The sequence below is a fragment of the Schistocerca serialis genome, chromosome 6, assembly GCF_023864345.2.
Source record: "Schistocerca serialis cubense isolate TAMUIC-IGC-003099 chromosome 6, iqSchSeri2.2, whole genome shotgun sequence".
Lineage (NCBI taxonomy): Eukaryota > Metazoa > Arthropoda > Insecta > Orthoptera > Acrididae > Schistocerca > Schistocerca serialis.
In genome coordinates, this window is record NC_064643.1 from 481,222,197 (window position 1) to 481,798,912 (window position 576,716).

Consider the following 576,716-nt stretch of genomic DNA (forward strand, 5'->3'; position numbering starts at 1 on the left):
TATAAGTGGTACATGCATCTTGTGTTGTTAGCACTGAACTATCGATTTTACACAGCCCATATTTACAAAGTAGTTACCATATTTTGCTGCAGTCTGTTTGTTTGTTATGTTGCCATCAAGATGTCGGGAAGTAGTTTGGGTCCCTGTTTTAGGGCAACGCTGTCACCGTTTTACTAAACTACTTCTTAAATGATGGTAGATTATATTTTCATGGGAAAAAGATTGTTATATTGCTCTGGCTCTCTTGATATGTGAAACTGTTTTCAAGAAAATGCTTAAATATTTTCTTATAAAGACTTTTATTTATTTGTTGTCACCGTTTTCCCCATTCTTAACAAGACTTACAAAATCAACTAGCACTTAATGCTTAGAAATATTTACACAGCAAACTGACAAGGTATTGAATCTACACAAAGTGGAAGTTCAATAACATTTATACTAACGAAGATTGAGCACATCTCATACGAAAGCCGTTTCACATCCCCTCACCATGCATCTGGTATATGAAATATAGTACTTGCCTTAAAATGAAATTGGATCATTTGACTGAATGTACACTTCACTGAGAATAATTGAACATCAGATAAGCTGAATGAGTGGGCAGCAATAAACTGCCATTTCTTCTAGTTAGCGCAACCTACATTTCAAGACAAATATTTGCTTGAATCTACAATGGCTCGAAAGGCTGTGTTTCAAGGGGGTAGAAACTTTTCTCGATAAAACATGTACTTTACCTGTTCACTTTCTGACAGAGTTATGAAAGAAGTCTTCTGATGAAGGTTTTTTTTCCTTTTTTTCCTTTCTTTTTTCAATGTCTGACACGTATTTGTGAGATATCAGGATGTGAGGTTGTTCTTCAGGGTTATATTATGTAAACTGTGGCTGCATCAGCGTAAGTCTCTTAACACCTGGACTCCGTTTATGAGACTTAGAAATGAGACTTTACTGACACGTATAGTCTAATGAAACGCACTGTGGTTTAGGACTTTGCCTTTATAGGTAGCAATGGCGGCAAGCGGCACTATTTCAGTAATAGATACACTTCTGTATTCACATTCGTACTAAGAAGAGCCTTAGAACGAAGGTTAGTGGTACTAAAAGGGGTTTCTAACACGAAAAATATCAGAGATGAAAATCAGTGCTAGGCACGTGAATCACGGTGGAACTATAAGACTGGGGATGGTGTGATAAATCATAAGAAATGGTTCTAATAAGCATGGGAATTAAAAAAAAGGAGCTATCACAAACTAAGCAGACGTAGAAAGGAGGCGAATGCAAACGGAAAACCTACTAGTTTAAAATAATATCGGACATGAACGAAGCACTTCCTTAAACAAATCATTTTTATGAAAATTTCGTATAGATGCGTTAATGGATCAATATGATTGCTGGAAAATAGTAGGCCGAGTACTTTTCAAATGACCATCTACAAATAATCTTAAAACCGTAGAACCGACGAAACATGACTGTATTACAGGGAATGCCCGCGTCTCGTGGTCGTGCGGTAGCGTTCTCGCTTCCCACGCCCGGGTTCCCGGGTTCGATTCCCGGCGGGCTCAGGGATTTTCTCTGCCTCGTGATGGCTGGGTGTTGTGTGCCGTCCTTAGGTTAGTTAGGTTTAAGTAGTTCTAAGTTCTAGGGGACTGATGACCATAGATGTTAAGTCCCATAGTGCTCAGAGCCATATTACAGGGAATAGAGAATGCCAACAGAAGTGTGTGTGGAAAATCAATATGGAACAGTGAACATGCTGACCAGGACTTACATAAGCAGAAACCCTGCCAACGGGGCGGTGTGAGATGTTACACAGATGACAAATTTGCGTGTGTTGTGTATGAGAAAGAGAGAAATATTAGCGATTGGAAGGGAAAAGTGAATACCGTGGGTCGAAGACAATTTAGATGATTGTAGTAAACAGTTACGTCGAGATCTGAAACTGGTAGGCTTATCGTTTTAACGCTTGCGCTGTGGAGTAGTAGGCCTTACGTTACTGAGTCTTAAGAAATGCACATAATTCTCCCTTTATGCTTGAAAGAATCTAACAACTTTAGTTTCCTACCAAAGGCTTATGCAGTATTTCACACGTGTAATAACAGTTAATTTCCATTAATGCTGATTATCTTTTATACCTATTAGTCAATGTAAAAAAGTAACAGTCTTTGAGCAAATAGCATTTATCTGCTAATGTGTTGGAAAGTGTAGTTTTAAATGTGACGAACTTCAACCTAGTTTTTTAAAATGAAAAGGAGAGTCAAGAAAAAACTCACCTATCCCAGATTCAAGTCCTTTCTTGTACTTTAAGAAATAAAATGATTACAGGAGATATTTAAGCATTTATCACAATGAGATAAGTGTTTGAATATACCAGTAAACACAGAGCTGCAGATGAATGATCAATGCTGCCATGTGGCCACATCGAGTGAGAAAGAGGAAGATGCACTTGGAGATCAGCTCGCTTGTATGAAAGTGTGGAAGTGTACAGGAAATGCCATCACAAAGAACTTTTGACCTCAAAGGTTGCAATTGGCAAATATCAAGTTTCCAATAATCTAGCATTACTGCATTTAAAGAATACCTAAATGAAGTGTTGGCACTCTTATCTAAAACACGAGATGTCCGAAACTGACAATGCGGAACCTCCAAACATGTCTGAAATGTGGTTCCTCTGTAAAAGCGGCTGGAAGATAACGGTAACGAAGTTGCGGTCAATCTGTTAATAGATTCAACATGACATCCAAAGCTCCAGGTATTACAGAGGTCTAGATACCACTGTTGTGACAGATCAACATATTAAGTGCATCGTAGAATTTTGTTCATAGCACTGATAAAATTTATTGTGTGATTTGAAATGAAGAAAGTCGAAATTGTCTCTGTTAATAAAAGAGGTATGTTATTTTTTTACACATAATTGCTTTTAGAACTATCAACAATTATGAGACAAGAGGAGTCCGACCAGAGAGGTGGAAGCAGTAGTCATAATGAACGTAACTGATACTATCCTAAATGGTAGGAGATTTGCTATCAGCTGTAATCAAAAAAGCTGACGCCCTTTTGTATAAGCTGTTAGTTCCACAACGGGTAAGCGCATGTCAAATATAAACAAACTTCGTCTTTCTAGAGAGCAGAGTAAATCTGTCAAAGAATCTCTAAAGATATTGGAATCGACGAGGGACAAACGTCGAGAGCGACGCTAAGTCCTTTATCTCACCAACTCGATTACCCAGATATCGAGTAAAATTTACTCAGATACTGCTTGATAACCGCTAGAGCTGCCATTTCTTATCTGCTAAAGCTAACTCGGACTCACGCGATCACTAAAACTGTAAATGTCAGAGACAGAAAGGTGCTTAACTGTCGTTTTTGTAGCTCCATAGTAAATGATACTTAAGAGCTGAATGATATCTTTCATTCAGCAGCTTTGCCAGTGCTGAGAAATAATGAGTAGATAGTATTGTCTGTGAGATCATGAAGATTATATAGTTCGTCGCTTTGGGTTCAAGATGATTTTTATTACGTAGAATTCGGTCTAGTTGGTCGGCTGTGTTAAGCGAACTCTACAGGGAAATAGAGCGTGTTTCAAAAAGATTCATCCGATTTCACAGAACTATAGCTTCTACGTAAATGAAGATACAAGGTTTGAGTCCCGTTAAACCTATTGTATGGAAACTTTATGGTATCTGCATGACTAGGCCAGAAATGGAAGTGATGGGCGTGAGAATTATAGATGTGAGGAAAAAAAAATTGATTGTAAATAAATTTCCGAGAAAGGATTGTGCTTATAGCATGCATGAGGACTCCGTAACTAACACTTCACGAATGCATAGTAATTAAAACGTACAGGACTTTGTATTCCGTAAGTTTCAGTTTGAGCTTTGAGAAGACTGCATAAAAATACATTACAATGTACATCACCAGCTATGGTAGCCAAATTTGGCGAAATTTTGGGTTGTGCGTGGTCTGCTGCCAAACTTACGATGAGTGAGAATCTTCTATGAATGTGAACCAGGTTTGTTTCTCTATAGAAACTTTAAAATAACCACGTAACTGTAAAAATGTGGCGTTTATAACGTGAGCAAAACGCCGACAAAATTATTGCTACCTTGTTTTTAGGATGAAAATCGTCCCAGCACGTGTATATAATCGACTGTAAAACAATAAAAGTATCTAATTTTATATACGAAGTTCTGGTGTACGCCTTAAAATGGCTTCCCGGGAAGTTATTTGCAATCTCGATTTATCCTATCCCTTTCCTTTTCATTCTTATTATGAAAACATTAACTAATACAATATATTGAGCATTATTTTGGTTTATTTGCAGTGTAAGTAACGTAAAAACTGGAAATAAAGAAACATAAAATAGTTTCCCCGTACATACTCGACCCTTTGACCCTCAAATTGCTGTTCTTTAATCTTTCCACTGCGCCAAACACTGCCTAGAAAATACATCAACATAAGCGGTTCAAGCCTCGTCGCCCCCGCGCCAAAATTGCTATTTTTTCTGAACGCTTTGCCATCTGTGGTCCCACGCTCGCCACTTTCATTTTTGGTCTTGCCCTGCATATACCATAAATTTGGACGGAATCGGCGATGACGAACAGGCGCGGTCTTTTGTAGGAGTACACCTTGATGCCAGTTGTAAGCTGGCAGTAGGGGTCTCCCTATGGCAACCAGCATGATCGCTTGTTCATTGCCCAGTATGCACCCAGTCGAGATGACATTTCTCATTCTCCTCTTCAGTCACAACTTTTCATCTAAAGAACGGCGCTGCAGCTCGTACAGAGTAAAGGGTGTATGGATCTCACATTGCAGAATTCGTCCTCAGGGTCGCCTGATCTCACCGTATGTGAGCTTTTTGTGAGGGTTTGTGAAATACTTGTCTACTCTCCCCCTATCAACAGCTGAATTTCGAGGTCGCATTAGCAACAGCACCGAGTGCGTTAACTACAGATTTGCTCGGAAAAGTAAGGGACGAGCTTCACTACCGTCTCTGTGTGTCGTGCGTCCTGGGGAAGTTAATTGAGAGTTTGTGAAAGGGAAATAAAAACTTTGATCCTAAACGTGAAATTAAAAAGTACCCCAAAGTTATAAATTGTTGCAAAATGGTTATTTTGAAAATAAAAACTTTGTAGTACAATGCGTAAGCTGAAATTTACACAGTGTTTCTATCTTCATTGTGTGACATAATTTTTCTGTCGTGTTAATTATAAATTTTCTATTTTTTGTTTAATTAATATCTGTGCTATCTGAAACACGTAAATTTGTGTGTGTGTATGCATGTTTTATACATGTACATTTTCTGTTGTGTGGGTGCTGTGCCCAGGTGCTGGGTAAAATCAGAGGAACGGACAGTTGTAGGAAAGTGGAAGGAGGGAAAGAAAAGAAGACGTTTGGTGTAGCATTTTCTGGACATCGAATGTGTGAAAATAAAGAAAGAGGTGTGTATGGAGGTGGGGTAAAGAAACGTGTGATTCCAAGTGGTTAAAGTTGTCGTGATTCTACAAGAGATATATGAATATACAGAATACGGCGAGAAGTGATTGATTACCAAATAATTCTTAGTGAAAATACGACAAGTCTAGTGGCGTTAAGTGTGTTTTCCTTTTAATAAAGGTACGCGCCCCTACAATTATATAAGGTATTCGTAATTCCTATAACAGGCTTCTGCAGGTTGTTGAGGGGACTTATAAGATAAAGTTTTTATAAGGAACTCAAGTTCGGAACTGTACAGTTTATGAAGAACGGCTCACTTTCAAATTCCCGGCCCCACGGTACTCACAGTAACTGAGAAGAGTCAGTCCCTGTTGTAATTAAGACAAATAACATTTTCGACCGATTGCAACAAGGGATACCTGAAAGTGGTACGTTTGGAACTATGTAGGAGAACTGACTGTGCTGTGCGGTACTCCCGACTTCGGAGATGACGTCATTTGACACGTAGAGGAGAACCCGACGAAGACTACTCGGAACACTGCCCATGCCATGGGTTCCTGTTCATCACATGGGTCAGAGCCCATTGTGTCCGCTATGTTTGTACTATGAAACGAGAGATTTCAAAGTGATTCGATCTTCAGATTTATTTTACATCAACACGGTACATTTCCGGTAATCGATTCTTCTTCGAAACATTGTGTACTATGTCCCGTCTACATCTCCTAGAAGCATCTAACAGAAATTGTGAAACGCCCTATTTATTGGGGGTTGCGATCAAATACTGAAAATAGGCGACTCAAATTCAAAGCATTAGTCCCATCTGGATACTCCTTCATATACGACTCCGAATTTTTATTTGCACTTTTTCAGACAATTTGTTTGATTGAAGCGTTTGTGCCCAAGAGCGTCAACATTCATTTTAGTAAATTCGCGTAAAATTAAGAAAGATCCCGCTCCATCTTAGCAAAATCAGCGAAGCAGAGACAGCAGCATCACTCTCCATCTTCGTATGTCACGAGGTAAGAGAGACTTAGTTGTGTATATATCTGGACATCGAAAAACAATGACAGCAAAAGTGAACAAAATAAAAGCGTCACTTGTTCATAACAAGAAGCAACATACAGTTTATGTGGTAAAAAAAAGTTATTGATTTGGAAGAGAACTCGCAGGTAAAATCAACCGGACAGTTAATATATTTATGGTCTTCTTCTTCTATACTTCTATACGTCAAAAACGCCGGTACGGGACTACATGTCCCACCGCCACACCCTCACCCGCCCCATCACCGTGAGAGGGTGGTACGGGACTACAAGCCCCACCGCCACACCTCCAAAGTGAATTGCAGTGACGCAGTCACTGCCCTGTGGAAATTTACTGACTCACCAACACAGTTAGACCGCAATAGACCGGTGATGCTGTATTAAACATATCACCCCGGACTACAAGTCCATTCAAAAAAAAAAAATTCTATACGTGTGATGTACGAGATGAAATAATCTGGAGCAATGAGCTAAGCTAGTAGAAACTTCATGGCTTGCAAAGCAGTTTACAACAATCAGCGAAGGGTGGAGCAATGAGCTAAGCTAGTAGAAACTTCATGGCTTGCAAAGCAGTTTACAACAATCAGCGAAGCAGTTGGTAGAAACCCCATTCCTTGTTACAGCTAACAGGCTATGAAATAATCTGGAGCAATGTGCTAAGCTGGTAGAAACTTCGTGGCTTGCAAAGCAGTTTAGAACAATCAGCGAAGTAGTTGGTGGAAACCCCATGCTTTGTTACAGCTAACAGGCTAACAACGAGATTAAATATCTTGGATCAAATAGCGAAGTAATTGACACTTCATGCTTTCAAAAAGCTACCAGGTAGTGGAATGTTTGGAACAAGTGGCAAAGTAGTTGACAGAAACTTTATGGCTTGTAAAAGTTGACGTATTAACGACGACTTTAAATATTTTGGAAGAAATAGGATAGTAGCTGGCAGAAGTTTCATGCTTTGTAAAAGCTATCGGGTGGTAACTTGAATCTCAATATTTTGCCACTGACATTAAAGTAAGTACTGGAAGAACAGTACGGGAGTTAAACGAAAAAGTATACTGAGACAGCTGTAATTCATGTAGGAGATACGGTCGTTTGATATCGGATAAATCTCTTTAAAGCCCCTCGATATATGAGACCAGATATTTGAGTCATCGCACCGGAAAGACAAAAGAGCAAACCAAAACTCAGAAGAGAGAATCAGAAGAAAATATGGTAAAATGTGATAAAAATTACTGTTGCACGAACGATCTCACAGCAAGAGAAACCATCACGAGTACAGTATCAAAAAGCTCAGTAACCATACCACAGCGCTGCTGCGAGATAATTCTTCACATACAAACCTATTTCCTCTTTAAATCACAATCGATTAAGAAAGCAATGAAAAATTACACATGTATCAGAGGAATATGAGTGTCACATTTCTGACAATTAGTGAGAGTAAGCATAGAGTGGGCTGAACACCGATGAGGTAGTCCTGGCGGCACAGGTCACTGGAAGAGAGTGTTCAGCAGCTGAGGCGAGGCGTGGTACGGCAGCGTCACCTCCAGACGAGGGTCCGACTTCATGGCCACGCGCGTAGCCTCCAGAGCCAGCTCGTTTCCAGACCAGCACCTGTGGCGAGATTGTACAAGTAACGCACTCCCTCAGCTTCATAACAATTTCATACAAGAGATAGTCAAAGTTTTATTATCACCTCAATAAAAAAAGAAATAAAGTTACGTATCAAATGAAACAAGTTTACGGTCAACAGTCACTGCTTATTTATATCCACAAAGCGTTTCAAAGATTTAAATCTCCATAATCAGGTGGATTTATATATGTTAATACGACGTGTGTGTTTTGTTAAGATTTTGGGGTAACCTGTGGCATTGTGTAGTAGAGAAACAAAACACTGTTTCGGGTCACGGTTTTGGGGAGGTTTTTGGCTAAAAACTAAACGTAAATGTGAACGCGAAAATGAAACAACTGAGACAGAATACCTCCAGTGGTCACAGACTTCTTTCTCTGTCCTGATGCAACATACATACACTGTTACATTTTGTAAACAAAGATGGTGTCTGGAAACTTCCAGGTGCAAAGGATATGGAGCGAAAACAGAAACATTATTTCGAAGTACAAATAACGCAGCATTGTTATTTCGGAGGATGTTTTAAAGCATTGTGGAGGTCTCTGTTTGATGTGATGAATACATACGTTAGCGTAAATGTTTCAAGAGTTATACGAGTCCTTTTCTGTCGATTTTATATCCTTAACTTTTGTACTCATTCATGTAATCAGATGACATGTTACAATCTTAAGTGGAATAATTATGTCGCCAACAGTGATAAAATTATAGAATCTTAAGCATAGCTGCAGCAGCAACGATACAAATGTAATTGTTGTTGTTGTGGTCTTCAGTCCTGAGACTGGTTTGATGCAGCTCTCCATGCTACTCTATCCTGTGCAAGCTTCTTCATCTCCCAGTACCTACTGCAACCTACATCCTTCTGAATCTGCTTAGTGTATTCATCTCTTGGTCTCCCTCTACGATTTTTACCCTCCACGCTGCCCTCCAATACTAAATTGGTGATCCCTTGATGCCTCAGAACATGTCCTACCAACCGATCCCTTCTTCTGGTCAAGTTGCGCCACAAACTTCTCTTCTCCCCAATCCTGTTCAATACTTCCTCATTAGTTATGTGATCTACCCATCTAATCTTCAGCATTCTTCTGTAGCACCACATTTCGAAAGCTTCTATTCTCTTCTTGTTCAAACTATTTATCGTCCATGTTTCACTTCCATACATGGCTACACTCCATACGAATACTTTCAGAAATGACTTCCTGACACTTAAATCAATACTGGATGTTAACAAATTTCTCTTCTTCAGAAACGCTTTCCTTGCCATTGCCAGCCTACATTTTATATCCTCTCTACTTCGACCATCATCAGTTATTTTGCTCCCCAAATAGCAAAACTCCTTTACTACTTTAAGTGTCTCATTTCCTAATCTAATTCCCTCAGCATCACCCGACTTAATTAGACTACATTCCATTATCCTTGTTTTGCTTTTGTTGATGTTCATCTTATATCCTCCTTTCAAGACACTGTCCATTCCATTCAACTGCTCTTCCAAGTCCTTTGCTGTCTCTGACAGAATTACAATGTCATCGGCGAACCTCAAAGTTTTTATTTCTTCTCCATGAATTTTAATACCTACTCCGAATTTTTCTTTTGTTTCCTTTACTGCTTGTTCAATATACAGATTGAACAACATCGGGGAGAGGCTACAACCCTGTCTTACTCCCTTCCCAACCACTGCTTCCCTTTCATGTCCCTCGACTCTTATAACTGCCATCTGGTTTCTGTACAAATTGTAAATAGCCTTTCGCTCCCTGTATTTTACCCCTGCCACCTTTAGAATTTGAAAGAGAGTATTCCAGTCAACATTGTCAAAAGCTTTCTCTAAGTCTACAAATGCTAGAAACGTAGGTTTGCCTTTCCTTAATCTTTCTTCTAAGATAAGTCGTAAGGTCAGTATTGCCTCACGTGTTCCAGTGTTTCTACGGAATCCAAACTGATCTTCCCCGAGGTTGGCTTCTACTAGTTTTTCCATTCGTCTGTAAAGAATTCGTGTTAGTATTTTGCAGCTGTGACTTATTAAGCTGATAGTTCGGTAATTTTCACATCTGTCAACACCTGCTTTCTTTGGGATTGGAATTATTATATTCTTCTTGAAGTCTGAGGGTATTTCGCCTGTTTCATACATCTTGCTCACCAGATGGTAGAGTTTTGTCAGGACTGGCTCTCCCACGGCCGTCAGTAGTTCCAATGGAATATTGTCTACTCCGGGGGCCTTGTTTCGACTCAGGTCTTTCAGTGCTCCGTCAAACTCTTCACGCAGTATCATATCTCCCATTTCATCTTCATCTACATCCTCTTCCATTTCCATAATATTGTCCTCAAGTACATCGCCCTTGTATAGACCCTCTATATACTCCTTCCACCTTTCTGCTTTCCCTTCTTTGCTTAGAACTGGGTTTCCATCTGAGCTCTTGATATTCATACAAGTCGTTCTCTTATCTCCAAAGGTCTCTTTAATTTTCCTATAGGCGGTATCTATCTTACCCCTAGTGAGATAGGCCTCTACATCCTTACATTTGTCCTCTAGCCATCCCTGCTTAGCCATTTTGCACTTCCTGTCGATCTCATTTTTGAGACGTTTGTATTCCTTTTTGCCTGTTTCACTTACTGCATTTTTATATTTTCTCCTTTCATCAAGTAAATTCAATATTTCTTCTGTTACCCAAGGATTTCTACTAGCCCTCGTCTTTTTACCTACTTGATCCTCTGCTGCCTTCACTACTTCATCCCTCAAAGCTACCCATTCTTCTTCTACTGTATTTATTTCCCCCATCCCTGTCAATTGCTCCCTTATGCTCTCCCTGAATCTCTGTACAACCTCTGGTTCTTTTAGTTTATCCAGGTCCCATCTCCTTAAATTCCCACCTTTTTGCAGTCTCTTCAGTTTTAATCTACAGGTCATAACCAATAGATTGTGGTCAGAGTCCACATCTGCGCCTGGAAATGTCTTACAATTTAAAACCTGGTTCCTAAATCTCTGTCTTACCATTACATAATCTATCTGATACCTTTTAGTATCTCCTGGGTTCTTCCATGTATACAACCTTCTTTCATGATTCTTAAACCAAGTGTTAGTTATGATTATGTTGTGCTCTGTGCAAAATTCGACCAGGCGGCCTCCTCTTTCATTTCTGTCCCCCAATCCATATTCACCTACTATGTTTCCTTCTCTCCCATTTCCTACACTCGAATTCCAGTCACCCATGACTATTAAATTTTCGTCTCCCTTCACAATCTGAATAATTTCTTTTATTTCATCATACATTTCTTCAATTTCTTCGTCATCTGCAGAGCTAGTTGGCATATAAACTTGTACTACTGTAGTAGGCGTGGGCTTCGTATCTATCTTGGCCACAATAATGCGTTCACTATGCTGTTTGTAGTAGCTTACCCGCATTCCTATTTTCCTATTCATTATTAAACCTACTCCTGCATTACCCCTATTTGATTTTGTGTTTATAACCCTGTAGTCACCTGACCAGAAGTCTTGTTCCTCCTGCCACCGAACTTCACTAATTCCCACTATATCTAACTTCAACCTATCCATTTCCCTTTTTAAATTTTCTAACCTACCTGCCCGATTAAGGGATCTGACATTCCATGCTCCGATCCGTAGAACGCCAGTTTTCTTTTTCCTGATAACGACATCCTCTTGAGTAGTCCCCGCCCGGAGATCCGAATGGGGGACTATTTTACCTCCGGAATATTTTACCCAAGAGGACGCCATCATCATGTAATCATACAGTAAAGCTGCATGCCCTCGGGAAAAATTACGGCTGTAGTTTCCCCTTGCTTTCAGCCGTTCGCAGTACCAGCACAGCAAGGCCGTTTTGGTTAGTGTTACAAGGCCAGATCAGTCAATCATCCAGACTGTTGCCCTTGCAACTACTGAAAAGGCTGCTGCCCCTCTTCAGGAACCACACGTTTGTCTGGCCTCTCAACAGATACCCCTCCGTTGTGGTTGCACCTACGGTACGGCTATCTGTATCGCTGAGGCACGCAAGCCTCCCCACCAACGGCAAGGTCCATGGTTCATGGGGGGACAAATGTAATATATGGAATGAAAACAGCCACCAGTTGCGGAAGGTAGTAGTCAAAAGCTATTGACACAGCTATCAGCCCATATAAAAGAGGCTTCCTCTGCCGGCCGGAGTGGCCGTGCGGTTCTAGGCGCTACAGTCTGGATCCGAGCGACCGCTACGGTCGCAGGCTCGAATCCTGCCTCGGGCATGGATGTGTGTGATGTCCTTAGGTTAGTTAGGTTTAATTAGTTCTTAGTTCTAGGCGACTGATGACCTCAGAAGTTAAGTCGCATAGTGCTCAGAGCCATTTGAACCATTTTTTTGAATGAGGCTTCTTAAAAGCAGCCGCTTGCATGACAAAGCCAGACGGCTGTTTTTACGATTGTCAGTTTTAATTGTGACTAAGGCTATTGGCGGCACATCATGGTCAGCACGTAAAACGTCACGAGACTTCTGAAAAATCCCCATTTATATGGACTGAAACGGGATCAAGAGTTTTTGAATATTACCTTCTGTAACTGGTGATTGTTTTTATTCCATATATTAGATGAAATTGTACTTAAATAACCGTTTTGGTTAGGATCCAGAGATTGAAACGTGTTGTGGATATAAAGAAACAGTGACTGGTTACAATAAAATTGTTGTTTCATCCGATATCAATAACATTCACGATACAGCCTATCTTAAAATGTTCGCATTTAAAGCTACGTGATCAAACGCAATAGACAACATGCATGTTGGACGTGAACGGAAACATATCGGAGAGGTACGAGGTAAGGACGGGAGCGCGGCAAGGGTATTCTCTCTCCTCGTCCTGTTTAATGAGATACAAGGAAGCGCACTAACAAAAGTAACAAGCCTAGAGTCAGGAATTCTACCGGGTAGAAGAATCAATACACGGGAATATTAGGATGATTTAGTTTTAACAGCACAGAATGAGCACGACCACGCTCAGGGAATAAGAGTGTTAATGAAACAGGCAATGAGAGGAGGAGTGAAGATGCATCTGGATTAGACCAAATAGCTCATAGCGAGCAGAGAGAACGATGACAGATGCTTAGAAGCGGATGGTAACACGAAATGATAGTTAATCTAAACCCCCAGCTGCCAACAGATGTTGTCGATATACCTCTTCTCTTACGAGAATCGTCACCTAAGTGGGCGCGAGTAATGAGTGAATGAGCAAATACCCTTTAGAAACATTACGAATGTAGGTTGTGGGCAGTTGGGAATGTGGGTCTCACGGGAAGCGTGCAAGGGATAAGTCCCTGCAGTCGCGCTATCCTCTGTGCCCTCGGAGGCTCAGATGGATAGAGCGTCTGCCAGGTAAGCAGGAGATCCCGGGTTCGAGTCCCGATCGGGGCACACATTTTCGGCTGTCCCCATTGAGGTATATCAACAACACCTGTTGGCAGCTGAGGCTTTCGATTAATTATCATTTCCTTCTAGAGAAGCTGCATGGTCATCATTGGTATCTGTTCTTTCGGAACAATTACTATTCTTCACAACGGATGGTAAAACTTTTGAAAGGGTAATAGAGTTCAAATTTCTTGGGGAAAGGAATGAGATAGATCAAGAAATAATGGTAAGAGCTCAGGCAGGAAACAGGTCAAGATTTGCTCTCGGAAAGCTGCTCAAGGCCCTGCTTCTATCCAGAGTCACGAAGATTAGCAATATTGAGAATATTCAGCCCAATTGTCAAGCGTGTGTTTATTGTCGCCAACATGTTTTGGGACAACGTTATCCGATTTTCAAGTGCTTAAAATTTTTTTTACGCCATTAGGCTTCGTCACAACTTAAAAATAAGCTGAACTTGACAATGCACGTTTGCAGCTTGTTTTTAAGATGTGGCAAGGCCTAATGGCATAAAATTAATTTTAAGCACTTGAAAATGGGATAACGTTGTCCCGAAACATATTGTGACAATAATCACATGATTGACAGCTGGGCTGAATATCCTCAATATTGCTTGAATAACAGTTGCATGATGGCTTCACATCAGTTACAACGAAGATTTGGACTTAACAGGACTTTAACACAGCCCATGCTTCTATACGGAGAGGAGACCTGGCCTCTGATCCAAAAGATAGAACGAAAACTCCTGAGATTTGAGAATGCTGTTCTGAGACAGATTTTTAGACCTGTGCAGGATAGTGATGACTAAAAGAAAAGGAAATACAGCAATCTGCAGGAGTTGTGCAGTCGCTGGACGTGATGGCTGAAATGGCATGGGCATCTAATGCATATAGAAGGCCAGATCACCAAGCAGGTGGTGGCAGAAGGCTTCAGACGTAGCAGGCAGAGGGGAGGAACACGGCTGAGATGGACTGACGGGACCAGGGAAGGCACGAGTACGATGGGACTGGTTGGAGAAGAATACACGGACCGAAGAATATGGAGGAGGCTGACTGGCGAGGTCAAAGTTCGACTGTGATTTGTGTGGCCAACGTAGTAAGTAAATAAGCAACTTTTTGTTTGTATGGAGATGTACGCCTGCAATCCTTGTACAAATTGAAATCCCTCTCGACATTACCTCAGCACTCCGCTTTTGTTTCAACTTGTTTTGTCTTTTTGTTTTGTTTCGATTTTAAGAATGGATTTGCTGATTATAAAAGAAAGGTGTACTATTTACAACTAACTAAGCGGTAATTGTATTCATTGAACTGATTTGTGCAGGACGCTGTTGATTTCATGCAACAAATAATTCGTATTATAAGCGTTCAGATGCGGCAAACTTTCTCTTTCAGTGTCTCATTTCACAATCTAATTCCCTGAACATTGTCTGATATAATTCGACTGCATTTCATTAACTTGTTTTAATTTTTCAAATATTCTTCTTACAACCCCATTCCGTTAAACTGCTCTTCTAGGTCTGACGCAATTGCAATGTCATCGGCAAACCTCAAGTTTTTATTTGCTCTTCACTATCTTTCACTCCCTTTCCAGATTTTGCATTGGTTTCATTTACTGCATGCTCAAAGTGCAGATTCAGTTATATCGGGGATAGTCTACAATCGTATCTCATTGTCTTCTCATCTACTGATTCCCTTTTTATGTCCTTCGACCCTCAGTACTGCAGTCTGGTTTCTGTACAAGTTATACTAAATAGTCCCGTAATGAGTTTGATAACTGTCAGGGATGATGGAGAAGTGGAAATGTATCCATCTGAGCTGACGGAACCTAGTCCGGAAACGACAGAGTTGAAAGTTACAAGCAAAAATCGTCCTGATGCCTTCGACAGTGGAGTACATGTACCGGTGCGTTATTGGTAATATTGTAGGGTTCACAACTTTCAGAGGCGGTAGTGCGGAGCAAAACAAGAAAAAAATGCCCTTTAAACATGGACCCTAAAGTACATACCTTAAGAATTGTGAGCACTTGTTCATCTTCGCTATTATGGAACACATGCCTTCTATTGAAAAAGTGCCCATAGGTCTTAAGATATGCATTATGGAGTCCATATTTTTTTCTTGTATTGGTCCATGCTACCTCCTGCAAAAATATGGAAACCCACGAGCTTACAATAAACGAGATATGTTTCACAGTATCAAGGACGAACGAGTGTCATAGCTCACAAGGTACGCACTTTAGAGCCCATGTTTATTGAACATTTTTTCTTTTTTTTTTTTTTTTTGTCCATACTACCACTTTTGAAAGTTGCCTATCCTACTTTGAGCCCATATTTACTAGAATTTTTTTTTTTTTTGGTCCATACTACCATCTCTGAAAGTTGCCTGTCCTACAATTTTATCAACAACAGTACCGGTACACGTGTTCCACTGGCAGAGTGTCAGAACGATTTTCGGTTATGAATCTCTACTCGGTCGTTTCCAGAGCAGGGTCCCTTACCTTAAATTAATACTCTTAGCCTTCTCTATCGTCCCTGAAAGTTTGTATTGTAACATCAGTACGGAATCACCCAGTAGATAACCTTACGCTCCCAGTATTTTGTCCCTGTTACTTATAAAAATTTAATTCCAGCCAATATTATCAAAAGCTTTGTTTGAATCTACAAATACTATAAACGGAGGTATGACTTTCCTCAGTCTGTCGTCTAAGATAGGTCGTGGATCAGTATGGCCTCGCGAGTTGCTACATTTCTCTATCTCGTACTTGTTAAAGGAACCGTGACCTTGTCGATAGGAGCGAATCAGCCGTTTTTAAGACAACGCAGGCGTTTACCGCAGTTTGCAAGTTTTGCCGCTGGGACATCTGCTACGAAACAGCCTTCGCTGCGTGCCTTACGCATTTGTGGCGCCGCGCGTTGCGTATAAGGTTCCGGACCTCCCTCCGGATGGACCGATCCAGCGCAACAGCGCCTGCTTCTGACGCGCACAACCCATCAATCTCGCCGCGGAACGTACAGCGCAGGTCACCCCGTCCCCTCAGCCTGCCCCCGACTATGCAATTAACATCCCAGTCCCTTGCCGAAGCGCCCGCTGCCACGCGAGAAAACACACACACACCGGCGTGTCTACCAGACACAGCGCAAAGCGTTGTTCCGCCTACAGCTTTCTGTTTGCGGGCTTGTCAAACATGTGGAATGCGCGCTATGTCTGTTTACGTAACTGAAACGCGTTCTGTCTGCGGAATTTCCACTAAGCACAACAGGAATTTCAGACTCAGTTTCCGATTTCGGTACGAAATGGCAGCGATTGTGTGGTTTGCTTTGTCCGTCAAACGTCTGCCCGACACCACATAAACGATTTTGCTCCGGGGGATTTCAGGCGAATTCCTCACGTAACAAGTTTCTTGCGGTAGCCATTTTTCGCAGCTGCTGTATATAAATTGTAATAGATAGCAAGAAAACTCCTTTTGAATGTTACACATGAATTTTTATTTATACACGCATATGCGTTTTGCCTGTTTACAAGATGTCCTCACTAGAGTATTAGATGATTTTTTGTTTTCTCACAAATGTCTCTGTGCACTCTAAAAAGCTAATTTTATTAATGTCCAGCACTACCAACTGAAGAGTGTTTTATGATTTAACGTTGACCTTTATAAATTGTAAGAATGTCCACCTTTTATAGATGTGACCAAAACTAATGAAAGCCATCTCTCGTTTAGCACTAGTATCTTAGTAAAATTTTATGAGCCGACTTAACTGTTGACGGCTACTTGGGCAAAGCTAGGCTTTATTGATAGTGACACTGAACATTTTCGACAAGTGCTAAGCTTTGCTGACTGAACTATTTTTTTTAAAATTAAATTTCAATTTTTCATCTTTTCCAGTCTGATAACACCTAACAAGCACACTTCTCATTCTTAGGTTCCTTTAAATTTAATTATAAATATGATGGTGGCAGTAACCAAAACGACGTTATAAATAAATAAATATATTAAATGACATGACGGTTTTATTTTGAAAGCATTCATAATGATCACATATTTATTCAGGAAAGTTATTCCCTTTATTAATGTAAGATGTCGATTGACGAAAATTAAGTTAAATGAAGAAATTTTAACTAACAAAGCATTCATATGAAATTACTATTTCGCATCGGAAAACTTCCTACCATATACTGCGTAGGACTGTGAGGAATCTCTCCATTAGTAACAGAACATCGATTTATCTTTTTTCGTTGTGCCCACTTAAGGAACGGGTTTAAACTTAGAACTTGGCTTGATGGTTGTTGCCCTCTCATCCCGCAAAATCTCTATACCAATTCATTATGTTTTTTTCTTTTTTCTGTTCTTATAACAATTGCCAGTCTTTTTTTAAAACTCCGGGAATTTGTGCTTTGTTACTAGTGTTATAAATGCTAACTTTTTTTATGATTCCTTCAGTGATTATTATGTCTTCTAATTTCCGGAATGGAGTACTGTCGGGACTTCTTGTGTGACATTGCGATGCCTATAAGGGATTCGGAGTAGAGTGCTGATATAAAGGCGAAGGCTTTCACGGCTGGAGTCAATCTCCGGCTGTACTGCCGCGCCACTTTCCAAGGTGCGTAAAATTCTAAAATAATAAAATAACCTGTTTCGGGAGTGTTGCAGCATTGAGGAAGGCCGCTGTAACACGGTCGAAACATCGGATATTTTAATATTTTAAATATCTTAGGAGATGACCCGCCTGTACGCGACGAAGAATTGTGGTTAAAGATTGGTCTTAGTTGCTAGCTTTTCTAAGGTTACGTTCCTGTGTGAATTGTTTGCAACAGTTTTGCCTGCTATTGCATCAAAGTTAAGCCACCGATTTTTAAAATCTGTGACCAAGTGAAGTAGACGAGAGAGAGAGAGAGAGAGAGAGAGAGAGAGAGAAAGAAAGAAAGAGAGTGCCAGTTGTCCACCAGATTGAGAGTAACTGCCCGCAGCTCGTGGTCTTGCGGTAGCGTTCTCGCTTCCCGCGCACGGGGTCCCGGGTTCGATTCCCGACGGGATCAGGGATTTTCTCTGCCTCGTGATGACTGGGTGTTGTGTGTCTTTCATCATCATTGACTCGCAAGTGGCCGAAGTGGCGTCAGCTATAAAAAGGACTTGCAATACGGCGGCCGAACGACCCGCATTGGCCTCCCGGCCAACAATGCCATACGATCGTTTCATTTCATTTTTCAGTGTAACTTATAAGGGGCGTTCAAAAAGAAACGAGCCGGAGGTATAATTACAGAAACCAGTGCCTGTATGTTAGAAATATTGACCCTGGCTGTTGAGAGACTTGTCCCACTTGACAGAAGGCGGCGAATGGCTGTATCATAAAATTCCGCCCGTGCAGTTGGACGACATCGTCCGAGTTGAATCGTTTGCCGCTCAGAGCCTTTTTAAGGGGACCAAAAATGGCGTAATCACAGTGATAGAGGTCCGGACTGTATGGAGGGTGGCCAATAACCTCCCATTTGAATTTCTGCAGACGTGCCGCGACTGTGTCGGCCGTATGAGGCTTTGCATTGTCGTGGAGCTGAATGACTCCACGGATGAGATTACCTGGCCGTTTTGACTAGATCGCTTGGCGAAGGATGGCCAGGTTTGCGAGTAACGCAGGACATTCACGGTTGTCCCGTGCTGCAGGAAATGATCAGAAGGGGGCCATCTTGGTCAAAGAGGAACGTTAGCGTAACCTGCAACTGGCAGCGCTGGACGATTGATGCGTGCTGCTTCTAGCTCTGTATAGTCACGTGACGTGCACGCCTGCCCTCTAGCGACGGGCTGTGAAATTCCACGCTCTGTTCGGAACCACACCTCGTCACACACGCTACGATATCACTCCTGCCACTCGAATTTGCACATTCCAGACTCCGGCTCGTTTCTTTTTGAACGCCCCCTATATTTTCACGGTACGTCGTCAGCTGTACGTTAACATCACAATCTGTAAACGAAAACCGCGTTGATCATGATTTCTTCCGTCCACATACATCTCGCGAGAAGATCACGAAAATAATACTGGAATGACTCGAGAACACACACAAGCTTACTAACAACAGTCCTTACTCCCACGTACCCTTCGCAGTTGGAACGGGAAAAGGCTGTAAGTGACCGTCGTAGATGAACTACCTTCGGCACACGCAGCTAGTGGAATACACATGTAATTATAGATTAATCGTTCCTAAATGCAACCAGAAAGATAATTATGCTAAATGCAACCAGAAAGATAATTATGATTATTTTTAAATAGTACACCTCTGAAGCGTTAACCAGTAGATGTTACTTTCGCAACTAATAACAGTGACTGATCTTGCAATTGAATAAAACAGTTATAGAAGTACGACTGAGTTTAAAAGTGCTGCCTCTCGAGTCATCGACCTTACTCTGTTACGCACAGAAACAGAATACCCACGCTAAATCTTCATGTTTTAGCTAGGACGTTTTGTGTCAGAGACAACCCGGGTACGACCAAGGCTTCTGGAACGTTTATATTGGTTTTAAGGCAAATCTTGGAACCGGAATTCTGGTTCTAATGGCTCTGAGCACTATGGGACTCAACTGCTGTGGTCATCAGTCCCCTAGCACTTAGAACTACTTAAACCTAACTAACCTAAGGACATCACATACATCCATGCCCGAGGCAGGATTGGAACCTGCGACCGTAGCAGTCGCACGGTTCCGGACTGCGCGCCTAGAACCGCGAGACCACCGCGGCCGTCGAACCGGAATTCTCTTTCCAAATATTACGAACTGGAAAAATACTGCATCCCGTGCCTGGATTTGGGTGGAAAAGAAATAGAGTGCTCTACGACGACTCACTCTGCCAACACGAATGGAGGGAATGAAATATGAAAGAAAAAAATACAAATGAAGTACAATTTACCATTGATTTATTCATAATTTTCTTATTTACTAATTCTGTGTAATAATGCGACTGACACACAACTCAAAACAACTGACATTACAGAATATGAAGTGTAAATAATATGTGTTATTGCTTCTCCAGCCAGAATAAGTTGCTTCATGGAACGCATGTTTCCGTAACTACTGTACACCAGTACGTGGCAGACAGCCGTTATATTGTTGGTTGATGAACTGCCTGTTGGCTTCTGTCTCGGGTTCCTCGGCCGATGTTTGTTTGATAATTTTTCTGACGTTTCGCCAGCACGAGTGGCTGGCAATATCACTCTCCATTGCTGGTGGTGGACTGGAGTCGAGCTCGCAGCCGCGGATTATATGTACCTGGCGCATCAACATGCAAGGGCTCGACGCCAGGTACATATAATCTGAGGCCGCAAGATAGACTCCAGTTCACCACCAGCAATGGAGAGAAGCTTTCACAATACCAGCCACTCGTGCTGGCGAAACGTAAGAAAAATTATCAAACAAACGTCGGCCGAAGAATCCGAGGCAGGAGCCAGCAGGTAGCTGGTCGTAGGTTGTGTTCCAAAAATGAACTGCGTACAGACAAAATTGATGACACTTTCTGCAGGACCCGACCATTTTGCTGGACAATGCTCAAGCACGTACAGTGCAAGCTGTTACTGATTTGTTTGACTGATGGGGCTGCTAAGTGCTATACCACCAAATGCTCTCCCCTGACTTAAGCCCTCTTGAGTTCAACTCGATTTCTAAACTGAAGGAAACACTTCACGGCATTCGCTTCAGAAATGCTACAAATTCGTCGGGCAATAGACCGCGCCGCTCGAACTGTCAACACAACTGGTACTGCTAAGAGTATCCTACGACTTCCACATCGCTGGAAACGAGCTATACTCAATGCTGGTGACTACTCTGAAGGTCAGTAATACTTTGAAACACGTATCTATTTTGTACGAGCTGTAAATAAACAGTTGCCGCTATTAAAGTTCCAACTCTTGTACACTGCCGGGAAAATTTAGTACACCTGGGAAACCGATGTTGATTTTGATCCGATGACGGCATATGCCACATTGTGGATAGCAGTGGTACTGATAAATGTTTCAACATTGTCCGCCAACAGATGGCGTAGTGGCACAGCTGCCAGGGTGCCATGTGTGTCCATTCATTAATAGAGAATGTTCGCAGCGAGAAGGCTCATTGTGGTGCACACGTGTGAAGGAAGCAGGCAACTATGCCACAAAGACACACGCGTGCTTCGTACAGCCAACTGAGCGAGTTTGAAAGAGGTTAAATTGTGGCCTTCCGAGTGACGGGGCAATCCTTTCGGAGAATTGCCAAAGCAGTTGGACGAGCTGTGTCAGTTGTGCAACGATGCTGGTATCAGTGGTCACATGAACAGTCTCACACCTGTAGACGAGGTACTGGACATCCATGCAGCACAGACGCGCGCCACAATCGTCGTATTATAAGGGCAGTAGTGGCAGATCGTACAGCTGCCACAGCACAGCAGAGGTAGGAGGGACTGTGCCAACACGAGCTATTACGAATCGGTTATTAGCACTGGAAGTATGGGCACGCACACAGCCGTCTTCCGTTCACGCCGCAGCATGGAAGTGCACGGTTCGACTGATGCCGTCAAAGGATCACTTGGAAGAAGGAGTGGCTCACAAAGGTCTACAGCGATGAAAATAGTTCTGCCTGTTTAAGTGATGGTCGTCATAGATCTGGTCAGCGCTGTCTCGTACAGTGCATTCGTTCAAGACACTCTGGCCCCACATCAGGTCTCAACGTCTGAGGTGCAACAGCTACAACTCTCGTCGACCTTTGGTGCTTCTGCAGTGAACGCTAACCAGCGCTCGGTACGGGCAGAATGTTGTTAGACCTGTTCTTTTGCCGTTCTTGCAGCAGAAACGTGATTTGTTGTTCCAACACGATAACGCTCGCCCACACACTACTCATGAAACTCAACGTACTCTTCAAGATGTGCAGCAGCTTCCCTGGTCAGCACGCTCTGCAGATTTGTATCCAATCGAACGCGTGTGGGATATGATGGGACGGAAGTGACTCGTGAGAGTCATCAACCAACTCTTACAGAACTATGTGAACAGGTATAGTGGCGTGGCATATCATATCCCATAACAGTACTCGCCATTTGCACGATCGACTGGATGCCAGAGTCAGCACTTGCATTGACACCTGTGGAATCTACACCACATACTGATATGTGTGTTGCAGCATGGGTCGATACCTGATACTTCAGAACCGCTTGCGGTATTAATATCATTTCATGTATTCCAGATGCAGTGTTGTAACATCAAATCGTAGGTGAATTGGAAACCTCTAAAAGAATATACCAATATTTTTCCTGCAGTGTATTTCAACAATCGTATTAGGTTTCGTTTTTTTCTGTCTGTCTTATCTTTCCCACTGTACTTCTTTGCCAGCTGAAATAATTCTCACACTTGTGTATGTAATAGAAGCTTAAGCTTCGCTTCTCAAGCGCTCAGTTCGCCTATCATCGCAAATAATTACGCCGTGGGATAGTCGGTTCTTTGTGATATTTGCAATCAAAAATCGTTGTACTGTTTTATTTATATTGATTTAATATAGCAAAATTAGAGGAACTATAGCAGACATGTAGTTAGCGTTAGGCTTCTTCTTATGATGCATCTAAAACAATAAGTTCGCACATATGCCCCAATTTCCCTTGTCGTTGACTTATTTCACAAATAACCGCGATACTGTCACACTGCAAGGTGGGCAGTCTGTTTTGACCAGCTAGGAGCAGCGCTCGGATCTCTCCAGAGCGAACAGCCACACACACACACACACACACACACACACACACACACACGCACCCACCTGCGAGCGACTCCGTTGCTGACGTCCCAGGCCAGCATGGTGTGCGCCCGCTTCGCTGCGTCCTCCGATCCGTCCAGCAGCAGGCCGAAGCCGCCGTTTATCACCTCGCCCCTGTCCGAAAAGAAATCACATCAACAACACTCAAGTACAATAGCAGCTGAAGCATTTGTTACACTACTGGCCATTAAAATTGCTACACCACGAGGATGACGTGCTAAAGACGCGAAATTTAACCGACAGGAAGAAGATGCTGTGATATGCAAATGATTAGCTTTTCAGAGCATTCACACAAGGTTGGCGCCGGTGGCGACACCTACAACGTGCTGACATGAGGAAAGTTTCTAACCGATTTCTCATACACAAACAGCAGTTGACCGGCGTTGCCTGGTGAAACGTTGTTGTGATGCCTCATGTAAGGAGGAGAAATGCGTACCATCACTTTTCCGATTCTAGGTCGGATTGTAACCAATCGCGATTGCGGTTTATCGTATCGCGACATTGCTGCTCGCGTTGGTCCAGATACAATGACTGCTAGCAGAATATGGAATCAGTGGGGTTCAGGAGGGTAATACGGAACGCCGTGCTGGATCCCAATGGCCTCGTTTCACTAGCAGTCGAGATGACAGGCATCTTATCCGAATAGCTGTAACGGATCGTGCAGCCACGTCTCGATCCCTGAGTCAACAGATGGGGACGTTTGCAAGACAACAACCATCGGCACGAACAGTTCGACGACGTTTGCAGCGGCATGGACTATCAGCTCGGAGACCATGGCCGCGGTTACCACTGACGCTGCATCACAGACAGGAGTGCCTGCGATGATGTACTCAACGACTAACCTAGGTGCACGAATGGCAAAACGTCATTTTTTCGGATGAATTCAGGTTCTATTTACAGCATAATGATGGTCGCATCCGTGTTTGGCAACATCGCGGTGATCGCACATTGGAAGCGTATTCTTCATCGCCAGACTGGCGTATTACCTGGCGTGATGGTATGGGGTGCCATTGGTTACACGTCTCGGTCACCTCTTGTTCGGAAATTCACGGCACCTTGAACAGTGGACGTTACATTTCAGATGTGTTACGACCCTTGGCTCTACCCTTCATTCTATCCCTGCGGAACCTTACATTTCAGCAGGATAATGCACGACCGCATGTTGCAGTTCCTGTACGGGCCTTTCTGGATACAGAAAATGTTCGACTGCTGCCTGGCCAGCACATTCTCCAGATCTCTTACCAACTGAAAACTTTTGGTCAATGGTGGCCGAGCAACTGGCTCGTCACAGTACGCCAGTCACTACTCTTGCTAAGCTGTGGTATCGTGTTGAAGCTGCATGGGCAGCTGTACCTGTACACGCCATGCAAGCTCTGTTTGACTCAATGCCCAGGCGTATCGAGGCCGTTATTGCGGCCAGAGGTTGTTGTTCCGGGTACTGATTTCTCAGGATCTATGCACCCAAATTGCGTGAAAATGTAATCACATGTCAGTTCTAGTATAATATATTTGTCCAATGAATACCCGTTTATCATCTGCATTTCTTCTTGGTGTAGCAATTTTAATGGCCAGTAGTGTATTATACCAGTGTCGTCAAGTGGGTCTACCACGAGTCAACATTAATGTAAAAAAGTTTATTTTATCCATGCTGGGTACTGTTGATCTCCGTGACTGCTAATGATAGTTGATGAAGTACGCAACAAGCCACAAATTCATTTAGAAAGCTATATTTTAATGCCGTTGCTGGTTTTGGGCATTCACGCCCGTCTTCAGATGACCAACTCTTTAAATTATGTCGTTGCAGCACACTATCTGCTGCTGCTTGGCATAAGAATATTTGAGTATTTAGCACAACTTTACGAAGTGTGTGAGGAAAGTAATGAGACTGAATTTTCAGTTACCAAAGATTTTTTTCCAAACAACAATGCGGTCCCCTTCAAAGTACTTCTTTTCGGCAGATATACTCTGTCGCAGACGTTCCCAGTCTTGGTAGCAGCGATGAAACGCTTCAACTGATAGGGACTTCAACATGTCGGTCCCATTCTTTTGAATTTTTTCCAGAGTTTCAAAATCACGTCCTTTTAAGATGTTTTTCAATTTCGGGAAAAATGTCACGAGGACTCAGATGAGGTACATAGGGGCTGGGGAACAAGAGGAATGCCTTTTTGGTCCAAAAATTCCGTGATGGAAGTGGCTGTGTCACATGGGGCGTCGTCATGTAACATCTTCCAATTGTCTGCAATGTCCGGTCTCACTCGATTCACTCTTTTCCTGAGACTTTCGATGACATCTATGAAAAACACTTTGTTTAGAATTTGTCCGGTAGGAACAATTTCACAAGGGCACACAGACGTTAGACCTTTTCGTCGGTTTTTGAAGTTGAAGGTCTCCCTGAGCGAAGTTCAGTCCTCAACGTGTCCTCGGTCTTCCAAAAATGATTTGTGCCAACGCAGACCTTGTGCTCTAAATAAGGACTGTTCCGCAAAGGCCTGTTTCAACTTTTCAAAGGTCACTCTCACGAATTATCCAAGTTTAACACAAAACTTGATGGCATATCGTTGCTCTAAATTCCAGTATTCCATTTTGATAACGTAGAACAAAAGCAGAACTACACTGATGCCGCTTTCAAAAAACATTTGATGGACGTATGGAGATGAAACTCGGATTAAGCATGTGGAAGGGATGAACACATCTCCCAACACTAGTAAATCAACACAGCGTTGCAATATCGCGCGCAAGGATGTAAGTTTCATTACTTTTCTCACACATATCGTATGTATTGTGTGGATAGCAAAAACATGCCAATCTGCATCTATTTGATAAGACGCAAAATGAAACAGTTGTATTACATAGTGGATGGCCTATCATCTTGTACAGTGGTTTGTTTAGTATGTATGTGCTGTTAAAACACCAACACTTTGTGCATCGTCTTGGAAAGGCTTAAACACCAAAACAAAGCGACAGTTGATTTATGAGTCTCATCAAGGCGTTTGAAGCAACCTAACTTCGAAATCTACAACGTGTAAAACAGCACCGCTAAACACATAAAAAAAGACGGCAGTGCTTAGACTATGTGAATGTTGTACTGTTTGAATATTACAGCTAGGTGCTTGTAAGGATAATCTTGGGTAGCTACTTTCGTAGAGTTTCCATATGGCTCTTCTGTCGGAAGTAAAAAGCGTCAGTGTTTCAAGAACAGTACTGATGTGTAACATGATATAATGTGTAAATGAGAATAAAAAATAATCTGTATTTAAATATTTGGTTTAGGTCTGATTCGCTTCCCGTGGCTATATTTAAATTGCGCAGGAAGCCCATGGAGTGACTTTAATTTTACCGCAGCCATTATCGAGTTTTTGCAGAGAGGAATCGTGGAAAATCATATGTAGAGAAAGAGCTGCCTCACCAGCCGACGCCGCCGCCGTTGTGCAGGGCGACCCAGGTGGCTCCGCGAATTGCGTCCCCGATGCAGTTCTGCACGGCCATGTCTGCAACACAAACAAGCTCTCCTGTTCACAAAGCTAGTGGCAGGTACACATATGAAACAACGACTTATGGACAAAGTTTTACAATCATTTAAAGCTTTATTCTCCTGCTTATGTTCTGAACCGCACAGCAAAAGAAATGTGGAATAATGGCCTACATTCACGTCATTTCACTCTAACACAAAACACAGGAGGATATACAGTGCTTCGCAGAAGGGGTAGAGGAAATGGAACATCACGGGTTGAGGATATCTGAAGTTACTCCTGTGATTGTAAACTCGAGTCGATGGGGCAAGAAGGGAGGCTGTGCCGAGATGTGTACAGGCGTACACTTAGTCAGTAAGCTCTCAGCCGAGTCGACACTTGCTCTGAATTTAGGATTATACTTGCTGACATCTGCGCATGCGCATTGACACAGTCTCCGAGAATGTCATATTTCACCGGGTCGACATAGATGCACGTTCGCTTTCTCAAATAAGTAGAGACTTGTTGATGTCTGCACTTGCGCATCCAAGGTGCTACAATTTAGTGGGGAGCTAGTTTCTGATAAATAATACAAATAACGTGTGGTTTCCTTAAATCAGTGTGTGGCACGTACTCTGTCAGTTTCTTATGTTACGATAGTCTTTTAAGTTCAAGTAACTCACATTCACTGTCAGCTTCTGGTGTTAAATACTATTTGAGATTGAGTAGGTAATACCGACTTTCAGGCAGTGATGGTCACCATGATCAGGGTAATGGCAGTCATCGTTTTAATTGACAATCTTAGCCCCACCCATAGTTCAGGGTAATGGTAGTCACCATGTTCGAGAGGTAATAGCAGTCAACATCTACTGTCTGGTATATTATTTCATTGAAGTGTCATGTAGTCTCCGCTGTGCAACAGCGTAAGTTAGCATTACCATCAGAAAATGACAAACGTTTCATACTGAAAGATGGTTTTCTTACTTAAGCGTGGAGTCACTACAATGTCTGGCTGACTTTAAAAAGTAGTTGAAAGCGTAGCAATCATCATCTGTTATCTATAAAAAAAAGTATTACACTGTTCGGCATTTTATTTCATCGGAACGATACGTAGTTTCAACTAACTGACAGCATAAGTGTAGTTTAACCTGTAAGTTAGATCAGCAGTCACGCCACGTGTGTTTTGTAATATTACAGACTAAACCTTCACATATTTTGATAAATAATACAGACAGTTTTCGGTTCCTTTAAAGTGTGGTACAAAGATCGAATAACACTCACTGACAAGTGCAGCTTAACCTGCAAGATAGATCAGTAGTGTTAATATGCAAACTATCTGCTTTTTTTTACTGTTATCGAACAATTGAGTTACAAGCATACACCAAATGTGTTTTGTACCGTTGTAGAAAAAACTTTTACGTATTGTGATAAATGATTTCATTTTGGTTGAAAAATCGAATTTTCGTTCACAATTAGAGATCTGTGGTTACACTCCCAAATTACAATATGAAACCCACATGTCTTTTGTACTCTAAATCTTTTCATATTTTGCAAAATAATTTTGTTTTAGTGCAAAGATCGAATTTTCGAGAGATCATAGTTTCCTCTGCGTGTAAACTTGGACATCATTATCTCTGACCGTGTCGTGCTTACATACAGTATTTGATGCGTTTCGAAGTTATATTACAAAATTACTTAGTTTAACTGACGCAACTCATTAAAGGTCTCGATAAAACGCACTATTTTAAGTACAGTTCGTTGTGCTAAGGTTGCGGAAAATATGACGTTGATGGATAACCACGTTAACACAGGTATGTTCAAGACCAAAAGTAATAAAAGGCTAAACATGTCAGTCATTAATGTTATTTATGTTTTTCTTGATGGATTATCTTCTTCCACTCTAAAAATGATTCTTCGCCAGTTCGTTTTGGTGACATAGCCTCATTTACGCCTCAGATGAAGTGTCAATTATTACTCCAGCACACAAGTTTGTACCTTTATGTCAGTAATACAGACAATTTATACATGAAAGTGGCGTTGTGCTATTTAATTTAAGAGTCCACAGTCACGTTTCACGTGTCAAGTGCTGTCATTCCATCAGCTAACATGTGTTTTGTAGAATAATAAAGCAGATAATTTAGACAAGGAAATTGCATTGTAGCACTTAGTTTGAGAGCCATGTTGTAGACTTAAAGTGTAAGTTACACAATAATTGCACTCTTCCAGTAGCTGACACAGTATTTTAGCTAACATATTCTTTGTAGAGCAATAATACAGATAACTTAGACATGGTAGTAACAATTTCATTAACATTGTGTGTATGCTTACGTGTTTTTGATAAATAATAAAGCCATTTTATACATGGGAATATTGTAAGATAAATCCTTTACGTATTTTTGACTGTATCGAAAAGTTCACATTTTAAATGCATTTATAGTAAGCCACACAATGGGACACTGAAATCAATGGCGGCTTGTAAACACAAATTCACAGTTACAGAGAGTGGACAAAAAGATGAAAACACCGTGAGAAATGGGAAGAGAAGTTCCGCCTTATGCAAGACACCTTTTTTTGTTTTGTTTCACCCATACATGTTTCAGCGCTTTTGTGCTATCGTCAGTGGGTTCAATTGTGCTGAAACATGTATGGGTGAAACAAAACAACAAAAAAGGTGTCTTGCATAAGAGCAGAACTTCTCTTCCCATTTTCGTAGCAAGCATGGACACAACAAGAAGAACTGCACCACAAGATGATTATTAACCCTGAGAAATGAATGCTTGTGGATAAATACAGATGCTAGCCAAGCCTGCACGTAGCACCGTTGTGTTTGTCCACAAACGGCTCCTGTGGAAGGCCATCAATACGTTGCAAGTGTCAGTCGTGGTCAGAATAGTATTTTGTGTAGTTGTCAGTGCATTACGTCGGAGCTAAGAGAATCAGAACGTGGGAAAATTGTTGTTGCTCGTATGGTGGTAGCTTCCGTAACCAACGTAGACTAACGTAAGTGTTGAGTGATCCAAGAGGTATCATACCGAAGCTTTATACTGAATTCGCGGAAAGTGTATATACGTCATCCGCTATATCACGACGCAGACGAAAGTGTGGGTTGCATGATAGTGACAGACGGTCACTGACGATGGCAGTGACGAAAAATAAGAGTACAGGAGCTGGAAAAGTCACCGCAGAACTGAATGTCGCACTCGCGAACCCTGTCAGCACCAAAACAACACGAATGGAGCTTTACAAGAGGGAACTGCAGGGTGGGCTGGAGTTACTTAACTGCTCACCATTGATGCAAATGTCTGTAACGGGTAAACGATGTGCCGAAGCCATAAAATTATGACTGTGGAGCAGTGTAAGAAAGTCATTTGGTCAGATGTGTCATGTTCCATACTGTTTCTAACTTGTGGCCGAGTTTACATCGCTAAAGTGAAACCTGGTTTGGTTGGTGATGACTGAGGCAGTGATATCGTGGTTTTCCATGGACCCTATGGCTACTCTACAAGGTCATACAACTGTCAAACAATATGCGACCATTTCGCCTCATCAGACCCATACCACGGTATAATGTCTGCTTTCCAAAGGTGAAGCTGTGTTCCAGGACTGCAGGGCTCCTGTTCTCACAGCTCGCACCGTCCAGGGCTGGTTTTGTGCGCACCAGCATCAACTGTCGCATCGCCCCTGGACACCACAGTCACCACATCCCAGTATTACTGAGCCTGTGTGGTCTCCTTTGGAGAGTAGGGCGCGCGATCGCTATCCACGTCCATCGTCGTTGTCTGAACTTGTCACTGTTTTGGAGAAAGAATGGAATAAGATACCCTTGACAACCATGTAGGACGCGTATTTATCCATTCCGACACGACTGCAAGCTGTTTTGAAGGCCTGCGGCTTTCCAAAACCGTATTAGGCACGGTAATGCGTTGTAGTTTTAGTGTTTCCATATTTTTGTCCAAACCTGTACATCGTAAGTGACTCATTTGCAGACCCATACTTACTGGGACATGTTTATTTCCGTCATCGTATACTTTTCACTCTTGTCAGTTTTCGCTGTTAGCTTTGATACATCCTGTATTAGGATTATGCAGTTGTGGCGCCTCCGGCGTCCCTCTGAGCTAGACACCCCATGCGGCCGCTTGTGTTGCTAATTTTTTCCAAATTGGTGCACTAGCACACTGCCTGAAGGCGAAAGCCGAGTTAATAGTGTTTATCAGGACTAGGACTGTGTTTCACTTACATTAGACCCAGATGTCTGGAGCTGGCTGTCGGTTATCAAGTACCCGGAGTGAGCTCTCTCTACCTCACTCTGTGAAAGATTTTGAGCACGTACGTATCAAGCTTTCCAAGCTCCGTGTCCGCGCAAACACGTGGACACTGGAGCGTACATCACGGGCCTAGCTGGCGTCGGCTGCAGCAAACCCCGATGAAGGCGGCCGGACACCGAAATTAAACATTACAGTAATATCAGTAGGAAACGGAACGACAACTCACCAACACGGGAACAAGGAGCGATCAGACGAACTAGCTCAAAAGGGGATGTAACACTCAGACGTACAAACATGGAATCCAAAATGATAGCAGCTGTTGACCAAATTCTGACGGAATTTCAACTAGAACTAAAGCAGAAAAGGGCACCCACCGCAACCTTTGCACCAATTAGTAAAAACAGAATATGGGCATTAGCACTATGTAAAATCAGACTTCGTGGACAAAATGGTTAATTGAGATATGAAAACAAAAGACTGCGTAGGGAACTAGCGGCGGCAAATTCTCGTGGCGCAGTGGACAGAACTCAACTTTCTGAAATGGAGATCGAAGCCCTAAAGATATAAAATCAAAAATTGCACAGTGAAAGGAGCCAACGCCATTGACTTTCGCTGCAGTAGCGGCAGATGGCGCAGTCCCCAAGCCGGAAACCAGGGTTGAAGAAAAAATCGATTTAGTGAAAAATAAACAGGCAAGTGTTCTCTTTTTTAAACCAGAGAACAACTAGGACGCTAAAGCCATAAGGCAAACCTTAATTAAACAATAAATCGTAGACTTGACAAAATAAAAGTTAAAGCAATAAGGGATTCAGCAAACACAGCAGTTCTTGAAATTGAGACACAAACAAACTAGAGGAAGATTATTGAAAAAACATCAAACTTAAAGGACGTTCAATGCAAAGAGCCCACAAAACTAAGGTCACTGCTGGCAGTACAGAGGGTTCCAACGACACTTACAGATCAAGACTTTATAGAACAACTTCTTCAAATAAATCTCAGCGACCATATCACCAAAGAAGAATTAAGTCAAAATACTATTCAAAACAGGTCCAAAAGGGAAAATAACGGTTAACAGTGTTCTAGAGGTGACATCAACGGTTAGATTACTGTTATTACAGAGGGATAGGGTGTACATACAATTTGAATCTGCACGCATCAGGGAATATGTGTCAGTGCAAAAGTGGGATTTTGGCCATTCATCGAAGAGATGTCACAGGGAAGCCGTGTACGGGAAATGTGCGAAACCTAGTCACAAAAAATTCGAGTGTCATAAGAAGTAATTCTTGGCTGTGTTTTTGCAATAACCGGAAAAGAACATGTAACGAAGCTGGGGGACCAGAATGCCCTACTTACGAAGAACTCCACCAAAGACAAATAGAGAAAAAAAGGAGTATGATGCCCCAACAATGTCAACTAGTACACACCAAAACAAAAGCAGAGAGGTAACAACACTCTTTGGAAATTCAGTTGAGGATATGAATATAAATATCGACAACGAAAACGTACAAAAGTCCTCGCAAAAAACACTGATATGAACACTAGCATCCCATGTCAAAGAAGCAAACACAAATCACCAGCAACCAAAACACGAGTGTGGCGACGTGCAATAACATGGAGGCAACAGCTTGGGCTGCTGCTGACCACACACTCTCCAATGGTCATCAGTATTGTCAATAGTCGCAACATTGTGCAAGAAAATATTTTAGCCTAGCAGACTACGACGGCGATGTGTGTTTCTACAGCGACGTGGACTACAGTGGTACTTCTTCAGTAACACTTCAAACGGCTCAAGAGAAGTACATAAAACACTACTGGCCATTAAAATTGCTACAGCACGAACATGTCGTGCTACAGGCGCGAAATTTAACCGACAGGAAGAAGATGCTGTGATATGCAAATGATTAGCTTTTCAGAGCATTCACACAAGGTTGGCGCCGGCGGCGACACCTACAACGTGCTGACATGAGGAAAGCTTCCAACCGATTTCTCATACACAAACAGCAGTTGACGGCCTTGCCTGGTGAAACGTTGCGATGCCTCGTGTAAGGAGGAGAAATGCGTACCATCACGTTTCCGACTTTGATAAAGGTCGGATTGTAGCCTATCGCGATTGTTGTTTATCGTATCGCGACATTGCTGCTCGCGTTGGTCGAGATCCAATGACTGTTAGCAGCATGTGGAATCGGTGGGTTCAGGAGGGTAATACGGAATGCCGTGCTGGATCCCAACGGCCTCATTTCACTAGCAGTCGAGATGACAGGCATCTTATCCGCATGGCTGTAACGGATCGTGGAGCCACGTCTCGATCCCTGAGTCAACAGATAGGGACGTTTGCAAGACAACGACCACCTGCACGAACAGTTCGACGACGTTTGAAGCAACATGGACTATCAGCTCGGAGGCCATGGCTGCGGTTACCCTCGACGCTGCATCACAGACAGGAGCGCCTGCGAAGGTGTACTCAACGATGAACCTGGTTGCACGAATGGCAAAACGTAATTTTTTTCGAATGAATCCAGGTTCTGTTTACAGCAGCATGGTGGTCGCATCCGTGTTTGGCGACATCGCGGTGAACGCTTATTGGAAGCGTGAATTCGTCATCGCCATACTGGCGTATCACCCGGCGTGATGGTATGGGGTGCCATTGGTTACACGTCTCGGTCACCTCTTTTTCGCATTGACGGCACTCTGAACAGTGGACGTTACATTTGAGATGTGTTACGACCCGTGGCTCTACCCTCCATTCGATCCCTGCGAAACCCTACATTTCAGCCGAATAATGCACGACCGCATGTTGCAGGTGCTGTACGGGCCTTTCTGGATATAGAAAATGTTCGACTGCTGCCCTGGCCAGCACATTCTCCAAATTTCTCACCAATTGAAAACGTCTGGTCAATGGTGGCCGAGCAACTGGCTCATCACAATACGTCAGTCACTACTATTGATGAACTGTGGTATCGTGTTGAAGCTGCATGGGCAGCTGTACCCTTACACGCCATGCAAGCTCTGTTTGACTCAATGCCCAGGCTTATCAAGGCCGTTATTACGGCCAGAGGTGGTTGTTCTGGATATTGATTCCTCAGGATCTATTCACCCAAATTGCGTGAAAATGTAATTGCATGTTAGTTCTAGTATAATATATTTGTCCAATGAATACCCATTAATCATCTGCATTTCTTCTTGGTGTAGCAATTTTAATGGCCGGTAGTGTAATAACGATGGACATCCGAGACACGGTCATGGCCACCAAGAAAAGGACCATGCTACAGTCGGCAAACACAGCACACGAGACACAACAGAAGTTCATGAAAATGATGATAGACATCTGAGACACTGTTAAGTTCATCCAGAACAGGAGCAGGACACAGACGAAACACAAGTACATCTGGACACACTCAACCAAAATAAAAGTAAATTAATTCTTCCCTCACCAGAGGACAGGTTACCGTATAATGAAATAACAACTGCAAAATATTATGAACATCAAAATGTAAACCATACATCCAGCCTGTACATCTCATCTACGGTGGAAATGTGCACGAAGAGACAAGTCAAGTGCAAGAAGGAATTATCAGTGTGAAACAAACGCAAACAGAATTCCTCAAAGAACAAAAAATGACCACACACCATATGGATACTAAAAACAACATGAACACCCGAAAGGCTCACACCGAAAAATCACAACAATCTTCAACTGAAGAGACACCACATCATCCAAAACCAGAAACAACAAGAGTAAACACCATGATCCAATACATCAGACAGAGTTACAAAGCCATGAAATAAGACTACGATGACAGCGAAGGGAACGTGCGCCTAAGTCGAGTGCAAAAAAGGAGCTTTTCAAACTGCACTAAGACTAGTAATAAGACTGAGTCACCCACTGTATGCTACTCCACGACTGAACAAACAAACAGAATGATTCTACGAACCGAAAACCTATAAACACATGAACGCGGACTCTGTAATCTTTTACGTAAAACACGTGGACGAAGAATGAAGGCCTAAACTTTGCCAATCTATACAAGGACCTAGTAAGGATGCATGGACGCGTGTACCTCGACTACACCCAGAGCGGGACGCAGTGCTTTGTTTTTGCTATACTCCCGCAGTGAAAGTCTTGCACCTAAACTGTATGTGTAGCAAGAAGGTGGACGCAGAGCTTGGCAGGCTGGTGAACGAGATATGCGGGGACATATTGTGTCTACAAGAAACGTATGCTCGAAGCGGAAGAATTCCAGGCCTTTTTAGACAGTACATGCAAATCACAGGCGCAAAGAAGGTCATGGCTGCAGCCGTTGCAGTAAATGCTAACTGTATAGTAACACAAATAACGAAAGTATGCACTTAAGATTACAGTCGAAATAACTTCAGGCCAGGAAACATGGATCATATCGTCGATCTACACTCCTGGAAATGGAAAAAAGAACACATTGACACCGGTGTGTCAGACCCACCATACTTGCTCCGGACACTGCGAGAGGGCTGTACAAGCAATGATCACACGCACGGCACAGCGGACACACCAGGAACCGCGGTGTTGGCCGTCGAATGGCGCTAGCTACGCAGCATTTGTGCACCGCCGCCGTCAGTGTCAGCCAGTTTGCCGTGGCATACGGAGCTCCATCGCAGTCTTTAACACTGGTAGCATGCCGCGACAGCGTGGACGTGAACCGTATGTGCAGTTGACGGACTTTGAGCGAGGGCGTATAGTGGACATGCGGGAGGCCGGGTGGACGTACCGCCGAATTGCTCAACACGTTGGGCGCGAGGTCTCCACAGTACATCGATGTTGTCGCCAGTGATCGGCGGAAGGTGCACGTGCCCGTCGACCTGGGACCGGACCGCAGCGACGCACGGATGCACGCCAAGACCGCAGGATCCTGCGCAGTGCCGTAGGGGACCGCACCGCCACTTCCCAGCAAATTAGGGACACTGTTGCTCCTGGGGTATCGGCGAGGACCATTCGCAACCGTCTCCATGAAGCTGGGCTACGGTTTCGCACACCGTTAGGCCGTCTTCCGCTCACGCCCCAACATCGTGCAGCCCGCCTCCAGTGGTGTCGCGACAGGCGTGAATGAAGGGACGAATGGAGACGTGTCGTCTTCAGCGATGAGAGTCGCTTCTGCCTTGGTGCCAATGATGGTCGTATGCGTGTTTGGCGCCGTGCAGGTGAGCGCCACAATCAGGACTGCATACGACCGAGGCACACAGGGCCAACACCCGGCATCATGGTGTGGGGAGCGATCTCCTACACTGGCCGTACACCACTGGTGATCGTCGAGGGGAATAGTGCACGGTACATCCAAACCGTCATCGAACCCATCGTTCTACCATTCCTAGACCGGCAAGGGAACTTGCTGTTCCAACAGGACAATGCACGTCCGCATGTATCCCGTGGCACCCAACGTGCTCTAGAAGGTGTAAGTCAACTACCCTGGCCAGCAAGATCTCCGGATCTGCCCCCATTGAGCATGTTTGGGACTGGATGAAGCGTCGTCTCACGCGGTCTGCACGTCCAGCACGAACGCTGGTCCAACTGAGGCGCCAGGTGGAAATGGCATGGCAAGCCGTTCCACAGGACTACATCCAGCATCTCTACGATCGTCTCCATGGGAGAATAGCAGCCTGCATTGCTGCGAAAGGTGGATATACACTGTACTAGTGCCGACATTGTGCATGCTCTGTTGCCTGTGTCTATGTGCCTGTGGTTCTGTCAGTGTGATCATGTATCTGACCCCAGGAATGTGTCAATAAAGTTTCCCCTTCCTGGGACAATGAATTCACGGTGTTCTTATTTCAATTTCCAGGAGTGTATGTCCAGTAGTCATTTTGTAGAGAGCGTGTTGAAGTAATACAGGAAGTTGAGCTATTTGAAATGGCAGACGACTACTTATATTAACAGCCGTTAATGCTAGGTCAGCCCTCTGGCAGTCTGACAGAATGGTCGCCACTGGTCAAATAACAGTCGAAGTTATAAATGAATGTAATCTTTTCGTTTCAAACAAACCAGGCCGACCGCTAAATTATTGCGGAAATAGTGCAGTAAGCAGCAATACAGGCATTTCTCTGACAAACGGCACATCGTGAATAACGGTACCGAGCAAGTGCTCGTTAGGGGAATACTCAGTGACCATAACGCAGTAATTAGATACACTAAAACCCAGACACTCCACAACACCCATGCTTGCTGCTACGCAACGCAAACTGCAAAAACTAAGGCACGTGACTGGAGAGTTTTCTCTGTTTGTCACCTAAGAAAGTATAGATTACAGAGCTCACGTTTTTCCAAAGAGCACAAGCTACAGCAATACCTGCAGTACACGACGCACCCAAACAAAATTCACCATGGTCAGCACCAACAAAACTAAGAAAAGACACTTGTGGTAAACGACGATATTACCATAAATCTAAGTCAGCACAGGAAAGCAAAATTAGACTTCGACATGTAAGTAGGCTGTTTAGGTTTTTATGTTGGTAATGCCATGTAGTGCTGTGTATGAAAATCGCTGACTGCGCTGTGTGCAGTCTGTGGCTGGTTGGACTCATTGTTGGAATATTCACTTGTGTGGTGTTGGGCAGTTGGATGTGAACAGCGCGTAGCATTGCGCAGTTGGCGGTGAGCCGCCAGCAGTAGTGGATGTGAGGAGAGAGATGACAGAGCTTTGAGCAGACGACCTGGACGTGTGTCCATCAGAAAAGGGAAATTTGTTTAATTGTATGTCACAAAATTATATAGCATGACTTTTTAACGCTATTAAGCTAAATACATTGTTTGTTCTCTATCAAAATCTTTCATTTGCTAACTATGCCTATCAGTAGTTAGTGCCTTCAGTAGTCAGAATCTTTTACTTAGAGCTGGCAGTATTGGCGCTCGCTGTATTGCAGTAGATCGAGTAACGAAGATTTTTGTGAGGCAAGTGATTCATGAAAGGTATAGGTTATTGTTAGTGAGGGCCATTCTTTTGTAGGGATTATTGAAAGTCAGATTGCGTTGCGCTAAAAATATTGTGTGTCAGTTTAGTGATGATCAGAATAAGTAAAGTGCAAGCTGTCTGAGTACGTTGAGTTTTGCTCACCTGTTTGAAAATCAAATAATGTAAGAGTTTTTCCAGCACTGTCATTCTCAATTTTTCAAAGGGGACGTTTCAGACATTACCGGGGACACTAAAACGATACAAAGACGAACCACATAAGACCGAGAAAGGCTATTGGGACACATATGTTAGGACAAACATACAGAACAACATCTGGAGAGAGCCGTTTAAACTGCAGATTGGACTTATCAAAACCCCGACAGTATTATCAACACTGAAGAAACCAGATGGTACTATCATAAGAGGCTGGAAATGCACAGACTGCTTCCTGACGATGACCACATTCAGGAAAACCAATTTCACACCGACCTTGCCAGATTGCTTGACGACGAATACGAAAACGAATGTATCACAATCCTCTTTGCTCGCGAGAAAGTGGCATTGGCAAACACAAAATAAAGACAAAAAGGCCCGGATGGGATCCACCCCGAAACCATCAACCAAGCTGCTCCACTTATCGCACCATACCTGACAGACTTAGTGAAAGATGCTCTACTAGAAGGATGAATACCGAGTGTATGGAAGACAGCAAATTCAGTTACAATCAAGAAAACAGAGGACAAAAGCCCAACTGACTCTAAGACATAAAAACTTGTATGCTTCATTAACATTCTGGCAAACGTACAGGAGAGATTACTGTGCGACAGACTTCAGTCGCACCGGCAGCTCTTAGGCCTTAGCCCACATGAGTCAGGCTTTCGACCATATAAATCCATCGACGATGCTGTAAACGGGGCCTCAGAAATGACACAGACATTACATGACAAATACATAGAAGCAATCCCAACTGACGTAGCCCTAAGCTTTCGACAGCTTTTGGTGGCCGGCACTGTTTGCAAGACTTAGAGAGATGGGTATTCCTCTGTCTCTATGCAACAGCTTCACAGAGTATTCTAAAAACAGGATAGTGGAATGGAAGACTGGTCGCCAAAAGATTATAAGGAAGTAACTAACGGTTGTCCGCAAGGATCCACAAGCGGACCGATTTACAGGGACGTAGCCAGAACAACTACTGAATGCACTGGAGGACAACGACATGGCAAACGGGATGGTTGAGTACGCTGATGACCTTGTGGTCATGGTATCTGTAGACTCCAGGTACGAATTAGAGAGTAAAACCACGCGGTTCCTCGCGTTCTTCGGTGAATGGTGCATGGTGCATGAACAACACACAACAGTAACTAACTAAACCGTTTACCTACTTCTAAGAGGCACGCTGAAAAGAAATCCAATAACACAGTTAAACAACATATTTGTGAAAAGGAAAGCTGTAACAAGATACCTTGGCATTAATATTGACGAACATTTACACTTTAACCAACATGCCAGACTAAAAATTAACAAAGCGACGAAACTCATGCACAAACTTGCAAGACTGAACACTATACGATACGTACTACCCCTGCAGACAATGAGGACACATTACATAGCACTCTTTGAGTCAATAACTTGTTTTGTGGCTAGTGTTTGGGCACATCGATTATCCTTAGGTACGCATAAAACCACTGTCGGTCAGTGGAGTGTTCTACTCAGTTTATCGGGGGCGTTCGGCGTGACCTTGACTGAGGCGCTGTGTGTGGTACTGGGAGTTTTCCCTACATATATTACAATTCACCACAGAGCTGCGGCCTACTGGCTGAAGGGTGGAAGACGTGACAAAATAAGAGAAATAACTGGACAATATATAACCGAAAAACGATAATTAAACAATTGGAGCATTGATACATGGCATGCAGAATGAGACACAACTGACAAGGGAAGTCGGGTATACGCTTTCTTCACCGGTAACCGAGAACGGATTAATTTGAAGTACGTATGCCCAACCTGGGGCATGGTGCACTTTCTTGCGGGCCATGGCCCGTATCCTAAGCACCTCCTCATGTCTGGCCTAAAACAGACTCACACTTGTGCCTGTGATGAGAATGGCTCGTCTGACCACACAGCGCTCATCTCTGATGCTCTACGACGTATAAGACCTAGGTTAGGGAACCAAGGCATAACATGGTTAATACGCAGACAGAATGGCTGGAAATCTACAAACAACATCATAGACGAAGTATCGCGCTCAAAATATGTGGCATACAAACGGCAGAAACCATACGCTAGTATAAGACAGGATCCACATCTGACAGATCAGACGTACGTGGTAAATGACACAGATACAAACACAGACAATGACTCGGAAGATATATCACACAAAAGAAGTGAAGATGAGATATACATCCAAATATAGGAAAAGTAAGCTAAGGTTTTCCAACATTAAATCGAATAAATCTGAAAATGTAACTCTCTATGGAACTGATTGTTATACCGTTTCACATGTAACACTCTCTGAAGATGTGACATTTCATCGACTTTCGCTGCATTATATGTGACTCGCCCGAAGTTTTGCCGAGCCCTCGCACGTGATGCAGCTGACTATGACATATTAAATCAACTCCCAATCTCCACTGTTACCTTAAGTTCGGAAACAAATTGTAACATAATTAATCAATACATTATTAATTAAGCATTACCAAAGTGAAGAAAACATATGTAACCATAGACATATGTATACCATACGCATAGAAGGTGTAAAGGGAAGAGAGTCTCACATAACATGTAAGTCAACATTATTGTCATCTCTTATTTCTTCCATGAAATACAAGTTCAATTTAAATTTAAAATACATCCACAACCTATTACGTATCTTATTTATTATCACTATCGAAGCTAGCAACAAATTTAGACAAAATTTTGTACTTTTTTATATTTTTTTTATTTTGGCCTTTTGGATAATGCTCAAAAAATGTACTACGTAGTAATAAAACTGAATATGTATGACAAAACATGTAAAGTCACAAAATGTACGACATGCTGTACAATGATCAACCAAAACATTATGACCACCTGCTTAATAGCTTGTTCGTCCATTTTTGGAACGAAATACATCACTGATTCTGCGTATTAGGGATCCTAGAACTTGTTGGTGGGTTTGTGAATGTATGTGTGATTGGATGTCTACACACAGGTCATGTAATCTGCGTAAATAACGGGCCGCTGATTTGCGTACGCGCTGATAGCGTCCGATAGCCGGCCGGTGTAGCCGAGCGGTTCTAGCGCTTCAGTCTGGAACCGCGCCACCGCTACGTCGCAGGTTCGAATCCTGCCTCGGGCATGTATGTGTGTGATGTCCTTAGGTTAGTTAGGTTTAAGTAGTTCTAAGTTCTAGGAGACTGATGACCTCAGATGTTAAGCCCCATAGTGCTCAGAGCCATTTGAACCATTTGATAGCGTCCGATAGCGACTCACATGGGTTCCATAGGATTTATATGAGGATAATTTGGTCGCCGAAACATCAACGTGAGTACACTATAATGCTCCTCAAAACACTGTAGTATCGTTCTGGTACCGAGACATGGCAATTATACTTCTGAAAGACGATATCGCTGTCGGGTAAGACATCAAGCATGAAGGGATGCAGGTGGTTCGGAGCTGTCAGCGTATCTTCGATTTCTACCACAGGCCCTATGCAAGTATAGGAGGATATCTCCCATAGCATGATACTGCTCCCACCAGCCTGCGTTTGTGGCGCGCTACACGGTTCGGGCCGCAATTCACCTCGATGCCTCGATGACAGCGTTTTTGGAGACGACCATCGGCCTAGTGTAGCAAAAATGTGATTCACTGGAAGAGCCGATATGTTTCCATTGATCGCCGGTCTAATCCCGATGGTCCCGTGCCCACTGCAATCGTTATCGACAATGTCGTTGGATCAGCATGTGAATACGCAGGGGTGGTCTGCTGCGGAGCTAGATGTTCAACAGTGTACAATGAACGGTCTGCACCGAAATACTTGTGCGAGCACCAGCATTGTGCTCTTCCGGCAGAGATGCCACACATCACCATCTGTCCTGTTCTACGGAGCAGATAAGAACCCGAACCACACGATCTGTGAACAGTCGTAAGCGTCCAACCATCTAGACCTTTTATCTCTTTCCGTAGACGCTTACGACAGTATCACGTGAACATTCGACCAGTTTCACCGTTTTCGAGATACTCGTTCACACGCTCTGCGTAACAATAATCTGCCCTTTGTCAAAGTCGCTTATCTCCATGTATTTGCCCATTTACAGGCCATATCTTCGCTAGGATGATCCCCCGTCCGTGTCTGCTCCTCTTACGTACTACTGTTACTGCCTCAGCCCGCCGGAAAGGCCGAGCGGTTCTAGGCGCTACAGTCTGGAACCGCGCTACCGCTACGGTCGCAGGTTCGAATCCTGCCTCGGGCATGGATATGTGTGCTTTTCTTAGGTTAGTTGGGTTTAAGTAGTTCTAAGTTCTAGGGTACTGATGACCTCAGAAGTTAAGTCCCCTAGTGCTCAGAGCCATTTGAACCATTTTTTTTTTTGTTACTGCCTCACGTGTCCGCAACGCCAGCAGGCGCTATCTAGCGTCACGGTGGGCTTATAATGTTCTGGCTTTACAGTGCATAATAACAGGCAGCACATCTTTACTTGAGAAATAAATAAAATAATAAATGAATAAAATTTCCAAACTGTCACGACGTAAAATGGCATTTTACAAAACGGACACAGAACGCCGCTCCCCCTTTCCCTTCCCATCGAAATAAAATTCTGAATACGCCAATGACTCGCTGCCGAAAACCGTAGTTGAAGGGACTGTGCGGGAAAGCATCGCAGGGCAGACCGTTTATGATAATGTAAGGCAGATCATTAGTCGTGTGGGAAGCAGCAGCTACGCTGGAAAGAGGAGGACAGCGAGCGAGAGAGAGGGACGGAGCGCTACATACAGCTGACCTTAGTGTTGATGACCAAGAAGATAAACATCTAAGGATCAATATGTTTATGTCATGTAGCCTCAATAAATGTGTCCCTAAAGATTTTTCGACTATTGTTGACTACCTAGTATACACAGCAAAACGAGCATTTAAAAGTGAAACAGACAAGACAGTCTGGGAGCATCGCGTGCAGGTGGATCAACAACGTAAAAGCGTCGCACGCAGACTCGGCTGGGGTTCACCAGGTATTTAGTTAGCAGTCAGCAAAGGAAGTGCAGTCTTTAAATTTTTTGTGTCGTGACTGACTTATATTTGTAAAATATGAAAAATATAAAAAAATCAAACGTCAGTCAAAGTCCCGGTTTTGTTAAAACTCAGGACGCTTTGCAACCCTCACACACCACGATCAGGGTCTTTACAAAAATGGTTCAAATGGCTCTGAGCACTATGCGACTTAACTTCTGAGGTCACCAGTAGCCTAGAACTTAGAACTAATTAAACCTAACTAACCTAAGGACATCACACACATCCATGCCCGAGGCACAGGTTCTTTACATACTCATGTTATTTGTGTATTTGCATATACTATTTTCACTAGTCAAAATACAAATATACGGTTTAATTTATTGATGAAAGCAATTTCGAATAAAACGAACATTTGAAATAAAATTTTTTACTTCTTCTGTAATCAGCTGTGTAGACCTAAGTTCAGAAGGAAAGTAAGAAATAATGACCCATTATCTAGGCAGGTAGGTTTTGTTAGTGGGAAAAGAACGATTAAAATGGAAATCAAAAGACAGGATAGTACGATAACTTAAGAACTACAAAAGATACACCACTGGACATTAAAACTGCTACACCACGAAGATGACGTGCTACAGACGCGAAATTTAAGCGACAGGAAGAAGATGCCGTGATAAGCAAATGATAAGCTTTTCAGAGCATTCACACAAGGTTGGCGCCGGTGGCGACACCTACAACGTGCTGACATGAGGAAAGTTTCCAACCGATTTCTCATACACAAACAGCAGTTGACCGGCGTTGCCTGGTGAAACGTTGTTGTGATGCCTCGTGTAAGGAGGAGAAATGCGTACCATCACGTTTCCGACTTTGATAAAGGTCGGATTCTAGCCTGTCACGATTGCGGTTTATCAGATCGCGACATTGATGCTTGCGTTGGTCAAGATCCAATGTAACGGATCGTGCAGCCACGTCTCGATCCCTGAGTCAACAGATGGGGACGTTTGCAAGACAACAAAAATATAAAAAAATCAAACGTCAGTCAAAGTCCCGGTTTTGTTAAAACTCAGGACGCTTTGCAACCCTCACACACCACGATCAGGGTCTTTACAAAAATGGTTCAAATGGCTCTGAGCACTGCACGTGCAGTTCGACGACGCTTGCAGCAGCATGGACTATCAGCTCGGAGACGATGGCTGCGGTTACCCTTGACGCTGCATCACAAACAGGAGCGCGTGCGATGGTGTACTCAACGACGAACCTGGGTGCACGAATGGCAAAACGTCATTTTTTCTGATGAATCCAGGTTCTGTTTACAGCAGCATGATGGTCGCATTCGTGTTTGGCGACATCGCGGAGAACGCACATTTGAAGCATGTATACGTCATCGCCATTCTGGCGTATCACCCGGCGTGATGGTGTGGTGTGCCATTGGTTCCACGTTTCGGTCACCTCTTGTTCGCATTGACGGCACTTTGAACAGTGGACTTTACATTTCAGATGTGTTACGACCTGTGGCTCTATCCTTCATTCGATCCCTGCGAAACCCTACATTTCAGCAGGATAATGCACGACCGCATGTTGTTGCAGGTCCTGTACGGGCCTTTCTGGATACAGAAAATGTTCGACTGCTGCCCTGGCCAGCACATTGTCCAGATCTCTCAATTGAAAAGGTCTGGTCAATGGTGGCTGAGCAACTGGCTCGTCACAATACGCCAGTCACTACTCTTGATGAACTGTGGTATCGTGTTGAAGCTTCATGGGCAGCTGTTCCTGTACACGCCATCCAAGCTCTGTTTGACTCAATGCCCAGGCGTATCAAGGCCGTTATTACGGCCAGAGGTGGTTGTTGTGGGTACTGATTTCTCGGGATCTATGCACCCAAATTGCGTGAAAATGTAATCACATGTCAGTTCTAGTGTAACGTATTTGTCAAATGAATACTCGTTTATCATCTGCATTTCTTCTTAGTGTAGCAGTTTTAATGGCCAGTAGTGTATTAAACGCAACGGTCTTCCGGAAAGCAATGCACTATATTTTTTTTTCCTTCAGCAATTATTTATTCAACACAATGAAAGGTACACAAAGTAAAGAATTATATTTCTTTTACGCTCCCTCTTCTACTCTTCCCGTTCCGTGGCCTTCCTCAAGTGATACAAAAGGGAGTGTGTGCCCTATCGGAACAACTCTCTTTTTTACTTGTCACGAAGCCATTTCTTGAGTGTGCGATTCACCTCTTCGTCATCCTCAAAATTTCTTCCGCGAAATGCAGCCTTTAATGAGGAAGTTTGGCCAGGACTACGGTGGACGGGGTTACACCTTCCAACCCTGTTTAGAGATTTGTGCCGAAGTCGTCAGACTCGTGTGAGGCCGAGCGTTGTCATACTGAATCGAACTATCAATTACCTCTGTTGTTATGGCGCCGAAGTCGCTGTAAGTGGATCTTGAGTTTGGTTGTTGTGGTCTCTTATGCTTCAGAATTAACGGTGCTGCTTTTTGGCATCACGACTGAGCGCATCAGCAAGCTGCTTCTTGTCATGTGTGGCAGCAGAGGATGGCCTTCCCAGAATCTGCAAATCTTGGAGCTCTGCCGAACCGCCTTCTCGTAATGGCATCACTCTTTTTTCCCCGTCGACTAACTACTACTCTCGGCTGCAAGCGCTCCATAATCTGCACACAAACGTTTGTGATGTTCCCAACAGTTTCTTTCTCCGCAGTGAGAAATTCAAAGACGACACGCTGCTTCTGACGTACATGTTATAGATGCCATTTCGAAGCACTGCTGCAGCGCGCGCACGCTCCGAAAACTTCAAGTAATGCAAGCCCTAAAGTTTCGCAGTCGAACACTGTTCTTGACTGAGAAAAAAAGGGTGCATTACTTTCTAGGCGATCCTACGTAGATGGCGAGGATATCTACATCTACATCCATGTGTGTGGTGGAGGCACTTAAAGAAAAGGACGCACACGAAATAATTATCGGAATAGGACGGAAGACGGTAGATGTGATATGCATCTAAAGACAAATAAATAGATAAGATTTCAGAAAAATTGGATAATTTATTCAAGAGAAGGAACACAATTTGAGCAAGTCAATAACGCGTTAGTCCACCTCTGGTCCTTATGCAAGTAGTTATTCGCCTTGGCATTGACTGATAGAGTTGTTGGATGTCCTCCTGAGGGTATAGTGCCACATTCTGTCCAACTGGCGCGTTAGATGGTCAATATCACGAATTGGTTGGAGGTCCCTGCCCATAATGTTCCTGACGTTCTCAGTTGGGCTGTATGCCTGGCGACAGTCAGATTGGTATCCCACGAGTGTCCAAGCAGTCTCCAAACACGTCTTCCGCCAGGACTCTCTTTGAATCGGGCAGAATTTTGTTCACTGTTGAGTCCCGCTTCGAACTGGTCCCCAGTGTCCAGCGAAGATGTGTCTGGAGAGGCTCCAGACACTGGTGGGATACCAGCATATCACCTGCCATACGGCCCGACAACCATGAATGATGGTCTGAGGTGCCATTTCTTTTCGTTGCAGGACCCTTTTGGTCGTCATCCGCGCCACCCTTACAGCACAGCGATGCGTCGACGATACCCTACGCCCCATTTTGCTTCCCTGTATGGCGGGCCATCCTGGGCTTACATTTCAGCGAGGTAATGCCCGCCCGCACACGGTGACATTTTCTACTGCTTGTCCTTGTGCTTGACAAATCCTACCTTGGCCAGCAAGGTCCCCAGATCTCTCCCCAGTTGAGAACGTGAGGAACATTACAGGCAGGCCCTTCCAACCAGCTCGGGATTTTGGCACGATATCCCTTAGGAGGACATCGGACAACGCTATCAGTTAATGCCAAGCCGAAAGACTGCTTGCTAAGGGCCAGAGGTGGACCAAAGCGTTATTAACTTGCTCAATTGGCGAAGCTCTTTCTCTTGAATAAGTCATCCAATTTTTTCTGAAATTGTAAGCATTTGTTTTTCTTTAAATCTCCGTCACATCTACTGATTACTGTCAGAATTTAGAAAGTTCTTTCGTGGTGCGCAGTTTTATTCTTGTTTTAGAGTGTATATAGTGTTATTATGAGGTGGATCTAAAATCAAAAAATATAAAGAGTGAAGAAGATGATGAAAAATAGCATGTTATTCTGTACGGAGAAATGCAAAAGTACTCAACAAAATGAAAAATACAAGGCATATGAAACTGACGAACTAGAAGTGGAAATAATGTAGAGCTTGTGAGAAAGAGGGAGAAGAAAGACAGATTTGCAATGAGATGAACGAAATATGAAGGTGGCCAGAGGACTTTATTGCAACAGAATAACAGAATGTGTGAAGAACATAGATCAGCCTAATTTCTCATACAACCAAAATGTTATTGAGAATGCTGAATTAGAAAAGACTTTCACTGAGTACAATAGGGCGAATTCGTGTGTGTTTTGTGAACAAGAGCTGATTTGAAGGAGAAGAAATTGCAACAGTATTAATATTTACAACATAAGATCTGGGAATGGAATGACCTAAGAAAGCATGATCCTAAGGAGAGTGAGGCAAGGCTGCTGTTTTTCCTAATTGATCTTTAACTTACACATATAGGAATTATTGGCAAATATTCAGTTGGGAAAAGCTGAGTTTGTGCTCGAAGAAAGATAACAGCAGAAAGTAAAGTAACACAAACAAAATGTTAATAGTCCTGAATGACCCCTATGGAGAAGTATGAAGATCAATAAGAGAAACGAAATGCATGATGATTGGCGAAGGAGATAAAGCAGATAATATTAAGACAGAACCAATTAAAATGAGCCGGTGGTGGCTTTCATATATCTAGGAAGCGTAATAACGGAAGGTCTAAGTTGCTACCAGTAGGTCAAAACTCGAATTGCGTTAGCTAAGGGGGCTTTCAATAGAAAGAGGAACTTCATGTACGGAAAGCTAGACAAGGAGCTCGGGAAAATACTGACCAAGTGTTTTGTTTGGAACCTGGAGTCTTGGCTGAGTGGAAGAAGATGAGAGAAAGGAGGAGATATAAGATGGGTGACATTCAAGGAAGTGGGAGATGCATGGAAATGATGAGACCAGCAGACCTCAGAAGAACATGAAGAGCAACCGCGTGAAGACGTGTCTTCGGACAGTACACACAATACTAATCAAAATAATACAAATATTTCCCGCATTGCACTGTTTTTACTTTCTCATGTTCAGGCTTTTATGTAAATATGACAAAAAATAACTACACAGGAAGATAATTTTTGTATTCTAAGATGTGATTATAGCTAAGATGATAGCTTCCTGTAGATATGAGAGGTGACTTTTATACTGTTTATGTTTATTACTGATAGATGTCTGTGTCCATCTGGAGGAAAAAAGTCTCCAAAACTACTGAAGAAACTGAGCCTGATTAAACCGGTTTCCTCATTTTTAATGTCCTCGGAAAATTATTCTTTGTAACGGAGTATTTAAAGTTGTTGTAAAAGGTCTAGTCTATTATAGTTTCTTCGTGAAATACAGTTAGATAACATTTAGTATGCATCTGCTCTGGTACTTGTGGCTAGCTACTGCAGGTTTTCATAGTGGAAAGTTCTTACTGTCTTTCCTACGTAGAAACCATGACGACCGCTGTAGTGTAATTTGGACTTCGCTAAAGACAGTAAAAGCTCCTGGCGACCAAGAACGCCTGAGTGATTTTTATCTGTGGATCAGATTGGTCAAGTGAAGCCAAACAATCCTCACAGGTTAGAACTACAAATATTCTCCGAAAACGCTGTTGTGTGGAGTAAGCAAATTTTTGAGTTGTATTCTTTAAAGCATTCGCTTATTTTGCGTAAAATTACAAAAAAATGGCTCTGAGCACTATGGGACTTAACATCTGAGGTCATCAGTCCCCTAGAACTTAAAACTACTTAAACCTAACTAACCTAAGGACATCACACACATCCATGCCCGAGGCAGGATTCGAACCTGCGACCGTAGCAGTCGCGCAGTTCCGGACTGAAGCGCATAGAACCGCTCGGCCACCGCGGCCGGCACACGTAATATTACAGCTACGGAGATTACAGTATACAAAATGGCACTAAAAAGATCAGGTTTAACATTACTTTCAACGTGAAAACAGACTTTCACGGTAAAATAAAATCTCTCAAGACCTCATGTTTTATGATTTACTCAACATTAATATTAACATTCTGGCGTGAACAACAGAATTCAATTATCAGTCTGCATTGTCACTTATTCCTTTCCTTTGCAAACGAAGACGTCACTGAAGTATCTGAACTTTGTTTGAAACCGTTGATCCTTTAGTGCTATTGCGGACGTGAATGAATTTTCTCTCGCAGCCTGAAGCTCGAAACTGTCTTTAATAATATTCTTGTTAATGGACGGAAAGTGAAATGCGCAGTAAATCATACCCATTCTCATTTAAATGCACAAATAAGCAGTGATATGTTTGCGTTGAAGTTGTTTGTTCAATAGTGCGAAAATCTGGAATAACCGTGTGCCTAGCGCAAAGTTGTGTGATGGTGTGATTTAATGCTTGCTCAAAAGTACCGGAATCAGGTTAATCGTCCTTCAGAAAATTCATCTCTGACAAAGCCCTCTCGACCACCTCCTTGACGTGATGTTTTCGGGCGTCTACCTCTTCCGTTAGTTGGAATCCATTCCATCATCTTAGACCATCGGTTCTCACACTAACGGATACATCGCGTATCGTCAATTGTTTTCCTCCGATTGTATCCATTCACTGATGCCAGGTTCATTCTCTTACGTATGCCTTCGTTTTTAATTTTATTCCGTAGCGAAACCCTACGGCAACTCCTGCTAAATCCCATCTGTTTGAAAACAAATTCATCTTAATTCTTTCAATTATTTCCCACGTTCCTGCGCCATAAGTCGCTATATTTTCTACCATAGCTTTAAACATCCTAATCGTTCCGGATGTAATATGTGTGCACCGTAATTTGATTGCTTGTCTGCCTTGGGCAATGCGGTTGTTAATTTCGCTTTTACTGGATCCATCTTAGTTTATAATGGCTGTCAAACACTTATAAGACTTCACTGACCTTACTACCCCAAAATACAGCGTTTCCCAGAAAGTTGCGACAGATTTCAAGAGGTTGTGGAGGATGCCTTAAGGAAACAATTGAGAATAGGAGCCCGTGTCCGGAAACATCATCCAACGACTCTACAGAGCGGCGAATTTACAGGCGACGGCGCCAGCTACTAGGACATCCTTTAGGCAGCAAACTCGACTTTGTACGCTGATGGACCGTAGGCGGCTCGTCTCGCATTGTTGTTTGTTATTCAGTGATCGCCAATGATTGCCACGATCGCGAGTGGAGAGGATGTAGCTAGCTGCTGCGTAGACTGACCTCGTCTCCTATGAATGCGCTGCTATGTTGCTTTCGTGTATACAGTTTCGGACAGGGGTTTCAATCTGCAGTTTATTTTCCTCCTGTTTACCGAAAAAGTTGGTGATTTTAGAGGGTTCCATATCCTCAAGTCAGAGTTCAAATATACTTTAAATAATGTTGGTACTGTCGCGCGTTCTTGTCGTAACCCTTTGGCCACAGCCCGCATCTCGTGGTCGTGCGGTAGCGTTCTCGCTTCCCACGCCCGGGTTCCCGGGTTCGACTCCCGGCGGGGTCAGGGATTTTCTCTGCCTCGTGATGGCTGGGTGTTGTGTGCTGTCCTTAGGTTAGTTAGGTTTAAGTAGTTCTAAGTTCTAGGGGACTGATGACCATAGATGTTAAGTCCCATAGTGCTCAGAGCCATTTGAACCTTTGGCCACTAGACTCTGTACAGATATTTTGTACGTACTTGAGTTCTATAAGTTTCGCCATTATATTATTTAAACATAAAAATTTCATAGGGGGAAAAAAAAGTCAGCACTTTGCTGTTAACGGTGTGAAATTGTCAGATTTGAAAGTAGCTTCCGAGGTATACACACACACACACACACACCCACACACACACACACACACACACACACACACACACACACACACAATGCAAATAAATTAATGTATCGTGCAGAAAACAAGCAGAAACTTACCTTAGCGTTCGATTATACCATTTGCGATAACTGACTGGAAATAGTAACAGTAAAATGTTCGTCATTTTGGACCCTTGGCAGGTAGGATAGAGGAGACACAGAAGATTTAAAGAACGGCACATTTCATCACGGGTGCATTTATTAAGTGTAAGAGCGCCAAGGAGATGCTCATTCTGCTCATGAAATACTCCAAGAGCAGCGTTGTGTGCCGTTGAGACATTTACTATTAAAATTACGAGAGCCCAAGTTTCGAGAGGAGGCAGGAAGTATAGTCGTATTACTTCCGCCCTAATACATCTCGAGAAATGATCGTAACGGAAAAATAAGAGAAATTCGGTGTTGTACTGAATCTCGCCTACAGTTCTCACGGTGCATCATGCGGATACCGGAAGTACTCATCACCACATACATTTTGCGTATAATGAAAGAACCTGAAAGTCAGTTTTCAATGTCAGAAGCTGCGACATAATCCTTTACCGTGTAGTGTTACTGATTAACTTGATTTGCTGAATGTAACGTTGTATCACGATTTAACGACAAACGTCACCGATCGAACGTGCCATCTGAAGATATGCTTTCTTTACATTTTGGTATCTTCCATTATCTAGCCTAGTGGCACAGGTAGCTACCGTGATACTTTCGATACTTTTCCATCAACTGACAATGAGCTGAGAGTCGAACAATTTCGAATAGTTTACAGAGTATTACCATTTCTGGCCTTTACACGATGGACAAGTTACGAAAAAGTCAATAAAGGGTATGAAATTGAAATAGGATGTGTAGACGATTTATGTATGAATGGATTAAGAGAAGCTCTCAACTCCACAAAAAACAGAAATGCTACTGGTAAGCATGATATAAAGGCTGGATTGCTAAAATATGGAGGCACGATATAACAGAAGAGATCACTACTTTTATTCATATCTGTTGGAGAAAGGGAGCTATTCCAGAAGCATGGTTACAAGCAAAGGTGACATTACTATTTAAAAAAGGAGACCGAAATAGTTGCCAGAAATATAAAGGAATCCGCTTACTGTACAACGCATACAAAATTTATGTAAAAATAGTAAACAATGTTAAAACTGAGAGTTTATTAACCGAAAAACAAATGGGATTCAGGAGGGCCAGATTGAAAACAAATAATCGAAAAACAGAGAGAGGATAATAGGGGAACGCGTTTAGCGTTCATTGATTTTATTAAGGCATTCGATAATGTTGATAGGAGGAAACTGTAGAGAATTACGACGTAAACAGGATATCAGCAACGTCAAAAAAACGTTTTAAAAAGTCTGCGCAAAGTACGACTGTAATTTAAGATGTAAGTGGCACTCTAACGCATCATACAGCCACAAACAAAGGCGTAAGACAATTTCTCCAACACATTTAACATTTGTTTAGAAGACGCAATTCGTAAATGGAAGGAGATTTTTAAAGGTGGAATTAACATTAACAGTAATTGTCATTTATATGCAGACGATGCCACACTGCTGGTGGATAATGAAGATGACCTACAAAGGGGAATACATATGTTAGGTAAGGTCTGTGAAGAGTACCATTTGACCATTTCAGGAAAGTTGACAAAATCAATGGCTTTCGAAGGGAAATATCCTGTACTCACAAAAACTTTGATCAACAATAGAGCAGTCAAACATTTTAACTATTTAGGTTGTGATGTCACACATGAGTATGACGAAGACAGAGAAAAAATTAGTAAAGTTCGGGAATATATGTGGAACAATAAACAGATGTCTAAAAAATAAAACGAGGAAAGAAACAAGACAAAATTTTAAGACAATGGCAATTCCAATACATGCTTACGGGAGTGAATCAAGGGTTTTGGGGTAAACGTCAAGAAAGTCGCATACAAGCAACGGAAATGAGGTTTCTAACAGCAGTAAATGGATGCACAATTCGGAATAAAGGAAAGAAATAAATATATTTAATAGCCTCAATAAAATACAAGAAAATAGGAGAAACTGGAATGAACGTCTCGGAAGAATGAGTGGAGAAAGATTACCTCTCCAGATAAAAAGATTTAAGCCAGTCGGGAGAAGTCAAGGAAGAGCGAGGAAGCCATGGGTACCGTAACAGGCAAAATAAAAAAAAGGCCTAATGCTTGAAAAAGAAGATGATAATGATGATGAACACGAGGAGACAACTTAATTGTTTAACATTCCGTAAGCATTTTTATTTTATTAGGTTCAAGGGCAGAACTGTATCTAATGCCTTACTGAAGACAAGGAATACGGCATCGATCGGGATTCTGTTTCCTGCTACATTCTGAAGATCATGGATGAAAAAAAGAAAAGGATGGTTCAAATGGCTCTGAGCACTATGGGACTTAACATCTGAGGTCATCAGTTCCCTAGAACTTAGAACTACTTAAACCTAACTAACCTAAGGACATCACACACATCCATGCCCCAGGCAGGATTCGAACCTGTGACCGTAGCGGTCACGCGGTTCCAGACTAAAGCGCCTAGAACCGCACGGCCACACCGGCCGGCATGGATGAAAAGAACGAGCTTAGTTTGACAAGGTCCATGTGCTGATCTCTACAGTGGCGGTTATCATTCTCCGAACATGTCATAATATGCTAGCATAGAACGTGTTCCCTAATTCTACAACTACGTGCGCGTGTCCGATGACCCAGTTTTGAAAACTGGAACGATCTGCGACGATCTGCGAGCGTGTTCTTTCGCTTAATCTCTACGTCGTCAAGCCCAGTCATCTTCCTTCTTTTGAGCAATTTTAGTTCATTTTCTATTGCGCGATCACTTATGTGAATACGTATAATTTCGGCGTTCATGCGATGATTAACTCGAGAAGCCATGTTATTACTTTCAAAATCAGGTCAATTTCATAAGACCGAATTCACTATCCGGTCTCGTCTCCATATTTCTTTTATGTGCTAGAATAGTCACTGACTATGTAGATGATTTTGATCCGTTCACCGACTTTACGTAAGACCAAAACTTCGTAACATTTAATCGCAAATCGGTCACCAAAAGTTTACTTTCTATTTCACTGAACGCTTATCGCTATGCTCCCCTAATTTTCTGGTTTCATTCGGCTTTTGATTGTCATCGAGCTTTTGACTTCATGTAAATTTGTAATGAATCTTTCTAACACAGATATTGTTTGGTAGATACATTTCCAGTGTTCATAGACAGTAGTTTGGAATATCGTTCATGGAGACTTAACATCGTCGTTCCCAGATAAGGCTCTGAGCACTATGGGACTTAACATCTGTGGTCATCAGTCCCCTAGAACGTAGAACTACTTAAACCTAGCTAACCTAAGGACATCACACACATTCATGCCCGAAGCAGGATTCGAACCTGCGTCCGTAGCGGTCACATGGTTCCAGACTGAAGCGCCTAGAACCGCACGGCCACACCGGCCGGCTGTCGTTCCCAGAGATGAATGACGTTGGCCGCTCAGACCATTTATAGTCTCTTTCCTGTACACTTGATAAACAATTTTTTTTCTTATCTCTCTTAATATTCCTGTTGGGAGTGGATGCAAAAACTGGTTCAAATGGCTCTGAGCACTATGGGACTTAACTTATGAGGTCATTAGTCCTCTAGAACTTAGAACTACTTAATCGGAACTAACCTAAGGACATCACAAGCATCCATGCCCGAGGCAGGATTCGAACCTGCGACCGCAGCGGTCGCGAGGTTCCAGACTGTAGCGCTTAGAACCGCTCGGCCACTGCGGCCGGCGGGGTGGATGCCTGTACTGTACATGCGTCTGCACAATCAGTAGTCAGGGTGTGGAAATGTTCAGAACAGGACGCAGATATGGTGTACAAGAGGAATATAGGCCTATAAACCATCATTAGTTAACCTTTGTTATTATTTATAAAATAAATACTGGACAATAGTTCCACTGATAACAAAGGAGTTCTAAAGTTTTTCTCCGTTTCCTCACTAACGTGAACTTGCATATCTTGGTAGTCGCCTGCTTGCCTTCGAACCTGTCCTCGGTTTCTCGTGAGCAATAATGACCAGTGCTAGCTGTCAGGCGCGGCTAGGAAATGATATGGTACACCGTTTCCATTTTGCTATTGAGCTCAAATTACATAGAACATTTTTTTTTGTCCAACTGAACTAAACTATAGGTACTACATAGAAATCAAACTTTAAAAATAAGAGCTACCCAACTGCACACGACCGCTACTTCGATTCGGCTTCTTTCGGAACCGATACCTTGTTCCCGTTCTACTGAGTTGCACAATCACAGGATCTAGCGTCAAACCGTTCGAAGCTAAAGGGAGTACCTTACGAATGCCTACCCAGTTAGCCGTGCGGTCTAACGCACGGCTTGTCGGACTGGGACGGAGCGCCTGGTCCCCGGCACGAATCCGCCCGGCGGACTTGTGTCGAGGTCCGGTGAGCAGGCGAATCTGTGGATGGTTTTTAGGCGGTTTTCCCTCTGCCTCGGCGAATGCGGGCTGGTTCCCCTTATTCAGCCTCAGCTACACTATGTCGGCGATTGCTGCGCAAACAAGTGCTCCACGTACGCGTACACAACCATCATCCTACCACGCAAACATAGGGGTTACACTCGTCTGGTGTGAGACGTTCCCCGGGGGAGGGGTGAGAGTCCACCGGGGACCGAACCGCACGGTAACCCTGGAAGAGTATTTCAGTGTGGGGTGGCGGAGGGGTGAAGTGGACTGCGGCAGTCGTCGTGGGGTTGTGGACCACTGCGGCTGCGGCGGGGCGGAGCCTCTCCGTCGTTTCTAGGCCCCCGGTTAACATACAATACAATACCTTACCAATGAACCAATACAAATATTTGATCTCTCACTTTACCTCTTAGCCCCGTATTTGTCAGACTCGTGACAGATTCTGCTTATTATTCGTTAATTTGCAGCTCTACGAAAAGATTAGTCCGCCAACTTGAAGATAAACACACGATTTATAATTCTCTTAACGTACAGTGACCGAATGTGACACGTACCGCCGCGCGGGATTAGCCGAGCGGTCTGAGGCGCTGCGGTCATGGACTGTGCGGCTGATCCCGGCGGAGGTTCGAGTCCTCCCTCGGGCATGGGTGTGTGTGTTTGTCCTTAGGATAAGTTAGGTTGGGTAGTGTGTAAGCTTAGGGACTGATGACCTTAGCAGTTAGGTCCCATAAGATTTCACACACATTTTAACATTTTTTAAAACGTACCATAAGTGATAAAACGAATGTCATTACAATCAAAAGCAATTTAGTTAACAGTTTTGTCTGTCGGATATTCAGGTTGTCGATATTTCTTGGAGCGACGTACGACGCGGAGGTCTCTTTGCTGCACTGGTGATGACGTCAGGCGCAGGTCGCCTTCTGTCGTCGCCGGACGAAACCCAAAATGAATACCTCAGACAGAGAAACAGCATAAAAAGCGAACGTGATCTAAAATGACATTGATACCAAATAAATATAACTTTAATTGTCTAGAACATGATTTTATTTAACTCTCAATCAACTTCCCACTAAGGCGAAATTCATTACGCTTATTCGTTTATAGACAACTAAAGTCGGGAGTTTCCGATCAGCAAACTAACTTTAACAAGTACTATTACCAATAAAACCACAGAAAATCTCGTACAGTCTCAATACTGATCTTAACTTCTTCGGAATCACTTTTGGTGTAGAGTACTTGGAGAGGAAGGCAGGATAGAAGCTTAGAAAAAAAACTCCCGTCGGCATCTAGGTCCTTAGAGAAGCAGCAGTAGCTCAGCTGGAGCAGAGGTAACAAGGAATCAGCTGCGGCTTCGCTAAAGAAACAACGTAGGCGCTATTGATATGTTGTGAGGAAATCGCAGGAAGGAGAGTCAGAATCTATAGAGCTGTAGCAACAATAACCAACTTTATAAACATAGACCTACGTCAGATCGTGTGGTTATTCCCTGTTAGCTTACCTGCGCAGAAAGCAGAGCCATCGTCTATGTTGGACGTCTCACGGAATGGGCTGTCAGTGCCGCTGACGTCATGGTGGTCCCTGCTGAGTACTATGGGGCCCTGCAACAGGAATGCGCCGTCGCTGTCAGGAAAGAAGAGTCACTGAACGAATTTTACAGTGTTTTACATCATAATACGCAACTTGATAGAAAAAGAAAAACAACTGAAGCACCTGCAACGGGAGGTGGACCCGAAATGAAATTTCACGGGTTGGAGGGTATGTGAAGATGTCTCAGTGATTAAAAAAGCGAATGGAATTTACAAAGCACTTGGAAAAATATACCCACTTATTAATATGGCGTTGTACCCTCTACGGACTGAACGCATGCACTTACACAGCTGGGAAGGGTGTCTTAATGCCGGTGTATCCTCTCCTGAGGCACTCTGTCCACAACTGTTGTAACTGGCCCTTGATATTCTGGATAGTGGCACTAGGACGGGGTTGATGTTCGAGCTGATGTCACACATGATCTATGGGGGATAGATCTGGACATTCTGGTGGCCACGGGACTACCTCAACATCACTATTGATAAATGGCACCACTATACTGTCAAATGAGAGGTAACACATGAGGACGCAGGCTGTCCTTGACGTTCCTTTGGGGCGTCAGAGTTCTCTCAATCACGACCAGACCTGACCTGAGATCAGATCGAATAGTTCCTCACTGCATGAGTCCAGGAGTAACGCCGTGCGTCTCTCCAAACCATTCGAAGAATGGGGCTTCTCCCAGTGTCGTCGCAATGCTCACCGACGATAGACATCTACAGAGCCTCGAGTTTTGCTGAACACAATACGACACCATTCAGCAGCAGTTCAGGCCGCCCGTTCATTCACGTCACAAAACGCAACTGGTTGTGTTGTTGTGTTAACGACAGCCTTCGCATATGACGGTAATTCACTAGTCCAGCTGCTGATAATGTCCCACCAATGGTGCGAAACGACACAGATTATTGCAAGGAGTCCATTTTATGTTTTCGGGTGGAAGGTGCAGATGTGAGTGGGTTGTTATGTGATTGGTCCACAATTCATCCGTGTGATGGTCAGAAGTGGTAGACTGGAATCTTGACGATGGGTGTGGCTGCCCTCACGTTCCCATGCAGTCCAACATCGGACCATTATCACAGCTGAATGCCCCACAAAGAAATGGAAATGAGCGTATGGCGTCGTTGGCCAGGAAGCTCCTATTCGCGGAAGTTCAGTTGCCAAGTGCAAGTCTTATTTCATTCGACGCCACGTTGGGCGACTTAAGGGCCGGTGATGAGGATGAAATGATTACGAGGACAACACAACACCCAGTCCCCAAGCGGAGAAAAATCTCCAACCCGGCCGGGAATCGAACCCGGGCCCGCTAGAATGGGAGGCGAGAACATTACCAGCCTGCTAAGCAGGTGAATGCGCCACAAATCTGACCAAATGGAGACCCACAATGAGGCCCCTTTCAAACCCTGTCAAGTGCTGATAAAGCTGTCTCACACAGGTACGTGATATCTCCGTGTCCTTCACAGTGATCAGTCGATATCTGGCGCTGTTCGCGCCCCTTATATATCCTACCAGGCCTAGTAACGACAGTAAACACGAACACCACTAATGCACTCTGGTGGCCATTCTACTCGTCAAAGTGAACTACAACTCTAATCGTTTAAATAGCCCAAATGGTGTGTAGGTGTAAGAAGTTACAGTGACATCCGACTATGTCTTCTATGTTCTCACAGGCAGTCTACATTTACACAGAATCTGCACGTTCATGTGGTGTAGAATGAATCGAGAGTTTACAATGGTACGCTCATCGGTATTTGATTCGTAAGGTAGTAGAAAAATTATGTTTCGTTTACGTCAGAGTTTAGGAAATATTTTGAAGGAAGTTATGTTTAGGATAACTTTTGTACTCCAAGACAAATGTAAAAAAAAAAAAAAAAACGAAAACTTCCATATTTTGTGGGGGAACTAGAATTTAAAGAGGTTGTATCAAGAAGTGCGAAACGGGTAAATCAGATTTCCAGAAAAACGTTTTCAATCTGCCGAGGAGGACACGATCAGATAAATGTGAAAAGTGCTGACACATCAGTATGAAATACCACACTTGTAATCAGCTGGCCAGACTGTAAGTTCCTGACGGATTAAAGCCTGTGCAGGATATTAACTGGAACCTGTACCTCTGGATTTCAAGTCAATGCTCTCATTTGTTCAACTAATCAGCAAAACTCACGACACACCTTCACAGTTCCATACTTTTCGACGAAATCCTTTCTTTCTTGTGGGCCAGTCGAGCGAGATATACTGGAGAGAGTTTACTAAGTTTGGAAAGCAGGAGCGAGATACTGGCGAGACAGTGAGGCTGTGAGGACGAGTTGTTAGTTGTGCCCCCAGTATGTTCGTGAAAGTCAAAGTTATGAGTTTGAGTGTTGTTCCGATACGGTCAGCAAATTTCATAACAGTACACGCTCCACTGCAGAGTGAGAGTAATTCTTGTGAAATGTTTTTCTAACCGTAGCTATCAGTTCTGAATACGCATGATTTTACTTACGGTAGTTGATAAGTAACATGTTTCCCAAGTAATTACACACACTTTTATTCAATTGCTATTAGTGAACAACACAAATAACTGAACAGACTGTCGTCCACAGAGTTCAAAATAGCTATATTCACACCGAAAGAGCCACTTACTTTCAATACGAAGATTAATTTATAATGACGTCCGCACTATCCAAGCCCGGCTACCGTCACTCGTTAACCTGTTAGTTTGTTGACAGTGCGATTACGTCCACAACTAGCGGCTATCCACCCTCGTCTTTCTGCTTATCTGAGCAGCCATCTCGTTTACTCTGCATTGCTAGCATAAAAGGGGTGAGGAGAAGACAATAAAACACCCAAATAACACTATTAAACATAGGCATATAAAGCAATAGGTTCGCTGATACGACGTATGCACAAGTGCAGTCATGTCAATATACAACACAGTTAATGTATAAAGCTACATTTATGCTGTAGCTTCACTGCTGGCACATAGCATGATGGTGCACTGACATAATTTCGTGTGGCTGTTCGGCAATACGTACCATGAATCTTCGTCAACAAGTCTAATGGTCGTGGCTCCTTCTACAAACTACGACTTGAACCCGTTAAATTTCTTGAGGGGGAGTATTTAAAAGCTTTGCTGTGTTACAAGCCTATTGACAGTGTTGATGAACTTCGGGAACGCACTGTGGATGCTTGTCAGTGCACTGGGGAACACACCTGGAATTTTTGAACGTGTAAGAACGTCGATGAGCAGACACGCTGAAACCTGCCTTTCACGAAAACAGAGGCCATTTGGAACACTCGTTGTAGTGTGTGTGTGACCTAAAGTGTATGCCTGCAGTTTAGACCCTCGTGGATTCTTTATAAGATGCTCATGTACTCAGTCTTAATACGCCGTACCGGGAATGCCACTGGTTTCCAAAACTGTGAAGTATCGAGGAGGCTGTGTTACGACGAAATAAATCTCGGGTGAACAGCCTGGTATGAGTGTGCATAGGACACAATATTTCGGCAATCGACCACGTTGCCATCATCAGAGCACCTGATGATGGCAACGTGGTCGATTGCCGAAATATTGTGTCCTATGCACACTCATACCAGGCTGTTCACCCGATATTTATTTCGTCATAAAATACGCCTGGAGAAATTGAAGAATCACAGGCTGTAGTACGTCAGTGAGGTGTTTCTCGCGGTTAGTGTATGGTTCCATTATCACGCTTAAGTAAACGCTAAATGCAGGAGGCTAGGTACAAGCCTTACGGTACAGTACTGTGTATAGTAGAGCAAGAGTTCGGAGGGATGGTTATTTGCATCAGCATGACAATGCACTCTGTCGGAAAGCAGCATATATGAAGCAATGGTTTACGAACAATGAAATTCCTGGAATTTGTTGGCCTGCCCAGAGTTCCGATCTGGACCCTATGGAACACTTTAGCGATGACTTAGAACGTCGACTTCGCTACAGACCCCAGTGTCCAACATCACTACCTTCTAAGGTTCTGGCTCTTCAGGACGAAAGCACTGCCATTCCTCCAGAAACATTCAGGTCCCTCATTGGAAGTTTCACCAGCAGAGTTCAAGCAGACACAAAGGCGAAAGGCGAACACATCCCATACTAATGTCCACTAACCAGTGTCCCGAAAATTTTAATCATATACTGTATATTGAGAACATTTGATGTCCTATTTTGATGCCTTGGGACACACTCGATGTTACTTTCGTTTGTGTAGAGTATTCGCTGCCTGGTACAACGTACTGTGTTGTATTAGTAAAATTAGTCGCCAATTATTTGTCAAGATACTTCCTATAATCGTATGTTGGCTAGTAATCGACGATGTGGTATAGTGCAGAAAGTCTTTTGGAAGTCTAGAAAGACAGGATGAACCATTTCACCTGCCCATACGATTAACGTAAGTTGTGTTTCATACTAGTGATATTTTTCTGAATACGGGCTGATTCTTTGATTTAATGGACGGCACCACAGTCCGACATGATATGTGACATGTCAGCGCCAAGTGGGACGTAACGCCGATACCCAACCGAACTGGCGAAGGCCGATCCAGACAGTAAAAGGGGAAGTCTAGCCTGGCGCCGTAAGAGTATGCGGCACCAAGCTCAGAAGGGATGACGAGAGAGGGAGGGGGTGAGGAGGGGGGGGGGGAGGGGGGGCAACCGGATGATGGTGAGCCGGGCGCGCACTCAAGTGCCGGGGGCAGTTCCAGACGCGATAAATCCAGGGGACACCCGTTAATGTCTCCTCGCAATTTCCTGCGCCAAATTGAATTCTCGGTTCGGCAGGGCCGCTCCTATACCGCGAGATTCGCTTCTTATTCTGTCGCCCTTCTCCCGACGCGACGTAAGGTGGTGGAGTGGGACTGCTGTCTTCGAAGGAAGAGGGCCTTCCCTTTACGCACGTCCCTCTGATGCCGAGAGAACTTCTGCAGTGGGACGAGGAGCTACCAGACAGCCACCGACCGCTACTTTTTTCTTTCATCTTACATTATCTACCCAGGAGGGTAAGGCAGATTGTAGTTTGTTCCTATCAGCCAAATCCTAGCGAACTATGAGAGGAATATTTGGAAGGACCGTTCCATTTTCAGCATTCGCCTGGCAACAAAGGGGAACTTCCCGAAATGCTGTTCATACCTGGGAATTATTCGAAACTTTTCTAATTAATTTGAGACAGTGCTGGATCAGCGATGCAGTTAAAAGTATGGACTCCTTTAATTACTCTAACATGGAAGTTCGTAGGAGACTGCAACCCTGGTTTTATGCCCTGAAATGTTACCCGTTTAAATAAAATCTGACTCAGATGATCTAAGTTTCAAAGTGGCAAAGAATTTCGCAAAGCGTAAAGGAATAAAAATGGGGGATTAACCAGAGTTAAACAAATCAAACTGAAATTAGAATCCTCACTGTAGACCTCATGCATCTGTTAACTATGTATGTCAATAGATGTCTCATAGATACAAAGTGTCCAACGCAACTGTTTTTGCCATCTGTTGCCTTACATTACCATTTTACCTTTCTTTTTTTGGAGTCATCAGTCATCTAAATGGTTTGATGCGGGCCACCACGAATTCCTCTCCTGTACCAAGCATTTCGTCTCAGAGTAGCATTTGCAACCTAAGTCCTCAATTATTAGTCGGATATCCCAGTCTTCCTCTACAGTTTTTACTCTCTACAATACCATGGAAGTTATTACTTGATGTCTTTTCCCTTCTTCTTGTCAATGTTTTCCATATATTCCTTTCCTAGCCGATTCTACGGAGAACCTCCCCATTCCCTATTCTCTCCACCTTATTTTCAACATTCTTGTGTAGCACAACACCTCAGATGCTTCGATTCTCTTGTGTTCCGGTTTTCACTACCATACAATGCTGTGCTCCAAACGTACATTCTCAGGAATTTCTTCCTCATTCTCAACGTTGTTGTCAAAGAGAGCGGAGAAGCGGACTGAGGTTCAGGGCACTCTCTTGCCCTTGGGGTCAAAAACTACCCCTAAAAGGCGGAAGAATCATAAGTAATCATCAGGATGCAGAAGGCAATGGAAAGCACTGCATTAATGACACATAATGTGAATTCACAGGACATGTGCCTCTTAACTGAAAAGGTGTCACGATGGCTTCTGTATTGACAAAAGATTCCAGACTAGCCTCTCATTCGGACCTCCGGGAGGGAACTACCGAGCGGCAGATGATTTAATGGCTCTGAGCACTATGGGAGTTAACATCTATGGTCATCAGTCCCCTAGAACTTAGAACTACTTAAACCTAACTAACCTAAGGACAGCACACAACACCCAGCCATCACGAGGCAGAGAAAATCCCTGACCCCGCCGGGAATCGAACCCGGGAACCCGGGCGTGGGAAGCGAGAACGCTACCGCACGACCACGAGATGGGGGCGAGCGGCAGATGACCATAACAAAAAGATTCATTGGTCAACGAAAAGATAACATTACCTGATAATGTGAAAAATCGTGAGGTACTGTGATAACTAGTATTATCTCAATGCCTCTGTCTCTTCTAACACTTGTCTGGAAGTGTAACAGCGATACAGACTTGACTGCGTAACTGAAAACCCTATTTAATATTTTCACAATCACTGCTTGAGGCAGGCTAGTTCACTCCAGATTTTAATACAATTAAAATGAAAGGGGTACATTTCAAGAACGTGGTTCTAGAGTGAAAACATGCAGATGTATGAAACGGATGAAAAGATCTGTTGAACAAACACCAGGGATGAGGATAATAAATTCGTAAGATCCTAACGATACTCACATGTAACATAATGGTCAATATCGATATGAACAAGATAAATTACTTTATGTGCAAATACAATTCCATTGACTATATGCCTTTACACTTCCAATGTACCGGTATGCAGTGTTGTTGTTGTTGTGGTCTTCAGTCCTGAGACTGATTTGATGCAGCTCTCCATGCTACTCTATCCTGTGCAAGCTTCTTCGTCTCCCAGTACCTACTGCAACCTACATCCTTCTGAATCCTCTACTATTTTTACCCTCCACGTTGCCCTCCAATACTAAATTGGTGAGCCCTTGATGCCTCAGACCATGTCCTACCAATATCGTCTTCCATTTCCATAATACTGTCCTCAAGTACATCGCCCTTGTATAGCCCCTCTATATACTCCTTCCACCTTTCTGCTTTCCCTTCTTTGCTTAGAACTGGATTTCCATCTGAGCTCTTGATATTCATTAAAGTGGTTCTCTTCTCTCCAAAGGTCTCTTTAATTTTCCTGTAGGCAATATCTATCTTACCCCTAGTGAGATAAGCCTCTATATCCTTACATTTGTCCTCTAGCCATCCCTGCTTAGCCATTTTGTACTTCCTGTCGATCTCATTTTTGAGACGTTTGTATTCCTTTTTGCCTGCTTCATTTACTGCATTTTTATATTTTCTCCTTTCATCAATTAAATTCAAATTTTTCTGTTACCCAAGGAACTGAAATTAGATTACTCACTGTAGACCTCATGCATCTTTTAACTATGTATGTCAATAAATTGCATCTCGTAGATACTAAGTGTCCAACGCAATTGTCTTTGCCATCTGTTGCCCTACATTACCATTTGTACTTTTTTTTTGGGTCATCAGTCATCTAAATGGTTTGATGCGGACCGCCACGAATTCCTCTCCTGTACAAACGTTTCGTCTCAGAGTAGCATTTGCAACCCAAGTCCTCAATTATTTACCGGATATCCCAATTTCTATCTTCCTCTACAGTTTTTACTCTCTACCGTACCATGGAAGTTATTCCTTGATGTCTTTTCCCTTCTTCTTGTCAGTGTTTTCCATATTCGGGCAAATGCCAGGATGGTTCCTTTGAAAGAGCACGCGACGGCCGGCTTCTTTCCCCAACCCTCCCTAATCCGATGAGACCAGTGACCTCGCTGTTTGGTCCACTCCCCTGAATCAACCAACCAACCATCTGTTGACAAACCCTGTTGGCTTCGTCAGGTGGAACTTCACTGTCCATGGAGTGTGAACGTGTGGTGTGGGATAATGAACCTTCAGATCACAGGCTCGTGTTTCATAGGCGGAACACTAATCGTGCACAAATATCACAGCCTCCTAACAGACCATCTTTCACAGATGCTAGAAGACGTTCCTCTGCAGACTACGAGGAACTGTGGTATCAAGATGATGGCTGTCCACCGCATAGTGCGTGAAGTACTACACCATGTCTGCACGAATTGTTTCCAAATCGTTGTATTGGACGTAGAGAACATGTATCTTAGTCGGTCCGTTTCCCGGATTTGACATCTGTAGACTTTTATTTTCTGTGCAGGAAGACGCTGTCTACAAGGACGTACCAACTACACCCCATGATATGCAACGACGTATTACTGCAATCTGCACGGACATCTCCGCAAAACTGCTACCACATATTCAGCAAAACGTTGTCCGGCCCCGGTACCTGAATGGTCAGCGTGACGGAATGTCAATCCTAAGGTCCCGGTTTCGATTCCCGGCAGGGTCGGAGATTTTCTCCGCTCAGGGACTGGGTGTTGTGTTGTCCTAATCATCCTCTTTTCATCCCCATCGACGTGCAGGTCGCCGAAATGGCGTCAACTCGAAAGACCTGCACCAGGCGAACGGTCTACCCGACGGGAGGCCCTAGCCACACGACATTTCATTTCATTTCAGCAAAACGTTGCATACCAGACTGGAAGCATGTACTGCTGCTGCCGGTGATCATTTTGAACACAACCTGTGATGGTCAGTTATCTCGTCAGTGCTCAGGACCCACATAACTAGAATATGCATTTGTGCTGTTCTTTGGTATAATCTACCAGAGATAAATACAAGCGTCAGTATGCGAACTTTTCAAACCACGATATCTTGTAAACAACTCGCACTAGAAACCTGTAACAAACACCACTGACATTCTAATTTACGTTACTTTAGTTGGTTAACGTCAAGAGGAATTATTCCATTTGAAAAAAATATATGTTACACAAAAAATACACTTTCTAAGTTTTATTACAATTTGTTTATTGGCTAACAGTACCATTCTGTGGAAACCGCACATCAGTAGCACTTTCCATTTCCACAATATTTGCGGTACACGTTTTAGGAGATTCACCCTGTATAATGTATACAGGGTGATTCCATGATGATGTTACTAACTTTCAAGGATGATGCCGAAGACTGAATGTGTCAATTTTGTGTAAGGCACCCTGGTTCGGAAACTAGCGAGACGAAGGTTATAAGCGAAAACGCTTCTGATGCCTCTGGAAGTGGACCTCTTCTACTGCTTCCCTAGAAGAGATGTGTTTCACACTGGCAAAGATGAACAAGTGTTCATAGCTCCTGAGGTATGCACTTTAGAGTCTGTTTACCAGATACTTTTTTCCTTGTTTGGGTCCGTACTACTACCTCTAAAAATATGGCAAGCAAAGAGCATGCAGCAGAAGAAGTCAACTATCGGAGGTATCATAACGATTTTCGCTTATAACCTTCGACTTGGTCGTTTCCGAACCAGGGTCTCTCACCTCACATGGTTACATTTGCGGACAAGGATAAGTGTACAATAATGAGGCGTCTGTCCACTCTTCGCCTTTATGACTGCTTGATCTCTGCTGAGAACACTTTGAATGGTGTGCATGAATGTCAGTGGAGGAATGGCATCCCATTCTTCCTCAAGAGCCGAATCCAAAGAAGGTAGCGATGTTGGACATTGGCGTTTGCAGTGAAACCAACGTTCTGACCTATCTGGACGGTGATCCATTGGGTTCTGGTCGGGACTTGGGCAGGCCAGAACATTTTCGGAATGTTACCGTCCACAGACCATTGCCTTACAGATGCTACTTTATGGTAAGGAGCATTGTAATGCTGGTAGCAGTCAGTAATCAACGTCTCCGAACTGTTCCTAAAATTTATTATATCCTTCTTCATCTAGCGTTTTCTTAAGCCCAATATAGAGACCAAACCTTAACCACGAACAACACCACACACCCCAATATAGGGACCAAACCTTAAGCATGAGCAACACCGCACATCCCAACACTACCTCCGTCGCTCTACATTGTTGGCACTATACATGCTGTCAGATAACGTTCTCCACGCATTCGCCAAACCCAAAATCTTGCTTCTGATTGCCAGAGGGCACTCGGTGATTCATGACTCCAAATCACTCGTTTCCAGTCATCCACAGTCCAGTGGCGTCGCTCGTTACATCGCCTCAAACATCGCTTACCACTGACTATAGACATTTTCTTCACTCGCTATGGACAGTCATTGTCTTAGCTGGACCAGCAGTCTGAAACCCACTAGTGATTCCTTCCGCTGATTTCATTAGATTTTTTACAGCCACCATCCGCAATGCTTTAAGGTCTCTGTTCGGTAGTGCCTGAGGTCTACCCGGTTTTGATTCAGCTATGATTGTTCCTTCGCGTTTCCGCTTCACAATCTCATTACCAACAGACGATATGGGCAGCTTCAGAGGGATTGAAATGTCCCTGATGGATCTGTTGCTAAGTTCGTATCCAACAACTGGTCTACGTTCGAAGTCAATTAGCTGTCGTGACCGACTCATTCTGCTGTTATTGTTTTTATATTAAAATATTACCCGCCTCCTTTTATACTGGCGGGTCCACTCTAGTGGTCACTTCTACATTACATAGGGTTGTTAGGATACTTTTCATCACATACTGTACTACGACCGAGTGACAAGGAGCTGTGGTGAGGCATTGGACGGGAGGACATGTATATAGCACTCCGTCTTCAGACCACAAGTGGCCCATCGGGACCATCCGACCCCTGTGTCATCCTCAGCTGAGGATGCGATAGGAGAGGCGTGTGGACAGCACACCGCTCTCCCGGTCGTTATGAAGGTTTTCTTTGACTGGAACCGCTACTATTCGGCCGCGTAGCTCCTCAATTGGCATCATGAGGCTGAATGCACCCCGAAAAATGGCAACAGCGCATGGCGCCCCGGACGGTCACCCATCCAAGTGCCGGTCACGCCCGACAGAACTTAACTTCGGTGATCTTACGGGAACCGGTGTTTCCATTGCGGCAAAGCCGTTGCCGGACGGGAGGATGACGAATCGTATCACCGTCTGGCCAACATGACATGGGTTGTCCGTGGCTTCCCTAAGCCACTTAAAGCAAATGCCGGCAGGTACTAGCTCATGCAGGTTGGTTCTTACAAAAAGTAAAAATCAGCAACCATTCACTGTTAATAATGATATTTATTGAGTAAGTAGCATCGTTCCTCTTCACTTTGCATAATTTAATGCAAATTAACCTTAGTTTGCTTTAGTCGTGGAGAAAATTTTTTGGGCTGTTGGTGTCGCCATATAAATCCTGCATCATTTCATGGCAGTCTTGACTTTGAAGAGGTTCGTATTCCATAGAGTATGAAGCAAGATTCGTCATTATCTTGTTCTTTATAGACACAGACAGTGTGTAGCACCACGTGCACACACACCACAGAAATTCGGCTACATAGTTGTTTGTTTGCAAGAGTAAGCTAAATGAAATTATGAACGTGTACAGCCGTCGGTTCGATCCACTAGCAGCACTATTAGTTTTTTTTAATAAATAACACATTATTAACAGCGGTTGGTTTCAGTTTTCTGAAGTTCATAATATGTTTGGGGATAGTGGATTACACGAGATGCTAAAGATATTATTGAGAAGGTGTCGCAACGCACATAGCGGTAGTTGGAAAGACAAGTCAGAAGAAGATACCAGCCACCTTAGCCAGCATAAGTGAGACGGCATCAAAACGCCCCTAGGATAGGAAGTGATATTTGGGACTGAACTAGATGCCTTGCAAGAGAAGCGGACTATCTAAAATCACTGACGTTGCTTGTAAGCTTTACTTCGTAACAGAAGAAACGGATTCAGTAATACCTCACAAAAAAGAATCAGACATGCTGTTCAAATGCATCAAAGAGTAATATTGTCTCTATCATCCCTCTATTTTCACCCACTGAACTATATTAATTGTGGGTAATAAGGAGCACAGTGCACATAAAAGCACATCTATAGTTCAGAGTAACATATAAGATGTAATTAATAAGAGTGCAAAAGATCGTACGAAAGCAAAATCCTGTGGATTGTTAGGTTGCGTCAAGTTTATCAATTTCTGCTTACTCTGTCGAGGTTTCGGTCCTCTGCTGGAATCTTCTCCACGGTTTTCTGATGCTCCCGGTTAGCTCAACAGCTCAGAAATCAGTGTCGTGTTCAGTTATAAAAGGAAATCTATGAAGTGACGTGTGTCTGTGGCAAAGTATGTATAGGCAAACCTAAAAGGACAGTAAAAGAACATATTAAAAAGCACGAACGCCACACGCGTTTAAAACAAACTGTTAAATTTGCGGTAGCGGAACACCAAGATTTCTCACAAAGGCTGAAATTTGAATAGAAAAGACGGCGACGGTTTCCCGTCATCAAGAAACCACTGTCTCTGTCACTATGGCCCACCAGTAGTTCAAATGGTTCAAATGGCTCTGAGCACTATGGGACTCAACTGCTGAGGTCATTAGTCCCCTAGAACTTAGAACTAGTTAAACCTAACTAACCTAAAGACATCACAAACATCCATGCCCGAGGCAGGATTCGAACCTGCGACCGTAGCGGTCTTGCGGTTCCAGACTGCAGCGCCTTGAACCGCACGGCCACTTCGGCCGGCCCACCAGTAGTAGCTGGAAAAATTTCACCCAATACCCCACTTCAAAATAAGATTGGGAAAACTGCCTTTTATAAGAGAACGCGATGATGGTTTTTGAAAACTTAACTTCGTGTTACGGCAGGTCTTGTCATGGGGGAAGCCTCGGCAGAGAGATCCACCGCATGAGCGTCTAGGGAAGTGAGTCCAGCGGTGGTTTCCCGTTGCCTTCCACTGGTGATGATAAAATGATAATGAGGACAACGCAACACCCAGTCCCTGAGCGGAGGAAATCTCCAACCAAGCCGGGAACCGAACCAGGGACTCTTGGCGTGACAGACCGCCGCGCTGACCACTCAGCTATCGGGGCGGACTGGTTTTTAAAGGCTTTCAGATAAACAGTAAAACCAGCAGATCCTGAAGACAGCAGCTAAGGGATCTAAACGTCGATTGCTTAGGAAGAAATTAAAGAGCAAGACGTGGCCGAACAACCTTGAAGATTTTCTTTCAATGACAACGGCAATGAAAGTTTGCTCAGTTAAGTAGATAGGATGATATTCACAGTGCGTGTTGCTTACCGTGTCGGGCTTACCCCATAACGATCGCTTTCTTTGCCTATGCGATCAGTGTCTTACTATATTACCTTAAAAACAGGAAGTGATGAATCGTCTAGAAACTGAATGAGGATATATGAAGGGCATTTTTGTTCTACATAGTCATCCTCCTGTCTGTTACTTAAAAGTAAACAGTATTTATAAGAAAATTGAAACTGTCAGTGTTTAATTCAGGTTTTATTCGAAAATTGATTTGTAACGTGAAACAGAGGGAAGATGTAGTAAAAATAAAGAAAATATTATGGCTTTGTCATAATTATATAGCACTAGAAGAAACAATTTCTTCAACAAAAAGGTGAAATAAAAATAATTCGCAGAACAAAATTATATCAAACATTGCTTCAATACTTCAAACTTATATAAAACATGTTTCTGTTATTTATAAACAGCTTTCTCATTCATCGATAATAACAGCAAACTCTTGCCTTTGATTATGACGAAGAACGGTCTGTTGAGTACAAAATAACAACAATAATTACATATATTTTTCTATGTTTGTGCATGTCAACTGTACTTGCATCACAAGTAATTTCTTTGTTTACAAAACAGAGCAAAAGTTCCACGATAAACTGGTATTTATTGCTTATAAAATGCAATTTGTGTTCTGTGAGGCTATAAAATACAGAAAGGACTAACGCTGAATGATGTGCGGGTCTAATCAGTTTCTCTCTTAGACATTCATTTACGTTTCTTTCTCTACAAACGCTACGAATATCACCGGTAACCTTACCATTTACTACGTCATTTATGTAGTGTACCGAAACTACCGAACAGTAGTTTTGATAAAGAGCAACTCTAAGTAGAACGCGTCTCTGGCCACATGTCCGTATGATCTTTTGTGTTCCTTAACCTCTCTCAGAGACATTTTCTCGTAGTTTATCCTCATTTATCAAAATCCCCTATACAGTGACAGGCAGCACAATTGGGAACCCGCAGCAGGTGTCACTGAGTACCAGACCAGGGCGGTCCCCGAATTAGAATCAGATTGATTTGTAATTTCTAGAATTTATTTAGCTTTGTAATTAATGTACTTTTTCGTTTTTTGTCTCATTTATATGGTTGCAGAAGCAGCTCTATTATTTGCTTTTGTTACCATATTGTAAATCAGAGATATAACAGCAAAAAAATAAATAAGTGCATCTTTACAGAGCGTCGATCACAGAAAGTCAACTTTCGACAAAATAGCAGTCTCACAGTATCGTACAATTTGTCCATCGCATCAGTACACCAGCCATGTACTTGTCCAATTAATTAGCGTTATTAGGAAGCACACAACGAGAAAGCAACCGGGTTAGCTGAAGGAGGCGCTGATTACGCCAGAGTGGCTGACAGCGCGCTCCACGTTGTCCGTGGACAGGCTATTTGAGAGCGCGGCGCCTGCGGGTCGGCAACTTGTCGCGCAGCCTGTATCGGAAGTTTGCCCAAGTGAAAGGCGAGCCGCCGCCGCTGTTACATTATTCTCTTAGTTGCCCGGGCTCCTTTATAACGGCGCCGCGCGCACGGCAGGGAGGAAGGAAGGCCGGGGAGCGCTGCTCGACGGCCATATTGATCACGACGTCGGCGCCGCGCGTGCCCGCCGCTCCTCGCCTCTCGCCCCTCGGCCCTAGCCCTCCCAGCGACTTGCCCGCTAGCCTAAAACGCGACGAGCCCTCCGCACTCCATAGGCGTCACTGTCTCCTCTCTACGGCCGGATAGTCGTCCTACTACATTCGTCATATACGCTACAATTTGTACTCAAACGGTGTCCGATAAGAACTGCCAACAGGCTTTTTGCATCTTTCCGCCATCTGTTCAGCCACCCCTCTAATAAAAGTAGAAGAACATTAGAAAAGAACTCGGAAAAATACTATTAATAAATTTTACATATTAATGAAAGTAACGCACTGTATGTGCGACAGTGAGTTGTAAACTTTTATTTCGATGGGAGATCCGATGCTACGATTCTTAGTGATTAGTAAAAATAAGGAACTAATATTTTAAAAATATGTATTTAAATAATACTGAGATCGAAGAGGTCAGAAGAACTGAGAATAATGTATCGTAACAAACACGAATTATATATAGATATAACAATGAAAAATACGGGATGGAATAAGGCAGTATTGTGAAAATGATAGACTGATACTTACCATATGGCGGAGATGATGAGTCGTAGATAGGCACAACAAAAGACTTTCAAACAAGACGCTTTCGGCCAAAAAAGCCTTCATCGGAATTAGACAACACACACACACACACACACACACACACACACACACACACAAACGCAGCTCACACACACACACATGGCACAGTCTTTGCCTACCAAGACCAGATTTTAAGTCATCAGACTGGTTTGATTCGGCCCGCCACAAATTCCTCTCCTCATCTCAGAGTAGTAATTGCACCCACCTCCTCAATTATTTGCTGTTACTAATATATCTACATATACATCTACATGCATACTCCACAAGCCACCTGACGGTGTGTGGCGGAAGGTACTTTGAGTATATCGGTTCTCCCTTCTATTCCAGTCTCGTACTGTTCGTGGAAAGAAAGATTGTCGGTACGCCTCTGTGTGGGCTCTAATCTCTCTGATTTTATCCTCATGGTCTCTTCGCGAGATGTACGTAGGAGGGAGCAATATACTGCTTGACTCCTCGGTGAAGGTATGTTCTCGTAACTTCAACAAAAGCCCGTACCGAGCTGCTGAGCGTCTCTCTTGCAGAGTCTTCCACTAGAGTTAATCTATCATCTCCTAACGCTTTCGCGATTACTAAATGATCCTGTAACGAAGTGTGCTGCTCTCCGTTGGATTTTCTGTATCTCTTCTATCAACCCTATCTGGCACGAATCCCACACCGGTGAGCAGTACTCAAGCAGTGGGTGAACAAGTGTACTTTGTAACCTACTTCCTTTGTTTTTGGATTGCATTTCCTTAGGATTCTTCCAATGAATCTCATTCTGGCATCTGCTTTACTGACGATTAATTTTATATGGTCATTCCATTTTAAATCACTCCTAATGCCTACTCCCAGATAGTTTGTGGAATTAACTGCTTCCAGTTGCTGACCTGCTGTATTGTAGCTAAATGATAAAGGATCTTTCTTTCTATATATTCGCAGCACATTACATTTGTCTACATTGAGATTCAATTGCCATTCCCTGCACCATGAGTCAATACGTTGCAGATCCTCCTGGATTTCGGTACAATTTTCCATTGTTACAACCTCTCGATACACTACAGCATCATCCGCAAAAAGCCTCAGTGAACTTCCGATGTTATCCAGAAGGTCATTTATGTATATTGTGAATAGCAACGGTCCTACGACACTCCCCTGCGGCACACCTGAAATCTGTCTTCCTCTATAGTTTTTACCCTTCACAGCACCCTCTAATATCATGGAAGTTATCCCCTGATGCCTTAACAGATGTCCTATAATTTTGTCCCTTCTTCTTATCGGTGTTTTCCATATGTTCCTTTCCTCGCCGATTCTTCGAAGAACCACCTTATTGCATACCTTGTTCGCAGCTCGTGGTCTAGCGGCTAGCTTTACTGCTTCTGGATTACACGGTCCCAGGTTCTACTTCCGGCCAAGTTGGGGATTTTCTCTGCCTAGGGACTGGGTATTTGTGTTGCCCTCATCATTTCATTATCATTCGTGAAAGTGGCTAGAGTGGACTGTGAAAACATTGGAAATTTGTACTGACGCTGCTGACCACGCAGTTGAGCGCCCCGCAAACCAAACATCATCATCATTCCTTACCTTATCTGTCCACATAATTTTCAACATTCTTCTGCAGCACTGCGTCTCAAAGACTTCGATTCTCTTCTCTTCTGGTTTTCCTATGGTCCATGTCTCACTACCACACAATGCTGTGCACCAAAGGTACATTATCAGAAACTTCTGCCTGAAATTAAGGCCTATGTTTGATACTAACAGACTTCTCTTGATCAGGAATGCATTTTTTGCCAGTGCTATACTGCTTTTTATATTCTTCTTGCTCAGTACGTCCTGGGTTATTTTGCTGCCTATGTAGCAGAATTTCTTAAGTTCGTCTACTTCGTGATCACCACTTCTAATGTTAAGTTCTTCGCTGTCTCAACTCTACAATTCCTCATTTGTTTGGTCTTTCTTCGATTTAGTCTCAATCCATATTCTATACTCATTAGGCCATTCCATTCAACACATACTGCAGTTCTTCTTCATTTTCACTGAGGCTAGCAATGTCATCATCGAATCTTATCATTGATATCCTTTTACCCTGAATTTTAAACCGACTCTTGAACCTTTTTCTAATGGCTAAGGCTCTTAGCACAGAGTCTTCCATAGAGAGAAAAAACTGGTTGCAACTCATTGTCCCACATACAGCTCGTTACTCTCATTACTTTGTAAAATCTGTTACACACGCACACACACATTATATATATATGAGCTGTGGGTGGGACAGTGAGTTTGTTCACTTCTTCGACTGCTAATTCTCTTCTTGTTTCGTTATATAACTGTATTAATGGAAAAGTTAATTTCTAACTTTTTCATCAAAAACAAAAAGTATTGGAAAAGTAGTTACAGAAAAGAGTTTGCTTTGTGAACAAAGTTAACTGCTTCTGTGTGATATCTCTGATTGTATTTACGAGATAGTCAACAATTTTCGCTATAAACACTGGCTTTTACGGAATTCTCGTTTAATTTGTGGGAAACTAATGTGTTCCAATTACGAAAGTTCATTTTAATTTGAAAGACTCAAAAATATTAACAAAACATTTAAAAAATTAATTTTGATTTCGGCACAGCTTCTTCCGCAGAACTGTTTACGGTTGTTTCATGGCGAACGCACGCAGACTACGGAACTTTGCCTCACACTGACAAATTCATTGAAAGAGATCCTTATCGGACGCCAGATATACGCTTGCCTAAGAAATAACCGGTGTGATTAACTCGCACGCAAGTACAACGACGAAGCGCACGGCGCAGAGTGATACAGAAAAACCAAGAGCCAGTGGCTGAAACTGAGGAATGCCGGACATTTGCCACGCCAGACATTTGCCACGCCGGACATTTGCGACACTTGCCCCTTCGCCAGGTAGCGATCCCTCAGCTAAGGGCCGACCTTCCCCGTAGTACCTCTGTCCGCTTTCAAACCGCCGTCTCCACATCTTACTCGATACAACCAGTACGTAAGGGACCTCCTTCTTCGACATCTTGGCCAAATACAGAGCTTCTTTTACGAAATCGAAGTATTTACAACTTTTGGGAAACGAAAGCAATACCGACGATTATGTCAGTATGTAATTAGTTCTGCCAAGTATAAATATATATTCCTCTGTCCGTACAGTAGCTTCCTTTCACGCTTACTGATTGCGATAGATACAGTCCATCGGCATGGGAGCAACAAGAAAGGAACAATGAAACGTGAATGCAAATATACGCTAATCATTTCTTTTTTATCACTGCATTTGTGCCTACTTTAATAACTACAACTGCATACTCAAAAGACAATAGGGAAAGAATAAATGGGTTTGTGAATGTTTGAAAAGAAGAATGACATACTCCATATTAATTTACTCTCTAAAAACATTAGTTAATAAAGTGTAGCGGGACAATGATCAAAACATAATTGAAAACACGTTCACTAAATAGAGATAAGAACATCTATGATTGACATGTCATCTAAAATCGACTTACAATTTTAAAATGTTAGAAATAAGGAAATGAAGTAATACAGAATGCTACGCTTGTAACGTACGTTGTTGTTCTACATTGTTTAGCTCTGGTATTTGCCGGCCGAAGTGGCCGTGCGGTTAAAGGCGCTACAGTCTGGAACCGCAAGACCGTTACGGTCGCAGGTTCGAATCCTGCCTCGGGCATGGCTGTTTGTGATGTCCTTAGGTTAGTTAGGTTTAACTAGTTCTAAGTTCTAGGGGACTAATGACCTCAGCAGTTGAGTCCCATAGTGCTCAGAGCCATTTTTTAGCTCTGGTATTTACAAGGTCACAGAGAAAACATCTTAGGTTCTGGAGGGAAAAGCTGTAATTCTAATTATCTGCACTACAACAAAAACAAGAAAGACAACTTAAGGAAAAGTAATGTAAGCTCACAATCGACTTTCAAGCAGATAGTTCCTGTGACTTAGTATGGGCAGAGGTTATATTCGACGACGGGAATAAATTAATAACTGGCTCCTTTTACCGACCCCCTTTCTCAGATGAAACAGTTGCTGAACAGTTCAAAGAAAAGAAAACTTGAGTCTCATCACAAATAAGCACCCTACTCATACAATTATAGTTGGCAGTTACTTCAATATGCCTTCCGCATGTTGACAAAAATACATTTTCATACCCTATTGTAAACAGAAAACAACTTCCGTAATTATTATAAATGCTTTTTAAAAATTATTTTTAACAATTAGTTGACGAGGCCATTCAAATTGTAAATGGTTACAAAAACACACTTGACCTCTTAGCCACAAATAATCCTGAACATCACGACGGATACAGGGATTAGTGAACACACAGTCGTAGAGAGGCTCACTTCCGTAACAAAGAAATTCACCAAAACTAAACGCGAAATATATCTATTGATAAAAGCAGCTAAAAGTTCGGCTGACGTCTTACTAAGAGATGGTCTCCAATCCTTCCAAACTATGTAAATGAAGACCATATGTGGCTTAAGTTCAAAGAAATAGTATCAACAGCACTCGAGATATTCATACCAAATAAATTAATAAGAGACGGAACTGATCCCCCATGGTACACAAAACACGACAGAAAGCTGTTGCAGGAGCACCGCAAAAGGCACGTATAATGTAGACGAACGCAAAATCTCCAAGATTGGTGAAGTTTTACTGAGGCTCGAAATTTGGTGCGGATTTCAATGCGAGATGCATTTAATAGTTTCCACAACGAAACTCGCTCTAGAAATGTGGCGGAAAATCCGAAGAGATACTGGTCCCATGTTAAGTAAGCCAGCGGAAGGGCTCAGTAAGTACCTTTACTGCGCGACAGCGACGGTAATGTTACTGATGACAGTGCCACTAAAGTGGAGTTAGTAAATGCATTTTCCGAAATTCCTCCACCAACGAAGACGAAGTAAATATTCCAGAATTCGAAATGAGAACAGCTGCAAACATAATTTAGAAGTAGCTATCCCTGGTATTGCAAAGCAACTGAAATTACACTGTCAGTGACAGAGGAAATGATCAAATATCTTTTCAAAAAGTCTCTAATGTATAAGAAAAGTAGGTCTAATACATTTGTTTCTGATGTTCTTTAGTAACAATTAATTTTCAGTAGTAAGCTCCCTGCTTTTAGTGACCTGTTTAAAGATAATCAACAATTTAGTGTCCGCAGCTCGTGGTCTCGCGGTAGCGCTCTCGCTTCCCGAGCACGGGGTCCCGGGTTCGATTCCCGGCGGGGTCAGGGATTTTCTCTGCCTCGTGATGACTGGGTGTTGTGTGATGTCCTTAGGTTAGTTAGGTTTAAGTAGTTCTAAGTTCTAGGGGACTGATGACCATAGATGTTAAGTCCCATAGTGCTCAGAGCCATTTGAACCTTTTGAACCAACAATTTAGTAAGAAATTTTAATTTTTAAAGGACTATATCTAAATGTACTTAAGTAGATTTACATCTACTATCAATGTTTGCAGCTAAACTTAAATAAAAAATATTTGAGGTGCCAAAATTGTCAACCTTAGCATCAGATCAGTTTTGGGATGTCAATTTTAGGTGCAATTCAAAGGTTCAGTTCCCATTTTCTTTTACGAAAGCGTATACTATCAGTTTAACAAACCATGATATTTTAGGTGATAGTTGCGATTCTGAAGCTCCAGAAACTTATTTTAGAACTCACAACTATTTAATAGTATGGCTATAATATTGGAAGGTAGAAAAAAGTTATCTTAACGTGACAACAATAGGGATACTTTTGTGAGGTTTGAAACACTTTTTAAGGCTGATTCGCATCACACTTTGTACAGGCTTTGGACAGTGAAAATGATAAATGACCATCTAACATTCTGGCGTGTGTAAAATCAGCCTAAACACGCTGAACTAAAGTACACTCTATATACAATTACAACTTAATATTAGCTCCGATAATGCTGATTCAATGTTTTAATAATTTTATCTCAGTAACCTGCGAGGACTCAGTGGTCTTCATAGTTTTTAATACATTATTTTTAACGTATTTTAGTCCAGTTTCTGGGGAACGGTTTTCAAGCAAGGCCTAATGTTGCCAGTCTCTTCATATGTCTACGATTCTCTCTATTCTGTCGTCCAGCTTCAAGTACTTCTTCTTCCTCTTCTTATCTTCAAGATTCATTTTCAATTTCATGTACATGCAGTTTGTGAGCTCTGCTTCCTTTTTCAAGCACTCCACCAAATAGCTGATTTTAGGGTGAGAGTTTCCAATAATACTATTTATTTTGTTGTGCCACCCTTCAACAGCATTCGTCGTTCGGTGCCTTTTTCCGTAACAGTCCCACATTTCTATTGCGATATCCTCATTCTCTAGCCAGTTATCCACAAAGTAGTAAAAAAATTGAGAGAACCTCCCGTTATCAGGAGCTTCTGCATGAATCTCAATCCATCCATTGCTTACGTCCTCCGGTTTTACAACTGCCAGCGCTGCACACATGCTGACGTGACGTCTTAAATCCTCGTTCTAGCGGTACTCCTCAGTTAGACTAAGAACTCGAATTCTTCTCCATAAACTTTTCTTCATATGGAAATAGAATCCATTTATTTCAGTTGTGGGAAAAACTTGACAAATGGCCGATATCGCAGCTGTCTCAAAGTCCACCTTTACTTGTTTAGGATACCACACAGAGACTGCCAGTTTTATCAGACGAAACAGACGAACATATGTGTCTTTCTTCTTTTTAGGGAGCAGTGCAAATACAGTAGGTAGAATGATTGTTTCTTTAATCGGGCCTCCTAAGTCTACGTGTATGGTGTAGATCTGTGCAAACTGCTTGCTGCATCTCTTAAATGTTCCATCCATAAAAAAAATGGGAACATGTTTTTAAACTTTCTTTTCCTTTGCTTCCACCAAAAATCATTATTCTCACCTCTAATTTATCGTCTTCCAGATGAAAACTACTGCCATCTCCCATTTTTAATAGATCTTCATGAAGATCAATTTCATAAGAGTTCTTAGGCTCTTAGTACCCCCACTCTTGACTCCATCGACGACGCATGGTTCTCTTCATAGATTCTGAATTAGGCATCACTGTAACAAAGTCATAAACTTTATTATGTAGATTTCCCATTTCATCCGCGTATATCTCCGATGGCTGTGTAGTTTCTTCTCGAGACCTTCTCTTCGCCCTTTCCACTTGCTTTCTCACATTCAGAGCTGCATCGTCAGGTGGTCCACAGAGATGTTCTATTACGCTCAACACTTCTCCGTTCCTCGAAAGCAGCTTTCCCTTGCAATGATCGGCTTTTCGGCGTAAGCACATCCATATAACAACACCTTCTTTAGATTCCCTCTGTTTAAGATACGAGTAACCTTTGTAATGAGCAGGAGGCCTGCCCTTGTTCGTTGTAATAACTTCTATACTGATGGTCACGTTAGGAACTTCGAAAGCAAACTGGGCGGGCGGGTGAGGAGGAGGAGAAGGGGGGGGGGGGGGAGACAAGGGACCGAACCCTTCGGAGCAGGTAAAACCGTGGCAAATGTCCGGCGTGGAAAATGTCCGGCGTGGCAACTGTCCGGACACCGAAACTGAGACTTTTGAGGTCGTCTCTAAATCTGGGAACGAGAGAATCGGGGATATGCACCACTCTCTGAATATTCGGAGGAAAACACGTCGTAGATTTCAGACAGGCAGATGAACCTTATAGCCGGCCGGTGTGGCCGAGCGGTTTTAGGCGCTTCAGTCTGGAACCGCGCGACCGCTACGGTCGCAGGTTCGAATCCTGCCTCGGGCATGGATGTGTGTGATGTCCTTAGGTTAATTAGGTTTAAGTAGTTCTAAGTTCTAGGGGACTGATGACCTCAGATGTTAAGTCCCATAGTTCTCAGAGCCATTTGAACCATTTCTTCGTTCACATTACTAAACTGAGCTCAGTCGATGAGCAACATAGGAATAATTTCGTCGCGTGCTGTCAGGAAAGACACTGAATATAAGAGGAAGAAGAAAAAGAAGAACTCTGCATAAGCTGAAGGACCATTCGAGCGTACACATCGGTCTTTGGAGAGCTAATTACAGAGTAGGGCTACTTCTCTGCCACAGTTCTGTATTCGTGTCAATCATACCAGGCACTGAAAGAAAGTTGTGTTACATTTAAAGAGAAACGAATGATCTGGAAAAGAAAGGAAGAGCACATTTAACCGGGCCGTCGGCGACGCGGTCATTCCAGAGAGACACCACGGACACAGATTGGGGTAAGAAGTTGGCCGTCGCCTTTACAAAAGAACCATTCAGGCATCTGACTTAAGGTGAAAACCACAAAAACCCTAAATTTTGGCGGCTAGACGGGGATCTGAACTGACATCCTCCCGAATGGCAGTCCGGTATCGAACTCGCACGGTCGAATATAACCAGGAAGCAATCTGAACACTCCCTGTACATCCAAGAGTACCCAAAATGGGGACTCATGTGACTTACTATTTAGAAAAAAATGCTGTGGAGGTTAGTACATCTAGTAGTTGTGTTTGGTACGATAATTGGATGCTACAACAGAAAAAAATTAGAATTTAACTTGCAAAGGAAGATACTGGCTTTAGAAGTGAGTACTTAGCACAAAGCACCATCTGGAAATCGTGAGTGAAACTTAACGGAGTAATGAGTATGAGTAGCTAGTTTATCTGAGGTTTCACAGATTTTGAATATTTAGCAACAGCGCTTGAGAGGAACTGCAGTGCTTCGAGCTTCGACTTATACTCGTCTCGGTGTGACAAAGATGACTGACTGATATCCACGCTGACCATTACCCCTCGCAAAGTAAATCCCCATTTCCGAGAAGTTCTCTTGTGACGACTTTCTATATTATGTCGCACTTGTGCCTCATGTGATCCGTGGCCTAGGGGCGCCGGCACGGTAGCTCAGCGTATTCGGTCAGAGGATTAGCTACCCTCTGTAATAAAAAAAAAAAACTGAGTGAACGGATCAACGAACAACCTGAACGGGTGTCATGAGACGTCCGCCCCCAACATACACAACGAACAAAATAGAACAAAACTGAGATCAACAAAGAATTAAAAAAAAAGGGGTAGCGTCTTTGATTCATAATCAAAAACGTATTCGGTCCCGGGTTCGAATCCCATCGCTGCTTAAATCTTGATTAATAATCAGCATTGGCGGCCGAAGACTTCAGGCATAAGAAGTCAGCCCTCATTGTGCCAACGGCCTTGTCAATGAGGGCGGAGGAGCGGATAGAGGTTCAGGGCACTCTCTTGTTCTAGGGGTGTGAAACTGCCCCTAAAGGCGGAAGAATCAGCAACGATCAACGCCTTGAGGATGCAGAAGGCAATGGAAACCACTGCATTAAAGACACGTAACGTGTATCCACAGGACATATTGCCTGTAATTGAAGAAGTGTCATGATGATCTCTCCTTTAGCAAAAGATTCCGGAATAGTCCCCCATTCGGATCTCCGGGTGGGGACTGTCAAGGGGGAAGTTACCATGAGAAAAAGATTGAATAATCAACGAAACAATAACATTCTACGAGTCGGGGCGTGGAATGTCAGAAGCTTGAACGTGGTAGGGAAACTAGAAAATCTGAAAAGGAAAATGCAAAGGCTCAATCTATATATAGTTGGAGTCAGTGATGTTAAGTGGAAAGAAGACAAGGATTTCTGGTAAGATGAGTGTAAGGTAATATCAACAGCAGCAGAAAATGGTATAACGGGAGTTGTATTCTTTATGCATATGAAGGTAGAGCAGAGAGAATGTCACTGTGAACAATTTAGTAAAAGTTCTTAACAGAATCGCCAGCAAACCAACACCGACAACGATAGTGGAGGTATACATGCCGACGTCGCAAGCTGAAGATGAAGAGATAAAGTGTATGAGGAAAGGGTAATACTGTATGTAAAGGGGGATGAAAATCGAATAGTCATGGGGGACTTGACTGCAGTTGTAGGGGAAGGAGTAGAAGAAAAGGTTACTGGAGAATATGGACTTGGGACAAGGAATGAGAGAGGAGAAAGATTAACTGAGTTCTGCAATAAACTTCAACTAGTAATAGCGAATATTCTGTTCAGGGATCACAAGAGGAGGAGGCATACTTGGAAAAGGCCAGGTGATACAGAAATATTTCAATTAGATTACATCATGGTCGGGTAGAGATTCCGAAATCAAATACTGGATTCTAAGGTATACCCAAGAGCAGATATAGATTCAAATCACATTGTAGTAGCGATGAAGAGTAGGCTGAAGATTAAGACGTTAGTCAGGAAGAATCAATATGCAAAGATGTGGGAAAATCTTCAAATGTGTGTGAATTCGTAAGGGATCAAACTGTTGAGGTCATCGGTCCCTAGACTTACACACACTAGTTAAACTAACTAATGCTAAGAACAACACACACACACGCCCATGCCCGAGGGAGGACTCGAAACTTCGGCGTGAATGGCCGCGCAATCAGTGACATGGCGTCTCTAACCGCGCGGCCACTCCACGCGGCAAAGAAGTGTGAGCATGTAAACCGTCTGATGATGAATCATAACGATTCGAAACCGGTAACGGTACCCTTTGAATAAAGGAACTGAATTTGTGGCTGGCTGCTGTGCCAACACCATCAACAAAAATACAAGTCGCTGAGGAATGAAATGAAAAGAAACTGCAGTTAAGCTAAGACGAAATGGCTGCAGGAAAAATGTGAAGACATCGAAAATGAATGATTTTCAGAAGGACGGAGACAGCATACAGGAAAGTCAAAACAACCTTCGGTGACATTAAAAGCAAGGGTGATAACATTAAGAGTGCAACGGGAATTCCACTTAAATGCAGAGGAGAGAGCGGATAGGTGGAAGGAATACATTGAAATTTCCCAATGAGGGGGAAGATTTGTCTGATGTGCTAGAAGAAGAAACAGGAGACGATTTAGAAGGGATTGTGGATCCAGTATTAGAATCAGAATTTAAAAGAGCTTTGGAGGACTTAAGATCAAATAATGCAGAAGGGATAGATAACATTCCATCAGAATTTCTAAAATCATTGGGAGAAGTGGCAACAAAACGACTATTCACGATAGTGTGTAGAATGTATGAGTCTGGCGACATGCCATCTGACTTTCGGAGCAGCATCATCCACACAATTCCGAAGACGGTAAGAGCTGACAAGTACGAGAATTACGGCACAATCAGCCTAACGGCTCATGTATCCAAGTTGCTTACAAGAATAATGTACAGAAGAATGAAAAAGAAAACTGAGGATGCGCTAGATGACGATCAGTTTGGCTTTAGGAAAGGTAAAGGCACGAGAGAGGAAATTCTGACGTTGCGAATAATACTGGAAGAAAGACTAAAGAAAAATCAAGACACGTTCATAGGGTTTGTCGGCCTGCAAAAAGCGTTAGACAATGTAAAATGGTGCAAGACGTTCGAAATTCTGAGAAGAATAGGGGTAAGCTATAGGGAGATACGGGTCATATACAGTAGTCCCCAAGAGGGAATAATAAGACTGGACGACCAGGAACGAAGTGCTTGTATCAAAAAGGGTGTAAGACAAGGCTGTAGTCTTCCGCCCCTGTTGTTCAACCTGTTCATCGAGGAGCAATGATGGAAGTAAAAGGAAGGGTCGGGAGTCGAATTAAGAGCAATGATATGATTCGCTGATGACATTGCTATCTTGAGTGAAAGTGAAGAAGAATTACTTGATCTGGTGAACGGAATGAACAGTGTAATAGATCGAAGAAAGACGAAGGTAATGAGAAATAGTGAAAATGAGAACAGCGAGAAACTTAACATCAGGATTGATGGTCACGAAGTAGATGAAGTTAAAGAATTCTTCTACCTAGGCAGTAAAATAACCAATGGCGGACGGGGCAAGGAGGACATCAAAAGCTGACTAGCAATGGCAAAAAAGGGCATTCTTGGCCAAGAGAGGAAGAAATTTCCGAGAATGTACGTCTCGAGTACAGCATTGTATGGTAGTGAAACATGGACAGTAGGAAAACCGAAACAGGAGAGAATCGAGGCGTTTGAGATGTGGTGCTACAGACGAATTGCGTGGACTGATAAGGTAAGGAATGAGGAGGTTCTACGCAGAATCGGAAAGGAACATGTGGAAAACACTGATAAGGAGAAGGGGCAGGATGATAGGACATCTGTTGAGACATGAGGGAATGACTTCCATGGTACTAGAGGGAGCTGTAGAGCCGGCCGGAGTGGCCGTGCGGTTCTAGGCACTACAGTCTGGAACCGAGCAACCGCTACGGTCGCAGGTTCGAATCCTGCCTCGGGCATGGATGTGTGTGATATCCTTAGGTTAGTTAGGCTTAATTAGTTTTAAGTTCTAGGCGATTGATGACCTCAGAATTTAAGTCGCATAGTGCTCAGAGCCATTTGAACTATTTTTGGAGCTGTAGAGGGCAAAAACGTCGAGAAAGACAGAGATTGGAATAAATCCAGTAAATAATTGAGGTCAAAGGTTGCAAGCGTTCCTGTGTGGTTTTAGAGGTTAGCACAGGAGAGGAATTCATGGCGGGCCGCATCAAAGATTAATAAAAAAAGCTTCATGTTGGTTATTCACGAGGATCTGTAAATCTCCTACGAACTGCCCGAATTATCGTTAGACTCAAATAAACCCTCTGCCTGTTCTCTTGTTCTTCAACTATTCCAGGTGTATGCTAGCGCATTGGTAAATCGTTCGCTAAAACGGTGGCTTGCTAAATGGATGGCGTGTAAAGGCAGTAAAAAGATGACACATCAAAAATTGTAGAAGCTTTTGGTACATTTATTGCGGCAGAATAACCACCTTGAAAATGATATAACTGCATGCAATAATTGTAATGACTGGGCAATTCACTAGGTTTACAAAAGTGCTCGTGATTTGCGATACAACAGAAAGGGAAAAGGCAGTTATACGGCCAGGTAAAATTTATAATGGGATGACTCAGTCTGCCGGTGAAAAGTTTAGTGCTGCCTGTTATAAATAATCACATTGACTTTCCTAAACAAGTAAGCTCTGAAACATGTGTGGCTGGGGTAATTTATAAGTATCGTCTAAGTCCGCGTTCAAGAATTTTATAGTATAAGAACCACATACAGTGGTAATAACGAAAGGAGTCAGTGTACATATTACCTTAGCTGTATGCTAATGTATCACATTTCCATCAGTCCATTTGGATGCAATGATAAGAAAACTATAGACCTAATTTCCTTCGAGGTGGGGATGGGTCAGGTCACAATCAACATGTCGAAAAGAGATGAGATAATGGCTATTGAGCCGACTTCTGTTAGAACTGCGACTGTACTCATTTCATTCAAAAACAGATATTCACTAATATAGTTTAATACATGGTAAATGTTGTTGCCGTCTAAATTATTAGCCTAAAACAATATTGTAATTGCACTTCATGTTCCAATATCATTTCATAACCTGTAGTTGCACGTTATTAAAAATCAACAATTATTATCTGATCTGGAGCACTGCATCAATTTCGAACTTATTCCTTTAATAGTAGTTATCACATATTAGAATTGGGAATAGTTGTGACTCCTTCAGAACTGTATTTGATAAGAGCTTCCATCATGTATCGTATGCCTTTTCTGAAAAGTAATATGAGCTGGAAGAGTAGGCACGAGTGTGTACGTGTCAGTGAGATTTTAGTGCACCCTTTTCTCAACATTCAGCTCACGATTGTCATTGTTCTTTCTTTGACAGAAAACTGGGAGAGGATATAAGTGAATTATGGATTTCAGACCTTCAGTCGGCAAACGTTGCTCAGACAGGCTAGTTTCGGTAATGTGTTTGTTATGTGGTTAGGAAGCTCAGTTAATGCGCACAGTTACGAACGTTCCTTCTTCATTTGTGATTCAAACTCCGATGCTGCAAAGAAGAACTTTACCTTATAGAGTATGATGCCTAAATTTTTGTCACTTTTGGCTTATTTACAAGGCAACTGAGATCTAGTTCCCTGCTAATGCTTCGCAGATTAGTAGTTACAACACGTGGTCTAATGTTAACAAATCACTTAGGCTGAGAGCGTTAACTACTACATTACGTAAATGCAGTGCAAGCAAGCAACCAGCAAACATCTCACCACGACCCAGAACGGAGTTGCTTCAGTGTACCCATTTCATTATCAGAAGACAAAGGGTTTATACTAAACACATTATCACATCCTCACGGCAACAGGCGGAAGAAAAGCGTGCCCTTTGTCCGCTGACCCTGAGGCCACGCTAACCGATTCTACCACCGAGCTTCAAGCCGTCGCCACACGGGACGAGGTAACTAACGTTAACGAGTACACGGATGGGATACCCAACGTCACGAGACACAGCTACGTCGGCTCACGGGACGCTCTGGTTAACGTGATTTCGCGCTCTCAGCGCTTTCTAGCGTGTAGTAAGTGGGTATGTTGAGCGCGTTAGGAGTGTTTTCAATGCACAACCTTTCTTATGAATTTTGTAAAGGTATGTATTTTTATATACAAATTTTTTAACAATTTATAAGTCTATATACTTTTATCTATAAAATTATGAAAATTTTGTACATGAAAATATAGAGCTTTTTAAATTTTTTTAAATTTTATATTTAAAAATTGTATTTATAAAATTCATAAAAAAGGTTCTGCATTAAAAACACTCCTAGTGCGCTCAGTACACCCACTTACAACTCTGACGCTCCACACCTTTCCATCTTCGTCAGACGTCAGCAAAAACACCCTGTTCAAATGGTTCAAATGGCTCTGAGCACTATGGGACTCAACTGCTGAGGTCATTAGTCCCCTAGAACTTAGAACTAGTTAAACCTAACTAACCTAAGAACATCACAAACATCCATGCCCGAGGCAGGATTCGAACCTGCGACCGTAGCGGTCTTGCGGTTCCAGACTGCAGCGCCTTTAACCGCACGGCCACTTCGGCCGGCAAAAAAAAAAAAAAAAAAAAAAAAAAAAAAAAAAAAAAAAAAAAAAAAAAAACCAACCTGTGAATGCGTTAGCGTCACTAGAATAATTTTTTGGGGTTAGGAGTGGACCCCCATTCTATGACAGAGCACATCGGTGTTTAGCTGTACTAAATTTGTTTTATTCCTATACTGCTGTTAAAGAAGCACATAGGTTTACATAGATGTGAGATAACAATTTCAGGACAGTTGTCAAGATAATGCATTACGTCCTGTTTAGCAGAAATAACACTGAACAACAATATCAAATTTAAATAGAAGGTTCTCTAAAAGATTTTTCTTACTTCTAGACAGTGAAGTTGGCCAATATTACTACAAATCATCCGATTCTGGTTCTAAGTTCGGTACTATTTAAGATGACAATCAAGTCTACAGGGGATGGTTAGTTTTTTGTGACAAGATGAGCAAAAGATTACTAAAGGCTGCTCGAGTTCACAGTGGACACAAGCTGGTGATCCAACAATTTTACGCCTTTTCCAGTGGCATTTACCTTTAGCTGCGACGTGCTGTCAGCTGCATGGCTGCTCTCGCCCTCTGAAAATCCTATAAAAAGCTAATCAAAATCTTTACTGATTTTATCAGCTGAGACTGTGCTATGTGTCTCGTTAGGCCAGAAAACATGCACTCATTCCTAGTCTGGAAAATATGGCAATATACACGTGTATAGATGGAGCAGCGTGTATACTTCAATGACCTCTTAGTTCTCACAAGAACAATTAACTACCTGGCTGTTCCGTTTCTCCACTATCGGAGCTCAGCCACTCTTCAGCTAATTTCTAGCTGTCAGCGAAAGTGAATACAAATTCCTCTTTTGGTGTCGTACAGAGCGTGATGCACTGTCTTCTACACTTGACGCTGGCTCAGAGGAGAGTCCCTGAAGTTTTCAGCACTGTGTCTTTTGTAGCAAACTGTCCCCCACCTGTGTCCTTTTGTGCTTCACGTAATGGCTTTTTCAGACCAATGGGGACATTCCTTTTATCATGTGGAAACTACCTCTGCCAACTGTAAAGGGCCTACCTTTAAACTACATCGAAACATCGCCCCTTTTTCTCCTTTCGAGTTTATTTCAGCCAGCCGAACATTTTGTGCCCTCACCTGACACCTAAAAGTTACACACGTACATCACGAGCGTACCATGGGCCTTTCACGTGATCAACTGTGTCACTGGTCTGTTTGTATCCATCTGAAAATTCCCCAACGCAGTTTTCTAAGGAATTTCTCCGTCGCAAGCAGCGCTGGGCCGGTACCTGCTCACCTCACTGTATCACCTTGAATGTTCGTTGTCCATCTCGCTGCGGGTCACCAACCTCTGTCAGAAGCCTTCCGTTGTATGTGGGCCATGCCGGTACAACGTGGATCTGCCCCCAAACTACACTCATGCTCATAAATTAAGGATAATGCTGATACATGGTGAAAGAATTCCCTGGTGGGTGGTTTGCGGATTCAAATCACCTTGGGGTACGAGCATGCGGTGCATTTGACCTGCGGTCATTGCACAGTGGTGCTGGCAGCAGTCCACATACGCAGAGGTGTGTAGGTGCATGTCGGAGTACGGTGCAGCGAGTAAGTGTGCAGACATTTTCAGATGTGCTAGTGGTGACTGTGTGTTGAAATGGCTCAAAGAGCACATATTGATGACGTTATGAGGGGTAGAATACTAGGGCGACTGGAGGCTGATCAAAAACAGCAAGTCGTAGTATGGGCCCTCTGTGGGCCACAAAGTGTGATCTCAAGATTATGGCAACGATTCCAGCAGACGGGAAACGTGTTCAGGCGCTGCAGTACTGGACGTCCACAGTGTACAACAACACAAGAAGACCGATATCTCACCATTAGTGCGCACAGTTGGCCGCGGAGTACTGCAGGTAGCCTCGCTCGGGACCTTACCGTAGCCACTGGAACAGTTGTCTCCAGGTACACAGACTACAGACGACTGAACAGACATGGTGTATTCGCCTGGAGACCTGCAAGGTGCATTCCACTGACCCCTGGTCACAGGAGAGCCCATAAAGCCTGGTGTCGAAAACACAGTCCATGGTAATTGGACCAGTGGTCCCAGGTTATGTTCACGGACGAGTCCAGGTATAGTCTGAACAGTGATTCTCGCCGGGTTTCATCTGACGTGAACCAGGAACCAGATACCAACCCCTTAATGTCCTTGAAAGGAACCTGTATGGAGGCCGTGGTTTGATGGTGTGGAGTGGGATTATGATTGGTGCACGTGCACTCCTGCATGTCTTTGACACAGGAACTGTAACAGGTCAGGTGTACGGGATGTCATTTTGCACCAGTATGTCCGCCTTTTCAGGGGTGCAGTGGGTCCCACTTTCCTCCTGATGGATGATAACACACGGCTCCACCGAGCTGCCATCGCGGAAGAGTACCTTGAAACAGAAGATATCAGGCAAATGGAGAGGCCTGCCTGTTCTCCAGACCTAAACCCCGTCAAACACGTCTGGGATGCTCTCGATCGACTTACCGCTGCATGTCTTCAAACCCCTACGACACTTCAGGAGCTCCGACAGGCACTGGTGCAATAATGTGAAGCTATACCCCAGCAGCTGCTCGACCAACTGATCCAGAGTATGCCAACCCGTTGGGCGGCCTGTGTACGTGTGCATGGTGATCATATCCCATACTGATGTCGGGGTATGTGCGCAGGAAACAGTGCCGTTTTGTAGCACATGTGTTTCGGGATGGTTTTCTCAACTTATCACCAATACTGTGGACTTTCATATCTGTGTCGTGTGTGTTCCCTATGTGCCTATGCTATTAGCGCCAGTTCTGTGTAGTGTCACGTTGTATGGCACCACATTCTGCAATTATCCTTAATTTATGAGCATTAGTGTAGAACGTTTCTTCCAGCAGCTTTTTTCACCTTTTGCTCATTGACATGCAAGATTTGGGTTCGGTGTGTAATACCGTCGAATCGAGTGTCATAAAAAAATGTTCAAATGTGTGTGAAATCTTATGGGACTTAACTGCTAATGTCATCAGTCCCTAAGCTTACACACTACTTAACCTAAGTTATCCCAAGGACAAACACACACACCCATGCCTGAGGGAGGACTCGAACCTCCGCCGGGACCAGCAACACAGCGAGTGTCATCCCTTTTGGCATTACCAACTGTACGTTTTGTTAGGCATATCTGCTCCGTACCACCAAAGTATGTCAGGTGACATATTCATCTACTTGTTACGACGTGTAAAATCTCATGTAAGGTGCAAAATTAACATTCATTCAAGCTGCTACCTTACAGAACTCTAGCAGCATTTGCCATCATCATTTGGCTCACAAACCTCACAGTTTGTTTATGAAAAAGGGGAAAGTGTAAAACACTTGCATTAGCTTTATTAAAACTCACATTTATCCCTTGGCTCTATGCTAGTCATGTTATTCTGACTGTGGTATGCAAAAATAAACACTTCAGAATCCATGAACATGTAATAAGACAAAAAGGGAAGATACATGACCAGTCAATAAGGACATCAGATTATAAAAGTTGACCAAATCGAACAAACTTACTCCTGGCAGAGAATGCACTGATATTTACGTAGCATCAAGTATGACAGAAATTATTTCCATTAATTTCGTAAGCAAATCTCATTACCTTTTGGAAAACGCGAAGATGAAAAAAAAATAGATACAACAGGACACGAACACAATATCTACTTAATCTCTGTTCCAGCAGCATGTTGTCTTTATTTACTACACTAAACTGCAGCTTCCTTCTGAGTGACATTGTCTTTTATCTTACAATCGTCTACAGGCTTTAACACCAGAAAATCTTTAATTTATATTTTAGTGTAGCGAATCCTAAAAAGAACAACACGTTTTTCATGAATCTTCAGTGTGCAGTTGCCTTAAAAGTCCCATAAAACGCTACTTATAACGCGATAATAACTAAGAGCGAAATTACATTAATCACAATTTGAAGTTTCCCGTTATTTTATTACAACATGTAGTATCAATAAAGATTGTTCCTCGACACATTCAACGTGCTGACGCTTATTAGCAACATATATTCATGGGGTGTAAGGTATAACAAAAACTCAGAATGTGCGATACTACTGAACACGATAAGTACAATATGGCGCTTGCTTTCTGCGGGTGTCAAGCTTTCTGCTTGTGACGTAGTGAGCAATTTTGCTTCCCATTGGTTCTCCTTTACGGAACACTTCGCCGAAATATCACAGAACTTATTTTGTGTTTCATTTGACGAAATTGCTCCTCAACATGAAATAGCAGCAAGTGACGTCATAGAACTCGAATCATGCCACGTCAAACGTTGGCTGGCTCATGACAAAGCTCAGACGACTCGTTGAGACATGAACTCACAGTTTTCACCAAAAGGTAAGATATTTTAGCAGACGAAGAAGTGACTACAGGTTATCTGGGACGGACGAGTGCTTACCGACGCGACGCACGAATGAAATACACGACTCTAGCCTGAGACATGACAACCTCACGTTTTCAGAACGCCTATCCGCCAGGTGAGACAAATTGTTCGATGGCTTAAGTGGCGGTTAATAGGCAGAGGGGGTGCTAAGGCTGCGCTGTCGAGTGGCGGCGTGGCGGCCGTGTGAGCATAATAGCGGCACCGCACCGCCACTCAGCACAGCTCTCCCTCCCCAGCTGCCCGCCTGCTGCCGCCTGCAGTGTCGATAGCGCGCAACGCCGTGCTCGCCCGATTATCGATACTGCAAACATTGGCACTGCTTTACGACCGGCACGGCGGCTCCCGCCCTCCAAGCCGGCAGCGGCCGTATTTCTTCAGAAGCGAGTCTGCTGTTTGTGTGGCGATGTGGGATCTTGACCGCTCTACCGTACAGCGGCGAAGTGTAAGTTATTACATGTTACCTTCGGTAGTTTTGGTACACTACGTAAATGGCGTAGTAAATGGTAGGATTACCTGCAGTATTGGTAGCATTGGTTGGGAAAGAAACGCTAATGAAAGTGTAAGAGAGAGACTGGGATAAGATGACTTCCCTTTATTTTTGTTTGTTTGTTTGTTTTGAACATAATTAGAAGCGAACATCATTCAGTGCTAGCCCATTGTGTATTTTATATCCTTACGCAATATAAACTGCATTTTATAAGTAATAACAATTAGTTCATGGCGTAATTTCTTCGCTTTTACGTAACCGAAGCGATTGGCTTTGACGTAAGTACGATTTACATGTACACAAATTGAAGTCTAACTTAGAGAATACGCAAGAGAGGCAGAGAATCACATATGCAGAAATCACCACACATATTGATGTAAGGAAATGCACAGATGATGCCTCTGAGCACTATGGGACTTAACTTCAGGTCATCAATCCCCTAGAACTTAGAACTACTTAAACCTAACTAACCTAAGGACATGACACACATCCATGCCCGAGGCAGGATTCGAACCTGCGACCGTAGCAGTAGCGCGGTTCCAGACTGTAGCTCCAAGAACCGCTCGGCCACGCCGGCCGGCTTTCTTTCAGTACTCATGTGAATAACTTCACACTTTTCTTTATTCATGGTCAATTGTCACTTTTCGCACCATACAGTAATCTTATCTAAATCATTTTGCAAGTCGTTTTGATCATCTGATGACTTTACAAGACGGTAAATGACAGCATCAGCTGCAAACAATCTAAGATTGTCTCCTATGGCATTAATATAGATCGGGAATAATAGAGGGCCTATAACACTTCCTATATAAATATTGCTTCCTCCTATGTACATCTGGTGCAAAGACCATGAAGATAAAATTAGATTCCAGCTCACACGGAGGCTTACCAGCAATCGTTCTTCCCACGAGCCATACGCGACTTGAACAGGAGAAAGGGGGAAGGACATTAGTAAACAAAATACCCTCTCTCACATATCGAAAGGTGACTTGCTGAGTATAGATGTAGACGTACCGTGAGTGAGCGGAATAAGTTTAGAATAAACAACATACACCAAGAAAGATGTTATTACGTTGGTACCAAAATTCGTAGCGTTTTTGTTTGGTATGTCGGTACTCCTATTCCAATGCGTTTATTTATCGATTCTAATTTTTTCTTTGTTGTTCACTGTTGCTGTCTGAGGTTACATATTGTCATTTTGTCATTTGGAGATGGTTACTGGAGCTGTGGACGCTAGAAAATAGATTTCCAAATGGAGAAATCGGAACTTTTCCGACTTATTATTCTGCCTGAGTTCGATAAATGCGTGACAGCAGCAGACGCAGGCGGAAACATTTGTGCCGTGCATGGGTGTAAAGCCATCGGACGGAGCACGACATGACATGATTTTTTCTTTTAAGGAGGATAGTTTTGACATTAGTGACACTCCACGTTCAGGAAGACTTTCAGGGTTCGATGAAGAACGTTTAAACGCTTTAACATACAATGATCTACGTCAGTGTACTTGAGAACTGGCAAATGACATGAACTGTGATCATCTCACCATCGTGCGACATTTATATGAAATGGGGAAGGTTCGAAAATCGGGCATATCTGCAGGCCCCTACTACATGCTCTAAGCCAAAATCACAAAAATCATAAGGGTGGCCATATGTGCATCTCTGTTTGCTCGTGATCAATTGCGTCGTGAACAACAGCGACTACTCCTATTCTGTATCAATACTTGTGACGAGAAATAATGTTTTTATGCTAACAAAAGAAAAGAAGGGAATGATTGAGTCCAAACTCCCTGTACAAAGACTTGCGCGCATCCAAAAAAGATAATGTTATGCATCCGGTGGAACAGTGACGTGTGTAGCTGCCACTGCCGACACTTATTGTCAAAAACTGAGACGTCTTTCAGACACAGTCCAAGAACGTGGACTAGGAAGACTGCGTGAAGTGACGCTGCTCCGCGATAACGCCAGCCGTCATTCTGCTAGACTGACAAAAACACTGTACAGTAGTTAGGCTGGGAAGTCATTCTGCACCCATTACTCACTTGATCTTGCGCCCTCAGATTTTCACATTTTCCTCTCGCTATTCAACAACCTTCAAATAACTTCCTTTCCAGATGAAAATTAGCTCCGAACATGGCTCGACGAATTCTTCGCCTCAAAATCATGTGATTTCTACAGTCACGGAATCGAAACGTCAGCGATGGAAGACTACAGTAAACAGTGCAGAACCAGTGAAGAAGAATATATTATTGATAACTAAACTCCGTTATGTATATCTGCAGTGTTTATTAAACTTATGGAAAAACGCTACGGACTTACGCACCAATCCAATACACTGTTATGCTGACATTCTGAGCCCATTGAGATAAATGAAGGTAAGAAATCAAACTAAATGCAATTTCTCAGTAACGAACCACCGGAGATTATGAGTCTCTGTTACCAAAATACTCACAAAATATCCTTGAAAATAGTCCGAAATTTAGTCGATTGAGTTGGGTTCACACTGTATAGGATACTGAGACTAATGCCCAGTGTACTGTGTTTATTTTATGTTTTTGTTATTCAGACGGGTACTTCTGATGTTAAAAAAAAATTGCGGTAAGATCTTATGGAACCAAACTGCTGAGGTCCCTGAATTACACACTACTTAATCTAACTTAAACTAACTTACGCTATGGAATGGACAACACATACCCATGCCCGAGGGAGGACTCGACCCTCCGACGGGGGGAGCCGCGCGGACCGTGGCAAGACGCCTAAGACCGCACGGCTACCTTGGGCAGCTTCTGATGTTACGTCTGCTATGTACAGGGCAGCGTGAGGGATCCCATCCAGTATTAGATAATATGCCAATGTTCCGCGATCCGGTAAGAAACTTGTGAAATTCATTATACAATCACAGTCTAACACATACATTCGTGATGCTTCCTCTCATTTTTGGCTCTGAGCACTATGGGACGTAACATCTGAGGTCATCAGTCTCCTAGACTTAGATCTACTTAAACCTAGCTTACCTAAGGACATCACACACATCCATGCCCGAGGCAGGATTCGAACCTGCGACCGTAGCAACAGCGCTGTTCCGGACTCAAGCGCCTAGAATCGCTCGCCCACAACGGCCGGCTGTCATTTTTGGTATACGTTGCCAGCAGTGATCCGTGCGGACAGAAAGCTACACTTCTGAATACGATATCGGTTGAGGACGAATTATATTGTTTATGCAAGGTGATCAGGAACAGTTTGAGAAGCTTGTAAGGTGTTCCAGGGATAAGTCGTGCTGACAAATAATTGTTAATAAATAAATTCCACACGTTGCGCCGTTTGCGAGTTAATTACCATTGAAGTTAGCCAATCAAGCAGTTTCACGCGAAAAATTCAAGTGGCCCGCGGGATACAGTTAGTGTCCGTTGTTCTCATAGCATAGATGACAGCGTACGAGACTGCTCAGCCCATGGCTTGGGTTCGAGCTTTACTACGTCCCATGCTCAATTTTTGTATCGTTCTTTTGTTTCATTTTAGGAAATCAAGTGAAAAAAGAGTTTGGCGACACCATCTCTGCCAGGCCACTTGAAGTAGCACGTTCGACGCCCTAATTAGCTAACTTAAATGCTAATTAACTCGGAAGCGGCGCACGTACACAATTTTTCCCTTGACAATTATTTTTCAGTAACACATATGTTGCAACATCCTTAAAAACTTTTCAGCATGTTTCTGAACATGCTCCCCTACCCACCCCCCCTTTCCACTTGTAGTGATTTTTAACATATTTTTTAGAATAGGGAGGGTATGTAGTGCCGTAAAAGTCGTCGCTAACTAAAAAATGACACCCTATTTGTCTTTCTTTAGTTTTCTAAAGACCACAGAAAGTTACTTTACCTAGTATTTGATGGAAAGTCATCGTGTAGAACAGAAATTATATCTGGCTTCCCACAAGGAAGCGTTACAGGCCTTCTGCTGTTCGTTATCTATATAAACGGTTTAAAAGATAATATGAGAGCCATCTTAGATTGTTTTTAGTTGACGCTATCATTTACCGCCTAGTGAAATCATCAGAACACAAAAACCAACTACAAAATGAATTAGACAAGATATCTGTATGTTGCGAAAACTAGCATATTACCCCAAATAATGAAAAGTGTGAGGTCTCCACATGAGTACTAAAAGGATCCGTTACATGATAAATCACACAAAACTAAAGGCTGTCTATTTATCTAAATACCTAGGAATTACAGTTCCGAAAAATTTAAATTGGAAGATTACACAGGTAATGTTGTGGGGAACGAAACTAATGACGATGCTTTATTGCGAAAACTCTTAGAAGATGCAACAGATCTACTAAAGATCCTTACACTACCCTTGTCCGTCCTGCTTGAGTATTGCTGTGCGGTACTGGATCCTTCCCAGATAGGATTGACGGAGGATATCAAAAAAGTCCAAAGAAGGACATCCTCTTTTTTTTATCGCGAAATAGGGAAGAGAGTGTCACGAATAAGATAAGCGAGTTTTTCACGTCTGCTTTGCGGCGAGGTCTTTTCAAGAAATACCAATAACCAACTCAATCGTGTGAATACTAAAACATTTTATTGAAGCTGCCCTACGTAGGGACAAATGATCTTCGTAACAAAATAAGAGAAATCAGAGCTTATAGGGAAAGATTTAAATGTCCATTTTTTCCATCTGCTGTTACACAATGGAGTGGTAAGAAATAGTCCGAAGGTTGTTCGATGAACCCACTGCCAGGCACTTATGTGTGAACTGCTATGTAGTCATGTAGATGTACGAGGGTCGTACACTAAGTAATGCCCCATATTTTTTCCCAGAACATATTTATTGTTAAGAGTCAGAATTTGGTGACAATATACATCAACATGTTTTGTCCATGTCCTATTTTTCTACATAGTCTCCATCACGTTCTATGGCCGTAGGCCAACGTTGTGGATGGGCATGTATTCCCTGCTGGTAAAAGCTGTTGTCCTGTAAGTGTAGCCATGTTTTCACTGCATGATTGACACTCCCGTCATTTTCAAAGTGTGTTCCCCGTAGAGAATCTTTAAGCGGCCCAAAGAGATGGAAGTCCGAGGGTACCAGCTCTGGACTGTAGGTGGATGAGGCAATGACGTGACAGGAGGTCCCGAGCGTGGCTGATCATGGAGCTCGGTTTCTGCAGTTCCTGAGGCTGTAACTTTCTTTATCCATCGCCCAACAGTACTCCATCAACTGCAGCATCGCCATACACTGCACACAAGAATTCAATAGCAGCACGCTGCTTGTAACGTGAGTCGTATCTAGACGCCATTTTCACGCTGTACTACGACTCCGACATCTGCCAGAACGGTTCGAAACATCACCGGCGCACAGAACAAACATCAAATATGAAGCACCAAGAAGGACCAGAATGAGATTTTCACTGTGCAGCGGAGTGTGCGCTGATATGAAACTTCCTGGCAGATTAAAACTATGTGCCGGGCCGAGACTCGAACTCGGGATCTTTGCCTTTCGCGGGCATGTGCTCTACCATCTGAGCTACCCAAGCACGACTCACTGCCCGTCCTCACAACTTTACTTCCGCCATTACCTCGTCTCGTACTTTCCAAACTTCACAGAAGCTCTCCTGCGAGGTTTTTATGCTAACAAAAGAAAAGAAAGGAATGGTTGAGTCCAAACACAGCAGCAACTCCCTATACAAAGACTTGTGCGCATCCAAAAAAGATAATGTTATGCATCTGGTGGAACGTGTGTTGTATTACGAATTGCTTTCCCGAGCTCTAACCACCACTGCTGACACTTATTGACAAAAACTGAGACGCCTTTCAGACACAGTCGAGGAACAAGGACTAGGAAGACTGCATGAAGTGAAGCTACTCCACGATAAGGCCCGCCGTCATTCTGCTAGACTGACAAAAACACCGTACAGAAGTTAGGCTGGGAAGTCGTTCTGCGCACACATTATTCACCTGATATTGCGCCCTCAGATTTTCACTTTTCCCGCTCTATTCAACAACCTTCAAATAAGAAATTTCTTGGCAGATTAAAACTGTGTGCCGGACCTAGACTGAAACTCGGGGCCTTTGCCTTTCTGAGCTACCCAAGCGAGCCACACAACCCGCCCTCACAATTACAAGGCATAGGTCCCGAGCTCGAGTCTCGGCCCGGCACACAGTTTTAATCTGCCAGGAAGTTTCATCAACAAGGACGTTTGTCTATCTAGAAATGGATTTTTTTTTAAAAAATGTGGGGCATTACTTATTGAACGACCCTCGTAGGTGTAGATGTAAATGTTGTACAAGGCCGCACGTATCGCTTCCGTAGGGATGGCGAGGATAAGATAAGAGTAATTACACTACTGGCAATTAAAATGACGTGCTACATACGTGAAATTTAACCGACAGGATGAAGATGCTGTGATATGCAAATCATTAGCTTTTCAGAACATTCACACAAGGTTGGCGCTGGTGGCAACACCTACAACGTGCTGATATGACGAAAGTTTCCAACTGATTTCTCATACACAAACAGCAGTTGACCGGCGTTGCCTGGTGAAACGTTGTTGTGGTGCCTCGTGTAAGGAGTAGAAATGCGTACCATCACGTTTCCGAGTTTGATAACGGTCGGATTTTGTCGTATCGCGATTGCGGTTTATCGTATCGCGACATTGCTGCTCGCGTTGGTCGAGATCCAATGACTGTTAGAAGAATATGGAATCGGTGGGTTCAGGAGGCTAATACGAAACGCCGTGCTGGATCCCAACGGCCTCGTATCACTAGCAGTCGAGGTGACAGGCATCTTATCCGCATGGCTGTAACGGATCGTGCAGCCACGTCTCGATCCCTGAGTCAACAGATGGGGACGTTTGCAAGACAACAACCATCTGCACGAACAGTTCGCCGACATTTGCAGCAGCATGGACTATCAGCTCGGGTGCCATGGCTGTGGTTACCCTTGACGCTGAATAAGAGACAGGAGCGCCTGCGAGGGTGTACTCAACGACGAACTTGGGTGCACTAATGGCAAAACGTCATTTTTTCGGATGAATCCAGCTTCTGTTTACAGCATCATGATGGTCTCATCCGTGTTTGGAAACACCGCGGTGAACGCACATTGGAAGCGTGTATTCGTCGTGTTGGTATGGGGTGCCACTGGTTGCACGTCTCGGTCACCTCTTGTTCGCATTGACGGCACTTTGAACAGTGGACGTTACATTTCACATGTGTTACGACCCGTGGCTCTACCCTTCATTCGATCCCTCCGAAATCCTACATTTCAACAGGATAATGCACGACCGCATGTTGCAGGTCCTGTACGGGCCTTTCTGGATACAGAAAATGTTCCACTGCAGCCCTGGCCAGCACATTCTCCAGATCTCTCACCAATTGAAAACGTCTGTTCAATGGTGGCCGAGCAACTGGTTCGTTACAATACGCCAGTCACTACTCTTGATGAACTGTGGTATCATGTTGATGCTGCATGGGCAGCTGTACCTGTACACGACATCCAAGCTCTGTTTGAATCAATGCCTAGACGTATCAAGGCCGTTATTACGGCCAGAGGTGGTTGTTCTGGGTACTGATTTCTAAGTATCTATGCACCCAAACTGCGTGAAAACGTAATCACATGTCAGTTCTAGTATAATATATTTGTCCAATGAACACCCGTTTATCATCTGCATTTCTTCTTGGTGTAACAATTTTAATGGGGAGTAGTTTACAACGTGCAGAGAGGTGTTTAAGGAATTATTTTTCCGGGCTTTATACGTATACGGTTTACGAGTAAGCCCTAACAAGCTGGTCATGGGTAAGTACCCTTTGCCATGAATTTCACAGTGGTTTGCCAAGAATGGATGTGAATGTAGCTTGACCTGCTGCCCTTACGATCTGTGTGAGTCGCACTCTGCCAGGTGATTCAGAGCGCCGGCCTGGCGTGGCCGGAGTGGCGGCCAGCAGCTTGACCCACCTTGACGGCGCCGGTGCGGACTGCGTCATTGAGGGCGGCGGCGATGCGGCGGCGGGCCTCGCGGTCGGCGTACAGGATGCGCGCCTGCGACCCCACCACCAGCCGGTGCTCCTCCGCGCGGCGCAGCCACTCCAGGTTGGACTCGTACTGGGCGCGCGTCGAGTAGCCCACGCTCGCATCTGCACAACGAGGCGGGGCGGTTGTGTTTATATCTCAGCACGAAAAGACGATGGAACTGGGAACGAAAGCTATGTTCAGAAGGTTGAATTTGTTCAGAGTGTTCGTGCAGTCTGGCCATGCGAACTGAGAGCACGGGGGTGTAGGTGTGCCGTGGTTCTCTGGTGGAGGTAGCTGGGCAGCAGTAGTGGCGGGCAGCTTGAAAGCAGTTGAATCCTTAATTGTGTAACCTCCCAACAGTGACTGTAACCTCCCAACAGTGAAATAAAATAAGTATAGCATTCACATTTAGAGTAACCTCCCCACAACAAAAATATGTATATGGCATTTACATTTAGTGTAACCTCTCCGCAGATAAAAAATATTTATAATAACCTCCCAACAGTAAAAAATATAATTATAGCATTCACATTCAGCGTAACCTACCAACAGATAAATTCCGTAACCTACCAATAATAAAAATGTGACTCATCTCTCAATAGAATTGTGGCTCACTTACAACCTTTCAATAATTGACTGTGAATTTAAACTGGTAAATTTTGGACATCAGCAGTGCTGCGTCATGGCCCTAAAAATTCATTCTGAATAAAGTGAAAATTCTTACCTCAATAAGGTCGCCCGATAACGCATATATATCTGCTCCTGTAAGAAATTTTTCTGGCACAGCCCAGTGCAATACTGGCCGACAGATTTGTCATGTATAAAAGAAGCAACTGATTTTTCTTTACAATAATGGGGATGACCATGGATTGGAGAAATTAGTAAATTCTTTAAACTGAGACGAATGTTTGTCAAGAGTTAATTTTTTATAAGAAAGATCATTATTAAGAGATTTCTTTTTAAAAGCATTTACACGGGACTTGATATAACAATCTACAATGCGCGAGGCTGCTTTTACCTTATATTACAACGCTCAGGCTCTGCCATCGCTCCACACCACCGGCCCAGCCAACACGATACACCAGACTGCTCGTTCCTACTTACTCCTACTGCGACACAGTTCCTACTGCTGACAACACTGCTCTTTGGTCTGAGATTCTCTTATACTTTACATATCGCAGCACGTGAGCAATCCATCGAAATTTCATCTGCCCGAGTGTGCTAGCAACAAATTCCTTAATCATGGATCTCTTAAATTGATTTCCCAACAGTTTATTACAGTAGCGTCGTACCCATGTCATGTTTGCGGTGGGCATCCAACTCGCGGGCTACTGTGTGGATCAGACGTAGCCAGCAGTCACTGTGCCCAACTCGGCTCGACGGTGAGGCGACTTTGTGAGGGTAGCATTCCTGGGAGGCCGCGCTGTGCGGGTCAGCTGCTGGCGAGGTGGATAGTCCTGGGGCCCGTGTGGCCGAGCGGTTCTAGGCGCTTCAGTCCTGAACCACGCGGCTACTACGGCCGCAGGTTCGAATCCTGCCTCGGGCATGGATGTGTGTGATGTCTTTAGCTTAGTTAGGTTTACGTAGTTCTAAGTCTAGGGGACTGATGACTTCAGATGTTAAGTACCATAGTCCTTAGAGCAATTTGAACCATTTTTTTGATAGTTCTGGCTATGCCACAGATGTAGCAGGCTAGTGGACTAAGTATGCATATGGGATTGGTTCCCAAATATGTGAGTGGCTCGAAGGCTTCTTCAGTAATAGAACCCAGTACGTAGTCCTCGATGGTGAGTGTTCATCGGAGGTGAGGGTGTCATCTGGAGTTCCCCAGGGAAGTGTGGTAGGTCCGCTGTTGTTTTCTATCTCCATAAATGATCTTTTGGATAGGGTGGATAGCATTGCCGGCTGTTTGCTGAAGATGCTGTGGTGTACGGGAAGGTGTCGTCGTTGGGTGACTGTAGGAGGATACAAGATGACTTGGACAGGATTTGTGATTGGTGTAAAGAATGGCAGCTAACTCTAAATATAGATAAATGTAAATTAATGCAGATGAATAGGGAAAAAGAATCCCGTAATGTTTGAATACTCCATTAGTAGTGTAGCGCTTGACACAGTCACGTCGGTTAAATATTTGGGCGTAACATTGCAGAGCGATATGAAGTGGGACAAGCATGTAATGACAGTTGTGGGGAAGGCGGATAGTCGTCTTCGGTTCATTGGTAGAATTTTGGGAAGATGTGTTTCATCTGCAAAGGAGACAGCTTATAAAACACTAACACGACCTATTCTTGAGTACTGCTCGAGCGTTTGGGATCCCTATCAGGTCGGATTGAGGGAGGACATAGAAGCATTTCAGAGGCGGGTTGCTAGATTTGTTACTGGTAGGTTTGATCATCACGCGAGTGTTACGGAAATGCTTCAGGAACTCGGGTGGGAGTCTCTGGAGGAAAGGAGGAGTTCTTTTTGTGAATCGCTACTGAGGAAATTTAGAGAACCAGCATCTGAGGCTGACTGCAGTACAATTTTACTGCCGCCAACTTATATTTCGCGGAAAGACCACAAAGATAAGATAAGAGAGATTAGGGATCGTACAGAGGCATATAGGCAGTCATTTTTCACTCGTTCTGTTTGGGAGTGGAACAGGGAGAGAAGATGCTAGTTGTGGTACGAGGTACCCTCCGCCATGCACCGTATGGTGGATTGCGGAGTATGTATGTAGATGTAGAAGTAAAGTTCACTGCCGCTGGTCTTGTGTCTGGTGGAGCTCAGTTCGACGCTCGTCCATTCGTTGTTACGGCTGGATCACGAAGCATGCGGTGCTGTCAGGACTGCGGTTGAGCGGTGGCGGTCTCGCAGCAGAAGGCCACACTACAGCGGACGCCGACTCGATGACTTGCCGATTCAGTGCCTCAGCGTGACTAAGTGGCCAGTGTTTGTACACCCCAGGGCGGGCTTGTTGTTGAGTGGGTGCCATAGGTGTCACGTAGACCACTTCCCGCAACGCCGCCGAAGTGTCTAGGTTATCATAATATCATTGGTCATTGACCGAATACTCCTGCTGGTGTAGTAAGACAGGCGAAATGTTGTGCAAGGTCCTTACGGGGAGCAGCAAGATCAAGGTAACGGACCCTCACCTTGGCACGCGCAGCTACGGAGGCAGCAGGATGTCGTGTTGCGGCTAGGAGGAAAATGTGATGGTTCAAATGGCTCTGAGCACTACGGGACTTAACATCTGAGGTCATCAGTCCCCTAGAACTTAGAACTACTTAAACCTAATTGACTAAGGATATCACACACATCCATGCCCGAGGCAGGATTCGAACCTGCGACCTTAGCAGTCGCGCGGTTCCAGACTGTAGCGCCTAGAACCGCTCAGGCACCCCGGCTGGCGAGAAGTAGACAGTGTTCACTCATTGTGAATACTATTAAATCGTTCCTGTATCCAGCACTTTTGTGTACATCAACGGGAATTCTCTGCGTCCCACTGGAAGCTGACATTCCAGATGGCCATCACTTCATCGTTTCCTAGATGCTAATTCCTAGGCGCCAAAATGGTTCAAAAGGCTCTAAGCACCATGGGACTTAACATCTGAGGTCATCATTCCCCTAGAACTTAGAACTACTTAAACCTAACTGACCTAAGGACATCACACACATCCATGCCCGAGGCAGGATCCGAACCTGCAGCCGTAGCGGTCGCGCAGTTCCAGACTGAAGCGCCTAGAACCGCTCGGCCACCACGGCCGGCGGGAAATCTGAAGTAGAGTAAAAGTACCTAATGCAACGATAGTGTCAGTAATTGTATAAATCATTAACTGATTGGCCATACAGTCCTGCGCAAAACGTTTATGCGACTTAAATTTGTATATGTACAACACAATAGTTACATTTTCATAGCATTAGAATCCCTTTCCGTAAAGTAGAGTATATCACCAAACTTGGTGATAAAGGTAGCTACTAGCTAATTTGGTGAGATATATTTTTAATTTGCTTATTCATTAACATAAGTTTTAAATACGATGAATTTTTTTAGTACACAATCTAGAAGAAGATGTTGTTCCGGTAAGGTTAGGAAAAATTGCACATTTTGTAAGTGGGGTGCTTCTGTGTTGGCAGCGCTGTGTAGCGCTTTGCATTGGATCTCTGATTGCGCTTTCTTTGTAAGAGACTCTGTGGCTGATCGGACTCGTTGTTGGAAGTTAATCGCCAGTACTGTTGGGCAGTTGGTAGTTACTCGCCAGCAGTGATGGAAGTAATTGGAAGTGAACAGCCAGCAGTGATGGATGTTAAATGTGAGAAGTTGACATTGATGGAGGGTAGAGGTCTGAAATGTTAGCGTAGGATAACGATCTGTACATGTTCGACCTGGAGACTGAAAATTATTCATGATTATAAACCTTTGCACTAGATGTAAATGACGATTTATATTCATGTTTGTACTGGATGTTACATCATTAAGGAAAAATACATTATTTGGTTAGCAACAAAATCTTTCATTTGCTAACCACATGCCTATTAGTAGTTAGTGGCTTTAGTAGTTAGAATCTCTTATTTAGCTGGCAGTACTGAAGCTCGCTGTATTGCAGTAGTTCGCGTAATGAAGATTTTTGTGATGTAAGTGTTTAATGAAATGTATAGGTTATTGTCAGGATTGCTTCTTATTCAGGGCCATTCATTTGTATTAATTATTTGAAGCCAGGTTTTAATTTTTTGTTTGAACAGTCAGATTGCGTTGCGCTAGAATATAGTGGGTCAGTATTGACATGATAAGAAAAAGCAAAGAGAAAGTAGTCTCAGAACGTTTAGTTTTACTCAGCTGTTTCAGAATCAAATAACATAGTAGTTTCATCTTCTCAGTCATTCTGCAACTTAAGTACAGACTCACTCATTTAAATATAGAAGTTTCAATTTGTAATAAAACAACCTTGATAAAAATAACTTCAGTTCTAACAGTTCCTATACCAAGTAAATTGTTAGAGTTCAAAGTTAATATTAATTCAAGAAAAAGAACTGTATAACATTAATTTTAAAAGACTATTTATTCCTGTCCAAACAATATCGTCTTACTAATTGGTCAAACTGCGTATATCACACATGTAAATAAATCCCAATGCAGATACGCTTCGGCAGAGTTCACGTTAGGGACAGAGACAGGAAAGCATTGCGTCCATTTCCTTCCATTTTTTTCTATTTCATCCGTTGAATATTGGCCTCCATATGCGCCACAAGTCCAGTCGTTATCACTGAAAGAGTTATTTTGTATAACATTTCAACCTTTTATTTTCTATGTTCCAGAAGGTCCAGCTGAATTTGAAACAATGTTTCCTTTTCCTTTGTTAGTTCGTTGGCTGCACAACACCAGAGCTCTTGGTTCACACACCTAGGTCATGGGATACTGATACGCACATATACAGGCGGCGGTAGTATCGCGTACACACATTTAACGTGGAATGGTAGTTGGAGCTAGCCGCATGGGCCATTCCATTTCTGTAATCGTTAGAGAATTCAATATTCCGAGATGCACAGTGTCAAGAGTGTACCAAGAATACCAAATTTCAGGCATTACCTCTCACCACAGACAACGAGCGGCCGACGGAATTTACTTAATGACCGAGAGCAGCGTCGTTTGCTTTGAGTTATCAGTGCTGACAGACAAACAACACTTCTTGAAGTAACCGCAAAAATCAGTGTGGAACGTACGACGAACTTATCTGTTAGGACAGTGCGGTGAAATTTGGGCTATGGCAGCAGACGAAAGATGCGAGTGCCTTTGCTAACAGCACGATACCGACTGCAGCGCCTCTCCTGAGCTCGTGACCGTATCAGTTGGACCCTAGACTACTGGAAAACCGTGGCCTGATCAGATTTTCTTTTTTTATTTTACACGTCTGGTTCTGTAGGACAAAATTGAGGAGAAATTCTCAAAGCTCATGGAACGTGTCAGATGAGTCATGGTTTCAGTTGGTAAGAACTGATTTCAAGTGTAGCGCTGGCCCGACGAAGCCAAGAACCCGTGTTGTCAGCAAGGAACTGTACAAGTTGATGATAATTTCGTAGTGGTATGGGCAGTGTTTATGTGGACTGGACTGCGTCCTTCGGTTAAACTGAGACGATCATTGACTCCAACTGGTTGTGTTCAGCTATTAAGTGACCATTTGCAGACATTCGTGGACTTCATGTTGCCAAAAAAACATTGGATTTTTTAACGATGAGAATGCACCATGTTACTGGGACACAGCTGTTCGTGGTTGGCCGGCCGCTGTGACCGAGCGGTTCTAGGCGCTTCAGCCCGGAACCGCGCTGCTGCTGCGGTCGCAGGTTCGAATCCTGCCTCGTGCATGGATGTGTGTGATGTCCTTGGGTTAGTTAGGTTTAAATAGTTCTAACCCTAGTGGACGGATGACCTCAGATGTTAAGTCCCATAGTGCTTAGAGCCATTTGAACCATGTATTCGCGGTTGCTACGAAGAACTTTCAGAATAATTCGAGCGAATGATATGACCACCCAGATAGCTCAACTTGAATCCCATCAAACAGTTATGGGACATAAAACAGGATCATAAGAATGATGCAAGTGCGGGAGGCATGAATGGGAATTTGGACTGAGGAAGGAGACGTGCTTGAGTAGTCCGCGCACTCATGCAAAGCCGCTCTGCCAGGGTGGTGTAGTGGTTAGTGCATCATAGCACCGGGAAAACCCGGGTTCGAATCCCAGCCTCGCTACAATTTTTCATTCGTTGTTTCGGTCTGCATGTATACATCATAGATATCTGAGATCTGAAAAGGTCTCTGGAACCACAAAGTTTCAATTGATCACAGAACTACTTCCGGCCTGAACTACACCCCCGACACACTGTGGTTTAAACGCCTCATTAGACCGTCAGTCGATGCAAAATCATGACTCGTCGGACCACAATACATGCCCACACCTATTCACCAATTTCATTGTTGTATATCACAATGAACACGTGCTGTGTTTTTTTCGATTTTTTTCTCTTGGCCGGAGTGGGGGGGGGGGGGGGGGGGGGCTGATCATTCTTCTGACTAGTTTCATGCGGCCCGCCGCGAATTCCTCTCCTGTGCTAATCTCTTCTTCTCAATCATTCCCTCATGTCTTAACAGATGTCCTCTCATCCTGTCCCTTCTCCTTATCAATGTTTCCCACATATTCCTATCCTCTCCGATTCTGCACAGAACCTTCTCATTACCTTACCTTGTCCACCTAATTTTCAACATTCATCTGCAGCACCACATCTCAAATGCTTCGATTCTCTTCTGTTCCGGTTTTCCTACAGTCCATGTTTCACTGCCATTCAATGCTGTACTCCACACATACATTCTTAGAAATTTCTTCTTCAGATTAAGCTTGATATTTGATATTAGTAGACTTCTCTTGGCCGGGAGTGCCCTTTTTGCCATTGCTAGTCTGCTTTTGATGTCCTCCTTGCTCCGTCCGTCACTCGGTATTTTACTGCCTAGGTAGCAGAGTACTTTAACTTCATCTATTTCGTGACCAACGATCCTGATATTTACTTTTTCGCTGTTCTCATTTCTACTACTTCTCATTACCTTCGCCTTTCTTCGATTTACTCTCAATCCATACTCTGTAGTCATTAGACTGTTCATTCTATTCGGCAGATCATATAATTCTTCTTCACCTTCACTCAGGATAGTAATGTCATCACCGAATCATATCAGTGATATCCTTTCACCTTGTATTTTAATTCCACTACTGAACATTTCTTTTATTTCCATCATTTCTTCCTCGATGTACAGAGTGAAGAGTAGGGGCGAAAGACTACATCCTTGTGTTACATCCTTTTTCGCACGAGCACTCCGTTCTGGGTCGTCCACACTTATTTATTCCCTCTTGGGTCTTGTACATATTGTATATTACCCGCCTCTCCTTGTAGATTACCCCTACTTTTTTTCAGAATTTCGAACGTCTTGCACCATTTTATATTGTCGAACGCTCTTTGCAGGTCGACAAATCCTATGCACGTGTCTTGATTTTTCCTTAGTGTTGCTTCCAGTATTAATCGCAACGTCAGAATCGCCACTCCCGTGTCTTTACCTTTCCTAAAGCCAAAATGATCGTTATCTAGCGCATCCTCAATTTTCTTTTCCATTCTTCTGTGTATTCTTCTTGTCAGCAACTTGGATGCATAAGCTGTTAAGCTGATTGTGCGATTATTCTCGCACTTGTCAGCTCTTGACGTCTTGGGAATTGTGTGGATGATGCTTTTCCGAAAGTCAGATGGTATATCGGCAGACTCATACATCCTACACACCAACGTGAATAGTCGTTTTGTTGGCACTTCCCCCAACGATTTTAGAAATTCTGATGGAATGTTATCTATGCCTTCTGCCTTATTTGATCTTAAAGTCCTCCAAAGCTCTTTTAAATTCTGATTCTAACACCGGGGCCCCTATCTCTTCTAAATCGACTCCTGTTTCTTCATCTAGCACATTAGACAAATCTTCCGCTTCACAGTCTCGTCTGCATTTAACAGTGGAATTCCCGTTACACTCTTAATGTTATCACCCTTGCTTTTAATGTCACACCGAAGGTTGTATTGACTTTCCTATATGCTGAATCAGTTCTACCGACAATCGTTTCATTTTCGATGTCTTCGCATTTTTCCTACAGCCATTTCGTCTTAGCTTCCCTGCTCTTCCTTTTTATTTTATTCCTCAGAGACTTGTATTTTTGTATTCGTGAATCCCCCGGAACATTTTTCTACTTCCTCCTTTCGTTGATCAGTTGAAGTATTTTTTCTATTACCCATTGTTCCTTCGCAGTTACCTTCTTTGTACCTATGTTTTCCTTCCCAACTTCCATGATGGCCATTTTTAGAGATGTCCATTCCTCTTCAACTGTTCTGCCTAATGAGCTATTCCTTATTGCTGTATCTATAGCGTTAGAGAACTTCAAGCGTATCTCGTCATTCCTTAGTACTCCCGTGTCCCACTTCTTTGCGTGTTGATTCTTTCTGACTAATGCGTTAAACTTCGGCCTACTCTTCATCACTACTATGGTCTGATCTGAGTCTATATCGGCTCCTGGGTACACCTTACAATTCAGTCTCTGATTTCAGAATCTCTGTCTGAGCATGATATAATCTAATTAAATCTTCTCGTATCTCCCGGTTTTTTGTAAGTATACCTCCTTCTCTACTGATTCCTGAACAGATTATTCGCTATTACTAGCTGAAGGTTATTCAGAACTCAGTTAATCTTTCTCCCCTCTCATTCCTTGTCCCAAGTTCATATTCTTCTGCAGCCTTTTCTTCTACTCTTTCCCCTGCAACTGAGTCCCATCTCCCTTTCACACTGTACTACCCTTTCATTATCCTCATACACTTTGTCTGTCTCTTCATCTTTAGCTTGCGACGTCGGGATGTATATCTGAACTATCGTTGTCGATGTTGCTTTGCTCTCGATTCTGATAAGAATAAGCCTATCACTGAACTGTTCATAGTAACACACTCTCTGCCCTAGATTCCTATTCATAACGAATCCTACTCCCGTTATACCATTTTTTGCTGCTGTTGATATTACCCTATACTCATCTTACCTGAAATCATTGTCTTCCTTCCACTTCACTTCACTGACCCCAACTGTATCTAGACTGAGCCTTTGCATTTTCCTTTTCAGATTTTCTAGTTCCCTTACCACTTTCAACCTTCTGACATTCATGCCCCAACTCGCAGAATGATATTGTTTCGTTGATAATTGAATCTTTTTCTCATGGTATGCTCCCCCTTGGCAGTCCCCTCTCGGAGATCCGAATGGGGGACTATTCCGGAATCTTTTGCCAATGGAGAGATCATCATGGCACTTCTTCAATTACAGGAGGCCACATGTCCTGTAGATACACGTTACGTGTCTTTAATGCAGTGGTTTCCATTGCCTTCTGCATCGTCATGCCGTTGATCGTCGCTGATTCTTCTGCCTTTACGGGCAGTTTCTCACCCCTAGGACAAGAGAGTGCCCTGTACCTCTGTCCGCTCCTCCGCCCTCTTTGACAAGACCGTTGGGAGAATGAGGGTGACTTCTTATGCTGGAAGTCTTCGGCCGCCAATGCTGATTAAGTGCTCGTCCCCAAATATCCTCTTCAATAAACTTGTGCACACGTCCTTGCCTACAGGTTGAGCAACGCCTTCGGGAATTGATGAAGACCGTTTAAATGCATCAATCCACATTGATTCACGTCAGTATATTCAGGAACTGGCAAATTTGATGAATGTGTACTGTATGTGTATGTGTACTGCATGGTCTAAGCCAAAATCAAAAATCTTCTTGCTCTTCATAAAGTATCTTGTGAACAGCACCGACCATTCCAATTCTGTATCGTTACTAATGACAAGAAATGGCGTCTTTATGCTAACATAAGGAAAAAAAGGGAATGGTTGACCCCACAAAAAGTAGCAACTTACCGTGCAAAGACCTGCGCGCTTCCACCAAAGACAACGTTATGCATCTGGTGGAACAGCGACGGTGTGGTGTACTATCAAATGTTTCCGCAGGGTATAACCATCACTGCTCACATTTACTGTCAACAACTGAGACGTCTTGCAGGCGCAATCCAAGTACAGCGACCAGGAAAACTGCACGAAGTGATGATAGTCCACCATAACGCCTGCCTGCATTCTGCTAGACTCACAAAAAAACACTATACAGGAGTTGGGTTGGGAAGTCATTCCGCATCCACCTTATTCATCTGATCTTATGCCCTCAGATTTTCGCCTTTTCTGATGCCTATCGAACGTCCTTCAAGGAACTTTCGTCCCAGATGAAAATACTCTCAAACTTGGCTCGACGAGTTCTTCGCCTTAAAACCAGGTGATTTCTACAGTAGCGGTGTCGAAAAGTTACCTCAGCGTTGACAGACTGTTGTGAATAGTTAAGGAGAGTATATTATTGACGAGTAAAGTTGCTGCTATGAGTATCAGCAATGTTTATTAAACTTACAGAAGAACGCTAGTTAGCATTAATTGATTGTTCCATCGGTTGTGGGTTGACTATTTTATACATTACGAATGAAAAAAAAACCACACACACACACACACACACACACACACACACACACACACACACACACAACACTGGTGGTTCTCAAATATTTATTATTTTACGAACAGGGTTTTAGCGGTTACGCCATCGTCAACACAGATAAATACTTATCCTCGTACCTGACAATGTCGCAACAGCCGAAAACTGGTTTGTAAAATAGTAAATATTATACAATATTACACCAGTGCCTTGTGTTTTTCCATTCACAAGTACAGTTAGCGTTACTGTCATTTGGAAATGCGACTAATTTCTCAAAAATGTTTAAATGTGTGTGAATTCCTAAGGGACCAAACTGCTTAGGTTATCGATTCCTAGACTTACACACTACTTCAGCTAACTTTAACTTCTGCTAAGAACAACACACACACACACACACACACACACACACACACACATGCGCGAAGTACTCGAACCAAAGCGGAATGATTTCATTCAAACACTGTTACAGCGATTGCACGTTCGACACGTGGTCATTTTCAAGCATTGGGGGCTGTTGTAATACATTCAAAAATATAACACTATGACATGCTGTGTAAGAGTAATTGTAAGTGGTGTTGTGAATTTATCTACTGTTCCACAACCATACACGCTAGAAAGCTGGTGAAATAATGATATAAATGAAACTTCCTGGCAGATTGAAACTGTGTGCCGGACCGAGACTCGAACTCGGGGCCTTTGCCCGCGAAAGGCAAATGTCCCTAGTTCGAGTCTCGGTCCGGCACCCAGTTTTAATCTGCCAGGAAGTTTCATATCAGCGCACACTCCGCTGCAGAGTGAAAATCTCATTCTGCAATGAAATAAATATTTAAGTGTAATTTTTGTAGGGAGCACATTGTGCTCATGTGGGAGCGATCTAGATGCTTGTAAAACAATAAACTGGTAGCCAAGACCGCAGGAATTCTTTTTATTCCATGATTACCGGTTTCGGCGAAACTAAATCCGCCATCATCGGATCTAGGGAGGACAGAAAACACTATAAAAGTGAGCCTGGATTCCACTTATATAACATGAATACATATAAATTTAGTTACATACCTTGGGACACATGCAGGTTACAACATCAAGGCAAACAATGGTGATATTAATAGTTGCCTATAACACGCAAGCCTTACAAAATAGTCGTAGTGGCATATAGGCGTCCAAGAGAGATGACACTGTGCTGTGTATAACCCTGCAGATTCCATAAAATATCCATGTATGATAGCATCTTATTACGTATAGGACCAGACAGATGTATATTTTTGTAATCCGCAGTTCTCATGAAATTTGCATTTGCTTTTCGATATGTCGTATGTGTGACGAGGCAGAAGTGCAAATGTGTAGGTCTGCAGCTTTCATAAGTTTTGTATATGTTTACATGATACAGTAATCTCTAGAATTATGTACAAGCCCTAATGACGTAGTGTTACCACACACGCAGAGCCCGTTATGAAGCGTGCTGTGGCATTCATTGGCGCCCCTTCTGCTAGCGCCATCTCGCGACGCGGCCTGTAGTATAAGAACAGAGCCGGAGTTGCGGTAGTACCTAGCTTGCGCTTGTATGTGATGGAGACACTTAATATTTATAATGTCATCTCTCTTGGACGCCTATGTGCTACTACAACAATTTTGTACGGCCTGCGTGTTATAGGCAACTACTCGTATTAATATCACCACTGTTTGCCTTGATGTTGTGACCTGTATGTGTCCTAAGGTATGTAACTAAATTTATATGTATACGTGTTACGTAAGTGGAATCCAACTCTCCCCTCTCCCATTTCCCCTTCCACCTCCTCTCTTGGCAGGTCCCCGGACTCGTACACGCTGAGTGGACATTCGCGCGCCGGAGATCATCGCCATCAGTGTCTCGTGAGTGCCGTCGTGTTTCGTGTTCAGTGTTCACCGTCACACTCCATCGTTCACCTGTGCCATCGCCATCTTCAGTGTTAGTGCATCGTGACAACAGTTTGTAGTGAATTATCGTCGAGTGTGAACGGCTCCGTGTTTGTCTTTATGTGTCTACTGTTTTATTACCCACCGTTATGTCACATTTGTGTATTCTTTCTGTTCTTTCTTTATCTCCTCTACGGCTGAAGAGCGGCGTACCATGCTGCTGACAACCTGCCTGTTTGTACGGGTTTAAAAATAACAATAAAGAAAAAAAAAGTGGAATCCAAGCCTACTTTTATAGTGTTTTCCGTCCTCCCTAGATCCGATGATTGCGGCTTTAGTTTCGCCGAAACCGGTAATCATGCAATAAAAATAATTCCTGCGATCATGGCTACCAGTTTCTTGTTTTACACTTAAGTTTAAGTTTCAAGTAGCCGCTTTTGTGATGCAGTTACCATGCCTGCTGCATGGAATTTAAACTTAAGTATTTATACCATTATTTTACCAGCTTTCGATTGTGTATGGTATATGAAGCAGCAAATAAATTCACAACACAACATGCAACTGCAAGTCACAGCTTTATACTCGTATTACTGAGTGGGTTACAACAACCCACAATGCTTGAAAGCAAGAACGTGTCGAAAAATTTTTAACAGCCTAAAGCGGAATAATTTCATTTAAAAATTTCACGAAGGCTATGAAACCATTTATCATCGAACTACTGAAATATTCTTCTGCATTACATGTACGGACGACATTCTGCTGACGAATCCAATCTATACCTTTATACACAATAATATATTAAACTCCCCTGCCACGTTGTTCAGTCTGTACGTGCAATCTAATCTCAGTCACGACTGTAGGTGTTTTGATAGAGTTTAGACCAATAGATAGACTGATTCACGCGGAAAGTTTGAGTATATAATTTATTTCCGCTACGCCGGACAAGTCATCCGGCCGCAGACACATGACGCTACCTACCCATGCGGAGCCGGGGCAGGTCGGTAGAACTGTATTGAAACAAGTGTAACCATATGAACATGGGCATGATGGCAGGCGACTAGCAAAGGCAGTAAAATAAGGTTTATTAGAAGTATTTGTCACTGGCTGAGTTTTAAAACAATAGTCCTTAATTAAGTAACAGCCAGAGATTTCAACAAGATCCAGCGTGGATAAAATAACATTATCTATAGTATGCTCATCTTTTCAGAGACGGTTGCGGGGCCTCGGCTGTTCAGTACAGAATGTCAAATCAAACAAAGCCCTCTGAATATCCAAATTATTATTTTATTGGGCTACCAGTTTCGGCGATATATTACGCCATCTTCAGACGCCCTAGCGGACGTGTAGGAAGGTCCCAAACTCTGTTCCGATCAAAATAGGGGCCAGCGTTCAAAAACTGGTACCGTAGATCTTTGATACAGCGATCGCTTTAAACATCCGAGGTTAGAGTCTTCCAGCAGTTCGGTCAGGGGTCCTGAAGGTGGCGTAATATATCGCCGAAACTTGTAGCTCAATAAAATAATAACTAGGAAATTTAGACCACTGAACGATGTTTGATGTGACATTCTCCATTGATATGCTACTAGAGAATCCGTCAATGCTTCGGAATTGCTGAGTATGTATCGGATATGAGACTATGCTGAGTATGCGTAGGATATATGTCCCAATCTCCCTCTCTCTGTCCACCTCCTCCTCGTCCTCCTCCTCTGCTTTTCTCCATTCATCATCTCCACCTTCTCCTCTCTGTGTATTTGTTCCTCCTCCCTACGTCTCTCCACCGCCGTCTCCCTCTTTCTCGGTCAATCTCGCACCTCTCTTTCTCTATGTCCATTTCCGCTCGAAGTAAGTTGGTCAACAATGTTTAAAGCTTTTTGCTCGCAACTTTTCCCTATTATATATAAATTTATATACCATGTAGATTAAAGAAATACACTGACGGGAAAAAATAACAACACCAACAAGAAGTTGTCCGACATAAATGGAAGTTGGTAAGCTTGTTTATACATCTGAAAGATAATGTTCAAATGTGTGTGAAATCTTATGGGACTTAACTGCTAAGGCCATCAGTCCCTAAGCTTACACACTACTTAACCTAAATTATCCTAAGGACAAACACACACACCCATGCCCGAGGGAGGACTCGAACCTCCGCCGGGACCAGCCGCACAGTCCATGACTGCAGCGCCTGAGACCGCTCGGCTAATCCCGCGCGGCGAAAGATAATGTCTATTCAAAATGTCACTCCATTTGCGTAAGCGTGTTGCTAGTAGCGCCACTATGAGGATGCAAATCGGGGTTGCTTTAAATACACGCTGTAACGGTCGTAAGCTTTAGTTACCTTTGAGACTGGACGTGGTGAGTTGGTGTTAGTCAAGGACGCTTTCAAGGCGACAGAGACTCCATTATTAACACCTCATTGTGTTTGAACTATGTCGTGTACGAGGGCTACAAGATGTTGGATGTTCCTTCTGCGATATTGCAGAAGGACTCGGCAGGAGTGCAGCCACTGTACAAGATCGTTGAGAGCACTAGTAAGGAACATCTACGTCACAATAAGGCCGGACTCCGGACGGTCGCATGGCACTACCGAGAGGGAGGACTATCGTGTTCGGAGTATGGCTCTGGCGCTTCGTACTGCGTCTGAAGCCACAACTTGAGCAGCAGTTGGCACCACAGTGACACAACGAGTTGTTACAAATCGGTTACTTCAAGGATAGCTCCAGGCTACACGACCTGCAGCCTGCATTCCACTGACCCCAAACCAACTCCACTTGCGACTTCAGTAACGTGAAGGAGCACATTGGAGAGAAGGGTAGAGGTCTGTTGTGTTTTCTGATGAATTCTGGTTCTGCCTCGGTGTCAGTGTGTTGGGAGGAGGCCAGTTAAGGGCCTGCACGCAGCCTGTCTGCGTGGTAGACACACTGACCTACACCTGGAGTTATGGTCTCCAGTGTGATTTCGTATGACTGCAGCCCTCTCATAGTTATCCCACGCACTCTGGCTGGAAATTTGTACGTCAGTCTAGTGATTAGACTTGTAGTTCTGCCTATCATGAACAGCATCCCAAGGGGTGTTTTCCAACAGGATAACGCTCGTCTACATACCGCTGTTGTAATCCAACACGCTCCACAGAGTGTCGACCAGTTGCTTTTGCCTGCTAGACCACCTTATCTGTCTCCAGTCGAGCACATGTGGGACATATTCGGACGACAACTTCAGCGGCATCCACAAACAGCATTAACTGTCCTTGTACTGACCGACCAAATGTAACAGGAATGGAATTTCAAGCCACAAACTGAGACCCAGCTCTGGTATAACACAATGAATGCACGTTTGCACGCTTGCATTCAATATTCTGGCGGTTAGACCGGCTATTAATGTACCAGCAGTTCACATTTGCAAGGGCTTGTCTCACACTTGGATTAACCTGTGATCTTATTGATTACACAGCAGCACTCCGTCTTCAGGCCACAAGTGGCCCACCGGGACCATCCGACCGCTGTGTCATCCTAAGCTCATGATGTGGATAGGAGGGGAGTGTGGTCAGCACACAACTCTCCCGGTCGTTATGATGGTTTTCTGTGACCGGAGCCGCTACTATTCGGTCGAAAAGCTCCTCAATTGGCATCACGAGGCCGAGTGCACCCCGAAAAACGGCAAGAGCGCATGACGGCCCGGATGGTGACCCATCCAAGTGCCGGCCACGCCCGACAGCGCTTAACTTTGGTGACCGGTGTATCCACTGCGGCAAGGCCGTTGCCTGATCTTATTGATTACTCTACATTAATTATTTTTTGATGTGATTTTTTTCTGGTTGTATACAGAGTGTTAAATTAAACTGTCCAATATTTCAGGAGACGATTGCATGCATCAAAACAAGAAAAAAATGTCTCATGACAATGGATCTTACAAAGCATACCTTCTGACATCTGATCACTTGCTCAGAGGAGGTGCTCGACATGTTGGCCATTTATCTCAGTGCATGAATGCGCTCTTTGGTGTAAGGACTCATGCATGCTTTGAATTCGCCCTGGTTGCACGGAAGACACTATTGTGTATTGTCTGCACATCGTTTGTTGGAGTGACACAGACCAATTGCTTCGTGTGTCTGTCTGCGGAACACGCAGGCCTAGGTATGGGACCTCCCAAACCATTTCGCCAGTTTTCAAATGTCCTCTTCAGATGCCGACACACAATGCAGAGGAAATGTGCTAGTGCGCCATCATGCATGAACCAAATCTGTGGTCTGTCCTGGCATGGCACATCCTCCAGGAAGATAGGGAGAGCATTATTCATGAAGCAGTGATAACAAGCCCCAGGATAACTCTGTGAGATAGCACGTAAAAGAATGGCTATCCATACACTGATTAACAATCGATCCTGATGCCTTATTTCTTGAACCTCATGAGGATTTTCATCGGCTCACACATGCTGATTATGGAATTTTACAATGCCATCTCGTGTAAACCCTGCCTGATCAGTAAACAAAAACTTGGACGCAAATTGTGGATCTGCACCGAAGTGCTGCAAGAACCATTGGCAGAACTGCACTCTGGCAGGATAGTCTTGTGCCCTAAGTGCCTGGACGCCTTAGCATGTTACGAATACAACTGCTTATGAAGTATCGCCCAGAGCAGAGGATGACTTACACCTTCATCTGCTGCTATTCGCCGCACACTGGTTCCAGGATTGTCGTGTACTGCACCTAGAACACACCCCTCAATTTGAGGCGTGTGAACTGAACGAACCCTTCTATTGTCTACAGTACTTTGTTGTGTACTACAAGACCTGTTTCCCCGAGACACTGGAACAATCGGCTGAACAGCTTAACAGATGCTACCTTGCGTGCTGGAAATCGTTGATTGTACAGGTTACGGGCACTTATTAACTCCATCTGCTAAATCATAGCGGTAAATCATTTGCCTCCTGGAACAAAAGGTCCCCATTCCTAGGTTGTGTTAGAGTATCCGCAAGAGAGAAAACATACCTTACTACATCACGAACATCGCAATAACATGTACTTTAAACGTGATGTGTAGGTAGGCCAAACATCACGGTACGCACCTGGAGCTAGGAGAAATGCACACGAACGTAAACAGGTGGAACAATCACACAACAATCACACAACGTAGGCGGAACAACCACTGCAGACCAATGAGCCAGGTAATGTTTACATAAATACTGCACGGCAGTATCCCAGCACGCTGTTGACCCAGTACGACATGGAGCGCTAATGCTCACGTCCGCAACCAAATGTTCGTGACACCTTCCTACCTCGCAGTATTCCATGCGGGGCTTTGCAATTAACGTTAATTTATTATAGTCGTCCGCAGTAGGACAAGTAATGCAATGCCATGGATGACTTCACAAGGCCGACTGGTGTGGCCGAGCGGTTCTGGGCGCTTCAGACTGGAACCGCGCGACCGCTACTGTCGCAGGTTCGAATCCTGCCTCGGGCATGGATGTGTGTGATGTCCTTAGGTTAGTTAGGTTTAAGTAGCTCTAAGTTCTAGGGGACTGAAGACCTCAGATGGTAAGTCCCATAGTGCACAGAGCCATTTGAACCATTCCACAAAAAAATCAAATGGCTCTGAGCACTATGGGACTCAACTGCTGAGGTCATTAGTCCCCTAGAACTTAGAACTAGTTAAACCTAACTAACCTAAGGACATCACAAACATCCATGCCCGAGGCAGGATTCGAACCTGCGACCGTAGCGGTCTTGCGGTTCCAGACTGCAGCGCCTTTAACCGCACGGCCACTTCTGCCGGCGAACCATTCCACAAGAGCACCTCCTATGAACACGTGTTCGTATGTCATACGGTGAAACGTATGGTTTGCAGGACACATGCTGATAAGACATTTTTGACTTGTTTTGATGCATAGTATCGTCCGATGAAATTGTGGATAGTTTTTTTAACACCCTGTATATAATTACAATGAAATGAACACCCTTAGCTGCTTACAGGGACACGACCGAAAGAACAGATACCATCTTAGTATATACATAGTTAAGGCTCACCGGCCACTTGACCATCTTCTTCTTCTGTTCGATAGCACAAACAGTGCCCGAATTCTTACTGGAATCGGCAACGCGACGCGAGTAATGAGTGTAATGGGCGGGGGCCTACGAATGTAGTGCGGGACAATACGTTGAGAATGTGAGTTTCGCGGGAGGCGTGCCAGAGATAAATCCCTGCAGTCGCGCTATCGTCTATGTCCTCGGTGGCTCAGATGGATAGAGCGTCTGCCATGTAAGCAGGAGATCCCGGGTTCGTGTCCCGGTCGGGTCTTAGTATACACCCTGTACATAGCCCACGTCTGTCCAAATGTTTATTAGAATATTGTGTAAAAATTTGAAGTAACTCGGTCTAAACGTTTTCGAGATATTTGGTAACAACTTTAAACACGACTTTTGTTTATACAGTAGTACATGTAGATTTTGCCGGGAGGCTGTCCCTGACGACCACCTCTTACAGACGGTCCGTTTGCCTGTTTTTCATTTGCGCAAGACTTTGTCTTCTTCTGTTATCCTTCAGCTTCACTGCTGTTCTTCTACACCAGTGTCGCTTTACGCAGCACGCCCCCCTCCCCCCCTCTCTCCTCTCTCTCTCTCTCTCTCTCTCTCTCTCTCCCTGTCCCTGTCCCTCTCTCCCTCTCCTTCTCTCTTTTGCCGTACACAAACACACACTCACACACACACACACACACACACACACACAGCCCCATTCCGAAGCCCTCTCCTCCGCACACAAGCCTCTCCCCTCCCCCCCCCCCCCCACACACACACATACACACAAACGCACACAGCGAGAGAGAGAGAGAGAGAGGAGGGGGGTGGGGGGAAGTTCTTGGAGATGGGCGCAGCGAGTATCGGAAGTCATCGTCGTAAGCTGTGTGGCCGGGCAACAGCTTCCTGCGTGGGCCTGCCAGACTGCAGACTGGGGCACGGGACGGGGCGAGCGCGGTCGAGCTTAATATTCTGTGTGAGGCTGGGGCCGGGGACGCCATTAGCGAATGAGGGTCCGCCCCTGGGAAATCTGGGCCGAGCCGCTGCCTGCCGCCTGCCGCCTGGTGCAGGGTCGCCGTCCCGCGCGCTGCTCTCCTCTCCCACCGTCACAACCTTTGAACTGGTCGCCAGGAACGGGACAGTCCTCTGTCGAGGCGCAGCGGCCATTCACAGGGCAGCGAAACTGGCTCTTCAAAGGACGCGTTCCGTACCGGAAACTATGTCTCCACCGGCACGACGACGAGACAAATGACTGCCCTCCTTTCTCCGTAGAAGCGTTCCGCCATCCTTTAGCCGCGACGACAGCCCCCGGAACTGATTAATTACTCTGCTGGCCAGTAAAACTGGAACACCACGGTGGCGGTATGGATCAGACGTCAAACTGACATATAGTGTACTCCACTCTTAGCTACCGGGTGGATGTAAATAAAGTTCAGGTACTCAACAGAGATCCAATGTGGGCTGCAACCATCGTTTGGCAGTGAAACGAGGTAGATAATTTAATGCATTAATGTGGAGCTCACTTATTCTGGAACAAAATTAGTTCCAATTTTCGCCGCCAGAAGCAAATCTGTTGCTCTATAGCATTTAGTTCACGTCTCCGGTGGTCATATTGAACAAACTGTGTAAGTGGCGGTTAATAATAACATGAACGTTATACCTTTCTTACTTGTTTAGCTCTTTCCGTCCGTGTCCCATTTGAAATCCATTACATATGGAAAAATTTCTATATGTCTTTCTTGCGTTCACAGCGTCAGATTCACAACTGGTGCCTAGAAGAACTAATTTTTTTCCAGCGTAAATCGGTTCCGCTTTACCGCATTAGAATGTATACCAAGTTTCGCTGCCATACGATAACTACAGCCCATACTGGACCTCCGCGAGTAGCTGCACTTTAATTGTATCCAGCCGCTACGTAAAACATAGCCTTTTCACTTATTTCAATACACACATCGCGATCGCATTTGTGTTGCTTAGTTTTGTTCTTAGATGACCAGTTTCAATCTTCTAAAAGATCGTATTCAGATCTTACATTTCTTGATGACTGCAGCAACCGTTGGCGTGGACCAGGTCCGTCTGCGCAGGCGTGGAGAACACAGCTGTCCACGCCTAGACAAACGGACCTGCGCCACACCAACAGTTACTACGATCATCAAGAAATGTAAGATCTGAATATGATCTATTAGAAGATCGCAAAATAGTTCAAATCGCTCTGAGCGCTATGGGACTTAACATCTGAGGTCATCAGTCCCCTAGACTTAGAACTACGTAAACCTAAATAACCTAAGGACAGCACACACATCCATGCCCGAGGCAGGATTCGAACCTGCGACCGTAGCAGCAGCACGGTTCAGAACTGAAGCGCCTAGAACCACTCGGCCACAACGGCCAGCTAGAAGATCACAACCCGTCATCTGTAATAATAATAATAACAACAATAAACAACATAAATGCGATCACGACTGTGTGTATTGAAATAAGTTATAATATTTTAAAGATCTCTGTTTTTCGTGGAACAATGTTCCAAAAAAATCATAATATTGTCACTGATCATGCACTACATAGGTCGCAATAGACGCAGTCTACCTGTCTTGTGACGTATATAAGGGGCGTGAACAGTGTCAGACGTTGATTCATTACTATGGAGGATATGAAGATGCTGTGTTCTCTTGTCAGTCTTGTCAGAAACTGCAGGAGTTTTAAACGGTTTCATCTTGGACCTTTATTCGACTGCTGGTCGATCCGCTCAATGTCCAGACTTGTGGCATATTCAGATGTGATAGTGGCGCGATTTTAAACTGCACAGGAACCTGAGGACACGCATACTAGCCATTAATGTTCTGGTCTGTCCACCACACGGGAGGATTGCCGTATTGTGCACCAAGCACACCATAACTCCTTCACATCTGCACCTGCATCCGAGAACAAGCAATGGACTCCCTGTAACATCCTGGGTCATTCCTCACCATTGGTCAGGAACCAGCAGCAGCTGGACTACGGAATTAATGTTCAATGCATAGGATGCCATAAATGCCACAACAGAAACGGCTGCATTTGGAATGGTGCACTGATCACTGTACCATAGACTGCTAATGAATAATATATACTTATATGAATATGGTGTCTGTTATTTCGGACATGTCCTAAAGAACAGACACCATTGATGACCTGCAGCCGTCTAGAACGAAATTAGATTTATATTAATACCTTCAGCTGCTGACGGGCGTTGATATATATCAACGGGAACAGGTGAAAATGTGTGCCCCGACCATGACTCGAACCCGGGATCTCCTGCTTACAACTGTCCCCGTTGATATATATCAACACCTGTCAGCAACTGAAGGTATTAATATAATTCTAATTAATATAAATCTATAATATAATAATAATATAATTTATAATTAATAATATTAATATAATTAATATAATTCATGTCTGGAAGAACAGACACCATATCCATATAATTATATAGTTCTGGCATTACCGACCATGACCTTCTTCTTCTGTGCGGATGCACACACATTCCCCGAATTCTTACGGGATTTGGTAAGAATGTCTTCCACGAGTAACGAGTGTGTCGGGTTGGGACACTATGTCTATAGTGTGAGGACATACAAGGTGAGAATGTGGGTCTCGCGGGGGGCTTGCGCGAGATAGTCCCTGCAGTCGCACTGTCCTCGGTACACTCGGTGGCTCAGCTGGATAGAGCGTCTGCTTTGTAAGCAGGAGATCTCGGGTTCGAGTCGCGGTTGGGGCACGCATTTTGACCTGTCCCCTTTGATATATATCAACGGCCGTCAGCAGCTGAAGGTATTAATATAATTCTATTTTCGCTAATGAATAACGTCGAATAGTATTCAGCGTTGAACCGCGGTTCTGCGCTTATCATGGATGACCGTCTTCAGTTACCATGGCGGCGACGAGGGGAGAGGGCCCTTCTTCCACTGTTTTGAACAGGTACAACGGCGCTAGTCCTGGCATCGCTGTGTCGGGACCCGTCACTTAGAACTTCAGCTCACGACTGCTAGTGTGGGGGAACTCTGAGAGCTGAATGGTACGTCACGGACAACCTGGGTTCTCATGTGTTATAGAGCATTATCTTTATGGCATTTTTCAACAGAGCAACGCTCCTACGGCACTTGTCTCTATGATCTGTCTGCATGATATTGAGAAACTCCCTGATAAGGAGAGAGGGGGGGGGAGAGGGGGACGATGATTTGCCAACTGCAAGGGATAAATTTATTTGCCAGGAATATCGCACAAGACCTTATTGATAATTGTGTAACATAGTAAAAATATAGTTAAATAAAAGATCAACAGACAACATTTTTTTTTGAATTACTGAAGAAAATTACAAAATGATAACAGGAAACACAGAAGGCGTTGTAATACACAGTTACAAAAAATAATAGGCCCTGATGAAACCGTTGCAATTCCGCCGAAACGTAGGTTTTAGTTTGTTAATATTGTTGTTAGTTTTTAGCAATGACGCGGCATAATGCCCAGAAGAATTTTAATCACTAAAAACAATTGCGTTAGAATATTTTTGGAAATTTAGTCGCCATGGTTGTGAAACAGTGGGTGAAAGTTTTTCAAAAATGAATCATTATTAAAGAACTACTACATTATTTTTGAAGCTACATCTGTGAAAATTGGTATTTGACTTCTCGGTCACCCCTAAGGAGGTGGAAAAAGGATGACTATTTTTATGAACATATTTCGTTACAGTACATTTTTGAACCAAAGTCTACGAAAACTGATATCGGACTTGAAAGGCAACATCCGTCAGAGGATGATAGTTTCTAAGGATACACCACCAGAAGGACTCAAAAGGTGCGATTCACAAAGACCTCTGCCTCCAGCTATCCGAATCACTTTTTGCTCAGAAGTACATTCGGGTAAAGACCATGTTTCTATGGCCCTAATTAGCGTGAAGAGTTTAGAAGAAGCGGCAGTTTGTGAACAACATAAAACTCGTTAAAGATGAACAAAAAATCGATGCAGTCTACGCAGGCGAAGTAGTGGGCACCAAGTTGTGAGGAATAAAATAGAAATACTAAAGCTGGTGAAATGCCAAGTTTCAGCAAACTGAATGTTAAGTGCCTAACATAAACAAGGGCAAATAGTAATATTAATTTTATTTCAACTGACACAGAAGTTCCGCTGTGGCCGAGCTGTTCTAGGCGATTCAGTCCGGAACGGCGCTGTTGCTACGTTCGCAGGTTCGAATCCTGCCTCGGGCATGGATGTGTCTGATGTCCTTAGGTTAGTTAGGTTTAAGTACTTCTAAGTCTAGGGGACTGATGACCTCAAATGTTAAGTCCCATAGTGTTTAGAGCCATTTTTGACAGAAAGTTCAGCCGGCAGGTGTGGCCGAGCGGTTCTAGGCGCTTCAGTCTGGAACCGCGCGACCGCTACGGTCGCAGGTTCGAATCCTGCCTCGGGCGTGGATGTGTGTGATGTCCTTAGGTTGGTTAGGTTTAAGTAGTTCTAAGTCTAGGGGACTGATGACCTCAGATGTTAAGTCCCATAGTGTTTAGAGCCATTTTTGACAGAAAGTTCAGCCGGCAGGTGTAGCCGAGCGGTTCTGGGCGCTTCAGTCTGGAACCGCGCGACCACTACGGTCGCAGGTTCTTATCCTGCCTCGGGCGTGGATGTGTGTGATGTCCTTAGGTTAGTTAGGTTTAAGTAGTTCTAAGTCTAGGGGATTGATGACCTCAGATGTTAATTCCCATAGTGTTTAGAGCCATTTTTGACAGAAAGTTCAGCCGGCAGGTGTGGCCGAGCGGTTCTAGGCGCTTCAGTCTGGAACCGCGCGACCACTACGGTCGCAGGTTCGAATCCTGCCTCGGGCGTGGATGTGTGTGATGTCCTTATGTTAGTTAGGTTTAAGTAGTTCTAGGGGACTGTTGACCTCAGATGTTAAGTCCCATAGTGCTCAGAGCCATCTGAACCCTCCGCCACACACCGTCAGGTGGCTTGCGGAGTATGGATGTAGATGTAGACAGGAATTTGAAAATCGAGTCACTGTAGATTTCTTCCGCTTATTGGTGACAGTTCAAAATTTACAGTGAACTACGTTGCTTCCGTCCAAGAGCCTTTCACGAGCTTAACCACTCTAGTAACATCTGGTTAACTGCGTTTGAATGGTAGACCAGAAAAACCCTGAATTACAGTCTAGGCAACAGTGTCCAGAACTACAACTGATAAAACAATCAGGCCTAAAATATACTCCACTAAACTTTATAGAATTAAAGGGGAGCATACATTTCCAGTTGGTACCCGAATGTCTTGTTATCTCGAACCAGCAGAAAATAGTACTATCAGGTTAGCCGAAGTGCAGTATTGTTTTTTGCCTTAGCAAATTTTTGCCTTATCAATTTTTTGCCACTCGTCACAGAAGGTGAATCAACTATTACGCCGGTGATGGCAACTGCAGTTGTCTGACATGTCGAACATTACAAATCAGCCACGTTAATCACCTTCAACAATAGAGGGAGTATAAGATTCACAAATTGCTCATCGTGCGATTTTTCTCTCGGAGGCAACCAATCAACATTCGTTACAGAGGGTGGCCAACAAGCTGCTTTCGTTTCTGGGAGACAGTTCCATATAACCAGTGGCGCTTGAAAACAGCCGCCAATGTAGATTCAAACCCACCGCGTGGCCTCCCGGTGAGGTGACCAGCCATCAGCCACGAGGAAGAGTGCCCGTAGTCACTGCAGTCGGCAATTTCCTTCTCCCCGCCGGCGGAGCCGTTTAAATCGTCTTCCCTGGCGATGTCATCTCTCCGCCGGCCAAAGAAATCATAAAATCTCCCGAGCAAAGATCGGCGACGGTAATAACTATCGACACTCGCAGACGCAGCTAGACTCCCCTGCCCAGCAAGATCCTTCGATGTCCCGATAGAACGTGTGTGGGTCCAGTTAGAACATCAACTCCGCACTAGTGCCAGTATCCGGTACATCAAGCACCAATTACAACAATTGTTGGCGACCTTGCTTCAGGAGAGGATACAAAGGCTTTCTGACACCCTTTCTGACGAATTAGTGCCTCCATCCAGGCCAGGGGGTGGCTACGTCGTACTTGTAAGTGGCCTCATACAGCGCAGTTACCGGTAAATTTCATTTGAAGTTTGTAATCATGGAAGTAACATCACACAACCTCTCAACCCTTAAAGTTTTATTTCGTTTCTTCTGTGCTTCTGCATGGTTAACTTTTGTATCAGGCAGTGTACATTGTGTATATAGGGAAAGGTAATACAACGCTTTCCTCATTCAGATATTATATCTTAGGGTTGTTTCTTTGCGAGAAGGTCGTGTGTGAGATAGAAACGTCTATGGGCACGTGCTAGGCTATAAAAGTGGACCAAATGTTTATCATTTGTATTCGGTACTGTCAAGACATGGACCAATTACAAAGTGTTTGTTACCTCTTACATTCGTTACTGAGCGTCATTTTTTATGTAGTCATTTTTGTTAACCTAACTGAGCCGTGCACAAGGCGTATCTGAGTTGTGCACGTGTGATATAGCTAGCAGTCGGTGTGATAGATCGTCTTTGCCTGGTTGCTGGGCAACTGGTGGACGCGCTTCCGGAAGGGGGCAGTCAAGTGGCGCTGAGTGATGATACATGGGCGTTCGCGGCATATGTTAGCCCCTCCCCTTTTTTCCTCTTCCTCCCACCCCCCACCCCCAAGCCCCCTCACCGTACTTTCCTCCTCTCTTTTTCCCTCCTCTCCAGCCTCCACTCCCTCAGCAGGTCCCTAAAAGCTTTTTTTTGTTCTTCAGGAGTGCTCCGTCGTTTTCAGCGTTTTTTTAAGTGTTGTGCTCTGTGTGATTTTTATCCTGTAGACTTGTGTTTGCCTCCGGTGTTTTTTTAAGTGCACTTTGATTTGACAGCTGTGTTCTCTTAACGTTATGTCGACTTTTTAACTGTCCCCCAGTCGGTGTACCCATCTTAGTGTATATTTTAACTCCCATCATCTCCATTTATTGTTTCTTATATCCCCCTTTTTATGTAATCACCCGTCTGTATTTTTGTAAAGCCAATTGGCTGAAGAGCAGTGGACTGTGCCGCTGCCAAACCTCCCCTGCCCATATGGGGCAGGGGAATGAAATTACAATAAATAAAGAAAAAGCATGTGTTAGGAGAGTTGGCTTAGTGAAGGCACTGTTTGCTGTTTAGGGCTCGCTGTTGCTGCGGATGTGTTTACCTGTAGGCTGATCACTGGTGAAGAAGCGGTAGCCCAGCCTCAGGGATGTTGGCGCTGAGCTGAAACACTAGCTGCTCAACCATTTGTGACGGATGAGATTCGGACTGGAATTACTTCTTATCTGAAAACTGTTGGAATCCTTAAGGCCAGCATCTACCTCAAATCATTGGGCAACGATCTGAACTTGTTAAGCAGCTGTCCTGAGCCCCCGTCATACTGGCTACGTCGCCCCTTGCAAGGGTTTTCCCGTGCCTTGCGTACAACTGGACAAGAGCGCCCTTGTCAATTACCTATATTAAACTGTTCGTGGCCGTTTTGAGCAAACATCACGAATTGCTACACGCCTTTGTTATCTGCTGATTTTTCTTGTTAACTGCACATAGCGAGCGGTTGTCGCACATAGGGAAGCTGTGTAGCTCATCGGCGCTCACGGAAACTTCGCATGGTATGTTGTTATTCTTTTAGTGAACTGTGGTCTTAAGAGATCTTTTTAAAAACTTCCTCTCTGGTTTGCATTTTGTATCCTTCTCTATGTTGTCAATTTGATTTGTGCGTATTGGCCTGTGTTAGTAAGAACTTTCTTAATGTAATTTCGTATGTTACAGGGCAACCTTGGATTATTATTATTGTTATTATTATTGTACATACATGACAAAGAAGTCAGGAAGCGGGTCTTGCTGTGTGGTCCTGGGGGCCTGTTATTAGGTGCCTCAGTTCATAACAAATTTAAAACAAAGAGCCACTTTGACATATTATTTAATTTCTAAATGCAGTGGCCAATAAATGTCTATGTTTTCTTTTCTGAAAGAAGCTGACCAGTTTGTTAAATTTGTGTACTTCCATTGTAAGTTTTGAATGAATGAGCAACATTTTGGTTGAGCTTAATCCTTTGTGATATTGCCACCATTTCTTGTTACCTATTATTGCCACCTTCTGCCGCCCCAGTGGGTCAAAGTTAATTTAAGGATTTTGTGTTTACTATTTTCGATCGTTCAATGTCGTTAATTTTTAACCTTTTTTCATCGATTATCAAGAATTTTTTAAAAGTTTAATTTGGTTGTTGCGCAAGGAGTTTTACCTGATACATTAATTTGGTCAAAAAGGCCTTTTACTTGCATGTCTCGGTTATAAGATTCCATTAGCGGCATGTATTTGTTACTCCTTTCTTTATTGTTGCTCCAAGGCCTTTTTCTAAGCCTTACTGTTTACTTATTTACTTAATCTGAGCCAGCCGCGGTGGCCGTGCGGTTCTGGCGCTGCAGTCCGGAACTGCGGGACCGCTACGGCCGCAGTTCGAATCTTGCCTCGGGCATGAGTGTGTGTGATGTCCTTAGGTTAGTTAGGTTTAAGTAGTTCTAAGTTCTAGGGGACTTATCTTATGACCTAAGATGTTGAGTTCCATAGTGCTCAGAGCCATTTGAACCATTTTTGACTTAATCTGATCTGATTAGGGCGATCAAGACCTCTCTTAAATACAGTACCTTTTTTACATCATAGTTGCCTGAGGAATAACGAATTTAATATGGCAAACTGTTGTGTACATACACTCCTGGAAATTGAAATAAGAACACCGTGAATTCATTGTCCCAGGAAGGGGAAACTTTATTGACACATTCCTGGGGTCAGATACATCACATGATCACACTGACAGAACCACAGGCACATAGACACAGGCAACAGAGCTTGCACAATGTCGGCACTAGTACAGTGTATATCCACCTTTCGCAGCAATGCAGGCTGCTATTCTCCCATGGAGACGATCGTAGAGATGCTGGATGTAGTCCTGTGGAACGGCTTGCCATGCCATTTCCACCTGGCGCCTCAGTTGGACCAGCGTTCGTGCTGGACGTGCAGACCGCGTGAGACGACGCTTCATCCAGTCCCAAACATGCTCAATGGGGGACAGATCCGGAGATCTTGCTGGCCAGGGTAGTTGACTTACACCTTCTAGAGCACGTTGGGTGGCACGGGATACATGCGGACGTGCATTGTCCTGTTGGAACAGCAAGTTCCCTTGCCGGTCTAGGAATGGTAGAACGATGGGTTCGATGACGGTTTGGATGTACCGTGCACTATTCAGTGTCCTCTCGACGATCACCAGTGGTGTACGGCCAGTGTAGGAGATCGCTCCCCACACCATGATGCCGGGTGTTGGCCCTGTGTGCCTCGGTCGTATGCAGTCCTGATTGTGGCGCTCACCTGCACGGCGCCAAACACGCATACGACCATCATTGGCACCAAGGCAGAAGCGACTCTCTCATCGCTGAAGACGACACGTCTCCATTCGTCCCTCCATTCACGCCTGTCGCGACACCACTGGAGGCGGGCTGCACGATGTTGGGGCGTGAGCGGAAGACGGCCTAACGGTGTGCGGGACCGTAGCCCAGCTTCATGGAGACGGTTGCGAATGGTCCTCGCTGATACCCCAGGAGCAACAGTGTCCCTAATTTGCTGGGAAGTGACGGTGCGGTCCCCTACGACACTGCGTAGAATCCTACGGTCTTGGCGTGCATCCGTGCGTTGCTGCGGTCCGGTCCCAGGTCGACGGGCACGTGCACCTTCCGCCGACCACTGGCGACAACATCGATGTACTGTGGAGACCTCACGCCCCACGTGTTGAGCAATTCGGCGGTACGTCCACCCGGCCTCCCGCATGCCCACTATACGCCCTCGCTCAAAGTCCGTCAACTGCACATACGGTTCACGTCCACGCTGTCGCGGCATGCTACCAGTGTTAAAGACTGCGATGGAGCTCCGTATGCCACGGCAAAATGGCTGACACTGACGGCGGCGGTGCACAAATGCTGCGCAGCTAGCGCCATTCGACGGCCAACACCGCGGTTCCTGGTGTGTCCGCTGTGCCGTGCGTGTGATCATTGCTTGTACAGCCCTCTCGCAGTGTCCGTAGCAAGTATGGTGGGTCTGACACACCGGTGTCAATGTGTTCTTTTTTCCATTTCCAGGAGTGTAGTTCCGCGTAGTCAGCGCGTACACAACTTTCCCACTAGAGCGCGCCCCGCTAAGCATATCAGCGCAGGCGCAGCGCTCGTCCGTCTCCGCACTACGAGATGACGCTGTCTTAGAGACGGACCAAATTCTGCTTCCGCCGATCCGCGTATTAATATGTAACGCAGCCAATGAGATTGCTGCTAACGTAGAACCTTTTCTCCTCACGGATCACACTCGCGCAGTGATACCTGAATGCTCGAGGTATTATAACGAGTGTACAGACCTGCGATTAGTCAGCCTGCATCCGTCTGCATTAGTCTGTACCAGTCTGCATTTGTCTTTACCAGTCTATGGTTAAGTTTCAGTCTGCGCCTAATAAGATTATCATATTCCTGCACATAGCCGTGAAGAGAAATGTATAGACACTTCGTCAAGTATCAGAGATATGTGAGAATAAGATTAACGTACCAAAACCAAAGAAACTTCAGATTGTCAATTGTAAACAGCATCCAGAATCAAGTTACTTAATGTCTATGATTTTTATTATTTTAATAAATGTGTGTGAAAATTAATCAAGTTCTGTTTAAAGTTGGTCACCGTCAATCTGCTACTCTAAGCGTGCAAGTGGCATTTCTACCGTCTGACCGACCTAACGGCAGAAGATAAACACGCCACGATAAGACCATGAGACATATTGCTGACACTCGCCTACTTCGCTAGAGCGACAAGTCAAATAATCTGATGGTGTGTGTACAGAAGGTCTTACAGTACGCACACCACACAAACAGTTTTAAAATGATTTGAGTGTGTATACTGGCAGAGTGCGTAAATAGTACTATTAACTAATAAAGTTAATACTGGTAGTATTTGTACTATTGCTGCTACTGTCACTAGTAGTAATAATAGTAGTAATAATATTATTATTAATTTATTGAGATTTTCGCCTATACAAAGTTTTTTCTCCAACATAACAAATACCCGGAAATTATTACATCTGTTACATAAGACCCTAATCTATGTCCTCAGGATGTCCCTCAAGGTGTTTTGATCTTGTACATCTTCTTCCTCTGCGCCAATTTTTCTGATTGTTAATTGTACATTTTGGAGCCAGGTGGTCATAGGGCGTCCTCTTCTGTTCTTTCCATCCGATTCCCATTCCAGGATCATTTTCGATATTCTGGCTTTCTCCATTCTTCTTACATGCCTGCGCCATTGTAACTCCCTTCTGTCCATCACGGCATGTATTCTTTCTCTTACTTCCATTCTCTCTATTATTTCGTCGTTTCTTATTTTCTCTATTCTAGAAATTCTTGCTGATGTCCTCCGGAAGTCCATTTCTGCTGCTTGCAATTTTTTTATGTTTCTCAGATTAGTAATTCATGTCTCTACTCCATAGATAACTATGCTTTCTAGTATCTATTTATGTACGATTCTTTTGGTTTGGTTTATTACCCTTCCGCTCCATAAGGTTGACTTGAGCATCCCAATGACCTTTCTTCCACTGCTAATTCTTTTATTAATTTCAGCTTCTGAGTTTTCCCTCCATCTCTAAAATAGATCCCAAGTAACAGCAAGTTTTAATCTTCTTAAGTCTCTTCCTTCTGTGTATGTCATCTTGATAATAATAATAATAATAATGATAGTGGAAGATATAAAAACAATTTATAGGTGTACAAAATAAATGTATTATGATAAAGCGAGTTCTGGGGAAAGGAAATTTAACAAGACTGCATCAGCTGATAATACTGATTCAAGAAACAAAACTTAATCTTAGCTACTATCGTCGTGAGGCAGTTTCACTCTCTAACTTTAAACTGGCCGTTGCCGGTGATTTCTGACTTAAAATTGTTTCATTATCCTCAGTAGTCCTCAACTATATTCCAGGCCAGCATTCGTTGGTACAATTTTGAGGCGTTCCACTTATTGTAAAGTTGTAACTGGCCGTCGGCCGTAAATATTGTTTTCTTAAGTTATTGCTTATTCATTTGCTAGATATCCTAGATTATTTTTTTAATTTTGGAATTCTATGTTTTCTTTTTAAATATTTCAGATGTTCAGGTTGTTATTAGGCTTATATGCGCCTGTGGTGCTAAAAGAACAGTAACTGCCTATCTTTCTAAATTACTTTTTCGATGGAGAATTGTAATATTTATTTGCTCTGTCTTGCAAAGCGCTGTTTGGAGAGCCGTAAGAGTTTCCACATTAAGTGTTTACTATTTCTTTATTTGATGAGTTTTAAAGTTGATAAACTGCTGTCAAAAATTTTATATGCTCACCTTATGACACACTTACGAGCTCCCTACCACTTCGCTTTTAAGTTAGGGGTATAATTGTGTTCTTGAAAGCGCCATTTGATTGGGTTGTCTTTCGTGAAAAGATTTATCTTTTCAACGTGCTGATGAAGTGTCGTCGTGGCATTAACGGTAACGGCTGAAGTGGAACAGTGGAACACTTTGTCATATAAAAAGAATTAGAAGTTTAACACCCACTCTCTCATATGGGCCACTAAAGGCATACGGAAATGCGGTTGTACGGCGGATGGCTTCTGCAGTGTAAAGTCGCGACGACAGACGATCACCATACGGCAGTGTCTATGTTCCCGCCACTTGCCGCAACAAACACTGTGGGCTATCCAAAAGCCGGCGATATTTCGTGCGATGGAAATCGTAGCGTATGAAAAGAAGGAATTAGAGGATTACGAATACTTCCCACTCCACCCGAGTCAGACACGAACTGCTTGCTGCGAAGTAAAACGTGTCGACCGATTAAATGTGTTCGGTACTCAGTGTCATTAAAGAGTTGCTCCAGAGAGAATAATGCAGCGCCACTACTATTTTAAGGGCAAACTCTGTGAGAAGGTGCGGTGGAACATTGAATTAGCCGCGTAGCTGGTGCGCACGGTGTTTAGTCAACTGGGCTAAGACAACTGCGGCGTGGAATTATTGCGAGACGGGCTAGGCCTACTCATTGTAATCTAAGAGCGTAGCGGTAATGCAAGGCAAAGGGAAGGGGATTTTTCCATCAATGTGGTTTAGGTGGTGTTGCCGAATACGTGACCAGGTGCTTTGGTGTCTGGAAGAAACAGATGTCAATTTTCTAGCATAATTAGCGGTTTCAGCATTCAGGTTGACTGGGTCGCAATGGTTGAAGTCCAATATTAGGCAAGAAACGTCTTATTGCTTATATGACGCGCATCGAAATTTATCGAGGAGCGACTGCTGCATGTAGGTATGCCGTTCGAGATGTATATGAAGCAAACATTCGCAGACTAGTCGCATGGGACATTCCATTTAGGAAATCGTTGAGGAATTCAATATTCCGAGATTCACAGTGTCACGAGCATGCCGAGAATACCATATTTCAGACATTAGCTCACACCACGGACAACGCAGTGGCCAACGGCCTTCACTTAACGACCGAGAACCGCGGCGCTTGCATAGAGTTGTCAGTGCTAACAGACAAGCAACACTGCTTGAAGTAACCGCACAAATCAATGTGGTACGTACGACGAACGTATCCGTTTGGACAGTGCGGCGAAATTTGACATAAGTGGGCTATGATAGACGACCGGCACGAGTGCCATTGTTAAGAGCACGATATCGACTGCAGTGCCTCTCTTCGGCTCATGACGATACCGGTTGGACACCAGACGACTGGAAAATCGTGACCTGGTCAAATGGTCCAAATGGCTCTAAGCAATATGGGACTTAACATCTGAGGTCATCAGTCCTCTAGACTTACTACTACTTAAACCTAAATAATCTAAGGACATCACACACATCCATGCCCGAGGCAGGATTAGAACCTGTGACCGTAGCAGCCGTGTGGTTCCGGACTGAAGCGCCTAGAGCCGCACGGCCACAGCGGCCGGCTGACCTGGTCAGATGAGTCCTGATTTCAGTTGTAAAGAGCTGGTGGTGGTCTACCCGTGGTCTATGGGTAGCGTCTTTGATTCATAATCAAAACGTCTTCAGTCCCGGGTTCGATCCCCGCCACTGCCTAAATTTTGATAAATAATCAGTATTGGCGGCCGAAGACTTCCGGCATAAGAAGTCAGCCTCATTCTGCCAACGGCCTTGTCATAGAGGGCGGAGGAGCGGATAGAGGTTCAGGGCACTCTCTTGTCCTACGGATGGGAAACTGCCCCTAAAGGCGGAAGAATCAGCAATGATCAACGACATGATGATGCAGAAGGCAATGGAAACCACTGCATTAAAGACACGTAACGTGTATCCACAGGACATGTGGCCTGTAATTGAAGAAGTGTCATGATGATCTCTTCATTGGCAAAAGATTCCGGAATAGTCCCCCATTCGGATCTCCGGGAGGGGACTGCCAAGGGGGAGGTTATCATGAGAAAAAGATTGAATAATCTACTAAAGGATAACGTTCTACGAGTCGGGGCGTAGAATGTCAGAAGCTTGAAAGTGGTAGGGAAACTAGAAAATCTGAAAAGGGAAATGCAAAGGCTCAATCTAGATATAGTAGGGGTCAGTGAAGTGAAGTGGAAGAAAGACAAGGATTTCTGGTCAGATGAGTATGGGGTAATATCAACAGCAGCAGAAAACCGTATAACAGGTGTAGGATTCGTTATGAATAGGAAGGTAGGACAGAGGGTGTGTTACTGTGAACAGTTCAGTGACCGGGTTGTTCTAATCAGAATCGACAGCAGACCAACGCCGACAACGATAGTTCAGCAAGCTGAAGATGAACAGATAGAGAAAGTGTATGAGGATATTGAAAGGGTAATGCAGTATGTAAAGGGGGACGAAAATCTAATAGTCATGGGCGACTGGAATGCAGTTGTAGGGGAAGGAGTAGAAGAAAAGGTTACAGGAGAATATGGGCTTGGGACAAGGAATGAAAGAGGAGAAAGACCCTGTTCAAGAATCACAAGAGGAGGAAGTATACTTGGAAAAGGCCGGGAGATACGGGAAGATTTCAATTAGATTACATCATGGTCAGACAGAGATTCCGAAATCAGATACTGGATTGTAAGACGTACCCAGAAGCAAATATAGACTCAGATCACAATATAGTAGTGATGAAGAGTAGGCTGAAGTTCAAGACATTAGTCAGGAAGAATCAATACGCAAAGAAGTGGGATACGGAAGTACTAAGGAATGACGAGATACGTTTGAAGTTCTCTAACGCTATAGATACAGCAATAAGGAATAGCGAGGTAGGCAGTACAGTTGAAGATGAATGGACATCTCTAAATAGGGCCATCACAAAAGTAGGGAAGGAAAACATAGGTACAAAGAAGGTAGCTGCGAAGAAACCATGGGTAACAGATGAAATACTTCAGTTGATTGATGAAAGGAGGAAGTACAAACATGTTCCGGGAAAATCAGGAATACAGAAATACAAGTCGCTGAGGAATGAAATAAATAGGAAGTGCAGGGAAGCTAAGACGAAATGGCTGCAGGAAAAATGTGAAGACATCGAAAAAGATATGATTGTCGGAAGGACAGGCTCAGCATACAGGAAAGTCAAAACAACATGTGGTGATATTAAAAAAGGCAACGGTGGTAACATTAAGAGTGCAACGGGAATTCCACTGTTAAATGCAGAGGAGAGAGCAGATAGGTGGAAAGAATACATTGAAAGCCTCTACGAGGGTGAAGATTTGTCTGATGTGATAGAAGAAGAAACAGGAGTCGATCTAGAAGAGATAGGGGATCCAGTATTAGAATCGGAATTTAAAAGAGCTTTGGATGACTTACGGTCAAATAAGGCAGAAGGGATAGATAACATTCCATCAGAATTTCTAAAATCATTGGGGGAAGTGGCAACAAAACGACTATTCGCGTTGGTGTGTAGAATTTATGAGTCTGGCGATATACCATCTGACTTTCGGAAAAGCACCATCCACACAATTCCGAAGACGGCAAGAGCCGACAAGTGCGAGAATTATCGCACAATCAGCTTAACAGCTCATGCATCGAAGCTGCTTACAAGAATAATATACAGAAGAATGGAAAAGAAAATTGAGAATGCGCTAGGTGACGATCAGTTTGGCTTTAGGAAAAGTAAAGGGACGAGAGAGGCAATTCTGACGTTACGGCTAATAATGGAAGCAAGGCTAAAGAAAAATCAAGACACTTTCATAGGATTTGTCGACCTGGAAAAAGCGTTCGAGAATATAAAATGGTGCAAGCTGTTCAAGATTCTGAAAAAAGTATGGGTAATCTATAGGGAGAGACGGGTCATATACAATATGTACAACAACCAAGAGGGAATAATAATAGTGGACGATCAAGAACGAAGTGCTCGTATTAAGAAGGGTGTAAGACAAGGCTGTAGCCTTTCGCCCCTACTCTTCAATCTGTACATCGAGGAAGCAATGATGGAAATAAAAGATAGGTTCAGGAGTGGAATTAAAATACAAGGTGAAAGGATATCGATGATACGATTCGCTGATGACATTGCTATACTGAGTGAAAGTGAAGAAGAATTAAATGATCTGCTGAACGGAATGAACAGTCTAATGAGGACACAGTATGGTTTGAGAGTGAATCGGAGAAAGACAAAGGTAATGAGAAGTAGTAGAAATGAGAACAGCGAGAAACTTAACATCAGGACTGATGGTCACGAAGTCAATGAAGTTAAGGAATTCTGCCACCTAGGCAGTAAAATAACCAATGACGGACGGAACAAGGAGGACATCAAAAGCAGACTCGCTATGGCAAAAAAAGGCATTTCTGGCCAAGAGAAGTCTACTAATATCAAATACCGGCCTTAATTTGAGGAAGAAATTTCTGAGGATGTACGTCTGGAGTACAGCATTGTATGGTAGTGAAACGTACTGTGGGGAAACCGGAACAGAAGAGAATCGAAGCATTTGAGATGTGGTGCTATGGACGAATGTTGAAAATTAGGTGAACTGATAAGGTAAGGAATGAGGAGGTTCTATGCAGAATCGGAGAGGAAAGGAATATGTGGAAAACACTGATAAGGAGAAGGGACAGGATGATAGGACATCTGCTAAGACATGAGGGAATGGCTTCCATGGTACTAGAGGGAGCTGTAGAGGGCAAAAACTGTAGAGGAAGACATAGATTGGAATACGTCAAGCAAATAATTGATGACGTAGGTTGCAAGTGCTACTCTGAGATGAAGAGGTTAGCACAGGAAAGGAATTCGTGGCGGTCCGCATCAAACCAGTCAGTAGATTGATGACAGAAAAAAAAGGGCTGGTGGTAGGTTTCGAGTGTGGCACAGACGCCACGAAGCCATGGATCCACCTGCCAACGGGGCACTGGCTCGATAATGGTGTGGGCTGTGTTTATATGGAATGGAATGGGTCCTCTGGTCCAACTGAAAGCATCATTAACTGGAACTGGTTATGTTCGGCTACTTGGAGACCAACTGCCACCATTAGCGATTCGTTTGACGAACATTCTGGACAATTCGAGGGAATGATTTGGCCACCAGATCGCCCGACATGAACATCAGCGGAAATTTATGGGACATAATCGAGAGGTCAGTACGAACTGATATCTCGATTATATCTCATAAACTTTCAATGATATTCATGTTGGGCGTTCTGGGTGGCCAAATCATTCGCTTTCACTTTCGCATCTCTGGACGGCTATAGAGGCAACATTGCTCAATATTTCTGTAGGGGAATTCCGACAACTTGTTGAGTCCATGTCACGTCGAGTTCCTGCACTTCGTCGGGCAAAAGGTGGTCTAACGTGATATCAGGAGGTAGCTCATACTTGTGTCACCTTTATACTAACAATTATCAAGTAAGAATTCATTTATTGCTATTCTTCCTGGTGCTGAAATTTTAATGGGCAACCGTGTATTTACTTTTCGACTAAACATGAAGCATTCCTACGTTGTACATCACTGGCGTTGCGAACATAGACACCTCCAGGATGATGTTGTGTATCTGCATTCGCCTAGCAATAGAAGATAGTGGGCTCTATCAAAACGCGATGAATAACATTGCCATAACGGACTCAGATTTATATATTATAGACGATATGTAGCAGAAGAAGAGGTACTAAATTATTTTGAATAAAGCGCATCTCCCGTACACCATTCTCAGCATTTAGTAAGTGTTAAGACACGAATACATAGAAGTACAAGAAGTAACTCCGAAAATAATGAACAGGAGTAGCTACACACAGCATGTATGAGAAACATTCTGCTATAGCCCATCAACCTGACCATCATACGGCACTGATGTCTGGGCTCTTACCAAACAGAGAAATAAGATTCAAGCGTCTTAAATGCGATTCCCGAGAGTTTCGAAAGGATGTACAAAATTAATGAAATAAAAAAGTAAATTTACTAGACAAGAAAAACTGACAAATAAACAAGCGAATAGGTGAATGTAGAGGTAAATGGATTATATGCAACTAATATTACAATGGTTCAAAAATGTTAAAATGTTTGTGAATTCCGAAGGGACCAAAGTGCATAGGTCATCGGTCCCTAGACTTACACACTACTTAAACTAAGTTAAACTAATTTGTGCTAAGAACAACACACGCCCACGGCAAAGGGAGGACTCGAACCTCCGGCGGGAGTGGCCGCACAGCCCGTGACAGGACGTCACAAACCTCTCGGCCACTCCGCGCGGCGTTACAATGGTGATTACCACTGCAATGAATGAAATATGTATCACATGGAGAAAAATTTGGTGGTGGTGATGTACTCATCATACTCTTTGTTACATGAGGTTCATAACGGTTTTCATATGGTACCGTGGATTCCGTAAAGCCTGTTCCAACGCTGTCACATAGGGCGCAGACACTGCCAGGCGCCAATCAGCTTGCTTGCGGGCAGACGCAGGGTAGGTAGCCTACCCGCCAGGCGGTCCTATGCCTGTGTTCTGCGCCTGCTCTCGGTACTTGGGCACGTACGCCCGTGAGCTCCTGGTCGGTATAGTACGACCGCTTACGCTACAACCAGCTGCATGACTGCATGCGCATCAGTTGTTTGCCCACCATCATCCACCTATGCCTGTGGGCATTAGGCTGCCTGCTAGAGGGCACACGGCCTGGAACAGTCTTCAGTGCAGCACATAGGAAGGAGATCAGTCTGGATTATATATTTGCTCACTTATCCTCATTAAGACTAAACTCCATTCGAAAAGGCGTTGAAGGCTCAATGACCTATCGCCTGTCATTGTGAGACCATAGGCGTCACTAGATGTGGACACTGGATGGTCAGCACAGCCGTTGGCATTTTAAGAGACCAGACTCGCTACTTCTCAATCAGGTAGCTTCTCAGTTTGCCTCACATGGTCTGAGAGCACCCTGCTTGCCACCAGCGCTCGGCAGATCCGGGGAGTACACTGTCAAGTTCTAGTCAAGCCTGACGGCACTTAACTGCCGCAAGGGATTTGGCTTATCCTCATTAAGCAGCACTGAAATCCTGCGAATCTCGGTAAACTATCTTTCCACAGACAAAAATCAATTGTGAAAGAAAGTCATATGAAACTTTTTTAAGTTTTGTAGTCCTGTCGTCCTCAGTTGCGTGTAATGTTTCGGTACATTGACAAATTTTTCTTTTCTTTTTTTGGAGCATCTAATACAACTGAAGGAATCCCAGTTTTCGTACCATACGCGTTTCGCCTTCTTTGTCTGCAAAGACTTTTTCAGCGGCCAGGAATATGTACATACTTATCTTTACAATATTTAGTTTACATTTTGGGACGATATATTTGTAGAGTGTAAACTGTTCTGGCAGTTGAATTTTCTATGATGTAATAATAATTTAAAGTTTGCTTACAGGTTTCGTGAATGTTGTTCTACATGTTGACTTTTTGTTCCATTCCTGGCGCTCTTCTTCGTCTATAGTTGTCACTTGGAATTTTGTTTTTCAGTCTTCACAGCACTAGGAACTGAACACTTGTTTTGATGCTATGTTTTGGTTGGCGTTGTAAAATGTCGAATGTCATAGCTAGAGATCGAATGTTATTAGCAATTACTGAGTGCAATTTTGTGATACATGTGTGTGTGTGTGTGTGTGTGTGTGTGTGTGTGTGTGTGTGTGCGCGTGAGTGCGTGCGTGCGTGTGTGTGACTGGTATTGGCTTTGGTATGATTAGGTGATGATGTATGTACTTTTTTTATGTATGACACTGTTTGCTGGGCTGTCTCTAAGCTGTAGCTTCAGCTTTTTTAAAATCTTTCCCTGCCAGTATCATCTGCTGTTACTAAAAACGCCACTTGCCTCCCAGCTTCCGGCCCTCACCCTTACTGAGGCATCAGCTTCCTCTCATAGTTTGAGGTGTGTGTAGACCCAGAAAGATGTGGTCTGTATGGGTGCAGGATGCTAAGCTTGGTGTGCGGGAATGTGGTCCAGTGAAACACCCGAGGATATAAGCAATACAGTGTTGGGCCGGCCAGTGTGGCCGAGCGGTTCCAGGCGCTACAGTCTGGAGCCGCGAGACCACTACGGTCGCAGGTTCGGATCCTGCATCGGGCATGGATGTGTGTGATGTCCTTAGGTTAGTTAGGTTTAAGTAGTTCTAAGTTTTAGGGGACTGATGACCTCAGAAGTTAAGTCCCATAGTGCTCAGAGTCATTTGAACCAATACAGTGGTGGCTGTAAATACATCAATTTTCATGATTCATAGAATGCGAATAGCTTCTCTGTGGCGTTGAACAAAGGCAACAGAGTGACGCACACGGCTCGCAGCTGCTGACTCGTCCAGCTCAGTGGCGTCTGTGTTGCATGTCGGAGGTCAGAAACTGCACCTTCAGCAGGGGCAATATCGCGCAGGATGCCGACCTAGAGGTCTGAAGGAATTGTCCGCCCTGCCATCATATTGGCAGCATGTAGCATCGCTTTACCAAGGCACTCTCAAAGACACTGGATTTCGCCCGCAAGTCAAGGACCAACAGCTCTGCGTGAAATGACAGTAGACATGTCAAAGTATGTCCTGGTCACCCAGAAAGAGATGGGCAAGACTCTGGTAGGTGCTGACAGCCAGGGGGACAGCACAAACGCAGCTCTCCTGGAGAGTGTTGTGGCTCAAAGCCAGCAGATCATTCTTGATTGACCCCAGTGGGATGTTGTTCAACGAACCTCAGATTTTCACACCAGTGGCAGCGTAGTAAGCAGCAGTGGCATTCCAGTGCATGGAGTGCAACAAGCAGGGTGGTGTCTCATAGCTGAAGTTACCAGATAAATACTGGGAGCACGTCGTGGAACGGCCTCGAAATGGATTGACTGTAACTCACATGACACTCACATGAACTCATGACTACCTGCTGGAAACTGAATAGAATCGAATAGGATTTGTGCTACAGGATTTCCAATGTTTGTGCTGGTTTGCTCATACTGATGGTTTTATCGATCTGTGGTAATGAATGGATTTGGTCCCTTTTGTGAACTTATCAGCCGTTTACCCTGTACTGAAGCGTCCCACCTGTGGCTTTCAGTACTATGTCTTGGCGCTTTCTGCCATGTCAGTGGGCTGAAATTCGTCCTTGCTTGTGATTTAAGCGCTGTTGCGGCATATTTCAGTGTTATCAGAATGACATTATGATGCGGTCGTTATGCTACAGTCGAACTTTGTGCTTTGTTTGAGTGTGGTGTGGCAATGTGCCAGTTGTCTGCCTCGCTATTTGCTGCATTTGCTTTACTTCCTGGTTACATTCTGGTCGTTACGTTGCAGTCAGATCTGTCTTGGCTCAGCTCTGTGATTTCTGAGAAAACAATTTAAAATTTTTACGTTCACCGAGAATTCTTTTTTTGCGGTACAACAGGAGTAATTAAATTTGTCCTCTCACTTAATCACTATTATTACGATCAACTTACTAATAGAGATTAAGGATGCGTAGAAGCGCTTACAAACCTATGTCAGTAACAGTCATTAAAACTCAAAGAAACATGTATACCGAACAAAATCCTGGAATGCAGATACAAGAAGATCACCTAATCAGTTAATGTCATAGCACAAAAAAGAGAGGCAAAGCATGTTGTGTTGCTTTAACAATTTGTTGAGCTGCCAGTCACTAGCTGGTCAATAGGAAAAAATCAAACTCAATAAACGGTGATATGTACAAGAATATGAAAGTGAGTAAGAGAGATAGGTTCTCTCACATGATGTTACAGTGGCAGTAGAAATTTTATTGTTGCTTGAGCGACAGTATGGATGACTGATTTCAGTTGCAGAATTATCGTAATAATTTTTAGCCATCAAATTGTAGCGACAAGAGAGGAAGAGTATGATTAAACAGTTTGCGCGTTAAAAATCGCCAGGCTTCTCTAAATTTCTGAGGCTTCAGCACTCAGAGACACAGCTACAACATGGAGCCTAAGCTGTTCATTTGGCCTGGAGGGTGACTATACCTATTACAGAAATGTCTGTTGAATTACGGTCGTACAAAAAAAAAAAAAAAAAAAAAAAGTGAGACTCACTGCTCGCTTTGTGAACTATTTAGAATCTTGGCTCCCAAAGAAAACTGTCAACAAACTAAATGTGGCACTACTATTTTTGTTTAAGCTATGCCTTTAAAAACGGCCTTGCCGCAGAGGATACACCGGTTCCCGTCAGATCACCGAAGTTAAGCGCTGTCGGGCATGGCCGGCGCTTGAATGGGTGACCATCCGGTCAGCCATGCGCTGTTGCCATTTTTCGGGGTACACTCAGCCTCGTGATGCCAATGGAGGAGCTACTCGACCGAACAGAAGCGGCTCCGGTCAAAGAAAACCGTCATAACGACCGGGAGAGCCGTGTGCTGACCACACGCCGCTCCTAACCGCATCCTCAGCTGAGGACGACAAGGCGGTCGGATGGTCCCGATGGGCAACTTGTGGCCTGAAGACGGAGTGCTTTTTATGCCTCCAAAAGTGTTCAAATGTCTACAAATTCTTGGTTTTAACAGAAATTGCCATCATTGCGATAATAAGTAACTCTTTAATACAACGAAGTATCTACTCTCATAAACCAAGGAAAAATATCTCTCTGCTTAAACTGATGAAGCAAAAGCTTATTCCCACTGCCCACCTCCATACTGCCGCCTGGTGGCACTGTGGGTTTGTGATGTGATACAGATATTATACAGAGGGTAACAGATGCGAGAGCAGATATTTCTGTTGGTGACTGAGGACGGTGTACTGAACAACTTGACATCAGTATTTACGTCATTTGCAGACTAATAATTGTAGCTATTACAAGCAGTATTTTTCCAGGTTGGGTAGTACCTCCAAGTACATGGCACAAGGGCAGCCATTAATGCTTATTTTCTCCTGGGCAGCAGTTTAGATGTTACAGTGTGGCTGTGGAGACGCAAAACGTTTAGTCTATACTGACAGGCAAAGTCCACTTACAAGGACACATCATATACCCAATCTCACATTTTAGGGAGCCCACCGGCAAGGTATCACCCCGAGCAGTCGATCTCACGCGAAAATTTGGGCGATAATTCTGATAGTACCAGCTGTGACCTTCTGAAAGAACAGCTGTCAAACTTTCGCGCGCACCGTTTGTCACTCGCTCCGTCCCATTGCAGCCGCTAAATGCCGATCGCGATGTAATGTACAGTGGTGTGAGCAAGAGGTTTGTGAAATACTGTTTTGACATTGGTAACATGCTTTGTTCATTGAATCAAAGTGCGCGGTTTATAGCCTGTAGCTGGGACTAGAGAACTTGTAATGTCTCTTGCAGCGGTCTCTCCGCGATATTTTCAGAAATTTTATAAATTATATAACTCAGTACATATCTCGAAATATCTCTTCTTATCTTACCGATTCCTAAACTTTAATATACGATGATTATCAATGCAAAGTAGTTTCAAGCCCTATTATTCCTTGGAACGTCCATTTACTCCATGGAGTAGCTTCTCTGCTATCTGTTTTCTGTTATGAAAAGAATGAGGCAATGCTTGCCGATTAGCCGTGAAAGAAGGAGGATGTATATGTATGTATTGTTGAGCTAGTCGCCATCTTGATGAGATTCTGTATGAGAAGGAATTTAATACATGAACTAAACTAAAGTGTGTTCGCGTATTATTTAACTGATTATTATTGACAGTGTCTGCTTACTACGCCGTGTTGCACGGGATCAGTGGGGAACGTCTGATTTACACTGGACGAACCTGCCGTTTTGTATGCTCAAGATATCCAGTTACTTCAAATAAATAGGCTAACACGGTCTTACCAGCAGATCTCCGGTCTTCCCCATGTGATCACCGAAAGTTAATAATTATAACAAATGTTTTCAGAAGATCGAATGACAATTTTCGTCGCACCGAGACTTCGAAATTGCTTCACTGCCTTATGGAATTTAAGTTAAGCTCAATTTAATCAGGATAGAAAAGTATTAAACTGTGTGAATGTGATAAGCCTGCTTTGTGAATGAAAATTCCCTTAACATACGCATGTTTTTACTATCCTGATCAGTGAAGCTAAAACAGGCCGGTGTGAGAGAGGTTTTTAAATTTTTTGAATACCACAAAAAAGTATTAAAAACTCTTTGCTTTGAACATTTTTATGATGTGATTCACAAGTCAGTGTAAATGAATGAAATGAATTAGTGTTATCTCAAAGACGTGGTGTAGCGTACTTGCGTACTTAATTATGAATTTCGCTGTTGACCGTTATTTTAAAACTGGAGCGGTTACAGTGAAGTACATTTGCAGGAGATGTGCTTCTCTTCAACGGGATTGGCATGATTGCTTTGAAAATTCATTTCATAATTATTCTTTGGTTACTTGGATTTATTAATTTTGATTGTGAGTCGTGTATCTAGCAGCAGAATATCAATACGAGAATACTGTTAAGAGTAATATCGACGCATATGTGCGTGAGACTGACATGTTGTTGTTGTGGTCTTCCGTCCAGAGACTGGTTTGATGCAGCTCTCCATGCTACTCTATCCTGTGAAAGCTTCTTCATCTCCCAGTACCTACTCCAACCTACATCCTTCTGAATCTGCTTAGTGTATTCATCTCTTCGGCTCCCTCTACGATTTTTACCCTCCACGCTGCCCTCCAATACTAAATTGGTGATCCCTTGATGCCTCAGAACATTTTCCATCAACCGATCCCTTCTTCTAGTCAAGTTGTGGACAAATTCCTCTTCTCCCCGATTCTGTTCAGTACCTCCTCATTAGTTACGTGATCTACCCATCTAATCTTCAGCATTCTTCTGTAACACCACATTTCGAAAGTTTCTATTCTCCTCTTGTCTAAACTATTTATCGTCCACATTTCACATCCATACATGGCTACACTCCACACGAATACTTTCAGAAACGACTTCGTGACACTTAAATCTATACTCGATGTTAACAAATTTCTCTTCTTCAGAAACGCTTTCCTTGCCATTGCCAGTCTACATTTTATATCCTCTCTACGTCGACCATCATTAGTTATTTTGTTCCCCAAATAGCAAAACTCATTTACTACTTTAAGCCTCTCATTTCCTAATCTAATTCCCGGATCATCACGCGATTTAATTCGACTACATTCCATTATCCTCGTTTTGCTTCTGTTGATGTTTACTTTATATCCTCCTTTCAAGAGACTGTCCATTCCGTTCAGCTGCTCTTCCAGGTCCTTTGCTGTCTCTGACAGAATTACAATGTCATCGGCGAACCTCAAAGTTTTTATTTCTTCTCCATGGATTTTAATTCCTACTCCGAATCTTTCTTTTGTTTCCTTTACTGCTTGCTCATTATACAAATTGAATAACATCGGGGATAGGCTACAACCCTGTCTCACTCCCTTCGCAACCACTTTTTCCCTTTCATGTCCCTCGATTCTTATAACTGCCATCTGGTTTCCGTACAAATTGTAAGTTGACATATTACTTACTATTCTTTGCGTATAATGACATGATTATTCTAACAAGATTCCGAAACACGTTGGGCAGAAGAGTCCACCTCTCCCCTCGTCTTTTCTCGCCGTCAACATATCGCGAACAGGAGGACTCTGGATGTCACTCCACTGCGCAGTATTTGGCGCTAGGGCGCTAGGCGGCTGCATTTGGGCGGAGCGAGTGACAAACAACCGGCGAAGTTCTGGAAGCTTTTACATTCAGAAGGCCATAACTGCATACTGCTATAATTATGGCCCGATTTTTCGCGCGGGATCGATTGCTGGAACTGATACTTCGCAAGTGTTTTTCTTCTTCTTAAAATATGAGACCAAGTTGGTGATTTTTCCTTGCTAGTGGTACAGTTACGACGGTGAGAAAACATCAGGTCGTAAAGTCTGTGACGTGTTTGTGGGAAGACTGCTCAGTGCAAAGAAAAACAAACTACACACTGATGTGTGCACTTGTTTATGTACCACATACAAAAGTATGTGCATTTACACCCGTTACTCTCTGTATAAGCGGAGCAGAGACGAATGTAGAATCATTCCAGCGACGATACGGGATGTAAATGGGGAAATCCACCGTTATAAGTGACTCTGAAAATGGACGGATTATTATGAAACGGTGCCTAGGAACGTGCATCTAGGAAACGACGAAACTGGTCGGTTGTTTGCGAGTTAACGTCGTGGGCATGAGTGGTAAATGGTTGGATGACGGGGAAACCACAATTCGGCGACATGGTGTTGGACGTTTATGCTCATCTCGAAACGTGGGGTAGGAGGCTTGCCCAATCTGTAAAGCAATATGAAGGCAGTCTACAGTGGATCCTACGCCAAAGTGCAATGCGGGTGCGCACACAAATGTTCCGGAGTACACAGCAGAAATTGTTCAACATGAGGCTCCACAGCAGACACCTAACGTTTTCCCATGTTGATCCAACAAAATCGTCAGTTACGATTGCTGTTGGCACGGGATCATCGAAATTGGACAGTTGATCAATGAGAACTTGTTGCCTGGTCGAATGAATTACATTTATTGCAACACCTAGTCGATGGTAGTGTCATCCAGGTGAATGGCTGATCGGAACAAGAACCAGACCATGGATGCTGTCCCATGGTGGCGGTATTACAATACAGGAGACATTCATACGTGCTTCCATGTGACCTGTGGTAGTAGTCGAAGGCACCATGATAGTTGTGGACTGTTAAACATCTCCATCCTTTAAAGCTTATATATTACACGACAGTGGTGGCATATTCGAGCAAGACCACTGTTGGTGTCATAAGTCCGAGATCGTGCTATAGTGGTCCGAGGACGATCAAAGTGAACTTGCAGTTTGTGTCCTGGCCGTCAAATACGCCTGATCTGAGTCCGACGGAACACATCTGGGACGCTATGTCCGCATATTACCGGCCCATAATTTACGGGAAATGTGTGGGACCTCCGTAGATACCTTGTGCCGCCACATAGCTCTACAAACCTTATAGCCTTACAAGGACTTGTGGAATCGCTGCCACACAAAATCGCTGCTGCACTGGGCTCCAAATGTGACGTGGAACCTACGAAGAAAGTATCTTTTACGACAGTGGGGCGAAATTTGGCGTTGATGGTCTATGACAGCAGACGACCGACGCTGAGACGTTAACTAACAGCGCGACATCGCCTACAGCGCTTCTCCTGGACTCATGATCACATCGATTGGTCTCTAGACGACTGAAAAGCCATGGCCTAGTCAAATGAGTCCAGATTTCTGATGGTAGGAGTTGATGATATGGTTCGCGGGTGGCGCAGGCCACACGAAGCCATGGGCCCAAGTTCTCAACAAGGCAAGAGCAAGCTGGTGGTGACTCCATACTGGTGTGGTCTGCGTTTACTTGGAATGAAATGGGTCGTCTGGTCCGACTGAACCGATCATTGACTGGAAATGGTCATGTTTGTCTACTTGGAGACCGTCTGCAACCATTCAAGGACTTCATGCTTCTAAACAACGCCGGCCGGAGTGGCCGAACGGTTCTAGGCGGTACAGTCCGGAGCCGCGCGACCGCTACTGTCGCAGGTTCGAATCCTGCCTCGGGCATGGATGTGTGTGATGTCCTTAGGTTAGTTAGGTTTAAGTAGCTCTCTAAGTTCTAGGGGACTGATGACCTCAGAAATTAAGTCTCATAGTGCTCAGAGCCATTTTAACCATTTCTAACCAACGATATCATGTTACAGATCCACAGTCGTTAGCGATGGTTTGAAGAACATTCTGGACACTTCGAGAGAATGATTTGTCAACCCAAATCGCCCAATATGAATCCCACCGAACATTTGTAGAATATAATGGACAGGTCAGTTCGTGCAGAGAATCTTGCACAGGCAACACATTCGCTGTTACGGACTTTTTTCACTTGCTGCTTATCTTTGTTGACCCATCCTCTGATTATCTTACGATGAGTAGTTGTTTTCTGTTTATTTTGTTGTTTGTTTCAGCATCCTGGGCGCTCCGACAGGCTGTGGGACCCGACTGTGGTCCTCGTCTGGTCCACGCAGGCTCCCACCGCTGTCGCACCGTTGCCCGTGCCCGACAAGTGGATGCGGGCTGTTCTCTCTTTCTTTGTTATTTTTGTTTTGTACACCAGTTTTCAAACTCTTGAACTATGTACACTGGAAAAGGAAATGGAAATAAAAGAAAACTTTTTTCTTAAGAAGGATAAAAAATAAGATAGGAAACTGTAGAGTGGAGAATTTTCCCGTCACCTGGTTGTGGGTGGCGGTCAGGGTCTTGGAATTGTTCTTCACCCCACAATTATCCTTTCTGTATCTACTTTATCGAATAACAATGCCGATTATATAAATTATTTACAACTGGTGTTAGATAGTTGTTTCTTATGATTATAACTTTATCACCATTTGTTGTCGTGCGCTGTGACAATTGGCGTATGTTGTGTTAGAAGGGTGGAGTGCCACTATGGATCACCGCCGTTTGATGCATCTAGTGCCACTTCATTTACAGGGGTGGTTTCAATTCTGTGTCCCAGTGGCTGTCGGCGTCATCGTCAGTACTGGTGCCCACCCCGCGAGCTCCTCGTTGTCCTTGTCACTGTGCATTGGCTTGCCTTCTGTATGGTCTATTGCTGAGATAATACATGTACATTTCCTTCGATGGTTCATCTGTCAATCTGTTTAATTCCGTCCACTGGTCAGGGTTTCGCAGTAAAGAGTGTAGAGTCTGATTGATGTTGTTGGGATTGACGTGTAGTGTGTGTCTTTTGTTCGTAAGCTGTCCGCAGAAAACGACAATTTCTTCTGAGGAACCTTCTTCCCCGCATGTGCATCTACGTGTCTGTTGCAGACTCACGCGATTCAAATGTGTGGGATAGGGGCCGTGTCCTGTAAGAAAATGTAGCATACAGCGGCTGGGATCGATATGTTTTAACTTCTTTCACTGATGTTAGGGAATAAATTGTAAAGTCAGCGGGCCTTATCACTATTGTCCCTCTCATCCTGCTAGGTACCCACCCACCGGCAGAGCAGAGTACTGACTCATAGAGAGCACAGTGGGATCGTGTAACTGACAAGAATAGTCTGTATTGGCCCGAGTTTAACCTTCCCAGTTTGTGGAGTATTGCTGGCCGCTGTGGCCGAGCGGTTCTAGGCGCTGCAGTCCGAAACAGCGCTGGTGTTACGGTCGCAGGTTTGAATCCTGCCTCGGGCATGGATGTGTGTGATGTCCTTGGGTTAGTTAGGTTTAAGTAGTTCTAAGTCTCGGGCACTGATGACCTCAGATGTTAAGTCCTATAGTGCTTAGAGCCATTTTGAATGGAGTATCTTTTCTGCTTTGTCTGTGCTGATTTTTATGTGTTCGTGAAGTTTCAAACGCTCGTCGATGTGTACCCCAAGTAGCGAGTTACAAACGATCATTTAATGTTGGTGTTCCCAATTTTAACTGTGGGGTTCCTACGCAGGATCCATTTCAGCAGTGTAGCCGGCCGGTGTGGCCGTGCGGTTCTAGGCGCTTCAGTCTGGAACCGCGAGACCGCTACGGTCGCAGGTTTGAATCCTGCCTCGGGCATGGATGTGTGTGATGTCCTTAGGTTAGTTAGGTTTAAGTAGTTCTAAGTCTCGGGCACTGATGACCTCTGATGTTAAGTCCTATAGTGCTTAGAGCCATTTTGAATGGAGTATCTTTTCTGCTTTGTCTGTGCTGATTATTATGTGTTCGTGAAGTTTCAAACGCTCGTCGATGTGTACCCCAAGTAGCGAGTTACAAACGATCTTTTAATGTTGGTGTTCCCAATTTTAACTGTGGGGTTCCTACGCAGGATCCATTTCAGCAGTGTAGCCGGCCGGTGTGGCCGTGCAGTTCTAGGCGCTTCAGTCTGGAACCGCGAGACCGCTACGGTCGCAGGTTTGAATCCTGCCTCGGGCATGGATGTGTGTGATGTCCTTAGGTTAGTTAGGTTTAAGTAGTTCTAAGTCTCGGGCACTGATGACCTCAGATGTTAAGTCCTATAGTGCTTAGAGCCATTTTGAATGGAGTATCTTTTCTGATTTGTCTGTGCTGATTTTTATGTGTTCGTGAAGTTTCAAACGCTCGTCGATGTGTACCCCAAGTAGCGAGTTACAAACGATCATTTAATGTTGGTGTTCCCAATTTTAACTGTGGGGTTCCTACGCAGGATCCATTTCAGCAGTGTAGCCGGCCGGTGTGGCCGTGCGGTTCTAGGCGCTTCAGTCTGGAACCGCGAGACCGCTACGGTCGCAGTTTCGAATCCTGCCTCGAGCATGGATGTGTATGATGTCCTTAGGTTAGTTAGGTTTAAGTAGTTCTAAGTTCTAGGGGACTGATGACCACAGATGTTAAGTTCCATAGTGCTCAGAGCCATTTGAACCATTTTTTTAGCAGTGTATATGTTCCTTTATTTTCCGCTGCCTCGACTTCGTTGTTTACGCACCACTGTGTTGTTGTTCGCAGTGTTCGGTTGGTTCTTTCCTCTAGCTGAGCACGATTATTTGCTGATAACGCAGCAAGCAGGTCATCAGCATAAGCGACAACGCCATCTGTCAAATTACGCCTCTTCAGCAGTTGTAGGATCGGTTCTATCATTATTTCCCAGAAGATGGGGCCGCTGATCGAATCCTGTGGACAGCCTTTAGTAATTCGTTTGATTACTTTCTGGCTGTCCATTTGCCACACGACTGTTCTGTTTCTACAGTAGTCCACGAAACTATTGTATACAGACTCCGGCACCTGCAGGTGTCTTAGCCTCATGGAAAAGGCGGGCCACCATCGGTTGGCAAATGCACCTGCGATGTAGTATGTACTATTTGGATGGTTCAGGTGATTGCGTCGTCTATTGATTTCCTTTCGAAAAAACCGCATTGATCTGGTGTTAGTCCCTGTAATGTTCTGTGTGTGCGAAGCCTTTTACGTAGCAGTTTTTCTTGTTTGTATTTATTAGGCAGATGGTACTGTATGATTTGGAATCGGAAGAATTTTTGTGCGGCTCTTTTTTAAGGATGTCCGTCTTGGAGGCTTTCCACACAGCAAGTACGCGACCTAGCCCTAATGCGTCGTTCAGCAGTGTTGTGAGACATGGGGTGATCTGTGGTGCACTTTGTTTTAATACCTCTGAGTGGATTCTATATTGTCTAGGTGCCTTTTTGCCTTTTAGTTATGAGATCACTATCCCACTTCTCCCCGCGCAAACGGACAGGTGACTGATGCTGTTCAATATTCTGTGTCCATTTCTTGCCTAAGTGCTGCTTGTTCTTGAGTGTCTGTGTTTGTGACGTCGTCCGGTAGGAGCTTGCCTAGCGGAAATTCCGCTGTGCGTCTCCATCTCTTAGTCAACGCACCGTATCCTGTAGCAGCGTTCTCAGAACTAGTGGGCCCTTAATTTTTTTGTGACTACTGTGCATGGCTCCCGCCATATGTTTAGTTGTGTTTGTGTTGCTATGTGTCTGTCCCAGTGGTCCTTTCTTGTCGTATGCAGTTCCTATTTGTACCAGTCTTTGCAAGCCGATATGAGTCAAGTGGCAACTGTCTATCTCTACCTGAAATTACTCTCTGGTATAATTCACGTTTCCGTCTGTTGCCCTCCTTTAATTGTGTCAGTTCTATTGTCCATGGTACTGAATGTCGCTTTGTGTTATTTGACGTTGGAATGCATGTGTTTTGTGTGTGTGTGCTAAGATGTGAGTATGTGGGCTCTGTAGTCAATACTTCCTTCAGTGTCGTGTAAAGCGTGTTCTTAGTCTGCCTGACTCAATCCCAGTCTGTCTGTTCGTATGAGCGGTGTATTCTGAAGAGTAAAGTGATGGCGTTGTGGTCGCTTGTGGTTATCTGGTCATGCACTATCCAGTCATGAATATGAGTGACTGCTGCATTGCTAGCAAGTGTAGTCTACGCTTGATGTAGCACCGTCACGTCCATTGAATGTTGGTGCATGTCGTTCCCTACTGATTACATGAAGTCTTGTCTCCTGTATGATATCACTGACTGATCTTTCTTGGTCATCCATTCGGTCGGAGTGCCACAGGGTGGATCTCGCATTGATGTCGGCGGGTATTACTAACTTTTTTGCCTCTGGACTGCTTTACAGGGTGGTCCATTGATAGCGACCAAGCCAAATATCTCACGAAATAAGCATCAAACGAAAAAACTACAAAGAACGAAACTCGTCTAGCTTGAAGGGGGAAACCAGATGGCGCTATGGTAGGCCTGCTAGATGGCGCTGCCATAGGTCAAACGGATATCAACAGCGTTTTTTAAAATAGGAACACCCATTTTTTATTACATATTCGTGTAGTACATAAAGAAATATGAATGTTTTAGTAGGACCATTTTTTTCGCTTTGTGACAGATGGCGCTGTAATAGTAACAAACGTATACGTACGTGGTATCACGTAACATTCCGCCAGTGCGGACGGTATTTGCTTCAAGATACATTACCCCTGTTAAAATGGACAATTTACCAATTGCGCAAAAGGTCGAAATCGTGTTGATGTATGGCTATTGTGATCAAAATGCCCAACGGGCGTGTGCTATGTATGCTGCTCGGTATCCTGGACGACACCATCCAAGTGTCCGGACCGTTCGCCTGGTAGTTACGTTATTTAAGGAAACAGGAAGCGTTCAGCCACGTGTGAAACGTCAACCACGACCTGCAACAAATGGCGATGCCCAAGTAGGTGTTTTAGCTGCTGTCGCGGCTAATCCGCACATCAGTAGCAGACAAATTGCGCGAGAAACGGGAATCTCAAAAACGTCGGTGTTGAGAGTGCTACATCAACATCGATTGCACCCGTACCATATTTCTATGCACCAAGAATTGCATGGCGACGACTTTGAACGTGGTGTACAGTTGTGCCACTGGGAACAATGGGAACAAAAAAAATTACGGGACGATGACAGATTTTTTGCACGCGTTCTATTTAGGGACGAAGGGTCATTCACCAACAGCGGTAACGTAAACCAGCATAATATGCACTATTGGGCAACGGAAACTCCACGATGACTGCGCCAAGTGGAACATCAGCGACCTTGACGGGTTAATGTATGGTGCGAAAAAAGTGGTCCAACTAAAACATTTTATCGATGGCATTCTAAATGGTGCAATGTATGCTGATTTCCTACGTAATGTTCTACCGATGTTACTACAAGATGTTTCACTGCATGACAGAATGGTGATGTACTTCCAACACGATGGATGTCCGGCACATAGCTAGCGTGCGGTTCAAGCGGTATTGAATAGCATATTTCTTGACAGGTGTATTGGTCGTCGAAGCACCATACCATGGCCCGCTCGTTGACCGGATCTGACGTCCCCGGATTTCTTTCTGTGGGGAAAGTTGAAGGATATTTGCTATCGTGATCCACCGACAACGGCTGACAACATGGTTCAGCGCGTTGTCAATGCATGTGCGAACATTACGGAAGGCGAACTACTCGCTGTTGAGCATTTATTGCATTATTGTGGTATTTACAGGTAATCACGCTGTAACGACATGCGTTCTCAGACATGATAAGTTCACAAAGGTACATTAATCACAGTCGTACAACCGAAATATTATGTTCAAACTACCTACGTTCTGTATTTTAATTTAAAAAACCTACCTGTTACCAACTGTTCGTCTAAAATTGTGAGCCATATGTTTGTGACTATTACAGTGCCAACTATCACAAAGCGAAAAAAGTGGTCGAACTAAAACATTCACATTTCTTTACGTGCTACACGAATATGTAATAAAAAATGGGGGTTCCTATTTTTAAAAAAAAGGCAGTTGATATCCGTTTGACCTATGGCAGCGCCATCTAGCGGGCCAACCAAAGCGCCATATAGTCTCCCCTTCCAAGCTAGACAAGTTTCGTTCTTTGTAGTTTTTTCGTTTGACGCTTAATTCGTGAGATATTTGGCCCGGTCACTATCAATGGACCACCCTGTAGAGTCAGCATGGTTCAATATTTCTGCAGGGGACTTCCAACGACTTGTTGAGTCCATGATATGTGGAGTTGCTGCACTATGCCGGGTAAGACGAGGCCCGACACGATATTAGGAGGTATTCCATGACTTATGTCACCTCAGTGTATGGTGCAACATGAACGTCAGCACGCATTTGGTGAGGGATCGGCTCTCGGTACGAGTGGAGGGAGAGCCTCCCGTTGAATGGTGCGGGTGTGAAGCGAGTACTCAACGACGGGCCCCGTGTCCGTGTGCCGGCCGGCGGCGATCACGTGCGGCGGGCCACCAGCCAGCATGAATAATGCAGGCGGCGCGTTCGCAGAGATCAAAGGCCTCGCGGCGGAGCACGGCGGAGGGGGCCTCGCGAATCCGCCGCTCAGCCGGCGGCGCTCACCAACCTGAGCCGGCTATCACGTCTCGGTGTTCCACTCTGCGACGGAGATTCGCAGGACAGTCAGATCGCCCTACACCGCGTGCCGTCGTTCCTGAGCGGGGAACTGTACAGGATAACAGCTCGAAACGCCAGTTCTGTCGGTCAGCTATCATCTTATGCCCCCTGTGGTAACCTATGAAGATCATCTAATTATTTTCCCGTGTCTACTTCTGTCAGTATAAGCCATACGAAGCCATTAACAAGCTTGAACCGTACGTCGGCTTTTATCGGGACCATGGAATTGGTTCGCTGACTGCGAATTTCTTGATATCCGTTGCAGTAGATATAGGTCTGATATCCAATATTAACATATGAAAATCTGAGCCATACCGGCACTCCAAACTGCATTTCCTACTTAACACGAGCGGTCAGCTTAACCATTTCAGCTATCTGTGTAAACACACCAGACCGACCTAGGCTTTCAAAAGTTAAACATCTACGTCTTTATATCGTAGTCTCTAAGTCACTGTTGGGTAGTAGATCTGTATCTAATGCAGATGATACCAAGAAATTCACAGCCAGAAAATTAATTTCGAAGTTCACTGAGGGGAAGAAAGTCATGGGATACCTCTTAATACCATGTCGGATCTCCTATTTCCCGGCGTACTGCTGCAGTTCGAATTGGCACGGACTCAACAAGTCGTTAGAAGTCCTCTGCAAAAAATATTGAGCCATTCTTGCTCTATAGCTAGCCGTCCATAATTGTGGACGTGTGGCCGGTTCAGATTTTGTACACGAACTGTCCTCTAGATTATGTCCCATAAATGTCCCATGGGATTCATGTCGGGCCATGTGGGTGGCCAAATAACTCACTCGAAATGTTCAAAAAGGTCTTCAAACTAACTGTGGACAACTGTGGCCCGGTGACATGGTCCACTGGCAATGATAAAAATTCCATCGTTGTTTAGGAACGTGAAGTCCATGGATTGATGCGAATGGACTTCAAGAACATAACCATTTCCAGTCAGTGATCGGTTCAACTGGATCAGAGGACCCACTCTATGCCATGTAAGCACAAGTCACACAATTATGGAACCACTTCCAGCTTGCACAGTGCCTTGTTGACAAACTGTGGTTCAAATGGTTCAAATGGCTCTGAGCACTATGGGACTTAACAGCTGAGGTCATCAGTCCCCTAAACTTAGAACTACTTAAACCTAACTAACCTAAGGACATCACACACACCCATGCCCGAGGCAAGATTCGAACCTGCGACCGGAAAAACTGTGCCTGTAGCTTCGTGGGGTCTGCGCTACACTCGAACCCTGCTATCAGTTCCTGTCAACTGAAATCGGGGCTCATCGGACCAGGCCACGGTTCTCCAGTAGTCTAGAGTCCAACCGATACGGCCATGAGTCCAGTGGAATCGCTGCAGGCGATGTCGTGCTGTTAGTGAAGGCACTCGCGTCGGTCGTCTGTTACCATAGCCCGTTAACGTCAAATTTCACCGAACTGTCCTAACGGATAGGTTCGTTGTACGTCCGACATCGATTTCTGCCGTTATTTCACCCAATGTTGCTTGTCTGTTACCACTGACAACTCCACGGTAAAGTTTCTGCTCCCGATCATTGAGTGAAGGCCATCGGCCACTCTATTGTCCATGGTGAAAGGTAATGCCTCAGATTTGGTATTCTCGGCACACTCTTGACACTGTGCGTCTCGGAGTATTGAATTACCTAACGATTTCCGAAATGGAATGTCACATGCATTTAGCTGCAAATACCACTCCGCGTTCAAAGTCTGTTAATTCCCGTCGTGCGGCTATAATTACGTCGGAAACTTTTTTATGTGTATCATCTGAGTACAAATGACATCTCCACTACCGCACTGTTCTTTTACACGTTGTGTACGCGATACTACCGCCCTCTGTATACGTGCATATCGCTATCCCATAACTTGTCACCTCAGTGAATCTCGCTTAGCTGTGGGCCATCCACACGGTTTGCTCTCTCAGACATGCGTGTAAGTATTATACCGATCAGTCGCGAGTGCTCCAGAGATTTTTCTATTCCGACGCTGGATGACGGATTTCGCGGCGTCCTGACAGGGGGCAATCTTAGTACGAGAGCAGTAGGTTTTGCTTCGTACTGACTGCAACCAATGTGTATGCCCCATATGACATGGGATGATGGCTTCGGTGACAAAAAAAATGGTTCAAATGGCTCTGAGCACTATGGGACTCAACTGCTGAGGTCATTAGTCCCCTAGAACTTAGAACTAGTTAAACCTAACTAACCTAAGGACATCACAAACATCCATGCCCGAGGCAGGATTCGAACCTGCGACCGTAGCGGTCTTGCGGTTCCAGACTGCAGCGCCTTTAACCGCACGGCCATTTCGGCCGGCCGCTTCGGTGAAACAGTGTGGCATTTAGCTGTAATGCATGTCTGTTGTGTATAGTCAGCCGACGGAAGTCTGTCGTAGAGAGGGCCTCAAACACTTGGTCGAGAGTTCTGGAGGCATTCCTGTGGGTGCTCGGCGTATTGTGAGGCATTTGATGGAGGGAATTTATTTTCACCGAAGGCTTTACAAGAATTGTATCAACGTACTTCGATCCACCTAAATCTGGTGAGCTTGAAGTTAGATAACTTGAACTAGTTGAGATTGATTCGCTAAACACCCACTGCCTTGTAATGGTCATGGTTGAACTTTGAGGAAGAAAATATAGCAACGGCGCTAGAGGCCATCAACACGTTTCTATATAGGTATTTTGTACTTTTATGTAGTGAGAAAGCCATGTTATTTTGGGTAAGCTGTTTTAGGGTGTAGTTATACTGAAGGTTTTAGGTTTTCTTTAAGAGCTGTGGGCCACGCCTTGCTTTTATATGACATGAATCCTTTTGTGAACATTTACCTTTTAATATGTGCAGTGATTTACACGTCAAATTGCGTACAGAGTATTATTAGGCTGTAAGTACTATAATTTCGACACGATTTTTCATTTTAATTGCCGATCAGTTGGTGTGTTCCTCTTTATGTAATCGATAATCTTGCATGTCTGTAACTGTTTTCTCGTACGTTGTAGTATGCTGGGTCGCTAGTGCGTGCTGCTTTCGTTACTGAATTACAATGCCATACAGTGACGTATCAAACAACTGGGTCGGATGTCTTACTACAAAAAAGTAGATTGTTTCTTTAATTATTCAAATTATTCTTCTATTTCTTAATTTCAAAGAATTGTGAAGGTGTATTGTGGAAAATAATGGTTTTGTTGTTCCTTTAAGCTCATATTGAAGATTTTTTTTGACTGTGCTCCTTTGTTTATACCTCTGGGAATCAAATAAAAGTTGCGAAAGAACTTCACATTTTGTACCTTAGCACCATACTGCTTCCGGCATCGCTGAGTTATCAGAGCTCTTAAACGTTGTTTCAGTACGTATCGATACTTTTTCATTAAAGTCTAAAGGGATTATTATCCTAACGAACCCCCATTCACAGAAATTGGTTCATGTAAGATTGATGCTGTGAGTAGTTTCAGTTACCTTAAATCAAAAGTAAACAGTAAGAACAACGTCAGCACTGAAATCTAGAAACGAATTGTATCGGCCAACAAGAGCTACCCATAGTCTCAGATCAGAAATGAGCTCTGAGTAATCGCTTTAAACTCGCCATTGGGTCTCCGAACTCGCCATCTCCATATGCTCGTAGACTCAAAAACTCGCACCCTGTTGCTGGATACCAGCGCAGAAAGGAGAGCAAGTACGCGTGTAAGCAAGTACTACCAAGGACGTTACATTTCACTACATTCACAAATGTTGGCGATTACAAACATTATACACAAACATAGTGACTGATCAGTTAGAGAAGTAAACTTTGTCTGTGTGGTCTAAATATGTATGTATATACACTGTCCAGTTGCATTAACGTGACAGTCTTCAAAAGCCTGAATAATCACCTCTGGTAGTGCAGACTGCTGCGAGATGTGCAGAAAGAGAGTCGATGAGGTTCTGGATGTTACTGCACGAATGTGGGACCATGCTGACTCTAGACGCGTGGCCAGCTGCGCTAGGTTTCTGGGTTGGGGATCCATGGCGCAAACATCCCGATCAAGGTGGTCGCACAGATTCTCGATTGCACTTAAATCCGAGGAGTTTGATGGCTACACTCATCATGGTGCTCTTCGAACCCCGCACCTACGGTACGTTGTCCTGCTGGTAGATCCCGTCGTGCTGAGGAAAAAGGAAGAGCGTATAGGGGTGATCATGGTCCCCATGGATAGATACAGGCTTGTTTTGATCCGTTGCATCTTACAGAATGACAAGATCATCCAGGAAATGACACGAAAACATTCCCCAGACCATAATGCGTGGAGGCATTTCACGCCTTAACGGCCATATGTCCAGTGGAGCATAAAATGTAATTCATGTCATAAGACTGCACTTGCTGCTGAGGCCTATACACACCAACGTTGGCTAAACAATCGTTTGAAGAGTGACTACTGGCAGCTCCTTGGTACACCTAGGTAGTCAGTTGCTCAACAGTTGCACATCTATTATGGCCCTTGGTGCAGCACAGTTGCCTCAGCGCCAGTTTTGGATTGGACAGTTATGTCATTCGCGGTATAGTGTAACTGCAGCGGATGTGAACATTTTACTAAATTAGCCCTTTCAGAAATGCTTCCACCCGTGGCCCGAAAGCCAATGGTCATGCCATTTAGGACATGAGATGAATCACCCCATTTCCGGATTACGACTACTGCCCCCCCCCCCCCCCCAACTCGTTTTCTATTCCCTCCACTGCTAGTGCTGCAGTCTGTCTTTTGTGAGTGGTTATTGCGCATTGACGTCGAACATACTTGGTGGTCATATTAATGTGACTGGACTCCGTCTATGCATGTAATTAAACAAGTATATGTATGTACGTACTAGCTGTTACTCAAGGCTGCGTTCATCTGTCTATCGTTTTGTTGTGATGAATGATGGTTATTGAGTAAGCTGTTGTAGATGTGATGTCGGCTCCTCTCACATGTCTACTTGTTTGGCTAAGCTATTCCAGCGCATGATGCGGCAGCATGCACAGCGTCGCTGCCGAGCAGTGCGTACAGAGTGAAAAGCCTGGTTAACTCCGCATGACAGAACGGGTAGTTGGAATTGTGGAAAGGGGCCAAAAACGAGCGGCTGTCAGATACACTCGAACACATTAACTTTATTTAGTTGCCCAAACATTACAGCTCAAATTTCCGAGCTTAACTATGGACGGAATATGTCACACAATCTTATGGCTTAAGCGCACAACATCTTTAATTTTTAAAACAGCTGAAAGCCCATGATTTAAAAAGCAACTGCAATAAATTTTGGAAACACAGAAAGCGCAAGGTTTAATCCTTAAATAATATTTCAAATGAGACCTGACAATTAACGAATTTTGCCGGCCGGAGTGGCCGAGCGGTTCTAGAGCTACAGTCTGGAACCGCGCGACCGCTACGGTCGCAGGTTCGAATCCTGCCTCTGGCATGGATGTGTGTGATGTCTTTAGGTTAGTTAGGTTTAAGTAGTTCTAAGTTCTAGGGAACTGATGACCTCAGAAGTTAAGTCCCATAGTGCTCAGAGCCATTTGAACCATTTTTGAATTAACGAATTTTAATTTTAAAACGGCTGAAGGCCCATGATTTAAAAACACAACTACAACAAATTTTCAAAGACAGAAGGCCCAAAGCTTCATCCTTAAATAATTTTTAAAAAAGGAGGCTGAAGGCCCAAACAATCTAAGACTTAACAATAAGGAATTTTACTTTTAAAACGGCTGAAGGCTCATGATTCAAAACACAACTACAATAAATTTTTAGAAGGTAAAAAGCCCAAGGCTTTAACTTTAAACAATTTTTTTTAAATGAGGCTGAAGGCCCAAACAATATAAGATTTAACAATTAACGAATTTTAATTTTAAGACGGCTGAAGGCCCATGATTGAAAAACACTACTACAATAAATTTCAAAAGGCAGATGGCTCAAAGCTTTATCCAGAAAAAAATATTTTAAATGAGGCTGAAGGCCCAAACAATCTAAGGCTTAACAAGTAAGGAATTTTAATTTTAAGACGGTAGAGAGCCCATGATTGAAAAACAGAATTCAAAAGGCAGAAGCCCCATTATTTAAAACCCAACTAAAGTAATACAAATTCAAACCATCGGATATGAGCCATTAAAATACACAATCAAATACCAATAAGAAAAGGCAGTACAGCCAGCGGCGCTCAGAAGTTTCCGGGGGTCGGTCTGCACTTGAAATATTAACGTTCGCTTAGTCGGTCCAACTATATCCGATCCGCCGGCAACCCAACCAAGAGACAGTCAACAGACCAACCGACGAGACGACTTGCTGTCCTCCCGACCAATACATAAGGAAGTCCAAAGCCAAAACGTAAAAGGCGAAGCCGCCCACAACCAAGTATGCATAAGCTGTCAAAACTACACACACGTGATGGACAGCGACAACACGGTGAGGAAAGGACACTGCCTGAATTTTACGTCAGCGGCCAGGGCAGGTACCGGAACGCTAACGGCCGCAAGGCAGAAAATTCCACTGGTGCACTTGGACTTCAAATAACCAAAATACATTTAAACTCCATCGGATGGTGGCCAAACTTTCGCCAACTCGAACACTCGCTGTTGCTCACGGGTATACCCCCAATAGCCAACCATCAAAACCAACGTCACAATGTGAACAGACTGGCTTCGGCAATTACATCACCACTCAACTTTGATGTCCTGGGTCAGTGAGCCACGAACCTTGTAGCAATCGGAGCAGCTCCCACACACTCCGACACTACGTAGAGACCGCCACCGGGCCCGGCCCACTGCGCCGCGCAGAGTTCCTGGCTGATCCACACCAACCGACCGACAACTACACATCAGCATGGAGACAGCACTAAAATAACTGAGCAGTCGACATCAACACCTACACACAATTTCACAAACACTAAAACAAAGAACACAGCCAACGCTAAAAGCAGCGACCGAGCAATGACACGGCAGAACCACGAGTTGAGACACTCAGCGCCAACCCACAAGCGACTGGAGAGCAATTACGCGTCCTCCGGTAAGACGACCAACCGACAATCAACCAAGACCGTCCCCAGTTCAAGTCATGTGTGCCGGCAACGGTCGGGCGAGTCATGGCTATGCCAGTCTCACTACTGCTCCAACCCGGCCGGCATCCGCCGCGTCCAGACTCTACGAGCGCGGGGCAATATGTTGAATGTTCCAGTCCCGATACTGAACAGCCCTCAAATTACATTTGATTGCTGCAGGAGGCTTCCAATATCAATAAATGATACCGGCCAGAAATATGACTGACCCATATCGCTACTGGGACAAGCTTTGTTATCTGATCGCCTCAGCTCTCTTCCACGACGGCCATCCGACACATGTCAGTGAAGTGAACATGACGTTAATATACCAGGTTCCACTGCCAAGTGTTCTCTAGCCACCTTCTCATTGCTGCACGATGATAAGAGTTAGCGCTGTTGTTCATGATGGAAGTCTAGAGACAGATCTTTCATTTGAAGACGTTTTCGTACTGCTTGGGTCGATGCGGCCGTTGCAATTGTCTCAAAAAAGGCAGCACACAGTTCTGTTACATTTTCCTTGGGGTATTTTCGAGGAATAATTCGTAGGTAACGGTCATCAACTGAATACGTTAGTTCGTCCAGTCTTACAGTATTGTTCGTCTGTATGGGACCCTTACCAGTTGGGTCTGATTCAAGAGATTGAGAAGGTCCAAAGAAGAACGGTAAGATTCGTGACTGGTACATTTAGCCATCGCTAGAGCAATACAGATCTCATAGAAAGTTTGAAGTGGGACGCACTTGCACATAGACGACGCGCTAAACGGAAGGGGCTGCTAACTAAATTCCGAAACCCGATCTTCGCCGAGGATGTAGAGTATATATTATTACCACCAACTTTCAAATCACCATTCAAAGGTAAGGCAAATTAGAGCTCGTACTGAGGCGTTCAGACAGTCGTTATTCCCTCACGCGATCCGCGAGTGTAACAGAGGGAAGAGGGGGGGGGGGGGGGGGGAATTATGACTTTGGCGCAAATTGTGCCCTCCGCCACACACCGCTTAGTGGCTAGCGGAGCGTATATGTAGATGTAGAAGTTGTTGACAATTGGAGATCGCTGTCTGGTAGATTGATGTTGTGTTCTCACAGTAACGGTTTAATCGTCTAAAGACGTCGGTTAGGTGTATGGCAATTATCTCAACCTCTAAACTTGAAATGACTTCCGGGAATGCTAACATTACGATCGGTTTATACAAGCCGCTGTATCAAATTCGTGTTACACGGGTGGCTGTACAAGCGATTTCCTTTGGTCCAAAAAGTACTGAGTAAGAGATTTCCGATAAAAATGAATGAACAAAGAACACAAAATACATGTCATGAGGAATGTGCAAAACATTTTGTTTAACATTTTATTATTAGAGGTCTATTGATCAGTCATTTCTTATCGTGTTATTTCTGCTGCTATTTTCGCACATTCGTTCTTTGCTTCTGTGCAAATCAATCACTGCTTGTTGTTACTGCAGTTTGGCTTCCATAGTACTTCCGATGTTCGCAATCATCTCTCATTACAGCACATAGCCCGTATGTCTTAAACATCAGCATAATAAAAGTTATAGCTAGACATATTGCTGTCTGATGCCTTTTTACGTGACAGCATCTCTGCAGCTCAAGGTCACATGCGTTTCACTGAGGGTACAACCACAGTTTTCCTAGTTTTCGACTACTGCTGAAAGCCAAAAACTACGAAGACCACTCCCAACGGAAATTTCCACTACACAGGTGTTTAAAGCCTGGATCACAGACTGCTGAGGTAGATGCGTGTAGGAACTCCATTCAGTATAGTGTAACATCCCCGAGGCGTTTCAGTGTCGATGGAGAACTTGTAGGAACGTCGTGTGATATACGTGGAATTAAAATAACACTATATCCTTCAGACGTTTTGCAGGTTACGCTGTAGTTGTAAGTCAGGAGTTTCAGTACCGGATTCCCCTAGCACATTACTACTGAACTGTGTCCACCACTTTTTTTTACAGAACGTAAGGAGAACATCTTCGGTGCTGAAACTTCCTGGCAGACCAACTGTGTGCCGGACCGAGACTCAAACTCGGAACCTTTGCCTTTCGTGGGCAAGAGTTCTACTACCTGGGGTACCCAAGCATGACAAAAAAAAAAAAAAAGAGGCAAAGGCCCCGAGTTCGAGTCTCGGTCCGGCACACAGTATTAATCTGCTAGGAAGTTTCATATCGGTGCACATTCCGCTGCAGAGTGAAAATTTCATTCTGGATCGTTGGTGCTTTTTGCTTACGGACACTAGGCCGTGATCCAGGTCGTATTATCGTCTTCGAAACACAGATGAATTTACAATAGTAGAGCATGCACTGGGATTAGAGAACCACCAAATTAATTTCTCCGATACTACGTTTTTACAAAGATACAATCATTATTATGCTAGAATGTAGACACAGTGCATAGAAATTCAGACGCTCAAAACCAGCTATAACAGAAAAGAAGAAATAATCGAAACTGCACAAGTTCTGGGCCCAAGTGCTACGTAAAGCAAACTGCACCATCTTTATCAAGCGACAACCTCCGCATCACACGTCGACGTAACTCCGCGATCTCGGCCAGGGTGCAACGGTACCTGGCAATTGCTGGCTGGGTCTGTCAATAAAATCAACGTCTAGCTCTGCTTATTATTTCGTTTCCGCCCCTAATAGTATGAAACTGGGCAAGGCATTAACCTATGGCAAAAAATGCAGAAGGTCAATAAATAACTCTCTTATTCCAACCCACAACTGTACGACAGTGATCTCTTAGAGTACAGGCAGTACTTCTGGCGGTAGTTCTGATCACCTAGTATAAGAGACTAAACTCTTAAAAAAATGGTTCAAATGGCTCTGAGCACTATGGGACTCAACTGCTGAGGTCATAAGTCCCCTAGAACTTAGAACTACTTAAACCTAAATAACCTAAGGACAACACATACAGCCATGCCCGAGGCAGGATTCGAACCTGCGACCGTAGCGGTCGCGCGGTTCCAGACTGTAGCGCCAGAACCGCTCGGCCACCAGCGGCCGGCACTAAACTCTTAAACATTAATGTAAGTGTAGTTACTGAGACCCGTGTTTTATTCAGTATAAATTCAGCCAAATTCACTAAAAACTGTACCCTGAGTTTGTGAATGGACCTCAGCTTAATCGTGTCCCTGTAGATACTTTGAAAGCACTGCTAACAGAATGCCGACTGGGTAGTACTGGCTCCTTTTGGATGCATGATTAACCCATTTCTCGGTATTAATAACGATAAATGCAATTGTTTTGGTGATGCCGATATTTAGAAGCGTTCTGACTTCGATTATTGAAGATGATGCCATTAAATTTTGTCTCGCGCTTGTTCCTCCTTGCGGCCCCACAACCTAGGCATGATGTATTGTGCCAGTAATCCCATAAGGATACTAGATTAATGATTATGTTTTCCCTCTTTCATGTACCAGTACTTAGTAATAATGTAGAATTAGCTCATCAATCTTAAGTTGTCATAAACAGTTTATAAATTGTTTGCCCTACCTCGTGTACTAATAATTGAAATGGTACCACCTCCAGAAACTGAAGGCATCTCACCCTAGTCAGATAATTCAGAACACCCAAGATATGTTATAAGCGGTCTGATGACGTCACGACCATACCGCCGCGTTACAAACAGTTCGATCTGCTGAATTTTTATTTTCTTTTTTCTTCTCTATCTTTTGTCTGTAACTGCTATCTGCGTCTTTATAATCTCTGACGATGCCTACAGCAAAAGGAGACGAAACGGTAGTCACAAAGACGTGCCTTGCACCAATACGAAATGCCCGTTAATCAAAAATCACCAAGGCCTTAAAGCATACATGTTTGATCAAAAGCCTTTATGAGAAAAGTTAAATTTCTGAAATGTACGTGGAAGAAGGTATGAGATCTCGTTGATTTGAGTCTCTCACCATTTTTCCTACGATGCAGAGACATCTCAACAACATCGAATTTCCGGAGGCTCGATATTGTAATAACTGAAATAACGTCACATACGCTCTACATCTGGGAAGTTTCGCTTCGTTTCCTCCTACCCTTCTTGTCTTGTTTGCATTGTGAGCAGAGCGATTTGTGAATATCTCTGCAAAGCCTGAGAAGAATTTGAGGTGTGGCAGGAACATGAAGAAGAAGAGACTGGTGCACAGATTACGTTTTTCGTAACGGGAGAGAGTGGGGGAAGTCAGAAAGGAGGACGAAAGAAGTGGAAAGAAGGACTGCACTTCAGGTCCTATAATGGGGGGGCTTTTGAACAAAGGATGTGTGAATAAATATTACACGCGTCTGAAATGGAATTAGTAAAGCTTTAGTGTGCGTTCATTTATAGATTCACAGTAGAGTAAGGTTTGCATACAGTACGTCTAAACCATTTTGGGTCAAACTGAAACAGGCTATAGTGTCCCCACAACCTGTTGTATTGAGACAGTGGACCAGTGGTCGGAAATGCATATTCAATGTGACATACGCAGCGTACATCGCATAACAACAACGTAACTCTTAGTAATTGTTCAAAGTGCCGAACGCCAGTCTCAATGCATGGTAACGGAGCGTGAAGTTCTGTCGCATACTCTCAAAGATCCCGTTGTACCAGGACACAGGCTGCTTGGATCCCAGCTAGCAGGTCTTCATCCGTTTCTACGCGGGTTTCATACAACAACATCGTGACGTAGTCCTAGAGGGAAAAGTCCAGAAGTGTGAGATTTGGCGACTGCACTGACCGTGGGACAGCGCCTGCTCTTCCAATCCAACGATGAGTGTAGGTGTTGTTCAGGTGCTCGCGGACAACATTGAAATGGGCTGGCGCACCGTCATTTTGAAACCACATTCTTTCGCGGACAGTGATGGGTGCAGTCTCCAAGAACCGGGACAGTACATCTGAAGGGAACACCAGGTAACGTCAGCAGGCAGCAAATGTCCTGCTAGATGTCTTGGACAATACCCGCCCATACATTGGCAGAGAATCGTTGCTGGTGGCCACCGATGTGAGTGACTTGGGGATTGTCCTAATTCCAGACACGACTATTGACGGCTTTTTAAACACCATTACGGGTGAACGAGGCCTCATCCGTGAACAGTACAAACTGTACGAAGTTCGGCATTACAGCACTGCGGTAGATAATCCATTGAGAGAAGTGAACGCGGGTCTCAAAGTCCGTCGGTCCCAGTGCTCGCACACGTTCTTTATCATAGGAGTGTAATACCTGTTCCACCCGTACTCTACACACTCTACCCTTCGAAGTGCGCGTTTCATTGGCAAGTTGAAGGGTGCTTGTTGCTGGGTGATCGGCCACACCATCCAACATCATCTCTTCAAAGTCTGGTGTTCAGACATGTCTCTGGCGGAAACCTTGGCCAGCTGTCTGTGATGTTAACGACCATGTCTCTCGTAAGTTGGTATCGATGGAGATCAACTTCTTTCACTTACTATGACGCCTATTGAGAAAGCGTTCTCTGTACTTTCGGGCTACTTTGCGGGCACTACATCCAGCCGCGCGGTACATGAAATGCATGCCTGCCAACTCTCGTGACAAGTAACGTTCATCATGCATATTTCACCATGCACACAAGCCGTCTAATGCAATGGACAACTGACATCAGTGATAGATGGGGTGCGTGCGGCACAAGTTAATGTGCCAGTGCGATGCATGCGGTCGTCACATGACACACGTGCTATGAGCTAAGTTGTGTACAGTATGTCCGTTTGGTGGTCAGGTGTTTACGCTTTTTGTCACCAGCTCCAGTCTTTGCGAGGGTGCGGCAGAACTTCATGCGCCGTTGCAATAAATCCTCTGAAACAGGCGGTCTTACGAGCTACGTTGGCCGGCCGATGTGGCCGTGCGGTTCTAGGCGCTTCAGTATGGAACCGCGAGACCGCTACGGTAGCAGGTTCGAATCCTGCCTCAGGCATGGATGTGTGTGATGTCCTGAGATTAGTTAGGTTTAAGTAGTTCTAAGTTGTAGGGGACAGATGACCTCAGATGTTAAGTCCCATAGTGCTCAGAGCCATTTGAACGAGCTACGTTGTTGCCGTGTTGTTTATGCTCATAACACAATAAATACGCGTTTCCGACATCTGGTTCCATGTCGCAATATAATCGGCTGTGGACCCACTATCATCTTTTTCTGTCAGATCCAGAACATTTGAGACACTCAAAGGCGGTTTAAGAGAAAGGGTCACGTGTTGGTGGTGATGGTTTTTGTTTAACGTCTCGTCGACAACGAGGTCATTAGAGACGGAGCGCAAGCTCGGGTTAGGGAAGGATTGGGAAGGAAATCGGCCGTGCCCTTTCAAAGGAACCATCCCGGCATTTGCCTGAAACGATTTAGGGAAATCACGGAAAACCTAAATCAGGATGGCCGGAGACGGGATTGAACCGTCGTCCTCCCGAATGCGAGTCCAGTGTGCTAACCACTGCGCCACCTCGCTCGATACGGTCACGTGTTCCTACAGAGATCGTGTAGGTCAAAATTAGAAGTCACAGTAATGATACGTTTGGAAACTTGTAGCTTCGAGGTTTGGATCAATCTGTCTCCCCATTCCGATCTGTATTTTGTGTGAATTCGGAAGCCCTCTTTCACAGTGAATCACACATTGTTTCATGTACATCCATTCGGATTACGTTACATACATTGATCATAGGCTCCTGTAACGTTTGAAGATTGCCGATGTATTGGGCATACTCCAGTGCCTTTAAAAGTCCTCAAAGCTAGGAATCGAGCGGGTTCAGGTCTGGTGAATGGGCAGGACATGCCATCAGACGACCTCGATCAATCCATTGTCCAAGAAACGTTGCAATGAAGTACTGTGGCACGATCCGCAGAAAATGGGGTGATTCCCCTTCGTGCGTAAACCACATTCGTTGTCTTTCTGCAAGTAGCGCTGGTAACAGATTGCGCGGAAATCGATGATATACAGCACCTAATAATCTGTTTGACAAGTTGCATGGTCTTGTGAGTCCGTCATCGATAATTCTTGCCCATATATTGATTGTGAAATGATCATGATGCGTCACCTCCGTAATTCCTCGAGGATTTGCATCTGGTCACAAATGCGTATTGTGTTAATTTACTGTGCCATCTCTTGTGACTCCTGCCTTATATGTAAACAAAATGCAGGGTTCGAACAGTTGATTTCAGCGATGTATCTACGTCTCAACAGGTACTGGTTCTCGGACAAGTAATTATACGAACTTCTCTTATAGTTTTAGCCACTGCTGTCTCCTGTAGGAATATGTGAAAATACCCTAAATAATCCGACCAGCCGCTGAGCCTCGTTTAATGAATGCTGCTCATTCATGCTGTCTTCCGTTTGTCGCTCAGTTCATGTATAATGGAGGCTCTCCTCTCAATGTCTACCACGTGAAGCCCTGTTGCTCAGTCATCCGAGCCGCTGCTGCTTTTCATCTCAGAAGCGGCAGCGGACTCGCCAACTTGGGGACTAACACACAGTAGGCCGCCGGCCTTGGCGTGCGCAGATACCCCCGAGGCAGACAGGCTGCCCTCACTACTTAGCCACGAACTCTGCGACAACTCCCCGAGCTGCCTACAGTCCTCTCTCCCGACTGCTATCTCGTGTGCTGGCTTAAGCTGTTACCCAAAAGTGTTGAATACTCTCCTGTGTGGAGCTTAAATTAGTAGATAAAACTATTGAAATGATTAAGAAGTATGTGCACTTATAAAACGGTATTGCAAGATGTTAAAATTTAATTTATTGGATTATTGACATTAGTACTACATCACATCTACTCTTCATTCAATAACATGAAATCTCAGTGGAAGGAAGCCCTGGGGCCTCCTATAGCCTGTAGTATTGCAAACACTTTTATATACACTACTGGCCATTAAAATTGCTACACCACGAAGATGACGTGCGACAGACTCGAAATTTAACCGACAGGAAGAAGATGCTGTGATATGCAAATGATTAGCTTTTCAGAGCATTCACACAAGGTTGGCGCCGGTGGCGACACCTACAAAGTGCTTACATCAGGAAAGTTTCGAACCGATTTCTCATACACAAACAGCAGTTGACCGGCGTTGCCTGGTGAAACGTTGTTGTGATGCCTCGTGTAAGGAGGAGAAATGCGTACCATAACGTTTCCGACTTTGATAAAGGTCTATCGCGATTGCGGTTTATCGTATCGCGACATTGCTGCTCGCGTTGGTCGAGATCCAATGACTGTTAGCAGAATATGGAATCGGTGGCTTCAGGAGGGTAATACTGAACCCCGTGCTGGATCATAACGGCCTCGTATCACTAGCAGTCGAGATGACAGGCATCTTATCCACATGGCTGTAACGGATCGTGCAGCCACGTCTCGATCCCTGAGTCAACAGTTGGGGACATCTGCAAGACAACAACCATCTGGACGAACAGTTCGACGACGTTTTCAACAGCATGGACTATCAGCTCGGATACCGTGGCTGCGGTTACCATTGACGCTGCAGCACAGACAGGAGCGCCTGCGAGGGTGTACTCAATGACGAACCTTGGTGCACGAATGGCAAAACGTCATTTTTTCGGATGAATCCAGGTTCTGTTTACAGCATAATGATATTCGCATCCGTGTTTGGCGACATCGCGGTGAACGCACATTGGAAGCCTGTATTCGTCATCGCCATACTGGCGTATCACCCGGCGTGATGGTATGGGGTACCATTGGTTACAGGTCTTGGTCTCCTCTTGTTCGCGTTGACGGCACTATGAACAGTGGACGATCGATTTCACATGTGTTACGACCCGTGGCTCTATCCTTCATTCGATCCCTGCGAAACCCTACATTTCAGCAGGATAGGGGCCTTTCTGGATACAGAAAATGTTCGACTGCTGCCCTGGGCAGCACATTCTCCAGATCTCTCACCAACTGAAAACGTCTGCTCAATGGTGGCCGAGCAACTGGCTCGTCACAATACGCCAGTCACTACTCTTGATGAACTGTGGCATCGTGTTGAAGCTGCATGGGCAGCTGTACCTATACACGCCATCCAAGCTCTGTTTGACTCAATGCCCACGCGTATCAAGGCCGTTATTAATGCCAGAGGTGGTTATTCTGGGTACTGATTTCTCAGGATCTATGCACCCAAATTGCGTGAAAATGTAATCACACGTCAGTTCTAGTATAATATATTTGTGCAATGAATACCCGTTCATCATCTACATTTCTTCCTGGTGTAGCAACTTTAATGGCCAGTAGTGTATTATGTCTAACATGGGGACCTTGAGGATTCGTCGTCTTTGATTTTTTCCATACTTACAGAATTAGTACGTCAATGCCCAGATATCAGTTTCCTAAAACAGTACGACACAATTCTTAAAAATGACGAAAAAAATCACCTTTGAAAATCAGAAGGCTTCCGAGTACCGTTACATGTAAAACATTTGCATAATATATCAGTTGGGTGACCATCAAGTCCGTAGTTTGAATCGTAGTAGTTACAAATTTTTGAAAGTTTTGTTTCAGTTTTGTATTTATTATTGAACGAGCTGTTACCCATGGCTGCGTTTGCATACCAGTAGGCTCAAATGGCTCTGAGCACTATGGGACTTAACATCTGTGGTCATCAGTCCTCTAGAATTTAAAACTACTTAAACCTAACTAACCTAAGGGTAACACACACATCCATGCCCGAGGCAGGATCCGAACCTGCGACCGTAGCGGTCACGCGGTTCCAGACTGAAGCGCCTAGAACCACACGGCCACACCGGCCGGCCATACCAGTAGCTCTGTTATGATGGGTGATAGTGAGTTCGCAAGCTACTGTGGGTGGAATAACATCAGCTGCCCTCACGTGTCTTCCTGTTCACGTAAGCATAGCTCGTGATGAGCGTCCCGTTCCCCCTGCTCGCAAGCTGTTCCAGAGCACGATGCCTCATCACGCGCATCGTTGCTATCGAACGGTGGATGCTGAGGGGCTTGGGCAGGAGCGTTCGTTTGTGCGTTGTGCTACTGGAGTAGCTCTACATTACACATCATGTACAATATGCAACAAATGCTGTGGAAATATGGATTAAACACACTGAAGATTGCATAAGCATTGTATTCATTAGTTTGAATCGCATCGTGTGGCACATATCAACTAATAAAAGCATTTTCACAAATACGAGGGCAGTTCAATAAGTAATGCAACACATTTTTTTTCTCGGTCGATTTTGGTTGAAAAAACCGGAAATTTCTTGTGGAATATTTTCAAACATTCCCGCTTCGTCTCGTGTAGTTTCATTGACTTCCGACAGGTGGCAGCGCTGTACGGAGCTGTTAAAATGGCGTCTGTAACGGATGTGCGTTGCAAACAACGGGCAGTGATCGAGTTTCTTTTGGCGGAAAACCAGGGCATCTCAGATATTCATAGGCGCTTGCAGAATGTCTACGGTGATCTGGCAGTGGACAAAAGCACGGTGAGTCGTTGGGCAAAGCGTGTGTCATCATCGCCGCAAGGTCAAGCAAGACTGTCTGATCTCCCGCGTGCGGGCCGGCCGTGCACAGCTGTGACTCCTGCAATGGCGGAGCGTGCGAACACACTCGTTCGAGATGATCGACGGATCACCATCAAACAACTCAGTGCTCAACTTGACATCTCTGTTGGTAGTGCTGTCACAATTGTTCACCAGTTGGGATATTCAAAGGTTTGTTCCTGCTGGGTCCCTCGTTGTCTAACCGAACACCATAAAGAGCAAAGGAGAACCATCTGTGCGGAATTGCTTGCTCGTCATGTGGCTGAGGGTGACAATTTCTTGTCAAAGATTGTTACAGGCGATGAAACATGGGTTCATCACTTCGAACCTAAAACAAAACGGCAATCAATGGAGTGGCGCCACACCCACTCCCCTACCAAGAAAAAGTTTAAAGCCATACCCTCAGCCGGTAAAGTCATGGTTACAGTCTTCTGGGACGCTGAAGGGGTTATCTGTTCGATGTCCTTCCCCATGGTCAACTCTGAAGTGTATTGTGCTACTCTTCAGAAATTGAAGAAACGACTTCAGCGTGTTCGTAGGCACAAAAATCTGAACGAACTTCTCCTTCTTCATGACAACGCAAGACCTCACACAAGTTTTCGCACCCGAGAGGAGCTCACAAAACTTCAGTGGACTGTTCTTCCTCATGCACCCTACAGCCCCGATCTCGCACCGTCGGACTTCCATATGTTTGGCCCAATGAAGGACGCAATCCGTGGGAGGCACTACGCGGATGATGAAGAAGTTATTGATGCAGTACGACGTTGGCTCCGACATCGACCAGTGGAATGGTACCGTGCAGGCATACAGGCCCTCATTTCAAGGTGGCGTAAGGCCGTAGCATTGAATGGAGATTACGTTGAAAAATAGTGTTGTGTAGATAAAAGATTGGGGAATAACCTGGTGTATTTCAATGCTGAATAAAACAACCCCTGTTTCAGAAAAAAAATGTGTTGCATTACTTATTATTATCAAAATTAAAAAAAAAAGCGTATCCAAAGAGTAAATATTTTTCTCTAATTCGCGTAATATTCTTCAAATCAATAAATATTTGCAACTAAACACTCTCTAATGTAGCTTCACATTTCAAGTATTCTCCAAACCAAATTTCATCGTAATCAGTTCAGTGAGTTACTCATGAAAACGTAACAGCAGAATAGCTTTCGCATTTATAATACTGGTATGCAAAAACATTCAATTAAGCTATATTTTTTCCAAGATCAGACTTTGGCGATATAAAGCTATACCGCGTCCACGCTATGCTCAAGTTACTTGTGGAAACGCCATGAAACTACTTCTAGTAGTTTTGTAGATTATCGTTTTCAAACAGACAGACGGACAAGACAATTTTACAGATGTATTATTAGTAGAGATGTAAATGTTAATTCACAAATATTAAATCATAAATTTATGAAAATTATATCTTATATTTCAAATTACTTTATCAGTTTATTCTGTTTAACCCCTTCACAGCTATTGTGATGCACAGGGCGTGGAGAAGAACGTGACAACACCGAAAAACACAAGACATCACCATGCTTAATACGGTGTAAGAAAACAGCTAATATCCAGAACAGCATCCAGTAGGAATGGATAAATACAAGTCCTGTGTAGTTTTCAGGGGAATCTTACACCATTCTTCTTCAAAAATAGTAGCAAGTTCAGGAAACGATGGTGGAAGTGGATAGGGATCAGGTACATTTATGCCCAAAGTAGATCACAAATGCACAGTAATATTGGGTTCTGATCACAATTCGTCTTCGTGCTCACAAAATCCGGTCCTGGGCGACGCGAACTGCGCAGATAGAGGCCCTATCTTCTTGGAACACTTCATCTCGGTTGGGTATCGAATATTGTACCATGTGATGGACTGATAAGCCAAATTAGTCACATAATCTTTAGAAGTAATGGGTCTTTGCAAAGTAAACGTGAAGCCCATGCAATACTACGATATGGATGCCCAAATCATCACCGAACCTTCTCCATGTTTCACTCTTAGCAGCAAGCAATCTGCACTGTAACCTAGGTAACGCGTACGCCCAGAAGTCGAAAATAAAGTTAATTAACACTTACTCCAAATGACTTTCTTCCATTACGTCATAGTGCATGTTTTATGATTTCTACAACACTCTTTCCTGTTACGGGTAGTTGTATGTCTGATGAGCGGTTTTGTAATTTCAGCTCCCCTACTGTTCCCAACGCGACATTCAGTTCTGCAGTGATTCTGTATCTGTCGACGTCTTATTTTTCATCAGAATTCTCTTCAATGAACGCATGTTACGGCCACTCAAAACACACTTTCGTCCACGATATGACTTAGCTGATGATGTTTTCCCGTTTTGGCAAAGTGCGTTATGTCTTCGGTACGACGCCTCTTGAAACGGCTACTTCTGCTACTTTGGTTACTGAAGTATCCATCATACGAGCACCAACAATTTCGCATTCACCTCATTCGGACATAATGCAATCAAATCTACACAGCACAGAACTCTTATCACGACTGACACCTGCAGCGTATTGAGGGCACTGCATAGGTGCCTTTCGTGGTCAAGTACAACAGCTCCACCTGCAGGCTTGTCTAGCATCTGCATTTATGTACAAGCATGCGTTTCTCGCGGTGTTTCCATTTTTTGTCCAACATCTGTGAATGTCCCACGATAGATTACCAAAGAAGCTAGGGCAGATTGTGTTGTGTCATACTAAAATACACTCGCCGACACAACGGTGGGTTCTTTGGTTTGCTCTGAGAAGAGATTGAGTGGATCTGTAACGTACAGAATATTAGTTCACTATATTACGATATAGATATGGAGATTTATTTAACAGCTACCATCTATTTCCATAGGAAAGTTCTGAGAATTTACAGCTCAGTCTGAATATTAAAGTTCACTTGACGCAATCAAATGTACAAGACTCTTCACTTGAAGAGTAATTCACATAATGTTCACATTAATTTCTGCCTAAGACATTTAATATGAAGGGCTTATTTCAATAGTGGTGCAAGTCCATTTTTGTTCATTTTGAGACACAGAGCCCTAAAGTTAAATGAGCGCTGAAAAATCTGCAGATGAGATACCAGAAATATTCAAGCATATTGCTTCTTGCTAGACATGAACCTTTCTTTCTGTTTGTTTGGATCATTAATTTGAGAAGCATTATAGGCAGAAAAGTGTAGGTATTGGACTTGTACCAATATTTAAATAAGCCCTTCATATATAGGTTACTTGCTTAAGACGATACTGTCGTCTTGATCGTAGACTGTGAAGTGGGGTGAGTATTTCCTTGCTCAGTGGCGTAGCAGAGCTTTAGGAGGCGCGGCTACGCCAGCGTTTCTCTTCCGTCGCTGTGGGAGGCAGTGACTATACTCTTCTGTGGTTTCGTTTCGACGTACCTACCTTGCTTCGGCAACTTCGGACGGCACCAAAATTCGCAACATGTTATTGCTACGTATCAGTGTCCTACGGGTAAAGTGGAGCCTGATAATTGTTTACCGAATATTTATAAGTACAGTTTGCATTTCTAGATTGTGCTGATCTGCACCGCTCCGTGTAGGCGCATAAGATTACTTAGCGCCTGCAGATATGCAACCCAACAAAGAGAACTGGGCAGCGGGCTGCTTCCCCGCTTTCCCGAACAGTTCGTGTCTATGAATTTCACTCACGTATTAGCTTTTGCTGCGTCACAAATGGTGTTCATATTGGGCGCCTGTAACGTGAGTTAAAATCTTGGAGAGATACTGCATCCACAGAGTCTGTCTGTTTTCTGTGTCCTGTATTCTTTGTGCAGTAATCTTCGGGAACACCGGTGGTAGCTACGAATAACCCTGTGTATCCCATCTTTCTACAGGTTGGAAAACTAAAGAACGGGAAATATTTTTTTCATGTTATTTCTTCTGACAGACGTTAATTAGAATAAGCATACATTGTCTCGACCCCGAAAAACACGGATAGTTAAAGGATTAATATTGCTAGCAATCCAACCGGAGATAAACTGTTTGAGAGAAGAAGGGAAAGCAAACATAAAAGACTTTTAATTTAATTAAGCAAGTCACTCGCTAAAGCTAGGATACGTCAGCTGAAATTATTTGGTAATAAGAAATAAAGACTGTGGAGAGAGAGAGAGATGCCAAGAACTATGGAGTTCGCCGGAGGAATGTCCAGAGCTGCATTAAAATATTGATGAGAAACGAAATACCTTTAAAAAATAAAGCTGTGTTATTTTTCACTCAAAAAATTTACGAATCTGTCTTCTCCAAATTGTCAGTGGAATATTATCACGACGTAAAAGGAAACGAATCTGTTCTCATTACTAATGAACTACCGGTCGTGGCATGGTGTAATATGACCCACCAATATCTATCCACTCAATAACAATGGATGAACCATTCACTACAGATCCGTTCTTGTGCTCCGCTGGAGGGGAAAACTGGAGAAACCCCTGGAATTCTCGTGGAAAAGAAAATGCAAAAAGGTTTTGAGAAAGGGAGAAAGGAGTTGTAGGTGGTCACCACTAACTGGACATATTTGGTAAATGCACAAATTTGCAACACAAGTCTCAGTCCCTTATTCTCAAACACTGTGCACGACAAAGTTTTGCGTGTACTGGACGTCCTCTGCCAGTTATGATGTAATCAAATCTAGTGCACATTAGGAATCTTTCGATACCAGTGGCTTTAGATATGTAAATGTCCTACTTTGTGCATTACTGCCTTCATTCGATATGACTGGAAGATTTTGGAAGTTCATTGAAAAGAAACATCAATACCTACATTTAATTATCAAGTTATTTACAATATTTCCACTAAATTGTGTTACATTTACGTAAAAATTATGTATAAAGTCAAAAAAAGTACCGACGTTGTCCATAGTGTAATTGATTAGATTCTTTGGGTAAAATTGTAATCCCTGTGATATCTCTTGCTTGGTGGAAAGAATGGTCACATCAGTGAAGGGGTGGGTAATGAGGAGGCGCCATACCTATCGGATTCTCTTGATTTAACTAGAACAAAATCAGCTGACGAATAGTGTTAAATTCAACCATCGTGCGCGCTAGTATTATTGGAAATTGTTAGTTAGCAGTGACGTGAAATGGTAGTGTTAGGTGTGTCGAAGAAGAGTAGTAAAACGCGTCTCGAGCTGTTGCTAAATTTTTTTTATTTGAAGGGATCGACAGCTTGACGGATCAAAATCATGTTCCACTGAGTTCATGCGGATTCCGTAATAAAGCTGTTTTGTCGAAAATCTGACATGGTAGGTTCATGGTTGTGCAAAAATATAGGTTAAATCTTACAAGAATTAAAAACGGCATCCAACCAATGCTAATAATTTAGTTTATTATGAACGTATAGCGCCTTCATTGGTCTAAAGTCGAGAGGTTTATCATTAAACGGCTTTTCACATTCAATATTATGTACGCTTGCTTTTTCGAGGCATGCTGCCGCTGCATGCACACTACCTGAAAAAAAAGAGGAACCCAGAAGATATAGTCCCATGTCCATGTAGCAGTGTACACAAACACGCCATCGGCGGATATGGAAATGATTAAATTCTCTGTCAGTAGAGAAACAACTGCCAGAGTGCATTAGTGTTGTTCGTGTTCAGCGTTGTTATCATTCCTGGGAGGGTATATAAGGAGTGTAAACGGCGTCAGATGTTGAGTGATCACTGTGAAGTACACGGAGATGCAGCGTACTCGTGTGAAAAAGCGCTGTCAGCACCGTAAAGGGTTTGAAAGAGGTCTCCATTTGGCCAGCTGGCTGAATGGTGCAATGTCAAAATTTGTGAGGCTTTTAGATGTAACAGTGATCCGATGTAAGACTGCAGGTGAACGTGAGGGCAGGAACTACGTCTGACCGTCGCAACGGAAGATCGCTGTTTTGTGTACCAAGCACATTGTAGCCCCATCACGTCTGCTTCTTCCATACAAGCAGTGACTCCATGCAACATTCTGTGCCATTTCGCACAATTGGTCAGAGAGTGGTAGCAACCAGGCTAGGGAATTAACATCCACGTGTAGAATGCCGTTGACGCTGCTACACGAACGACTGGCTTTCGAGTGTTGCCGTGGCCAGTAGGCACGGACTGCTGTTGAATGGTGTCGCACTATGTTCAACGACGAATCGCTGTTTCGCACAATCCTGGATGAGCATCATCGCAAGCTTGGCGGCGACTTCGTGGGAGATCCCAGTCATCCAATCTCTATTGAGAGACGTATGAAAATGAACTGCCCGCTTCAGTAACGTCGTTATTATCAGAGAAGAATTGGAAGTGTACAAACAGTCACATTTTTAATTATTCTGGAACTCCACCATCATATGAAGCTACTAGTTAAACGTACAAAATCTTATGTGAAATATTAATAATAAAGATAAAAGACCTTCAGAATTCACTTTCGTCAACGTGTTCTCTTGGTGCACCACGCAATCTCTAAACTTGCTCGGGTGAAATATGCAACAACGTCGATAAGCAATTGATAGAAATATATGTTTTCCATGGCATACAGCTTTCCTCTAGGTGATTAGCAATGACACTTGTAGTCATACTCTATAGCTAGAGTCAGTAGCATTGTTATCAGCTTATATGCGACAGCAATTAGTTACCTTTGAGCAGAGTCTCCAGTTCATCGATTGCGAGCTTGTCCGTGGTCTGCAGGTCGCTCTCCAGCCCAGATGTGCACACCCAGCGGAAAGGCCCGAATCCCAGCGAGAATATGTCCCTGTGCAGTGGAAAAGCGCCGTTGAGCAACTGTTAGGAATGTCCCTACCTAGATTAAGTAAAATAAAACTGTTTGTACATTACACGTGGAAATCCTTGCACCAAGAAATTGCACTGAACTATATCAGGATCACACCTTGCACAAACGTAGGAGAAATGACGGAAGAGGCTATGAGCGCTCCGGCGGTTTTATTTTGTCACTCTCAGTGCTTGACTCGTTCTTATATCATAGGGGTCGGTCATGCGTCGTTGTTATAAAACCCAACAGTTAATTACAGAATTGATCCTTTACTCTTTTAAGTAAACAGAGAAGTTTGCGAATAATGTGTAAATAAGAGAAACTATTACATAAATCCTGTTAGATTAATAATGTTCACGAAATCAGTGGATTACAGTTTAAGGCAAATAAATGTTTATTCAATAATATTCACACATTTAGGAACTATGGCCTCATATAAACTACAGATTCAAATAAAAACTATTAAACAGTAACTAATGCGCGTAGTGCGAGCACAGCATGTAATACAGAAATGATTTAACTATAACTGATGTTTGCAGTGCGAGCAGAGAATCCAGTACAGAAATATGTGCGAGCACTGTTCATTTAACTGCATTAATTCACGAAAATCGGAAACAAACACTCGAAGTTTGAAAGCACAGCTTCCAAATATTAATCGCGACATAAACTAAAGTTCTTATCCACACTAACCACTGCGAAAACATGCAAGAGATCCATCAAACATGAGTATAATAATAAATGCAGAAAATAATTGCGGTTCACATCTGCCTCAAATAATGTAAACAAAGTTGAAGTTCGTAATGTCACGTAAAATCAACCACCCAAAACACAGACATGTAATCTAAGTCCAGTGATCAGTTAAGTACGGAACTCGCTTTCAGAAAATTATTCCACGACCAACGAAAAGCTGAGGTACATAACTTTGCACTCACAAAATTATTCCAAGTCCAACGAAAAAGTTAAAGAATGTCAGTCACACAGCTGCTTGGATGCGCTGTTCTCTCGACCTAGTACATCTATATCTACATCTACACCTACAGCTACCCCTATTCTCGAAAAGCCGCTTCACGGTGCGTGGTGGAGGGCACTTTGTCGACCGCTGTTAGCTGTCGACTATCCCGTTCCAATCGAGAATAGTAAAAGAAGCTGGAGAATTGAGCAGACAAAACAACGTGTATCTGGAAAGTATTATGAAAAGCATTTCGTACTCAATAGGACAGGCACTTCTACAGGGATTTGCAACATTTGATGGCAAGAATGACTTTGTGTAAGAAAGAGAAGTCAATATTCAAAGATATGTCCTTGAATTAGTTATTGTTAGACTCTTATAAAAATTTTAATATATGGTATATGATTTTTGTAGACTAGAGTACTACTAATTAAAATATTAATGGTGTATTTATTAATGACACTTGAAACAAAAAATTTCTTATTGGCTCTTAGTAAGTTCTCTAGGACGTTCTTAACAATGGTATCAGAACACCTTCTCGAGTGTTTGGATACAAAAAGAGATACATTGTTTTTTAAATTCTCCTGACAAATAAGGGATTCGGCACTTATAACGTTTGATATTTCCACACTTTATTTGTAGACGAAGCAATATATCGGTTCACTCTTTTAAGGAAACATGCTCTAGGAATTTCGGGATTTCTAGAAATAAGAAAAGACGATTACAAAGGAAGTTGAATAGATGACGTCACAAATTACACAGAAGCAACATGGATGAGCAGAGCTGAAGACTGCAACGCAGTGCAACGTTTAGATGAAACCTTTATCCAGAAATGGATGTCAGATGGATGTGGTTTGTGATGATTATGGTTTTGATTGTGACGGTTTATACAATGCGCTTCGCAGCTCGCTAGTCGTGCTGATGAGCGCTCATTGCCGAGCTGCACAGGTCTGTGTGAACAGGCGTTTTTGTGTCATATTCATTATTCACAAATATATTGTCGTTAAAGAATTGCCTTTTTATCTCTCTCGTTTTTTAACCACGTGACGAGCAGGCAGATAATGAAGCGACACAGAATTACCGAGAGCACTAATTGACAGCACAATTCACGAAGCCTCAATTTGTTTTTACTGTTTTACTATTTGGAGCTCTGATATCTGCAATGCGCTTATATTTCATGTTAATATTTGGTGACCTCTCTTTTAATAATTTACGTATCTCATCAAATATTTACCTGATGCAATAGATACAGGGACTAAATGAGTGCCTGTGAAAATATATTTAACTTCCATAAGCTTTGCTTTACTTATGGATTTTATTTTATGTATGCTAGTATACCTCTCTATATGGGTCCTAATATTAATAGTTCTGTTAGCAAGTTGCGCTAAAATATTATAGGTATTTACTACATGAGAAAAATGTCACCGATTACCTCACTTGACATGTTCAGTTTAATGCCAGACCGCGCAGGTGGGAGGCGTAATCAACATAGACATAACTGAACTATATCTTCTCAGTACTCGAGCTGTGCTATTTCTAATAACTAATGGTAGACACGTTTCTGTCTGAAAGAGTCAGCAAAAAGAACTTAACGAACGGGAACGGGTCAGATCCTAGAACACACAACTTTCGGCAGTTCGTCAAACAGATATCACTAAACTTATATTTATTCATGTCTGCTGCTGACGGCGTTACAGTGGAATGGTACCGTCAGAAAAGGCTAATCCGTATCACCCAACTGGTAGGTCATAGAGACTGACTGATAGAAACTCCCAGTTTTATAGCGCGTAGCACGAACCAGTTGTCAGACCGCTATACATCTACATCTACTCTCAGCAAGCAACTTTTGGGTGTGTGGTGGAGAAGATTTTGTCTACCACTGCCATTTTTCCACTTTCCACTTCCAGACGCCACGACTGGTTCCCCTTATTCCGCCTCAGTTACACTATGTGGGCGATTGCTGCGCAAAGACTGTCTCCACGTACGCATACACCATCATTACTCTACCACGCAAACATTTGGGGTTACACTGGTATGAGACGTTCCAGGGTGTCCACTGGGGTCCGAACTGCACAATAGCCCTGGCTTCGGTGTGGGGCGGCGGTGGGGTGAGTGGACTGCTGTAGCCTGTTGTGGGATTGTAAACCACTGAGGCCTATGGCGGGGACGAAACTCTCCGTCATTTCAAGGTCCAGTCCCATACAACACAATACAATACAGTCGTACAGACATACCGTCGTTTAACCGTCGCCCACAGTAATAGGCATCCATGACGTCGAGAAGCAGCAGGATGAGTCAGAAACAACTAAATGCCAAGTCTGTACAGAATCCCAGTTCGGTTTTACAGAAAGGCCTCTACGGCATTGTCCCCCTATTTAACTTGCATTTATCGTGAATCTCTCGCTCAGCTCATGTTCCAAGCAACTGCAAAAAAGCGCAAGTGACTCCTCTATATAAAAACTGTAAATGAACCGACCATTGTCCTTAACATCGATTGTATGCAAAATTTTCAGCATATTACAAGTTTAAATATGATAAATTTCTTTGAGACAGAAAAACTTCTGTTCTCCTACAATTTGTTTTATGCCGTCAGTGCTCGTTAGCTGGTTCAAAAATGGTTCAAATGGCTCTGAGCACTATTGGACTTAACTTCTTGGGTCATCAGTCCCCTAGAACTTAGAACTACTTAAACCTAACTAACCTAAGGACATCACACACATCCATGCCCGAGGCAGGATTCGAACCTGCGACCGTAGCGGTCGCGCGGTTCCAAACTGTAGCGCCTAGAACCGCTCGGCCACTCCGGCCGGCTCGTTAGCTGGTTCCGGAAAGTTACTCCTAAGTAATTTACCGCTGTTACTATTTCCAGGGGCTGATGACCAAAAGTGTAATCGAAGAGTAATGGATATCTTCGGCTAATTATGTGAAATGTGTTACGCCTAGGTATTTTACAGTAGTTACTGTTGACAGTGATCTGTTATCAATAGTATAATCGATAAGGAGTGGATTTCTCTTCATGTTTACGCACAATATGTTACATTTCCTTTCGTTCAGGATCAAATGCCAGTCCCTGTACCAGTCATCTGTTCCCTGCAGTTTTCCTGCAATTCGCTACAATTTTCTGGCTTTGCAGACTTCCTAAGGACAACAAAATCACTTGCGAAAAACTGCATGGAGCTTTCTACGTTATCCACTTGGTCATTTATACACACTGTAAACAGTGACCCTCCTGTCACACTTGCTTAGAGATGGCTCACTCCCGAAACTACGTTTACATCAGTCTGTTTTGTTTCGGTAAGAGTGGCGTGTTGAATTCTGTCAGTAGGGAAGTCCCGATTCCAATCAGAAGCTACTATTTTATTCACTAAACGACAACGAGGCACTGCATGAAATGCCTTCCTGAAGTCGTGAGCTGTCAGGCAGCAGCAGAATATCCATGAGGCTGTTCGCGGAGGATGCTGCTATACTCGTCTATAGGTAAGCCGCGACGCCAGAAAATTGTAGCAAATTCGGAAATATGTGTAGATACACGTCGGCCGTTGCAGGGAGTAGTAGGTAATTTTTAAACATGAATAGTCGCAAGCGCAAAATATCTTGGATTATGAGTCCAGATCGACAAAAAGTGGAGTGACTTCATAGAGGGTGTCATAGGACAAGCAGGTGACAGAGATATTCATTGGAAGGAGGCCATGTAAAGTTGCCACGGAAGAGATGGCACGCCAGTGCCTCATTTGGACGATCCTTGAGTATTGCATATCAGTTTGAAACACTAACGAGATAAGATAATTAGGGGAGACAGCGAATATCCAATGAAGAGCACCACGTCTTGTACCAGATTCGTTTAGTAAGTTTGAGAGCATTGAAGAGATATTCATCAAACTACAGTATCAGACGCTGTAAGAGAAACGTTCTGGATCACATAGAAGTATGTTGATAAAATTTTACACGAGCCTAACGCAAAGGGCTCGTTGCCGCAGGCAGCCATGTACTGTACTGTGCTGGCGCAGCATCGCACCACGACACTCGCCTTGCCGCTGCAGCCCGCCAGTCGCCGAAAGCAGGGACGCTTCGGCATGTGGGTACTTGGCACGCGCAACAGCCAAATTGCAACAAACCCTCTGTAATGGGTATAAATGGTGGTCGTCCAGCCAGAGTGGTCGTTGGCTAGAACCAGGGAGTTATCGAGTCGGGATCGCTTTAGTGCTGTGTAAGTCCACTACCATTCCACTGTCGTCCTGATAGGACCCCGTGGCAGGACGTCCAGCCGCAGCATTGATAGGCCGGGTATCGATCTGAGATCCTCCCAGCCACGGAGCCACTGGACGCCCTCCAGCGCGAGACGCTGCCAGCCAGCTAGCTCTGTCCAACGCCAAGCCCGACTGTGCCACCTCGAACCGTAGCTGAGCCAGCACCGCGGGCAGCCTCAGTATGCAGACGTTGCTAGATTGCTGCGGTGCTTTGCTTAGTTATACTTATCGATAGCCAGGCTGCGTCACCATTAGGCTTCGTGCACCAACGACCGAGAGCATGGTGGAACGCCCTCCTCCTAAACACTGTTGGGTCGTAAGTAGGGGCTACTGCTGCTTATGACTAACCTGACCAACCATCCTCTACCAGAGAACACTCGCAGCACCCTTTACCATACTTCCTGGTAAGAGTCAGGCAACGTATTTCTTACTCCAAACCCACAGTCACAAAATGACTATCAGGAGCAAACCAGAGAAATTCGAGCTTACGCGCAAGCTTTACTGACAGTCATTATTCTCGTGCAGCAGTTAAATTCGTTCATTGTAGGAGGCAGATGATACTGATACCGAAAGTTGCTCCATCAAAAGGCGTAAGGTACTGATGTAGAGGTAAATTTTCGAATGCAATTAGAACAGTATAAACACTTTTAGTGCTGAACAGTGTGCTCCCAAACAAGAGCGTACACAGAATCTGAGCTAGTGAGGGGAGGGGTTAAAGGACCTCATATTAATTTTGTGATAGGGTACAATTTCTTATCAAACAAAAACTTAGGACTAATGAGAAACTGTTTTTATTAATAAAATATTATTGGGTTTCAAGCTGCGTCAAGTGGTTAACTACCCACGAGCTCTCGGCAGATATCTCCTCTGCCATTGTCAAGTGGTTGACTGTCGTGTGCATGCCGCTGACGTGCTTGTATAGTCGCGCCGTCGACAGTGACGTCATTGATGCTCGGTCCCGCACCATATATGTAGTGTTTTGGTGCCCCGACTGCCGCGCCCTTTTCAACTCTCCAATCACAGGATCCCAGCCCATACTAAGCTGCCATCCACCGTCGTTACTGAAGGTGTCCGATATTTTGATTTCCATTGCTTCATTTGCTTCTCTATCACAGAAGCCGTTGGTCCGTTTAGTAATAAAACTCTCGTAGAATGCAGTTCGGTGTCCGTTTTGCAGTGCATGTCCCTCCACAGCTGATTTTTCGGAATAGCGTAGGCGGAAACACCTTTCACGTTTTATGCGGCACTACTGAATAGTGCGGACATCTCACCGACATAAAACTGCCTACATCCACCCAGTATTTTGTATATTCCAGGTGTTCTGAGGCTTATATCGTCTTTACTGGCTGCATTAGTTGCCGAATATTTGCTGGGGGCCTGACGATTGTGTCGGTTTTATGCCTCTTCAGGAGCTGGCTAATCTTCCCTGTTCTTGAGCCAGTTGGGAGGACTTCGGAACTTATCAAAGGGTAATCGCTGGAAGAGACTATTATTAAGAACCTTCTCCCTCAGGTGTCCAAACGACCCACGTTCTACGGTCTGCCAAAGGAACGTAAGCAGGGTAACCTGTAAGATGTATAGCGAGCACCATCGGATCGCCAACCTACAGACTTGTATATCATTTGGCCAGCCTCCTTTCGATGGTGGACTCTGTGTGCACCATATAAACAATACGGCAGACTTCATTCATCGATTTAAACTTCTACGTCTTGATGAAGGAGATGATATGGTTAGTTTTGATGTGGTATCCCTATTCACGTGCGTACTCATCATAGGCGCTATAGCTTTGCTGTCCCGGCTCTTTGACGACACTATCGCGGATTTACTTTAGCATACCCTGACGTTATTGTATTTTTTCCATGGTGGAAAACATTTCAGCCAAACCGACGGCGTCGAGAAGGGGAGTCCATTAGCTCCAGCGGTAGTCAGTCTCTATATCGAGCATTTCGAGCACATCGCCTTGGACACTGCTTCTGAAAGCCGAGTTGTAATTATCGCTACGTCGATCATATCTTCGTCATACGGTCTCACGGACATGAAAGGCTGGAATAATTCCTGGAACACATCAACAACATCCACGACCACGTAAATTTCACGATGGAAGTAGAGAAGGACGGTTCCTTGCCGTTCCCGGACATCACCGTCCGCCGTACACTCAATGGGTATCTCGGTCAGAGCGTCTACGGCATGCCCACCCACACTGATCGGTATCTGCACGCCACCAGCTACCAGCACCCAGCACAGAAATGGCCACTTCTGAGGAATTTGTAGAGCAAGCTGAAACTGTCTCTTACGCCGAAAACCTGACGCGGGAACTGAGCCACTTACGTCAAGTTTTCAAGGGAAACGATTACAACAGATGAATTTCGCAAGGAATTTCATCTAAGTAGAAAGTACAGTAGAATGTTTTTATTGTTTCGTGGCTCAATAATGGAAGGTTAGCTGGCTTCTGAAAAGGCATAAAATCGACACAGACTTTAGGCCCCCGGCAGAGATGCGGCAACTAATGAAGCCTGTGAAAGACGCTCTAGACATCACAACACCTGAAATATACAAAATATCGTGTGGATGTGTCGGTCATTTGTCGGCACTATTGAACAGAGCCGTGCGAAAGGCGTTTCCGCCTACGCTGTTCCGAAAAATCAATTGTAGCGGAACATGCACTACAAAACAGACACCGAATTGCATTCCATGAGACTTTTGTTACTAAACGGACCGGCAGCTTCTGGGATAGTTTAATAAATGAGTCAACGGAGATCAAAATGTCGGGCAACACCCTCAATAAGAAAATTACAGCTGAGTGCGTCCTCAGATCCTGTGATTGGAGAGTTAAGGCGGGCGCGGCGGCCGCGACATCAAAACATTATCATACCTTGGGTGGGATCGAGCACCAATGACGTCATTGTCGACGTCGTGGCTATATAAGCATGGCAGCGGATCCACATGACAGTCAACCACTTGGCAATGGTAGACGAGTATTTGCCGAAAGCTTTTGAGTAGTTAACCACTTGACACGGCTTGAAACCTGAGAATATTTGATTAATGAGTATCGTCGCGACATCATGCTTTCATAGCTGTTGTTATTAGTAGGTATCTATTATGTACACCGAAGAGCCAAAGAAACTGGTACAGCTGCCTAATATCGTGTAGGGACCTCGCGAACACGCAGAAGTGCCGCAACATGAACTCGACTAATGTCTGAAGTAGTGCTCGAGGGAACTGAAACCGTGAATCCTGCAGGGCTGTCCATAAATACGTACGAATACGACGGGTTGGAGATCTCTTCAGAACAGCACTTTGAAAGGCATCCCAGATATGGTAAATAATGATCGTGTCTCGGAAGTGTAAGTGTTCAAACTCAGAAGAGTTTTCCTGGAGCCATTTTATAGCAATTCTGGACCTGTGGAGTGTCGCATTGACCTGCTGGAATCGTCCAAGTCCTTCGGAATGCACAATGGACATGAGTGGATGCAGGTGATCAGACACGATACTTACGTACGTGTCACCTGTCAGAGTCATATCTAGACGTTTCAGGGGTCCCATGGTCCCATATCACTCTTACTGCACACGTCCAACACCATTACAGAGCCTCCACCAGCTTGAACAGTCCCCTGCAGACATGCACGGTCCATGCATTCATGAGATTGTCTCCATACCCACACACGTCCAACAGCTCGATACAGTTTGAAACGAAACTCGTCCGACCAGGCAACATGTTTCCTGTCTTCAACAGTCCATTGTCGGTGTTGACGGTCCCAGGCGAGGTGTAAAGCTTTGTGTCGTGCAGTTATCAATGGTACACGAGTGAGCCTCGGGCTCCGGAAGCCCATATCCATTATATTTCGTTGAATGGTTCAAATGCTGACACTTGTTGATGGGCCAGCGTTGAAATCTGTAGCAATTTGCGGAAGCGTTGCATTTCTGTCACGTTCAATGATTCTCTTCAGTCGTTGTTGGTCCTATTCTTGCAGGATGTTTTTCCGGCCGCGGCGATGTCGGATATTTGAAGTATTACTGGATTCCTGATATTCACGGTACGATCGTGAAATGGTCGTACGGGAAAATCCCCAATTCTTCGATATCTCGGAGGTGCTGTGTCCCATCACTCGTTCGCCGACTATAACCACATGTTCAAATTCCCTTAAATCTTGATAACTTGCGATCGTAGCAGCAGTAGCCGACCTAACAACTGCGCCAAACACTTGTCTTATATAGGCGTTGCCCACCTCAGGGCCGTATACTGCCTCTTTACGTATGTCTGTATTTGAATACGCATGCCTATACCAGATTCTTTGGCGCTTCAGTGCATATAGTGCTAAGTTGGAAGAGTGTAGTTTGTATGAGATTTGTGCATATTATTTTGTTACCTGTATACACTCATTGCTAGTCAATACCCAACATACATTCTGACTTACATGAAATTGATACTGAACTGATTTGTTTGTCTATATAGCGAAGATTATAAGTTTTTAAACTTCCTGGCAGATTAAAACTGTGTGCCAGGCCGGACCTTGAACCCGAACCTTGCCTGTTGCGGGAATTTTTCTGACCGACTGAGCAATCGGGGTGCGATTCACGACCCACCCTCACAGCTCCACTTCCACCAGCACTTTTCTCTATCTGTCGGGTCTAGCACCGTGAGAAAGGATATTCCCGAGAAATGGCTTAGTCACAGCCTACGGGATTGTTTCCAGAATGAATTTTCACTTTGTAGCAGAGAATGCGCTGGTGTGGAACTCCTTGGTAAATTAAAAGTAACATGTTTTAAACAGGAAGCCACGTTCAGTACAGGGTATCTATAAAGTCCCGCCATAATTTAAAAAATGATGACTTGGAAACTATTACAGATAGTGAATCGTGTTTGGTTGTCAACGTTTAAACAGTTCAAATGGCTCTGAGCACTATGCGACTTAACTTCTGAGGTCACCAGTCGGCTAGAACTAATTAAACGTAACTAACCTAAGGACATCACACACATCCATGCCCGAGGCAGGATTCGAACCTGCGACCGTAGCGGCACGCGGTTCCAGACTGAAGCGCCTAGAACCGCAGGGCTCTCCGGCCGGCTGTTTAAACAGTTTCTTCTTTGTTGCAGATTTGACCTGGAGTGCACCAAAATGGCGACAGACCAGGAGAGGGCGCAATACATCAAATATTATGCATACCGACACAATACATGCGAACACATTCGTGATAGGCTGAAGTTTAATGTTTGGTGTGACCTAGACAAGGCAACGTAACAGGTGCTTCAAATGGTTCAAATGGCTCTGAGCACCATGGGACTTAACATCTGTGGTCATCAGTCCCCTAGAACTTAGAACTACTTAAACCTAACTAACCTAATGACATCACACACATCCATGCCCGAGGCAGGATTCGAACCTGCGACCGTAGCAGTCGCGCGGTTCCGGACTGAGCGCCTAGAACCGCTAGACCACCGCGGCCGGCGTAACAGGTGCCTTTTGCTTCCCGGAGACAACTATGTCGAGAAATGTTTACCTGAACAGCTTGAGCAGTTCCTGCTACCACAGATCGAAGTGCAACAGCTGCCTTCTCATCTTCCAGTATGATGGAGTATCCCCACGAAGGAATTTGTGTGTGTCGGAGGTACTGAATGACACATTTCCTGAGAGGTGGACTAGTCGTGATGGCCACCGCGCTCTTTCGAAGTCATTCCATTAGGCTTCTTTTTGTGGGGTTGCGTTAGAGATCGAATTTGCATGAAAGCAGTCAATGACATTGCTACCCTTCCTGCACGAATCAATGAAGCGACCGGAACTGTTGATGAAGCAATGCTGACCCGCAGAACTCAAATACAGCGTCGATGTTTTTTGTTGTTGTTGTGGTTTTAGGGCGCGAAACTGCTACGGTCATTAGCGCCCATACAGCGTCGATGTTCTACGCGCAACCAGTGAGGCTTGCACTGTTATTCTGGCCTAACAGAAAAACTTTGAGAATTGCTAAAAGTTTTTCAACAAACTGCTGTATCTCTAACAGTTTCCAAGTTATACTTTTATTAAATGATAGCAGCACTTTATGGGCACCTTGCTTCATGTCGCGTGAACATCTTATTTGCGAACAGAGATATGCTTGTTGTTTCCGCTTGTTTGCCACTGCTGGCTTTCCAGCTTTGACACTTCTTCCGTCTAAATTCTGCGAGTGTCACCTAATGTCTTCACATGTTTGTAAACTTTTCTTTTACAACGCTTCCTCTTATGTCTCATTATAAATCTGCAAATCGTTTAAATGCTACGTAATTCTATGTTTTGTTTTGATTTTAAAGTGTTCTTGTTATGATCTTATTAATATTTGCTTCCTCTCACCCATCCTCACAGTAACCAGTCCCTCCCCTGTCTAAGCACTACCTCTTCACATGTCTCACCAGCCTATATCTGTGTACCTCCGACACCGTAGGTTCGTAAGTTCATACGTTATTTCTATAACCTTCTTAAAATTTGGAAGTGGTTTTATACAACATTATTTATTTTACATTATGTAATTCATACAAGGCTAGTTTGCATTACTGATGTTTCTGTTACTTATCATCTTTGTACCTTGTTTAAAGATCGTTATGTTTCTTTATTCAAAATATCACTCGAAAATGCTTCTGTTGGCTGAAAGCGAATAAATAAATTGTTTCCAATAAAAACTGCACACTTCGATGAAGAGTGAAAAAGGCATTCTGGTTATAATTTTATTTGCTGTGAAACCAACTGCTCTTAAATAATATTGTGTATGTGTATGTTTGCGGATTGTATGTGTGTGTGTGTGTGTGTGTGTGTGTGTGTGTGTGTGTGTGTGTGTGTGTGTGTAAGCTGGAAAATGTGCGTTATCAGCATAAATTTGCCATAGATACAACGACGCAATGCAGTCACCACGACCCTAGCGTCAAGCTGCGCTGTTACGTCTCCATATGATCATGAGCCTGCTGAGGCTTGAAAACTACAAGGGGTGTTGAATAAGTAATGCAACCCATTTTTTTTCTCAAAGCAGTTTGGTTTAATTCAGATTCCAATACACCATATTATCCACCGTCCGCTCCCCCCTCTTCTGCCAACAAAGCCTAATTCTCAACATACTCTCTGTTCAGTGCGACGGCCTTAAGGGCACCTCAATTGGAGGACCTGTAAGTCCGTTTGGTATCACACACGCTTGAGTACCCATCTGGTGGACGAGTGTGAATACACTACCAACAGAGACGTCGAGTTGAGCCGCGAGGTGTTTGACTGAGATCCGTCGATCATCTCCAATGATAGTGTCCACACGTTCCAACACTGCAGCAGTCACAGTTGTGTGCACCAGCCAGAACGCTGGAGGTTGGACAGGTTTGCGACACACGCCTCGCCCAACGACTCAATGTGCTTTCCTTCACCTCCAAGTCTCTGTTCTGTTACATCTTCATATGATGATGAGCCTGCTGAGGCCTGAAAACTACTAGGGGCGTTGAATAAGTACTGCAAAGTATTTTTTTCTCAAAGCAGTTTGGTTTACTTCAGGATTCCAGTACACTATATTATGTGTGTCCCTCCCCCCCCCCCCCCCCCTCCTCTCCCACCTTTCTTCTGGCAACAAACCCTGTTTTTCAACATAATCTCTGTTCAGTGCAACAGCCTTAAGCTACCTTAATGAGGGGCCTTTATGCCCAGTTGGTAGCACATAACTTTGAGTGCCACAACTGGTGGACGAGTGTGTCAGCACTACCAAGAGAGACGTCCAGTTGAGCAGCGAGGTGTTTGATTGTGATTTGTTGATCACCTCGAATGAGTGTGTCCGCAACATTGCAGCAGTCACAGCTGAGTGCGGCAGCTGGAACGCTGGAGGTCGGAAGGGTTTGCGACAGATGCCTTGCCCAACAGCTCACTGTGCTTTTATTCACTTCCAAGTCTCCGCAGGCATTCTGCAAAGCGCCTACGAGTATCTGCGATACCTTGGTTTTCCGCCAAAAGATACTCATTGACAGCTCTCTGCATCGAACGCACCCCCGTTACAGACGATATTTTGAAGGCTACATACACTCACGATGTCCCACAACAAATTCACCATTTTTTCATACGAAACTTGCCTATAAGAAAAGTGTTGCATTAGTTATTGAACACCCCTTGTAGCTAATGGTACAACAAATATGTATCAAATTCAAAAGGGATCGGTTGCATATTACATCTATATGGACCACCGATATAATTACTTTTTCTTGGGGAGGAGTGTGGGTGGTGCGAGGGGAGCGGGTGTGTGTGTGCGTGGGGGGGGGGGGGGGGGGGGATAGATGCCAAGGCCCGACCCTCACTTGACACGTACTTGTTCCCACATAATAATGATTTTTGAGCAGACGTCCGGATAAATACATGATCGACGAAGACCCACTCAAGGTAGCCAGCGGGTATTGGTTACAAGAACGCCGACGCCCCTCCCGTACCAACGCCAAAAACAATTAAGTGGTGGGGGCGTTCGCCTGCTCATCAAGTTGCCGACGTGGCTGGCTCGTTATTACTCACCGGAGAGCCGCCGCGCCGCCGTGCACGAAATTGCTTTTTCTCCCCCGAGCTGTCGTTTCGAGACACCGCCTCGCGGAACTGACATTCCGAGGGGGAATGTGACAGGGGAACTGTATCGATGAGAATCTTAGATGGAAAAATCTGGCGGCCCCAGCGGCCAGATCCATTACCACACTGCCGCCCAGATAACTGCCTGTCCAGGACACGCCGCCGCCCTCCCAGATCCTAACATGTTAAGTAAGACGCCGAGGCGGCTATCCATCATTGTTAGCGAGTGCTGGTTGCTGCCGTCGTCGGTAACAGCTTACACTGTCTCTCCGGCTGCCGTCCGGTCTGAAGGCACCGTCGTTGTAATGAGCCAGCAGACGCGTTGATGTCTGATCCGAGAGACGCCTAACGAACGCATCTACGGAGAGTTCTCAGAGAAACTGTATTGTTCACTACAGCTGCTGTTTGCAGACGAAATAATTTGAATGGATAGACATATTGCTGAGCCGGCCGCTGTGGCCGAGCGGTTCTAGGGGCTTCAGTCTGGAACCGCGCGAACGCTACGGTCGCAGGTTCGAATCCTGCCTCGGGCATGGATGTGTGTGAAGTCCGTAGGTTAGTCAGGTCTCAAATCACAATATAGTAGTGATGAAGAGTAGGCTGAAGTTCAAGACATTAGTCAGTAAGAATCAATACGCAAAGAAATGGGATACGGAAGCACCAAGGAATGACGAGATACGTTTGAAGTTCTCTAACGCTATAGATACAGCAATAAGGAATAGCGCAGTAGGCAGTACAGTTGAAGAGGAATGGACATCTCTAAAAAGGGCCATCACAGAAGTTGGGAAGGAAAACATAGGTACAAAGAAGGTAGCTACGAAGAAACCATGGGTAACAGAAGAAATACTTCAGTTGATTGATGAAAGGAGGAAGTACAAACATGTTCCGGGAAAATCAGGAATACAGAAATACAAGTCGCTGAGGAGTGAAATAAATAGGAAGTGCAGGGAAGCTAAGACGAAATGGTTGCAGGAAAAATGTGAAGACATCGAAAAAGATATGATTGTCGGAAGGACAGACTCAGCATACAGGAAAGTCAAAACAACCTTTGGTGACATTAAAAGCAACGGTGGTAAAACTAAGAGTGCAACATGAATTCCACTGTCAAATGCAGAGGAGAGAGTAGATAGGTGCAAAGAATACATTGAAAGCCTCTATGTGGGTGAAGATTTGTCTGATGTGATAGAAGAAGAAACAGGAGTCGATTTAGAAGAGATAGGGGATCCAGTATTAGAATCGGAATTTAAAAGAGCTTTGGAGGACTTACGGTCAAATAAGGCAGAAGGGATAGAAAACATTCCATCAGAATTTCTAAAATCATTGGGGGAAGTGGCAACAAGACAACTATTCACGTTGGTGTGTAGAATATATGACTCTGGCGATATACCATCTGACTTTCGGAAAAGTCTCATCCACACAATTCCGAAGACGGCAAGAGCTGACAAGTGCGAGAATTATCGCACAATCAGCTAAACAGCTGACGTTGCTTCAAGAATAATATACAGAAGAATGGAAAACCTCTTCATCTCAGAGTAGCACTTGCCACCTACGTCCTCAATTATTTGCTTGACGTATTCCAATCTCTGTCTTCCTCTACAGTTTTTGCCCTCTGCAGCTCCCTCTAGTACCATGTCCTCATGTCCTCATGTCTTAGCAGATGTCCTATCATCCTGTCCCTTCTCCTTCTCAGTGTTTTCCACATATTCCTTTCCTCTCCGATTCTGCTTAGAACCTCCTCATTCCTTACCTTATCAGTCCACCTAATTTTCAACATTCGTCTATAGCACCACATCTAAAATGCTTCGATTCTCTTCTCTTCCGGTTTTCCCACAGTCCATGTTTCACTACCATACAATGCTGTACTCCAGACGTACATCCTCAGAAATTTCTTCCTCAAATTAAGGCCGATATTTGATATTAGTAGACTTCTCTTGGCCAGAAATGCCTTTTTTGCCATAGCGAGTATGCTTTTGATGTCCTCCTTGCTCCGTCCGTCATTGGTTATTTTACTGCCTAGGTAGCAGAATTCCTTAACTTCATTGACTTCGTGACCAATGTTAAGTTTCTGGCTGTTCTCATTTCTACTACTTCTCATTACCTTCGTCTTTCTCCGATTTACTCTCAAACCATACTGTGTCCTCATTAGACTGTTCATTCCGTTCAGCAGATCATTTAATTCTTCTTCACTTTCACTCAGGATAGCAATGTGATCAACGAATCGTATCATTGATATCCTTTCACCTTGTATTTTAATTCCACTCCTGAGCCTATATTTTATTTCCATCATTGCTTCCTCGATGTACAGATTGAAGAGTAGGGGCGAAAGGCTACAGCCTTGTCTTACACCCTTCTTAATACGAGCACTTCGTTCTTGATCGTCCACTCTTATTATTCCCTCTTGGTTGTTGTACATATTGTATATGACCCGTCTCTCCCTATAGCTTCCCCCTACTTTTTTCAGAATCTCGAACAGCTTGCACCATTTTATATTGTCGAACGGTTTTTCCAGGTCGACAAATCCTATGAAAGTGTCTTGATTTTTCTTTAGCCTTGCTTCCATTATTAGCCGTAACGTCAGAATTGCCTCTCTCGTCCCTTTACTTTTCCTAAAGCCAAACTGATCGTCACCTAGCGCATTCTCAATTTTTTTTCCATTCTTCTGTATATTATTCTTGTAAGCAACTTCGATGCATGAGCTGTTAAGCTGATTGTGCGATAATTCTCGCACTTGTCAGCTCTTGCCGTCTTCGGAATTGTGTGGATGATGCTTTTCCGAAAGTCGGATGGTATATCGCCAACTCATATATTCTACACACCAACGTGAATAGTCGTTTTGTTGCCACTTCCCCCAATGATTTTAGAAATTCTGATGGAATGTTATCTATCCCTTCTGCCTTATTTGACCGTAAGTCCTCCAAAGCTCTTTTAAATTCCGATTCTAATACTGGATTCCCTATCTCTTCTAAATCGACTCCTGTTTCTTCTTCTATCACATCAGACAAATCTTCACCCTCAGAGGCTTTCAATGTATTCTTTCCACCTATCTGCTCTCTCCTCTACATTTAACAGTGGAATTCCCGTTGCACTCTTAATGTTACCACCGTTGCCTTTTTTAATATAACCACATGTTGTTTTGACTTTCCTGTATGCTGAGTCTGTCCTTCCGACAGTCATATCTTTTTCGGTGTCTTCACATTTTTCCTGCAGCCATTTCGTCTTAGCTTCCCTGCACTTCCTATTTATTTCATTCCTCAGCGACTTGTATTTCTGTATTCCTGATTTTCCCGGAACATGTTTGTACTTCCTCCTTTCATCAATCAACTGAAGTATTTCTTCTGTTACCCATGGTTTCTTCGCAGCTACCTTCTTTGTATCTATGTTTTCCTTCCCAACTTCTGTGATGGCCCTTTTTAGAGATGTCCATTCCTCTTCAACTGCACTGCCTACTGCGCTATTCCTTATTGCTGTATGTATAGCGTTAGAGAACTTCAAACGTATCTCATCATTCCTTAGTACATCCGTATCCCACTTCTTTGCGTATTGATTCTTCCTGACTAATGTCTTGAACTTCAGCCTACTCTTCATCACTACTATATTGTGATCTGAATCTATATCTGCTCCTGGGTACGCCTTACAATCCAGTATCTGATTTCGGAATCTCTGTCTGACCATGATGTAATCTGATTGAAATCTTTCCGTATCTCCCGGCCTTTTCCAAGTATACCTCCTCCTATTGTGATTCTTGAAGAGGGTATTCGCTATTACTAACTGAAACTTGTTACAGAACTCAATTAGTCGTTCTCCTCTTTCATTCCTTGTCCCAAGCCCATTTTCTCCTGTAACCTTTTCTTCTACTCCTTCCCCTACAACTGCATTCCAGTCGCCCATGATTATTAGATTTTCGTCCCCCTTTACATGCTGCATTACCCTTTCAATATCCTCATACACTTTCTCTATCTGTTTATCTTCAGCTTGCGACGTCGGCATGTGTACCTGAACTATCATTGTCGGTGTTGGTCTGCTGTAGATTCTGATTAGAACAACCCGGTTACTGAACTGTTCACAGTAACACACCCTCTGCCCTACCTTCCTATTCATAACGAATCCTACACCTGTTATACCATTTTCTGTTGCTGTTGATATTACCCGATACTCATCTGACCAGAAATCCTTGTCTTCCTTCCACTTCACTTCACTGACCCCTACTATATCTAGATTGAGCCTTTGCATTTCTCTTTTCAGATTTTCTAGTTTCCCTACCACGTTCAAGCTTCTGACATTCCACGCCCCGACTCGTAGAACGTTATCCTTTCGTAGATTATTCAGTCTTTTTCTCATGGTAACCTCCCCCTTGGCAGTCCCCTCCCGGCGATCCGAATGGGAGACTATTCCGGAATCTTTTGCCAATGGAGAGATCATCATGACACTTCTTCAATTACAGGCCACATTTCCTGTGGATATACGTTACGTGTCTTTAATGCAGTGGTTTCCATTGCCTTCTGCATCCTCATGTCGTTGATCATTGCTGATTCTTCCGCCTTTAGGGGCAATTTCCCATCCCTAGGACAAGAGAGTGCCCTGAACCTCTATCCGCTCCTCCGCCCTCTTTGACAAGGCCGTTGGCAGAATGAGGCTGATTTCTTATGCCGGACGTCTTCGGCCGCCAATGCTGATTATTTATCAAAATTTAGCCAGGGGCGGGGATCGAACCCGGGACCGAAGACGTTTTGATTATGAATCAAAGACGCTACTGAATATAGTCAAATTAAATTAGGTGATGCTGAGGGAATTAGATTAGGAAATGAGACACTTAAAGTAGTAGACGAGTTTTGCTATTTGGGGAGCAAAATGACTAATGATGGTCGAAGTACAGAGGTTATAAAATGTAGACTGGCAATGGCAAGGAAAGCGTTTGTGAAGAAGAGAAATTTGTTAACATCGAGTATAGATTTAAGTTCTGAAAGTATTTGCATGGAGTGTAGCGAACTATTGAAGTGAAACACGGACGATACCTAGTTTAGACAAGTAGAGAATAGAAGCTTTCGAAATGTGGTGTTACAGAAGAATGCTGAAGATTAGATGGGTAGATCACGTAACTAATGAGGATGTAATGAATAGAATCGGGGAGAAGAGAAATTTGTGGCACAACTTGACTAGGAGAAGGGATCGGTTGGTAGGACATGTTCTGATGCATCAAGGGATCACCAATTTAGGATCGGAGGGCAAAGTGGAGGGTAAAAATCGCAGAGGGAACCAAGAGATGAATACACGAAGCAGATTCAGAAGGATGTAGGTTGCAGTAGCTCCTTGGTGATGAAGGAGCTTTCACAGGATAGAGTGGCATGGAGGACTGCATCAAACCATCTCTGGACTGAAGACCGTAACAACAACAACAAGTTTTCTCCTTGTGAGGCGTCGCAAGTTTCTTGTGGCTCCTCCCGTTCTTAATCTTTTAAAGAAAATGGGACATTGTACTTCACTGATCGTAAGATACTTCCATAGTAGGAGTGGTGACATTGTGTTATACGACTAACGCTTGACAACAGCGAGAGACTGCCATATGGACCAGATGAGGCAAATCTCGCACACTTCATGTACACGCATACCGTACTAACATGGTAACAGAAAGAGTATTGTCTCAGCAATGCTACACCAATTCTTGTGCCAAGTGTTTCTTGAGACCAAACAAGTACCGAAAAATACCGGTTATTCAGAACATAACGGTAACGGTTTTAACCGGTCCGTTTTACTAATCCCTACCACATATTACCGTTAGTTACGGGCCAGTTTTTTGTGGGCTTAGAGCTGGTACCTGATAGCATCGTAGATGTGTTCCATTGGGTTCGGATCGGGCGAATTGTGTCACTAAGAGATCAATGTGAGTTCACTATTATGATTCTAAAACCATTGTAGAACGAATTTCGCCCTATGACATCGGCAATTATCCTGATGGAGAACTCCATTGCCATCGGGAAAGATATGAATCGTAAAGGGATGCAAGTGGTCCGCTACAATATTCACGTAGTTCACAGCTGTATGGAGCCACCAGTTACTACCATATTGGCTCTGGAACCAAAGGTGTATGTCCCTCACAACATAACACAGTCCCCACAGGCCTGCGTCCGCTGCTCGGTGGTCATTTCGAACAGCCGTTCGCCTGTACGAAGGCTTATTCGGACACCATTGACCTGATCTAACAACAAACGTGATTCATCTGACCAGGTGACATGCTTCTAATAACTTTTTTTTTTGAGGCATCAGTCTTCGTACTGATCTGATGCCAGCCGTCACGAATTCCTCTTCTGTGCCAAGCTCTTTATCTCAAGAAGCACTTGCAATCTACGTCCTCAATTATTTTCTGGACGCATTTCAATCTTTGTCATCCTCTACAGTTTTTGCCCCGTGCAGCTTTCTCTAATACCAAGGAAGTCATTCCCAGATCTCTTAACAGATGTACTATCATCCTTTCCCGGCTCCTTGTCAATGTTTTCCACATACATCTTTCCTCTCCGATTCTCCGCAGAACATCCTCTTCCCTTACGTTATCAGTCCACCTAATTTTCAACATTCGTCTGTAGTACCACATCTCAAATGCCTCGATTCTCTTCCGTTCCGGTCTTCCCGCAGACCATGTTTCATTACAGTACAATGCTGTCCTCCAAAAGTATATTCTCAGAAATTTCTTCCTCAAATTAAGGCCTGTGTTTGATGCTAGTAGACTTATCTTGGCCAGAAATACAATTTTTTGCTATTGCTAGTCTGCTTTTGATGTCCCCCTTGCTCCGTCCGTCATGGGTTATTTTGCTGCCTAGACAGTAGAATTCCTTAACTTCATCTACTTCGTCACCATTAATCCTGATGCTACTTCTCATTACTTTCGACTTTCTGCGCTTTAGTCTAAATCCATATTCTATATGCATTTGACTGTTCATTCCATTCAGCTGATCCTCTAATTCTTCACTTTCACTCAGGATAGCAATGCCATCAATGAATCGTATCTCTATCCTTTCACCCTGAATTTTAATCCCATTCCTAAACCGTTATTTTATTTCCATCATTGCTTCTAAGATGTACAGATTGGACAGTACATGCCTGTCTTACACCCTTTTTAATCCGAGCACTTATTTCTTGGTCGTCCACACTTTTTATTCCCTCTTGGTTCCTGTACATATCATATATTACCCATCTCTCCATATAGCTAACCCCTATTATTCTCAGAATGTAGAATGTCTTGTACAATTTTACATTGTCTAACGCTTTTTCGAGGTCGACAAATCCTATGAACATGTCCTGATTTTTCTTTATTCTTGATTTGTGTATTAACTGGAGCGTCAGAATTGCCTCTCTGGTGCCTTTACCTCACCTAAAGCCAAACTGATTGTCATCAAACAAATTCTCAGTTTTCTTTTCCATTCTCCTGTATATTATTCTTGTCAGCAACTTGGATGCATGAGCTGTTGAGCTGACTGTGCGATAATTCTCGCACTTCTCAGGTCTTGCAGTCTTCGGAATTGCGTGGATAATATTTTTCCGAAAGTCAGATGGTACGTCGCCGCACTCATAGATTCTACACGCCAACGTGAACAGTCATTTTTTGCCACTTGCCACAGTGATTCTAGAAATTTTGATGGAATGTTATCTATCTCTTTTCTTTATTTGATCTTAAGTTCTCCAAAGCTCATTTTAATTCTGATTCTAACACTGGATCCCCTATCTCTTCTAAATCGACTCCTGTTTCTTCTTCTGTCACATCAGACAAATCTTCCCCCTCATAGAGGCCCTCAATGTACTCTTTCCATCTATCCGCTCTCTCCTCTGCATTTAACAGCTTAGTTACCGTTGCATTGTTAATGTTACCACCCTTGCTTTTGATTTAAGCAACGGCTGTTGTGATTTTCCTGAATGCTGAGTCAGTCCTTCCGACAGTCATTTGTTCTTCGATTTCTTTACCTTTTTCATGGAGAAGCTTCGTCTTAGCTACTCTGCACTTCTTATTTATTTAATCCCTCAGCGACTTGTATTCCTGTATTGCTGAATTTCCCTGAACAATTTTGTTCTTATCAGATGAAGTCCTACATTCAACAGTGTCCACTGAACGGTTTGTGCCAAAGCATTTGTGCCTGCGTCAGCATTGCATACAGACGTCAGATCTGACGTAGATCGACGCGTATCCTGCTTTACAGAGCAAGCAAGACATCTGACCATAACGTTCTATGATGAGAGATGTACATCCAGCACCTTGTCGCTAGTCGCGGTTTCACCATGCTTGCACAACTTTCCGTAAATGCTCACGACAGTAGCAGGCGGATAGTTACCAGCTCTGGTGTGTCTGAGATTCTCGTTCCCCGGCACCGAACCTTAACAATCTGCCATTGGTCAAAGTGTCTTACGTCAATGGATACCTCCATTTGTGACCCGTATCGTCATTACAATGACCCTCCATTTCATTTCTCCTTATTGTTATTCCATTCCTCAGGAAGGAATAGATTACCAGCAGATGAAAGCTTTCCTCAGCTAAAGGACTAGATATTTAATAAATGTTTTAAAATATATAAAAAGCATATAAAAATAAGGGAAGTTTTTAAAATACTCTTTTAGGGCAATTTTTATGAGTTTTTAAACTTTTAATATTATTTTATATTACATTTAAAATACAGTCATTCATGATAACATCACTTATATGAGATACTGGTGACGTAGGTAAATTAAATGATCATGTGCATGTTGGAGATGCAATCATGAATATGACTATGGGATCTGTGGAACCGCCTGTCGTTGTGAGGGGGACGGGGTAGCGAGAAGAAGTAGGAGCGAAGAAAGTGGAAGACTAATGTTAGATATCTTGAGACGGAGTTCATTGTCGGATAGCTGGAGGTTGTTGAAGTTCCGGTTGGAGAGGATGGGTAATGCATGTAGACGCGTGGAAGGTGGAATATTGATGAAGTGACGCAGCAAGGACCTGGACTGGTCTACTCCAGTCGTCTCCGCTCCGGTTTGTACTTTCCTCGTCCCACTACGTGCCTACAACGACACCACACGGATTCATTCTCGCGTTGGACGTTCGACATAATTTTTTGGTCCATCAGTGTACATCATTGGTCAATTAAAAATTTCTACATAATTTTTGTAGGAGACACAGACTTTTAACTTCATACTTGTTACGAGTTAAATATTGATTAAAAAACAGCGTTTTCCGTTCTTAACTCCATGCTATACGCAACAGTGGAAAGATACTTTGGAGACTGAGGTAGTTTCGTAATCAACGAAAATGGTGTATTTCAATGAGTTCAGTGATTTTTAAGATGTGACATAATAAAATTCAAGCTGTTTCTCGAATTGGAGAATTTCACTGGTTCCAAAAAATTAACATATCTCTTGTCGTAATTAAAATTGAGAACAGATTTTTACTTGCTTAGAAACAGTTTAACGTTCTGTACCGCTAGTGAATTTCAGATTTTTTCATATTGTTTGTACCAGAGAAAAAGATTTTAAAATGATTTTGTATTGTCGCAAAGAGTGATCTGCTGAGGTGGCTGCCTAGAGACAGTACTTGTCGCTACGTCACAGCTTCGGACATTAAGCGACAGAAGGCAGCTAATTTAAATCAGACCATATATAAGGGTAAAAATGTCTAAGTCAATCACTTTTATGTCTCAGAGTACATAGATTACAAAGAGAAGACAATAAATTAATTGACTTCTCGTTACACTTGATGCCTCGTATTTACGGTGCTAACATATTGTTCTCATTCGTTCTCCGGGCATAGTTTGGTATCAGAATTCATACAGGGTGGCCAGAAATTCCCGTTAGAAACTTCTAGGACTTGTAGAGGGGAGTGACTACGTAATATTTTGAATAGGAACACATGTCCGTAAATGTACCGTTTACATGCTACAGCCGTTTGAAAACATGTTTTCTAGGTAGGTTTGCAACAGAATAGTCATAGTGATGGATGCTTACGTCAGATCTGCTGATGTCATTTGACATCCTATCCTTCCTCACTACCCTGGTTGAGCCTCATTCACGCGTCTGTCAGTGTTGGAGCAACATGGTTGAGAACAAGTTTGCAGAAAACACCGACATGATCTTCCTGAATGGCGAAGCTCACGGCAATGGAAGAGTTACTCGTCGCCTTTATCAAGATAGTTCTTCACCACAGACTACATTGCGTACCCTTTTCGCCACAATCACGCTATTTCTTCACCACAGACTACATTGCGTACCCTTTTCGCCACAATCACGCAGCGGTTTCGAGAAAGGGTATCTTCACCAGCACCAGGCGTGACTGTGGCGTTCCAGGGAGGCCCCACACGCCCGAACTGGAAGAGGCGTTAGTGCATCACGTTGATGAAAATGGTTCAAATGGCTCTGAGCACTATGGGACTTAACATCTCTGGTCATCAGTCCCCTAGAACTTACAACTACTTAAACCTAACTAACCTAAGGACATCACACACATCCATGCCCGAGGCAGGATTCGAACCTGCGACCGTAGCAGTCGCGCGGTTCCGGACTGAGCGCCTGAACCGCTAGACCACCGCGGCCGGCATCACGTTGATGAGAACCCGTCAACAAGTACACGAGCAGTCTCATTGCCTATTAATGAGTGGAACTGCTCCAAAATGGTTCAAATGGCTCTGAGCACTATGAGACTTAATACTGAGGTCATCAGTCCCCTAGAACTTACAACTACTTAAACGTAACTAACCTAAGGACATCACACACATCCATGCCCGAGGCCGGATCGAATCTGCGACCGAATCTGCGCGCTTCCAGACTGAAGCGCCTAGAACCGCTCGGCCACTCCGGCCGGCTGAGTGGAACTGTAAAAGAAGTTATTTACTGGATCACGCCCAGACAACTACTTGTAAAAATGGTCGCATTAGCAACACGTTTTCAAATGGTTGTAGCACCGAAATGATACGTTTCGGAACATGGGTTCCTATTCAAAATATTATGTACTCACTCCACACTACAAGTCCTAGAAGTTTGTAACGGGAATTTACGACCACCCTGTATGTTACAAAATGAAGGGAAAGATTTAATTAACTTTTCGTCACACGCGATGCCTTATATTTGCACTGCTCGCGTGTTTGTCTTATTCATTCCCTGGGCATGGACTAGGCTTGTTCGATCCTTTAGCATGTTACCTATTGGCTCGAACCTTCTTAGGCATCTTACTGTTGTTCTTGAACTTCATTGGTCTGCTTTTGAATTTTACAATTTTTAATGTATTTTGATTATATCTTCTGAACTGCAAGTTTTTGTTATTAATACCAGCTTTACTAAGATCTGCAAGTTGTGGTCGTGCGAGTAACAAACGCACTTCCGCCTTATTCCGCTGCTGAGCTTGCACTAGTTTCTTCCTTGGAGAGAGCGAGAGTCGAGATCCCGCTTGACCCGTTCCAGCTCGATGACATAATCGCGCAAACATGCGGGGCCCGCATGGGCAGTGACGGCCTAGGCCTATTGTTAGAATATAGACGACCTATGACCACCAGAATTGCGTTAAGTACGTTATACTCTAAACAAACGTCATAAAATTTCTTTCATATTTCCTACTTCGCTTGATACCTTTAGTGAAGTAATTTTAACATATGCTTACCGGGAAGTTTAAACTAATTTGCGATTTTGACAGTTTGGAAAAAATGAGTTGCAAAAGCTATGTACCGTTACATACTTTCAGCAATCCACCATTCGGTGCCTTATACCACTGATAGTCATCACCTTTCCTGTTCCACTCGCAAAAGGAGGCAGGAAAAAATGAATGATTCCTGTTATTTTGTATTCGTGGGCCTTACGCGAGCATATGCTAGCCGCAGTAGAATCGTTCTGCAGTCTGTCACAAATGACTGGTTGCTAACCTTTCTCAATAGATATGAAAAGAACGTCTTCTTCTCGCCATTTGAGTTTTAGGAGCATTCCATCACTTCTTGATTAAATATTCCGGTAATAAATCTAGCAGCGCACCTTCGAATTACTTTGATGTCTTTCCTTAATACGAGGTGCATTCAAGTTCTAAGGCCTCCGATTTTTTTTCTAATTAACTACTCACCCGAAATCGATGAAACTGGCGTTACTTCTCGACGTAATCGCCCTGCAGACGTACACATTTTTCACAACGCTGACGCCATGATTCCATGGCAGCGGCGAAGGCCTCTTTAGGAGTCTGTTTTGACCACTGGAAAATCGCTGAGGCAGTAGCAGCACGGCTGGAGAATGTGCGGCCACGGGGAGTGTCTTTCATTGTTGGAAAAAGCCAAAAGTCACTAGGAGCCAGGTCAGGTGAGTAGGGAGCGTGAGGAATCACTTCAAAGTTGTTATCACGAAGAAACTGTTGCGTAACGTTAGCTCGATGTGCGGGTGCGTTGTCTTTGTGAAACAGCACAAGCGCAGCCCTTCCCGGACGTTTTTGTTGCAGTGCAGGAAGGAATTTGTTCTTCAAAACATTTTCGTAGGTTGCACCTGTTTCCGTAGTGCCCTTTGGAACGCAATGGGTAAGGATTACGCCCTCGCTGTCCCAGAACATGGACACCATCATTTTTTCAGCACTGGCGGTTACCCGAAATTTTTTTGGTGGCGGTGAATCTGTGTGCTTCCATTGAGCTGACTGGCGCTTTGTTTCTGGATTGAAAAATGGCATCCACGTCTCATCCATTGTCACAACCGACGAAAAGAAAGTCCCATTCATGCTGTCGTTGCGCGTCAACATTGCTTGGCAACATACCACACGGGCAGCCATGTGGTCGTCCGTCAGCATTCGTGGCACCCACCTGGATGACACTTTTCGCATTTTCAGGTGGTCATGCAGGATTGCGTGCACAGAACCCACAGAAATGCCAACTCTGGAGGCGATCTGTTCAACAGTCATTCAGCGATCTCCCAAAACAATTCTCTCCACTTTCTCGATCATGTCGTCAGACCGGCTTGTGCGAGCCCGAGGTTGTTACGGTTTGTTGTCACACGATGTTCTGCCTTCATTAAACTGTCGCACCCACGAACACACTTTCGACACATCCATAACTCCATCACCACATGTCCCCTTCAACTGTCGATGAATTTCAATTGGTTTGACACCACGCAAATTCAGAAAACGAATGATTGCACGCTGTTCAAGTAAGGAAAACGTCGCCATTTTAAGTATTTAAAACATTTCTCATTCTCGCCGCTGGCGGTAAAATTCCATTTGCCGTACGGTGCTGCCATCTCTGGGAGGTATTGACAATGAACGCGGCCTCATTTTAAAACAATGCGCATGTTTCTATCTCTTTCCAGTCCGGAGAAAAAAAATCGGAGGCCTTAGAACTTGAATGCACCTCGTACTATCTGGTGGGGGAACCCTTTCGAGGTCTCATTTATAGATGAACCGCACTTTCGCAGAATTCTCCCAGTAACGTCCACCATTCGCCTACCCTACTAATGACCTGACGTGCCCCTTTCATTTTATATCGCTTCACAACGCTAAACTTAGGTGTTTAATCGACGTGGCTGTATCGAGCAGCACAACGCTAATACTGTATAACCAAGTAGAAAGTCTGTCCAAGTCATCCTGTATCCAACTATACTCACTCAAGACGTCATCAGCAAAGAGTTGCAAATTGTTGTTCACTCTGTCTGTGAGATTGGTTGTGTGTACAGAAAACAGGAGCGGTTCTATCACACTCCCCTGGGCCAATTTTGATTATAACTTTGTTTCTGATGAACACTCGCTGTCCGGCACAACTTACTGCATTTTGTTATTTAAACAGTCCTCGAACCACTCATATGTGTGAAAACCTATTCCCTAAGCTTGGACCTTCACTAACAGTCTACAGAGATGATGGACCCTGCGAGGGAACCATACCCACAATGATTACAACAAGGGATAACAGTGACACTGATTACGAGAAGGAACAAGCACTTATCACCCATTTGGCAGAACGTGAAGGGCAAATCAACCTTATTTGTAGTCGCAACGCCACGCGGACTGGCCGCGCGGTTTTTGAGTCACCATGTCACAGATTGCGCGGCCTCTCTCGCCGGATGTTATAGAGTCCTCCCTCGGGCATGGGTGTGTGTGTTGTTCTTAGCATAAGTTAGTTTAAGTAGTGGGTAAGTCTCGGGACCGATGACCTCGGCAATTTGGTCCCTTAGGAATTGACACATTGTATAATCCATTACAAAGTGGGAATTCAACCAATCGTTTGTAGCAGCTACAAAATTAGATGGTTGTTTGTCTCTTCAAAGATGCCGTCGTTAAGCAGTACACGCTGGGGTTTCATCCGCCATTATGAATTAGTTGGAGAACCGTAACGAGTCATCAGCAGACGCAGAACAGATTGTGGACAGCGCAGAGATTCAGAATTCTTGTAAACGTGCGCAGAGGAATAGTGTATGCAAGCTGGATGAACAGCCACTTGCCAGAAAAAAAAAGAGTACAAGAGACGCATTACAGACACAATCTACGAGTCATGCTGGGCCTACAGGTTGAATAGTCAACTGGGGGATATTGAATATACTCAAATATGCCGAGTACTATACTGCCTCAGAGTGAGAGGTGGCTCTGACAAGGGAACCTCCCCATCGCACCCCCCTCAGATTTAGTTATAAGTTGGCACAGTGGATAGGCCTTGATAAACTGAACACAGATCAATTGAGAAAACAGGAAGAAGTTGTGTGGAACTGTGAAAAAATAAGCAAAATATACAAACTGGGCCAAATAGGCAACATCATGGTCGATGTGAGCTCAGGAGCGCTGTGGTCCCGTGGTAGCGTGAGCGGCTGCTGAACAAGAGAGCCTTGGTTCTAGTCTTCCCCCGAGTGAAAATTTTACTTTCTTTATTTTTGCATAGTTATTATCTGTCCGTTCGTTAATTGACGTCGCTGTTCACTATAATAAGTTTAGTGTCTGTGTTTTGCGACCGCATCGCAAAACTGTGCGATTAGTAGACGAAAGGACGTGCTTCTCCAATGGGAACCGAAAACATTTGATCGCACGGTCATAGGTCAACCGATTCCTCCACAGGAAAACACATCTGATATATTCTATACGACACTGGTGACGGCATGTGCGTCACATGACAGGAATATGTTGTCGACCCACCTAACTTGTACACTTGGCGGATGGGTAAAAAGATTCTTCTACCTTGCCCGATTTAGGTTTTCTTGTGGATGTGATAATCACTCCCAAAAAAGTGATGAAAACGTATGAGTTTGTCACATAAACTGAAAATAAAAAATTAAACTTTTCACTCGATGTACGATTTGAACGAAGGACCTTTCGTTCCGCAGCTGCTCAAGTTACCACGAGACCACGGCGCTCCTGCAGTCTCACTGTCCATGATGTTGCCTATCTTCCCATGAACTACTCAGTTTGTACATTTTGCTTATTTTTTCACAGTTCCACACAACTTCTTCCTGTTTTCTCAATTGATCTGTTTTCAGTTTTTCAAGGCCTATCCACTGTGCCAACTTATAACTAAATCTGAGGGGGGTGCGATGGGGAGGTTCCCTTGTGAGCACTATGGGACTTAACATCTATGGTCATCAGTCCCCTAGAACTTAGAACTACTTAAACCTAACTAACCTAAGGACAGCACACAACACCCAGTCATCACGAGGCAGAGAAAATCCCTGACCCCGCCGGGAATCGAACCCGGGAACCCGGGCGTGGGAAGCGAGAACGCTACCGCACGACCACGAGCTGCGGACTCTCAGAGTGAGAGCTCGATTAGAGGATCTGAGAGCACGTGGAAAGTGAAAATACGAAATTTTTAAGGGACAGACTGAGTGCAAGACGAACAATTATTTAAATGAAAATAAATTTGCAATGTGAAAAGTTTCTGAATTTGACTAATAAGTATAAAATAATTTCTCCTAGTCCCATAAAGATTCCTAACCCAATAAAAGCAGTTCTGAAAATTTGTGACCGTGAATTTTTAATAGCTATGAAAATACTTCTAGCATTTACAACAAGAAACAAGTGTCGCAGGTAACAGATAACATTTAGGAGGTGTATTACTCGTGCTTCAATTATGTACTGCATGTGGAGAACATCTTACAAGTACCGTATTTTCGTATGTGCAAAAATTCACTGTGATAAATTTTCGGAACTATCTGTATGGGAGTAGGAGTCTATATGGGGCTAGAAAATGCTGTTTTGTACTCCTTGGTCGGATTTCAGAAGTGTAAGACTAAAAATTTATTTTTTTAAATACTTATTTTTTGCTTTTAATCTTACTTACGAATTACAGTGCATGTTTTATGGATATTCTGTCCAGCGTGTACATAACAGCATCGTTACGATGTTGTTTTCTTCCATCTCCGATTGTTATCTTGTGTAAAGTTATAAACTGTGAGCGTTAAACAATGCTAGCCGAAAGAGAATATGTTTATATGAGGGAGAGAATCTTAGTTTGAAAGAATGAAAGAGTCCGGTACTATTACAGTAAATTATTGTATTTGCCAGATACTGTTTAGAAGAGGAATGATAAATGCAAGTAAAGGTCCTGATATACTGGGAACCGCTTTTTGTGGCAACAAATTAAGTACATGAAGTGTTCTTCGTGAATGAAGTCACAACGAACTCGCAATCTTCTATGACTTTATGAGACTATACCATCGGAAGCACCGATCAAAACTGTATATGTGAGAACGTATTGCTATCTACGTGGGTTGGAACTTAAATAGTGGCAACTACTTATTCACAACCGATACAAAAGAGTTACATGTTTGCGCCTGTTACTGTCCTTCAAAGTAGTCACCAGCGTTGTATAGAACCCGTTGCCAGCGATGTGGAATGCTTAGTATACCGTTAGCAGAGCCTGTTCTGTTGATGGTACGAATGGAGCGGTCTACTGCCAGTCGAATCTCTGGAACAGTTCTGAAGCGAATACCAATAGGTGGTTCCTTCGTCTTCAAATGGTTCAAATGGCTCTGAGCACTATGGGACTTAACATCTATGGTCATCAGTCCCCTAGAACTTAGAACTACTTAAACCTAACTAACCTAAGGACAGCACACAACACCCAGCCATCACGAGGCAGAGAAAATCCCTGACCCCCCGGGAATCGAATCCGGGAACCCGGGCGTGGGAAGCGAGAACGCTACCGCACGACCACGAGATGCGGGCCCTTCGTCTTCGGAATCAAATCAAAGTCACAATGACTTAAGTCCGGGGAGTGTGGTGGATGGTACAGCACTACCCAGTCCCATCGACCGAACAGAGCAGCCACAGCTTGCGCTGTATGCGCACGTGCATTGTCGTGCAAAATGATGGGTGGGTTGCACAGAAAGTGTCGCCGTTTCTTTCACAAAGTTGGTCGCAGGTGAAGCTCCATAAACGAACAGTAATACTGTGCATTGACGGTCTGCAGTGCAGGAACGTAATGCGTTAGGATAACACCATCACAGTCGTACACGAGAATCACCATGACTTTCACCATATTGGGGGCTCTGACGCACTTTCGACTTTCGCAGAGACCCATAATGACCCCATTCGTTAGATTGGCGTTTCAGTTTTGGTTCGTACGATGTGGCCCATGTCTCATCCAGTGTTACGATACGGCCTAAGAAAGACTCTCCTTCGCGCTCATAGCGCTCCAAGTGCATCTGAGCAGCGTCGTAACGTATCCATTTCTGCATTTCCGTCAAGTCATACAGAGCCCGTCGTGATGCAGTTTTTCGCAACGCGGCAACAGCATGCACTTCTTCACAGACGCTAAGACGACCTGCCCGATGCATGTCTGCCACTGTTTGCCGACCTTCAAAAATGGTTCAAATGGCTCTGAGCACTATGGGACTTAACATCTGAGGTCATCAGTCCCCTAGAACGTAGAACTACTTAAACCTAACTAACCTAAGGACATCACACACATTCATGCCCGAGCCAGGATTCGAACCTGCGACCGTAGCGGTCGCGAGGTTCCAGACTGAAGCGCCTAGAACCGCTCAGCCACACCGGCCGGCTTGCCGACCTTCGTTGAAGGCTTTTACCCAACGTGCCACTGTTCTGTACGGCAACGCCGATTCTCCGCACGCCTCGTGAAGGCCTTGGTGACACTGTCGTGCTGTACGACCTCTGGCACATTCAATCTTGATCCAACTCCGTTGTTCCTGTTTCGAAAACAGTGACACCGTTACATTATACCGCTCGCTCACAAGTGACTGTGTTGCCCTCGATTGTGCGCAGCACGTCAGTGACGTGGGACGGGCGAGTTCATTTGCTCGGAGGTAATGTAGGCATGTCAACAACGTATGCTATCAGCGACAATAGTAGATTCCATTGCATAGTGCCTCCACAGCAGTGTTGCCACTATTTAAGTTCCAACCTACGTTTCAAATGGTTCAAATGGCTCTGAGCACTATGCGACTTAACTTCTGAGGTCATCAGTCGCCTAGAACTTAGAACTAGTTAAACCTAACTAACCTAAGGACATCACACACATCCATGCCCGAGGCAGGATTCGAACCTGCGACCGTAGCGGTCACGCGGTTCCAGACTGAAGCGCCTTTAACCGCACGGCCACACCGATCTACGTTTCTTCAGTGTAACTTCGATTTTCCTTATTCCATAGGCGAGGCAACATGCAGACCTAAAAATCTTTAAATCTCATGGTATCGATAGATACAACCGTAAAATTATGTACTACTACCAGTTTCAGGCACTTTCTCCAGCAGTAATACAAACAAAAATGCTGATCCACCCTGGCAGGGAAATTTGACGCAAAAAAGAGGAAGAGTATGGAATACTTAACAGTAACACATGTTGGTTAGGGCTCTGATCGTGAAAGGCAATGTTCCCGCTTCTTTGCAGCCCGTATGAACATAGTGGGAGCTACAAACTGAAGAAATTACAATTATTCGTGTATGAGCCATTTTAGACAACAGACACTATAAACGAAAGAATCTGAGAACGCATGTGTAAACATCTTCAGAGTTGACTATGTAATTGTGTGCCAAATTTGTAATCCAATATGGGACTATAGGTTACCCCTCCAGCTTTGTATCTCTACACATGCTGTGAACTGGGCGTTACCCTGGAATGTATTCATTCCAATTCTATTAGTCCACCTTCTTTCCCTTCTTTCTGTACATCTCCTCTGCCATCGTCTCTCTCCATCTCCTTATCGCCCTTCTCTCTGTCCACCTTCTCCACCCCAACTCTGTCCATCATTTCCTTCTGTCTCTATCTGTCTGCTCCTTCCACTTCTGCCCATCTCCACCTTCCCTCTCTATTCATCTCCTGCTTTCCCCTCTGATTTCATCTCCTCCTCCCCACTCTGCCCACCTGATCCTCACCCCCCCCCCCCATTTCCATCTGCACCTTCCCACTCTGTTATGCCCTGCTCCCCCCTCTGAGTCTATCTCCTCGTGCCCCCTCTGTCGCCTCTCTTCCTCCCACCTTCCTTCTTCCAGCTCCTCTTCCCCCAATCTCTGTCTGTCTTCACCTCTCTTCTCCCTGTGTGCGTCTCCTCCTCCCCTCTCCCTCTCGCTCAGTCCATCTCCTCTTCCATTCCTTTGTCTATTTCCCCCTCCCTGTCTCTTTGTTCTTGAACAAAGAACAAAGAGACAGGGAGGGGGAAATAGACAAACCTACACTCCTACCCGATCTTTCCTCTGGCCACCTCCTCCTCTCTCTTCTCTCTGTCCATGCCATTCTCTTCCCTTTCCCTGTCATCTCCTCCTTCCCTATATTTGCGTCCACCTCTTCTTTCTCCTTCTCTCACTCCTTGTTATCACCCCCACCCTGTATTTATTTCCACACAATATGTATGCTCTGAGACAAAAAACACACGCACCGCAAAGGAATCATCCAAGTGGGACGGAAATCAGTATATGTTGTGTGGTGTGCATGCACACACAAACAGTTGGATGACTGATTCAAGATGAAGAGATTCACAAACTGAGCAAATCATTTAAAAGTCCACCTCTGGCCCTTATGCAAGCAGTTATTTGGCTTGGCAATGAGTGACAGCGTTTTTGAATGCCCTCCTGAGGGATATCGTGCCAAATTGCGTCCAATTGGTGCCTTTTATCGTCAAAATCCTGAGATGGTTAGGAGGCCCCACTCGTAATGCTCCTCAACTGAGAGTTGAGGAGAGATCGGCGAAGTAGCTGACCACGGCAGGTTCTGAAAAGCACACAGACAAGCAGTAGTAACTCTCGCCGTGTGCGGGCGGTCATTGTCTTGCTTAAATGTAAGCCCAGAGTGGCTTGACATGAAGAGCAACAAAACGGAGCGAAGAATATCGTTGACATATCGCCGATGCGAGATCGTCACTGAAGACAATTCTACTCCAGTCAGTGAGATTAGAGGCTCGCATGTGGCGGGAGTTTGTACTGCTCGTCTTCGTGCTTACCAAAACCTCCCTCGACCAAGAAGATCGTCGGATCTATCCCCAGTTGAGAGCATTTTGAGCATTATGGGAGGACCTTCCAACCCGCTCGCGATTTTGACTATCTAACGTGCCAGTTGGACAGAATGTGTGTCGTCTTTTGGGATTAGTTTCGGTTTTCACGAACAGTATGACGATGGACGTATGTGTCTGTGGAGGCCCTGAGAAGACCGGATGTCACCATAGTGCATTTGTCATCGTCATAGGATCCCTGTAGATGGCGTGATGGTAGAGAGTGCCACTAGATAAACAACACGATCACCTCTGGTTCACATAGCAGGACCGCGCAGGGTAGCCGCGGGCTCTGAGGCTCCGTGCCACGGTTCGCACCGCTCCCCTCGCCGAAAGTTCAAGTCCTCCCTCGGGCATGGGTGTGTGTGTTGTCCTTAGCGTCAGTAAGTTAGCTTAAGTAGTGTGTAAGCTTAGGGACTGATGACCTCAGCAGTATGGTCCCGTAGGAACTTACCACAAATTTCCAATTTCGCATAGCCGGGAATGTAGATAACAGCCGCTATATTTCTCACCTGTTAAGCACGGAGGCTGCGCCCAGTGTTTGACGCCACTGTGAGGTTATCTCTCAGAAAGATAATGCCAGACCGCGTATTCCCCGTGCTGTCCTGATCTACTTCAATACGTTGGGTGTTCGACAGTTGCCCTGTACAACCCGTTCGCCAGATCTACTATCCACTGAAACCATCTGGTCATTGGTTCCCGAGAGACTGACACGCCACGAGCACAGTTCGAGTCGATCTCAGCCGTGTTAGAGGCATTGTTGCTGCCAGAGATGGCACCTCTTTCTACTAAATTTCGCACGCTGAATACCGCCAAATCACCTATAAAATCTAATCATCTGTTCTTTCTACTCCACTGTATATGTACAATAAGTAAAACTTCTTGATTTTATATCCTTTATGGTATTGCAACCACGAGTCGTCCTTCAGCTCCGTGCCAGCGTTCATCAATCGTAGTGTCCGACAAGTGCCGCGCGGGGTAGCCGCGTGGTCTGGGGCGTCTTGTCACGGTCCGCGCGGCTCCCCCAGTCGGAGGTTCGAGTCCTCCCTCGGGCATGGGTGTGTGTGTTGTCCATAGCGTAGGTTAGTTTAAGTTAGATTAAGTAATGTGTAAGCTTAGGGACCGATGACCTAAGCAGTTTGGTCACTTAAGATCTTACCACAAATTTACAAAAATTTGTCCGACGAGTGGTTGCGTTCCAGTGGCTTGCTCGGCAAGCTATGACCAGAACTTTCAATGGGTGCGAGAATGCGAAGGAAAAGGCAACAGCCGAACACCCTCTGCATCGAGGTAGAATGAGACACCACGATTCAACACGCGGTCTTGTATTATGTTGGTGAAAGGTAGCGTAACATAGACTTCGAAGGTAGGCAAAGCTGTCGACCGTAACACGTCATAAATGTAATTTCTGCTCTCCAGATTAACGGCTATGCAGACCAGAGGAGATCCTGTTGTGTATCCAGTGTCGTCCCATCCAGTCACGGCAAGTACTGGTCCCATATGACGAGGACGAATGACATGTTGACACTTTTGTTCTTCTTCGGGGCCTATAAATGCGTACACATCGAGCTTGCTGTTCCAGGCACCTCTGTTGCAGCGTCTAGGGTAGTCGCAACAGTGAGCTTCATGATGAAAGTCCGTGGGGCTCAGATGTGTCGCACTTTTCACGTGGATATACTTATCTTGTCGTAACAAGCCTATTTCCTGACTCAGAGTACAAGACATGGCCGCACTATCCTTCACGGCCGACTGAATGATATGTCTGTCATCCCAGATGCTGTTGCTTGGTCGGTTGGTTGGTTGAGTTTTGGGTCAGCGAAGTCATCGGCCCCATTGGATTAGGGAAGGAAGTCGATCGTGGCCTTCCAAAGAAATCTTTCCGGGCCTCGTTGAACGAGAATATCAGCTGACAGTTCCTTCCCTGGCGGTCTGCATCATGAACGCCTATATCCTGCTTGAAAGTTCCTACACCATTGTCGCACTTTGGTGCCAAACATGACAGTTACGTTATGATGTGGGCTGGATGAAATCAAGTGGAATCCCTCATCATGAAGAAATCGAATACTGCGCAGAGCTACATCGTATTTTCATTGTGGTTTTAATTTCAGGATCGGTATTACCTTAGAAAAAGCCCTCGTGTATTCCCTCCCCCCCCCCCCCTCCTCCTAAAAAAAACTATATTGTATATTAATATACAATTCCGGAGACTGCAAAATTGAACATGACCTATTGATAACGCACTCTATTAATATACAATTCCGGAGACTGCAAAACTTCCGCAAAGCACATCGGAAAAGAGTAGTCAATCGAAAGTAACACAGCTGACATTTCAATTAGAGCATGACTAATAAATTAGGCCAAATAAACTCAATTTGTGTAGACCAAATGTATTTGTCACTTATGGCCTAACTGGCTAATAACCTGAAATCTAAGAGTTTGTATGGTGGAAAAGATAAGTTTCGATGATTCCGTCTCTGTCACCACTTATCTTGATGAACTGCGTTTACGTCACCGTAACTGAGATGCTGTAAAGTTGTTACGAAGGGTAACTGCAAGTGCCGCTTATGCAGATATCGTGGCTAATGATCAGATTGCAAAGTAAGTAATGGAGCATATTTTATGAAGCAAATAATCTTAAGTATTCACATATGAAGATATGAAACACGTGGTCAAACCTGATCAAAGGAGGAGCTGCAAGATAAGAAATTCGCGCAGACCAAATGTATTAAAAGTGGATTTTAATGTTGCCGTAAACAATATACATAAAATTAATCATACTGGATGAGTACCAGAATCAGATTAAACCGTTTAATATCCTCTCCGAATATCATAGAACAATAATATTCAAAACAGTTTTTCAGATTTCTGAAACATGATTTTGCTAGTGACAGTCCGCTTGTAGGCCACTAGAATTTATAGATGGTTAACTCTGAAACAGATACCAATCACCTTGTGTTCTGATTAGATCAAAAGCGAGAACAAAGGTAATGTAATTTCCATGTCGAGTTAGAATGAAAAATGCAATGTGAAAGGGCACAATTCTACGTAACTCCAAATCACGCACGGATTGCAATCGCATAAATACAGCTCTAACGTTCGGCGCTCGCTCCAGTGTCATTATAGCGCTAAAATTTTTTGGTCGAAGCACGCATCTCGAAACCACAGCATGCAGTATCCTAGGACGTCCGCTGTACCGCAACGCAGCTAAGGCTGATGGGTTGCCTCGCCAACAGGCGCCAGCCGCCAGAATAGCAGCACAGGCTGGCGTGTACCACCAGTAGGTAACACCACCACACCAGCATTCCAAAACCGGTAAATAACATGTTGCATGTTTGCAGGTGGGCTTGCAGAAGGCTCCGATCAGAATTCACATCAGTATCACCAACTGCGGTGTCTCCTTCATCAATGGTGGCGCTACAGTCACGGATTACTTTCTCCATACTCTGTCATGTGCCCGCTGGAGGACAGAAAGAGTGCTCTTCCGCTCAGCGTGTCTTTAAGATGCCATCCATCCCCTAGCTCTCCAGTTAAGGATGCAGCGCAGTTCAGGATATTTTACTGCAATGAACAACCGTCTACAAGTGTGAAGCCGCTGCTCTTACCAATGACCACTTCCTGATCGGAATTTGGCCCTAATGTACAGTAAATTCCGAACTGGACTTAGCCTCTCACAAGAAACTTCTTAGTTTGGACTTAGCCTCAGTGGTTAATTATGTAGCGGACATAGACGAATGATGACCGATTAGCTATTAATAAGACTTTGCGTTTCAAGTGAACTGTCTATTTCTTCTTAAATCTCAGAGTGGGAAGACTGATTTCTTGAGTAAATCAATTTTAAGTTGGACTTTGCATCAGATCTAATTACTGTATTTTAATTAAAGTGTGTACAGTGACGTGAATAGAAGTTTTGTTTTGAACTCCCTGTCTGGAAATATCAATTAGTGAATGTTGTTCTACTTCTGGTCACAGCATAAATGGCAACGATGGTGTTTCAGCTTTCGTGATTTCGTATATTCCCAGTGTAGCCACTCAGGATAAGGAACTTTAGTGAATGTTGTTCCACTTCTGGTCAAAACATAAATGGCAACGATGGTGTTTCAGCTTTCGTGATTTCGGGTATTCCCAGTGTGGCCACTCAGGATAAGGAACATTTTCTGACCTATTTATGTAGCTTGGCGTTTTCATCGCCCTTACGGATTGTGCTAAATTGCGGAGGAGTTGCAAGATAAGAAATTCGCGCAGACCAAATGTATTAAAAGTGGATTTTAATGTTGCCGTAAACAATATACATAAAATTAATCATACTGGATGACCGATTAGCTATTAATAAGACTTTGCATTTCAAGTGAACTCTCTATTTCTTCTTAAATCTCAGAGTGGGAAGACTGATTTCTTGAGTAAATCAATTTTAAGTTGGACTTTGCATCAGATCTAATTACTGTATTTTAATTAAAGTGTGTACAGTGACGTGAATAGAAGTTTTGTTTTGAACTCCCTGTCTGGAAATATCAATTAGTGAATGTTGTTCTACTTCTGGTCACAGCATAAATGGCAACGATGGTGTTTCAGCTTTCGTGATTTCGTATATTCCCAGTGTAGCCACTCAGGATAAGGAACTTTAGTGAATGTTGTTCCACTTCTGGTCAAAACATAAATGGCAACGATGGTGTTTCAGCTTTCGTGATTTCGGGTATTCCCAGTGTGGCCACTCAGGATAAGGAACATTTTCTGACCTATTTATGTAGCTTGGCGTTTTCATCGCCCTTACGGATTGTGCTAAATTGCGGAGGAGTTGCAAGATAAGAAATTCGCGCAGACCAAATGTATTAAAAGTGGATTTTAATGTTGCCGTAAACAATATACATAAAATTAATCATACTGGATGACCGATTAGCTATTAATAAGACTTTGCATTTCAAGTGAACTCTCTATTTCTTCTTAAATCTCAGAGTGGGAAGACTGATTTCTTGAGTAAATCAATTTTAAGTTGGACTTTGCATCAGATCTAATTACTGTATTTTAATTAAAGTGTGTACAGTGACGTGAATAGAAGTTTTGTTTTGAACTCCCTGTCTGGAAATATCAATTAGTGAATGTTGTTCCACTTCTGGTCAAAACATAAATGGCAACGATGGTGTTTCAGCTTTCGTGATTTCGGGTATTCCCAGTGTGGCCACTCAGGATAAGGAACATTTTCTGACCTATTTATGTAGCTTGGCGTTTTCATCGCCCTTACGGATTGTGCTAAATTGCGGAGGAGTTGCAAGATAAGAAATTCGCGCAGACCAAATGTATTAAAAGTGGATTTTAATGTTGCCGTAAACAATATACATAAAATTAATCATACTGGATGACCGATTAGCTATTAATAAGACTTTGCATTTCAAGTGAACTCTCTATTTCTTCTTAAATCTCAGAGTGGGAAGACTGATTTCTTGAGTAAATCAATTTTAAGTTGGACTTTGCATCAGATCTAATTGCTGAAACGTTTGAACCCAGGAATTATTGTTAGCAAAGCTGGTTCGCCTTAAAAAAGCGTCGAAAGAAGTAAACAACTGCGTCTCCCATACTGACTCCATTCTGAAGGGAAGCGGCCAATGCAGCCTCCATTTCTCAGCTTTGATGAGAAGTTGCAGCCAAGGATGAATTACATTACCAACTTCAATCAACTCGTGACTCATTTCATTGACGTTGAAACTCATCAAAACCTTTTGTGATTGTGCAGTCGGATCCTGAAATGTATAGACTATTACAACAACTTAACCCCAAAGTAGAATCTAGTTAAGTGACGCATGTGCAACTCAAGGTGAAACTAACTGATTAATTTGACCCAAAAATCCAGGTAGCAGCAGCAAGACATGAATGTTTTAGTTACACTAAGAAAAATGGACAAAGTTATCGTGACTGGATCGCAAGATTACAAGGACTGACCTAGGATTACGAATGCCATGAGAGTCCTTGGTGTATGACATGACTTCAATTCATTCGCCCTACAGGAACCTCAGAAATGAGCTTCTGAAGTTGAACGACTCATATTTAACCTCTTATTTACTGCTAATCACAGCTGATGTCGGTGGCTTTTCAGGATCGCTCACCAGTCTTTCTGATTCGTGAACAGCGTCACAGCTCGGTCAGCTCTCGTCCCGCTGCATCCACTGTCAACCTGTATCCTACCGTTCACCCTCTACATCTACATCTACATGGGTACTCTTAAAATTACATTTAAGTGCCTAGGAGAGAGTTCATCGAACCACCTTCACAATTCTCTATTATTCCAACCGCGTATAGCGCGGGGAAAAAGCGAACACCTATATCTTTCCATGCGAGCTCTGATTTCCCTTATTTTATTATGCTGATCGTTTCTCCCTATGTAGGTGGGCGTCAGCAAAATATTTTCGCATTCAGAGGAGAAAAGATTCCACCACAACGAAAATCGCCTTTGTTTTAATGATGTCCGCTCCAAATCCTGCATCATTTCAGTGACACTCTCTCCCTTATTTCGTGAGACCCACACCGCGCAGCAGTATTCTAAAAGAGAACGGACAAGCGTAGTGTAGGCGGTCTCCTTAGTAGATCTGTTACATTTCCTAAGTGTCCTGCCAATAAAACGCAGTCTTTGGTTAGCCTTCCCCAAAACATTTTCTATGTGTTATTTACAATTTAAGTTGTTTGTAATTGTAATTCCTAGGTACTTTACGGTCTATAGATCTGACTGATTTATCGTGTAACCGAAGCTTAACCGATTTCTTTTCGCACTCTTGTGGATAACCTCGAACTTTCCGTTATTTATGGTCAATTCCCAATTTTCGCATCATACTGATATCGTATCTAAATCGTTCTGCAATTTATTTTGTTCTTCTGATGACTTTACTAGTCGATAGCGTCATCTGCAAACAATCTAAGACGGCTGCTCAGATTGTCTCCCAAATCGTTTATATAGATAAGAGCCTACAACACTACCTTGGGGAATGCCAGAAGTCATTCCTGTTTTACTTTATGACTTTTCGTCAATTACAACGAATTGTCTCCTTTCGGACGGGAAATAACGAATCCAGTCACGTAACTGAGATGATATTCCATAAACAAGCAATTTCACTACAAGCCTTCCGGAAATCCAGAAATAAGGAATCAATTTGAAATACTTGTCAATAGCACTCAACACTTCGTGCGAGTAAAGAGAAGAATGATGGTTTCTAAATCCGTATTGAGTGTCTGTCAACAGACCGTTTTCTTCGATGTAATTCAAAATGTTCGAACACAATATACGTTCCAAAATCCTGCTGCATATCGACGTTAATGATACGGGACTGTAATTTAGAATGTTACTCCCACTATCTTTCTTGAATATTGGTGTGACCTGTGCAACTTTCCAGTCTTTGGGTACGGAACTTTCGTCGATCGAACGGTTGTGTATGATTGTTAAATATGGAGCTATTGCATCAGCATACTCTGAAAGGAATCTAACTGGTATACAATCTGGACCGAAAGACTTGCTGTTGTTAAGTGATTTAAGTTGCTTCACCACTGCGAGGATATTTATTTCTACGTTAGTCATGTTGGCAGCTGTTCTCTATTCGAATTCTGGAATATTTACTTCGTCTTCCCTTGGTGAAGAAATTTCGGAAGGCTGTGTTTAGTAATTCTGCTTTGGCAGCATTGTCTTCGATAGTATCTCCATTGCTGTCGCGCAGAGAAGGCATTGATTGTGTCTTGCCGCTAGCATACTTCACATACGACCAGAATCTCTTTGGATTTTGTGCCAGGTTTCGGGACAACGTTTCGTTGTGAAAAGTATTATTAGCTTCTCGCGTTGAATTCGCGCTAAATTTCGAGTTTCTGTGAAAGAGCGCCAATCTCGAAGATTTTGCCTCTGTTTAAATTTGGCATTTTTTTTCAGTTGTTTCTGCAACAGTGTTCTGACCCGTTTTGTGTACCATGGGGGATCAGCTCCGTCGTTTGTTAATATATCTGATCTAAGTCTGTCAATTGCTGCCGATAGTATTTCTTTGAATTCAAGCCAGATATGCTCTACACTTACACTGTTGATTTGGAAGGAGTGGAGATGGCCTCGCTACGACAACCCTGTGTTCACTAATCCCTGTATCCGTTTTGATGCTGGTTACTAACTCAAGATTATTTGTTGCCAAGAGGTCAAGTGTGTTTTCACAACTGTTTACTATTCCCGTGGGCTCATGAACTAACTGCTTGAAATAATTTTCAGAGAATGCGTTTAGCACAATTTCGGATGATATTTTATGCGTACCTCCGCAATTAAACATTTATTTTCTCCAACATATCGAGGGTGAATTAAAGTCACCACCAACTATAATCGTATGAGTCGGGTACGTTGATGAAATCAAACTCGTTTTCTTTGAACCTTTCAGCAACTGCATCATCAAAATTGGGAGTTCGGTAAAAGGATCCAATTATTATTTTGTTCCGTTTGCCAACAATGGCCTCTGCCCATCCTAACTCACAGGAACTATCTACTTCAATTTCGTGACTAGATAAACTACTTCTAACAGCACCAAGCACGCCACCGCCATGTTTAGGCTATCCTTTCGGAACACCGTTAGGTTCTTCGCAAAAATTTCGGCTGAACTTATCTCCGGCTTTAGCCAGCTTTCAGTGCCTATAACGATTTGAGCATCATGGCTTTCTATTAGCGCTTGGAGCTCTGGTACTTTCCTAACACAGCTACGACAATTTACAACTGCTATACGGATGGTTCCTGTATCCACATTCTTTCAGTGTTTGGTCTGAACCCTTTGTGACTGAAGCCCTTTTTGTGTTTTCCCTCAGAATATGATAGGCCTTCAGACTTCAAAGTAGTTAAGCTCTTGCTTGAATTGTTTTGTCACTCATCCATGTCAGCAGAGTTATTCTTCGAAAGCCAAGTGTACTGTTTGCTGAAGCTGGGCCACAAAGCTGGAGTCTATAACTCCGCCTTACAAATGAATGTGGATATTAAGTGTCTCTCAGATGACGGCTTTGACAGATGCCCTAGGGTTCTTTCTGCGAATGTAATTCTGCTCTGTTCTACACGCACTTTAAATTTGGAGATATCCATCGACGATGCTCCAAATATTTTTCAGACATATACCAGATCCTTCTTGATGATACTCAATACGCATTCGTATGGACAATTAGGATCACCACCATTGTAGTCATTCCACAAAAACTGACCAGCTACATTAATGATGGCAATGCCGTCTGTGGCCATTTCTTTCAAATCATCCGATACTAAGATGTAGTTCTCAATACATGGTTGCTGGTATGCAAGCCCCAGTTGCTGCTAATATTTTAGACCTCGATCTCTTGTCCAAGTTGGCCAGGAGTTGCATGATTCTGCCAGACAGGTATGACTTACTCCACCCTACATGCAGAGGCAAACGACTTGCGTCTGAGGCTATGAAACCCATGTTACCCTAAATCCTTGGGCGATACCAAAATGTTACAAGGCACGGAACGATTCTTTTAACTTGAGGGACAAACTACGGTTGGAGCCCCGAAGGTTGGAGGAGGTGGTGTCCTCCTCACTCCGATTTGCACTAGGTAGTGGGCTACATCCATTGTGCTGGTCGAGAAACTAGAACAGATTAGATGTCAAAACTGTTGCGGACACTTAACCACATAACAAAGGTGGAGAAAATCATGGCGAAACTAGCTGGGGAACCATTTTAACAAAGCTTCAACTGCTGTGAGATTATCTCCAGTTGCTTATGGATGAACATGCAAGCCACTTGGGACACCAGTGTCCCAGCCATGTTTCAATTCTGTCTGGAGCAACTGACATACTGCGTCTCAGGGATGGCTAGTGACCTGGATGACATTATTATCATCGGCACAGACGCAACGGATCTGTCACACAACCTAGATAAACTATTTCAGGTTCTTGAGATGGCTAACTTAAAGTGTAACTCGGAGAAACATATTTTTTTGTCTTTATTTCTTTAATGCTGCATCATCCAAAAACATGTCGAAATCATCTTAAATCTTCCTTCTGAAACCTATGTGAGGCAGTTGTAGTGAATCCACAGCTACATGAAATGTTACAGAAAATTTATTCCTCACGCGACAGTCATTGCAGAACCGTTGCACCATCTGTTACGCAAGGCTTTAGAATGACACTGGTCAGCAAAATGACAGCAGGCTTTTCGTTACCTCGAACTGGCGCTCACAAAATCCATCTGCTTAGGCCTGTGTGATGCTCATAAGCTCATCATAGTTCCCGGAGATGCCTTAGACTATGGGCGGGAGCATCATCTCCCATAAAGTGTAAGCCCTAGAACGTCCCACCGCTTTTGCTTCCAGTACGCTGACCATGGCTCAGTGTATTCATAGCCAAATCCAGAAGGAAGCTCTGCCCATCATGTTTGAACTCAAGAATCTCTACGACTGTGTTTACGGTCAATGTTCTCGCCTTTTAACTGACGACAAGACCTTACTACCTCTCTTTCAAGTGGGTGATAGTATACGTCGAAGGACAGTATTGGCCTATGTTCTTCTTTACATACAAATATGGCATTCACTATTGTCCCGCCACTCAACACGCAAATATTGATATTCTCTCTCGCTTTACAGCTTTACAAGGCGCATCTTTCGACACAATTCTGGAAGTTTGGTTATATGTGCATGTGGATTCAACGGAGGCTGTGGCACAATTCATCATTAGTGCAGCTTCTGTCGCTAAGCTGGTTGCTTACAATCCAGTTCTGCGAGACGTCTCACATTACATCATCATGGGCTGGCCAATCGATAAGAAACTCATCCACCAGCCGGAGGTAGCCACCAATTGGCAGTATCGTCATGAATTGACGGTGTTCTAGGGTGTCCTCCTTCTGGAAAGTGAGAATGTAGAGACGTGGGATTTTGTTACCAGAGCCCTTCACCGACAGCTTCTCGAACTCCTCCATCAAGGACACTGGGACATCGTATTCATGAAGAGTAGAAGATCCTGGAAGTATGTGTATTGGAAAGGAATTGATAAGAACAGTGAACGCACCCTTTCCGACTGAGCGACTGTCAGTGCTTTCAGCGACACCAAACCGTCCCCCCTCCCCTCAAAACGATGTTTCCTTGTCCTCTGCCCACTCAGACATGGTCGCGCGTCCATCTCAATTTTACTGGACTGTTTTTGAAAGCCCAGTGGCTTATTTTGGTTGAAACAAAGAGTAAATTTCCTTACGCTTCATGTACAAGGTCCATCACTTCTTCCAAAACAGTTTATGTATTGTCACACATCTTTTAGATTGAAGGATTGCCAACCACTGTGATAACAGCCGTCAGTTATATTCGCAGGAATTCTGACAGTTTTGCGAAAGGATTGGCATCCAGCGAGTGTGAGATGCTCCTTTCTATCTGGAATCTAATGGCATCGCCGAGCTTTTCGCCCAGACTTTGAAAATGAAATGGACAAATTACAGAAGGATCATACTAGAAAGATTACGTTGAAGCTTTTTCTCGCCTCTGAGGACGGAAAAAAGCCCGGTGGAAAAACTTCAGGATCGTCCTCAGGAGACCCGGCTTTCCACCGTCCAACTAGTCGTCCATGACGATCCACCAGTGCTGCACATCTAGACCGCTTCCGGCTCCACGACGAAGAGTTCACTGCTGTGTTTCTCTGGGGCAAACAACAGTCAGTATCGGCTTCGAACATCAGACATTTGGGCCTCTCGATGCTGAAAGTCTAGACGCGCAATCAGGCACGGGCTGGAAGCACACAACAACTGTTCCCTCGACGAGGTTCCGAGTAATATGACGTTGGTAATGCGAGATTTTCTTTTCCCAAGACGCCCCATCCGGATCAGGATACAGGCCAGCTGCAGATTCTGCAGACTGTGCCCCTCTGGTCTCGAGACCACAGTTCCAGCGAAGGGACAGAGCTGTCAAGGACGCCCACATCCCCATGGACAACATCTACGTCGGTCCTGGGCCACCTCAACCATTGGATCGACCCGACACGATAGGTTGCTGCACCAACATACATTAACTGCCAAAATAATAGCACTGGCCGTCGTACACCACCAGTAAATAATATCACCAGCTGGAGTCCACCGCTGGTAAATAACAACATGTTACATGTTTACTGGTGAGCCTGCAGAATGCTCCATGTGAAACTCGCTTGGCAGCATAGCCAACCGCTGTGTCTGCATGATCAACGATGGGGCTGCAGTCACGAACTATTTTCTGTACTTCGCTCACTTGGCCGCAAGAGCACAGATCGAGTACCCTTCCGTTCAGCGTGTATTTAAGATGTCGTCCATCAATTAGAGGACAGTTATGGGTGCAGTGCAGTCTTGGGTACTCAACTGCAGTGAGCAGCCAAGATGTCTACAAGCGCGAAGCCATCGCTCTCACCAGTGATCGCTGTATCGTTGGACTCTGCCGCTAATATACAGTAAATTACGAATTGAAATGAGGGAGGAACTTCTTAGTCGGGCTTAGTCTCAGTGGTTAACTATATTGCTGCTGTAGTTTAACAGTGACTGATTAACTATTATTCAGACTTGGCAGTTCATGAGAACTCCGTATTTCATCTTAAAACTCAGAGTGGGAAGATTAATTTCTTGAATGAATCAATTTTAAGTTGTGTGGACTTTGCATCCGAACTAACTGCTGTGTTGTGATTAACTGAATGTACAGTGACTTTTTACAAAAGTGTTCATTTTGTACTCGCCACCTGGAAATATTAGTTAGCATGTTTTGTTCCGCTTCTGGTCACAACACAAGACAAGTGTCTAAATCACGTCCACTCGATGTGCTACCAAGAAAGAGAATGTTGTGTGCTCAAACTGCATGAGCCATCCCAACGGAAGAATATTTACCCAGTGCTCTGACTGGCTGGCACCAGTGAGAGTTTCGGAGTGTCCCAAAGAGATGCCTGTCTGAAACTTCCTGGCAAATTTAAACTGTGTTCAGGACCAATTAGACGTATGTTGCAGGCCGCCTTCATGGTAGAGTTAGTGTTAATGACTAGCAGTAATTGGCTCATTTTAGAGAGCACGTTTCTCATACTGTTGTGAAAGAGCGCCCAGAGTACGAGGGACTCACCCCATGATGTCCTGCACGTAGGTGGGGTAGCGGAAGGCGAGTGGTCCGGCGCCAGCCTTCTCGACGTCGGCGCCCGCGCGGCGCGCCTCCAGCAGGAAGGCGTTGCCGTAGTCCCAGAAGCGCATCCCGGCCGCCGACAGCTCGTTCACCGCCTCCACGTGCCGCACCAGGCTCGCCTGCACCATCGACGAGAAACGCTCCGGCTCTTCAGACAGCACCTGCCACAGCACACGCTGCCTGGAGCCTTTCTTCGTCGCAAATAACAGATCAGATTCAAGAACTTGTGAGCGATATGTTGTGTGGTATAATAATGTCGTGTGGCTAGGGCCTCCCGTCGGGTAGACCGTTCGCCGGGTGCAAGTCTTTCGATTTGATGCCACTTCGGCGACTTGCGCGTCGATGGGGATGATATGATGATGATTAGGACAACACAACAACCAGTCCCTGAGCGGAGAAAATCTCCGACCCAGCCGGGAATCGAACCCGGGCCCTTAGGAGTGACAGTCTGTCGCACAGACCACTTTTTTAAAATTTATTTTTTAATAATCTTTATTGAACAAACTAAAAGCACATATATATTCACTATGCAAGATTTCTTCAAGGTACCATTTAAACATATACAAATGACTGTTAGTTAAACCAAAAGATATTAAGAAACATTAAATACAACAAAATATAACATATTCTGTTTTCTTCCTTTTTTTATTTGTTTTTTTTTTTGGTCGAAGCATGAGAACGTGGATAAGGGTGTTGCATCATGTGACAGGTAGGCACGGCACACCCTAACTTTGAGGGGGGTCAAGGAAGACGCTGCGGAGATAACCGGCAAAAGTTTGTCGGTAAGATGGTTTTCGGGTGAGGGTGCTATGCGCGATCACAACTTTGTACCAGAAATCAAGGACTGTATGCGGACCACTCTGAAACAGGTATTCTAAAGCCTGTACTCGAAACCAGATTAGGGTATGGTGCTTAGCAAGAGGGTAGTGAAATGTCTGGGGCAACAACAGGATATCCGGGGACCCGTCGTTGGCGGGGCACGGAGGTAAAAGCCCACGATTCGTTGGATGACGAGCCATACGTTTTGTTTCAGGGGGCACGTAAGACGGTGCTCGTCGGTGTTTTCGAGCTGACAGTCAGGGCAGAGTGGGGAGGTGGCCAGTCCTATGCGATAAAGTCGACTATTAGTCGGGAATTTTCCATAGACTAAAACATACCAGAGTGCAGACACAGACGACGTTAAAAAGGGTGCATGCACACACCCCCAAACCGTTCGCCAGTTAATGTCAGGATGCTGTAGCACCATGAGGTCGCAAGGGTTGTACAGCATAAGCAAAAGATAATAATCTTTTGTACGGGGAGGACGGGTGACTGGAAGATCGGCCCGAACGTAGCTGAGTTCTATGAAACAATTGGCAACATGGTGCAATAATAGAGAAATAGGTGCCACATTGATCGGTGGATCGAGAGAAGCTGGTCGGAGGATATCTAAGAGACTGCAAGTTAAGGACGGGACCGGCCCCTGCCAGCGCCGCAACATAGTATGGACAAAGAGTGCAGAAGATCGTGCACGCACGTTGACGAGACCGAGGCCACCTTTTGCAGGAGGCAGTGTTAGGGTGTTGTAGCGGACTTTGAAAAGTGCCCCTGCTGGCACGAAATATCCAAAGGCTGATTGGATGCGGCGGCCAAGAAGTAACGGCATTGGGAGGATCTGGGCGACGTGTACCTGTTTAGGGGCGACATACATGTTGACATAGGACACACGTTGGAGTTGGTTTAAATTACGGTGCACTTGACCCCGGACATGGTGCCGAATCGACTGCAAAAGCCGCCGGTAAGCCAGGGCCACTATGCGGTGTGTAGAGCTCGTAAATTCGATACCCAAGTAACGAAGGGTGGTACTGACTGGGAGTGGGTTCGGCACCGTAGCCGGGAGGCCGCGCCCAATGTGCATCATAGTCGATTTACGGACATTAAGAATGCTACCAGAAAGACGTCCATACTAGTGGATCCATTGGATGGCGTCATTGAGTTCCGTGGAGGAGCAGGTGAGACAGAGGAGGTCGTCCGCATAAGCCCTGCAGTGAAAGGTGTAGTCACGCAAAGTGAGACACTGCAGTCGTAAGACCAGTGATGAGGGGCTCAAGTGCAATGGCATATAGTAAAGTAGACATAGGGAATCCTTGACGCACAGAGCGGCGTATAGGAATCGGTCCTACAAGCCTCCCATTAACTTGTACCATCGAGACCGTGGGAAGTAGTAACCGGCGAATTGCATCGACAAAAAGTAATGGGAACCCCATACGTGTCGCCACCATGAGGAGGAATGGGTGTCGAACGCTATCAAAGGCACTCGTGAAATCGACGGAGACCGGTGCTACACGAAGGCGACAAACCGACAGTGCGATGAGGTCAAGGCATTCTCCTAGGGCTGTTTGTAAGGTGGCCCCACAACCACGTGCAGTCTACTCCGGTGAAAGGACCGTAGGTAAGACGGTGCGTATGCGCGCTGCTAGGAGGCGTGCATAGATTTTATAGTCTGCATTCAGTAGTGTAAGGGGGCGATATGCAGAGACATGAGACCCTCCCTTCGGCTTAGGCACGGGTAGAAGAATGCCAGTGACGAATTCAGGTGGAATTGGGAAGGACGGAGTAAAGAGTTCCTGAATCATTTCCGTCCAGCGAGGAAGCATTAACGTGGTGAACGCCCGGTAAAACTCCACTGGGAGACCATCTGGTCCTGGTGATTTGTTCTTGGCCCCTTTGTTGACCGCATCTACCACCTCTTCTGCGGTGATTGCAGACATCATGGACGTTGACTCCGCTACGGTGAGGGACCGATCAGGGGAAGGACGGAGATCATCAGGAATTGGCGTCGCCATCGGTTCATCATCATAAAATTGGCGATAATGTTCAGCAAAGGCAGACACCGCTGCCGCCTGTGTTGTGTGGTGAACACCATCGGAGGTCGTGATGTTGGGAACGAAAAGTCGACGTCGACGACTATGGTCGGATGCGACGTGGATTGTGGATGGGGTTTCGTCGTGGAGGAGGTCTTGTCGTCGGGAACGCACCACGACACCATGCAGTCGTGCACGTTGGAGAGAGAGGAGACGAGCTTTAGTACGCTGTCGTTCCCGATGGGTGTCAGGTGATGGAGGGAGTGCATCGAGCTCACGGAGGACGGCGTAGTGAAGATTTGTGGTGTCTCGATGCCATGCTGCTGCTTCCTTGCCACATTGCATGAAGACTTTTCTGATCGCAGGTTTGGCACATTTGAGGCACCAATGGAATGTGGATGTGTACTGCGGGAGGCGTCTTTCGCAAGACGCTCATGTAGTGGCAATACATTGTCGGCAGTGTGGATCATTAAGGAGGGAGGTATTAAGCTTCCAGTAACCTCTGCTGCGCCACACTGACTGAGGTGGCAGAGCCAGGGAGCAAATGACGGCGCAGTGGTCCGAAAAAGCAAGGGGCCATCGTTCAGCTTGGCGAATTCATTGCCAAGGTGGGCAGAGACATAAAACCGGTCAAGTCTGCTCGCAGAATGTGCTGTATAATGGGTAAAACCGGGGGTATTGCCATGAATTTTCTCCCAAACGTCCACTAGATGAAAATCCTCGATTAAGGTGAGCAGCGCCGGGCATGGCGAATAACCAGACATATGGTCCTGCGGATGGAGGACGCAGTTGAAATCGCCTCCCATGATAAGGCGATCATAGCGTCCAGAAAACAGGGGCGCCACGTCATGTCCGAAGAAAGTGGACCGCTGCCGACCGTTCGTGGAGCCAGACGGAGTGTAGATATTGATGACGCGCGTGTCGTAGATGGTAACAGCCATGACCCTTCCACAGGGAAGGATTGTCGTGTCCTTGAGTGGGATTCCTTCGCGTATGTAGAAAGCCACTCCACGCCCTGATTAATCACATGGACGTGTATGAGTCGTAGCCGTAGACTGGTGGTAGTGTGGCAACGCGTACCTCCTGAAGAAGGGCGACGTCGACGTCAGAGGCCCGAAGCATCTCACATAGGAGTTGCAGCTTGGGTGCAGTGCCGATCATGTTGATGTTCATTGTGGCAAACCAGTACGTTTGTTTCAGTGGTGGTGGACGCGCATCTACCATCACCAAGGGAAGTATGAGGAGGGCACCGTCAGGAAGTACCGTCCCATCAGCTGTAGTGCCTCGCTTTTGATGTTAACGGGCAGCCTTGTCCGACGGAGGCAATTCATCCGGAGGAGGGGGCGTATCTTCCTCAATGTCGTCGGCCCATGCTCCTGTGCCGTGGGTCTGTCCGATGTCCATGGGAATTGCGTCGTGGTGAGAGAGATCTGGAGTTGTCGGCGGGGAGACAGGCGTCTCAACCTGCGCACCGATCGTTACATTGTGCGTAGCGACCTCCATGGTGGTCCCGTCCTGCGAAATGTCTGGTTCATCGTGAAAGTTGTCCGCCGACCTCTGCGTGGAAATGTTGGCTGATTGGGTGTCGTCTTCGTCGTCGCGAGTGGCGACGCTCTGAGAGCCCGTGGGTGAACGGCGACGGCGTTTGCGCCTACGTGGCGAGCGTTGTTTGCGCACGTGTTCCTCAGTGTTGGACGCCGGCAAGGAGGAGCGTCAACCTGATTCGAAGGCGTCGGTGGGTACAATGAAATTGTCAAACAGGTGTTGTGAAGAAGTACTGTTCTCCTCAGCGTCCGGTGCGGGAGCCTGTTCGGTGGCAAGGTTGTCAGGTGGGACGTTCGCACCGTCCATAGGTGACTGGGACGGTGGGACGTGGCGATCGGAAGGACCGGGCGACGGACTGGACAAAACTGTAGACGTGGCAAGAGCCGCTGCGTAAGTGACCGGTAGAGTGGTCATCGTGGGCGTGACGGACGCTTCCGACAACGGGAGCTGCGCGACACGTCGTTGAATGCATTCAGACCGTAGGTGACCTTCTTTCCCGCAACCGGAACAGGTCCGAGGTTGGCCGTCGTACATTATAATGGCACGGCAGCCTCCGATACGTAGATAGGAAGGCACGTGTTTCTGCAACTCGATGCGGACCTGTCTAACACCGTTTAAAACTGGATAGGTCTGAAATTGGACCCATCGTTCGGCAACATGTTCCAGAACGTTGCCATAGGGACGGAGCGCCTCGATGACGACGTCTGCAGGTAGTTCGAACGGCAGTTCGAAGATCCTTATCGTCCGTGTGCCGAGACCTGCGTGGTCGACGGTAACAGGTCCGACGATGCCGTCGGAATGACAGAAGCGCAGTTCACGTTTTGCCTCTTGAAGCACCTTGTCGCACGCCGCATCGTTGATCATTTTGACGTAGACGGTACTGCTAACGTTGGACAAGTGGATACCAATTAGATCCGTTGGTGGTATTTTAACTTCATCGCGAATAAATCGTTCTACCTCCAGGGCCTTGGGTCGGGCGAAGTCGGAACAAAAGTTGAAACGTAATGTCTTCTTCCGATAGTTGTGCACCATGGTGGTCTAGGAGGGAAAAACGGCACTTACAGCGGCCGAAGTAAACACCAACACACGGTGCGCGCCTCGCCCGCAGCGCTCTGGCGCGTGACCGCCTCGCAGCACTGCCGGCGGCAGACTGTCCACTCAGCTACCGGGGGCGGACATGTTACGTGGTAAGAAAGAACTATTTCCATGAGCACTTAAATAAAACCTTCAACTCCTAAGCTATTGGAGAAAACGACATTCCGTTTGCGGGGACGGTAATTGACTTCTTGATTAATGACGAGCGTCAGCATGCTGGGCAGCCTGGATGTGGATTTTAGGTGGTTTCCCACATCCGAGTATGTCAATACCGGGCTGGTACACAGGGTACCCTCCAGTTTTGCGATACGTAACTGGCTCAAATGGTTCAAATGGCTCTGAGAACTATGGGTCTTAACATCTGAGGTCATCAGTCCCCTGGAACTAAGAACTACTTAAACCTAACTAACCTAAGGACATGACACACATCCATGCCCGAGGCAGGATTCCAACCTGCGACCGTAGCGGTCCCGCGGTTCCAGACTGAAACGCCTAGAACCGCACGGCCACACCGGCCGGCGATACGTAAATATTTCGAAAACATACACTTTCAAGTGAGATAATACTAGGTAAATGGGGTACACAAATTTCACAAAAATGGTTCAAATGGCTCTGAGCACTATGGGACTCAACTGCTGAGGTCATTAGTCCCCTAGAACTTAGAACTAGTTAAACCTAACTAACCTAAGGACATCACAAACATCCATGCCCGAGGCAGGATTCGAACCTGCGACCGTAGCGGTCTTGCGGTTCCAGACTGCAGCGCCTTTAACCGCACGGCCACTTCGGGCGGCGCAAATTTCACAGGAAGTATATTCAGCCACTCTATACCACTGACATTGCGAAATGCAGATTAACATGCAAACTGTATGAAAACAGTGGATAAGGCCAGGGAAAATAAGATGCACTTTTAATACTATCGAGTGAAGTTTAGTTCTGAGTTCATAGCAAATAAGAAATTTTCAATATCCTACACTGGAGAGAAGCAGTTACAGTATAAAACTTCCTGGCAGATTAAAACTGTGTGCCAGACCGAGACTTGAACTCGAGACCTTTCCCTTTCGCGGGCAAGTGCTCTACCAATTGAGCTACCCAAGCACGACTCACGCCCCTTCCTCACAGCTTTGATTCCGCCAGTACCTCGTCTCCTACCTTCCAAACTTCTCAGAAGCTCTCCTGCAAACCTTGCAGAACTAGCACTGCTGGAAGAAAGGATAATGCGGAGACATGGCTTAGCCACAGCCTGGGGGATGTTTTTAGAATAAAATTTTCACTCTACAGCGCACACTCCGCTGTAGAGTGAAAATTTCATTCTAGAGTTACAGTATAAATCGTAATTGGTAATCTTGCTTTAATTGTTGTTGTCAAAGTTTCTTGTCTTTTTTTTTAACTGGAACAGCGAAACACATTTATCATCCTGAATTTAATGTCTATACTAATTATTGCAGCAGTTGAAACTATAAATTACCTGCATGGAACCTTTACTGAAGACTTGAGAATTTGTGGTTAGTGAAGGAAGTGTGTTCATTAATTTTTGTGTGATGTCTAGATTGCTGCGACTACTAAATCACAATTATTTGTGTTCTCAGAGGGGCAGATCCTCAGAAATCAAATAAATATCTTTTGAGGAGTGCATGCTGGTAGTGATTGTTTAAAGAAAGTTCTGCCTACCAAGTTTTAATTCGCATAGAAGTACAGGTAGCACCTTTGATGGTCATTTTATTAAGAAGGTAGTTTGAGCCTACCCTGTTGGTCAAGAGGAAACCGTGCAGTTCTCTTCATCATCCTTGTCCGCCTTCTCTGTTTGTTTTGACAAACCGAGAAATACAACGTTCCCGTCGGTGTTTATCTGGCCACCAGCTGGAAATCAAATTTGGCAACTTTTTCACTCCGGCATCTTTAATGCAACCACCACAGAGAGACAATGGAGGCCAGTCAATTAAGGGGGGTAGGACGTCAAACGGGCCGCCTTGGAGCAGGAGAGGCATCTCAGGACATTTTAAATTCCAGTGTCTATACTTTTAGAAATAAATTCATAAAACTTTGTCAGCATCACCAGGAAGGATTCAGGGTTCACATTCATTGCAGTAGAAGTTCGAAAACATAACAAAATAATTTTTTTACGTGTCAAATTTCATAATTGTTTTCACTTACTAATGGCTGCATTTGTTGCTGTAGGTACACTTTTCTTCATAAGTTAGAGAGGTTCTACGATGAATTTCGTACATCATACATACCATACTCACAGGTGTATGAAACCCTAGAATTTATTTAATTTATGAAAAAACGAATGAACTGTTATATTTTAAACTTCATGCTTAGGAAAAACACAAATTTTATAGTTAATTACCTCAATTTTTACCACAGTTTTTAATAGATTTCGAAACTTCTAGAGTTTCATACACCTTTAAGTATGGTTTGTATGCTGTGCACAATTCAACGAAGGATCTCTCTTACTTATTAAGAAAAGTGTACCTATAGCAACAAATACTGCCATTAGTAAGTGAAAAAATGATGAAATTTCACATGTAAAAAAAATTATTTCGTTATGTTTTCGAACTTCCACTGCTACGAGTGTGAATTCTGAATCCTTACAGGTCATACTAACAGAGTTTTATGAATTTTTTGTGAAAGTATAGACAGTGGAAATTAAAATGTCCTGTGGTGCCTCTCCTGCTCCAAGTCGGTCCGTCTGACGTCCTACCCCCCTTAAGCGCATCAGATCAAAGTGTGAGAAAAGCTGTACTCATACTGAAGGCACAAATAGTCGCGTCGTCAGTTATTCTACAGTCCAGGAGATCGCTGCGTTATTTGTGAACAATGGACGAATCAGTTATCAAGACCCAAAGGAATTAGTGACATAGCTGCCCGTGAGCATTTATTTAAATCAGTGGGGAAATTTGAAAATTTGTGCCGGAGCAGGATTCGAACAAGGGTCGTCTGCTTACGAGAACGATGCTCTGACCACTGAGCCATCTAGACACTGTGGTCAGGGCAATTGCAAGGATTACATTAGCGTTCTCCATTTACCTACACACTACTAATATAGTGCCCCTTGCCCATTTTCCTCATTTCTCGCGGCATTTTGCCGATCACGCCAGACTTCGAGCTTGGTGTGTATCTACACTGGAGTGATCGATTGATCGTCCTCACCTGAATTACGGGCCGAAAGGACAGACACGACATATAGATTGAGTAAGTGGACCTCCCGCGGTCTGCGCCGCACGCACCTTCTGCGCCTCATGGAAGTCCAGCTGCACAGGGTAGTAGCCGCCCTGGAAGGGATTGTGGCAAGACGTCTGGTCCGAGCCCAGATCCACCAGCAGGTCGCCCTTCTCGCGAAGTTCCCTCACCAGTCGCTCCCACAGGTTCACAATGTTGCCGTGGTAGCCAATGCTGGTCGCCTGAAACACAACACACAACGAACGTTTGTTATCACGCTCGCTGAGCCGTCTGTCAACACTCATTTTAAAAGACAATTCTGATTTCATTTATTGCTTATTTTTAAATGCGAACGTTTTATGTTATCAGAATGAAATGTTTGGAAGATAGGAGATGAGGTACTGTCGGGAGCAAAGCTGTGAAGACAGGTCGTCAGATATGCGTGGGTGTCTCAGTCGAGAGTGGGCTACTGATGTCCCTCTGGCACCAAATTTCACCGCAATCCTGCCTGACGCCGCCGTGGACGTGCTACGCGATTGGAAGGTGGTCACAGCCGCTCTTACCCACATTTCGTCCCTTCCTTTGACGGGTGTACGTCGGAGGCCAGAAGTGCGACGCCCAGCGTTGAAATCACGCAACATTCTTATGAGTGGCCGAGGAAAACATTTCACACTCACCACCTCTCAGAATAGACACTAAAAGGCCTCAACGGGTTGCATAAAGGGCGTCAGTGAAACCAATTTCTTTTCTTGGTACTTTTCGCAGTCGAAACCGACAGTTAACAGTGCGATGAGTAGCAAGAGACGTTCTTGACAGTCTTTTATACTGCTGACATCTACCTGACGCTTCAACCCTTGTCTAAGGAGATCGTGGGCTAGCAACTCCACTGAATGTGATGTCACCCCTTTGGTATGCAGTACGACCGCATGTTTTGCTTTTGCGTATAGGTTGGAACCTCTAGGAACCGTTCAAAACCATTCGACTGAATTTGAACATGATCCTAAGCAGCACAGGGCTCTTACGCTCTTTCAGTTCTCTTGTTTCACGCCCTTCTTTGACGTGATCCGAAGGGATGTGAAATTGGTACATGCATGAGCAAAACGGCAAAGGGTCCTTCTGAGAGCCCCCAGTTCGGCAATAACCTTGGTGGCATGCACCTCTATTTACTGAAAATTTAGAAATGTTCCTTTACAGAGAAAACTTTCTAAATAGTGCTGGGCACCTGCAGGACAAGATGAGGTATCAAGTGGTTGCCTGTCACAGCTTCGGAAGTTTTCTCTGTAAAGGCACATTGCAAAAATTTTCAATAAATGGAGGCAGGTGACACCGCGATTATTGCCGAACTGGGGTCTGTCAAATTTAGTCTTATGGTTTTGAATGATCCCCAGTGGTTCTCACCTGTGCACAAGAGCAAAAATTGCGATCCCACTACGCTCCAAAGGAATGGGATCACGTTCAATGGGGCTGCTAGCTCACAATGGTATTAGAGAAATGGTTGAAGCGTCAGGAAGATATCATCAGTATCAAAGATTGTCAAGAAAATCCCTCTGCTGCTTATCGCACTGCGAACTGTCGCTTACAACCGCGAAAAGTCCCAATGAATGGGTGAAATGTGGGCTGTGACGGTATTTTCATCGTGTGGTGTGTCCACGGTGGTGTCAAGCAGAATTGTAGTGAAATCTGGTGCCAGTCAGACTTCATTAACCAACATTACACGCCTGAAACGCAACACAGAACAAACTTTTGTTATCACGGTCACCGAACTGTCTGTCAACACTCATTTTAAAAGACAATTCTGATTTCATTTATTGCTTATCTTCAAATGTGAACGTTTTATGTTATCAGAATGAAAGGTTTGGAAGATAGGAGATGATACAGTCGAGGCAAAGATGTGAACACAGCTCCTCAGTCATGCTTGGGTGTCTCAGTCGAGATGCCGGCACTGTAGCTCACCGTGTTCGGTCAGAGGGCTGGGTGTCCTCTGTAATAACAAGACAAGAACAATGACAAACAAGAGCGGAGAAAGAGGGGTAAAGCGCACACATGGAATCTGAGATGCGCAGGTTCGGATCTCGATTGGACTGTGAATTTTTTTTTTAAATGTTCGGTGTCAGTGAAAGTGAACAAGAATTATACGGCCTGTTGAATGGAACAAACTGTCTTATGAGTTATGGATTGAGAGTAAATCCAAGAGAGACGAAAGTAATGAGAAGTTGCAGCAATGAGAACTTCGAGAAACTTAACATCAGAATTAGTTTCAATACCTTCAGCTGCTGACAGGAGTTGATATATATTAACGGGGACAGGTGAAAAGGTGTGCCCTGACCGGGACTCGAACGCGGGATCTCCTGCTTACATGGCAGACGCTCTTTCCATCTGAGTCACCGAGGGCACAGAGGACAGTGCGACTGCAGGGACTATCTCGCGCACGCCCCCCGCGAGACCCACATTCTCACCTTGTATGTCCACACACTACATTCGTAGTGTCCCACCCCAACACACTCATTACTCGTGGAAGACATTGTTACGAAGTACTGTAAGAGTTCGAGGTATATGTGTGCATCCGCACAGAAGAAGAAGGTCATGACCAGTATTGTCATAACTATATACTTATATGGATATGGTGTCTGTTCTTTGGGACATGTCCGAAAGAACAGACGCAATTGATGACCTGCAGCCGTCTAGAACGAAGTTAGAATTAATTTTAATACCTTCAGCTGCTGACGGGGCTTGATATATATCAACGGGGACAGGTGAAAATGTGTGCCCCGACCGGGACTCGAACCCGGGATCTCCTGCTTACATGGCAGACGCTCTATCCAAATGAGCCACCGAGGGCACAGAGGATAGTGCGATATTGGTCATGACCTTCTTCTTCTGTGCGGATGCACACATATACCTCGAACTCTTACAGTACTTCGTAACAATGTCTTCCACGAGTAATGAGTGTGTTGGGGTGGGACACTACGAATGTAGTGTGTGGACATACAAGGCGAGAATGTGGGTCTCGTGGGAGGCGTGCGCGAGATAGTCCCTGCAGTCGCGCTATCCTCTGTGCTCTGGGTGGCTCAGATGGATAGAACGTCTGCCATTTAAGCAGCACATCACGGGTTCGAGTCCCAGTCGGGACATACATTTTCACCCGTCCCCGTTGATATATATCAACTCCCGTCAGCAGCTGAAGATATTAAAAGTAATTCTAATTTCGTTCTAGATGGCTGCAGATCGTCAATGGTGTCTGTTCTTTCGGACATGTCCGAAAGCATCCATATAACGCAGATCTGGTGATCACAAAGTAGGTGACGTTTAGGAATTCTGCTACCTAGGCGGCAAAATAACCCATGATGAACGGAGCGAGGAGGGCACGTCGCCGGCCGCGGTGGTCTAGCGGTTCTAGGCGCTCAGTCCGGAACCGCGCGACTGCTATGGTCGCAGGTTCGAATCCTGCCTCGGGCAGGGATGTGTGTGATGTCCTTAGGTTAGTTAGGTTTCAGTAGTTCTAAGTTCTAGGGGACTGATGACCACAGATGTTAAGTCCCATAGTGCTCAGAGTCATTTGAACCATTTTTGAGGAGGGCACAAAAGCAGAGTAGCACAGGCAAAAAGGGAATTCCAGGCCAAGAGAAGTCTACTAATACCAAAGGTAGGCCTTTGACTGAGGAAGAAATTTCAGAGAAAGTGCGTTTAAACCACAGTCATGTATGGTAGTGAAACATGGAGTGTGGGAAAACAGGAAAAGAAGAGAATCGAAGCATTTGAGATGTAGTGCTGCGGAAGAACGTTGAAAATTAGCTGGATTGATAAGGTAAGGAATGAGGAGATTCTCCGCAGAATCGGCGAGGAAAAACACTGACAAGAAGAAGGGAGAGGATGGTAGGATAACTGTTAAGATATCAGGGAATAATTTCCATGTATAGGAAGACAGAGATTGGAACACATCCAGCAAATAATTGAGGAAGAAGGTTGCAAGTGCTACTCTGAGATGACGAGGTTGGTATAGAAGAGGAGTTCCTGGGCTACATCAAACCAGTCAGAAAACTGGCAAAAAAAAAAAAAAAAAAAAAGTTGTCCACGAAAAGCAAATTCCCGGATTGGATTCGTGACTCGGTCTGGTACACAGTTTTAATCTGCCAAGAAGTTTCATTTTTTGTTAGTATAAACTCTAACGAGTAACAATTTATATTTACTTCTACTGCACATTTAGGCGTTTAAACCTCCATCAAGTGGATTTATGTCAGCTGATAGAACACATGTTTGTTGTGTGTACGACTGTTAGATAACCTGTAACACTGTCCAGTAACAAAAAACAAAAAAATTAAACGTTATTTCAGTACAAGGCTCGACGTTTTATGGAGGTCTTTGATTTGACTGCGAAGGTGAATAGAAATATAGCTACTGTGGTCACGGGCTCCTTTTCTTGTCATGGAATCGTAGGCTTTAGGGAGTACGTTCACGAAAAGCATGCAATACTTAAAAGATGCAGCAGTTCCGCAATTGTGAAGATATAATAACGAAATTTGGTACCATGATTTACATGAAATTAACACATTTATTCTGAAGTTACTTTGATTGTCTATACTTACGTTTTTTATGGAATGTAGAAATTTTACTTTCAAGAAATAATATATGTACTTTTTCTCGAAAACTATTCAAGAGATTTCGACAAAATTTTCTCTGTTTAATCTCTCTGCATATAATAAACTTCTCTCGTGTGGTTTATTGTATATAGCAAATAGGATAATTTTAATAATTTTGTAAATGTGATTATGTAAGTATGATATAAAAATCATGCAAAATTACTAGCACTTTACCCCATATCTGACCTTAAATTCAGAATTCGAAAATTTACTCTTGGGACAACATTAATTGAGTTTGTGGAAATAAGTGTACAAAATTTCATAATTCTAGCTTTCATAGGTTCTGAGGAAAGGGTACATAAACTTAAAAAAACATAATTTTCAGGAAATGCAATTTAAGGTTCAACCTAAAGTTTTTTATGTCATTTCTTCAGTAGGCCCCAGATTTGTACTCAGGGTCCTCTTTCGATTCAAAGCTTCTATTCTGATTTCTTGTTTTCTGCCTCGTTTCCTTTAGTAGATCTTCAATTGAATTCACAGCTCCAGAGAAGCGTTGTAAGTCTGTTTTTCTCAAGATGTCTTGAATGAAATTTCCTATGTTGAGGCCCTTTCTCTCTAATGCCTTTATGTTTCCCGCGTTCTCTTCAGCGAATACAAGAACTCTACCATAAGTTCAACTCTGATAATTGTAGCAGATGAAAATGTGATTTTAGGGCGCCGTTTCTATGTGAGTGAATTTAGAGACTCATTTGGATTCTGGGTTTTTCCTTCAACACACTTTAGAAGCACAGATTCAGCTTGGTGGGCTTCATAGCATCGAGGATGCATTTTAGAAGCCTCTCCTTGTGCGTGTAGTCGTTGCTATCCCTCTGAGTATGCAAATATTTACACTAGCTAATGTTGGACAGATAATGAGTAGGATGTTAATTTGTTGACATCATGTGGAAAGATGCAGCCCATACTCACTTTTCGTGTTTTTTACACTGGATAGTTTGTCTCCGACATCCTTACCATAATAAATTTGAAGAGTTTCTATCATCTTTATTGCTTCTTCATAATCAATGCACCTGATTTTTTATTGTTTCTAAGTTGTGGAACAGAATGGCAGACGATCTATAAAACCAAAATGTATGTATCAGCTTCTAGATGTACCCCGTGCAAGTTTGCTTGAAAGTAATCCACGGAATCATTGTTCACAGAGCTAGTATTGACGTGTTGTTTCAAAAAGTGGGCAGGCAAGAAGGTCACGTCACTAATTATTTATTTTTTAGGCACATCAGATGCTATATCGTCGATGAAACTCTGAGGAAATATTGTTCATGAGTTCTACTAACAAATAAAAAATGAACTGCAAATAGACATTTTCGGTCAACTTTGTATACATTCCTCCTTAACAAACCACAGCTGTCATAATCAAAACTGCTCACTCTTTCTCTCTCTCTCTCTTTCTCTCTCTCTCTCTCTCTCTCTCACACACACACACACACACACACACACACACACACACACACACACAATATCAGTGTAATATTATAATAATAACTAAAGAATTACATAAAAGTGCCACTGTCTGCAACATTATTATTTACGTTTTTTGCATTTATTAGCTTCTAACACGCAGTGTTTGGTTACTTCAGGTGCATGCAAAGTGTACCTGATCTCTATCTGATCTAACTGCTGCTAGGAATGAAGCCTGTGACTACGGGAGGTATTTACATGCAATCAGAGAGAGCTATAAAACTTTGAGCATTTTGTGTCTTGCTATCAGATGATGGCATAAGTCACCCAAACGTCATACACACAACACATATATGTCTAATTAACTGCCATAAATCTATCTTATGATCGAGGTTTAATCTTACGAGAAGCGTAGGGGCTATAAAAGTAAATAATAAATGGTTACATTTAACTTGTAGTTTCAGGTGGTACTGCATAATTTTTGACTCTCACCCTTAACATAATCAGAATAGAAGATATAAAAACGATTGACGATAAAATAAACCAAAAATTGAAATTGCATTTAGAAATAACTTACAGCCCAAGAAAGAACATTATTATTTAAGAAAAATGGAAAAATCTAACGGTCGATCAAAAAGTTTCCGTCTAAGAGCTTGCTATGTAACGTACAAACGTACAGCGACTCCGATGCGGGTATACAAGCACCGACATGTAGGAAGATTAGTGTGACATTCATGCCTTTCTGACGTGCATGCGGTAAATGTGGAAACGTAATTTTTTTTTTGAGTCATCAGTCTTCTGACTGGTTTGACGCGTCCCGCCGCGAATTCCTCTCCCGTGCCAATCTACTCATCTCAGAGTAGCACTTGCAACCCACGTCCTCAATTATTTGGTGGATGTATTCCAATCTCTGTCTTTCCCTACTTGGAAATTAGGTCCTCAGTTATTTGCTGGATGTATTCCAATCTCTGTCTTCCTCTACATGGAAATTATTTCCTGATGTTTCAACAACTATCATACCACCCTCTCCCTTCCTCTTGTCACTGTTTTCTTTATATTCCTTTCCTCCCCGGTTCTGCGGGGTATCTCCCCATTCTTTACCTTGTAAGTCCATATGATTTTCAACATTCTTTTGTAGCAGCACGTCTCAGATTCTTCGATTCTCTTCTGTTCCGGTTTTCCCAAAATCCATACCTCATTACCATACGATGCTGTGCTCCAAACGTACGTTCTCAGAAATTTGTTCCTCAATTTAAGGCCTATATTTGATATGAGTAGGCTTGATATTAGTTGGCTAGGAATGCCCTTTTCATCTGTGTCTGTTTTTTATGTCCTCCTTGCACCGTCAACCATGGGTTATTTTGCTGCGTCGGTAGTAGAATTTTTTAATTTCATCTACTTCGTGATCACCAATCGTTCTTCCTGTTCTCATTTCTTCTGTTTCTCATTACTTTCGTCCTTCTTCGATTTACTCTCAATACGCATTCTGTTCTCATTAGACTATACATTTCATTCATCAGATCACGTAATTCTTTTTCGCTTTCACTCAGCAGAGTGATGTCAACAGCGAATCTTATCATCGATATCCTTTCACCTTGAATTTTAACTCCACTCCTGAACATTTCTTTTTTTCCCGTCATTGCATCTTCGAAGTACAGGTTGAAAATTAGTGGCTAAAGACTACATCCCTGTCTTACACCCTTCGTTCTTGGTCATCCACTCTTATTGTTCCCTCTTGGCTCTTGTACATATTGTGCATTACACGTCTTTCCCTACAGCGTACCCCTTTTTCTCTCAGAATTTTGAACATCTTGCACCATTTGACATTGTCGAACGTATTTTGCAGGTCGACGTATCCTCTGAACATGTCTTGATTTTTCCTTAGTCTTTCTTCTATTATCAACCGCAACATCGGAACTGTCTCTCTGGTGCCTTTATCTTTCCTAAAGCCAAACTGATCGTCTTCTGATATATCCTCAATTTTACTTTCTATTCTTCTTTGTGTCATTCTTGTCAGCAACTTGGATGCATGAGTCTTGCCCTGATTGTGCTTATAATCTTCGCACTTGTCCGCTTTCCCAGTCTTAGGGGTTGTGTGGATAATACTTCTCCAAATCTGATGGTATATCTCCAGACTCATACACTCTATACATCAACATCAACAGTGTTTTTTGCCCCTTCCCCCAATGATTTTAGAAATTCGTATGTAATATTATCTATCCCTTATGCCTTATTCGACCTTAAGTCTTCCAAACTTCTTTTAAATTCTGTTTCTTTTACTGGATGCCCCTCACCTTAGCTTCCCTGCACTTCCTATTTATTTCATTCCTAGGGGACTTATATTTATGTATTCCTGGACTTCCCTGAACATTTCTATATTTCCTTCTTTCATCGATCAGTTGAGGTATGCCTTCTGTTACCCATGGTTTCTTGCAGTTATCTTCTTTGTACCTATGTTTTCCTTTCCAACGTCTATGATTGCCGTTTTGAGAGGTGTCCATTCCTCTTCAACTGAACTGCCCACTGAACTAAACCGTATCACACTATCTATATTCTCAGACAACTTCAACCGTTTCTCTTCATTCCTTAGTATTTCTGTATCCCATTTCTGTGCATATTAATGCTTTCTGACCGGTCTTCATCACTACTGACTGCCCTTCATCACTACTAAATTATAATCCGAGTTTATATCCCTGTTCGGACGGAGTGTACTTTAGTTTAGTTTAGGGAATCCAGTATTAGAATTAGAATTTAAGAGGGCTTTGAGGGCTTAAGATCAAATAAGGCAGAAGGGATAGACAAAATTCCATCATAATTTCTAAAATCATTGTTGGAAGTGACAACAAGAAGATTATTCACTTTGGTGTGTAGTATGTGTGAAACTGGCGACATACTATCTGACTTAAGGAAAAATATCATTTACACAATTCTAAAGAGTGCAAGAGCTGACAAGTGTGAGAATTATCGCACAATCAGCTTAACTGCTCATGTATCGAAGTTGCTGACAAGAATAATAATCAGAAGAATGGAAAAGAAAATTGTGTTAAATGACGTTCATTTTACTTTTATGAAAGGTAAAGGCACCAGAGAGGGAATTGTGGTGTTGTGTATGATAATGGAAGTAAGACTAAAGAAAAATCAAGACTTTTTATAGGATGTGTCGATCTGAAAAAAGCATTCCCCAATGTCAGATGGTGCAAGATATTCGAAATAATGAGAAAAATGGGGGGAAGCTACTTGGAGAGACGGGTAATATACGATACGTAGAAGAGCCAAGAGGGAATAATGAGAGTGGATGACCAAGAAGGAATGCTCAATTTAAAAAGGGTGTAAGATAGGGATGTCGTTCCCCCCCCCCCCCCCCCCCGCCCCCCACACACACACACTCTTCAATCTGTACATCGAAGAAGCAATGATACATATAAAAGAAAGGTTCAGGAATGGGATTAAAAGGATATCAATGATGTGATTCGCTGTCCGTCCCCGGTAGCTGAGTGGTCAGCGCGACAAAATGTCAGTCCTAAGGCCCCGGGTTCGATTCCAGGCTGGGTCGGAGATTTTCTCCGCTCAGGGACTGGGTGTTGTGTTGTCCTAATCATCATCATCATTTCATCCCCATCGACGCGCAAGTCGCTGAAGTGGCGTCAAATCGAAAGACTTGCACCCGGCGAACGGCCTACCCGACGGAAGGCCCTAGTCACACGACATTTATATTTACATGTGATTCGCTGATGATAAAGCTACCCCGAGCGAAAGTGAAGAAAAATTAGAAGATCTGCTCAATGGAATGAACGCCTAATGAGTACAGAATATGGATTGAGAGTAAATCGAAGAAAGACGAAAGTAATGAGAAGTAGCGAGAAACTTAATATCAGGATAGATGGTCACGAAGCAGATGAAGTTACGGAATTCTGCTACCTAGGCAGTAAAATAGCGAGTGACGGACGGAGCAAGAAGGACATCGATAGCAGACTAGCAATGGCAAAATGGGCATCTCGGGCCGAGAGAAGTCTACTAATATCAAACATATGCCTTAATATGATGGAGAAATTTCTGAAATTTCTGAGAATGTACGTTTGGAGCACAACATTTTGTAGTAGTGAAACATGGACTGTGAGAAAACCGGAAGAGAAGAGAATCGAAGAATTTGAGATGTGGTGCTACAGATGAATGTTGTGTGTGTGTGTGTGTGTGTGTGTGTGTGTGTGTGTGTGTGTGTGTATGTGTGTGTGTGTGTGTGTGTGTGTTTGTGTGGGTGTGTGTGTGACCTATCCACGAGGGAGGATTAGAACCTTCAGCGGGAGGGACCGCGCTATCCGTCACGTGGCGCCTTAAACCACGCGGCCGCTCCGCGCGGCTGACGAATGTTGAAAATTAGGTGGACTGATAAAGTAAGGAATGAGGAGGTTCTGCACAGAATCTGAGAGACAAGGAGTATGTGGAAAACATTGACTAGGAGAAGGGACAAGAGGACGAGATGACGAGGTTAGCACAGGAGAAGAGAAGAATTGGTGGAGGGCCGCATCAAACCAGTCAGATGACTGATGACTATATAAAAAAAAAAAAAGGGCAGCGGACGACTTTCAATCTGTGGCATTTTTCAGCAAAATCGGTCAAGTCAACGTCACAGCACGATCAGTCAACTTCAAAAGTGGTCTTGTGATTCCGCCGGATGCATAAAGGGCTCAAATAGTGACCAGTCTCGTGGACAACGATATGCAGAATTGACTGAACTGCTGAAGGGAATCAATGAAGTATGGGTACTCAAATTTATACTACAATGAAGACAGCCACCACTCACTGAGCAAATTTGGCTGGTACGTAAAGTGGCAGCGTCAGTTTCGATTCCTGTGTGTCTGCACTCGCACACATTTTGCAGCAGTGTGTACCAAAGTAAGCAGCCCTTCTCTCGCTAGATCAAACACTTCGGACAGCGAATCGAACGCTGTAAATGATTTAATGTGCGGAATGTCATTCTCTCAGTATACGGAATGAAACCCTTCTTTGTTACTTCATTTACTATATCCCGTCTTTGTTTCGCAGTAATGGACTACGTGGTAGTTTGAAGGACCAGAAGAATTCGTTTATGGCAACTTTTGATAGGTAAACGAGACACTAAGAGCTGGTAAAAGTGACACGTTTTGGGAAAATGATAGCAAGAGGCTACAAGCATAACGATTGTGCTCTTGGAAGTGAAAACCAACTCTCTAACTAGATGAGAACATCGAATCGTGAGACACCAAGGAATTGTCAGCGGAAGGCAATGTGGATGGTAAACACTATAGAGGCAGACCAAAGCTTGACTAGAGTAAGCAGTTTCAGGTGGCTGTACAGTCTGTCCGTCCTTTATAAGTAGCGCCAATAGGATGTTTCACATGGTTAGTCCGACCCTTCCGCAGCGCGCCATTTGAATCACTGGCGACGCAGTTTGCAGACACGCTCAGGGTGTATTTATGTTGATATTGCACGAAACACAGAATTTAGTAAATAATACGAATGGGGGAAGAAACGTACACGAACAGAATGTGCGTACGTCACTGCATGCTCGTTTGCACTGATAGACGGGAAACTGATTCTCAGCCGCCATGTACGGCAGCTGTAGCGCCCCTCTCCCCCGCCGCGAGCGGTGCTCGCCCTTCAGTTTACGAACAGACTGTACACCACAGCAGCGGAGTGGACGAGCTACTGACCTCCTTTTTGCGGCGGGCCTCCCTGATGCGCTGGATCAGCTTGTTGAGGTCGCCCTCCACCTCGCACAGCCAGCCCTGGCGTAGCCGCTTCTGCAGAGCCTCTTCGCTCACCTGTGTCACCAAAGAACAAAACAATTACCACGACTTCGTCGCTTATACGTGCCACAGCATGACACCGACTCCACGTCTCTCTGAAACTGTGTGAGAAGCTGGAAAGTGTAACATTTTTGCACCTTGGAGATATACACTACTGGCCATTAAAACTGCTACACCAAGAAGAAATGCAAATGATAAACGGGTATTCATTGGACAGATATATTATACTAGAACTGACATGTGATTACGTTTTCACGCAATTTGGGTGCATAGATCCTGAGAAATCAGTACCCGGAACAACCACCTCTGGCCGTAATAACGGCCTTCATACGCCTGGTCATTGAGACAAACAGAGCGTGGATGGTGTGTACAAGTACAGCTGCCTATGCAGCTTCATACCACAGTTCATCAAGAGTAGTGACTGGCGTATGTCCGCAGCTCGTGGTCGTGCGGTAGCGTTCTCGCTTCCCGCGCCCGGGTTCCCGGGTTCGATTCCCGGCGGGGTCGGGGATTTTTCTCTGCCTCGTGATGACTGGGTGTTGTGTGCTGTCCTTAGGTTAGTTGGGTTTAAGTAGTTCTAAGTTCTAGGGGACTGATGACCATAGATGTTAAGTCCCATAGTACTCAGAGCCATTTTGACTGGCGTATTGTGACGAGCCAGTTGCTCGGCCACCACTGACCATACGTTTTCAATTGGAGAGAGATCTGGAGAATGTGCTGGCCAGGGCAGCAGTCGAACATTTTCTGTATCCAGAAAGGCCCGCACAGGACCTGAAACATGCGGTCGTGCATTACCCTGCTGAAATGTAGGGTTTCGCAGTGATCGAATGAAGGGTAGAGCCACGGGTCGTAACACATCTGAAATGTAACGTCCACTGTTCAAAGTGCCGTCAATGCGAACAAGAGGTGACCGAGACGTGTAACCAATGGCACCCTATACCATCACGTCGGGTGATACGCCAGTGCGGCGATGACGAATACACGCTTCCAATGTGCGTTCACCGCGATGTCGACAAACACGGATGCGACCATCATCATGCTGTAAACAGAACCTGGATTTATCCGAAAAAATGACGTTTTGCCATTCGTGCACCGAGGTTCGTCGTTGAGTACACCATCGCAGGCTCTCCTGTCTGTGATGCAGCGTCAAGGGTAACATAAGCCATGGTCTCCGAGCTGATAGTCCATGCTGCTGCAAACGTCGTCGAACTGTTCGTGCAGATTGTTGTTGTCTTGCAAAAGTCCCCATCTGTTGACTAAGGGTCGAGACGTGGCTGCACGATCTGTTACAGCCATGCGGATAAGATCTCTGTCATCTTGACTGCTAGTGATACGAGGCCGTTGGGATCCAGCACGGCGCTCCGTATTACTCTCCTGAATCCATCAATTCCATATTCTAGTAACAGCCATTGGATCTTGACCAACGCGAGCAGCAATGTAGCGATACGATAAACCGCAATCGCGATAGGCTACAATCCGACCTTTATCAAAGTCGGAAACGTGATGGTACGCATTTCTCCTCCTCACACGAGGCATCACAACAACGTTTCACCAGGCAATGCCGGTCAACTGCTGTTTGTCTATGAAAAATAGGTTGGAAACTTTCTTCATGTCAGCACGTTGTAGCTGTCGCCACCGGCGCCAATCTTGTGTGAATGCTCTGAAAAAGCTAATCAATTGCGTGTCACATAATCTTCTTCGTGTCGGTTAAATTTCCCGTCTGAAGCACGGTATCTTCGTGGTGTAGTAATTTTAATGGCCAGTAGTGTAGCTTTAGTCCCAGATATCACATCTCAGTTGAGCAAAGTTGCAGTAGGTGTTGTATGACAGCGTAAGGTGGAGTGAGACAAGAATGTTAGATGCTGCAACCTGGTTACAGCAATCGCGGGAAAATGCACCAACTGAATAAACTTCTGTTCTCTCAGCCCACTGTAGTAAAAGATGGAGGGATTATCCTCTTGACTGCCCGTCAAAACTCATATTTTCGATTATTAATCATTGCTAAATTTATCCTCAGATTTTGTTCGTAATAATGTGGCAGGACGCCTTAGTACTACGCTATCATTACGTAATCAAAACAACATTTAATTATTAACTTTAAGCAGACAGCTAAATAATTAAAAAGACTCGAATCACTTACAAGAGAACATTCCCAAGTATCAACAAATGATCTTGATGAAACTTGCCGGGTGCGTAGAGGGCGCATAGTAGTATAGTATGTAATTCTTAGCTTGCGCCCAATTTCATTTTTAAGGGGTAAAACATCAACCAAAAGTTAATTTGACGTTTTAGGTTTAGAGGGAATATCTTCTAAACGATGATAATAAGAAATGTTTTTCCTATAAAAGGTGGTATGTATTTACTGTTCTTGAACACTGTATAGTCAACTTTTGTAATAATTTGAAATTTTGCAAAATACTTGAACACCATTAATTAATTATGAAAATTGAAAACTTTTCTGACAACATAAAGAAGCTTTCAAGCCACACACGTCCCTGTGCAACAAACCTGGTTTCTGAAATACCACTTTTGGAAAATAAGCTGTACATAATGTGTTGCCAGGATATTTTCGGTACACCTAATTAAAATATCTGAACTACTACTATTACTATCCTAATTATTTATTTTAATATTTGTTTTATATTTTAAATATTATTTGCGTTTTACATTCATAGGCGTTCTGTATTTTTTTTGGTTTACCGTTTCACGTATGTGTATTTTGTTAATTGAAAATAATAAGTAACTCATTATTATAATAGAAAATAATTGAAATAATGATAATCTTTACAAAAAATGCTTAAAACATATCAGTTTGTACACCATGTGCATATAATGAACGAAATATGTTAACGTAATATACACGACGGAGAAGATAATGTAAAACAAAATTCAGATGGATTTCAAATTATCACGGGTGAACCTCTAAATATCCTAATTTGTATCAGGCATATTTCAGTACATTGGTAAGCCTTAGCAAAGCGAATTGATTATGTACTAATAACTGCAGCTTGATTATGATACTACTCAAATGGAGATTGGTATCATAATCATTAAAAACAACTAGATATGAACTTCTCCTCACAAAGTTCTTCCAACCTCGAAAGCTGTATGCATACCACGGCTGTACCTGTGCCGTCGAATCCTTTTGTAGTTACCAGATGAACAAGTTCCTTGTCCTCAACTATGATGCTCTAAACGGTTCTTTCACACTGATCGCCTCAAGAATTTAACAATAATAAAGACCTTTCTCCTTCACTTGGAAAGAAAACATCAAATATCTTTCGACCTGGCAAGACGTTTGTTTGCTGGATTTCGATTCTGTCAATAGGACTTTCGGGACTACAAAGAGAAATTGCCTACTTCTCGGTCCAAAGTCACCATAATTTTCTTTCAGACCTATGAAAAGCCGGGAGTTAGGGTGAAAAAAAAAGGTTTGAGCGTCATATCCGAGGACAAGAAACATCTGGTCAACGCAAAGCTCTCGATGGTACAGGTAGTGTCGTTGAACGTATACGGCTTTCGATGTTCGAAGAACTACGTGTAAATATTTTCAGATCTAGCTCTGTTGAATGGTTATGAAGTTAGCCAGAACCTGAAAAACAATTTAGTTAAGCTAAGCTAAGTCAGTAGTACATAACAAATTGTCTTAGCCTAGGCTTACCAACGAATTGTAATGTGCCCGCTACAGTTCCGATATTTAGAGCCACCCGTCACAATTTGAAATCCAGCAGAATCTTGTTTTGTGTTCTTCACTATCGTGTATATTACTTGAGGAAATTTCGTTCTTTTTGTGTGCATGATGTAAAAAACATTATGTCTGAAGAATTTCCTTACACATTATCATGTTGTTGTTGTGGTCTTCAGTCGTGAAACTGGTTTGATGCAGCTCTCCATGCTACTCTATCCTGTACAAACTTCTTCATCTCCCAGTACCTATTGCAACCTACATCCTTCTGAATCTGTTTAGTGTATTCATCTCTTGGCCTCCCTCTACGATTTTTACCCTGCACGCTGCCCTCCAAAACTAAATTGGTGATCCCTTGATGCCTCAAAACTTGCCCTACCAACCGATCCCTTCTTCTAGTCAAGTTATGCCACAAATTTCTCTTCTTCCCAATTCTATTCAATACCTCCTCATTAGTTACGTCGTCTACCCATCTAATCTTCAGCATTGTTCTGTAGCACCACATTTCGAAAGCTTCTATTCTCTTCTTGTCTAAATTATTTAGCGTCCATGTTTCACTTCCATACATGGCTAAACTACACACAAATACTTTCAGAAACGACTTCCTGATACTTAAATCTATACTCGATGTTAACAAATTTCTCTTCTTCAGGAACGCTTTCCTTGCCATTGCCAGTCTACATTTTATATTCTCTCTACTTCAACCATAATCAGTTATTTTGCTCCCCAAATAGCAAAACTCCTTTACTACTTTAAATGTCGCATTCCCTCAGCATCACCCGATTTAATTCGACTACATTCCATTATCCTCGTTTTGCTTTTGTTGATGTTCATCTTATACCCTCCTTTCAAGACACTGTCCATTCCGTTCAGCTGCTCTTCCAGGTCCTTTGCTGTCTCTGACAGAATTACAATGTCATCGGCGAACCTCAAAGGTTTTATTTCCTCTCCATGGATTTTAATTCCTACTCCGAATTTTTCTTTTGTTTCCTTTACTGCTTGCTCAATATACAGATTGAATAACATCGGGGATAGGCTACAACCCTGTCTCACTCCCTGCCCAACCACTGCGTCCCTTTCATGTCCCTCAACTCTTGTAACTGCCATCTGGTTTCCGTGCAAATTTTAAATAGCCTTTCGCTCCCTGTATTTTACCCCTGGCACCTTCAGAATTTGAAAGAGAGTATCCCAGTACACATTATCATTACTGTAATTATTTCCTGTGATAATAATGGGTTAATTATATTTCTAGTTAACAAAATACACACACGTGAAAAAGTAAACCAAAAGACAAAAACAAAAGCCATGAATGTGAAATGTAAATAACAGCTTAAAACATAAAGCAACTGTAAGTTGTTATACTTTATGTTGTAACAAAAGTTTTCATTTTTCACAATTAATTAATAGAGGTGGGGTATTTTGCAAAATTTCAAATTATTATAAAAGTTCATTACATAATTTTCAAGAATATTAATTACATGTCAACTTTTACATGAAAAACATTTTTTAGAGATAACAGTTTCGAAGATATTCCCTCTAAACCAGAATGCCAAATTCCATTTCGATGGGCGTTTTACGTCTTGAAGATGAACTTGGCACAAGCAGAGAAATACGTACTGCACTACTTTGCCCCCTCTACATACCCTCCAAATTTCATGAAGGTTATTTGTTGACTCTTGGGAAAGTTACCTTGTTGGTGTGTTATCGACTTTGTACCGAATGACCGACTAGCGAGTGCAGACTGGTACTGCGTTTAGGAAACAGAAATTTGGCTTGTGGTATGGTAATAATAGTTGTTACTCAGTTTGGATGTGATAAATAATTATATTTTGACAAGCAACAGTGATTGGCAGATTTGTATTTTCTTTAGGCGTGCGCTTGATTACGCGATATAGTGTTCAGTTTGCTATTATATCTGAACAAATGTGCACAGTAAAAATATCTAGGATCTCTACAACCTGGAGGTCTACGTGCTACCTGTGTGCTGGACGACATCATCACTTTAGGACGCCACGTCGGTACACATGTTAGAAATTCTGTGCTTTATTGCAGCAACACACAACAAGGCCAGTTACACGTCCTGATATTACACCACAAATGTAGACAGTTGAATGACATCTGTGGAGCAGGGAATGGAATCGGACTGATGATTATTTTTTCTCGTTGCGGTCGGTAACGCCGTAAAAGGTGGAGAAACACGGAATTGCATTTACACAGTTCATGATTTTTTATTTAATGCTATACACTTCTCGATTAGTAATACTGCTACTTGAAATAAAGAAAAATGTCCGATTGTAGAAAGGAAATTTTATGACGGCAACGTTTTCACAATAAAAGAGACAAACTAAGAACTACTGGAATTTTACGAATCAAATTTTGTGAACGGGGCAGACCGACATATAGAAGATAATATAAGAAAGAATGTATCTGAGCACCCAATTATCCCGGTGTATCGATACTAACACAAGCGTTGTCACAGGTAGTGGACAAAACTCCTCACATGTCCAGGAGCCAAGTAAGGACGTTCTGAATTTTCAATGCTTAACAACTATGTTGGTGATTTAGCAACAGTATCAAAAGGAAACAGCCTCACTTCGAGCGTAAAACGCGTGGACTCCACATATCCCAACAGTTCATTATGTTGATAATCGACTGTTACATTGAGGGTGAAATACGATTTGTATAATACATGAAACTTCCTGGTAGATTAAAACTGTGTGCCGGACCGAGACTCGAACTCGGGACCTTTGCCTTTCGCTGGCAAGTGCTCTACCGTCTTTTTTTATCTCATTTTGTTTTATATTGTTCGTTGAATTTGTTCGGAGCGGACATCCGATGACACCCGTTTAGGTTCTTCGTTGATCCACTCAAATGGTTCAAATGGCTCTGAGCACTATGGGACTTAACAGCTGAGGTCGTCAGTCCCCTAGAACTTAGAACTACTTAAACCTAACTAACCTAAGGACATCACACACGTCCATTCCCGAGGCAGGATTCGAACCTGCGACCGTAGCGGTGGTGCGGTTCCAGACTGAAGCGCCTAGAACCGCTCGGCCACACCGGCCGGCTGATCCACTCACTCGGGGTAGCTAGCCCTCTGACCGAACACGCTGAGCTACCCAAACACGACTCACGACCCGTCCTCACAGCTTTAATTCCGCCAGTACCTCGTCTCCTCGGTCCAGAGTTCGAGTCTCGGTCCGGCACACAGTTTTAATCTGCCAGGAAGTTTCGTATCAGAGTACACTCCGCTGCGGAGTGAAAATTTCATTCTGTATAATATACTGTGTGTTTCGTTAGGTAAGCTCCACTACAAGCTTGAAAGTTTTGACCACTGAAACTAATGTTATGTTGATCATGGGAAAACATTCTAGTAGTTAAAACCTTGTAGTGTATGGGAATGGAACTCGAAATCAGGCGCCAGACATTCACCAGCAATGCTTGTACTGCTGAAATATGGCAGCAACGATCCACATCGCACCTCAGAGCTTCACTTTCTAGTACCCACTCCTAGTACTTGCATTCCACTCTGGGTGTCATTCCAACAGAAACCTCCGTTGTCACAATACCACCAGAACATCATTTCCAGTACTTGCCCTGTGATGTAAATTAGGAAGATGACAAAAATTTAATAAACAACTCCAATATCCAACGGATGAAGTCCGTATGCAGATAGAAAGATAAAATCTCGCCAGTTGAAAGGCGATCAATAATTCCCTTACCACGCATAACCATCGTCTCACTATATCTTACATAAGCCACCCCATAGGCATATAAGCCTACCTATGCTCATTGTATGTCACAGAGTACAGTATTAGCATGATCACAACAACAATGAGGACCAAAAACCATGTAGAAAAGTCCTACAGACTGTTGAGTAACTACACAGGTGAATAATTCCGATGACAGGATATAAGTATGTCGAAAAACACACGCGATGATATATTCCGCTTGTCAACAGCGGACAATTAAAGCAGATGGTGGAGTTTTTATAAGGGATGTTTACATGTGATGAAACGGGCGCTCTGCCACGTGTGTCATCCCCTTGCGCCGGATAAAGATGCATAAACCTATCGTCTGATCGTGTGTAATTGGGTTACCCAAACCCATACATTACCACCCCATTATTTACTCGATCTGTTCATCGAATCTTCAGTATTATTCTACAGTTACTGTGAAGAGATTATCTTCCTATGCAACTATTAAAATGCGTTAAAGAAGCCAGGTAACTGAATTCTCTGAGATGGATTTTCCTTGCTGAGAAGTGCCTAGCAGATCAAGGTCACCACAGGTTCTCGGAAATGACCACCCTGAAGGTCAGATCATGGCGCAGGTCAGCTTCCGAGAGCAGTAAAGGACACGTCACAGTCCCGGCAAGAGGTGCCTAGCAAGGGCAGCACACCGAATTCTGTCTCAGAAAATCACAGAACAGAAATAATTAGAGTAATACAATTACATTGGAGGCTAACGTATACATGAGAGGAATAGTAGCTTAAGATGTAAACAAGTCTTACTGTGACAAAAAATCTTAATTTAATACAACCCAATATTAAAAAATAATGGCAAAATCAGAGTGGAGACTACACACCCTGTGAGTGGCAGGCTCTTCTTAAGAAGTACTGACCAATAGGGACGTGCCTGGTAAGTAGACATTTGTCTATTAATTTCGATTATTTCAATGTAATACATTTTCTTTCCTTTGTGGATTTTATGCAGGACCTCATGTTTTATCCTGTAACTGTGCCCTTCTTTAAGCAGGTGTTCTACAAAAGTACAGCCTTCTCTAGGTCCCTTTTCTTCAAGCGGGTGGTTATTCTACTGCCAGACTGTCCTACATAGAAAGTGTCACAGTTAAAAGTAATTTAGGATTTTACAATCTTTTCCAAAGTTGATGTGCTGTCTTTAACATCGGGCAAAATGTGTCCAGTCGTGCTGTGGACATAAAATTACGTTTTGTAGTTACTGTATGTAAGTTTTCTAGCAGACATTCAGAAAGACGTTTCCTAAATATGGAATAATGCACCATTTACTAACTTCTTGAGGTGGTGGGTCGAGTGCAGTGTAAAGAATAGAGCACACACCCTTTTTTTTTTTTTTAGCATTTTGGATTCCAACAAAGCAAGAATGTAACCGTTCCTTGATGCTACTTGTTTCTTTGAATTTAATTCATTGTGAGTGTTGTCATCGCTTGTGGATGAATATTAGACTTCCTACCATTGAATGGAAGATAACATGTTTGTGGGTTGCTCGGTGCTGAGAATTGGCAGGTATTACAATATCAGTGGTGGCGAGTTTACTGTAAATGTAGAAAGTATGAATGCAATCACTGATATCTATGGTTAGGTCTAAATAATTTGTAGAGCTATCCTAAAACTTCATTGTGAATTTTAAATTGTTGTACTTAGAATTTAAGTGCTTGAAGAATGTCTGAAGTTGTCTGGTAGTACCTGTCCATAGGCACAACATATAGTTAAACCATCATTCAGCATCGAAGACAATGAGTTATTTTCCAAGGAATGGTTTTCAAAATTGTCAATGAAGATGTGCGCTAGGACTGTACTGAGGCAGGATCCCTTAGCTAGATCATATATCTGTATGTATATATTGCCACTGAAACAGAGATAATTTTACGTCAGACAAGTGCGTGTTACTAATCTTTTGTCATCTGTTATAAGTGCATTAACTCCTGATTTATCAACTAAGTCTGTGAGAATGTCTCGGAGTCCAGAACAGGTACATCTGTGAATAACTAGCATGAAAAGAAACTAGCTTGGCACTAGAGTCGATCTGGATGTTTTTTTACTTGTTCACTAAGTCAGCTGAATTGAGAATACTAGTGCTAAGTTTAAACTTAATCCACACCGACTGCATGCTAAATAAATAAACGCAGCGCTAGAGGAGCACAATCGATAGCTGCCTCCAACGATGTACAACTTCTTACATGGTGTGCGGAAATTCATTGTAAAAAGCACAGCTCTTTTTCATTCAGAGATTCCAACAGTATTGGTAACTGTGGGCTTGTGGCAACAGCGGAGAATACACTACCTGATCAAAAGTATGGATAATTCAACGCTAGATGTCACGAAAGACGTACCAGCCAGTATAAAATGAGGTGGGGAGTATTGCGTTGACAGTAAAGAAACAGTAACAGCAGAAGGTTAGGTTAGCTGACTGACTTCGAATCTGGATTAGCCATTGAAAGTCACCTGAGCAACAGGTGACATCATGGACGTATCAGCCCTTTACTGCTGCCAAGTTGACTGTTGGTGATGTGACTGTGAAGTGAAAACAAGAAGGAACAACCACAGCTAAACCAAACCACACATCATGAACTGCAGGACAAGGAACGTGTACTATTTCGGTGAACGGTTGTAAGAATTGCACGAAAATCAGCGGAAGGATTCGCACGCGAGTTCGAAAGTGCAGCCAGCAGTCCACCTAGCACAATGACTGTGCGTTAGATCTGGAGAATGTGCTGGCCAGGGCAGCAGTCGAACATTTTCTGTACCCAGAAAGGCCCGTACAGGACCTGCAACATGCGGTCGTGCATTATCCTGCTGAAATGTAGGGTTTCGCAGGGATCGAATGAAGGGTAGAGCCACGGATCGTAATACATCTGAAATGTAGCGTCCTCTGTTCAAAGTGCCGTTAATGTGAACAACAGGTGACCGAGACGTGTAACCAATGGCGTGGGTGATACGCCAATATGGCGATGACGAATACACGCTTCCAATGTGCGTTCACCGCGATGTCGCCAAACACGGATGCGACCATCATGATGCTGTAATCAGAACCTGGATTCATCCGAAGAAATGACGTTTTGGCATTCGTGCACCCAGGTTCGTCGTTGAGTACACCATCGCAGGCGCTCCTGTCTGTGATGCAGCGTCAAGGGTAACCGCAGCCATGATCTCCGAGGTATTACCCTTCGGAACCCACCGAGTCCATATTCTGCTAACAGTCATTGGATCTTTACCAACGCGAGCAGCAATGTCGCGATACGATAAACCGCAATCGCGATAGGCTACAATCCGACCTTTATCAAAGTCTGAAACGTGATGGTACGCATTTCTCCTCCTTACACGCGGTATCACAACAACGTTTCACCAGGCAATGCCGGTCAACTGCTGTTTGTGTATGAGAAATCGGTTGGAAACTTTCCTCATGTCAGCACGTTGTAGGTGTCGTCACCGGCGCCAGCGTTGTGTGAATGCTCTGAAAGGCTAATCATTTGCATATCACAGCATCTTCTTCCTGTCGGTTAAATTTCGCGTCTGTAGCACGTCATCTTCGTGGTGCAGCAATTTTAATGGCCAGTAGTGTATTTAGAAGTAGATGTAGATGAAACAGGACAATAGCGACTGGAGGCGTGTAGTGGTGTTGGACGCGCTTTTGCCTCTTTTGAAGTGACTGAAAGCGTACAGCGCGCCGATGATCCAATGAATCGTGTGTATGGAGAGTTTAGTTCAGGTTGGAGGTGGTTTGTGCTGTTTTGAGGCTGTTTCTTACACCTACACTTTTGATGAGATAATGTACGTCCATTTCTGCAGTGAGACTGCAAGTAGAGTGATCACGCCGAACGACGCACAGAAGGCCAGCAGCACAGTGGATCTCTCGCCGCGAGGACGTCTCCGGCTTGGCTGGTGACATCGCAGCCAGTGGCACGCGGCCCGCGCTCCTCCGGGGCCGGTCGTCGTTCGTTAATCGAGAGCGTCTGCCCGCTCGACAGGTAATAACTCAGCCCGTGCCGTCGCGTCCCCCGGCTCCTTCCTGCCCACCTTAATAACGGGCCGGCCAGAGGAATTGATTATCGGGAGTTAGGCCGCTTCCTCTCCGTTAATACTCTTAATAAGTACCGCGCGCGGCGCCGCCGACTTCACGAGCGGCGGTTGTGACGGCACTGATGGATGTTCCGGTGCTGCGCATCCGTCAGCGCTGCTGTCACGTCCAACTACGGCACAATTGGCTGCAACAGATTCAGCCGGTCGATGGGAACATAATTAACGACATGTGTCTGGGCTTACATCTGAATCTAAGTGCAGTCAGCCGTTGCGAGTCACGTGTGCGAATGACTACGTCATTTTCCGCTTCCATTCTACGAGATATGTCTGCGACCCGTAGCATGAAGACTCCATAAATCACATATAAATACGATTAAACTGCTGAAAAAAGTTAGCTCAGCTATTTGTTACAAAAAACCTAATGTGTGCATTGGCTAGTAGACTGGATTGGATTGTTTTGTGGGAAGAGACCAAACAGCGAGGTCATCGGTCTCGTCGGATTAGGGAAGGACGAGGAAGGCAATCGGCAGAGCCCTTTCAAATGAACCATCCCGGCATTTGCCTGGAGTGATTTAGGGAAATCACGGAAAACCTAAATCAGAATGGCCGGACGCGCGATTGAACCGTCGTCCTCCAGAATGCGAGTCCAGTGTGCTAACCACTGGCTAGTAGACGAATTTGACTTTACTGTGCTAGATATGAAGTACCCCAGGATCACTCACCCATGCTTTGTCATATTCTGTTCTTCTTTCATTTCGAAATAGGTTCTCTTGCCGTTTCCGTTTGTTACCAGTATTAACTTTCCATTTTCTCCTAGATCATGTGTAAGGTTTTCATCTTCCTAGTTAATACACTGAAGTGACAAACGTCGTGGGATGGTGATATGCATGTATATAGATGGTGGTAGTATCGCGTACACAAGGTATAAAAAGGTCAGCGCATTGGTGGAGTTGTTATTTGAACTCAGGTGAGCCATGTGAAAAGGTTTTCGACGTGATTGTGGCCACAGGACGGGAATTAACAGGCTGTGAACGCGGAATGGTAGTAGGAGCTAGATGAATTGGACATTCCATTTCGGAAATCGTTAAGGAAGTCTGTATTCCGCGATCCACATTGGCAAGAGTGTGCCGAAAATACCAGATTCCAGATATTTCATCTCACCGCGGGCAAGGCAATGGCCTTTGACCTTCACTTAACGACCAAGAGCAGCGGCATTTACGAAGAGTTGTCACTTCTAACAGACAAGCAACACTGTTTGAAATAACCGTAGAAATCGAAGTCGGACGTACGAAGAAAGTGTGCGCGGCGAAACTTGGCATTAATGGGCGGTGGCAGCAGACGACCGACGCGAGTGCCTTTGCTAACAACCACGACTTCGTCTGCAGCGCATGTCCTGGGCTCGTAACTGTATCGGTTGGACCCTACACGTCTGAAAAACAAACATGGCCTGAACAGACGAGTCCAGATTTTAGATGGTAAGAGCTGATGGTAGCGATCGAGTGTGGCCCAGACCTCATGGAAGTCATGGACCAAAGTGGTCAACAAGGCACTGAGCAAGCTAGTGGTGGCTCCATAATGGTGTGGCCTGTGTTTACAGGGAATGTACTGTGTCGTTTGGTCCAACTGAACCGTTCATTGACTGGAAATGGTTATGTTCGGCTACTTGCAGACACTTGCAGCCATTCATGGACTTCATGTTCCCAAACGACGATGAAAATTATATGCATGACAATGCGCCACGTAACCGGGCCCCAATTTTTCGCGACTGATTTGCAGAACATTCCGGACAATTTGAGCGAATGATTTTGCCACCTAGATCACCGATATGAAACCCATAGAGCATTTATGGGTTGTAATATAGAGACCAGTTCGTTCACAAAATACTTTCGAAATAATGGACGGCTCTAGACGTAGCATGACTCAATATTTCTGCAAGGGACTTCCAACTACTTGTAGAGTCCATGCAACGTCGAATTTCTATACTACGCCTGGCAAAGGAGATCCGACACGATATTAGGACGTATCCCACGACTTTTATCGCCTCAGTGTGCGTATCTGTTGGCATGAGATGACGTGCCTGGTACATTCCAGTCCAGTTGATTCAAATTCATATATACGATGTGTTACAGTATACGTTTCTTTCCTGTTGAAATATGTAGTTTCAGTTGGTGCCTATTTTCTTGCACCATACTGTTCTTCTCAAAGATCTGCTGCCTGTAATTTGTTTTCTCCCTCTTTCTTTAGAATCCGTTACTCAGTTTCATACTACAGAGTAAGTACAGGTTTCTAACATTTGACGTTGAACATCCATTCCTACATTTATTCTTAAATTTCTCCGTTAGTTGTTGACATGTGACTGAACTTCGGCATTTTGTTCCCATTGCTACTTCTTTCTGGTAAGATAAGTGGAATAGTGGGAAATGGAGCCGGCCGGAGTGGCCGAGCGGTTCTAGGCGCTACAGTCTGGAACCGCGCGACCGCTACTGTCGCAGGTTCGCATCCTGCCTCGGGCATGGATGTGTGTGATGTCCTTAGGTTAGTTAGGTTTAAGTAGCTCTAAGTTCTGGGGGACTGATGACCTCAGAAGTTAAGTCCCATAGTGCTCAGAGCCATTTGAACCATTTGGGAAATGGAATGATTTTATCTTTCATATTCTTGTACTGTAAAATAGAGGGTGAAAATTATTTAAACCGAAAGGCTGCACGAGACATCAAAACAAACATTTTTCTCTACGTAATAATTACCTACGAGCATTAGTTAATCCGGTAGAGGGCGTAATCGCTATAAGCACTCATGCAAATGCCCATAACTTGGGGACGAATCAGACGAATGTAAGGAACTTCCACCACGAGCAATTACGAATCCATTTCACTTATAGCCTGCGACACAGTTCACAGAGTGATACCTGGAACAGTGTCAAATGCATCCTACATTTTCCGACCTGTGTGCTTTTTTCAGATGAAGCAACGTTCAGGCGTGATGGGGCCTGCAACATCCACAGTTCTCACGTTTTAAGTGAGGTTAATCCACGTGCCTCATTGAGTAGCACTTATCGACTGCGCTTATGCGAGAATGTGTGGGCAGATGTTTATGAGTGTTTAAATGGGCCTTATCTCTTACCTAGGCCATTAAATGACAGGCACAATTGCAATTTTCTCGCCAGAACATTCCCGGAATTACTGGATGACGTGCCACTCGCTACAAGGAAGCGTGTCAGCGTGTGTGGTTCCACCACGACGGGGCTATGGCACATTTTAGTTGGCCTGTCAGTCGATTCTTGAACCGATAGTTTCCAGAAGAATGGGTTGTCGGTGATGGCCCTGTACCATGGCCTGCTCGATCCTCTGATTTGACCTCTCTGAACTTTTTGTTTGAGAAGAGATGTTCAACATGTTAAATCAGAAGAGTGTCTGGTTACTCAGATAGTAGCAGCAATAGGAATTAAGGACACTCCTGCAGTCTTTGACCTCGTTAGACAGAAAATTACTCACTGGCGTAACTTCTGTGTACAGGTCAACGGAGGCATCTTTGAACCTCTACTACAATGGAAGTAATTGTGTTGTGTTAATATTGATGCCTCTTGGTTTTTTTTTTGGTCATCAGTCTACTGACTGGTTTGATGCGGCCCGCCACGAATTCCTTTCCTGTGCTAACCTCTTCATCTCAGAGTAGCACTTGCAACCTACGTCCTCAATTATTTGCTTGACGTATTCCAATCTCTGTCTTCCTCTACAGTTTTTGCCCTCTACAGCTCCCTCTAGTACCATGGAAGTCATTCCCTCATTTCTTAGCAGATGTCCTATCATCCTGTCCCTTCTCCTTCTCAGTGTTTTCCACATATTCCTTTCCTCTCCGATTCTGCGTAGGACCTCCTCATTCCTTACCTTATGGGTCCACCTAATTTTCAACATTCGTCTATAGCACCACATCTCAAATGCTTCGATTCTCTTCTGTTCCGGTTTTCCCACAGTCCATGTTTCACTACCATACAATGATGTACTACAGACGTACATTCTCAGAAATTTCTTCCTCAAATTAAGGCCGGTTTTTGATATCAGTAGACTTCTCTTGGCCAGAAATGCCTTTTTTGCCATAGCGAGTCTGCTTTTGATGTCCTCCTTGCTTCGTCCGTCATTGGTTAGTTTACTGCCTAGGTAGCAGAATTCCTTAACTTCATTGACTTCGTGACCATCAATCCTGATGTTAAGTTTCTCGCTGTTCTCATTTCTACTACTTCTCATTACCTTCGTCTTTCTCCAATTTACTCTCAAACCATACTGTGTCCTCATTAGACTGTTCATTCCGTTCAGCAGATCATTTAATTCTTGTTCACTTTCACTCAGGACAGCAATGTCATCAGCGAATCGTATCATTGATATCCTTTCACCTTGTATTTTAATTCCACTCCTGAACCTTTCTTTTATTTCCATCATTGCTTCCTCGATGTACAGATTGAAGAGTAGGGGCGAAAGGCTACAACCTTGTCTTACACCCTTCTTAATACGAGCACTTCGTTCTTGATCGTCCACTCTTATTATTCCCTCTTGGTTGTTGTACATGTTGTATATGACCCGTCTCTCCCTATAGCTTACCCCTATTTTTTTCAGAATCTCGAACAGCTTGCACCATTTTATATTGTCAAACGCTTTTTCCAGGTCGACAAATCCTATGAAAGTGTCTTGATTTTTCTTTAGCCTTGCTTCCATTATTAGCCGTAACGTCAGAATTGCCTCTCTCGTCCCTTTACTTTTCCTAAAGCCAAACTGATCGTCACCTAGCGCATTCTCAATTTTCTTTTCCATTCTTCTGTATATTATTCTTGTAAGCAGCTTCGATGCATGAGCTGTTAAGCTGATTGTGCGATAATTCTCGCACTTGTCAGCTCTTGCCGTCTTCCGAATTGTGTGGATGATGCTTTTCCGAAAGTCAGATGGTATATCGCCAGACTCATATATTCTACACACCAACGTGAATAGTCGTTTTGTTGCCACTTCCCCCAATGATTTTAGAAATTCTGATGAAATGTTATCTATCCCTTCTGAAGTATTTCTTCTGTTACCCATGGTTTCTTCGCAGCTACCTTCTTTGTACCTATGTTTTCCTTCCCAACTTCTGTGATGGCCCTTTTTAGAGATGTCCATTCATCTTCAACTGTACTGCCTACTGCGCTATTCCTTATTGCTGTATCTATAGCGTTAGAGAACTTCAAACGTATCTCGACATTCCTTAGGACTTCCGTATCCCACTTCTTTGCGTATTGATTCTTCCTGACTAATGTCTTGAACTTCAGCCTACTCTTCATCACTACTATATTGTGATCTGAATCTATATCTGCTCCAGGGTACGCCTTACAATCCAGTATCTGATTTCGGAATCTCTGTCTGACCATGATGTAATCTAATTGAAATCTTCCCGTATCTCCCGGCCTTTTCCAAGTATACTTCCTCCTCTTGTGATTCTTGAACAGGATATTCGCTACTACTAGCTGAAACTTGTTACAGAACTCAATTAGTCTTTCTCCTCTTTAATTCCTTGTCCCAAGCCCATATTCTCCTGTAACCTTTTCTTCTACTCCTTCCCCTGCAACTGCATTCCAGTCGCCCATGTCTATTAGATTTTCGTCCCTCTTTACATACTGCATTACCCTTTCAATATCCTCATACACTCTCTCTCTCTGTTCATCTTCAGCTTGCGACGTCGGCATGTATACCTGAACTATCGTTGTCGGTGTTGGTCTGCTGTAGATTCTGATTAGAACAACCCGGTCACTTAACTGTTCACAGTAACACACCCTCTGCCCTACCTTCCTATTCATAACGAATCCTACACCTGTTATACCATTTTCTGCTGCTGTTAATATTACCCGATACTCATCTGACCAGAAATCCTTGTCTTCCTTCCACTTCACTTCACTGACCCCTACTATATCTAGATTGAGCCTTTGCATTTCCCTTTTCAAATTTTCTAGTTTCCCTACCACGTTCAAGCTTCTGACATTCCACGCCCCGACTCGTAGAACGTTACCCTTTCGTTGATTACTCAATCTTTTTCTCATGGTAACCTCCCCCTTGGCAGTCCCCTCCCGGAGATCCGAATGGGGGACTATTCCGGAATCTTTTGCCAATGGTGAGATCATCATGACACTTCTTCAATTACAGGCCAGATGTCCTGTGGATACACGTTACGTGTCTTTAATGCAGTGATTTCCATTGCCTTCTGCATCCTCATGTCGTTGATCATTGCTGATTCTTCCGCGTTTAGGGGAAATTTCCCACCCCTAGGACAAGAGAGTGTCCTGAACCTCTATCCGCTCCTCCGCCCTCTTTGACAAGGCCGTTGGCAGAATGAGGCTGACTTCTTATGCCGGAAGTCTTCGGCCGCCAATGTTGATTATTTATCAAAATTTAGGCAGTGGCGGGGATCGAACCCGAGGCCGAAGTCGTTTTGATTATGAATCAAGGACGGGTCTCTTGGTTATAGGGAATTAACTTATTTGTGTTACGTTTTGTCCTCACAGTATAACACATTAGAAAAAGTGTTTTCATTGTCCCATGCGACCTCCCAGAGTTTGTTAGTTTAATTAATTTTCAGTCAAAAAAAAAAAAAAAAATACCTCGACTGGTTTAAAAAATTCTCACAGGAAAATATGACATTAGGCAAAAATATTTGTTTCGGGGTCCCGTGCAGCCTTCCGGAGTTTATCGGCTTCAATAATTATCACCCCATCTAAGGCATGCCCGATTGAAAAGGAAGTCTCCGCTACAACGGACTAGTATGTAATCCCGAGAGATGGTGTTGTGATATTCCCAGTCGCACAAGCAGAGTTAACGGCTTCCCAACAATTTCCGTATTTATGGCGAGTTTTTTTCGCAGTTCGTTACATGATGAATTCCTCCAGATCAGCAGAGAGAGCAGTTATTCGTTTTTTCGCACGGAATGGGAGTATACTTTACAGATTTACCGCAAGATAAAGGTGTATGGAGAGCAGTGTCTCGCACGCACTGTTCACGATGCTCCAGAGGTGTCAGCTTTATGAGTGAGGATGTGTGACTGAGAAAACCCTCGAGCGCCTTCAGACATTTCGATGGGAAGTTGTGGAACATCCTCCTTACAGCCCTGACAGCTCCTCATGCGACTCGCATATCTTCGGCCCTTAAAGCAACCTCTGAAAGGTCAGAGGTTCACCGGTAACAAGGAAGTGTAAGCCACCGTGGTGAACGGATCTGTCAGCAACCCAGGAGTTTCTACACTGAAGCCATCCAGTCCCTTCCTACGCGCTGGAACCTATAAATATCAATGGCAGTTATGTACAGTTGTGCTGTTCCGTATGAACTATAATACAATTAATAAAATTTCTTAAATATTACTGTGGTGTCGAAACTTCCTGGCAGATTAAAACTGTTTGCCCGACCGAGACTCGAACTCGGGACCTTTGCCTTTCGCGGGCAAGTGCTCTACCTCTAAAGCTGTGAGACCGGGCGTGAGTCGTGCTTCGGTAGCTCAGATGGTAGAGCACTTGCCCGCGAAAGGCAAAGGTCCCGATTTCGAGTCTCGGTCGGGCACACAGTTTTAATCTGCCAGGAAGTTTCATATCAGCGCACACTCCGCTGCAGAGTGAGAATCTCATTCTGGATTACTGTGGTGTCCTTTTCACTTGGGCACGCCTTATATGTACTACTGTACAGTTAATACAGTCTAGTTCTCTAAACACGACTTAGTATTGTCGGTCAAAATACTAAGATTCAGGTGTGCGGTTCATGCGCCTCTCTTTGTAAGACTTATTCACCGTCACCTATTTTTTTCTGGTCATGTGTTAACAAAATCATGATTGTACAAATACTGATTATTGCGTTAAATTGTATGGTAATACTCTGATTATTAATACGAGATGGAGGAGAACAAGACCAAAGAACTACAAATCAGAAAATGGATTTTTGAAAGTCTGAAGGGCAAAATGGAAAATATGAAGCAAAGATGGAATGGAACGAGGACCTAGCCAGCCACTGTAACGTAATAGTAACTACACCGTTTGGTTTATATGTGAGTAGTGTCTCGACATTATGACGGGTACGAAGATGACAATCGGAATACGTTTCTTCTCCTCCGTGAACCGAAACCTACGCAAAGCGCCCGATTCAGGTTTCCATACCCATGTAGCAACATAATGATAAAGAAATAACGTAGGGAGAAGCGGAAGTGTTAATGAAATATTTCAGAATTGATAAAATTGTGAATCTAGACCTACGCAAAGTACTAGAAAACATGTTTCCAAACCCATGTAATAATGTAATAGTATAGAAATAGATATAATGCATGAAGAAATCGAAGCGTTTAAAAAGTATTGCGAAGTTGACAAAAATTTCTCTTTCTTGCATGACTGAAATGCTACAGCACAGTCGAGAAAGAAAAACAGATTTACTAGAGAATGTAAGCTGGCGAAAGAGGGAGAGAGCATTTTACAATTTTGTGATAGCTTTCAGCTTAACATTGCAAGTAGACTATAGACTTTTCTAAAACCACGAGAACAGGAAGTGTGACTGGGAAAGAGTGAGTTGAAGTGGAAATGTCACTTGGATAACATGATAATAAGCAAGCACATTGGGAATTTAACTTTTCAAAACTAGGATCCGCAGTCACGTAAAATTTTTTGAAAGACATTATGTTTTCGCCAGTAACTGTTAAACTTTTTATTTCCACTATTGCAATTTCGGCCTTAGACCGTTATCAAGAACAAATGTATTTGCTTTAAGCCATGCCAACTTTATACACGCTGACACATTTATATGACTTTGTCATTTATATGTATATAACAGCAAACGACAACGACATATGCATTGCGTCAGCGTGTATAAAGTTGACATGGCTTAAAGCCAAAAATCTGCACTTCATAATGGCCTAAGGCCGAAATTGCGATAGTGGAAATAGAAAGTTTAACAGTTACTGGCGTAAACATGATGTTTTTCAAAAACATTCGGAAATAATCTGGAGGATAACGCATACCTATATACAGACATAAGTTCATGCTGCACTAGTGATAAACATTAGAGTAAAATTCGAAAGAATGGATAAGAGATACAGAAGAGGAAGTGGAATACTGAAAATGTAGAATACAATTAGACGACGATGCTGACGCGTGGCTTAACCAAAAATCGCAGTAAAAAAAGAGTAAAATCTAATAAAGAAGGAAATGAATAAAGATGGGCAGAACATGACAGGTAAACTGGGAAAAAAAGGAGAGAAATGCTATTGGTGGTCCAGAAAATAATGAACTTTATCGATAAAAAAGAAATACAATAATTTAAAAAATCAGATTACCAGTCAACGATAGAAGTTGGTTAGAGACGATATGATCACAGAGTGCATTTAAATAAGAATGGCTGCACAAGAGATACATAAGAGACAGGAAAGGGGGTGACAGTAGAGAAAAGTGGTGCTTTTAGTAATAAAACTAACCCTAACTCCGCAGACGTAAGAAAAAAGGGATTTAACCTCTGTTGAGAGTAGTACAATGAGCACGGAGTGCGTGTAATGAAATAGCTGAACACATAAACCACGCGAACACGGATGAGAATTTGAGGGTTTGGGATCCTATAGTAGGGTATAGAAACGAAGTGAAGACATGAAAACAAGAGGGGTTGCAAGTCTTTTACAGGGAGGCATCGACGTTTGGTCGTTTGCAGTGATTGAATGTCTCTCGTAGGACCGGAATAAGCTAAAATGACACGATGCCATATGCAACGTCGAAAGGTTCCATCCACTGTTTTTTTCGTTCAGCCGGCCGGTGTGGCCGAGCGGTTCTAGACGCTTCAGTCTGGAACCGCGCGACCGCTACGGTCGCAGTTTCGAATCCTGCCTGGGGCATGGATGTGTGTGATGTCCTTAGGTTAGTTAGGTTTAAGTAGTTCTAAGTTCTAGGGTACTGATGACCTCAGATATTAAGTCCCATAGTTCTCAGAGCCATTTGAACCATTTTTTCGTTCACATTACTAAACTGAGCTCATTCGATGAGCAACATAGGAATAATTTCGTCGCGTACTGTCAGGAAAGACACTGATCTTCTCCGTGTACACAGAGTGGAGAACGTCCTTAGGCGAGTAAATGCTGTACTCAGGCGGTGTCCAAGCCATGGCAGTGATGAAGGATTTGACAGACTGAGGATGGTAAGATACGTTTCCTCAACCAACATGTCGTTCAAGATGGAAATCAAAACTACACCGGATCCTGGGCTTCATACTCTGATGATAACCCACGGCGACGATTGCTGAAAAATGAAGACGTTACGCTCCATCTCGTTTTTGTTACAGCGATAGCAGCGCACTAAGCGGACAGCATGTGAGCAATTGTCACTTCTCAATATGATATCGGATGAGTGCTAGTACTAACGTTTATATTGATTTGTAACATAATTTTTACAAAAGGGAGTATATGTAGTGCTATAAAAATCGACAGTAACTGAAAAATTACACCACATTTGTCATTCAATAATTTCTTAATTATCTTGGGAAGTACGTAACGGTACATAATATGATCATTTATCCACGATTCTCTTGTAAAGTACAGATATTTACTGAATAATGTCTTTTTCCTTTAGTAAAAAAAATCAAGTGAACCCCAGAAGACCTGACCTCTTGCAGGAAGACGTCGTATATCTACCCAGAAAATCGGAGTTTTGTTCGCTACACTTTCAGCCAAATCAGTGAATGTGGAGCGTAGGAAACCTATATGGAATGTAATACCTACATTATTTAACGTACCAAATACGCAACCACATTTGTTGCTTGGGGGAAGACCACACAGACGTGATAATAAATCATCAAAATCAAAAGCAATAAAACCGTTTCGCAACACAGAAGAACCCAATTCCTCAGTTGTTGCTAAATTTGAGCCACATACGCTAAGAATCTTCAACACATTCTCTTTTGGAGCAAAAGTAGTTACCAGAATGAGATTTTCACTCTGCAGAGGAGGGTGCGCTGATATGAAACTTCCTGGCAGATTAAAACTGTGTGCCGGACCGAGACTCGAACTTGCCCGCGAAAGGCAATGGTCCCGAGTTCGAGCCTCGGTCCGGCACACAGTTTTAATCTGCCAGGAAGTTTCATACCAGCGCACACTCCACTGCAGAGTGAAAATCTCATTCTGGGAACATCCCCCAGGCTGTGGCTAAGCCATGTCTCCACTGTCCTTTCTTTCAGGAGTGCTAGTTCTGCAGGGTTCGCAGGAGAGCTTCTGTAAAGTTTGGAAGGTAGGAGACGAGATACTGGCAGAAGTAAAGCTGTGAGGACGGGGGGTGAGTCGTGCTTGGGTAGCTCAGTGATGCCGGTACGGTAGCTCAGCGTGTTCGGTCAGATGGTTAGCTACCCTCTGTAATAAAAAAACTGAGTGAACGGATCAACGAACAACCTGAACGGGTGTCATGAGACGTCCGCAGCCAACATATACAACGAACAAAATAGAACAAAATGAGATCAACAAAGAATTTTAAAAAAAGTGGTAGAGCACTAGCCCGCGAAAGTCAATGGTCCCGAGTTTGAATCTCGGTCAGGCACACAGTTTTAATCTGCCAGGAAGTTTCAAAAGTAGTTACATTTACAGAAATATTCACGTATTAGAAAGTCGAGTGAAGTCTAAGAATGGGCGAATAATTAGAATACATGAAAATACTTAACTGTCCAGAAATGTGTGCCTGAAATAAGTGTTTATGTTTTCTTACTTTCAGCGGTATAAACTGCTAATATAGACATATTCGAAGGAATTTATTCATGAATAAGTTGTGGCTTATGTCATTGAGGTAGTGTGATTTGGCTCTTTTTACACGTATTATACGATAATTCATCTCATTTGGTAATTTACTAGCGCACAGAACGCAAATGTATAACAAATGTTTCATTAATTAAGTAGAAAATAATTAAAAACGAACATTTTCCTAACAGCTCATGTGTCTGTCAGCTATCACTGCTTGAAGCGTTAGTATCTCTGCAGGTGTCAAACGCTAACAACTTTTGCACCAGAGTGTCGTGACTGTATGTGTTGGATTGTGCTAATAGTAAGTGTTATCCAAAACATTGCGAACCACCTTTGCGCTTTCTTGGGATGTAATAAGAGTCTGATGTTTGGTTCCTCTTGCTTCCTCAGCGAAGTATGTCAAGAATTCATTTGTGTCTTGCGGATGACAATGATGAGCACATGCTATTATAGTAAATAGCTACCATACCAAGCGTTTGATGACTCCATGACTACATGGCACGCACACACCGTAACGTAGGTGATAGGTAATATCGCCAGTGAGGTTGAAGACAATCTACCTATTCTTAGAAACGATTATAAGGTGCTATGGTCTCGGTCTAACAGCTACACATTGTTGAAGAAAATTGGCAACACCGTTAGCCCAAGCAAACAAAAATTCTGAAAACTGCTTACGCAGCAAAGGATCTTCAATTTCTAAACAGTATATTAATTCTGCACGTAATATTAATTAACAGAGTAATTCTTGTCCGTTTATTAACACAACAGCAGCGCGTTTAGGAGAACGCAGCTGCAGTGGGTTCTCACGATGGTAAACCGCACACCCCGAGTATTTTCTGGGCTTCGTGTCGTTCGGAACTACTCAGGAACCTGTCTTGTAAAAGTGAACTCGACTTTTAGAAGTTACTCGCACAGGTGCTCGTAGCATGAGCTCACAGGACACAACATTAACGGCTCCAGAATTACCATTTTTGCAGCAAACATACGACTGTCCTGATTGAAATCCTTTTTTCACAGTGAAAGCACGTTCTACATCCGCTCCACTGTTTAATTGCTACTAAATAACGAAGCCACTTCGGAGATATCGTACTCTATGAACTATTGGTAGAGCAGGCTTATCATCATATCTGTTGAGTGGTACTTAAGTAAATAAATTAGTGAAATCAAGGTGAAGTAGAAATTAGAATATAAATGAAAAACTTGGTTTAGTTTAGAGAGTTACATACTGGCAAAACAGCAGAACAGAAGAGACAATGACCGTGAAGTCAGCAAGTTCCACATAAGCGGACGCTGTCGATTCAGCCGTCAGGGCATCGCCCGACCGGCTCACGTGTTTCTCAGTTGTCGCATGTGAGCAAAGGCCCTCGCCTACATTCCAAGAGCCAATGACCGACGTTAAGAAGATTCTTCGAGAAGCTTTTCAACGTGACAGACGAGGCAATGACCGTGAAGTCGTTCACCTCCAGTGAACTGAAGTGAATAAATACGTGAGACGCAGTGGGCCCGAGAGACGGAGACGAGAGCCGAAGACGACGAAGGAAGAAGAGAAGAGTAGCAGTGGTTTTCAGTCAGTTTCGGTGCTGAAGACCGTCATGCAAGAAGAGACTGCATCATGCACAGACGCACCAAGTCCGCCGCTGTAATGGAATAGCAAGCAGCAGCCGCGGCGCCAGAAGACAGAAGTTAAAAGGTATTTGAAGTCTGATTTTTACGTGCCCGGGTGACTCGTGAGGACGGGAAGGAGACGGCCTCACATCAGCAGTCACCTGTGAGCTGGGATGAAGACCTGACAGCCGAAGACTGGCAAGCGGGAGTCCGTGGTTCGAGTCCGGGACACTGGCCTTCCCCCGCCGCACCACTGGCGGCCGACGCACAACACACGCGGCCGCTTAGAGAAGAGAAACACTGGGACGTCACATCCAAGGTATCACCATCCGATGCACGACTTCGCTCGCAATAATTAAACGGGCCACTTCGCGCTGCGCGTCTCCAGTCAGCTGGGCGAGACGGCGACACGAGATACACACCGCTACGCGTAATCAGACGCCGCCGCCGCCGCCGCCGCCGCCGCAGCAGAAGGCTACGCAAACGACACAGCTGCCGTTCTCCGAACCAGAACATTCAGTAAGATACAGTTGTACGAAACTTTCAATAAAAGTTATCTTATGTAAAAATGCTGTTTCATTCTACCTCATACCCGAGCCAAGGAAGAACCCACCCTATCCACATGTTGTTAAGAGAGAAAAGTTAATTTATTTAATATTTTCACCCTGACAGAATGCTTTAGAATGCTCATCCTGACAATTGACAGCATCAAAAGAGAAAACCCAGTTACATTTAGTGACAGAATGTTACATTTAGTATCACAACTGTTACATATCTGAATTTCCCGTTCGTAAGCGCAGCCTTGTACTACGTACTCAGAAGCACCGGCGTATAATTAATCTAGAATTTAATTTTGTGCTTCGCTTCTGACGGGCTGAACCAAGCAGCCGTCCACGTTTTCACATGTTCCTAAATCAGTCTCTGTCTGATATTACTCTACATTCTCTTTTCATTTTATTGTTTGTCCCACGTTGCTCTACATTTATTTTTCAGAGATACAGACGTACCGTACCAGTGACTGTGTTGCCGAGACGGCGCAGTCACCGTGACCAGTGTTTCTCAGCGGTGTACCTATATAGCGAGAGGAACTGGAAAACAGAAGATTGTAGGAGACAAGATACAGCCTGTTATTGTCTAAGAGGCTCACAGCAACAAGGCTGCTTTCACGGGCCGCCGCGCGAGGGCAGGTGACAGGGCAGACAGGCGTGGCTTACGGCCGCTCGAGTACTCCGCCGCTTAAGAGCCACCCGGCCGAATCGGGTGTTGATGGAAAAAGGAGAGGCTTAATCTAATCCGACTGAGAAGAGAGGTTCTGGGTCGGACAGAAACACATCGGTCATTAAATTAGCCATCTCCAGGACACATCACCCTAAAACTGAGAAGCACAGCTTCTAGCATTGATAAGACAGGTCTGGAAAAAATTATTTTTTGAAAGTTGTTTGACATTTGATAACTGACTTTTATGTACTTTTCAGCGCTGATTTCAAAAATTGCAATCCATTTTTTTTTCTATCGCGTCAGGTTTTCTCACAAAAAAGGGAGTATTTTTGGGTATAATAACAAAATTTAAGCAATGTATCACATTTTTTCCAACGTTACAAAATTTTATTTAATTTATAAATCATGTTTTAAACTACATTTTCAGTACACTTCCATTTCTCTTTAAGCTCATAAGTCCTTATAATAACGCTTTCGATTTCTGTCGAAGCTTCTTTCATTGCTTTTCCGGCTGTGGGCTCGTTGAGGATCATCTCTTTTTATCATCCAGCAGTAGCCCACTATCATGTTGACGTTCCATCTTCCTTGATATCTTCTTTCCATTTCTTTGATGTCTTGGTGGAATCTTTCGTCCTGCTCCTCACTTACATCACCAAGGTTTGCGGGGAAGTGGTCAAGATGTGAGTGGAGAAAATGAATTTTAATGCTCATGTTACAGCCCAGCTTCTTAAAATTGTCGAGCATGTCTGCCACGATTGTTAAAACATGGCCATGCTGCTTTTTGTTTTGTTTCCATTATGTCCACAAAGTTGGGATCTGTCATTAGTTTTCTAATGTCTGGTCTGACAAAGATTCTTTCCTTTACCTTTGCCTCGGATAAACCAGGAAACTGTCCACAAAGATATCTGAAACACTCCCCTTCTTTTGGCAATGCCTTAACAAATTGTTTCATCAGCCTCAACTTAATGTGAAGTGGTGGAAGTAACACGTTTTTGGGATCCACAAGGCTTTCCCTCTCAACATTTTTAACGGCTGCCAGTAAGGTTTTTCTCAAGGGCCAAGCTTTTTTTATATAGTGTTGTTTTCTGTCTCTAGTGTCCCATTCACAGAGAAAGCAAGGGAACTTCGTATAGCCGCTTTGTTGACCAAGCAGCATTGAAACAACTTTTAAATCACCACATAGTGTCCACTTGTGGTCTGAATGGCAGAGTTTGCTTAAAACCATTTCGAGGCTTTCGTAACATTCTTTTAAGTGAACCGAGTGTACAACTGGTATAGAAGGATACTTATTGACATTGTGTAGAAGTACTGCTTTAAGGCTTCTTTTTGAAGAATCAATAATAAGTCTCCACTCATCAGGAGCATATTCTACTTTGAAACGTGCGATAAGTCCAGGAACATTAATGCAAAACACCAGGTCACCTTCTTGAGAGAAGAAAGATACAAACTCCTTTTCCCTCGATCGATACCAAGAAAAGGATATACTCGGAGCCAATATATGTTTATCTTTCAATCTAGATCGTAAAACCTCTGCCGAGTCTTTAGAAAGGCCTAGGTCTCTAATTATATCGACCAGTTCAGATTGTGAGAGTGGAATAGGATCGGTTGAGCCAGGATCGTAGCAATCTCTGTCTTCTTCGTTATCACCTTGCTGAGCCATTGGCTCGTGATCATCTGTATCATGCAAAGAATCTGGAGGAGAGGGTATTGGTACTTCAGGTCCATGAGGAACAGGGCGGATGACTGATTTAATGTTAGGGTAAGAAATATCCTTATTGATTTCCAATTGAAACCTCGTACGTTGCAAGAACAAAAATAGCAGTCATCACTATGATTTTTGGGCTCCCTCCAAACCATTGGTATTCCAAAACGTAAGGACTGCTTTTTACGTTGAAACCATTGCCCCAGTTCTTCAACACACACTGAACAAACTTTGTACGGGGCCCAAGGCTTACTTGATCGCTTAACTTTATACCAAAATAGGCGAAATATACTTTTTCAACAAAATCAGAAATGTTTCTTCGTTGCTTTTTAACGGTATAGTTACCACAAATGTAGCAGAAGCAATCTGGCGTGTTTGTACGTCCCCTGGTAGCCCATGTCCATTGTCCATAAAACAACTTCACAAGACAAGAATACAGTCACTACTTTAAAGCACTAGTAACAACAACACGTGAACAGCACAGAGCGAAGAGGTACTGTGAACGGAAGGACAATAGCTGAAGCTCACTGCCTGGTGATAGCGGGGTGAGGGGCAGCGCGACAGAAAGACACTGACATGAAAATATTGCTGGTTTCTCCTAATTACTCTTTAGTTTACGTATATATAGTATAAAAACGGCTAAATAACAATTTATGGAGATACTAAAAACCAAAATTCAAACTCACTAGAGTGCTGCAATATCGAAAAAAGCTAAAACTAGACAAGCAGTTTGTGAAATAACTGTACGTGATGGAAATAAAAACGGTTCAAATGGCTCTGAGCACTATGGGACTTAACTTCTGAGGTCATCAGTCCCCTAGAACTTAGAACTACTTAAACCTAACTAACCTAAGGACATCACACACATCCATGCCCAAGGCAGGATTCGAACCTGCGACCGTAGCGGTCGCGCGGTTCCAGACTGTAGCGCCTAGAACCGCTCGGCCACCAGTGATGGAAATATTTCACTATTTTCCCCTAAATCAGCGTTTAAAACACTATAAAAATCACTTAATAAATTTGAAACAATTTTTATGTCGCAGACCTCTGTAATGGCAATTCGGCGACGAAGAGTGTCCATAAGATTCTTCAGGTTTACCAAATAGAGATGAGGCCATTCGTTAGTGATTAAACCTGACAGAGTTAACAAACTTCGGGAGTGCTTTCAGCTATGTTTCCCCCGCTGTTAAAAACAATCCCGGACAAATTCTATGGATTTAAGATTGGATGATTCAACCAAGAACGTACACTGTGAATGCGGATGACGAGTGTCCACAGCCTATTCATCAGGAATGTTGTAGAAGAAAGTATATCAGTCTGCCACAGAGAATGCTAAAAAAGAAGGCATCCTGGTTCATGTTTATGATAAAGTAACTCTACGAGAAAACACTCCCAAAACATCATCACATAACCACCTCCATCCCCGACTATATCCTTTGCCCTTTGCAGCTTAAACGCTTCATTGGTCTGTCGGAGCCGCTACGTCACACAACACTACACGTCTCCAGTCAGTTATTGTTCAGTTTTTGTGGTGTTCGTCCTACTGAAGACGTGCAGCATTATGGATCTACACCATACTCCGCGAGACACATAACAGTGTGCGCCGAAGAGTCCTTCTGGTATCACTAACTGATCCCCCATTCTCTGTTCCAGTTGCGAATGGCGCTTGGGTAGATTGATTGTCGGTATCCTATGTATTAGCTCTAACTTCTCGAATTTTCCTGTGTGGTCATTTCGCGAGATGTATGTGGCAAAGGTAATATGTTGTCCGACTCCTCCCGGAAAGGGCTCTTTCGAAATTCAGGAGTAGACCTCTCCGTGAAGCACAACGCCTCTCTTGTAGCGTCTGCCACTGGAGTTTGTTAAGCATCTCTGTTACGCTCTCGTGCCGACTAAACGATCCCGTGACGAAACACACCGCTCTTCTTTGGATCTTCTCTATGGCTTATATCAGTCGTACCTGGTGAGGATCCCTGATTATTGAACAATACTCAAGAATCAGTCGAATAAGCACCTTCCTTCGTAGACTAGTAACATTTCCTTAAGATTCTTCCTAAGAATCTCAGTCATATCTGCCGTTCCTACTATTTGGTTTATGAGGTCATTACACTCAAGGTCATTCTGGATTGTTACTCATAGATATTTTGCGGCATATACTGTTTCCAGCAGTTTCCCATCAATATTGTAGGTGCACAGTAATAGATTTCTTTTACTATGAATGCGCAATATATTACATTTATTTACGTCCAGGGGCAACCGCGAGTGCCTGCACTATTCATTAATCCTCTACAAGTCATTCTCCAAATCGATGCTGTCTTCTGCTAATCTCTTGCAGACTGTCGTACCATCCTCTGACGGTCTTAACGAGCTTACGATCCTTTCTACTAGTTGAGCTGGACCTGGATTCACAGACAGCAGCAACTCCTGTCGAAATTGAAAGCGACTGCCATCGACAAGGCGTGACAGTTATCTGCAGTCGCTGTCGTTTAGGATTCTTTCACGGCCACTGTTCTTACTTGGCTGGTATACCATATCTTATACATAAGTTGGCCAGTCAGCTTTGATATGGCAACTAACTGGGCAACTGCGTTCACGGTGATGTGGTGGGCATTTACAAACATGGCAGTTCTTAAGTAATCACTTATTACATAAAAAACGAGACGTGAACTGTTTCTGTTTTATAACCTACAAATACCGCACACACACATACACACACACACACACACACACACACACACACACAAATGGCTCTGAGCATTATGCGACTTAACTTCTGAGGTCATCAGTCGCCTAGAACTTAGAAATAATTAAACCTGACTAACCTAAGGAGTGTAGCCATGTATGGAAGTGAAACATGGACGATAACTAGTTTGGACAAGAAGAGAATAGAAGCTTTCGAAATGTGGTGCTACAGAAGAATGCTGAAGATAAGGTGGGTAGATCACGTAACTAATGAGGAGGTATTGAATAGGATTGGGGAGAAGAGAAGTTTGTGGCACAACTTGACTAGAAGAAGGGATCGGTTGGTAGGACATGTTTTGAGGCATCAAGGAATCACAAATTTAGCATTGGAGGGCAGCGTGGAGGGTAAAAATCGTAGAGGGAGACCAAGAGATGAATACACTAAGCAGATTCAGAAAGATGTAGGTTGCAGTAAGTACTCGGAGATGAAGAAGCTTGCACAGGATAGAGTAGCATGGAGAGCTGCATCAAACCAGTCTCAAGACTGAAGACCACAACAACAACAACAATCTAAGGACATCACACACATCCATGCCCGAGGCAGAACTCGAACCTGCGACCGTAGCGGTCGCTCGGTTCCAGACTGTAGCGCCTAGAACCGCACGGCCACACTGGCCGGCACACACACACACACACACACACACACACACACACACACACACACACACACACACACACAGACTGAGCCAAATATCTCACGAAATAAGCGTCAAACGAGAAAACTACAAAGAACGAAACTCGTCTAGCTTGAAGGGCGAAACCAGATGGCGCTATGGTTGGCCCGTTAGATGGAGCTGCCATAGATCAAACGGATATCAACTGCGTTTTTTTATATAGAAACCCCCATTTTTTATTACATATTCGTGTAGGACGTAAAGAAATATGAATGTTTTAGTTGGACCATTTTTTTCGCTTTGTGATAGATGGCGCTGTAATAGTCACAAACGTACAAGTACGTGGTATCACGTAACATTCCACCAGTGCGGACAGTATTTGCTTCGTGATACATTACCTGTGTTAAAATGGACCGTTTACCAATTGCGGAAAAGGTCGATATCGTGTTGATGTATGGCTATTGTGATTAAAATGCCCAACGGGCGTGTGCTATGTATGCTGTTCGGTATCCTGGACGACATCATCCAAGTGTCCGGACCGTTCGCCGGATAGCTGCGTTATTTAAGGAAGCAGTAAGTGTTCAGCCACATCTGAAACGTCAACCACGACCTGCAACAAATGATGATGCCCAAGTAGGTGTTTTAGCTGTTGGCGCGGCTAATCCGCACATTGGTAGGAGACAAATTGCGCGAGAATCGGGAATCTGAAAAACGTCGGTGTTCAGAATGCTACATCAACATCGATTGCACCCGTACCATATTTCTATGCACCAGGAATTGCATGGTGACGACTTTGAACGTCGTGTACAGTTCTGCCACTGGGCACAAGAGAAATTACGGGACGATGACAGATTTTTTGCACGCGTTCTATTTAGCGACGAAGCGCCATTCACCAACAGCGGTAACGTAAACTGGCGTAATATGCACTATTTTGGCAACGGAATATCCACGATGGCTGCGACAAGTGGAACATCAGTGACCTTGGCGGATTAATGTATGGTGCGGCATTGTGGGAAGAAGGACAATTGGCCCCCATTTTATCGATAGCAATCTAAATGGTGCAATGTACGCTGATTTCCTGCGTAATGTTCTACCGATGTTACTACAAGATGTTTCACTCCATGACAGAATGGCGATGTACTTCCAACATGATGGATGTCCGGCACATAGCTCGCGTGCGATTGAAGCGGTATTGAATAGCATATTTCATGGCAGGTGGATTGGTCGTCGAAGCACGTTCACCGGATCTGACGTCCCCGGATTTCTTTCTGTGGGGAAAGTTGAAGGATATTTGCTATCGTGATCCATCGACAACGCCTGACATGCGTCAGCGCATTGTCAATGCATGTGCGAACATTAAGGATGGCGAAATACTCGCTGTTCAGAGGAATGTCGTTACACGTATTGCCAAATTTATTGACGTTGACGGACATTATTTTTGAAAAATTATTGCATTAATGTGGTATTTACAGGTAATCACGCTGTAACAGCATGCGTTCTCACAAATGATAAGTTCACAAAGGTACATGTACCACATTGGAACAACCGAAATAAAATGTCCAAACGTACCTACGTTCTGTATTTTAATTTTAATAAATCTACTTGTTACGAAGTGTTCATCTTAAACTGTGAGCCATATGTTTGTGACTATTACAGCTCCATCTATCACAAAGCGAAAAAAGTGGTCCAACTAAAACATTCATATTTCTTTACGTATTACACGAATATGTAATAAAAATGAGGGTTCCCATTATAAAAAAACGCAGTTGATATCCGTTTGACCTATGGCAGCGCCATCTAGAAGGCCAACGATAGCGTCATCTGGTTTCCCCCTTCAAGCTAGACAAGTTTCGTTCGTTGTAGTTTTCTCGTTTGACGCTTATTTTGTGAGATATTTGGCCCGGTCGCGGTCAGTGGACCACCCTGTATACAGGGTGTTAAGAAAACTATCCACAATTTCATCGGATGATACTATGCATCAAAACAATTCAAAAATGTCTTATTAGCATGGGTCCTGCAAAGCATACGTTCCGACATATGACATACGAACACGTGTTCATAGGAGGTGCTCTTGTGGAGTTAAATGGTTCAAATGGCTCTGAGCACTATGGCTCTTAATATCTGAAGTCACCAGTCCCCTAGAACTTAGAAATACTTAAACTAATCTAAGGACATCACACACATCCATGCCAAAGGCAGGATTGGAACCTGCGACCGTCGAGGTCGCACGGTTCCAGACTGAAGCGCCTAGAACCGCTCGGTCACACCGGCCCGGCCGGCCTTGTGAAGTCATCCATGGCAATGCATTACTTGTCCTACTGCGGACGACTATAATAAATTAACGTTAATTGCAAAACCCCGCATGGAATGCTGCGAGGTAGGAAGGCATCACGAGCATGGCGCTCTTCAGCTACAAGTATTTGTACAAAACTAGATTCAAATATTAAACATGTAAAATACTGGCAGTCTTTTAAAAATTATTAAAATGATTTCACACTGTATTTATTATTATTATTATTATTTTAAAGAAGTAATGAAAAAAACAAACCAACTGACAAAGCACTTCTCTGTACTATAAATGGCATAGCCTGTTCTGGGAGGTGATAATTTGGGAACGGAGAAATTGAGTGGTTCTGGTGGTTTAGGAAAAATTGAAAATTTGTGGTAAGGTCTTATGGGACCAAACTGCTGAGGTCATCGGTCCCTAAGCTTACGCACTACTTAATCTAACTTACGCTAAGGACAACACACACACACACACACACGCACACACACACACACACACACACACACACACACACCCATGCCCGAGGGAGGACTCGAACCTCCGACGGGAGAGCCTCCCGGACTGTGACACGACTCCTGAGACCGCGCGGCTACCCCGCGCGGCGGTGGTTTGGGCGTGAGGTCTTAATGCAACACGAGGATTGACATTTGGGCATGGGTGTGATGTGGGAAAGTTCATGACAGAGAGTGGTTGGATTCGCGATGTGTGTAACTAGAATGGATCACGTCATGATTATGAGGAGACAGGAATAGGACAATGTGCGAGGGGAAGCGAGGACCCTGATGTTGAGGTGGATAAGGAATGTGTTAGACCGGAATTCATGGGGCGGGGTGGAGGTTGGGGGGCGTCTGTATGGGTGCATTCTCTTGGGAGGTATATGTTAAAATTATGAGAGCATATGGAAAAAGTATACGTGTGAGATTGATGGGAGGTGCTGGTGTAGAACTGGTAGCATACAGGGATTGGAAATTATAAGAGAAACAATATCTTGTTGACTTTAAGTTTGTAGGACTAATATCACATACGGGGGTGTTCGACATCTCTAATCAGGGAGGGAGAAGTGATGGGAGCAGGTTAAGAATTCTTATATAGGAGGTAAACGAATGCAGAAAGCAAGACAGAGGGTACAGTACTCAAGGATTTGGGAGATACTGCGTTCGGGGGGGGGGATACCCATTGGCATAGCAGATGGGTTGTGCAGTTTTACGTGTATTAATGTAGGCAAAACGATTGAGAGGTAAGGTTATTGTCCCAGATGGATAAGAAATTGTATAGGAGCTCTGTAACGGTAAGCGGCGCCTTCAGGCTGGGCGTGGAGCGTGAGGTGAGCGGCGGGGCGCGGCCGCGGCCGTACCTCTGCGATGACGCCGACGCAGCCAGCGATGACGGCGGCCTTGGCCTGCGCGCCGCTCATGCCGCCCAGGCCGGCCGTCACGAACACCTTGCCCGCCAGGCTGTCGCAGCCCAGGTACTTGCGGCCCGCGCTCATCAGCGTGATCTGCAAAACACCACGGCCGTGCACACTTGTTTGGTTACACCGAGTAGTTCAGTGCGGCAAGCTCGTTACTGGGTCTTGCCCGGTTCCTTATTCGTAACATAGTTGCATTAGAAAAACGGATGAAATCTGACTGTAGCGTACCAGTCAAATTTACTTAACAACACGTTTTGAAATGTATAGATACAGTATACAAATAATTACATATTCATTCCAATACTGACTTACCACAAGGCGTAAATGTACATAACATTATACCTAGGATTATGCATAACATTATTAGTTTCCCCTCTATTGATAATTGGCAGAACACTTAGAAGGTGCAATAGGTCTACTAAAGACACTGATTACACCACGCTTGTCCTCACTATTCTGGAGTATTTCTGTGCGGAGTGAGGTGCGCATCAGGTGGGACTGACGGATGACATCGAAAAAGTTCAAATAATGACAGCTCGTTTTGTATTATCGCGAATTGGGGGAGATAGTGCCAGAGACATGATACGTGAGCTGGAGTGGCAATCATTAAAACAAAGGCGTTTTTCGTTGCGACGGGATCTTCTCATGAAATTTCAATCACCAGGTTTATCCTCCGATTGGAAAAACATTAGGGAGAAATTATCATCACGATAAAATAAGAGAAATCAGGGCTCGCACAGAAAAATATAAGTGCTCGTTTTTCCCGCGTGCTGTTCGAGAGTGGAACGGTAGAGGAACAGCTTGAAGGTGGTTCATTGAACCCTCTGCCAGGCACTTTATTGTGAATAACAGAGTAATCACGTAGATGTAGATGCAGATGAACGTAACTAATACACAGGGTGCCCAACAGTCCGTTAACATTTGAAAATGTTCTAATTCAAGGCATAATGTAGGCCTGAAATGGCACGGGTTTTATTGAAACCAAAAACAAATGCAAAAAAAAAGGCCAACACGTGGATGATGATGGTGTTTGGTTTGTGTGGCGCTCAACTGCGCGGTTATCAAATGGTTCAAATGGCTCTGAGCACTATGGGACTTAACATCTGAGGTCATCAGTCCCCTAGAACTTAGAACTACTTAAACCTAACTAACCTAGGGACATCACACACATCCACGCACGAGGCAGGATTCGAACCTGCGACCGTAGCGGTCGCGCGGTTCCAGACTGAAGCGCCTAGAGCCGCTCGGTCACATCGGCCGGCGCGCGGTTATCAGCGCCCGTACAACGTCCCAGTATTTACACTGCCCAATCTCGTCAAGTTCACGAATGGTGCTGAAATGACAACACAAACACTCAGTCCCCGGGCAGAGATATCCGCAACCCTGTCGGTAATCGAACCCTGGAAACCGGGACCTAGAGGCAGGAACGCTAGCCGCTAGACCCCGAGCTCCGGACCCAACACATGGAGCTTTACAGTAACACGTCAGTGCCGCCGCCAAAGAATCATGCATAAAATGAGCTTTAGTGACAGAGAGAGAGAGAGAGAGAGAGAGAGAGAGAGAGAGAGAGAGAGAGTCAGATCATTCCTAGCCTGACTGATAAACACCTCCTTGAGCATAAGACTTTTATCCTACACGTGACAAAGACCTCTTGCGCACATCGTTCGGCGAAGATCGCGGGCTGAGCCACCACGTCACTCAAGCTTGGCCTCTAGGTTCCCCGACGTCAATCCATATGATTAATGGTTGTGAAGTAACCTGAAATCGCAAGTTTACCACGATCGACCGACCTCGTTACGGAAGCTTAAAGAAACTCCCGATCGCAATTTCTCACCATACCTACTCATAAGTTGTACAGTGCAGTCCACAACATTCCCTAGGCTACAGATATTATTGACGAATGATGGCCGACATGATGAATATTTATTATGAAGAACTAGTCTTTGATAAAAATCAGCTGTTATGAAAATTATTACTTTTGTATCATATAAAGCACTATCTGTTATTCATTTTGGTTACAATAAAACCAGGTGATATTTCAAGCACCTCTACCTATATTATACCGTGAAGTATTGAATTTTCAGTTGTTAACGGATTTTTGGAAACCCTCTATATTTTGGGTTGATGTTTATTCATTAGTATCTGAGTACCCACCGTTGCCCGGATACGTATTAATTCCAATCTTCTATTAGTCCACGACCTCCTCCACCCTCCCTCTCTCCAACTCCTCCTTCACCCTCCCCTTGTCCATCGCGTCCTCCTCCTCCTCTCTCTTCTCGCTCTATAACTCCTCCTCTCCCCTCTCTCTGCCCATATTCTCGTCAGTCCTGTCTCTGTACAACTCCTCCTCTCCTACTCCTTGTCCATCTCCTCCATCCCACTCCCTCTGTGTGCATCTTCTCTTCCCTTTCTCTGTCAGTTTCGCCATTCCTTCTCTTTGTACGTCTTCTCCCCCTCCCTATCTGTCTCTATCTAGCTACCCTCCCCATTCTCTGTCTGTCCATCTCATCTTAGCCCCTTTCCTCTCCACGTTATCACCCCCACTCTATACCAGGTTGCTAGTTCTTCTCCCACAATACTTCTTTCCAGATAGTAACTAATGAGTGTACCAAATTAGGTTGAAAAAGGTCCAGTCGTTTAGGAGGAACAATTTACCCATCCATAGCTTTGCCCATGTACCTCCAGATTACATATATTTCACATGTACAGTGACGAAAAAAAAATCGCAGCACCACGAAGAGCTATGCGACATAAACGAAAGTTGGCGGGCGAGTTGCTAGATCTGAAAGATGATGTCTAGTCAAATTATCGCCAGTCCCACACGAGTGGCGGTAGTACTGCCACTATTAGGATGCAAGCCAGCTTTGCTTTAAATACATGCGTTTGTGTTGTAGTGCTAAGAACAGTCTCTGCACGCTGTAACGGTCGTGAGCGTTAGTTACCTTTGAGATAGGACGTGAGCGTTAGTTACCTTTGAGATAGGACGTGATGATTTCATGTTAGTCAAGAACACCTTTAAGCTGACAAATATGCCATTCTCAACATTTCGCTGAGTTTGAACGAGGTCGTGTAATAGGGTAGACACGGGAATATACGGTCGTACGAAGACGGGGCTACGGGCGGCCACGTATCACTGCCGAGAGGGGAGACAATCGTGTTCGGCGTATGGCTCTGGCACATAATACTACATCTGCAGCAGCAATTTGAGCAGTAGGTGGCACCACAGTGACACAACGAACTGTTACAAATCGGTTACTTCAAGGACAGCTCAGAGCCAGACGACTTCTAGCAAGCATTCCACTGTCCCCAAACCACCGCCATTCGCGACTTCAGCGGTGGACCTCTTTAGTGTTTTCTGATGAAAGCTGGTTCTGTCTTGGTGCCAGAGATGGCCGTGTGTTGGTTAGAAGGAGGGCAGTTGAGGGTCTGCAAAAAACCTCTCTGCGTGCTAGACTGAACCTACACCTGGAGTTATAATCTGAGGTGCGATTTCGTGTGACAACAGGAGCATTCTCGTGCATATCCCACGCACCCTCACTGCAAATTTGTACTTCATTCTTGTGATTCGACCTGTTGTGCTGACATTCCTAACAACATTCCAGGGGGTGTTTTCCAACAGAACAACCCTCGCCCACATACTGCTGTTGTAACCCAACATGCTCTTCAGAGTGTTGACATATGGCCTTGGCCTTCTCAGTCACCAGATCTGTCTCTAATCGAGCGCATGTGGGACTTGCGACAGTACCTACCGGTTACTGCTGTGTAGTTGCTTTTCCTAACATCGCCCCATACGGGCAAACGTGTTGCAGCTTTACCTGTGGTTATTTGCATTTTAGGTACTTGGGCTAAGCACGTCTCTGTTTAAAAGGAGTAGCTCAGTATAACCACAGAGTCGAGCTGTGCGCGTCAGCTTTTACACTCCACAGCTAATTCGCTGCAAATAATAACCTGAAGCTGTGGTCCAGCAGTCAAATAATCTGTGTGTTGGCTTCAACTGCGAATTAATAAAACACACAGAAATATAAAATAAAAGTTAAATCAATATTTAATAATAAGGGTTCTGTTCTAACGTCTATAATTGATGTAGGCGGCAGAGAACTATGATGAATAATGTATATTCAAGAAAGGACGCCTCAAAGAATTGGGAAGTGGTGCTAAGATACTCAGTTACAATACAGACAGAAAATACATTCATCGTATGCAGTAAAGTTACGTTGAGAGCATTACGAGAATAGTAGCAAAATCTCCAAACAAAATATTCTTGAAAGATACGAGGAAAAGCATTTCCATTTCCTGATCACAATACACGACTTATTCACCAACTCAAAACAGTTCAGAGTTCACCATGATGACTCACAAATTAATGCACGCATTACAGAGAATAGTAAGTCATTCTCTGACTTTCCTCATTTTCTTAACACAAACGGAAAAAGTTACAGATCTACTCTGGAGCGCATTCAAACTTCTCGCGAGCTGGAGTCTCTTCAAAAGTTACTGTATTGTAGCGGCCACACATTACCAAGGCAAGTCTGTCTTCCTCCAGCGCTCAGCACAAAGTTTCCTGGAAAGTTAAAGTCTCATAGCGGCCAATCACCGCCCAGAAACTATCGGCCACATGACCGAATAAGGTACTATATCACAAGCAGGTCTCCCTTCTCCAAGAACGAACGTTAAAGTGTCCCAATTACTCCCTTGAGCTCTTCATTCGGAAAGTCCCAGTCTCCACTTGACTCCCGTAGTGTTCCGCTATTGTCTGCTTTTCCACACCAAAACAACATCTTCCATATATGCTATAGACATGATTTGACTAAAAATGATCGCTTTCTCACTCTAAACTAATACATTACAATAGTATTTAAGTAAAGAAATGTTATAAATATTTAGCTGTATTCACAAAATTTACAAATAAATATAAATAAAGGTCTATTCATAAATAAGTAAGCTAGTATTCTTACGTCAGTGCATTCACGTTAACTGATAACAAATTGTCGTTAAATATTATTCAAACAATTATTTATGCCTTCTTGACAGAAATGTCTTTTGGTTCTCTTTCCAACTGTGGTGTGAGATAACAGATGCTACTGACCACTTTTAAATTAGCACAATTTTTTAATAGCACTGTCAATCAGCATTTAAATAAAGTTACTGGCAAATAAATGAAAAGCACCAAGTTGATTTTGTTCTACAATATTACTTTTACTGTTACTTACTGTATCTTTCTACTTCAGGCTAGACGTGTTACTTCTCTTCCAATGTTGTTTGCAAACATTGTAACTTCTTTGGTGATAATACTCAGTAAATGTCTCTAGATGGCCTTGTAAGCCGAAAACCGTTTAACACAATAAAAGTAATATTGTAGAACAAAAGCAAACTGGTACTTTTCATTTATTATGATGTTTTTCTACCAAAAACCGACGGAAAATTCTGTTAACATTACTGGCAAATAGTAAACTGTTCATTAAATAAATATTCAAGTACAACAAAATACGAGGTATTCATGCTGTTTTCACTTGCTGGGTAAATGTGGAGAATAAAATGTTTTGACAAACTTCTGCTGTAGTAAAAAGGTATAAAAGACGTCGTAAATTAAAGAGTAAATTAGACTTCCAGGGATAGCTTTCAGGGATGATAGCTATAGTGCAATACTATAATCTGAGATATCGTATGTTGAAATCGCATGTAGCGTTTAAAAGTTGTTAATTCAGAGGTTCATTGTGAAAATGTTTATTCACTGTGACACTAAATTTCTTAATTTAACAGATATTGTAATACTGTTGTGTCACTGGATGCACGTCATTTATCTGAAATCCCCGATGTACTCAGATTTGCAATAGTATGTAACTGTGATTTATTGTTGAAGTTCAGACAGCTCTCACTTAGTCGTCTTTAAGACTGTTTGACTCTCCGCCATTTCTTGGAACATTGTCTGTCCTCCTAAGCGCCCGTCCGTGGCCAGAATTTCTCGTACTGGGATTAACCCACATCTGGTGCAATGCTGGCACACCTGGCTCTGCTGGAGCTGCTGCGGCGGTGCGCCGTGCGCCCCGTGCCCTATGGCGTTCAGCCTGCACACCAGATTCACCTTTCCTCGTAGCAAAGCTGGGCGGCCGATCAGCTCGCCTACATACTGGTAACGTTACAGACATCACTGGACGGCAACTTCAGAATCATCGACAAACAGCTGACTGACGGACCGAGTGCGAGTGCAACAGGCATTGAACCCCATCCCACAAGCTGACATCCGGCACCTGTACTACGCAATGCACGCACGTTTGGATGCTGGCGTCCAACGTTCTAGCGGTTACACCGGTTATTAATGTACCAGAATTTCCCATTTGCAATGGCTTATATCGAACTCAACCTGGGATCTTGCAGTGTTAAACACTTAAATATGCTACCTAGACAAATATATTCCATAAATTTCATTACTTTACATTAATTATTTTTTGGTGTTGTGATTTTTTCCCGTCAGTTTGTTTAAAGTATTTAACGCGTATTTATTAATGTATTTCACCTGTATCTATAGCTAATTTCCCTCCGCAGCTTCATTTTCACACACCTAAACGTTTATGACTTTATATGTAGTGAATTATGTGCCGTACAACGATATAGTTTTGCAGTTACATTCAGTAGTATACGTGGATACTTCCTGTGAAAGTTGTTGCAAATGTAGTTTGTAGTAAGGAAGCAACAAATTAAAAAGTCATGCATGATAGTCAGTTTTTCACGTATCGCTCGACGAAACGAATATGGCACTACACTAATTTGGGACCGCTGTATCATATCTCCCGAACTATATGTCGTACAACGATATATCATTGCTCGTAGATTCAGTGGTATATGCGAACACTGTCTGTAAAATGTGTCATGAGTGCAATTACTGGTAAAGAAGGAATCAGTTAAAATGTCACGCGTAATGCTGCAGTCTACCTGCATGAACAGCGAAGTATAACAAGGAATAAACTTTTTTCCTTTCATTATTTTTTGGGAGTTGTCAACGAGAAAAGTTTTGGTACAGGTTTTACACTACTGGCCATTAAAACTGCTACACCACGAGAATGACATGCTACAGACGCGAAATTTAACCGACAGGAAGAAGATGCCGTGATATGCAAAGATTAGCTTTTCAGAGCATTCACACAAGGTTGGCGTCGGTGGAGACACCTACAACGTGCTGACATGAGGAAAGTTTCCAACCGATTTCTCATACACAAACAGCAGTTGACCGGCGTTGCCTGGTGAAACGTTGTTGTGATGCCTCGTGTAAGGAGGAGAAATGCGTACCATCACGTTTCCGACTTTGATAAAGGTCGGATTGTAGCCTATCGCGATTGCGGATTATAGTATCGCGACGTTGCTGCTCGCGTTGTTCAAGATTCAATGACTATTAGCAGAATATGGAATCGGTGGGTTCAGGAGGGTAATACGGAACGCCGTGCTGGATCCCAACGGCCTCGTATCACTAGCAGTCGAGATGACAGGCATCTTATCCGCATGGCTGTAACGGATCGTGCAGCCACGTCCCGATCCCTGAGTCAACAGATAGGGACGTTTGCAAAACAACAACCATCTTCACGAACAGTCCGACGACGTTTGCAGCAGCATGGACTATCGGCTCGGAGGCCATGGTTGCTGTTACCCTTGACGCTGCATCACAGACACGAGCGCCTGCGATGATGTACTCAACGACGAACTTGGGTGCAAGAATGGCAAAACGTCATTCTTTCGGATGAACCCAGGTTCTGTTTACGGCATCATGATGGTCGCATCCGTGTTTGGCGACATCGCGGTGAACACACATTGGAAGCGTGTATTCGTCACTACCATACTGGCGTATCACCTTGCGTGATGGTATGGGGTACCATTGGTTACACGTCTCGGTCACCTCTTGTTCGCATTGTCGGCACTGTTAACAGTGGGCGTTACATTTCAGATGTGTTACGACCCGTGGCCCTATCCTTCATTCGATCCCTGCGAAACCCTACATTTCAGCAGGATAATGAAAGACTGCATGTTGTAGTTCCTGTACGGGCCTTTCTGGATACAGAAAATGTTCGACTGCTGCCCTGGCCAGCACATTCTCCAGATCTCTCACCAATTGAAAACGTCTGGTCAATGGTGGCCAGAGGTGGTTGTTCATGGGTACCGATTTCTCAGGATCTATGCACCTAAATTGCGTGAAAATGTAATCATACGACAGTTCTAGTACAATATATTTGTCCAATGAATACCCGTTTATCATCTGCATTTCTTCTTGGTGTAGCAATTTTAATGACCAGTAGTGTAAATTATGTGTAAAGTTTGTTCTCATTGTGAAATAGTGGATTAATGAAGTATGGTTATGGAGTACTGCGTTTTCACTCCTGTCCCTTCGCCTTTTGATAGGCTCGTGCTTCTTACCCCCACCCCCCCCCCCCTCCGAGCGATTCTTCCCAGGCAGTAAGTGATAAAAGCTACCAAGATTGGTTGAAATAGATCCACTGGTTTATGAGGGGATGTGGAACATATGTACATACATACATTTTTAAAAATTTTTCTTATATTTGTAGCAGTTTTTTACTGAATTTTCTCCTTAGACGGACAGCGTGTTCCAGAGTTATGCTTACGTACTATACGTTACCTTCCAGTCCTGACCAATGGAGTGGAACGAAAGTGATCGTCTCCCAGGGACAGTACAACACGGAGACTGTCCAGTACTATAGAAGTGACTTGCATGTCACTCTGACCTGCAGTGACTGCAGGAGGAGGAGATTAGTGTTTCACGTCCCATCGACAACGAGGTCTTAGAGACGGAACACGAGCTCTGATTGGGGATGGATGGAGAGAGAAATTGGCCGTGCCATTTCAAAGGAACCATCCCGACATTTGCCTGAAGCGATTAAGGGAAACCGCGGAAAACCTAAGTGAAGATGAGCGGACGCGGGTTTGAACCGTCGCCCTTTCCAGTGCGAGTCCAGTGTGAACCATTGCGCCACTTTGTTCGTTCACTGACTATACCGCCATGCCACAGTGCTACTCTGTCACTGCTGGAGTTCTGGTTATTATTCCTGTTTTACTAACCCTGGTAATATAGATCGATAGAGCGAATATCGCACTTGACTGATTTGGAGCCGCTCTATCGAATGGGCTCCTAAAATTCCGCTTTAAAAATAATTTTGTTTGTAAGGGAAAGAAAGCAGTGCTTTCCACTGATGCAAGGACTTGCGTGAAAGATATCATGAGCGGTATTTGTTTGGGCTGACTCTAGCTACACATTGCAATAACTAAATTTGCAAATATCTGACGAAACAGTAGAGAAAATACGGCTGATGACGATTAGGAGAAACATCCTACATACTAATAAGCCGAAATATTATGGCCACTGTCCACTGGAAAACTGAATGTAATCTACTGGAGTAGAGGACACGTGACGTGGTAAAAAATAGCGACAACACGGACGAAAATGGGGAACTCCATTGACATAAGTGACTTTGAAAGAGGGCAGATTGTTATGGCTCGGTACCTGGGAATAAGCGTCTCGGAAACGGCGGAGCTGATCGGCTGTTCGTATGCTACTGCCGCGAACATCTGTGGAAGTAATTGTCACTATCAATGAAATTCTCCAACAGCCGTATAACTAAGATGCTATATTTTTTGTTGACGATAACCAGTTTGGGCACTCCACTATGCCATCTTGAGGTCCCGTATGCATCTCTCAGAATAAACGATAATGCCATACAGTGCCACATATCTCTCGATTTCATGAATTCAAACCGTTTCACAAGTGCTTCCTTCGAAGACTTGGCAGCAACTGAGCACACCTGTAATCGAAGAACGTGGGGCATAGTGGAATGCCGAAACTGGTTGTCGTCAAAATAAAATAAAATAACATCTTAGTTACACGGCCGTTGGAGAATTTCATTGGTATTGACAGTTACGTAATCAGCTGATGTTCCCTGTCCACGATGGATCAACAGAGACTTTTTTATTTTATTTTTTTCCCACTAAATAAGTAACGTATTTTGTGGCAAAGGGGTACCGATTGTGCGCGAAAAGAAGTTTTTTAACTAGAACCATATTGTAAAGTACTCGTGGAGTGAACAATACTATTCAAAGCATGGCCAGTAATGGAGTAGCCCAAAGCAATGACAGAAAGTGTTAATGTCAGTGCAAATTTGTGTAGTGTCTCAAGCCGTCCACGTTCTTGGACTACAGGTGTGCTCAGTTGCTACCAAGTCTTCGAATGAAGCACTTGTGAAACGGTTTGAATTCATGAAATCGGGGGATATATGGCACTGTATGACATTATCGTTTATTTTGAGAGATGCATATGTGGCCTGAAAACGGCATAGTGGAATGCCGAAACTGGTTGTCGTCAAAATAAAACAAAATAACATGTTACTTACACGGCTGTTGCAGAATTTCATTGATATTAACAATTGCTTAACCAGCTGATGTTCCTGTCCATGATGGATCAACAGATATATTCTGTGGAAAGTAATTGAGGAACGTGAAGCTGGTCGGCTGTTTGTGTGCTGCTACCGTGAGCATCTGCGGAAAGTGGTTGAGGGGCGCGAAACTACGAACAGACGACAAGCTGTTGGGACCTCCGCACCTTATCGCAGGACGTGGATCCAGGAGGTTTGCTCTGTGCCGTATAGCAGGATGGGTGACGACCTGAGGCACATCTGACTGTGGAGGGACAGGTGTTTTTGGGGATTCCATTACACATTCTTGAATATGGGGTTCTGCAGCAGACTACCTCTAAGTGTTATTATGATGACCCAACGAAGTCATCAATTACCACTGAAGAGAGCACTGGATCATCAGTGGTCATTTATCACATGGTCTGACTGATCACGTTTGTTTTTCCACCAGGTCACTTGGTCGTTTCCAGGTACGTCGTAAGCCAGGCGAATGTTTGCTGAAACAGAGCAGTATTGTGCTATGCGACACGTTCATCTGGGCCTGCATGGTACAGTCTTAGACATAAAAACTGACCGCCACAGAGACTAATGCCGAGTTGTTCACTTAAGGTGGCCAGTAAAACCGACCGCTCCTGACGAAGCTAAGTCCGGCAGTCTGCACAATCTGGCAACACTGTAAGATGCGGAAGTGTTTCGTGAGCCGGTGGTCTAGTGGTAACTGTTGTGCATTATGAACTCACAGTCACGTGTTCGCGTCCAATTCCGCAGGACAGCTCGTGGCTGCGTCGCGATCAGAACAGCTTACTCTCAAGCGTTTCCTCGCGCTGCAGCGGCTACCGGCCATCGGCCAGTCGCCACCCGCCGCCTGAAATCGGGCGCCACCCGGGTGAACGCGTCGCGACGCTGTCACACTGTATGTATCAACTGTCATTTTCGAATTTGAAGTTCTAGTTATCATTTTGCAGTTTAGCATTGAATTTTGCCTACTTGAAAATCATGAATTACGGTTAAGTGATGTAAAATTGGATCGCATGTGAAAAAAGCTGTAACGTCTGCAATATTTACTTTTGGTATAATAGAGGGGTGAATGCAGAGGAGGCAGCTCGAAAGATGTGAACTGTGTGTGGAGCGACTGCTTTTGGGAAAAACCCGCCAGAAAAAGTTATTCTTGTTTCAGCAAAGAATGTTCTGGCATGAATGATTTTCCACATTAAGGAAGACTCAACTACTGATATACGCGGTGGATTACCATTCAACCATCATGCGACATTTGCATTCAACAGGTAAGGCTCAGACGTCTGGTGTAGGAGTACTGCATGCTCTAATTCGAAACAACAGAAATCAATGGAGTGACTATTATTGCAGTTTTGCTTGAATGTCATCAGGTCGCTCATTAAGCAGTCCTGTGCAGTAGTGTTACTGGTGACGAGATATGGTATCTTTATCGTTAACTTCCTAAGAAGAAATGAAAGGCTGAGCCCCACCAAAAGACGTAAACTGGAGGAAAGAGTAGTGTGAACATAGTATTGTCCATCTGATAGCTCCAAAAATGTGTTTTGCACTACGAATTCTTCTCCAAGTGTGTGTCCATCTTAGCTGGAATTTGTTGCCGATAATTGCGACACCTTTCGGTCGCACTCTAAAAAAATCGACCGACAAAACTACATCACGTGTGCTACTGCATGATAACGCAATCTGTTGACTTGAGAAACAAAACTATTCAGGAGACTGATAGGGAAGTCATCTCTCAGGCACTTGTATTGGTAGGGAAGTCATATCTCACTTGTCCCTCTGATCGTATACTCGTAAACGTTTACCTTTCCCTCTCTTGATCGGTCGACCGTCAAGGCAGTTCATTTATAGACCAAAATGCTCTTCAAACTACACCGGTTTACTGGCATTGTTAGAGCCAGTAGGTTTCTACCGGAGTAGAATTTGGAAACTACTTTAGTATTGTCAGATTCTTTTAGATATTGCGAAAGAATATACTGGTGCTGATTAACTGCTCTTTGATTATTACTCTTGTATTCAATAAAATAATGGAAAACGAAATTAAAATATCACTGTACTAATAGAAATTAAATTCAACTTACTGTAGACACATCACTACGGCAGTCTATGTTAATAAAGCATTAAGTGTCTGTAGCACGATTATGACTACTTTAACACGGATTAGTAGGATATTATCGACTTTTGACTTCGAAAAGGTCTGTATTTACTTCATGTCTTGTATCATACTCAAGTGTTATGAAAATGTAGAAGTTCATAGATAAAATTATGTATTCGCAACAACAAAATATATGCCGGCAGAAAGCGAAAGTGGCTTTATGAATTTTGCAGTTCCATAAAGTTTTCGTTCTGACACTAATGGGTGCTGAAACTAGCAAGACAAATTTTGCTCGAGTAAAAACATCGCTTTCAGCGATTCTCGAAAGGCGAACGAAAGCAGCTTGCACTTGGTAGGCATTTTTTTTGTTCGTTGTTGATCGTTGGGTTCGGTCGTTGCAGACGTCACATGACATCCGATAAAGTTAGTTTGTTGATCCTACCACTAATTTTTTTTATTACAGAGGCCAACCCGCTCTCTGACCGAACACGCTGAGATACCATGCCGTCAATCTCAGAGCTAGCGAAGAGTTGCGGTGTGGAACTGTTTTCGTTGACGCAAAAGTATTAACTGATATCCTTACATCACATCTCAAGAGCAAATAACCACTTTATGCAACTGAAATAACACGATAATATCAAGGGAATTTAGCAGGATAGTTCTGTGCCATCAAGGAAGTAACTCGCCGGTCAGAGTTGCCAAACACATTCTGCTTTGTGACCAAGTTTCAGTTATACTACCAGGAAGGATATCAGCTGATGTGCTCTGTGAGTGACCTCGGATGTGACTACAGCTTTGTCTCAAAGTTGTGGGTGGAAAGAGCCGGAATACTCTCATTGTATGTCAATGAGTCTTATTCGCATTTCTGTAACTAGGTTTAGGCGCTAGAGTGTAATTACACTGAGTGCAAACGAAACGTCATAAATTAATACCTGAGACAATTATTTGTGTTTTACTGTCTTAATCGGACCGAAACCTTGAAAGCGTATTTACCAGACGCGATTCACAATTTTGGAGCTCTTCCAGTGGTTGAGTTGGCAACGTGTCTCTTCTATACAATGTTATTATTGAGGGGTTAGGTTGTTTGGGGGAGGAGACCAGACAGCGAGGTCATCGGTCTCATCGGACTAGGGAAGGACAGCGAAGGAAGTCGGCCGTGCCCTTTCAGAGGAACCATCCCGGCATTTGCCTAGAGCGATTTAGGGAAATCACGGAAAACCTAAATCAGGATGGCCGGACCTGGGATTGAACCGTCGTCCTCCCGAATGCGAGTCCAGTGTGCTAACCACTGCGCCACCTCGCTCGGTCGTTATTATTGAGATCACTGTCATTGGCATACCCGCGAAAGGCAGTCATGACATGGCTTCTTTTTGTCAGCTTTTCTGACGGATATTCTGTCGTTGCTCGATACGTAAGGACTTAAAGATGAATTCGAATATTCCATATGGCGAAAATCTGATGTTTCTATTCTTCCAGCTCTAACATTCAATAAATAGTTGCAATGAGAGGCAGAAAAGCTCCTGTGAACCAACAACTAATAATGCAGTCATAATTAGTGGAATCTAATAAACTCCATCTGTTATCTGATAATTGTAAAAAACTGCTTTTCTTTTTCATCTCCGCAGCACTGGAGTGTGAACTCAAGGGTATCGTAGGATTCCTATACTTAATTTCGTTGTGATAGTTTTCAGTGACAGTGGAGGAAGAGCAAAACCATATGATTTGAAATATAATTTTCCAGCAGGATTTGCCGGTTGGAGTGGCCGATCGGTTCTAGGCGCTGCAGTTTGGAACCGCGCGCCCGCTACGGTCGCAGGTTCGAATCCTGCCTCGGGCATGGATGTGTGTGACGTCCTTAGGTTAGTTAGGTTTGAGTAATTCTAAGTTCTAGGGGACTCATGACCGCAGCAGTTGAGTCCCATAGTGATCGGAGCCATTTTGAGCCAGCAGGATTTGAATCTTTGGCTACAGTTGCAGTGGCATATCCAGTAAGGTATCAAGAATGTGAGCATTCACTCATTGCAGTAGTATAAGCTAGGGTAGAAAGAAACAGGTTTCCCAAGATGTAAACTATGAGAGACGCTGTAATTAACGTATAAAGTAACCATGTCGCAAACGTAAATTTTCCAAATCGCTCTCACTTATTAAACATGAATTGTTCAGAAAATTACAACTATATCTAGTGAAATGACTAGGTTAATGCAGCTCCAGTCCGTGACTGTCACTGAGTTTCCAAACATTTTCCGAATAGCACTTAAAATAAAAATGTGTGTGTGTGTGTATGTCGTGCGTGTGTGTGTGTTATTTCGGACATGTCCGAAAGAAAAGACACTACGATTCAATTAAATATCGAAAGACAGATCTACAGGCTGTCTCAGAGCGTTAAAATACGGCTACGGCGGCAAATGAAAATTTGTGGCTGACCAGGGTTCAAACTCGGATTCGTGGTGTCTTTTCTTTCGGACATGTCCGAAAGAACAGACATCACACATATACAGGGTGTTACGAAAAGGTACGGCCAAACTTTCAGGAAACATTCCTCACACACAAAGAAAGAAAATATGTTATGTGGACATGTGTTCGGAAACGCTTACTTTCCAAGTTAGAGCTCATTTTATTACTTCTCTTCAAATCACATTAATCATGGAATGGCAACACACAGCAACAGAACGTACCAGCGTGACTTCAAACACTTTGTTACAGGAAATGTTCAAAATGTCCTCCGTTAGCGAGGATACATGCATCTACCCTCCGTCGCATGGAATCCCTGATGCGCTGATGCCGCCCTGGAGAATGGCGTATTGTATCACAGCCGTCCACAATACGAGCACGAAGAGTCTCTACATTTGGTACCGGGGTTGCGTAGACAAGAGCTTTCAAATGCCCCCATAAATGAAAGTCAAGAGGGTTGAGGTCAGGAGAGCGTGGAGGCCATGGAATTGGTCCGCCTCTACCAATCCATCGGTCACCGAATCTGTTGTTGAGAAGCGTACGAACACTTCGACTGAAATGTGCAGGAGCTCCATCGTGCATGAACCACATGTTGTGTCGTACTTGTAAAGGCACATGTTCTAGCAGCACAGGTAGAGTATCCGTATGAAATCATGATAACGTGCTCCATTGAGCGTAGGTGGAAGAACATGGGGCCCAATCAAGACATCACCAACAATGCCTGCCCAAACGTTCACAGAAAATCTGTGCTGATGACGTGATTGCAGAATTGCGTGCGGATTCTCGTCAGCCCACACATGTTGATTGTGAAAACTTACAATTTGATCACGTTGGAATGAAGCTTCTTCCATAAAGAGAAGATTCGCACTGAAATGAGGATTGACACATTGTTGGGTGAACCATTCGCAGAAGTGTACCCGTGGAGGCCAATCAGCTGCTGATAGTGCCTGCACTCGCTGTACATGGTACGGAAACAACTGGTTTTCCCGTATCACTCTCCATTCAGTGACGTGGTCAACGTTACCTCGTACAGCAACAACTTCTCTGACGCTGACATTAGGGTTATCGTCAACTGCACGAAGAATTGCCTCGTCCATTGCAGGTGTCCTCGTCGTTCTAGGTCTTCCTCAGTCGCGAGTCATAGGCTGGAATGTTCCGTACTCCGTAAGACGCCGATCAATTGCTTCGAACGTCTTCCTGTCGGGACACCTTCGTTCTGGAAATCTGTCTCGATACAAACGTACCGCGCCACGGCTATTGCCCCGTGCTAATCCATACATCAAATGGGCATCTGCCAACTCCGCATTTGTAAACATAGCACTGAGTGCAAAACCACGTTCGTGATGAACACTAACCAGTTGATGCTACGTACTGATGTGCTTGATGCTAGTACTGTAGAGCAATGAGTCGCATGTCAACACAAGCACCGAAGTCAACATTACCTTCCTTCAATTGTGCCAACTGGCGGTGAATCGAGGAAGTACAGTACATACTGACGAAACTAAAATGAGCTCTACCATGGAAATTAAGCGTTTCCGGACACATTTCCACATAACATCTTTTCTTTATTTGTGTGTGAGGAATGTTTCCTGAAAGTTTGGCCGTACCTTTTTGTAACACCCTGTATGCATATGCAGGGTGTTTCAGGAGGAATAGTAGACATTTTATCAAGTGGCAGTACAGACGAATTGCATAAAAATTTCATATAAATTTGTCCACTTTTTATTGAGTACAAAATTACAACCCCCGCCCCCACATACACACACACTGTCATTCCAGTGCGAGTGACGACTGCTGTCTATTGAACAACACATGCGCCAAGCAATGTCCGCTCACTGCCGACAGAGCCAAGGTGATTTCTTTCTGTTTACGCCGAAGCGTCTGCTGCAGTGTCCAGGCTCAGCCAACATAAACAAATGGCGGCGGCATTGGGCACTGCTAATCGCTGCACTTGTCGCGAGCCTCGACAACAAGAGCGCACTGTCTCTGCTAACGATATTATGGGGATAATACATTTTACTTACCTAACGTAATATGCAGGACATGGATAGGGTAAAAATTCAGTTTGTAGTAAATAGCCATTTCATTAAAATACTTTACTGTTACAGTTGATGCAATCTTTAGTATTGCTTGACTCTCTAATGTTAATAGTGCTGATTCAGATTGCGCATGACACGAAAACACAAAAACACAAACACGCACGCGCGCGCCAATCAATTACGCCAATCATTTCGTTGTTGGCAACAAATTCCAGCTGTCATGGACACACACTTGGGAAAGAATTCGTAGTGCAAAACACATTTTTGTAGCTATCAGGTGGAAAATATTATGTTCACACTGCTCTTTCCTCAAATGTATGTGTGAAATCTTATGGGACTTAACTGCTAAGGTCATCAGTCCCTAAGCTTCACACTACTTAACCTAAATTATCCTAAGGACAAACACACACACCCAACCCCGAGGGAGGACTCGAACCTCCTCCGGGACCAACCGCACAGTCCATGACTGCAGCGCCTGAGACCGCTCGGCTAATCCCGCGCGGCTGCTCTTTCCTCCAGTTTATTTCTTTCTGTATGGCTCAGCGTTTCATTCCTTCTTAGGAAGTTAACAATAAAGGCATCATAACACGTCACCAGTAACAGTACTGCATAGGACTGCTCAATAAGCGAGCTGATGACATTCAAGCAAAACTACAATAATAGTCGCTCCATTGATTTTTGTTGTTTCGAATTAGAGCATGCAGTACTACTACACCTCATGCCTGAGCCTTAACTGTTGAATGCAAATGTGGCATGATGTTTAAATGATAATCCATCATGTATACCAGCAGTCGAGACTTCCTTAATGTGGAAAATCATTCATGCCAGAACGATCTTCGTTGAAACAATAATATCTTTTTCTGGCGTGTTTTTCCCAAAAGCAGTCGCTCCAGACACAGTTCAAATTTTTCTAGCAGCCTCCTCTTCTTTCACCCCTCTATTATACCAAAAGTAAATACTGTGTTGCAGACGTTACACCTGTTTTCCACATGCGACCCAATTTTGCAACGCTTAACTGTAGTTTATGATTTTCAAGTAGGCAAAATCCAATGCTAAACTGCAAGATGATAACTAGAACTTAAAATTCGAAAATGACAGTTGATACATACACTGACAGAGTCGCGCCGCGTTCACCTGGGCGGCGCCGGATTTCAGGTGGTGGGTGGCGTTTGGCTGATGGCCGGTAGCCGACGCAGCCACGAGCTGTCCTGCGGAATTGTTTCTGGAAGTACTTGTTATTACAGGTGGGTAGAATGTGAAGCGAATTATTCTCAATGTTCAATCAGACTCATAAATTTAGACGAGGTCTGAAACGTGAAAAAATAAATAAATAAATAAATAAAATAAAAAAAAGTAAAAAGTGGACGCGAACACGTGACCATAAGAAACTTCCTGGCAGATTAAAACTGTGTGCCGGACCGAGACTCGAACTCAGGACCTTTGCCTTTCGCGGGCAAGTGCTTGGGTAGTTCAGTTGGTAGAGCACTTGCCCGCGAAAGGCAAAGGTCCCGAGTTCGAGTCTCGGTCCGGCACACAGTTTTAATCTGCCAGGAAGTTTCATATCAGCGCACATTCCGCTGTAGAGTGAAAATTTCATTCTACGTGACTATAAGTTCATAATGCACAACGATTACCACTAGACCACAGGCTCATACAACACGAAAAAATCTCGGAAGCAGACAACGCTTCCTCCTGACACTTCTGCACCTTACAGTGTTGCCAGATTGTGCAGACTGCCAGACTGGCCACCTTGAGTGAACGACTCCGACTCAGTCTCTGTGGCGCCTGGCTGGCGGTCAGTTTTTATGTCTAGGACTGTACATCTGTCAGCAATCGAAGGCACCTGGCGGACCACCTGCGTCCCGTCATGCTTGATGTTTTCTCCAAGAACGATGGAAATTTTCAGGAGGGAAACTGTCAGTGTCCTATGGCCAGAATAGAGCTGCAGTGGCTTGAAGAGCGTGGTAGTGAACTCACCTTTATGTCTTCGGCACAGGAATCGTCCAAATACGCTCAAGCTGCAGGCATGTAACTTGCGGGAATTGCATAGCTTGTGTGCAGATATATTTTGCCAGTCAAGTTTAATGGTATTACCAGCTTTGGAGCGAATGTATGGCCTCATCAGTGCAACTGAAAAGTTGTAGGTCTACACTGTGGCGAGTGCAGTGTCCCTGTAACCTCGACTTCATTTTCATTACTGTCGTAGTTACTTGTTACAGCGAAGTCTATTCGCTGAACCATTTGTCTGCTTACCCATCTCTGCTGGCGATGCCGTCGATGAGACGGTGGACTAGCCTGGTCGAGGGTGAGAAACGTTTTAGTTATTGTTCGGACTATAGCTTGTATTGTACAGTATGTATCATGTAACAAGATTTCAAACAATAAATACACTCCTGGAAATGGAAAAAAGAACACATTGACACCGGTGTGTCAGACCCACCATACTTGCTCCGGACACTGCGAGAGGGCTGTACAAGCAATGATCACACGCACGGCACAGCGGACACACCAGGAACCGCGGTGTTGGCCGTCGAATGGCGCTAGCTGCGCAGCATTTGTGCACCGCCGCCGTCAGTGTCAGCCAGTTTGCCGTGGCATACGGAGCTCCATCGCAGTCTTTAACACTGGTAGCATGCCGCGACAGCGTGGACGTGAACCGTATGTGCAGTTGACGGACTTTGAGCGAGGGCGTATAGTGGGCATGTGGGAGGCCGGGTGGACGTACCGCCGAATTGCTCAACACGTGGGGCGTGAGGTCTCCACAGTACATCGATGTTGTCGCCAGTGGTCGGCGGAAGGTGCACGTGCCCGTCGACCTGGGACCGGACCGCAGCGACGCACGAATGCATGCCAAGACCGTAGGATCCTATGCAGTGCCGTAGGGGACCGCACCGCCACTTCCCAGCAAATTAGGGACTCTGTTGCTCCTGGGGTATCGGCGAGGACCATTCGCAACCGTCTCCATGAAGCTGGGCTACGGTCCCGCACACCGTTAGGCCGTCTTCCGCTCACGCCCCAACATCGTGCAGCCCGCCTCCAGTGGTGTCGCGACAGGCGTGAATGGAGGGACGAATGGAGACGTGTCGTCTTCAGCGATGAGAGTCGCTTCTGCCTTGGTGCCAATGATGGTCGTATGCGTGTTTGGCGCCGTGCAGGTGAGCGCCACAATCAGGACTGCATACGACCGAGGCACACAGGGCCAACACCCGGCATCATGGTGTGGGGAGCGATCTCCTACACTGGCCGTACACCACTGGTGATCGTCGAGGGGACACTGAATAGTGCACGGTACATCCAAACCGTCATCGAACCCATCGTTCTACCATTCCTAGACCGGCAAGGGAACTTGCTGTTCCAACAGGACAATGCACGTCCGCATGTATCCCGTGCCACCCAACGTGCTCTAGAAGGTGTAAGTCAACTACCCTGGCCAGCAAGATCTCGGGATCTGTCCCCCATTGAGCATGTTTGGGACTGGATGAAGCGTCGTCTCACGCGGTCCGCACGTCCAGCACGAACGCTGGTCCAACTGAGGCGCCAGGTGGAAATGGCATGGCAAGCCGTTCCACAGGACTACATCCATCATCTCTACGATCGTCTCCATGGGAGAATAGCAGCCTGCATTGCTGCAAAAGGTGGATATACACTGTACTAGTGCCGACATTGTGCATGCTCTGTTGCCTGTGTCTATGTGCCTGTGGTTCTGTCAGTGTGATCATGTGATGTATCTGACCCCAGGAATGTGTCAATAAAGTTTCCCCTTCCTGGGACAATGAATTCACGGTGTTCTTATTTCAATTTCCAGGAGTGTAAATAGCCATCACCCAGTCATTCACGTTTACGTATTCAACAATTTTCCAGAATCATAACAGGCGAAGGCAGGGATGTTTCCTTTAGCCGGGGTCTATTAGGTCAGTTTTCCTACATATCACTGTCTCGTGCACTCGTCGACGAGCCGCTAAGTTCTAAACTACTATCTTTTTATCATTTGTTGCTTTGTAAGACATGTGCTATAGTTATAAGCAACAGAATCAGTTATTATACTTACATAAAACAATGTTTAAGGCATACCTCCGTAGCAATTTAACACAGTTTAATTAACTTTCATTAACCCTCTAGTACCCTCCTGTTATATATATGTAACGTAAGTTTTATGTGGGCTTTACTGGTCTTTAGCCAATGCTAGTTCATCAGTGCCCACTGTCACACATTTGTTCAAGCCACGCAGCTCATTCTGTGAGGAATAATTGGAGCTACTGTAGACCATCTTCGACGATGCTTGTAACTTCTCAGGTGTTCCAGGACAGCAGTTGGTCGCCATCATGTCGCGCAAGGTATGTGGGATCCTCTGTTTGTGTGGATAATATGTTTTTAATCAGTATATATTAAATAATTTCTCTTTAAATAAGTACCAGAGCACCAATTATTTGTATTCTTTTGTTTCTGCATACTGAAATACCCTAGGAATGTTGAAATGAACTCATGTTACAATGAGCATTTAGGGTTATGTTTATGAATGTTCGTATTGTGACGTTTAGGCATTTTCTTTTACTTCCAGTTAACAATTGCTCACGTTCTTGACGTTCTAAATAATCCTGATGAAAGTGATTTTTCTGAACTTGATGATCAGGATGATGATGAAATTCCGACTAATGGTAGCACGTATCATGACGGTGGAGAAACTTCTACTTCAGAGGTGTTTGCAATAGTCAGCTGTTTTTGATTCAGTAAATCTTGAGAATGTTCCAGCAAATACAGAGTTGTCGTGGATCGATGGTGACTTTACTCCAGAAATTCATCCATTTGTGCAGCTTCCAGAAGACGCTCCTGAAGAAGTGCTCACCCCTCTGCAGTACTTCATATCTCTTGTGACACGTGAAATGCAAGGACTCTAAGTTCAACAAACTAATATTTATTGTATTCAGAAATTGGGACAACTCATTCCAGGACAATCTTATTGTTACTGTACTAACACAGAAAGAAGATAAGCTATGGAAAATTCGACCTCCGCTTACTTTGTTCTCACAAGCTTGCCGGAGAAAACAGTCTAAGCAGAATCAGTGTGTCGACGAAATAATGATTCCTTTCAAAGGACGCAGTAGTCTTCGACAATATGTACAAAACAATCCAACTAGATGGGGATTGAAAATGTGGGCTAGAGCTGGTTGCTCAGGATATTTGTATGATTTTGACGTTTACCAAGATGCAGCTTCTAAGACAACAAAGCATGTACCTGGAAAAGGTCTTGGTTACAATGTTGTGATGAAGATAACTGCAGCATTGAAAGACAATCGCTTTTTTAGAGTTTCTGCAGACAATTTCTTCACATCGTATCATGTTGCTGAGAGCCTATTGAAGAGGGGTATTTATTATACAGGCACAATAAGAGTTGGAAGATTCAAGCAAAGCAGATGACAGCGCAAGGACGCGGTACTATAGCTTCACAAATTGAGGCAACGTGTTAGTTCATCAATGTGAAATGGAATGATAACAAATGAGTTACATTGTTATCTTCGCTAACAAGTGTAGAGCCAAAGGACATTTCAAAAATATGGGATAGCGCTAAGAAAGAACATATTCTTGTCCCAAGACCATCCATTGTTCAGATATACAATTGTAATATGGAAGGAGCAGATCTTCATGATATGTTGACATCACTATCCTAATATCCCATAAAATCCAGAGTATGGTATCTGTATATCTTCTGGCACACAATAACAATATCTGTTGTCACTAGCTGGCTGAAACATAGAGAAGACTGCAAGGCCCTGTCTGAAAAACATGTTTGTCTCAGACAGTTTCAAACTAATCTCGCAAGTGCATTGGCATCTGCTGGACAAGGAAAATTCAAGAGGGGACGTCCAAGTACTGAAGATATGCCCAAAAAATTGAAGAAACCTGATAATACAGTAACTCCAGTGTCAGGATGCTAAAAGGACGAAAGTGACCACTTTCCTTAGTGGAATGACACAAGAGGAAAATGCAAAATTTGCAAGAAACAGAATACTTTTGTTTAATGGCAAAAATGCAAAGTTTTTCTGTGCTTCACCAACCGTTACCTTGAAACTCAGGGTTACATATGTGTAACGCAATGTGAAAAAGGACTCAAAAATGAAAAAAGCTGAAAGGTGTACATTTGTCCTCCAACATATCGGCAACTGTAAATAATACTCTGCTAATTACAACCTACAATTAATATTGTTTTGGGTCCTAGAGGGTTAATGACAATAATCTGTTACGTATCTTAAAATGGAAAGTAATGAACATGACACAACAGAACGAAGGAGTGAAAAAGAAAGGAAAAGATACTTACATCTTGCACCCACATTCTCAAGCAATTTCTGTCTATTCTGCGCTTCCACATTGTTCTCAACGATAACTTGAGGATTTATACATGGATTCGCCCTGTGGTTTTTGCTTCTGAGGTAGCAGAATTCCTTCACTTCGTCTGCTTCGTGGTCCCCAGTTTTGATAATAAGTTTACTGTTAATCTCATTTCTGCGTCTCCTCATTACTTTTGCATTTCATTGGTTTATTCTCAATACATAGAATGTGCTCGTTAGATTGTTCATTTCATTTAACAAGACTTGCAATTATTCCTCAGTTCCAATGTCGTCAGCGAATCTTACGATTGATATCCATTCTTCTTGAAATTTAATCCCCCTTCTGCAACTTTCTTTTATTTCTTCATCGATTATAGATTGAATTGTGGGGGCGAAAGACTAAATTAATGTCTAACATCCTTTCTAATCCGAGCATTACGTTCTTACTGTTCCATATGGATTTTTGTATATATTGTATATTACCCATCAATCTCTATTTTCCTGAAAATTTCGAACATCTTGCACCATTTGTCATTGTAGAATGCTTTTTCTAAGCCGATAAATCCTACTGGTGTATCTTTTTTCTTTCATTATTACTTATAACGTCAGAGCAGCCTCTCTGATGCCTTTACGTTTCTCAATTCCAGACAGATCTTCATCTAATAGAGCTCCAATTTTCTTTTCCATTCTTTTGTATATCATTCTTGTTAGCACGTTAAATTCTTGCACTTATCTGTTCTTGCTATTTTCGGGATTGTGTGGATGATACTTTTAGAAAGTGAGATATATCTCCAGACTAATAGATTCTACAAATATACGTGAAAAATTCTCAGGTTAATCTGTAGAACATTATTATTATTATGCTTTACGTCAGCTATACTTCTGTTTACAGTATACACGCAATTTATTGATGAGAATAGGTACTACTTATCGTTATGGAATTCATATGCTTAGGTAAATGGCATCTTGAGAAAGAGATATTAAGAGTAATAACATCCTTCGGTGTAAGAACGCTCCATCTACGAGCTGTTTTCCTCCCAAAGTTTTAGCTCCAAGATATCTGCGTTCTCAACATATGTAAGACTGGCTTCGTTTAATTTCTCTTGTAAAAACATTATCAAGCAGTGTTTGTAGAAAATCATCTTTGTTCTTGGGTTTCACATCTTTCTTCCAGCAATTCTTGAAGTCTAAAATGCGCGCATAAGAATCTAATGTCTGGAACACGCTGTCAATGCAAGGTTACCGTAACAGACTTCGATTTGAATTAGTGAGCTAAAACAAGCGAGTATGTACATGTTTTCAGAAAGTTTACGTGTTGTAATCCTCTGTTGCTTTGTTCAATATTGAAACATAGCAATGTTCAAGAGATCTAGAAGCGATCGTATGATAAAACAGCTACATAGATTAGATTCTTTCGATAAACCATTATTTCAGACTGTATGCTAAAGGGGAAAAGGAAGAGTGTAGGTTACTCTTGTTAAGTCTGAATATAAAGGGATCAATTTTTCCTTTGGTAACAATGAAATCAAAGTGTCATTTTGAATGCAGGCACTGTGAGTGCTGCATAAGGCTATTGAATTCTCTTCCTACCGAATCAGAGGCGGTTTCAATCTACTCTACGCACAGTAACGAGAAAAGTTGTAATCTCGTTCAAACAGCGCTGTAAAACTCATCCAAAGGGATGAGTAATTTCATTATACCGCAAATTCCTTTAAAATTCAGACTACAGCTGTCACGGAGTCTGATTACATTGCACTCGCTTGCCCTCTAGCGGCTGCTGGGTAAACCTCGGCTTCGGCCGGCATAGCAGCACTACTATTTTATCGAGCAGCGCTTGTAATGAAGAGCACCATAAATTCTTTCACTTGTAAAAAAATTTTATATTTTTCCTCGTCGCTTAATAGTTTCGTCACTTTGTACGCCATGTCGCACACACAGCTGAAACAGCACTGAACCAAAATATCTACACAGAGAAAACCACTCAAGGGGAAGCTGAAAGCAGGCAATATAGAATGAAGGAAATGAAAATTTTGTTTTAACGTACCGTCGACTACGAGATAATTGGAGATGGAATGATGTCTAACTAGGGAACGGTAGGGAAGGAAACGGGCCGTGTTCTTTCAAGGGAACCATCTCGGCAGTCTTTCCTCAAGCGATTCAGCGACATTACGGTAACTAAATCTGGATGACGGAATGTCGCTATGAAACTCCCCCCCCCCCCCCCCCATCTTCTCGAATATGAGGCCAATGTGTTAGCGCTTCACCACCTTACAGGGTGACACGCCGGTATGTACAGTTACAGTACCGGTAACAGATAATACTAAGAGACAACGCATTCTGAATTTTCAGCTTTATATTTTTCCCGGCACTTATAGTATAGAAAGCAAAGAAAGAAAACGTTGCTCCTTACAGATAAGTGTAAGTATTCCTGACATGGCGAAGTGGAACTGCCGTAACGACTTCCTCTTTACATGGTATACAAGGTGATTCACGAAGATATGCAAATATTTTAAAACGTTATTGTACAAGTAAAACTAAAGAAAGAAGTTCATATAGACATAGGTCCGCAAATGTTTAGTTACAGAGTTACAGCTAATAAAAGATTTTACTTGAAATTTAGCAACTTCGCTAATATGAAGCCTTCGCAAAAGGGTGCGAGGTAAAAAGTAAAGCACGATTTCCATTTATTTTGTTGTTGTTGATCTGTTGAATATAATAACACATGTCCCAGACGTGTATGTGCAGTAGTTTTCCAGAACATCCAGAGAAGCACAGAAGTAAGTTCGTAAAATTTCTCATATATTAACTAGTTGGCCCAATTTGTTTTTTAAATTCCAGACAATTGCACAAAGTTTTCAATTGAAGTTGTAGAGAATACAGTTTTGGAAAAACGATGATAGTAACGTTAACTGAAATTGTATGAATGTATCAGATAATCTGCTTTTATTAATACCATAGCAGAAGTGAATTCATGTGAAACCGTATAAAACAAAGCTCAGTGTTAAGGAAGTTGTACGGTGTACATACAATTTCACAATATATTCACAACAAATGTTCTCCACCGAGTTCAATGCATTTAGCTGCACATGTATGAATAGATTTTGTTGCTCGTTTCAGTTTCACAGGGTTGTTGTTAATTTCGTCTGTTGTATTTAGAATGCGAGCAAATAATGCCTCACGTGTGTTTACTTTGTCCTCATAAACTATACATTTCGTCCATCCTCATACATAAAAATCCATTGGTGTTAAATCGGGCGATCTGGGTGGCCACAGACGTGTAGCACCACGACGAATCCATTTCTTCAGGCCCCATATGCACTTCATGTATAGACAATCAGATGAATATAGAGACTGAAAATGGCATACTGAAATCCCGTAACTGGTTGTCAAAACAAAATAAAATAACTTGTCAAAACGTACGGCTGTTTGGCGATTTTCCTTGATAAATATTTGACCAGGCGCTGTTACTCGTCCACGGCGGATCAACAGAGATTTAGTTTCTTTGTGTACCGACATTATCAGATAAATTCCTTTAGAAAATCTTGATCCTAAAATTTTACGTGAAATTTAAACTTGCTTTTGTAGTTGATTTGATTAAAGCTCGTGCGCGTGTCGTGGTATATTTAGTCCTCCATTTTTTCGTGATGTTGGTACGTTGATAGATGCGAAAAACGTATTTTCTGTTTTAACATTCGTTGTAATTCACATTTATGCTTATACCGTTCTAGACGGATAATTATCTTCGTTCATAAAATCGTTAACTTTTATTTCAATGTATATCTGAGTGATTAAAGACATGGTTTTGAGAATTGTGGGAGTTTACGTCTTGCCTAAGGTATTTCGTGGTAAAAAGAAATGGTTGCGTGTTGCGCATTCTACAAATTGCAGGAACAATATTTCGTCCGGAAATTTGTTTCCCCCTTAATCGAAGTGCAACTATTGTCGAGTATTTCCACTTTTTTCCACTCGTCTACTAATTTGTTCACAGGAGGTGACTCGAAATATATGTAACCGACGCAAACCAAGTCGACTGCTGTGGCGTGATACTGTGTTTTCTGTTCGCCAAACCTGTCATATCGCGTTACATTTAGTTTCCATCAGAAGCAGCAGCAGTGTCGCATTTCGATAAGGACCTCGAAACATTTGCATCTGGAGAGGAACATGCAGAAGCTCTATGACTCGCGTTTAGAAGAATAGCTGACCAACCGCAGGGTGCATATGTCAGTCGTAGTACAATATTCCGGAAAGCGTTTGTATCAGTATCATACCAACAGGTACTAACGGAAGTACGATTACATAGGGTGTCAAGCGAAATTTATGACTAAATAAACAATTTCGTAATACGGAGGACTTAGCATGCTTTTTCTGGATGGCGAATCACATGTAAAGTAACTTAAAAAAAAAGAAGCTGAAAGTATATTCAGTCAGATAAGAATTCAAAATGCAAAGATTGCCACATTGCTTTAAATGTACAGAGGTGTGAAACTGTAGTCATACAAAGCGAGAAAAAATGGAAATGTCGTGTGGCTAGGGCCTCCCGTCGGGTAGACCGTTCGCCTGGTGCAGGTCTTTCGATTTGACGCCTCTTCGGCGACCTGTGCGTCGATGGGGGTGAAATGATGATGATTAGCACAACACAACACCCAGTCCCTGAGCAGAGAAAAATCTCCGACCCAGCCGGGAATCGAACACGGGCCCTTAGGATTGTCAGTCTGTCACGCTGACCACTTTTTTTTTTTTTTTTTTTTCTTTTTAATTCTTCGACGAGGATGGGATTCGAACCCACGCGTGCAGAGCACAGTGGATTAGCAGTCCAACGCTTTAACCACTTTTTTTTATTTTTATTTGCTACCCCTATTTTTTTAATAAAATGGAACTAAAAAAAAAACAAGTGCCACCGCCACTTTTCATCCTATAACAAAAAAAAAAAAAAATCTGGGCCACTTCAGGCGTTGGCTCCTGACTAAACCTACCCCAGAGAGCTGCCTATATACCAGGGGAAATATGGGAAATCAAGGTTAGGGCTATCCTTAAAAGCAAAACAAAATCTTCCTTTTTCTGAATTTTATTTTAATTCTTTTTTTTTATATTTCTTTTTTTTTTGTGTAATTGATCAGAGGCCTTCAGCGCCCCGCTGCTAATATGTTGAGTCACGTCTTCTCGAAATTGATGTGTTCCGTTCAATTGTTCAGAAATGTTCATTGGTTCAAACAGGAAACCTTCTTCTCTCTTGGCTTAACACATTCCAGCTGCGAGGCGGCTCGTGGAAAGCACTCCCAAGGAAGTTCGAGAAAAATTGTCTGTATTTTGGGTGACGGACAACGACATAATGACGGTCATTGAGGTATGTCCAAAAATCGAGTACAGAGTCTACAGTTTGTCCAAATAGATAGTGAATGGCATGTCCGCGAATCCAATTCACAGCACTGGTCTTTGTCCGAGGAAAATAGTCACGTTCCGGAAATAATAATGAAAGGGGAGTAATCCGATCCGGAATGTCCCGCGTTAGAAAAGCCACAATACGTCGAACCAAGTGCCAAACCTCCGCCGCCGGTCCGCAAACAAACCGATGTTCATCATTGTCTGGCACTCCACACGTGGAGCATAGAGGTGATTTGGCGAGGTGGATACGATGAAGGCGAAATTGGTTGATTTGCTTACCATTGACAGTTATGTACCAGACAGATTGAACATTCGTGTCAAGGTAACAGGCGAACACTGCGCGCCATACATGACGCCAGTCAACCTGGGGGAACTTTTGTTCAATCGGGTTAGGTGGACGACCTAATTGGAGGACATTGTATACTGCCTTTGTCTTGAGTAAAAGCTGTCTTAGTAAGGTGAGGCGTGGATAACTGAGTTCCAGAAAGAAGTACCGTATATAATGGAACTGGGCCGGAACATCCGAGATTATCACTGGGGCTGACAGTGAGACCGGCGAGTATGCCGACAGGAGGAGACCAGTGAGGCTCGATGGGCAACGTGTCCATACCGTCATCTGGGAGCTGACAAATAGGGCGCGAACTCTATCCGGCACGTGAAACAGACCTATCCCACCTCGTTCACGGGGAAGAGTAAGGGTCGCATAGTTAACGTTGAACAACATCCCAGAGCTGACGAAAGATGCCATCGCTGCCAACATGCGACGTGCCACAGTAAGCGGGAAAGGTAGAACTTGCGCTACATGGGGAACTCGGGATGCGATATACACTCCTAGAAATGGAAAAAAGAACACATTGACACCGGTGTGTCAGACCCACCATACGTGCTCCGAACACTGCGAGAGGGCTGTACAAGCAATGATCACACGCACGGCACAGCGGACACACCAGGAACCGCGGTGTTGGCCGTCGAATGGCGCTAGCTGCGCAGCATTTGTGCACCGCCGCCGTCAGTGTCAGACAGTTTGCCGTGGCATACGGAGCTCCATCGCAGTCTTTAACACTGGTAGCATGCCGCGACAGCGTGGACGTGAACCGTATGTGCAGTTGACGGACTTTGAGCGAGGGCGTATAGTGGGCATGGGGGAGGCCGGGTGGACGTACCGCCGAATTGCTCAACACGTGGGGCGTGAGGTCTCCACAGTACATCGATGTTGTCGCCAGTGGTCGGCGGAAGGTGCACGTGCCCGTCGACCTGGGACCGGACCGCAGCGACGCACGGATGCACGCCAAGACCGTAGGATCCTACGCAGTGCCGTAGGGGACCGCACCGCCACTTCCCAGCAAATTAGGGACACTGTTGCTCCTGGGGTATCGGCGAGGACCATTCGCAACCGTCTCCATGAAGCTGGGTTACGGTCCCGCACACCGTTAGGCCGTCTTCCGCTCACGCCCCAACATCGTGCAGCCCGCCTCCAGTGGTGTCGCGACAGGCGTGAATGGAGGGACGAATGGAGACGTGTCGTCTTCAGCGATGAGATTCGCTTCTGCCTTGGTGCCAATGATGGTCGTATGCGTGTTTGGCGCCGTGCAGGTGAGCGCCACAATCAGGACTGCATACGACCGAGGCACACAGGGCCAACACCCGGCATCATGGTGTGGGGAGCGATCTCCTACACTGGCCGTACACCACTGGTGATCGTCGAGAGGACACTGAATAGTGCACGGTACATCCAAACCGTCATCGAACCCATCGTTCTACCATTCCTAGACCGGCAAGGGAACTTGCTGTTCCAACAGGACAATGCACGTCCGCATGTATCCCGTGCCACCCAACGTGCTCTAGAAGGTGTAAGTCAACTACCCTGGCCAGCGAGATCTCCGGATCTGTCCCCCATTGAGCATGTTTGGGACTGGATGAAGCGTCGTCTCGCGCGGTCTGCACGTCCAGCACGAACGCTGGTCCAACTGAGGCGCCAGGTGGAAATGGCATGGCAAGCCGTTCCACAGGACTACATCCAGCATCTCTACGATCGTCTCCATGGGAGAATAGCAGCCTGCATTGCTGCGAAAGGTGGATATACACTGTACTATCGCCGACATTGTGCATGCTCTGTTGCCTGTGTCTATGTGCCTGTGGTTCTGTCAGTGTGATCATGTGATGTATCTGACCCCAGGAATGTGTCAATAAGGTTTCCCCTTCCTGGGACAATGAATTCACGGTGTTCTTATTTCAATTTCCAGGAGTGTATGTATTGACATATCGAGCTCGTTGGAGAATATCTAGGGATCGAAGGCGATGGTCCATAAGACCTGCTCTGATCATTAAAAGGAGGCGTCGGCAGTTGATGGTGGCTGAACGCCTGAGATCAGATCAAAAATCTATTCCCAAACAACGAATGGTATCAACGGTGGTGAGAGGTGTAACGCACTCCACGGGAAAGTCCCGTGCCAATGAACATAACTTGTGACTTACGTACGTTTAAAGAGCTACCCGACGCCTCACCATAAGTCGCTACCCACGTCAAAACAGCTCGAACTTCGTCGGCATTACGTAAACAGATGACGACATCATCAGCATAGGCCGTGCAACAGAATCGGTAGCGATCTATGGACAACCCTACCAAACGTTGTCTTAGTCCACATAGCAAGGATTCCAAGGAAAAGGCGTACAAAATTGCTGATAGAGGGCAACCTTGACGTACGGATCGACCTATTATTATCGGTGGAGTGAGTCTGCCATTGTACATAATCCTGGATGAGGCACCCCGCAGAAGGCGCATCACTACCGTGATAACGGCGACCGGGAAACCCATATGGTGGAGAACGGCCGTAAGGAACGAATGGTAAACCCTATCAAAAGCTTGACTGAAGTCCAAAGACGCAAGTGCCCCAGAGAGGCGTTGTGCCTGGGTAACGGCGATCATATCCCTGTAGCGGCATAAAGCTGTGCGAATATTGTTGTCGCCTCCCAAAGATGCTTGGTCTGGCGACCCAACATAGCGGACAACGTTTTTAAGTCGTGCTGCCAAAAGGCGAGTGAAGATTTTCATATCACTGTTAAGGAGGGTGAGGGGCCGATAATCACTGATATTGTTGCCACCGTGCGGTTTATGTACAGGAATAATAATTCCTTCCATGAAAGCGTCCGGCACAGGTACTTCCGGAGACATCAGTTCCCGACAGATGGAGGTGAAGGTGGACTCTAACAAATCACGGAAGGTGCGATAAAATTCGAGGGGAAGACCGTCGGGGCCCGGGGAGCGATTGATGGTTCCTGCCCGGATCGCATCGCGGACTTCCTCATCAGTCACCTCCGACATCAAGTCAATCGCCGCATCTCCTGGGATACCACCGAAGTTGAGCTGTGAGACTTCCTCGATCAACTCTGGGGAATGTGGAACTGCGGCGTAGAGCTGCCGGTAGTGGGCGTGAAGCACATTCCCTATGGCAGACTGGGTTACATAGCGACGCCCTTCTTGATCCGTTAGGACGTGAATCAATTTTCGGCGTCGATTTTGTCGTTCTTGGATGATATGGTACATCGACGGATGTTCATGAGGCATGCAATCAGCAGTACGAGATCGTACTATCGCCCCTTCCAAATGCCGTCGCATGAGATTGGAGATTTGGGCCTTAGCTTGGTTCATCCTTGTATGGCGCTCAGGGGAGGCTGGCATCGTGGAGCATTCTCGTAGGATCCTGTAGTAAAAGTCCATAGTGCTCTTCCTCCAGGCGACAACATCTTTGCCATACCGGATTAAAGTTTTTCGAAGAGCAGGTTTTGCACACTGGATCCACCAGGATATGGTAGACGGATACGTGGGTCGACGTCTATTACATGTGATCCAAGTGTCTTCTATTAGAAGTCGACAGTCAGGTGAATTAAGAAGTGCCGTGTTCAGTTTCCATAAACCACGTCCGTGACATACTGCCTGTCTTGTGAGAACAACATCACAGAAATAAGCCTCATGGTCTGAGAAAGCAACAGGCCAGATTTCAGCCTGTCGAGTGTGTTGAATTAGGGATCGCGAGATGTAGATGCGATCCAGTCGGCTAGAGGAGTGCGCAGTGTGGTACGTAAAGCCCAAAAGATCACCGTGAACATGTCTCCACGTGTCGACAAATTATAGCCGCGTGACGACTGTTTCCAGAGCTGCGCATGGTGAGTGACGCGGCAATTGATCCTGAGGTCGCTGGGTGCAGTTGAAGTCTCCACCCATGATCCAGTCATCGTGTGGTCCCATAAAAAGGGGTGTGACTTCATTCGCGAAGAAGGCATTGCGTTCACGACGGTAGCTGGAGCCCGACGGCGCATGAATATTGATGATGCGTACACCAAAGAGAGTAAGGGCCATACCTCTGCCGCTGGGGAGGTATAGGACATCTTCGGCAGGAAGACCTTCGCGTAAGATGATGGCAACACCACTACCGGTGTCCGAAGCGGGAGAAAGATGCACCGTGAAGCCATGTGGTGGTGAAAAATCGGCGACATGCACTTCCTGAAAAAGCGCAATATCTATGTCCGCATCATAAATCATATCGCGGAGCAGCGCTAGTTTGTGGGGCGCACGAATGGTCGCGAGGTTAATCGTTGCGACACGATAATGCTGGTGTTGGAGTCCCACAGGCACAGGCGGGGCTTCTTCTTCAGGAGCGAGAGGTCGTCGATCTTGCCGGTCCGCTGAAGAGGCTGCTATTGTGGAGAGTTTGCGGGCGCGGGCGCAACCGATGGGGGTGCCCCATCATCAGCAGCATCCACCCCAGTCCCTTCGATCTCCACGTCGTCTGCCCAGGAGACTGATGCTGCGGTAGGGCATCGGCTGTGCACGTCATCCACGTGGAGAGGAGACGTAGTTTTCGTCTCATCGGATAGGCTCTCTTCAACGTCGACCTGTGGGGGCGACGGCGCCAGTAAGGAGGGGTGTTCGTTGCCAGTGGTCGCCTGTGGCGGGTCTTTCGCATCAGCCTTTCGGTCATCAAAGATCGGTTTGTCGTCCATCTTCGGGTCTGCATCCCCGGTATCCATCCGTAGAATGGATTCATCAGGGGGTGTACGGCTACGTTTCTTTCTCTTACGTGTCGACCCTTGTTTTCGAACAAGTCGTTCAGAGTCCGATTGCGGGTGGCTTTCGTCTGACTCCGGACCAGTCTGAAGGAAAGCAGAAGTAGGTACCACTCCCGGATCAACGTCCATCTCAGTAGGATTTTCAGTCACAGTGCTGCGATGATTCGGCAGGTTAGGATCTGGCGTCTGGGGCACCTCAGAAGCAATCTCAGGAGCGGTTGCATCTACCTGATCAGACGACGTCAACGGAGCAGGAAGACTCTGTGTAGACGTGCTACCTTCTTGGGCAACCTTGGCGTATGTGACAGGGATCTGAGTCATCACCGCTGGGGACGCTTCCTCGCCGACCGGCGTCTGGATCAGGCGGCGTCGCATGCAGGCGGATCTGACGTGGCCTTCTTGTCCACAACCCGCACATGTTCGGGGTTGGCCGTCGTACATGACAATGGCTCGCACCCCGCCAATGGTCAGGTATGATGGAATATGTTTTTTCAGTTCAATTTTGACCTGACGCACCCCATTAAGGACATGGTAGGTCGTGAAGGTTTGCCATTTTTCCTCTACGTAACCGATGACGTTACCGTATGGTTGTAACGCAGAGACAACTTCGTCCTTCGGCACTTCAAAAGGTAGTTCAAACACCCTAATCGTGCGTTGACCGTATTCTGCGAGTTCAAGTGTTACAGCTCCGACGTGACCATCAGAGTATTTGAACTTAAGTCCATTGGCATGGCGGCGAATAACATCTTCACACACCTCGGTGTTTGTCATTTTAATATGAACGACACTACTCGTGATCGAAAAATGGATTCCGATAACGTGGTTAGGATCTAAACGAACTTCTTCACGTATGAACGTTTCAACTTCATGTGCACGAGGTCGCGCATGTTCAGCTGGGAAGGAAACTTTAAGGGTCGCACGGCGGTAAGCGCTCGACATGTTGTTCACGGTGGACGGACGCAAGCCTGAAAGCTACGACGCGGAAGTAAACAACGCCTGCAGCGGAGCACTGGCCGGCGCGCGGGGCCGTCCGCACGCTGCCACGGCTGAGCGCCGACTGATCTGTAATTACAAGTTAATGCCCCTTTTTTTCTTTAGATATATAGACCACTCAGCTACCTGGGCGGACACAAAGCGAGAAAATGTTGATCTTCTGATTACAGTAGTAATGAGTCACAGCTAGAACTCATACAGCCGTTTGGGTGTAACTGTTTGTCGGACTATAAAATAAAACAAACTCGCAGGCTCAGTCGTAGTTAAAGCAGGTGGCTGACTTGGGTTCATTGGTAATCTTTCTACAAAGGAGATTGCTTATAAAACACTCGTGCGGCCTATCCTACAATATTGCTTTAGTGTATGACACTAGCACCAAATAGGACCAAGAAGATGTATTGAATGAATTAAAACAAGGGTAGCAGGAATTTTCACTAGTTTGTCTGAGCCATGGGAGAGCGCTTCTGAGCTGCTGCAAGATCCGAACTAGTAGACGATGAGTGTTGACCCCTACGTATCGCTCATGTAGGCGCAGAGATATCTCTAGACCAGTGGTTCCCAGCAGGTGGTCCGCGGACCTCCCGGGGTCCGCGAGCTATGCCAGAGGGGTCCGCAACATACTATTGGAATAGTACACTTGAAAGACCAATAACCTCAGTTTTAATTTTTTCCTGTCATTTTCAGTTCATACTTAATTTTTTTTTAAAGGAGTTTGTTATACTAAACACCCAGATTTGAAGACAAAGATTTTGAACAATAATCAAAATTTAACAATAACAGTGATGGCTAAATTGAAAAAGTTTTAAGCTCAATATTTTTTCAATAATGAATATGTCATTGTTTTTTCTAAGTACCAAAAATAGAAAACGTATAAAAAGACTCATAACTTGGCTTTTTTAGGTATTTGATACTGTGATATGACAAGGTACCAATCATGCTCGATGAGGGGGTCCTCGAGAAAATTTTGTTGGGAACCCCTGCTCTACACAAATTGCAGCGCGTACAGAGGCGGTGGGCCATGTGCCTTCAGGTCAAAAGTAAATAAGTTAAAAAAAAAAAGAAACCAGTAAATGTTTCCGCATTTCATACACGACTGAAATGGGAAGAATCACTAATAACCAACATTGGGATGTGCCATCACCCGAGCACTTCACAGTGGTTTGCAGAGTATGGACGTAGTTAAACAAGGTGTCCCGGAGGAATGGTCAGTATTCAGCAGAAACGCTCATTTTAAACAAAAAACTTCGTATGGATATATGCGTTATTCCGAATGGTTTCTGAGGCAAAGCGCATTTAATGTACATGGAACTGATGGCTTTACATACAACTGGTTTGAATCATGCCGAAGAAACAGAATGCAAAAAATTCTGCGACCAATTCAATGGTGGAAATGTACGAAAGTCTAGTAACCAGAGAGAAATCGCAAAGGGAGTACAACAGTGTTTAGTTTTATGTCCACTTCTATACCTACGACAGAAAGACATGCAGAGCAAAGAGGTTGAAAGCAAAGAGGTCACTTGGGATATCTAAAATGCCAACGTAGTTTGTTAGGTAAGACACAGACTGCGCGCAACTAGCCCAAAAACAAATGTACGTTACTGTGTTTTTTCTCGGAAATCTTTCGGAATAGGTCATAGGTCTATACGACATTTTTTGCTGCAACTGAGCGTTCCTGTCATATTCCTGAATATCGATCACTCCTTCTGGGACACGCTGTAAATGTAGATGTAAGTCGGCCAGTTTGGCCGAGCGGCTCTAGGCGCTTCAGTCTGGAACCGCCCGACCGCTACTGTAGCAGGTTCGAATCCTGCCTCGGGCATGGATGTGTGTGATGTCCCTAAGTTAGTTAGGTTTAAGTAGTTCTAAGTTCTAGGGGACTGATGACCTCAGATGTTAAGTCCCATAGTGCTCAGAGCAATTATTTTTTTTTAAGTGTAAAAGGGTGAGATTTCAGAAGTGAACATGTGTAGATGATTTCTATTCGGGTCCTCACATCTTCTTGCACGTTCCGGTCTTTTTATCTCTGTACACTACATGGCGTACCCAGCTTCCTTAAAGGTCTTCTCTCCAGTTTCTACCTATGCAGCTCGCCCCACTGTTAAATGAGCTAAATATAGCAAATATTTCAGTGGAGTGCAACTCAGTCTTAGCCAGACGACAGTATTTGTAAACGTTAGCTGTAGATGGAAAAGAGTTATTGGTTTATCACGTGTGTTGTATGGAGGAGAGGTTAAAATGCTTCTGCTATTCTCATCGACTCATTTCATAAGCACAGAACTTGTCATTCCGCTGCATTAAAAAGAGGCAAATACTCGTAGACACCCTACTATGCGCTGGCTGCTTATCGCATCTCTGAACGGGGTGCGTGTGAAGCATCTTACACGATTCAGGTCCTTTGTCTAGTGCGAGAAAATCAGGCGATTTGGGCGGATTGTCGCTTGGTGGAAATGTGGAGCAGCCGGAAGCTCCACTCTGGCACTGAATCTTGTTCTGGTCGGACCACTCTGGAGCCGAATTTTCCACTGCGAGGTGGTGGACCCTGGGTGCAGTTCAATCCCTGTATCATTCAGTTATAAACGAGCAAAGTGCTTAGGTAAAATTATTTTTGTAAATATTATAATAACTACGTATATTAAGCTCCTTCGTGTAGTACCTGAGATTTCTTTAGTCCCCCCTGCGAAGCTGCTTGTCAAGCATCTCAACTAGTGAACATTAGATTGATTTTGCAACAGTATCCGCATTCAGCTGCTTATTAAGTTGAAAGTCCCTTTGTTTGTTCTTGGAACCATGAAGCTTTCCATTTTCAGGACCAACTCTGGTTATATGATGACTCCATGTCCTATTTAATTGCTCTGTTCAACCAAGCAATGCATTCACTTCATAGCCTCCTATGTTTTTCTTATCTTCTACATAATATTCTGCACTGTGGTAAGTATTTTTGTCGCCGTCTGCTGACGAATGCAGTTCCGCCGGTAGCTCCATTTTCAGATTAGTTCTTTTCCTCAGTTCATCAAAAAGCGCTAGAAATCAAAAGTTAGTCTTTTGGGAGGCGTAAGCGAAGATTTCACCGCTGAGTCAAATCTCACAGGTGGCATATACATAGCACGGGATTTTGCTCTTTACACTACGAATCTTTTTGCTTCTCAAATCTTCTACTACACTGATCTGTTTATTTCTAAAACACATGATACATTTTACGTAGCGCTTGTGAAAGTTAATAATTATCAATGACATTTTTGAGTTGGATTGGGTTATCACATGGGCTAATACGAAAAACATTAGGTAAACAGGTGTTTCGGAATTTTAGTTAAACATTCAAGTCGAAGTTTCAAGACGAAGGTTAGCTTTCAAGATTTCAGCTATGACGCACTGTTCATTGTCACGATCCTTTCTTTTTCTGTCGTCCATTTCTTTAAATCTCTTTCTTTTTTTCACTTTCTCCTCTAACTACACAGTGGCTGAAAGTCTTCTTGCTGTATTTAGGCCTTCCACTTTCTTACTCGATCTCCACTGTATGTGAAGACTGGATTTTGACAGTCACTTGCTCCTTAAATGATTCCGTCGCTGTCGCTGAATAAGTAGGGTGCGCAAGGCGTGACATTAAAGTATCTCCGATTCCAGGTGTGACATATCTTGTTGCCAGTCGAACCAACCACGATACCTGGACGCATCAAACAGTTCTCTCCACCGTCGTGTGGCGAACTTATTGTAGACTTTATTCTCAACAAGGCTTGTGACTAACATAAGATTTAAGGAAATAAGAAACGCAAATATTTGTGGACAGTACGAACATTTAGCTAAAATGAGCTCGCTTTATCGACGCATATTAGAAGTAGATTCAAAAAACGTACGTTACATAACTGGGCCGAAACTTGCTCGTAAGTACTGAAAATATGAAGGGCTAGATTTTCTCTTGAAACTTAATTGATTAGGAGGAACAAACCTGTCCTCGATGACCGAGGTCTCAGTGAATAGTACGACTGAGGCGTAATATTGAAGTTGGGAGGTGCTGACATCTCACAGGGTCTCACATTTCGTGAAATAAAAGGTTTTGTAAATATCCGAGCATTTATCTTTACAAAATTACCATCTTCAAAGATTCCATGTACTCGTAATTACTACGTTTTTTAACCAAGTGACTAATGTGGTAATTCGTTTTTCAAAGGACAATTGACACATACAGTCACCAAGTGTCCCATTATACGTTTGACGTTTGTTTTTTCTCTGATGGTCCTCAGTCTGCTCCACTGTCATAGCAATGCTTAACGTTGCTCATTGTTGTCGCATTTATTAGTTGGTGGCAAATGTTGCTTTCGGTTACGCAACTATTCATTTAGTTTGGTTTGTCTTTTTGAAGGTGTGTCCATTCTGTGTACGTACCATTATAAGCAAGTATACACTGAAGCACCAAACGAAGTGGTGTAGGCATGTGTATTCAAATACAGAGATATGTAAACAGGCAGAATACATCGCTGCGGTCGGCAACGCCTATACAAGACAACAAGCCTCTGGCGCAGGGGTTAGATCCGTTACTGTTGCTACAATTTCGTGTTATCAAGATTTAAGTAAGTTTGAACGTGGTGTTATAGTCGGCGTACGAGTGATGGGACACAGCATCTCCGAGGTAGCAATGAAGTGGGTATTTTCCCGTACGACCATTTCACGAGTGTATCATGAGTATCAGGAATCCGGAAATACATTAAACTCGAACAGGATCGTGCAATAACGGGACCAAAGACGATTGAAAAGCACCGTTCATCGTGACACAAGTGCAACCCTGCCACAAACTGCTGCAGATTTCAATGCTAGGCCATCAACATATCTCAGCGTGCGAACCATTCAATGAAACATAATCGATATGGGCTTTTGAGCCGAAGTCCCACTCGTGTACCCCTGATGACTTTACAACACGAAGCTTTACGCCTCGCCTTGGCCCAACATTGGACTGTTGATGACTGGGAAACATGTTGCCTGGTCGGACGAGTCTCGTTTCAAATTGCATCGAGTCGATGGACGTGTACGGGTATGGAGACAACCACATGAATCCATCACCCTACAAATCAGCAGGGGCCTTTGAAGCTGGTAGAGGCTCTGTAATAGTGTGGGCGTGTGCAGTTGGAGAGATATGGGACCCCTGATACGTCTAGATACGACTCTGACAGGAGACACGTACGAAAGCATCCTGTCAGATCACCTGCATCCATTCATGTCCATTGTGCATTACGACGGACTTGGGCAATTCCATAAGGACAATGCGATGCCCCACACGTCCAGAATTGCTACAGGTTGGCTCCAGGAACATTCTTCTGAATTTAAACAGTTCCGCTGGCCACCAAACTCCCCAGACATCAACATCATTGAGCATGCCTGGAATGCCTTATAGCGTGTTGTTCAGAAGAGATCTCCATCCCCTCGTACTCTTACGGATTTATGGACAGCCCTGCAGGATTCATAATGTACCTGACACGTTAGTCAAGTCCATGCCACGTCGTGTTACGGCATTTCTGGGTGCTCGCGGAGGCCCTACGCGGTATTAGGCAAGTGTACCAGTTTCTTTGGCCGTTCATTGTGTGATTACACTTGTTCTTGTGTTACCGATTATTCAGGACAGGCGCACGAAGACGAGACCCGTACAACCCACCCATCGTGTCGAATCTGCGCCATCCGCTCTACGTGGGCGCAATGCTGTACTGACATCACCAAGTTTGCACGTCTGACCTCGCCCAGGATAATAGCTGAAGATCGTATTGTACATCACTACCTTTTAAAAGCTAGACCAATGAGCAACGATTTCTAATTTAGCATACACTATCTTATGAAAAGTATCCGGACATCCCTATTGCCACGCGGAGTGGCCGCGCGGTCAGAGGCGCCATATCACGGATTGCCCGGTCCCTCCCGCCGGAGGTTCGAGTCCTCCTTCGGGCAAAGGTGTGTGTGTTGTTCTTACCTTAAGTTAGTTTAAATAGTGTGTAAGTCTAGGCACTGATGATCTCAGCTGTTTGGTCCTTTAGGAATTCACACACATACATCCCTATGGAATGCCGAACTGACCATTAAATGTCACGTTAAGCGAACCTGCCAGTATAAAACGAGGTGAAGAGTATTGTGTTCTCAGTAGAGAGGCAGTAAAGCAGTATGGGTCGGTCAACATAGTTCAGTGACTTCGAACGTGGACTAGTCATTGGATGACATCTGAGTTGCAAACCCGTCAGGGACATCCTCAGTCGATCTATAGCTGCACAAGTCGACTGTAGCGACCGACCAGCATTATAAAGGGCGATTGTAAAATGTCGCAGTAAATCAGCGGAAGGATTCACTCGTGACTTCGGAAGTGCTACCAGCAGTCCAGCTAACACAATGACTGTGCGTAATGAACTGAAGAGAACGGTCGAGCAACTATTCGTAAGCCATACATTTTTGTGGTCAGTGCTAAGTGATGTTTGAGAAGATGTAAAGAGTGACGTCAGTCGACAGCGACACTAGAAACAAGTGATGAATCACGCCTGTGGCAGTCCGACAGAAAAGTTTGGCTTGGAGAATGCTTGGAGAACTCTATCTGCCGTCTTGAGTGGTGTCGACTGTGATGTGTAGGTGTGGTGTTACGATATGGGGCGACTTTCGTGATTAGGGTGTGGTCCCCTAACTGCTGTTAAGAAAACGGCAAATGCGGTAGGATGTGTATAGATTTTGCACATTGTGTACTGCGTACGGCAGAGGAACATTACGGAGGCGACGACGATATCATCATGACAGTGCACCCTGTCGTAAGGTAGCATTTGTGAAGCAGTTGTCTGTGGACAAAAGGGTGTCTGAAATTGACTGACCTGCACAGAGTCCTGCACTGAACCCAATGAAACATCGTCTGGATGAGTCAGAATGCAGACTTCGTTCCAGATTGGAGCGCCCCGCATTACTAACGTCACTGATTTCGAGTCTTGTGGAACACTGGGCTATCATTCCTCCACAGGCATTCAAACAATTTATTTCTATTTGAAAGTGTCCCCAGCAGAGTTCAAGCTATCATAAGGGCAAAAGGTGGACACAGCCCATATTAATGTCCACTAATAGATGTAGGGTACTTGTGAACAGATTTTTAGCCATATCTCCTCTTCTGGGCATGACACTACTTCACAAATTTAAAAGAAAAAAACTGTTTATGTCATTTATTTTCTGTGATGAAATGAGTGGGATACATTATTAGGCTGTCTGCCTCAGGAGGAAGGAGAGGGCATCTGCTCTTGTCTGTTGTCCATTAAGTGTGAGCTATGATTGGCAGTTATCTGGTTTAGATGAGTGTTTTTGGGGTAGAGGGGCCATGCCGTAATGTAAGTGGTACCTCCACAGCATAATACAGCAGTAGGCGCAGAGGAGGGCACTCTACCTGTGATAGAAACGTCGGTTTTATTCAGTGAGAGTTATTTAACAATACAGGGTGCGGAGCTTAAAGCCGGACAAAAGAAACTTTCATTAAGAAGCTCTTTATACTCATTAAGTAATAAGTGCTATCGACAGGGGATGTCAAATTGATTCCATATTTCTAGATTTCCAGAGGGTTTTCGATACCGTTCCTCACAAGCGTCTTCTAACCAAACTGCGTGCCTACGGAGTATCACCTCAGTTGTATGACTGGATTCGCGATTTACTGTCAGAAAGGCCACAGTTCGTAGTAATAGACGGAAGGTCATCGAGTAAAACAGAAGTAATATCCGACGTTCCCCAAGGAAGTGTTATAGGCCCTCTATTGTTCCTGATCTATGTTAACGACATAGGAGACAATCTGAGTAGCCGTCTTAGATTGTTTGCAGATGATGCTGTCATTTACCGTCTTGTAAAGTCATCACTTGATGACAACGACTTGCAAAATGATTTAGGTAAAATATCTGTATGGCGCGAAAAGTGGCAATTGACCCTGAATATGGAAAAGTGTGACGTTATTCACAAGAGTACTAAAAGAAATCAGCTAAATTTCGATTTCGCGAAAAGTCACACAAATCTGAAGACTGTAAATTCAGCTAAATGATTGGGATTACAATTACAAATAACGTAAATTGGAACGATCACATAGATAATATTGTGGTTAGAGCAAACCAAAGACTGCGACTCATTAGCAGAACACTTAGAAGGTGCAACAGGTCTACTAAAGAGACTGCTTACACCACGCTTGTCCGCCCCATTCTGGAGTACTGCTGTGCGAGGTGGGATCCGCATCAGGTGGGACTGACGGATGCCATCGATAAAGTACAGAGAATGGCAGCTCTTTTTGTATTATCGCGAAATAGGGGAAATAGTGTCACAGACATGACACATGGATTGTAGTGGCAATCATTAAAACAAAGGTGTTTTTCGTTGCGGCGGGATCTTCTCATGAAATTTCAATCACCAATTTTCTCCTCCGATTGAGAAAACTTTCTGTTGACACCCACGTACATAGGGAGAAATGATCATCACGATAAAATAAGAGAAATCAGGGCTCGCACAGAAAAATTTAAGTGCTCGTTTTTCCCGCGTGCCGTTCGAGAGTGGAACGGTAGAGAGACAGCCTGAAGGTGGTCCATTGAACCCTCTGCGAGGCTGTTTATTGTGATAACAGAGTAATCACATAGATATACACCAAGATGTGGATGAAATTTATTAAAACAAAGTACAAATGAAAATGGAAAATCCTTTTAGATATAAGGAGTGATACGAGTGATACCTTTCAAGAGTATCTTTACTCGATATAACGGCGTTCAGCCGCTATGACTGCCTCCAATCTTGCCCTGAAGCACTCTTTAAAACAGCGCTGTCCATATTCGCGATTGCTACTTCGATAGTTGTTCGCAGAGATCCGACATTAGGGTACCTCATCTTATTGGTAACTCTGTCGACTACGCTCCAGACATAATAGTCGAGCTGTTTCAAATCCTGGATACTCGGGGGCCAGAACTCCTTTGACCAGAACATGTCTACGTTACCCGAGAGCCAGTTTTGGACTAAATGGCTCGTATGAACCGGTGCACCGTCTTGTTGAAAGGCGTATTGCCTGCGCGAGGTCACAGTTATCGTCCACGGTTTCACGACACTCGTCAAAACTTGCAGATAAACTTCAGTTATACTCCGTACTTGTCCATAAAATATCGGCCATTTTGAGGTTCTGACTGTCTACTATATGCCTATGGCTTTCACGATCGCCATTCGCGACTTCCGGCGGAACTACGATCTGGCGGGGAAAAATTGAGATTTATCTGGATTTAAAAGCAACCTGTATGTCAAGGGGCCGTAAGTAGAACACTTTTATGTTAACGACTCTGGCCGCGCAAGCCTACGTCCTTATGTGAAGTTCTAAATGTTGGCATAAAATCGATGCGACTACCGGACAAGCAGCTGTGTTGGATGTCGCGTATCGGCGACGGACACGAGCACACCGCAGCAGATACGCACGGCTGGAGATTAAATGCGCAAATCCTTTCGGCTGGCTCGGGCTGCCGGCAACTGCCGAACAGGCGGGCCGCGCCGGCTTTTATTAACGTCTGCTCGCATTGTTCCGCGTCCTACAAAAGACGGACGCGGATATATTGGGGCTCAGGAGTCGCTTCCGCAGTCGCAGCTCGGTGGCCTCTTTCACTGCGAGGCCCGCCGCGTCACACGCAGCGGGCAGCGTGCTGCCAACGACGCAGCTATCAGACTCCTGCAGCAAACGGACAAGGGGGAGAACAGCGACAGTCTCTGCGTAAACTTGCCAGATGTATGGGGAACGGCGTGGTTGGCAGACAGTTTCACGCACGGTGTAATACGCTTGTACAGAGTGATCTAATAGTCGCGCATCTACATCCACATCTACATCTACAGCCATACTCCGCAGGCCACTTGACGGTTTGTGGCGGAGGGTACCTTGAGTACCTCTATCGGTTCTCCTTCCTATTCCAGTCTCGTATTGTTCGTGGAAAGAAAGATTGTCGGTATGCCTCTGTGTGGGCTCTAATCTCTCTGATTTCATCCTCATGGTCTCTTCGCGAGATATACGTAGGAGGGAGCAATATACTGCTTGACTCCTCGGTGAAGGTACGTTCTCGAAACTTCAACAAAAGCCCGTACCGAGCTACTGAGCGTCTCTCCTGCAGAGTTTTCCTCTGGAGTTTATCTATCATCTCTGTAACGCTTTCGCGATTACTAAATGACCCTGTAACGAAGCGCGCTGCTCTCCGTTGGATCTTCTCTATCTCTTCTATCAGCCCTATCTGGTACGGGTCCCACACTGCTGAGCAGTATTCAAGCAGTGGGCGAACAAGTGTACTGTAACCTACTTCCTTTGTTTTCGGACTGCATTTCCTTAGGATTCTTCCAATGAATCTCAGTCTGGCACCTGCTTTACCGACGATTAATTTTATATAATCTTTCCATTTTAAATCACTCCTAATGCCTACTTCTAGATAATTTATGAAATTAACTGCTTCCAGTTGCTGACCTGCTATATTGTAGCTAAATGATAAATGATCTTTCTTTCTATGTGTTCGTAGCGCATTATACTTGTCTACATTGAAATTCAATTGCCATTCCCTGCACCATGCGTCAATTCGTTGCAGATCCTCCTGCATTTCAATACAAATTTCCATTGTTACAACCTCTCGATATACTACAGCATCATCCGCAAAAAGCCTCGGTAAACTTCCGACGTTGTCCACAAGGTCATATATATATATATATATATATATATATATATATATATATATATATATATATATATATATATATATATATATATATAGCAACGGTCCTACTACACTCCCCTGCGGCACACCTGAAATCACTCTTACTTCGGAAGACTTCTCTCCATTGAGAATGACATGCTGCGTTCTGTTATCTAGGAACTCTTCAATCCAGTCACACTGTTGGTCTGATAGTCCATATGCTCTTACTTTGTTCATTAAACGACTGTGGGGAACTGCATCGAACGCCTTGCGGAAGTCGAGAAACACGGCATCTACCTGGGAACCCGTGTGTATGGCCCTCTGAGTCTCGTGGACGAATAGCGCTAGCTGGGTTTCACACGATCGTCTTCTTCGAAACCCATGCTGATTCCTACAGAGTAGATTTCTAGTCTCCAGAAAAGTCATTATACTCGAACATAATACGTGTTCCAAAATTCTACAACTGATCGACTGCACATCTGTTCGACGTCCCTTCTTGAAAACGGGGATGACCTGTGCTCTTTTCCAATCTTTTGGAACGCTACCCTCTTCTAGAGACCTACGGTACACCGCTGCAAGAAATGTGTCCGTAAATGGAGTTGCACTCATTCGTTAGATCAGCCACAGAAGATGGCACCACAGATGTTACCGACGATAAACAGAGACGCCAACGTAATGGGTAGAGGTCATACGACATCTGCAGAATAGTGCAGTTCTGCTGGCGACCATGTCATTTTTGTTGTTGTTGAACAGTGTTTTGCCAGTCGTTCGTATGCTCGTGTTGTAGCGCATTTCGTGGGATGTATCCAGATAACTGTGCCGAATGATTCTACAGTAACGAGACTAATACGCTATTTGGGGTATGGCGATCGGCTGAAAGCAAGAAAAGAACCATAAGATTGGCCGGTTTCACGGACGCTGTACTGATTGAGGTAAGTGGTGTGATGCTGAGTTCAAGTTCAAAAAGTTTGAAGAGGGCTACTGACAATATGCTTACTGTTGCGAAATTTCATTGCCTGGCCTCTCTTTTCTATTCCGAATTCCGAATTACAGTACAATCGAATGACTGAAGCATGTCACGTGTTAGCCATCTAGCCGAGAACAATTAAATCTTTTACTCCACTAGCTTGGTGAAGAATCATGGTAACTGGTATCCGTACTCGTGATCTACTGTTTAGCGTTGCTCTATTTAGATCCTGGAGTCCCCGTTCTATTCCCGGCCGGGTCGAGGATTTTTTTCCGCTGAGGGAGTGGGTATTTATTTTGTCATCATTCCATCTCATCATCATCGACGTGCAAATCGCCAAATTGGCGTCAGGCAGAAAGATTTGCACAACTAGACCACACTACCATAGGTTGGGTCTTCCGACCAATAAAGCCACAGAATCATTTCATTTTCATTCATCACAACTGACAGGAGGTAATACAAGAGCGCCAAAAACCATTATACTTCTCCTTCAAGAAACGAAGGTAGTTTTGAAATATCGTTACAAAATGACATGAATGGAAGTATTCTGTCACGAGAACTGTGTTACTGCTCATGGAGATTAAATTAGAATACGGGAGTTGTCAACCTGCTGTAGGAAGGTGTGTGAGACGGCTTACACAATATACCTCAGCTAAACGAACCGCAACCTTTGACCGGGGTACGTCGATGACCGCGTAATCGGATGTCCAGCGACAAAGCGACCACCAGCGGCCTGCGCCGTGTACTCACCGTAGTGCCGTGGACGATGCCCTGCGGCCCGATGTAACAGAAGCTTCCCGCGGTCATCTGGCCGTACCTGCAACAAGCAGCGAGCGCGAGTGAGAAAATTTGGCAAAAGAAAAGTTGGCAGAGCTAGAATTCTTCAGCGTGCAGGCATTTTTCGTAAGTGCTGAAAAATTCACAGAAACAGCAAATCTCAGGAAGACATGAGGGTATTGCCGCAAAAGCTGGGTATGTTGTGGGCACAACTGTGTTGCACAAATGTGCTACATCCAAGATCGATGACAAAAATTTGCCTATGTCCAGTTGCTGTCATCGGGCTGCGATATTATGCAATATATGGGTTGCACTTCCTGTATCTACTAGGATGATATCGACAAATAAAATGTGCAGGGTGTTGGGAGAGTAACGGGATTTTTTTTAACATGTAACGCGATTAAATCAGATGCCGCACATAGAAATCATATGGGATCGTACTAAATGCTTGTTCTGTAAACTACCGTGAGCAATTTACGGAACCGGCTTCTAACGGCTACATTGTGGCTCAGGTAATCCAAAGGCTTACATAAGCCTGTTTTAACATCGGTGATTACATCTGCTGAATATTAAGAGAAACAGCAGAATAGTTTATATACGCTTTCAGTATGTCGTGCTTTAGCCGGCCGCGGTGACCGAGCGTTTCTAGGCGCTTCAGTCTGGAACCACGCGACTGCTACGGTCGCAGGTTCGAAACCTGCCTCGAGCATGGATGTGTGTGATGTCCTTAGGTTAGGTTTAAGTAGTCCTAAGTTCTAGGGAACTGATGACCTCGCATGTTAAGTCCCATAGTTCTCACAAGGGAATCTTCCCATCGCACCCCCCTCAGATTTAGTTATAAGTTGGCACAGTGGATAGGCCATGAAAAACTGAACACAGATCAATCGAGAAAACAGGAAGAAGTTATGTGGAACTGTGAAAAAAATTAGTAAAATATACAAACTGAGTAGTCCATGCAAAGATAGGCAACATGAAGGACACTGGGCGTCAGATGATGATGATGATGTTTGGTTTGTGGGGCGCTCAACTGCGTGGTTATCAGCGCCCGTACAATTATCCAATCTTTGCTCAGTCCAATATTGCCACTTTCCTGGATGATGATGAAATGATGAGGACAACACAAACACCCAGTCATCTCGAGGCAGGTGAAAATCCCTGACCCCGCCGGGAATCGAACCCGGGACCCCGTGCTCGGGAAGCGAGAACGCTACCGCGAGACCACGAGCGGCGGACTCTGGGCGTCAAGGAGCACCGTGGTCCCGTGGTTAGCGAGAGCAGCTACGGAACGAGAGGTCCTAGGTTCAAGTCTTCCCTCAAGTGAAAAGTTTAATTTTTTATTTTCAGTTTATGTGACAAACTCTTATGTTTTCATCACTTTTTGGGGGGTGATTATCACATCCACAAGAAAACCTAAATCGGGTAAGGTAGAAGAATGTTTTTACCCATTCGCTAAGTGTACAAGTTAGGTGGGTCGACAACATATTCCTGTCATGTGACGCACATGCCGTCACCAGTGTCGTATAGAATATATCAGACGTGTTTTCCCGTGGAGGAATCGGTTGACGTATGACCTTGCGATCAAATGTTTTCGCTTCCCATTGGAGAGGCACGTCCTTTCGTCTACTAATCGCACGGTTTTGCGGTGCGGTCGCAAAACACAGACACTAAACTTATTGCAGTGATTCCTTGATGTTGCTTATCTTGCGCATGGACTACTAAGTTTGTATATTTTACTAATTTTTTTCACGGTTCCACACAACTTCTTCCTGTTTTCTCGATTTATCTGTGATCAATTTTTCAAGGCCTATCCACTGTGCCAGCTTATAACTAAATCTGAGGGAGGTCCGATGGGGAGGTTCCCTTGTCAGTGCCATTTGAACCATTTGAACGTCGCGCTTTGTAGCTTATTGACGAAGCCGTCCAGGTAAAAATAAGCTTTGTCAGTAAACCAAATGCTGCCCACATGCATATCGCCGTCATCAATCCTGTGCACTATATCGTTAGCGAATGTCTCTCGTGCAGCAATGGTAGCGGCGCTGAGGGGTTGCCGCATTTGAATTTTGTATGGATAGAGGTGTAAACTCTGGCGCATGAGACGATACGTGGACGTTGGCGTCATTTGGACCGCAGCTGCAACACGGCGAACGGAAACCCGAGGCCGCTGTTGGATCACCTGCTGCACTAGCTGCGCGTTGCCCTCTGTGGTTGCCATACGCGGTCGCCCTACCTTTCCAGCACGTTCATCCGTCACGTTCCCAGTCCGTTGAAATTTTTCAAACAGATCCTTTATTGTATCGCTTTTCGGTCCTTTGGTTACATTAAACCTCCGTTGAAAACTTCGTCTTGTTGCAACAACACTGTGTTCTAGGCGGTGGAATTCCAACACCAGAAAAATCCTCTGTTCTAAGGAATAAACCATGTTGTCTACAGCACACTTGCACGTTGTGAAGAGCACACGCTTACAGCAGAAAGACGACGTACAGAATGGCGCACCCACAGACTGCGTTGTCTTCTATATCTTTCACATCACTTGCAGCGCCATCTGTTGTTGAAAATTGTAACTACTGTAATTTCGAAAGTTTGTCCGCCTGAAAATGTACTGTTGTCCCAAGCATATTGCAACAACGGTGTATTTCTATCGCTGCTCGTTTAGTTTTTATTGCCGTTTCAAATATACCGGTCATTTTTGAAACACCCTGTATGAGCATCATATATGTATCAGTTGTGGTACCTTTTGATCTGACACACCCGGCGACGGTATTTCGCATACAATTGAGAATTTGTTCTTGTTGGAACACACTGCGTGTCACGTTGTCTTATTTTTTGTAGGTGTTACTGTAAATTTAGTGATCTCTATACTACCTGAATGTAGATCTTTGATCTCAGAGGATGGAACTTCAGCAAGTCTGCAGATTCTTGTCATCTGCATAGTTCGCCATGTCGTAATCAGGCAAAAAGTTTACACCGGAATGTACATGATAAAGATTTCTTTATTAACTATATCTGGTTTTGAACTTTATATTGACATGCGACGTAAAAAGCTGATGTGGGAGCAGAATCGAAAAGTATTTTCATTTAGCGTTCTCGTGACATTTCGTGGCAGCCACGTTGTAATTAGGCAAGAAACGAAATACGAGCGTCTTCGGCCACCATATTCTGATATCTGGAGTTCGAAATCTGCGTAGTTTACAGATTACTGCTTAAATCTGACAGATATTGATGCAAAGAATTTTAAGGTCGTTTATAATCTCTGATATATTCTATTTACTTCGCGACTACATTAATACTGCTGACTATATTCAGTGTGAGTACAGACACATTACTAGGCTGATAAAGACGCTGCTTTTACTGGAGCTTGATGTTTGGCGGCGTCAGGAAGTTTATGTGTGGTACTAACTCGATTTTCTGAAACGGAATGGTGTTGTAGGCTTTACGAGATGGTTTAAAGAATTTCTGCAGTTTAGCAAATATGTGCGTATTAGTTAACACATATAACGTAGAATCGTGTTATGAGAAGAGTAACTATATATAAAAGAAACTGCAGTTATCGAAAGAGCCATCAAAATGAATAAAGACACTTGTTACCAAAGATAAATAACACGTTCTACTTGTAGGATCACTTTAATAACGAGCATACTATTCGAAGAAAAGACGAAGCTGATGGAAACTAGTTAAAAGCAAATCATTAAGCTACGTCTATTAATACTAGATTATTAAACATCTTAAAATATACACAGAATATTTAAACAGGGTCGGCGTTTCAGATAAGAAAAAAACGGTAATGCAATTATTTAGGCTTACGTATAGTACAAAAGCAAAAATACGTAAGATGTTTTTAGTTATGCTTGCATTGAGACATGTTCCTTTCCTTTTACCTTCTGTCTGCTGTACGAAAAACTAGAGCCAAACACGACCATTATGTCAAAACTCTAAAAGTAACGTAGTTGTATCAGTTTATTCCCATTTTTTTCGGTTGTTTTATCAGTAAATAAACAGCTGTTTACGCGTCCTTTGCGCTCGCCGCCATATTGGGACTCTCAATTGCTGGCTTCAGTGACACCAGTGATACTGTATACGGTATTGCCAGTCTAGTAACGTACATCTGTGAATGTGAGACAGTCTGTTCTACCTGGATGTAGATCTCTGATTTCAGAGCATGGAACTTCGACTTGCCGGCAGATTCTTATCATCTGCGTAGTCCTACAAGTTGTAATTAGGCACAAAATTTCCACCAGTCTGTACGTGATAAAGAATTCTTTACTTTTTCTGACTTTGAATTTTATATCAATATGCGATGTAATAGGCTGATGATGGAGCAATAAACGAAAAATATTTTCATTGTTCTCGTGACAATTCGTGGCAACCATAATATAATAAGGCAAGAAACTAAACACGAGAATCATTGGCTGAACCATTCAGACAGCTAGAGTTCGACATCCAGATAGTACAGAGATTACTGAACACTGATCCAGGGCACGAAACAAACTAAAAGTTATCTGAAGCATTCATCTCTGAGAGGAAATGGACAGTATAATGTATATGCTAACCAGAGTTGAGAAGCATTGGAAAATCCAGGCTTGGTTGACCGTCGAAGGGCTCTACGAAAGTAAAGACAGTTTCATCAAAAATGTAAATGAAGTTGCTGCGCTGACACACGAAAATTATAGGAAGCCAAAATAAGCATGAAAGCGTAATGCGAGGAGCATTCAATAAATGATAAAGTAAGATTTTCAAAACACAAAAATATGATAAGTTTTGATTTTACCTAAAATTGTACTCCCGCCCTGCGTTCACACTGGTATCTAAATTGAGGATGACGCAGAGATGCTCTAAACACTGAATTCGATTCTCCGATACTGTTCTAGAGTGAAGATCGTACAACAGTACCTGTTTTCAATCGTCGGGCAAATACCAAACTCATATACACTCCTGTTCATAAATTAAGGATAATTGCAGAATGTGATAGCATAGGCACGTAGGGAACACACACGACACAGATCTGCAAGTCCACGGTATTGGTGATAAGTTGAGAAAACCGTCTCGAAACAGATATGCTACAAAACGCCACTGTTCCCTGTGCAGATACCCCAACATCAATATGGGATATGATCACCATGCACACGCACACAGGCCGCACAACGGGTTGGCATACTCTGGATCAGGTGGTCAGCAGCTGCTGCGGTATAGCCTCCCATTCTTGCACCAGTGTCTGTCGCAGCTCCTGAAGTGTCCTAGGGGTTTGAAGACGTGCTGAATATGTCGATCGAGAGCATCCCAGACATGCTCGATGGGCTTTAGGTATGCAGAACAGGCAGGCCACTCCATTAGCCTGATATCTTCTGTTTCAAGGTTCTCCTCCACGGTGGCAGCTCGGTGAGGCTGTGCGTTATCATCTATTAGGAGGAAGGTGGGACCCACTGCACCCCTGAAAAGGCGGACATACTAGTACAAAACGACTTCCCGATACACCTGACCTGTTACAGTTCCTCTGTCAAAGACATGCAGGGGTGTACGTACACCAATCGTAATCCCACGCCACACCAGCAAACCACGACTTCCATATACATACCTTTCAAGGACATTAAGGGGTTGGTGTCTTGTTCCTTGCTCACGGCAGATGAAAACCCGGCGAGAATCACTGTTCAGTCTATACCTGGACTCTTCCCAAAGGACACTGTTCCAAATGGTTCAAATGGCTCTAACCACTATGGGACTTAACATCTGAGGTCATCAGTCCCCTAGACTTAGAACTACTTAAACCTAAGGACATCACACACATGCATGCCAGAGGCAGGATTCGAACCTGCGACAATAGCAGCAGCGTGGTTCTGGACTGAATCACCTAGAACCGCTCGGCCACAGCGGTCGGCCCACTGTTCCAATGACCATGTACTGTGTTCTTGACACCAGGCTTTACGGGCTCACCTGTAACCAGGGGTCAGTGTAATGCACCTTGCAGGTCTCCAGGTGAATAAACCATGTCCTTTCAGTCGTCTATAGACTGTGGAGACAACTGTTACAGTGGCTGCGGTAAGGTCCCGAGCAAGGTACATGCAGTACTCCGTGGCCGTCTGCGGTCACTGATGGTGAGATATCGGTCTTCTTGTGGTGTTGTACACTGTGGGCGTCCTGTACTGCACCGCCTGGACACGTTTACTGTCTGCTGGAATCGTTGCCTTAACCTTGAGATCACACTTTGTGGCACACGGAGGGCCCGTGCTACGACCTGCTGTGTTTGACCAGCCCTTAGTCGCCTTGGTATTCTACCCCTCATAACGTCATCAATATGTGTTCTTTGAACCCTTTTCAACACACAGTCACAATTAGCAAGACTGAAAACGTCTGCACACTTACTCGCTAAACCGTACTCTGACATGCACCAACACACCTCTGCGTATGTGGACTGCTGCCAGCGCCACCGTGCGACGACCGCAGGTGAAATGCACCGCATGGTCATACCCCGAGGTGATTTAAACCCGCAAAACGCCCACCATGTTTCACCATGTATCAGCATTAAGCTTAATTTATGAGTATGAGTGTATTTATATTCATGAGGGCGGAAATTATAACTAATAAAAACTGCTCAGTACAGGGAAGCTTACGGAACCTGATGGGATACCTGCGCGATCCTAGACCTACATGTACGTCTATATTCTGCAAGTCACATTGCGACGGGTGCCGGAGGGCACTTTGACTACTACTGTCCCTCCCCTCCTTTTTTTGTGTTCCAGGTGAAACCGTCCTTTCGTCCGTGCTTCTGAGCGCCCGTGGCGTCGCGCGGAATCAAACTCGCCGGTGCATGGCCCTCGAGATAAATTAAGGGATATACTGCTCCACTGATTTATTCTGAAGCATTTGTTGGCGAATCCAGCTTAATTCTCTGCATTGCTACATTTTTAAAATTAGCACAAATAAGGGCCGCCAGCCTCGCTTTGGCCCACGAAACCGTGTTAAATTTCTCGCCAATCCAAATGCAATACTTAAAATCTCTGTAGCAGTCTTATCATTTCAGCAACATTTCGAGATCATTCCACTGGAACATGTTCACCGCTAACAGTTCACACACCACCTCCAGCTGGCTCCGAGGAACTCACTTAGACAATGGTTCAAATGGCTCTGAGCACCATGGGACTTAACATCTGTGGTCATCAGTCCCCTAGAACTTAGAACTACTTAAACCTAACTAACCTAAGGACATCACACACAGCCATGCCCGAGGCAGGGTTCGAACCTGCGACCGTAGCAGTCGCGCGGTTCCGGACTGAGCGCCTAGATCACGCAGACAATTCTCAGACAAGAAAGCAGGTAAACAGTTCAAAACAAATAGGGGAAGAGTCGCACAAAACCACCGCACTGAGATTGCCACGGAAACGCTCGCCAACTCCATTTTATTCACTAAACACCATCACCCAGTTAGCTATTTCATTCGATAACTTAATTTGCAGGTCCTGTCTACAGCGCATCTACACACTCTGTACAGGGCAACAAGCGTCTAGAAAACTGGAATATCTCAACCTGAAATCCACGCTCTGGAACGCACTTTCGAAATTTCGCGGTTTTCCTTCTTACGACTTCTGTAATGCGCTGCAAAAACAGACCTCCGACCCAGAGGCAACACCACCTAAGCGCCTCATGAGAGCTACCGGCCGATTCCCCAAATTCGAGACTCCCAAACCCCTCCACGGAATGTAACTTTTATGTCTTTCAGCCAACCAGAATGAGGAACCAACTGAAGGTATTCTCACTGGCCATTTCCGATTGCCGCTTTGCTCCTGTGTGAGGTGGTGCTTCGACTTTGAGGAAATTCTCTGAAACAAAAGCCGTCGTGGGGAAATGATTCGCCATTGAAATTAGTCTAATCGGCTCCGACCACTATCTGTTTAAGAAGATTGGGGAAATATTGGGCCATCATCTTCAGGCCAAACTCCTTTCTCTCTGCAACAGTAAACTGATCCTTCCCACCATAATAGTGGACAGGTGCAGGCAGGAAATGGGATGTTACACAGTCAACCCTCCCCCCCCACCTCATTTTTTGGAAGCACATGATTTTACTCTCCAAGGTTAATGACATTATTGCAGCTGAAAACTCTGCGTAATATGAAATAGGACTGCCTAATTGGATAGTTTTTGCAGAGGCTACAAGGGCATTTCTCTAAAATATTGTACAGAAGCAGAAATTTGGCATACAGTTGTAAATTACATATATTATTTCTTCCATGGTAGTAAATTAAATGAATAATTACTGAAAAACAGTTTAAAAAATTTACTGCATACTGGAAAAATCAAGTTTACAATGTATTTCTTCAGTTTCTCCCGGCGTATTTCTTGCTCGAACAGTCCACGGGTGTACTGCCAGTCCATAGTGTCCAACGGGCACAATATTTCGGCGATCAGACATGTAGCCATCGTCAGGTGCGCTGACGAACTGAACTCCTGAGGGTGTGCGGCCGTCTTAAATCCCTCCCCTCGCGAGGCGTTCTCTCTGGGGTCCGCGCTTGCGCGTCAGCGGTCGGTGAGACGCTGGCGTCGACGTCTGTTGTGGCGTCGGTGTAATTGCCTCGTCCGCCCTAGTCGCCCTTTCGTTTCCTTTGGTGAGCGTCTTTTTAATTACACTCAGTGCTGGTTCCCATGCCCTGCTGAGGTTGTAGCCGCCATCTCGGTTGATGAGTCTATCCCTGGTACGAATTTCGATAGCCTCTCTAACGACGCTGTCCCAATATTTAGATGTCTGTGCGAGGACCCTGGTATGTTGGTAGTCCATTTTGTGATTTTCGGACAAACAGTGCTCTGCGACCGCCGACTTGTTGGGGCACCCAAGTCGAGTGTGCCTCTGATGTTCTCGGCAATGTTCTTCGATGGTGAGCACTGTCGGTCCAATATAAGTCTTCCCACCAATCGCTTTTTTTAACAGATATTAAACATCCCTGGCAACGCCGGGCTCTGCAGCTAGTTCTTAACAATTCGCAAACTATTGAAGGATACAGCACTTCATGTAAATATGTGGAATTATACGAATCGCGGAATGATACAAAAGCACGACCTGACCTCAAATTGTGGAACATAACTCAGCCCAGTAAATAAACTGGCACGGTATTACCGGTAATTTCATCAGAATACCGTGCTCCTTCAAATATAGGTCCACATCCAGATTCGTCTTTACGCTTCATGGCAATGAACACGAAACTGTATGTAACCAGAATGGCTGACCTTTTGGAAAAGCAAGCATGTGGCTTTCACAACAGCCAAATCACGCGGTAGGCCAAGAACCAACCGCTCACCGTAGATTAAGTTTCAGATGCAGTGGTTGATGAACGACCTTACGAAAGTGTCCGAATCTATATATAATCAAGATCGTTAATATCTCAGAGATACGAGTGAAGTAAATATTGTGTGTTTTGAAACGGAAAACAGGCGACGAAGAAATGAAAGAGCAAGGAAACAAGCATCTTTCATCGAAAAGGCGGGTCATGGCACAACACTCTGCAGAGGATAGCTTCAATGGAATCCATAAAATATTGATGGGTTAACCAAGTTAATCGGTCTTCCGAAAAACTGCGTAGGTTTTTTTTTACGAGACCATCGGTCGTTAAAGGCAAAGATAAAGTTTCGGGACCCAGCTGCGAGGGTGGGTTGAAACGTAATGCTTCCGAATTTTTTATGTGAGTATTCATAAAGCTTTTAAATAAAGCGACGTGTATTGACTTTCTATATTTTTATTCTTTCTGTCCACATATTTATTTCTCATTAAAGTCACCCTAACGACGATCACATTTCTCCCAACGAGAGACTAGTTTGTTGACACTGTAGAATGCTGACTTTGTTGGCGGAGCCACAACCAGACCTCTACTTCATTACTGCCAAAGAGAAGTCCTCTAAGATGTTCACTAAGTTTTGGAAACAGTTTAAAAAGGGATGGGACGAAATCGGGAATGTGTGGAAGATGAACGGCAACAGTGAACCCAAGGTGTCGTAGTGTGGCAGATGTTGAAGCGCTGCCGGCCGTTGTGGCCGAGTGGTTCTAGGCACTTCAGTCCGGAACCACGCGGTTGCTGCGGTCGCAGGTTCGAATCCTGCCTCGGGCATGGATGTGTGTGATGTCCTTAGGTTAGTTAGGTTTAAGTAGTTCTGAGTCTAGGGGACTGATGACCTCAGATGTTAAGTCCCATAGTGCTTAGAGCCATTTGAACCACCTAGTTGCAGCGCTCGTCTGTGGTCTAGCATTGTCATGCTGAAAGAGAGAGTGGTCCATGTGTGAAAGAACTCTTATAATTCGTAGCTTCAGTTTTCTGGGGGATTACAGCCCGCTATTTCTCACGCACAGACAAAATTACGTTGCACAGCGACAGGTTACACGCTGCAATTTGATATCCTCCAGCGAAGGGGGAAAGTCGGTCGAGTAATATGCATGGTGACATTTACTGAACTATATGAAAATTACGTAAATTAGTTACAAACTTCTGCGTGCACACACTTTACTCAACATGTAAACGTCAGTACAGATGTTCGGGTTTCGGTTATGGCATGTTCGATTTGCCTGCCATCATTGGTGATGACGTGGCTTTGGTGAATAGCGATATTCTGCATGACCTGCCGAAGTGTCGAGACATCGACGCTGTCGATGACTTCCTGGATTGCTGTTTTCAGCTCAGCAGTGGTTTTGGCGTTATTTCTGTAAACCTTGCATTTAACACAGCTCCACAAAAAGGAGTCGCATGTGTTCGGATACGGAGAATATGGCGGCCAATAGGGGCCCATGCCAATGGTTTCTGTGTACCCCAGAGCCAGAATGAGGTTTCCAAAGTGCTCCTTCAGGAAATCAAACACTCTCCTGCTTCGATGGGGTCGAGCTCCGTCTTGCATGAGCCACATCGTTGAGCCGTGGCTGGCTCGCCTCATGCCTTGCTTTTTATCATTGGTTGCAGTCCAGTACTGTCTTATTTCTTCTTTGGTTACCCCGATAACGTTGCTGTCTTCTCTCCGTGAGTGGCAGCAGCAGCGTCTATCGGTACTAGTACTGCTGTATTATCTTTGGTGTGGCGCATATATTTTCCGGGTGTGCCGTGCGTGGCAGTCGGGTGGGGCAGAGTAGCGAGGACGTCTCCGTGGCATGGAGTCAGGCCGGAGCCGCTGGCGGCGTGCTCGTGCGGTTGGAGTTGTGAGGCGCTTCTTATGAGGGTTAGGAAGATCGTCGCCCACCGATCCTGCACACTAAAGTTGAGTGCTCACTTAACCTACTATCAAGCCCCAACTGCTATCACATCTCTTCGTTTGATCCTGGTTGGCGCTTTGTGGGAGATTCCCGCGAGCAACAACGTGTGTGCATTAAAGTCGGCTAGAATTGCAACCGTCTTCCTGTGTGGTGTTTAACATGATTTAATTCATTCCTTCATTAATGAAGTATACCACCGGTATCTTCTGCCTTGTGGCCGTTGACGTTCCCATAACCTGCCCTGGTCGTTGACTTAGTTTTCAGCAGTGTATTTTCCTCGTCCAGCACGGCGTGTAGTTCGACAGCTGAGGTGTTGTTGGTAGTTTTGGGCGTTTATACTCACTTGGCTGGATTGGGCACCAGTATCCAGAACGTTGTGCTATTGACATCTTGTTGTCGTTTTGCTGGTCGGGTGGAGTAGAACTGATCTTGTTGTTTAGTTCGTCAGCTGGCTTTCGGTTGGGTTGCCTTCCGATTAAGAGGTTGTCGTTCTGGTTGCCTATCTCACCTAAACGTGCGTCAGTGTTACCTTCCGAGGTCGACCCTTGGCACCTTCTGAGCACCGCTCCTTGTGTTTTACATAGTGATTTCCATTTTAGTCTTAAGTACTCTATGTGACCTTCATCCGAGGTTTAGCTTATTAAAATTGCATGGCTTTTCTTCTTAGGCCTTAAGCCATAAAAAAAGAGAAATTGTTTCTTGTTTGGTATGTGGCCTTCAGCCGAGTTTTCAGCATTTTCAAATCAAAAGTTGAAAATTTTTGTCTAGGCTTTAATGCATAAGAAATATTTTCAGCTTAAATTAAAAATTTGAAATTTTTTGTCTGGGCATTAAGGCGTGAGACTGTTTGAGTTTCGTATGTGGCCTTCAGCCGAGTTTCATGTGAAGCATTTTAGTATAAAGCCTTTAGCCTATTTTAGTTGAAATTTAGAATCTCTTTCTTTTAGGCCTTAAGCCGTAAAATTGTTCTCTGCATGGTGTGTGGCCTCAGCCGAGTTGTAATCTCTCTTAAATTCAAAATTCAAAATCCTTGTCTTGCCCTTACGCCATAAGATTGTTATTTTTAGTATGAGGGCTTCAGCCGAGTTTTACACGAAATATTTTAAGATAAGACCTTCAGCCTTTTCAAATTGAAAGCTCTTTTTCCTAGGCCTTAGGCCGTTAACTTGTTTTGTTGATATGCGGCCTTCAGCCGAGTTTTCAAGCTATTTAGATTAAACATTGAAAATCTTTGTATCTGCCTTAAGCCGTAACACTGTTCTTGATTAATGTGTTTCCTTCAGCCGAGTTCTATGGGAAAAATTTAAGCTAAGGCCATCAGCCTATTCATATTGAAGATAAAAAATTTTTTCTAAAGAAGTGAAGCCTCCAGAAGAACTCCTGTACCTCAATTTCTTGCTTAGGCCTTGTGCCTTGGATTTTCGATGTGGCCTTCAGCCGATAAATCAAAGGAGGTCTTTCGTTAAAACCTTGAGAGTTTTTGATTCTTGCTTGTGTGATTGTGTGTTTTAACAAATAAAGTTTGTATGTTGAGAGCAACTGACAGTAACTTATTATGGCCCCATTCCACAAATATAATCTCATCCTCTCAGTACTGCTAGCCCAGGGATTTTAATTGTGTCGAAATGAGTGTCACTTTGGATAATGGGGAGGAAATCATCTTCCAAAACCTTCACATGCCATTCGGTAGTCACTGTGCCATCAAGGCATATCGCACCGATTAATCAATGACTGGACATTGCACATCACATAGTCACCTGTTGAGGGTGAAGAGACTTCTCGATCGCAAAATGAGAATTCTCAGTCCTCCAAATGCGGCAAATCTGCTTATTGACGAACCCGTCCAAATGAAAGTGAGCTTCGTCACTAAACAAACAACAATGTTCGTAATAATTCCCATCATGCTCCGCGGCCAGTCGTGTAATTTGACCGTCGTAACGCAAACTGTTCAAAAGTTATGGCGATTTTATTTCATATAGTTCAATAACTGACACCCTGTACATGACGCGTAATACCACAACAGATATTGAGAACAGAATAAAAAATTCAGAGGTACTTCTTTTCACCGCGTCCTTGTACAACCCAAAAGCTAGTGAAATGTTTTCCGTACTCACATGGTGACTCCGAGTGCAAACATGTCGTCGTAGTGCTTCCTGGTGGAGTAGTTGGGCACCACCATACCGTTGGTGATGACGAGCCGCGGGGCCGACGCGGGCGACGGGAAGACCCCCAGCGGGTGGCCCGAGTACAGCACCAGCGTCTGGTCGCGCTCCAGCGAAGACAGATAGCGCATCACCAGCCAGAACTGCACACGACACGCGGTACATACAGAAACTCATCGCTTCCCCTACTTCTCTACAAAAGCATTCCTAATAGCCTGTGTGATATTAGTGCAGCAAAGTCATAAAGCTCTTCGAATTACAAGCATTTGGAACTTGCAACATGGTTTACACTCACGTTTCTGGAGAAAGAAAATCTCCTATATCAAAAATTAAAATGGATTCGCTGACAGAGGCCTGGGGACGGTCAGCTCGCTCTGCTCGTCTACGAGATCCAGAGAGCCGTAGACAACCGCTCCTGTCGTGTTCCTCGATTTCCGGTTGGTTGGTTGATGATGATGATTATGTTTGGTTTGTGGGGCGCTCAACTACGCGGTCATCAGCGCCCGTACAAAGTCACAATGTTCACACATTCCAATTTTTTTACACAGTCCAATCTAGCCACTGTCACATATGATGATGATGATAATGATGATGTGATGAGGACAACACAAACAGGCAGAGAAAATCCCCAACCCGGCCGTGATCAAGAGGCCGCAACGATAGCTACTAGACCACGAGCTGCGGACATTGGCTGATTGATTTTGGGTATGGGACCAAATAGCGATGTCATCGGTCCCATCGGATTAGGTAAGGATGCGGAAGGAAACCAACCGAGCCCTTTCAAAGGAACCATCCCAGCATATGCCAGAAGCGATTTAGGGAAATCACGGAAAATCTAAATCAGGGATGGGCGGACGTGGTTTTGAATCGTCGTCCTCTCGAATGCGAGTCCAGTGTGCTAATCACTGAGCCACCTCGCTCGGTTTCATTTCCGCGAGATATTCAGTACATTTCCGTGCTGCCTTTTAGTAAATGCCAGCCGCGGTGGTCTAGCGGTTCAGGCGCGCAGTCCGGAACCGCGCGATTGATACGGTCGCAGGTTCGAATCCTGCCTCGGGCATGGATGTGTGTGATGTCCTTAGGTTGGCTAGGTTTAAGTAGTTCTAAGTTCTAGGAGACTGATGACCACAGATGTTAAGTCCCATAGTGCTCAGAGCCAGTTTTGAAAATCGACAGGGTGAAAGGTAGTTTCAAGTGTACCGCAAGGAAGTGTTGTAATGATGCCACAGATTACAATATATGTGTAATTACATCCCTTGGCACAGAGTAGTGTGTAGAGAATCACATGCAAGCAGTGTCAAAAAATAGATATTGGTCAGTCGGACAGTGCTGTGGTATTTGGGCTATCTGACCTTACACTGCAAGCTGCTTGAAGCGTCTGGTTGACCAGCTTGTAGATGCCGAGTAAAAACAAACTGCATGTAGAGGTGGACATAGTTCCGAGGTATAGATGTTGTGGTATTTAGGCTATCTGAACGTACAGTGCAAGCTACTTGACACGATGCGTTGAGCTGCTGGTAGATGCTGAGTAAAAACAAACTGCATGTAGCGGTGGACATGGTTCCGAAGTATAGATGCGTATCTGTGTTACCCATTGTGCCTTCCAGAATGACGATGTCAGCCAGGGAAAGCCACGAAAACATTCCGCACACCATAACGCTTCCTCCCGGCTGCAGGGTTCTTGCTTTAAGATATTTCACGCCGTGCATGCCTGTGGCCACCGGTCCAATTGAACACAAAACGTGACTGAAAAGCCCTCCTGCACCAATTAGCGGACTTCAAGTTGCGGCATTGCCGTGCAAGTTGCAGCATTTGCGGAAACCCTTACGCGGATATGTTCGCTGAACGGTCGTTCAGGTAACACTGTTGGTAGCCCCTTGGCCTAAGTCAGGGCTTCACAACATACATGCTCGCGGAGCAAGCTGTGAGCAGCAAGGCGCGAGCACCGAGCGCGAGCACGCTACCCCCACTACCGGACCAGAGCGGAGAGTGGGGAGAGTCACGTGGGGTACACAACAGCTGCCGCCAGTCGATGTAAATCCGCGGCCACCTGCAGGGATAGCACTCACGAATTATTACTGCGACAAATGAAACAAATAAAGGAGAATGTACACGTGCCACATAATTCTATTAGCTTAGTCTATGCCTCTACCATCTGTAGACACTGAAACTAAAGAATTCCACGACAATACCATATTTTCAACACTTTCTTCAACACTACTTAAAATATCACCTCCAGTTGTAGTGTTCTTCATGGCTACTACATCGAGGAGCTCCTCCCTCACCTGAAGATCTCTATTAACACTTCTAATAAATATGGCAAGCTGATATCAACACTTTTGTCCAGAGCTAGAGAATACGCGATAAAATCTTTACAGATATTTGCAAGCTGGCTCTGGACGTAGTCTGCCATGTCCTGTATGCGACGCATAATGGTCATGTTAGATAATGGCACAATCCGAAACTATTCAACTTGAGATGGACACAAATGTTCCGCTGCAACTACCAAACATTCTTTTATTAAATCGCCATCAGTGAAGGGGCGCAGGGATTTTGCTAAAAGCAAAGCAATTTTGTAACCCACTCTGAGAGCTGCCTCAGTTGATTTTTCTTCGTCGTCCAGATCTTCTTCGGATAGCTTCCTTTTAAGTTTAATAACTTCCTGTGCACGATCTGGTCAATCACATTTTCCACGTTCGTAGTCTTTCGCGTGGTACGACATATAATGTCGCTGCAAATTAAATTTCGTAAAAGAATTCAGCGTTTTGTGACCTACTAAACATTTTGCAACACCATCTTTTTCAGTAAAGAGATACAATTCCTCCCAATGGGGTTGAACTGCGAAAGCATGGTTGGGGTTACACAACGGCGACTTCACATGATTCTTAACCAGCGAAGTGACCGTTAAGAGCTGCGTGCGCGCGCATTTCCCCTCCCTCCCCTCCCTCCCAACACAGCGACCTTGCAGCTGCTCGCGAGCACGTGCCTGAGCAGACGCGAGTACTCGCGCTCAAAACCGGCCAGTTGTTAAGCCCTGGTCTAAGTGCTTGGTCAGTTGTCAATAGCTGGACGTCTATTCGCCGGGCACATCTTCGCGGCTCACCCCTGTCATCTATGGCCCGTGGTGCACCACAATTTCCTCAGCTCTGGTTTTGGATAACGCCACTTCACTTTACCACTATAACTAGGGCGGGACGCCAACGGTTTGAAAGCACAGCCGTTTCGGAAATGTTTCCGCCGTTGGGCCGAAAGCCGTGTCCTTTTCGAAGTCAGATAAATCGCTCCGTTTCAGCATTATTATGACTGAACTATTGTCCTCGTCCTCCCCGACACACTTTATATACCCTCCACTGCTGTCGCTACCCCCTTCCGTCTGTGAGTGGTTATTTACCTTAACGTCGAACATAGACGGTGTTCACAGTAATGTGATCAGACCGTGTTGCTACACTGCTTTCATTAACTACCGTAGAACGCGATGTGAGCTGATGCCGTAATAAAAAGCTCTCTTTCGTCACCGACATACCGTTGTACCAAAGAGATAATAATATATGTTGCTACTAGTACAAAACAGTGTAACTGTGAATAAAATAATAACAGGTAATTGAAATGAAAAATAAAAAAGTACCATCTAGTCTTAAATGAACTGACTACTATATTTTATAATAACATATAGGTACAAAAATCTATGTTAGAAGTAAATTGCATGCTTCTCTGGTAAGGAGTTACAGAGGAAATTAAATCTCTAAATATGACGTTAAGAAATTAGGTATGAGTGCCCTTTTTTTTGCAAACCAGTCTAGTAAAGGCTAATGCCATCTAGTGAAAATAACGGAAAATATTAGGATATTGTCTATGAGAAAGACAATGCTTACGAAAGAGGAAGTGGTTCTGACAACAAGGAACCGCAAAATATTTACACAGTCGCAAATAACGGTTTGAAATTATTAAAGAAGCCTCTGTTTCTCGATTGTAACTGTTCATTTAAAAGAAGGCCGTCTTTTCTTATCGTGTATCTAAAAATCTCTATATCTTTTTATATAACTCATCTCCGTCCTTTCTTTCCTTTATGCAAGATCTCAATTTCTACGGGTCTTTAGATTATGGCCTGACCTCAGCAAATGTTCTGTGAAAGTAAAATGATGCAGTTTCAAATTTTTTTACCTATAAGATGTTCTTTATATCTAATATTAAATGCCCTTCCAGTTTCTTGGATGTAAAATATTGACAGTCCATCGAATGTCATTTTGTACGATAAACACTTTTTTACGGCATCTGCTCGCAACATGTGTCGCCTTCTGCGGTGTGCTTTACGGAAGCTCTGTATGTAATTTTTTCTTACAGTGTTAATGATGGTTTTAATTATAACTACTGCTTGTGGCCTGAGGTGGTTAGGTCGTGATTCATGTTAACCGATTTAAGTGATCTATCCGAGTAAGTTGTTACTTCAGAGAATTTTTAATTATTTTACATCATAACTGGCAGCTAGAAATTATTGTTTGTTTTGTTATTATTTTTAGATAACATAAGGTAGATCTGAAGAAGATACTGATATCAGTGTCGAAACCTAGGTAAAATTTAAATAAATAAACTTCCGGCAACCGACCGACTATTTACTTCATTAAATGAATCTTACTCACAGTTGCTGTTAACAGTCATGTTCAAGATTGTGAACTTCTGTATTGTTGCGTAGGTCTTGCCTGTGGATCGTACGTATTATTTACAACTCCGGACAAGATGTGATTGATTTTCTGGTCATGCACGAAAAAGTCAGCCTTCGTGTTTCCGACACGGTAGAGAAATTTCAAGACTTCTGTCTGTTCGTCTGTGGCAGTGAAACGGATGAAATCTTCACGTGGCTCATTATATAATCAATGTTCGATAAGCCGTAATTGGCTAAAGGCGTGTACTGAGTCAGTTCTGAGTCTATTGCTTCATAATCATCTTCTTGTTATTTCAGTACACCACAAATTCTATTGATGATGACTGCAATGAAAATCTGAAAGCCAAGTTAAATAAATGCATTGTGTGATCCATCATTTATCACATTTTCTTCGAATTACTTCCTTTTTTTTTCTTCGTCATTGCTGTGGTCATGATTTCTCTACAGTTCACGGAAACCGTTGTAGACGTGGTAATGCGAAGTGAGTTGGGCAAATGGTTAGTCAAGACCCTTTACAAGGTTTGGAGTGGGTGAGAGTAGAATAGTTTGTTCTAGCAGCCGGGCACCAGGCTACGGTCTCTCTTGTGTCTCACCCGGACAGCTACGTTGATATCGATGAGGAAAATATCGACGTTATCGACAGACAAAGAGGTTGTGGACCCAGCAACTCGTGGAAGGTGGCGCTCCGGCCAGTCATCTGCTCCTGCCACCTAGAGGCCAGAATGCCCTTATAAATCAGTGGCCAGCATCTATACAGTCACATCGCTCGCCGAGTGAAGACTGTACACATCCTTTAAGAACTATTTGTTGCTGTGGTGATTACGACCTTGCGTCGACTTACGAACTTTCTGGTATCGTTCTTCGACAATCAGTTTCGTTCGCTCACGCCAACATAGGTTGTTCAGGTTTTTTGTGAACTGTCATTTGTTCTGTGGTTATTTCATTGTGTATTAAGAAACGGTGTGTACGTTGGTCTCAAGAACTCAAACAAGCGTGTACAAAAGTATCTCTCACCTGTGCCCAGTTGGAGAAGACCTGTCCGTTGCCCCCGTAGGTGACGAGCTCGTGTGGGAACTGCGCCACCGCCGGGTCTAGGTTGTTGAGGATCATCAGCATGATGGCCGCCGCCTCCGGACAACGGGCAGGCAGAAGTTGCAGTGGATAAGCCCTGGGAAGTAAAATCAGAAACTGTACGTTAATGACTGAGATGTGTGCTCACTAACTGAGCATTCGCTTCGTTGAAAGGCCCCACTGAGTCCGAACAACAGAAATTCAGCTACCCACGAGAGCACGATTCATGGTTCGAGATCCTGCTCATGGTTGACAAAATCTCATGACACTTTCCGTTCTTATTGTCGTCGTGAGTAGACTGCATATTATACCAACTCTGAGATTCACACTGAAGTCTGGCAGAAAGGGCACAATGATAGCAGTAAGTTATTTCTGGGCGCTTCTCGTTGTAATATGACAATATGGTCAAGGGCACTATTATACCAGACTGTGTTCTAAATTATTTTTATTTGCACTTCTACTTCTGGGAACTGCCCATACTCAAGTGCAGTGGTCAGAAACAGTCTGAAATGCTTGTAAGTGTATTTCAGGGTCGGTTGCGCTGGGAAAAATTTGTTAAGAAAAAAAAAAAAAACGGGAAGCTGCGCCGTTTTAGAGTTAACTAGCATTGAAGTTAGCCAATCAGACCATTGTGCGAGCAAATTCAACCGGCCTGCGAGAGTCAGTTAGTGTCAGTTGTACTCATACCATTGATCACAGCACAAGCAACTGCTCAGCCTTTGGCTTGGGTTCGATCTTTACTACCATCCCTCGTCCAGTTTTTGACTCGCTCTCTTGTTGGGTATTAGGAAACCAAACGAAGAACAAGTTTGGTGACAGCGTCTCTGAGGGGCAGCTTGAATTTGTGCGCAACACCCTGACTGGCTAACTTCAATGCTAATTAACTCGGGCCGGCCGGTGTGGCCGAGCGGTTCTAGGCACTTCAGTCTGGAACCGCGCGACCGCTACAGTCGCAGGTTCGAATCCTGCCTCGGGTTTAAGTTGTTCTAAGTTCTAGGGGACTGATGACCTCAGATGTTAAGTCCCATAATGCTCAGAGCCATTTGGCCAGTTGACTCGGAAAAGGTCCAACGTTTCGAATTTTTTTCTTGCCATTTATTTCTCAGCACAACCTACCCTGCCGTAACCTTGTAAGCTTTTCAGACTATTTCTGACCACCCTGCATGATAACAGATACGGATACAACGTTCTTGTTTCGTCAAGATCACCATCACCGGAAAAAAGTTTTTGAGGTAGATGACAGTGCACCGACAGAAATAGAATGTTGAAATTACAATGAAATCTGGACCATTAGCTGATTACAGCCGTTGATATATACCAACAAAGACAATTGAAAATGTGTGCCGCGATAGAGACTCGAACCCGACATCTCTTGCTTACAGGGCAGACGCTCTATTCGACTTTTTTTTAAATCTCATTTTTGTTCGTTTTCGTTCGTTGCATCTGCTCGGGGCGGACGTCGTAAGACACCCGTTTAAGTTCGTCGTTCATCCATTAACTCAGTTTCTTTTTTATTACAGAGGGCAGCTAACCCTCTGACCGAACACGCTGAGCTACCGTGACGGCTTTCCACTGAGCCACCGAGGATACTGAGGACAGAGCGACTGCAGCGACTTGTCTCTGGCACGCTCCCCGTGAGGCCCACATTTCCAACTTACTGTCCACACACTTCATTTGTAGAGCCCCTGCTCACATTACTCACGGCAGTCAATCTACCGATTCCCGTAAGAGTTTGAGCAATGTGAGTGGATCCGCACTGAAGAAGATCATGTCCGAAAGAACAGATACCATCTTCATGTAGAAACGGAATGTGTTAGGTGTCCATGAACGGAATAGAAGATTAACAGCTTTGAGAAAATCCTGAGGGGGATTCAGCTCGCTTCCTGCAGCTATTTAGGTTTTCCGTTTCTAGCCACATTATTCTGAGTTGCTGGTTGATTAAGTGAAATACTTTTGTATTTACAAACTCTTCAATTTGCAGCAGAAGCTGAAAATTCCTTTTAGATATCCGCGACAGATTTCATATTTATTATAGGGGGTGGTCACGAAGTTTCCATTAGAAGGCGGAGGAGTCCAGAAACAGTTGGCCAATCAGGTAAAGTCGCCGTGAGTATTGAGGCAATCCTCCCACGGACGCACCGGATTGAAGATACCCGTCTGGAAACACACCGTGTCCTGCTGCATGAAAAAGTCCGTAACTGCCTGCTCCCCATCCTCCTCCGACAGGTGCATCCATGCATGCACGTCCAAAGGAACAGGCTCTGCGGCGACTACAGCCGTTATGAAATACATTAAATGTATTCGCAATTATGATTAATGACAACCATCAGCTGTAGAATGGAATGTGCTGGACCGGGACTCGAACCCACATTTCCCGCTTATCGCTAGCGGTCGCTCTATCATTTGGCTGTCCGTGTACGACTCAGAGCCAAATCCAAACTTCCATATCTCGTCATGCAGGCGTCTACGACCTGGACTCTTACATCCATTATGTTTATTCGCGCACAGGTCAGACGCTGTACTTGAAAGTAGCTTGCCCGATATCGACAGAGAAAAACGATTTTGCAATGCATGCGTTATTCTGATTACGATACGAAGCTCCTTTGGACGTGCATGCATGTCCGGGCAAGCGACTTTCATATACAACGTCTGACCTGTGCGGGAATACAATTAATGGATGTACGAGCCCAGGTCGTAGACGCATGGTTGACGACGTACAGAAGTTTGGGTCTGTCTGTGAGTCGTGCACGGATAGTCAAGTGGGCGCCGGCGTGGTAGCTCAGCCTGGTAGATAAGAGAGTTAGCTAACCTCTGTAATAAAAAACTGAGTGAACGGACCAACGAAGAGCCAGAACGGGTGTCATCGGACGTCCGCCCCGAAAAAACTCAACGAACAATACAGAACAAAATGACATCAACAAAAAAAAAAAATTGGTAAACCAACAACTAGTTAGTTAGTTGCGTGTTCCATTGATCAGTCACGCAGTACGGTAGCCGTTGTGATGTGGGACGTGTCAAGTGCACAAGAAATGAACATATGAAACAAGATTTCTAATATATATATATATATATATATATATATATATATACACTCCTGGAAATTGAAATAAGAACACCGTGAATTCATTGTCCCAGGAAGGGGAAACTTTTTTGACACATTCCTGGGGTCAGATACATCACATGATCACACTGACAGAACCACACGCACATAGACACAGGCAACAGAGCATGCACAATGTCGGCACTAGTACAGTGTATATCCACCTTTCGCAGCAATGCAGGCTGCTATTCTCCCATGGAGACGATCGTAGAGATGCTGGATGTAGTCCTGTGGAACGGCTTGCCATGCCATTTCCACCTGGCGCCTCAGTTGGACCAGCGTTCGTGCTGGACGTGCAGACCGCGTGAGACGACGCTTCATCCAGTCCCAAACATGCTCAATGGGGGACAAATCCGGAGATCTTGCTGGCCAGGGTAGTTGACTTACACCTTCTAGAGCACGTTGGGTGGCACAGGATACATGCGGACGTACATTGTCCTGTTGGAACAGCAAGTTCCCTTGCCGGTCTAGGAATGGTAGAACGATGGGTTCGACGACGGTTTGGATGTACCTTGCACTATTCAGTGTCCCCTCGACGATCACCAGTGGTGTACGGCCAGTGTAGGAGATCGCTCCCCACACCATGGTGCCGGGTGTTGGCCCTGTGTGCCTCGGTCGTATGCAGTCCTGATTGTGGCGCTCACCTGCACAGCGCCAAACACGCATACGACCATCATTGGCACCAAGGCAGAAGCGACTCTCATCGCTGAAGACGACACGTCTCCATTCGTCCCTCCATTCACGCCTGTCGCGACACCACTGGAGGCGGGCTGCACGATGTTGGGGCGTGAGCGGAAGACAGCCTAACGGTGTGCGGGACCGTAGCCCAGCTTCGTGGAGACGGTTGCGAATGGTCCTCGCCGATACCCCAGGAGCAACAGTGTCCCTAATTTGCTGGGAAGTGGCGGTGCGGTCCCCTACGGCACTGCGTAGGATCCAACGGTCTTGGCGTGCATCCGTGCGTCGCTGCGGTCCGGTCCCAGGTCGACGGGCACGTACACCTTCCGCCGACCACTGGCGACAACGTCGATGTACTGTGGAGACCTCACGCCCCACGTGTTGAGCAATTCGGCGGTACGTCCACCCGGCCTCCCGCATGCCCACTATACGCCCTCGCTCAAAGTCCGTCAACTGCACATACGGTTCACGTCCACGCTGTCGCGGCATGCTACCAGTGTTAAAGACTGCGATGGAGCTCCGTATGCCACGGCAAACTGGCTGACACTGACGGCGGCGGTGCACAAATGCTGCGCAGCTAGCGCCATTCAAAAATGGCTCTGAGCACTATGGGACTCAACTGCTGTGGTTATCAGTCTCCTAGAACTTAGAACCACTTAAACCTAACTAACCTAAGGACATCACACACATCCATGCCCGAGGCAGGATTCGAACCTGCGACCGTAGCAGTCGCACGGTTCCGGACTGCGCGCCTAGAACCGCGAGACCACCGCGGCCGGCTAGCGCCATTCGACGGTCAGCACCGCGGTTCCTGGTGTGTCCGCTGTGCCGTGCGTGTGATCATTGCTTGTACAGCCCTCTCGCAGTGTCCGGAGCAAGTATGGTGGGTCTGACACACCGGTGTCAATGTGTTCTTTTTTCCATTTCCAGGAGTATATATATATATATATATATATATATATATATATATATATATATATATATATATATATATTACAATACAGAATTAAAGATTAATATTTCTATCATTTACCCCATTCCCTTAAATGGCACAAAATGCGTATACTATATTTATAAATTTATTTATTTCTATTCAAGAATTCATCTATGGTATAGTAGGAGTTGTCAAGGAGATATGATGTCAATTTATTTTTGAAGCTATTGCTGCTGTCTGTCAGATATTTTATTTCATCTGATAATTTGTCGAAAATCTTTATAGCAGCATATATTACCCCTTTAGGTGCCAAAGGTAGGTTGAGTAAAGGATAGTGTAAGTCGTTTTTTTTTCTGGTATTATAATCATGAATATCACTGTTGTTTTTAAACTGGTCCATGTTGTTGAGAACAAATTTCATTAGTGAGTAAATGTACTGTGAGACTGTTGTAACAATTCTCAATCTTTTAAAAAGATGCCTACAAGATGTGCGACCGTGAAGCCCACACAGCTCGCGATAAACGGGAAATTCGGGTTCCAGTCCCGGTCCGGTATAAACTTTCACTGTCGTCATTCCATTCTACAGTTGAAGGTCGTCGTTATTCGCAGTTGCCAGTACATTTAATGTATCCTCCGACAGGAGTCGTCGATTCCTCAAGGAACTTTTTTAAGGAACCGTTCTTAACTCTCCATGGATGTCTACCAGTGATTGTTCTTCGGAAGCCAAGAAACGAATAACTGCATATTAGTGCTTTTTGGACGTGTTTGGAAATAATATCGCCATAGTTCAGGTTGTAGCATTTACCATACGCACGTCGGAAAGGCACGAATGCCACACTAATCCCTTGCCTAAATGTCGCTGTTTGTATACCCGCATCACAAAAATGCTCAAATGTGTGTGAAATCTTGTGGGACTTAACTGCTAAGGTCATCAGTCCATAAGCTTACACACTACTTAACCTAAATTATCCTAAGGACAAACACACACAACCATGCCCGAGGGAGGACTCGAACCTCCGCAGGGACCAGCCGCACAGTCCATGACTGCAGCGTCTTAGACCACTCGGCTCGCATCACAGTTGTGCTGCGTTGCCTATAGGTTGTAACAACGCCGTTAAAAGAAATCTTTTTGTTCACCTCTTATAGAAACTCTGCAGTGATCAGCAAAGTTTTTCTTTTTTGATTTCCACTTACATGTTACGGTTTCAGCATCGTCAACATCAGATTTGTGGTCAAACCGAAAGTACATATGTAGCAGCTTACGTATTGACTTCAACTGAAGGTTCCATTGTAGAATGCACATACATTGAGGAACTAAAATTTTATGACCACTGCCGATATCTAGACTGAATTCCACCTGATGGCGTTGGAGGCATGTGACATAATAAGGAAACTATGTAAGCGGACCAGAGGCGAATGGGGAACAATTCCAGCTATATTGAGTGACATAAGAGACTTTAACGAAGGATAGATTGTTATGGTCCATTGCCTGGGAACACGCGTCTCGAAGACGGTGAAGATGATCGGCTGTTCGGGGTGCTACTGTCGTGAGAACCCATCGAAAGTGACTGAAGGACGGCGGTGTTGGTCGTTCACGCTTCATCAGAAACCGTAGAGGCTGCTGGCTCGATCGCAGCGTAAAGCAGGGTAGGAGGCGATCTGTGATGAATCTGACGGCACAGTGCACTCATGGCGCAGGCACAAGTGTTCTGAAGCACACCGTTCAGTGCTCACTGTTGAACAAAGGACTCAGCAGCAGCCCACCCCTATGTGTTTCCATGTCGACCTACAGACGCCGGTAATTGCGATGGAAGTGGACACAGGGTCAATGGATTAATGGAAACCTGTCACCTTGTTGGATGAATCAGGTTTCCCTGATGATCGTGTCGGGATGCGCTATCATTAGGGCGAACGGCTGCTCGTAACATGCACCGCCTCACCGACGAAGGCGAATGGGGCCAGTGTTATGCTGCTAGGGACGTTCACCTGGGCTTCCGTGGGATCTGTGTTAATAATCTAAGACACAATAGCAGCTATGAGCTATCTGAGAATGACTGCGATCCAGCCTCTTCCATTCATGCTTGACATCTTGTCTGACGGCGATGGTCTCTTCCATCAGGATAATTGTCAGTGTCACTGGGCCAGAACTGTCCTACAGTGGTTTGAGGAGTATGATAGTGATCTCAGGGTTGATGTCTTGGCCACCAAATTCATCTGATTCGGGCCAGATGGAACACATCTGGGAAACTATCGGGCGCCAGCTTCGCTGCCACAAACCACCGGTTGGTAATGTACGGAAATTGCGTGACTTGCGCGATGTCTGGCGTCACATATCTCCGGAAACCTAGCAAGGACATGTCGACCCACGCCCCTCAGAGTTTCTGCTCTACTGCATTCCAAAGGTAGTCCAGATGGCCACAATGTTTTGAGCCATCAGCGTGTTTATATATTTCACTGTCGTATAATGCGGCTCACTTTACTCTTTGACTTGTATTTTGAACGTGCATCACTCATGCACCTTTAATTCATTTGATAAATCAATGGCATCAATATTTGCATGTAATCAGCTTCTACCTTGCTTTGAATCCAATGAATCTATAACTGCACATCCATTTTTACCTTTGTAATTATATGATCGATATTTAACATTGCTATTTAACGGGTAACTGTCGTATTCGTGACCTTCAGTATTAGATTTGATACCCTAGTTGTTCTGGCTCTACCTGGCGGTATTCATTTCCTCTTTGTACGTGGCTCTACAAGTTTATCATTTTGGTATTTACACAATGAAGCACTATGGTTGGAGAGATAATGTGTATGTTTTCTCATAATTTCTTATGGCATGTGTATCAGTTGTTTCCTGTGCACTATCTCTCGATACAAATTAAGTTGGTTTAGTTCAACAACACTCGCTCTTTATGTAGGTTTTGCCCTTTCACAGATCTGATTATGACTAGATCGAAAATTATCGGGTATCTGACGATATAATGTTAATGTTCGTCTTCTTCACTTCAAGTAATTTGCGTATGTTTGTTATGGTGCCCATCATTGTTCCGGCCTGCGTTGCGTTCTTCGCCTTTTCGTTTCTAGTTCCTAGTTCTCAGAGGTCTTCTTTCGTTCTTGATTCTTGTTATAACTTAATTCAAATTTCATTGGCTATATTTCTAACGCTATTAATATCGAGTTGTTTTTCTATGTCATTATTATTTACATCCTTTCACCGTTACCTTGAAACATTTTTTCATGCCTAGCTTTCGCGTTTTTATTGCTTGCGATACGTAATTAGCTTCCACGTAATAGTGTAAGAACTACCACTGCGAAGCTTCATTTTTTTCGTCTCTGGAGTGTAATGCCTTGCTAATGACTTCATGTTCACATGTTCCCTAGCTAATACGAAGAAAATGCTGTTACAATACTAGTACTCAGTATCTTTCAAGTGATAGTTCTATTGTTCGTAAAGCATGGCAACAGAAATGAGTGAATGTACAGGACAGAAATGTTTCTGTAAGGCATTCCCGACACACTTTTTCTATGTCTGCGTACCGTCACGGCGTTAATGAGCAAGTGATGGGATGCGGAAGCACTAATATACATTGCTCCGCAAGAGAAACACAGAAGGCGACAATTCTCACATTCATTTAATGGCACCGAATACATTTTACGGCCGGCCAGAGTGGCCGTGCGGTTCTAGGCGCTGCAGCCTGGAGCCGAGTGACCGCTACGGTCGCGGGTTCAAATTCTGCCTCGGGCATGGATGTGTGTGATGTCCTTAGGTTAGTTAGGTTTAATTAGTTCTAAGTTCTAGGCGACTGATGACCTCAGAAGTTAAGTCGCATAATACTCAGAGCCATTTGAACCATTTTACGCATAAGTGAGTTGTTTCTAAACGATGTTTTGAATCAAGAGCTCCTGCTTTCTTACTCTAGGCAATCAGCTCTGTTTCCCTACAGATACAGTTTAATAACCGTATAGTCTTCAATTGCTAATTGCCTGTCTCTAACAAAAAATCCTATGGATTACAGTCGTTCTAGACAGTTCTGCCGACAGATACCTGTCTACAACCTGATAATCCCTCAATGTTGTATTAATCATTTATGACCTGAACTTGAACCACTTCGTATGAGCGTTACCTCTGCGGCAACACGTGTGTTGAGTTAATATTTCATGATTTTCTCTACGCACATGGCGTGTGCTTTACTTTTCTACAGTCTGTTATGCAACTCATCGGCAGAGATCGTTTCTATTTCAAAGACGTATTGGCATTTTCTGCTCTTTGAACGCCATGACTCATTATTTCAATACCATTCCTTCTGTGATTTTTCTGCTCGCGAATGTTAAACATTTCTCTAGTTATATTCGCTTGTGTAAGCTACTTCAAGTGTCGCTTTTTTACATATAGTTCTTTCTTAAAGATACGTCACTTACTGGTACGAAAATTTATTATCGAATACCATTTTTTGAAATATATCTTATTTGTCTACAATTATATCTATCTTATTTTATTTTCCATCTAGACATCATTGTTTATTTATCTTTAATAATTAATTTTTGTGAAAATACTTAACTTCTTCAGGATAAATATCTCTTCCCAAAATACTGGGGCTAGTTAGCAAGGAAATTAATATGAGGTGTTTTCGAAGAATGGAGTTGCTTTCCTGTAGAATTCCAATGCACTGCCTTCATTATCTAGGTCTGTTCACAAAAGGCCGAACCGAGCCCATTGGGAGGGTAAGGCTGTCCTGTTACATGTATATAATAGAATGGTTGCGTGAGCAACAGCCGAAAATTAAAAATAAATGTGAAATTACATGTCGCTGACGGCGCTTCGGTTGACTCATAGATACGCCTTTACAGTAATAGAAACAACTGAAAAGCAAATGATTTCCCTGAATAAACTGGCCTTAGTTTCATAGATTGCAACAAACGTTCTCAATAAGTGATTTGGGAAATCCTCTGACAGAGAGTAAAAAACATATGAGTAGTCAAGATGCTAATTAATGTTACTAGAAGTCAACTACAAATGTTGGATATTCTAATCAACAACAAAATTCTGCGGTATCAGGTCACTGAATGTAGTGACACGAAATGACGTTCTTGGTTATTGTGAAGTCGATTACGATTGGTAGAAATTCCCGAAGCAAATCACTGTCAGTCATTGTCTTCCGTTCACATAGTATTTAACTTTAGGACTTTACGACCTGAAACTAAAAAAACACAATCTCGTTCCTTGGACTACTAGCTGATCAGAGACTCCAGAAAGTCACTAAAATATGACCTCTTACAATGATGAGAGTTAAAAGAGGAATGTGGCTATGCTTAACAAGAACGATGGATTATTAAACTCCAGTTGAATACAACTACGATCACGAAGCTTACTCGAAGTGCTTTCGTATGCGTGCAGGTGTGTGACAGAACACTCTCGGGGTCATGTTGTGTTCTGAATCTGTTGCGTTACTCACGTGGAGGATGCAGTGACATCCATCACCTATGACGTAGTGGAATTCCATAGAAGTAGGAGAGCAATGTATTTTTATGGGACAAATTAGTGCGACAAGCACCAGAGAGGATGACATCACAGTCCAAGATGGCAGAATCCAAGATGGCAGTGGCAAGATACTAAAAAATCCAAGATGTTGGAACTGGCCTGTTTGTGCTATCAGGAAATTATACAAATGGGTAAAATGACAGAACTAGCCTAGCTGTATCAAGTAGCATCTTACCCGCCATTAAAACAAAACAGCGAATCACAGTTCTGTATTTTACCAGTCATTAAATCGAAACTGCCGATTAGTATACAGGGTGGTCCATTGATAGTGACCGAGCCAAATATCTCACGAAATAAGCATCAAACGAAAAAACTACAAAGAACGAAACTCGTCTAGCTTGAAGGGGAAACCAGATGGCGCTATGGTTGGCTCGCTAGATGGCGCTGCCATAGGTCAAACGAATATAAACTGCGTTTCATAAAACAGGAACCCCTATTTTTTATTACATATTCGTGTAGAACGTAAAGAAATATAAATGTTTTAGTTGAACCACCTTTTTCATTTTGTAATAGATGGCGCTATAATAGTCACAAAAGTATAAGTACGTGGTATCACGTAACATTCCGCCAGTGCGGACGGTATTTGCATCATGATGCATTACCCGTCTTAAAATGGACCGTTTACCAATTGCGGAAAAGGTCGATATCGTGTTGATGTAAGGCTATTATGATCAAAATGCCGAACGGGTGTGTGCTATGTATGCTGCTCGGTATCCTGGACGACATCATCCAAGTGTCCGGACCGTTCGTCGGATAGTTACGTTATTTAAGGAAACAGGAAGTGTTCAGCCACATGTACAACGTCAACCACGACCTGCAACAAATGATGATGCCCAAGTAGGTGTTTTAGCTGCTGTCGCGGCTAATCCGCACATCAGTGGCAGACAAATTGCGCAGGAATCGGCAATCTCAAAAACGTCGGTGTTGAGAAAGCTACATCAACATCGATTGCACCCGTACCATATTTCTATGCACCAGGAATTGTATGGCGACGACTTTGAACGTCGTGTCCAGTTCTGCCACTGGGCACAAGAGAAATTACGGGACGATGACAGATTTTTTGCACGCGTTCTATTTAGCGACGAAGCGTCATTCACCAACAGCGGTAACGTAAACCGACATAATATGCACTATTGGGCAACGGAAAGCCCAAGTTGGCTGCGACAAGTGGAACATCAGCGACCTTAGCGGGTTAATGTATGGTGCGGCATTATGGGGGGGAAGGATAATTGGCCCCCATTTTATCGATGGCAATCTAAATGGTGCAATATATGGTGATTTCCTACGTAATGTTCTACCGATGTTACTACAAGATGTTTCACTGCATGACAGAATGGCGATGTACTTCCAACATGATGGATGTCCGGCACATAGCTCGCGTGTGGTTGAAGCGGTATTGAATAGCATATTTCATGACAGGTGGATTGGTCGTCGAAGCACCATACCATGGCCCGCACGTTCACCGGATCTGACGTCCCCGGATTTCTTTCTGTGGGGAAAGTTGAAGGATATTTGCCATCGTGATCCACCGACAACGCCTGACAACATGCGTCAGCGCACTGTCAGTGCATGTGCCGACATTACGGAAAGCGAACCACTCGCTGTTGAGAGGAATGTCGTTACACGTATTGCCAAATGCATTGAGGTTGACGGACATCATTTTGAGCATTTATTGCATTAATGTGGTATTTACAGGTAATCACGCTGTAACAGCATGCGTTCTCAGAAATGATAAATTCACAAAAATGTATCACACTGGAACAACCGAAATAAAATGTTGAAACGTACCTACGTTCTGTATTTTAATTTAAAAAACCTAACTGTTACCCCAACTGTTCGTCTAAAATTGTGAGCCATATGTTTGTGACTATTATAGCGCCATCTATCACAAAGCGAAAAAAGTGATCCAACTAAAACATTCATATTTCTTTACGTACTACACGAATATGTAATAAAAATGGGGATTCCTATTTTAAAAAAAAACCAGTTGACATCCGTTTGACCTATGGCAGCGCCATCTAGTGGGCCAACAGCGCCATCTGGTTTCCCCCTTCAAGCTAGACGAGTTTGTTTCTTTGTAGTTTTTTCGTTTGACGCTTATTTCGTGAGATATTCGGCCCGGTCACGTACAATGGACCACCCTGTATAGCTGTAGAGCTGCAATCTTGGCGATGTACAAAAGTAGACACTTAGGGATTACAATTATGAATAAATTATTTGTAACTGTCACATATATAATGTTGTGGCTAAAGCAAACTAAAGACTAGGATTTATTGGCAGATCACTGAGAAAATGCAACAGGTCTACTAATGAGACTGCCTACACTACACTTACATCCTTTTCTGGAGTACTGCTGTGCGGTGTGGGATCCATATCAGATAGGATCGATGGAGGACATCGAAAAAGTTCAAAGAAGGGCAATTCGCTTTGTACTATCGCGAAATAGGGGAGAGACGGCATTACGGACATGACACGAGAAGTCGGGTGGCAATCATTAAAATAAAGACAATTTTCGTTGCGGCAGGATCTTATCACAAAAGCTCAGTCACCAGTTTTCTACTCAGGGTGTAAAAATAAACATAGGAAGGAATGATCATCATCATAAAATAAGAGAAATAAGAGTTCGTGCAGAAAGATTTATGTGTTTGTTTTCCCCGCGCGCTCTTCAAGAGTGGAACGGTAGAGAAATAGCTTGAAGGTGGTGGTTCGATGAACCCCCTGCCAGACATGATGCAGCTTAGACACACACACACACACACACACACACACACACACACACACACACACAGAACACACAATATTATCAGTGTTCAGAAAATCTTTCATGGAGCAGAAAGTGTTGTCCAGTAGAAAATCCAAGAAGTCGAAGCCGAATAAGGGACCAGACTTGAGACTTTTAAAAGATTACTAGAACAATACAGAACCAGTCATAACTGTACGCGAATAAAGTGCGATTGCAATTGCAATCAACGTGTTATACGGAATGAGGCTCGTAAGATGCAACACCCATTTTATTTCGTGAAAGGTTTATGATACCGAAACGAGATTTCGCAAATGACTATATATAGAGGGGCGTAAAATTTTCTTGTATTTCTAATTCTCTTAAGCCTTGAATCATTCTAGATATTGAAATAAATTGGGCTATTTTTAGGTGTAAGGATGAAATGTTTAGTGAGTTTCTAAAGCTCTTGAAAGCACGAGAACAGTGATATCATGTTTGTTAGTGTTGGGCAGACGTATTTGAGAAATGTGCAAACACTGAAAATAATGGCGGCTGCTATCGGCTATTGCCATCCGTTATACGAGCAAGAAGGTTCACCAACGTCACGATGATGAAACGTATTTCCTCTTTGCCATACTTTATCCGATATACGGGGTGTATCAAAAAGAATCATCGGATTAAAAAAATCATAACTATTATGTTACTTGAGATATGTGCATGAACAACGTAATATTGGAAAGAGCAAACTCTCGAGTTTGACGTCGTTCCCGCTAGCTAGCAGCAGTGTACTCACACTTCAGTTCTAGCAAAAGTCATGTTGGGGCACAAGAAGGCGTTTTTTGTTCTACGTTTTGCACAGTGCGGGTCAGTAATAACTGTTCAGCGTGACTTTCGTACTAGGTATGGTGTGTATCCTCCTACATCACAGAGCATTAGACGATGACATGAACAATTCCGAGAAAGAGGTTTTTGTGTACAGGCAAACCGCCGGGCCGCCCTCGAGCACCCAACACAGACGTCGAACGCACCCGCCACAGTTTCACAAGGAGTCTGCAGAAATCCGTTCGGCGCGAAGCTCTACAGCTCAGTATTCCCATTATGTTCGTCTGGCGAGGTCGCGTCAACGTTCACACATGAAACGATACGAAATTCAGCTACTGCAAGCTCTTCGTGAAGGTGACAAACAACAACGTGTGGAGTTCTGTAATTTCGTCCGTGGCAAGATGGAGGATGACAGTTTTCTTCCACGCTTAGGTTTTAGAGAAAAAAAAAAAACATTCCATTGAAATGGAAAGGTGAACCATCATAGTGTGAGAACATGGAGCACGGAGCAACCACATGCAGTTGTATAACATGACAGGGACTCTCCAAAATTTAATGTATTTTGTGCAGTCTCAGGGGAAAGGTTTTCTTTGCTAAGGACACTGTTACAGGAAGCACATATACTGAAGCTCCAAAGAAACTGCTATTCATAGACATATGTAAACAGGTAGAATACGCCGCTACGTTCGGCAACGCCTATATAAGACAACAAGTATCTGGCGCAGTTGTTACATCGGTTACTGCTGCTACAATGGCAGGTTATCAACGTGGTGTTACAGTAGACGCACGAGCGACGGGACATAGCATCTCCGAGGTAACGATGAAATGGGAATTTTCCATTACGCTCATTTCACGAGTGTACCGTGAATATCGGGAATTCGGTAAAAACATCAAATCTCCGACATCGCTGCGGCCGAAAAAAGATCCTGCAAGGACGGGACCAACAACGACTGAAGAGAATCGTTCAGCGTGACAGAAGTGCAACCCTTCCGCAAATTGCTGCAGATTACAATGCTGGACCATCATCAAGTGTCGGCAGGCGAACCATTCAACGAAACATCATCGATATGGGCTTTCGGAGCCGAAGGCCCAGTCGTGTATCCTTGACGCCTGCACGACACACAGCTTTACGCCTCGCCTGGGCCCGTCAACATCGACATTGGACTGTTGATGTCTGGAAATATTTTGCCTTGTCGGGCGAGTCTCGTTTCAGATTGTATCGAGCGGGTGGACTTGTACGGGTATGCAGACAACCTCATGAATCTAAGGACCCAGCATGTCAGCAGGGGACTCTTCAAGCTGGCGCAGTTGGAGTGTTATGAGACCCCTGATACGTCTAGATACAACTCTGACAGGTGACACGAAAGCATCCTGTCTGATCACCTGCATCCATTCATACCCATTTGCCAATTCCAGCAGCACAATGCGACACCCACACGTCAAGAATTGCTACAGAGTGCCTCCAGCAACACTCTTCTGAGTTTTCACACTTCCGCTAGCCGCCAAACTCTCCAGATATGAACATTATTGCGCAGATCTGGGGTGCTTTGCAATGTGCTGCTCAGAAGAGATCTGGACCCCCTCGTGCTGTTACGGATGTATGGACAGCCTTACAGGATTCATGGTGTCAATTCCCTCCAGCACTACTTCAGACATTAGTCGAGTCCATGCCACATCGTGATGCGTCACTTCTGCGTGCTCGCGTGGGCCCTACACGATATTAGGCAGGTGTACTAGTTTCTTTGGCTCTTCAGTGTATCTCGATATGCTTGAGAACTTTCTTTTCCCATAGTTCGAGACTGATTCGAACGACTTAACTTACCAACAGGATGGGCCACCGCCCCACTAGCATCTGGAAGAGCGGGAATTTTTAAATCAGAGGATTACTGAACGATGAATCGGTCACACTGGACCAAATGATTCAGCCCTACATTACCGGCCTCCAAGGTCACCAAAACTGACTGTATATGATTATTTCTTGTGGGATTTATAAAAGACTCTGTTTATGTGGCTCCGTTACCAACAACAATGAATGAACTGAGACGTCGCGTAACAGCAGCTGTGGAAGCTGTAACTCAAGACATGCTCCCTGCAGTGTGGGAACAATTTAAATACCGCATAGACATATACCGTGCATCTCAAGGGGGCTTATCGAACACCTATGAAAAGTTATGAAAAAAGACTTTTTTGATTTCCCGTTCATCAAAAAACAAAATTCATTGTATATGTTTATTAGTTTCAGAAATATAGACGTGCCAAATCGGCTGACTCTTTTTGATACACCCTGTATGGTTTGAACGCCGTTATAATGTGTATTGTTACATCTAAAAAGACAGTACTGTTTCAGTATATCGTCTGATACAAGAGTGAAGAGGATTAAACATATAACAAAATTACATGCCCTCAGCCGACTGTCATTTGGCGAAAATCTTGTTGGATACCTAACACCGTGCACGAAATGGAAAATGTGTTAAGTCCCAAGTGGCTCACCCTGTATGATGGACTGTATATACGTCAAGTTATGAAACGTGGAAGAAGAAATTCGAGTATGCTCAAGGCGGGAGTCGTCCGTGAGTCAGTGCCAGCGTGTGTTCCTACCCGTGTCAGTGCCACAATGTGCGTCGACGTTTGCGTCGTTGTGTGAGTGTGTGTGTTGATATCTTAATACGTATATTCATTTGTGTGTCTGTCCCTGTGTGTGACTGTGTTCGTTTATATGTGTGTTTGCGTGTAAGTATGTCGCTAATGGGTAACAGCAGAGCATTTTGAAAATTACATACATAAAAAATCAATTACCATGACCTGTTTAAGACAGCCCCTATAGAATCCAGAACTGGTCAACGGGCCGATTTTCTTCACGGCATTAATCATCGGATGTAAAGAGAAACCTACACAGCAATTAGTTTACAGACCAACCTGATGATGCAGAGAGGAAAGGCGATGAAAAATGAAGTTGGTGATCGATCCCTCTTATAAAAAGTAAGAGAGGTGAATGGTCATGTGGTACATGAATCATTACGTTTCATATTGAACAATGCTACCACGCAAAGTAAATTTTAGACGTAGGATTTCGCTTTCCAGTCTATTTGCAGTATTTTGGGCTCGCTAATCCGAACGCCTTTTGAGTTGTATAACTGCTTGCGGAGGAAACAGGTTGCTGCTGTGTCTATAAGCCGGTTGTGTTGCTATGGGGAAAACGATACGCTGCTGCTTTGGCTTCGTCCCAGGATTTTTACGTAACGGACTGCCCCGCCTGGAGGAGAAGCTTTGAGGTTTCGCCGGTTTTGCCACTTGCTATTTGGAGAGCAATAAGACGTTTCACATTTCGCGGTTTCGTTTAGGTGCAACGTGGAGGCAGGTACCGCCGGATCTACCAAGTTTTAAATTTCAGGGGTGGCCCGGATAGTCAGGTACAGAATTCAGTAATTTTTGAAGTAACCACCGACTACCGTATGAATATCGTGTTGAACGCTGGTATGTAGCGTTTTGCGCTATCCTCTTCTGCATTATAGTACTGACATTCCGTCGTAGCTGTTACCGGGGTAGGTGGAGCGGCACGCAAGGTGCAGAGCATCCGTAGCCTGGAAGGATGGGGTTCAAATTTTGAGCCAGCATAAGTGTGGTTCCTGCGTGTGCGTGTGTGTGTGTGTGTGTGTGTGTGTGTGTGTGTGTGTACTTGTGTCCAAACAAGCATATAAGGCACATTCTCTGTTACTGAAGCCATCGCATGTTGTTATTATACCCTTGCCGTCAAAGATAGTTGGCACAAAGTGCCCTGGTAAGCGGTGGCCAGTTATAGATAATAAAGTGATCATTACCTTTTATTTTTGTTACGCTAATTAAATTTGTTTCTCTGAAAATACCTTCACAAGAGAAAAACATCCCGTTACGTGCAGTCACCAAAACGTACAACACTATTGTGAAGAGATCTCCAAAAACAAACGTAATTGTGGTAAAAAACTTGATAATTTATAATTATGTTGTTATTCAGCAACGAGCCACCGGAGATCACGTGTATCCTTTTGCCAAAATATCTGGAAAATCTTGTCAGCGAAATTTGGATAAACCCTATATATCACTCATTACAGCAAATCAGTAACGTACTGATATTCCCGTTGTTTGAAGATCTTCTGCGAAATTTGCAGATATTGCTTCTCGGAAGCAGAATTTTTTGGCTTCGTGAAGACTGGGTTTCCAGAGGAATTCGATGGACACGCTTTCCGCAGTTTTTCTATGTTAATTAATGCAGATACACGAGGATACTCCTGTCAGGTTTTAATATTATTCCCCACTACTTGTAATCTCAGAATTTGCCATATTCCAAAACCCCGGAATCCGATTAAGTACTAGTAATCCAGTCAATAAGGTTGTCAAAAATGCCGCAGTTTGTTTCGCAATTTACAAAAATTACTTTTTTAATATATAGCGTTGGCCTCCTAAATTCCCATTTTGTAAAAAAAGGAAAAGAAAAATCATTACATTTCATTCCCCTTTTAGGTTATCCACTTGCTTCTTTGATCTTTGAGAGGCAATATTTGGCAAAAAAGGTTTTGATAGAGCCAACTGTCTGGTAGGGGAAGAGCCAACAGCATCTACTAAAGGGAAATCGAGCATGGATAATGATGAGACTATTGACACAGTAAATCGAGAAAAATTAAAATGATAGAAAACGAGGAATATACATCAGACCCATTTTTAGTGCTAAATAATTAAAGAAAGTGAAGGAATTCAAGCAAATACAAGACATAGGCATGCGTATAGCTCATAACCCACTATTTTTAGTCTGTGAAATGATGACATTTTAAAGAAATGGAAACCTATTAGATCCAGGAATTAATTTATCAAACAATGTCTATTCAAACACTCTTCTTTCTGCGGTCTATCAAATATTTATTCAAGTAAATTAGTCACAATTGCAGAAATCCATGCATCTTTTAAGCAATCTTTGTAAATCATATAATCTTAAAATCTCAGTTAAGAAAAGGAAATTCTGGTTTTCAGAGGATGGGTTCGAGTCAGGTCTAAGGTTTAGCTAGAAAACACCTTACAACAAATATCGGACTTAAAAATATCTTGTCTGTGATATAAGTTTTAGAATCACTAGGACATTAGGTAAAAAGTTAGCACATTTCAAGCTATATTTGGAAACATTCAAAGAAATTTTAGTAATTAAGTTAGGAAAGAAACGAAAATGACATTTTATACAGTAATGACTTTACCCACGTCACTTGAGGGCAACAAAGCCTGGGTGCCGAATCAAAAGCAACTGAGTAAAGTACAATCGGCAGAAATGAGATTTTTAAGGAGTGTTAAAAGTTGCGCGAGAAAGGCTTTGACAGGACATGAAGATATCATGAAAGAATTGAATATAGAATCAGGATGCACTACAATATTTAATAACTGATGGAATTGGACTGATCACATACAAAGAATGACCCACGGCAGCATTGGATTGTGTGTTGAGCGGGAGAAAAGATTATGGCCGGCTCAAGACACACTAGATACAACAGTGAAGCTGGAACGGGCAAAAACGCCTGACCCATGACGTGTAGCAGGAGAAGAAGACCTTTGCACACATATTATACACTACCTTGACATAAATACCCCGATGAGCGAAAACATGATCACTGCCAACGGCTAGACTGAAAGCCTCCTGGTCGACTTACGGCCACGTGACGCGCAAGGAAAGTGTACAATCGGAACACAGGCGAATGAGGAATTATTCTAGAGATGATACGGGCCGCAAATGGTGTAATTAATTGGTACAAGCGAGTCTGACAAAGGGTGAATTGTTATTGTCTTGGCTGACAATTGTCCTGAACGACTATGGAAAGTAGTGAAACCATGAAGTAAACGACGAAAGTACACTACTGGCCATTAAAATTGCTACACCACGAAGATGACGTGCTGCAGACGCGGAATTTAACTGACAGGAAGAAGATGCTGTGATATGCAAATGATTAGCTTTTCAGAGCGTTCACACAAGGTTGGCGCCGGTAGCGACACCTACAACATGCTGACATGAGGAAAGTTTCCAAGCGATTTCTCATACACAAACAGCACTTGTCCGGCGTTGCCTGGTAGAAGGTTGTTGTGATGCCTCGTTTAAGGAGGAGAAATGCGTACCATCACGTTTCCAACTTTGATAAAGGTCGGATTGTAGCATATCGCGATTGCGGTTTATCGTATCGCGACATTGCTGCTCGCGTTGGTCGAGATCCAATGACTGTTAGCAGAATATGGAATCGGCGGGTTCAGGAGGGTAATACGGAACGCCGTGCTGGATCCTAACGGCCTCGTATCACTAACAGTCGAGATGACAGGCATCTTATCCGCATGGCTGTAATGGATCGGCCGGCCGGAGTGGCCGAGCGGTTAAAGGCGCTACAGTCTGGAACCGCCCGACCACTACGGCCGCAGGTTCGATTCCTGCCTCGGGCATGGATGTGTGTGATGTCCTTAGGTTAGTTAGGTTTAAGTAGTTCTAAGTTCTAGGGGACTTATGACCACAGCAGTTGAGTCCCATAGTGCTCAGAGCCATTTTTTTGTAATGGATCGTGCAGCCACGTCTCGAATCCCTGAGTCAACAGATGGGGACGTTTGCAAGACAACAACCACCTCCACGAACAGTTCGACGACGTTTGCAGTAACATGGACTATCAGCTCGGAGACCATGGCTGCGGTTACCCTTGACGCCGCATCACAGACAGGAGCGCCTGTGATGGTGTACTCAACGACGAACCTGGGTGCACGAATGGCAAAATGTCATTTTTTCGGATGAATCCAGGTTCAGTTTACAGCATCATGATGGTAGCATCTGTGTTTGCCGACAGCGCGGTGAACGCACATTGGAAGCATGTATTCGTCATCGCCATACTGGTGTACCACCCGGCGTGATGGTATGGGTTGCCATTGGTTATGCGTCTCGGTCACCTCTTGTTCGCATTGACGGTACTTTGAACAGTGGACGTTACATTTCAGATGTGTTACGACCCGTGACTCTACCCTTCATTCGATCCCTGTGAAACCCCACATTTCACCAGGATAATGCACAACCGCATGTTACAGGTCCTGTACTGGCCTCTCTGGATACAGAAAATGTTCGACTGCTGCTTTGGCCAACACGTTCTCCAGATCTCTCACCAATTGAAAACGTCTGGTCAATGGTGGCCGAGCAACTGGCTCGTCACAATACGCTAGTCACTACTCTTGATGAACTGTGGTATCATGTTGAAGCTGCATGGGCAGCTGTATCTGTACACGCCATCCAAGCTCTGTTTGATTCAATGCCCAGGCGCATCAAGGCCGTTATTACTGCCAGAGGTGGTTGTTCTGGGTACTGATTTCTCAGGATCTATGCACCCAAATTGCGTGAAAATGTAATCACATGTCAGTTCTAGTATAATATATTTGTCCAATGAATACCCGTTGTCATCTGCATTTCTTCTTGGTGTAGCAATTTTAATGGCCACTAGTGTATAAAAGTCGGAGGCTTGCATACTCTGTATAGCGGGACAGATGGCGTTCTGAGGTAAATATGCCCACAGAGTACAATACTAGTGCAGGCAAATTCATTTCGATGAACGTCGTTCAGCGTACAATGTTGAATGTGGTATTCCGCATCAGACGACACTCGCGTTTTTTATGATAACCCAAATACTTCGTCTGTCCCGTTTGCTGTGGGCACGGGATCATTGGACCTCGGACCTTATATCGATGGCTAGGTGTCACCTTGCCGGATGAACCATTTCTATTTAAGCAGGTCGATGGTCATGTCCGGAAACGCAGTCATCTGTGCACCCCCGCACGGGCGCAAGCCGGTTCGACAGGAATATGTTGGAGCGGACATAACTTGGGACTTCCATAAGAGCTGTGGAAGTAACTGAAGGCACCATGAGAGCTGTAGACGACCTGAACGTTATAGCGGGTCACCTGCATCCCTTCTTGGCTGATATCTTCCCCGACGGCGATGACGTCTTCCAACAGGATAACTGTCCGTGTCACAAGGCCAGAATTGTGCTGTATCCGTGTGAGTAGTATGATAATGATCTCAGGCTGATGTGTTGGCCACCAGATTGCCCTGATCTGAATGCGATGGAGAACATCTCGGACGTAGCTGGAGCTAATCCGCGTCTAGAAACCACCAGTTCGTAATTTATGGGAACTGACTGATGTGGGCATTAGAAATCTGGGGCCACATATCTCCAGAAACCTACCCATATCACATGGAATCGCTGCTGTATTGCCTTCCAAAAGTGGACCAATACGATACTATTTTAGCTTATCAAGGTATACTGCAAAGACAAAATGCTTACCAGAAAGATGTAAGGAAACCTCTCTGATTACGTGGCTGAATCTTGCGGCATTTCTATTATATGACGATACGTTACTGCAGAATATTCGAGGAAAAAGGGTATAGGAAAGAAATAACTCGATGGTGTTATACTGTGACGGCGACAATTACCTAATTTGCCAGTGGGAGCAGCGACGTAAGCGAAGTTTTTTGGGGAATTCGATGAAATACACAGCGCAGACTGTTAGACGGTCGTGAGCAAAAGTTATGAAAGAATTACTGACAGTGATTGAACAGAATATACACTCTAAGACAAAGGAAAACAACGCACCATGAATAAATTTTCGAGTCGGGCGGACGGTAGATGTGATGTACATGTAAAGAGAAATAAATGATTATAATTTCAGAAAACTTCGATGATTTATTCAAGAGAAAGATATTCACAAATCGAGCAAGTCAACAAAGCGTTTGTGCACCTATGGCACTTATACAAGCAGTTAGTCGTCTTATCATTGATTCATAAAAAATGGTTCAAATGGCTCTGAGCACTATGGGACTTAACAGCTATGGTCATCAGTTCCCTGGAACTTAGAACTACTTAAACCTAACTAACCTAAGGACATCACACAACACCCAGTCATCACGAGGCAGAGAAAATCCCTGACCCCGCCTGGAATCGAACCCGGGAACCCGGGCACGGGAAGCGAGAACGCTACCGCACATATTGATTCATATACTTGCAGGATTTCCTCCTGAGGGATATCGCTCCAAATTCTGTCCAATTTATGAGTTAGATTGTCAAAATATCGTGATGATTAGAGAGCCCTTCCAGTTATGTTCCAAACATTCTCAATTGGATAGAGATTCGGCGGGTGTGCAGGTCATGGTAGGGTTTGGCAGGCATGAAGACAAGTAGCAAAAATTCTCGCCGTGTGCGGACGGGCATTATCTTGCGAAATGTAAAACGAGGATGGCTTGCCACGAAGAGCAACAAAATGGGGCGTAGAATGTCGTCTACATGCCGCTGTGCTGTAAGGGTGCCGGGTATGACAACCAAAGTGGTCCTGCTATGAAAAAAGAAAAAAAAATGGCATCCCAGACGATCACTCCTTATCATCGGACCGTATGGCGGGTGACACTGAGATTGGTATCCCAACGCTGAACGTGGCATCTCCAGACACGTACTCGGCCTGAAGTATCATTGACTGGAGTAGAATTTTGTTCACTGATGAGTCCCGCTTCGAACTGAGCCCTGATGACCAGCAGAGAAGTGGCTGGAGACGCCCCGGACTGTGGTGGGATACCAACCTGACTGTCGGCCGCCAAACTGCCTGACAACCAGGAGCGATAGTCTGGGATGCCACTTATTTTCCTCGCAGGACTCCTTTGGATGTCATCCGCGGCGCTCTTGCAGCACAGCGGTACGTCGACGATATTCTGGGCTACGTTTTGTTGCCCTTCATGGCAAGCCACCCTGGTCTTACATTTCAGCAAGATAATGCCCGCCCACACAAGGCGAGAGTTTCTAATGCTTTTCTTCGCGCTTGCCAAACCTTAACTTGTCCAGCAAGTTAGCCTGATCTCATCCCAACTGAGAATGTCCGGAGGTTATGGGCTGAGCCTTCCAAGTACCTCGGGATTTTAGCAATTTAACGCGCCTATTGGACAGAAATTGGCACGATATCCCTCAGAGGACATCCTACAACCTTGTCAATCAGTTTCAAGCCGAATAACCGCTTGTAACAAGGGCTACATGTGCAACAATGCGTTATTGACTTGTTCAATTTCTAAAGGTCTTTCTCTTGAATAAATCATCCATTTTTACTGAAACTGTAATCATTTGTCTGTACATGTTAACCCTTTCGGTCACGGCGTCCTCATATAAGGACATACTAAATAAGTGCTTAGTATATTAAATTTTACTATTTGTGATTGTTGTCCTCATATTGTCACAGGCAGAGAGTTTATTTGAGAACATTGTCGATCTGTGGTACCACAAAACAAAACTGAATGTGCACAGTCACATGAACGTTTCCCAGAAGCCTTTGTACCTCCCATCAGCCGGTTAATATATTCTGAGTTAGGTAAAAACAATTATTTGTGCCTAGAAAGGTGCATTCTTGAAGGTATGTCTTTCAGAAAGAAAGGTAGGTGACATACACTCCTGGAAATGGAAAAAAGAACACATTGACACCGGTTCGTCAGACCCACCATACTTGCTCCGGACACTGCGAGAGGGCTGTACAAGCAATGATCACACGCACGGCACAGCGGACACACCAGGAACCGCGGTGTTGGCCGTCGAATGGCGCTAGCTGCGCAGCATTTGTGCACCGCCGCCGTCAGTGTCAGCCAGTTTGCCGTGGCATACGGAGCTCCATCGCAGTCTTTAACACTGGTAGCATGCCGCGACAGCGTGGACGTGAACCGTATGTGCAGTTGACGGACTTTGAGCGAGGGCGTACAGTGGGCATGCGGGAGGCCGGGTGGACGTACCGCCGAATTGCTCAACACGTGGGGCGTGAGGTCTCCACAGTACATCGATGTTGTCGCCAGTGGTCGGCGGAAGGTGCACGTGCCCGTCGACCTGGGACCGGACCGCAGCGACGCACGGATGCACGCCAAGACCGTAGGATCCAACGCAGTGCCGTAGGGGACCGCACCGCCACTTCCCAGCAAATTAGGGACACTGTTGCTCCTGGGGTATCGGCGAGGACCATTCGCAACCGTCTCCATGAAGCTGGGCTACGGTCCCGCACACCGTTAGTCCGTCTTCCGCTCACGCTCCAACATCGTGCAGCCCGCCTCCAGTGGTGTCGCGACAGGCGTGAATGGAGGGACGAATGGAGACGTGTCGTCTTCAGCGATGAGAGTCGCTTCTGCCTTGGTGGCAATGATGGTCGTATGCGTGTTTGGCGCCGTGCAGGTGAGCGCCACAATCAGGACTGCATACGACCGAGGCACACAGGGCCAACACCCGGCATCATGGTGTGAGGAGCGATCTCCTACACTGGCCGTACACCACTGGTGATCGTCGAGGGGACACTGAATAGTGCACGGTACATCCCAACCGTCATCGAACCCATCGTTCTACCATTCCTAGACCGGCAAGGGAACTTGCTGTTCCAACAGGACAATGCACGCCCGCATGTATCCCGTGCCACCCAACGTGCGCTAGAAGGTGTAAGTCAACTACCCTGGCCAGCAAGATCTAGGGATCTGTCCCCCATTGAGCATGTTTGGGACTGGATGAAGCGTCGTCTCACGCGGTCTGCACGTCCAGCACGAACGCTGGTCCAACTGAGGTGCCAGGTGGAAATGGCATGGCAAGCCGTTCCACAGGACTACATCCGGCATCTCTACGATCGTCTCCATGGGAGAATAGCAGCCTGCATTGCTGCGAAAGGTGGATATACACTGTACTAGTGCCGACATTGTGCATGCTCTGTTGCCTGTGTCTATGTGCCTGTGGTTCTGTCAGTGTGATCATGTGATGTATCTGACCCCAGGAATGTGTCAATAAAGTTTCCCCTTCCTGGGACAATGAATTCACGGTGTTCTTATTTCAATTTCCAGGAGTGTATTTATAACTTTATACATGAGGACAGAGTGATTGAAAGGTTATAATAGCATAAAAACTTAGGACATTATTTCACTGTCTTTTTAGTCATCTTACGGTGATTTCACAATGCCCCGAGTCCAAGATAGACGAAGGCCACTTACAGAAGAAGAAGTTATACAGCTCGTTAATTCATCTGAAATTGACGATCTATCTGAAGATCCTAGCTATAATTTTGAACAAGAGGACAATGATGGAGGTAATGTTAGACGTTTTATATCATACGGCATATTGTAAGCTGAGTAGCCTAGACGCAAAGCCCGCTAACTGCACGATAAGTGACACTGAGATAATCACGAAACACTCGTACCATCCAAACGACAATGCATTGGCAGCGAGAATGTTTCTGTTGCTTACGAATTTGTTACAGTGCAGCTAAACTAAAGCTGAATAAGAAAAATATCCATTCTAATCGTAGCAGACTGAAAGGTAGCTTTCAATGTCCAGATTGGTAAGTCTGATGTCCGTTCACGTGCTTTGCATCCGGACATGGCAGGGCGATAGCCACACCTATTGGACATTTTGCGGGCTTTGCACCCAAAAACAACACGCAGTTGGCTGCTTTTGAAACTGAACACGACTTTCGACGGTTTATAGCCAGTTTTGTAACCTGAAACATATTCCATCATGTAGGCGCTGAAAACATTTATACGGCCGTGTGCCCACCTCAAGATCGACATAAAATGAATTTAGCGGCTTTTTCATCTGGGCTACTCAGATGTACGTTTTTTATTAGTATTTCTTTTTGTAATAGCCTTTTTATGTTCTGGAGATCCCCTTAACATCGTAGCGCAAAACAATGATGACGATGAACAAGTCCATCCTGAAGTAGATATTGTGCCTGAAACTGATGTGATAGTCGTTGCTGATCTAGGGTGGCATCATAATTTTGGAGAATGAATACATAAAAAAGATACTCGGTATAGGAAAAGAGGACTCACGTATAGAGTTCCTTTTACCAAAAGATTCAAATATTACTCTGAGCCACTGGATAAACTTGAGAGTCCCTTGTTCTTGTGCAGAAATGTGTCGAATGCACCAATATTTATGCACTTTACGGAAGTGTAGGAAATTTTGCTCCAACAACAGAAAAAGAAATACTTTCACTTATAGGAATTCACATTCTGATGGGAAATTTGAAATACCCCAGGATAAGATGTTACTGGGAGCCACAGTTACGTATTTCCCAAATGGCAGACACTGGGTCAGTTATCCAGTTCCTCAAATTGAGACAGAACTTCCACTGTGTTGACGTAACAAGTGATCTATTTTGGAAAATTAGACCAATATACAATTCCATAAGAGAATTTACCAATAGAAGAACATCTTAGTGTCGATGAGCAAATGGTGCCTTTTAAGGAATCACTGAATGTAAAAGGACCAAGAGTGGCAAGATATTTATAGTGCTGATACAGTAGACGATAAATATAATGCTTTCCTCAAGACTTTTCTTTTGCTCTTTGAAAGTTGCTTTCCGTTAGAACGTTCAAAACAGGGTACTAGCACAAACAGGCAGCCTGAGTGGCTGACTAGAGGGATAAGGATATACTGTAGAACAAAGTGGCAATTATATCAAAACGTTAGAAACAGTCAAAATCTAAATGCAGCAGCCCATTGCAAACAGTATTGTAAGGTGCTTGAAAAAGTTATTAGGAAGGCAAAAAGTATGTGGTATGCAGATAGAATAGCTAAGTCTCAGGATAAAATTAAAACCATACGGTCAGTCGTAAAGGAAGTGGCTGGTCTGCAGAGACAGGTCGAGGATATAGAATCAGTGCGTAGTGGGAATGTCAGTGTTACCGATAAGTCGCGTATATGTACAGTATTTAATAATCACTTTCTGAATATAGCAAGTGAACTAAATAGAAACCTAGTCCCAACAGGGAATCATATAGCGCTCGTAGAAAAAAGTGTTCCGAGACTGTTACCTGAAATGCTCCTCCATGATACTGACAAGATGGAGATTGAGTTAATAATTAAATCACTAAAGACCAAGAACTCTCATGTATATGACGGGGTATCTAGCAGAATACTGAAGTATTGTTCTATGTATGTTAGCCCAGTACTTAGCCATATCTGTAACTTTTCCTTTAGGAGTTGTCGGTTTCCTGACCGATTAAAGTACTCGGTAGTGAAGTGACTTTATAAAAAGGGTGACAGGGATAATGTTGACAATTATAGACCTATTTCTATGCCATCGGTGTTTGCTAAAGTTATCGAGAAGGTTGTATATACAAGGCTACTGGAGCATTTAAATTCACGTAATTTGCTGACAAATGTACAGTCTGGTATTAGAAATGGTTAAACAACTGAAAATGCTATATTCTCTTTTCTCGGTGAGGTTTTGGACGGATTAAATAAAAGGTTGCGAACGCTAGGTGTTTTCTTTGATTTAACGAAGGCTTTTGACTATGTTGACCACAAAATAATACTGCAGAAGTTGGACCATTATGGAGTAAGGGGAGTAGCTTACAATTCGTTCGCCTCTTACTTTAAGAACAGAAAGCAGAAGGTAATTCTCCGCAATATTGAGAGTGGTAGTGATGTTCAGTCCCAATGGGGCACTGCTAAGTGGGGCGTTCCCCAAGGGTCGGTGCTGGGGCCGCTGCTGTTTCTTATTTATATAAATGATATGCCTCCTAATCTTACAGGTGATTCAAAAATATTTCTGTTTGCTGATGGCACCAGCTTAGTAGTGAAGGATCTTGTGTGTAATATTGAAACATTATTAAATAATGTAGCCCATGAGATAAGTCTGTGGCTTGTGGAAAATAATTTGATGCTAAATCACAGTAAGACTCAGTTTTTACAGTTTCTAACTCAAAATTCAACAAGAACCGATATTTTGATCAGACAGAATGGGAATATTATAAGCGAGACGGAACAGTGCAAGTTCTTTGGCGTTCGGATAGATAGTAAGCTGTTGTGGAAAGCGCATGTTCAGGATCTTGTTCAGAAACTAAATGCTGCTTTATTTACCATTGGAATAGTATCTGAAATAAGCGACAGTTCAACACGAAAAGTAGTCTACTTCGCATATTTTCATACGCTTATGTCATATGGTATTATTTTTTGGGGTAATTCTTCTGATTCAAAAAGGATATTTTTGGCTCAAAAACGGGCTGTTCGAGCTATATGTGGTGTAAGTTCGAGAACCTCTTGTCGACCCCTATTCAATAGTCTGGGAATTCTGTCATTGCCCTCACAATATATATTTTCTTTAATGTCGTTTGTTATCAGCAATATTAGCTTATTCCCAAGAGTTAGCAGCTTTCACTCAGTTAATACTAAGCAGAAATCAAATCTGCATGTGGAATGAACTTCCTTGACTCTTGTGCAGAAAGGAGTGCACTATTCCGCTGCATCCATTTTCAATAAGCTACCACAAGAACTCAAAAATCTTAGCAGTAGCCCAAACGCTTTTAAGTCTAAACTGAAGAGTTTCCTCATTGCTCACTCCTTCTATTCTGTTGAGGAGCTCCTGGAAGAGCTGAAAAATTAAGCAAATTCCAGTGTTACATTGTTGATTTTCTTCATTTAAACTTACGAATTGTCGCCTGAATACGTTTCTTATATTTCATTTTATCTGTTTCTATTATCGTGTTATAATTTCATGTATTGACTCGTTCCATGACCATGGAGACTTCTCCTTAATTTGGTCCCACGGAACAATAAATAAATAAATAAAACAGTATGTGAAGCGCAAACTGAAACCATGGGGAATAAAAATATTTGCACACTTGTGAACAAGCGGTCAAATGTAAGTTCTGATCGGCCAAGCAATGGAAACCACTGTGAAAATCTAATAAAACTTTGCACATATGCGTTCGACAGTGTCTCTAGTACACCACTTCGCTCTTTTCAATTCTGAGCGCATGGTGAGCACATAAAGATGCGTAGAAAATAGTGTTCTGGTGAGAGATTTCCCCTGATATTATACAGCCCGCATTACGGAATTGTCATACGGTTCCTGCTTTGTGGCAATTCTCGGTCACAATCTGCAGAAGCAATGAAAATGTTCCTGCAGCGTTTTCCATGGGAAGTGTTTGATCATCCGTTCTGCAGCCCGTAATTGGCTCCCTCTGTGTTTCATCTCTGCTCACTTTAAGTACTGGCTATGAAGACAGCATTTTCGCACAGACAACGAACTTTCTATGACGAGGGTAGTGGAAAGTTGGTACAACGCTACTACAAATGTCTAAGTCAGAGTGGTGAATATGCAGAGCAGTGGCTGGAAGCTGCAGCTAACTGTTGCAGGTAAAATATTTCTGATTTTCAAAGTGGTTTCCATTTCGTGATCATTCAGAACTTACTTTCTGAATAGCCCTAGTATATCAAGGCTCGACGGCAGAACTTATCCAGCAGTGTTAAAAGTTTTTGGTCTTGGTGCATCAGTAGTTGTGAAATCAGTAGAAGGAATCAATGAAACAAATGTGCTTTTCATTTTCGACAACGATTTCTCAAATTATAGCCTCCTGTAGTACTTTAGAAATAAGAATATTTACACAATATGTACAGCGAGCCAAAATCGCTTCAAGAAATCACCATTTTCGAGTGACAAAGACATGAAGAAATGTGGTGGAGGCTCTGTTGAGGAACTGATAAATGAAGATGGAGTAGTTATAGTAACAAAACGGTATGAGAATTAGCCAGTGGTGTGAGAATTGGAACAAAGATGTGTGTAAAATAAGGAATAAAACCGAAAATAAATATGTTGAAATCGACCCGCCAGAAGTTATTCAAGTTTACAATCAACATATGGGATCGGTCGACAAGATTGATTTTCTGATCACAATTTATCGCACATTCATCAGATCGCGAAAATGGACACTTTGCATGTTGGCTCAAGCAAGTGATATTGCATGTGTAAAGGCATGGATTGAGTACAACGTAAACGCATCGGAATTAGGTGTTCCTAAAAATAAGACCCTTGATTAGCTTCACTTTACGACAAGTATGGCCAAAGTACTGACAAAAATAGATAAGCCAGCTGCCAGGAAAAGGGGTTGTCCCACTAGTGAGAATCCAGTGCCATCTCCAAGTACTTCGAAACGAGAAAATGCGGAAGTTCGTCCAGAAGCTGATGTTCGTTTGGACAACGTTCAGCATCTTCCAGTGGTCAGTGACAAGAAAAACCATCTGACAGGTGCAAGGAACCTGGTTGCAAAGGCAAAACCAAATTTTACTGTGTAAAATGTAACATTCACTTATGTCTGGTTAGAAAAATTGTTTCTTTGATTATCATTTTTTGCAAGTATAAAACCATAGTTCATGTATATAATCATTAAGTAAGCATTGTGTAATTTATATTTTTGGTAAAATAAAATCAAATAAAATATTTTGACTTTTCGACTTATGCTGCACCCACTTTAACACAGTGTCCTCATTTGGGGACGTGTTGTAACACCCCCCCCCCCCCACCCGCCCCCCTTATTTAATTCGAAGAACGGGATAGTAAGGCCACGGTTCCTTTTTTTTTCAGGAAAAAAGCAATTCGTTACTGAAAGGGTTAAGCACGTTTATCGATTTCCTTCCCATCCGTTAATCCCTTCGTGGTGTGTCTTGCTTTTTTGTCTCGGAGTATGCTATTGATTACATGTCTCAATAACAGAAATTACACCATTATGTAGTGTGAACCGAGTCTGGGTCAGCTTACTTACCTGACAGGGAACTTGGGCATTAGGCGGTACATGTAGATGTGTCCGTACTCGTCCAGCTCCTGGGCGAACTCTGGGGCCAGCCTGGAGTGGTACTCCAGCGGGAAGTAGCGCAGCGCGTTCTTCACCGCCAGCTGCAACAGACGGCCATGCGATGGCTCTCAGAGCATTTTTTGGTTTAATGGGGCTGGCGGCATAGTCACCATGGGCTTGCAATCGTCAGATGTCAGCCTCGTTATCACTACAGTCTACTGTCCTCTGTTAGTGCTATCGTACAAGCACGCAGTAGCTCTTCCTCGTGTAACTCAGTGTTAAAAAATAAATTATAGTTACAGTAGCTGTACTTGCTTAACCTACACAGTAACTACATATTCGCAGCCAGTGCTAGAAGGAATGGCACATAGTTATTTGTCAACTGGATGGACAGAGTGATAACTCCACCATGACTAAGAAGAAGAAGACGAGGAAGAAGGGAAGAAAGGAAGAAAAAGAAGGAAAAAAGGAGGTTGCAAAAATAGTCGGTCAAAACTAAGATCTTTGAAAGTGTCGAGCTTTCGCTCACATGATGGAACAAACCGCAGATACATCACAACACAAAACTCATGTTTCATAATGTTATTTGTCGTTGTAATGTCACAAAGCACAATTTTTGTAAAGTTATTAATAATAAATTTCAGTAGAAAAAGGTTCATAAGACTCTACGCTATAGATAATTTAAATAAATTTTACAATGAAATGAATACCCTTAGCTGCACACAGGCGTTGATATAAGTCAACGGGGACAGTTGAAAATGTGTGCCCTGACCGGGACTTGAACCCGGGATCTCCTGCTTACATGGCAGATGCTCTATCTATCTTTTTTATGATCTCATTTTGTTCGTTAATGTTCGTTACATTTGTCCGGGGCGGACGTCCCTTGACACATGTTCAAATTTATTGTTGACCCATTCACTAAGTTTTTTTTTTTTTTATTACAGAGGGCAGCTAACCCTCTGACCGAACACGCTGAGCTACCGTGCTGGCAGTCTATCTGAGCCACCGAGGACACAGAGGGTAGTGAGACTGCAGGGACTTATCTGTGGCACACCTCCCGTGAGACCCACATTCGCAACTTATTGTCCCGCACTATATTCATAGTGTCCCTGCCTGTTATGCTCATTACTCGAGATTTTACTGCCGATTCCCGTAAGAGTTCGGGCACTGTTTGTGCATCCGCACAGAAGAAGATGGTCAAATGGCTGTTGAGCCTTAACTGCATATATATGAAGATGGTATCTGTTCTTTCGGAGTTGGAAGTTGTCCATTACTGATGTAAATTTCAGGCTATTAAAAGTATCGGGTCCTTAATTTTCAGGGCTTGTTTTTGGATTTAATTCTTTGGGTATTAAGTGTCTCTCAGAAAGTTACATTATTTGTTTTTGTGGGCCATGGTTAGATGTGACCGCCCGTAATTTCACCTCTCGTGCCAATCTCTTCATTTCAGAGCTTACACTCAATGTTCTCAATAAATTGCTCAATATATTTGAATCCGTGTCTTCCCCCACAGCTTGTTCTCTCTCTATGACTCTCACTAGTACCACAGAAGTTATTCTTTGAGTTCTTGACACATGTAATATCACCCTGTTCATTCTTTTGAATATATTTTCGACGCACTCCTTCCATAGCCCAATATGCGGAGAAACTCGTAATGACTTATCAGTCCAGCTGATTTTCAACATCCTTCTCTAACATCGAATCTCAAACGCTTCGATTCTGTTTTGGTTTTCGACAGCTCCTAATTCTTTGCCATAGAATGTTGATCTCTAAACGTACGCTATCTGATCTAGCGTATCTGGATACCCACTAGATAACTTTAATACCTTTCCCCTTAATCACGGCTTTAACTCCGCTGGGGACAATTTTTGAGGTGGCTGAATGTCTGTGGAGGAATGGCAGCATATTCTTCATCAAGAACCGAAACCAGAGAAAGTAGTGATGTTAGATGCTGTCGTCTGAAGTGAAATTGACATTCTAAATCACCTCAGGGCGCACTGTACTACTGATACACTCGTCGTTGTCTCCGAACTTTTCCTCCACTGTGCGCAGTTCATTATGCCGTATAATGTGTTCATATACTTACGCATTTACCATTTCATAAGCGCAATAAGAAGACCAAAAGTCTAACCACGAAAAACACTCCCACACCGAACACCATCTCCGGTTTAACTGTTGGCTCTGCACATGATGCTATGTAACGTTCGCCAACATTTACCTAACCCAAACTCTTTTATCGGATAAGGATATGTTGAAGCGTAATTTATCACTACAAATCACTCGTTTCCTGTCATACACTATGCAGTGATGCCTCAGTTTACTTCACTCCAAGCATCACTTAGCAATGACTGTAGAAATGTGCGGCTTTTGAGAAGCTGCTCGGCCACTGACGCCAATTATTTTTAACTCCATGGGCAAAGTCATTGTGCTTGTTGGACTGAGGTGTTACTCTGGAACTTACGAATGATTTCGTCCGCTGACTTCATTCTATGTCTACAATTACACTCCGTAAATCTTGACGGTCCCTTTCAATCACTAAATGAGGTCACCCTGGTCTTGATTTACCTGTAGTTTTGTTTTGTGTTTCCGGTTCACTGTCGCAACACAACAGTCAACTTCAACAGATTTAGGGGGGTGAAATGTTCCTTAATCGTTTGTTACTCAGGTGACATACAATGATCAGTCGACGTTCGAAGTCACTCAGCTCTCCTTACTAAACCATTCTGTTGTTACTGCTTCCCTTTTGACAACACAAAACTCTCCATCTCCTTTTATACTGGCGGGTCCGCCTCTTATGACGTCCATCGATGAATAACTCATTACATAGTGATATCCGGATACTGATGGTCAGCTAAAAAAACAATCTCCATGGAATTAAGACCAATGTGTGATGATAGTGGACTTCATTTGACCAGGACCTTTTCGCTTGCGTTAGTTTAGTTTTGTGTCCTCCTTGCTTCGTCCGTCGTGTGTTATTTCGCCTCCGAGGTAGCAGAAGTCCTTCACTTGACCTGTTTCATGGTCAGTAAATTTGATGTAAAGTTTATTCATCACATAAAATGGTATTAAAAAAGTTACAAAAATGCTAAATTTAGTGCAGTTTTTATTAATTCCTGGAATTAGTAAATTCGAAGCGTATCATTTAAGTGTTGGACTCATAATTTTCGTTTCTGACTGCTGCTACACCAATTTACCAAAGACCATACGATGGTTGAACCGATTGCTAGATATCTGTGTTGACATCATGGGGGATTTCAGTCACTGCAAATATCGAGATGCTAATATGTATCTCAATTCATTTTCCAGTCTATATATTTAATTGCATATCCCTTATTTAATGAGTTGCATGATTCTGAGAAGTATTGGCTGTGCCAAAGCAGGCAGCAAGGGAGGCCACTCGCGTATTGGGGCAGTGCCTGGTGAGAAAGGGTGACTTCTAAAGGGTTGACCGCTTGGACCTCTCAGATTAGGGGACAATGACCTAACCGCAGAAAACAAGTAAACGTTGCTGGACACACTCTATTGCCTGCTATGGTGATAGCTGGTGTGTGTAGAACTAAAATTCTGTAGAACTGCAACCCCCCCCCCCCCCTATTACTTTGCAATTGGGAATTCCATACAAAAATCTCAGTATGGGGGACAATGTCGTGCGTTCGGACCAATGCTAAGCAGCCGGGATTAGCCGAGCGGTCTCAGGCGCTGCAGTCATGGACTGTACGGCTGGTCCCGGCGGAGGTTCGAGTCCTCCCTCGGGCATGGGTGTGTTGTTTGTCCTTAGGATAATTTAGGTTAAGTAGTGTGTAAGCTTAGGGACTGATGACCTTAGCAGTTAAGTCCCATAAGATTTCACACACATTTGAACATTTGAACCAATGCTAAATAAGTAAGTAAAGAGTCAGTACCTCTGGTCAAAGGACAGCCGGGTGGTGTGTATTTTCGCCGATCGGCCTTCCGAGAGAACTGAAGGATGCATGGCTGGTCGAAAGACAGTCATCTTGTTGCTTATGTAGGAAAGCTGTTCAGCAGTTACTCTTAGCATTTTTTTCTTCTCCTGCTTGAGGGGACACAGGGCGCCATCTAGGCACCACCTCATGTAGACAGCAAATTTATTTCTCTTACAACATGGGAAGGCAGCTTTTTGGGTGACTTGGAAAGATAACAGCTAGATGGAAGTTTGGAACTCCAGTTCTCAAAATTTCACGTTCGGGGAGGCAGTCATCCTGTACATTTAAAAAAATCTACTATATGGGTTCTTAAACCACAGCTTATTAAAATCTTATTCCTTAAACATTGGCGGAAAAATTCCCATTGGTGGGAGAGCACTTGCGTGTACCTTGTGCAGAGCAGAGAGGAAATGTAAAATTTTGGGGGAAACCTGGGTGGAGATGGGGAAGAAGACGGATTGGGTTCGGGAGACGCGGACGAAAACAGACTTGGCTTGCAGACGCTGCGGGAGCCACAGCCTGCTATCTCAAGAGTCAACTCATCACACCATCACTGACGAGTTGTTGTTACCAGCAGGTCGCAGAGCATGCAGGCCTTGTCACCTTGAATCGTCCATTCTAATGGGAATTATTATTAGGTGTTTTCGATTCGCATTTGTTATACATGGTTCGACAATGCGATTCAGTGTTTTGTCTCAGAGTTGAGGGCTCATCCATGACAGAAAGAGTTTAAGCATTCGTATGTAGAGTCTACCCCTTGTTTCCTTGTACGATCGTAGCAATCATTGCACACCCAGCCATGATTATGCATTTTTAGAGAATGACCTCTTCAGGTGATAGTCACTCACATCTTATTTATTTGATGCCGGCTTTGTCAAGGCAACCTGATACTCACAAGCAAGCTCTTGAGTGCGAAGTCGCAGGTTCAGTCTTTAGTAACGTTGATTTGAAAGTGTTGTGTTAACAATAGGACAGGAAACAATTTCAGCTGCTAATGACAGGGTGTTACAAAAAGGATCGGCAAAACTTTCCGGAAACATTCCTCACACACAAAGAAAGAAAATATGTTATGTGGACATGTGTCCGGAAACGCTTACTTTCCATGTTAGAGCTCATTTTATTACTTCTCTTCACATCACATTAGTCATGGAATGGAAACACACAGCAACAGAACGTACCAGCGTGACTTCAAACACTTTGTTACAGGAAATGTTCAAAATGTCTTCCGTTAGCGAGGATACATAGATCCACCCTCCGTCGCATGGAATCCCTGATGCGCTGATGCAGCCCTGGAGAATGGCGTATTGTATCACAGCCGTCCACAATACGAGCACGAAGAGTCTCTACAGTTGGTACCGGGGTTGCGTAGACAAGAGCTTTCAAATGCCCCAATAAATGAAATTCAAGAGGGTTGAGGTCAGGAGAGCGTGGAGGCCATGGAATTGGTCCGCCTCTACCAATCCATCGGTCACCGAATATGTTGTTGAGAAGCGTACGAACACTTCGACTGAAATGTGCAGGAGCTCCATCGCGCATGAACCACATGTTGTGTCGTACTTGTAAAGGCACATGTTCTAGCAGCACAGGTAGAGTATCCCGTATGAAATCATGATAACGTGCTCCATTGAGCGTAGATGGAAGAACATGGGGCCCAATCAAGACATCACCAACAATGCCTGCGCAAACGTTCACAGAAAATCTGTGTTGATGACGTGATTGCACAATTGAGCGCGGATTCTCGTCAGCCCACACATGTTGATTGTGAAAATTTACAATATGATCACGTTGGAATGAAGCCTCATCCATAAAGAGAAGATTTGCACTGAAATGAGGATTGACACATTGTTGGATGAACGAAGTGTACCCGCGGAGGCCAATCAGCTGCTGATAGTGCCTGCACACGCTATACATGGTACGGAAACAACTGGTTCTCCCGTATCACTCTCCATACAGTGACGTGGTCAACGTTACCTTGTACAGCAGCAGCTTCTCTGACGCTGACATTAGGGTTATCGTCAACTGCACGAAGAATTGCCTCGTCCATTGCAGGTGTCCTCGTCATTCTAGGTCTTTCCCAGTCGCGAGTCATAGGCTGGAATGTTCCGTGCTCCCTAAGACGCCGATCAATTGCTTCGAACGTCTTCCTGTCCGGACACCTTCGTTCTGGAAATCTGTCTCGATACAAACGTACCGTGCCACGGCTATTGCCCCGTGCTAATCCATACATCAAATGGGCATCTGCCAACTCCACATTTGTAAACATTGCACTGACTTCAAAACCACGTTCGTAATGAACACTAACCTGTTGATGCTACGTAATGATGTGCTTGATGCTAGTACTGTAGAGCAATGAGTTGCATGTCAACACAAGCACCGAAGTCAACATTACCATCCTTCAATTGGGCCAACTGGCGGTGAATCGAGGAAGTACAGTACATACTGAAGAAATTAAAATGAGCTCTAACATGGAAATTAAGCGTTTCCGGACACATTTCCACATAACATCTTTTCTTTATTTGTGTGTGAGGAATGTTTCCTGAAAGTTTGGCCGTACCTTTTTGTGACACCCTGTATACATCAGGAGGGCGACAGAAAAGTGTCCGGGAGGTGCAGAGATGAACCTTATTTGTGATATATGTATTACATCTCACAAAATTGACATAGAGGACATTTAGGAAACGTTCAAAACAAACCATAAACTTACACCACGAACATTGAATGAAAAATGTTACAACGAATGGGACAGTGATTGTTTCAGATCACGAGGAGAGAGACATTTTCGGCTACATCAGCACAAGCTGTAACAGCTACCGATGCAGTAAGGGTCACCGGTGTGGGCTGGGCTTTAACGGGTAAGGTAGGTCAAAGCATCAGGCTGAGTTCGTTGAAATTCGGTCTCCCAATCCACCAGCAAATAACAATGCAAGTAGTGTGTCACTGCGACGTAAGACAACTGACAGGAAAACGGAAATAGAGGAACCAGTGCATAAAATTTTCACGAGGTAATCACTGTGTTGATACGAGGAATTGAATTGGAAGCAGTTCTGGACAACGGTAGTCAGATTCCGTCATCTTGGATGTAGCGTACTGAGATGTACTGAGAACAATAGTTGGCCAATGCTAGGTTTAAAGAAGGCCAAGGTTAAAGGGATAACTGTCGGCAAAAGAATCGACATGAGCCAGCATATGCAGATGGAATTTACCTGCCAGGTTCATAAGTTGGGATGTAATTTCTTGGTGGTACCAAAGATCGTTTGCATAAATTTCTTGAGACATCATGAGGTTCTGGTTCTCGTACGTGGTGAGATAGTATTGCTAAAGACGCGCAAGTACACATCCATTTTGAAGAACAATTAATCGATGAGCAGATCCTGTAAAACTGTTTAAAATGGTGCTTAGAGTGTAACGGTAAGGCTAAAGAGCCTAAAGAGTCCAAGCGTTTCTCCAGCGGTCATATTCTGCACATTTTGACAAGAATCTTTTGGGGTACTCAATGACAATCCATCAATGTGGTTTGACTCTTAACGTGGATAACTTCCTGAAAGCCGGGACTGCGTAATTGTCCACCTACATTATGGAAATGTAATTATTATAAACCTGAAGATGCGTCTATTCTGACGTGAAAACGGTAGTTGCGAAAACAGCACCATCATAAAGCTACCTTCTGGAAACACATCATCATTCTTGACTTTTGAACTGTTATAATTTTTATAATAATTTAAAGGGTCACACAGTGTTGAGTGTTGTTACCGTTATTCACGAAATCCAACAACTCAATGCTTGCATAATGGAGACAACGCAATATTGATTTACTCAATTTGTGAAGCTGTTTCTCTTTAATAAATCATCCAATTTTTCTGATATTGTAGTTATTTGTTGGTCTCTACCTTTATATCACACCTACCCGTTTCCATCACATTCGGATAATTCTTTTTTTTTTGTCTTAGAGTGTATTTCTGTTTTTTCACCATTCTGCCGCATCTCTTAGCCTTACTGTCCCACTCTTTCCTCGTCTAGTTAACTGCTTCTCTAGATTTGATTACTTCTGTGCTGCCACCAGACGTTTCTGTTGTTGCTGTGGTATTCAGTCTGAAAACTGAATTGATGCAGCTCTCCAAGCTAATCTTTCATGGAGACCGCCACGGTCGCAGGTTCGAATCCTGCCTCGGGCATGGATGTGTGTGATGTCCTTAGGTTAGTCAGGTTTAACTAGTTCTAAGTTCTAGGGGACTAATGACCTCAGCAGTTGAATCCCATAGTGCTCAGAGCCATTTGAACCATTTTTTTAATCTTTCATGTACAAGCCTCTTCATCTCTGCGTAAGTACTACATTCCACATCCATTGAACCTGCTTACTCTAGACAGGCTTCGGTCTCCCTCAACAAATTTTACGCTCGTCAATTCACTCAGTTACCAAATTGATTGTTTCGAGATGTCTCAGTAGTGTCCTATCAGCTGATTCCTTCTCTAGGTGAAGCTGTGCCATAAATCTCTTTTCTTCCAATTTAGATCCAGTACCTCGTTATTAGCAATCAGAGCTGCTCAGGTAGCATACAGTATTGCTCTGTAGCGAAGTCTATTCTTTCCTTTCTAAGATGTTAATGTCAAGGTTTCACTTCTGTGCGAGGTTAGCATACAGATAAATACCTGTTGAGAACAGTTCATAACACTTCAATTAACGTTTGACGTTAGCAAATTTCGATTTTTTGACTGTTGTTAATCTGTGTTTTACGTAGTTGTACTCTCTGCTTCTACGTCAATTAGTTTGCTGCCCAAGTGGCATAACTCAACTACAATTCCTTTACCATCACCTGGTTTAAATCGATTACATTACTTTTGTTGATTTTTCTGTTATCATGTCCATTCTCCCATTCGAGAAGAACGTTACGTTATAATAAATCTAAAAAAAAGTTAACAAAACTGACCTTATTGAAACAGCATGTTTTGTTTCCGTAACTACTGTTATGACTGTTATTACGTACATCACACGTTCTGTGTACATAACAATATCAATTTTCTAAAGTTATTTGATCAGACGTAGGAGGGCGCTCGGTTGTTCTAATATTGCCGGTTGAAATAAGCGCACAAGTAAACAAAAATAAAGTGAGTTAAGGCTAACGAGGATAAATTCTGCACCTCAGGAAAGAGAATTCAACAATAATATGGACATGAGAAAAGAACTAAAATGGGCCAGTATTACAGAAATAGCAGAAGGAAGCCTTTCTAGACATGATACTACATTTGGAAGGGTTTCAATGCAGAACATAATAAGAACTTGGACACATGAAGTGAAAGGAAACCCTAGGAGAAGATGGAAAGGCACTCGAAAAAGGGAAGCAATAATAAAACTGAACAAATGAAGTTGTTACACGACGCCAGTTGATCAACATAAAGATTTAAAAAAACAAGTGATGTAAGTACCTAGATTCAATAGATTTATAATACCATATCAGTCGATACTAGACAGGGCTACATGTAGAAGGAAGATTTTTCTGTTCATCTGCGCCTATAAAAGGTCTGTAGTAATTTGATCAGAAGGAAAAGATATTAAAAAATTCGGAAGGAAAATCTAAATCAACCAGTAAACCTCCGATTCTTTAAAGAATCGAACTCTCAAGTATAAAACTGCTTAAAATGTCTGGTTACTTTACAAATGAGTTGATGTACATTTGAAGCATGCAAGCGAGAATAATTCTGGGAAAAGTTTGAAAATGCGGTTAAAGTTCTTTGGAAGTCGCTAAGCGTTATCATTACGAAACGCTGGGTGAATATAGTTTGGGTAATTTACGATCCCTTTCAGGCAAATGCTAGTTTTTGATGCATCTCGATGTTTATGACGTCATACCTCCAGTACTACATGTTGTACAATTTTGCAGTTACATTCAGTGATATATATATTACTGCGTGACATTTTAAGTGAAAACTAGTTGTTGACGCATCTAAATGTATATGACGCCATATCTTCTGAACTATGTGACATACAACAATGTAATTGGACAGGCACATTCAATGGTATGTGTGGATACTGTCTGAAAATTACGTTGCGAATAGAGGTGGCAATAAAGCGTGACGTTCTATTTTATTGCTATAAAATGATACGTCACGCTTGCTGCTGAAGTTCGACTACGTGAACAGCGATTTTTTCCTTTAACGAGGAAGTTTTGTAAAGGTTTGAAATTATGTGTAAAGTTTGTCGGAAATCGCTAAGTGCGCTCATTCTCAAGTACTGAGTGAATGAAGTCGGGGAATTTGTGAGCCTTCCGTTATGCTGCCTCTAGACAAAACACATAGTCTCAAAAAATGGTTCAAATGGCTCTGAGCACTATGGGACTTAACTTCTGAGGTCATCAGTCGCCTAGAACTTAGAACTAATTAAACCTAACTAACGTAAGGACAACACACACATCCATGCCCGAGGCAGGATTCGAACCTGCGACCGTAGCAGTCACGCGGTTCCGGACTGAAGCGCCTAGAACCGCTCGGCCACAGCGGCCGACTCACATAGTCTCTAACGGTAATACTTGTTTAAAATTGGTAAGCTTTTAACAGAAGATTATACCTCCTAATGAGTAGCATAAGGCAGCTTTTTAAATTGAATTCGGTCAACAATCACGCGAATTATGGGAAACGAAATTTTTGCTGCTTCTGTAACCCGCTAGATAAACGACCTGCAACTGGCACTCTTTTCTGTGATAGCGGTTTAGTAACAGATGCCCAGACGGAACTAGCTGACGCGAGAGCGTCATACTCACCCTCTTCTGGTCGGTGGTGAGGCGGTGCGTGCGCACGGGGGCGTGCGGCACGGCGGGGTCCCTGCCGAGCGGGGGCGGCGGGGGCGGCAGCGGGATGCCGGCGGCCAGCACGCGCAGGTCGGTCTCGCACTCGCTTTCCGGAGCCATGGCCAGCGTCGCACTGCCACCAGGCGCAGCGGGATCCACGCAGCAGACACAGCCGCCACTGGAACCTGTTCCCCGGCGACCGCCGCGGATAAATCCTCTTGTTTACAGCCGGCACCCCGCTCTCCGGTAAACACAGCCACGTGGCGCGGCCTTGGCGAAACTTCTAGGTGTTTACAGCTGTCAAACGAAACCTGGAGAAAGACTACGAATACTTATTTTATTATTCATTGCTGCTAAGAATCTGAACCGGCCGTCTCGTTACCTACAGCAGGTTGCATAACACATATCTTAATTGTACAAATCGTGCGGTTCTAAGCCCTTCAGTTTGGAACCGCGTGACCGCTACGGTCGCAGGTTCGAATCCTGCCTCGGGCATGGATGTGTGTGATGTCCTTAGGTTAGTTAGGTTTAAGTAGTTCTAAGTTCTAGGGGACTGATGATCTCAGTAGTTAAGTCGCATAGTGCTCAGAGCCATTTGAACCATTAATTGTACAAATACGAGTATTAAAGCATACATTCACACGGTATTCATCTTTAGGTTGAAGCTAACTCTAGTGTCCGTTGTTGCTTACAAATCAAATTGTTTTTTCTTCTTTTCTACACAGACTTGTTCCACTGCAGTTGCAACTTCACCAATGGGTTTCTTAATTTCTTTCTGTGTAATAACAGGAAAACTGCTCTTTACTAACTGCATATATGGGATTCTAGTTTTCAGAGAAGTATGCGCAGATACGAAAACAGAAAAAATTTGCTATACATATCTTGTCACATTCTGCCGTTTTTGTGATTTTCTGTATTTTATGGTGTAGCTGTTTTTTCTTCAGACTTTGTCGTCTGCAACCGTAGAGGATTTCATACGGAGAATTTACGACTCGGCACGATTAGCTGTTGTGGTTAACGCTGCACTCAGGTGACAGAAGTCATGGGATACCTCCTAATATTGTGTCGGATCTTCTTTGACCCGGCATATCGCTGAAACTCGACGTGGCACGGTATCAATAGTCTTTGAAAGTCCTCTGCAGAAATATTGAGTCATGCTGCCTCTACAGCCGTCCGTTTCTGAAAGTGTTGCCGGTGCAGAATTTTGTGCACGAACTGACTTCTCACTTATGTCCCATAATTGTTCGATGGCATTCACATTAGGCTCTTTGGATGGCTTGAAGTTTCCAGAATATTGTTCAAACCAATCACGAACAATTGTGGCCCGGTCACATGGCGCATTGTCATCCATAAAAATTCTATCCCTGTCTGGGAACATGATGTCTCCAAGTTATCGAACATAACCATTTGTAGCGAATGATCGATTCACCTGAACTAGAGGAATCAATCCATTCCATGTAAACGCAGCCCACACCATTATCGAGCCAACACCAACTTGCCCTGTGCCTTGTTGACGAATGAGGTACATAGCTTCATAGGGTCGCACCACACTCGAACCCTACCATCAGCTCTTACCAGCTGAAATTGGGACTCATTTGACCAGGCTATGGCTTTCCAGTTGTCTAGGGTCCAGCCCATACGGTCACAACACTTAACTTTGAGAAATACAGAAGCAAAGGGCGACCGTGCAATATAATCAGTATAACGATTCCGGTACAAGTGAAGTAATACAGTGGAAGCTTCTATCCAGGTCGCTGGTCTCGACGTTTCTGCAGAGCTCGGCCGCGGTCAGTCGACGCGGCACTCATGTCCTCTTCTTATAGAGGCCGCTGCCATCGTGTTGTCGTACGGGAGAGGGGTCGGTCAGCGTGCAATTGGTTGACGTCTTCTTCACAACCGTCGCTGCTCTCTCGTTTCGGATCGGCGTGCCGGCGCTTGACTTTACGCCGGAACATTCCTCCCACCCAAAGCGACGAACAGTCGTTGTATAAGGAGCACGAAAACAGGAGGGAACGCAGGATCGTGGACGCTGCGCTGGACTGAAATCTGTGGCTGCAGGGGACGTCAGGCGTCCGGTCGTAGCAAGCCATCTAGCCTTCGCTCTGGCGGAAACGTCCTTCGGAAAACGACCAGAAGGGTACGTGTCCATCTCCTGAGGCCCTTAGCAATATGTAGAAGGCGTCGGCTGCTGAGGCGTGGGCAGGTCCAGCTCCATAGGTAGGACGAGAGGAGGGAGAGGAGGCGAAGGCTCCGTCTCCATGGGCTCGTCACCATGGTGTCGTCATGACACCCTCTGGAGGCTGCTGTGGCCGTGATGTCCTCGGCATCCGTGAATATGGGGGAAGAGATTCAAAAGAATCACCGCACGCATTACAATGGCGAATTTGATTGTGATGTCGGCGCTGCAATCCGTCGGAGCCTGAAATGAGATACATGCATGCACCAAGTCGACAAAGAATCCCGCCTCGCGTCCGCCGTAGGCGGCCGCTAAAAGCTCTGTATGACACAATATTATGCGGCGCGAAGCGATACTTGCGGCCTTCCTTCGGCGCCGGATACTGACGAGGGTGGAGCAGGTGGAGCGGCGGCTGTGAAGCAATTTCGCCTGCAATGGTCCATCTCGTGGCTGCTAGCGATATGACGCGAGAAACAGTTGCAACGTGTGATCCCTGCTGCTTGAAGGCAGTGTCAAAACGTTCTGCTTCGCCGTTTGACTGTGGGTGGAAAGGTGCACCAGTTACGTGCTGTATACTACTGCGTTCGCAAAATGTTTCAAATTTATTTGACGTGAACTGAAGGCCGTCGTCCAACACTATGACCACAGGAAAACCTTCGAGGCAAAAAATAGAGGACAACACCTGAAATGTGTTACGTGACGTTGTCCAGTTCACTGGCAAAGAAAACGAAAACTTGCTATAAGAATCTACCACAGTCAACCAACGAGTGTTCCAAAAGGGTGCCCGCAAAGTCCACGTGCACACGTTGACATGGTGACTGCGACTTAGGCCAAACAGAGAATTTTTGTGGCGGAGCGGTCTGATTTTCCGCACATGCGAGACACTGTGAAGTCATCTGTTGTATTTGGGTGTCCATGCCCTGCCAAGTACAGTGTCGACAAGCTAACTGTTTCATACGAACAATCCCGCAGTGTTCTTGGTGAAGTAACTGCAACACTTCTTTGTGCATAACTTTGGGGATCAACATTATGACACGAGACTGTCCACTGTCATTTTTAACAAGAATCACACCTTTCTGTATAGCGAGGCTATGCCGACGTGCAAAGTATCGGCGCACTACTGAGTTCGCCGGCCGTTGTGGCCGAGTGCTTCTAGACGCTTCAGTCCGGAACCACGCGACCGCTATGGTCGCAGGTTCGAATCCCTCCTCGGGCATGGATGTGTGTGATGTCCTTAGGTTAGTTACGTTTAAGTACTTCTAAGTTCTAGGGGACTGATGACCTCAGACGTTAAGTCCCATGGTGCTCAGAGCCATTTGAACCATTTTTTAACTACAGAGTTCTTTATGCTATGCAAAGAGTGAGGCCAAGACGTGCGAATGTATTTTAGCAAAATGTTAGAGTCTGAATCAGCTTCCGTGGCCTGTGCAATTTTCTGATAGTTCAGAGGAAAGGACTGAAGCAATTCTGAATCCTTAGCATCGATATGACAACAAGATGCAGCAGAAGCGTCAAAGTCTGTATCAGGGCCAATCGAAAGAAGTGAAAGCGCGTTCGCATTATCATGTTGAGCTGTCGGACGACACACAATCTTTACAATTTTTGGTCAGTTCGTACAGGAACCGGCTTCATTGCATGAAACAAGGACTGCAATGACTTGTGATCCGTTACTAAGTAGAATTTTCTGCCATACAAATAGTGGTGGATTTTGATAACGCCATACACAATAGCCAATGACTCTTGCTCTGTTTTTGAATAGTTACACTGAGCTTTGGACAACACTTTAGATGAGAAAGCAATAGGTCTTTCTTTATCACCAAATCTGTGCGAAAGCACTGCGCCGATTCCGTAAGAGGAAGCGTCAACTTGCAACGCAACTGGTTTGTCAGGATCAAAGCGCACCAAACATCGATCACTGATCAATGTATCTTTCAGTTTTTTAAAAGCTTCTTGGCACTCATCTGTCCAAACAAAGGGGAAGTTCTTGCGACGCAAGCGATGTATGGCAAGTCTCGTATGGCTAACAAATGTGGCTGAAGAGGATGTACAATTTGGCTGATTATGAAATGACCAAGATATTGCAACTCAGGTTTTAAAAAATCACACATGTCCATTCTATACTTTAGTCCTGTCTCAGATAACACACGAAAAAAAGCACGTAAATTTGCAATATGTTCTTCAGGCGTACGACCTGCTACGACAATATCGTCCGAATAGTTTGAACAGTTTGGCACTTGTGCAGTCAGCTGTTCCATATACCGTTGCAAAATAGCGCGTGCGGAAGCACTGCTAAAAACGCAAAGGCAAACATTTAAACAAGCCCAAATGAGTGTTCACAACATACACTTTTTGAGATTCTTCATCTAGTATTATTTGAAGCTATGCATCGTGCAAATCAGTTTTTGAAAAGAAGCGACCGGCGCCTAATCTGTCCATGAGATTCTCTGAGAGTGGCAATGGATAAGTATCAATCACAGTCTGTGGGTTGACCGTAGACTTAAAGTCAACACAGAAGCGAATGCAACCTGAACGTTTGGGGAGCAAAACCAGTGGACTTGCCCACTGACTAGCTTGTACGGACGCAACAGCCCCGCAATTCCTTAAGTTCAGCAGCGACTTTGTCCCGTAATGCAATGGGAACAGTTCTAGCCTGGCAAAATTTCGGCTGAGCATTTTCTTTTATAGTAATATGTGCAAACAAAATTTTTAGCCTTGCCTAAACCTTCAGAAAAGAGTTCAGGGAATTCTTTCAGCAAGCGAGCTATGCTGTCTTTTGCACTGAATGCAGTCACTGACAACACATTGACCTGAATTAAAGTCAAACAAATCGAACGAATCAAGGGCAAATACGTTCTCACAATCGCGTGATTGTAGCACAGTGAAAGTTACAGTTCGCGTAAGCGAGTGATACATGGCAGACAAAGTACATTTTCTGAGAATGGGAATGTCGTGTCTACATCTACATTTATACTCCGCAAGCCACCCAAAGGAGTGTGGCGGAGGGCATTTTACGTGCCACTGTCATTACCTCCCTTTCCTGTTCCAGTCGCGTATGGTTCGCGGGAAGAACGACTGTCTGAAAGCCTCCGTGCGCGCTCTAATCTCTCTAATTTTGCATTCGTGATCTCCTCGGGAGGTACAAGTAGGGGGAAGCAATATATTCGATACCTCATCCAGAAACGCACCCTCTCGAAACCTGGCGAGAAATCTACACCGCGAAGCAGAGCGCCTCTCTTGCAGAGTCTGCCACTTGAGTTTATTAAACATTTCCGTAACGCTATCACGGTTACCAAATAACCTTGTGACGAAACGCGCCGCTCTTCTTTGGATCTTCTCTATCTCCTCCGTCAAACCGATCTAGTACGGATCCCACACTGATGAGCAATACTCAAGTATAGGTCGAACGAGAGTTTTGTAAGCCACCTCCTTTGTTGATGGACTACATTTTCTAAGCACTCTCCCAATGAATCTCAACCTGGTACCCGCCTTACCAACAATTAATTTTATATGATCATTCCACTTCAAATCGTTCCGCACGCATACTCCCAGATATTTTACAGAAGTAACTGCTACCAGTGTTTGTTCCGCTATCATATAATCATACAATAAAGGATCCTTCTTTCTATGTCCATTACAGGCCATCAGGTGCGTGCTAGTTTTAGACAGGGGTGGAAAGCCTAACAGTTCATATGTTATACGATTCAGCTATGTAACAGAGGCACCCATGTACAACAGAAATTTCACACGTTTTTCATTAATATACAAATGAACAAAAAGCTTGTTGGACTGGCGTTGCACTGAAGATATTCTTTGCTTGCTAGTTTTGCTCATGCCTGCAGTAGGTTTTAAATACACCACATTTATGACATGGGGCTTGTGACTGGACTTTTGTCAGTGGGCAGAATTCTTGTTTGTTCCGTTGAAAACATACGGATTGAACATGACCTTTCTTGCCGCAAGCCTAACACTGTGCTTGTCTGGACGCTCAGTCTTGGAGTTTGTGCCATGAATAGCACCGAGGGCATGACTTAATTCTATTTGCCTGTTTAGAGCACTGTTTACAAGGTGTGGTGCATGCGGGCTGTCGCTGCTTAATGGGCTGGTTGCAAGCAAGGAGTGACTCGACCCGACGAATTTGTGGCTGCTCAAATTTATCCGCTGATATGGCATGGGAATCGTACTGATCTAGTATTTGCACTACATGTTGGAATGATGGACTGTACTGTTTCAAAATCTAGTCTCTAAGTCTGACATCAGTGACACTGTACACGATCGCATCAGGCAACATAACATCTGAATATAAAGCACTACAAGCACATTTGAATTTGCATTTCCTCGTCATATTCTGCAAATCTGTTACCCACTCGCGATAAGGTTGTTCTGACGGTTTCTTGCAATTAAAAAATTGATACCTAGGTGTTACCACGTTGACTTGTTGGTCATAATAGTTACTTCTTGAATTTACAACCTAATCATAGGAAAGTTCACTCGGAGAAGCGTTAGGGAATAATTTCAGAATGAGGCGAAACACTGAACTTCCGGCTGTTGACAAAAAATAATGTAGTTTCACAGTACCTGGCACCTTGTTAGCCATTTCATCACCTTCAAACTCTTGCAACTACTTCAGCTATTGCTCTCGTTGTTCGTTAAACTGGCGGAAAGGTGGTATGGCACTTGGAGCTACTGTAGGTGTAGTTTGCGCTGTGTTGGTGGCTTGAGCTGTGAGTAGCTGCTGTACTATATGTAGTAGAGTTGCGATTTGTTGACTCTGAAATTGAAACATCTGCGTCAGCTGCTTTGCATCTACCGCTTGCAGCCGTGGCGCCTGAGCACGGGGTTGCAGAAATGGGTTGTTCATTTTGGAAGAGCTAAGTGCAAGAAACAGACAAGGCAAGCAATGAAAATAAGTACAAAAGCAAAGAAAAGTTCTGCAACACCCACCTGCAAACCCTGATTAGCTAAAACTCTGTAAGAGACAATATTAAGACAAGTAAACATACCCCTTCAAAGAAAAGCCAATGTAGAACTGAGGCACCAGCAAAACTCAAAAGAAAAACAGTGGCCGCCAGGCACTGGGTTCTCGTCGCCAAAGTTGTATCTTGCCTAGTTGTCAAAGATGGGGTTTCTAGGAAACCTACTTCTCCGATCGCTAGACAACAATTCAAGCAAATCGTATTCAAGAATTTTATTACGAAATGAATCAGTGATAATACTTATCTTTGAGAAATACAGATGTGTCGCAACCAAAGGGCGACATGCAATACAATCAATGTCCTACAATATAACGATTCCAATACAAGTGAAGTAATACAGTGGATGCTTCTATCCAGGTCGCTGCTCTTGACGCTTCTGTAGAACTAGGCGGCGGGGTCGCTGCCGCTACGTTTTCGTCCGGGAGAGGGGTCGGTCAGCGAGCAATTGGCTGACGTCTTCTTCTGAGACCTCACTACTCCCTCGTTCCGGACTGGCGTGCCCGCGCTTGACTTTACTCCGGAACACGTAGTTTTCCTCAGTTATTAGTATATGTTGGGACTGTTGCTGTATTTGAGAATTTTCGGGTCGGTATTGATGTCTATTGATCTGTGGTCCATATTCAAAAGGTGCTCTGCGAATGCAGAATGACGACTGTTACTTTTTGGTGTTCTTCTGCGCACCTAATATTGAAATTTCTCCTTGACTGTCCAACATAAATTGAATTACTGTCTTGATATGTCAGTTGATAAGCACCCGATGTGTTGTTTTTGTCGCCGGCCGCAGTGGCCAAGAAGCTCTTGGCCCTTCAGTCTGGAACGGCACGACTGCTACTGTCGCAGGTTCGAATCCTGCCTCGGGCATGGATGTGTGTGATGTCCTTAGGTTGGTTAGGTTTAAGTAGTTCTAAGTTATAGGGAACTGATGACCTCAGATGTTATGTCCCATAGTGCTCAGAGCCATTTTTTTTTATTTTTGTCCATGTTGACATTGATTGTCCTCAGTTTTCTCTATACTTGTTTTGTATGTTGCCTACGCTGGGAGCTGCTTTGTTGTTGTTTGACTATACCATCTGCTCCTCGTTGTAGGCTCTCCTTGTTCATATGTGTTGGTGTATGTGTGGCCCAAATGGCTCTGAGCACTATGGGACTTAACTTCTGAGGTCATCAGTTCCTAGAACTCAGAACTACTTAAACTTAACTAACCTAAGGACATCATACACATCCATGCCCGAAGCAGGATTCGAACCTGCAACCGTAGCGGTCAAGTGGTTCCAGACTGTAGCGCCTAGAACCGCTCGGCCACCCCGGCCGGCCCGGTGTATGTGTGTTCCGTGTGTTTATGTTGTGTCTGGATAGAAAATAAAAAAATAAAAAGAAAAAAAACCGTATCTAAGGCGGAACCTATTCAAAAACAGATTCATACACACAATCATTTTTTGCTTGTAAACAAATTTTCTGCAGACAGAATAATCTGTCCTAAAAATCCACTCCATGATCATACCGTCGATACGCTGACTGCTGTATCACCACTAGATTCGTAGCATGTTTGTATGGAATGGACTAGTATTTGTAATTCAGTACCTCACTGGCTACTGTGATCTTAGACGTCAGCTGTAAACTGGACATGGCAGTTAACAATTGTCCATGTCACACAAACGTCATGGAAAGGAGCCACTCCGATGCTGGTGATGTTTGGATATGGGGCGGCATCGTGTTGCATGGAACAATGGAGCTTTTCATATCGTCATAGTTTTTTGGTACAGTATTGTGAACTTCTAGATGTAAATAAATCAGCACTGCTAACACGTATACGATTTTCCTGAAATGTAGCTGGTCCGTTCTTCCTCTTCATGGACAATAATGCCCTTGCATTGGTCAATGAAATTACTGCAGGTGAACACATCCATTGCAGGGACTGGCCGACACTCTCTATGGATCTTAGTTCTATAAAACATACCTGGGATGTCCCGAAGAGACTAATGCAACCCGCTAGCTGTCAGTAGGGCTCTTCCAGAGGCACACAGAGCTTTTTCTCAGAAATAGGGTGCAAACAGAGATCTTGAACTATCTCGTAGGTACCATATGTGAATGCCAACTTTGTGCGGTATCTGTAGGAAATTTCTTTTAAATTCTCTGTTAATATTTTATCCCTATAGAAGCTATTTCTAGGATGTCCCTACTTTTTTAAAAGGGTTTCTTTAATGCAGAACTTTTCTGGTCGCATGTTTTGTATAATTTCGCCTGGTAAATGTCTTACATTTTTACACAGGATGGTTGTGGGAGTGACAGACTCGGTGATTTGTGCCTGGAATGACTCATTAACATTTATGATCATAGTATTACAAACTCCGAAGAGCAATATTTAATAATTTCCTGTTATAATAAACTAATACATAATTTATACAGCCTGGCTAGCCGGCCGAAGTGGCCGTGCGGTTAAAGGCGCTGCAGTCTGGAACCGCAAGACCACTACGGTCGCAGGTTCGAATCCTGCCTCGGGCATGGATGTTTGTGTTGTCCTTAGGTTAGTTAGGTTTAACTAGTTCTAAGTTCTAGGGGACTAATGACCTCAGAAGTTGAGTCCCATAGTGTTCAGAGCCAGCCTGGATAAGCAGCTTTCCTCGATACAATGGGCAGTTGCCTTCGCTCCTTGGGAGTAAATTCTTACAGCCTATCAGTTACGTATGGTGATTTTCCACTACTGGCGTAAATATGAGTACAACACTCAAGTAGGTACGTTGCACATCTATAAACGATAGATCACGTTAGAATACCCTCAAGACAGAAAAGTTATAACATCTGTATATAACATCCTTTGAAATGTGAGAAATTAATTTCTTCTGTTTAACCGGTACATAAGAAATACATTAATTTTAATAAAACAAAAAAAACCAAGCTCGGAGGTGAAACGTATACACGTCTCATAACAGGCTCAAAAAGATAACTTTTGATAACTTTACAAAAAGATTGTGCCCAGAAAAGTTTAAAATTTTAAGAATTCTGAAAACGTAACCTCTAATATACAGAGTAACAACCACGAAACTCTTCCTTTAAAAAATTAGGGCATGGTAAAGGGTCTATTAACATTCAGTACCGACGCCTATGACTGAAGAGCGTAACTGAAGTTAACAGTTCAAAAATGGCTCTGAGCACTGTGGGACATAACACCTATGGTCATCAGTCCCCTAGAACTTAGAACTACTTAAACCTAACTAACCTAAGGACAGCACACAACACCCAGCCATCACGAGGCAGAGAAAATCCCTGACCCCGCCGGGAATCGAACCCGGGAACCCGGGCGTGGGAAGCGAGAACGCTACCGCACGAACACGAGATGCGGGCAAGTTAACAGTTATTAGCAGGCGTAACCCATACGCAGTGTAACACAACTACTGACAAATCGCTGAAGTACAACTCAAACACGACACATATTTGATTGACTGATTTGGGGGAGGGGACCAAACAGCGAGATAATCGGTGTCATCGGATTAGGGAAGGATGGGGAGGTAAGTCAGCTGTGTCCTTTCAAAAGAACCATCACGCCCTTTGCCCAAAGCGATTTAGGGAAGTCACGGAAAACCTAAATCAGGATGGCCGGACCTGGGTTTGAACCGTCTCGACTCATGCTGACAACAGTTTGTGCGATAGAACTGACACCCAACATATATGCTAGTTACAGCGTGTGATGATATACGCAGCACCAACCAACAGTGTTTCCAACATGCAGTAGCTCCTGGACGTAAGAAAATAGAGACATTACGCTATAGTAATCTTAAATAAGAACAATGTGGTTATTCTTGGGGATCGAAATTAATACGGCGTGACGCCGCCTCCAAGCTTCGTTCTAATGCCAAGGCACAAGAAAATACGATGAGTATCATGGTGACAGATTAAGAACCAAATTGCAGTATTAGAACGCTCGGGTTGATCTACATCTACATACACTCCTGGAAATTGAAATAAGAACACCGTGAATTCATTGTCCCAGGAAGGGGAAACTTTATTGACACATTCCTGGGGTCAGATACATCTCATGATCACACTGACAGAACCACAGGCACATAGACACAGGCAACAGAGCATGCACAATGTCGGTACTAGTACAGTGTATATCCACCTTTCGCAGCAATGCAGGCTGCTATTCTCCCATGGAGACGATCGTAGAGATGCTGGATGTAGTCCTGTGGAACGGCTTGCCATGCCATTTCCACCTGGCGCCTCAGCTGGACCAGCGTTCGTGCTGGACGTGCAGACCGCGTGAGGCGACGCTTCATCCAGTCCCAAACATGCTCAATGGGGGACAGATCCGGAGATCTTGCTGGCCAGGGTAGTTGACTTACACCTTCTAGAGCACGTTGGGTGGCACGGGATACATGCGGACGTGCATTGTCCTGTTGGAACAGCAAGTTCCCTTGCCGGTCTAGGAATGGTAGAACGATGGGTTCGATGACGGTTTGGATGTACCGTGCACTAATCAGTGTCCCCTCGACGATCACCAGTGGTGTACGGCCAGTGTAGGAGAACGCTCCCCACACCATGATGCCGGGTGTTGGCCCTGTGTGCCTCGGTCGTATGCAGTCCTGATTGTGGCGCTCACCTGCACGGCGCCAAACACGCATACGACCATCATTGGCACCAAGGCAGAAGCGACTCTCATCGCTGAAGACGACACGTCTCCATTCGTCCCTCCATTCACGCCTGTCGCGACACCACTGGAGGCGGGCTGCACGATGTTGGGGCGTGAGCGGAAGACGGCCTAACGGTGCGCGGGACCGTAGCCCAGCTTCATGGAGACGGTTGCGAATGGTCCTCGCCGGTACCCCAGGAGCAACAGTGTCCCTAATTTGCTGGGAAGTGGCGGTGCGGTCCCCTACGGCACTGCGTAGGATCCTACGGTCTTGGAGCGCATCCGTACGTCGCTGCGGTCCGGTCCCAGGTCGACGGGCACGTGCACCTTCCGCCGACCACTGGCGACAACATCGATGTACTGTGGAGACCTCACACCCCACGTGTTGAGCAATTCGGCGGTACGTCCACCCGGCCTCCCGCATGCCCACTATACGCCCTCGCTCAAAGTCCGTCAACTGCACATACGGTTCACGTCCACGCTGTCGCGGGATGCTACCAGTGTTAAAGACTGCGATGGAGCTCCGTATGCCACGGCAAACTGGCTGACACTGACGGCGGCGGTGCACAAATGCTGCGCAGCTAGCGCCATTCGACGGCCAACACCGCGGTTCCTGGTGTGTCCGCTGTGCCGTGCGTGTGATCATTGCTTGTACAGCCCTCTCGCAGTGTCCGGAGCAAGTATGGTGGGTCTGACACACCGGTGTCAATGTGTTCTTTTTTCCATTTCCAGGAGTGTATATACTCCACTAGCCACCAAGCGGTGTGTGGCGGAGGGCACAATTCGCGCCAAAGTCATATTTCTCCCCCTCTGTTCCACTCGCGGATCGTGCCAGGGAAAAACGACTGTCTGAACGCCTCAGTATGAGCTCTAATTTCCCTTATCTTTGAATGGTGCTATAGAGGCTTTCTCAGACGCAACTGATAACTGTGCAACCAAACTGCATGCCACAAAACACCGCTGGTCAGAGCCCAGTTCCAAGACAATACTGTTCCCTCGTACCTTTGGCACCATCGCAGGTTCAAGTGCTGAGCAAAGGGACAACCAAATTCACAGTCTTATAATTAGCAAGCGCATAGGTAGTGATTAGGTTAAACGATATCCCCTCATTTCTTGTACACTTAAATTCTATATACTACGGTCCAGTGCACACGAAACTATACAGGTTAGTGTTTTACGAAATTTTAGCGAGGTTTTTTTTCAGTACTTAACTAGTTGATTACTATTTTGTTTAGGTTTGTTCACATTAACTGAACATTTTTGCGAGTATTCTGTATTTGTTTTGAAATATTAGTCTAGATTGCTTTCCAAGGAGCACAGACGCTACCAACCACGATCTCCCAAATACAGGATAATTATGTTCAACAGGAACAGAGTATGATGTCCGAACAGTTACATTAACTTAACTTATTTTCGTGGCGTATGTTGAGTTATTTCATTTTACAGGATTGACTAAAATTGATCTTGTGTGTATGGGTTGATTGCTGCTGTGTCTCTTTCATATCATATCAAGTTACAGTACAAGTATGAGCTGACACATTTCTTTGTGTAGACATTTTCTATTTTGAAAATTAGCCTAGAAAAAACAGAATACAGTTATTTTTAACTAGCCTGTAGCTATTGTGAGGTAACTGGCGAGTTGTGGCGCTCTGGAATTATGTTCGGAGTTGGGGCGGCCGCACAGGACGCTGGTCAAAGTTGCGGCCCGGCAGCAACCACGTGGTGCCGGACGTTAGATGAGCATGAGGGGAGCCCCAGTGCATGGTCCATCAAGCACGTGGCTGGGAATTCCTTGGTGACACTGTACGCCGGGAGGGCCAAAGATGGCGGACTTTGTGAAACGTTAATGGCAGACATTTCACAGTTCGTACAGAAATTAATAGTAGCCAGATGAATCATGATACCTCAAAAAGAAACATGTACGGTATTATTATTTGCACGACGATTCTGATGGTGTAATCAGATTTTCAATATATTTCTTAGTTTAAAGTTTAGTAACTGATGATAAATTATAAAAGTAACACCCAGCAACGAATTTCCAAAATGTAAACGGTTCATCCGATTTAGTCGATCTACATTTCTTTAGAAAGCTATTAGTGTAAACCTACAGTGGTATAATTTACAGGCATGTAAGTTAAATAGTACATGAGTTATTGGAGGTCAAAGTGGCCGATTACTATCGACCGTTTCAGACCATAAGTACTCCACAGTTACACGAAAAAACGGTAGCAGCTTGCTTAAAAATATATTTATTTATCTATGTCTTTGTTTATATCCGATATGTACCACTCATGAAGAAATTGGTTAAATATTTACTGTGTTTTAGAAAGCACAGAGACATTAGGCTAGTGGCCTACCTTTTGTTGCTATTCCTTTGATATATGTTGATTTAATTTGTTTATGTATCTAATAATGTGTGTTAGAGCGTGTTTACGGTCCAGCCATAGGGATATTTATTTAATTTCAAGTTATTTAAATGTAAATCCAGTAATTCGTATGTGTTTCAATATGTTTGTGGGTGCGTTGGCTTGAAGACATGGCGCGAGCGCTCTAGCCAATCACAGCGCTCGTGAATGGGGAGACTGGATGGAAGCGAGTTCGAGAGAGAGGACAGGGGTTACGGCACATGGCACGGGAAGTGCTGGACGCGACAACGCGAAGGACGCACGGTCGCGATGGAGACTTGGAGTGTGGAGCGGTTTGCGCGTGGTCGCGAGAGGTAGGAATACACTCCTGGATATGGAAAAAAGAACACATTGACACCGGTGTGTCAGACCCACCATACTTGCTCTGGACACTGCGAGAGCGCTGTACAAGCAATGATCACACGCCCGGTACAGCGGACACACCAGGAACCGCGGTGTTGGCCGTCGAATGGCGCTAGCTGCGCAGCATTTGTGCACCGCCGCCGTCAGTGTCAGCCAGTTTGCCGTGGCATACGGAGCTCCATCGCAGTCTTTAACACTGGTAGCATGCCGCGACAGCGTGGACGTGAACCGTATGTGCAGTTGACGGACTTTGAGCGAGGGCGTATAGTGGGCATGCGGGAGGTCGGGTGGACGTACCGCCGAATTGCTCAACACGTGAGGCGTGAGGTCTCCACAGTACATCGATGTTGTCGCCAGTGGTCGGCGGAAGGTGCACGTGCCCGTCGACCTGGGACCGGACCGCAGCGACGCACGGATGCACGCCAAGACCGTAGGATCCTACGCAGTGCCGTAGGGGACCGCACCGCCACTTCCCAGCAAATTAGGGACACTGTTGCTCCTGGGGTATCGGCGAGGACCATTCGCAACCGTCTCCATGAAGCTGGGCTACGGTCCCGCACACCGTTAGGCCGTCTTCCGCTCACGCCCCAACATCGTGCAGCCCGCCTCCAGTGGTGTCGCGACAGGCGTGAATGGAGGGACGAATGGAGACGTGTCGTCTTCAGCGATGAGAGTCGCTTCTGCCTTGGTGCCAATGATGGTCGTATGCGTGTTTGGCGCCGTGCAGGTGAGCGCCACAATCAGGACTGCATACGACCGAGGCACACAGGGCCAACACCCGGCATCATGGTGTGGGGAGCGATCTCCTACACTGGCCGTACACCACTGGTGATCGTCGAGGGGACACTGAACAGTGCACGGTACATCCAAACCGTCATCGAACCCATCGTTCTACCATTCCTAGACCGGCAAGGGAACTTGCTGTTCCAACAGGACAATGCACGTCCGCATGTATCCCGTGCCACCCAACGTGCTCTAGAAGGTGTAAGTCAACTACCCTGGTCAGCAAGATCTCCGGATCTGTCCCCCATTGAGCATGTTTGGGACTGGATGAAGCGTCGTCTCACGCGGTCTGCACGTCCAGCACGAACGCTGGTCCAGCTGAGGCGCCAGGTGGAAATGGCATGCCAAGCCGTTCCACAGGACTACATCCAGCATCTCTACGATCGTCTCCATGGGAGAATAGCAGCCTGCATTGCTGCGAAAGGTGGATATACACTGTACTAGTGCCGACATTGTGCATGCTCTGTTGCCTGTGTCTATGTGCCTGTGGTTCTGTCAGTGTGATCATGTGATGTATCTGACCCCAGGAATGTGTCAATAAAGTTTCCCCTTCCTGGGACAATGAATTCACGGTGTTCTTATTTCAATTTCCAGGAGTGTACTTCGGAGTGCCGACTTGTGCACTTGTGAGGTTTCTGTGGCTTCTACAGTGAAGACGTAGCGTGCGTTTAGAAGTGAATATGTCGCGAGCTATGTTGTTGTTCATGACTAATTACGTGCAGCAGGAATCTATTGCTTCCCTGTTATTGAACTTACGTTTTATTTAATTGGTGGACAATCGACACCAAAAAGTGTTTCGCAGAAATATACCGCATTCTCAAAAGTACTTCTACTATCGTACTCATCATTTAAAGTCGTTAACATAATACCTGCAGATTTTATTTAATTGCAATCTTTCATTTATAAGTTTATATGTTACTTTCATAATTCGCAATTGCCGAATGATAGAAACCTTCGACCATTCGATGCATATCTGTATTCTTATCGTATACTGTACAGTCAGCAGCATTTGGCCTGTAATACAGCAACTACGTATCCCAGCCCCTAGACAACGAAACCAGCCAAAACTTTACTGTTTCAACACTGAGTCGGAGGGTACGGAATTGAGGGCCACCTAATTTCATTATTAGAAAGTCCGCACCTTTATAAATAATAATAAATTTAGAACTGTCTTATCATACTTAGGCACCATACAGAGCCCTCAAGATGTAAAGCCCCTCCCCCCCTCAGCGAACGTCTCACACCAGACGAGTGTAGCCCCTATGTTTGCGTGGTAGAGTAATGGTGGTGTACTCGTACGTGGAGAACTTGTTTGCGCAGCAATCGCCGACATAGTGCAGCTGAGGCGGAATAAGGGGAACCAGCCCGCATTCGCCGCCTAAAAACCATCCACAGACTGGCCGGCTCACCGGACCTCGACACAAGTCCACCAGGCGCTCCTTCCATCATCATTACTATCACTTTTATTTAGACAGAAATGGAATGGACTAAGAACTGACAGTCGATGTCGTTCTGCTTATTATGCTGCGTGCCAGGCACACTCGATCAAATTCGTAAAATTTGATGATGCAAACTGGCAGTGCTAAAATGACTGAAACTGAACAGTACTGATCCACTGATAAACAAGAAATGACAAAGAGCTGTCCGAAATTATACTGTTCGATAATATTCTGAAAAATTTCTTTACACTGTTTTTTTTTTTTAGCGAATGACTGAATCACACTATTATTTCAGGGTGGAATATTTTGTCTTCCTTCTAAAGACAGAGGTATTATGCCAGAAATCCACCAAAAGCAATGACTTACTTTCTGCAAATGGTAAGAAGACGTTTGGGATATACAGTTGAAAATTAATATCTGCCGTTTTTCCAGATTTTGCTACGTTGATTACAAGGCTTTTGCTCGTAAATACTTTTTTTTTCATTTTTAGTCTTAATTTGCCTTGATGCTCCTGAAGACAGAGGTGAAGCCGCAGAAACAGTAATCCACTGATACGTACCACTGGCGTTGTTGTATACGAACATGACGTGGTACTAATTGACAACAAAAGCGACTCTGTCTTTTTTTCGCTCGAAATGATAAAGTTCGGTTTGCACGAAATCTAACTTACACGCAGTTTTTAGGGGATGACAATAAACTTTGTCTTAACGTCAGCTACGAATTTCTCTATAGTAGTACCTGTTATTGACATCTCCTATACATTTTTACTGGAGGTAAATTTCGTAATTTTGTGACTTCCTTTTCCATATAATTTGCTGGATCTATTTAACCAGGTCGAAGAAGTCTGGAAATCAGTAATGTTTATCTCATTTGCATTTCAGAGCGCCTGGTCTTGTATATCTCCCTGGGCAACAGCGCATACACTCTCAGGTGCAGTTCTAAATCTTTCGAATAGTATTCCTTTCACACTTTTTCGAGTTGAGCATATTTCGTTCTTCATGCAAATATTTCTTCCATTTATACAATTCATGTTTGAATTTTATGAAACGAACTAGGCTTTGCACATTGCTTAAGCTCAAGTGTTTTCTCCCTCCTTCGTTTAACCAACAAATTTACAACCTTTCTTTCTCACTGAAAGATGCTACTATATATGTTTTCTTTGAGTTGGGAAGATACTTGGTCTCAGTTCGTGACTATACTTCGCACAAAAATCATCGTCCTATCCACAATTCACGAAATCGCCCGTGTTACTTCCGTTTTCTTATAATGTTTCCACAATTTCTAGAGAAATGTCGAACCATTTGTATGAATGTCTAAGAAATTAACTAATAAATAACACATGTAGGCCTTGACGAGAAGTATATGATTTCGACTGCGTAATTCGTTCTCCATATTTCATCTTTACATGGTTGCAAATACGTATTAACTGAATTCCACATCACTGTGAAACTCTGGGACCTGCACAAAGAGTCAGCATGCATATAGCAAGAAATCGCAAAGAAAATTAATTCAGCTTAATTATTGAAAGACAACTGTTAATTACAATTGATATTAAATGAGATGCAAATTCGTGCAAATAGTAATTGTGAACAATTGTGACAGAGAAAATATCAACGGAAACTGACATTCGCTTAACAAATTACGATCGCGTTGTTTCGTGTTATCTCCTTACTGAAGTACCGTCAACTAAGGACCTGTGAACATCGTGTTGGGCATACGCTGTCTGCTGCAGCTGTGACAGGCACTGTACAACCCTACTTTCACCCGGCGAGCTACGAATTTGCAAATTTCAACAGTTTTTCACAAATACTTGCAATGAGTCTTAGAAGCTAAAGTTTTGACGTTGTGTTTCCTTCGGTGTATTCTTCCTGTACAAAAACATATCAGGACAAGTTTCGACATGTCAGATGTTTGCTTGTAAGTACCATGGCTCATACCAAGTCACTGCTGAAATTACATCACCGGTAATGTTAAGTTGTAGCTGGCAACGAAAACATGTCTTGTTCACATAAGCAGGGTGGAGATATTCAAAGGCGCTATTGATGCTTTACCACAAGTTCGATCAGTTTCTCCATTTTAAGCAAAGCGCCCAAAAACAATTGGAAACAGGTATCAAATGACAATTAAGAGATACGCAGTATGCCTCAGTCAGTTTTTATATCGTTTAGAGTTTGCTGTACATCCATCATCTTTAAAGGTTGCTATGTACTTATCGACGCCTCATATACATTAGGGTTCAGAAATTTGGATTGCCTAGGGTACAGAGTTTTTCTTTTTCTTTTAGTGTATATATTTTCTGGAAAGAGAAGGCCTGATGAAACATCGCTTTCTCTTAGGTGGAGTACCACTGTGGATGTACTGGAGGCTTGTAGTCTTGAAAGCGCTTCACTTCCTCAAGGCTGGAATATCGAAAACATTTTTGAACAAGCCTTTCAATTCTGGCACAGAGTTCTCCAGACAACAGGACACACTGTTAATGGGTCATCAATGGACGTTAAAATTAACCTTCGACATATAGGAAATACGAAATGAGGCGCGCAGTTTATGGGAGGTATTCACAGAATTACACGAGGAAACGCAGAAAGAGATTGCATTGGAGGAAATACCAAACGAGTATCACGAGGTACGAGTTTCATATGAGAGGAAATTACTGAAAACTGAATTCTGCAAGGAAGACATTGAAGATATGATTCAAATGGCTCTAAGCACTATAGGACTTAACATCTGAGGTTATCAGTCCCCTAGACTTAGAACTACTTAAACCTAACAAACCTAAGGACATCACACACATCCATGCCCGAGGCAGGATTCGAACCTGCGACCGTAGCAACAGCGCGGTTCCAGACTGAAGCGCCTAGAACCGCTCGGCCACAGCGGCTGGCCCATTGAAGATATAGAGATCTTAAAAAATACATGGGAACAAACACGAGAAGTAGTGGATACCACTAGAACTCCAGTAGAATTGCATACCATGCAGTTGACACACATGGAAAGTAAAGTGTTTAGTGACATGAGAACAGTAGGAGAACTGACTACAGCACTGGCACAGTATGCAAAATGTATAATGTGGGTAATGATAGACAATTTGTAAAAAATTCAGACTGGATTCAGTGTATTAGATGGAAGAATGATCATAGGAAGACTGCTGCGAGCATTAGCAAATAGCTCGAATGATGCAAGACTAGAAGCTCTACACTTCAAGAAGCAGTTTACCATGTCATGCATGGACATCTGAGTTCTATGCTGTTTCCTCCCACACAATTCCTAGCAGAATTATTGTATGGTGGCGTGGTCTTCTGACCTTCATTTCTTACATAGTCCGACCTCACCATTGTATTCTGCGTATCAAGATTTTTCATTCGAGCCCAAACTCGATAGGGTAGAGTCAAATTTACATATTTCCATTTAATCGATATGCAAATCTAATAAATAAATCGCAAGTGCACACCAAGATTAAAAAGTCAAGGCTGGTGTACACAAACATTCGAGACACGATGGCCACAGGAGGTTTTGTTTGGTGGAGGCAACCAGCCCACTGGAAAGTCCGTAGGAGGGTGAGTTAGCGCACACCTGAACCAGCCATCCGACTGCCCACGGACCAAAACAATTTTTGCTAGAGAAAAGGGATAATGGCCTGCATGTTCACCTTAAAAGCAAAACCCGCTGTATTGTTTGGGAGAGCCCCAGCATACCCATTTTTTTGATGGATCTAGTGCACAGTTTCAGAGTTCTCACAAGTGGACAGTAAACGCCTAACGCAGATGCTATATATTTCCGGATTGGTCAGCTTAAACGGAGCGCCATTCACCCGTTTGTAAGAGTAACGGTGATTGGTGGACTATTTCTGAAGCAATGAGCCAGAGGAGTGAGGGAAAGACAGCGGATTATATACCCTTTCGCTTTTTGCGTGGAGGGAAGTTGTTCCGATGACGTTCTTGTAGCGGGAACATGTAGTGAGTCCTAGTGTGCTCGTGCATGTACAGAGACAGCGAGGAACAAAGTCTCTACTCAGTACTGCACTGAGAGAGCACCTCAGTCGCTAGCGAATCGGACTGATACTCTATATTGAGTTGCTCACGATTAAGCGTTTGTTCACTGTGTTGGCCGTGACACTTAATGTGCGGTGTGAACACAGACATAGTATTAGTTAGCGCCTGCGAACGAACATTGAGTGGCATTGCGGTGGACTGGTTATCTGACTGGTGTACCATGCCAATAGCTAGACTAGGGGCAGATAGGAGTCCTTGACTTCATCAAGGCATAGTGAGAGTTCGATTGGCGAAGGTCACTCCAGATATAAAGAGATAGTTTTGTTATTTTTCAGTGGCGAACGACGCAGGTAACAGTCATCGCAGCTCATGGTACTGTGCCCTGCAGCGTAGGCGAGCCCCATCTTTCGTCCATTAGAAATAACATACTTCATTCACGTCACTCCATTACATTTCTCATGCGACAGCCTCGCCCGTACTTAGAAAAATTCAATTGGATAAGTATTCAAGTTGAGTAGGCACGGCTCTCGGCCATTCTGCCGAGTGAATAACATTTTGAAATAAAAGGGATAAAAGAGCTTCCCCATACTTTGTATATGAACGTCATTAACAGGATTCCTATCCATAGGAGGTAACCTCCTATTCCGAAAAGAACCTGGAAATTTGTGTATCAGTTTATAAATAAAAGTTTCACTTGATTTTCAAATGATTCAAATGGCTCTGAGCACTATGGGACTTAACATCTGAGGTCATAAGTCCTCTAGAACTCAGAACTACTTAAACCTAACTAACCTGAGGACATCACACACATCCATGCCTGAGGCAGGATTCGAACCTGCGACCGTAGCGGTCGCGCGGTTCCAGGCTGAAGCGCCTAGAACCGCTCGGTCTCACCGGCCGACCACTTGATTTTCTTAAATTTTGCAATAAATAATATTTTCCGTTCGTTTAATGTTTTTCTTACACTAACTAGCAATACTCCCATACCCAAGTATTCCACTAGTTACGTAAGAAAATAGAATATTTTTGTGTCTTTTCCTCACAGCGGACGACTCTAGAAGATATTTATTGCTGACAGTTTTTCAGGCATTTCTTTTTGGTACGTTAGGAGCGTCTGTCTGACTTCTGTAGTAGTGTGGGGTGGAAATTGCTTCTTGCAGGATCTAAAGGGTACTTGTCAGATCAATTCGTTGTGCAACTCAACATATCACCCACACACACTGACACTATGCCAGGCAAAAAAAGGATTCCCTGCAGAAGTACAACACATACTATCTCTAGCTGAGAGAAACCCAGTCTTATTCTACCATATAGCGTCCGTTGGAGTTAGTTCAGACAGAGCAAAGCTACATCCATCCAGTTTCCTATAGAGGGCATGAATGCACAGCACCGGTGTTTACCCATTCACCCTTATCCTATAAAACGGGAAACAGTCAACAAGTGGATCGAAATACAAACGCAAGAAGTATTACAAACCTCAGAACAAAGAGAAGCTTACTCCTCAAATCGTTAGCAGAGTTACAAGACTATATAATTGAAAGCATCACGATTCATCCAGCATTCATACAGACTGTTGTGCAGGCGTGTGAGGTTCAGTTGTTAGGAAAAACGGAAGTATCAGCGTGTCAAAGAGAAGTGCTAACCCTAGAAGCACAGCACATTTGACGAAAGTTTTGTAGGGAACACTAAAAAATGTGAAGAGCACCAGACCATCAGACTAATTTCTCATGCAACTTAAGTCCTGCTGAGAGTGTTGAATAGAAGGCTATATGGCAAGCTGGATAGAGGGATTGCAGAGTGCAGAGGAGCAGTTCGGATTTAGAAGAGGAAAAGGAACTAGAGATGCTATTGACCTAGAGGGGAAAGATATATGGAAAAAGGTAGAGAAATCTTTGCTGTTTTTATAGATTTAGAAAAGGCTTTTGATAGATTTCCGTGGAACAAGCTGATGGATATCTTGAAGAGGAAAGGAGTAGATTGGGAAGAAAGACGACTGATACCGAATCTACATTTTCACCAGAAAGTAACCACAAGGATTGGAAATGAAAAGTCAGAAGGAAGCAACATTGGATGAGGTGTTAGACAAGGTTGTTACCTTTACCCGCTGTTGTTTAATATATACCTTGAAGAGATTATTACGAAATGCTTAGATGGGAAAAGAGGAATATGTATTGGTGGAAAGAGAATAGATTTGCTGGTGACATGGTATTAGTGGCAGAAAGTGAGCGGACAGTGAATAATATGCTGAAAGATCTGAATGAAGCTTGTGTGGAATATGGGATGCAAATAAACACAGCAAAAACAAAGAGTATGGTCATCAGTACAAGACAAAGACTGTCGAATATTAAAATAGGACAATCTACCATTAGCCAAGGAAATGCATTTAAATATTTTGGAAGCACAATAACTGAAGACTTGAGATGTCACCAGGAGGTGAAAACTCGAATTGCCACAGCGAACGAGGCATTCAACAGAAAGAGGAGACTCTTGTGTGGCAAATTAGATAAAGGACTAAGGAAAAGGCTTGGCAAATATTTTGTCTGGAGTGTGGCACTATATGGGGCAGAAAAATGGACGCTGAGACGAGAGGATGAAAAAAGGTTAGAAGCATTTGAGATGTGGATGTGGAGGAGAATGGAGAGAATAAGCTGGATGGAGAGATTGAGTAATGAAAGAGTATTGGGAAGGGTTGGTGAGCGAAGATGTCTGCTGAAGGTTGTAAGAGAAAGGAAGAAGAACTGGTTGGGACATTCATTGAGAAGGGAGTGCTTGCTAGCAGATGCTTTGGAAGGATTGGTTTGTGGGAGAAGATTGAGAGGAAGAAGGAGATACAAGATGATAGACGACATATAGGCAGAACACTGATGATGACTGTAGGGGTCTGGATGGGATCCCTACTGTGTCGGTATAATGGAGCGTGGAGTGCAGTGAAGCAGACTGGTCGGCGCACTGGGCGCTAATGACACAACAGTAGCGGAACACGGATTTTTAACTTAAGGTCTACAATCGTGTATTCTTCTCTGCGATGCCGCCCAGGCCAGAAGCAGTGTAGCGCACGGCCTCGGGGCCTGCTGACGATGTCTGAGCAGTCTCTGGCAAACATTTCCCTGTGGCGTCCGCCCCAGGTAGCTGAGTGGTCAGCGCGACAGAATGTCAACCCTAAGGGCCCGGATTCGATTTCCGGCTGGGTCAGAGATTTTCTCTGCTCAGGGACTAGGTGTCGTGTTGTCCTAATCATCATCATTTCATCCCCATCGACGCGCAAGTCACCGAAGTGGCGTCAAATGGAAAGACTTGCACCTGGCGAACAGTCTGCCCGACGGGAGGCCCTAGTCACACGACATTTATTTATTTTCCTGTGGCGTCCGGCTCACCAATCCGCGGTGTCGGGCAGACTGCGTTGATGATCAGCGTATCGCATAATACAGGCCGTGCTGTCCGGGACAGAGATTTCATTCCTCCCAGGGCACTCTCATAGATATCGAAGGGGTGTGCTCAGGTAATCTCTCAGCACCTCTTCAAGATATGGAGATGATCAAATCGTAGCCCTTCGACCAATGGAGGCCAGGGATGTCGATGACTGCTTACAGGTACTAGTTGGGGGCACTAGCGGTGAGCTTGCCTCCTGAATAATGTGAGAGGTGGATGGTGTTCCAAACGCCATTACTCTGTCCTTACAAGCTGGAGGTAGAAGTCTCCAAATCTTCCCATTAATGGTTCCGAGGTCGGCAGCTCACAGAGACCAAGGGCGGCAGACCAGAGTAGGTCGTTGTCTCGAAAGTGAAAGCCATATTGGCGAGCGGTAGACGCACATCACAAGTTCGCCCTTGTAGGTGGTGCACTGCAGCGTAAAGATGGAGTCCAAGGCTCGAAAGCCAGAATATTTGTTAGAGCTTGTCTCAGACAATGACGTTGTCTGCTCGGCTATAAGCGAATGTACCCTACTTTTCCGGGCTCATCAGCGGTCTTCACCACCGCTCTGTTTTGCGAGACTGGCTTTCAGGGCTTCAGCTGACTGCCTTTCCTCCTTATTAGCAAGCTCACAGCTGTTCTTCTGAAAAATATTTAATATCTTACGGAATCAAACTGTGCTGTTAGAATTACGTGATCTTTTCTCTTCGCTTACAAAGATAATAACAACCTTCCCTATTTCTGTTATTTGAACGTTTGGAAAACTTATTCACTCGGTATTTTGAATCGTTCCTAATACTGTACTGTCACTGTTGAGTCCTTATTTTCTAGTACAAGATTACAATCTTACTCTGCGCTACACTCTTTATTGCTACTGTTACATTTTTTATCGCTTATTGCTACTATTTAGCAACTTGCAGGGTATTTGATGGATTAGCTATTCAGATAGGTGAGTGGCTTTCGCCTCAAGGAAGAGTAGAATGCAAAAACTGTTAGCAGAACCAGGGCAGCACTGGTAGTGGAAATGCTTATGGTCATGATGTTATACCATTGTTTATCTCTGTAGCTTTAAATATGCTGTTCTGCCGAAACTCGTTCTTTCTGTGACTTAGTCACCTCGTATATTGACAATAGATGGGTGTTTAAGGTGTTGTCGAGAAATGTTAGGTATTGTGCTGATAACATTTTTAATGGTTTTTCCAGCCAGTACAACGTACGTTGCGAGAACTGGATTTTGATTGTATCCATTATAGTAACTGGGAGACGAAATTGTGCCCCTGCTATATCACTAGGGGTACCATTTATTAACAGACCGCTGTTTCACAGTTCTACTCTGGCTACGCCCATTGGTTTTTCATTTTTGTACCAACTTTCAATGACAGGTTCCGGTGCGAAAACTGAATAAATCCATTGTGCTACCACTCTCTAGAAATACAGTGATCAACCAGAATATTATGATCACCGACCTACTATCGATACAAACTTGTCTAGGTGACAGCAGCGACACCTATCGAAAAATGACCGCTAGTCAGACACACGCACTGTGCATATAGTACCAGTGAACATGCTGTCTGTGTGTAGAATGGGGACGGTAGGCATCTATCTGAGTTTGACAGAGGGCTGCAGGGCTGATTGTGGTGGCGCGAGCATTTCGGAAACTGCACGACTTACAGGCGGTTCGAGGAGTGCCGTAGTGAGTGTCTTCAACGCTTGGCAAACCCAAGGTGAAACCACGTCCAGACGCCATGGGGTAGGGCAGCTGCTCCTCATTATAGATGTCGGACGTCATAGGCTGGGCAGACTGGTAAAGCAGAACAGGCGGCGAACTGTGGCACAACTAATATCAGCTTTTAATGCTACCTAAAGCACAAGTGTGTGTGAATACACAGTGCACCGAACACTCCTAATGATGGACCTCTGCAGCCGACGACCCATGCATGTGCCAATGTTAACGCCACGCCATCGAAAACTACGACTGAAGTGGGCACTCGATCATCGGCCCTGGACATTGGCGCAATGACAGAGCATTGCATGGTCTGACGACTCCCTATACCTTCATCTTGCCGATGGGAGGGCGCGAATCCGTTGCTCTCAAGGGAAACAGCTCCTTAACACCTTTACTGTTCCAGAATGAGATTTTCACTCTGCAACGGAGTGTGCGCTGATATGAAACTTCCTGGCAGATTAAAACTGTGTGCACCGACCGAGACTCGAACTGGGGACCTTTGCCTTTCGCGGGCAAGTGCTCTACCATCTGAGCTACCCAAGCACGACTCACGCCCGGTCCACACAGCTTTACTTCTGCCAGTATCTCGTCTCCTACCTTCCAAACTTTACAGAAGCTCTCCTGCGAAACTTGCAGAACTAGCACTCCTGAAAGAAAGGATATTGCGGAGACATGGCTTACCCACAGCCTGGGGGATGTTTCCAGAATGAGATTTTCACTCTGCCGCGGAGTGTGCGCTGATATGAAACTTCCTGGCAGATTAAAACTGTGTGCACCGACCGAGACTCGAACTCGGGACCTTTGCCTTTCGCGGGCAAGTGCTCTACCATCTGAGCTACCGAAGCACGACTCACGCCCGTTCCACACAGCTTTACTTCTGCCAGTATCTCGTCTCCTACCTTCCAAACTTTACAGAAGCTCTCCTGCGAACCTTGCAGAACTAGCACTCCTGAAAGAAAGGATATTGCGGAGACATGGCTTACCCACAGCCTGGGGGATGTTTCCAGAATGAGATTTTCACTCTGCAGCGGAGTGTGCGCTGATATGAAACTTCCTGGCAGATTAAAACTGTGTGCACCGACCGAGACTGGAACTCGGGATCTTTGTCTTTCGCGGGCAAGTTCTCTACCATCTGAGCTACCGAAGCACGACTCACGCCCAGTCCACACAGCTGTACTTCTGCCAGTATCTCGTCTCCTACCTTCCAAACTTTACAGAAGCTCTCCTGCGTATCTTGCACAACTAGCACTCCTGAAAGAAAGGATATTGCGGAGACATGGCTTACCCACAGCCTGGGGGATGTTTCCAGAATGAGATTTTCACTCTGCAGCGGAGTGTGCGCTGATAGGAAACTTCCTGGCAGATTAAAACTGTGTGCACCGACCGAGACTGGAACTCGGGATCTTTGTCTTTCGCGGGCAAGTGCTCTACCATCTGAGCTACCGAAGCACGACTCACGCCCGGTCCACACAGCTGTACTTCTGCCAGTATCTCGTCTCCTACCTTCCAAACTTGACAGAAGCTCTCCTGCGAACGTTGCAGAACTAGCGCTCCTGAAAGAAAGGATATTGCGGAGCCATGGCTTAGCCATAGCCTGAGGGATGTTTCCAGGATGAGAAACACAGTTTTAATCTGCCAGGAAGTTTCATATCAGCGCACACTCCACTGCAGAGTGAAAATCTCATTCTGGAAGCATCCCCCAGGCTGTGGCTAAGACATGTCTCCGCAATATCCTTTCTTTCAGGAGTGCTAGTTCTGCATGGTTCGCAGGAGAGCTTCTGTAAAGTTTGGAAGGTAGGAGACGAGATACTGGCAGAAGTAAAGCTGTGAGGACCGGGCGTGAGTCGTGCTTCGGTAGCTCAGATAGTAGAGCACTTGCCTGCGAAAAGCAAAGGTCACGAGTTCGAGTCACGGTGGGTGCACGCAGTTTTAATCTGCCAGGAAGTTTCACCTTTACTGTGGGTTTGAGACAAGCTGGCTGCTGCTGCATTATGCTCTGGGGAACATCGTGGGGATCCATGGGTTCAATGGAGCACGTGCAAGGCACCATGACTGCTTACAGACCACGTACACCCCTTCACAATGATAATTTTTCTCGACAGCAGTGGAAATTTTCAATAGATAATGCGCCATGTCACAAGCCCAGGAGTGTGATGGAGTGATTCGAGGCATACAGCAGAGAGTCCAGATTGACGTACTGGCCTCCCAAATGGTTCAAATGGCTCTGAGCACCATGGGACTTAACATCTATGGTCATCAGTCCCCTAGAACTTAGAACTACTTAAACCTAACTAACCTAAGGACATCACACAACACCCAGCCATCACGAGGCAGAGAAAATCCCTGACCCCGCCGGGAATCGAACCCGGGAACCCGGGCGCGGGAAGTGAGGACGCTACCGCACGAATACGAGCTGCGGGCTGGCCTCCCAATTCGCTATATCTGAACCCTACTGAACTCATCTGTGATGTAATTGAATCTGGCGTCAGATCTCATCGTCCCCTCCCCGGAATTTACAGGAATTGGGTAGATTGTATGTGCATATGTATGCCAGCTCCCTCCGGTGACCTACCGAGTCATCATTGCTTTCGTGCCACGACGCGTCGCTGCTGTTTTCCATGCCAAAGGTGGAAATACCTGCTATTAGGTAGGTGGTCATAGTGTTCTGGTTGATCAGTGTATTTACATGCGCGGGCGCCTATATCTATGACGCCCTGTAGCGTCGTTGGATGACGTTTCTGCGCCTAGAGTCCTGTTCAGAATGTTAGTTATTCACTAAAGTCTATAAGTTCTTGAAGTTTGTAAAATGGGGGCTTCCGAAAACCTTGAATTATTAATGCATACTATGCTTTTGGAGATTAGATGGGTAGATCACGTAACTAATGAGGAGGTATTGAATAGAATTGGGGAGAAGAGGAGTTAGTGGCACAACTTGAAAAGAAGAAGGGATAGGTTGGTAGGACATGTTCTGAGGCATCAAGGGATCACAAGTTTAGCATTGGAGGGCAGCGTGGAGGGTAAAAATCGTAGAGGGAGACCAAGAGATGAATACACTAAGCAGATTCAGAAGGATGTAGGTTGCAGTAAGTACTGGGAGATGAAGAAGCTTGCACAGGACAGAGTAGCATGGAGAGCTGCATCAAACCAGTCTCAGGACTGAAGACAACAACAACAACAACACCAACATGCTTCTGGATATAAAACAATGCATTTTATATAACTATTTGTTAACTTGTAGTGTTCTACCAATCCCAAAGAAATCAGGCGTTGATAGATGTGAAAATTATCGAACTATCAGTTTAATAAGTCGCAGCTGCAAAATACTAACGCGAATTCTTTACAGACGAATGGAAAATCAGGTAGAAGCCGACCCCGGGGAAGATCAGTTTGGATTCTGTAGAAATATTTGAACACGTGAGGCAATACTGACCCTACGACTTATCTTAGAAGACAGATTAAGAAAAGGCAAACCTACATTTCTAGCATTTGTAGAATTAGAGAAAACTTTTGACAATGTTGACTGGAATACTCTCTATCAAATTCTGGAGGTGGCAGGGGTAAAATACAGGGAGCGAAAGGCAGAAACCAGACGGCAGTTATAAGAGTCGATGGGCATGAAAGGGAAGCAGTGGTTGGGAAGGGAGTGAGACATGGTTGGAGCCTATCCCCGATATTATTCAATGTGTATATTGAGCAAGCAATAAAGGAAACAAAAGAAAATTTCGGGGTATTTATTAAAATCCATGGAGAAGAAATAAAAACGCTGAGGTTCGCCGACGACATTGTAATTCTGTCAGAGACAGCAAAGGACCTGGAAGAGTAGTTGAACGAAATGGACAGTGTCTCGAAAGGAGGATATAAGATGAACATCAACAAAAGCAAACGAGGATAATGAAATGTAGTCGAATTAAGTCGGGTGATGCTGAGGGAATTAGACTAGGAAATGAGACACTTAAAGTAGTAAATGAGTTTTTCTATTTGGGGAGGAAAATAACTGATGATGGTCGAAGTAGAGAGGATATAAAATTTAGACTGGCAATGGCAAGGAAAGCGTTTCTGAAGAAGAGAAATTTGTTAACATCGAGTTTAGACTTATGTGCCATGAAGTCGTTTCTGAAAGTATTTGTATGGAGCGTAGCCACGTATGGAAGTGAAACATGGACGATAAATATTTTGGACAAGAAGAGAATAGAAGCTTTCGAAATGTGGTGCTACAGAAGAATGCTGAAGATTAGATGGTTATATCACATAACTAATGAGGAGGTATTGAAAAGAATTGGGGAGAAAAGAAATTTTGGCGCAACTTGACTAGAAGAAGGGATCACTTGGTAGAACATGTTCTGAGGCATCAAGGGATCACCAATTTAGTATTGGAGGGCTGCGTGGAGGGTAAAAATCGTAGAGAGAGACCAACAGATGAATACACTAAACAGATTCAGAAGAGTGTAGGTTGCAGTACGTACTGGGAGATGAAGAATCTTGCACAGGACAGAGTAGCATGGAGAGCTGCATCAAACCAGTCTCTGGACTGAAAACCACAACAACAACAACAACAATAGTGTTCTACCACACACAATTCTTCTTGAGTTACATCGGCATCTACAGAAGTTCGAACAAGCTTTCCTGTACCTGGTGGTACTTTATAACGGGAACAAATCTTTACCGAACTTGTTCACAGTTCTGGTGGTAACAGCTTGCGACATTGCCTAACTCGCAGTAGTTGTTTCCAGCGGAAACAAAAATCCCCTGAGTTGCGTTGTGTAGCGAGAAAGATTGATTTAGGCATGATGTTTATCCAGAAAGTCTAGTCTGAGAATCACATAATAACTTCCACTAACGTTTGGCAACATTTCCATGTACTCTAGAAACTCTTAGATCCAGTGCTTAAGTCGGCCACTGTTGTCCCTAATGACTTCACGTCATTGTCACCTACATCACGTAACTTTTATCGAGAAGACCTGCCAAAGAGATTTAGACTAAAATTTGGAAATTTGTGGTAAGGTCTTATGGGACCAAACTGTTGAGGTCATCGGTCTCTAAGCTTACGCACTACTTAATCTGATTTAAACTAACTTACGCTATGGACGATACACACATCCATACCCGAGGGAGGACTCGAACCTCCGACGGGGGGAGCCGCGCGGACCGTGAAAAGACGGCCCAGACCGCGAGGCTACCCCGCATGGCGGATCTAGACTAACGTCTGACACGTAAGGACCTGTGTCTGCTAAAAACTTACGTTACTTGTCCTGGACTGTGCCTAACAAGCAACATTCCATCTCTGCATACGAATGTGCAGTGCTCCGTTCTACTGGAAATGCACTGAGTTGGGCGATGCATTCCCGTTTGTGTTTAATGAACGATTTTTCTCAGGATGTTTTCCTTTCTTCTTATTCCTGCACTCTCAAGCCAAAGAGATTGAAGACTGCCAATTTAAATGTTCTGGTTGAAGAACACATTGGTATTTCATGTGACAACCAGAACCACAACCAACTATTAATGCATCTGCGTTATGTAAGAAAGTGAATCACTTGCATGAAAGTGATGGGAGCTTTGTTTCTACGATTTTTAAATTTGTTAACACAAATGGTCTTTTACCAGTGATGCAAGTTGAACATCATATACCCACAGGTAACAATACTCCAATCTATAGGAAACTGCATCATGTTCTCAAGGATTTACAACTACTGATGGAAGAATATATTGACCAGCAACTTGCAGAGGGAATGCTACATCATAGTCATAGGCTACGGAGTGCAAATGTCGTTATCATCCCCAAAAAGTCGCTAGATGGTACTAAGAAGTTCAGATTCTGTTGCAGTTGTGGATACATGAACATAATTATAGTCTATTGAGTGTAAATGTCATCATCATTCAAAAAAAGTCACCAGATGGTGCTAAGGGGTACAAATTTTGTTGCGATTACAGATACTTGAATGCCAAAACCGTCACTGATGTGTATTCAATTCCCAAATAGTTTTCAGCAGTGGACCTTACAAAACAAATATTTATATGCTTGCTGCGGAGGATGGCCAAACATCAAACGTGCTAAGAAGAGAGTATTACTGACTAGAATTAGCTATAGATAATAGACCGGAAACAGCCTTCACAACACCATCAGGGCATTACCAGTAACGAACATGCTATTTGGTCTTAAGGCTTTACTTTGTGGACAGAAATGTAAAAAGTATATGGTGTAATGAGATGACATCATTGTATTTTCCAGAGACATGGAAGAACTTGAAAAGCTTTTAGGAGAAGCATTTAACAGTTTATGAACAGCACGTCTGATGCTCAGCTCAGCTAAATACCACACTGCATAAATAAAATTTATGTGCCTTGGCGAAGTGATAAGTGCAGAAGGAATAAAAACTAACGCACAACTAATTTCAGCGTTCTGTGACATCACAATACTGCAAACAACAAAAACAGCTTAAGTCATTTTTAGGATTATGCCATTATTATAGGAAATTAATTAAATATTTTGCAAAAATTGCCAAACCATTGAACTGATTGTTGCAAAATTGTGCAGAATTCGAATGGACAGTAGACTTCCCAACAGAATTTGAGATGTACAAAATACTGACATCAGATCCAGTACTGATATTTCCAGGTTTTGAAAAAGAATTCGTCCTTTCTTGTGATGCTAGTAATAGTAGAGTGGAATGCAGCTCAGTCAAAATTTAGACTTTAAAGAAATCCCGTAGATTATGGCATCTCAACAAGGCAGAACCGAATTATTCCAAGACAGAAATGGAGATGATTACAGTGTTTTATGAAATTACGTATTTTTGTTGTTAAGTGTACTACCACAGTTTCAAAGTAGTAACAGACCGTACATCGTTAAAATAACTGCAAGGATTAAAGGAGCCTTCTAGTAGATTAACGAGGTAGGCGCTCAGAGAGTGAACTGGAGTATAAGTATTTCACAAAACAGGAAAGAAGTATGCAAATGCGGACATATTGAGCAGAAAAATCGTTTGTAAGTGTATACTAATGTTGTATCATTAGCAGCCAGCACCAAACGCCCTGTTATACTGCACTCTGCGCTCCACCATGCTGGCACAGTAGGGGTCTCAGACCAGTCCTCTACACAGCAAACCCATTTTTTTCTTTTATCTTGAGATATGGTTTATTTCATTAACCTACTTTTTCGTTTACAATAATATACTGACATGTTATTTTGGTAAATGTAGAGTAACATATACCGTCTATGGCGTGAGATTGCTGCAAAAGCAATAAAGAGCGATGTAACTGCTTTATGAGTACAAAAGCAAAGACTTCACGCAAAAGTTTGTTTTTAGGTTATGAATAGTATATGTGACAGCCTTGCAGAACCCATATTTATTGTGGAATAACCGTTTGGAATGTTACTGATAAATCGATAGTGTTAATAAAGGAGGTTTAAGAATTTATTTCACGTCCTTGTCAGATGTGGTGCTTCTCGTATCAGCTATAATTTCTCATTGACCGCTATCGTCATATTCTAAAAGTGTCTTCAGGCATCAACAGTGATTGTTCCACATTTGAATAAATGTTATTTCCTGTTACTGCATATTGTGACAGGATCTGTAAAGGGCTACCCTGCAAAATTTTTCTAAAGGGATTTAAACAAAGATAGTCTTATGGTATTGTTGTTCATGCCTGTGTCACTGTATTTTGTCTTATTTACGTAAAAGAGAATGTGATCTTCACAAACTAGACTACGGTTAGAAATTACATTTAAATAAATGATTCCTTAATGCGAATGAAAACACTGCTTAAGGAAGCTCAGAAGGAACAAATGCATAAGTGCAGTGAAGAAGCGGTATTTAATAACATTGCTCAAACTGAACATTCATTAATTTTGTATTTTCAAACAGCTGTTATTAGCACTGCACTCAAAAACAGTAAAAGAGCGTGTGTAGCTAATAGTTAAAATTTTGACCACGACATAAAGAGGTTGTGGTCCGAGGTTGCGTAAATTTTTGCCATTGATTTACAATATTCTCTTGGAAATGAAAGTACTATTTTAGGGCCCTCTATTAGGAGTACGCCTGAGCTTCTTATTCTTTACATACCGAGGAATTATCCTGAAGGAAAGTAACTTTTCAGCTTTATAATAAAATATACTTAGCCAGTTAAGCGCGATCCCCAGTGTGTCTTACATAGGAGCTCTTGAGAGCATCTCTACTTGTAAGATCGAAAGATATTAGAAATTAAAGAACCCCCCGCGTTATCTTTCTATATATAAAGAAAGGAAATACTATTAGAATTTTGACACGGTTTTCATTGATCCATGGACTGAATTATGAAAAAAATGGCTCTGAGCACTTTGGGACTTAACATCTCAGGTCATCAGTCCCCTAGAACTTAGAACTACTTAAACCTAACTAACCTAAGGACATCACACACATCCATGCCAGAGGCAGGATTCGAACCTGCGTCCGTAGCGGTCGCGCGGTTCCAGACTGTAGCGCCTAGAACCGCTCGGCCACTCCGACCGGCCCTGAGCTATGAGTAATGTTTGTGTATGTAATTTACTACCGCTACGCCAGACAAATCGTTCAGCCGTAGATAGTGTTACCGGTGAGGCACTGGGGCGAGTCACGAGACTGTTACATAAAATCATGATCGGTTTCGCATGTTGCGTGAAGTGATCTAACCTTGTTCACCTGACTGAACATATACAAGGTAGATATAATTAAACTTGGCTACTTGAGATAGCCTTCATGAAAAACGAACGAAACATTGAGGAAACATTTATAAGGACAAGTAGAGGAGAAATAATGAACAAACCATTGGAGGAAACACATTTTAATTTCCAAATGAGAGGATAACTTTTGTTAATTGCGTACCACGTCTACGTCCCACGTTACAAAAGTTGCTCAATGTGACGTTCATGTGCACTCACGACAGCCTTGAACCACTCTAGAGATACTGTTTCACAGTTGCTCCCAACATTTTTCGAAGGCTTGAGCATGGGATGTTCAGCTGTCGTGACTCAACTCGTGCACTTCTTGAGGACTCTACATTGCGTCCAGCATTCTCAGCCATGACAACAGTAACTTCATCAGCAATTTGTGGCGCAATTGGCAGTCGACCTCTCCCAAAAGCAACTCCCAAATCACCGGTTACTTTGAACTTCCGAAACATGATATTCAATCCCGTCGCGGAAAGAGGACCTCTCCGTATTCTTCTTATGCTCCGATACTCGCGAAGAGCAGTGGCATAATGCTGTTGTGTTGGCAAAACATTTCCGAGTGTAAACCTGCTCACCTTGTCCAGACCCATGTTGACTGTTTACACTGATGCATGTTTTTACCCTACGTCGACGTACTAGTACCGGCGCCTAAGTCATGACACTAACACCACTGACAAAGCAAATCCTGCAACGCACAGTATAAACCTTATTCCTATAAAGCTGGATATCCATACGGCAAATAGTTTTCCGCCTATACTGACTCAAGTAACGAAAGTCTGATTATAACCACCCTGTTCTTGATGAAAATGGGATTGTAGTATGTCGCAACTATTCATGCCCTTTTAGTAAAAATTCTGGCAACTGGAATAATAGTTATTGCCACCAGATATCTATAATTGTGAACCTTGTTGCTATCCTCTTTGTTATAGTAATTTTATACAGGTATTTTAACTTTCGATAAGCACACAGTAAATTTTTGATGGCTAATTATCATCAACTGAATTCTTCTACTGCCATGGGCAGAGTGTTATTTTGAGATTTGTACAATTTTATTTGAGAACACTCTAATAGGAATAAGGGTACAATATATGACTGATTTTAGTGTGCTAACTAGTTCATATAATCTTTCAAAGAAAGATTCCGCTTCCCCTGGCGAAATTTTTTAAAAGGTGTTGCGGAAGACTCGATCTTGGGTTCTCTCCTGTTCATGATATACATGAATTACGTAGTAGATATTGCAAAGATATGTAAGGTAGCACGCTCACGGTGTTACAGTTTCTTTTTGCTTTTTTAGGTGCTGCGGTTGATAACAGAGAGGAGGGCGGAATACGACGATGACGTCGTCATTATAAAGTCGCTGATACCGACGAACATTTCATATTAAGTGTTGGGAATGAATTTACGTGGAATGGCCATGTAATTTTGTGAGAATTATATTGTGTACTACACTTTACACCTTCTGATGACTTGCGGACCAGAAAGGGAGATGTAAAACTTAGTGGTCGGCAGGTCAGTCATTTGCAGAAAATTATTGCTTAATGCAGTGTCTGCGAGCTGGTTGTAAACAAAAGTAATTCTAGAGAGGATCAGTATATAAAATCTGAATTTCCTAGTATAGTTTGACTGTTGCATGTGAAATAAGTAATTCGAGTAAAAATCACAACGTGACCAAGAGAATCTCTTTGTGCCGTTTCTGCAATGGTACATTGATTGTATTTTGGCCACAGTGTTACCAGGCATGACCAAGAGCTTTGTCAATAAAGAAGTAACTTACTGGATAATCATACACTGAATTCCTGAATATTGTTCGAATGTTGGATCTCTTATCCAACAGGAATGACTGATGATAGTGAAACTGTTGTACGGCGAGCTCTGCGTTTTTTCACGGTTTCATTTACTCCACTTTGGAACATTACAGGGATGTACGACATACGGCAACGAAGAACTACATGAAAGGCCCATAGCTTCATATGAATACCGTTGGCTGGCCATAAGATAAACCTGAAACGTGTTACGATTATTCACAGGGCATACAAACTCATCCTCCCCTCTTCTGGAAAACAACTTGTGCACCGTAACGTAGTACTTTTGTTAACGCGGATAATTTATCAGCTTGAAAGGGAGATGCTTAAATGTAGTGGTGTAATGGTGGCTTACAGCTTATTACTGTGGATCAGTACAGAGGGGTCTGCCGAACGTAATTATCATTTTCGGCTGCCTGATGAGAAAAGGCGGGTGCAGATTTCGTTTGGTCATTCAAAAATTAGGTTTTCCGAGAACTTCAAAATCTCCCAAGTGATTGCTTGGATGATTTCTTTAAAAAGAACGGGGACTACTACGTTCCCCATATACCCCCTCACTCTGTGGAAAAATGCAATGAGGTTTTAGAAAAAACCAAAAATGGTGACGAACATACCGTGCGTCACGGACCCTGTACCATCCCACTAGCATGCAATATGAAGTTTGGTTTAATTCCTGTACACATAAAATGTTGGCTCTCTATATAAACCCATAAAACATCCATTAAAAGGAAAACAAATCATCAAATAACATTATTATCTATACTACTGTATAAGGTTAAGTCGTTTAACTTTGTTACCAAAAATCTCGAAAAGATCTTGACAGATTTACTTCAAATCTTACACGATACACAGATAACTTATCGAACGGACAGAGTCTACATGTTTTTCATATATTCTGCCACCTCAAATATCTCTGGAACAACAATAGATGTTCAAAAACGGCTTTCACTAGCATGAACGTACGGCAGAGGTTTAGGAAACCAAATACTATGCGAAATTTTAAAACGTAAACAAATACTATTTTCAACACAAAATTGTGTATTATTAAATAGACACCTCCAATTATTTCGTAAGCAATCAATGGCATGAAAAATCATAAAAATAATGGCGTTGGCAACATCGCAATACGTCAATTACATCCCGAGGAATTGCGAAGCGAAGTTGATGCTTGAAATCATGAAGCGCACGGCTAGCGCACGTCCTGAGACTCAAGCGTGCACCTCAGGTTGCCTGTGTCAGGGGCTCACACAATGGGAATAATCCACAATGGGAATAATCCACAAAAATAAACAAGTAACACGTCCTACGAAGAGTTACGTTTTTCAAATTGTAAATGTACGTTTATTCTAGCGAAATGACAACTAGAGCTACAATTAGAGATAACACACTTGAATTGACATTGCTAAACACATTTACTAGTGTCCTTTCACCCACAGAAACTGTACTGTTGTGCATTACATCCAGCATAGAAAATACACCCACATCATGACCAGTGAAACTATGTCACGTCAACATATGTTCTAAGTGCCCTCCATTTGCAGAAGGGTAACGAGAGACTGTTGCACAGATTGTAGAGTTTCTACAGATATTGCCGCACACACAGCAATAATACGATGTTGCATATCATCTACTGTTGTTGGGGGTTCTTTATACACTCTGTCTCTCATTGCGCCCCAGAGAATGAAGCCTAATGGCGTCAAGTCGGAGGACCGTACTGGCCATCGCACAGTACCTCTCCGCCCCATCCACCTACTTGGAAATGTCGCATCTAGAACATCCCTGCAACTTTTGCATTGTGTACGGGACATCCATCATGTTGGAACCACTTTGATAGATGAGTTTTCAATTCTAGATCCTCCACGAGGAGCGCTAGTGTGTGTTGAAGAAATGATGCATAGCGCTGTCCATTCAATGTTCCACGGTAAAAATAGGGACCTACAATACAGTTATCAATGATACCGCACCAAACACTGACATTCCACTGTCGTTGATGAGCAACTTGGCGAATCCAGTGGGGATTTTCCAAGGACCAGTAGTGCGTGTTCCGCAGATTCACATTGCCCTGATTTGTAAATGAAGCCTCGTCCGTAAACAACGTATTGCTTAGGAATACTGGTTTACCTTGCAGCTGCCGAAGTGTAAGACGACAGAACGCAATACGGGATTCAAAGTCATTCCCGTACAGTTCTTGGTGCAGTGAGATGTGGAACGGATGAAAACGATGCCGACGCAAGATTCTGCACACACTACTGTGGCTTATTCATACACCTCATGCAATTTATAGTACACCCACCTGAGGATTTTGCGCTACAGCAGCCAGAACAGCAATTTCATTTCCATTGCCAGTTGTTGGCGTTTTACGTCGACGTTTTGTGGGAGCCCAGCTTCCTGTTTCCGTGAGTGTCTTGGAGATGTTGCCAGTGGTTCGACGTGACGGACACCACCAATCTGGGTAGCTTTCATCATACAGTGTCACAGCTGCGGTTGCATTTCTGTGACATTCACCATAAATTAAAATAATATCTAGTTTTTTTCATTACTGAAGCCCGGCATATCGACTAGTTGACGCAAATGTAACAAGCCACAAGAAAACAGGTTTTAATGTGGAAACGTATGTGAATTACGTTACAGTATGAGAGCAGTTCAGCAGACCAAATTACGGGAACTTTTACACTGAAGGTAGTGTGTGCCGTGGTGACATTGGTGTGTTGACGGCAGGATACAGGCGCCAGTGCAGGCAACATCTGCTCTGAGCACAGTAATACATGCGATGCGTTACATGAGAAACTTTGACGCAGTTGCTACCCTTTACAAGCCACATATTTCCGAAATTATGAGGTTTAGAAACGTGAAACCAAGTGTTACCACTAATTATACCTCTAGTTGTCATTTCGCAACAATATACCGTATTATTTAACACATTATAAGAGGTGAACCGGTGCAAGTAAGGTACAGCTCAAGAAGGGGCTAAACTATACACCTTTAGGAGTGCCAGCAGTGAAACATGGGCCAATGATGTGTTGTCATACAATACTACACTATATATTAACACTCCACTGACGTAGTACGTTAATCACATCACGATTACCGGCAGCGTGGAGTGCACGCTTGAGTCTCAGGACGTGCGCTAGTTGTGCGCTTCATTTATTTCAAGCGTCAACTTAGCTTCGCAATTTCTCGGGATGTAATTGACGTATTGCGATGCAACCAAAGCCATTATTTTTGTGATTTTTCATGCTATTGATTGTGTACGAAATAATAAGGGTGTCCATTTAAAAATACACAAGTTTGTGTTGAAAATAGTATTTGTGTACGTTTTAAAATTTCGCATAGTATTTGGTTTCCTAAGGCCCTGCCGTACGTTCATGCTGGTGAAAACCGCTTTTGAATATATATTGTTGTTCCAGAGATTTTTGAGGTGGCAGAGTTAGGTGAGACACCATATACAGGGTGAGTCACCTAACGTTACCGCTGGATATATTTCGTAAACCACATCAAATAATGACGAACCGATTCTACAGAACGAATGTGAGGAGAGGGGCTAGTGTAATTGTTTAATACAAACCGTACAAAAATGCACAGAAGTATGTTTTTTAACACAAACCTACGTTTTTTAAATGGAACCACGTTAGTTTTGTTAGCACATCTGAACATATAAACAAATACGTAATCAGTGCCGTTTGTTGCATTGTAAAATGTTAATTACATCCGGAGATATTGTAACCTAAAGTTGACGCTTGAAACCTCCGACGTTCAGTTGCGTGTTGTAACAAACACGGGCCACGGTCGGCGAGCAGCATCTGCAGGGACATGTTTACGATGACGACCATGTTTACGAGTATGGCTGTAGTGCACTGTTGTGGTTTGGTCTAGCTGTCGCAGTGTCCGCATGTAGTGCTTGGTGCTATTGTTATTCTGCATTCGTCTCCGCACGCAGACCAGCTGTAGTACACCGTGTTATCAGAAGTCTGTGATAGTGTAGTGTTGTAGGAACTGTGATCATGGTGTATTCGAACTCTGAAAAGGCGGATATGATACTCATCTATGGCGAGTGTCGACGAAATGCAGCTGAAGCCTGAGGGTGTATGCAGAACGGTACCCAGGCAGAGAGCATACAACATGCCGCACATTGAAAAACATCTACCGCCAACTGTATGCAACAGGTATGGCCGTAGCACGCAAACGGGTCCGTAACAGGCCCATCACAGGAGAAGCGGGTGCAGTTGGTGTGTTAGCTGCTGTTGCCATGAACCCACACATGAGTACTCGGGACATTGCGGGAGCCGGTGGACTGAGTCAAAGTAGTGTCATGCGCATACTGCATCGTCACTGCTTTCACCCATTTCATGTGTCACTACATCAGCAATTACATGGTGATGACTTTAATCATCGAGTGCAATTCTGTCAATGGGCATTAACAGAGAATGCGTTGCAGTTCTACCTGTTTACCGATGAAGCGGGTTTCACAAACCGTGCGGCAGTGAATCTACGGAACATGCATTACTGGTCCGTGGACAATCCTCGTTGGCTCACACAGGTAGAGCGACAGCGACTGTAGACTGTAAATGTATGGTGCGGAATCATTGGCGACCACCTCATTGGTCCTCACTTCATTGTAGGGGCCCAAACAGCTGCAACATACTTCGCGTTTCTACAGAATGATTTGCCAACGTTGCTCGAAAATGTCCCACTGGAAACGTGTCAACGTATGTGGTATCAGCATGATGGTGCACCTGCACATTCCGCAATTAACACTAGGCTGACCCTTGACAGGATGTTCGACGGGCGTTTCATAGGATGTGGAGGACACATAAATTGGCCAGCCCGTTCTCCTGATCTTACACCTCTGGACTTCTTTCTGTGGGGAACGTTAAAGGAGAATGTGTACCGTGATGTGCCTACAACCCCAGAGGATATGAAACAACGTATTGTGGCAGCCTGCAGTGCCATTACACCAGATGTACTGCGGCGTGTACGACATTCATTACGCCAGAGATTGCAATTGTGTGCAGCAAATGATGGCCACCACATTGGACATCTATTGGCCTGACACATCGGGACACACTCTATTCCACTCCGTAATTGAAAACGGAAACCACGTGTGTACGTGTACCTCACTCATCATGGTAATGTACATGTGCGTCAGTGAAAAAGACCAATAAAAAGGTGTTAGCATGTGGACGTAATGTGCTGTTCCAGTCTCTTCTGTACCTAAGGTCCATCGCCATTCCCTTCGGATCCCTAGGTAATTCGGTGGTCTCCGATACACACTATCGAACAGCGGAGGAGTGGTACTCAAGCGTCAACTTTGGGTTACAATATCTCTGGATGTAGTTAACTTTTTACAATGCAACAAATGGCACTGATAGCAGTAGTGTGACTTTTACACATATTTTTTTGCCAGTGGTGGCTTGCCCAAGCGGTCTTCTCGTGGGGCCGTTTTTTGCTCGCTCTGCTCATTCAGGGCGTCCTGGGGCCCTCTTGGCCTTCCGTGTTCTGTCCCAGCAAGGTTCCGCCACTCTGTGGTTCCGCTTAGCAGCAGATTTACTGCCCACTTCTGATACTTTGTTGGTCTCGCTGTCCTTTCCCTCCTCTCGACGCTTCTGCCTTGTAGGAATCGTGTCTTGCTAATTACGTCCTTTTCTTTCTTGATACTTCTCTCGTTGCAACTTGTGGGTCGTTGCATCTGGTTGTTGCTGGAGTTTTCACAATGGTTCTTACAAAAGTTTTACTTATATTCATCTAACATATGTCTAGTACCTACATTGCTTTATGCCTTTTTAAAAAGCTTTACAAATTTCTGCGCCCTTTCCATGTTACAGTTCTAAGATATTTTGAGTCTTAACTTCTACAAGAATCCTCAAATTCGTTTTTTATTTTTGTGTATTGTCGTGGTGTATAGCATTTTAGTATTTCATGCTGTTAGACTATCTACGCTTTATCCCTTCACCTTAATCTATGCTAGTATTGGTGTTATTTTTGTTTTTGTTTTTATTGAAACTACTTTCTTTTCCCCACCTTCCTCTTTCTTCATTCTTCTTTCCCCTGACGATCTTATCTGCAACATAAACTTCAAATGCTGTGCTGATTCTTTACCTGAACTTCTTGCAATTTTTCGTCACTTTCTTTATCGACTTCTAACATGAGTTGAGGCGATTCCCGCTTTTGTGCATACCATTCTACTTTTTGATCCTCTTTATCTTGCATCATTCTTAACTGTTTGTTTGTAACTGGTATTTCTTCTAATTTTAGCTTTTGCTCAAAGAGAAGTGTGACATTCCCGAATGTTACGCTACCTTTCCCCATATCTATTATCGCTCTTCTCTCATTTAAAAAATCTGCACCTATAATCAAATCTACAGTTAGTTTAGGTATAATCACGAAGTTGGCTTCGATCTTTTGACCTTGGCACGAAAGAGTTAACCTTGTTTGTCTCGTAACTACCGCAGCATTGTTTCTAATAAGACCTCTTACTTTAATCTTACATGTTTTCAGAACTGGCAATTCTTTATTGGCATTACACTGCATGAATAAATTTTCTGAGATCACGGTCAGTTCACTTCCGCTATCAATTACAATATTGATTGGGATATGCTTTACCATGGCCTTCACAGTTGGTTGAATTTGAAAGGGTTGGTTCTGTTCTTCTTCTTGCATCAACGAATCCTCCACTGAATCATACATGAGTCTTTTCAGGAATTTCCCTTGTGAATTCGAACTTTCTGTAGGATAAGCTTCGACTGCTACTTCTCTTTCTTTTATTTCCTCTTCTCTATTTCTTCCTTCATTTACGCTTTCTTCAACATCCTCTACTTTTTCCTCATCTTCGTCTATCTTCTCCTTCTTCATCGATACTTCCACATAATCGCATTTAAATGCTCTAATTATCGCTTCATAACTTCCTTCATTATATATGTGTGCCCACTAGTAACTTATTTTCAACTTCTGTCGACTGCACATTATCCTCATTGAATTCGCTTTCCCTGGTTTCCATCTCAAATAGCTCTGCAATACTCATTACTTCGTCCTTTCCTCCTACATTCGTTGTGCATGCCTCTGGTAACTCATCTTCCTCGTCAGTATTCTCCCAATTAATTTCGTCCCAACACGATGTTGTTATTTTCTTGTCTTCGTTTTCATCTGGTCCCTGCGGTTTTGTTTCTTCCCTCTTCTCTTCTCGTGATAAGGTATTTATTTCTCTGTTCAAGGTGCTGCAATTATTCTGGGTCGGTGCGTCATTCTCTTTGGCACGGGCGCTTAGCTGTCAATTCGAACGTTTTTCGGGGTTTGGTGGTCTTACCTCTATCTCTTCTATCTGTATTCTCTTTTCTTGCTCAGCTTGTTGATATTGGTTTCTTTGTTGATAATTTGTCGGTCTATTGGTTCTCCAATATCCGTTCCGGTTGTCATTGTTCCCTCTGTAATAGTTGTTGCCGTTCCTGGGAGAATTATAGTTATTGCCGTATTCTCTTCCAAATCCATAACTGTTTCTTTGTTGAAATCTGTTGTCGTTTCTTGGTGCAAAGTTATCACGTGTTTCGTAATTGTTGTTTCTTCATACTGTGTCTTGTGGATTCCACTGCTTTTTGCTATCGTTTTCACGTGCGCTTCGTCTTTTTCTTGCGTCATCTTCCGAAAATATAAACTCTAGTTCCCTTAGAATTCCTTTAAATGCTTCGACATCATTGCCTTCGCGACCTACTAATGATTGCTGGTATTTCAATGGTAACTTCATCGCGCATAATGTAATCAACTCTCCGTTACTGTTTAGTACATCTAAGCATTGATTTTTCTTTGCCATTACTTCGAAAAATTTCACGGGACTCTTCTCTCCTGAATTTTCAAAATATGGGATCTGTAATAATTCGTACTTCACCCTGTTCTGTGCTTCGCGGGACAAATATCGTGAGGCAAACTTCTCTCTGAATTCTTCGTATGATCGGCATGTCGCTGCAACATTCTGCATGGTTTCTGTGACTGTTCCTGACATGTGTGCACATATAAAGTCTAATTTGTGTGCTAGCGTCCAGTGTTCTGGTAATCCTACTCGGAATTGATCAATAAAAGTTCGTGGATGTGATGAGTTTCCTTCTAGAAAGTGTTGAAATTTTCTGACTGTGAGGAAATGATCGTCGTCGTACTTCGTCATGGTTCCATATGAAATTCGCGATTCTTCACCACTTTTGTTTCTGATCATTTCTCCCGTCGTTCTTCCCGGTTGTGGTAGATCCATTGGATATTGTCCACTGTAACTTCCGCCTACCCTTGCGCAGTATCGTTGGAGTGGTACGCAATAATTTTCTTCCATCGGTTGTGAACGTGTAGCTGAATGCATTGCACTGTGCTCTTCGCGACCTGGCTTTCCATTGTCACGTATTGGTTCGGTACCTAGTCTGGCTAACCTTGCTGCTTCATTGCACGATCCAGACTGTCTTGAAACATACATTTGTGGTTCTGCATGTGTTTTTGGTGCCGTTTGTTCATCAAGAATTTCGAAACGTGTTTGTTGCTGTGCAGTCTGTCCGATTTCACGTATGTTACTTTCTGCCTGTGATTGGAATCGCAAATGCGTAATATCTTCGTTGGTTGCTTGTTTTTCCGGTGCTGTTACAGATACAGAGGTGGTTGCAGACTCAGTGCTTGTTCGATCCTGTTCACTACGCTCTTCAATAGTTTGCAACAACTCTGTTCGCAATTTCTGAAATTGTTGCTTCGTTTACGCTACTATTTTGACTATGCGATTATCATATTTTTTCAGCCCTGCTTTTGTGATGCGTTTGTGTAACACACTGTTTTCAACAATTTCACGCGCTGTACCTGCTGCTTGTCTAGTAACTACGTTTATCTGTTTCTCTAGTTTCTTGACTTCTCCCTGGGTGTTGTTACGTAATGTTTTGATCTCGTCCTGAGTGTCATTATGCAATGTTTGTACGTCCACTTGTATCTTGTCGGTGTCTGTTCTCAATTGATTGTGACCTGTTATTAGGTTTCCTATCACTTCTCGAGATTCTTTTGCTTCGTCTTCAATACGACTTAGGTGTAACTGAATTTTTGTGTTTTGTGTTGTGTCGGTAGCTGGGCCGACACCGTGAAGTTTAGGTGGCTGAAAAAGGCAAGCTACACTAACGCTGTAGCCGATAGGGCACGCACTGCTAAAGCAGACGGGCGTGAAGTCTGGAACATGAGAACTTATAAATGAATAAGAAGAAAAGTATGTAGATGCTTATTACTTATCTTTTAATTGTCCTTGGAATACATCTCTCTTGAATACTCGTAAGCTATAGGCACTGATACAAATGGCGCCTTGCTAGGTGGTCGCTATTAACTTAGCTGAAGGCTATTCTGTCTCTCGGCTAATGAGAGCGAAAGACTTCGTACATCTGGTCGGTAGCTAGGTTCTCGTCCAACTGGGCTGTAGCTAGGTTCTCGTACAACTGGGCGATAGCTAGGTTCGCGTACAACTGGGCGGTAGCTAGGTTCTCGTACAACTGGGGCGAGTCCACTCTCGTATCCCGAGACCTGCCTTGGTGGTGGCGCTAGGTCTGCGATTACACAGTGGCGACACGCGGGTCCGACATGTACTACATGGACCGCGGCCGATTTAAGCTACCACCTAGCAAGTGTGGTGTCTGGCGGTGACACCACATTCCTCCCCCGCAAATCGGCGAACGGTCGTGTGATAAGGCTTCCGCCCGCCGTGGGGAGGACCACATGTTGACGTATGCGATGAGGTGGGGAGCCTAACAACAGGCGAGGCTGTGCCACCCGCACCCGGCCATTCGGTCCGAGGGGAGCTAGGAAACGCCTGAAAAACTAGCCCAGGGTGCACGTCAACATGCGGTGTATGCGCCCGTAAAGAGACAGGAGGGACCGAAGGGTCGATTTCCATTGCGTCGGGGTAGCCGACGCGCGATGACGTCATGTGGTCCGGAGCGGGCGGGAGGTCCATGGCGGAGGACAGCTGGTCACGGGAAGCGATCGGCGGCGCGTGACCCTGGGAGGCGCTTGGAGGCTGCAACGAAGCGTCGAACGCGGGCGGCGCCGGCCGGAGGACCGGCGGCGGCGGCGGCTGCTGCTGCTGCGGCGGCGGCGGCGCGTCGCCATGGGGCAAAATGGAAGGCATCGTCGGTAACACCTGGGGATGAGGCGAGCCAGTAGATGGGTCCCCAGGGCGCTGACCGGACGGCACCGTCGCTGAAAGCAGACGGGGAGCGGCAGAACCCGAGCGACGACAGAGGCGCAGCTGATTGAGATGCCGACGCACCTCACCAGAGGCCCCCAAAACCAAATACATCGCGCGGCCGAGGCAGCGAAGAATGCGCCCTGCGAGCCAACGCCGTGAACCTCGATAGTTGCGATAAAATACAACGTCGCCTGGAGCAAAAGCAGGAGTCTGCCGCTGCACAGGAACCTGATGCGGCGGATGCAGCAAAGACATCAAGGTGCGATGAGGACGACCGTGGAGCAACTCCGCCGGCGAGCGACCATCTCGGGGCTGAGAGCGATACGAAGACAAAAAGAGCAACAATGCGTCCTCCCGAGAATGCGACTCTTTCAATTTCAACATCTGTGACTTGAAAGTCCGGACCAATCGTTCAGCGGCACCGTTGGACTGAGGCGAAAACGGCGCGGATGTCAGATGTTGAATACCATTGGCCTGGCAGAATGACTGAAATTCTGCGGACATGAATTGTGGGCCATTGTCGGAAACAATAGTCTGCGGAAGACCTTCAATGCAAAAGATTGCAGACAACGCTTGGATGGTGGCGGAGGACGTCGTGGAAGACATCCGGACAACAAAAGGAAAATTACTGAAGGCATCGACCAGAACCAACCATCGAGCATTCCAGAATGGACCAGCAAAATCAATGTGCAAGCGTTGCCAAGGGGAAGTGGCTTTTGGCCACGCAAAGACTTTCCGCGGCGGTGCGGACTGTTGTTCGGCACACGCCGGGCACAAAGAACACCTATTCGTAATCGCAGCATCGATTCCGAACCAAGTACAGTGCTGACGAGCAAGTTGTTTCGTTCGCACTATACCCCAATGTCCTTGGTGAAGAAACCGTAAAACAGAGGACTGTAACGAACGTGGGACCACGACTCTGGACTGATCATTATCAGAACGCAACAACAAAACACCACGTCGAACAAAAAGTCTCTCCTTGTGAGCAAAAAATCGGCGAACCAACGGATCCTCGATCCGAGACTTTGACAAAGGCCATTGCGTAGCAACAAAACGTAAAACAGTAGCAAGGACAGGGTCAGCAGCTGTGGCTGTAGCGACACGACAAAAATCAATCGGAAACGATTCGACCACTTCATCGGTTTCCGAATCAATGAACATGCAAGCAAGTTCGGAAGAATCGAATGCTTTATCCTCAGCAACAGGCAAACGGGACAACGCCTCGGCGTTTCCGTGCTTAGCAGTGGACCGATACAAGATATCGTAGCGGTACTGCGAGAGGAAAATAGACCAGCGAATGAATTTCTGCGCTGTACGCGGAGGTACAGGCTTGGTCGGATGAAAAAGCGATGTCAAAGGTTTGTGGTCTGTGATGATGGTAAAGTGACGACCATACAAGAAATCATGGAACTTAGTAACACCAAACACGAGAGCCAAAGCTTCTTTCTCTATCTGTGAATAATTTCTTTGCGCAGACGAGAGCAATTTGGACGCAAAGGCAATAGGGCGATCATGGGAGCCAACTTTGTGCGCAAGCACAGCACCGATCCCGAAATCCGATGCATCTACCATCAACAAAAGGGGTTTCTGGGGATCGAATGGCGTAAGGCAAGTATTAGAAAGCAACGCCGACGTCAACTGGCGAAAGGCGCGTTCGCATTCCGTCGTCCAGAGAAACGGAACACCTGTACGGCGTACGCGATGAAGCGGAGCTGAAAGAGAAGAGGCATTGCGCACATTCACTCACACCTTGTGATTCTACATTGTTCAATGTTCTTGCGACCTCCTGACGCAATGCGTGGGGAACATTGCGCGCTCTGAAATTTCGGTTGCTCGTTTCCGTCCAGTTCCAAATGTGCTTCATAGTTTTTAGCGCAACCTAAGCCCGGTGCAAAAATGTCTGCAAATTCGTCACACAGCCGAGAAACACTGTCTGTAGGCACAGTCTGATGCACTGATAGGACCTGATTTACAATAGACATGTTAAACAACTGAAACAAATTTAGACCAAACAAGTTCACGGCAGAAGAAGAACGAAGAACGTAAAATGACACAAGTTTTGTTTGTCCCTTGTATGTGGCAAGAAGGCTGCACTGTCCTAACACAGGAATTGTCTGTCCGGAATATGTAGTTAGCTTAACATTTGCGGAACGCAACGGAGGTTTGCCCAGTTGTTTGTACGTGTCATGATTGAGCAATGAAACTGCAGCTCCGGTATCGAGCTGGAATGGTATCACTTTGCCTTCAAAGTCTAAGTCCACAAAAAGTTTATTGTCCTGCTGACGACAAAAGCGACTGTTTTGTGCAATTGGAACAGACACTGGTACAGAATCACTTGCTAATTGACGTGATTTCCGGCGACGTCGACGCACAGTTTTTGTGGGACGATCACAGTCAGTGTTAGAGAAAGTGTCACTGGACGAAGTGGAATTTACGACATGAATGTCCATAGGCAGAGGTCCACGAGCCTGAGTGTCCTTGGTTCGATTCCGGCGCGAAGCAAAGGGCCTGGAATGAGTGTGATTGTCTGATCCGAGCTTTTTCTGGCAAACACTTTGAACATGTCCTTTCTTATTGCAGAAAAAGCAAATAGCTTGGCGTGACGGGCAATGTTCACGCGAATGTCTAGTAGCACACCGCGGGCATGATTTCACTGCATTTGTGGGCTGGCGCGGCACACCTGGCTTAGCACGCGGCGGTCGCTGTGTCGACGTGCGCAAGGCCCGGTTACCGGGCCGCGCAGCGCGTCCAGCGGGCCGGTTAATGTTACACACGGCTGGCGAAGTTTCAAAAGATTCCTGAGCACAGTCAAGTGTGTCCTGTCTATCCAATATGTCTATCACTTGTTGAAGGGAGGGATAAACTAGTTTCAAAATTTGCTCCCGTATGCGAACATCAGAAACGTTCTGTGCAATTGCATCACGCACCATTGTATCTGAATAAGAAAGACCACAGTCACATTCAAAGGCACAGTCCCTAGTAAGTCCTTGCAATGTTGCTACCCACATCCCATCCTCGTCGCCAATAAATGTTGTGTCGGTAGCTGGGCCGACACCGTGAAGTTTAGGTGGCTGAAAAAGGCAAGCTACACTAACGCTGTAGCCGATAGGGCACGCACTGCTAAAGCAGACGGGCGTGAAGTCTGGAACATGAGAACTTATAAATGAATAAGAAGAAAAGTATGTAGATGCTTATTACTTATCTTTTAATTGTCCTTGGAATACATCTCTCTTGAATACTCGTAAGCTATAGGCACTGATACAAATGGCGCCTTGCTAGGTGGTCGCTATTAACTTAGCTGAAGGCTATTCTGTCTCTCGGCTAATGAGAGCGAAAGGCTTCGTACATCTGGTCGGTAGCTAGGTTCTCGTCCAACTGGGCTGTAGCTAGGTTCTCGTACAACTGGGCGATAGCTAGGTTCGCGTACAACTGGGCGGTAGCTAGGTTCTCGTACAACTGGGGCGAGTCCACTCTCGTATCCCGAGACCTGCCTTGGTGGTGGCGCTAGGTCTGCGATTACACAGTGGCGACACGCGGGTCCGACATGTACTACATGGACCGCGGCCGATTTAAGCTACCACCTAGCAAGTGTGGTGTCTGGCGGTGACACCACATTTTGTTCTTTAATCTCACGCATTTGTCTCGAAGTTTCTGCAATTTGTGTCGTCGTTTCTGCATTCTGAATTTTAATTTGGTTCGCTATTTCTTTATTTTGCCTTGTCATGGTTTACGTAATTTGTTGTAATAATTCTGCCAGATTAGTGGTTCCTATTGCGTTTTCTTCCGAGGTCCTACGCTCTGTGTTTTCGCCCAAGTGTTGGTTTGCAACCGATTGCATTGAACTGTGCGGTGACACGTTTCTGCTCGCATTCCTTGTACTCTGTGGTGAGGGAGCTCTGATTACTTGTACTATGGGTTCTACGTATTCAAGACGTAAGTTAGAATCCTCATCGACTGTCTCTCTACTTTCCTGCTCCTCTGTCGTATGCTGACCTACGTTTTCTGTGCCTTGGCGTGCATTATCCTCGTTATGGTGCGTTATCTGTCCTGTTTCTCGCGATACTGCATCGTCTGTTGTACTGTCCTCTATTCTCTGTCCGTCTTCATGCTGGGTCTCTACCTCAATTCGGTCAAGGTCTCGATCTGCCATTGCTAATCTTTCCGAATCCCTTATTTTCTGTTTTAAAAGCAATTCACGCGCCCTACTTCGCGTCAACATGGGCTCATACGATCTTACAGGTTTCATAAACTTTTTGCTCACACGACTTGACACTTATTATAACCAAGACTGACAATCCATTCACTTACTTGTTGGGTCAGAACCAACTTGTCAACGACATACCCGCCACCTGCGCACTTGCATTGGAGAGAAAACTTAATTCTAACAATATTAAAATTCGTAACTTAATTATGCTATTGTCTCTGCTAGAATGTCTCACTTTCTATTGAATACTTTCTTACTATCTATCGCTGCAGCTACTGTTTTCAACTATTTATGCCTATAAAAAAAATTATTACGAAAAATTTTTAACAGTATATTTTTCTGATCTAGTTGGGCATGTGGTCGACCTTCAATCATGGTACTTTATCTTCCTGACAGGGTCACCATTCTCTAACATTCTGCATGGTGTCTGTTTGTTCTAAGTCGTGTCTCCCTACCACTTTTGCGCAACGACGCTCTGAGCGTGTTTTTTTAGGAAATTGGTTAGTTTGAACCTGGAACCTGTTGCTGGTAAGGAGACGCCAGACCACACATGACATGTAGAGTTCAGAAGAGTTCAGTGAGACTAGCGATGATATAATCAAATACTTAATGATTTCAGTGTCAGCTCCACTGCACTCCCTGTAAAAGAATCTTAATACTAACTAAATTTAATGGAAGGGGTTCAAGGCTTTCCTATTTTTAGTTAGCTGGTAAAACAACGTCGGAAAAGCAGTTAAGTTTACCATTGGAAATTTTATTCTACTCACAAAACATTTTTTATAAATTGCACTATTGATAGAACAAAATATTTTAATAGAGGACGATAAAAACCAACTGCGTTCAACAAAAATGTGAACGAATATTCCCTGGATGGGTTTCCAAGTAGTAAAATCGATCGAAGGATGACCTGTGCCATATCACATATATAATCTAGGTTTAAATTAAGTTTCACAAAAGAGAAAACTATCAAAATGATCTACAGTGACCCTCAATTATCTTTAATTACTTATCTAACTTGTCATAAATTACAGTGGCTGATGTGGCTACTCAATAATTATGTAACAGAAAAATCATCACGTTTCAGATTTTTTTCAAGTAGCAAATATGAACACAATGAGATCTATTTGACGAAGACACTAGTATTACGTACAGAGGGGATGTAATAGATGAGACTTCCGCAGTTTTGAGTGAAGCCTTATGCGCTCAAAAATGCGGCAACGCGTGCGTTCATTACCTTGTCGGTGTTTAGGCAGCGTCAGGGGGCGGCAGACGGCGCAGCTCCTCACATCTCGCCTTCTCGGAAGCAACTCTCTCCTAACGTCTCCTTACTACAATTTACCGAAGTTGGTTTAAAAAATAGGTATCTGGCTGTGTATTCAACTGACCAATCAGGGTCTCAATGTTAACCTTAAGCTCCGCCTGCAAAAATTCTGTCTATCCAATGAGAAACGTTGTACTTTTTGTGGTGGGGCAATGTTTTTAACGTTTGCAACGTAACAGAGATGCGGAAAAATCTCACACTAAAACTTGCAGCTGGTGTGGCCCTTTTAGTGTTATCGTAAGATCTATACTATTCTTCTGGAGGCTCTATCTTTTAACATGGGCTGGAGGGCTCTAACTTTTAACATGGGCTGGGGGTGATTTTGGCAGTCGGCTGGCAATGTGGGTGTCCGTCCCTTATCGTAGGGCCTCCTAGGCTACACAATTCTGCTCTCGGCTTCTGTTCTTGTTTCTCCCCTTGGAACTGCGTCTGTTTCACGGTGGGAAGGTACGAAATGCATTTAGGCGTTCTTGTGTTAGTCTGTGGTATTCCATTTGCTCACTCGTTGATCATATTACTTTGGTTAATTTAATGTCAGGATTTATTTGGAGCTATGTGATATACTGCCGGATTTGCTATCATGTCAGTGTTTTCATGGAAGGTGTTGGATTTGCCTGACATCTTACAACATAACAAAATTATTTTGTATTCAATCAAGAATACTGCATACAAGAAGAAGTTTTACTCATGGGTTCACCTATTTCAGGAATATTAGCCAACATTTCCATGAAACATACCGGAAAAGTAATATTTGAAGACATAGTAATAAAGAAAAGCTACAACAACTTTTAATGGTGCAGATACATGGATGTCATAATATGCATTGTAGATGAACCTAAAAGCAGACTACAGCAACTGCACAAAAACATAAAGTTCATGATAGAAGAAGAACAAGAAGAGGAACACAACGTTTTAGACACAACTATAAGGAAAGACAACAACAAACACACATTTGACATATTTGGAAAACCCACAACAAGTGACATTGTCTTAAATGCAATCTCAAACTACCTGTAGAATCACAAACAGGCGGCAATCAGATTCATGTTAAACAGACTGAACAGGATCTCACTAAACACATCCGATTATCAGAAAGAGCTGGCCATTATAAGACAAATAGCATTAAAAATAGACACAAAAACTGCACTACTACCAAAAATGGCACACAACATCCTACTACAACAAATCAACAAATAAAACAGGTAACATATTTAAAACACAAGGCATAACCATTGCTTACACAATAAACAGATCAATAAAAAAGTACATCCCAAAACTGAAATCAAAACCAGACAGATACCATCAATTTGGTATCTATCAGCTCACTTGCAGAGATTGTGAAAAGGTATATAATGGAATGACTGGCAGAACATTCGACACAAGACACAAAGAACATGGCAGAGCATTTAAATACGGTACAAACCATTCAACATTTGCAGATCATCTTAAACAAGAACACCATAGACCAAGCAATATTGAAAAAAGTTATGAAATTATAAGAATCAGTTACCACAGACACCTCGTCCAATTCCAAGAAAATTTCCTCTTACACAAAGCACTAACACAAAATAAACAGTTGCTTGATGACCAAATAAATATTGAAAATAAAAATCTATATAAAATAATTGATGAAATTGCTTAAAAAAGAAAAGAGGCTTTTCTATCCTTCAGCCCCTCCCACTCTCTCACCCCCCCCCACCCCCCAGTTTCATTTCACTTTTTTCTCCTCACCTTCTCTATCAACTCACACTCCATCACACTACTATAACTTATGTCCACTTATCATGTTTTCCCCCTCCTCACCCACAAAAAAGAGAAAGAGAACTCATCACCATTCCTTCTCCACTCTTACACGGTATATACATACACAGCAATATAAATAAATAGAATTAAATCCATACAATAATCTAATTAAAAAGAGATAGTTGGTCAAAGACAAACTAGTGGGAAGGTTATGTTGGCAACACTATGAAACAGGAACCACAACACATACTTAGAAGTATAAAAACAAACAGAAAACAGTGGTGTGTGAAAAAGTGTGCTACGGAAAATGTAAGATGTGCACAGTGCTGCAGAACAACAAAAAATTAGACCAAAACTGTCATTGTCTAAATCAGAGAAAATCAACGATGTGCTAGCAGAGGACATTTCCAGATGTAAGTAGAAATCAAGAGAAAGCACAAACCAAAATATTGTTAATGAACTATTTTAGATCTTAAAGTAAATCAAAATGTAAATAACTTAATGACAGACCACTGATGATGCTTTACCTCAATAAAGCAGAACGCATCTGGTGAAAAAGACACGCATTTTTGTAGTTGCAATGGCAGCACAAAAATTCCCTCAAGAATTGTAAAGCGGCTATGGACAATATGGCCTCACAAATAAAGAATGTAATAGGCTATAAATATATTTTTACCAAAAACTCTGAAAAGTTCTTGACCGATTTACTTGACATTTTTTGATGATTTCCTAATAAACGTTCCGTTGGACATAGGCTTCACATTTTTGAAATATATATTGTATTTAAATATATATGTACCATATAAAAGGGAAAAACTGTTAGCAAAAGTTTCGAATTATTTATCAGTGACTTGTTTCAAAGTTTTTCTCAGTGCTCTAATAAATGTTCAGAAAGATATATGCTGCATATTTTTCAGTGTTGTCGATAAAAATCTGGAAAACTTCTGGACTAATTTGCTTCAGACTTTCGCATATTAGTCTATTAAACTTTTAGATATACATAGGCTAAATATATTTTTATTGCATATGGTGTAAAGTATGTATATACTATATAAAGAAGAAACTGTCAGCAGAAATCTCGAAAATTCCTGATCAATTTATTTCAGATTTTTATGAAGTGCTTAATAAACATTGGAATGGACATAGTATTTTGTTAATATATATAATATGTAACTATAAATATATCATATAACATTTAAAGTAAATACTAAAGATCATGAAAAATTCGTTGCTAATTTACTTGAATCATTTACATGATGTTCTAATGAAAGTTCCAACAGACATTAACTGTGCATGTTCTATATATGTATGGCATACAAATGTATATGTAATAGGGAACCATTATTACCAAAAATCTTAAAAAATTCTTGATTGATGTATTTCAAATTTTCTAACAAATATTTATCAAATGTTTGGACCAACACAAACCATTTATAAAAGAGGAAATGTTGTTAAAAATACTGAGAAATAAGTAACAGATTTATTTCAAATTTTTACACAATGCCTTAATAAACATTTGGGCAGACGTTGGCTATATATTTTTAATACATACAATTTATGAATATATATGAACAGTATATAAAAGCAAACTTTGTTTGCAAAGTTCCCAAAAAGTTCAACAACACTCTAATAACTGCTTGGCTGGATGATGGCAACACATTATTTTAATATATATCGTACATGAATATATATATTACTAGCAAACCAGGCATCTGTTCAAAATTGCTAAGCACCTTTGGGAATTGGGTATACATCCTAATCTCCTTCTGTCCCCTTTCTCTGTCCATCTCTTCCTCATCCTTCTTTTTATTCATCTTGTTCTCCCCATCTCTCTGTCAATAACCTCCTCCCCCTCTATCTCTCCATTTACTCCTTTCTGTCTCTCTGTTCCTCTCCTACTTCCCCTCTCTATGATCATTTCATTGCCCCCTCCCCTCTGTCCATCTCCCCCTGCACCATCTCCCTGACCTTATGCTTTGTTTATTAACACTGCAAACGAAAACATGATTGTGAGTTGAATTCGCTTAAAATTCGCTTGGACAAAAATATGGAAACAACGCGAGAAATACTTGCTTGAAAATAAACCAAGATGCTATCCTAGCCTGCAAGTTGAACTGTTGCATCTGCCCACAAACGGCAACTCATTACATTTCAAGTGCGTAGTCATGAGTGAATTCAGACTAGGTTAATTCGAATGTGGACAAATTGTTGGTGCCCATACGGTCGTTGTTTTCGTAGCTAGGGTACCCAAAGTTTTTCATGTTTCAAGAGGAATGGTATCGAAGAAGATTTATATCACACGGAGGGAAAATGAAAGACGGCACTGGATGGGCCGCCATGTGCTGTTGCCATTTTTCGGGGTGCGCTCAGCCTCTTGATGCCAATTGAGGAGCTACTTGACCGAATAGTAGCGGCTCCGGTCAAAGAAAACCATCATAACGACCGGGAGAACGGTGTGCTGACCACACGCCCCTCGTATCCGCATCCTCAGCTGAGGATGATACAGCGGTCGGATGGTCCCGTTGGGCCGCTTGCGGCCTGACGACGGAGTGCTTCTTCCGTATACGTCTAACATTCAAGATGGCAATGGCTGCGTTGGGGCTGGTTCACAGATTAGTATCCTTGGAGTCGGCTCTAAATATGTTATCTGTTGTCCATCCATGCTGCATGTAGGTGCGGGAATTTTCGCCGAAGTTTCCCATGGCCTCTCTGTGCCATTATCGGCCGCTTCCGGAACAAGTGGCTCAGATATCTGCACTCATAAATCATACGCCATCGTCGTGGTTTCTGGACCAGTCAGCGGGTGACTGGCTGCCAGAGGTCGTGCAAAGGATGAATGTGGCTCCATCCCCAGATATATGCGTATCCATATGCGTATTCATTTTCACCACTATGTTAGATTCGTGATTTACCACAAGTGACGTTGGTAGGTGCTGGAAGTGGGTAAAGGATGGAAATGTTTCGACCTCTACTGGCTCCCATTACTGGCTGACATGGATCCGCTAGCGTGTCGTAGGTGTTGACTGAGGCTGGGATCATGCTGATGACAAGCTTGTTACAGCTGTGGCTGAACAACATTTCCCTAGTCGGCTATGGGGGAGAGGCGCTGCGGACTGGTGAAGCCGGGTATCGATGCCAGATGATCTGCTCACGGCCAGCCGCGATATCAGATACTCACGACGACGACCCCTCAAGTCTTCTCTAGGTTCCGGCCGAAAGTGCGGCTCCATACACGAGCCAGAACACTCTAATAAGGACGGGTGGCTGGGCCGTGGCCCCCTGGGTCGGAAGATCGTATGAAGTACGCGACCTGTGCTCCTGTCGTATTTCGGCCAGGATTCGTCCATTGACAGGATGGACTGATAAGTGACGAGAAAGTTTGGTAGTGGTTTCTCGTGATAGGTGCCTGTTTGTCTTTCATTACCTCACTATCTATTCTACTTTTTTCAAGATAATGGAGTGGAAGACGGTAGATATGATGTACATGTACAGACAAACAAATGAGTACAATTTCAGAAAAATTCGATGATTCATTCAAGAGAAAGAGCATCACCAATTGAGAAAATCAATAACGCATTGGTCCAATTGGCGCGTTAAAATCCCTAGCCAATTGGAGAGTCCTGCCCATAACGCACCATATGTTTTCCATTGGGGAGCGAGCCAGCGACCTTGCTGGCCAAGGTAGGGTTTGGCAAGCTTGGATACAGACAGTAAAAACTCTTGTCATGTGTGTGTGTGTGTGTGTGTGTGTGTGTGTGTGTGTGTGTGTGTGTGTGTATTATCTTGCTAAAATTACAAGCCCAGGATGGCTTATCATGAAGAGCAACGAAATGGGACGTAAAGTATCGTCGACATACATACGTGCTGCAAGAGTGACGCAGATGACAACCAAAGAGGTCCTGCTATGAAATGAAATGGCGTCCTAGACCATCACTCCTGAATGTTGGGCCATATGGCGGGCGAACTAGAGGTTGGCATCCGGCCACTGGGACGTCTCGAGACATGTCATTGGCCTCGAATTTCATTGACTGGAATAGAACTGTCTTCACCCCAGACAGTGGTGAGATGTCATAGGGTATATATATATATAGGGAGAATCATTAAAACGTGCACCGGAAATATTCCTGAAATGGAAGGTGCTATCGATTTTTTTTTTCCACGGAATGGATTGATACTTGAGGCTCGTATTGTTAGCGAATCAGCAGATTGTTCAAATGGTTCAAATGGCTCTGAGCACAATGAGACTTAACTTCTGAGGTCATCAGTCCCCTAGAACTTAGAACTACTTAAACCTAACTAACCTAATGACATCACACACAACCATGCCCCAGGCAGGATTCGAACCTGCGACCGTAGCGGTCGCGGTTCCAGACTGCAGCACCTAGAACCGCTCGGCCACCCCGGCCGGTTCAACAGATTGTAATATTACGTAGAAATTGTATTCTTTGTATAAGCATATACCTTTTTAAGTGACACAATGCCCAGATACTGAAGTTAACAAACTAACAATAGTGTAAATTCGAATGTGGGTGTTGTTTGTTGTAGCATTCTAGTGCGAGTCATTTACAAGATACCGTATTTTGAATAGTTCCCATACCGACACTAGTCGAATACCTGTAGTAACACAAAAAACGACACCTTCTGAAGATCCCTTGAAGGCCCAATGGTACCGACCGGCCGCCGTGTCATCTTCAGCCCTTAGTCGTCACCGGATGCGGATACAGAGGGGCATGTGGTCAGCAACCACTCCCCTGACGGTTTTCAGTTTTCTTGACCAGTGCCGTCACTACTTCTGAATGAGGTAGCTTATCAACTGGCCATACAAGGGCTGACTGCACTCGTCTTGCTCGGCAGACCCGGGCAGTTATCCATCCAAGTCCTAGACAAGCCCGACAACTTCGGTGATCGGATGGGATTGTGGTAACGCGCACTAAAGAACAACACAGGTCCGTGCTCTAGTTATGTGGATTCTGACAGTAAAGAGACAACCGACCATCACACGTTGTGTTCAAAACGATTGCAGGTAAAACAGCAACACACACTTCCAGTCTGGTACGAAGCGTGTGCTGCACACGGGCTAGCAATTCATCAAAGATGTCCGAGCAGGCTGCAGTAATACTTGGTTGTATATCGTTGGGTGTCGTTGGCACATCCTTGAAGGCAGCGAGCTTTCCCCTCAGAAAAAGTCTACAACGGTCAAATCCGGGGAACGGACTAGCCAGTGTACACGTCCGATCCAACGTTTTGGAAACAATTCCTGAAGACATCCAGTAGTACCTGGTGCACTATAGGCTGGACAGGCATCATGTTGGTACCACAGGTTCCCCCTAGTCTGCAGAGGAACGTCTTCTAGAATCAGCGAAAGATGCTCTATTAGGAGGCTGCAGTGCTTGCGCACGTTCAGTGTTCTGTGTATAAAAAATGAACCTATGAGTAGAAGGTTCACTATCCCATACACGTTCACATTCCATGGACGTTGACGTTCCACTTGACTAGGCGGACTGGGGGTTTCAGCAAACCAGTAGTTCATGTTTTGTCGGGTTACCTGACTGCTGTTGGTAAATGTGGCTTCATCATTTAACAAGTCCGCCATGACAGCTGAGTGGTCAGCATGACAGATTACCGTCCTACGGGCCCTGGTTCTATTCCCGGCTGGGTCGGGGATTTTCTCCGCTCAGAGACTGGGTGTTGTGCTGTCTTCATCATCATTTCATCCCCATCCGGCTCGCAGATCGCCCAATGTGGCGTCGAATGTAATAAGACCTGAACCAAGGCAGCCGGACCCGCCCCACAAGGGGCCTCCCGGCCAATGACGCCAAACGCACATTTCCATTTTCACCATTAAACAAGATACTCGATACATCTGGAGCATCCTGCCTTAATTCCCATGTACAGAAGTTAACACGAGTCTCATAATCGTTGCCATTCAGCTCTTGACTGAAAACGAAAAATAAGGATGAATGGAGAATGAAGATAGCATTGATGGGGAAGGGGGTATGGACGTTCCCAGACTGGCGAACTTTGCTCCATAGTAATAGTAGAGGGTGCATTTCAGACCAAAACTTTAAACACGTTGGTACAGGGGGGAAAATAAATTGAAACTCTTCCTCCCCCTCGTCCCCCCTCCCCCCCCCCTCCTCGCCCACCAAGAATTTTTGAGCTGCTGAGGTATGGTGGAGATGGTTCAAATGGCTCTGAGCACTATGGGACTTGACATCTGAGGTCATCAGTCCCCAAGAACTTAGAACTACTTAAACCTAACTAACCTAAGGACATTACACATGTCCATGTCCAAGGCAGGATGGTGGAGATAGCGACAGTAGGAAAGACAGACAAAAGGAGACAGCGTAAGTGAGAGAGGAGGTAGCAGCAGTGGGATATTGTACTGCGACACCTATTAGAAGCCACCAACTCGTAGGAGGTATACTGTATGAACAGGCTCTCACGGCAGATGGAATCCATTTCGATAAAGAATGCGTATGACTCTTGACTGATACATGCCATTTCCTCGTGCCACTGTGGGGGATATAGCGTGTTGATCAACTGCAACAGCAGCAAGAACATTAGTTTCCCTCTCTTCTGTCTTCACTTGTTTCCTTGTATTACACTATCTAGGATTTACACTACCACTTCCATGTACTGTTTGAAGAGGTTGATAAATACGAGTACCTGTCGACATCTATTTGGATATCCTAACGCATACACCGTACAAGAACGAACTGCATTCTTCCTACACTCTTCACATACCACGAGCATGTTGGTTTTTTCTGAATTGGTAAATCTCGTCTCCTATTCACGCCCTACTGCTTCGACTGTCGCACACTAACTGACTACCAAGTCGCAGTGCACTCAAGAAGCACACAAGCGCACTGTAAGCAAAAACGACAACATCATACGTAGCAACTACGCAGTGTGAATGGCACAATCAAGTATCGGTGTCGAAATTTTTCAAAATACGATATGTCGTAATCGACTCGTACTAGAATCCTGCAAGAAACATCAATGACGATCTAAGTTACCCTATTTTTCTAGAAAAGTCCATGGTTGCACAAAAATACACTTTCTACGTATTATTGAAATCTGTTTATTGGCTAAGAATATAAGCCCCTGACAGGTCTAATCACCATATTGACATACAAATTTGCAGTAGGGTCCGTGGGACAACAACGAGAGAGTTCCTGCTGTCATACGAAATCGCACACCAGACCGTAACTCCCAGTGTAGATTCAGTCTAGCACATAGACAGGTTGGTTGCAAGCTCTCAGTTGGCCTCCTTCTGACCAACACACGGTCGCCACTGGTACCGAAGCAGGTTTTCATCAGAAAACGTCCATCCTGGCCTCCAATGAGCTATCGCTCGACACAGTTGAAGTCAGAAATGGTGGCAGTTTCGGGATAGAGGAATGTGTGGTAGAGGGAGTCTGGCTCGATTTATAGCAGTTAGTTGTGTCACAGTGATGCCAACTGCTGCTCAAATTGCTGCTGAAGATGCAGCGCGATGCGCCAGACTCATACACCGAACACGACGGTCTTCCCTCTCGGAAGTGTCGCGTGGCCATCCGGAGCCCGGTCTTCTTGTGACCGAACATTCTCGCAACCACCGCTGCCAGCAATCATGTACAGTGGCTACATTACTGACAAGTTTTTCTGCAGTAACGCTGAAGGAACATTCAACTTCTCGTAGACTTATTACACAATCTCGTTCAAACTCAGCGAGCTGTTGATAACGACGTCTTCGTCGCCTTAAAGGCATTCTTGACTAACAACAACTAACCACATCCCGTCCCAAAGGTACGTAAGGCTCACGATCTTTACAGCCTGTATTTAAATAGAATCTGAATTGCGTCCTCATAGCGGCCTATTAGCGCTACTGTTATGCGACTGGTGCATAATCTGAATAGACATCATCTTTCAAATGTAGAAACCCCACCTATCAGCTTTCCTTGATGTCGCACAACTGCTTCTTGGTGTTGCTAATTTTTGTCCGTCACTGTATTTCATTTTGCGACCCGCCAGCTTAGCCGAGAGCGCTAATGCGCCGCTTCCTGGACGCGGGTAGGCGCGCCGGCGCCGGATCGAATCCGCCCGGTGGCTTAACGACGGAGGCCGGTGTGCCAGCCAGCCTGGGTGTGGTTTGTAGACGGTTTTCCACATCCCACTAGATGATTATCGGGCTGGTCCCCACGTCCCGCCTCAGTTACACGGTTCGCAGACATCTGAACACATTCGCAATATTCCATGAATTACACTCGACGCAGACAGTTGGGGTACACTAATTCCGTCCTGGGGGGGTGGGGGGGGGGGGTGGGGGGGGGTACGGGGTGGCAGCAGGAAGGGCATCCAGCCACCCCTTAAGTTAACCTTGCCAACTCCGATTAACCATGCCGACCCTGCGTCATTGCGGGAAAAATGCACAAGCAAAAGAAAGAAGGAAAGTGTACTACATTTTACGTATCACCATAATAATTTTTAAACCTTTGAACTAGAATAAGATTTACGAAGTTTTGCGTAAGTTTTACTTACAGCAACAATAATAAAAATAATAATAAAGCTTTTAACAAAGGTAAAAGATCACAAAGTTACACCAAACAAAGCTTTGTCTCTGTTGCATTCTCAGTTTGGCGTCAAAACAATCTTTTTCTCTGTGAGGCTTAAAATGATTGTCTGAAACATTTTATTCCATCAAGTGATGAGTTACTGAGTAGATTGAACTCTTAATGAAACTTCCATATCAGCGCACACTCCGCTGCATGGTGAAAATCTCATTCTGTACTCTTCATCATTGCACTTCTTTGTCAACCTGTCTATCAACATAACTTCGCGTATTTGCGTTCTGAATATCCCGACCAATCCCTCCAATTCTGAAATTGGCAATGGGTGGAACGGAGCTGGAAAGAGATTCTCGATACTGTTGTGCTGGCAGAACGGCTGAAACGCGTACACTGTAACCGAAGGCCGTTGTTACAAACTGAGGTGGGCACCCTGTCGACGACAAAGATAGTAGACAAATCGTGAACAGTAGCCGATGTTGTTGCAGTTGCCATACATACGATGCACAGGAAGTTTATAAGTCATCGATAGCGAGTAACCCCATTGTTCCCGAAACCGTCGGGAAATTGACGTGCCTCTTTGACAATGTTGTTCCGGATAGGGCCAGTGGCTAAAGCACTGCTCTACAGCCGATTGAACGTGAGCGCAGATATGGCTGTTCCCGGCATTATACCAGACCAACAAACAGAAATCACGCTAATGATTTCATCGCTCACATACCTAAATGTGGAGCACGCAGGAGTTTAAATGCGGGCAGACTATAGACGGAATCACAGACCAGTCTTCACAGTCGTCGGTAGTTAATATCATTATACTGTCGCTATACAAGGTGTTCCACAATTCATGTTACACACTTCTAGAGGCTGTAGAGGGGATTTAGTATAAAAGGGAACCCACGTCCGAAAACAGTTCGTTTCCATATTACGAAGAAAAAAAGAAGTACAGATTTCATTCCAATTTACTGTGATATTACTACGGTTTCTCGATATGACGACCACCAAGTTAGGTACACACAGTGTATCTACCCAGTAAGTTCGTATAAACTCTGTGTAACATGCGTGGTGTATGGTTCATCACTTCTGCCACAGCAATGAACAGTGCGACAAGATCTTCCTCCGACTGGACAGCAGTTTCGTAAACAAGATTTTCAAGTGGTCAGACAAGAAAAATCCAAAAGGGTTAAATCTAGGGATCTTGGTGGCCGAGCATACGGCACACCTCAAACAATCCATCTGATTCTGTAGACTACGTTCAAACGGTTTCGGAGGCGAACTGCAAAATGTACTGGCGCACCATCATACTGGAACCACAGTTCGTGCAGTATATCCAGTGGCACATCTTCCAAAAACTCCGCCAGCACTTGTTGCAGGAGTATCAAGTACCTGGCACTTATTAGGTGGAGAGGAAAGATGCATGGTCCTATCACACGACCATCACAGATACCTGTCCTATCACTGATGCCGAAGGTGTATTGAAATCATCGCACACAGGTGGCTTTGGTTGTTTTCTTGATCTCAAATGCGGCTATTTCGAACATTGAAACCACCTTCCCTGTTGAAACGCACTTCTTCGATAAACAAAAGACATCTTGAAAATTGAGGTAAATTCACACATCGGTGTAATAACCAATTACAGAGCGGCGCAAAATCCGCCGGAAGTGTGGCGTCTACCTTCTGAGGAGGATCTGGGTGGAGTTGATATTCACGCAGAATACGCAAAAGAGACGAGTGAGACACATCCAAATCACGTGCAATAGCTCGAGTATTCGTCGATGGGTTCTATTCAGCTTGATGAGGCCCTTTGTCTTCAATTACGACACTGTGCTCCCTTCTTCGAGCTCCACAGTTTGCTCTATCACCAGTGAATTTACCACCAAGTCAGAAGATTTGGATAGTATTCGTGGTATAGACACTCAGTTTCTCTTCCATTACGGCGAGCTGCACCGTAATTAAACAACATGTCGTTGTACTCAGAGTTTGCACTCGGGCATCCTGTTACTGCAGTATTAGCCACCTTAACGTAAACTGACGCATCACTAGTAAGCACGAAAACAAGGCACAAAACATGTGACAATACGCCATCGTGCATTTCACGAAAGTCGGTAGCCCATCGTAACAATCGAACTGCGTAAGAAACATCTAGAGTGCGACCGAGTAGCTCTTGTTTTCCTTATAACATGGAAACGAATCGTTTTCAGACATGTATTCCTACGTAAACCTTGACCTACTAAGTCCGCTGTACAACATCTAGAACAGTACAACATTAACCGTGAAACATTATGTACCGAGGCAGTGCCTCAACAAAAGGAGTGTTCTGATGCCAAGTGTGTGGGGCTGTGGTCAGCCTCGTTTCACACCTTGCCAAGTAACGGATTGCACTTAGTTTCCGCCGACACTACGTACGCACGCCACAATTAAAAATACGTCGAGCATGTGGCGCTGATTGACGTCTAGGGCAAAACACACAGCTTTCTGCCTTTCGAAGTCTGCGTCCTGTCAGCAAGACAGGTAACAAAGAGCGTCCGCATTGGCGTGCTGCATGATGGGTCTGCAATCGATCAAATACTAGTAATTACTAAGAAATTGAGCCCATTGTTGCAGCCGCTGTGCCGTCGTATCCAGGAGACAGGAATGTGGACAAACTGTGTTGCACGGTGCTTATTAATTGCGATAACATGAAATTTCTTCCCACAAAGAAAAACTTGAAACTTTCCGAAACAGTACTCTTCTCGATTAGTGAATAATTGCACTGGACTCCGGATAATGTTTTGAGGATAGATATAGTCGGCTGCTGCGTGCCATCAGCTTGTCTAAGCGATAGAATGATACTGATAACAAAATGTTGAGTACGTGTGTCTTTGGCTGACGATGTCGAACATGATTATTTGGAATATTGGGAGAAAATCGGCAAGGTTTCTACAAAAATGCAACAAAGTGCCCCAGAATTGTAACAAATTGCCCTAAAACTGTGACATTTGAGTCTCGATGTCAAAGTGCCTAGGTAGACATGATGTCAGTTTTTGGGTCGTAAATTTGGTTTACATAAACGTAATTTAAGAACACAACTGAGTGGTTTGTTTATGTAAGGATAAAAGCATCTTTGAGCCGTTTTGTTTACATAATGGCCACAACCAAGTGAGCAGTTTATTTACGTTCTGATCATAAAATAGACTTACATAAACACATCTTAAGAGTACAAGTGAGTGTTATGAAGATCTGGCAACAATGTGTCCTGGTCAGCAGGATAATGCCCGTTTGCATTCCCCAAAATTTATAATTCACCCAACTGGTCTAGAATATTGGGGATGGGCAAAGGGATTAGGTATGGTTGGTGAGGGGAGGGGGGAGAGGGGATGACTCTGAATGTGATATGTGCTCTTTACATAAGGAGATCTGGTAACAATTTAGAGTGGGCCATTTTGCCTTTTCCCCGCTACCGGCTCATAGATTTGACTCTATTTTCTAATTACTGCAATAACCCTTTCTGGGTGATTCAACTTTTTGGTCAGGTAGTGTAAATCCATAAATAATAAATAAAATAATTGGAGGAAATTTGTCTGTCTGAAATTTAAGACAAAATGGGGCTTTTAAGTCACAGAGTGCTAGCAAAAAAGTGTTGCACAGTAGAATTAGAGGGGATGGTGTTAGATTATATCAAAAGTCATTCATCAGTTAATGTACAATATAGAAGGTGGTGGAGCATCAGTTACGCCCCTTTAATAAACAATGTATGAAAGCAATGGAGTCATATGATTCTAAAACCAGAGCTCAGTGCAGGCAGTGGGACAGGTGATCGTCACCAACAGCAGTTATGAACCTAAGCTATAGCTACAACGTATAAGATGTTAACTAATTCTTTATCTCAAAGTACTTTGTGTAGAATCCTCTACTGGAGGATGGCCCTAGAGGTGGCAGAGTTGGAACATCGCATCTCTTCCCACTTCCCTCAATTTCATATGTGTTCTGGAAAGTGAGAAAAAGTTTGGTACAGTATCTGTTTAATGGTAATGGATGAAGGTCTGTGTAATTTCATTACAATTGCATGGCAATTTCAGGAACATTCCTTGCATTTAATTCGTTTGTGAAGTCGGTTGTTGCGGTTGTAAGTTCTGCTTTGAAAAATATTGTTACTGAATTAAACACAGCTGATCTGTTTGCAAATGAGCTTAGACAGTACCTCGTCATTTATTGACACATCAAGTTCTGAGATTCTTGTTATTCCTCATTGGTGAGACAGCAAACAGAAAAGAATAGATAATGACGGTGCCAGCAATCGTCCAGAGCGCTGCTCTCATTTCACCTACGTTTGTGACTCTGTCTAATGTGACTTAGCATTAGTTCATTTGTAATACCATGTCCTGTCTCGTGTAACAAGTTAGAAAGGAATCGCTTTTCCACGAGACAAGGCTGCATGCCAAATAGGAACAGTAGTGCAGGCACGTCCATCGAAGCCTTACTCTCAAGGCCGTCCACACTTACCTACTGAGCGCTGACTGTCCTCTAGGAAGAACAACCACAGCAATAAAGTAAACGAGCTAGATGTTTTTCGGATTTTATTTATTAGAACATTTAGGACTACAGATACTTTTAGGATCAGTCTTTGCACCCCAATGGGTAATAGTAGGACACATACATACCACTGCCTTGATTAAATAAATGTATCGTTGACAGTGCAGGCAGAAGTAAATTTCATGTAAAATAGAATTGAGGGAAGGGTATAAACAGAAAGCAACAAAAATTTCAATAACCCATGTAGGTTAATTTCACTTCAGACTAAGAAACAGGAATTCCCTTTTCGATGGTATGACAGAGTAATAAGCATGAAAAATGTGTTTTAAGGTGTTTCGAATGCAAATAGCTGCTGGGACTTTTCGTTTGAAAGTTGTCCATTACGGTTGATGTCATATTGAGCAAGAGGGCTAGTGGTGTTCCAACTACTCTGAAACTGATTTACTACCGAAGTTTGATTCCTAGCTCCTTGAGTTTAACTACAGTGGCGAGACTACTATCTTTCTCAGTTATCAATAACAAACAAAGCTAAACCGTTTATTCTCGTACCACTTGCATTTTTCTATTGACACTTCCTTCCTAAAACTATTCTTGGCTAATCTGCTATAGGTGAATGCACAGAAATACAGGGAATTAGTCTGTGTTTAAGGTTTGCAACTACCGTGCGACATTGTTACTCGAATGCAACACCACCGGGAATTGCATCTAAAGTGACAAAAAAATAACACTATTAATAGAATCATCAGATGACTGAGTCTTCTTCACTACAGACTGGTCAGTTGGAAGGATGTTTGCATGTAATACTGCTACTGTGAACGTTTATCAGTGTATGGACAGAGAATGGCATCACTTTGGGTAACTCCCCTGCTGAGTGAAATTCCTTAATGGCTCGGGCAAGACGGGCCTCTGTTAACAAGTAGGGAATCACGTGACTGAAACTGGGATGGTGCGCTGGTGCCTAGGCAGCCGCCGTCGCCGCCTCCGCTGGCTTCTGCTGCTGCTGCTGCTGAGCTTCCTTCAGCTTCGCCTCCAGCCGCTTCTTGTGCTCGCCGTCCGGGTCGTACTTGCGAGAGAGGCGCTGCCAATCAGCACTGCGCTCCTTCATCATGAACTCGAACACCTTCCGCACGTTCTCCTTCTGCTTGGCCGAGCACTTGGAGCAATCCGACTTGAGCGCGTCTGGCAGCACCTCTGTGAACACACATGAAACGTGTCACATTCGTGGTGTGTTAAAACAAAACCTTTAGAGAGAAGTTGTCGATTCTGTCCATTTTATTATACTGAGGGCTCTACGGAGTGTCTCTTTTGGGCCAAATTGAAATAGGTGATAGTGAATCCACAAGCGATTATACTGAGGTAGGGAACCATGGTGGGAAATCCATATTTATTCTGTTATGATCATACACAGTTTACACTGCATGACAACAGCATAAGTCACAGTAAATATTCAAAGCAACGACCGCCGGTCTAGTGCATGCATGACAATGGCTCATGAAGTTCTACCGCACTCTCTCAAAGACCCTAGTACTTATTGTACCAGAAGATAGATAACGTGGCCTAGCAAGTAGGTCTTCGTCCGTCTCTGTGGGGGTTTGATACACCAGTTTCTTGACGTAAACACAGAGGAAAAAGTCCAGAGATGTGAGATGGCTATCGCGCAGGCCATGGGACAGGACCTCCACTTCCGATCCAACGATGAGGGTACGTGTTGTTCAGGTGCTCGTGGACATCAACATTAAGGCTGATGCACCGTCGTGTTGAAACCACATCCTTTCGCAGACAAGTGTTACAGTCTCGAAGAACTGTGGCACCACATCTCGCACAGTCTGGAACCGCGCGACCGCTACGGTCTCAGGTTAGAATCCTGCCTCGGGCATGGGTGTGTGTGATGTCCTTAGGTTAGTTAGGTTTAAGTAGTTCTAAGTTCTAGGGGACTGATGACCTCAGAAGTTAAATCTCATAGTGCTCGGCCGGCCGCGGTGGTCTAGCGGTTCTAGGCGCTCAGTCCGGAACCGCAAGACTGCTACGGTCGCAGGTTAGAATCCTGTCCCGGGCATGGGTGTGTGTGATGTCCTTAGGTTAGTTAGGTTTAAGTAGTTCTAAGTTCTAGGGGACTGATGACCTCAGAAGTTAAATCCCATAGTGCTCAGAGCCATTTTCGAACCACATCTCGCAGGAACGCCAGGTAACGTGGACTGGTCAGACTGGTAGGCAGCAAATAAGGTCTTATTAGTCCATTTTGGACAATGCCCGCCCATACGTTGACAGAGAATCGTTACTGGTGGCCACCGCTCACTCAAGACATGGCTGTTGCGCCTGAGGGAAACACCATCACAGGTGACTGAGGCCTCATCTGTGGAGAGTACAAGGTCGTTCAGGGGTATACGCTGTTTATCACCCGCTGCCTCTTCAAGGTACAACAGACACCCAGGATCTTTGTGAGAGTACGGCAGAACTGTCTGCGCCATTGCAATACATACATTGAGACTGGCGGTCGTCACTTTGAACAATTGTTACGAGTTACGTTATTGTTACGCGATGTGTGCTGTATATGTTCATAACACTACAAATACATATTTCTGACCATTGGTTCCCTATGTCAATGTAATCGCTTTAGTTTGACCCAAAAGGTTTGAGACGCCCTGCATACGTTATTGCTACAGCGTCCATCAGACTTCACGAGGATAACAAGAAATTCAGAATTGAAAGTGGATTCATGTAATGACCTCTCACATCACAAAAAACATTCTTAGCAGTGCTGGATGAAGTTTTCGCATCGTTAAAGGAAGACTGAATACGAGTTAGTGTAATGTGCCTGAGCTACCATCGTTTTGCGGATGGTACCGTAAAGCTTATCTCAAGTACTAATAAATTTCGTCAACGAATGGAACAAATTGAGCTTGGTGATTTAAAAGTAGTTTTTTAAAATCATTTTGAATAAGAGGAAAATATACTGCCTGACAAAAAAAAAGTGGAGCACCAAGAAGACATGGCCGGATATCAATGGAAATTCTTATACGTACAGACCATCGGCGAGTATATAAATGATTAAGAGCTGCAATTGTTGGTGATAGTAGAACGGCCCGAGATTGCGTTAGTGTTTTTTGCGTTTATTACTGATAGGTTATATAAGGGTCGTAAAAAGCATCACGTAAAGTGACCACCTTCAAGGACACAGAGATGCCAGCACTCGTGCGAGATAACGTTATGAGCACCGGGCGTAATTTGAAAGACGCCTCACTGTGGTCTCCATTTGGCTGGCTGGTCGAATCGCGCAATATCCAGATTGATGGGGTATTGGTATGTGACAGGGCCACAATGTTGGACTGCATAGGGAAGTGAGGAGAAGCGTACCCGTCGTCCAGGCTCCGATGTCCACGTCTGATCACCACAGGAGAGGATCGCCGTCTTGTGCGCCAAGCACGTCGTGATACCCTCACTTCTGCGCCTCCATTTGAGTATAAACAATAGACTCCAGAGTGCACCGGAATTCCATTGTTAAATGCAGAGGAGAGAGCGACTAGGTGGAAAGAGTATATTGAAGGCCTCTGTGAGGGGGAAGATTTGTCTGGTGTGATAGAAGAAAAAACAGGAGTCGATTTAGAGGAGATAGGGGATCCAGTATTAGAATCAGAATTTAAGAGCGCTTTGGAGGACTCAAGAACAAGTAAGGGAGGAGGGATGAATAACATTCCATCAGAATTTCTAAAATCATTGGGGGAAATGGCAAGAAGACGACTATTCACGTTGGTGTGTAGAATGTATAAGTCTGGCAATATACCGTCTGATTTTCGGAAAAATATCATTCACACGATTCCGACGACTGCAAGAGCTGACAAGTGTGAGAATGATCGTACAATCTCCTTAACAGCTCATGCATCCAAGTTGCTGACAAGAATAAGAAACAGAAGAATGGAAAAGAAAATTGAGGATGTGTTAGATGACAATCACTTTGGCTTTAGGAAAGGCAAAGGCACCAGAGAGGCAATTCTGACGTTGCGGTCGATAATTGAAGCAAGACTAAAGAAAAATCAAGATACGTTAATAGGATTGTCGATCAAGAAAACGTGTTCGATAATATAAAATGGTGCAAGCTGTTCGAAATTCTGAGAAGAGTAGGGGTAAGCAATAGGTTGAGACGGGTAACATACAATATGTGCAAGAACCAAGAAGGAATAATAAGAGTGGACGACCAGGAACGAAATACTAGGATTAAAAAGGGTGTAAGACAGGGATGTAGTCTTTCGCCCCTACTATTCAGTCAGTACATCGAAGAAGCAATGATGAAAATAAAAGAAAGTTTCAAGAGTGGAATTAATATTCAGGGTGAAAGGATATCAATGATACGATTTGTTGATGACACTGCTATCCTGAGCGAAAGTGAAGAAGAATTACGTGATCTGCTGAATGGAATGGACAGTCTAATGAGTACAGAATTTTAACTGAGAGTAATGAGAAGTAGCAGAAATGAGAACACCGAGAAAGTTAACATCAGGATTGATGGTCACGAAGTAGATGAAGTCAAGCAAAATAACCAATAACGGACAGAGCAAGGAGGACATCAAAAGCAGACCAGCACTGGCAAAAATGGCATTCCTGACCAAGAGAAGTCTACTAGTATCAAACATAGGCCTTAATTTGAGGAAGAAATTTCTGAGAATTTATGTTTGGAGCACAGCATTCTATTATAGCGAAACATGGACTGTGGGAAAACCGGAACAGAAGAGAATCGATGCATTTGAGATGTGGTGCTACAGACGAATGTTGAAAACTAGGTGGACTGATAGGGTAAGGAATGAGAACGTTCTGCGCAGAATCAAAGAGGAAATCAATACGTGGAAAACAACGACACCGAGAAGGGACACGATCATGGGGCATCTGTTAAGATATCAGGGACTGACTTCCATGGTACTGCAGGGAGCTGTAGAGGGAAAAAACTATATAGGAAGACAGAGATTGGGATATATGCAGCGGATAACTGAGAATGTAGGTTGCAAGTGCAACTATGAGACGAAGAGGTTGGCACAGGAGAGAAATTAGTGGCGGGTTGCGTCAAACCAGTCAGAAGACTGATGACTCAAATAAATAAATAAATAAAAGTATGCTCCCTGCGACACCCTGTGTCTTTTCACACTATTGGTTGGACATTAGCAGGAACCGCACTACGGAATTACCGTCCTATATGTAAGACGGCTACCACCACAACATAAATGGCTGCGTTTGCACTGGTAGTGTGACCACGAAGCATGGGCTGCTGATGAATGAAGTTCCACTGTGCTCAACCATCAATCAAAGTTCTTCACTACTCGGATGACCATCGTCAGAGAGTATGTCGGTGACGTGGGGAGAGATCGTATCCTTCCAATGCTTTAGGGAGACTCAAAGGTGCTATTCCAGCGTCATGGTGTAGGGAGCCATTGGGTATGACACAGGTCAAGACTGGTAGTGACTAAGGATACTCAGATCGCACAACGGTATGTTACACACTCAAGTGGTACCTCTTATGCGGGGTGGGGGGGAGTTGCCATTTTTCAACAAGAGAGTTCAGTGCTGGCCCATAAATAGTACGTGTTTTCACGAGCTCTCTACATGATGTTAAGATTCTGCCGTGGCTGGTAAGATCCCCAGATCTGTCTGTAATAGAACGTGTGTGAGACCGTTGCCAGTAACCATGATATCAAGGACTATTACAAAAGTTGTAGGCCGCTTGCCGAAGGATAGGATACAGTGGCTTTCGAAACCCTTCCCACAGAGTCAAATCAGTGCATACATCCCGCCAGAGGAACTACGTCATATTTATAAGTGGGCTCATAAGGCCGAGATTTTTTTTTTTGTGAATTTGACTCGATTTTGTAATCACTCTCAACTGGTGGATTTTGACTTTGTTTTCTGCGCCCCTTCTGGCAGCTCCCCTTTTCCTTCTCAGACAGTGTAACGTATATGACCGACATACAGAAAGAAAACAGTATCACTATTGAAGACGGCAACTGGGTCGACAGCAAGATAATACAAACAACGGAGTAAGATAGGCCTACGAGAGTGGTAGTTATCACCTCGAAAAATACACTGACGGAAAACAAATCGCAACAAAAAATGGTTCAAATGGCTCTGAGCACTAGAACCGCTCGGCCCCACCGGTCGGCAAATCGCAACACCAAGGTGTAGTTCGACATAAATGAACGTCGGCAGACGTGTTTTTCCACCTGAAAGATGATATCTATTTAAATTTCGCTACTGTCCCATAAGAGTGACGCTAGTAGCGCCACTACGAGGGTGCAAATCAGGTTCTAGGCGCTACAGTCTGGAGTCGCGTGACCGCTACGGTCGCAGGTTCGAATCCTGCCTCGGTCATGGACGTGTGATGTACAAAGGTTAGTTAAGTTTAAGTAGTTCTAAGTTCTAGGGGACTGATGACCCCAGCAGTTAAGTCCCATAGGGCTCAGAGCCATTTAGAATCTTGCTGGTAGCAACACTTCAGTGGTGTCAAGCGAGAGTTCGTTGGAAGGCAGGGTGGAGGTTTGCTGTATTTTCTGATGAAAGCTGTTTCTTCCTCGGTGCCAGTGATGGCTAAGTGTTGGTTCGAAGGAGGCCAGTTGAAGCCTGCAATTAACCTGTCTGTGTGCTAGACACGCTTGATCTGCAACTCGAGCTGTGGTTGGGATGAGATTTCATATGACAGCAACACTACTCTTGTGGTTACCCCACGCACCCTGACTGCCAATCTGTACTTCAGTCTGGCCATCCGACCTGCTGAGCTGCCATTCATAAATAGCATTCCAGGGAGTGTTTTCCAACAGGATAACGCTCGCCCACATACCGCTGTTGTAACCCAAGTTGCTGTACAGAGTGTCGATATCTTGTCTTGGCCTGCTCGATCACCAGATCTGCCTCCAATCGAGCACATATGGGATATCATCGGACAACAACTTCAGCTTCATCCACAAACAGCATTAACTGTTCTTGTATTGACCGGCCAAGTGCAACAGACTCCATCCCGCAGACTGGCAACCGTCATCTGTACAACACAATGCATACATGTCCACGTCCTTGCATTCAACCTTTTGACTGCTACACCGGTTATTAATGTAGAGGCATTGCACATATGGCTTATCTCGCTCTAACATTAACGTGTGATCTTACAATGTAATTCATTAAATATGTTACCTAGACAAATGTATTCCAGAAATTTCATTGCCCTACATTAATTATTTTTTGTTGCTGTGGTTTCTTTTCCGACAGTGTAAAAGGCACTTGAGTGTTTGTTTGTTTGCGGAGCTCGCTGTTGGAGGGAAAAAAGGGTGAAGTGGGAATGAGATGAGTTGGTCCATCTTGTTTTGGCTCCTGTAGCGGCGTGCTACGGTACTATGGCATGGCTGTTTCAGGACTATAGACATTTGTCTGGAAACAAACCAAATACTGATCAAGTAACTTTATTTTCTCGAGGCGGTAATTGAAACTTTATGACCTCCCCTGGTACAACACTTTTCGTGAATAAAACAGTGTTTTCAGCACCGAAAAGAGATGATTCAGATGGCTCTAAGCACTATGGGACTTAACATCTGAGTTCATCAGTCCCCTAGACTTAGAACTACTTAAACCTAACTAACATAAGGACATCACACACATCCATGCCCGAGGCAGGATTGGAACCTGCGACCGTAGCAGCAGCGCAGTTCCGGACTGAAGCGCCTAGAAACGCTCGGCCACATCGGCCGGCCCGAAAAGAGAAGTTTACAATTTGTGTGTATAAATAGTTTTGGCTGATGACAATGAGACATGGACTTTTAATGCGAAATTAAGGGTGGATCAGCGAGAAATTCGGAATTACATGATGTGAATTACTATAAGAGGCAGGGAAACAAACAAACGGAGGGTGAACAGATACAGTGAAAGACGCAATTGTGGTATAATAGAAATGAAATGGAGGTTTCAGGAGAGGGATGCACTTATGGACTGTAGATGGGTCAAGTAAATTCTTTGCCGGATTTCTGGAGGTAGCAAAGTGACGAGCTAATGTAAGACGAGTGGCTGACGTTTGAGCACATACAGGAGAGAAGTGGATGGTTGTACCTGTAGATGAAGGGCGTACTGCACTGGAAAAGTTTGGAGGTGGCCTTCTTATAGCAGTGTATGTCATGCAACCGATGATGATGACGATGATGATGATGATGAAAATAATCATACCTGCCGAGGCCGTTGTTCATAAATAGTTACATCAGTGTACACGAGCACAAGAGAAAGTTAGTAAGGTCAGTGCTAATAATAATTCCTATCTCAGGCAATGCAGAAATGTGAAACCTCACACAGACCAACAAAAATCCCAGAAAGTGACAAGGGAACAAACAGGAACACAACAGTAAGGCCTCAGTGGAGCAATAATCGAGCATCTCTCACAAAGCAGAATAATTGAAATGCACAAAATTAGTATCTCGTTGATGATATTGATAAATGTGTTATTAGGTAACAATTTCTGCCACATTACGAACGATACAAGGAAATACCAGCTTTGCAAAAACTTCGCATGTTTGGTCGTATAGAAATGGAATTGCAGGATGGAAAATAAACCCCGAGAAATTCTGTGAACACAAGGCTGAACGGACTTCCTACCAGATCTTTCCAACTGACAAAAAATTGTCGTCGAAATAACAAAGCCAGTTACAGTTAAAAGATTGAAATATGTATGCAGACACATCGGTTCTCAGTCTTTACACAACATTAATTTAGCAATACTAGCAAAATCTTTCGTTATTAGCGTTATCAGAATGCTGCCTCTTGTGTCTATAAGTCTCTCAGAAGCAGAAACAAACCCGTCCTGGATAACTGCCAATGCCTTCTCTGCTGGAACAGGTTCTTTGGTTTCGTTCTTCATGTTTTTGTAGCCAATCTGGTTGTGAAACAGAGGTTGCTGAACAGCGGTAGCCGATCCACCACGATAATTAGTTCTTTCACAGTGACCAATAATCAGTAGTGTGATAATTGTACATTCAACCACGTGCATGTATACCAGTCCCTCTTGGACATTGGAGACATAATATGGTAAGACCCTTCTGTAGTACTTCATAGCGGACATCATCTACACCACTGCAAGTGTCGCTGTTGGTTTTTCGTGTTCATCCAAGTACGAGGGTTGGATCTGTAATAGTGCCAACTATTTATTTACAGCTCGTATAAAATAGATAAGGGTTTAAAAGTTTTACTGACCTTCAAAGTAGCCACCAGGATTGTGTATAACCCGTTTTCAGCGATGTGGAAGTTGTAGGATACTCTTAGCAGTGGTCGTAGGTTGTGTTCCAAAAATGAGCAACATAGAGACAGAAGGGATGACACTTTCTGCAGGAACTGACCATCATTTTGCACGACAATGCTCAAGCACGTACAGTGCAACCTGTTACTGATTTGTTTGACTGATGGGGCTGCTAAGTGCTATACCACCTACTTTACTCTCCTGACTTAAGTCCTCGTGAGTTCAACTCGATTTATAACCTGAAGGAAACACTTCACGGCATTCGCTTCAGAACTGCTACAAATTCGTCGGGCAATAGACCGCACCGCTCGAACTGTCAGCACAACTGGCGCTGCTAAGAGTATCCTACGACTTCCACATCGCTGGAAACGGGTTCTGCACAATGCTAGTGACTACTTTGAAGGCCAGTAAGACTTTGAAACAAAGTATCTATTTTCTACGAGCTGTAAATAAATAATTACCACTACTAAAGTTCAAACCCTCGTACGTCTGCTTCCTAGCGTTAAGAACTCCTTTAAGGATCAATGTATCGTACCAAGAAATTTGCGGACGAATGCTGTTGTATTTGACAAGCGGAAGAACGTAGATTGCTTACAAGCTGTATCTAGTACAAAGCGTCGCGTCGGCAGCAATAAAACCACAATATTCGAAAGCAACTTCAACAACGCCCTCGCCATTATCCGAATAGGGACGGAAACGCACATTCTTTGGAACAGCTTACGAATAATATCCTTCAACAACGGCTATCGTGCTTCATTTCTAACAAATCTGCGCTATATTTTCAGATCTACACACAGTGATTTCAAGTTTTCATGTAATCATAGAGACATGGTCAGTCTGCTTTTGCTTGTGTGAAATGAAGAACTACATGTGCCATGTACCATGCAAAGAAAAGTTTGTGGTGACACTGCATGAGAGATACTTCGGCGGATGAGAAAACTAAAATTTGTAACAAAATCAATCGGTATAAACCGTAACAAAGAGCCGGCACTGTCACCCGCGATTGAAACAGCAGACGAAGAATCAATATAAATAGCTGAGGAAAATAGGATGTCTCTGGGGAGGTAGTTTGTGACGTCCTTAAGTTAGTTAGGTTTAATTAGTTCTAAATTCTAGGGGACTGATGAGCTCCGATGTTAAGTCCCATAGTGCTCAGAACCATTTGAACCATTTTTCGTATTACGGTAGAAGCGAGACGTCGAAGAAAATACCCACACTGCAAACGTTTCTGCAACTGGAGCTCGTTCAACTGTAAGGTTACTATATTACAAGAGGTTGCAGTTTTGCTCGTAAGATTTGCCGCAGAGAGCGTATTCCCAAGTACATATACAGAGGAGACCCTTTGGATACCAGAGTTTATATTGTTGCGTAGTCAGCACGCGCCAACTAACACTTCTTTGTCGTCTGTTGGTAGAATCGGACGTGTTGTCTTGTCTGTGCTTGTTGGAGCCTTGATTTCGGCATGCAGCTGTTGCAGCTTCGAACATATCAAATAGGCTAATATTTGGCTATGCATTCGCGTGCACTAATACTGCAGGAAACAGAATGTCATGTTTAGGGAGCCATTTCAGCTTAAGGTTTTTCAAAATTGTAGGTTTTGTTTCGACTATTAGAGCATTGTCGGTTTAAGCACTTCATTTCTAGTATGCATGAACTCAGGAAAGCATCACATCGCTCTTTACCTTTTCTCTTTTTCAAAGTACTGAATAAGCTTTTTGTTTTATATCTAAATGACAGCACTTATTAATAACAATGACCATCAATGTAGACATGTTAATATTATCTAATTCTGTCTGTGTTAGTCTGCGTTCATGGTAAATACACTGCAAAATCACAATAGTTTTCAAGTTAGTCCTTACCGAGCCTTCACATCCCACTTGCTTATTCAAAAGTTTTTAAGCACCGTTACCTGGACGCACATTACAGCCTGCGTGATCCGATAATTAGTGAATAATTCAATGGATTTTGGCTTACTCACATTGCACCTAGTGATATTTGTTAATGTAACACAAAAGCAGCGAAATTTCTTCCAGTTCATCTTGTTGCAGTGATTACAATCAAAGATGGCATGCACTGTTGAGTAGAGCTATGTTTCCGTTGATGCTCTGGTAAGCCATATCATTCTTAAGCTCAGTCTCACACATTATTACGTGCGCTTAAGGAACAGTGATTGTTTATTCATTTTATACAGATTCAAATTACGTACAGCTACAGTTTGTCGCCAATTATTAGTCCAAACGACTATCGTATTTAGAGTGCTGTGTTAAAAAATATTGTTTTGTTCTTACTCACAAAAGTGGGAAGGTACACTTTATAATCAGTGATCAATTCAGTCATGATACAAGAATCGTCGACAGCTACGTACGTAAATGTTCGTTTGGTTAACATACGTACCGATGTTGCACAACTAAAGATTTTATAAATGTTTTGTATTAGAAGTTCAAATATAATGATTGCAAATAAAGTTAATAGAGTTAGTTATGCAGCAATTCCTTCTACAAATGTTTCACAGAGATTGCACAACGCATACACAACTGTACACATTGGATGTAGAAGTACTGAACTTTCATGCAGTCTCATATAATGGTTTCATACAGGTTGCTAGAACTATGGAAGTTATACAACATACTACTCGTACAACCTGAAAGAAGCAATTCATTTACTCAGATACAGTAACGCAAACTAAAAACCTCCATTTTTGTCAGAAATTATCCTAATTCAGTTATTAGAACGATGGTTGGCCGTTGCCTAACAGTTACATGCAAACGTAACAATATGAACATAGCTAAAGGAAACGTTTTAACGTTGATGCACACCGATAGCAAGGGGACACAAAATTTTGCTATTTACACCAACAGCTAGGTGACAAGCAGGAAACAAGTCAACTGACAAAAAGTAGATTATTTGGAGAAAACTTACTTCTCTACTTCCAGAACTTTTAATGCTGGCTGCGGGGAGAATTAATGGAAAATGATGTTTCTGAACATTACAGATGTACATCGTACAACGGAAACTCCCCATCGACGGCCTCGGATATAGTGGTAAGTTGTCCCAGCGGATAGTCCGTCTAAAACTAAACACAGATCACGCATGAAAACAGGAAGAAAGTGTCCTGAACTGTGAAAAACGAAGCTCAAGACGTGTACCATCGAGCGAACAGCAAGCACCACGGCGTGGTTGTCGTGTTAGACTGCGAAGGGGGAGATCAGTCTTCAAATCTCCCTCTTGCCTTCTTTTTTTTCATAAAATTATGAATTGTCCTTCTGATCCTTGACACCTGTTTTCACTCTATTCAAATTTGTGTTGTGTTGTGGTGTAACGTCCATTTGCAACAGCTAGGTGTAAGGAAGGGACCGCCTATTTCTTGTACACGAGTACCACATGTTATGACTCTTACATTCCGTTTTGGAAGTTTTGAATCTTGAGTTCCCGTATTGTAACATGGTACACACCCGTTTATTTGTTGCTTTCATTTCTGTGAGAGGTCGATGCGGCATCTCGCCTGCTCTCACTATTCATCACGTTTACTTGTGAACGTAATATATTCTTACTTTAGTCATGTTCTGTAACCATGTATAGTATGTGTTGAGTACATAGTTCCGCGTAGTCAGCGCGTACACAACTTTCCCACTAGAGCGCGCCCCACTAAGCACAACAGCGCAGGCGCAGCGCTCGTCCGTCTCCGCACTACGAGAAGGCGCTGCCATAGAGAGGGACAAAATCCTGCTTCCGCCGATCCGCGTATTAAAATGTAATTCAGCCAGTGAGATTGGTGCTAACGTAGAACCTTTTCTCCTCGTGGATCACACTCGCGCAGTGATACATGAACGCGCGAGGTATTATAACAACTGTACAGACCTCCGATTAGTCAGTCTGCATTTGTCTGCAACAGTCTGTACGAGTTCTACTTTTGTCTGTACCAGTCTATAGTCAAGTTTCAGTCTGCACCTAAAAAGATTACCAGATTCCTGTACATAGCCATGAAGATAAATGTATAGACACTTTTGTCAAGTATCAGAGATATATGTGAGAATAAGATTAACGTACCAATACCAAAAGAACTTCAGATTGTCAATTGTAAATAGCATCCAGACCCAAGTTACATAATTTTTATGTTTGTTATTATTTTAATAAATGTGTGTAAAAATTAATCAAGTTCTGTTTAAACTTGGTCACCGTCAATCTGCTACTCTAAGCGTGCAAGTGGCATATCTTTCATCTGACCTAACGGCAGAAGATAAACACGCCACGATAAGACCACGAGACATATTGCTGACACTCGCCTACTTCGTTAGAGCGACAAGTCAAATAATCTGATGGTGTGTGTACCGAAGGTCTTACAGTACGCACACCACAGTATGACAATTGCCAAGACTACAGAAGGAGAACAGACACGTCAACGGGCCCAAAGAAGATTTTAACATTGACCTCCCAGATTGCAGTCCAATGCCTTGACCGCACAACCATGACACCAAGGTTCTTGCAGTCTGCTGGATCTGCACATCTTGATCTCGGACCATTCAACGTTTCTGTTTTGCTTCTTTCTTCGCAGTTCAGTACACCTTCTTCCTGTTTCCATGCTTTATCTCTATTCCGTTTTTGACGGGCTGTCCGCTAGGCCATTTTACAAGTGAATCTGAGTGAAAAGGGGAGGGGGGGGGGGCGGGGGGGAGTTTCCCTTGTTAGAAACATGAAGTGGCACAGATATGGCTGTCTGTCGTGGATAGGTGAAAGGGAACGAAAGACACTCTGGCAGCAAAATTCTCTTCGCTGGTTCATTTACATAATCTTTGACTAGTATGGAACAGTGCTCAGCAGTTAACTTTCCTTGTCATTACTGCTGCACGACTTGTGTGTTTTACGCCTCTTTGACACTCTACAGACGACCAGCACACAGTGCTTCTTTTGTAGCTAATGCCAGTTTGATCGAGATAACATTGAAGTACTTAAATAGAAAAGAGTAGTTTACCAGTTTTTTTAACGTCGTCATTTTCTATTTGTTACTCACAGTAAGGTCGACCTCAATATTATATAACGACGTCACGTCACAAATTTTCGTAACAAGGTGTTCAAGGTGTTAATTTGCAGTCTACTGTAACCAAAACGTGTACCATCTGCATGATGCATCGAAACTGAATTTCGATTTTCTGAAATTAGTAGGAAATGTTGGAATTGTTATTGATTTAATTAATTTAGGGTCTTCCAAGAAACGTGACTGGTTGCTATATTTATAATACCACCTGAATCACATTGTACTGAGTAATACGATGTATAGGGTCTCTTTATAAGAGATCACATTAACTAATTTTTCTTTTCAAACCAAAAACCGTTACATAAGGGACAACCACGTGTGACAGATTAACTAGGAGTCCAGACCTAATCGTCATTGACGATTTCGACCACATTTATGGTATATGAAGGGCCTGGGCCGGTAATGTGAGACGAAATGGGAGCTACAGATGGCCAAGCGTTTAGAGGAAATAGCATTTGTGACGCTCGCCGAGTGCAACATCAATCATTTATGTTAAGATCCAGGCTGCGATTGCCGCAGTGGAAAGTCTACAGAACGGTAATCGGAGGGTCGTGGTGTTGAGTCCCTATACGGAAAACAATTTTCTTTCTATTTTCAATTTTTGCGTTTCTTTCACTGCAAATAAAACGAAGTAGTGTTCAGTATACGATATTAATTAATATTTGTCATAAATGGCATGTAAAGAAAAGCCGAATGCAAATTTAGGATTGGAAATAAATTTATAGGAACAAATTTTAAAGTGTACAGACGGCCGCTGTGACCGAGCTGTTCTAGGTGCTTCAGTCCGGAACCGCGCAGCTGCTACGATCGCAGGTTCGAAGCCTGCCTCGGTCATGGATGTGTGTGATGTCCTTAGGTTAGTTAGGTTTAAGTAGTTCTAAGTCTAGGGGACTGATGACCTCAGATGTTAAGTTCAGAATGGTTCAAATTGATCTGAACACTATGGGACTAACATCTGAGGTCATCAGTCCCCTAGAACTTAGAACTACTTAAACCTAACCTAAGGACATCACACACATCCATGCCCGAGGCAGGATTCGAACCTGCGACCGTAGCGGTCGCGCGTCTCCTGACTGTAGCGCATAGAACCGCTCGGCCACCTCGGCCGGCTCAGATGTTAAGTCCGACAATGCTTAGAGCCATTTGAACCATTTTAAAGTGTACATGAGAATTCCCTATATTACATTACATACTTTTATTATATTAAGGCTTATGATTTACACGTGCTGGGGTGATATTAATCGAAAAATGATATGGAAAGCAGCAATTAACTCGGCAACTTGTACACTTTATAAATGTCGCACTTTTTACAGTTCTTTGGTTGTTTTAAAGTTTCTACAGGAAAACTAGCTTGGTTTACATTCTTGAAAAATTTACTCTCATCGCACGATTTGGCAGTAAACCACGCGTAACGCATCATCTCGACAAAAATACTGGCGAGGACAGATAATGATGTACAGTGGAATGAATTTTAATAAAGTCTTCTAGGGATGCGATTTCTTTCTCTTTTTCGATAAAAGCAGGTTTTTCATCAAATTTTTTACCTGATAGTAAAAACAGAAACCGCACGGTGGCGCTAGCGGAGTGCGTTTGGGCGGAATCACTTTAATACCGCACGATGGCAATCCTTCTATCCTTCTTCATCTTGACAAATCTCGTCGTATACTTGTGGATTTTCTTGTCTTTCCTACGAGTCAATTAAGAGAAGACATTTTTTTCTCCTGCACATAGCGCTTCATCATACAAGTGAAAAATTTTTTGTTTCTAGTTACTGTAGATTTCCTAGAGTTTGAAGAAGTAATGACGACATTCCTGGCAATAATTTCCCAGAGAGGGTTGTAGTATATTGGGCTGAATACGAGTGGGTTACTTTGTTCATATTTCGGTTCATTTGCAGTGTAAGTAACGTAAAACGTGAAAATAAAATAAAAAAGTTCTCGCATAGGTGCTAGACCTCAAGGCCCTCGGATTGCCCTCCTGCACTCTTTCCTCTGCGCTAACCGCTGCCGAGGAACTACGATAACAGAACTGCTATTTTTTCAAAACGCTTGGCCATCTGGAACTTTCAGTTCTGTCACTTTCATTTCTGGATGTCCGCTCCCGGTAGCTGAGTGGTCAGCGCGACAGAATGTCAGTCCTAAGGGCAAGGGTTCGATTCCCGGCTGGGTCGGAGATTTTCTCTGCTCAGGGACTGGTTGTTGCCTTGTCCTAATCGTCATCATTTCATCCCCATCGACGCGCAAATCGAAAGACTTGCACCCGGCGAACGGTCTACCCGAGGAGAGGCCCTATTCAAACGACATTTCTGGACGAAATCGGTGATGAAGAGTAGGCGCGTGCCCCTTGTAAGTCAAATCTCGATACCGTTGGACACAGTATTTTGCGCAGCAAGTTAGTGTAAGCGAAGATTTGCTGAATTGTCCTCGTGTTATTTCGAACTTTTCAAACTTTATTAGTTAATCTGCTAGCGTAACCAGGATGTTTAAAGTATAAGTGAAACCTATTCTGTATAATATTTCTAGTGTGCTAGGTTCATCACCTCAGAAGGGCAGTAGTGTGCTCTAGTATACACTCTGTAGTTTAAATGCTCTGAAACCTTTACGCACTTGCAAGTTAAATGTTGATACAAACCTAACGATCTGATTTTTGCAGTACACACTATGTCAGTGTTTACATTACGCGTGTTTGCGAGTACAGTTCCATAGGGTCCTGATAACGTAGAAACCACAAAAATTTCTCATGCGAAACAGTAGAAAATATCAGCTGCACTGTAGATGGCAGAAAGCTACGTGAACATCAGTATGTGCGATTAAGAGAATAAAATTTATCACTCCAGATCGTGAAATTTCAGAGAAAGATGTGTGGATGATAAAGGAGATGACATATACATCGAAGAGCCAAAACAATGTAACCATCGCCCACCACGAGATGGAATGTCGTCTGGAGAAATTGTGGGCATGGTGACGCGGCAAGGAAAGTACAGGGTGACCCAAAAGTCAGTTAACATCTGAAAACGCACTAATTCACGGAATAATGTACGTAGAGAGGTAAGAATTGACATGTGTGCCTGAAACAATATGGGATTTTATTGAAACCAAAACAGAGTGTAAAAAAATGGCCAATGGGTGGCGCTGGGCAGCGACACGTTAGTGACGCAGCATGAGAATCGTGTATCAGATGAGCTGTAGTGAGAGAGGATGTCGTATCATTCCCAGCCTGGCTGATAAAAACCTGCTGGAAGGTACGACTTTTATGCAGTGTGGCTCTACACCCAGTATTGATACACGTGTTGAAGATGTGTGCGGGGATTGCGTGCTGGGTCACTACGTCCGTCATGCTTGGCCTCCCAGGTCCCCAGACCTCAATACTGGTACTTATTAGTTGTGGTTTTTTTTTTTTTTTTTTTTTTTTTGGTTTGTGGTTTTAGGGCGCAAAACTTCTATGGTCATTAGCGCCCATATTAGTTGTGGTGTTACGAGAAGTCGCAAGTCTATCGCGGTCGACCGACGTCATTATGAAGGCTAAAAGACAGTTTCTGACGCCAATTTCTCAGCATGCCTGATATGCTCTACAGTTCTGTTCATTTTTTTCTCCACTACACGTGTTGATGAAGGACGGCCGACACATTGTCACGTTCAGCATTTGTTATTAGGAACATTGTCTTTGCTAAAAATCAATTGTTATGCTAATCATTACCTTTGTATCATATGAAATGGCATCTGTTGGTGATTTTGTGCACTTTTCTTTGGTTTCAATGAAACCTCATGTCATTTCAAGCATTTGTGTCAGTTTTTACCTATCTACCTACTTTATTCCGTGAAGTATTGGATTTTCAAACGTTACCACATTTTTGTGTTACCTACGGCGGAAAAAAAGACGAATGGAGAATCATTCTAGCGTCGATACGGGTCGCAAATGGGAAAATACACTGGCAAAAGCGGCTTTAGCAAAGGCAGATGAAATATGCTTGGGAAGGAGCATGTAGTAAATTGCAAAGCCGATCGCCTGTCGGCGTGCTGTTGTCGTGAGTATATATGCAAAGTAGTTGAAGGACGGTGAAACAGTGAGTACACGGCAGAGTGTCGAACGACCCTGGCTCATCACAAAACGTGGGGGTCGGAGACTTACCTCTTCTGTAAAGAAGGACAAGAGGCAATCAGCGGCAGATCTGACGAGTAAGTAGAGTGTTGGTGGAAGATACATCGTTAAATACACTCCCGGAAATGGAAAAAAGAACACATTGACACCGGTGTGTCAGACCCACCATACTTGCTCCGGACACTGCGAGAGGGCTGTACAAGCAATGATCACACGCACGGCACAGCGGACACACCAGGAACCGCGGTGTTGGCCTTCGAATGGCGCTAGCTGCACAGCATTTGTGCACCGCCGCCGTCAGTGTCAGCCAGTTTGCCGTGGCATACGGAGCTCCATCGCAGTCTTTAACACTGGTAGCATGCCGCGACAGCGTGGACGTGAACCGTATGTGCAGTTGACGGACTTTGAGCGAGGGCGTATAGTGGGCATGCGGGAGGCCGGGTGGACGTACCGCCGAATTGCTCAACACGTGGGGCGTGAGGTCTCCACAGTACATCGATGTTGTCGCCAGTGGTCGGCGGAAGGTGCACGTGCCCGTCGACCTGGGACCGGACCGCAGCGACGCACGGATGCATGCCAAGACCGTAGGATCCTATGCAGTGCCGTAGGGGACCGCACCGCCACTTCCCAGCAAATTAGGGACACTGTTGCTCCTGGGGTATCGGCGAGGACCATTCGCAACCGTCTCCATGAAGCTGGGCTACGGTCCCGCACACCGTTACGCCGTCTTCCGCTCACGCCATAACATCGTGCAGCCCGCCTCCAGTGGTGTCGCGACAGGCGTTAATGGAGGGACGAATGGAGACGTGTCGTCTTCAGCGATGAGAGTCGCTTCTGCCTTGGTGCCAATGATGGTCGTATGCGTGTTTGGCGCCGTGCAGGTGAGCGCCACAATCAGGACTGCATACGACCGAGGCACACAGGGCCAACACCCGGCATCATGGTGTGGGGAGCGATCTCCTACACTGGCCGTACACCACTGGTGATCGTCGAGGGGACACTGAATAGTGCACGGTACATCCAAACCGTCATCGAACCCATCGTTCTACCATTCCTAGACCGGCAAGGGAACTTGCTGTTCCAACAGGACAATGCACGTCCGCATGTATCCCGTGCCACCCAACGTGCTCTAGAAGGTGTAAGTCAACTACCCTGGCCAGCAAGATCTCCGGATCTGTCCCCCATTGAGCATGTTTGGGACTGGATGAAGCGTCGTCTCACGCTGTCTGCACGTCCAGCACGAACGCTGGTCCAACTGAAGCGCCAGGTGGAAATGGCATGGCAAGCCGTTCCACAGGACTACATCCAGCATCTCTACGATCGTCTCCATGGGAGAATAGCAGCCTGCATTGCTGCGAAAGGTGGATATACACTGTACTAGTGCCGACATTGTGCATGCTCTGTTGCCTGTGTCTATGTGCCTGTGGTTCTGTCAGTGTGATCATGTGATGTATCTGACCCCAGGAATGTGTCAATAAAGTTTCTCCTTCCTGGGACAATGAATTCACGGTGTTCTTATTTCAATTTCCAGGAGTGTATGTTGCTCCGCAACAGACAGCCCCTATATGTTCCCATATCGACCCAATGACAGTGTCAATTACAACTGCAACGATCACGGGATCATTGATACTGGATTGTGGGTCAATGGAAACGTGTCACCTGGTCGTGTTATCACGCTTCTACTTACATCAGTTCGATGGTCGTGTCGAAATATCGACATCTCCCAGGCGAACAAAAAAATGGTTCAGATGGCTCTGAGCACTATGGGACTTAACATCTGAGGTCATCAGTCCCCTAGACTTAGAACTACTTAAACCTAACTAACGTAAGGACATCACACACGTCCACGCCCAGGATTCGAACTTGCGACCGTAGCGGTCGCGCGGTTCCAGACTGAAGCGCATAGAACCTCTCGTCCACAGCGGCCGGCCCGAGGCGAACAGCTGCTCGAAACATGCACTGCGCCACAGGTTCAGGTATTGAGTAATGGGAGATATCACTTAGGCTTTCGTGGAGCCTGTGACTGTAATCGAGGCACGTTGACAGCTGTAGACTACGTGGACGTTATTGCGGGCCACATGCTTCACGCTTGACTTCTTACCCGACATCGATGGCGTTTTCCAGCAGGAAAAGTGACCGTGTCACAATGCCAGAATCGTTCTACAACCATTTTCGGAGTAGGATTGTGTACTCCCCTTGATGTCCTGGCCATCAAGTTCACCTTACGCGAACCGATGGAACACACCTGGATCGCTTTCGGGCGGCAGTTCCGTGCTCACAACCACCGGTCCGTAATTTACGGGAACTGCTTGACCTGTGCGTAGGCATCTGGGGCCGCCTATCTCCGAAACCCACCAAGGACTTGTCTAATCCAAGCCATGGACAATCGCTGAAACACTCATTGCTGGCCAAGGCAGGATTTGTCAAGCTTGAAGACAAATAGCAGAAATGCTTGACACGTGCGGGCGGGGGTCACCTTGCTGAAATGTAAGTCCGGAATTCTTTTCCATGAAGGGTAACCAAACGGGGAGCAGAATATCGCCGATGTACCGCTAGTATGCTGCAGATGAGAACCAAAGGGGTCCTGCTATGAAAAGAAATGGCACCTCAGGCCGTCACTCCTGGTTTTAGGTCTGCATGGCGGGCGACTGTCAGGTTGGTATCCCACCGCTGTCTGGAGCGTCTCCAGGCACTTCTTCGCTAGTCATCGGGGCTCAGTTCTAAGCGGGACTCATCACTGATGATAATTCTACTCCAGTCAGTGAGATTCCAGCCAGCAAGGCCCTCTAGATCTCTCCTCAATTGAGAACGTTTGGAGCCTTATGGGCAGGGCCCTGCAACCAACTCGTGATTTTGACAATCTAACGCTCCAACTGGACAGGACTTGGCAAGATATCCCTCAGGAGGACATGCAACAATTCTGTCAAACAATTTCACCCCGAATAACTATCTGCGTAAGGGTCAGAGGTAGACCATTGCGTTATTGATTTGCTCAGTTTTCTCTAAAATAAATCATCCTATGTTTCCGAAATCGTAACCATAGTGATGGTCTGTACATGTATATCACCTCTACTGATTTCCGTCCCATTAGGATAATTCCTTCGTGGTGAGACGTTTTTTTTTTCTCTTTAGAGTGTATGAAGCGCTCCAAAAGTGGACCAGTAGCATGGTCATAATGTTTTGGCTCATCAGTGTGTCGGTGGTCTAGCGGTTCTGGCGCTGCAGTCCGGAACCGCGGGACTGCTACGGTCGCAGGTTCGAATCCTGCATCGGGCATGGGTGTGTGTGATATCCTTAGGTTAGTTAGGTTTAAGTAGTTCTAAGTTCTAGGGGACTTATGACCTAAGATGTTGAGTCCCATAGTGGTCAGAGCCATTTGAACTATTTTGAACCATCAGTGTATGTACGTTTCTGAGTGTAAACACGGGCTAAAAGTGATGGTATTTATTAAAGAAAACCAGGCGCAAAATTATGTTAAACTGTAGCCTTAAAACGACGACGGTACGGCTTAGACGGCTATTGAAAGCGAAAGTGGTGTCGGAGAAAGCGGTCCACGTCTCGGGAGAGTGTTACGCCAGCAGTCCCAGTCGAAGGCGCCGGCAGGTGGCCTCCTTTCCCGGTCGGGCAGCTTCACGGACCTTGCCCAGTATCCCAAGCCAGCAACAATACCAAAAGAAAACAGATACCCGGACGAATATGTGGATGTACCTACAGGAAAGCTTCGTCTCAGCTATTCTCTTCTTATTTTGCGAATGTTGATTCTTGTGACATTTCTTTCTTCCTTTTCTGCCTATTAAATGTTCATTCACTTTTGTCCGAACAAGTTCCCCTATTTTCGTTCAAGTGGTAACAAGAAAAAAGTCTAGCAGGAACAGAGGCGTACGAAGTGCGAATAAGTAGACTTAGACACTGCGATACTCTGACTTCTTACTAACCCATCCATAGCGTCTCCATACTATTTAAATACTTTTTATTAACATCGTATCTCATTCGCATACACATTTTGAGGCCCCGATGGTGTCCTATGTACTAGAGGAAGAGAGAGAGAGAGAGAGAGAGAGAGAGAGACAAAGAAGGGGCGTTAGGATACAAGAAAATGGTTCAAATGACTCTAAGCACTATGGGCCTTAACATCTGAGGTTATCAGTCCCCTAGACTTAGAACTACTTAAACCTAACTGACCTAAGAACATCACCCACACCCATGCCCGAGGCAGGATTCGAACCTACGACCGTAGCAGCAGAGCGGTTTCGAACTGAAGCACCTAGAACCACTCGGCCACAGCGGCCGGCCCCCTAGAATACATTGCATCACAACACAGATTTGTAGAGACGAAGCATTCATTCAATGACAGAACCATTTCGACACTGGCAGGAAGTCTGTTTAAACTACGGCTTGAATTACCCTCGTTATTTCATTTCAGTTGTAGATGTAAATTTCATGATCCGTTTTAATGAGGGATTCCTCTCTAATTATTTTATATTTGAGGTTTAAGCTGTATGCAGTGTTGTCATTTGTAACTTCTGTTTGGTATTCCGCGGATTACGCGCTTAGGTACCATCAATACTAAACCATGGATTTTACTCCATTAACTGTGCTGGTGACAGAAGATAGCCGTAGATCTCCTACACTACTGTTGTAATTGCTTGATCGTTTGATGCAATTTTTACAGTCATAGGAAAGAACGGCTCACACTTTCTAGTTGCGCCGAAACTATTAAACTATTATCTCGTTGCATACATATTTAACGCCTCAAAATGCTGAGCTACGTTATCATTGTCGATTTTTTCTTGTTTAATTGGAAGCAGTCGTTGTGTTTGGGGATTTAATTGGTGACAGAGAGGCTGCTTTCATCAAAATGACTTCCACATATGTTATATGTGTGTCAGACAACATCAGATTGTGTTCATATATAATGAACTAAAGTGCTGCAGAGCACACTAACGCCCTCTATTTAAAAAAAAAATCTTGTTTATTGTTATCGCACAAAATCAAAAATAAAAAACCTTGGTTTAAGAGATTCTGCAAAAATCTGTTTCCATTTCGGGTGCTGCTTACATTCACAATGTGAAGTTAAATACCCATGCCCTTAGGTCTGTTTTGAGTTTGCCACCAATCGCATAAATGTTTGTCAGACAACTCGCCTGGTACTATCTGTCGCCATCATTTTATAAATAAGACGTTTTACTCCACAGAATAGTTTCAGGTAGCGACGGCCTCAAAATTATAAAAGAATATTTGCACTGCAAATCTTTTTCTTTCTTCAAAAAAGGGTTAACATATAATCCACAACAGCTATCAGGCAGTTAATAACGTGCTCTTGGTAACAGGATTACATTCGTTTTTTGACGGTGTTTACACCGCAGCACCTAATACCAGTCACCGTGTCTTTCAATTTTTGCGGAAAGTTGGACGCCAACATTAACAAGCCTCGTTCTCGTCTTTTCAAGAACTTTCCAATGCCGCAAAAAAGAATATCGTTCCATTAAAAAGAGCACACACTTGCTTGACGAGCTGCAACATAGTCTAAACAAAATTCCAAACGTCCAGGAAATGTTTTTTATGTTTGTGATGGTTGCAGACCATCATATTTTACACTAGGTGATTAACTTCTGTCTCTGATGAGCATTTGCACTTGTAGATTTAGAGCAAGCTTTTGGCAAAGTGGACTCGACCAAACTCTGAAATTCTCAAGGTAGCAGGTATAAAATACAGGAAGCGAAATGTTATTTACAACTTTTACAGAAATCAGACTGCGTTTATAAAAATCGATGGATAGAAAGGCTAAATGGTTCAAATGGCTCTGAGCACTATGGGACTTAACATCTGTGGTCATCAGTCCCCTAGAGCTTAGAACTACTTAAACCTAACTAACCTAAGGACATCACACACATCCATGCCCGAGGCAGGATTCGAACCTGCGACCGTAGTGGTCACGCGGTTCCACACTGAAGCGCCTAGAACCGCACGGCCACACCGGCCGGCGATGGATAGAAAGGAAAGCGCTAGTTGAGAAGGGGATGACACGAGGTTGTAGCTTGTTCCCGATGTTCTTCAATCAGTACACTGTGCAAACTATCAAGGAAAAAGGAACAATTTAGAAATGGAACTGAAGTTCAGGGAGAAGAAATAAAACATTTGCGATTTACGAATGACCGAAGTCTGTCAGAGACGGCTAAAGACTTGGAAGAACAGTTGAATGGAATAGATAGTATTTTGAAAAGAGTTTGTAATATGAACATCAATAAAAGTAAACCTATGGAATGGAATAAGGTCTAAGTAAAAGTAAACCAAGGGAATTTAGTATAGTCCAGCTAAATCAGACGATGCTGAGGGAATTAGATTAGGAAATTACACTAAAAGTAGTAGATGAGTGTTATTGTTTGGGCAGCAAAACAACTGATGATAGCTGAATTAGCGAGGACTTGAAATGCAGAGTGGTATGAGCAAGCATTTCCGAAAAAGCGAAATTTGTAAACGTCTAATATAAGTTTAAACGTTAAGAAGTCTTTTCTGAAGCTATTTGTCTGGAGTGTAGACTTGTATGCAAATGAAACGTGGATGATAGCCAGTCCAGACAAGAAGAAGTTAGAGGCGTTTGAAATGTTATGCTGTAGGAGAATGCTGCATATTAGATGGGTGTATCGAGCAACAAGTGAGAAAGTACTTAACAGAACCGAGGGAAAAACAGCTTTATGCTACAACTTGACTAAAAGCGGGGTTTGTTTGAAAGGGCACATCCTAAGGCGCCAAGGAACTGACAATTATGGTTCAAATGGTTCAAATGGTTCTGAACACTATGGGACTTAACATCTGAGGTCATCAGTCCCCTAGAACTTAGAACTACTTAAACCTAACTAACCTAAGTACATCACACACATCCATGCCCGAGGCAGGATTCGAACCTGCGACCGTAGCGGACAATTATGTAATAAAAGGAAGTGTGGAGGTAAAAAATTGAGACCAAATCTTGAATACCTTACGGAATTAAAATGGATGTACGTTGTGGTAGTTATGCATAGATGAGGAGGGCTTCACTGGCTAGACTAGCTTGGAGAACTGCAGCAAACTAATCTTCGGACTGAAGATTGCAACATGACGACCACATTCAGAACTTGAGTACAAACTATTTTTCCGTGATATTGAGGCAACGTATGTAAATGTGATACAGTCAGAACGTAACAAGCTACAAGAACTTCACCGTTTTACATGAAAATGTAACTACCTTCTGATTATATCATTTTTTATATACGTTTGCTCGATGTGACTGAAAAATCATTTGTACTCAGGTCTCGAATGTGGCCATGACAGGCCGAAGTTAACTATCTGGTGTAAAATATTGTAGCCCATTAACTGGAACAAACATAAAAAAATACTTGCTTGAATATTTCTGTACATAGAACAGTTAACGGGACTACAAGTGCAACATAATAATGTGCTGTTCTGCGTACTAACATTTGCTAAACACCTCGTTTCGATATCTTGAACCGTTCGCTAAGTGAAAAGGATATTACGTCTCATATGACTGATTCCGTACATTCTTTAGGGATCATGAGAGTAAGTCAATAGAGATTAGAGCACTTACAGAGTCTCCACACGGTAGTGGAAGAAGAAGGAAAATGGCTGAAACTTGGTACGATGTTCCCTCCACCATGCATTGTACGGTGGCTTCCGGAGTCACAGGGTGATTCACAGTTCCTACTGCACACTTATAGTGATTGTAGAGTGGACTTACTGATAAAGTTTTGGTAACGAACGCATGTCTGGAAATGTACCGTTTGGATGTAAAACAAGTTCGAAGATCGTAATACTTTCACATCTCTCTCCACGGTGCGCACACAGTGGAGACAATGACCTGTTTGTTCTACGGTATCCTACGCATGAGCAATGCTTCGGGTGGTCGTGTTCTCTTCTACACGATGAAGAACGTCCTCCAAGTCGAGACCGTGGTTCGTCCGTGTAACACCATAGTCGATCCTCCTCGCTGCCAACTTACCATTTTCTCGCTGCTGTTGTTAAAGCAGGACGAATATGGTTTTTGAGGTCATAATTACAACTGGGACCGACAACGGCACCCTCTTCTCAGTTTGTGTGCGTAGCGTTAAATGGGAGATTTGAAAAGAGTCTGGCCTTCAAACTTATTTTATATCCAGACAGTACATTCTCGGACGTTGGTTCCTTCTCAGAACTTTATCTACTAAGTACCCTCTATAGCCCCTAAAAGACTGTACTAGAAATTGTGTAACACACTGTATTTGTAGATGTAGTACCAGGTGGTTAGAATTAAAAAAAAACACTCCGTCTTCAGGCCACGAGTGGCCTACTTGGACCATCCGACCGCCGTGTCATCCTCATTGTAGGATGCGGATAGGAGGGACGTGGGGTCAGCACACTGCTCTCCCGGTCGTTATGATGGTATTCTTGACCGAAGCCGCTACTATTCGGCTTAGTAGCTCCTCAATTGGCATCACGAGGCTGAGTGCACCCCGAAAAATGACAACAGCGCATGGCGGCCTGGATGGGTTATAATTAAAGTACAGCCAATCACGGAGGACCAGTGTGAGCTGTAACTATCGCGTGGCAGTGAAACTTGTTAGCTGTGGTAATGCATTAATGCCGAACAGATTTACGCAGAAAAAAATTAGTTCCAATTTTGGCCACCAGGTGCTGTAGAGCATCTCGTCGACATCTCTGGTGCTCATATCGAACAAACTGTGTAAGTGGCAGTTAATAATAAAAACAACATTAAGTCTTTCTCACTTGTTTGACGTTTTCTGTCCACATCACGTTCCTAATCAACTACATATGGAAACATTCCTATACATCTTTCTTGCATTCACAGCGCCAGATTTGCACCTGATGGCCAAAATTGAAACTAATTTTTTTCCCGGCGTGAACTGGTTCCGCACTAATGCATTGGAATATCCATCACGTTCCGTTGCCATATGGTAGTCATAGACCACACTGGACGTCTGTAACTGCACTTTAATGATAAATAGCCAGTATTTTCCCATAATTCACTTTATCGGGTTACAAACTTCGACCATAAATATAATAGACTGGCCCTGACGTCATTTTCGTGGCTCCAACATCTCTGGGCTAAAGTCACGTGATTGTTGGGAAAACATGGTTGTTTCGTGTTGCGCTTATGGCTGTACTCAGCGTTTTGTCGGGGGAAATGGCATTACATTTCACGTATGTCTCTATGATAGTGCAGATGCGTTTATTGAAATCCGCTGAAGTGACTTTTATATGTTTTTTACACTTGAAATAGAGTATCACGTAAATTAAAGTGTTGAAAGTGATGCCTGTGAAGTCAGACTCATATTACATTTTTGAAAGTATCTGTGATAATTCGGTTACAGAAGTAAGTATAACTGTTTCGCGTTCCTACTCATAGGTTCACTAAGGATGAAAACCGAAGGCAGCTTTGGATACAGGCCCTGAAAGGGAAAAACTTTAGGCCATCTGCACATACGTGCCTTTTTGTATATACAAGTGAGATTATAATAAGGTAAGAGCACCTATAGTCGACACATGGAGAGAATTTTTTTCTATCTTCTAATACTATTAAATAAATGTAGGCTGCAAAATTATTTTCTGAAACTTCAAAGTCTCACCTTTCATCTAAAATATCATTTTTTTTAAACTGATGGTTTAAACTTTTGTGAAAATAGTAGGAACTGAACCTTTGAAGTGCGCCTAAAGTTGATACTCTAAAATGGGCCTGCTCCTAAAGTCGACAATTTTGGCACCTATAGTTGACATAATTCCCATATCCCATTTTCTTTTATAAGAGCTCAAAACACGGCGAATCCAATATTTAAAGTTTTGACGCGAGCCGACTCTTACTGTTTAAAAGAATTTTAACGACATTTTACTTTAATTGATAGTTTATAGTAATTTAGTCCCGCTGCCCGCCAGAGGGGCGTTCGATGTATTTGTTGGATTTTATAAATGGTACTGTGAACAAATTCAGGTCAAATGTAGTTCTGACATAATTTTTCGCAAATAAAAAAGTAATTTTTGTTGGAAGCGTTTGGCAGTCAATTGAGAAATGTGGGTAAAATACGATACAAACATAGGATGGCAGACCGCTCATTTGAAATCCCGCAACGTTTTGCCAACAGTCACGTGGTTTATGTTGGAGCCACACCATCCCTATAGCTTCTGCATCTACATCTACATTTATACTCCGCAAGCCACCCAGCGGTGTGAGGCGGAGGGCACTTTACGTGCCACTGTCACTACCTCCCTTTTCTGTTCCAGTCGTATATGGTTCGCGGGAAGAACGACTGCCGGAAAGACTCCGTGCGCGCTCGAATCTCTCTAATTTTACATTCGTGATCTCCTCGAGAGGTATAAGTAGGGGGAAGCAATATAGTCGATACTCCATCCAGGAACGCACCCTCTCGAAACCTGGCGAGCAAGCTACACCGCGATGCAGAGCGCCTCTCTTGCAGAGTCTGCCACTTGAGTTTGCTAAACATCTCCGTAACGCTATCACGCTTACCAAATAACCCTATGACGAAACGCGCCACTCTTCTTTGGATCTTCTCTATCTCCTCCGTCAACCCGATCTGGTACGGATCCCACACTGATGAGCAATACTCAAGTATAGGCCGAGCGAGTGTTTTGTAAGCCATCTCCTTTGTTGATGGACTACATTTTCTGAGGACTCTCCCAATGAATCTCAACCTGGTACCCGCCTTACCAACAATTAATTTTATATGATCATTCCACTTCAAATCGTTCCGCACGCATACTCCCAGATATTTTACAGAAGTAACTGCTACCAGTGTTTGTTCCGCTATCATATAATCATACAATAATGGATCCTTCTTTCTATGTATTCACAAAACATTACACGTGTCTATGTTAAGGGTCAGTTGCCACTCCCTGCACCAAGTGCCTATCCGCAGCAGATCTTCCTGCATTTCGCTACAATTTTCTAATGCTGCAACTTCTCTGTATACTACAGCATCATCCGCGAAAAGCCGCATGGAACTTCCGACTCTATCTACTAGGTCATTTATATATATATATTGTGAAAAGCAATGGTCCCATAACACTCCCCTGTAGCACGCCAGGTTACTTTAACATCTGTAGACGTCTCTCCATTGATAACAACATGCTGTGTTCATTTTGCTAAAAACTCTTCAATCCAGCCACACAGCTGGTCTGATATTCCGTAGGCTCTTACTTCGTTTATCAGGCGACAGTGCGGAACTGTATCGAACGCCTTCCGGAAGTCAAGGAAAATAGCATCTACCTGGGAGCCTGTATCTAATATTTTCTGGGTCTCATGAACAAATAAAGCGAGTTGGGTCTCACACGATCGCTGTTTCCGGAATCCATGTTGATTCCTACAGAGTAAATTCTGGGTTTCCAAAAACGACATGATACGAGAGCAAAAAACATGTTCTAAAATTCTACATCAGATCGACGTCAGAGATATAGGTCTATAGTTTTGCGCATCTGCACAGCAAGGACAGTCTACTAGTATCTACTGTCGAAGATTACAAATAGCGGGATGAGGACGGCGGCGAGGGCAAAAAAAAAAAACAAAGAGAAGAGCTGGAATCAACTCGTCGGTTGTCGATACTCACTCTTGAGGTCGCGGGCTTCTGGAGTGCAAGGCGCCTCGTCCATGAGACACTTGATGGTGGCGGCGACGAGCCGCTGGTTGCGCAGCATGCGGTCCACGTCCAGGTTCTCGTACTTGGCGTAGAGCGCCTCCTGCGGGCCGGCCGCCTCCGCCAGCGCCAGGAGCAGCAGCAGCGCCGCCGCCGCCACGGTGCACAGTGTCGCGGTCCTCATGTTCGTGGGTCGGCACTGTCTGGTCGACGGCGGCCGGCGGGCCGCGCGTCTTATAGCGGCCGGCGCCGGGACTCACTGGGAGGGGGCAGCCGAGCCCACTTCCCTTTCCGGGAAACACAACACCCACCTCCACCACAACCCAGGGCTTACGGTCTCCACGCCATGTGCTACTTTTGCAATTCTCCTACCCCCTTCAGCGTCGAACGTCACTGGCTTGCGGTAACTTGGTGACGTTTGATCTCCTTGTGTCCGGTACCAGATACCGTAGTTTCCGTCGGTATTGCCGGCTACGTAATGTCGCAGTGACGAAAAATGCCAAATATGTCGCATTAACTATTAATATCGTTTGAAAATAGTGGTATTTGGAACACCCTGTGGGACTATTGTAACCGCAGCCGAATAAAATTTATGTTTTCATAAGAACAGTCGAGTGATAACTGCTTAAAGATATCATTTTTGTTACGTCTTTGACGAGATAGCCAAGTGCAATGCTTTCTTGTTAAAACCCTACTGCGCGATAACAACGACGGTCTTACCGAGGACAGTGCCACTAAAGCAAAGTTACGAAACATGATTTTCAGAAATCCCTTAACAAAGTACACTACTGGCCATTAAAATTGCTACACCAAGAAGAAATGCAGATGATAAACGGGTATTCATTGGACACACATACTATACTAGAACTGACATGTGATTACATTTTCACTCAATTTGGGTGCATAGATCCTGAGATATCAGTACCCAAAACAATCAACTCTGGCCGTAATAACGGCTTTGATACGCCTGGGCATTGAGTCAAACAGAGCTTGGATGGCGTGTACAGGTACAGCTGCCCATGCAGCTTCAACACGATACCACAGTTCATCAAGAGTAGTGACTGGCGTATTGTGACGAGCCAGTTGCTCGGCCACCATTGACCAGACGATTTCAGTTGGTGGAAGATTTGGAGAATGTGCTGACTAGGGCAGCAGTCGAAATTTTCTGTATTCAGAAAGGCCCGTACAGGACCTGCAACATGCGGTCGTGCATTATCCTGCTGAAATGTAGGGTTTCGCAGGGATCGTGTGGAGGGTAGAGCCACGGGTCGTAACACATCTGAAATGTAACGTCCACTGTTCAAAGTGCCGTCAATGCGAACAAGAGGTGACCGAGACGTGTAACCAGTGGCACCTCATACCATCACGCCGGGTGATACGCCAGTATGGCGATGACGAATACACGCTTAAAATGTGCGTTCACCGCGATGTCGCCAACACGGATGCGACCATCATGATGCTGTAAACAGAACCTGGATTCATCCGAGAAAATGACGTTTTGCCATTCGTGCACCCAGGTTCGTCGTTGAGTACACCATCGCAGGCGCTCATGTCTGTGATACAGCTTCAAGGGTAACCGCAGCCATGGTCTCCGAGGTGATAGTCCGTGGTGCCGCAAACGTCGTCCAACTGTTCGTGGAGATGGTTGTTGTCTTGCAAACGTCCACATTTGTTGATTCAGGGATTGAGACGTGGCTGCACGTTCCATTACAGCCATGCGGATAAGATGCGTGTCATCTCGACTGCTAGTGGTACGAGGCCGTTGGGTTCCAGCACGGCGTTCCGTATTACCCTCCTGAACCCACCGATTCCATATTCTGCTAACAGTCATTCGATCTCGACCAACTCGAGCAGCAATGTCGCGTTACGATAAACCGCAATCGCGATAGGCTACAATCCGACCTTTATCAAAGTCGGAAACGTGATGGTACGCATTTCTCGTCCTTACACGAGGCATCACAACAACGTTTCACCAGGCAACGCCGGTCAACTGCTGTATGTGTATGAGAAATCGGTTGGAAACTTTCCTCATGTCAGCACGTTGTAGGTGTCGTCACCGGCGCGAACCTTGTGTGAATGCTCTGAAAAGCTGATCATTTGCATATCACAGCATTTTCTTCCTGTCGGTTAAATTTCGCGTCTGTAGCACGTCATCTTCGTGGTGTAGCAATTTTAATGGGCAGTAGTGTATTAATATCGTTAGAAGATAGTGGTATTTGAAACACCCGGTGGGATTACAGTAACCGCAGCCGAATAAAATTTATGGTTTCCTAAGAACAGTCGAGTGATAACTGCTGAAAGATATTATGACAAATCACCCGGATTTTGGTTACGTCTTTGATGATATATACAAAGTGCTACCTTGTTAAAACTGTCACCTACTGCGCGATAACAACAGCAGTGCTATTGAGGACAGTGCCACAAAAGCAGAGCTACTAAACTCGGTTTTCCTAAATCCCTGCATGAAGGAAATATTTCAGAACTGGAATAAAGAACAACAGCCGACATGAGTAACTTAAAAGTATATATCCTCGGTGCTGCGAAGCGGCTCAGAATACCGGTCCAGATTGTAGAACAGTTCGATTCCTTTAAGGGTATGTTGATAGAAAGTTGCATACTTTACAGTCATATACAAACGCTCATTCGTAGAAACATCCGTACCCAAAGAATAGAAAGTTGTACAAGTCAATCCAATACCCAAGAAAGAAGTAGAAATAATCCGCTGAATTACAGACCCATATCATTAACGTCGATTTGCAGTAGTATTTCGGAACATATACTGTGCTCGAACATGATGAATCACTTCAAAGAAACCGATTTATTGACAAATAGCCAATTCGGATCCAGAAAACACAAATAGCTCTTTATTTTCACGAAGTAATGAGCACTATCTCCATCTAATTGAAGCTCTTTATTGTCATGGGCAATGAGCACTATCGACGGAGGACATCAAATTGATTCCATATTTTTCGATTTCCAGCTTTTGATACCGTTCTCACTAGTGACTTATAATTAAATTGCATCCCCATGGAGTATCGTCTCAGTTGTGTGACTGGATTCGTGATTTCCTGTCAGAAAGGTTGCAAAAAAATGGTTCAAATGGCTCTGAGCACTATGGGACTTAACTTCTGAGGTCATCAGTCCCCTAGAACTTAGAACTACTTAAACCTAACTAACCTAAGGACATCACACACATCCATGTCCGAGGCAGGATTCGAACCTGCGACCGTAGCGGCCGCGCGGTTCCAGACTGTAGCGCCTAGAACCGCTCGGCCACTACGGCCGGCTGAAAAAGGTTGCAGTTCGTAACAACTGAGAGAAAGTCATGGAGTAAAACAAAAGCAATATCGGGCGTTCCTCAAGGAAGTGTTATAGGTTCTCTATTGCTCCTGATCTCCATAAATGATAAAGCAGACAATCTGAGCAGTCCTCTTACATTAATTTTTTTTTTGTTTTTTTTGTTGGTGCTGTCATTAATTGTCGTGTAAAGTCGTAGATAACGTTGTGTGGAAAGCAAACCAGAGACTGAGATTTATTGGCAGAACACTTAGAGAATGTAACAGGTCTCCTAAAAAAAACTGCTTACGCTACGCTTGTCCGCCCTCTTCTGGAGTAATGCTGTGCAGTATGGGATCAGCATCAGGATTGACGGAGAACACCGAAAAAGTTCAAAGGACGGTTCTCGTTTTCTATTATCGCGAAGTAAGGGAGAGAATGCCACGGATATGATACACGAATTGTGGTGGCAATCATTAAAACAAAGCTGCGACAGAACCGTCTCATGAATTTCAATCACCAGCTTTCTCCTCAAAGTGCGATAATGTTTTGTTGGCACCCACCTACACAGGAAGAAGTGATCAACATTATAAAATAAGAGAAATCAGAGCTTGCATGGAAAGATGTGTGTTCGTCTTTCCCACGCGCTGTTCGAGAATGGAGCGGTAGAGAAGTAGCTTAAAGGTGGTTCGATGAACCCTCTGCCAAGCACTTAATTGTGAATGGTGCAGAGCAAATTCATAGATGTAGATGTAGGACTCTGAGTTCTATCTATAAAGGTAAAAAGATGATACTTTCTAATTTAAAAACTAAACAGAGTTTGAATGACAATTAATTTGTAATATACAGCTGTCTCCTGTGCGTTATCTTTGCCTTGAGAGATATCTCAGCGTAACCAGTCACACAAAAAGGAACACTTATTATTTCACTGAAAGAACATGGAGGGTGTCCCAGAAGGAATGCGTAATATTTAGCGAGTGACAGGAACGCTCATTCGAAGCAAAACAACTCCAGCAACCTCAAGAACTTGGAGTACTTGTTCAGAAGAAGACATTTATTTTGTAGTAGCCAAGATGAACAAGTGCTCTTAAAGTATGCACTATAGAGCCCATCTTTATTGGACACATTTTTCCTGTTTTCGTCTATACTACCATATCACCTCCCGAAGGATGGAAAGCAAAGGACTCGCAGTACAAGAGATTTCTTTCACAGTATCAAAGACGAAGAGCTCGTAGTTCTTAAAGTACGCTTTTTAAAGTCCATCTTTATTGGACAATTTTGCTTCGAATGATCGTTCCTGTCATATTTCTTAATACTGATTATTCTACCTGGAACACTCTGTGTGAACCCTTTGTTATTTAAAATTTCTTTCGCATCTGACTAAATTTTAATTATGTTAAATTACTCTATTTTTATTTAAATATTAGTATCATCTTTAAGAGTCTTTATGCTGAAATACCAGGGAAAATGCGTCCGACGATTCTTAGAAGCCACACTCCGCAAATACTCAACATAAGTGTCAAATACGGAACACGGTATACTGGACCACTAGTAATATATACAACCAAATTAATACAGTGGTTGGGATGGTGTTGAGCCTAAGGAGAACCTGATAATCTCAGTGATTATCTAACATTTTCATCCGATGCTTCCTACTAAAAAAGAAGAAAACAAAAATAGGAGGTAACCCCAGGTTGCTCTGGCACTTACACACCTACCCAAAAAACATAATTCGCCCTTTTCAGGCGTTGCCTTCTTACCTGCATTCAACTTCCCCACTATTATTTTACACAATAATTTGCCAAATATATTCAAACACCGCGTCATCGACTGAGAAAACGTTCTCCTTTTCCTGCCATCCCTCGTATCAACATAAATATACAGCATATTATTTGTTACCGTGTTCTAAGGGATCGTCAGGACTTGAGTCCCTACCAAAAAACTTTCAGAGAACTTCAAAATGGATGCTTTGACTGTTTACAATAGTCATAATAATTACAGCTTTGGATTCTTGCGACTGGATCGTTGCTGAGCGATGGCGTTGACTCCAGTCGTATCTATTGTCCTAGCGACCATTTGTAGATAGCTCTTTAAAGCGGCGTAAGATACGTGGAGCATAACACTTACAGTCACTATTATATACGTTATAAGCCACATAATTCTTCACCAATATTATAAAAGTACGTGTACAAAGTGCGTGGCGCTAAAACTCACAAACGAAATCCTGGTAGGATCAAGGGAGCTGTATGGTGTGGTAGCCCTCCTATCCCCCATACATGAACGTTCCCGTTTTTACCTGAAGGCGTGCTTCTGAAGATATGAGGGTAGGGAAGTTTCGCCCTCTAGAAATTTGTAGAACATTCCAGAACATTCGAGAGTATTCGAGAATATTCCAGAACATTCGAGAGTATTCGAGAGCATCCCACATCATTCCAGAATGTTCCGCAATGATCCGGGATGTTCTGGAATGTTCGGTAATAGTGTGGAACATTCAGAAAGATTCCAGAATATTATAGAATATTTCAGAACATCTCAGATCACTGTGGGACAATCCAGAACACTCTCCAATGTTGTGGAATGTTCTCGAACATTATGGACCATTCAAAGCCTTTATGGTATGTTCTTGAATTGACCACTGCTGGGGCTACCCATTGGTAGGGGTATATAAAGCAAGCTCCGTCGTTGGTTCGAACGTCAGTTTCTCTCAGTGCTCCTGAGTAGGTAATTCAAAAAGTTTGAACACATATATCCTGGCTAACAAAGCAAAAAATTTTTGTAAACAAGTATTGTAAATAGTTAGAATATATCTTCAATAAACAATTTTTACCTCTTATACTTTAAAATTTACCCTTTTATTCCATCAACCACACAATCTCATATCACTCCCTGAGCGAAGCCGGGTGCGTGTACCCAGGTAATTGAAAATAAACGCAATCAGCGGCTCGTCATTCTGATGGGTGGAAATGTGCAAAAAATACAGAGGTCAGTAGAACAAAGTTATATCTCATACTGGATGTCTTAAAACACTGTATAACAATGCTCCAACAAATTTTCTTGGATTGCATTGAGTGGCGAGCAGTTGCTGCCGTATGTGATAGTTGTTGGAACTAAAAATGCAGTTCAGTTGTTGTTTATACATTGCCTGACAAAAGAGTGAAGCAGCCAGAAGACATCTACCCTGAAGCGCCAAAGAAACTGGTATAGGCATGCGCATTCAAACACAGATATATGTAAACTGGCAGAAGACGGCGCTGCGGTCGGCAACGCCCATATAAGACAACAACTATTTGGCGTAGTTGTTGGACCAGTTACTGCTTCTACAATGGCAGGTTATCGAGATTTATGTGAGTTTGAACGTGGTGTTATAGTCGGCACACGAGCGATGGGACACTGTATCTTCGAGGTACCGATGAAGTGGGGATTTTGCCGTACGACCATTTCACTAGTGTACCGTGAATATCAGGGTTGGATTGATTTGGGGGAGGAGACCAAACTGCGAGGTCATCGGCCTCATCGGATTCGGGAAGGATGGGGAAGGAACTTGGCCGTGCCCTTTCAAAGGAGCCATCCCCATTTGTCTGAAGTGATTTAGGGAAATCACGGAAAACCTAAATCAATATGGCAGGACGCGGGACTGAACCGTCGTCCTCCCGAATGCGAGTCCGGTGTGCTAACCACTCCACCACCTCGCTCAGTCTGAATATCAGGAATGCGGTAAAACATCAAATCTCCGTCATCGCTGCGGCCGGAAAAAGGTCCTGCAAGGACGGGACCAGCGACGACAGAAGAGAAATGTTCAACGTGACAGAAATGCAACCCTTCCGCAAATTGCTGCAAGTTTCAGTGCTCGGCCATCAACAAGTGTCAGCGTGAGAACCATTCAACGAAACATCATCGATATGGGCTTTCGGAGCCGAAGGCCTCGCCTGGGCCCGTCAGTACCGACACTGGACTGTTGATGGCTGGGAACACGTTGCCTGGTCGGACGAGTCTCGTATCAAATTGTACCGAGTGGATGGACGTACACGGGTATGGTGTCAACCTCGTGAGTCCATGGACTCTGCATGTCAGCAGGGGACTGGTCAAGGGGAAGCAGGTTCTGTAATCGTGTGGGACGTGAGCAGTTGTAGTGAAATGGGACACCTGTTACTTCTAGATACGACTCTGACAGGTGACACGTACGTAAGCATCCTGTCTGATACCCTGCATCCATTCATGTCCATTGTGCTTTCCGACGGACTTGGGAAATTCCAGCAGGACAATGCAACATCCTACACGCCCAGAACTGCTACAAACTGGCTCCAGGAACACTCTTTTGAGTTTAAACTCTTCCGCTGCCCACCAAACTCCCCAGATATGAACATTATTGAGCAATGTGGGAAGCCTTGCAACGTGCTGTTAAGAAGAGATCCCCACCCTCCCGTACTCTTACGGATTTATGGACAGTCCTGCTGAATTTCGTGGTGTCAGTTCCCTCCAGCACTATTTCAGGCATTAGTCTAGTGCATGACACTAGTGTTGCGGTACTTCTGCGGGCTCTACGCCACATTAGAAAGGTCTAACAGTTTTTCGTTCTTCAGTGTACTCCACAAGCCGCCTAACGGTATGTGGCGGAGGGTATTTCTGGTACCACTGACTGATCATCCTCGTCCCTGTTCCAGGAGCGTGGGAAGAAAGAGCTGTATCAGCTCTAGTTCATCGGAACTGCACATCGTTGTCTTTTGCGAGATGTTTCCAATTTGTCATAGTAGTGCAGTCGTGGAGTAGTGGATTTCTTTTCCTATAATTGCGCAATATGTTAAATTTATTTACGCTCAGGATCAACTGCCATAGCCCGCACCATTGATCTAAGCTCCGCAAGTAATTCTGAAAATAGATACTGTCTTCTAGCGTTGCTCCTTTCTTATAGACAATCGTATCATCCGACGCTTTCTACCAGATTACATATATACACTGGGAACAACATCTGCCAATTTTGTTTTGTTAAGAAAGACGTGTCGAGTGCTCTCTGGAAGGAAGTCTTGAATCCAGTCGCAAATCTGGTCCGATACTCCGTAAGCTCGTATTTATTTTCTTCACTAAACAGCAGTTCGGGACTGTATCAAATGCCTTCCTGGAGTCAAAGACACGGCACAAACGCGAGCTTCGTTAATGACAGCGCTGTGGATCTCGTGGGAGAAAGGAGCGAGATGAGTTTCGCAAGATCTCTCTTTGTAGTATCCATGTCGATTTTTATAGAGGAAATTTTCATATTTCAAATACGTCGTTGATTTTGAGAATAAAATATGTTCCATAATACTACAACAGATCGATATCAACCATATTGCCCCTCATAGTCCGACATCAATGCAACTTCGTACACGTACACACCAGCTACGATTAAATTATTATTAGCGTTGAAATTCTGTGTAACAGATTGTATTAGTGTTGCTGTTGTTCAATGCTATTACGAGGCCTGATAGGGTCTGTAAGGGGCGAAGAAAAGCGTCAAATGTTGATTGATCACTGTGAAGGACACGGAGATGCCGTGGATTCGTGTGAGAGAGCGTTGACAGCACCTGACAGATTGGAAGGACCTGGTTGGGGGTATCCATTCGGACGACTGGTCGAATCATGTAATATTCACATTTATGGGGCATTCTGATGTGACATTGGCTCTATTCTGCGCTGCACAGGGAGGTGAGGATACCCATACGCGTCGACCAAGTCTAACCACACTTCGCAGTCCCTTAACCTCTGCACCCGGCATCCGACGACAAAGAATGAGCTCCTTGCTGTATTCTCATTCCATACTACTGGTCAGAGACTAGCAGCAGCCATGGTAGGCAATTACCTTCCCATGAGTAATTTGCCGTTAACACCCCAACACAAATGGTGCCGTGGAGCCACGACCGGGATGTTGGGACTGTTGATGAATGGGGTCGCACTGTGTTGAGGTACGAATCGCGGTTATGCATTTTCCCGGACGACCATCGTTGGAGAGTGAGGCGGAGACTTTATGACAGGTTCCATTCTTGCAGTGTTATAGGGAAGCGTAGCGGAGTTACTATCGACGTCTTGGCGTGTGGAGTCATCGGTTATGGCAGAAGATCACTTCTGGTCGTGATTGAGGCAACTCTTGTGGCCCTGTTGTACACAAAAGTACTTGACGGGCAACAGGGATCCTCATGTGGTATATCTCGTGCGATAGTATCGGGTTGCCACTTTTCAACATGACAATAGTGGTCCACACGCAGGATGTGGCTCTATGAACTGTCCTGGTGATATTGAGGTACTAGCGAGCAAGATCCCCAGACCTAACCCCGATAGAATATGAGCGGAACGTTACCTCAGGAGAGGGTACAACGGCACTACACCCTCCCAGTCTGATGGAATCAGCCAGGCTGGGGAGGGTGCAACATCATACCGATAAGGTGAACCAAGTTGTTTGTAAGTTTTACTCGGTTTTGTAACCTCACATAACCTCTCAGCCAGTGAATTTATTTTTTGTTACCCCGTCCCCTTGTGGGCATTTCACTTTTTGTCCGGCAATGTATTTGCCAGTACTCATTCTTAGAGACTGCTCACAAACGCAGCTGCCTATTTAGCAGGACTCCTTCTTATACACTCTTTAAAAACTTTAGCTGCCTTGTGACTTATTTTACAAGCAGAATAAATAAAGAAAGACCGGTGTAAAGAGACATCTTGCTAAAAGTTCGTTGACTTGGACCGGAGCATCTGTCACTTATAATCTGACAATGGCCTTGTCGCTGTCATAGGAGACGGAAGTGCCTACTTTGCGTCCCATTTGGAAACCAGCATTCAGACACGCTCCGTAGCCCTCTTATATAGTGGTGGATGCGTCTTGTACTGGACTTCGAGAGATACAGGCTAGTACACCTAATCCTATTCCAGTAAAATCAAATGTCAGGCGAAGACCCTGTACAAGTTCGAAAAATAGCAGAAAATGCATGTGAAACGACGAAAGTGGTAGAAATCAGCCTGTTGACACTTCCTGACAGATTAAAACTGTGTGCCCGACCGAGACTCGAACTCGGGACCTTTGCCTTTCGCGGGCAAGTGCTCTACCAACTGAGCTACCGAAGCACGACTCACGCCCGGTACCCACAGCTTTACTTCTGCCAGTACCTCGTCTCCTACCTTCCAAACTTTACAGAAGCTCTCCTGCGAACCTTGCAGAACTAGCACTCCTGAAAGAAAGGATATTGCGGAGACATGGCTTAGCCACAGCCTGGGGGATGTTTCCAGAATGAGATTTTCACTCTGCAGCGGAGTGTGCGCTGATATGAAACTTCCTGACAGATTAAAACTGTGTGCCCGACCGAGACTCGAACTCGGGACCTTTGCCTTTCGCGGGCAAGTGCTCTACCAACTGAGCTACCGAAGCACGACTCACGCCCGGTACCCACAGCTTTACTTCTGCCAGTACCTCGTCTCCTACCTTCCAAACTTTACAGAAGCTCTCCTGCGAACCTTGCAGAACTAGCACTCCTGAAAGAAAGGATATTGCGGAGACATGGCTTAGCCACAGCCTGGGGGATGTTTCCAGAATGAGATTTTCACTCTGCAGTGGAGTGTGCGCTGATATGAAACTTCCTGACAGATTAAAACTGTGTGCCCGACCTAGACTCGAACTCGGGACCTTTGCCTTTCGCGGGCAAGTGCTCTACCAACTGAGCTACCGAAGAACGACTCACGCCCGGTACCCACAGCTTTACTTCTGCCAGTACCTCGTCTCCTACCTTCCAAACTTTACAGAAGCTCTCCTGCGAACCTTGCAGAACTAGCACTCCTGAAAGAAAGGATATTGCGGAGACATGGCTTAGCCACAGCCTGGGGGATGTTTCCAGAATGAGATTTTCACTCTGCAGCGGAGTGTGCGCTGATATGAAACTTCCTGACAGATTAAAACTGTGTGCCCGACCGAGACTCGAACTCGGGACCTTTGCCTTTCGCGGGCAAGTGCTCTACCAACTGAGCTACCGAAGCACGACTCACGCCCGGTACCCACAGCTTTACTTCTGCCAGTACCTCGTCTCCTACCTTCCAAACTTCACAGAAGCTCTCCTGCGAACCTTGCAGAACTAGCACTCCTGAAAGAAAGGGTATTGCGGAGACATGGCTTAGCCACAGCCTGGGGGATGTTTCCAGAATGAGATTTTCACTCTGCAGCGGAGTGTGCGCTGATATGAAACTTCCTGACAGATTAAAACTGTGTGCCCGACCGAGACTCGAACTCGGGACCTTTGCCTTTCGCGGGCAAGTGCTCTACCAACTGAGCTACCGAAGCACGACTCACGCCCGGTACCCACAGCTTTACTTCTGCCAGTACCTCGTCTCCTACCTTCCAAACTTTACAGAAGCTCTCCTGCGAACCTTGCAGAACTAGCACTCCTGAAAGAAAGGATATTGCGGAGACATGGCTTAGCCACAGCCTGGGGGATGTTTCCAGAATGAGATTTTCACTCTGCAGCGGAGTGTGCGCTGATATGAAACTTCCTGACAGATTAAAACTGTGTGCCCGACCGAGACTCGAACTCGGGACCTTTGCCTTTCGCGGGCAAGTGCTCTACCAACTGAGCTACCGAAGCACGACTCACGCCCGGTACCCACAGCTTTACTTCTGCCAGTACCTCGTCTCCTACCTTCCAAACTTTACAGAAGCTCTCCTGCGAACCTTGCAGAACTAGCACTCCTGAAAGGAAGGATATTGCGGAGACATGGCTTAGCCACAGTTCTGCAAGGTTCGCAGGAGAGCTTCTGTAAAGTTTGGAAGGTAGGAGACGAGGTACTGGCAGAAGTAAAGCTGTGGGTACCGGGTGTGAGTCGTGCTTCGGTAGCTCAGTTGGTAGAGCACTTGCCCGCGAAAGGCAAAGGTCCCGAGTTCGAGTCTCGGTCGGGCACACAGTTTTAATCTGTCAGGAAGTTTCATATCAGCGCACACTCCGCTGCAGAGTGAAAATCTCATTCTGGAAACATCCCCCAGGCTGTGGCTAAGCCATGTCTCCGCAATATCCTTTCTTTCAGGAGTGCTAGTTCTGCAAGGTTCGCAGGAGAGCTTCTGTAAAGTTTGGAAGGTAGGAGACGAGGTACTGGCAGAAGTAAAGCTGTGGGTACCGGGCGTGAGTCGTGCTTCGGTAGCTCAGTTGGTAGAGCACTTGCCCGCGAAAGGCAAAGGTACCGAGTTCGAGTCTCGGTCGGGCACACAGTTTTAATCTGTCAGGAAGTTTCATATCAGCGCACACTCCGCTGCAGAGTGAAAATCTCATTCTGGAGTCTGTTGACACATCAAAAACAAACGAAAAAAACACCACAACATCAGAGCCATGACAAGTTGTAGACTCTGTAGTAGACTCACAGCTACCGACATAAACATTTAGTAGCTTCACGTAAGAAAGAGAATAAGGTAACCCACTGACGATAGCACGAAAAGTGTTGAAACATGTCTGTGTAAAACAAATGTCCAAAGATGACTTGTACAAGGCTCATTATATTCCTTCGGTAATTACTTTTTTTTTCTCACAACATCTATCCCACTTTTTCTTCTCAAACTGATTACTTCCTCGGTTCCTTTTTGGGTGATTTATTACACTTGATTCTATGTATTCACTTCGTCTTTTTTTGCCTCTGACTGAACTCTTTTTACTCCTCTTTCTTATTATATTTTCTAGTACAGTCTCTGAAGGAGAATGTTCTAATTCTGAACGGGAAAGACTCCAACCGCTTGCGAAGAGCTCAATATTCTAGTTATACAGCGTACTACCTGCCCTTGTACTCATTATCTTCCTTCCGAGAAGAGGCTCAGAGATCATTAGGCACTGCCCAAACGGAAGTGAAACAAGTTTTCATTCCTTTGTTCGTGGAATCCTGTTGGGTATACTCAGAGAATTTGTATCAGAGGACAATTTAATTCTGCTGCTGCCGCAGCACGTCGCACTTACAGACCGAGGGAACAGGATAAGCGGTATTAGAGTAACTGCTGAGATATACTGTGTAGGTAGACATTTTTCATTCGCTCCCCATGGGAACGGAAACGAACAGAGTCGCTAATATTTGTACGACATACTCTCAGCCATGTACTTCATAGTTGCATGTTGAGTATATATCGGCTGTGTTACCTAAGATTTCGTTTTTGCATTGTGTAGTTTGACTCAGTTCAAATAATTACTTCTCATCATGTCTTTCATACGACGTCTACTGTCAACAGAAAGCGTTGGTTTGTTTTCCACTAGAAATAAATTACTTTTAAATGATAATTTAACGTTCCCATTCGATAGAGTGCTTCCAAATTAGTGTAGTCCGTCATTCGTTTTATCGATATATATTAACGGGAACAGTAAAGCACGAAGAATAAACAGTAATCCAGTAGCGGCTCAGTAGTGCTGCTGTTCAGTTGTAGCAGTCAGTGCCGGCTAGAGCTGTGCTGTCTCTGCTGGGGTTCTGGTTATTCTTTGAGTTTTACTGTCCCCATTTATATATATCGACGAAATTGAGCCGTGCGTGGCTCTTCTTCCCGCCATCATGTATTCTACACCCTGTTTTTGACGTCACCCCCCCCCCCCCCCACTAAGTTAATCTAAATTACTACTGTCACTAAGTTGCTGCTTTGCCTGGCCCTGAGCGGCGTTAGCAGCGCGTATCTATATATCCCCTCTCTTAGTATCTTTGCTGGACTGCTATTACTTCCTAGTTGCCAACTGGTCGCGGACACTCCGCACGAAACGCAACACCGCTCCTGGTCACGATCGAGTCACCTACCGTCACGTTTGTGAAGCTCCTGTCTCTTTCCTCTCCACCCTGGCCAGACTCTGCAGTGTAGTCCTGTCCATCGGTTACCACCCCGACCTGTGGAAAACCTCCCGTATCCTGATGTTCCTTAAACCCGGTAAATCGCCGTCCGCCGTCCCCTCCTACCGTCCCATCAGCCTTACCTCGGTCGTCAGCAAGGTCCTGGAATCTATCCTCACCCGACGCATCCACCAGCATCTCCGCCAGCACCGCCTCCTTCCCGTTACCCAGTGTGGCTTTCGGCCGTCCTTCTCTTCCGACGACCTTCTCCTTCACCTCACTCATCTCCTTTCCCAACAGCTTAATTCCCGTCGCTCTGCAATCTTCCTCTCCCTGGACCTCGAACGTGCTTATGACCGCGTATGACATTCCGATCTCCTCTTCAAGCTCCAAACCTTCGCCCTTCCCATTAATTACGTCCGTCTGATCGGCTCCTTTCTCTCCCACCGTCCTTCCTACGTCACCATCCATAACACGGATTCCTACACCTTTTTTCCCTCCGCCGGTGTGCCCCAAGGCTCCGTCCTCTCCCCCCTTCTGTACCTTTTATATACGGCGGACATGCCGCCGCCGTCACCCCCCGTCCACCTTCTCCAGTTTGCCGATGACACCGCTTTCCTTGCCCTTGCCCCCACCCTGCAGCGCTCCCAACATCTTCTCCAAACCCATCTTGACCGGTTCACCGCTTGGTACAACCAGTGGTTGCTCAAGGTCAATCCCTCCAAAATCCAGGCGATCATTGTAGGCAAAACCACCCCTTCCTTCCGCCTCCTTGATTTCTATCTCACCATATGTGGCCGTCCTATCGCCCTCACCCCCACCCTTAAGTACCTTGGCGTCACCCTCGACCGTCGACTCTCCTGGACTCCCCATCTCCGGACAATCCAAGCCAAGTCTCGCTCCCGACTCCGTCTCCTCAAGCTCCTTTCCGGCCGTATGTGGGGTCTGGACCCCTCCACCATACTCCACACCTATAAATCCCTGCCGGCCGCGGTGGTCTTGCGGTTAAGGCGCTCAGTCCGGAACCGCGCGACTGCTACGGTCGCAGGTTCGAATCCTGCCTCGGGCATGGATGTGTGTGATGTCCTTAGGTTAGTTAGGTTTAAGTAGTTCTAAGTTCTAGGGGACTGATGACCACAGATGTTAAGTCCCATAGTGCTCAGAGCCATTTGAACCATTTTGAACCTATAAATCCCTCATCCGCCCTATCCTTTGTTACGCCCATCCGGCCTGGATCTCCGCCCCCCTACCTTTTATAAATCCCTCCAAATCCTTGAACACCATGCTCTCCGCCTCGCCTATCGCATCCGTCTCCCCTCCCCCACTCGGATCCTGTATGATCTCATTCCGTTCCCCCACCTCTTCCTTTTCCCTGAAAGGATACGGATCCTGTACACCTCACGCAAGCTCGATCCTCCTCACCAGCTTGTCTCGCCCATCCTCTCTCATCCCTGCCCACTGCTGCGCCTGTATTCCCACATCCCACCCGGTCTCCATCTCTCCACCCTCTTTACCCTCTCCCAAGGTGGCTTCCGCCAGCTCCCTCTCCCTGATGATGCCCTCCTCCCCTCCATCTACCCCTCCTACCAACTTTGATCCTCCCACCCTCTTCCTGTGTTTGCTCCTTTGGGCACCCTCCCTCCTTCTCTCCCTCTTCCCTCCCTCCTCCATTTCTCCCCACTCCTCCCCCATGCTTCCCCTCCCCTGTCCCTCTCCTCCTCCCCCCATCTCCTCAGCCATTGGCATCCTTGTTCTCCCCTCTCCCCCACCTCACCCATATTCCCCTCTTGGCAGGTCCCCGGACTCGCATACGCTAAGGGGACATTCGCGCGCTGGAGATCATCGCCATCAGTGTCTCGTGTGTGCCGTCGTGTTTAGTGTTCAGTGTTCACCGTCACACTCCATCGTTCACCAGTGCCGTCGACATCTTCAGCGTTTGTTCTTCGTGTCAACAGTTTGTAGTGTGGATTGTCATCGAGTGTGAACAGCTTCGTGTTTTTTTATGTCCATGTGTCTACTGTTTTTTTCCCCGCCGTTTTGTTCCAACCCATGTGTCTTCTCTGTTTTTATCATTGTACTCTCTTTGGCTGAAGAGCGGCGTATTGTGCTGCTGCCAGCCTACCTGTTCTACGGGTTTTAAAATCACAATAAAGAAAAAAAAAACTGGTCGCGGTTCGGATAGCGAGTTGGGTTCGCCAGTTCGGGTTGCAAGTTCGGGCCTGCCAGTCACTTGGAAAGCGTCTGGAACGCAGTCCGAACGCGCCAGTCGGGGAGTTGCAATGCGGCTCTAGTGCAGTCGGGTTGGAGCAGCAGTGAGGTCTGCGTCGGTATGGCTCGCCCGAACATTGCCGCATGCATCATATGAGCCGGGCCACGGTCTTGGTGGATCGTCGGTTGGTCGTCCAACCGGACGACGCGTTTTGGCTCGCCGATCGTTCATGAGTCGGCTGTGTGTGTGTGTGTGTGCATCGACTACCGATTTGTTTTCGTATGTGTTTAGTCACTGTCAGGTATCGTTCAGGTCTCCGTCCAAGTGTTTGTCAGGTTGTGTGTGCAGTCGATCTTAGTTCCTCTGACGACTGTTTTAGATGTTGGTGGCACTGTGGCAGTCGGTCGGTTGTTGCGGACGAGGGAAGTTCTCTGCGCGGTGCAGTCGGCTGGGGCCACTGGCAGCCCATGCGCAGTGTCGGAGCGTGTGTGGAGCTGCCCGATCGCTACGAGCTTCGTGGTTCGCCGACTCAGGACGCCAAGGTTAAGTAGTGGTTTTAACTACCCAAGCCACGGCTATTCATGTTGTGGTGGTTCGCTTCGGCTGTTGCTGTTGGGGAGGTTTTCCGGTGAGCAATACCGAGTGGTTCTACTGCTGAGATTTAGATGCCATGCGGTGCAATTAACTATTTTGGTCGACTACGATATGAGTGCACCAGTGGAATTTTCTGTCTTGTGGCTTTTAGTGTTCTGGTTACAAACAGTGAAAGAAAAACAGTTTAAATTTTATAAAACCAAGGTATATCAATATTGTTATGAAGCCCTGGGCACTGACATAAATTCAGGCAGTGTTTTTTTTTTTGTGCGAGTTAACTATTACCTTGTTTCAAACTCAAGTGTACCAGCGGAATTTTCTGCCTATTGACCGTTAGTGTTCTAGTTACCTGCACTGGCCACTGACGCAATTTCATGCAGCGCCCTTTCCTCACCTGTTCTCGCTGTCCAACATGGTGTGTAATTTTGATAGCTAATACGTACTCCATTATGGATTATTACGTTTGTAACGTTGCCAGTTGGGGTTCTCATGTACTGATTGACGGGAAGCAAGTTGTTGTGTCGGTCGGTTGGTGGCTGCCCCCTGCTTGGATTCCGACGGATCAAGTTTAGTTGGGCTCACCACCTGTCTCACCTAAGTGAACGAGGGCAGACCGACCTCCCTGGAGGCTTGAGTGCCACAGGTGTTTAATTACCTGTTGTCAGCTAGTTTAAATTTTAGGCTTATCGTTATTGGAGGTTTCTTAAAATTTTTGCAAAATTAGTTTTTAAATTTACGTTTCAAGCTTAAGCACTGCGGCCTACTGTCTTTAAAGATTATGGTAATATATTTTGAAATTTGAAGTTTGATTGTGGCCCTCAGTCATTGGTATTGCACCTTGTATATGTTGATTCTGTAAATTATTTTGTTGCTATCTTAATTGGATTATTATCTTGTTAAGATTTCTTGTGGGAGGCCTTCAAAGTGAAATAGTTGCTAAATTACAATAAATGACAATTAGAAGCAGAAACTGACCTTTCCACAATCCTGTTACCTGTTCTGCCCAGCGGGTTTAGCGGGCATTTCAGAAATGAATGTCGGATTAAACTACTCTGGGAATGAAACTTCCTGGCAGATTAAAACTGTGTGCCCGACCGAGACTCGAACTCGGGACCTTTGCCTTTCGCGGGCAAGTGCTCTACCAACTGAGCTACCGAATCACGACTCACGCCCGGTACTCACAGCTTTACTTCTGCCAGTACCTCGTCTCCTACCTTCCAAACTTTACAGAAGCTCTCCTGCGAACCTTGCAGAACTAGCACTCCTGAAAGAAAGGATATTGCGGAGACATGGCTTAGCCACAGCCTAGGGGATGATTCCAGAATGAGATTTTCACTCTGCAGCGGAATGTGCGCTGATATGAAACTTCCTGGCAGATTAAAACTGTGTGCCCGACCGAGACTCGAACTCGAGACCTTTGCCTTTCGCGGGCAAGTGCTCTACCAACTGAGCTACTGAAGCACGACTCACGCCCGGTACTCACAGCTTTACTTCTGCCAGTACCTCGTCTCCTACCTTCCAAACTTTACAGAAGCTCTCCTGCGAATCTTGCAGAACTAGCACTCCTGAAGGAAAGGATATTGCGGAGACATGGCTTAGCCACAGCCTGGGGGATGTTTCCAGAATGAGATTTTCACTCTGCAGTGGAGTGTGCGCTGATATGAAACTTCCTGGCAGATTAAAACTGTGTGCCCGACCGAGACTCGAACTCAGGGCCTTTGCCTTTCGCGGGCAAGTGCTCTACCAACTGAGCTACCGAAGCACGACTCACGCCCGGTACTCACAGCTTTACTTCTGCCAGTACCTCGTCTCCTACCTTCCAAACTTTACAGAAGCTCTCCTGCGAACCTTGCAGAACTAGCACTCCTGAAAGAAAGGATATTGCGGAGACATGGCTTAGCCACAGTTCTGCAAGGTTCGCAGGAGAGCTTCTGTAAAGTTTGGAAGGTAGGAGACGAGGTACTGGCAGAAGTAAAGCTGTGAGTGCCGCGCGTGAGTCGTGCTTCGGTAGCTCAGTTGGTAGAGCACTTGCCCGCGAAAGGCAAAGGTCCCGAGTTCGAGTCTCGGTCGGGCACACAGTTTTAATCTGCCAGGAAGTTTCATATCAGCGCACACTCCGCTGCAGAGTGAAAATCTCATTCTGCAATACTCTGGGAATGATCTAAAGTGCACGTAAAATTCCGTTTTAAACATTTTTTTTTTTTTTTTGCACATGCAAAACTGGATGAGCACAATTTGTAATCTAGCTACACAATCCAAAAACTGAATTGCAAATATCTGCTGAAACCAGAGAAAATACGTCTGGCGACTCTTAGGAGAGACACTCTGTATATGTTGGTGCAAAATATATGTACTCCTACAATTGTTTTCAGCTGTTTCGACGTGTCGTTACTACTTCACGCTATCTTTCTTACTATGTACTTCGTAAATACTGTGCCCGACGTGTTTTATATGCTGAGGCCGGGTCGACAGAAGCGTCCGATCCCACGCGTCGGCTTTGACCCGTGACGTAAGGGTGTTGTCGTGTGTGACGTCATGACGGCGCGGAGTTTGTTTTGTGTGTGGCTGTCTCCAGTTCTGTTTTATCTTATTTTATTTAATTTTCTGATCTGTTCGTTCTATCTCGTGAGATTTTTTTTTTAAATTTAAAAACACTTATTACTTATTTTAATTATCTGTTTCCTCCAATTTCTGTTTTAGTTTATTATATTTATCTTTCTGATCTGTTCGTTCTATCCCGTGAGATTTTTTTTTTAAAAAGACAAAAACACTAATCAGCTACTGAAGCATCTTTATCTTCTATGGGTTGCAGGGGTTACGACCCCTGGGGAGGTGGGTGGGTATTCATGCATGGCTGTCTTCACTTACACTTACACGCAAGGCGTCTAAATTTGTTTATATTTAGTTTGCCCCCACCCAAAACACCCCATTTCCCGCGCTTGTCCGGTTAGTGTCATTAGGCTTCTTGTGGAAAGTGTGTGTGTTTGTTTTTGTTTCCGCCATATTTGTGACGTCCTGGATCAAAGCAGACGGGCGGGATCGGACGCTTCCGTATTTCCGCTGAGGCCTGCTTCATCACTAATTTCAGATTTAGTTCCTCTATTATTTCATAAAGTGGGATATAGTCTAAGAGATATTTGAGACAGTCTTCAGGAATTTGTCCTGCCACCTAATAATTCTTATCTAGTTAGCTTTGCGAAAGAGCCACGTTTCAGAACTTCATAACAATGTTGAGAGACCCTGGTTTTATAAAATTTAAGCTGCTTTTCTTTCACTGTTTTATCTTTTAACCTAGTTTTTATTTTTGTGTAGGGGATACGAAGCGTGATTCCTTTCTCACCGATGTCACTGACTCTTCTACTATTTATATCCTATACAAAGTGAGCGACTTCACACGTTTTCGTATACTCCGACTGTAAATCTTATTTTATGTCGAATTTCTCCTTAGTTAATCATATGTTACATCGTACCAGGATACGACTTAAAATAATGTCTACCTGAACTGTCAAAACTGATTTTATATAACATTTCCTGTGTTTGGATGGCTGTATGGACACGTTCCAAGCCAGCTGAAAAAACGTGTGTGACTCAATCAGATGCCTTATGTTATACGACATTTTTCGATATTCATGGATGTGTTCCACTGAATTCCTTTATCTAAAATTTTTACCGACATTTTAAGCCTATGTCGAAAATGTGTCCGGCGACTTAGTAGGTCGTCTTCTGTTTTCTGCAAAAAATTAATTAATCAACAAATAAACACATTTTAATGAAACTAGTGTAGTATTGTTCCTTTCCAACCAACTATTATTCATGATTGGAGCGATACTGCTGTAGCTAAACAATGAATGACCAAATTTAGGGATTTAGGAAGAATTAAAAGGAAAGAATACTGATTAATACAGAACCGCATACATTAAAAAGACAAATGTATTATTAAACTGTCACTTACTACTTTTCAGACCACTTAACTCGGGTGGAAGATTAATTTACATTAAATAATTCAAGTGTGTACCTGAATACAATTGCTTGTGGCTAAGTACACGTCACACACTATCTGGTACAAACTATCCGGACATCCCTATGTAATACTGAATTGACCACTAGGTGTAAGCAGAGACAGAACTGCTGGCATAAAAGGAGGCGGGGAATATCGTGCTGTCAGTAGAGAAGCAGTAACAAAAAAATGAGTCGATCAGAAAAGCTGACTTACTTCGAACGTGAACTAGCCACTGGAAGCCACCTAATAGATCAGGGACATTTTAACCCTTCTAAAGCTACGCAGTTCGACTATTAATAATGTGATTGTGAAGTGGAAACGCGAAAGAGCAACAACAGCTAAACCAAGAGCTGGAGATAATAATTTTTACTCAAGATTTTCTTTTGACGCTAAGGGTTACTGTATTTCATTTGGTATAATTGGTTTGTTGTTTTTTGCTGTTTTTGATGGTATTCTTTAATCTTGATTGATTTTCCCTATTCCTCATGAGACTGCTGGGCAGACCTCATTTACTGGCGGACAGGGACTGTCGAGGATTGCGGACACTTCTTTTACAAAGTTGCACGACATCAGCTCGTGAGTTCCAAGGTGCTAACAGCAGTCCAGCTAGCACAATGACTGTGCCTAGCGGATGAAAAAGAGTGGGATGTAATGATAGAGGAGCTTCTCCAGAGCCACACATTTCTACAGTCAGTGCTAAGTGACACGTGAGGTGCTGTAAGGGGCGACGCCACTGGACGCTGGATGGCTGGAAACGAGTGATTTGCAGTGACGAATCACGCTGCAGCCAGTGGCAATCGAATGGAAGGGTTTGGGTAGGGCTCATACGTAAAGAACGTTTTCTACCATAGTGTGTAGTGCCAGAAGTGAAGTGCGGAGGAGGTGAGTTAACAGTACGGGAATGTTTTTCACGGTTAGTTTGATGTCGTCTCTTTATTGAGCTTAATAAAACTCTAAATGACGATGGATGTGTACACACTTTAGAGCGTTGTATATCAGGTACAGTGGACCAACAGTTCTGAGACGATAATTATTTGTATCGTAATGATCATGCACTCTGTGATAAAGTAGCATCCAGCAGCATCTGTGAGGCAATAGTTTGTGGACAAGAACATTCATGAAACTGACTGGTCTGCTCAGTTTCCCGCTCTAAACCCAATGGACTAGTTATCAGAGGTATGGCTTACCCGCAAATGATCTTCTTCAATGTGGATGCACTCACATTGCCCGAACTCTTACGGGAATCGATGGATTGACTGCCGCGACTAATGAAAATACTGGGCAGGGGCACTACAAATGTTGTGTGTGGACAGTAAGTTGAAAGTGTGTGTCTCACAGGGAGCGTGCCAGACATAAGTCCCTGCAGCCGCACTATGTGTTCTCGGTGGCTTAGCGGATGTGGATTAGCGACCACGCTGTTCAATACCTATTCGGTAATGGCGAAAAGACAGTACCGCATTTTTGGTATTACCTCAACGAACAACATTGTGCGATCGTCAAGCACCCTAAATACAGACAATTTTTTTACATTTTCTTTGGAGAGCATTCCATAATCCGCCTCGCAGCTGGATTATCGATGACATGAGAAGATAACATAGCACCTTTTTCCAGTTCCTTTTTTTATGAGATTGAATAAACAACGGAAACAACACAGCCACGAGACGACAGTCATCGAAAAATTCGCAGCAGGCTATAGTATGGAGCATACTTATGTCGTAACGGGATGACTTCCTATCATTCTGATTATGTAGCCGAAGAGGAACGGCTTTCCTTTACCCATTTGTATAAAAATAAAATAAAATAAAAATAAAAATAAACAGATAAACAAACCGTCCAAAATCTTTTTTCCTTTTTCATTTTTGTTTAAAAAAAATGCGAATAGAGCGTTTGCCATGTGAGCAGGAGATCCCGGGTTTGAGTCCGGTCGGGGAACACATTTTCAGCTCTCCCCGTTGATATTTATCAACGCCTGTGAGCAGCTAAAGGTCTGGATTTCATTGTAATTTCACTTATCAGATGAGTTAGAATATTGACTTCACTCCAGACCCCAACGTCCAACATCACTACCTTCTAGGGTTTCGGCTCCTGGGGAAGAATGGGCTGCCATTCCTCCACAGACATTGAGTCATCTGACTGAAAGTGGTCTCAGAAGAGTTAAAACTGTCATCAAGGCTGTCTGAATACTTCATACAGTGTGGCTGTTATTCCATTAATAGAAGACTCTAGAAATAACGTAGGCTCGTAAATCTATGATTCCGGAAGGTATAGGCTAAAGTAGCGTTGGTTGTACCACAACCTAAGTCGTACTCCAGTAAGATCTGATCCCACGTATATAATATGCACATCATATGGTGTAAAACTGAACTAAATAGTCGTGCGAGTAAGCAAACACAAGTGAGTGAACCGGTGGCTGTGGCGACAGAAAAATAAATAAAAACTAAGTTTGTTTCACTATTTTTGTTAAATTCTCCCGCTCGTTTGTAAACCATTTCAGAGAAGCAGATGAAGATGAGGTAATTATTTTGTCTTCTTCTTCTTCTGCGTCTCTACGACTCTTGGTGAGTCATTCCCTCTTCAACTATCCTACCTCCTTCCATTTACCCCGGTCCCTTGCTAGCATTTTCCAGTTCCTGTAGCCCACCGTCCGAAAGTCTTTTATGACTCCGTCCTCCCATCGAGTTTTCGGTCGACCACTTTCTGTCTGTCCACCTATCTTTCCTTGTAAAATCTTTTTTTGCTATTTCTTTATCTTTCATCCGTGCAACGTGTACAGACTACCTCGGCCTAGATGACTTTACAATTCTTCGAACAGGCTGGTCTTTGTAGATGACGTACAACTCATGGTTGTACGCCTTCCTCCATCTTCCCCTTTCAAAAATTGAACCGATAATTCTCCTGAGTATTCTTCTCTCGAATGAATCCAACGATTCAGCATCCTTTGCTGTCAGAGCCGAGGTTTCAGAGGCGTATGTAAGCACTGATATGATCTGTGTTTCATGAATGGCTAGTTTCGCGGGCCTTTTTAGCACCCTTGAAGATAGAAGCTTTGTTAAGGCGAAAAAAGCCTTATTGACTGCAATTAGTCTCTGCTTTATTTCGTATGAGATATCATTTAGGGTGTTTACAATCGAGTTCAGGTACTTGAAATGATCGACTTTTTCAAAGGTATAACTGCCCATCGTTATTTCGGCTCCCATGTTCTCCCTGTACGCTTTCCTAGCAGCTAGGTATTTATACTTAGTCTTGTATTCCTGTCAGCCTGTTCAAGTGCAGTGAATGTCTCTTCTACTGCCGTCAGTGTTCTTGCTACAATGTCTATGTCATCCGCATAGGACAGTATCTGCACAGATCTATGAAAAATCGTTCGTCTATTAAAGATATTTGCCTCTCTCATAACCTTCTCCAAGGCGGCGTTCAATAGGACGCATGCCAGCCCATCACCTTGCCATACTCCATTTTTAATTTCCAAAGTATTCGACAACATTCCTCCAATTTTGATGCAGTCTTGAACTGCTCTTGTCAACTTTACTACCCTTATCAGTATTTTTTGGAAAACCCTTTCACCTTGAGCTTCATATAGTTGCTCTCTGTCTATACAATCGAACGCTGCTTTAAAATCAATAAGAAGATGATGCGTTCCGGACCATTATTCCTTTGTTTTCTCCAGAATTTGTCTTAGGTTAATATTTCGTCGATATCTGACTTACCAGGGATAAATCCACAATGGTGCGGCCCCGTTTCCTTCAGTATTATTGGAAGGAGTCGGTCCTACAGTATCTTAGAGAGGATTTTATATACCAGATTAAGCAGTGTGATCCCTCTGTAGTTACCGCGCTCCATCTGGTCTCCTTTCTTATATATAAGGCATATTTTATACCTTCTTTCCATGATTGAGACAATTCCTCTTCTTCTCATATTAGATAAACCAGTTTCAAGATGTTCATTTCCAATCCAGAGCCTCCTTGCTTGAAAAGTTCGATGGAATGCTGTCTGTTACTGCCGTCTTGTTGTTCTTTAAGTTCCTCATCACAGTTCTCACCTCTTCTAAGTTACCTGGACTCTCTTCCTCCTGTGTTTCTGTTGGGTTCCTTGGTACAACTGCTCTTGGATTAAGGAGTTATCAAAGAAACGACGCCACCTCTCACATATCTCCTTTTCTTCGCCTATAATTTCGCCATTGTCATGTTTTATTGAACTTGTTCTGCCCCTGAATGGTTTCCGTGCCTTACTGTCATCAAGGCGAAAGGTGGATACGCAGCATGTTAACGTCCACTATTAGCGGTCTGAATACTTCAGTGTAGCTGTTATTCCATTAATACGAGCCTCCAGTAATAACGTAGACTCGTAAATCCACAGTTCCCGAAGATATATGGTGAAGTTACATTAGTCGTTCCACAGTCTAAGTCGTACTCCAGTTATATGTGATCTCACGTTTATAAAATGCGACAACAAATGGTATAAAACTGAACAAAATAGTCGTGCGAGTAAGCAAAAAGAAGTGAGTGGACCGCTGGCTGTAGTAACAGAAAAATAAATAAAAAGTAAATTTGTTTGTTTTTATTACATTCTCTCGCTCATTTGTAAGCAATTTCAGAGAAGAACATAATGATGAAGTAATTGTCTTGTATCATGTTTATTTCCGTGGTACTATGCCGTTCAATTACGCATAACCAAACGGTAGAGAACTTTGAGGTTATGCTTGTGATTTTGGTTTGAAGCTGTAGAGGTATCACTGTCTAATTCGTACTTGTGGAGAATTCGTTAATCGCACCGATATGACTTAGGCATTGATGGAAATTGCATACCAACTAAAAATTGTTTCAGCTGATATATGAGACGAAAGGACTTCAGAACAAGTGGGGTAGAGAAAATAGACTTAGCCTTATTGAAATACTGGAATGGTGAAAGTGGATTTAATGAAGGATGTAGATATACTAAAGCGTCATTTGTAGTGTTTGAATAAAAGTTCAAAATTGGAAACACCTAATGATATGACAACAGAAATGGAATATGAATTGCGACAGCGTATAATTAATTTGGAGTCCAGTTCCTTCAAAGTATCTAAGAATTATAGAAACTTGTCTACCAACTTGTTGAGAAACGTAGTCTACCGCGTCGCTTCTAAAAAGAAAAATAAGAAGTGGCTTACTGAAGAGGGTGTTAATGAGTTATTTGATAAATATGAGGAAATATTAGATGAACTTAAGTTTCCTGCTGATTAAATTTAACGTGGATGATATTACGTTATCCACAGTTTATAAACTGATTAAAGTAATTGCCGAAAAAGGCAAACACTAAATGGGTGCAGTCACAAGTGCAGAAATGGATCTTCCAACGACATGTGTATGTGCAATGGATGCAGCGGACGAATTCATAGCTCCGATGTTAATGTTTAGGCTCAGCAGGATGAACGACGTTTAAAAAGGGCCCGACACCAATCACATCATTTGAATGCTCGACGATTGGATGGATTACATCAAACTTGTTTGATCGATGGCATTGCATAGAATGTACAAAATTAGGAAAAAGGGACCAGAAACAAATTTTGCTATTACTGGATCGACAGAGCACCCACACCAAAAATTTAGATGCAGTTCAGCTGGCTTGGGATTGTGGTGCTATTATTTCCTGTTCACACTACTCATCATCTACAGCCATTGGAAAGATCGTTCTTTACACCACTAAAAATCCGCTACAATGAAGCGTGGCTACGTTCAAATCCTGGCATTGTCACAAAAAAAAACTAACATTGCAGATCTCGTGGGTAATGCATGCCCCAGATCAGTTCGTATGTACATAGCATTAAGCGATTTAAAATCAGGATTGTGGCCATGTGGTAGAAATGTATACAAAGAAGGGGACTCTTGTGGCTACTGCTGTACGTATTGTTGATCAATTAGATCAAGACTCGGCTGACGGAAATGAAGCAACAACGCGAAAATCTGGAAAGCCGCCTAATGTTGCCATGCAACTGAATGATCAGTCTGGCCCTTGTCTACTGACTCAAGAATATGGATCCAAAAACAATATTGGAACAGTTACCGACATTCACACAGTCTTCAAATAATGTCTTACATGAACACCTTATCTCCTGTACCGTGTGTAACAACAGTTATCAACAAAAATACGAAACATCCTAAACCAACACTGTAATTAACATAAAATTCTTACAGAAAGAAAATAGAAGTCATAGGAAAGGCAAATAAAAAGAAGAAACCATGGGCACAGACGTATAAAAAGAGACAGATAGTCGAAAACTTAAAAAAAAAAAGGACATAGTGAACTCGTTATGTCAACAGTGTAAGAAAGAACGAGAAGAATACATAATTCATTGCATGAGATATGAAGTTTAGATACAAGACCTTCGCGACTGCGTGGAAAGAAATTATGAAGTACTCCTGTGATATCAGTGTTCAAACCAACTGATAATTTATGCAAAAAATGGCTCTGAACACTATGGGACTCAACTGCTGAGGTCATTAGTCCCCTAGAACTTAGAACTAGTTAAACCTAACTAACCTAAGGACATCACAAACATCCATGCCCGAGGCAGGATTCGAACCTGCGACCTAGCGGTCTTGCGGTTCCAGACTGCAGCGCCTTTAACCGCACGGCCACTTCGGCCGGCTTAATTTATGCAGTTTGGTTTGTTGAGAATTTATATTTTGTTACCTATGTGTAATTTCGCTTCGTATACCTACTGAAGTAACGGTACTTTTATAGTTTGTAATTTTTTATTGTGACGTTTTGTTTCAGTATTCCATGAATTTATGTCGTCGCAGACTTCTTACCTTAAGTACGACTTAGACTATAGGGGGTACAGATTAGGAAATCTGGTGCCTTAATGGTACCAAAGGTACAGATTTGAAAACGGCTGGAAACTCATTTTGAGGAAAGATATTTGCTTTTTTGTGTACGTTGGGTGACAGCTTATAGAATAAAGATTCAGTGTAGGTAAAACATTTAAATTACTATACCAAACATAGTAATTCTCCTTTAAGGTTACGACTTCAGCAGCGTTACCCTACTGACCTTGTAGTCGTTTGCTGCTCAGAGTTGCAGGTAGCTTCTTCATACTCCTGTGCTGGTAGGATTTTTCTAACTTTATAAATAACGAATACAAACTGAGAGAAACGTTTGTTTATTATTGTTCAATACAAAAACAGTAACACGACTACGATGCGCTGAAATATTTCTGTGCTTCTATGTTGCTGCCTTCAATCTAGTCAAAAACAGTACAGCGCCATCTTGGAAATGTGCACATCTGTAGCAGTCAAAGCGTTCGCTAGCTACATTTTTCGGTACAGCGTCGAGACTCTCCTCAAAACGGTCCATGTGCCTACCTTTAGTTGAGGCTGCAACTTTGAATCTAGTGACTTATGACGTCATTAACATGGTCTCAAACAAGCCCTTCGTCAGCATTGCTGTGTGTCTAATTAATCAAATTAAGTTTAACACAATTTTTTATTATTATGCAACATAATTTTTTAAGTAAAATCAGTTGTCAGGACATTTTGACCTACTGCTCCGATTGAAGTACACAAATTGCTTCAAACGGCTTTCCAAAGAAATTGTTTACGTTGAGATGAGCGGTGTTCTCACATCAGGCTTTGGATATTTAATTCATGGAAGTTTTACACCGCAAAAACTTTCATGTCATTGCCAATAAGAAGAGGTTTTGACTTCCAATACATGTTAGTAACGTCGGCAATAATACCTAAATGAGAAATCAAATACTAAGCGTTGAATCACTACAAGAGAGCTGATAATGTAAATGCAAGTAAAACAGGTAGATGTAGGAAGAGAAGGATAATTTCAAGCAATTTTATGTAGTGGCCGAAAGTGTCTGCTATGTTACATCAAAACCACAATGTCCAGGCTTACCTTTTGTTTGATTCGCTTCCTGCCCGTATTCAGGGTGTCTGAGGAGGAACTGTCGATATTCAGTGAGACGACGTGTGCCTTATTCCGGTTGGTTTTCGGAGATAGAATGCATTTAATGCACATTTGACTTTGGGGAAGTGGTGCGCACTTATGTATCATAGGAGACAGAATTACTTACATTTGTTGGAAGATTCGTTTGCTGGCCGCGTGAACAGCTACGTTTCAACCGCACGTAACCTAATCACCGGATTGATCGTAGTAGTGCAATTAATTGGCCACAATGACTACCAGACCTTACACCATCAGGTTTTTGTAGTTAGGATGAAGTCTGAGGTGTGTAACCGAAGTATGAATAAGCTAGATGGGCAGCTAAACCGCATCATGGACGCTGCTGCTCTCATTAAGGAATACGCAAAGACACTCAGACAAGCAGCACTACATTTCGCCCAAGAGTGCACAAATTCATTGAAATTGACGGTGGGATATTGTTTTTTAACATTTGCTGTGAACTATACGACAGCTGTAATGCGATGTATGCGATAATGATTAGAGGTGAAGATGACTAAAAATATGTATTTTTGAACTGATATCTTGCAAAACGCATATTGCAATGTTAACTAACTGTTGTACGTGGTGTATGTGTAAACCTGACAATTTATTGAGTAATACGTAAAATAAATAACCATGTACATTAAATGTATTCTGTCTCGGAAACCATACAAACTTTTTAGCTTCAAATGATCGTTCCTGTCATATTCCCAAATGTGACGATTCCTCCCAGGACACCCTGTATAAAAACGTCTGAGCTTATTAAACAGCATGAAATATTATCTTAGGTGATGTATGGTTGATAATGATCAATGAAGTTCTATTTAACTAGTTGAAATGTATAATTACAAGTAATGAATACTAACCGTGCAAAAAACATGTTCCCTCCTATATAGTTTAAAATACTCCGAGCATATGCTACAGAACATCGTTCACAGATCTTTGACTAAAATCCTTAATGTTCACATTAATGCTTTTTAAAACCGAAGAGATCGTGTTAAAAGAACAGAGTAGCAGTGTAACGCATGAGAAGTAGTTAATCATTTACAAGAAGCTTAGCGTTGTTCTGCACGTTGTACAGTTAATCCACATACGATAAGCTATTTTATTAGACTTTAATAGTGAGATCTGCTGGTGTAGTCCCACATAAAATTTCCATAACAGTACTCTTATATTAGCGTTTCCCACTTACGAAAACTGTAGCTGGTTTTCATTGTCTGTAAGCACTGGACAAACAGAAGTTGGAACATCTTTCTGGCTCTGTATATAATCGATTATGGTCCGGAACGATACATACCCATCCATTTCCTGGTGAAACGTTTCACGGTGTCCCGCCGTTTGACTTACTTATTTACATATCGTATGGCATACATTAAGAATTTTCGAATCACTGGTACGGCTACTAAAACTATTAAAATACTATACATCAAGACGCCAACACAGTTCTCCACCATATTATAACACAAATTCAATAACTATAAGAAAATATCAAGGTCTTTTATATGGTTTACCACACCATTCGTCGTTTCCAGGAAATTTTCGAGAGAACCTTTGTTGGAACATGGGACATATTGATACAACGTGAGCATCTGTCTGTCTTTCAGCACTATCAAGAGATGATGATTAAGCTTTGTCCCATTTGTGGAGTGTTTATGAACGTCTTCCGTCGCCGTTCGGATGTGATTCAGGATAATTCGAATCGTCCGTCGCTGGTCAAATCCAGGGGGCTGCTTCTGGATGCAGGATGGTTTCAAGCATTATATAGGTCGGTTTTGTTAATAATAGACTTTTCATTCTTCGGTGACACTAAATTCATTTTCAGTAAGGATCCTAGCTGTGATAAGAGTGGAATGATTTGATCATACAGCGAATGTCATTTAATAATGAAAGGTGGAAGTCGTCAACGATCTTTTGATATTCACACATTAGCTAACTTTTTCTTTTGATAACAGGAGATAGACTGTGACGTAAGACATGTAACCAATATGTGGTAGTAGATCGGTTTGACTGACTAGCATTCCCTGGGAAACAGTTTACGTGGAGATGGAAACAATTGGCTTTTATCTCATCTTACGAATAGGACTTCTCCTTCCTTGTTGGTACGAAAGTTTTCCACAACAAACCAATGTTAACTAGGAGACACAGTACTGGCGTGTAAGTTTCTCCCTTCCTACAGACGGTTATGTGATTGTATTTGAAAGGTGTGTCCTCCTAATAGCAACATTTTTCTGGTTTGTTGACGGAAATTTTGTGGTTCGTTGCATTCTCCATCAACAATCTATAATTGAATAACAGCCACATAGTTCGAGAGGCTCACGTCTCGATACATTAAAATTATTTTCTGCTCTTTACTAGTCTATAGGAACAAGACGGGAACACACTTTGTCTTGCAGTTTCAAAAAAATGGTTCAAATGGCTCTGAGCACTATGGGACTTAACAACTGAGGTCATCAGTCCACGAGAACTTAGAACTACTTAAACCTAACTAACCTAAGGACATCACACACATCCATGTCCGAGGCAGGATTCGAACCTGCGACCGTAGCAGTCACGCGGTTCCGGACTGAAGCGCCTAGAACCGTTCGGCCACCGCGGCCGGCTTTGCTGTTTCACCAAGAAAGAAATAAACCTTATTCAAAGCTACAAAAATCGAAATTGCTTATCTTTATAATTCTCTTGGATAAGACTAAAAATTACTTTTATTTTCATTTTAGACATTATCTTTAAATTAATCACAATAGAATCTGCAGATGGCCATACACTGACCAACTGCAGATTCTATACGTTGTCGTCAGCGTTTGGCAGACAAAGCGTTCACGAAATGAAGCATCTTCCTTCAACTGTCTCTTTAGGTAACTGAAAAGTGAAATGATGTAGCCCTGGCCAAATATGTCATTATCATGGTAATGAACATGAGTGTTTGCATGAATTCCTGTTTACGTGCGGGAGTATGATGTTAAAGTTCTGAGACGTGTATGTGTGCGAGCTATTGTTTTTCTCATATGACAAAGAATCAGTCACATGGCGTTGTTGACATGGAGACCCCGAGAGGCTGATCAGCTGCTTAGCCGGAAAGAGTAGTCTTTCTCCGCAAGCTATTGTCCCTTTCCATGAGTGTATGAGACTTGTCTATGTATACCTGATGAGCTAGCTGACTGTAATGGATGTTTTTATAAATTGCGGTGTTATATTTGTGTTGTATGATGATGAAAGAAGGGAAAGGTTGAAACCCGTTGCCCGAACACAGCCTACTTCTTTCGAACAGCAGCAAAGGCGATGTCGGGTTTAAGCTCCCCGTCCGGCAGACTAATCACCATCAACAATGTCAAAAGCACTCAGTTCATGAGACGCTACAGGGAGGTTCGAGATTAATAAAAATAATAATGTAGTCGTACTGCTTGGTTTGCTGGGACACTTGAAGGATAGCCGCCTACTTGTTATGTTTTCCTTCACCAGCGCCCAATGCCACTTATGCTTCGTGTGTTTGTTAAATGTAGGGTATTGTAAAAGCTGCGTGTGTGTCTAGTGTGATGTCATATCTGTGTTATACGATGATGAGAGGAGAGAGGGTAAAATCCGGTGCCAGTACATAGCTTACTCGTCTTGGATGGCACCAACGGATCCACAGGGCTTAACGCTCCCATCCGTCAGAGAAATAACCATCAACAGGATCACATACTCATAAGACGATCTGACTTCCTTCAAATCGAGAAGCAACGCATACACGTGCGTTAGCGGCCTTGGCTGCGATGGCCGGTGAGAAAGGGGGGAGGGGAGAGGGGGCTTCATTTAAATTCAGGACATGGGACAAAGTCTGGCCATCAGGAACTTTACACAGCTCTTCCCATCGCAGCCACCGAACTAAACGCAAATATTTCCCAATCGAACGCCACCGCTTAATCTTGTGTTAGATATTTTTAATGATTTTTTCTTCTTTGGAGACCACAGATGTAATTTACTTTTTAAATGAAATTGCGGCCATTTGACTCAAGTTTGTTATTATTTATTTATTTCACTCTACAGCGATTTCTGATTTATAGTCATTTTCAAGTGCAAAGGTGAGAAGAAGTTATTAAAGAGCCGACATGTCTGAATGACATGTCGTTGACAAAATTTTACAATACATATGTGGCCATACTAGTATACGAAGCGCTGTATTATATTAGAGTGCGAATTAGAAATAGGCATTATAGGTGGTATCCACGCACAGCAGAAACACTTTAACGCACTGTGCTATGCTAATTACGACCAATACAGTGCTGTGGCAGCCACAAGCAATGTCCAAATGTACGTTTATGTTTGAACATGGTACGTGCCTGCCACAGCACTGTAATACGCGTCATTAGCATAGCACAGTGTGTTAAAGTGTTCTGCTGTACGTGAATTGGTCCTGTAGTACCTATTTCTAATTCACACCCAGTCCTTACAGTGCAAGGATAGGTGTGTATGACCAGATATGGAGGGCTTATTTCAATTGTGGTATAAGTCAATTTTTGTTCATATTGAGATACAGAGTCCTAAAGTTAAATGAGCAGTTGAGATACCAGAAATATTCTAGCATATGGCTTCTTGCTAGAGATGAACCTTTCTTTCTGTTTGTTTGGCTCATTGACTTCAGAAGTATTATAGACAGAAAAGTGGAGGCAATGGACTTGTACCACTATATGTGTTCTAATATTCCAACGACGACATATCGTTAACCATTGGATTTGGCAGTGGATGTAGAGGCGAAATCACAATAGTGTGAAAATAAATGAATAATAAAAAAGTTACAGTCAGGTGACAGCAATAACATTTAGACAGTTGGGTTACACAGGTCGTCTTTGGAGGAGTATTGTTCTTATTACAGTTTACAGCTGACGAAACTGAGCAGTATTGCGGAAATCTTCGTTGCGTGAAATTCGGTGTTAACTTTGGTGAATTAGCTGATATCTATTACTTTCTATGTCACGTCATTATCAAAAAGTTCTTTAAGTGTCTATTACAAAATTTACAAGGGATTTTGTTTGTTATGTTGTTATATTCAATCGTAATGCGTGTATACCTAAACGCAAAGCGTGATAGAGAATTAAGTTTACACATGGCTCGAAATAGCGCGGCAAATAAAATAACCATTGTGCGGTTGATCGACCAGCCGGAGAGTGTGTTTTTAAATGCTTTCCCACGCTCCTTTAGGCAAATACTGGGCGTCTCCCTAATGTCTACCTCAGAAAATACGGTATGCAAACAGTTAACATACGGTAACACCCAGAACAAAGTTAGCACGATTCACAGACATTGCCGCACACGGCTTCCCTGTTTTAGGTAAACTGACGACTGTGAGACAGTAAGGGAGTCCGGTGATAAAGTTAAAAAAAAAACAACTTTAGTAACGAGAGTTAGCCTCACTAAAACTGACGCTATTCAAACAGTCTTTTAATATTCGTCTTGCTTAGTTCGGATTTACAATAACCGACTTTCATACATAGACCTTCACGATGTTAATAAAGTGGCCCGTCCGGCTCAAGTGAGATGCAGGATACAATGTGCTAATGACGATGGCGGATTATGATGGACGAAATTAGTTGCGACTGGTTACATGTGCCTGTACTGGCGAAAGATAATAACGGTGCCTTTCAGTATGTAATTTGCACCTTTTCAGAACTAGTTCTCCAAAATACCTCGGTTTTCAGTTTTGTATTACACTGCCCACTGTTTGTGCACCCAGACAGCACGGAGCCTTATGACCTGAGAAACTCGAAACAACCTTCGCGGAAGCCCCTAAACGACAGCCGTGGCGCGTTGCGCAACGAAGACCCCAGTATTACTTCACTAGGAGGTGGTAACGTACCGCTAGCTTTCTCATTACCACGAATTACAAAACGTAAAGTATGAGCTGCTACTGCTACAGACGCCGTTGCTGTTCACAGCGATTCCACTTTCGCTCGGTTCGTGGAAGCAGCGTGCAATGTTCGACCCACGTTCTGACGCCTGTACCTACACACCTCCTCCTGTTTCCATCTGAACAGTGAGTTTCACACCTGATGCGGAAATTCTGTCTTCAAATATGATGATCATGAGTATGGAGGAGAAGCTGTCTTAGCGGAGTGGCTCTACAGTTAGGGTCTTGATACGGTTCAAGAAGAATCTGAAATGAAAAGGTGGAATTTCTTTAAGGCAGTATCTCATTGGAACATTAGTATAAAACTGTGAGACACAACGTGTATTTCACCTAATGTTGCGATGAATAGAAAAAAAAGACATTTCATGTAAGTAGAAGGTGACTGGCCCTTTTTTTACGTTTTTGTTTATTTGTTGACACGATAACTCTTCTATTAAACGATGATAACCTGTTTTAACCACATTGAACGTCTTCAGATGTTACAAAAAAATAATAAAGCGCTTACACTGAGATCTTAAAGAAAGTAAAAAGATTTAAACTAAAAGATTTAAACTAGGTCTACTTGTGAGCTACGTGAAGTGCTATTAAAATTGGTCTAGTAGAGAGATACGTTAAGTGCTATTAAAGTGAGTCTACTGGTGAGCTAAGTAAAGTACTGTTAAAATAGGTATACTAATGAGCTACGTAAAGTGCCAGTGAAATAATAAAACGTTTACACTGAGATCTTCAAGAAAGTAAAAAGATTTAAACTAGGTCTACTTGTGAGCTACGTGAAGTGCTATTAAAATTGGTCTAGTAGAGAGATACGTTAAGTGCTATTAAAGTGAGTCTACTGGTGAGCTAAGTAAAGTACTGTTAAAATAGGTATACTAATGAGCTACGTAAAGTGCCAGTGAAATCCTTGTGGATCATACCTAAGTGCGAAATTTTGTGAACAAATGTTCTTGTGTCGTTAAAATGAACGTATTACGAAAACCCAGGGAAATATATAGAAACAACAAAGCTTACCTTTCTTTCCTTACTGTTTGCACTAGATACTACCATAATCTATGAGACAAACTTAACTTTTGAAAACCATACCCTATGACAATCGCTAAAATAATTTTCAGTTGTATGTAAACTATATGAAAAACGCTGAACCGCCGAAGAAACTCGTATAGGCATGCGCATTCAAATACAGAGATGTGTAAACGGGCAGCATACGGCGCTGCGGTCGGAAACGCCTATATAAGACAACAAGTGTCTGGCGCAGTCGTTAGATCGGCCAGTGTTGCTACAGTGGCAGGTTATCAAGATTGAAATGAGTTTGAACGTGGTAATATAGTCGGCGCACGAGCGATGGGACACGGAATCTCCGAGGTAGCGATGAAGTGGGGATTTTCTCGTACGACCATTTCACGAGTGTACGGTGAATATCAGGAATCCGGCAAAACATCAGATCTCCGACATCGCTGCGGCTGGAAAAAGATCTGCAAGAACGGGACCAACGACGAGTGAAGAGAATCGTTCAACACAACATAAGTGCAACCCTTCCTCAAACTGCTGCAGATTTCAGTGCTGGGCCGTCAACAAATGTCAGCGTGCGAACCATTGAATGAAACATCGTGGATATGGGCTTTCGGAGGCGAAGGCCCACTCGTGTACCATTGATGCCAGCACGAGACAAAGCTTTACGCCTCGTCTGGGTCCGTCAACACCGACATTGGACTGTTGATGATAGGAAACATGTTGCCTGATCGGACGAGTCTCGTTTCAAAGTGTATCGAGTGGATGGACGTGAACGAGTGTGGAGACAACCTCATGACCCATGGACCCTGCATTTCAGCAGGGGATGTTCAAACTGGTGGAAGCTCTGTAATGATGTGGAGCGTGTGCAGCTGGCGTGTTGTGCAACCCCTGATACGTCTGATCACCTGCATCCATTTATATCCACTGTGCATTCCGATGAACTTGGGCAATTCCAGCAGGACAATGCGACACCTTACACGTCCAGAATTGCTACAGATTGGCTCCAGGAACACTCTTCTGAGTTTAAACACTTCCGCTGGTCACCAGACTCACCAGACATGAACATTATTGAGCATATGTGGAATGCCTTGCAACGTACTGTTCAGAGGAGATCTCCACCATCTCGTACTCTTACGGTTTTATGGCCAGTCCTGCAAGAGTAAAGGTGTCAGTTCCCTCCAGCAGTACTTCAGACATTAGTCGAGTCCACGGCACGTCGTGTTTTGGCACTTCTGTGTACTCTCGGGGGCCTACACCACATTAGGCAGATGCATCAGTTTCTTGGCTTTTCATTGTAAATTAGAGGTCGTTAAATTAGTAAAACCACATTTCACACAGAGTAAGGTCTTAGCAAAAAAAGAACCGAAGGAACAGTCCTTATGGTGTAAATTTCCGATGGCTGCTGGCTCTGTGCTTCTGGCTGCTAGATGTTTACAACACTGCCCATAAAATTAGAAGCGACTACGCGAACGAGGGACCCTTTCTCCTGCAAGTCACTGGTACTCCTCTATGCATACACACTATACTACATAACATTATACTACATCACAGTCCTGTACTTGGTAGCAGGAAACTAGATTTCCTCATTTTGCGTGAATTGTTAAACCACAGCGCTGAGGCACAAGTCAGCATTGACAGAGGCTGTGTTGCCATGCCACTACAGGCGTACATTTTGGGAGAGAGATGGTCGCCTCGGTCTCAGGAAATATTTATTGAGACTCCCCGAGGGTTATCTCCACGCTGCTTCCGGAAGTAGTGCTAGCTGAGTGTTCCGCCATCGTGCGTCTCGCTGTCGTGATATATGTTCCCTCCTTGGCTCTCTCCAGACATGGGGACTTCTAGTTCGTAAGTCATATCTTGGCTGTCAGCAAGCTCAGCTTGTGCCGCAGCTTATAATTTCTTATTATGGTATAGTTCCTGCCTTGGTAGGCACTCTCCCAGGCAATCTATCTGGAGAGTCGATTGCTGCACGTTCATAAGTGTCTGTGGTATTTTCATTAAACAGCTAGAGGATTCACCATGTTTTGACAGGTAATGCATTGCTTCTATGGTCGGTAAGAATTACGACATTGTTGATCTTTCTATCGTTTTAGAAAGGAAATGGTTGATACTCCTCCCTGATTTTGATTTATCACAGTTTTCTTGCCATTTTCAACATTGTTAAGTGGAGCCTCTTGGTCATACCCGAGTCATTTCCAGCAGCTGCACTTGGATTTTGTGTACGCCGTTCAAGTTCCTTAATGTTAACAAAATCAGGGTACACAACACGTCTAACGCATCTGTACAAAACAAAGGCCAACCGATTATGGCCGGTAGAAAACAAAGGAAAAAAAGTGAAAGTTTAAAGTCCCGTAGATCAGGAGGTTATTATAGAACATAAGCTCGGCTTGCGGGAGCAATACGATAGCGTTCTTTTAAAAGGAACGAGCCTGGCAATGGTCTTTCGTGATTTAATTACACCATGATAAACGCAAATCTGGTGCATCAGGAGCAAATTTGAATCGCTAGCCTTCCCAATTTATGTTTAGTGAATTAAACTCTGGACCACCTCGCTTTGTTAAGGACGGAAGCCTGGACCAACCCCGATCCACCGGCTGGGAATGATGTGTCCGGCATGAGCCATTGAACTATAAGGAGCCTAGTGACTGCAGAAGCACAGACGGTGTCAGCTACCCCCATCCATTCAGGGTAACATAAGTGGGTCGTTCAGACGACAATGAATAAAAATACAATAGACGTTGAGTATAAATCACTGTCTTTGATTAGTGACAATTTTATCATATATATTTCCTCCTGCTGTCCTCCATGAATCACGGTCCATGCCGTTGGTGGGGAGGCTTGCGTGCCTCAGCGATACAGATAGCCGCACCGTCGGTGCAACCACAACGGAGGGGTATCTGTTGAGAGACCAGACAAACGTGTGGTTCCTGAAGAGGGGCAGCAGCCTTTTCAGTAGTTGCAGGGGCAACAGTCTGGATGATTGACTGATCTGGCCTTGTAACACTAACCAAAACGGCCTTGCTGTGCTGGTACTGCGAACGGCTGAAAGCAAGGGGAAACTACGGCCCTAATTTTTCACGAGGGCATGCAGCTTTACTGTATGGATAAATGATGATGGCGTCCTCTTGGGTAAAATATTCCGGAGGTAAAATAGTCCCCCATTCGGATCTCCGGGCGGGGACTACTCAGGAGGACGTTGTTATCAGGCGAAAGAAACCTGGGATTCTACGGATCGGAGCGTGGAATGTCAGATCCCTTAATCGGGCAGGTAGGTTAGAAAATTTAAAAAGGGAAATGGATAGGTTAAAGTTAGATATAGTGGGAATTGGTGAAGTTCGGTGGCAGGAGGAACAAGACTTCTGCTCAGGTGAATACAGGGTTATAAATGCAAAATCAAATAGGGGTAATGCAGGAGTAGGTTTAATACTGAATAGGAAAATAGGAATGCGGGTAAGCTACTACAAACAGCATAGTGAACGCATTATTGTGGCCAAGATAGATACGAAGCCCACGCCTACCACAGTTAGTACAAGTTTATATGCCAACTAGCTCCGCAGATGAAGAAGAGATTGATGAAATGTATGATGGGATAAAAGAAATTATTCAGATAGTGAAGGGAGACGAAAATTTAATAGCCATGGGTGACTGGAACTCGGTAGTAGGAAAGGGAAGAGACAGAAACGTAGCAGGTGAATATGGAATGGGAGTAAGGAATGAAAGAGAAAGCCACCTGGTAGAATTTTGCACAGAGCATAACTTAATCTTAGCTAATACTTGGTTCAAGAATTATAAAAGAAGGTTGTATACGTGGAAGAAGCCTGGAGACACTGAAAGGTCTCAGGTACATTATATAATGGTAAAACAGAAATTCAGGAGCCACGTTTTAAATTGTAAGACATTTCCAGGGGCAGATTTGGACTCTGACCGCAATATATTTGCTATGCACTGTAGATTAAAACTGAAGAAACTGCAAAAAGGTAGGAATCTGAGGACATGGGACCTGGATAAAGTGAAAGAACCAGAGGTTGTATAGGGCTTCAGGGAGAGCATTAGGGAACGATTGACGAGAATGGCGGAAAGAAATACAGTAGAAGAATAATGGGTAGCTTTGAGAGATGAAATAGTGAAGTACGTAAAAAGACGAGAGCTAATAGATATCCTTGGGTAACAGAAGAGATATTGAATTTAATTGATGAAACGAGAAAATATAAAAATGGAGTAAACGAAGCAGGCAAAAACGAATACAAACATCTCAAAAATGAGATCGACAGGAAGTGCAAAATGGCTAAGCAGAGATGGGTCAAATGGCTCTGAGCACTATGGGACTTACTTAACTTCTGAGGTCATCAGTCCCCTAGAACTTAGAACTATTGAAACCTAAGTAACCTAATGACATCACACACACCCATGCCCGAGGCAGGATTCGAACCTGCAACCGTTGCGGCTAAGCAGGGATGGCTAGAGACAAATGTAAGGATGTAGAGGCGCATATCACTAGGGGTAAAGTATATACTGCCTACAGGAATATTAAAGAGACCTTTGGAGAAAAGAGAACCACTTACATGAATATCAAGAGCTCAGATGGAAACCCAGTTCTAAGCAAAGGAGGAAATGCAGAAAGGTGGAAGGAGTATATAGACTATAGAGGGTCTATACAAGGGCGATGTTCTTGAGGATAATATTATAGAAATGGAAGAGAATGTAGATGAAGATGAAATAAGAGATATGATACTGCATGAAGAGTTTGACAGAGCACTGAAAGACCTAAGTCGAAGCAAGGTCCCGGAAGTATACAACATTCCATTAGAACTACTGACAGCCTTGGGAGAGCCAAGCCTAACAAAACTCTACCATCTATTAAGCAAGATGTATGAGACAGGCGAAATACCCTCAGACTTCAAGAAGAATATAATAATTCCAATTCCAAAGAAAGTAGGTGTTGACAGATGTGAAAATAGCCGAAGTATCAGTTTAATAAGCCATGGCTGCAAAATACTAACAAGAATTCTTTACAGACGAATAGAAAATCTGGTAGAAGCCGACCTCGGGGAAGATCAGTTTGGATTCCTTAGAAATGTTGGAACACCTGAGGCAATACTGACCCTACGACTTATCTTAGAAAATAGATTAAGGAGAGGCAAACCTACGTTTCTAGCATTTGTAGACTTAGAGAAAGCTTTTGACAATGTTTACTGAAATACTCTCTCTCAAATTCTGAAGGTGGCAGGGATAAAATACAGGGAGCGAAAGGCTATTTACAATTTGTACAGAAACCAGATGGCAGTTACAAGAGTTGAGGGGCATGAAAGGGAAGCAGTGGTTGGGAAGGGAGTGAGACAGGGTTGTAGCCTCTCCCCGATGTTATTCAATCTGTATATTGAGCAAGCAGTAAAGGAAACAAAAGAAAAATTCGGAGTAGTAATTAAAATCCATGGAGAAGAAATAAAAACTTTGAGGTTCACCGATGACATTGTAATTCTGTCAGAGACAGCAAGGGACCTGGAAGAACAGCTGAACGGAATGGACAGTGTGTTGAAAGGAGGATATTAGATGAACGTCAACAAAAGTTAAACGAGAATAATGAATGTAGTCGAATTAAATCGGGTGATGCTGAGGGAATTAGATTAGGAAATGAGACGCTTAAAGTAGTAAATGAGTTTTGCTATTTGGGGAGCAAAATAGCTGATGATGGTCGAAATAGAGAGGATATAAAATGTAGACTGGCAATGGCAAGGAAAGCGTTTCTGAAGAAGAGGAATTTGTTAACATCGAGTATAGATTTAAGTGTCAGGAAGTCGTTTCTGAAAGTATTTGTATGGAGTGTAGCGATGTATGGAAATGAAACATGGAAGATAAATAGTTTGGACAAGAAGAGAATAGAAGCTTTAGAAATGTGGTGATACAGAAGAATGCTGAAGATTAAATGGATAGATCACATAACTAATGAGGAGGTATTGAATAGAATTAGGAAGAAGAGAAATTTTTGACTAGAAGAAGGGATCTTTTGGTAGGGCATATTCTGAGGAATCAAGGGATCACCAATTTAGTATTGGAGGGCAGCGCGGTGGGTAAAAATCGTAGAGGGATACCAAGAGATGAATACACTAAGCAGATTCAGAAGTATGTAGGCTACAGTAGGTACTTTGAGATGAAGAAGCTTGCACACGATAGATTAGCATGGGGAGCTGCATCAAACCAGTCTCTGGACTGAAGACCACAACAACAACAACATCTTCATGGTCCTTACGGGCAATGCATGTTGGAGGCTAGTGAATCGTTCTGCAGTCAGCTACAAATGCCAGTTCTCTAAATTTTTTCACTAATATTTCTCGAAAAGAACGTTGTCTTCCCTCCTGGAATTCCCATTTGAGTTCCCAAACCATGACCGTAAAACTTGCATGTTGTTTGAAACTATCGCTAAAAAATCTAGCTGCCTGCCTTTGAAATGATTCCATATGTTCCTTTAATCCGACCTAGAACGGATCTCAAATACTCTAGCAGTTCTCAAGAATACTCATACCAGCGTCCTATATGAGGGGTCCTTCGCAGATAAACCACACTTTCTACAATTCTCTCAATAAACCGAAGCAGACCATTTGCCTTCCCTGCCACAGTTTCCACATGCTCGTTCCACCTCATATCACTTTGCAACGTTACGCCCAGACATTTAAATGACTTGACTGTGTCAAGCAGCACACTAATAATACTCTATCCGAACATTACAGGTTGGTTCTTGCCAGTCTTCCGCATTTTTCTACATTTAGAGCAAGCTTGCCATTCGTCACACCAACTACAAATTTTGTCTAAGTCGTCTTGTATCTACCTACAGTCACTCAGCTCAGACACCTTACCGTGCACCACAGCATCATCAGCAAACAGCCGCAGATTGCTGCCGATCATGTCCGCCCAATTATTTATGTATACAGACGTCAATAGCGGTCCCATCTCACTTCCCTGGGGTACTCCTGGCGATACCTTTTTTTCTGATGAACACTCGCCTTTGAGGACAACATACTGTGTTCCATTACTTCAGATGTCTTCGAGCCATTCACATATCTCGGAACCTATTCCGTACACTCGTACCTTCGTTAAAAGTCTGCAGTGGAGCACCGTCTCACATGCTTACCGGAAATCGAGGACTATGGAATCTGCCAGTTGGTCTTCATCCCTTGCTTGCGGTATATCATATGAGAAATGAGCAAGCTGAGTTTGGCACGAGCGATACTTTCTAAAACCGTGCTTATTCCTGGACGTAAGCTTCTCGGTCTCAAGAAAATTTATTACATTCGAACTGAGACTATGTCCTAGAAACCTGCAGCAAAAGTATATTAGGGATATTGGTCTGTAATTTTGCGAATAAGTTCTTTCAGCCTTCTTATATACAGAAATCACCTTCCCTTTTTTCGGTCGCTTGGGACTGTGCGCTGCGCGAGAGATTCGCGATAAATGGGCCAATGATGTAAAATTGTACAAACGAATTGGGATTCCATCCGGACCTGGCGACTTTTGTTTTCCACTCTTTCACTAGTTTATCTGCGCCACGGATGGTTAATTATTACTACGTTTGCCATACGCGGGTCTGTCCGATGGTCCAACGACGGTGCATTTGTACGATTTTACTGTATGAATGATTTCTTAACCACTAAATTTAAAACTTCGGCTTTCGTTTTTCCATCTTCAACTGCTGCACCAGACTGGTGAATGAGCGACTTGACGGAGGCCTTAGAGCCGCCCTAGGATTTTACATGGAACCAGAATTTTCTCAGTTTCTAGTCTAGATCTTTTTCTAGGGTATGAAGGTGGTAGTTGTTTATGCTTCGCGCATAAATCTTTTCACTGACGCATGAATCTCTACTACCCTTTGTCGGTAATCATCTGTGCGTTCTCGTTTGAACCGAATAATTCGGTTCGTTGGTTTGATACTTGGGAAATAGAATCAATTCGCAAAGGAGGCGAAGTACTCGCTGTTGAGGGGAATGTCGTTACACGTATTGCCAAATGCATTGAGGTTGACGGATATCATTTTGAGCATTTATTGTATTAATGTGGTATTTACAGGTAACCACGCTGTAACAGCATGCGTTCTCAGAAATGATAAGTTCACAAAGGTACGTGTATCACATTTGAACAACCGAAATAAAATGTTGAAACGTACCTACGTTCTGTATTTTAATTTTAAAAAACCTACCTGTTAGCAACTGTTAATCTAAAATTGTGAGCCATACGTTGGTGACTATTACAGCGCCATCTATCACAATGCGAAAAAAGTGGTCCAACTAAAACATTAATATTTCTTTGCGTACTACACGAATATGTAATAAAAATGGGGTTCCTATTTAAAAAACGCAATTGATATCCGTTTGACCTATAGCAGCGCCATCTAGCGGGCCAACTGGTTCCCCCTTCACGTTAGACGAGTTTCGTTCTTTGTAGTTTTTTCGTTTGATGCTTATTTCGTGAGATATTTGGCCCGGTCACTATCAATGGACCACCCTGTATATTGCCCCTGGGACGGCAGTATACGTAGATAATCTAGTAGATAACGCCAGAAGTTCCATGAGGCTTTTCACTGATAAGTTATTTGTCCGTCGGAAGTCCGCCTGCTTAGCTGGGTGGTAACGCGCTCGCCTCCCTTGCAAACGGGCCCGGGTTGGATTCCCGGCCGGGTTGGCGATTTTCTCCGCTTGGGGATTGGGTGTCTTAAGTCGCCCAACATGGTGTCGACTGAAATAAGACTTGCACTTGGCGGTCGCACTTCCCCGGATGGGGCCTCCCGGTCAACGATGCCATACGCTCATTTCGTTTCATTTTTTATACGTCTGAAGACTTCTCTTCGTTTAGAAAGACATCTAAAATATTGTTCAAATATGTGGGAGTCACGCTGAATAAAACTAACAGGGCAGATTGAACGTATACAAACAAGAGCAGCAAAAATGGTTACAAGTTTGTTGAACTCACGAGAGAGTGTCGCGGAGATGCTGGGACACCTGAACTGACAGACACCAACTATTGTGAGTTATAATGTTTCAAAAGTGAGGAATCCAGGAATACACTATGTGGTGTCACCGCCAGACACCACACTTGCTAGGTGGTAGCTTAAATCGGCCGCGGTCCATGTAGTACATGTCGGACCCGCGTGTCGCCACTGTGATCGCAGACCTAGCGCCACCACCAAGGCAGGTCTCGTGATACGAGAGTGGACTCGCCCCAGTTGTACGCGAACCTAGCTACCGCCCAGTTGTATGAGAACCTAGCTACCGACAAGATGTACGAAGCCTTTTCTCTCTCATTAGTCGAGAGACAGAATAGCCATCAGCTAAGTTAATGGCAACGAACTAGCAAGGCGCCATTTGTATCAGTGCCTATAGCTTACGAGTATTCAAGAGAGATGTATTCCAAGGACTAATAAAAAGATAAGTAATAAGCATCTACATACTTTTCTTCTTATTCATTTATAAGTTCTCATGTTCCAGACTTCACGCCCGTCTGCTTTAGCCGTGCGTGCCCTATCGGCTACAGCGTTAGTCTAGAGTTCATTTTCAGCCCTCTCAACTTCACGGTGTCGGCCCAGCTACCGACACAACATTTATTGGCGACGAGCAAAAGAGTTTGTATTAATTCGTTTGCAACATTGGCGACGATTTAAAGTGTTCTGATTGCTTACATTTAATTGTGTCATGGCTTCGCCACATTCTCCAGATGTACTGTCCGAATTTTATCGCTTGCAGAATCAGCAGACGCAGGCGTTACTGGATGCCCTTGGACAGCTCGTCCAGGGTCAACGTACCATTCAAACCGATGCGGCCGCCGCCGCTTCTTCGCTACCGCTGCCACTAAACGCTGTTGCACCTCCCTTTCGACCATACGTGGCAGCCGATGAGACGTGGCAAGAGTGGTCTCGCCAGTTCAACTTCCACCTTGCTGCCTACAGAATTCAAGGTAATGAGCGGCAGCCGTTTTTGCTTTCTTGTGTTGGTGTGTCCACATACCGTGTGATAGTGAAATTGTTTCCCCGACGAGACGTAGCAACTCTGTCCTACGAGGAAATTTTGTCTGCATTAGATGCCTATTTCAAAGAAACAGTTAATGTGGTTGCAAAACGGTATACGTTCTTTCGTACAAAACGTACGGCCGGTCAAACTAATAGGGAGTGGGTAGCAACATTGCAAGGACTTACTAGGGACTGTGCCTTTGAATGTGACTGTGGTCTTTCTTATTCAGATACAATGGTGCGTGATGCAATTGCACAGAACGTTTCTGATGTTCGCATACGGGAGCAAATTTTGAAACTAGTTAATCCCTCCCTTCAACAAGTGATAGACATATTGGATAGACAGGACACACTTGACTGTGCTCAGGAATCTTTTGAAACTTCGCCAGCCGTGTGTAACATTAACCGGCCCGCTGGACGCGCTGCGCGGCCCGGTAACCGGGCCTTGCGCACGTCGACACAGCGACCGCCGCATGCTAAGCCAGGTGTGCCGCGCCAGCCCACAAATGCAGTGAAATCATGCCCGCGGTGTGCTACTAGACATTCGCGTGAACATTGCCCGTCACGCCAAGCTATTTGCTTTTTCTGCAATAAGAAAGGACATGTTCAAAGTGTTTGCCAGAAAAAGCTCAGATCAGACAATCACAATCATTCCAGGCCCTTTGCTTCGCGCCGGAATCGAACCAAGGACACTCAGGCTCGTGGACCTTCGCCTATGGACATTCATGTCGTTAATTCCACTTCGTCCAGTGACACTTTCTCTAACAGTGACTGTGTTCGTCCCACAAAAACTGTGCGTCGACGTCGCCGGAAATCACGTCAATTAGCAAGTGATTCTGTACCAGTGTCTGTTCCAATTGCACAAAACAGTCGCTTTTGTCGTCAGCAGGACAATAAACTTTTTGTGGACTTAGACTTTGACGGCAAAGTGATACCATTCCAGCTCGATACCGGAGCTGCAGTTTCATTGCTCAATCATGACACGTACAAACAACTGGGCAAACCTCCGTTGCGTTCAGCAAATGTTACGCTAACTACATATTCCGGACAGACAATTCCTGTGTTAGGACAGTGCAGCCTTCTTGCAACATACAAGGGACAAACAAAACTGGTGTCATTTTACGTTCTTCGTTCTTCTTCTGCGGTGAACTTGTTTGGTCTCGATTTATTTCAGTTGTTTAACATGTCTATTGTAAATCAGGTCCTATCAGTGAATCAGACTGTGCCTACAGACAGTGTTTCTCGGCTGTGTGCCGAATTTGCAGACATTTTTGCACCGGGCTTAGGTTGCGCTAAAAACTATGAAGCACATTTAGAACTGAAGGTAAACGCGCAACCGAAATTTTTCAGGGCGCGCAATGTTCCCCACGCATTGCGTGATGAGGTCGCAAGAACGTTACACGATCTCGAATCACAGGGTGTAATTGAACGTGTGCAAGCTTCTCTCTGGGCCTCACCCTTAGTAATTTTGCCAAAACCTTCCGGAAAATTGAGACTTTGCGTGGACTTCAAGGCCACAGTGAATCCACAGCTAGTGACTGCTACTTTTCCTTTGCCCCGCCCGGAAGATCTTTTTGCTAAACTGTGCCCGGGTAAATATTTTTCAAAGTTGGACCTAGCCGATGCGTACTTGCAAATACCGGTGGACGACGAATCCCAGCGCGTATTGGTGGTTAACACGCATCTTGGATTGTACCGCTTCAAAAGACTGCCATTCGGGTGTGCATCCGCCCCTGCCTTGTTTCAGCAATATTTACAAACTATTTGTGCGTCGGTCCCTACTGCAGCAAACTATCTGGACGATATAGTGATCTCCGGACAGACAGAAGAAGATCATCTTGCGAACTTACGAACATTATTTCAGGTCTTGCGGCAAAATGGTCTTCGCTTGAGGAAGGACAAATGTGTGTTTTTTGCTCGTGACTTACCATACCTGGGACATGTCATTAATGCCCAAGGCATACATCCGAGTCCAGAGCACCTCCGTGCCATACAAGAATTGCCTTCCCCTCAAAATGTGAAACAGCTACAGAGTGTGTTGGGTAAAATTAATTATTATCATCGCTTTCTGCGCAATGCCTCTTCTATTTCAGCTCCGCTTCATCGCTTACGCCGTAAAGGTGTTCCGTTCGTCTGGACGACGGAATGTGAACGCGCCTTTCGCCAGTTGAAATCGGCGTTGCTTTCTAATACTTGCCTTACGCCATTCGATCCCCAGAAACCCCTTTTGTTGATGGTAGATGCATCGGATTTCGGGATCGGTGCTGTGCTTGCGCACAAAGTTGGCTCCCATGATCGCCCTATTGCCTTTGCGTCCAAATTGCTCTCGTCTGCGCAAAGAAATTATTCACAGATAGAGAAAGAAGCTTTGGCTCTCGTGTTTGGTGTTACTAAGTTCCATGATTTCTTGTATGGTCGTCACTTTACCATCATTACAGACCACAAACCTTTGACATCGCTTTTTCATCCGACCAAGCCTGTACCTCCACGTACAGCGCAGAAATTCATTCGCTGGTCTATTTTCCTCTCGCAGTACCGCTACGATATCTTGTATCGGTCCACTGCTAAGCACGGAAACGCCGATGCGTTGTCCCGTTTGCCTGTTGCTGAGGATAAAGCATTCGATTCTTCCGAACTTGCTTGCATGTTCATTGATTCGGAAACCGATGAAGTGGTCGAATCGTTTCCGATTGATTTTCGTCGTGTCGCTACCGCCACAGCTGCTGACCCTGTCCTTGCTACTGTTTTACGTTTTGTTGCTACGCAATGGCCTTTGTCAAAGTCTCGGATCGAGGATCCGTTGGTTCGCCGATTTTTTGCTCACAAGGAGAGACTTTTTGTTCGACGTGGTGTTTTGTTGTTGCGTTCTGATAATGATCAGTCCAGAGTCGTGGTCCCACGTTCGTTACAGTCCTCTGTTTTACGGCTTCTTCACCAAGGACATTGGGGTATAGTGCGAACGAAACAACTTGCTCGTCAGCACTGTACTTGGTTCGGAATCGATGCTGCGATTACGAATATGTGTTCTTCGTGCCCGGCGTGTGCCGAACAACAGTCCGCACCGCCGCGGAAAGTCTTTGCGTGGCCAAAAGCCACTTCCCCTTGGCAACGCTTGCACATTGATTTTGCTGGTCCATTCTGGAATGCTCGATGGTTGGTTCTGGTCGACGCCTTCAGTAATTTTCCTTTTGTTGTCCGGATGTCTTCCACGACGTCCTCCGCCACCATCCAAGCGTTGTCTGCTATCTTTTGCATTGAAGGTCTTCCGCAGACTATTGTTTCCGACAATGGCCCACAATTCATGTCCGCAGAATTTCAGTCATTCTGCCAGGCCAATGGTATTCAACATCTGACATCCGCGCCGTTTTCGCCTCAGTCCAACGGTGCCGCTGAACGATTGGTCCGGACTTTCAAGTCACAGATGTTGAAACTGAAAGAGTCGCATTCTCGGGAGGACGCATTGTTGCTCTTTTTGTCTTCGTATCGCTCTCAGCCCCGAGATGGTCGCTCGCCGGCTGAGTTGCTCCACGGTCGTCCTCATCGCACCTTGATGTCTTTGCTGCATCCGCCGCATCAGGTTCCTGTGCAGCGGCAGACTCCTGCTTTTGCTCCAGGCGACGTTGTATTTTATCGCAACTATCGAGGTTCACGGCGTTGGCTCGCAGGTCGCATTCTTCGCTGCCTCGGCCGCGCGATGTATTTGGTTTTGGGGGCCTCTGGTGAGGTGCGTCGGCATCTCAATCAGCTGCGCCTCTGTCGTCGCTCGGGTTCTGCCGCTCCCCGTCTGCTTTCAGCGACGGTGCCGTCCGGTCAGCGCCCTGGGGACCCATCTACTGGCTCGCCTCATCCCCAGGTGTTACCGACGATGCCTTCCATTTTGCCCCATGGCGACGCGCCGCCGCCGCCGCAGCAGCAGCAGCCGCCGCCGCCGCCGCTTGTTCTCCCGCCGGCGCCGCCCGCATTAGACGCTTCGCTGCAGCCGCCCAGCGCCTCCCAGGGTCACGCGCCGCCGATCGCTTCCCGTGACCAGCTGTCCTCCGCCATGGAACTCCCGCCCGCTCCGGACCACATGACGTCTTCGCGCGTCGGCTACCCCGACGCAATGGAAATCGACCCTTCGGTCCCTCCTGTCTCATTACGGGCGCATACACCGCAGGTTGACGTGCACCCTGGACTAGTTTTTCAGGCGTTTCCTAGCTCCCCTCGGACCGAATGGACGGGTGCGGGTGGCACAGCCTCGCCTGTTGTTAGGCTCCCCACCTCATCGCATACGTCAACATGTGGTCCTCCCCACGGCGGGCGGAAGCCTTATCACACGACCGTTCGCCGATTTGCGGGGGAGGAATGTGGTGTCACCGCCAGACACCACACTTGCTAGGTGGTAGCTTAAATCGGCCGCGGTCCATGTAGTACATGTCGGACCCGCGTGTCGCCACTGTGATCGCAGACCTAGCGCCACCACCAAGGCAGGTCTCGTGATACGAGAGTGGACTCGCCCCAGTTGTACGCGAACCTAGCTACCGCCCAGTTGTATGAGAACCTAGCTACCGACAAGATGTACGAAGCCTTTTCTCTCTCATTAGCCGAGAGACAGAATAGCCATCAGCTAAGTTAATGGCAACGAACTAGCAAGGCGCCATTTGTATCAGTGCCTATAGCTTACGAGTATTCAAGAGAGATGTATTCCAAGGACTAATAAAAAGATAAGTAATAAGCATCTACATACTTTTCTTCTTATTCATTTATAAGTTCTCATGTTCCAGACTTCACGCCCGTCTGCTTTAGCCGTGCGTGCCCTATCGGCTACAGCGTTAGTCTAGAGTTCATTTTCAGCCCTCTCAACTTCACGGTGTCGGCCCAGCTACCGACACAACACACTACAACCCCTTACGCAGAGTTTTCGTACAGGCCACAAAGACGAGATTAGACTTTTTCTTTGACGATGACATGTCTTTTAAGCAACTTCGGACAATTTGTAACATTTCGACAAGCACTTGTGAATGGCTCTTAAGCCAAAATCACGATTGTGTGAAACAAATGAATCGTAATTTACAGTCAAATGGCGGATATTTCTTTCATGAAGATTTTCATGACTGTGGTCCCCCACGAAGGAAACAAAAAAGAGATTAGACTACCTACATCATGCTCCGTGCACGAATGAAACAGAAAGTTGCCTTCATAAGAGCTAAAGTGAGAAATGTCCTCTGTAGTTCACTTCATAGTGGTTAGCAGATTTAGATGTATAATTTCTGTCCAATAGCTTCCTGTCTGTGAGCGGAAAGCGCCGTTAGGGATAATGGTACAGCATGTACAGTGAAGAGCCAAAGAAAATGGTATAGGTGTGCGTATTCAAATACAGGTATATGTAAACTGGGAGAATACGGCGTTGCGGTCGGCAACGCCTATGTAAGACAAAAAGTGTCTGTCGCAGTTATTAGATCGGTTACTGCTGCTACAATGGCAGGTTATCAAGATTTATGTGAGTTTGAACGTGATGCTGACGATGCTGTGTCGCCGCAGATGCGATGGGACACAGCATCTCCGAGGTAGCGATGAAGGGGATTTTCCCGTACGATCATTTCATGAGTGGACCAGGAATGTCAGCAATCCGGTGGAACATCAAATCTCCGACATCGCTGAGGCCGGAAAAAGATCTGCAAGAACGGGACCAACGACGACTACAGAGAAGCGTTCAACATGCAGAAGTGCAACCCTTCCGAAAACTGCTGCAGATTTCGGTGTTGGGCCATCAGCAAGTGTCAGTGTACGAGCCATTCAACGAAACATCATCTATTTGGGCTTTCGGAGCCTAAGACACCCTCGTGTACCGTTGATGACTGCACGACACAAAACCTTACGCCTCGTCTGGGTCCGCCGACACCGACATTGGACTGTTGATGACTGGAAATATGTTGCCTTATCGGACGAGTCTCGTTTCAAATAGTATCGAGCGAATGGACGTGTACGGGTACGGAGGCTACCTCATGAATCCACGGACTCTGCATGTCAACAGGGGAGTGTTCAAGCTGGTGGAGGCTCTGTAATGGTCTGAGGAGTGTGTAGTTCGAGTGATGTGGGACCCTTGTTGCGTCTAGATACTACTCTGACAGGTGACACGTACGTAAGCATCCTGTCTGACCACCTGCATCCATTCGTGTCCATTGTGCACCCCGGCAGGAAATTCCAGCAGGACAATGTGATACCCTATACTGCTACCCTATATTGCTACAGCGTGGCTCCAGAAACACTACTCTGAGTTTAACTCTTCCGTTGGCCACCAAACTCCCCAGACATGAACATTATTGAGCATGTCTGGGATTCCTTGCAACGTGCTGTTCAGAAGATATCTCGATCCCCTTGTAGTCTTACGGATTTATGGGCAGCCCTACAGGATTTATTGTGTCAGTTCCCTCCGGCACTACTTCAGACATTAGTCGAGTCTATGCCACGTCGTGTTGCGGCACTTCTGTGTGCTCGCGAGGGCCCTACACGACATTAGGCATGTGTACCAGATTCTTTAGATCTTCAGTGTAGATCAATGTATGTACCTCACTACGCAACACATTGGGTACTATTGCCAAAAGACTGATTACTATCCGCCACGAGATTAAAGGTCACCTGGAGGCGTTGTGGGCAATACGAAGGTCGACGACTAGTCCTCTGTGAGAAGCAGGATAGGTGACGATCTGCCGTGGGTATCACTACAGAGTAAAAAGCAGGTACAAGGTCAATTGTTTCGGTTGACACCGTTCAGCGCACTTTGTTGTACATGAATATCAACAACAGGAATCCCCTGCGTGTTCTCACGTCGACAAAACGACATCGTCATTTACGATTGCATTGAGCACAGAAGCATGTCAAACGAACCGTAGGTCAACTGCAACGTATCGCCTGGTCGGACTAATCACGATCATTGATTCACCAGGACGAAGCTGTTTCCGGATAGGCCGTCATCTAGGCGTACGGCTTCTCAAAACGTGCACTGGACCACTGATGCAGTCCAGTGGTGGCAGTATTACGCTACGAGCCATTCACCTGGGATTCCGGGGGCACTATGGTAGGAATCAGAGGCCCTGTGACACTTGCGTTCCTTCATGTTTGGCGTTTACGCGACTGGAGTGACATGTACCAGTAGAGTAAATGTCTGTGACATCAGGCCAGAATAATATTACAGTATTTCGGGGACCATGGTAGTGAACTGAGGTTGATGTGTTTGCCACCAAATTAATATGATTTGAACCCGATGGAACGCATGTGGTACGTTACCGCGCGCCAGCTCCGTACCACAAATTACCAGCCCATAATCAGCGGAATTTATGTGACATACATGTAGACAATGTGGTGCTAGAGTTGTAAAACAACCATATGCTATTGCAGACCATCAGAAGTAATCGGAGACTGAGGTAGTTTCTCTAATAGCATTGGTCAATTAAGATCGTAACCGCATTATATGTAAGTTAGGTGTGTTGCATACCTATCAGGCGTTACTTCATTTCGATGCCTTTGTGCATGTGATCAGTGTCTTACTAGATTCCCTCAGAAATTCGAAGCATTGAACCGTCTAGAATCTGAGTGAGTATATATAAAGCACAGCGTATTATACGAAATATTGTTTTCTAAATAGGTGTCCTCCTGCCTGTTACTTAAAAATTAACGGTGTTTATAGAAAAAGTGAAATTGTTAAGGTTAATTCAAGTTCCATTCGAAAATTGTTGATTTGTAACGTGAAACAGAGGGGTGTAGTAAAAACAAAAAAATTACAGTTTTGTTATATAGCGCAAGAGACAGCAATTTCCTAAAAAAGGTAAAATTAAGAAAAACACGCAAAACAAAAACGTGCCAAAAATTGCTTCACTACATGGAGCTTACGTAAAACATGTCTCGTCATTAATAAAGAACTTTCTCACTTATTAATAATAATAGGGAACTCCTGCCGTTGATAAGAACGTCTTATTCAGTACAAAACAACAATAATTATAATGATCTTTATATGTTCGTGCATGTAAACTGTACTTGCATCAAAATTAATTGCTTTGCTTGCATAAAAATGCAGAACTTATGCAATAAACTAAATTTAATTACTTATAAAATGCAATTTATATTCTGTAAGAGTATAAGATACACAATGGGCTAACACTGCACGATGCGCGTTTTTAATTATGTGCCAAACAAATAAACAAAGAACGAAGAGAATTCTAGGCTTCCTGTTTCTCTCCCATACGTTCATTTATGTTTCTTTCCCTACCAATGCTATTGACTTCTCGAGATTCTAAGTTAGAGACAAAATTATCACTCGTTAAACACTCCAACTCCTTCCACAGCCGAAACAGAATGACAGCATTTATAATGGAATGAGCGCGAAAATAACAAGGCATTGTGATCGGTTTTCTTATGCCAGCACAAATGTTAAGTAAAGCTGATTTAAAATTAAAGACTTTCTCGGGAAGACAAGCTGTCGTGAGATACCGAAAAGCAGGAAAATTAATCTGATACTAAAATTCGTTTATTCATAAGAATTGGAACAAACATATGAAAAAAATGGATAGTGCTTTTAGTACTACTTGTTTAAAATTGGTGGATATTGTATTGGGCGAATGAAGCAATTCTAGAACATTTAGGTTAATGTACTTGCAGTTAAACATGATTTTTGGAATGAGGAAATAAGTTACCAGTGCATTTGATAAAAGAGCATTTTTGCAAAAGTGAACCAATAGCAAGCTAATTTATTAGATAACGCAACCCATTTTGTTCCAAACAATACTGAACAGCGCTTGATGAGAAAATATCAATCATGTTAGGATACCAGTCAACTTTCCACAATTTAACTTCAACGAGAGGGTTGAAAGTGCTGCATAGGAAGTACTCATCTGATGCTATATATATTCCGGAATTTGAGAAGATTCTCAACAGTGCAGCCACAGATTTGATCCCATGTGAGTTAATGGTAGAAGAAAGACCGAGCAATGTAATTAAGGATAAGATGATGAAAATAATATTGCAAGGGAATAAAGGAATTGATGAAAAAGAAAGCAGAACACAAGAAGACGACACTTGATAACAGTCTACTTGATTTCATATTGGAGACTGGGTAGAGTAGAGGCAAAGGAGAGATCACAGAAAATGAATGCTGGAGTAAAGAAATTTTGGTCTATATATCGTGGGCCACATTAAGTAACCGGTAACCCCATTACAGTACATGTCTGAAAAAGGATACGTGTTGAGGAACATAAATGATTTGAAACGATACAAAGCTGGTAGGGAAATTTCAGTGCTGCTTGCAGATCTTATTTTTCCTGGTTTGTAGAGCCTACTATTCTATGTGTGTAGAAATGAGTTGGTTGATCTGGGGAGTAAGTAAAAGAGATTCAATATGCTTTATGATTTATGAGCCACGGGATGTAACTTTCGGATTCTTGTCACTTATATTAGTTGTTAATAAGTATTACAGATGATTGGCAGAGTTGTAGAAATGAATACACATGAGTTCGAAGAAGTTACATGTGAGTCGAACTGCAATACAGGTGACACGTGAGTCCAAAAAGCCCACATGTAGAGGTGGTGTTTACAGTTGTTGAAAATTACTACTAGAGAGTTTGGAGATACATGTAAAGAAATGGTAAAGCATACACAAATAATTACTGTAATTAAAAGGGTTAATATATGGAGCGGCAAATTATGAATGTGTACATCATTAAAGTAGTCAGAGGGCTGTAGTACATTGCTAATTAAAATACCTTGTTGTATAGATGGATGAAAAGCAAAACAACTATTTTTCCTTCAGGCAAGCGGCAATTGTTGTGCAAATATTTCCAGGGAGAGAACGTATCGTCTGTTCTTGTATTTAGTCGAGGAACATGAAATTTGTCCTTATTAATGTGCATGGATATTCTGAAATGTATTCCTGAGCTCGGAATTTGTTGATGAATACATGAAGTAGACTCTAATCAGAGGTTAACGTTAATACTCGTATTTCAGACATCTTGATTGACCAAGCTTGTTATTTCTGGATGATTCTGCGTACCCAAAAAATATAATACCTAGTGTACGGTTTCGACTTTAAACTGCCATAAACCAAATTCTTCTTGTAAAGGACTGACTGCTGTTATAAAGAATAGTTGTTTGGAGTTAAAAGTAGAACGGGGGACGATGGGCTCTGAAGCATAATCGTAACAAAGCGTGTATTTCCCCACAAACGACATGCGGAGTAGAAACTGTAAATGTCACAGAGTTTAAAATATGTGTAAACCGTAGATCAATTACTCTACAGAAATGTTTAATGGTGAACTTTGTTTTTTTTTTGTCAAAAAATAGACATGAAAAGCTTAGTGCCAAAAACGATACTCTTAAATGAAATGAGTATTTTATAGGTGTTACACTTCTGTTTGTTTCCTTTAAGGTTTCTTTAACAGTACCAGTTCATTTGTTTTGAATGTCTTAATCCAGCTCTAACAAACTCTCACGAAAATCGTTGTTTCTCTGTTTTATTCTGTATCGCGGATGGAAGAGAATATTTCTCTGAATTAATTACAAATTAATAGTTATATGATTATACTTCATTTTATTGCAGGTTGTGTGTAACCAATGACTGCGGCATAATAAATAAATTTCCTCCTCTGCTCAGATCTAAATTAAGTAACTAATTAAGAAAGAAAAAGTATTCCTTTATAACAGGTAGTGGAGCAACTGTACTTATGGCGAATGTAAGCTGATGAAGAAAGCTATAGTGTCATAATTCTTTTCCTTTCTTTTTTATCATTTTTATCTGGCCGCTCATAGAAAAGGCGAAGTTCTCGAAAGATAAGGATTTCTTACGCGGACACGAGTCAGAAAGGAATAATTGAAAAAGGTACTACACAAAAGGAACACTGAATTCTCGTTGTATGATTTTGCAAGGAAAGAAAAAAGAATTTATGTCTTTCTATAGGCTGTATGCTAGAGTACCGACTTCGGAAATGGATGGGGGAGTGCTGTAACCTTGTCACTCCATTATGATACATTGACCATTAGAGTCAGTTTGGCAGTGTATTACGTCTGTGTTCCAAATGATGTTACGTAGAAGAGAATGCTCTGAACTGGTATTAGCATAACCAAATGAAAAAGCGTAGTGCATATGACATTCGATTAACGTACGGGAGAGACGGAATTTAATATATTGATTTGTTATTGTTACGAGTTTAGTCCAAAGACTGGTTTGATGCAGCTACGCTATCCTGTGCAAGCGCCTTCATCTCCAAATAACTGGTGCAATTACGTCAATTTGAAAATGGTTACTGTATTCATCTCTTAGTCCTTTCCTTTAGTGAAGTTGTGCCACTGATTTCTTTTCTCCTCAACTCCATTCAATATTTCATTATTATTTACGCGATGTACCTGTTTAATCTTCAGCGTTCTTTTGCAGCACCACATTTCAAACGCTTCTATTCTCTTTTCGTCGGAACTGCTTATCATCCACGTTTCGCTTCCACAAAATGCTTAACTCCGGTCAAATACCTGCAGAAAAGACTTCCTAATACTTCAATATTTATTCGATGTTAACAGATTCATCTTCTTCAGAAGCGCTTTTCTTGCCATTGGCAGTCTACATTTTATATCCTCTCTTCTTCGGTTATCATCAGTTGTTTTACTACCCAAATAACAAAACTCATCTACTACTTTTAAAGTCTCAAAGTTTCATTTTCTAATCTAACTTCCTCAGTATCACCTGATTTAATAAGACTACATTCCACTACCCTCGTTTTGCTTTTGCTAATGTTCTGATTTTCTCTTTTTAAGACACTGTCCATTCCGTTCAACTGCTGTTCCCTGTCCGTTGCTATCTCTGACAGAACTGCAATGTCGTCGGCAAACCTCGTTTTGATTTCTTCTCATTGAACTATTATAATTGCTGCTACAAATTTTCCTTTGATATCCTTTACTGAAAGCTCAATTTACAGATTAATAACGTCGCCAATACTCTACAACCCTGTCTCACCCTATTCTTAACTACTGTGTTTTTTTGACTCGTATCTGCGTATGGTATCTGTACATGTGGTATATACTCTTTAGCTCTCTGTATTTTACTCTGATACGCTCAGAATTTCAATAATGTCAAAAGTTTTCTCTAAGTTTACGAACATCATACACAAAGTTCTCCGTTCGTTAACTTGTCTTGTAAGATAAATCGTGAGGTCAGCATCGACTCATGAGCTCCTACATTTCTCTGAAACTATATCTGATCTGCCCGAGGTCGGCTTCTACCAGTTTTTCCATTTTTCTGCAAATAATTCAAATAACTGTTTCGCAACCATAAATTACTGAACTGGTAGTTCGGTAATATTCAAATCTGTCATCGCCAGCCGTCTTTGGAATTGGAATTATTACATTCTTCTTGAAATCTGAAGTATTTAACTTGTCTCATACATCTCGCACACCAGGTGGAAGAGTTTTATCAGGACTGGCTCTCCCAAAGATATCAGTAGTTCTGAGGAAACATCGTCTAGACTAGGGTCCTTGTTTCGACACAGGTCGTTCAGTGTTCTGTCAAATACTTCTCCCAGCATCATATCTCCCATCTCATCGTCATCTACTTCCTCTTCCCTTCCTGCAATCCTTCCTTCAAATTTATTGCTCTTGCACAGGCACTCCAAATATATACTTTTCATCTTTCAGTTTTCTCTTCTTTTTACAGGTCAGCTCGTACTACTCATACAGCTGCTTCTCTTTTCTCCAAAGGCCTCGTTAATTTTCATGTAATTGGTATCCAACTTCCCCTAGTTATACGTCCGTCTACAGACGTGCATTTGTCCCCTAGGTGTTATTGCTTAGTTATTTTGCACTTTTTTTCACTTTTTTTACTTAATTGATCCTCTGCTGTCTTCGCTGTTTCATCCCTCGAAAATTATCCGTTCGCCTTCTGCTGTATTCCTTTCACCTGTTTCAGTTAATCATCGCCTAACGCTCCCTCTAAAACTGTCAACAACCTCTGGTTCTTTCAACTTACACAGGTCCCATCGCCTTAATTTCCTGCTTTTTGTATTAAAAAAACTAAAAACCCGCGTCGATTGTGAAAAAAGCACCTAGTGTTAACCTAGGTTTCGGCGTAGATAACTACACTTTCTTCAGAACAACAATAAAACCCACAAGTGCCTAAGAAGATCTTTGTCAATGATTAAAAGAACACCATAGCTATACATTTATAAACGAAAAAAAAGGAAAACACAAACAGTACATATGTACAAAGTCAAAACCACTACTTAACCTGATTGTGTACGCTCCACCTCACACTGGCCTATGTTCGATGGACCATGACCCGCCATAATTTATGGCCGGTGTGAGGTGGAGCGTACACCATGGCTATGGTGTTCTTTTAATCATTGACAAAGGTCTTCTTAGGCACTTGTGGGTTTTAATGTTGTTCTGAAGAAGGTGTAGTTATCTACGCCTAAACCTAGGTGCTTTTTTCGCAATCGAGGCGGGTTTTAGTTTTTTTAATATATTAACCAACGATTGCTGAGGCGCTGCGATGTTGAAGGTTCCTGCTTTTCGCCATTTATTTAATCTTAATCTACAGTTCATAACGAAGAAGTTGTAGACCGAGTCTACATTTGCCCTTGGAAATGTCTTATAATTTTAAATCTGGTTCCGAAACCTGCCTTATTGTTATATAATCAGTTGAAACCTCCGAGCGTCTCTAGGTCTCTTGCACGTATTGAGTCTTCTTTCATGATATTTAAGCTTGTAAGTAGGCTGTTTATGTTTTCTTTATGTAAGTGGGCTGTTTAGGTTCTTATATTGGTAACGCCGCCGCCACGTAGCGCTCTCTGTATCAATATGAAAATCACTGGCTGTGCTGTGTGCAGTCTGTGGTTGCTTTGCATTGTTGTAATACTCGCCATTGTAGTGTTAGGCAGCTGGCTGTGAACAGCGCGTAGCGTTGCGCAGTTGGAGGTGAGCCGCCAGCAGTGGTGGATGTGGGGAGAGAGATGGCGGAGTTTTGAAATTTGTCATGAACTGCTATATTTATATATGATGATATCAAGGTAAATACATTGTTTGTTCTCTATTAATATCTTTCATTTGCTAACTATCCCTATCAGTAGTTAGTGCCTTCCATAGTTTGAATCTTTTATTTAGCTGGCAGTAGTGGCGCTCGTTGTATTGCAGTAGCTTGAGCAGCGAAGATTTTTGTGAGGTAAGTGATTTGTGAAAGGTATAGTTTAATGTTAGTCAGGGCCATTCTTTTGTAGGGAATTTTGAAGGTCAGATTGCGTTTCGCTAACAAAAATATTGTGTGTCAGTTTAAGCACAGTCATGTATAATTGTTCAAAGGGGACGTTTCATATGTCGACCCTTAGCCTAGGATACCTCACTGGAATCTTCTGATTTTTTCTTGTAGTTTGTGTATTTAGTGTAGCTTTTGTTTATTGCTAGCGCGTAATTGTAGAGAGAATCTCCTTTGTAGTTGCAGCCTTTCATTGTTGTACTGTAAAACAGTTGTGGCATGCATGTAGATTTGCACCAAGTATTTCGCAGCTGCGCTGGTAATTAACTAGATATTATTTTCAGTGCTATGTTAATGTGTTCTCTTATTTTTGATCTTCAAATTGTGTTTTTCTGTGTTGTCGTGTGAAATACTGTGACAATAATGGCGTGTGAAAAACGTAATACTAGGCTCCAAAGTAAACTGAGAAATGACAGTGAAGACGAAAGCAGTGTGTTAACGCCACCATGTAATGAATTAACAAATATTCAAAGTAGTAATTTGGTAATTGTGCATAGGGAAATGGAGCGGGCGTCAAATAATGGTGTAGACATTGAAACATGTAGAGAACAGGGAAGCATTATCGATCGATCGGTCGGCAACAGCTCGCCTCAGGAATCCGAAATGACAGGAAACAATCTCGCAAATACTGTAGATTCAGGTTTTGGATCCTCACCGTTTTCTCAAATAAGGGAAGACACATTTTCTGCTTGTCAAAATGTGAATGTTTCCGGTGCAAATTCACTGCCGAAAAGCACTGAGGAACATGTTCCAGACACCAGTGCATTGTTATTACAATTAATACAGCAAATGGGACAAACACAGCAAAAGCTTCAAAAGTTAGACACAATGGAACAAAATCTTCGAAAGTTAGATACAGTGGAACAAAATCTTAAAAAGTTAGATACAGTGGAACAAAATCTTAAAAAGTTAGACACAGTGGAACAAAATCTGAAGAAGTTAGACACAATGGAACAAAATCTTCAAAAGTTAGACACCACACTTGAACAAACACGTGAAGATTTAACTACTGAGTTACATAACATTGAATCGAAATGTCAAAGAGTCTGTAATGACGTAAAAACACAAATTTGTGAGCATTTTCAACCTATTTTTTCGCGGCATGAAAATGCATTACAGAATCACGAAGCAGCCATAAAAGAACTGCAAACCATTGTTCACGAAAATCATGAGACCTTGTGGGCTAAAATTGACTCAGTTGCATCTACCGATTCGGTTACGCAACTTGCAAAAACTCAGGATAACTCAGGAAAACTTAAAGGACACAGTAGATTCGATTTCAGCACAAATGGACACTCTGAAACTTGGTTCAGAAAAACACACTGAGGAAATGTGTTCACTATCGGAGAAAGTAGCCGAACTTTCGGATCAGGTCACTAACTTATCTACAAAGGTAGATGATGATCTGAATGACACAAGACCCGTAGCCTTCACTGACACAGAAGAGTATGAACAAATAAGAAAATTCAAACAAAATCAGAATCAAATTAATACACAACACCAAAGAGAAATCCGGGAAGTACAAGATCAGCTGACACAGGTAATACAAGAATTACGTATTTCAGAGGACCCTCGCGCTCCAACACGGGAAGAGGGACTTAGAAACACGGAAAAGCCGCAAAATAATAACACAGGGCATTTCGGAAATTATGAAAGAAATTGGCAACGTGCACCGAATTTTGAGATGGAACGGCCGACACGACCTAACAATGACCGATATGCGACTCGCCGACATGACGATTTTGACTATAAGCTGTTCATTACTACACGTAAATTCAAAACATTTAAGAATTGTGGCAACGACATTCATCCACAAGCATGGCTCCATCAATTTTCTCATTGTTTTCCTCCCAACTGGTCATTGGAGCACAGATTAGAATTTATGTGTGGCTACTTAGAGAATGAACCAGCTGTAAGAATGCGATCGGTCATTCACGATTGCCACAGTGAAGGAGAATTTTACCATGCCTTCCTCTCAGCATATTGGTCTCAAGCTACACAAGACCGTGTAAAACATGGCATCATAATGATGAGACATTTCGAACAATCAGAATTCTCCAGTCTTGTGAAATATTTTGAAGACATGTTGCACAAGAATCAGTACCTGTTAAACCCATACAGCCCCTCAGAACTCATCCGCATTTGCTTAATCAAACTGCCTGAACATTTACGACATATTATTTTAGCAGGACGTTGCAAAGACGACATTGAAGCTTTTCAGGGACTGTTACAAGAATTAGAAATTGACACAGACAGTCGCAGGATGCAAAAACAGGAAAACAATCACTACAGGTCACATCCGTCACAATTCCGTGACGACAGAAACAATAACTGGACACGACAAGTCTATTCTTACAACGCAAATCGTGACCAAAACAGACACCACCCATATGACAACCATTGGCAGAGTAATAGTTACAGAGAAAGATCGCATTTCCGTAGTAATGAATATGACAGAGATAACCATAGAAACAGACAATATGGTAATCAGAACTATTATTATCAAGGGAGACAGAATAATTTCAGACGCAACAGTTCAGCGCGCAGTTACGAGTCAGGGAGAAATTCTCCACCACATGACCGACACGAAAGAAACTGTGTAAACTACCGACAAAACGACAGACCTGAATTCCATCAGAACTGGCGAGCTTTAAACAGAGCCGGGCCCTCTCGGCAAGGCGAATTTGTGGAAGTTAGGCCTTCTAATCCCAGTAACGACGCGCGGCAACAAAGAGACAGACAATGACTCGCACCGCAGGCATACACGTGCGCCGGCTGGCTCCGAGAAAAATAACATTATACTGGTACTGCTAATGAGATTTTAATGCAACATTTTGGTTTACTTGAAAATACATTCGGAATTAAAGTACTTTCTGTGAGATACCAGATGACACAGTGGTTAGTTTATGTGACAGCTACACGATTTTTATCACGACGCTACTAATGAGTGACAATTTACAATGTTGCTTTTGCGGTGTATCTGTTTTATATCTGCACAGTTTTCTGAATTCTTCTGGAAAGAAAAACATGTTTTAGTAGTAACTTTTGTGGTATAGCAACAATGAGACAGCCTTTTTCGTGGCACAACATTACGTTACTGTACAGTACTTTCTTCATCACGCCAATAAGCATTATAGCTACGATATCTATACGCAAAGCATTTCACTTTTGTTTATCATGAGGTAAGTACATTGACTTCTGCAGAACTTAGCTTTCAGAGGACAATAACTACGACACTTTCACAGAGATTATCTTACAGCAAGACGCACATTTAGCGCTACAGTACATGTGTTTGAGTGATTAATTTTGTACTTAATTCATTTATTTATAAAGATATTTGAAGGACAATGATACAAAGGTTTTCCGTAATACATTTCATTCCATTGGTGTAATCTGTAACACCTGAGGGTATAATTACAATAATCCTCAGGGGGGTACACGCTTACTTTGTGTACCATGTGTGTGGCAACCACAAGGAACCCTAGCTAATATGGTATTTGCTTATTCAACTTTACACATCGGTACCATATTTCTCTAACACACAAATTACACAGCTATCTGATCATTTAACTGAGAGATAAACATTTTTTTACTACATCAGTGACACATGTTTACGCAATTACACCGTTGGATAACTTCACACTTACGAAATTGTATTTTTGTCTGTACTGTGTGAACTCTTCATATTTTTTCGGAACCATTGTGATACTATGAGAGCTTTGAATGATGTATTTGGTATGGATTCATGATTTTTAAAGTACGTTTGAGGCAGATGACACTTTTGACATGAGCAGAGAATTTTTTTAGGCTTAGAAATTATTGGAGGAAGTTACGACGATTTTGAGATTTGACTGAAGTGTTATGATGTTATTATTACGACGACGATGTGTATTATGTTGTTGAGGAATGTTTATTATGCTACGTATTTCTCACAATGAAATATTGAAGAAGTGTCGACGAATATGTATATATATAATGAGGTAAGGAATAATGAGTAGTGTTTAGGGACTCTGATTTATGAAAAGGATGTTGGAAACCAAGAAACGTACTTTAAGAGTTATGAAATGTGTGACTGTATCACAATGCTGACCAATATTTTTTTTGGACACTTATATTTATAGGATTTTGTTTCTACAGATTTGCAACGCTAATTCTTGACCTGTGAAATATTTTTATATGAGACTGCCACGGTAGCAGAAACTGCTGTCGTAAATATTTCCGTACGAAAGTTAAGTGACCACCTGCACGTAATGCGTCGCTGGCACCCAGCTGTGTCAGACGCCTGGAGAAAAAGTCATTAGCGCGTGCCTTTCAGAGCACAGGAAGGAAAAAAAAAAAAAAAAAAAAGGGAGGCCATTATCCTGGCGATTGTCATTCCTTTAGAGAAAGCATCGCAAATCCGACACGCTAATTACTTGGAAACATATCGTACTTTCTGATATTTACTGAAATGCCTAATGAAGTGACGAGAAATATTTTTACATCTGCACACCTGATTATGACAAGCGTCTTTCTACGAGAATTGAGAGCTACTGACTTACGAAATGCCACATAGCTATTGAATGATGTTTTTATGCTTTGGTTTGCGTAATTGCTTATTTCATTTGATATCTGGTTTCCAGCTGTGTTGCAACATTGCTTTTATAAAATGAAATGCATTTGCTAATGTGAACACTTTCTGTCAACAGATCTATTAAATAATTATTTTATGATCCACATTCTTTAAAAAAAAGGAGCACTTGGAAAGGAAAGAACAATAAGAAGGAACTAGTAACAGTAACACGTAATTTTCTTTTCAAGTACATGGTAATATTTCTTTTTACAATCAGTTGTTGTGGTGCACCACTTTAATTAGATAGATATTAAGATGTGAATATACATTTCCCTTATCTGCATTGTTGTTTTTACTGTAATATTTTTTCTGCTTGAGCTATGTCATGTTTAGATATAAGCTGCTGTTTGCCAGGCATAGTGCTACTGAACTTTAATTTGTGTTACTCTGCTAAGCCAGATTTATTTTTTTGTTGCTGCACATTGGCTCATATTAGTTGTAATTTTGCATTTTTTCTGTTAATTTAGATTTACTGTAGCTTGCTTTGCGATTTTCCATTTTTTTTCATTGCTGTTTATATTAATTGTTTTATGTGCTGCTGCATTGCCTCGTCCCTTAGTTTAGCATCTGAGCTCAGTAGATTTAAGTTAGCTTAAGACGGGGTAGACTATATAAGAGAATGAGTTGCGATGAATTGGAAGAAATGCATTGAGAATTAATACAAAAAAAGTACAGAAAACAGGTTTAGGTAGGATTTTCTTGGAAATAAATGTTGAGGTAAGAAATGTGTGAACATATAAATACAGAAAGCATGCTTAGATAGAATTTTTTTGATGGAAACAAAGGATGAAATAAGAGGAAAGATATATGAAGTTTTAGGTTGGACTGCAGTACCACATGTTACACTGAAAACGAACCCTGTCCTTTCCTATTGGTGTTATCCCACTATGTGTTTGTGTACCCTTGTGTATTTGTTTTCTTCCTGTCTGTGTGTAGTTTCATAGAATTGTTTCTTCTATTAATATTAAGCTACATTCACTATGATGAGGAATACTGTTATCCTCAAATATAATTGGCATTCATAATATGTTATTTACCTTATAAATATGCTTACACATTATTTATTCTGTTTAATGCTCATGTGTGAAGTTGATGTTTCAAAAGTTATTGTGATCTTTTATGTATGTACTCATGTCATAATTCCAGTGATGTATATGTTTATTTCTATTCTTTTGTAAAGCCTGTGTTACTACAAATGTTATCTGTATTGTTATGTTCTTTAATGATGTATTTTGTACCTTTGTAATTGTATTTTCATGTTGTAAATTTATAATTGTACAGACACCAGTTCTTCAAATTAAGTTACATTTCACTGCACACGTTTCTGTTGGTCATAGTATATGGACAATATGTGAGAAGTAGGGACTGTTCGTGTTTGCACGTGTGTTACTAATTCAGCAAGGGACTGGATAACAGCATTGCTGGTTCTAAGGACAATTCCAAAAACGTTGTGAGTGCACAAGTGGTGGTTTATGGACTTGCTATATTCTCTGCAAGACTCTTCGATGGTGATTGTGCACCTGCACAGTCGCAACAGATGGCTGCTGGCCATTTCTACAAGGACTACAGTGGGTCTACACCTTTGCTGACTCACCAGTACCATTATTTCTACAAGGCCTGCAGTGGGTCTGCACCTCTGGTGGCCCACCAATACCGTAATCTCTACCAGGACTACAGTGGGTCTGCTCTGTGATGACCTACCTACCAATATTCTTCAAAACGTCGAATGACTCTGCTGTGGGTTTGCTCTGTTGTGGAGCATTACCTGTCTGCATGTCAAGAGTCAGCACTGTTTTTCCGTTGGAAGGACAACACTACTTCTTCAAGACTGCATGGAAATCCACTACTTCTGTGTGCATTTTCTTTTACTGCTCAGACTTTGAGAAAAACTCTGCATTTTTACTGTGATGAACAATGTGGACTGTCTTTATGGACTGTGAGAAAATTTTAGCTTTTGACCAACATTGTATCAATAAGTGTGTGCATTTTATATCTTTGTTACTGTAATTGTGAAAAATTTTTGTCAAATCTGTATTGGCCAGTGCCCAACACCATTTGTAAAAATTTTTTGTGGGGAGCATGGGGGCTATGTAAGTAGGCTGTTTATGTTTTCTTTATGTAAGTGGGCTGTTTAGGTTCTTATATTGGTAACGCCGCCGCCACGTAGCGCTCTCTGTATCAATATGAAAATCACTGGCTGTGCTGTGTGCAGTCTGTGGCTGCTTTGCATTGTTGTAATACTCGCCATTGTAGTGTTAGGCAGCTGGCTGTGAACAGCGCGTAGCGTTGCGCAGTTGGAGGTGAGCCGCCAGCAGTGGTGGATGTGGGGAGAGAGATGGCGGAGTTTTGAAATTTGTCATGAACTGCTATATTTATATATGATGATATCAAGGTAAATACATTGTTTGTTCTCTATTAATATCTTTCATTTGCTAACTATCCCTATCAGTAGTTAGTGCCTTCCATAGTTTGAATCTTTTATTTAGCTGGCAGTAGTGGCGCTCGTTGTATTGCAGTAGCTTGAGCAGCGAAGTTTTTTGTGAGGTAAGTGATTTGTGAAAGGTATAGTTTAATGTTAGTCAGGGCCATTCTTTTGTAGGGAATTTTGAAGGTCAGATTGCGTTGCGCTAACAAAAATATTGTGTGTCAGTTTAAGCACAGTCATATATAAATTGTTCAAAGGGGACGTTTCAAACTGAGTGTTAGCGGTTGCCCAACGATGATACTTTGCTGTAGACTACAGCGTCGCCTGCGAACCGTCTGGTAGTGTTGTTGATCCTGCCTGGTAAATCATTTATGTGTACTTGAAAGTATTAGAGATCCGTGAGGCATACTCGATGTTAGTTTCTTTACTGTGCAACATAAAATACTCTATTCTGTTAGTGAGATAGATATCGAACCAGTCGATACATGGAAACATGATGTACAAATGTTCTTTGAGGACACACTACTTGAACTCAAGATTTTTTTTTTTTTTTCTCTGCGGCATGTCTTGTTTGGGGGCCATAGTATATCAAGAAACGATATAAGACGAGCTCTGATAACAATGTAAGGGAAACAATCTGTCTACATTGTGGCGCAAGTTGGTAATAATCGTAGCAGACCGTACTGGAACATAACAAGTAAATAAATCTGTTGTGGTAACTGTAATACTGTGTTTTACTGGAATAGTATTACATTGAACGCAAACGCTTAAAAACTGCGCAACCATGCCCACATGATCTTAACACAGCACTATAATTTTTAATTCAGAACTGCTTTCCAGCTGTATACATACATTGCGATCCACCATACGGTGCACGGCGGTGGGTACCCTTTCTTGTTACACTTGCAAATGGAGAGAGGGAAAAATGACTGTCTGTATTCCATCGTATGAGCCCTCATTTGTCCCATCTTCTCATCGCGTTGCTCACGCGAAGTATGCCTTGGTGGCAGTAGAAACGTCCTGCACTTTGCCACAAATACCTGTTCTCTAAACATCCCCAACAGTATTTCGCGTAATGAGCTGCTTCTTTGCTCCAGGGATTCTCATTTCAGTTCACAAAGCATTTCCGTAATACTCGCGTGTTGATCGAAACAACCGGTAGCTAATATAGGAAAACGACTTTTCATTTCTTCGATGTGTTCCTTCAAGACGACCTGGTGGGGTTCCCAAACACTCGAGCTATGCTGAAGAATGGGCAGCACGAACGTTCTCTAAGCCGTCTCCTGCACAGGTGACCCAAACTTTCCTAAAATTCTCCCAGTAAACCGAAGTCGACCATTCGACTTCCCTACGACTGGCGTCACGTGCTCCACCCATGTTGCATTGCTTTGCCACTACACAACTAGATATTTAAACAACGTGACTGTCTCTAGCAGCACTGCATAATACTGTCTGAGTTCGAAAACTACAGGATTGTTTTCCATAGTCATATACATTAATTAACGTTTTTCCCCATCTAAAGCAAGCTCATATTCATGAACCTAAATAGAAAATGTTCAAATGTGTGTGAAATCTTATGGGACTTAACTGCTAAGGTCATCAGTCCCTAAGCTTACACACTACTTAACCTAAATTATCCTAAGGACAAACACACACCCATGCCCGAGGGAGGACTCGAACCTTCACCGGGACCAGCCACACAGTCTATGACTGCATCGCCTCAGACCCCTCGGCTAATCCCGCGTGGCAAAACTAAATAGAAATTCTATCCAAATCATCCTATATTCCGCTGCAATTGCTTAACGACGACACTGTACAGTACACCACAGCATCGTTAACAAACAGTCGCAGACTGCTGCTCACACCATCCGTCAGACAGTTTATGCATAGAGAGAATAAGAGGATTCCTCTCACACTTCCCTGAGGCACTCCTGAAAATATCCTTGTTTCTAATGAACATTCGTCGTTGAGGACAATGTTCTGGATTCTATTTCTTAAAAACTCTTCGAGCCACTGGCATATATGCGAACCTATTCCATATGCTCGGACCTTTGTTAATTGTTTGCAGTGGGGCACCATGTCAAAGTCTATCCGGAAATGTGGGATCAATGGAAGATGCCTGTTCCTCTTCTTCCATTTGACGTAGGATATCGTGCGAGAAAAGGGCATAATGAATTTCGCACGAGCGATACTTTTTAAATCCTCGTTGATTTTAAAAGCTCTCTTCTCTCAAATAAACTTATTATATTCTAAATTACAGTATGCTCAAGAATTTCGAGCATTCGGACGTTAAGGATACCGGTCTGCAGTGTTGCGAGTCTGCTCTTTTACCGTTCTTATAGCGCGTAGTCAGAAACAGTTTGAAAACTTATAAGCATGTAGAAAAAATTATTCAGAAAAAAATTCTGTACGTTACCCTTTTTCGAATTAATTAGCATTGAAGTTATCCAACCAGGCCGTTGCGTCTGAATTCAAGGGGCCCGTCAGAGACGATGCGCCAAACGTATCCTTAGTTTGATTTGCTAAAACCAAACAAGAGAGCAATACAAAAACTGAACATGGGACGTGATTGAGGATCGAAGCCAAGCCAAAGGCTGAGCAGTCTCGTGCGTTATCATCTCCGCAATGAGGACAACTGAGACTAACTGTATCTGGCGTGCCGCTTGAATTTGCTCGCGTAACGGCCTGATTGGTTAACTTCAGTGCCAATTAATTCGCCGGCCGAAGTGGCCGAGCGGTTCTAGGCTCTACAGTTTGGAACCACGCGACCGCTACGGTCGCAGCTTCGAATCCTGCCTCGGGCATGGATGTGTGTGATCTTAGGTTAGTTAGGCTTAAGTAGTTCTAAGTTCTAGGGGACTCATGACCACAGCAGTTAAGTACCATAGTGCTCAGAGCCATTTATTTAGCCAATTAATTCGGGAACGGCGTAACGTATCATTTTTTTCTTAACAGTTATTTCTCAGCACAGCTGACCGTGCAGCACCCTTACAAGATTTCCAGACTGTATGTGAGTTGGCTGCGCTTGGGAATTTCCTCTGGACGAAAGATTCGTGAGATATGCAAGCTAAGTAAGGGGCCAGTGACATGACTCCGAACTGGGAGTCAACCTGGCTACTTACTTATTTTCAACTCTTTCAGGTGCTCTACAGCACCAGCGATGCCTGTTTCCATACGGCTCAGTCTCCTTAATGTGATAACTACCTATGTTCGACGTCAACTCATAGAAGGTTCGTGACCGCTTTAGTGAGGGTATATAAAGCGTGTTGGGGTGGGGGTTGGAAGGAGGGGGAGAGGGCGGAGAAACATGCGGTCGTTGTCGTAATACGGAAACGGAGCGATTTACCTGACGTTCAAAAGGGCACAATAATTGACTTTTTGGGCGAAACGTGGAAACATTTCCGAAACGGCTAAGTTTGTAAACTATTCGCATGGCACAATGATTGATGTGTAACGTATAATGACAAAATGGTGCTATCCAAAACTGGTGCCGAGATAACTGTAGCGCACCACAGGCCATAATTGACTGCTGAGAAAGACGTCTGCAGATGTGTGTGTGAAATGTTATGGGACTTAACTGCTAAGGTCATCAGTCCCTAAGCTTACACACTACTTAATCTAAATTGTCCTAAGGACAAACACACACACCGATGTCCGAGGGAGGACTCGAACCTCCGCCAGGATAGACGTCTGCAGAGATATGTTGGGGCGAACAGACACGCCACTGCTGAGCATTTGGCTAACCAGATGAACCAAGGAGCCACCAACAGTGCCTCCTCAACGACTGTTCAGCCACCACTGATGCGTATGGGACTCCGCAGCAGGCACTCAGTTCATTCTCCCGTGCTGACTTCTATTCGTCGGCGACGAAGGCAGTAATTTACACCCCAATACCGCAACTGAATATATGCTGAGTGGCGACAGGTGACCTTTTCAGATGAATCAGGTTTCATGCTACATGCGACAGATGGCCGTTGGCGTGTACGACACGAAACGTCCGAAAGCGAACACCCTACAATCAGGAGGGGGTGTCATAGCGTGGGGAACGTTTTCGTGATATTCAGTGGGTGATCTCGTCATTCTGGAAGCCACAGTGGATCAACACAACTAAGCATCTATCCTTGGAGACCGCGTCCATCCCTACATGCAGTTTGCTTTTTACTTAGCGGATGGCATCTACCAGCAGAACAATGCAAAATGTCACACAGATCGCAGTGTACGCGCACGGTTCGGAGAGAACCAGGATGAATTTACCATACCACTAAAATCCCCGAATTTAAACCCAATTGAGGATCTGTGGGACCATCCTGATCGGTCTGTTATCGCCATGGAACCTCAATTGCCAGTGCGTTCAAGAAACTCGTTGACTTTCTTCTTGCACGTCTCAAGCTGCCAAAGGTGGTTCTTCAGGCTGTTGACATGTCGTCCCATTGATGGGACTGGACATGCTACGTCCACCATACAGGAGTTCGAAATTACTATGAAATCCTGGCCATTAGCTGCTTACAGGAGTTGATAAATATCAACGGGGACATTGAAAATGTGTGCCCCGACCGGGTCTCGAATCCGGGATCTCCTACTTACATGGCAGACGCTCTATCCGTCTGAGCCATCTTCTTTTTTTAATTTTTTTTAGCACAAAACTGAAGTAGTAATTAAGGTAAAATAAATTACAGATTGCCGCTTCCAATGGCGTGTGTTCCTTGTAGAACATAACTCAACATGCAAAAGGGTAACGGAAAAATACATAACCCATAAGTTTTACAACAAATGAAAGAAATTTCGGAGCTGGAGGGGTTTTGCCAAATGAGAACATACATAAAGCAATAGATAAAAAGTTTGAAACCATTCCTTGTATTTGTTATTCTTCTTCAACTTAAAATGTTCTTCTGCAACATAAAACACCTACTCTTCTAAATTCGAAGCTTTATTTGTCAACACGTAAAACACGAACTGTCCCAGAAGCCACGAATAACTGTTATTCTTTGCGGACGGGTATTATTTCCAGTCGGGAGACATCGAGGACACAGAGGATAGTGGGAATGCAGGGATTTATCTCGGGCGCGCTCCTCGTGAGACCCACACGTCCAACTTACTGTCCACACACTACAGTTGTAGTGCCCCTGCCCACTATACTCATTACTCACGGCTGTCAGTCTACCAATTCCCGTAAGAGTTCGAGCAACGTGAGTGCATCCGCACTGAAGAAGATCATTGGACAGTAAGCCTTATCTCTATGAAGATGGTATCCGTTCTTTCGGACATGTCCGATAAAAACAGATACCATCTTCATATAGAGCGTGATCCATCTGAAGTTTCGGATGAGATTATCTCGAAAACTATACATCGGGTAAAAATAGTCGCTAGGACAAGTTCGTAAGCTCAAAGGGGGACATCAAATGATACTACACGTGACCGCCAGCCCCAGCCCCATTGGGTGGGGTGGGGGCCACCTTTTAAATCTTAAATGGAAACCCCCATTTTTTATTGCGGATTCTGATTTGCCATAAAAAAGTAATCAAGTTTTGTCTGAAACATTTTTTTAAACCATTGACAGGTGGCGCTGAAATCGATAAAAATTAAAATTGGGGAAGAACTCCGATTTATTTAGCATGATCCGAGAAGGACGCATCAAATCGATACAAAATGTTAACCAATTCTTTCGTTACGTGCCCTGACTTCTAATCATGAAAGTTAATTGTTCACCACAAAAGTATCTCACTACCTGCCACGCGGTTTTGTCAACATTACGGGCGTCACACAAACAGTTACTTCCGTGAAATCTGAGCGATCCAGGGCGGTGTGCAGCCCTCGCGAGTTCACTTCCTATTTGTACCGAAAACATGCGTTTAGTTGCAGCCTGTCTGTGACGTCATCCGAGGCAGCTCGAATGCCGGCGTTTGACCGACGTAGCCAGATAGATGGCTGGTTCAAATGGTTAAAATGGCTCTGAGCACTATGGAACTTAACATCTGAGGTCATCAGTCCCCTAGAACTTAGAACTACTTAAACCTAACTAACCTAAGGACATCACACACATCCATGCCCGAGGCAGGATTCGAACCTGCGACCGTAGTGGTCGCGCGGTTCCAGACTGAAGCGCCTAGAACCGCTCGGCCACACCTGCCGGCTAGATGGCTGGGTGCGAAGAGGGTGGGTCACTGCCTCTCAGGCCACATTTACATATGGATGCAGCGTATGACTACCGTTATCTGCTCTAAGCCCAGGTAGCAGTATCTAAATGGCTGCTTCCTCGGACACGTATGATTTAATAACTCTATCGTGAATCAAGATGGCTTTAATTACTGAAATTTTTTTTTAGCTCGACTGCATTTCAACTTCGACGGCTAGAATTTTTAGAACGGAACCGACAGTAGAAAATGACCTCTGAACTATATTTTTAAGAGACCTTGTACTGATTTGTTATTTACATCAAAGTCTTCAAACTTGTCACATCTTCATTATTTAATGGATGCAATCAAGTGCTGTAATCAGAACTATCTGTAATTAATATAAATGATACTTAACCTACCACAAATAAGGACTTTTTGTTCCAAATTTAGTTTTTGCAAATTACTTGAAAACTATTAGAAGCAGCTTAACGTAGGTACATTTTAATGTTTTTATATCAAACTGAAGCTTCATACCAATTTTCATCTTTCTAAGTCTAATATTTAGCGTCCTCAATTTTTCGTAAAAACGCCGATTTTGACCAAAATATTGCTCCGATCAAGTTGAGACTTGTAACAAATGGTGCAAATGGCTCTGAGCACTATGGGACTTAACATCTGAGGTCATCAGTCCCCTAGAAGTTAGAACTACTTAAACCTAACTAACCTAAGCACATCACACAACACCCAGTCATCACGAGGCAGAGAAAATCCCTGACCCCACCGTTACGTTATCGTCGGCGTTTGGCAGACAAAGCTTTCACGAAATGAAGCAGCTTCCTTCAACTGTCTCTTTAGGTAACTGAAAAGTGAAATGATGCTTCCATGGTCAAATATGTCATTATCTTGATAATGAACATGAGTATTTGCATGAATTCCTGTTTACGTGCTTGAGTATGATGTTAAAGTTCTGAGACGTGTATGTGTGCGAGCTATTGTTTTTCTCGTATGACAAAGAATCAGTCACATGGCGTTTTTGACATGGAGACCCCGAGAGGCTGATCAGCTGCTTAGTCGGAAAGAGTAGTCTTTCTCTGCACGCAACTGTCCCTTTCCATAAGTGTATGAGTCTTGACTATGTATACGTGTTGAGCTAGCTGACTGCAATGGATACTCTTATAAATTGCTATGTCCTACTTGTGTTGTATGATGATGAAAGAAGGGAAAGGTTGAAACCCGTTGCCCGAACACAGCCTACTTCTTTCGAACAGCAGCAAATGCGATGTCGGGTTTAAGATCCCCGTCCGGCAGACTACTCACCATCAACCATGTCACAAGCACTCAGTTCATGAGACGCTACAGGGAGGTTCGAAATTAATAAAAATAATAATGCAGTCGTACTGCATGGTTTGCTGGGAGACTTGCAGGAAAGTCGCCTAATTATAAATGTTTTCCTTCACCAGCGCCCAATGTCACTTATGCTTCGTGTGTTTGTTAAATGTAGGGTATTGTAATAGCTGCGTGTTTGTCTAGTGTGATGTCATATCTGTGTTGTACGATGATGAGAGGAGAGAGGGTGAAATCCGGTGCTAGTACATAGCTTACCCGTCTTGGATAGCACCAACAGATCTACAGGGTTTAACGCTCCCATCCGTCAGAGAAATAACCTTCAACAGTGTTTAAATGGATCAAATGGCTCTGAGCACTATGGGACTTAACAGCTGAGGTCATCAGTCCCCTAGAACTTAGAACTACTAATACTTAAACCTAACTAACCTAAGGACATCACACACATCCATGCCCGAGGCAGGATTCGAACCTGCGACCGTAGCAGTCGCGCGGTTCCGGACTACAGCGCCTAGAACCGCATGGCCACCGCGGCCAGCAGACTTGTAACAGTTGATTGCGATATACATATGCACATTCTGAACACTGTTTGGCTTTCTAGCTTTATTATTTAGCGCCACTTTCTTTTCACTAAAAACCATGTATTCAGCTAAATATAATCATTTGGTGATCTTGAGATTTAGCAATTTTAGCATTGATATACTGAAGCATATGTTGGCAAAGTTTGGAAAAGCTACTTTAATATTTAATTTCATTCTTATATTACGGCGCAATACTTCGTATGCTACGCACAGGCGCGTTAGTTGATACGGCGCTAGTAACAGTGAACTGGGGTCACACTCGCTCGCCTCTGTATCTTTCAAATGATACAGAGCTTGTTTCACCAGACGGCGACGTATTGTCCGCGAGTCCCGAGGGTCCTTTAACTCATGCACGTTTGTCTGTAACACATGCTCATTTCCAGATACACATCCGGTCTTCCTGATGACATCAGATAGGGCGCGATGCTTCCTGAGTGTCTGCGTACGGGAAAGCGGCGCGGCAGCCGGTGGTTGAGCGTTGCGTGTGCGGAGGGCGTGTCTTCCGGGTGTCCTCGGGCTGCGACGACTCCGGAGAAAGCGACCGGCTCATCCTGTAGCCGAAGCCGCTGTTGCGTCATAGCTAACAGCGCGGATCGTCCGACAAGCGCTGAGAGGTAGCGGAGGCCCTCGCTACACCAAGGCTCTCTTTTGCAGCTTGTCGCTACACGATACTGCATTCTATGAGTCACATCTACATCTACGTGATTACCTTGCAATTCACAATAAAGTGCCTGGCAGAGGGTTCAATGAACCACCTTCATGCTGTCTCTCTACCGCTCCACTCTCGAACGGGATGCGGGAAAAACGAGTGCTTAAATTTTTCTGTGCGAGCCCTGATTTCTCTTATTTTGAGGTGATAATCCTTTCTCCCTATGTAGGTAGGAGCCAACAGAATGTTTTTGCAATCGGAGAAGAAAACTGGTGATTGAAATTTCATGAGAAGATCCAGTCGCAACGAAAAACGCCTTTGTTATAGTGATTGCCACACCAATTCACGTATCTGCAACTACATCTACAAATCACTGTAAAGGGCGTGGTCGAGGGTACTTAGCATGCCTTCACGGTCCCTATGGAAGAACGATAAGTGAGGGGCTACAGTGTATTCCTCGATTCTTCGATTAAGACAGGTCCTTGAAACTTCCTGACAGATTAAAACTGGGTGCCGGACCGAGACTCGAACTCGATACCTTTGCCTTTCGCCGGCAACTGCTCTACCAACTGAGCTACCCAAGCACGACTCACGACCCGTCCTCACAGCTTCAATTCTGCCAGTACCTAGTCTCCTACCTTCCAAACTTCACAGAAGCTCTTCTGCAAACCTTGCAGAACTAGCACTCCTGGAAGAAAGGATATTGCAGAGACATGGCTTGGCCACAGCCTAGGGGATGTTTCCAGGTCCTTGAAACATTGTAAGTAGGCTTTCGAGGGATAATTAACCTATGTCTTCAAGTTTTCGGCAGAGAGGTCATAATAGAAACAGACTATTTCCGGACTGTTCCTGTCTCTAACAGCACGTGATAAAAACGATCATCTAATTATTTCCGTGCGAGCTCTCATTTCTCTTATCTTATTACAATGGTTATTTCTCCCCGTTTTTGCATTCGGAGGAGAATATTGGAGACTGATATTTCGCGAAAAGATCTCCTCTCAACAAAATACGCCTTTGTTTTAATGATTGGCAACCCTCCTAGCGCATCATATCCTTGACTATGTCTCCCCTGTGTCGTGAAAATATAAAACGAGCTGCCCTTCTTTGAACTTTTTCGATGTCGTCCATCAGTTCTCTCCGACAATGATCCCGTACCACACATTTATACTCCAGAAGAGGACGGACAAGCGTGCTGTAGGCAGTCTCTTTAGTAAATTTTATTGTACCTTCTGAGAGTTCTGCCAATATAACGGAGTCTCTGGTTCACTTTTCACATCATGTGATGATTCCAGATTACGTTGTTCGCAACTGTAATCTCTAGGTATTTAGTTGTGTTGACTACCTTTAAATTTGTGTGATTCGTCACGTAACCGAAATTTAACGGATATTTTTAAGGCTTACGGAGCACGTCAGACTTTTTATTACTTAGAGTCAATTGCCGCTTTCCACACCGTGCAAATATCTTGTCTTCATTTTAATCTTCTAATTATTTTATTTAGCGTATGGCTAATACAGACATATCATGAAACTAAATTACATATAGATATGTACATATTGACACACAAGAAACTTAAGTTTGTTTTTACAACAATATCCAGTCCTTCAATCCAGCGCACTGCATCTGGAGTCGCTAGCAGGAAGTCCTCTTTGGCGCCGTGATAGGCTCGAATCCTGCATTCACTGACAATGTGGTGAACAGTCTGGTATGGAGCCCCGCAGTCACAGGCTGGATCAGGCTCAGCTTCTTCCACTTAAAGAGAGCATCCCTGCATCGGCCATGGCCAGTTCGGATTCTGTTGAGAGTAGTCCAGGTCTTGCGTTGTAGATCGAATCCACTTGGAAGTTTAGCACCTGGGAAGATGTTATGCAGGTGCACATCTGTCACTGCTTCCCACCGACCTTTCCATTTTTCAAGAGGTTTGAAATCCTTAGCAACCCTGTCAGCAGCATAGCACAGAGTTGGATGGCGTCATTTCAGTCTCTTACGATTTAAAAGTGGCAGGTCGCTATGCACGGGTAGGTTAGAATTTCTGGAGATCTTGTGGCATTCTCTCATAAGGGCAGCACATCTGCGTAGATCAGGAGGCATTATACCGGTTAACAGTGGAAGCCAATAAACTGGAGTAGATCTGATTGCACCAGATATTATGCGCATTGTCGTATTCAGCTGGGTATCAACAAGCCTTGTATGATGACTGTTCGTCCAAACAGGTGCACAATACTCAGCACTTGAGTACACTAAGCCCAGAGCTGAAGATCGCAGGGTGGTTGCTGAAGATCCCCATGTAGTTCCGCATAGGTTATGGAGGATGTCGTTTCGAGTCCTCAACTTTTGAGCTAAGTTAAGAAGGCGTTGTTTGAAGCATAGTGTACAATCCAGGATGACACAAAGATATTTTAGGTTCCAATTATGTCGAAGAATTCTGCCTCTGAAACTTACTTCCAGTTTTACGTTCGCCAACCGGTTATTCAGATGGAAGCAACACACTTCTGTTTTACTCACACTGGGATGGAGTCTCCAGATTTTGAAGTAATCATCTAATGCAGACAGGTCATTGGCTAGAATCTCTTCTGTTGTCTTCATTTCCTGATGTTTTACGGCTAGAGCCAGGTCATCGGCATAGCAGTATTTTCTGGACGAAGTGTCAGGTAGATCAGATAGATATAGGTTGAACAGTAAGGGTGGCAGAACTGATCCTTGAGGCAATCCGTTGTTCAGCTTCCTCTCCTTACTTATGTTGCTTCCAGTGATTACCTGGAACTTCCGATCACTTTGCATGCTGTTAATCAGTCGAGCCGTTGTTCTGCAGGGTATGATGCGGAGAAATTTGTAGATAAGGCCTTCCCTCCACACAGTGTCGAAGGTGGCAGTTAGATCAACAAATGCCACAGATGTTTTCTGCTTCATTTGGCATCCTGACTCTATGAAGGATGTCAGGGACAATACTTGGTCGCAGCAGCTACGCCCTGGTCTGAAGCCTGCCTGATCAATTGGAACGTTCTCTAGGATAGCGCTACTTATTCTGTTATATATTAGCCTTTCAAAAAGCTTGTAGCAGCAGCTAAGCAGGGCAATGGGGCGATAGCTTTCTACCTTGTTTCTGGGTTTGCCAGCTTTCAGAACAGATATTACCTTCGCCTTTTTAAATTCCAATGGAAGTTGACCAGTCAGCAGGATGTCAGTGAATAATTCTGCCAGCTTTCTTAGCTTTTCCTCCCATATGGATCAGGAATTCTGCATGGATACCATCGAATCCAGGCGCCTTAAGACGTTCGAGCTCCTTCAGCCCAGAGTCAATGTCTGAAACTGTGAAGGGATGGGTATACTCAGATGAGGGAGATGCCTTCTTTTTCAGGTCACGAAGCTGTCGTCTGATATGTCTTGTATGTTTCTTGTCAGGAGGTACTCTTGAGGTAGTAATGATTTGAGAAGCAATTTGGTCTGGTGTTACTTCGCAATTTTTTCTGCATGCTGGTGCACTTCCTCCCAGTTTTCTCAGAAGACACCATGCTTTTCTGCCCATTTCTGCCTCCGAGACATGTCCAAGCTGGAAAATAGTTCCGTAGCTATCTCTGGGTCACCACTTTGCTGGAAGTGTTGGTACAGTGTTTCACTTTCATCGTTCCATCCTGGAACATATTCTCTTCGGCATCGTCTTGGCGCACACTTTTTAGCTGTTGCTGTTACTGCACCAATGAAGCGTTGATAGTTATTATGTGATGGAGGTATCCATCCAATGGTCTTATCCAGTTCCGCTGAAAACTTCATCCAGTCAGCTTTCTGGAAATTCCATCGAGCATGCGGAGTTGATCGTATGACAGGAACCGTGCAACCAATTTGTATTATTACAGGTCTGTGTTGGCTGTGAGGAAAGGCATCTATCACTTTCGATGTGGTGTTGATGGGAAAGCCAGTTTCGATGCAGCTAACAAAGCATAAGTCAGGATTTGAATCCCTGTCCCAAGCACCTGACCTGAAAGTGCCTTGATCTTTGGCATCAAACACTAGATGAAGATTATTTTCTTCGACGCATTCTGCAAGCATGCTCCCATTTTCATCATTTTGAGAGTACTTCCAAAGTTCGTGGTGACTATTGAAGTCTCCTATGTAAATTGCAGAATGTTCTGCTGTGTGTAGGACAAAATCGGGCCAAGTTGTCTTGGGTGGTTTGTAAACATTTGTAATAGTAATGCCGTGCAATTGTATGACAACTGTATGTATATCTGCCTCCATACATACAAAAATCAGTGAAGCTTCGTTCATATTGTTACGGACATACGTAGCAATTCCATACACGTCGTGGTAAGTTACACCAAGTGCAGAATATCCAGGAATTCGACCTCTGCTTCGGAATATTTCTTCACTGGAAACACAAGTTTCCTGAATGGCGACGACATCGATATTGTTGTCCAGCAAAAATTTTGACAGGTAGTCGCACTTTGCCCTGGTAATGTTTTCGATATTCAGTTGAAGGAGTCTGATAGTTGGTCCAATGTTTCTTGTTAATGAGCTGTGAAAAGAACTGTTTCTGCTGTTCAGTTGATATGTCATTGCCAGGAGATCCTACAGATAGTCTGGCTGCCTGTAATCACTGTTGCTCAATTAGCACCACCCAGGAGGCACGTGTAGGGTATTTTAAGGTGAAACCTACGGACACGAGCAACATTACCTTCAAATGACTTTACTAGACAGTAAGCGAGAGCATTGCCTCCAAAGGGTCTAAAGAGGTTGCTCATATTGTCTGTTAAATAGTTTATACAGACTTGGAACAGCAGAGGGCCTAAACACTTCCTTGGATCCTTGGGTATAAATTCTGTTTCACTCTATGACCTCCTATCAGTTACTACGAACTGTGCTCTCTCTGGTACAAAATCACGAATCCGGTCGAACAACTTATATGATACTCCATAGCAATATACTTAAGCAGTATTCTAAGATGGGACTCACAAATAATTTGTAAGCAGTCTCCTTTGTAGATCTACTGCGTTTTTTCAGTACTGTCCCCTGATCTAATCTCTGCCACCTACGTTACCTTCGATGAAGAGTGTGTGATGATTCTATTTCATATTCCAACAAATTGCTACGTCTAGACATTTGTCAGAGTTGATTCCCATTGTCACTCTGTGACGCTGTAGACATAGTATACTACCTTTTCTAGCTCTTTCTTTTCTTTGAACGGGTCAGTTTTTCATTTATGAACTTAAAACAAGTTGTCAGTGTTTGCACCACTATGAAATCGTATCAAGATCTGACATTTTCAGATAGTACTTCATTACAAATTACAGATTAATCTGCCAAAAGTCTGCTGTTACTATTAATGTTGTTGGCTGACTCATTAATCTTCAGCACACCTCTTAGTGGCACGCCTTTACCCTCTGTCCAAAAACAGGAGGCGTTCTTCATACCAAGGAAGCCCCAGTTCAGTCACAAATTTTATATGATACCCTATTAATCGTTCTTTGTTAATAAACGTTGGTATGGTAACGAGTCAAATGCTTTTCGAAAGTCAAGGAACAGTGTAGCCACATTGTACTGTAAAACGTAGTTCGATGTACAGTTCAGAAACACTCTAGAAAACAGTGAGGCTCTTTAATGGCAAACCTAGTGAACATCTTAAAAAAAGTTTAAAAAGTTTGACTGGGCGAACTCTACAGTGAGCCTAAAGCTAACTCTAAATTCAACGTATTCCTTAATGCTTTTGTGTCCATTTCTGAAAGTATTTCCTAAAAAGATAGTCAGATTAACAGTGGCAAGTAATTACGGTAACTATGGATCGCTACACGTGCCAGGATCTCCACAACCAAAAATGGACTTGTACACAATAGCCAAAAAAACTAATGACCCACGACAACTGTCTTATTATAAACAGTACTGTAACATATTAAGAAAACTTGTAAAAATTTCATGAGTATACCTGACAGATCAAAGAATAAAATCAAATCAATATGAATTATTGTTAAAAGAGAGATAGGAAAAAAAGCCATAGACCATTACAATATTTATATTAAAGAGAATGAGGATATTGTAAAAGAAAATTCATGTGTATCAGATATCTTAAATAATTTTTTAAAAAGTGCAATAAAATTGGTGCAAATAGTTCAGCAGAGAAAGAAAAACAGCACACTGACGAAGAGGATATTTGGTGAATTAAAAATAAATCTGACATCCCCATCTGAAATGTGACAGATAATCATGACTCTAAAAAGTGAAAGTTCATATTGGGTTGATAATATCCCCAATAAGACATAATGTAACGTAATGTTCTTAGTCACTGACGTAATACCTTATTACTTCAGGATGTTCTCACAGAAAGACTGAAATTTGCCACCGTAATGCCTCTCTTTAAAAGGGGTGACTCCACAGATGTCAACAACTACCGCCCAGTGTCACTGCTTACAACATTTTACAAAATTTGGGAAACGGTGGGTAATACACATCAGGGTTGTCACCCACTTGTGTAGTAATGGGAATCACAGCGAGTTACTGCTTGGGTTCTGAAAGGACCTTTTTACTGAGTCAGCTATTTATACATTTACTGAGAAGATGATAAAATCTTTAAATGATTAAATATCACCAGCTGGCATCTTCTGTCACTTATAGAATGAATTTCATTGTATCGGTTATAATATTGTGTAAGGTAAGTTTTTATGGAACAGTAGTTCAGCAAATGCCTGGTATAGTTCTTATTTAAGGAACAGAATGCAGAAAATTATCCTAGTCTGTCTGAGTAACAAAAAGAGGGACGCCACATCATGTGCACAAGGAGAAATTACAGTGGCAGTCCCACTGGATTCGATCATTGGCCCACTGTTATTGTTGATTTGTGTAACAATCCACAATTTTATTTGAAGAGGGTTTCAGAATCAATCCTGTTTGCAAGTGGCAGAAGCACTGAAACATCCTGAAGGATTAAAAATGTGTGGGCGCCAGGCATTGTATTGAAGCCGAGCAAATAACCATCAACAGATAAAATAGTAAATATTTTTTGAAACTTACTGAATAGTTTTGCGGAGATGGGTTAGCTTCAGACTTCGCAAGAATGCAGTTCACTCAGTATTGTGCTGTCAAAAATATCCCATCTCTAGTTAACCTAGTATACCAACAAGAAATATATAGTGATGAAAACTTAAAATAGAAAGAAAACCGTGTAGTAGACTTGGCAAAACATTCAAGTTCAGATTTTTTTGCCATAAAAATAAATGCTAACTTTGGGAACACAAAAGACAGTAATTTAATGTATTTTGTGCATTTTCGTTCTTTGCCCTATGGGGCTATATTATCCGATATCCCCTCACTTAGGCATAAAGTATTAGTTACACAGAAGAAAGTAATTAGAATTTATGTGGATTTCACACACGTACACTTGACAGCAAAAAAAAGTGGGTCACTGCTAAATACAACCAACATAGCATAGCTGTGTTGCAGGCCCTCTACACACCAAAACCTCGTGGGGTACATTCGTTTGACTACACACAATGGGTACTGCAAGAGACTACAAGAGACCAAAGGTCTTTATGGCAGTCAGTCTAAGTCTCAACTAATATCGTCATACAAAACATATTAGAAAACACATTCTTAGCGATGAGACGCCCCATAACACTCATAAACTAACCTTAATTACAGCAAGTGACATTCCAAAAGTTCTGAGAAAATGGATTATTTTACATATATCGAACAGTAATCCTTAGTCAAAATTAAATACTTGAGACAATATATGGAGTTACAAAGCTGTACGGCAACTGGAAAAAAGTTTTTCGCTCTCGAAAAGGTTTTCCATCCACCTGCTGAACGTCGCTCAACGGCGAGTGGCTCTGGAAACTGGATATTGGACGAACCAGTAAAAAAATCGCGATTAACGGCAACAACCACTCTACGGAAATCTCAACATTAACAGCGAGTCACCAGTAATATCATTGTGGTCGTAACACATCAACAGCTACGTGTACACAAATGTGAACTTTAAAGACATGACCAACGTCGTCGTTCTGGACCTGGATTCAAACCCAGCACCTATAGGCACTGCTAACCAAGTTAAGCTTTGTTTGTGTCTTATTGAGACCCTATCACTAGGCATAAAGAGACGTGAAGTATAGACGTTTGCACGAGTATCAGTTATCAATTCAGATCCTGAAAATAAATGACGAAAATGTTTGTACTGAACTAGGAATCCTGTAATAACAGTTACCTTCCTGGCAACTAACCCCAACGACGTTTAATATGGTGTCATTCACTAGGAACAAGGTATGCTCATGTTTAAAATTGAAATGCCATCATGTAAAGCTTGTGACAGGGATGCGAACCCAGCACCTAATCGGATTGTTAACGAAGTACTTAAAATCAGAAGTTAAATGTCAAATGTTTTCACCAATAGCGAGATGTTGGAACCTTAAATGACGATAGAACTGTTTTTGCCTCACTGGGATTCGAACCCAGCATCTAGCGCCGTCGTTTTCTAGCGAGGAACAGACGATAAACAGCTATTGTTGGTTCACCAGTAGCGAGATGTGCGCATGTTTAGCTAGAGATCAGGCGACGAAAAGTTCTGTGCTGAATGGAATTCAAACCCCGCACACGTGGTCATGAAGACACTTTAACTATCAAACTCTTTTCCAACAATAGCTAGGAGTGGCATATTTGTACTTTCAATGATGTGATGGAAAATACTCTGAAACGTCCCCTTTGAACAATTATACATGACTGTGCTTAAACTGACACACAATATTTTGTTAGCGCAACGCAATCTGACTTTCAAAATTCCCTACAAAAGAATGGCCCTGACTAACATTAAACTATACCTTTCACAAATCACTTACCTCACAAAAATCTTCGCTGCTCAAGCTACTGCAATACAGCGAGCGCCACTACTGCCAGCTAAATAAAAGATTCAAACTATGGAAGGCACTAACTACTGATAGGGATAGTTAGCAAATGAAAGATATTAATAGAGAACAAACAATGTATTTACCTTGATATCATCATATATAAATATAGCAGTTCATGACAAATTTCAAAACTCCGCCATCTCTCTCTCCACATCCACCACTGCTGGCGGCTCACCTCCAACTGCGCAACGCTACGCGCTGTTAACATCCAGCTGCCCCTCTACAATGGCAGACAACAATGCAAACTAGCCACAGACTGCACACAGCACAGCCAGTGATTTCATTTTCATACAGAGAGCGCTACGTGGTGGCGGCGTTACCAATATAAGAACCTAAACAGCCTACTTACATAGCCCCCATGCTCCCCACAAAAAATTTTACAAATTGGATTGGGCAGTGGCCAATACAGATTTGAAAATTTTTTTTCATAATTACAATAACAAAGAAATCAAATGCACACACTTATTGATACAATGTTGGTCAAAAGCTAAAATTGTCTCACAGTCCATAAAGACAGTCCTAATCGTACATAACAGGAGAATAGCAGTGTTTTTCTCAAAGTCTGAGCAGTAAAAGAAAATGCACACGGAAGTAGTGGATTTCCATGCAGTCTTGAAGAAGTAGTGTTGTCCTTCCAATGGAAAGACAGTGCTGACTCTCGACATGCAGACAGGTAATGGGCCACAACAGAGCAAACCCACAGCAGAGTCAGTCGAAATTTTGAAGAGTATTGGTAGGTAGGTCATCACAGAGCAGACCCACTGTAGTCCTGGTAGAGATTACGGTATTGGTGGGCCACCAGAGGTGCAGACCCACTGCAGTCCTTGTAGAAACAATGGCATGGTGGGTCATCATAAATGCAGACCCACTATAGTCCTTGTAGAGATAATGGTACTGGTGGGTCATCAAAGATGCAGACCCACTGTAGTCCTTGGAGAGATAGCCAGCAGCCATCTGTTGTGACTGTGCAGGTGCACGATCACCGTTGAAGAGTCTTGCGGATAATATAGCAAGTCCATAAACCACCACTTGTGCACTCACAAAGTTTTTGAAATGGTCCTTAGAACCAGCAATGCTGTTATCCAGTCCCTTGCTGAATCATTAACACACGTGCAAACACTATCAGTCCCTACTTCTCACATATTGTCCATATACTATGACCAACAGAAACGTGTGCAGTGAAATGTAACTAACAAGTTAATAATATCATGAACTGGTGACAATTACAATTTTATAACATAAGAATACAATAACAAAGGTACAAAACACATCATTAAAAACATTATAATACAGATAACGTTTGTAGTAATAGGGGCTTTACAAAAGAATAGAAATAAACATATACATCAGTGTTACAGGAATTATGACATAAGTAAATACATAAAAGATCAGAATAACTTTTGAAACATCAACTTTACACATGAGCATTAAAACAAAACAGAATTAATAACGTCTAACATCTTTACAAAGTAAATAACATATTATTAACGCAAATTATATTTGAGGATAACAGTATTCCTCATCATAGTTCAAGTAGCTGAGTATGAGAAAAATTCTACAACAAAAGTCTGATGAGGTAAACATATAAAGACAGGAAGAACATATATACACAAGGGTACCCAAACACATAGTGGGATAACACAAAAGGAAAGGACAGGGTTTGTTTCATTGCAGTATTTTGCAAACAAAACTTTCTTTGCTTCTTGGAGATCTCCCTTCATTCATCATTATTCCCAAAAGTCCTATCTAAGCCTGCCTTCTGTATTTCGTTCACATCCTCTGTCAAAAATAGTTTTTCTCTCTGCTTTCTGTATTCTGTTCACATCCTCTGTCAATAATAGTTTTTCTCCACTGTACAGTATCCTTTTTATTTTGCCAGACCATTTTCTGATAGCTTCTCAATGCATTCCTTATAAATTTATAATAGTTAGTTTCTTATATAGTCTCCTCTTAAGCTAACTTAAATCTACTGAGCTCAGATACTAAACTAAGGGACGAGGCAATGCAGCACCACATAACAAATTAACACAAACAGCAATGAAAAAAAAAATGGAAAATTGCAAAGCAAGCTACAGTAAATATAAATTACCAAGCAATGCAACATTACAACTAATATGAGCCAATGTACAGTAGCAAGAAAAATAAGTCAGTAGTAAAATTAGCTTAACAGAGTAACACAATTTAAAATTCAGTAGCACCATGCCTGGCAAACAGCAGCAGCAAATATAAAAAATATAAAAAATATAAAACTTATATCTATACATGACAAAGCTCAACCAGAAAAGATATTACAGTAAAAACAACAATGCAGATAAGGGAAGTGTATATTCACATCTTAATGTCTATGTAAATTAAAGTGGTGCACCACAACAACTTATTGTAAAAAGAAATATTACCATGTACTTGAAAAGAAAATTATGTGTTACTGTTACTAGTTCCTTCTTAATGTTCTTTCCTTTCCAAGTGCTCCTTTTTTAAAGAATGTGGATCATAAAACAATTATTTAATAGATCTGTTGACAGAAAGTGTTCACATTAGCAAATGCATTTTATTTTATAAAAGCAATGCTGCAACACAGCTGGAAACCAGATATCAAGTGAAATAAGCAACTACAAAAATCAAAGCATAAAAATATCATTCAATAGTCATGTGGCATTTCGTAAGTCAGTAGCTCTCAACTCTCATAGAAAGACACTTGTCATAATCAGGTGTGCAGATGTACGAATATTTCCCATCAATTCATAAGCATTGCAGTAATTAGTACAAAGTACGAGTAATCATATGTTTTCAGGTAATGAGCGTGTAATATTTGCGATGCTTTCTACAAAGGAATGTCAATAGCAAGGTTAATGGAAGTAATGAGGGTGTCGCATTTGCAATATTTTCTCTAAAGGAATGCCAATGGCGAGGATAAAGGCCTGCCTTTTTTCTTTTTTTTTTCTACCTGTGCTTCTGGAAAGGCACACCCTAATGGCTTGTTCTCCAGGTGTTTGACACAGCTGCGTGCCCACGACGCATTACGTGCAGGTGGTCACTTAACTTTCTTACGGAAATATTTACGACACCAGTTTCCGCTACAGTGACAGTCTCACATAAAAATATTTCACAGGTCAAGAATTAGCGTTGCAAATCTGTAGAAAGAAAATCCTATGAATATAACGTTGTCCAAAAAATTTTGGCCGGCATTGTGATACATTCACGCATTTACACACATTTCATAACTCTTAAAGTACGATTCTTGGTTTCCAATATCCTTTTTCACAAGTCAAGAGTCCCTACCCACTATTCATTACTCCTTACCTTATTACACATATACGTATCCATCGACACTCGTCAATATTTCGTCATTATAAATATGAAGCATAATCAAATAACTCATATAGCCTCAGCCTATTAATCGTAAACATACCTCAGCAGCATAATACACATCGTCGTCGTAAAAATAACATCATAACACCTCAGTCAAATCTCAAAATCGTCGTAGCTTCCTCCAATAATTAAAAAAATTCTCTGCTCATGTCAAAAGTGTCATCTTCCTCAAACGTACTTTAAAAATCATGAATCCATACCAAATACATAATTCAAAGCTCTCATAGTATCACAATGGTTCCAAAAAAAATATGAACAGTTCACACAGTACAGACAAAATACAATTTCGTAAGTGTGAAGTAATCCATCTCTGTAATTGCGTAAACATATGTCACTGATGTAATAAAAAAAGTTTATCTCTCAGTTAAATGATCAGATAGATGTGTAATTTGTGTGTTAGTGAAATATGGTACCGATGTGTAAAGTTGTATAAGCAAATACCATATTAGCTAGGGTTCCTTGTGGTTGCCACACACATGGTACACAAAGTAAGTGTGTACCCCCCTGAGGATTAATGTAATTATACCCTCAGGTGTTACAGATTACAGCAATAGAATGAAATATATCACGGAAAACTTTCTTTGTAATTCAAAAATCTTGAAAAATAAATGGCTTAAGTACAAAATCTCTCAAATGCGTGTCCTGTAGCGCTAAATGTGCGTCTTGCTGTAAGATAATTCTGTGGAAGTGTCGTACTTATCGTCCTCCGAAAGCCAAGTTCTGCAGAAGTCAATGTACTTACCTCATGATAAACAAAAGTGAAATGCTCTATGTATAGATATCTTAGTCATTACGCTTATTGCCGTGATGAAGAAAGTACTGTGCTGTAACGTATTGTTGTGCTACGGAAAAGAGAATCTCATTGTTGCTGTACCGCAAAAGTTACTACTAAAACATGTTTTACTTTCCAGAAGAATTCAGAAAAACTGTGCAGATATAAAACAGAAACACTGCGAAAGCAACATTGTGAATTGTCACTCATTAGTAGCGTCGTGATAACATCGTGTAGCTGTCACATAAACTAACCACTGTGCCATCTGGTATCTCACTGAAAGTACTTTAAATCCAGAATATATTTTCAAGTAAACCAAAATGTTGCATTAAAATCTCATTAGCAGTACTGGTAAATGTTCTAAGTATGTAAGCCTGATAGTCGTTCCATAATCGTGCAACTAACAAGCAAGAATGTACACACACAATAACACTGTGACGTCTGTTCACTATAACAATGCATTCGTCATTTCTGTTTAAGTAAGTTCTCTTGGTTCTTGATTGGATATTTAACTTCAAACATTGTTGTATGTTAACAGATTCTAAGTCTGACAATGCATATTAGTAATGTGAAGCGAAAAATTTTATGGCAAAGACTAAGTTAAAAAGCAGATTATCTTTCAATAAATGGTTTTACATGTGAAATGTGGTGTAAACCTTTACTCTTCCTAGTACGCAGAGTTTCAACTTCAACGCAATTATCATGTGGTATACGTTGAATTCTGTAAGGTCCATTGTAAACTAGAAAGAATTTGTGACTCAAGTGTTTCTTCTTATGTGACAATGAATGAGCTTTAATGAGAACTTTCTGACCAATATACAACTTCTTTGCAATTGCTTTACCGTGTAGTTTTCTCCTTTTGTCTGCTGCAGATTTTATATTTTTAAGAGCCAAATCAATTATGTCTTTGTGTCGAAGTTTACGT

The 576,716-nt window shown here is 43.7% G+C and overlaps 2 protein-coding genes, 2 non-coding genes and 1 pseudogene across 4 annotated transcripts; all 5 read right to left on the reverse strand.

Moving 5' to 3' along the window:
• Nucleotides 1-280: 280 nt before the first annotated feature.
• Nucleotides 281-390,357, reverse strand: LOC126485129 (urocanate hydratase-like). Its single transcript, XM_050108773.1, has 15 exons — nt 390,182-390,357; nt 379,456-379,586; nt 348,026-348,179; nt 342,304-342,494; nt 328,954-329,020; nt 281,742-281,885; nt 246,913-247,023; nt 235,256-235,429; nt 226,486-226,703; nt 179,176-179,291; nt 100,211-100,389; nt 56,998-57,097; nt 26,623-26,704; nt 23,220-23,330; nt 281-8,078 (listed from the first exon to the last, which is right to left on the reverse strand). The coding sequence occupies exons 1-15, from the start codon at nt 390,326-390,328 to the stop codon at nt 7,955-7,957; spliced, it is 2,049 nt and encodes a 682-aa protein (XP_049964730.1). The 5' UTR covers nt 390,329-390,357; the 3' UTR covers nt 281-7,954.
• On the reverse strand, nt 67,994-68,111 carry LOC126485776 (5S ribosomal RNA; annotated as a pseudogene).
• Trnat-ugu (transfer RNA threonine (anticodon UGU)) lies at nt 237,952-238,026 on the reverse strand. Its single transcript has one exon. It is a non-coding gene; the product is annotated as a tRNA-Thr (tRNA).
• Nucleotides 390,358-416,871: 26,514 nt separating the features above from the next.
• On the reverse strand, nt 416,872-416,945 carry Trnas-cga (transfer RNA serine (anticodon CGA)). Its single transcript has one exon. It is a non-coding gene; the product is annotated as a tRNA-Ser (tRNA).
• A 40,201-nt stretch (nt 416,946-457,146) lies between these two features.
• Nucleotides 457,147-487,294, reverse strand: LOC126484176 (ejaculatory bulb-specific protein 3-like). Its single transcript, XM_050107585.1, has 2 exons — nt 487,078-487,294; nt 457,147-458,285 (listed from the first exon to the last, which is right to left on the reverse strand). The coding sequence occupies exons 1-2, from the start codon at nt 487,286-487,288 to the stop codon at nt 458,053-458,055; spliced, it is 444 nt and encodes a 147-aa protein (XP_049963542.1). The 5' UTR covers nt 487,289-487,294; the 3' UTR covers nt 457,147-458,052.
• Nucleotides 487,295-576,716: the final 89,422 nt, after the last annotated feature.

Excerpts from the sequence above, each read along its gene's own strand:
- LOC126484176 (XM_050107585.1), bottom strand. The coding sequence starts at position 487,288 with ATGAGGACCGCGACACTGTGCACCGTGGCGGCGGCGGCGCTGCTGCTG. Across the intron at positions 458,286-487,077 it reads AGAAGCCCGCGACCTCAAGA|AGGTGCTGCCAGACGCGCTC; the intron begins GTGAGTATCGAC and ends GTGTGTTCACAG.
- LOC126485129 (XM_050108773.1), bottom strand. The coding sequence starts at position 390,328 with ATGGCTCCGGAAAGCGAGTGCGAGACCGACCTGCGCGTGCTGGCCGCC. Across the intron at positions 226,704-235,255 it reads ACTTCCATGAGGCGCAGAAG|GTGCTGTCTGAAGAGCCGGA; the intron begins GTGCGTGCGGCG and ends GTGCTGTGGCAG. Across the intron at positions 26,705-56,997 it reads TGGCTCTGCTTTCTGCGCAG|ACATGGCCGTGCAGAACTGC; the intron begins GTAAGCTAACAG and ends TTTGTGTTGCAG.